General features: G+C 42.2%; 3 protein-coding genes across 3 annotated transcripts; 2 read left to right on the top strand and 1 right to left on the bottom strand.

Moving 5' to 3' along the window:
• Positions 1–3738: 3738 nt before the first annotated feature.
• C5H4orf45 (chromosome 5 C4orf45 homolog) lies at positions 3739–45227 on the bottom strand. The gene is made up of 4 exons (XM_032632021.1): positions 45185–45227; positions 42873–43105; positions 29260–29318; positions 3739–4397 (listed from the first exon to the last, which is right to left on the bottom strand). The coding sequence occupies exons 1-4, from the start codon at positions 45225–45227 to the stop codon at positions 4133–4135; spliced, it is 600 nt and encodes a 199-aa protein (XP_032487912.1). The 3' UTR covers positions 3739–4132.
• A 103906-nt stretch (positions 45228–149133) lies between these two features.
• RAPGEF2 (Rap guanine nucleotide exchange factor 2) lies at positions 149134–397333 on the top strand. The gene is given in 35 exon segments (XM_032631799.1): positions 149134–149337; positions 229795–229865; positions 237091–237147; positions 251087–251170; positions 277875–277964; positions 279825–279856; positions 279859–279900; positions 279903–279964; positions 279966–279992; positions 282283–282300; positions 341648–341779; positions 351530–351707; positions 357905–358041; positions 358669–358827; positions 365050–365202; positions 365470–365634; positions 368187–368294; positions 368387–368590; positions 368691–368799; positions 369284–369530; positions 374473–374630; positions 375243–375483; positions 377505–377888; positions 379659–379870; positions 379961–380084; positions 380681–380704; positions 381744–381967; positions 383418–383612; positions 386975–387125; positions 388050–388126; positions 389746–389971; positions 390630–391062; positions 391064–391190; positions 393516–393788; positions 395257–397333. Coding segments are annotated over 35 exon segments (5019 nt in total). The 5' UTR covers positions 149134–149268; the 3' UTR covers positions 395283–397333.
• On the top strand, positions 255299–255744 carry LOC116753859 (NADH dehydrogenase [ubiquinone] 1 beta subcomplex subunit 2, mitochondrial). The gene has a single exon (XM_032631798.1). The coding sequence runs from the start codon at positions 255311–255313 to the stop codon at positions 255626–255628; it is 318 nt and encodes a 105-aa protein (XP_032487689.1). The 5' UTR covers positions 255299–255310; the 3' UTR covers positions 255629–255744.
• Positions 397334–466340: the final 69007 nt, after the last annotated feature.

Here is a 466340-nt window from a genome sequence, read left to right as displayed (position 1 = left end):
GAAGAGTACAGACTTCAGAGTTTCCACTTAGATAAGTCACATAGTCTCTGAACATGGGGTGCAAAGGGGGTGCTGCAGAACGGGAAGAGCCTAAATTAGGACAACCTCTGAGACAGCAGAGGAGGAGGTACCAGCTCATTCGTGGTGGGAGAGAGGAGATTAATCCCCACTGCTGTCCCTCGCCCTCTGTGTTCTTGGGGACCTCAGGCCAGCAGTCATCATCCCTTTCTCTCACCTTCAAGCACTCAGTCTACCGACCTTCCTCCTAGGCCCCTGCCTCCACCCCTCACCTCACAAGGTCAGGTCCGTCAGCCTCCCCTGGCTCCTCCCATGGTTACTGAGGTCTTTCCCCACGTCAGTCGGCACCCAGAGCTGCTGAACTCGCACTCTTTGGGTGCCAAGTGCATCACCTGCTCTCCTTGCTCTTTCCTTCTTTCAGTCCTTCCTCATTCTCACCCGAGTTACCAAAATGCCCTCCAAACTCACCTCCCTTTTGTAGCAGCACTTCTCACCAATCTTCCTCCAGGCTGATGTCTAACTAACCTTCCCAAAATGAAAGTTTAATCCTGTCTCTTTTGTTTAAAAGTTGGCCCAGGAAGATCCAAGCTCCTCAGCATCAGACACCCACCTCTGCAGGCTGCTGGTTACCTAAAGGCGCGAGCTGATCACTGCCTGTGCCCTGTCAATCCTTCGTCCTGGTTTCCCACTCCCTTTTGCTCCATCAAGGCCCCCCTGTTCTGGCTCAAAATGCAGCTCGGGGCAAATCCTCCAGCGCCTTGCTACTCGGCATCCCTGGATCAACCAGAGCTGCCTCACCCGGGAGCTTGACGGATGTGCAGAATCTCAAACCCTGTCCCAGACCGACTGAACCAGGATCTCACCTTAATACGATCCCCAGATGACACATATGCACATTAAAATCTTGAGAATCACTACCCCCACACCCAGTGTGAGTGAGTGAGTGGGTGAGGGAAAGAACATATCAGTTACTGAGATTATGTCCATGTTTTGGAAGCAAGGGGGGCAATGAAGATATTTGCAACAAAGGAATGAAATAGAAATGGATCACGATGTTGAAACTGTCTCATATACACATAAATTTCACGACACTTAAGCAGCTATTATTTATGTGGAGAAAAAAAGGTCAACCCAAAGAAGGGAAAACAAATGTAATAGAAGATAGAACTTCAGAAACATTTTGTGACTTAAAAGAAGAAATTTGGGGAAATGTAGAAAAACAGTTTCGAAATTTGCCCAATTGATTTCCAGAATCATTTCTAAGAGCATTTTGGGTAATGTATACAAGAATTATACATACTGTTAAATACCATAAATTGCACTTCTAGAAAGTTTTAGAAATTAATCTCTAAACTTAGGTTTATAAGAATAAATCCAAACTCAACAACGTGAATATAAAATATCCCCATTTTCAACTATCTATCTTGATGAGAAAGCATTGTGATATTGTGGGTTGGATTATGTGTTTAAAATTTTCCCCAAACCCCCCAATACCATTGGCAAAGTTTTGTTTTTCCAAGGCTGCTTCCAGTGCATGGTTCTGATTCTCGCAGCGTGAGGATGGCAGATGGGCTGCATCTCAGGGGAGTACAGTAACAGGAGCCACGCACAGGTGGCTGGTGTGACGCTTATGCTGGAAGCTTGAATTTATCATTTGCTCCGAGTTACCTTCCCCAAAGAGAATTTATGTAAAGTAGGGGGGAGGGCTTGAGTACTTAGGATGGACTTGGGGAACAAGTTTCTAAGGTATCTCTGGAATTAAGAAGAAAGCCGCTGCACGGGTGCGGCGCGCTGCGGGGCGGCCGACGCAGGCAGAAGCAGGCGTCGCGGGGACGTCCGGTCGGCGCCACGCGGAGCGGGCAGCGGGATTGGCTGCGGCACTCGCGTGTCAGGGGGTTGCTAGGCTTCGGTCGCGCGCCCCGCCCTCGCGCTCCCTCACCGCCCGGTACGTGCTCGCGCCGAGGCTGCGGTGCAGCGCTAGAGCTCCTCGGTTTAAAAAAAAAAAAGCCTGAGCTGATAAAAAAGTTTATTTTGAATGATACAGTCTTTTGTTTGTCTCTGAAAGGGAGGAGGTGTAACCAAGTGATCAGTTACCCTCACCAATGATGAGTTAAACTCACGTCAAGTGCCTCTTTGATGTGATACCCTGAGGATGACACGGCATCACTCACCTTGGGATTCCTGCCCAAAACACATCACCCGAGGAAACAGCAGGCAAACCTGAATTAAGAGGTATTCTACAGAACTGGTCTGAATTGTTCAAGAATGTCAGTGTCATGAAAGACCAGGACTGAGGAGCTGTTCCTAATTGAAGGAGACTAGTGAGGTTTGAGGACTAAACGTAATACCTGGTCCTGGATCTTATCATTGTACCGTGGTTAGGTGCGAGAACGTCCTTGTTCTTAGGCAATGCACCATGAATATTTAGGGGTAAAGCAAAACCACGTCTGCAACTTACCTTCAAATGTTTCAGTAAAAACCAGTGTGCGTCTGTGTGTGTGTGCGCACGCATGCACACGCGCGTGTGTGTGTAGAAATAACGCATTAGAATAAAATGGACTGATGATTCTGAGTGAGGAGTCTATCAGTTCACTTAGTTCTGTTCTTGTGCTCCTGTAAATTTGAAATCATTTCAAAATCAGCCTTTTAAAAGATTTTTTTTTAATGCACAAAGACATCTCAATTGGATTTAGTGAATGATAGTAGGAGGAATTTGGGACGGTTTAATCCATGATCTCTCTAATCCTACACAAAATTAGTTCAGGTGGAAAATAACTAATCCAAGACTCCTTCACACACACTGCAATAAATCTCACGTGAACCCAGCTCAAAATTCAGACCACATAGGAATGTCAGCAGCTGAACGCTACCTTCTTCAATACAGAGCATCCCTGGGGCAGGACCTACCAAGGAGGACGTCCACGGCTCCTCGCAGAGTGTTTCAGATGGATATACAGTTAACTGTCAAACAGACATCTCCTGATGAACAGATCTCTGGCGACAGAGGGTAAGCAATGTTCTAGGGCAGTGGCAAGATTCTCCAGCGGAGCAAGGAGCCTCTCTCCATGTAGGGAACAGGAGCCTCTGAGTGTATTCCCTTTTCTATCATGGAAGCTTGTCGTCACACTCAATATTGAAACGCTGGATGACTACAGAGTGGATTCGCTGTGGTATTATGCAGAAGGACCTCAGGGAATAGTTGTTCATTTGAATACATGCTTACACACTCTTTACTTGAGTCTCATGATAACTCTACAAAATATTCAGGACAGATACTAACATCCCCATTTTACTAATGAAAAAACCCACATCGGGAAATATGCAACTTGTTCAAGATTCCATAGATAGTAATGGGGAAAAAAACCTTGAATTTGAACTGGTATATTCTTACTCTGCTAGGCAGTCTGTGGGGTGTTTTTTTTTTTTAATACATTTATTTACTTATTTATTTATTTATACTTTTGGCCGCGTTGGGTCTTCATTGCTGCGCACGGGCTTTCTCTAGTTGCGGTGAGTGGGGGCTGCTCTTTGTTGCAGTGCGCGGGCTTCTCACTGCGGTGGCTTCTCTTGTTGCACAGCACGGGCTCTAGGTGCATGGGCCTCAGTAGTTGTGGCACGTGGGGTCAGTAGTTGTGACTCGCGGGCTCAGTAGTTGTGGCTCGCAGGCTCAGTAGTTGTGGTTCGTGGGCTCTAGAGCACAGGCTCAGCGGTTGTGGCACACGGGCTTAGTTGCTTCGTGGCATGTGGGATCTTCCCGAACCAGGGCTCCAACCCGTGTCCCCTGCACTGGTGGGCAGATTCTTAACCACTGCGCCACCAGGGAAGCCCAGTCTGTGGGGTTTTAAGAAGCGTTATAGAGTTACCTCCATCTCACAGCCTGAGAGTTTTCTCAGGTTTTGGAAACAGCAGATGGCTGTGCTCTCCAGGTTAAACCATGTGGTAAATAGGCAGTTCTAAGGACTGAGCCCCACACCTCCTGTTTTCTGTAGCTATAAAATGGGAATAATACCCACCCAGTCCCTATACGGACATCACTGTGGAAATCCAATATGAGTTACAAAACGTTCTGATAGGTTGAAAGGAGCTACAAAACTCATTATTCATAGTACTGCTATTAAGTAGCGTTCTCTAACGCACACGTTAAGACAGCTTGACTTGTTCTATGATTCCGAAAAGCAAATGATTGTACCTCCTGCTCTTTTGGTAGCTTTGACAGCTTAGGTGGTCTGGAAACTCTTGGCAATGCTACCTGGCTCTGCCGGAGGAGGACGGCCCGTTTGGAGTTCCTTTGATTGGTGTCCTCATAATCACCCATATGCCAGGCAATGAAACCACGACTGAAGCTTCCTTCTGCGTCCATAACAGAAGGATTCGGTTGCCTGAAATAGGAACAAATCGGCTGGTTCTCAAATCGGAAAATGGTTAGAAACAAGGCCACCGGTTTTCAGATAGTTGAAATTTGTCTGCGTCTGCTGTGATTGTGATGACTTCTAGCCCTGGAGCTTGGGAAAGCTAAGGCCCTGAGCCCTCAGCCAGTGTCCTGAGAAGCTTCTGGACTCTGCCCCTCCACTTCCCTAGACATCCAGCTGCTGGAGATGCAGGGAACTACCTGTACAGGTGGACACTTATCCAGGAAGCTTGTTGATGACATCACCCTGGTACCACGACTGCTCCTGGCATCCTTTAGAGCCGAGTAGGCAAGATGCTGGGAATTTGGGGGCAGGCCGAGGCCTTGAGTTCTCGTGTCGGGTTTGAGACTTCGGGGGATTCAGGGAAAAGCCAGCTTGGCGATGACAGAATCTGACTTTGGACAGTGCGTGGGAGGAAAGATCCAGGCTTCACTCTCTTTCCCCAGTGAAATCACGGTCTCTGTTCCAATGCCCCTTACTTAGAATATTACCTGAGGACTGCTTCCCCATTGTAAAGGGCCAGGTCTGGGGGAAAGGACAAGAAGGATCGTAGGATAAGGATTTGCCATCTCTTTTGGAAGGCTGTTGTCACCCAAGAGAGCTCGTGGGGCTTCTTACCTTCACGTAAGAAGCATACCTTCATTCTGTTTTATGGCCAAGTAATATTCCATCTTGTTTATCTATTCACCAGTGGATGGATGTTTGGGTTGGTTCCACCTTTTTTTCTACCTAGGACTAGAATTGTGGGGTTGTATGGTAATTCTATGCTTAGCTTTTTGAGAAACCACTAAACTGTTTTCCATAACAGCTTCACCATTTTACACTAACACCAGCAACGCAGGAGGGTTCTAATTTCTACACATCCTCATCAACGCTTGTTATTGCCTTTTTTATTTTACCATCCAAGTGTGAAGCAGTATCTCGTGTGGTTTCCATTTGCATTTCTCTAATAGCTAATTATGTTAAACGTCTTTTCATGGGTTTATTGACCACTCGTGCATCTTTTTTGGAAAGCTGTCTATTCACATCTTTTGCTGCATAATTTTATGCAGTTGTCTTTTAAATCATAGGAAAAAAGAGTTAAAAACCAAAATACATTAATGCTATATATATATATTTTTTTGCGGTACGCGGGCCTCTCACTGCTGTGGCCTCTCCTGTTGTGGAGCACAGGCTCCGGACGCGCGCAGGCTCCGCGGCCATGGCTCACGGGCCCAGGCGCTCCGCGGCATGTGGGATCTTCCCGGACCGGGGCACGAACCCGTGTCCCCTGCATCGGCAGGCGGACTCTCAACCAGTGCGCCACCAGGGGAGCCCCATTAATGCTGACTTTTAAATTTACCTATGCAGTTACCTTTACCACTGGCTTGTTAATTATTTTGTGCATTTGAGTTACTGTTTATTGTCCTTTCGTTTCAACCTGAAGGACTCCCTTTAGCATTTAGTGTAGGGCAGGTCTGCTAGGGACAAAGTTCTCTCAGTTTTTATCTGTTATGTCTTAATTTCTCCTTCATTTTTGAAGGATAGTTTTGCTGGATATAGAATTTTTTGGTTAACTTGTTTTTCTTTCAGCACATTGAATATATCATTCCACTGCTTTCTGGCTTTCATTATTTCTGCTGAGAATTTAGCTGTTAATCTTGAAGATCCCTTGTATACAATGACTCATTTTTCATCTGCTGCTTTCAAGATTCTCTCTTTGTCTTTGCCATTTGACAGTCTGACTATGATGTATCTAAGTGTGGGTCTCTGAGTTTATCTTACTTGGAGTTTGTTGAGCTTCTTGAATGTGTTAGTTACTGTTTTTCATCAAATTTGGGATGCTTCTGGCCATTATTTCAAATATCCCTTCTGCCCATTCCTCTCTTCCTCTTTTCCTTCTGGGATTCCCATTATGCTATGTTGGTACACAGTCTCAGAGCTCTGTTCCTTGTGCATTTCTTAAAAATTCTTTTTTCTTTCCATTTCTCAGAATGTATAATCTCAGTTGATCTACATTTAAGTACACTGATTCTTTTCTGATAGCTCAAACCTGCTATTAAGCTCCCATTGTGAGTTTTTCATTTCAGTTAGTGTACTTTTCAACTCCAGAATTTCTATTTTTTACATGTATGATTTCTATCTCTTTATTGATATTCTGTTTGTCGAGACCTTGTTCTCATACTTTCCTTTAATATTTCAGACATGGTTTCTGTGAGGGGAGGGTCCAAGTTCAGTCCATGCCTTCCCTTCTGTTCCCAAGAAGCTCTCTGTGCTCAGTACAGGACATGCTGGCAAGCTCACAAGCCGCACTTCATGAAAAGAGCTCAGAGCGCAGTCAGTACGTACCTGTTCCCTTTATCTGGAGCACGTGTAAACTTTCTCAGAACCGCTTAGCCATGCATGCGTAAATGGCCCACAGGTACACCCCCAACTTTGTGTATTTCAGACTCTAAGGGGTAAGAGTTGGCACAAAGTGAGGCGAATGCAGCCACGCTGCCCACTGCAGCTGCCAAGTGGACCCACGAGCCATGGGGGTCTGCCACACCGCCAGGAGGTGGATCTTGTGTACTCTCTCCTCTTGAGGTAGGTACACAATGTACCACTGGAGCCTGCGTGCCTGTTGTCTGCTCTCAGTGGCCTTGAGTCATGCACTGGCCCCTTCCCTGGCTGGCACTTACCTGCCTGTTAACTCTGGCCACACTCACGTTCTGTTCTGTTCTATCCTGTCCTCTGGCACAGTCTAACCACCTACGGAAGCAGAGTCCCTTAGTATTCTGAGCCTATTTGAATCAGCTGACTTAAAGTCTCTGTCAGCTAAATATACCCGTGCTTCCTCGGAGACACTTTCTGTTGATCGCTTCCTTTCCCTGTGTATCAGCCATACTTTCCTATTCCTGTTCCTGGTCCTCATAATGTTTCTGTTGATAAACTGACATCTGAAAGAATACACTCTGCCAATTCTGGAAGTGAGATTTTCTCCCTCTCCCCAGGGCTTGTTGTTCCTGCTCGTTTTGTTTTTCTCTTTGTTGTTGCTTTTTGTTTGTTTGTTTGTTTTTGGTGGTGGTGGTGGTGATGTTGCTGTTGTTTACTTTCCTGGACTAATGGTTTAAAGTCTGTCATGTGTGGCCTCTGAATTTTCTGCTTGGTTAGCTTAGTGGTCAGCTAATGATTGGACAGAAATCTCCTGAAATGCCTCAAATCCATGTGTTTTCTGGTCTTTGTTTGTGTCTAGGCATACCTTCAATGCCCCAGCAGTTTACAACTCTGCCTTAGCCTTCGTTTCCTGCTTTCATGGAGCTTCAAGGTCAGCCAAAGGTCAGAGATTAGGACCTTCTGGGGCCTTGCCTGGGCATGTGCACAGCACTGCACGTGTGCACAGCCTTCTAGATTTCTAGGCATGTGGTAGAGCTTTTTGAAATCCTCTAGAGACATGTCGTTTCCCAGTTTTTTCCTTAAAGACTTTTGGTCAGCTTCTTGTTTGCGCCAACTTGTATTGCCCTCCTCCCCCAGGCGACTGTGATATTAAATGATTGCTGTTTTTGACGGGTGCTTGTGAGATAGAGATGTTCACACAGAGTCAGGTCAAATAATGACAAGCCCTGAGAATGGAGATTTCCCAGGGATTTTCAAGACAGATCGAATAATGAAACAAAACAAAAAGATAATCTACTGAATGGGAGAAAATATCTGCACATGATATGACCAATAAGGGATTAATATCCATCATATATAAACAGCTCATACAACTCAACATCAAAAAACAAACAACCTTATTAAAAAATGGGCAGAAGACCTGAATAGACATTTTTCTAAAGAGGAAATGCAGATGGTCAAAAGATATATGAAAATATGGTCAACATCTCTAATCATCAGGGAAATGCAAATCAAAACCACAATGAAATATCACCTCACACCTGTCAGAATGGCCATGATTAAAAAGAACACGCTAACAAAGATGTTTAAAAAAGAACACAAATAACAAATGTTGGCAAGGATGTGGAGCAAAGGGAACACTGGTACACTCTTGGTGGGAATGTAAATTGGTGCAGCCACTATGCAAAACAGTACGGAGGTTCCTCAAAAAATGAAAAATAGAGCTACCATAGGACTCAGCAATTCCACTCCTGGGCATATACCTGGAGAAAACTATGACTCAAAAAGATCCCTGCACCCCAGTGTTCACAGCAGCATTGTTTACAATAGCCAAGACATGGAAGCAACCAAGTGTCCATTGATAGGTGAATGGATTAAGATGTGGTGTATATATACAATGGATTATTACTCAGCCATAAAAAAGAAGGAAATGATGGACTTGGAGGGCATTATGCTCAGTGAAACAAGTAAGACAAAGACAAATACTATCTGATATCACTTATACGTGGAATCTAAAAAAATACAAGAAATTAGTGAATATGACAAAAAAGAAGGAGACTCACAGATATAGGGAACAAACTAGTGGTTACCAGTGGGGAGAAAGGGAAGAGGCAATACAGAGGTCGGGGGGTAGAGGGAGGTACAAACTATTAGGTGTAAGGTGGGCTCAAGGGTGTACGTTCGACACGGAGAATATGACCAATATTTTGTAATAACTGTAAATGGACATTAACTTTTTAAATTGTATAAAAAATTTAAAAATTAAAGTTAAAAAAAATAAAGAGCTGGAGTTGGGATTTGAACCCAACCAGTTACACACACACAGACACAAAATCAAATATAACATTTCTCTGAGTAGGAAGCTTTTCAAGGCGCTTCAAACTCGTGTTTCCCCTTCAGTGACTGGTCAGCTGCTAGTTTTCACAGCTACCATGGTTGTGAGGCTATTGGTTTTTTCAAGGCTACCTTGAAGCTGGAAAGAGAGGATGGGAATAGAGCAATTTTAATTTAAATTTAAAATGTCACACAGATCGTGTTTCTTTCTAAGATTTAGCCATTTTTCTTAAATACGTGCTCCATGGATTACTGAAAGCATTTGTGCATTCATTTCCAATGTTTTGAAAAAGGTGATTTTGACAATTTTTGCCACTGCTCTTGTTTCTTTTATGGAGGAAATATATTTTTGGAGGTCCTTACTGCACCATTCCTGAAGTGGTTTCCAAACTGAATTCTTTTACAATGAAACAAAGACTATTTAGGGAAAAATCATCTGTGCCTTCTGTTTCCATTCCATTTGCCCCTGCTCCAAATGCTGCTTGGTGTTGCTTTTACTTCATCGTGATGGTTCTGACCCCAGCTGACAGCAGCCTCCTTCCTGAGATCAAGTCACCTCTTTTCAGACTTTCTAGTAAGACTTCCAAGAAGCATTCGTGATTGTGAACACTGTCCTCCTCCTGGCTTTCTACTGGGCTTTCAAAGCTCTTTTCTTTCTGTCTCTCCTCTTACTTCTCATATTACTTCCTCTACTTTTCTTCTGGAATAATCTTTTATTCTTTTGGCTCCTTTATCACTGGTATTCCCCAGGATTCCATCCTTGATTCTCATCTCCCAATATACAACCATCCATCTCCAAATCAGGAAATAGCCTTTCTATCTGATGATCCAACCAACAATATACTTATGTGTAAATTTTTTACTTTCAGCTCTAAAAATCTGAGTACAAATCCCCAGCTTCTCACTGAACCTAGTACCAGGAATCTCATTACTAATAATGATAACTGTTTCTAGCATTCATTGAGATACATGAGGTTCCAGACACTATGCTAGATGCTTGATATGTATTACCTCTCTCTAATCTTTATTATAGTCCAACGTGTTAGATGTCATTTCCTGCTTTTTACCTCTGAAGTTAGACTAAGTAATTTATCCAAGATCAAACAGTTAAAAAGCAGTAGAGCTGGGATCTGAACTCAGAGTTGTCTGCTTCTAAACGTATATAATTACTCATCTGTAAAATGGGGATCATATTACAATACCTACTCTTTGTAAGGACTAAATGAGTCAATACCTAGAAAGCACTTAGTATCTGGCCCATAGTAAAAATTCAATAAAATGTTGGCCATTTGTATTTTTATTATAGGATGCTGCCTCTCAACTCATCTTGCCATCTCCCCATTTTCTCTCTTCCCCCAAATAGACCCTCTTCTTCCTGCGTTCCCTTTTTCGTTCAATGCCATAACCGTTTCCCCAGCCACCCCCAGAGAGGCACATTAGAACTGCCTTGGACTTTCACATCTCCTCCACCCACCCACATTTTGTTGGTTGCCAAGCCTCGTGGAACCTTTCTCTAAACGACCTCACCATCCCCGTCTCTCACTCGGGCTCCTGTCGGTGTGATTATTCCAATTTTACTTAACGTGCCTTTCTTCTGCGGGCTCTCCTTTCTCTGCTCTGCCCGCTCGGCGAACAGTTTTCAACAGCTATTACGTGCCATGTATTCTTTCTATCACAGAGATTTAATTATATTGCTTCCGTACTTAAAAATTTGAAACAACGCTTCGTCGCCTACAGAACTAAGCACAAAACCTTCGTCGGGAATTCGAAACACTGCACCATCCGGCCCCTGTACTGCATCCCAGTCTCACCTCCTGTCACACCCCAAACCAGCACCCTGTGCTTCAGCCACGCGACGGTCTTCCCTCTGCACACGAGAAAGGCTCACTCCTCCGAGCCTTTTTTTTTTTTAATGGTATGATTGCTTTTATGTAAATAATAAAAGATTCATACATATAATAGGTTGGGATACTCATATTTTTTCACAAGTAGGATACATACAAAACTTAAAGGAGAGAAATTGATGGGAGTGGGGTGAAGAGAGATTAAGCTGTTCATTTTACTCCTTTGTGTACTGTCTGAATTTTCCAACCAAACACATCTATTAGTTCCATTTATATTTTTTGAACACCTTTATTGGAGTGTAATTGCTTTACAAGGATGTGTTAGTTTCTGCTGTATAACAAAGTGAATCAGCTACAGGTATACATATGTCCCCATATCTCCTCCCTCTTGCGTCTCCCTCCCACCCTCCCTATCCCACCCCTCTAGGTGGTCACAAAGCACCGAGCTGATCTCCCTGTGCTATGCGGCTGCTTCCCACTAGCTATCTCTTTTACGTTTGGTAGTGTATATATGTCCATGCCACTCTCTCACTTCGTCCCAGCTTACCCTTCCCCCTCCCTGTGTCCTCAAGTCCATTCTCTACATCTGCGTCTCTATTCCTGTCCTGCCCCTAGGTTCTTCAGAACCTTTTTTTTTTTTTTTTTTGATTCCATATATATGTGTGTTAGCATATGGTGTTTGTTTTTTTCTTTCTTATTTCACTCTGTATGACAGACTTTTCCTTATGGATGGGATTGCTTCCCTGGTTCCACCTCCAGGCTCACCTTTTGATTTCCCACCCAGCCTTAAAAATGCAGCTCAAGCTACCCCTCCTACAGAACATTCCTGATTGGCTATCTGACCTTCAACACTGTTTACACATTGTTCACTCCTACTTTAGTGGGCATCTTCCTGAAAGGGAAGGAACCCTGTCGTACTTTTTTGGGTCTTCAGTGTCTAGCAGAGTTCCTGACATAGAACACGTTTCCAGTCGAGTTTGCTTGCTTCTCTCAAGGTACCCAAAGAGGGTCAGTTGTTACCTGAAGGCAGAGAGCCTGTGACTGCATGGGTTGGAGGGTTTGCAGAGAGGTGGGATTGAGTTCAAGTTCACACTCTCTTTTGCTAGTTGAATTTTTTAAACTGTGAGCATGTAATTTTTTTTTTATAATAAAAGATGACTAAATGTTGCTTAAAAACTGTTGGTTGTTTGGAAAATGATCAAAATTTTCCTAGCAGACTGGACAACAGAGAAATAAGGTCAGAAGATAAAATAGACTCCAGCACCGAGTTAGGAAATGACTGGCTGGGACTTGCTTACATAACTGTCTAAAACCGATGGGACAAACTGAACTTTGATGTTGACACTTGTGCCAGAAAACATACTCTGGGTGGCTGAAGAGCAGCCCTCTGCTTGGTCTTCTGGGTTCCCACCTTTTTGTGTGAGCTGGGCCCGCAGGAGACTCCAGGGCAGCCACCTGGGTTCATGACCCAACAGTCTTGTCCAGGAGCAAAGCTTTTTCTACTGTTTGGACATCTGGGTTCCCTCTGGTTGAGTGAAGATTGTTCTAATAAGTGGTAAAATGACTGTCTTTTGGATTCCAAAGTTCAGGAAACAAATCGCCAACTGTTTAAGCCCCAGTGAGTCAGTCTGGTTGCCTTATACATACCTGGCGACAGTTACTCACTAGAGTTTCAATAGAGAAAGATGTGGAAACTTCCCTGCTGGGATCCGCATTCCCCTTGCAGCATTGTAAAGTGATGTGTAACCCTGTGCATTTCTAGCCTGTGAAGAGGCCTGGGGCTGTGTCCGTATAGTGACTTAAAAGCACCACTACTTATTTCCCCAGCAAGCTAGTTCCCCTAAATGTTTGCTTTCTGGCAGGGTCATTGATTTCTGCTCTCTCCATTTCCGGAAGTACTCAAAAGCCATCGATGGCTCAATGGAAACTTTTGAGAAACACATTCCGAAACCATTTGGCAGGATCCTTGCTTTCTTGGAGAACGGGCCTTCTATAGAACATTTGCAGGAAAATAAGACCCCAGTTTTTAAAAGATCTCTGCATTTACGGTAGAGTCCACACCTAAAGTCAGAATCTTGCCAAGGATACAATTAGGGCTTTCACGATGTTTAAAACTGTGTTTTTCTCTTCTGAACTGGCCTTCTGCATGGATGGAGTGGGTGTTACTGCCGACACTGGCAGCCACATATGTCCAATGATTTCAGAGACAACAGCCAGAGACCAGGGTTCCTCCCGAGCACACAGTCGGGAGAGGTCGTATAAAGCGTCATCCCCTGAGCCTTCTCAGGAGAACTTATCTTGGAGGGGTGGCACCACAGAGGCGGACCTGGGGAGATTGGGGCAGCTGCAGGTCGGTGTTAGCTGTGACATCATTTAGTTAAGTCAGACCTCATTTCTTACCCATTGACCTTCCTTCTCTCCCTGCCCTAGAGAATCATACGTGATGCCCTAGAGAATCATACGTGAGGACGTTGCATCTTACTTTCAAAAGACACCGTCTTAATCCTCAGGTAACAATTACTTGATCCTGGATCAGCAGCTGTCATGGAGATGATTAAAAAGCAGGAAATTATCTTGATGTTTCATGTTTGGACAAAGTGAGTGCACGACTATGTTTAGCAGTTTTTAAAATATAAGTTTTAATGCAACTGGAATTTATCCTAGGTTGTTTGTTGCCCAGGAGATTCTTGCTGAGTGGAAGGAGAAAGAGACTTATTTAAAAAGCTAATTCTTGGGTTCTCTGGTGGCGCAGTGGTTGAGAGTCCGCCTGCCGATGCGGGGGACGCGGGTTCGTGCCCCCGTCCGGGAGGATCCCGCGTGCCGCGGAGCGGCTGGGCCCGTGAGCCATGGCCGCTGAGCCTGCGCGTCCGGAGCCTGGCTCCACAACGGGAGAGGCCGCAACAGTGAGAGGCCCGCGTACCGCAAGAAAAAAAAAAAAAAAAAAGCTAATCCTTAGTAATTCATACCCAAAGCTGCCTATAAAGACTTGTCTACAAGATGCCGACCTTCCTTCTTTAATGTGAAGTCTTCAAGATGCTGGGAAAATCAAGGTTCTACCTCTGAATGATAACCAGTTTACAATAAAGGTCCAAGGTTAAATGTAACTGAGTGATTAGGACAATGTGTGGAGATGTACAGCCTCAAAGATGCAGAAGCCGCCTGCATGACTGGTCAAGTCCTCAGACAACAAGAGTCTGAACCTGAGTTTTTTGAACAGAGATTAGTATGTGCTCATCCGTGTCCCAGGTCCCTGGAGACCACGCAGAAGGCTAACAGCGTATGTAAGAAAGACACATGGCACGGGACCAAAACATCAGTGCATGAACCTGTCAACAGCTACTAAGAAGTTATTTGATTGCAATAAGCTTCCACTGTTAATCATTCATGATGACATGCAGAAGAACATTTTATTTTTTCTTTCGGTACGCAAGCCTCTCACTACTGTGGCCTCTCCCGTTGCGGAGCACAGGCTGCGGGCACGCAGGCTCAGCGGCCGTGGCTCACGGGCCCAGCCTCTCCGCGGCATGGGGGATCTTCCCAGACCGGGGCACGAACCCGTGTCCCCTGCATCGGCAGGCGGACTCTCAACCACTGCGCCACCAGGGAAGCCCAGGAGAACATTTTTATGCCTGTTTGAATCTTTTACTCTTGTTTAGTAGTTCTCTCCTTGCCCAAATAACAAAAATGCCTACGATCAGTTTTACACCATTAACAATTTGAAAACAAACTTATTAAATGGGTCTGCATATCTATGGGCACAAACTGTTTTGCAAAGTAGACAGAATTATTTATACTTATAAACAAAACTGTGCGATTCACACTAGCATGAAACATACCACCTCAAGGATGAAAATGAAATTGCTTCCCAAAGAAATGTTGGGGAAAACACAAGCGATGCATCCCCAAATTGCCACCGTCCACCATTAACTATTTCAGACACAAGAACATTGCCTGAATGCTATTTTTAAAAGACAGAAAGAGATAACTAAATGTAAGAATATTTATTTCTCCTTTAAGTAGAAAAAAGCCCACTCTCTTGGGCTCTCTTCAAGGAGGAGAGCATCTAAGATTGTGCAGTTCTGTAAAATTACACACACCATATGCTTCAGACCTCAAATTGTGATTACTTTGATTTGATTTATTGCTTTTATTCCATAGGAAACACAACCACTTTATTTGAAAGACTTGTTAAATATTCTACCACTCGGCTGGAGTAGAGAATTTATTGGAACAAGAGAGGTCTTGCACGACCCTCAGCGGACAAACACTTCTTCATTGCTTTGCCAGCTTGTCTTCCCCGAGCTCCAGAATGTGGAGCTCACGGCTGGTTGCACTTACGGATGTCAGCTGGGCTTCCAGTCACCCGGGTCATGCCGTCGAAATCAAACATGCTGTCTTCCTGCGCCTACTAACACACTCCACAAGGTTCTTGTTGCCAAGAGTTGTTCCACAACGTGGACCTACACAGAGGAGTTTACTGATTTTCGTTCAGTATTTTAAATGATTTATATGAAGTGACTATCACTTGTGCTCACTCAGAGGCAGCTGTCCAAAAGCTTTCAGCAATGCAGCATGTTAGACTGTCTGGGGTCACCTGTGAGGAATGTTGAATGGAATTCCTGATGTTGCTGGAGATGTGGGCGATTTTTTGTAGGACATCCAGGAAGTCCTGCCAGTTTCAGCAGCACGGGGCCTCTCTCCATGCTGGTGCTTCCTGGGTGACACTTGCTTTTTTTGCATCCAGATCAGAAAACCACAAGGGGAAGAAAGGGCAGCAACATGTATTTCAGCTGTGTGGCAGCAATCCTGGGGAAGGCTGGTAGGGAGAATATAACAGTATTGACTCAATTTAGCTTTGGACATGCTTATCTATCCAGATGGTGAAGCCTGACCTTCATTAACTAAGGATAAAGTTGATAGAATTTCATCTTAGTACCTTTGGAATCTAAGGATATAGAAAATTAGACAAAATGGTTCAAAGAGCCTCAAGGACCCATCACCATCTTCAAACGCTATCAATTTATAGCCAGTCTTATTGAGTCTCTATCTTACTTACTAATCCTCCCTCCGCCAAGACATCGACTCTCAAAGATATAAAAACTATTTTTGCTAACGTCATCACAATGCCATTATTTCTCCCAAAATTAAAATACTTTCACCAAATATTCAGCATTCAAGATTCTGGCTAGCTCATCAATGTTATGACTTTTTTATCAGCCTGTTTGTTAGAAGCAGAAGACATGTAAGCTTCACACCTGTAACTGCTTAAGGCTTTCAAGTTTCCTTTAGTTCATAGGTTCTCTCCATCTCTATTCTCCTCTACCTCCCCCTCCTCTTCCTCCTTGTCTTTCTCCTTCTCATTATTTGTTGAAGAAACACAATTTCTACAAAAATGGTGTTTCCATTTGTCCTGTGAAATTTCCCACATCTGACCTCTCCAAGTCGTCATTTAACATTTTCCGCCATCATCTTATTTCCTATACAGTGTTGGTTGGATTTAGAGGCTTGATCTAAGTCAGGCTGGGTTCTGGGGGCAAGACCACCATGTTAGTTTGCTAGGGTTGCCAACACACAGTGCTGCAGACAGGCAGTTGAAGAGCAGAAATGTAGCATCCACCATTACAGAGGCTGGAAGTCCGAGATCTAGGGGTCAGCAGGGCTGGTTTCTCCCGAGGCCGCTCTCCTTGGTGTGTGGACGGCTGTCTTCTCCCTGTGTCTTCACATGGTCTTTTCTCTGTGCGTGTCTGTGTTCAAACCTCCTCTTCTTTTTTTTTTTTTTTTTTTTTTATGCGTTACGCGGGCCTCTCACTGTTGTGGCCTCTCCCGTTGCGGAGGACAGGCTCCGGACGCGCAGGCTCAGCGGCCATGGCTCACGGGCCCAGCCGCTCCGCGGCACGTGGGATCTTCCCAGACCGGGGCACGAACCCGTGTCCCCTGCATCGGCAGGCGGACTCTCAACCACTGCGCCACCAGGGAAGCCCCAAACCTCCTCTTCTTATAAAGACACCAGTCAGATTGGATTAGGGCCAACCTAATGACCTCATTTTAATTTAATCACCTCTTGAAAGACACTTTCTCCAAATGCAGTCACATTCTGAGGTACCGGGGAGTTAGGACTTCAACACAGGGATTTCGGGAGTGAACAAGTCAGTCCATAATAACTTTCCAGGTAGTTGTGTGCCCTTCCATCAAGACGTATATATAATATCGGATCGTTTGTCTTTTTGTGGGTTTGGCAGTCGCTCATGATCAATATCTAGATTCGTTCACTTGAGTTTGCAAAGTGGTGATAGCCTAATTCTGTTGTTACTTCTTTATGTATTAGCTAGATTCCTCTTTTTTTTTTTTTTTTTTTTGCGGTACGCGGGCCTCTCACTGTTGCGGCCTCTCCCGTTGCGGAGCAACAGGCTCCGGACGCGCAGGCTCAGCGGCCATGGCTCACGGACCCAGCCGCTCCGCGGCATGTGGGATCCTCCCACACCGGGGCACGAACCCGTGTCCCCTGCATCGGCAGGCGGACTCTCAACCACTGCGCCACCAGGGAAGCCCCTCCTCTTTTTTTTAAGTCGATTCATCTTCTCTTTGGTTGGCAGTGGTACAGTTTGTATTAGAAAGGCAGAATTAATATTTGATCCTTTTCGTTTATTTACTCATTTTCAAAATAATAGGTTGGTTCACTGGAACCCTCCAATGTGATCAGTTTGTTGAGGTTTTTAACTGACACTGTGAACTCATGGATGTTCATGTCTGTGTGTATGAAGGTGTGATGTATGTTAATCCACTGCAGTTATTACCTTTCCCTCAAGTTGTCCTACGTTTGGCCAGTGGGAGTCTCTGCAAGCTTGGCTTCCAAGTCCCTCAGACAGGACTGCAGTAGTCCTGGAGAGCTTCCTTATCTGGTACAGCATGATGTGCCAGGCTCATGTTTTCCATTTCCTCTCCAGATCCGAGCAGCTCCGCTTCCTTTTAGTGGAAAAGGTGCTTGAAGAGCAGAATCTGAGCACTAGGGGAGCTCACGGCTACTGAGTTGATTTCTACATCTAGGCCTTTATAGTGAGTCGAACTATGAACCAGATGTACGTAAACATCCATCATCATACATATGTGTACATATATAATCCCAATCAAATTCAGGGTTTGCTTTATCTTAACATGTCTTTCCTCTTTCCCACTCCAAGAATCCTGGCCTCAACCACAGCAGGAATGATTAAATAAGAACCCCACGTTGCTGTCCATTTGCTTTCACACACGGCACGCACACAGCAGAGTCAGACTCGCACAGCTAACACGCCCACCAAGCTTTCTGCAGCTCTTTCTGTCCTTAGATTTGTACTCAAATCACCGTGCTTTACAATCCCTGGGAATATTTCCTCCCTGTGGGTTAAACCATCAACTGGGTACATATTTAGGGTGTTTGTTTTTCATTTTATATTTAAATACATTTATTTTATAAATAAGAACTCAGGTATGAGGTGCACATCTTATATGTCTTAAGTAAGGTGAGACACGCACATGGTTTCAAAGCCAAACCAAGTGTGGCGCCAGCAGTGCCTTCCCGTTTTTCTCGTCGCCCTATGTGTCTAAGCCAGAGAAAGGGTTGCGTTTGTGTGGTGGTGGATTTGGAGGAGGAGGTGATGCCTGAATCATGTCTTACTGAACAGCTGTAAAGAGTGACTCCGATTCTGGGAGAATCTGTCTCGAAGGCCTTAGGGAAGAAAACATTTGTTCTGCCACCCACCATGTAATTCTTCATTGAATTTTAATGCGTTAGCCTTTAGGCTGCTAGACAGAAAACAGCCGCTGTGTTCTGTTTAAACTCGGCCATCTTTCTACTTTGCTGTAGAGGCTAGAAATGAGAAGGTTTTGTCAAATATATGGTTATGCGCTCCAAAGTAGTTCGTCTGGATCTGTGAAGTTCCATCTCGTGATAACATCTTGGAATCTAAATATAGCAGTATTATCTAAAATAGATAAGCAACAAGGATGTATTGTACAGCACAGGGAAATTACTTTGCTATACACCTGAAACTAATGTAATATTGTATATCAACTATACTTCAATAAAACAATAAAGCATAGGGTAAAAAAAGAAAGATATTTTTTTAAATAAAACAAATACAGGAGTTTTAATGGAAACAAAATTAATTAATTAACTGTCCTAGAAGCCAACTTCCACCCATCCTTCAAGCTCAGGGGACCTTATGGAGCCTTCCTGATGTCGCCCCAAAGTTTAGATTCCCCGACATCTGTTTCCATGACACCCGCTAGAATACTCCTACTGTAACAGGCATTGCACTTAGTTGTTACACTTTAAGTATCTAAAACACAAAGCATGGTGCCAGGCACAATTTAATATTTCTAGCACTGCATCCAAATATACTCTAGCATAATTATTCGTTTAGGTGTCCCTTTCCCCCAGCTATTCGATAAGCTTTCTGAGGGCAGGAACTGTGTCTTCCTTCCTCAGTGCCACACTTGTTCACAGTTTGGATGGAATAAAGAACAGAAGAGATACTATTGGACATAGAATTAGAATAACAGAGGCTAAGCCCAGTATCCTCTCGAGGATCATGTTATGAGGATGAGGCCACCTTTGAAAGTGATGGATAGCATCCTCGTAAACTCTCAACGCCGCTGGACGCTACAGTCTGACCTCTGTACCCTCAGACCATAAAAGAGGACGTGAACGCTGTAGCATATTCTATACATGTTGTGGCGAATCCTACAGTCATTTTGAGACTTCCTTAAAACGGGGAAAGAAGCTACCCTCCTGTGTGTCAGATCCATTCCAGATGCCTTACACGCTCACACTTCATCCTCAAGACAGCCTCACGAGACAGGTGTTACTGTTGCCCCTTTTACCGCGAACTGAGGTCCGAGAGCATCTACGTTTCACAAGATGGAGGAATTCTGCCCAACTCTGTCAGCTGCAGAAAACCTGGCATTATGAGCAGGCTTCAAAGAACAAGTGAAAGAAACAGTGAAAAGCAGAGAGGACGGTAACCAGTGCACATCAAATGGACCGCGTGGTTACTGTTCTCTTGCTTCATCTGGTCACGTGGACAGATGGAGGCCACGTGATATCATTGATCTTTTGTAAACCACTCCCATAGATGTTGGTAATGAGGTAAGAGATACAGGGGCTTCGGGTTAACCTGCTGCAGCCAGTTTCATGCTGACCCTTTGAGATAAACTATCAACAGGAACGACACGCCCCGATTGGGTGAAAGACAAAGCAGCCCACCGCAGTCTCCTCCTTCTTGTGGTCAAGAGGACTTCCCAGCCTGACACATGCGCAGGAGGGGTCCCAAGTCATCCTCTAGTAATCTGGGCTGCGTTGTAATATCATTATGATACCATTAGCATCGCGGTTTTGACCCCCTCCCCCCATGGGTTTCACTTGGACGCTCACGGGGAAGATTCAAAACGGTGCCTGGTGGAAGCCCAAGTAAGGAATTGCAGATGATGTGATCATAGGGGAAGGAAAGGGGAGCCACCCGCATCTAAACCCCATATTAACAACCTAAGCTGCCCCTATGAGGTGCACCTCACTGCAAGTTTGCCCCTGTGCTCTCCCACACGCACTGTGCTTCTAATAAATGCTGGGCCTGCTTTGCAATCTTGGTGTCTTTGTTGAACTCTTTCTTCAGAGAAGACAAGGACCGAGTTTCACCAAAAACAGTAACATAAGCATGTTCGAAACGACCACGGTTGGGGCATGTTTATGGCTTTGAAAAACTGAATCTAAGATAGCGAAATAAAACATTCCAAACACCTGTAACACATCTTGTCCTTGTTTTTCTGCAGTCTTTTTGCCTTTGCCTGGGCCTAACATCTGTATTGGATTGCAGGCCGTGCTTGGATTTCAAGACCATAACCTATTCCTTTAGGACCAGCAGCTGTTCTTTCGGAGACCCTGTCTCCTGAAACAGGCCCTAAGAGCTACCGTTCTGACATCCGAAATGCTGAGACAGGGAAGGTCATAGGCCAGTGAACTGCGAGTGCCTCCTTCTTACACACTTCAGGCTTCAGTAGTTTTCGGAAGTTCCACAGAGGGTACTTTGCCGCGAAGGGCCCCGTTCTGACATGAACTGAATTTTCCCCACCTGGAAATCAAGTGATCAACCAGGAAGTTTTCTTCTCAAGAATAACAGCACTGACTCTTCTTTCCCTGGCTTTCCTTTCAATAACAGCTGCATCGTATCCTTCTGCTATAAATGCTCCATCCTGGGATGAGGAGTATCTACTCGATCAACAAGAAACATTTACGCGCAGCCTGTGTTTCTCCATATGGTGCCTCCTACAATGAAATGATCAGTCAGACATTAGGCCCTTTCTGTCCTGTCTCCTGATGGAATATGAGGAAGACAGGAATTATCTGTCTTGTTCACTCCTGAATCCCTGGGCCTAGCACGGTGCCTGGCATGGAGTTGGCAGTTGGATGTTTACTGAAAGAATAAATGGGCCTCCGCTATCTGTGTGGCACCACAACAGTGACCAGCACGGGGGCTCTGCGCTGACCCTACTGCACCTGAGCTTCCTGAGATCCCTCGCCCGACACTACAATGATGGAGAGGTGGCTGGGGAAGGAGGCTGGGGGTGGGTGGGTCCAGGGGAGGAAGTACAAAGGCAGTTTTTAGGTAACTAGCCAAAAGGAGGGACAGGTGCTGATGATCTCAAAAAATACAATGGAATACTACTCAGCCATTAAAAAGAGTGATATAATGCCATTTGCAGAAATTACGCCAATTGCAGAGATTATCATACTAAGTGAAGTAAGTCAGACAGAGAAAGACAAATACCATATGATATCACTTATATGTGGAATCTAAAATACGACACAGGGCTTCCCCGGTGGCGCAGTGGTTGAGAGTCCGCCTGCCGATGCAGGGGACACGGGTTCGTGCCCCGGTCCAGGAAGGTCCCACATGCTGTGGAGCGGCTGGGCCCGTGAGCCATGGCCGCTGAGCCTGCGCGTCCGGAGCCTGTGCTCCGCAACGGGAGAGGCCAAAACAGTGAGAGGCCACGTACCAAAAATAATAATAATAATAATAAGTAATAAAATATGACACAAACGAACTTATCTACAAAACAGAAACAGACTCACAGACATAGAGAATGGACTTCTGTTTGCCAAGAGGGAGGTAGGTAGGGGAGGGATGGCCTGGGAGTTTGGGGTTAGCAGTTGTAAACTATTGTATAGAGAATGGATAAACAACAAGGTCCTACTCTACAGCACAGGGAACTATATTCAATACCCTGTGATAAAACATAATAGAAAAGAATATGAAAAAGAATGTATATATGTGTATAACTGAATCACTCTGCTGTACAGCAGAAACTACCACAACATTCTAAATCAACTATACTTCAATAAAATAAATTTCTGAAAAAATTGTAACATTTTGCTCCTTAAGGTTCACTGAAATCCCCCCAATGTGCCAGTCACCGATAGCCTTAAAAATAGAAAGTTGTCAAGATTTATGGATGTTTTGAGGAAAACAACTCCAAGAAAAAAGCAAGCATTTATGTACCAATATATTTTTAAATAGTGGCTGTCATTAAGTCTGTGCTAGTTCAACAACTGGCTTTGGCAGTATTTCATTATGAAATAAAACAGGCAATTTTCTACACAACCCTTAACTAATGCCAAATACAGGCACACCTTCTACCTTTCTGAATAAACAGAAAGCCCAGTTTATTCAGGTCAGTGCTTATTTCTTTAGTACTGAAAGCCCTAGTTTTAGAAATATTTTCAACTTAGGACCCTAACTACTAAAACTCTAGTTGACTGAGTTTCTATTTCTCCCACTTTATAATTAATTTTCAATTTTATCAAGATAAAATGCTTGTACATAATGTAGTGCTAATTTTTTTCCATTTTAATGCAATCATTTAGGTACATGTACATGATACATATAAATAGTACTAAAGTGAATATTGTGAAGATTACTCTATATAAGTACACCTGTAACACATAATATTGTACAGCAACTATACTTCAACAAAATATATAAATAATAAATAAATAAATAGTACTAAAATGCTTATAATTAAAAATACTCCCTGTCTCTCCCTGCTCCCTGTCCCAATATTCTCTTCTCCAAAGTACCCACTTTTAGCTCATTTGCTTCTTCTGGAACTTCACCCAGTATCTGTACACAGTAAATGCCCCCTGGAGAGTTCCCACTTGCCCTGTTCCTCCTCTGGGCCCCTGTACAGCCACATTCCTGGTTCTCTCCATTACCATTTTGGGAATCCCCTTTGCCTGTCACCTTTGTTAGTTCTCTTGTTTCTTGGATTATATTCCTTTCTCTTTCCCGGATTTCCCCCTATTGTCTTGCTAGATAATATTCTCCAGTTGCTTCTTAGGAAAAAATGCATTTTTTTGAGTATGTACATACATGAAAATGTCTCTTCTCAACCTTCCCACTTGATAGTTGGGCTGGGTATAGAATTCCGGGTTGAAAGTCACTTTCTGGCAGACAGGGAGGTCATTGACAAGTGTCTTCCAGAGCCCAGTATTGCTGTCAAGAAGTGTGATGCCTTATTGATTCTGGATCCTTTATATATGTCCTAGTTTTCCTCTGGAGGGCTTAACAGTAGGCTTCATCCCAGCAGTGAAATTTCACAGTGACATGCCTTGACACAGTTGTTGTTGAATAACATGGAAATTCATGTTATTCCCTTCTGAGAAATTTTCTCATTGATTTTCTTTCTTCTGTTTTCTCTGATCTCTTTTGAGGTCTCTTATTAGTCAGATATTAGACTAATTTAATTTTAATTGATTTCTTACTTTACTATTTTTCACTTTCTTCTTTTCTGTCTCTTGGACTTTTTGTTCTACTTTTGTAAGATTAACTCAACTACATAGCATGAAATTTCTCTCCTATACTGAACCTCTATACTTATTTTTTTGCTAATATAATAGGAATTGTAATAAATGCATTTTGTTACATTATTTCAATGTACTTCATTTATTTAACTAATTGATAATGTTTATTAACAGAGTGGCCTGATTTGCTCAAGATATCTTCAGGCTAGCCTCTTGTCCAAGTGATCAGTTCCATTAGCTTCCTGTTTCACTCTCAAAAGTGTCCTATTTTGGGTGATAAAATATATGGTCACACTATTTACTGAGCACTTAGTTTGTACCGAGTGCTGTTCTAAGTGCTGTATGTGTAACAACACATCTGTACAACAAAGAGCAGAGTAGATTCTAATCATTTTACAGATTGGGAACCTGAGGCATAAATAGTTTAAGTAACTCATCCAAGGTGTCACAGCTACCAGGTGGTAAAGTGGGGACTTGAATGCGGGAAGTCTGCTTCAGAGCCTTGCGCTTTTTTTTCTTTATCAACTATATTTGTTTGTTTGTTTAATATTTGTATTTATTTATTTATTATTGAGGTATAGTTGATTTATAATATCATGTTAGTTTCAGGTGTACAGCACAGTTTTACACATATATGTATGTATACATATATATTCTTTTCCAGATTCTTTTCCCTTATAGGTTATTAAAAAATACTGAGTATAGTTCCCTGTGCTGTAGAGTCGGTGCTTGTTGGTTTTCTATTTTATATATAGTGGTGTGTATCTGTTAATCCTAACCTACTAATATATCCCTCCCCCACTTCCCCCTTTGGTAACCATAAGTTTGTTTTCTATGTTTGTGAGTCTATTTCTGTTTTGTATATAAGTTTGTTTGTATCCTTTTTTTATATTCCACATATAAGTGATATCATATAATATTTGTCTTTGTCTGGCTTAATTCACTTAGTATAATAATCTCTAGGTTCACCCATGTTGCTGCAAATGGCATTATTTCATTCTTTTTTTATGGCTGAGTTATATTCTATTGTATATATGTACCACATCTCTTAACCACTATAGATCCCACTTCATCACTGCTTACAATCCCTTATTTGGGGGATATTAGGTTATTTCTGAATTTGCATTACTGCAAACACTGTTGGACTCCTTTCTAGCTAAACCCTTCTTTACCTCCTTCATTATTTTCCTGGAGGATAAATTCCTAGTGAAACCAGCTGTCTTGATTCTCAATTCACACTCTTTAGACTATGCCGTGCTGTGCAACCTCCTGAGGATAGGAACTGGCTAACAAACCACTTGATTATGAAAAGACAGAAAGCAAGAAAGCAGACTAGGAGAGCCAACACTCTGAAAAGAGCTGTGATCCTCCGAAAAGTCAGGGAAGGTTGTAGTTCATTCTGATTTTGAAAACGCGTAGTGCTCTCCTCTGCATGGCTGACGCCTAGTCTGATCACTCTCACCTTAGAATCTGCAGCCTCCTCGACACCCACACCCTGACCCCCGCCGTCTACTGACATTAGGGCAGCGTCAGCAGCAGCTCCTTTCTGGAAGGAGGTTTGCCTGTGAATGACTGTTAATTTTATAATCTCAGCAAGACTTTCATTTGCATGGATAACAAGTTTGCCCAGGTAGGCGGCCATCGATTTTCCTAAAATGCTCCTTCTAAATCCAGCTTAAATTTCATCTCTCTCAGGAAGTCCTCATGACTTGAAGTTATCCAGCTTTTCCAGCCTGAGCTATACCAGTTTGTGCCATTCGGAGTACAAGAAGAACTGGGATTTGTCTTTTACACCGATACAGCAAATATGTACTGAGTACCCGTGTATGCCACGCTCTGTGTTAAATGTAAGGAAGAGAAAAGGAAAGCAAGATATTTCCATGCCCCACAATCTTCAATAATGTGTAGCTTCTACAGATTTCACTTACTCCTTAAACAAAACAAAGAGCCCTGCCCATTCACTATTTGCAGTGCGTTCTCTTGTAATTTGACTCTTTTAATATGACTGTAAACTGTTCTCCCATCTCCTATCTGTGCTTTTTATTCTTCTTATTGAAATTAAACATACGGTTTGTATATATTGGAAAACACCCAACTGCAAACAGAAGAGACCACGTAAAAATGAGTCAATCATCAGGTCACGTGTCTAGAGAAACTTCTGTATTCAAAGCAAGAGAATGTTTCCTTTAATTCAGAAGAAAAAAAATAGAGTCAACCCACACCCAGTTACTGCAGTCATTCTCCACCATGGATACTGCATTGAAATCTGTTTACATCTATCTCTCTTGAGAGTCTGTCAGCTACTTGAGAGCAAGGACCCTGTTTATTAATTAAGGTCTTCATCTCAAGTCTGTTGAAGTGTATCTTTACTGGTCTTTAAGATGCGATAAACAGGAGAACACACCATTGATTTAATAACAGCTTTACATGGGAAGAGAAAAAGAGGCCCTGCATCTATAAACAATTATTATAAAACACATCCTGATTTCAAGAAAGTTAAATTTTAAAAGTATGCCCCAGAATGGAGGAAATCCTGTCATTGTCTTTGACTGGACTTCTGGTCTCGAAAACAAGGTGGACTCTTGCCTCTGTTAAGTCAATGGACAAAAATTCTTTAGTGTTGGTTGTATTGACTCAACTCATCCTCCTCTTCCTCCAGTGCTTTTTCTGAGACCGCTGATAACTTCCAAATATTTGTCTGTTATTGTTTTCTGGGATTTCCATTTCCTCGTATGGAACCCTCCTCTTTGAATTCTTCGCTGGCTTTTACAGCCTCCTGCTGTCCTCAAGGTCCTGCCTCTGAGGCTCTGTGGTCCTTCACTCACCTTGTCCTCTGTATGGGCGCCCCGGCCCCCCAGGCTCTTCCCCTTCCTCTCTCAGTCCTCATGAGTGGTGGTCAGCCCTAGATACATTCTTTCCATCCTCTGAGCCCTGTTCAGGCCGTTCCCTGGGCCAGGAATGATCTTATATTCACCTTTCCAAGCCAACTTAATAATTACTTCTTGGGTGAACACTTCTCTGACCTTCAGTCCAGGTCGATGTCCCTGGTAAAACCTTCTCTTTCCATCCCATAAACACCCTTTGTAATGAAATGTTTTATCATGAACCGGACGGAATAGGGCAGGATATTAACTTTTCTTTAATATACCACTATATTGTTTTATTTGTTGCCATAAGCATGCATTATATCTGTCATTTAAAACAATTATTTAAAAGCATGAAAGACAGTATGACATACTTGTTCAATGTCTCTCCCCTTCCCTAGAATACAAATTCCAAGAAGGGCATATACCGGGCTTGTCTTGTTCAGCACTGTGGCTGCAGGATCTAGCAGTGCTTTGAACACAGGAGGTGCTAGATTTATAGAGTGAATGCAGTTGACTGAGAGGACAGAACATGAAAACGGTCGGGGAGGCTAAGCACGAAACTTGCCCAGGATGGAGATGGCCCTCTGTCCAGCTGAGAGAACGCAAGCAGGTGGGCACACCTGGGCCTGTCAGAGTCAGCATTCTCTTCAAGATCCTCTCCCCAGCCTGAAGGTGGGGCCTGGAAGGCTTTTAAGCAGCAGTTGTGCTTAGTCTCGAGAGGGCAGCATTCAGGTTACTGGCACCTGACTAGTTAGAAACAGGACCCGAGCCAGAGGCTGTGGGCAAATCTAATTTTTAACTTTATATTTAAAAATCTGTAACTTTTCTAGTTATACTTTTCTAATTGTATTTAATTTTTTAAACTTTTCTACTTACAATTTTCTAATTACATTTAAATTTTTAAAACTTTTCTAGTTATAATTTTCTAATTGTAATTATCTTCATTAGGAATTTAGTACTCACCACATGCAGCTTGGTTTCATAATTTTGATCTATATATTTATCTACAATTTCCCAACTGAATCCACAATTCCCTCGGTACAAGGTCTTTCTCATAAACATTTTGCATCCTCATGACTTGGTACAATCCATGTCATATTCCCTACAAGTGAATGTAGCCAACATTCTTTCATCCAAGGAAAATGCTCAAAGTGTCAATATTTCTCAGATTCTTTCCAACAAGTTTTTTATGTTTAAATAAGTCGAGCAGATGTTCACACTTGTATCACCAATGCTTGTTGAAGTTACTGTGATTTTCAATGGCCTTTCATTATTTTTGTTGTTTTTGCTTAGAAATATTTGATAGGGTATTTGTAAATAGGTGCTTGCAATGTTATTTGAACAAATGAAGTGAAATATTTAAATGAGAACATGTGCTTTGCATGCAATAATTGTAACTATTTCTCCATGGCTTTAAACATAGGACATGCTTTGTAAGTTGTAGGAATTGTGCAATGATATTTTTGTTGTCCTGGATCGTATCATAGTAACTAATAGACATTTGACATGGGGTTTATGGCCTTGTCTCTTTTTGATGCAGCTTATGTTGTGGTGATATAGCAGAAACAGACTAAAATCCACTAATTTTGTCCATGCTAATAACGGGAATCTTCAATGATTAAAAAGGAGGTGAAGTTGGCTCCAGAAACCCTGACCTGCAAAAGTCTAAGGAGAACAAAGACATTATTGAATCTGCAGTCTTTAAGAGCAATGCTGATTGATCCCTTTCCCTCTTAGAAATCTGAATTATATGTTCCATCTAGATGACACGCCTAGGTTTTGCTTTTCCCATAATTGAACATACCTCGCACTAGGCATGTTTAATTTAGGTTACCAGCTGCTTTAAGAGAGTGTCAATTCAAGCCATGCTGTGACTTCAGTAGGGCTATGTTTATTAACCAGCATGACCCGTTATGATGGTTTCTAGGCCGACAGCATGAAATGAGCATTTTTAAATTTTTATTTTTTTATTTACTTTTTAAATTATTTTTATTTATTTGTGGCTGCGTTGGGTCTTTGTTGCTGCGCATGGGCTTTCTTTAGTTGTGGCGAGCAGAGGCTACTCTTCGTTGCGGCGCGTGGGCTTCTTGTTGCGGAGCACGGGCTCTAGGTGCTCAAGTTTCAGTAGTTGTGGCGCGTGGGCTCAGTAGTTATGGTACACGGGCTTAGCTGCTCCGTGGCATGTGGGATCTTCCCAGACCAGGGCTCGAACCCATGTTCCCTGCATTGGCAGGCGGATTCTTAACCACTGTGCCAACAGGGAAGTCCCATAAGGGTTTTTTTTAACCAAAAGAATTATATTCTTGTTCTTCCACAAAAAGATTTATATAGTTAAAGCTACTGGACCCGTCCAGTGGCTGTTCTTAACAGGCTGGTTCCTTTTTCTCCACTGTGCTCTCACCATACTTGCCCCACCTCTTTCCTCCCCTTAATGAAAACCTAGTAGATAGTGAACATTTTGTTTATGAGGAATAAAAATTCATAATTATACAAAGAAACCTATAGGACATAAAAAGTTTTAAAATATTAACCCTGTTCCTAATTTAGGAAGGAAACACATTAATTAATTGATGTAAAATGTATTAGTATGTGCTTACCATGGGTTCTGGTATCTGTGGCTTAGTTTCTCAACAGCAGCTTGACTGAACTCTTCATACTGTAAAAGGAAGAACATGAATTAAGTCCCCTGATTCCAACGTCACTGGGCACAAACATGTCTGAGAGTCTGGGTTCCTGGTCAAAAAGGAGGTCAGGTTGAGCAATTAAACAGGAAATGCTAAGTTCAGTTGAAAGAAGATGGTCTTTTGATTTTTGAACTGAGAGGAAAAGGCATAAGAGGCAAAATAACTCTGAGCCTCTGTGCTTTCCCTTCCCTCTCTGTCAAAGGACAGGTACTGGGTCCCAAGAAGAGTGTCATCCCCAATCTCTAAGCTCCAAATTATTCTGTGTCTACACCAGCAGGCATGCAAAACCACAATTTAGCATTTAGATTCAAACAGCTCAGCTCTTTCCACTTCACCTTGCCCTCACAGAATTAGGAAATGTGGTGGCTATAGCACAGGAAAGAGCTGGGTGACAGACAGCCTGTGGTGCAGTCTAGCTCTGAATGTTCCTTTCAGAAAGCATCACAGAACATCGATAAAATATTTGGTTGCTTAGAACTAGTTCTCACATGAAAACATATCCCCGTGCCCGTCCCTGTGCATAGAAATTATCTCTCATAACTGAACAGATGACTATGAACTGGCCTCTTTTCCCCAGGAACTGTCAATGGAGGACACATTTTATGCATAAACATGGGAAATGGGGGTGTCAAATTTATACTGAAAAGGGTTTGGGGCCTTATCAATTCTCGATTTTCCATACTAGGGTTGGGAAACAGTGATAAGGATTATCAAAAGTACTTCACTTCAGTTTTGTCTATTTTTTAAAATTAATTAATTAATTTATTTTTGGCTGTGTTGGGTCTTCATTTCTGTGCGAGGGCTTTCTCTAGTTGCGGCAAGCGGGGGCCACTCTTCATCGCGGTGCGCCGGCCTCACACTATCGCGGCCTCTCTTGTTGTGGAGCACAGGCTCCAGAGGCGCAGGCTCAGTAGTTGTGCCTCACGGGCCTAGTTGCTCCATGGCATCTGGGATCCTCCCAGACCAGGGCTCGAACCCACGTCCCCTGCATTAGCAGGCAGATTCTCAACCACTGCGCCACCAGGGAAGCCCTTCACTTCAGTTTTGGAATGCATTTTTACATTGATGCAGGATGCTATATTCGTAACATCAAAAAGTAGCAAACTCAAATGAGGCAACTGACAAGGGATAAATTTCCAAAATAACAAACAGCTCATATAGCTCAATATCAAAAAAACAAACAACCCAGCAGACAAATGGGCAGAAGACCTAAATAAACATTTATCCAAAGAAGACATACAGATGGCCAACAGGCACATGAAAAGACGCTCAAAATCGCTAATTATTAGAGAAATACAAATCAAAACTACAATGAGGTATCACCTCACACCAGTCAGAATGGCCATCATTAAAAAGTCTACAAATAACGAATGCTGAAGAGGGTGTGGAGAAAAGGGAACCTTCTCCACTATGGAGAACAGTATGGCGGTTCCTTAAAAAACTGAAAATAGAGTTACCATATGACCCAGCAATCCCACTCCTGGGCATATATCTGGAGAAAAACATAATTCGAAAAGATAAATGCACCCCGGTGTTCATAGCAGCACTATTCACAATAGCCAAGACATGGAAATCCCCTAAGTGACCACTGACAGATGATAAAGCAGATGTGGTGTATATATACAAAGGAATAGTACTCAACCATAATGAAATAATGCCATTTGCAGCAACAAGGAAGGACCTAGAGATTATCATACTAAGTGAGGTAAGCCAGACAGAGAAAGACAAATATCATGTGATATCACTTACATGTGGAATCTGAAAAAAAAAAAAAGATTGTTTTCAACTAGCGAAAATAATCATAACTTGAAATTGGATATTCCCTATTAAGCAACCTTTAAATAAGTCTAGGTATTAATTTAAAAGGATATGTCTGGTAATTACATTCAGGTACTGTGACTGAGACACAATTTCTGAAATGAGCTGTTACATTTGAGTTAAATTAATCACAGACATTGGGGCCCATTCTAGTTAACAATGAAAATCATTGCTTAAAAATGTCATTTTTAATCCCAAATCACCTCTAGTCTAGAACTCCCATCACTGAGGAATCCTCTTGCTTTCTTGCTATACTTAGCTCAGGAAGTTTTTCCTAATATACCCAATTTGACTTTCCTTACTAGAGAGGACCGTCTTCCATCTCTGTAACGATGAGGTCTTTCTCGCCAGCAGAATGAGTACAATGGCAATGCGTTTCAAGAAAGGGTGGACACTAGAGTTTCTCTTCGCCATCCTCCTCCTTTGTAACATAGAGCTCTTAGTACCAAACACTGGAGTGGAAAATCCCGTAAGGCTACCTTTTCTTATGCTAATGTAATTTTTTCTTCACTTGCTTCCATTTGCAAAATATTACTGTTAACCGCTTAGGTGTCTTTCTTCCCACAGCCAGTGAGAAGCATTCTCTTTGCTGGCGTTGGGTCACCAAATTGCATAATGCTGCCTGTTCTAGACTGGAACTATTGAAGGGAGAAAGGGGGGCTTCAAGCCTTTGTGTACATGGCGCATGTGAAGCATTCATTTTATATTCAGAGTAGGAGTAGAAACAAAACAGTTCTCTCTGAAAAATGTCAGTGCTCAAGGCATGGATTCTGTGATGCATTTTTCTCACTAAAAAACAAAAATTGAACAATGCAGAGGCTCATACTTCATTTTATGCCACATTATATGTGAGCCTGAGTTGAGTACCAACATGAATAATATCCTGGTCTCCCTTTTTTTTTTTTTTTAACTACACTGTTTATTTAATTTGAATTAGTACGTCAACTTTCAGCAAACAGACTAAACATTAAGTTTCATGAGCTCCTTGACTCTGTCCCCAGTATGTGTTTTCTGTGGAGTATCCAGATAATGAGAAACATATTCCATTATGTTTCTAATGTGCTTATCATAACATAACTTAAAAATCCAGGACTTCCGTGGTGGCGCAGTGGTTAAGAATCCACCTGCCAATGCAGGGGACATGGGTTCAATCCCTGGTCCGGGAAGATCCCACATTCCGAGGACCAACCAAGCCCATGCGCCACGACTGCTGAGCCTGGGCTCTAGAGCTTGTGAGCCACAACTACTGAGCCCGCATGCTGCAACTACTGAAGCCCACGTGCCTAGAGCCTGTGCTCCACAACGAGAAGCCACCAGTGAGAAGCCTATGCACCGCAGAGTCCCCCCACTCACTGCAACTAGAGAGAAAGCCCGTGTGCAGCAACGAAGACCCAACGCAGCCAAAAAATAAAAAAACAATAAAGTGAGCTAAAAAAATCCATGTAGGCAAGAAAATACAGTATATAGAGACATTAATAATACTAGATCCCATTTCTTGAGACTGTACTAGAGTCTGTACTAGATACTATGCTAAGTGCTTTACACACATCTCACCAAATCCATTTAACAACACTCTAAGTTATTGTTATTATCCCTGTGGAAGACAGAATTCTAAAGACCCCCAAGATTCTCACTCCTTGGTATATACACCTTCTCCCAGATATTCAACCAAATACTAGATACTGCTGTGAAGGGATTTTGCAGATGTAATTAAGATCCCAAATCAGTTGACTGCAAGAAAGGGAGATTATCCTCAGTGGCCCAAACTTCATCAGGTGAGCTCTTAAAAGGATCTGGGCTCTTCCAGGCAAAGGGGATTTGAAGCATGAGAGGGATTTGGACATGAGGGAGAATGTCTGTTGCTGGCTTTAAAGATGGAGGGGACCATAGCTGTGGTATGTGGGCAGATTCTCAAGGCTGAGACTGGTCCCTGGCTGACAGCCAGCAGAGAAATGGGACCTCAGTCCTACAACCACAAGGAACTGAAAGCTGCCACAACCACATGAACTCGGAAGAGCCTCCAAGCCTCAGGTGAGATCACAGCCACAGCCAACACCTTGCATCCAGCCCAGTGAGTGCTAAGCAGAGAACCCAGCCAGGCCTTCCCGGGACTTCTGACCTATAGAACTGTGAGCAAATAAATGGTGTCGCTTTAAGATGCTACGTGGTATTAGGTTATGCTCAATAGAAAACTAACGCAATGCCCGCTTTATAGGTGCAAAAACTGAGATGTTATAAAGAATAGTAGGCAGACTGGCATGCAAAGAAAGAAAAGAGGGAACAGGAACATTTCTTCAACCGGCTACTTTTGCGTATTCAGTTTTTTGTTAAGGCATAGATTTGCCCTGAAAAGCACTATGAATCCTCGCTGCCTCATTTACTCTCAGAGAGAAGGCACATTTCTATTATTTTTTCTGCACTTCCCCAGAGAGATTCATGTTTTCCTTATTCACGTGATAATTCAAGATACACTAGAATTTTATTTTAAAGCAAGACTAGAACTTACTCTGTTGGGAATTGTTAGGATATGTGATGAGTAAGCAATCATTCTGCTACCAGCCGTTTATCCAGAGTTAGCAGAAGGTCCCTACCAGGGTCTGAAATACGAGTGGATTCAACTATTCAACCTACAGAAAAGCGACATGGGAGCTTCCCGAGTCTCTGCTTGTGCCCAGTACACAGTTTCTGAAATATAATCAAGTGCCTGGTTGGTTCTTACCCTTGGAGTTTCCTAATGTGTTGGCACTGTTGTTAATTCAAAGGTTAGGAAGAGTGTTCCAAGTTAACTGTCCAATTAGCTCTACAACACAGAATTACACTGGGGGTGGTAGCTCAGGCATTGTGAACATAACGGCATAACTAAGTTTCAGTAAAAAAATATATAGACTAAGTAGTTCTCAAATGACTATTGAATAAGCTAGGAGGAAAATAATTCTCAATCTCACACACACTTAAAAGCTCATCCCCCCCCTTCTGCAACTTGGTCTCTTAACAAAGACTCTGAATGAGAGAAGAATGGGATTTCAGTCTCCGTCTCCCATCATTTCCTGATGATCACGTACACTGTGCTAAGTACTGCACGGAGGGCTGTGGATGCTGTCAGTACAAAGCCAAATAAGACACAGCTCTCAGACCTCAAGGTGCTTACGGCCGTTTGGGATGTGGCTGGCACTGTGGAGACCAACTGTCTCACCAAAAACTTCAGCAACGATCACAGCACAGAGAAACTTCCTACGAATTCCTCCCCAGCTGCAGGAGCCCACAAGGCTTCCAAAGCACTTATTTTCAATGCCATTTTCTTTGTGCCCAGAGACAGGGGGACCACATACCAGGGGCCCCTCTATTGAATGGGTTGTCTCCAATTTGCTCAATTAAGATTTCTTAGCTCCTAGGTTCAGTCCTGGGAAGAGAATAGATATCTCCAGATTGCTATGCATTCTATGCATTTTTGTCAGAGCAGCGGAGGTACCCCGGAAGTGGTGTATATGAATAGTAGGGAAAAGTATAATCCTAAATCTATAATGCTATTAGAGTTTCCTCCAAAGATCTTAAAAAGCCAAGATTTAGAAAACATATGTCCTGGTATTTTAGCCACCTGTGCTTGGGATATTAGATCACGCACAAGTTTCCAAATTGTTGACAGTAAATTTAAAGGACCCTGGCTGTGGAGCCAACGTCAGGTTTACTAGACCCCATTCTGATTTATACAACTTTTTCTTAGCTTTCTATCTCCCTATCATCATCAAATACTATTCGCTGAAAACCTATGGCATATGCTTAATACTAACTTTAAGAGGTGTAATTTTTTAAAAAGGTGATGTTTACATTGAGATGCGAACTCAAGATGCACGTCAAGACGTACAAAAGCTAGTGACCACCATGGTGTATTTTCAGCCTTCCTCAATTAGGAATAAAATCACTCACTAGACTCTAAATTACACTGAGTTCCTTTCTTCCTCCCTCCCTCCCTCCCTCCCTCCCTCCTTCCCTCCTTCCCTCTCCCTCTCTCTCTCTCTCTCTCTCTTTCTTTCTTTTCACATTTCCACATCCTAACAAAAGATGTGCACATTAGGATGTCTTTTTTTCCAATTCACCAATAATCATCCATAAACTCACAGCCACAAGGAGGAAGCCCACATTTGGCTGGGGCTGGGATGCCTGGTGACATGTGGAGTGGCAGTGTCCCCAGCTATCAGCAGAGATGCTTCTCCTTCCAAACCCGCTATTCTTCACGGAATGGCTTTGAACACAGCACAGAGAGTGCATCTCAGTGATATGTGCCTCGCTTGTTGTTTTCATGGTCTGTTCCAGAAAGGAAGCATCAAACTTAAACACTTATTTTCTGGGAGTTCGGATACAAGTAAGTTCCTTCAACTTATTTGAGGAATCCTATATAAAGCCAGGTTTTATAAAATGGAGAAAATATAACACCTGCATACAAGGGGGTTGATGATGGTAATACATTATTTTCAAGAAAAAGGAGGGTTATTTGGCTTCTGTAGCCAAGGTTTCTTCTCCTTCATAGACGGTCAGCATGTGACCCTCCCCTACTAGAGGCTTCCCATGGTACCGGGAAAGCCATCACTTTACACAGCACTTAAGGATGAAAGGTGCTAATGTAATTATTTCTATATTAAACGACAAACTGTTAGGATGCAAATAACTCTAAGAAATATAAAGTGAGAAATAAACACACACCCATCTGGGAAAGAAACAGCAGCCATCCCAAGGCGCTCCTAATTTTAGGAAAGCTGTTTTCTATTTTGCTCTTATAAGTTGGTTGGAAAAGGAAGCTTTATTATCTTTCAAAAGTCTTCTATATTGATGATAACATCTGGAGATTAGGAGTGTGAGATCTTAGGAATTTTAATGAGGCTGTTTGTGATTTGCCCAAATGAACCCAAAGGTAAATGAGAAGCTTGGGGGGAAAAACACCCAGAAATTCCAAAATGTGTGATTGGTGGTCTACATACTGATCAACTCCACACCAACAATACTTCTCTTTTCTAAGTGATTTTGAAAATTTTCCGGGACAGTGTCGTGTGAAAGTGGGTTTGGGAGAATGCACAGGGTGGGGCTGGAAAGAAGGTACAGTTTAGGGGGGGAACTTTACTGTCTTCTCTTTTTTTTTCCAGAATGCCAAAGATAATATTCAATGATATGTGCTTATTACACAGAAACTGGAAAATAATAAAACCAAAAATAGAGCTACCATATGACCCTGCAATCCCACTCCTGGGCATATATCCAGAGAAAACCATAATTTGAAAAGACACATGCACCCCAATGTTCACTGCAGCACTATTTACAGTAGCCAAGACATGGAAACAATCTAAATGTCCATTGACGAATGGATAAAGAAGACGTGGCACATTTATACAATGGAATATTACTCAGCCATAAAAATAATGAAATAATGCTATTTGGAGCAACATAGATGGACCTAGAGATTGTGATACTAAGTGAAGTACATCAGACAGAGAAAGACACATATCATATGATATCACTTATACGTGAAATCTTTAAAAAAATTACAAATGAACTTATATACAAAACAGAAATAGATTCACAGACATAGAAAACAAACTTATGGTTACCAAAGGGGAGGGGAGGGATAAATTAGGAGTTTGGGATTAACATATACACACTACTATATATAAGAGAGGTAAACAACAAGGACCTACTGTGTAGCACAGGGACCCTCACTCAATATTTTGTAATAACCTATAAGGGGAAAGGATCTGGAAAAAATAGACATATATGTATGTATAACTGAATCACTCTGCTGTACACTTGAAACTAACACAAGATTGTAAATCAACTCTACTCCAAAAAAAAAATTTTAAGATTTAATAAAGAAACAAAAAAGAAAATAACTATTACTAAGCTCTTTCTTATTATGTCAGATATGTGGGTGATCCCCACTACTGATGATTCATTTTACTATGATGAATGCAGCATCTGTGTGCAAACGACGCAGAGTGGTGGGGATCCGGGAGAGGCTTGAGGCCCCGTGAAGAAAGGACGGGCCCTTAGGAGACAAGGCAACCGGGACTGACCCGGGCGAACACTGCCTCGGGGAAAAGTGCTGGCCCTGATGAGCGCCTCACCCAGCGGCTCCAGCCCCGTGTTCCGACTTCGTTTCCTGTCACTTCCTCTCACACACGCTGGGCTCCCACGAAGTCCCTGAGCTCTCGGCCTGGGCTGAGATCCCAGCTCCATCACTGACCAGCTGCTGTACGGCCTCAGGCAAGGGGCCTCAGCTGTCAACATCTCCGACCCCTCCTCTGTAAGATGAAACCGATCACAGTGCCTCCCTCACACAGTAAATAGTCAAGGGGAGCTCTTTTTAAAAAAAAATTTATTTTATTGGAGTATAGTTGATATACACTTGTGTTGGTTTCTGGTGTACAGCAAAATGATTTAGTTATGTATATATTTTCATATTCTTTTCCATTATGGTTTATTATTAAGATATTGAATATAGGTCCCTGTGCTATACAGTAGGACCCTGTTGTTTATGTTTTATACGTAGTGGTGTGTACATGTTAATCCCAAGCTCCTAATTTATCCCTCCCCCTCCCCCTTTCCCCTTTGGTAACCAAAAGTTAGTTTTCTATGTCTGTGGGTCTATTTCTGCTTCATAAATAAGCTCATTTCTGTCATATTTTATTTTATTTTTTGGCCGCACTGCACGACATGCGGGATCTTAGTTCCCACACCAGGGATCGAACCCGTGCCCCCTGCAGTGGAAGCACCAAGTCTCAACCACTGGACCGCCAGGGAAGTCTCTCTGCCATATCTTAGATTCCACGTATAAGTGATATCATATGATATTTGTCTTTCTCTGTCTGGCATACTTCACTCAGTAGGACAATCTCTAGGTCCATCCATGTTGCTGCAAATGGCATTATTTCATTCTTTTTATGGCTGAGTAACATTCCATTGTATATATGTGCCACAACTTCTTTATCCATTCCTCTGTCGATGGACACTTAAGTTGTTTCCATGTCTTGTCTATTGTGAATAGTGCTGCTATGAACATTGCATGTATCTTTTTTTTAACATCTTTACTGGAGTATAATTGCTTTACAATGGTGTGTTAGTTTCTTCTGTATAACAAAGTGAATCAGCTATACATAGCATGTATCTTTTTGAATTATGGTTTTGTCTGGATATATGCCCAGGAGTGGGATTGCAGGATCATACGGTAGCTGTATTTTCAGTTTTTGAGGAACCTCCATACTGTTTCCCATAGTGGCTGCACCAATTTACATTCCCACAGCAAGCGCTCTTTTTATGTTTACTTTCTCTAAATAAATCCGCAGTGAGAAAAATGTCTCATAAAGCCACCGACCTTGGATTGATTTATTCGACATCCATCAGGAAGTCTGTTCCCATGTCCATGAAACTCAGAGAAGCCCTCTGTGTTCATAACATGGGAATTTGGGGCAGATAAACAGGAGGCAGGAGTTTCAAAGCCTCAAAACCTTTCCTTTTTATGATATGACACTGTATCCCATATAAATATATTATTGGCACGTCCCCACGGTTCTCTTCATTATCCTCTACACATCGCTCAAGGTGGTAATAGCTGTTATGATTCACTTATTTAATATTGTCTTTGGGACCACACCTATGAAGAGTCAGTCCTCAAGTCCAGTATCGCATTGTTTTTGTGGGAAAGCCAAGTGTCAAATCATCTGGCCCTGAGGTCAGATGCAGGAGTAGAAAACAGGCATTGGGAGACCTGCGTTAAAGAAAGGCCAGGGGAGGGAGACACGAACCGCTTAGCTACAAACCACTATGAACCCAGCTACGAACCACTTAGACACGCTCCTCAGTTTGAAACCAAAGGAATTGTTTCACTGGTCTCCATATACTGTTGCAGAAACAACACACATAGTTTGGCAGAGACCAAATCCATTAAAAAAAAGAAAAAGAAGAAGAAGAATGTACTGCTCTTAAATCTGAGACAGTAACAAAAGCAGTGATCTTTACTGGTTTATTACGCGTGTATCATCATTGCACTGCAGCCCCACATCCGAGAAGGAAATAGCCAAACACAGAAAGACCCAGAAGAGAGACCCGATAGTGTCATTTTCACTGTCCACTGCAATGTGGGAACTTTTTCAGGTGTCACTCAGCCTGGAAGCTACTATCTTTCTACCCAAATCCAGATGATCTACAGACCCCGTCCCAGTGCCCCAGAGAGGAGAGACCATTCCCGGGCAGGAAGCAGCTGCCCCAGGCATGTTACCGAGAGTCTACTGCAGGTGCCCGAGTTTCCTTAGCTGCTGGTCTTACTGGAACCTAGAGCAGGAAATTAGGAAGAGCAGCTGTTCTGGCTATAAAAATCTACTAGGTGAAGGTTTGTGCTTAAAATCAAAGTTCTGAGTTATCTCGGTGGGAGCCACCAAGGAATCTCTGAGGTTAGACAGAAACAAAGTGCCACCTTGGTGGGACTCTTACAGACACAGACGTCACGGGGATGGGATCGAGGGCTACCAAGGACAAGAAGCCAGAGACAGAAAAGGACGCAGATGCAGACGTTGCCCTGGGTTACATCGCACGGAGGAATGGACCAACTCCCTATCAAGGAGGTGTGAATTCATGGCACAGGTGCTCACGTGTTATTTGTGATTAGGGGCTTGTTTCTAGGCATGGAGTGTCTGTGTATCTATCAGCTCAAACGTCACTTCCAGCCAAGTCTCACTGATTGGAAGGGGCTGCCTGGAGCTCTGCGTTGTTAAGGTATCCAAGTCTGGGGCTTGACTCAGAAGCTGACCTTGGGGGGCAGGGGATGGAAGCAGGCCCTGGGTGCAGGGTTGGGGGAGGTTAGCAGTCTTGGTGACAAATCCTAGGCCTTAGCTGGTGGGTAAATCATATGTGGTTCTTGACCTGTGTGTACAGTCATTCTCAGTTCATCTTTTTGCTCTCATGATAAAGTTCTAAGTCCAAGGAATCCTTTAAGACTTGTTTAAGATCGTTACCTGAGTGAGATAAGTACATCTTTGAAAACAATTACTGTCAAAATGCTGGGGCCAAGAAAATGCACAGATGACAAGTCCTCACAGCCTATGCCAAACAAGACCAGCTTCTGTGTGAGCCACGGGGTTGGGTGGCGGGGTGGAGGTCTCTGTAAGGCTCACACTCAGTCCCACCAGGGTTAAGAGGACCGTGCTATCACGCAGAGCGGGGATTTAGAGCCGTCTGTGAAATTCCATCAAAAGAAACCGAATAAATCCCTTCCTGGAAGGCTAAGTCAAGGCTGATGTGAATCTTGCATTCACAGCTGCACACGCTCAAGATGGGCAACAGATCAAGGGCTGTGCACAAAAGCCCGGCGTCGCTGGAGAGAAGCAACAAGGCAACAGATGTTCTGGAATCTGTTCAAACTGGCTGCCTTGCTTTTGCGTTTGTCCTCTTCTCACTGGTGGCCACTTTTGATATCGAATCAAGTTTCTTTTTTTTTTTTTTTTTTATGCGTTACGCGGGCCTCTCACTGTTGTGGCCTCTCCCGTTGCGGAGGACAGGCTCCGGACGCGCAGGCTCAGCGGCCATGGCTCACGGGCCCAGCCGCTCCGCGGCACGTGGGATCTTCCCGGACCGGGGCACGAACCCGTGTCCCCTGCATCGGCAGGCGGACTCTCAACCACTGCGCCACCAGGGAAGCCCTCGAATCAAGTTTCTGATCTTCATCTTTATCGCCTGAGTGGAGTAAGACCCAGTTTAGGAACCTGAGCCCTCATTCTGTGTCACTGGCCCTGAGTGACATTAAGTACAAAACCACAGTCCCAGTCATTGAAATCGGGGCGTCAACTGCGTGCCGGGCACCATGCAGGGCGCGTTCCTCATGCCCTCGTATTTAGAAGTCACGACATGACGAGAATCATGCTAAGACACAGTCTTTTTTTTCAGAAAAAAAAAATGGGGATTTTTATTGTAATCGCATGGGAATTACTTTTATCAATCTGATAGATTTGACATCTTTATGATACTGAATCTTCCAATTCATAAACATGATATATCTTTCCATTTATTTAGATCTTGTTTCAGTAGTTTTAGCATTTTTCTCCGTGTGTTGAACAGCTTTTTTTTTAATTGAAGTATAGTTGATTTACAATGTTGTACCAGTATATCCTTTTTTAAGATCTATTCCTACATACTTTGTACCTGTTGACGACACTGTAACTGTTTTATTGCATTTTCTGTCTGTTTCTCATATATAAAAATAAAACTGATTTTCATACCTGGATTTTGTATCCTGTTGACTACCAAATTCTCTTATACTTTGAGGTGTTCTACATGGACAAGCATATTATTAGGAAATAATGATAGCTTTGCTTCTTCCATTTCAATCCTTACACATTTTATACTTTCTTTCCCCCTTACTGCCATGGTTAAGACCGCCAGTACAAAGCTGAATGAAAAAATCATGATTTGGGGAATCTGTGTCTTGTTTCTGATCTTAAAGAGAAATGCTTTCAATGTTTTATCATTCAGTATTGCTATTGTTATAGGATTTTTTTGTTTTTTGTTTTTTTTGTAGATTGTCAGATTAGGGAAGTTCTCTTTTATTCCTAACAACCTAAAAGGGTTTTCGCTTTTTGGGTTTTGTATGTAACTAGGAAAACCTTATGCTGGGAAGTTAAGAAACATAAAAGACATAGAGCCTTGATGTGTTCCAGGCACGGAGCCCAGCACTTTACAAATGTTTCTTTACGACAGCCTGATAAAGCAAATGCGCAGATTCATGATGAAGAGGCACAGAGGTCAAGGAACTGGCCAAGGCCACTCACAGCTAGCAGGTGGCAGGAGTGGGATAGGAATTCAGGGGGTCTTAGGAAGTGGGCACTCTAACACCACCACGGGGCAGAGCATGGAGACCCAGGGAGGTGAACTCAAGCCCAGGGTCGCAGAGTTGGACCTGACTCAGAGGCAGGAGTGGAACCCTTCTTGACCTCAAAGACTGAGCTCCCAGCTCCTCTCCTGTACTTGCCGAGGGTTGGCCAGAAAAAGGCTTTTTCCTTTGTTAACCTTTACTATATGAGGCTGTACTATATTGCCTTAAGAAATCCAATTACTGCATCGTTGATACATATTTTCAGGTCAAGTCTCGCCTGGGGAAAAAGTCAGAATTCTCAGATTTTGCTTCTAAAACCACCCATGCTCTCTCCTGTTTAAGAGGAGAACGTGTGGGGTCACGCCCACATCCACATCACCAAACGGAGACAGACAAGTTTCGTGAGAGCCCTCTGACTACGTGCCCTGGGTGGTCTGATTTAAGGCATGACCCACACAGTGGATTTTAGAGCCCTGCGGCTGGTTTCTAGGTTGGTGGATGAAGTGCAGCACAGGCCTGCTGCTTTAACACCACCCACTCGCCAAGCCTTGCAAGGATGGGGGAGCCTGTGTGAATGTCACAGCGTAGATGGGAATCTGGATGCATTCCAAAGCCAAGTGCAAATGCTCTTGGAGTGCCCTCGGCTTCATTCCCTTCACACCTCTCCCTGCCGGTACTAAGGGCCGGAGGGAGTGATAGCAGCAAGTACATTTTTTCACACACTCATTTTTCTGCAAAAACTCCAATGCCATTGCTTCTCAAGGACAGGTCGAGAACATGACGTTTCCCACAGAAGCAAACTCAGAAAGCTTTCAAACCAGAAAACAATGTGCAAGGAGGAGCACAGATTTAAGAAAAATACCTTAACGCGAAAGCCAGTCTGAAGCCTTGTTCTGTTGATAAAATCATACACTGGTATTCCCCAACCAATTTCACCGACATACTCAGGTTTATATTTGGCCGGCAAGCTTCTCTTTGAGGCAGGCCTCTGTAAATATCTGAGATCTCCAGTTTTCTCTAACGCAGGACGCTTTTCTCCTATATAGGAGGTATGCTGAGCAACTTTAGGGAGATGATCCTTTACATAATCTGGGCCTTAAAACAGAAAGAAAAAGCACTTAAAAAATCTCCGCACTTTATTCTAAGATGCTCTATTCTAAATGGTGGAAATAATAACAGCTAATGCTTGTATGTCATTGACTATATTCTAGGTGCTCTCAGAAGCCTTTTAGATCTGTTAATTCAATTACTCCTTGTATTAACCAAATGAAGTTGGGAGTATTATTTCCCCCAGTTTATAGGTGGGGAAAGCAAGGCCCAGAAGGATTGGTTACTTGTCCAGAGTCACAGCTAATGAGCCTACAGGCTGTCTCGCGGTTTTCTTTATAACCAACTTAACACAGACACGTTCTTTTTTTAAAATTTATTTTATTGAAGTATAGTTGATTTACAATGTTGTGTTAATTTCTGCAGTACAGCAAAATGATTCACTTATACACACACAAACACACACACACACACACACACACACACACACACACACACACATATATATATATATATATATATATATACATTCTTTTTCAGATTCTTTTCCATGATGGTTTATCACAGGATATTGAATATAGTTCCCTGTGCTATATTATAGCTATAAGTCTGCTATAGTAGGACTTGGTTGTTTATCCATTCTCTATGTAATAGTTTGCATCTGCTAATCCCAAACTCCCAATCCATCCCCCCCAACCTCCTCGCCCTTGGCAACCACAAGTCTGTTCTCTACGTCTGTGAGTCTGTTCCTGTTTTGTAAATAAGTTTATCATTTGTATCATATTTTAGATTCCACATGTAAGCGATATCCTATGGTATTTGTCTTTCTCTGTCTGACTTACTTGACTTCGTATGATAATCTCTAAGTTCATCCATGTTGCTGCAAATGGCATTATTTTGTTCTTTTTTATAGCTGAGTACTATTCCATTGTATATATGGACCACATCTTCTTTATGCATTCATCTGTCAATGGACATTTAGGTTGTTTCCATGTCTTGGCTGTTGAATAGGAGACACAGTCTTTACACTAAAACTCCTCACTAATACCACATTTGCAGGATGTTGGTCTTTAGACATCGAGATGTTTTCAGATAAAACCCTGAAATGAGGATTAGAAAATTCCCCAAATGTATTAGAAGCCATGGGAAGATGGAGAGAATTGTCAGATGAGGACAGCTCATAACGGATGATGCCCAAAGGCAGGGGCATTTAATAAACATCGGTACTTTAAATGTAAGACCATGAACAAAGGAATCAATGAATTGTGGAAGTGGGTGAAGCAAAAATGACAGGAGGTGTGGGAAAAGATGGCTTCCATACACTTGGTGTTGAAAGCTGATGACGTGAACATGTAAAAAGGAGCCAGAATGGTCCTGATTAGAACAGACAGTGATCTGCTGGTCCAGGAAGAGTTTCGGAAGTCCCGGAACCAAAGTGGCTGCAGGATTGTCTGGGCAGGTTGGGGAACACAAAGAAGAAACGTCACTCCTCTTACCCAAGGTGAACCCCAGACCTCGGAGGCAGAGGCTGTGCTGTGGTCACGGTGTCACCTGGCCCTTCCTGACCCCGCGGCCCCTCTCATTTTGTCTTGGGCCGTGGAGCTCAGGGTTTACAGGGAGCACAGATGGGCGGGGGGTTGACTACATGCTCCGATGCAGTGGTCGGTGTGGTTACAAGTCTGTGCCTGGCAACCTCATCCAAGCTTTCCAAGGGAGCTGAAAATGTGAGAAATCGCTCCCCAGACACAGGCTTGGGGCAGATGTTGCCCCAGCTCCCCAGTCACCGCGGCTCCCATGACGCCTGCGTGTTCACTGTACCTCATTTCCCGTGACGGACCCATCGTAGCCCCAGGTTCTCACTCAGGTAAAGTATAGGATGGCCCAAGCATGAAAAACTGTTTTCTCTCCCAATGTGATGGGTGTTGAGGGCTCACCTACAAAACTCCTGCCGTAAGGAAAATTTTGCAATCTCCTCCAAACAGGATGAAATTACAACTGTATTAGCCTTGCTGGAATTTCAGGGTATTTTGAGGCTGTGTTTTCCCAAATGTTCCCCTAATGCCCCTCCCATGAGTGACCATGACAAAGCCTAGGCATGAACTGGGGCTTCTCTATTGTCAAATACACCTGAGAACACTATCCGTTTGCCATTGAGAGAGTCCCAGCACATGAAAGTGTGCTAAAAGTTCTGAGAAATGCGGGCTTCCCTGGTGGCTCAGTGGTTAAGAATCCGCCTGCCAATGCAGGGGACACGGGTTCGAGCCCTGGTCCAGGAAGATCCCACATGCTGCGAAGCAACTAAGCCCATGCACCACAGCTACAGCGCCTGCACTCTAGAGCCCATGAGCCACAACTACTGAGCCTGTGCACCACAACTACTGAGCCTGTGCGCTAGAGCCCGTGCACCACAACTACTGAGTCCACGTGCCACAACTACTGAGTCCACGTGCCACAACTACTGAGCCTGTGAGCCACAACTACTGAGCCCATGTGTCACAACTACTGAAGCCCGCGCGCCTCAAGCCCGTGCTCCAAAACAAAGAGAAGCCACCACAATGAGAAGCCCACGAACCGCAACGAAGAGTAGCCTCCGCTCAGCCACAACTAGAGAAAGCCCACGCGCGGCAGTGAAGACCTAACACAGCCAAAAATAAATAATAAATTTATTTAAAAAAATAAAGTTCTGAGAAATCCTGCGGTAAATTAACCTGTTTGCAATTATGTAATCCAGCGTTTCCCAAACTTATCTAAACATGGATCCTTTTCCTCGTTGGGTCACCTGTATGCATCCTGCAGACACCAGCAGATTTGGGAAAATATTGATCCTCCATGTAATTTTCGGTTGTTGCTAAAATTTTGTCATCACCTCACACTATTGCAAAAGTGAGAGCAGACATATCTATAGTTACTCCTTGTCACTCTGCAGACCACATTTTTTAAAAGAGCAATTACTTGACAGCTGAGTCTAAACACTTCGATTTAGACAGAATCGTAGAAAGTGAACGTGCTTTACAAGCCAAGGGTGGGGAGAGGAGCTCCCCAGAGAATCTAGCTTCTCTGTGGCATTTCAGTTGAGTCACTGGACTTTCCTGAAACCCCATGTCCTCCTGTGTGCTTTAGAAATAGCGTGATGCAGCGTGAATGGCACAGGAAGTTCTGGGACATCCCTCCCTGGCTGCATAGCTGACGCAGGCACCCGCCTATAAAGCAGAGGCAGCTGAGGGTCACTGTCTGCAGTGGGCCAGGTTCACAGCCGTCCCCTGGAGCCGGCCCGTTGCTCACCTAACCAAAAAATCCACTCTCACCACCCAGCCAGCAATGCAGACATGGGGTTTCCCCGATGGGCAGTTCCACGGGTGTTTGGCTTTCAATGACCCATATTTTCCTCCCCTAACCCTCACCCTCCAGAGCCGAGACTGGATCCGAGACTGGATCTCTGCTGGATCCGATTCCCTGCTTCAAGGTCAAACTTCCAACTCCTCTCCAATCCATGGTCGCTTTATTTTTCCTTTAACAGCTATCATCTCTGTTCGACGACTGTTGCTATGTCCCTTAGGGTGTTCCTAGCTGTTTTTCATCTTATGGCAAGTTTTCTTGGATCGTTCATTGTTTTCCCCAAAACCCCGGCCCCCATTTGCCAGCCATGAAGTTGACAGCTCCTGGGTTAATAAAACCCTCATGTGCCCATCTGCTTTGGAGTTCTTGTCAACACCTGAAGACCAGCTCCAAGGGGACAACCCACAGCTGTAATCCTGAAACAGAGCTGCCCAGCATTGGTCTACTGCCAGGAGAGCCACGTCATGATGGGGGAAGGAGAGGTACTTCCATTTACATCTGTGCCAGGCTTCATGGGTCCTCATTTCTGCATCTTCCTGCCCTGGAGAAACTGTGATCTCACGGCCAGCGGGTAGATCCTGTCTCCCCTGTACGTGCCCAGCGTGGCTTGTTCATCAGTGTCTGAAATTCTCAAGTTACGGTCGAAGATGTGGTTTTGAAGCTAAACTACCGTAGGGTCAAATCCTGGCTTTGTCTTGTGCTTTGTGACCCAGGGAACATCATTCGGCCTCTGAGTTTAGGCTTCTCATCTCTAAAATGAAAAAAGACACACGCACCCCAGTGTTCATAGCAGCACTGTTCACAACTGCCAGGACATGGAAGCCACCTAAACGCCCACCGACAGAGGAATGGATAAAGAAGATGTATTATATACATACAATGGAATGTTAGCCATAAGAAAAACAAAATAATGACATTTGCTGCAATGTGGATGGACCTAGAGATTATCATACCAAGTGAAGTAAGTCAGACAGAGAAAGACAAATACCGTATGATATCACTTACATGTGGAATCTAAAATATGATACACATGAACTTATTTACAAAACAGAAATAGACTCACAGACAGAGAAAACAAACTTATGGTTACCAAATGGGGAAGGGGGGGATAAATTAAGAGTATAGGATTAACAGATACACACCACTATATATAAAATAGATAACCAAAAATGACCTACTGTAGGGCACAGGGGACTACATTCAACGTAACTATCTATAACGGAAAATAATCTGAAAAAGAATATATACATATGTGTGTGTGTATGTATAACTGAATCACTTTGCTGTACACCTGAAAGTAACACAACACTGTAAATTACCTATACTTCAATTTTTTTAAATGGTTAAAAAAAAAAAAAAAGAATAGTGATGCCTGTCTGGTAGCCTTGCTGGAAGGAGAGGAAATAATTTTATTGAAAGAAGTGCTTATCTGAGAATCTGGCACATAAGATACAGCAATATTATTATTCGTTTCTCTTCCTCTTTCTTGTCTGTTCGCTTCTTGTTTTAATTTGATGCTTTGTCTTACCTGTTACATTTTTTAAAATATATTTTAGGAGCTTTCACTGATAAACGATTTGTTTCTTATTGTGAATAAACTTCGAAGCCTTTCCTGAGAGCTCTTCTAGATCAGGGGTTGGCAAACTTTTTCTGTAAAAGACCAGAGAGGAAATATTCGTGGCTTTGCATGCAGGGCATACAGCCTCTGTCTCAACTACTCAGCTCTGCCCTTTAGGGCAAAAGCAGTCATGGACCCTATGTAAACAAGTGGGCATGGCTGGGTTCCAATAAAAGTTTATTTATACACATTGAAATTTTAATTTCACGTAATTTTCACGTTACAAACTATTATCCTTCTTTTGCTTTTCCCCCCAACCATTAGAAAAAGTAAAAACCATTCTTTGCTCACAGGGGGCAGGACAAATTTGATCCAGGAGCCATAGTTTGCCAACCTCTGATGATGGTGGACAGAAACGCAGCAGATGCAACGGAGGGTGGGAAGAGGCCAGACCGGCGAATCCTGGCGGCTTCCCAACAAGCGTCACCTGTTGCCAACACTCGGAAAGGCCGGGCCATGGCATGTGTCAATAGAGAAAGAAAGTTCCATCCTGAGGCAGATGTCTCTTTCTGACTTCTCTCCTCTGCATTTGCAGTGTTTCAATTAATTAATGAACTCATTCCTTTATTCTCTCACTGATTGATTCATTCCTTCAACAAACAGTTATTGAACTGTACGCCAGGCACCAAGTGCTGGGCATAGAGCAGCGAACAAAGCCGAGACCCTGCCTTCAAGGAGCTTCTCTTGTGTTTGAGAGGCCGGTGATACTTGTAAACGGTCCTTCAGCATCCTTCATCTGGCTTCTCACAGTAACCTCCTAACTACTCTTAGCTCTAGCTTCTCTCCTATCCAATCCATCCTCCACACAGCTGCCGGGAGGAATCTAAAACGGAGGTAAAAGAACATATCTCTTCTCCTAAAAATCACGAAATGGTTTTCTATAATGGTGCCTGTAATTGTTTTCATCCAGATTTCCTAGGATTTCTGACTAGTGTCTTCATAAACTGAGCCAAGCCTAGTGATGGAGTCTTACCTTCCTTCACCTTTCCTTACGATCAGAACTCATCTTTCAAGGCTTATTGTGAGTGCCGCCTCTTCTGGAAAACATCCCTAATCCCAAGTCAAAATTAGACACTCGGGCTTCCCTGGTGGCTCAGTGGTTGAGAGTCCACCTGCCGATGCGGGGGACGCGGATTCGTGCCCCGGTCCGGGGGGATCCCACGTGCCGCGGAGCGGCTGGGCCTGTGAGCCGTGGCCGTTGAGCCTGCGCGTCCGGAGCCTGTGCTCCGCGGCGGGAGAGGCCGCAACAGTGAGAGGCCCGCGTACCACAAAAAAAAACACCCAAAAAACAAAAAAAAAAAATTAAAAAAAAATTAGACACTCAGCATGCTGCGTTCACAGGAGTCTATTTCATCTTTAAAAATACCATACTTATTGGATCTATTCCATTTGTAACCTCCTAGAGGGTGAAGGGTATATTTTATTTATCTCTGTGAACACCTAAAACATTTTTTTAATTGAAATAGATTTGACTTATAACACTGTGGACATTTAAGGTATACAACATGTTGATTTGATACATTTATATATTCTAGTATGATTGCCATTGTAGTGATAATTAGCACATCTATCATTTCTTTTTAGTGGTTGGACTAATTAAAACTAGTCTCTTAGCAAGTCTGATGATAACAATACCATATTGTGGTCCATACTCACTATGTGGTGCATTAGATCTCTAGGCTTATTTGCTACTCTGTACAAGTTTGTACCTTTAGACAACATTTGTCCTGTGCCACCAATTCCCAGCCCCTGGTGACCACCATTCTACACTAAGTGTGTGGCTTTTTTAGATTCTACATATAACTGAGATCAGTTATAAGACAGACAGAAATAAGTCTGTCTGACTTATTTCACTAAGCGTAATGTCCTCAAGGTCCATCCGTGTGGTCACAAATGGCAGCTGTCCTCTTTCTCACGGTTGAATTATATATATAGATACACATATAATCTCTGTAAAGTCTTAATTGCTAGCACAGTGCTTGGAACATAGTAGGTCCTCAAGAAGCATGTGCTGAATGCTGAAGAGAACTGTTTGTTGAATAAGTGAATTAAAGAATTCCATCATAAGATGGGAAGTACATAAAGCCATGCTGAGGGAGAAACGAGCAGTTCTTTAAATATCTATAAGCAATCTCATTTCCAGAGCTGCCTTAGACCCTCCTAGTCTGGACTTCATGATTCGACAGTTCAGGGTAAGGCCAGAGAAAGGGCTGCTTTTCACAACATTCATTCTGAATAGTTGGAGGCACAGAGAAGGATGAGTGCTCACGGCGATATCACTTCGTCCCATAATATGGCCTCATGAGGCCAATTCTCCACTTCAGCGACCCAAATGAAACACACCAAGGAAATAAATCGACAGGGCTCGAGTGGAACACGGCAGTGAGTGTTTTAACACGTATATTTGAAAACGTGTTGACAATACGGGTATAAATTGGCCACTACAGATGTGCCATGCAGAACAACAGGGTTAGTCGGGGGAAGCAAGCCAAGGCAAAGGTCAGGGGGAGGGATGTGAAATATGAAGCAAACTCTAAGGGACACATCTGACATACGCACGTGGGGAAAGGAGAGGAGATGGTAACTGTTATAACTGCTAATGCACGCAGGACTCTCCGTTTCTAAGAACTGGCACACAGTGGGCTCATGGACAGGAACAGTTTTAAACTCCGTATTTCAATGCAATTCGTGCAAGTATTCAATAGGTCTAACCATCGGACGACCTGGAAGACTTAGTTTGTCGATATGCGTTTGGAAGACGGTGGAGTAGGGAGGCCCTGATCTCATTCCCCTCCCCCAACCACCAGCACGCCAAAATCACCACTATTTACAGAGCAACTATGGATGCAAAAGACCAGAAGGCTAGCAGGAAAGATCGTCTACGACTAAAGATGTAAAGAAGGAATCTCAATCAGACGGATAGAAAGGAAGGAGACACAGCATCCCCAGGTGGGTGACCCATAGATGAGAGGATAATCCCAAACGGACAGGTGCAACATACAGTCTAAAGAGACCTCGTTCTCCTCCTTCAGCAGCGTTGTCTGCTCTCAGGACAGACATTATCATTCCCTGAAGCGGTAAAGTACAGCTTGGTCCGTGTTTCATGTGTGAGGTCAGGGTGTCCAGCTATTTTAGGAGCGTGTCTTGTCTCTCTGCTTGTCAAGCAGCCCCGGGTTAGTTCCCTTAGAGACTCAAACTGTCTTCTATTTGCTTCAAGCTTCCAGAGCATCCTGGGCGGTGCAGTGCGCTAAGCAAATGCTTGGTAATATTCGTTGAAAGATCGACTACTTTAACATTAAGTTGCTGATGTAATCCAAAAGTATAAAATTCCGTACTTTTCCACGTGAACACAGAAAAAAGGCAGGATCAAACGTTTTGTAAACATCTCTGGACTTTTACTTGAAAAATAAAGCTGACAGACTCATCTTGACAAAACTGCAACCAGGTGATTCTCTACATGTTTATCTCACCTGAAGACAAAATCTAAGTAGATAATAATAAATAGGTTTCAGACTTCCCTGGTGGCGCCGTGGTTAAGAATCCGCCTGCCAACGTGGGGGACACAGGTTCGAGCCCTGGTCCCGGAAGATCCCACATGCCGCAGAGCCACTAAGCCCGTGGGCCACAACTACTGAGCCTGCGCTCTAGAGCCCACGAGCCACAACTACCGAGCCCGCACGCCACAACTACTGAAGCCCACGTGCCTAGAACCCCTGCTCCGCAACAAGAGAAGACACTGCAATGAGAAGCCCGTGCACTGCAACAAAGAGTAGCCCCCGCTCGCCACAACTAGAGGAAGCCCGCGCGCAGCAACGAGGACCCAGTGCAGGCAAAGATAAATAAATACATAAATTTACAAAAAAATAATAATAAATAGGTTTCATTGTTTTGGTTTGGTTTTGACTTGGAATTTTCCTGTATAAATGTGTGTAAAATAGTCAATTTATTATAAGGAACTCTTTACCATTCATGGAGACAGTCCTCAGACGTTCCCATGAGAAAAGATATTAAGATGCACATATGTAAAACTAATAAAAACCCACCAGAGCACTGCAAGTAACAGGAAGTCATCACAAATGAATTAAATAATAAGAAAAATCATTGTGTCATATTGTAAGGTCTGAGGTCTGAGGAATCTGGGCTTGCTTAATGCCCAGCGATGTCCTCAGAAGAATAGACTCTTCCCAGGTCTGTGCTCTGCATCCTCAGGGTAGCAGGTCGCCTTCAGGCAAGCTCCCCTTGAGGCTCCAAGGAGGCTGTCACAGCTCCAGGTATCATAATGCAGGTATCATAATGCCCAAGAGGGGTTGTGTGTGTTTCACCAGTGGAGAAGCCCTTCCTCGAAAACAACAGGTGAATTCGTCTCTCATTTTACTGGTCAGAACCGAGTCATTTATCTCTTCCTAAAACCAAGCACTGGAAGAGGACTGGGGTTTCAGAGCCTGGCATGAATGAATCAGGGTTTAACCCTGAGTCATATGAGGCCAAATTATGCAACCAAACAAGACGGTGGCTCCCTGGAAAGGAGTGGGATGTGAGGCCCCTGACTTGTCTGACACAGAGCACGTAGGGAAACTCCTCACAGAAAAAAAGGAAACCATACACCCAATGCGACTTTTTTTTACTGCTTTACAATCTACTTTTAATACCACATACAATGATTTGAAGTCACTACCATCTGGTTCTCGATCACATGCTGAATTATAATTCATTTGGTGTTTATGCTCTCATGCGTGAGGATATGACTTTACAAGGAAACAGAGAAATGGAGGCCAGCCAGGGGCCCCGTCAGAACTCACCTTCACAAAATTCAGGGGAGAGAGGGCCGTGTTGCTCTCAAACCCTCTGAGCTAGAGCAGAGGTGGGCAAACTGTGCTATGAAGGGCCAGCGAGTAAATATTTCAGACTCTGGGGCCTTAGCCTGTCTGTCACCACAACTCAGCTCTGTCTTTGCAGCACAAAAAGGAGCCATAGGGACTTCCCTGGTGGTCCAGTGCTTAGGACTCTGCGCTTCCACTGCAGGGGGCACGGGTTCGATCCCTGGTCGGGGAACTAAGACCCTGCATGCCACGGGGCATAGTTGACTATCCTCTGATCTGGATTGTGTCTCATATTTGCCTTTTATTTGACACTTTCTCCGTGCATATTTTAGACAGAAAGCTTCTCCGTTTGTTTGTTAGAGTCAAATAGTTGAGTACATGACTGCAAAAATTAGTATTTCATTGAAATGCACTATTTTGCATCAAAAAGCCTACCTTTTATTTGTACAAAAGGTCCCAGAGAAAGCGTTGCTTTATTCTACTCTGCTGGTGTTAATTTGGCCCATCTCATTTCTGACTCTGTGATCACTGATTTTCATATTATTAGAGTTGTGTAAGTGACCAATGAGGAGATGCAAATATAGTTAACTAACTCTGGGCTGGGTGGAAACAGCTGCTATGGATTGTAAAATGTACCATCGACTTAATACTAGGTTTGCTTCAAAAAGAGAAAAGAAAAGAAACTTACTACTTTAAATGTAGGCATTAATAGCAAGGCACATCACAGACAAGTTAAAATGTAATTTATGAAAATAACACTTCTTAGCCTTCATCAAATATGGCCATTTCCTTCTCTATCCCCTGGATAGACAGGACATCAGGAAAGGATTGTTTATTTCTAGATGACAGTAAGTGACTTCAGTTTAGACCAGGGCAATTTAGACTAGTAAGTGGTGTTTCTCCACCTTGTAAATTATATAATAAGTGAGTATAAATGGCTTTAAAGTGGCTGAAAGTAGGATGTAAGAAAAACATGGAAACTCGCTATTGGGATTATTGAGAAATGTTTAATTGTAAAAAAGCATGTAAGCAGTAATCAACAGATAAGTACTCTTTACACTTTTGTATCTTTTAAAAAAATTTGTATTGAAGTATAGTTGATTTACATGTGTTAATTTCTGCTGTACAGCAAAGTGACTCAGTTATACATATAAACACATTCTTTTTATATTCTTTTCCATTATGGTTTTTCCCAGGATATTGAATATAATTCCCTGTGCTATACAGTAGGGCCTTGTTAATTACCCATTCTATACATTTTTGTATCTTTTTTATTATACCTTTACCCTTTTCGACTCAGCCAGCCAGGGAACTGGCTGTGTTCCCAGATACTAGTTAAGGGGATTGAAATGAAACAAGTCCTCATTTATTCCAAGAACAGATTCACTACATTGTGGCACTTTGCTTTTAAAATGGGTCTGTGAACAGGTGAAATATTAGACTCACAAAGCCATGTGAGAGCAGAGATTATACATTAAAAACTAAGTTAAGGGGCTTCCCTGGTGGCGCTGTGGTTGAGAGTCCACCTGCTGATGCAGGGGACATGGGTTCGAGCCCTGGTCTGGGAAGATCCCACATGCCACACAGCAACTAAGCCCGTGCACCACAACTACTGAGCCTGCGTGTCTGGAGCCTGTGCTCCACAACAAGTGAGGGCGCGATAGTGAGAGGCCCGCGCACCGCGATGAAGAGTGGCCCCCGCTCGCCACAACTAGAGAAAGCCCGCGCACAGAAACAAAGACCCAACACGGCCATAAATAAATAAATTAAAAAAAAAAAAAAAACTAAGTTAAATTTCCTTATCAGTCCATATCTGCATGTCCTTACTTTGGAGATCTACTCTCCCCTCCCTGCGAGCAAACCTTTTCTTCTCGAATCAACTTGGTGCAGCAAGGAGAGCCCTTGGACAGGAGGACAGTGACATTGGGACTTTGGTCTTGGCATGGCTGCCACGCCAAGAGGACCTAGGAAAATCCTCACATCTTCCTTGGTTAATACAATTTCTTCTTCTTTTAACAACTTTGTTGAAGTGCAACTGACGTACAATAAACTGCATGTATTTAAAGTCTGCAGTTTAAGTCTTACAAACACGTACACACATGAGCAGGTGCCACATAAATACAGAGCACCCAGTTAAGTTTGAATTTCAGATAAACACTACGTTTTTTTTTTTTTAGTATAAGTATGTTCCAAACATTGCATGGTACGTACTTATACTAAAAATATTCTTTATCCGAAATTCAAACTTAGTTGGTGCCTTATATTTTCACTTGCTAAATCTGGCAACCCTATCCATGAAATATCACCACAATCAAGATAAAAAGCATATCCAGGGCTTCCCTGGTGGCGCAGTGGTTGAGAGTCCGCCTGCCGATGCAGGGGACACGGGTTCGTGCCCCGGTCTGGGAAGATCCCACATGCCGCGGAGCGGCTGGGCCCGTGAGCCATGGCCGCTGAGCCTGCGCGTCCGGAGCCTGTCCTCCGCAACGGGAGAGGCCACAACAGTGAGAGGCCCGCGTAACACATAAAAAAAAAAAAAAAAAAAAAAAAAAAGCATATCCATCACCCCCAAATTTTCTCACCTGCCTTTGGAAATTCTACCTTTTCCCACTCCCTGCCCTTTCCTACACCCAGGCAGCCACTTATCTGCATTCAGTTCCTATAAATTAACTTGGATTTTCTACAATTTTATATAAATGGCATCATATACCATGCACTCCCTTAAAAATTTTTTTTTATTGAAGTATAGTTGATTTACAACATTATGCCAATCTCTGCTGTACAGCAAAGTGACTCAGTTATACACATATATACATCCTTTTTTTAATATTCTTTTCCATTATGGTTTATCACAGGATATTGAATATAGTTCTCTGTGCTATATGGTAGGTCCTTGTTGTTTATCCATTCTATATGTAATAGTTTGTATCTGCTAATCCCAAACTCCCAGTCATACCCTCCCCTGCCCTTGGTAACCACAAGTCTGTTCTCTATGTCTGTGTCTGTTTCTGTTTTGTACAATAGATAAGTTCATTTGTGCCATATTTTAGAGTTCACATATAAGTGATATCATATGGTATTTGTCTTTCTCTTTCTGACTTACTTCACTTAGTATTATAATCTCTAGTTGCAACCATGTTGCTACAAATGGCATTATTTCATTCTTTTTTATGGCTGAGTAATATTCCATTGCATATATGTACCACATCTTCTTTAACCATTCCTCTGTTGATGGACACTTAGGTTGTTTCCATGTCTTAGCTATTGTGAACAGTGCAGCTATGAACACAGGGGTGCATGTATCTTTTGAATTTTAGTTTTGTCTGAGTATATTCCCAGGAGTGGGATTGCTGGGTCATGTGGTAATTCTATTTTTAGTTTTTTAAGGAACCTCCATACTGTTCTCCATAGTGGCTGCACCAACGTACATTCCCACCAACAGTGCAGGAGGGTTCCCTTTTCTCCACACCCTCTCCAGCATTTGTTATTTGTAGACTTTAATGATGGCCATTCTGACTGGTGTGAGGTGATACCTCATCGTAGTTTTGATTTGCATCTCTCTAATAATTAGTGACGTTGAGCATCTTTTCATGTGCCTGTCGGCCATCTGTATGTCTTCTTTGGAGAAATGTCTATTAAGGTCTTCTGCCCATTTTTCTATTGGGTTCTTCTGTTGTTGTTGTTGAATTGTATGAACTGTTTTTATATTTTGGAGATTAATCCTTTGTCAGCTGCTTCATTTGCAAATATTTTCTCCCATTCTATAGGTGGTCTTTTCATTTTGTTTATGGTTTCCTCTGCCATGCAAAAGTCTGTAAATTTGATTAGGTCCCATTTGTTTATTTTCATTTTTATTTCTATTGCCTTGGGAGACTCTGACCGAAGGAAACATTGGTACGATTTATGTCAGAGAATGTTTTGCCTAACAGCATGCACTCTCTTTTGTCTGGCTACTGACGCTAAGCATACTTATTTTGAGATCATCCATATTATTATAACATGTACCAATAGTTTGTTCTTTTTTACTGCTGAATAGTATCTTCTTGTACGGATGTGCAGTAGTTAGTTTATTCATTTTCCTGGTGATGGGCTTTTGGGTTGTTTTCAGTCTGGGGTGGTTACAAATAAAGCTGCTATAAACATCTGTGTACAGATCTTTGTGTGGACGTATGCTTTCATTTCTCTTGGGTAAACACCTAGGAGTGGAACAGCTGGACCATATGCAGTAGGTGTATCAACCTAGGGAACTACCACACTCCTCCCCTAAGTGGTCACGTCATTCTACATTCCCACCAGCAGTGTTCTGAGAGCTTTCTCCACCTCCATGCCCAAACTTGATAGAGCTGGTCTTAATTTCTGCCCTTCTAATAAGTGGGTGGTGGTTATCTCATTTTAATCTGCACTTCTCTTATGACTAATAACGTTGAGCATCTTGTGCTGATTTGCCATCTGTACATCTTCTCTGATGAAGGGTCCAAGCCTTTTGCCCATTTTTTAATTGGGTTGTTTGCTTATGGAGAGTTTTGAGAGTTATTTACATATTATGGATACAAGTCATTTATCAATATGCACTTTGCAAATATTTTCTTCTAGTTTGTCATTGTATTTTTATCCTCCTAACTGTGTCATAGGATATCGCTTATATGTGGAATCTAAAAAAAAAATGATACAAATGAACTTATTTACAAAACAGAAACGGACTCACAAACATAGAAAACAAACTTATGGTTACCAAAGGGAAAAGGTGGGCAGGAGGGATAAATTGGGAGTTTGGGATTAACAGATACACACTGCTGTATATAAAATAGATAAAGAACAAGGACCTACTGTACAGCACAGGGAACTCTGCTCAATATTCTGTAATAACCTAAATGGGAAAAGAATTTGAAAAAGAATAGATACATTGTATAACTGAACCACTTTGCTGTACACCTGAAACTAACACAGCATTATAAATCAACCACAGTCCAATATAAAATAATTTTTTTTTTAATATTTGAAATGGGGGACTTCCCTGGTGGTCCAGTGGTCAAGAATCTGCCTTCCAATGCAAGGGACGCAGGTTCCATCCTTGGTCGGGGAATTAAGATCCCACATGCTGCGGGGCAACTAAGCCCGCCTGCCACAACTACTGAGCTCGTGTGCCTCAACGAGAGAACCTGCGTGCCTCCAACTACAGAGCCCGCGTGCTCTGGACCCCGCGCCCCACAACTAGAGAGAAGCCCGGCATCTCAGCGAAGACCCAGTGTGCCACAACTAAGACCCGACGCGGCCAATAAAGTTAATTAAATAAGTATTTTTAAAAAGAATGTAAAAACTTATTTTAAAAAAACTTTAAAAAAATAAAAGACTATCCTTTCTCCACTGAATTCCCTTTGCACCTGTGTTTTAGTGGTACACACACACACATACACACACACACACACACACACACAGTGTTAGCTAACTGGGTCCCTATGTAAAATATATTTCTTACTCTGGGCTGCAGTCAGAAAACTTTGAATGCCACTGATGTAATGGTCACCGGAATTACTTTTTTCTGTCTGCTTTGGTCTCTTAATCATACTTCTCACTTGTACACATTCGGTCCTTCCTACTTCTTCCATTTTCACTGTTCCTCTGAAACTTCATTTTCTGTGGAAGCGTATTTGTCATCACCTCAGGACACCGTTGCTTTCACTGCCTCTTCAATTGTTCCCTCGTCCCTGTCATTCAGGGAAGTGAGGAAATGCTTTATTTCTCCCCACCAAGTTTATATCACGCTCTGTGTAATTCACACTCTGCCCTTTCATTCAATATGTCTTATGGTTTGCAGTTGGTTTACAGCAAACCATTTCCTCTTTCATTTGTTTTGCTTTATTGGGAGGCATCATGGTTTGGGGAAAAGAGAACGGGCCATACTTCATCTGGATTCTATTTCAGACTAGGTTTGTCACTTTCTTCAAAAGACTGCTTCTCAGGCTCAGTTTCTTTATCTGAAAAATGAAACTACGTCTAACGACTTCATGCAATTGTTGTAAGAATTCGGAGCTATTGTACGTAGGCTAGGTCAGCCGTGTCTATACGTGAACCTGGCACATAGCAGATGTCTGGCGGTTGGCTATTATCATATTATCTACCTTCTACCCATTTCTGCTATTTCCATCACCTTCTGCCCTGCCCTATCTTCCTCTCTGCTAATGCTACTATACAAGATTAGGCCTGAGATAACTAAATGCGATGCCCTGAACTATTATACTGAGAAATGATTAATAACATTACACAGGAAGTATCATGGTGCCAAACAGATGGACATCAGATTTAATCTTACTCTAAAAAAGAAAAAGACTCTTCCTCTACAAAAGAGACCTTACAATCTTCTTCCCATCGTCAAAGCGGACAGAAAAATACTCCTCTCTAAAGAGAACATGGGGGAGGGATAAATTAGGAGTCTGGGATCAGCAGATACACACGACTATATATAAAATAGATAATCAACAAGGACCTACTGTACAGCACAGGGGACTCTACTCAATATCTTGTAATAACCTATAAGGAAAAAGAATCTGAAAAAGAATAGATATATATGTGTATGTGTAACTGAATCACGTTGCTGCACACCTGAAACTAACACATTGTCAATCAACTACACTCCAATTAAAAAAACAAAAACAGAATTGTGGCTACTGGGACATTTTGAATTACATATGTGGTTTGCATTTGATTCTTACTGAACAGTGCTGGTGTGGAGTTTGGAAACCTGTGAAGTTCTATGGTATGTAAGCTGGTGGATCACTGTAAGCGTGGCGACTGGGGAAATTGTTGCAATGTTTGTTAGGGAGGGCGAGGTCTTCAGGGCACATAACTGGCTGAAGAGTCAGACAGACGTGGTCCCGAAGGGTCTGTTCAGACGACCAAAAGGAGACTGCAGTGAGCAACCGTGTTTCTGCAGGGGAAGGGCTAGTGGCTTGGCTGTGCAGCTATGTGGCCACGCCCTGTCCCTGCAACTACAGTTAGACTTGCTTGCTCATCCCTCAAACCTGTTGCCCATGTTTCTGTGGCTGACAGCTCACAGTTGGATCCTTTTAAAGCGAGATTACACTCCCGACAGGACATGTTGTACATGCTCACGGCCTGAGAGCATCTAGGTTTTCACTCCACGTAATACTCGTGTTAGGTCATGTGATGCCTCTGAACGAAGCAGTGAGCATGACGGATGGATTGTAGCCAATCTAGGTGGTGACAAACAGAAATCCCCAGGATCTGCAGTCGCTGGGATCAGACACAAAAGGATCTTCAAGACAGAAGGTTTCGAAGTCAGCCTGATATGGTAACGTCAGTCTATTATCAGAGACTGATAATAACCTAAGAAGGATGTAGAAGCATAGCAGGTCAACCTCCTGGAAGCACAGAGATACAGGAGTCAGAGTGGCAAACTGTGATGATGCCCACGCACCACAGAAGAGGGCTGAGGGGTCTCCTCTTGGGAGGTACAGCTCTAAAGAGGAGATGTAGGATGGTCAGGCTATTATGGTTTAATGCCATTTAGCCCATGTTTACATAGCTTGCCCTGCAATGCCAGCGTTCTAGGAGTGTGTTGTGGAAGCGCTGATGCTAGCAATGTTTTCTTCTAAAATGTATTAAAAATATATTTAACAATATAGTGATTGTATAATAAAAATATAGTTGTCATCAGTAAACTGTATTTGATAGACTCACAGACATAGAGAACAGACTGGTGGTTGCCAAGGCGGGGGTGGGAGGGATGGAGTGGGAGTTTGGGGTCAGCAGAGGCAAACTATTGCGTATAGGATGGAGGAACACCAAGGTCCTACCGCATGGCACAGGGAACTATATTCAATATCCTGTGATAAACCATCATGGAAAAGAAGATGAAAAAGAATATATATACATATATATTATATATATATAACTGAATCACTTTGCTGTACAGCAGAAATTAACACAACATTGTAAATCAACTATACCTCAATAAAACAAAATTTTAAAAATTTCATTAAGCCACACACACACACACACACACACAAGAAACGCTGTATTTGAGATTTCCAGGACTTTCCATGTGAGATCACCTGACCCACGACTGCCTTATGCTCCACACGCCCTGATACATAAGCATCTTGGGCCTGTTGCTGTGACTCAGGTTTTTATCTGTACAGTGGGTTTAACAGTATCTACATGACAGATTTTTATAAGAATTAAATGAGATCGTCATAAACTTAGAGCAGGTTATGAGTCTGAGTCAGTAAGTGTTAGATGGTGATGGTAATGGTGAATCGATATGTACATTTATTTAAGAATCACTAGTCTATGTTCATTTTCACTTATAATTTTAATACACGTTTATGAAATGGATCAAATGTTGACTTTTTCTTACAGCAAGTAATTAATATATGGAACCATATTTCATTGTTTTAATCCAAGAGTACGCTTTATTTCATGAACTCCATTCTTGGTAAATCCTTGCAACACATTATAATTGAAACAATATTGCTTAAAAAAATATTGCTCTGGTTACGTAGCCAGGGCTCAGGGAACCTTCATTAAATCCATGAATGAAGTGAGTTGAGCAGTGTTGATCATCCTATAATTTCTGTCTGCTCTAAGTCTACAGGGATGGTTTACTGGTAAATGTTGAACTACCAGCTCTCAGAATTTATACCAATTCCCGTGGTGTAAATATTGCCACTATGGCCAATTTCAAACTACCAATCTGAGGTCACTGAATGCAGAGCTGGAAAGAACAGCAGCATCACCTGTGGACTTAGTAACAATGCAAAATCTCAGGCCCTGCCTCACATGGTCTGAAACAGAAACTCCGAAGGTGGTGCCAAGCTCTCCGTGTCCTAGCAACCCCTCCAAGCCAGTCTGCTGCCTGCTGGGGTTTGAGAACCACTGCCTTACACCAGGCTGTTGTTTCTGAAGAAGCAGAGGAGCTCAGTAACTTCTAACATATATTAGCTAGTGTGCTGACACTAACGATATTGGTATTTTGATTCTTTTTTTTTTTTTTTTTTTTTTTTTTGCGGTACGCGGGTCTCTCACTGTTGTGGCCTCTCTCGTTGAGGAGCACAGGCTCCGGACGCGCAGGCTCAGCGGCCATGGCTCACGGGCCCAGCCGCTCCGCGGCACGTGGGATCTTCCCGGACCGGGGCACGAACCCGCGTCCCCTGCATCGGCAGGCGGACTCTCAACCACTGCGCCACCAGAGAAGCCCCATAGGTTTGTTTTTGATATCTGTAAGTCTGTTTCTGTTTTGTAAATAAGTTCATTTGTATAATTTTTTAAGCTTAGATTCCACATATAAGCGATATCGTATGATATCTGTCTTTCTCTGTCTGACTCACTTCACTTAGTATGATCATCTCCAGGTCCATTCACTTTGTTATAAAGCAGAAACTAACGACAACAACAAAAAGATGTGGTACATATATACAATGGAATATCACTCAGCCATAAAAAAGAATGAAACATTGCCATTTGCAGCAACATGGTGTTTGGATTCTTAGGGCCATCTAAGAGCCTTTGAGCTTGTAACATATATTCCTGGAATCAAGAAAGGACCCCAAGCTACTACTCCCATGGGAAGATGGGAAAGGTAACCCATCTTCCAATACTTCCACGTTTCAGCTGCTGTTCAGAGGCTCTGAGAATGAACCGTGAAGTGCTACTGGTTGTGATTTCTGGTGGCTTCTGCCGTGGAGACCAGGGCAACATTCCCGTGTAAAATAAAGAGATGTCCTGTTGCATTAGTGCATATATCAATCCACTTGGGTTGCCCGTAGCTTTGGCAGTCCCATTACTGCAGCCCTAAAGCCAGCTACGGCACCCACAGTACTGGCCGAGAGGCACACATTTCCAGAGAGTTCTGGGGCTTGGGACTGGTCGGCAGGTATAACCTTGTACCCTTAGGTAGGGCTCCCTCCCACTGCTGGCATTCATCCAACTGCCAGAATTGTCCCAGCTTCTGCACATTCTATTTTTGGACAGGTCTAATTATTCTTTCTTCTGTTGAGCTGAAATCTGCCTTTCTGTAACAGTCCCACATCGGTCTGAAATCAGAATCTCAGTTGCTAATCCCTCTTTCAGGGGACCATCTGTCGGACACGGGAAAAGGCTCTTACTAGGTTCTTTTGCAAATCGGGCTCCCCAGTTCCTTCCGGTGTTGTTCCCGTGACATGATGCTCAGATGCCTCCCCCCCGCGCCCCACTCATCAGCGTCTGCCTTAAAACGTGGTCCTCATCGCTGAAAATGAGGCTACGTGTGACCCCCTTGTCTGTGGAATAGAGACCTCCGTGATAACGCGAGCTTTGTCGGCAACCAGGCTCACCTCTGGGTTCACCCTGAGTTTACAGTCAGCTACAAACTCCGCACCAACCAATCACACCACGATTTACCGAGTCTTTACCTGTGTTACGGAATTTTTAACCCAAAGTGCAAGGTTCATATTTCTTCCTGTCAAATTACAGTCTTGTTCATTTCAGCCCTAATTCTAAAATATTATCGTTTACAACCCAAACTGTCATCTAATTTTCACTCTCTCTCTCTTTCCCGAGGTTGATGCCTTCTGCAAACCTAACAGTGTGCTCTTCCTCTATTCAAATCACTCAGAAAACTGTTGAACAGAATGAGCTAACCCCTACCCCCCTCCCTCAATCAATTATTAAACATCAAAGCTTGAAACCAGAATAAAATGTCCAAGTGAAGTGCCAGTTAAATATTGACTCTCGCTCGCCAGTTTTACCTCAGTGCTTTTCAGCTGAAGTAGCCTGAGAAATAAAGATGCTGCAGTCACTGTAAATAATTCCTAGGGAACGTTCAGACTCCCCAGCAGCTATTAAATATTTGAAATGCATACCCACATTCTTCAATGTGTGCAGAAAAAGGCAGTTTAGGAACAGTATAGAATAATTAAAAGCTTTAATCGTGATCCCAGGTTCGCTGAAGGATTTAGTGGGTATTGATACTATACTGGAACACATGACTACAAAGTTTTCGTTCTTTCCATTTCCTTCGAGTTAATTACTTTGGTGTTTGTGAAAATTACTCCTCCAGTGGCCACTTAGATCTATGAAAATTGAAAATTATAAAGAAAGATTTTATAAAGACGTTCTACTCGGCATAGAGGAGTTTACGGGTTAAATGAAGAAACATATTCCTAAATTCTGTTTATGAGCTACATAATCATGGGAAATGTGAAGCTGAAAGCAGATATTATCAGGATCACAAACACCATCATTCAGTTCGGGGGATGGTTTCTGAAATGATATCTGAGCTTTTTTTTTTTTTGGCCACGCCATGCGAGATCTTAGTTCCCCCACCAGGGACTGAACCCACGCCCCCTCCAGTGGAAGTGCGGAGTCCTAACCACTGGACTGCCAGGGAAGTCCCAGATGGTATCTGACCTGATACCTTTAGACCACCCGGAGAGGAAAGATTAGAAAATAGGTTTCTGTTGACACAGATGAAGCCACTGCTGGGGAAGGGGTGTGTTTCATTTTTAACATGAACCACCCTGGTGAATCTACAGCACCGCAGAATTTTACAATAGTTTTTGATGAAGCAATGCTGATGTAACATGGCACCAAATGTTCCCGTTTATTCTGAACCCTCCCTCGAAAGTAATACTGTGTACTGTTGCATTACTTCTTCCAGGAAAGCAAGTTAACTGACACATTTGAATAGGTGGTCAGTGGTCCCAGGTCTATGATTATTACTGAGTGGTCACGGCTTCTTCCCAGTAACCAAAATATCATACTTAGATGTTTTAAAAATGAGAGATACAGAGAAATTAGAACCCTGTGTATTGCTAGTGGGAATGTAAACTGGTGAAGCTGCTGTAGACAACAGTATGATAATTCCTCAAAAAATTCAACATAGGGCTTCCCTGGTGGCACAGTGGTTGAGAATCCGCCTGCCAATGCAGGGGACACGGGTTCGAGCCCTGGTCCGGGGAGATCCCACATGCCGCGGAGCAACTAGCCCGTGAGCCACAACTACTGAGCCTGCGCGTCTGGAGCCTGTGCTCTGCAACAAGAGAGGACGCAACAGTGAGAGGCCCGCGCACCGCGATTAAGAGTAGCCCCCACTCGCCGCAACTAGAGAAAGCCCCCGCACAGAAACGAAGACCCAACACAGCCAAAAATAAATAAATTAAAAAAAAATTCAACAGAGCGATTCAACTTCTGGGTATATACCAGGAGTGAAAGGAGGGACCATAACAGGTGTTTGTACACCCGTGTTCATAACAGCGTTATTCACAAGAGCCAAAAGGTAACGTAGCTTAAGTGTCCATCAGTGGCTGGACAGATGGACAAAGTGTGGTGTGTGTGTGTGTGTGTGTGTGTGTGTGTGTGTGTGTGTGTGTGTGTGTTAGCCTGCCAGGGCTACCATAACAAAATACCACAGGCTAGGTGGCTTAACCAACAGAAATGTGTTTTCTCACAGTTCTGGAGGCTGGAAGTCCAAGGTCAAGGTACCCTCAGGGTGGGTTTCTGGTGAGACCTCCCTCCTTGGTTTGCAAGGCCCCTTTCTCTGTGCGTCCTCATGCGGACTTTCCTCTGCACACACACACAGAGCTCTGGTGTCCCTCTTCTTATAAGGACACCACTTCCACGGGATTAGGGTCCCACCCTACAACCTCACTTAACCTTAGTTACCTTCATAAAGGACCTGTCTCCAAAGAAGGTTCATTGGGGAGTGGGGCTTCAACAAATGAATTTGGTGGCGGAACAGTTCAGTCTATAATGACACACAAAAGGTTATTATTCAACCTTTTAAAAAGGGGAAATCCTGACAGAAGCTACTATATGGATGAACCTTGAGGACATTATGCAAAGTGAAATAGGCCAGTCAGAAAAAGACAGATACTATCTCATTCCAGTTATATGCGATTACTCAAGTGGTCAAATTCATTGAAATAGAAAGGAGAATGGTGGTTGCCAAGGGCTGGGGAGGGGGAAACAGAGCGAGTGTTTCGTGGGTACAGAGTTTCGATTTTGCAAGATGAAAACAGTCTGAAAATGGATGAGAGTGACCATTGCACAACAGTGTAAATGTACTTAATGCTGCCTTTTTTTTTTAATTTTAAGGGTACCATTTTACATTATGGTCATTTTATCACAATTTTTTAAAAATAAAAAAATGAGAAAAGTACTCAAACATTCATGCTTTAGTGTGTGACCCCAAATGGCACTCACTCTTGGTGGGTCTCTGTCCTGAAACACACACACTTACTATGTTGCCATGATGTGTCTTCAGTCTATCAGCTAGTGGTCTAATTATTTGTTTATGCTTTTTTTCCACATTGTCTTTTCAAATGTAGAGGACGGGCATTTCATCTCTATGTCGACCTCTCCATAAAATCTCTATATTTTTAGTATGAATTGTGACTTAGTTTTTCTCAAGTGTCGGCATCACAATGATGGTAATAAAATGATATATTTACTGAATTATGGGAAAATCAGTTTGGGGACTTCCAAGCCCTACGAGAATGTAAATAATTTAACAATATTCTTTGATGTTAGTTGACTGTAAACTAGAAGAATTGGAAAGTCCCAGGCTTGTTTTGCACTTGGTCCCTTTCCCCTCCTCAACCAATACACAAATGCAGAGAATGCCTGGTTCCTGACTTACAGTAAATATTTGTGGACTAAATGAATAGTGTGTGATATGCAGGTTACAGAAAGAATTCCCTTACTGAAGGAAGGGAGAAATCCAATGTCTCTTACAAACCAGTGAGGTGCGGACCCCAGAGCAACATATTTTGAAATAGTATCACACTCTCGCTGGAATAATGCAATTTTTATTGTAAAATACAGCTGATAATTTTCCATTTAAAAAGAATTTTTTTTTCAAGTGTAGCAAAGCCTTTAGAAATGAAATTTAGTTCAGTATCACGTAGTCCCTTTCATAAAGCCAAAGCCAAGAACACTGGTGCCACTTCTGGGTATGTGTCTTACAGTCTTTGCAGATACTGTAATACAAAATTTCCAAGTTTTGCTAGACTAAGGGAAGAGAAATAATCTATTAGAAAGAAAAGAATTGGAACAAAGAAACTTAGCTTTTTGTAATGCTTTGCATTGTAATTTACATATAAATATGAATAATGTATATTAGAATGCTGACAAAAGATAAAAACCTACAATTTTGTGTGATTAGACTGATTAATGTTTAAAAATTATATTGAGTGCCTACTACGTGTGCAGTGTTATGCTGTCTGATGAGGGGAAGGCAAAAGGCTAAGGCTCAGCCCAGCCCAGCCCTCAGAGAGCTTATAGTCTAAGAAAGGAGTGGTACCCACTGAACAACCAGAGCGAAGCTGGGTGATGCTGCCTTGCAGTGAAAGAGAAATTCAGAGACAGGGCAGGAGCAGTGAGAAGTAGTCATGATAGGGATAAAGCAGGATAATTAGTTAGTTTAGAAATCCCACTAAGGGATTAAAGACAGAAAGGGAATTTTAAGGGAGTTTGGGAGACTGTTGTAAGCTAATGACCACTCTAGGAAAGAATCCAGTAACCTAGCAACTCTACCTTGAAGGAAGACTAGGTGCATTCAAGCACCAGGCACACTCAAGCCACAAACCCTGACAGTTAAAACACAAGACAATAGACATGGGGTCTGAATCTTGTTACATGAAATCAGGAAGTTATGGTCCTTGAAGAGTAGCATTTCTGCATGTAGCCAAGACAGGAATACAGGTGAAAGAGGAAAGAAACTAGGTGAAAGTGGACACTACACGGAAACCTGAGATGAATTACCATATTTTAGTCTGTCACCATCCTTCTGCTAATATACATATGATTTAAATAGTGCCATGACAGTCCCAGTTAAACCATATAGGGTCAACGGAGGAACTAATGATGTAAGCCTTGACATCTACCCAAGAATGAGGAAGAAGGTGGTCTTCTCCCCTCCCCACTTTTTCTTTGATTATGAAAATGTAGCCCCCTTTGTTCTCAGGGCTGCGACCTCTTGCCTGCCTGCTTGTATCTCTCACAAGCATCCTATGCTAATAAGCTCACTCTTTACCTGTCACTTTGCCTCCCGCTGAATTCTTTCTGCATCGAGACAAAAGAATCTGAGCTTCAGTAAGTCCTGACACCAGGTGAGCGGTTTCAATTAAAAGATAGTGGGTTCGAGTCCCCTCCTAAGTCAGGGATCGAGGGTTCAAGCCCCAATCTGAGTTTTGGTTGGGTTCAAGTCCCATCCAAGAAGGAGTGAGGTTTCAGTCAGGGTCTTGAACAGGACTTGGACAGGTTGATGGAGTCAACATAAAAGTTTGAAAAATTAGAATTTGTAACTTTTTAAAATATATGTATACAGTCAAATACACGATGAGTGTGGGGATGGGAATTCGTTCAATGTTCCTGCTGCCTGTGTAAGAGAAATGGGATGGAAAGAGGATTTCCAGCATCACTGCCAATCACCTCCATTAACCAGACCACTACAACATGAACAGGTTCATACAGAAGCACCTCGGAGTTTTCCACCCTCGGCAAACACTGGCTATTCCCTCCAGCAGATGAAGAAATTATATCGATAACCATGGACCAGTTAGCTGAACTCCCTTTAGTCCATTTGTTACTGCAGCGTTCAAATTACAAAATAACATTACTTTTGCACCATCAGGTGTTACTTTTTCATGTCAATTATTATTGGGGGAAATGCAATAATTTTAAAATGACAGCTCTTTCTTCTAGTTTGCAATTTTCTAGTTAACAGAAGAGGGGAGGGGATTCATTCTGTTATTCTTTCTTTTTTTCTGTTGTTTAGGGAGGTTTTCTAGATTGCCATCTTTTCTAGTTTATTTTCCTACCTTTTCTTTAGGAACCCCTTGCGGTTGCAGCCTAGCTACTTCATGCTTGTCTGTCAGTTTAAAAAGCTGAAGTAGGGAGTCCTACTGGGCTCCCAATTTCTCACTTTTATAACAGCCCGCTCCCCACAAGGAGACACTGGGTGAGAAGCAGCTGGGCCACTGGTAAGAAGAGGGGCTTAAACGCGTTTGCTGCCTTTGAAGTTGTGTGATTTCTTCCCGTTACTGGCCACAGTGCATCTGCAGTACCTTAACTTTTCCATTTCCACTAAAAAGCCCATCTCTGTCTCCAAAGGAGCATGAACAGACATAACCACCACCCTGGAAAGGTCTGGGGGTGGAGGTGATGGGTGACGAGCGTGTACATTGACGGGAGCAGGTGGAAACTCCTTGTCTGAAATCTTGATGTTGGTCTCAGCAGTGCTTGATTAGGGACCAAATCATATAAATCACGGAGAAAGGAGAGTTAGAGACATCTTGGATGAGAGGAAGGAGATACCGCGGAGGACTCCTGTGCTTTCTACAAGCACACGTCTACTCCAGGCAAAGAAGGGAGCACAGAGAGGAGACAGCGATGTGTTCCCTCTGCCTCGTCCTTTAATGCTGAGATCATTTTTGACCCCCTTAAGGGATTAAAAAGACGTTCAGAATGACTCTCTAGATAGGAGAACGATTGGTCAAACGTGTAAGTTAGTGCCTGGGAATAATGTGATAAAGGAAAATGCCAGACAGTAAACTTCTCAAGGATCTGTCAGTTCATCAGTTCATTCACGCCTTCCTTCTAGAAGCTTTTTTGACAGCATACTCTGCATTAGGCTGCCCTTGGTGCTAAGACAATGTCCTGTCTGCTTATTCTCTGAAGCCGGAACCAGAAAGAAGGTGAGTCCCAGAAGTCCTGGTCCCCCAGCTCCACAAGAAAATAATTCTGTGTGTGACACACCCACAGTGGAGGGTCAGGAAAGTGATTCAGATGCTGGGAGACAAGCAGTAGATCAGAGGCTGTGGTCAAGCCAGTGTGGCTTTGAAAACAGTAAAGAGGGAGTCTTGGGGCCAGAAGACACACAGGGAAGCCAGGAAGAGCGAGCCGCCGGGCTCACACAGGTATGAGTCACGCAGATCCAGGATGCCGGCCACCGTGCCCAGGTGCGCTTCGGAGATGCTCCCGACCGCTTAGAGTGGGCTTTCCTGTTGCAGGATAAACTGGAACCTGACAGAGCTGGCTGGACCCCAGTGGGTCTCTCACCTGGCCCAGGAGTCAGAGAGGCCGAAGGGGTCACGGAAGCTGCTGCCAATGGTCAGTAGCCGCAGCAGCACCTGGCAGCACAGGCATACTGTCTACTTCCCTTCTGCCTTCCAATCTCACGCCAATGGCTCCCTGGCCCCGACTGGCCCAAAACTGTGCAGAGGAGGAGGTTCTGGGAAATGCAGTGCCAGCTTCCCTAAGTCGACAAGGCACAGACGCAGCTCATTTAGGTCATAGCAAGTTCAGGATAGCGCACGGGCTGTGCTGTCCCTCTGATTTGCACTTCACATGATTTATGCGACCCTCATGTTAGGTAGGACATTCCCACTGATGACAGAAACCACTCAAATACATGGACAGCTGATTGTTGAGACCAAGGCAAAAAAAAAAAGTCCAAAACATAAAAAGGGAAAGAAGATTTTATTATTTTTGCCTGTAAGCAAATGTGACGGCCCAAAATGCTGTCTTGCCCCTCCTGTAAAATTTGAGGCCCCCTCGGATTACTGGAAACAATTTAGGATAGATTCGGGGTCTCCTGGGTTTATGATGAACTCGATGGCCTGATACAAATGGTCCTTATTTTATTTTATTTTACTCTCCCTTATGTTCCTCTCTCAACAGTACCTTTGCAGAGCAAAAGTTTTTAATTTTTCCAAGTCCAATGCAGCATATTTTTCTTTCATGGATTGTGCTTTTGGTATCATGTCTAACTACTCTCTACTCCTATGTTTTCATAAATAACTTTTTATAAACCTTTTAAGAGATCTATTATTTTTTTATTGAAGTATAGTTGATTTACAATGTCATGTTAGTTTCAGGTGTACAGCACAGTGATTCAGTTACATATATATATTCTTTTTCAGATTCTTTTCCCTTATAGGTTATTATAAAATATCAAGTATAGTTCCCTGTGCTACACAGTAGGTCCTTGTTGGTTATCTATTTTATATATAGTAGTGTGTACATGTCAATCCCAACCTCCTAATTTATCCCTCCCCTTGCCTTCCCCTAAAGAAGGGGCGGTACATATATACGATGGACTATTACTCAGCCATAAAAAGAGAATGAAATTATGCCATATGCAGCAGCATGGACGGATGATCATACTAAGTAAAGCAAGTCAGAAAGAGAAAGACAAATATATATCACTTACATGTGGAATCTGAAGAAAAAAAGATTCAATTGAATTTACAAAAACAGAAATAGACCCACAGACACACAAAACAAGTGGTTTTTAGTCAAGAGAAGTAGCAGCCCCAGATCAGACAGAGGCAGAGAGGCCAGTGAACACACGTGTCTAGAACTGGGCGAGATGTCCTCAGGGCAGAGGGGTGCATCTACTGAGCAATCGCTGTGGCAGCCACTGGGCCTGTTTATTTTCCTCTGAGTACCAGGGAGGAAGGTAGTAAAGGCTTACACATGAGGGAACTCCTGCCGGTGCTTTGACTGCACCAACATTTCCCCACTCTGCTTCGTGCAAAATTCAGATAATGAATTCAAGTAAAAGTGTTGAGGCTGGGATAGGGCAGCAGTTATAGGGCTGGAATTAGGGTGACCAACTCACCCAGTTTTAGCACTGAAAATCCAGTGTCCCAAGAAACTCCTCCTCGTGGGTAAACTGGGATAGCTGGTCATCCTAAGACAGAGTGCAGTGTGGCTAGAACAAGGTCTCGGCCTGGACAACAGGAGAAACTAAAGCCAGAGGGCAGAGGACATACCAAGGAGGGGGGCACCAGCCACCTGGCTGTTGGATTTGCCTGCTGGGGTGGGAGCTACAGTAAATCAGGTCTGTACCAGGGCTGAAATTCAAAGCTCTGGTCAAGATTCCCTGAATGTCCTTCTGTAGGAGTTGGACAAATGTAAACAGAGACCAAGTAGGGTTTGTGATAATCTCTGTGCAGCTTTTTTTGCTCTTCTTTCTTCTTCCATCTCCTTGTAACTGCAGAAGAGAAGAAGATGGGGGTTTAGGGTATACCAGTCATTTGATGAAGGTGGGAGCTGACAGAAGGTCCCGATGTTTGTGATCCCTTCTGATAAACAGACTACAGGAAGAGCCATCATGGCAGAAGTTGTCTTTGAAGCCTCCTTCTATTCAAGTCGCTTGCTCAGAATTTTATCTTCTGAACTGTGTCTGGTCAAGAGGTGAGAAGATAAGTATCTTCGACCTTGGACCCTCTGCCTTTGTGCCAGGTGGGATGGGCGTCCTTTCCTTTCCATTTATCAGTGTGTCTACCCTATCCCACCTTCTGTGAACCCTGAACTTTCTGCTGAAATACATGGTCCTAACTTTTTGTACAACCTCAGCCTTTGGGCCCAATCTCAGTCCCAAATATATGTTTCAACTTCCAAATATTTTAGCTAGGCACCCTCCTTTTTTTTTTTAGGTGATTCACAGTGATGAAGTGAATGTTTACACATACAGTTTTTGTCTACGTTATATCATCACACAAAAATGGCTGTAAAAACTCCCACCCAAATTTGGAGGTAATGTTTAAAGATAGTTAGACTGAAAGGCTGGTTGTTGTGTGTGAATATCTGAGCCTTCCAAAGCCGCCCTCCAAGGCCACTAAGACAAGAGTGTAACAAGAGGCACGCAACTCTCAGCTGAAGAAAGCCATAAGAAGATGCTCAGACCCCAAATCACAAAGGCGGAGTCTTCCAATCTCCCGCATTGATTGTGGACAAGCTGCATCCTCAGAGCCCTCTGGGTGGGGAGCAGCAGGAACTATTCATTTAACAATGATTAGGGCTTCCCTGGTGGCGCAGTGGTTAAGAATCCACCTACCAAAGCAGGGGACACGGGTTCGAGCCCTGGTCTGGGAAGATCCCACATGCCGCAGAGCAACTAAGCCTGTGTGCCACAACTACTGAGCCTGCGCTCTAGAGCCCACGAGCCACAACTACTGAAGCCCACATGCAGCAACGAGGACCCAACGCAGCCTATATATATATATATATATATATATATATATATATAAAAAATAAATTTATAAAAAATATTCTTAAAAATACCACAATGATTAATGGGGTTCTTGACCAATACATAGACTAGTGTAAATAACTTCCTACTTTATAGTCCTTACACCAGAAATCCATACAATCAGACAGTATATCCACAGCACTTCTCCTCCAACAAAGTTGGGGATTTACCACAAACTGTCATTTCAATCTTTTCTTCTGAGTAATTATAAGCCACAGTCAATGATAAGCTATCATTTTTTGGGGAGGGGGGCATTTCAAGGAAATCTAAGACATTGGAATTGAGAAAAGAAAGGAAGAAATCGCTGTGATCTGGAACTGGTAACTTTTGTTTAATCCCTGCAGACAAGAGGGGTTGACAGTCCTCGGGTGATTTCTGCTGAGAATGTGTGTGGGGGTGTCGGTGTGCACCCCGCCCCCACGTGTTCCCAGAGGAGGTGATGGGGAGGGAGTGTGGTCCAGCAGTGGAGCCCGTCCTAAGCGGCTGCACAGTCCCCAGGAAAGGAAATGAACGAGATTTACCACGTCAGTCCCTAGGATTGCAGAATCAAAGGCTGTGCTTTTTAACATCTTTATGTAGCCCACGTGATTAGCACGCCTACTTCATTCTGCTTCCATATTATGAAAAGAGGGTGGCTACTCAGCTTGTGAATTGAAGTTTGAAAGAGTTTGGTATCTCTAAAAGGAAGAGACATGGGAGGTATTATTTCCTTGCTATGAACAAAGAATTCATCTAACCCGATTGCCATCAACAATCTTGACCTCAGATAGCTTTGCTTGCATAAGTTTTGACTACTCAGATTCCTAATTATCCTGTCATCAGTGCCATAATCCACTGGGCTGAAAGACATATTTTGTTTTATATGATCATTTACAGAATGATATAACACATACTAATTTGAATTATACAAATGTTCCCAACCTTTTTTTTTTTTTTTTTTTTTTGTGGTACACGGGCCTCTCACTGCTGTGGCCTCTCCCGTTGCGGAGCACAGGCTCCGGACGCGCAGGCCCAGCGGCCATGGCTCACGGGCCCAGCCGCTCCGCGGCATGTGGGATCCTCCCGGACCGGGGCACGAACCCGTGTCACCCCTGCATCGGCAGGCGGACTCTCAACCACTGCGCCACCAGGGAAACCCTGTTCTCAACCTTTTTAAAAAAAATTATGAGCCTTTAAATTACATCGAAAAACTTTTAGATTACATTGTAAAAACATATATCTGAGAGTAGATATATGGATATGTGACTGAATCACTCTGCTGCTGTACACCTGAGACTAATACAACATGGTAAATCAACTAACTACACTCCAATATAATAAAACAAAAACAAAAAAACACAGCAATGTTCGTGAGCTGAATCTTCTGTGCTGACTAGAGTCCAGTTAGACCTTCCAGCCTTGGAGGACCTGTGACCTTCCTGGGGTAGAACAGGAACAGTGCCTGCTGCCCAAGGGTCTACGTGTTTCCCACAAAGTGTCACGCGGACCACCTGCGTCATAGTCTCTCCACGTGCTTCTATAAGTGCAAGTTCCAAGGCCCCAGGAAAACTAACTCAGAATCTGGGGCATTCTGCATCCTTAAACGTCTCCATAAGCAGTTCTTCTGCACATTACATTTTGAGAATCGGTGCCCTAGATCTGGGACTGGTTAGTTCAGAGTCCTCAGCGGGGAGGTCTTAGTATTGCTGGCAGAAAGCGGATTTGCTTCCTATTTCCAGGCGCACTGTTTCTCCCCGTTCCTCAGTAGGCCCCTCCCTCCCCCAATTACGGGCTGGTGAGTTTTGATGTTGTTTAGCAAACCTGGGAGGTGCTGCACTCATTCCAGCCACTCAGGGTTCCCCACCTCCATCCCCAGTGCAGTTCCCTTGATTGACAAGAATAAGGCTTGGAAAGAAACCAGAGCTCGCCTTGCCTCCACCAGAAGCTTTCCTCAGGCTGCTCTAGGTCCTTGTCTGGGAAGGTCAGTCCTGCTCGCCCCCCGCTTGGAAGTGGGGTGCTGGGGCTCCGTGCCAGGTCTGTCGAGTTCAATCCCAGATACAGAACTTCCTCTTCTCAAATGACTGCCTCGCCTGCAATTCTGTAGCTTCCAGAACTTATTTCCTTTATTTTAGAAAGTGCTGCCCCAAAGAAATGATTCGACCACATAAGCGTTTTGAGGTCTCTTTCAGTGCTATTATTCTTAAAAGCCTGGACAATCTTCAATCTGTCTCAGACTCCTCCCTGGAGTGTATTTTTCTCAAAGATGGTATCTGTGGTCAGAAGGGCCGTTTGGTAGGTTTCACCGTTTCTGAGATAAATTCTGGCACCTGGGGTCAGCTAGACAGCAGGAACTTTACCCTTTCTCACTGGCTGTGAGTGAAATCAACTAGGATCACACAGGGCAGGTGCCTCGGAAGGTGCTTTTGCCTCTCCTCCTGCAGCAGACAGGAAAGGGGAGGGGGACAGACCCAAAGGAGACAGACAAAGGGTAAGACTTCCCACCCAGGGCCCCGAAGGGGACCTTTCTATCCTTCCTGACGACAGGATGCTGGGTTGTTTTCCAAACCAAGATCCCGTGCATTCATGTGGTTTAAGGTAGTATTCCAAAATCTGCCATTCTATATTACACAACATTGTAAATCAACTATGCTTCAGTAAAATTAATGAACTAATTCATTTTTTTAAAACCTGCCATTCTATCACAACATTGTTTTAATGGAACTTGTTTTCCTTAGTACTATTTAGATCAGGTTTATAGGAAAATTCCAAAGGCCAATCATTGGCAGCTTAAAAAATATATTTTGTGTTCTGGGCCCATAGCCAGCAGTTTACTAGTTTATATTGCTAGTGATCTATGTCACATGATAACAGTTAATGCAGATATGGAGCATACCACGTGCCAGACACTGCTCTAAGTACTCTATGAGCACCGACTCACTTAAAACTCCCAGCAACCCTGTGAAGCAGATACTAATATTGCCATTTTATAGACCGTGTAACTGGCGCACAGAGTCCAAGGTCCTAGTCCAACAGCTAGTCCAAAGCCACAACAGTAAGAGCCAGAAGAGTTCAGACCCTCACCACTCAAGGTATGGTTCCTGCAGCACAGGCATCACCTGAGAGCTTGGCAGAAATGCAGACTCTCAGGCCCACCCAGACCTTTGGACTCGGAATCTGCATTTTAACAAGACTCCCCACGCGATTCGCGTGCACATTGAAGTTTAGAAACCACGGCTTAGGTAGTCTTACATTATTTCTCTCTGTGCCCATTAAAAACCCACCTATGGCTTAAGACTTTAGGAAATAATGTGTACTTGGCTGGTTTGTTACGGAAAAAAAATAGGATTCTAAGATGATGTTTGTGTCCTCTCCTAGCTCCTCCCCCCTTCAGATAATCAGCTTCTCAAGAAAATAAATAGGATAAATTGTTTTTAAAAAAGTCACTGAATTCTTATTATATGCAGGCACTTTCATTAGATCATCATAGAATATGCTATGAAATAGGTACTCCTAGCCTCAAATTACCGATAAGAAGACCGCGGTCACAAGGGTTAAGAGGAAAAGACAATGCATGGACTGGGAGAAAGTTTTTGCAAACTACGCAACCAACAATACACAAAACAGCTCACACAAGTCAATATCAAAAAAAAAAAAGAAAATCAAAAAATGGGCAGAAGACCTAAATAGACATTTCTCCAAAGAAGATATACAGAAGGCCAATGAGCACATGAAAAGATGCTGAACATCACTCATTATTAGAGAAATGCAAATCAAAACTTCAACGAGGTGTCACCTCACACCTGTCAGGATGGCCAGCATTAGAAAGTCTACAAGGACTTCCCTGTTGGCACAGTGCTCAAGGATTGCCTGCCAATGCAGGGGACACGGGTTCGAGCCCTGGTCCAGGAAGATCCCACAGGCCACAGAGCAACTAAGCCCGTGCACCACAACTACTGAGCCTGTGCTCTAGAGCCCGCGAGCCACAACTACTGAGCCTGTGTGCCGCAACTACTGAAGCCCACGCACCTAGAGCCCATGCTCCGCAACAAGAGAAGCCACTGCAATAAGCCCTAGCGCCGCAACAAAGAGTAGCCCCCGCTCACCGCAACTAGAGAAAGCCCACGCACAGCAACAAAAACCCAACACAGCCAAAAAAAAAAAAGTCTACAACATTAAATGCTGGAGAAGGTGTGGAGAAAAGGGAACCCTCCTACACTGTTGGTGGGAATGTAAATTGGTGCAGCCACTACGGAGAACAGTATGGAGGTTCCTTAAAAAACTAAAAATAGAGTTACCATATGATCCAGCAATCCTACTCTTGGGCATATATCTGGAAAAGACGAAACGTCTAATTCGAAAAGATACATGCACCCCAATGTTCACTGCAGCACTATTCAGAATAGCCGAGATATGAAAGCCACCTAAATGTCCATCGACAGATGAATGGATAAAGAAGATGTGGTACATATATACGGTGGAATATTACTCAGCCATAAAAAAGAACGAAATAATGCCATTTGCGGCAATGTGGATGGACCTAGAGATTATCATACTAAGTGAAGTAAGTCAGACATAGAAAGACAAATATCATATGATAACACTTACATGTGGAGCCTAAAAATATGGTACAAATGAGCTTATTTACAAAACAGAAACAAACAGGCACAGAAAACAAACCTATGATTACCAAAGGGAAAGTAGGGGGAGGAAAAATTTAGGAGTTTGGGATTAACAGATACACACCACTATAACCAACAAGGACCTACTGTATAACACTGGCAACTCTACTCAACATCTTGTAATGACCTATATGGGAAAAGAATCTGTAAAGGAATACATATGTATGTATAACTGAATGACTTTGCTGTACAATTGAAACTAACACACCATTGTAAATCAACTACACTCCAATAAAAAGAAAGTAAAAAAAGGTTAGGAGAAGCAGCTGAGATGACAGCTAACCTGACAGCCCTGCTTCTTGAAGCAGGCTTCTCACGTTGACTTCCTCACAGGTGGCACATTAGCACACAGAACTACCCACTAACCTTTGACAAAATAATTTTTCCAAGCCCTGTCTCAAAAGCAAAAAACATTTTTTGCTTAATCCTGAGCAATTCTCCCTGATTTAAGGAAGCGATACTAATGTAAGCTACAAAGTGTCAACTTTGGAAAATCAAATCAAAGCCCAGAAAGTCTAATCAATTCTTCTCCTTTCGCTCTTACTTCATGCAATAAAGGTGTATATTGTCTTAAAAAAAACCCAAAACAAAAAAATAGAGTATGAGACAAAGCTTGTCCTTAGAAGTCCTCTTCTAACGGCTTGGTTTAGATGCTTTTCAAAGGGATGCCAGCAACTAATACTTTTTTCCTGCGAGTCACATTGGTGATGATTCACATGATCAGTAATTTAAGGTAGGATTGATTTGAAACTGCTTTCACTTGTAGATAAATTTTGATTCAGGCAAACCACACACTATGACTACAGAATAAAACGCAGATTAGCCAAATGTGTCAGGCCCGTTAAAATGTGTAAGCTTTTGTCATGAATTAGTTTTTTAAAACGGGACGTATTTGCTTCCTGAATTATAGTGATGAGACTTAAGCTGCATTTGCAGGAGGACTATTTGATTCTTTCTTCAAATAGGAAACCACTGGCATTTCTGTGTGAAGTCATTTTCTGTTTTTAAAATAATTGAATTTGAGACATGACTATGAGTGTGACAGTTTCACAAGGCAAAAACCAAGATGAATAAATGGGTCTGAAACCCAGACTAATGGAGCGAGCTGCTCATCATCACATACACGTTTATGTACTTCTCCCATCACTAAAGTTTCATTCATCATATTGGTTTTTGGCCATTTCCTAGACGGTATTTCCAATTCTAATATATTTCTAACAGAAGTCCCATGTTGTGATCACTCCTTTATAAGGTGGAATTCTGCAATATTCCTGGTTTACATATGCAGATTTTCTAGTAGATCTATGATGGTTGAAAAAATACATTAATATATTTATTTAGTCAGTAATCTGGATATAACACACATAAATACATCATATAAACAAGAGCAGGCAGAGGCTTCCGCGCTTCTGATCACGGCTGTGTGACCTTGGGGTTAAAGCTGTGTGATCTGGAGCAGGTCACTTAGCTCTCTGAATCTCATCTGAAAAATGATCTTGGTTAAATTAGATTATCTGTTATGGTGCCATTTTTTTTTAACAGCTTTATTGGAGTATGATTGCCTTACAATGGTGTATTAGTTTCTGCTGTATAACAAAGTGAATCAGCTACACATATACATATATCCCCATATCCCCTCCCTCTTGCATCTCCCTCCCACCCTCCCTACCCCACCCCTCTAGGAACGTGCCTTTTAAATTTAACATCCCATAGTAATTATCCCATCAATCTCTCAATTTGGACCAAGTGGGAATTCATTTAAAACTCTGAATGAAAAAATGTATTTTTTAAATGTAATTTTGTAACTTTAAAGCAGCATGGGACCTGGAATTGGGTAAGCAGTATCAGTTGTTTGCAAACAGATGTTGTAAAAATACATAACCATGCTCTAAAACACTTTAAAGTCTCTTCAGAATTTTGTTTATGATATTAATTTTCATAGTAAGACCTTTGTAATGCCAAAATAACATTATCTATAAAATCTCTTCACTATGTAATAAAACTTAGCAAAGTGATAATAAAACTTACATGAAAGAATAAGCCAGCAAATAAAATGTTTTAAAAATACAGACAATAATTTACCTTATCAGATTAAACTCATAGTTATCAAAAGCATATGGAGTATAAAAATAAAAACAGTTTGAGTTTGGTGGGATCGGCTGGGGCGTGACATAAAGGCGCATTTTAGGATGATGAAAATATTCACGATCTTGATCTGAAAAGTAAATGCATTGGCGCGTTCACTTTGTAAAATATTATCAAGTTGAACACTAGACGGACATCCCTACTAGAGTATATGTTACATATCAACTTTTTAAAAAGTTTTCAAAGTTGGACCCACTGACATTTGAATCTCTATCCCGTTATTAGTTGCAAAATAAATAAAATCTAACATCCATCCATCATGGAGGAGACAATCTGTGCTCTAATTATGACAGTCAAAAGAAATGAGTAGGAGACAAAAGAAAACAAAGCACAGGGCGTAGTTTGTGGAGTGTCCGATGAGGTAATGGTCCTCCATCCCCACTTATTCTACTTGACTACTCAAGGCCTTTGGAATTGGGTTTGTGTTTCCTTTCAATGTCACCCTACACTCTGGGGACACCTGTGATGGATATTTAGATTAAATAAGATAACAGGATAACCTATAATGTTCTACATGCTTCTAGAAGACAGGAAACAACTTATTCCTGTTCATTTTTGTATCCTCCGAAGCTCGTGGACAACTTTTTAGTATTCAATAGGGATCCAATTTCTATTTGTTACACTGGATTTCAAATCTCTATGATAAAAATTGAGAATCAAATTTTTTTCTGAAATATGTTTTAAAGGGAAAAATATTAAAATTGGGTAGAAAAATAAAACTTGACGAGTGGTCAGGTTAGTTCGGTAGTCACAGTACACTAAGTAAATATACACTGTGAATCGTCTCACAGAATAATGGAATCTCACTAGAAATGAAAGAAATTGAAATTAAAACAATTATAGCTACCAATGATAAGTATGAGGAGTGTCACACTTATGGCAAAAAAGGGAAAATTTGATTTTTAAATTAAATTAGACATTAACAAAAACACTATAAAACTCTTAAAGGTGCTCTGAAATCATCCTCAAAGTTGCTGCAAAATTTCTCAGCTATTTTCTCATCCTCTTATAATCTGGTTAGTTTTTCCTTACGTATCAGCATTTGAGGTAATTGTTTAAACTATTTCTCATGATATTTTATTGTTTTTACATTAGTTATTAATAGTGACAAAATATTTTCTATGTTTTTATTGCAACTATGCAATATTTGACGTAAAATATGCAGCAAATCCACTTTTCATTTGCCTAACCAGGGTACATACCCGCTTTTGCCAACACTTTTATAAGAACATGGACTTCCCATTGAGATCAGTTCCAAACTTGGAGGGAAAAGAGGCTAAGTTCCAATAACTTAGAAAGGTCCTAAGGGATGGGCCTTAGAGAAATTGACATTGTAACATCTGACCTGCATAAAAGTTAATGTGTGATGTGTTGACCACAGCAGCATTCAAGAAACAAGCTTCCCTAAAGGGTTGAACCTACTAAACTCAAGACTCAACAGCCAAATTCAATTTTCAGAAAATACAGAGGATAGAGGAACACATTAAATGACATGACAGTAGCCACATCCAGAATGTTGGGTTATTTCTACTGGATGACTGACACAATTTCTGCAACAAGAAAAAAAAAAGAAGTCTATACCAGCTTACAAGACACCAAAAGAGACAACACAACCAAATGCAATGAATGTGTGGACCTAGCTTGAATCTGTATTTTCACGATCAATCATCAAAATGCACTTTAGGGGCAATGACGGAAACATTACCACAGACTAGTTATTACATAATGTCACAGGATCCTTGTTAATTTTGCTAGGTGTGATAATATCAACGTGGCTATGTAAGAATATGTTCTTTTTTTTTTTTTAAGAGATGCACAGTGAAACATATAGGAGTGAGATAATATCAATAGAATATCTGGAATTCACTTTTAAATAGTTCAGCAAATGAAAAAGAAAAAAGCTATGTGATCAAATGTGGAAACATTTTGATAAATTGTTGAACATAAGTAACAGGTAAGTGGGATATATTTTAAAATAGTCATAACAAACTTTTTTTTTTTTTTTTTACAGTACGCGGGCCTCTCACTGTTGTGGCCTCTCCCGTTGCGGTGCACAGGCTCTGGACGCGCAGGCTCAGCGGCCATGGCTCACGGGCCCAGCCGCTCCGTGGCACGTGGGATCTTCCCGGACCGGGGCACGGACCCGTGTCCCCTGCATCGGCAGGCAGACTCTCAACCACTGCGCCACCAAGGAAGCCCCATAACAAACTTTTTAAAAATTGTATCAAAAAAAGATTGATATATACCTCTCCATTATCAAAAATAAATAAAAATGGGGAACTTCCGTGGTGGTCCATTGGTTAAGAATCCGCCTTCCAGGGCTTCCCTGGTGGCGCAGTGGTTGAGAGTCCGCCTGCCGATGCAGGGGACACTGGTTCGTGCCCCGGTCTGGGAGGATCCCACATGCCGCGGAGCGGCTGGGCCCGTGAGCCATGGCCGCTGAGTCTGCGCATCCGGAGCTTATGCTCCACAACGGGAGGGGCCACGGAAGTGAGAGGCCCGCGTACAGCAAAAAAGACAAAAAAAAAAAAAGAATCCACCTTCCAATGCAGGGGACACCGGTTCAAACCCTGGTCAGGGAACTAAGATGCCACGTGCCGCAGGGCAACTAAGCCCGCGCGCCACAACTACTGATCCCACGCGCTCTGGAGCCTGCATGCCACAATTAGAGAGAAGCCCACACGCTGCAACTAAGACCCAATGCAGCCAAATAAATAAGTAAATATTTAAAATATAAATAACTAAAAGTAATTTTTAAAACTATTTGCAGGCTTTAAATACAAATACATTGTTCATAGTATTTTATACAATCCTCTGAAGTTCGTGGCCTCACAGGAGTCTGTACCTTTCACCACCTAATTCCACTCTTTGTAAATATACCACAAGAAAACAGAAAGGGAAAAATAATTTACCCAAAAGTTTTCATGTAGCTTTACTATAAGAGAAAATTTGGAGACTAAATATAAAATACAGGAGAATATGAAGTTAATTATTTTGTATCAATATAATGAAAAACCTTAAACCTATCAAAGGTGACAAGAATTTGAGCTACGTAAATACATGAAACTGAGTACACACTGACATAGATTAGAAGAAATTTCAAGTATCAATTAAGACTCTTTCGCAGTTGGAAGTGACAGAAAAGCCAACCCAAACTGGCTTAAAGCAAAAAGGAAATCAATTAGCTGGCAGAAATGAAAACTTTAAAAGACAAGGGGGACTTCCTTGGTGGCACAGTGGATAAGACTCCACACTCCCAATGCAGGAGGCCCAGGTTCAATCCCTGGTCAGGGAACTAGATCCCACATGCATGCTGCAACTAAGAGTTCGTATGCCATGACTCAGGAGCCCGCAAGCTGCAACTAAGGAGCCCTCCTGCTCAAATAAGACCCAGAGCAACCAAATAAATAAATAAATAGTATAAAAAAATAAAAGACACAAAAATCACCTTGATGGATCACAGATATAATGAAAACAGAAAACAGTAAAAACTTTTAGAAGAAAACAAGGAGAAAAATCTAGGGGACCCTGGAATTGGTTTTGAATTTTTAGATACAACATCAAAAGCACAATCCATGAAAGAAAAAATTGATTCCTTGTGCTTTACTAAAACTAAAAACTTGTGCTCTATCAAAGACTATGTTAAGAAAATGAAACGACAAGCCACAGACCAGGAGAAAATATTTGCAAAACACCTATCTGATAAAGGACTTGTATCTAAAATATATACAGAACTGTTAAAACTCAACAATAAGAAAAAAAATTATAAAATAGGCAAACATTGTGAACAGACATCTCATCAAAGAAGACATACAGAGGGCAAATAAGTATATGATCATTGGTCATCAGGGAATTAAAACAACAGTGAGATGTAATTACATCCAGTTAGACTGGCTACAGGTAAAAAATAAGAAACACCAAATGCTGACAAGGCTGCAAAGCAACAGGGATTCTCGCTCTCTGCTGGCTGGTGGCAACACAAAGTGGCGCAGCTGCTCTGGAAGACAGTGCGGCAGTTTCCTACAAAGCTAAAGGTGGTCTCACCACGTGATCCAGCAATCCCATTGCTAAGTAAGTGTTTACCAAATTGAGCTGAAAACATACCCGTGCAAAAGCCTTACAGAAGTGTTTTTTTTCAGAATTGCCAAAACCCGCCAGACACTAAGATGACTAGGTAAACAGTTATGATCCAACCATACGATGGAAGGTTATTCAGTGATAAAATAAATGAGCACTCCAAGCCATGAAACGACATGGAGGAGCCCTCAGTGCCTACTGACAAGTGAAAGAAGCCCGTCTGCAAAGGCAACACACTGTGTGGTTCCAGCTCTAGGCCTTTCAGGAAAAGGCACAACTATGGAGACAGTAAGAGATCAGTGGTGCCAGGGTCTCAGGGAGAGAAAGGTGGGGAGTGTGTAGGTGAAGCACAGGGACATTTAGAAGGGTGAACCTGTTCTGTATGATACTGTCATGTGGGTACACAGCCTTACCAAGTTGTCGAAGCCTGTAGACTTCACAGCACAAAGAGGAAACCCTGATGTATACAATTTCAAAAAAATCATTTAGGGGACTTATCTAGGAAACAGAAACAGACTCACAGACATAGAGAACAGACTGGTGGCTGCCAAGGGGGTGGGGGGGATAGGGGAGGAATGGACTGGGAGTGTGGGGTTAGCAGGTGCAAACTATTACATACAGGATGGGTCAACAACAAGGACCTACCGCATAGCACAGGGAACTATATTCAATACCCTGTGATGAACCATAATGGAAGAGAATATAAAAAAGAATATATATGCATATGTATAACTGAATCACTTTGCTGTAAAGCAAAAAATCAACACAACATTGTAGATCAGCTATACTTCAATAAAATAAATTAAAAAAAAAATCATTTAGGAGTTTAGGGAACTCCAGGACAATTCAGACAGTGACAGGAGAATCTAACTGCATTACAGATGTATGAAGCAGCCTCACGGGAGGGGCTGGGGAAAGGTCCCGACCCAAGTAACTTTGGAAACGAGCAGAGCCTGTAAGCCCAAGGGCAAGAGAACGTCAAGGAAGCACCATACTCTGGTTGATAAGGTTTCCTCCCCTGGAGAACTGGTTAACGATTCTGATACGTGTATATACATATACTGAAAATTAAACAGTTAAGTGAATGGACGGCAACGAGTGGGAGCCAGGCTTCTCACGATTGGAGGGGGAATTTACAGATATGCAAGCAGCATGCTTAAAAATAGGCTTGTGATTTTAAAATATAAAGGAAATAAGATGAAACGTGGTTTATTTCTTACAGACATCACAATTAGTCATATTCTATTTAACTACACTTCTTTTTTTTTTTTTTGCGGTACGCAGGCCTCTCACTGTTGCGGCCTCTCCCACCGCGGTGCACAGGCTCCGGACGCGCAGGGCCAGCGGCCATGGCTCACGGGCCCAGACGCTCCGCGGCATGTGGGATCCTCCCGGACCGGGGCACAAACCCGTGTCCCCGGCATCGGCAGGCGGACTCTCAGCCACTGCGCCACCAGGGAAGCCCTAACTACACTTTTTTAACTGAAGTATAGTTGATTTACAATGTTGTGTTAGTTTCAGATATACAGCAAAGGGATTCATTTATACACACACATAATCGCACACACACACACACACACACACACACACACACACACCACTCAAATCACTTAAAGCAAGCTGAAGGAACAAGATGCCAGCCGACAATTTTACTGAGCTTACTACACGTCCTGCTCAAATTTTTATCAACCAAATGTGTCAAAGTTTATAAAAATGCAAGAAACTTAAATCAGTGTTAATGAAAATTTGATCACAAGTATACTTTTTATCAACATAGGAGCAGCCCCCATTACACAAAACATAAACTTTATGATACAAAAATATTCCTTTGTGGAAGTTAGCTCAGATGTCGTGAGAACGGGAACAGCTGTTCATGGCAGCCTGGTGTCGACGCCCAGACTGAGTGCATAAGAGTAGCAGAACCGTGTAAGATAAACGTGTTTCTTTCGTTCTCATGTCCACTGTCATGTGAGCATCATATAGGTGAGGGGTAAAGAAAGCTTAACTCTCCTTGTGAAATATACTCAAAAGCCCTTTACCTGTAAAAACCATCCGCCTCCCCACTGTGGTCGATACTGGCTTTTGAAAGGATACACCTGCCATGGTTGTAGCTGTGCTACTGGATTTTCTTTCTCAGCTGCCTCACACCAGTTTATCTGCACCAGAAACAGCCAAAGACTCTTCTGTCTCTCCTCTCCCTGTCTGTGACCCGAACTAGGTGGTTGCTAGGGACTCTTTATGACAGGAAGGCAGGGTGTTCCTTCTAACAGCTCAGTGTTCCAGCCTCCAGGAACGGACAAGACACAGCTGTAGCATCCCCAGGAACGGCATCCAGTCTTTTCCTTACCTGTCAACATCGAGTCCAGAAGAGACCTGTTCAGGTTCTAGATCTAGAGCAGCCTTACGTCCCCAAAGACCTGGCAGCCTCAGTCAACACTGTCTTCCAACATATCCCAAGCAATGTTCTGCAGAGGGCTGCCACTGCACAAACCGAACAAACAAAAATCACAAACCACGGTTAGAGGCATTTGAGAAGCCCTGGCTAGATAAAAGACAATTAGAAATTATATTTTAAATGAATAAGATCATTGTTTATGCATTTTTCCCAGCCCCGTATTTCAACACGTCCTTAAACACAATCTGTGCCTTGGTCATATTAATCTATCTGTGGTTCCCATCATGTGTGATGCTCTTTCGTTCCTCTGAGCCTTTACCCATTCATTTGCTCTTCCGATAATGTTCTTATGTGAATATTTCTTTCCTCTGAGAGTCGGAGCCCGTGCCTCCTCTCACAGGAGGATGCCTGCAGACACAGCTGACCACTGGCTCCTTCACGCCCCTTTAACTTCTACGGCGTCTTGTTTATACCTACCTGTTAAACTGCTACCACGTTGTTTCAATTGTCTATTTTGTCCGCCTCCCTACTAGAATCTCACTCCCAGTTCAGGGGAAAAGCATCTTTATTCATATTTCAATTTCCAGAGACTGTCATGCAATAGATGCTTAAGAAATGTTTGTGAGATGAATAAATGAACCAACAGCTAATTCCAGCCTGCCCAGAAATATAATATTGGCCACCTGATAATCCATGGAATATAAGTTCTAACAGCAATTTTGAATTCAACCTTAATTATATGGAGGTCTTTACTGAAAATGTAATGCCTTTTGTTTGTTGAGAGAAATTACAGTAAAAACACTCTACATTAACTATGAAGAGGGTTGCTAGCCTGGTGGCAAAGGGATATAACCCCCAAGTCCCCCTCCAAGGAAAGACTTGTGCCCCAGCTGCAGGAAATACCATCAGTAGACAGCCTGCAGCTGTCAGCTCCTTCAGGGTGTCTCTCTCTGAGGCAAGCCCTCTCGGGGCAGCATGGTCAGAAGACTCAGTAAGGTGAGGGGATGAAGTCCAGATGTTTCCACCTGCCATGGGACCATTTTTCACCCGGTGAGCGGAGGCTGTGTTGGGCCCTCACCACAGTTCAGCTTCTTCCTCTGCCCAATCCTGCTTCAGCCTCTTTCTGTTCACGGGCATAGATCCCAAATAACCATCTTGCCCCCCACCAACTTCTGGAGGGCAATGACTTGTGGCAGCCAGACAGCACAGATGTGTAACAGGGAAGAACAAACCTGCTTCCGCATCAGGTCTATCCCTGTAGCTCTAAGCCTTGTGCTCTGTTGCCTGTGCTGAGACCTGCCGGCTCTGCACCTTGTGAAACATTGTTGCCTCTAGCCTGAAATATACAGGAGAGCCTATTCTCAAGGCTCTGACCTTTAAGGGTAAAACACTTTCCCACTCATACAGAGGTAAAATGTTGCAGAACAGAGAATAACAGTTGTGAACAAAGGATTCCGGCACCAAAACATTTCCAACAATCAGCCACGCCCACTCCCATTTTAGTATAAAAGCAGCCTGACTGCTAAGTTGGAGCAGGTGGTTCTTGGGGACACTAGTCCCCCATCATCTCCAGCTTCCTGAAGAAAATCTCTATTCCTTGTCCCAACACCTTGTGTCCCGATTTCTTGGCCTGTTGTGTGGCGAGCAGTACATCTTGGACTGGGTAACATGTCCAGGCACAAACGTGTTACACCAGAAGGCTTCCTGTTTTAACCCCTCAACCCTCTAACCAGAAGCTGATTCTACTCCCCCAGCATGGGCAAGTCTACTGGTCTTCTTTGATCTGCCCTGCATGGCACTCTTCTTTACCTCTGCAGTGTCAGAAGCTTTCCTACCCTTTCTGAGGTTAACCAGTCCTTGTTACTATGGTCGAGGGCTCTCCAGCCCCAGCCTTAGGCTTCTCTCTGAAATTTCCCTATTTGTGTCCTCAGAACTACCACTTTCCAAGTCAGCCAAGTGTGAAACCTCCTACTGTAAGTCAGGGGCCCGCCCATTTGGTTTCTCACTGCAGTTTTTGTGATGCGGAGAGGGAAGGAAGGAGGAACCTGAGTGACAAAAAGAAATTCTTTAGTAAAATAAGCAGGAAGTAAAGATCTCGCTTTTGGCCGAGGACCTCCCCTTAACCCATCCTGAGGAACGCAGGCTTCCACTTTGCCTCAGAGACTGTTACAAACTTTTCAATCTGTTGTGGGCTTAGGGTCAGGGATTCTGATGGCAAAAGGCTGGAGGGAAGGGAAAATAGAGGAGAAAAAATCAGAGTTAGTTCTTTGGGAGATCTTTCCACCGACTCAGTACACGTTTAGGTTCATTTGTTTAGCTTTGTTTCATTTTTTAGGGATTAAAAAATTCTTGTGTAATTCTTGTGTAATTAAATATTTACATGGTTTCAAAGTAAAATTCTTAAAATAAGGGATATTTACAGAAGTCTAGCTTTTATCTTTGTCATCTACATCTTGTTACTTCTCTCTCCTTATAGGAAAACTTGTAAAAACTAAAAGAAAAATATATTTATAATCATATCCTCCCCTTTCTCAGAAAAAGAGTAGCAAACTAAACACGTGTTTTTCCACCTTCCCTTTATTCAACGAGACCTCTATTAATGGTTATATGGGCTGTTTCCAATCTTTTGCTCTTATAAAATGTGCTATAAAATATAGGTTTCTGCAAACATGTTCTCATTTATTTTGCAGTACATCTTTGGGATAGATTCCTAGAAGTGTCATTCCTGGACCAGAGGGTAAGGCATATATACGTTAGCTTGATACTGCCAAATTCCCCCCCTTCATAGGGCTGTACCATTTTGTTGTCCAACCAGCAATGTCAGAGAATGCCTATTTCCACATGACCCCACCCACAGAGTATGTTGTCAAACTTCTGGATTTACGACAGGTAAGAACTGGTCAAATAGTAATCGACGTTCCTCTCCTATCAGCAAGACGGAACATCTTTTCGTATATTTAAGAGCTATTTGCATGATTTTCTAAGACCTTCTGGTCATCCCTCTTGTGTAATTTACTACCAGGAGCTGAGCTTTGTCTATTTTTACAAGAATGAGCTAACATTCCAAAGAAGGACAACAGACACACCAACAGAGAATCACAGTAAAGTGTCAGAAGGGCAGTGATGGTTACGGGAATACATTTAACACCTAGTTTGTTCCTGGAGACATGGGGACAGAGGGGAGGGTCACCTGCCGTTCCTGGGACAGAGGGCGAGGCTCTCGTCTGAACTGTGTCTCAAAGAATGATGAGGACCCAGGCAAGGGATGGGAGGTTGGGGGATGGCGTGGGCGGAAAGGGCATTTTGGACAAAGAGGACAGCTTGAGCAAACGGCCCAGAGGGGAGACACAGCCCACAGAACTGTACATGGCAGAAAGACAAGTTCAGCATTGCTGACGGTCATGGCTAAGAGGGGAGAAGGGAGAGGAGGCCTAAGGGGCTCGGCCAGGCATGCCAGGAGCAGGGACTCTATTCTGTAGGCATCGGGGACCCCTGAAGGTTCAAACAGGCAGAGACTGGTCAGTCTTGGGTTTAAATGGAAGATGCTTGGCTGGGTGGAGACCGAATTGAGGAGAAGAGCCTGGGGACGGGGGTCCAGGCAAGTACAGGTGAGGCCAAGGCAGAGGTGATGGGAGCGGAGAAGAGATGCATTTGGGAAACACGCTGAATCTAGGTGGTAAGGAATCAGGAGGACCCCGGTTATCCAGCCTGGGTGACCGTGAGTAGTAGGGTCACAAAATAAAACACTGAAAACAAGAGAAAGAGAGAAAACCAAGGCCAGTAGGTAAAGCGATGGTGTTAACTCGGTGTGGAGCTGACAGGATAACCAAGCAGTTAAAATGAAGCCCATATTTTCATCAAAAGCTGCGACAGCTTCTGAACTCATTAGAGGGGATTAAAGACGATCTCCTGTGGCCCCCAGATGCTCTTCAATTAGAGAAAATCCCTATTGTTTATGAATCGGCCGCAACCTCCTCTGATGAAGCTCAGGGTTTACTGCTCGGCACAAATGAAATGTTGGCTGTTGTCTTGCTTTGCTAATGTAACAGTTACTTGAGAGTTGAAAACTGCTTCACGGTACAGCTGTGGAGGCCAGTGCCCGGTGCTGAGGCCCTGCAAAAACGCCTGTTCCAGTGTTTGGGAACGCATCCAGCTACACAGTTAATGATGGAAAGTGATACAAACTAGAAACTCCCATGATGCAGCAATGGAACCTATCTCCAGGTGAATATAGGGTCAGTACTTGCTAAAATTAATGCTCAAATACCCTATTACTAAGCACACTTTGCAAACTGGGGAGCTTTGCCACCCCTATACCGGTAAATCTTTCTTTATACTTTTAGGCGCCAAATAATTTTAGGTCCTTTCCCTACATTCCTGTTTTTAGGCAACGATCTGGAAAACTCACGGAATAGAGATACAGACCTGGCTTCAAATCCCAACAGTCTTCTGTGTAACACTGGCAAGTTGATTTTCTGTAAAATGAGAATAATTGTGCCTCCCTCCCTATAGGGCAAAGGGAATAACGTATATAAAATGCTTGTCACAATACCTGACACACTATGTAGCATGCATGCAGTAAATATTCTCTGTAATGTTAGTCTCATCACCTCCCCCTTACCTTGGCCTCTCCCCGTTCTTCCCTTAGAAAATACATGTGACTAATATACATTTAAAGTGTGACCATCATGGACCTCAAGATTATCGTATTAAGTGAAATAAGTCAGACAGAAAAAGACAAATATCATATGATATCACTTATACGCAGAATCTTAAAAGATGACACAAATGAACTTATTTACAAAACAGAAACAGACTCACAGACATAGAAAACAAACAAAAGGGGATAGTAGGGGTGGGGGGAAGGGGGGAGGGATAAATTAGGAGTTTGGAATTAACAGATACAAACTACTATATATAAAATAGGTAAACAATAAGGACCTATTGTATAGCACAGGGAACTTCTACTCAGTATCATGTAATAACCTATAATGGAAAAGAATCTGAAAAAGAATATATATTATATATATATAAATGCATAACTCAATCACTGCTGTACACTTGAAACTAACACATTATAAGTGTATGTATATGCTAGCTGATTCACTTTGTTATACAGCAGAAAGTAACACACCATTGTAAAGCGGTTATATTCCGATAAAGATGTTTTAAAAAAACCCTATACTTCAATAAAATAAATAAATAATGAAAATAAGTAAATAAAACAATAAAGTGTGACCATGATAACCTTTCTTTTTATATTTGGGCTTTCAAGGCCAGCTCACGAAAGTGTCTGTATTCTTCATCTTACTCATGTAGCTAGAATTCGGGTTAAGTTGGCACCAGAGATGCTATTCCCTGCCCGTCCAATCAACCTGACCTCCCACGGTTGTAGTTAATATAATTAGGGATTATAGTATACATGCCTTTTCTATAAAAACACCGTTTAGAAAATTAAAACCACAACACATTAGAATTGCCATCCCCTAACTGCTATATTCTACATGGAGAAACAATAAATAATTAAAGCAAGTGCTTTAGCAACCATAGGGTGATACCTTACAAATGTGTGAACTGTTATTGTGATAAGGGACCGTAGCTACTCCTGAGATAGAGCCCCTCGGCTTCCGCTCGAGCAATCTGATCATGGGAGAGGCCAGCTGAGGGGCTAAGCCACGGCGCAGGGGAGCCGGAGGAAGAGCCAGGACGAATCCACCCGCCTGGTCTTCAATTCAGGGCGCTCTTCTCCCTGCTCCATCTTGTACAAGAATCTGTCGTCTCTTTTCTCGTGTGTGGCACTGTGGATGTCAACAGCCCTTGCAGTTCTGCTCTAATGGTTTATGCGGTCTTCCTTCTGCCACTAGTTCAACTTACTGGTGAAGACTTTTTCACTGAGCAGTGAACAAATATCACTGGACACTTACTGCATGCCAGATACTGTGCAAAACACTTTCTCCAAGGTTGTTTTTTTTTTAACATCTTTATTGGAGTATAATTGCTTTACAATGGTGTGTTAGTTTCTGCTTTATAACAAAGTGAATCAGCTATACGTATACATATATCCCCATATCTCCTCCCTCTTGCGTCTCCCTCCCACCCTCCCTATCCCACCCCTCTAGGTGGTCACAGGCACCGAGCTGATCTCCCTGTGCTATGCGGCTGCTTCCCACTAGCTAGCTATTTTACGTTTGGTAGTGTATATATGTCCATGCCTCTCTCTCACTCCAAAGTTTTTTCACTGTCTGCACAACAGTGCTATGACACAAAATTATTATTCCTGGTTTATTGTTGAGGTCGGTGTGTTCCAGAGAGTTTAGTGTCAAAGTCTGGTCTCATTGTGCATAACAGAGAATGTGGGGTTCCAAATCTGGTTAATTATTTCTGAGTTGTAGAAATGAAATCTAATTTTGATCTTCAACAGACATATTTGTCTCCCGTGATAAACTGTAATGGAAAAGAATATGAAAAAGAATGTATATATAGGTACCACTGAATCACGTCGCTGTACAGCAGAAATTAACACAACATTGTAAATCACTTATACTTCAATAAAAGTTTTTTTAAAAAGCACAATATAAGGATTTCAAATGAAAAATAAACATATTTATCAAAATTATGAATATGGTTACTTTGAATATAAGTGAAATTCTCCCATCTGGGTGCTACTGCAGCTTCTCAGCCTGTAATAGTAGCATTCCCTCCTAAATGTTCCTGGCAAATACCCTTCCCATCTTTGCCTTTAAGAAAATCAACCCCCTCCCAAATTTCTCTTCTTCCCCTTCCACCAGCACAGATCTCCAGAGGTCCTCAAATGCCCACACTTCCTTCTCTGCGCTCCTACAGGCTTTACGTTTTACCTTGGCTGTTGTGCAGATCATTTTTGTGCAAGCAGGCGTCCCTCTCCACAGTGGCCCCGGCCAAAGTGGGATTCTGCTCTTCCCTCCCCAGCAACGCCAACCACTGGTGGGCTCCTGGCTGCCATGCCATTCTCTGTACCACCACTCAGACCCAGACTCCTGGATGCAGCGGGCAGGAAACAAGTCCCTTCCTCTATGACACGCTCCCTTGGAAGGCCGCCAACAGACTTTCTTGGGCCCCAAAGAGCAACACAGTCTGGGGTGACAGCTCTTCTGATGACTTAAGAGCACACTACTGACTGGGTGGGTTTTGGGGGGGGGGGGCACTGTGATTTGGAGACTCCTCCAGCCCCCCTGGTCTTTTGTCGAATCCAGGGCATCGTGCCGTACTTAATCTTTCCTCCTGCCGGGACAAATCTACTGTAGAAAATTCCCTCCATCAGCACCCTCCCTCCACCCAGCTCCATTCTTCCTATCCTTCATCCAGTTCGCCAGTTATTTTCCTGAGAAACTCGCAGCTCCCTTTGAAAACACTGAACGCAATGACAAGGCAGCAGCTGAAGGTGGTTTCCTCAGAGCACAGCCAGGAACCAACCTTTCTTACCTTTCCGAGCAAATGTATTTCTACAATGGACTATAAGTACTTATACTTACCGGGGGGAAAGCAATTAAATATCATCGAGAGTACGTGTGCTTCCATAGGTTCTTCTAAACCTGGACAAATGTCTGAAGCTCAGCGTCTTATTTTCATCTAGTTTCCGGAGACTAAGCATCATTTACAGCAGTTCTACAATCCAAGATTCGTTTCAATGTCTGAACTTTTTTTTTTTTTTGTGGTACGCGGGCCTCTCACTGCTGTGGCCTCTCCCATTGCGGAGCACAGGCTCCGGTCGCGCAGGCTCAGCGGCCATGGCTCACGGGCCCAGCCGCTCCGCGGCATGTGGGATCTTCCCGGACCGGGGCACGAACCCGCGTCCCCTGCCTCGGCAGGCGGACTCTCAACCACTGCGCCACCAGGGACGCCCCAATGTCTGACCTTTGATGTTGAAAAAGTCGACGTAGCTTCTTAGTATTTGCCAATCATTTGCCATGACATAGAAAGAGCATTCAAATGTATGGAACCTCAAAGAGGGTCTGATAATTACAATCAATCTAAAAATAGCGTATTACTGAGCCATAAAAAAGAATGAAATGATGCCATTTGCAGCAACCTGGATGGACACAGATATTACCATACTGAGTGAAGTAAGCCAGACAAGGACAAATATCCTATGATATCACTTATACGTGGAATCTAAAAAAAAAAGATTCAATTGAACTTATTTACAAAACAGAAACAGACTCACAGACATAGAAAACAAATTTATGGTTACCAAAGGGGAACCATGGGGGAAGTGATAAATTAGGAGATTGGGATTAACAGATACATGCTACTATATACAAAATAGATAAACAACAGGGACCTACAGTATAGCACAGAGAACGATATTTAATATCCTGTAATAAACCATAATGGAAAAGAATATAAAAAAGAACATATATATGTGTAACTGAATCACTTTGCTGTACACTTGAAACACTGTATAAATCAAATATACTTCAAGAAAAAAGTTTTTTAATAATAAAAATAGCTGTTATCTCTCACTTGAAATGGATTATACACTGGTTTATAGTACAAGTGTTTGGTATAGTCTTAAGAAAAAACCCGACTTCTTTGAAAAACTTCATTTTTTAGCAAATCCCATTTAGATGTCAATGGGAAAATAACTTTTCTTCTTATATATTTTATTAGGATTTTTAGCTTAATCTTTTTATTAAACTCTAATGTAACACTTAAAAATGTTGTTTAAAATGTCTAGGAACAGTTTGAGCGGAGAAGGATGACAGCATCTAGGAAAGGACACGTGGTGGGTTTGGGAACTCCCTGTGGTAGAAGCTGAACCCAACCCCAAATTTACTCCCACACAACCTAGATGGGAGAAGCTGAAACAACACCAAGCTAAAATGCCCTGTGTCAAGGAAAATGAAAGTTGTGGTGAGGAGTGGGTCTGGGGGCTCTTGGACTAGAGGAAAAAACGACAAGCTGGAAGAAAAGGCTTTTTAGTTTGGGAGGCCAGTGAGGGCGGGGCGCACGTGCCCAGAAGGGCAGTGGTGATGCTTCCGTGTGCTTGGTTGTCCTGGCTCGTTTCAATTTTAAGTTGTTTATTATCTTGTGCTTGGCTGTAGTTCCATTCGGCAGCCAGTGTTGGTGGCCTCTGGGGGAAGTTGAAGAAAGCAGGACAGGGCCCTTTGTAGAGCAAAACTCTGCAGGAAATGCACCTCAGGCTGCAGAGGAGGGGTAATTCCAGAGAGATAAGACAAATGGGAAAGTGAACCTTCAGGGTGTCCTCTGAAATCTTGAGAGAAGGATGTCCACGACCTGAGGGAAAGGGGTTTTATTGGGGCATTTTATTTTATTTAAATGTTTTATTGTATTAATTTAATTTATTCAATTCGTAATTTATAATTTTAATAAATTAATTTTATTTTAATTTATAAATTAAAACTTATAAACTTATAATTTATGATAAATAACATTAATTTATTTAAATAAAGGCCTTTTATTTTATGTATTTAAAGACATTTTACTGGGGGTACTGAAGTAACCGCTGAGCCCAGAAGGCTGACAAGCCTGAGGATTTGGGGTACAGACACCCCAGAGTAACATGTAGCAATAACCCAAATCAAATGGCAGGCCAAAAATAACTAAAATATTTTAAAATAATTTGTTTTATTACTATAAAAAGTTTAAGTAATCAGGGAATTGATTATTTAGTCATCAGGTGTTTTAATCTCAACTTTATAAAATGTACCAAAGCGAGAGTATTTTTAAGTTGATGAAATCACAGATACATTATTTATTTTGCGTGATTCACAGTTTCTTAATATAAGCTGAAATCAATTATACTTCAATAAAAAAATAAAGTAAAATAAAATTTAAAAAAATACATAAGCTGGGGACTTCGCTGGTGGTCCAGTGGTTAAGACTCTGTGCTTCCACTACAGGGGGCGTGGGTTGGATCCCTGGTCACAGAACTAAGATGCTGCATGCCATGTGTCATGGCCAAAAAAATAAATAAACAATTTGAAAAAAAAATACATAAGCTGAAAACCATGCTTACAGCAGCCTGCACTAGAGTTTCTCGTACTTTATAATTTTGGGGCCATTTCAGGTGAGGAACGGGAAGCCCTGAGGGTGAGGCCCGAAGGGGTATGTGAAGCAGAGATGGTTTAAACTGTCCCACAGAAGAAGTAAAGGAATGTGTGAGGGGAGCCCAAAAAGGGACAGGGCGGGAGGTGTGGGGAGAGATGTGGGCTAGAGAAGGTGGAAGCTGGATAGGGACAAACAGGCTATTAGCTCTGATGCTGTGTAACAAACAACCCCAAAATTTAATGGCTTAAAGCAACAACTATTTAGTATCTTGCTGTTTCTGTGGTCAGGAACCTGGGAGCTGCCTGGCTGGGTGCCTCTGGTTCAAGGTCTCCCAGGAGGTTGCCATGAAGGTATCAGCTGAGGCTGAGGTCTCAGGTGAAGACTTGGTGTTAAGAGTACGGTTGAGGGCAGGATTTGGTTCCTCAAGGGCTCCGGGGCCGTGTTTGTTGCCTCTTCACGTGGCAGTTGGCTCTTTTCAGATGGACCACAAGACAGAGGGAGCACCCAAGACAGGGACCACAGCCACTGTGCCACCCACTCTTATAGGTGACATCCCATCCCTCTGCCACATTCTATCTGCTAGAAACGGGTCACTAAGCCCAGCCATCCTGAAGGGTAGGGCACTCCACAAGGGTACGAATACCAAGGGCTGGGAGACTGACTCACCACTGAAGAGGTGGGGTGAGGTGGGTGTGGGAGGGCAGGGGTTGGTGGGTAGAGCTGAAAGTTATCCAGACTTGGATATTTGCTTGTCTCACTCTTTCATTCCTGTATTTTCTGGGGCCTTTTGGAGCCTTCCACTTTTAGTGACCGGGATCCTATCAGTCCTGTTAGACCACTAGTATTCTGGAACCTGCCATTTAGAAACGCTAGCAATATCTTCTAAAGCAAGCATCAATTCTTGTACATTTTAATTTAAACTTTTTTAATTTTATTGGAGTATCGTTGATTTACAATGTTGTGTTAGTTTCAGGTGTACAGCTAAAGTAATTTTTTAAGAGCTATAAAAAGTAGGTTGTTACTATTGACCAACGAAGTAATCAACTCCTAAATAACTCCAAATACACACTAAAAGTTATTTAATTCTAATAAGGAAGGAACCTCCCCCAATATATAGATACATACATGCATGTATTTATGTCTAAAACCATTTGCTCATCTATTTAAGCAATATTTTTCTTCCTTAACTGTATATTTTAAAAATTCCTTCTGATCTTCTCCAAAATTTACACTAGACTTTAAAATTGAGAAGCATTCTTCTGATTCCTGCCTTGTTCCAGGACTTGACGGATTGCATTTTTATCTGCCAATGCTTATCATCCATTCCTAGGCAGCCTCCATCAGTGATCTATCTTGGTCTCTTTAACTGTCATGTCACAGAGTCACATTACAACAGACTCTTGGTAATCTGAGAAATACCAAGATGCTCCTAGATAACTAAAACTCCTGGTGAGTAGAAGTCCCTGCATCTGCCAGACAAGCCCTGCAGGAAAAACCAGGGTAGAGCCCACGTGGATGGGAAGGGTGTTTAAAGCACAGGGTGCCCGCCCTGCTACGGGATGTTCTGTGATTTTTGTCCTCCTTTTTTTGCGGTTTTGCATGATCCGAAATAAGTTAAAACGTACAAGAGAGGGTTTCACACGTGAGAACCATGATATGACAGCACATCATAGAGAAACGAACAAAGAGAAAAAGTCCTGCAACTCCCAACACGTGGGCAAGATGCTGCTTACCCGTTGGTGTGCTTATCTTACAGCACAGACGCTTGTTCTTCTTAAACTGATGTTTGTGGTCCAGAGAGGAACTGCTGTTCCTTCTCTTCCACTCCCCGCCCCCCCCCAACCCCGACCCCGAACTCGCTCAGGTCACCCTCGGACATCCTCCTCCATCCGCCAGAGCGTGGTGTTGGAGGACAGACCTGGCCTCTGTCTCAGACGGGAGAGATGCCCGTCCCATCTGAGCCCGAAGGGGCGGGAGGGATGCTTCCCGGTGAGCACGGGCGCCAGCAGATGCCCAAGTGCAAGTTCAGGGCGGCGCGTCCTTGCACTGCTCCTCCAGAGCGGGCTTCCTACGCAGGGCATCCCAAACGCCCCGTTCCCTGGAGAGGGTCCTAAAGGAGTTCCATCCGCAGTGTTGGGCTTTGTCTTCTTGTCCTTAACCAAGCTCAGAGCCGGCTTCCCTTCCGCAGGCATTTCTGAGCCACGTTCAGGCAGACAAAGGGAGGGGGCGCCCCCAGCCTCCCCCCCAATTAAACCTGCAGAAGGACCCTCACTGAGAATGCCTTAGGTTTGCTTATGAGGATACTGTCAAAGAAGTTTGCTTACAATGATAACTAATAGTTTTAAGAACTGAGACAATCACACCCGAAACTAACACAACATTGTAAATCAACTATACTTCAATTAAAAAAAGAACTGAGATAATTTACCAGATGATAAAGAGTTCAAGACATTATTTAACGTCAGAATATAAAACATAAGCTTTTAGGTTGAAATACAAGATTCGAATTCCTTAAAATATAGATGTCAAAAGTTTACTGCTCATTATACTTATAAAAAATTATCCGGGCTTCCCTGGTGGCGCAGTGGTTGAGAGTCCGCCTGCCGATGCAGGGGACACGGGTTCGTGCCCCGGTCCGGGAGGATCCCCCATGCCGCAGAGCGGCTGGGCCCGTGAGCCATGGCCGCTGAGCCTGCGCGTCCGGAGCCTGTGCTCCGCAACGGGAGAGGCCACAACAGTGAGAGGCCCGTGTACCGCAAAAAACAAAACAACCAAACAAAAACAAACAAACAAAAAAAATATTATCCATCACGAATTTCCACAGAAAGAAAATACAAGTTTTCTAATGTAACTTTTTTTTAAATGATAGGGATTTCTGAAAAAACCACTGTCAAGAAAGATGAAGTAACATCAATTTGTCATATCTCAATGGAGTCTACATTCAACACAGATTAGCTTTAAAAAACAAAAAACAAGAAGGCACAGCTGGACCTGTTAAGCTTTTTGTTTCTGTGTTTTCTTTCACTACACACAAAAGTCTCGGGCATTTTTGATTTCCTGAAAGCACCACAGTAAATAGCTTTGAAAATCGCTGAGATGATGTAAGAAAGAAGCTTGAAAATGTATAGATAATATCGAGATTCAGAGAGATTGATTAAAGAATGGAATGCAGACCAAGTGATTTTAAACAGTCACTAAATTTGATCCCAACTTAGGATTTTCAGTCAACTTTCCTTGAAGGTATTTATTCTTTAGAATGTTTTGAATTTTTATGATTCTTTGGGAATATTGGTCACCTGTTCTCAATTTTTTATATTAGGTCAGGATCTACTTAAAAATGAGTTAAAAGCCACATGAATTTTGTGTCTGTCTGGAAAATAGGGTCTGACTTCCACAGATGCCCTGGAGATCGCAAATATATACTGCATTACAGCCCTGTTATTTTAGCTGTCACAGAAGAGACAAAAGTAGATTTAACGTTGGAGAACTCTTGGTAGGAAATGTGCATTGGGGTATAGGCTACTTTTGACTCCTAGGATTAAAGCTTCTTGGTGAAAGAAGACAGTCTTTTGATAACACATCAATTAATGTAGACATTATTTTAAAAATTGTGCCTTGCTGAAAGATGTCCCTTGGTATCAGCACATCAGCTTTTTTTGACTCAGCTGGGAAGGCAGTGAAAATAAAGTTAATGGTGGCATTAATCAAGCCTATTTTTTTTAAACCTCTCTTAATTTTGACAGCATCTGGATTTCATTCTTCTTACTGGGTTAGCGCTACCATTGCTCTGTTTTATGTTTTGACCATCTGTGCTTACTGGTAACCCCGGCAGGCTTGAGAAGTGGCAGACAGGTGTGACTGCCTAACTTAAGTGTTGGCCTGGTGAGTGGGAGGGAGAAGTGATCGCATTTTTAATAGATAAAATATGTTTGCAATTCACGGTAGTGTGAGGACAATAATCAGAACAAAGATGGGTGGTGAAAAGAGACATGTGAGTTAGGAGCAAGGCTCACTGTGTATAAGTCATTGAAACCTCCAGCCTAGACTCAGCCTTAAGATCACGTAAGTATAAATTTACTGTTTAAAATCTTAAAGAGGCTTCCAAGAAAATGCTCTTCTTTGAATTTTCTTGCAGAAACATAAAACCAACTGGCTGTATAACAGGGTAGCAAGAGTTTTAGTAAATGTAGCTTGAATTATGTTCAGATGAATGCAAAGTGCTATGTTTTCTGGAAGAGGCTTTTTTTTTTTTTTTTTTTTTGCTTGAAACTGTTAGATTTGAGATGGGCTTTTGCGGGGGGTGCCTTGTCCTTGCACATCTAATACCAGTAGACTATAAGCTGCTCAAAAAACAAAAGATTACCTCTACCATTTCCCTGCTTCCCCCCCAGGGTACACAACAGGAGCTAAGAAATATTGTTGCCTGAATGACTAAAGTGTCACATTCAAAAGCACTTTCATTACCAAATGCAGAGCAAAGACCATTTACACCGTGGCTATTTCCAAAATCTACTGCTGCTAATTAATGAAATCTTATCTGCCATGAGATGTAACATCTATTTAGAATGATGGAACGAGAATATCTTTCTTTTATTGTCATTTTTATTCCACCATTTGCTTGTTTCCATAACAGCAAGAACATCAGCCTTGGATTCATTACTCAGGTTTTTCTCCCAGCCAAGCAAAGCCCTAGGCAGTGTCGGCAGAGGTGTGTTAAGCCCTGGTCCCCTGCTGTGTGCCAGAAGACAGCAGACCACCGAGCGCTTCTCGACACGACTTTGCGGCCTCTTCCTCGCTACTTCATTGCTGTTTGATATGTACTGAGTGTGTCAGCTCCATCCTCTCATTTCCTGTCTTAGGGGTGGCACTTTGCCGGGAGCTTCCTCACCCTTCCTCCTCCTTCCCTGCTCCACCCCCTCTAACTACCTGCCACCCAGCTCGCCCCACAATCAGGATGTTAAAGCCTCCCTGGCCTCCACCTGAGTTCCCAGCGTTCCCCGCAAAGACTGAAAATGACTCAGGTGGAGGGAGATAGGCAAAAGAGAGGAGGAATCCGGGGCAAACATCCTGACTAGGTGAGTCCACTGGAGAGAAAGGTGTGGGCAGGGGGTGCAGACTCGGGGCACCACCTTTACCCCCTTTACCAGGAGGAACTCCGGGAGGGGCCAGGGACACAGACTGAAGGCAGAAGCCTCCCAGGGGAGTACGTGCAAACACACATGCACATACATGTACACATGCACAGACATACACATGCACTCGTGCACACGCATACACATACATGTGTAAACACACATGTACACGCATCTGCATGCACACACATACACAGGCACACACATGAAAACACATACAGGCACACGTGCGGACATACACATATGCACACATGCATACACATGCATGTGTGTGTACATGCACACACATATACATACACACACATTTTTTGCACATAATAAAGGATCTATCTACCCAGTGCCACAGACCGTAACTACGCATTTGTATGGGTAAAGCAGACTGAAAATGGAGAGAAGGCTGGGGCTTAGGACTGGGCTCCTCCACTTTCTAAACGTGTAACCTTGCAGATGTAAGCCTCGACCTTCCTTTGGTGCGGGCTGGGTGATGTTGCCGTCCGTCCCCACAGGGCTGTCATGAGGATCATTTGTTTTTTAACTACTGGAGTGAAGGTACCGAGTCCATGCAGAACGGCAGAACTGCGTGGCTGCCCAAACATTTTGTTGGTCATTCTGTGGTGTTAAGTGTTATCTGCTGTACGCTTCCTCTTTAAAAAATACAAACAGACATGGATGGATCATTAATATATCGATTTCTGAGTTCGTAATAGCACCTAGAAGGACACAAGGATGGCCAGGACCCGGACCCAGCACTTCGCATCTTGGGTTCACCTGGCCCACATGTCCCCCTTCAGGACCCCTCCAAGGATCTAGCAGGGTCCCGAAAGCTCCAGGTGTGCTTTGTTTCTGATTCCTCTCCACTCCCGACTGCTTAGAGCCATTCCTGGGAGAACCTGGACAGGCTCTCCCCTGCCCCGGGGTCGTTCTCAACAGACTAAAGCCGTGCATGGTACAGGAGCAAAAGCCAGCAGACATTTCCCGCCCTCCCTCCCTTCCCTCCTTCCTCTTTTCTTTCTTTCTTTGATTTGAAACAGATCCAAGCCATTCTTATTCCAGTTTATCACCATGTCCGCTCAACTCCTTCTCTAAAATTCGTATAATAACGATCCTCTCTCTTACTCCCATCCGTCCCCCATCTCACAGGGGATGCGGAAATGCAGCCCTAACTCCTAATGATCCCGAGACCCCAGGGATCCTGCTTCCAGGCTCCACAAGCCCGTCTGGCTGGCACTGTCCCCTCACTCCAGACCACAAGCAGCCTGTTCCTCTTCTGCTGACACCCCTCTCTCTCCAGTCCACTTCCCCACACACAGACGCTTTCTTCCCTAACCTGCCAGCATGCACTGCGAACAGAAAGCAGCTGTGTTTGACATTCTTTACTGAAAGGTAGGCAGTTACAGAGGGACCTTACACACATCGTGGGAAACACTGGAGACTTGGGTTCTGAAAACCTGGTATGTGGAGCACAGAGGCCGGCCCACTTCTCAGCGCTGCGTCCCTGAGCGCAGCGCCTCTGTCCCTTGTCCAGCTGAGTTGCTGAATCCCCAGACCCTCCTGGCTTCTCGCTGGAGGCCCTGCCGTCTTTCCTGGTCTGGTTCCCTGGCTCCTCCCACCCTGCCCTCATCACTCCTCCAGAAAACGCTTCACACCATAATAATCTCTACAGCAGCTGCTCTGCCAGCAATGGAGTCAGCATTTTTAATCCTTCGAGACGATACTGGACACCCTGCACCAACCATCGTGATTTAACTTCTTCCCCAGGTCCAAGGCTTCCCCAAGAAAATCTGCAGGACTGAAAAGGCCTATCAAAGCCTCTCCCACCCCACAGAGTTTGAGTTTGCCGGATGGCCACATTTAAAGCCATCAGAAGCGTGGGGCTCTGGGGTCAAAGCATCTGAATGCTTTCCTATTTCAGGAGCAATCCCCTTCGACCTCCTTAAGGAAGGGCGCATCACCAGGAGTTCGTGAAGGATTCAGTTGGGAGAAAAGCACTAGAGCCCCGAGGCACGTGTGCTGGCAGGAGGAATGACAAGACGTGGGGTGTCCATGATGTTTGGTGGCACCACCTGACTCCTTCCCTTCTTCCCTTTGAGGACTTCCAAAGGCCACGCGAAACTGAACCACATGAAGAAACCTCAGCATCCAGAAGCTTTCGTCCTTGTAGTTTCTGTTGCCACAAGGAATAAAAACAATTCTCGAAGGGTAAGGTTTATACGGTAAGCGTCAGTGTCAATTGTGCTCTGACCAGATTCAGAAGTTCCGGTGGATACCCGGGAAGGAGGGGTCTCTCCCTTCCTGAGCACCGTGCATTTTTCAAGCCAAGGATAAAGAAAGCTTGCTCTGCAGAGGCTAGCTTCCAGCTCCCGATGTGAGTTTATGCCACTGACAGTGACCAATACACTGCTCACACCTGTGTCACAGGGAGGGCCCGCTCGTGTCAGCTTAGATCTCTCCAGCTCACAGAGATAACCCATGTTCCAGCACCTCCCCCTCCGCCTCCCTCATTTCCTTTTTCCCTCCCAGAGGTATGTTGTATTTCATTGTAAAGCACTTAGAGACTGCAGCAATATGCACCGTATAAATAATAAATGGAATGCGATAGAACTGGAACAGTTGAATTTCCACGGTGATCTGATGTCTGGCTTTTCTAGGGAATCCGATCAACAAGACTGAAGACTGGCTGCAGGATCGTGGGGAAAATAGTGAAGACACCTGAAGTAGAATGTCGCCAGCACTCCAGAAGCTCCTTCTGTCCCTTCCATTCACTGCCCTGCTTCCAAGCGTAACCAATACCCTGACTTGTAGCATCAAAGATAAGTTTTGGACCAGTCCCTCCCATCAGGAAACTTCCACAAGCCTCTTGGACAGCCTCATCCACCAGAGGGCAGACAGCAGAAGCAAGAAGAACTACAGTCCTGCAGCCTGTGGAACAAGAACCACATTCACAGAAAGACAGAGAAAATGAAAAGGCAGAGGACTTTATACCAGATCAAGGAACAAGATAAATCCTCAGAAAAACAACGAAATGAGGTGGGGATAGGTAACCTTCCAGTAAAAGGATTCGGAATAATGATAGTGAAGGTGATCCAAGACCTTAGAAAAATAATGGAGGCAAAGATCGAGAAGATGCAAGAAATGCTTAACAAAGACCTAGAAGAATTAAAGAACAAACAGAGATGAACAATACAATAACTGAAATGAAAAATACACTATAAGAAATAAGTAGCAGAATAACCATGGCAGAAGAACGGATAAGTGACCCAGAAGACAGAAAGGTGGAAATCACTGCCATGGAACAGAATAAAGAAAAAGAATGAAAATAAATGAAGACACCCCAAGAGACTTCTGGGACAACATTAAATGCAACAACATTCGCATTATAGGGGTCCCAGATGGAGAACAGGGACAGAAAGGACTCGAGAAAATATTTGAAGAGATTACAGTTGAAAACTTCCCTAGCATGGGAAAAGAAATAGCCACCGAAGTCTACGAAGCGCAGAGAGTCCCATACAGGATAAACCAAAGGAGAAACATGCTGAGACACATAGCAATCAAACTGGCAAAACTTAAAGACAAAGAAAAATAATTGAAAGCAGCAAGGGAAAAACGACAAACAACATACAAGGGAACTCCCATAAGGTTAACAGCTCATTTCTCAGCAGAAACTCTACAAGCCACAAGGGAGTGGCATGATATGCTTAAAGTGATGAAAGGGAAGAACCTACAACCAAGATTACTCTACCCGGCAAGGATCTCATTCAGATTTGATGGAGAAATCAAAAGCTTTACAGACAAGCAAAAGCTAAGAGAATTCAGCACCACCAAACCAGCTCTACAACAAATGCTAAAGGAACTTCTCTAAGTGGGAAACACAAGAGAAGAAGAGGACCTACAAAAACAAACCCAAAACAATTAAGAAAATGGTCATAGGAACACACATAACAATAATTACCTTAAACGTGAATGGATTAAATGCTCCAACCAAAAGACAGGCTTGCCTGAATGGATACAAAAACAAGACCCATATATATGCTGTCTACAAGAGACCCACTAAGACCTAGGGACACATGCAGACTGAACGTGAGGGGATGGAAAAAGATATTCCATGCAAATGGAAATCAAAAGAAAGCTGGAGTAGCAATACTCATATCAGATAAAATAGACTTTAAGATAAAGAAGTTTACAAGAGACAGGGAAGGACACTATGTAATGATCAAGGGATCAAACCAAGAAGAAGATATAACAATTATACATATATATGCACCTAACATACGAGCATCTCAATACATAAGGCAACTGCTAACAGCTCTAAAGGAGGAAATCGACAGTAACACAGTAATAGTGGGGGACTTTAACACCTCACTTACACCAATGGACAGATCATCCAAAAAGAAAATTAATAAGGAAACACAAGCTTTAAGTGACACAATAGACCATATAGATTTAATTGATATTTATAGGACATTCCATCCCAAAACACCAGATTCCACTTTGTTCTCAATGGCACACAGAACATTCTCCAGGATAGATCACATCTTGGGTCACAAATCAAGCCTCAGTAAATTTAAGAAAATTGAAATCATATCAAGCATTTTTTCTGACCACAATGCTATGAGATTAGAAATCAATTACAGGGGAAAAAAACGTAAAAAACACAAACACATGGAGGCTAAACAGTACGTTACTAAATAACCAAGAGATCATTGCAGAAATCAAAGAGGAAATCAAAAAATACCTAGAGACAAATGACAATGAAAACACGACAATCCAAAACCTATGGGATGCAGCAAAAGCAGTTCTAAGAGGGAAGTTTATAGCTATACAAGCCTACCTCAAGAAACAAGAAAAATCTCAAATAAACAATCTAACCTTACACCTAAAGGAACTAGAGGAAGAAGAAGGTTAGCAGAAGGAAAGAAAGCATAAAGATCAGAGCAGAAATAAATGAAATAGAAACAAAGAAAACAATAGCAAAGATCAATAAAAATAAAAGCTGGTTCTTTGAGAAGATAAACAAAATTGATAAACCATTAGCCAGACTGAAAAAGAGGGAGAAGACTCAAATCAGTAAAATTAGAAATGAAAAAGGAGAAGTTACAACAGACACTGCAGAAAGACAAAGGATCATGAGAGATTACTACAAGCAACTGTATGCCAATAAAATGGACAACCTGGAAGAAATGGACAAATTCTTAGAAATGCACAACCTTCCGAGACTGAACCAGGAAGAAATAGAAAACATGAACAAACCAATCACAAGTAATGAAATTGAAACTGTGATTAAAAATCTTCCAACAAACAAAAGTCCAGGACCAGATGGCTTCACAGGTGAATAGTATCAAACATTTAGAGAAGAGCTAACACCCATCCTTCTCAAACTCTTCCAAAAAATTGCAGAGGGAGGAAAACTCCCAAACTCATTCTATGAGGCCACCATCACCCTGATACCAAAACCAGACAAAGATACTGCAAAAAAGAAAATTACAGACCAATATCACTGATGAATATAGAGGCAAAAACCCTCAACAAAATACTAGCAAACAGAATCCAACAACACATTAAAAGGATCATACACCATGATCAAGTGGGATTTATCCCAGGGATGCAAGGATTCTTCAATATATGCAAATCAATCAGTGTGATACACCATAATAACAAACTGAAGAATAAAAACCATATGATCATCTCAACAGATGCAGAAAAAGCTTTTGACAAAATTCAACACCCATTTATGATAAAAACTCTCCAGAAAGTGGGCATAGAGGGAACCTATTTCAACATAATAAAGGCCATATACGACAAACCCACAGCGAACATCATTCTCAATGGTGAAAAACTGAAAGCATTTCCTCTAAGATCAGGAACAAGACAAGGATGTCCACTCTCACTACTATTATTCAACATAGTTTTGGAAGTCCTAGCCAAGGCAATCAAAGAAAAAAAGAAATAAAAGGAATACAAATTGCAAAAGAAGAAGTAAAACTGTCACTGTTTGCAGATGACGTGATACTATACATAGAGAATCCTAAAGATGCTACCAGAAAACTACTAGAGCTAATCAATGAATTTGGTAAAGTTGCGGGATACAAAATTAATGCACTGAAGTCTCTTGCATTCCTATACACTAATGATGAAAAATCTGAAAGAGAAATTAAGAAAACACTCCCATTTACCATTGCAACAAAAAGAATAAAATACCTAGGAATAAACCTACCTAGGGAGACAAAAGACCTGTATGCAGAAAACTAAAAGACACTGATGAAAGAAATTAAAGACGATACCAACAGATGGAGAGATATACCATGTTCTTGGATTGGAAGAATCAACATTGTGAAAATGACTCTACTACCCAAAGCAATCTACAGATTCAATGCAATCCCTACCAAATTACCAATGGCATTTTTTACAGAACTAGAACAAAAAATCTTAAAATTTGTATGGAGACACAAAAGACCCCGAATAGCCAAAGCAGTCTTGAGGGAAATTAAAACGGAGCTGGAGGAATCAGACTCCTGACTTCAGACTATACTACAAAGCTACAGTAATCGAGACAATATGGTACTGGCACAAAAACAGAAATATAGATCAATGGAACAGGATAGAAAGCCCAGAGATAAACCCACACACCTATGGTCAACTAATCTATGACAAAGGAGGCAAAGATATACAATGGAGAAAAGACAGTCTCTTCAATAAGTGGTGCTGGGAAAACTGGCCAGCTACATGTAAAAGAATGAAATTAGAACAATCCCTAACACCATACACAAAAATAAACTCAAAATGGATTAGAGATCCTAAATGTAAGAAAGACCAGACACTATAAAACTCTTAAAGGAAAACATAGGAAGAACACTCTTTGACATAAATCACAGCAAGATCTTTTTTGATCCATCTCCTAGAGTAATGGAAATAAAAACAAAAATAAACAAATGCAACCTAATGAAACTTAAAAGCTTTTGCACAGCAAAGGAAACTATAAACAAGATGAAAAGACAACCATCAGAATGGGAGAAAATATTTGCAGATGAATCAACTGACAAAGGATTAATCTCCAAAATATATAAGCAGCTCATGCAGCTCAATATTAAAAAAACAAACAACCAATCTAAAAATGGGCAAAAGGCCTAAGTAGACATTTCTCCAAAGAAGACATACAGATGGCCAAGAGGCACATGAGAAGCTGCTCAACATCACTAATGATTAGAGAAATGCAAATCAGAACCACAATGACGTATCATCTCACACCAGATAGAATGGGCATCATCAGAAACCTACAAACAACAAATGCTGGAGAGGGTGTGGAGAAAAGGGAACCCTCTTGCACTGTTGGTGGGAATGTAAATTGATACAGCCACTATGGAGAACAGTATGGAGGTTCCTTAAAGAACTAAAAATAGAATTACCATATGACCCAGCAATCCCACTCTTGGTCATATACCCAGAGAAAACCATAATTCAAAAAGACACATGCCCCCCAATGTTCATTCTGGCGCTATTTACAATAGCCAGGTCATGGAAGCAACCTAAATGCCCATCGACAGACAAATGGATAAAGAAGATGTGGCACATATATACAATGAAATATTACTCAGCAATAAAAAGGAATGAAATTGGGTCATTTGTAGAGCCGTGGATGCATCTAGAGACTGTCATACAGAGTGAAGTAAGTCAGAAAGAGAAAAACAAATATCGTATATTAACGCATATATGTGGAACCTAGAAAACGGTACAGATGAACCGGTTTGCAGAGTAGAAATTGAGACACAGTAGTAAAGAAAAAAACATATGGACACCAAGGGGGGAACACGGGGGGCGGGTGGTGGTGTGATGAATTGGGAGATTGGGATTGACATGTATACACTGATGTGTGTAAAATGGATGACTAATAAGAAAATAAATAAATAAATAAATGAAAAAGAACTGGAACAGTCTTGGGCACCCTGACTTTGGCTCCCATCCCAAAGCAGACAGGTTTAGGCGTGTAAAAGCTGCTTCTTTGACAAGGCTAGTATTCTTTTCCCTCCCTTTCTTAAAACCGTCATTTCATTTGCTTTTTGGGATGAATGTCCCTGCGTATGAAATATAAGGAATAAAGGCAGAGACGGGAGGGCAGGGGAAAAAGGCATGGAATATAACAGCATAGAAGTAAATAAAGCCAACAGTAAACAGACACCTATTTACCAGGCACTGTGCAAGGTGATGAAGGGATACACAGGTATCGAGGTCTGAGACACAGGCTTCATTTCCAAGGGGCATGTGTAGCCCCGTGTACAGTCATCACACAGCAACTTGATAAATGCTAGGAGGTAGACGCTGTTACAGGAGACAAGTCCATTTCAGTTGGGGAGATAAGCCTGGCAAGACTTCCTACATGGGTCTTAAGTAGGATTGTAGAGATCTGAGGAACAAGCATTGGATGGAGAAACTATGAGGAAAAGCAGATGTATAGAAGCAGCAAAGGTACAGGTGGGCTCGGGGATCCACCGTGGGTGGGATAAAGCAGGCTGAGCCCAGACTGGAGAGGAAAGAAAGAAAGGAATTCCTGCCCGTCCAGGAGGCCCTTCATTCCAGGTCCTTCAAATGAATTCTCATCTAATCTTCTACAGAGCCTTGTAAAATAGATACTATTCTTCTCACTGTGCAGATGAGTAAATTGCAAGGTTAAGTGTTAGCACAGGGGTGGGACGTGAATCTGGGTCCTCTGAGTCTGTGGCCTGTGCTCCTTTGGGGATTCCACGGTCCCTGGGTCCTTTCTGTTGCCTCGGAACCAGGTCTCAGGATTTGGAATTTATCTATGGACAGTTGGAGCCATTGAAGGTTTTTTCAACAAGGGAGACATACAATAATCAGAAAAGACAGAATAACCTTTAGGGTGTTCAGTTCTTATGTTTATCAAAGGGCCTCCAGAGAAAAGTTTTCAGACGGGGCCGTGAGCAGGCAAGGAGCAGTGTTCTCATTTCTTAACTGCCCTTTACATCTGATAACTGATAATCTCATAAAAGATTTTACATCATTCTCTAATAATCTGAAATTAATCTGAGTTTTAAAATAATCTGATGTGTACAGCAGCTGAGGTGACATTTTCCTCCCTCTTATTTGGTTTCTAAAAGATTAATCACATCAGACACCTATTCCAAACTTAGTGCAAATGAAAATCACTGAACCATTCAGTGCTGGAGCACTTGTGCTTGGCTGAGGGTAGAGAAACTAGGAGAATCATTTAGAAAAGCAATTTGAAATTACAGACCTAGTCCTGAAAATGTTCATTTTTGGAAACTCAGATTAAGATGCTACTTCAGGGACTTCCCTGGTGGTCCAGCGGTAAAGAATCTGCCTTCCAATGCAGGGGACATGTGTTCAATCCCTGGGAACTAAGATCCCACATGCCACGGGACAACTCAACCCGTGCACTGCAACTAGAGAGAAGCCCACGCACCTCAACTAGAGAAGCCCACAACAAAGGGCCCACACGCCACAAGGAAGACCCAGCACAGCCAAAATAATAATAAAACAGAAATAAATAATAAATTTTAAAAAGATGCTACTTCAATTGAAGCAAACTGTGTGTTAATATTAAAATGAAAGATACCAGTGCCATGTCAGAATATGGAAATATTTATGATGCAATGTTATATGGAAAAAAGCTGAGTATGTCATTATAATTTTTAAGTAACTAGTAATTAGTTTTTTAAGTAACTAGTTCAATTAGTAAGTATAGGAGAATAATATGGAAAGGGTCATTGTATTGCCTTGGGCTTTTTTTCTTTATAACTCTTGTTTTGTTGTTTTGCACAATCTTCTAATGGTATTATTTTCTAAATGTCATGGTTGTAGCCACAGGCAACTAGGGTGAAAGGGGACAGAAAACCAGACTGGTTGCTAAGAGTGTCGTGTCAAACCACAATCAGCGCTTCTTCTGCTAAGAACAAGCAAAAGAAATACAGTTTCTGTTTGTTTTGTTTTGTCTTTGATCCTTGTTTATATTGTTAAACCAGAAATGTCTGGTATTGAATGAAGGGAAGGTATAGAACTTCTTTTTATTTATTTTTATTTTTTAGAACTTCTTTTTAAAAATGTATGCCTCATATTTATAAACAGGAAAACATGTACTTTACATTTTTTTTCAACGGTGTATATCTTCTTCTTTCTGAATAGGCTTATGGGCAGCTCTGCTTAAACTTAGAGAAAAGGGTAAGAACTTTAAACTCTCTTTCAGGCATGTGATTCTATGACTATCATTGCAGAACCAGAGCTATTACAGGATAAAGAAAACAAACAGCTATAAAGAAAATAGTGAAAACATGGCTAAGAGTGGCTTATTTCTGGTTAAAAGCATAATTATAACAGAGGATAGTATACTTTTTCATTTTAACTGGCACATTTATGAAAAAACAATGGCATAAGAATGACTGAATAACTTGAACAGTGTTTTACAAAGCACGCTCCTACCCATTATCTTTATAGTTTTATGTCAAGTAAAATACTGACCGACAAATGGCTAATAATACCTTTAATTTGCCTTCCCAATTTGATTTTAGGATAGTGATTATAATGACTATACGGTAGTTTTTAAAAAATCCAAGTGTAAATGTCATTGTGATGGATGCTCTATAGCTTAACACATCTTTTAAAAATTTATTTTATTGGAGTCTAGTTGATTTACAATGTTGTGTTAATTTCTGCTGCACAGCCAAGTGATTCAATTATGTGTGTGTGTGTGTGTGTGTGTGTGTATATACATACATTCTTTTTCATATTCTTTCCATTATGGTTTATCACAGGATACTGAACATAGTTCCCTGTGCTATACAGTAGGACCTTGTTGTTTATCCATTCTATATGTAATAGTTTGCATCTGCTAACCCCAGACTCCAATCCATCCCTCCCTCACCCCCTCCCCCTTGGCAACCACAAGTCTGTTCTCTATGTCTGTGAGTCTGTTTCTGTTTTGTAGATAAGTTCATTTGTGTCATAGTTTAGATTCCACATGTAAGTGATGTCATATGGTATTTGTCTTTCTCTGTCTGACTTACTTCACTTAGTATGATCATCTCTAGGTCTATCCATGTTGCTACAAATGTATAGCCTAATACATCTTGAACACAGACCTAATCTGTGAGAGTTTATGTTCTGAAAGGGGTAACATGAATGTAGACATAGATCCTCAGACAGCTCAGCACAAGGAGAACAGAGAGAAAAGACAATGGCAGGGGTAAGAGAACCGCCAGTAGATACACATTATGAGTCTGTACAATACACAATACAGGGTGACACTTCCCTGGACACTGGAATCCTCTAAGAGTCTGAGGGCCAAGTCTATTCTTTGTCACAGACCCCAGACGGCAAGCTTTCCTGAGGCTCCATATCCTAAAGAATGACTGTGAATCTAGGGGTGATAAAATATGGGGTCAAATCAAACTGTGAAGGTTGTTAAGAGTGGATTTTAAAAGGCAGATGAGTTTTGTGAAGGCATCCGTGGGGAGATAACGTCAGAGCTGGGAGGGGCGACCATCACCGGGTTCACTGAGGAGACAGAGCTGACGGCTTCCAGAAGACGGGGTGGGGACTGGAGGGGCAGCGTCCCTCCCCACGGGAGGTGTGCAAGTGCCTGACTAGGGGCCGACCTCCGCCTTTGGGATGCGAGGCAGCACAGGCACCAAGCACGAGTAGCCTCTCCAGTGGTTTTGAGGCCCGTGCGGAACCAAGGTGGGGTGCAGGGGCCCCCCAGGCCTGCAGGGCACGGCACAGTGAACCCTGCCAGGCTTGACTGTTGCACAGGGCGCCAGGCCCCGGGGCGGGCCAAGCTAATGTCCAGGAGGAATCGAGTACGTTCCGAAGCTGCCGTAAAAGGGATTAACACAGACTTCCAACTTTGCTAGCCAGGTCAGAGAGGGAAATGGACTTGGGCTGGACCTTCAGGGAGGAGTCCGGTGTCAGGGTGGGACAAAGACGGACAGAGCCAGAACCCAAAGCCCAGGGTTTAGAGCCAGGCACCAAACAGGGAAGAGATTATGCCCCAGACGCTGGGGGAAAACAATGGCAGCTTGAACAAGGAAGAGCGGCTAAGAAAATGTAGACCAGGAAGACAAGCATTTTCTGAACAGTTGTGTCTGGACGGGGCTGTTAACAGTTCCAAACCTGAGGGACTCTGGGGCAGCAGGTGCAGGTTATCCTGTGGTTACATCCCCGCACAAAGCAAACCAACTAACATAAGCTTCAGCCGTGAGATGCCTTGGCCGGATGTAAGTCCTGCCCCCAAACTTCCCCTCGTGGAGTAGTATTAAGTACATGTAAGGTATCTGAGTACGCTGACAACACAGGGCAAGCTGGGGGGAAAGGCATGCAGCCGGAGAACCACAGACCAGAGGCAGGGCCGGGGAGTTTGGCCTCTGCTGGGCGGGTCCCACCACCGCCCAAGCCCCAGGCCCGAGCGGCTCTGCCCCTTCCCCTCCAGACCCTCAGGCCCGACTTGCCTCACCCTGACACTGGGGCCACGGCTGGCCCTAGGCTGGATCCCGAGACGCCCGTTCATGGTGGGCAGGGAGAGATGTGGGTCCTCCGTGAATCCTTTGAACAGGATGACAGGCTTGTAAGAGAACTGAACGCTTAAAAGACTGAGCACAAACACCAGGAGCCCCATGGAAACTGAGGCCTTCCCTCTGGGAAATGGTGACTGTCTATGACTGACGGGGGGAGCATGGCAGCATGGAGACCAGGGGACCCAACGTCAGCAGACACGCGACGGCACAGAGGCTGGCATGACCAGAGAGCCCGGCAACAGTGGGGAAGCACAGAACGCATCAGCAGGGGCACCGGGGCCGTACCCACGCAGGTGTATGTGCAGAGGGTAGGACCACAGCTGCCTGCCAAGGAGAGACGGGCCACCCAGCGGTCCTGCCAGAGCAGAGAAACAGGCGCGGTGGCTGCAGTGCGAGGAACGGCAAACACGATGCTATTTTATTACCTTTGCAGTAGTTATCCCTTGATTGTCCCCTGCCGGGCTGCTCTGACCTAGAAAGCTTGGGTTACACGGATTCGAAACCAAGATAATAGGCTTTAGTTGCAAAAGCAATTTCAATTGTTATATTTTTTCTTATTAATAATGTCACTGTTTTTTTAAAAAATTGAAGTATAGTTGACTTACAATATTGTGTTAGTTTCAGGTGTACAGCAAAGTGATTCAGTTACACGTACATATATATTTTTCTGATTCTTTTCCATTATAGGCTAAGATATTGAATATAGTGCTCTGTGATACACAGTAGGTCCTTGTTATCTGTTTTATACCTTGTAGTGTGTATATGTTAATCCCAAACATCTGTGAGTCTATTTCTATTTTGTAAATAAGTTTATTTGTATCATTTTTTTCTTTTTTAGATTCCACATATAAGTGGTATCATATGACATTTGTCTCTGTCTGGCTTACTTCACTTAGTATGATACTCTCCAGCTCCATCCATGTTGCTGCAAATGGCATTATTTCATTCTTTTTTATGGCTGAGGAATATTCCATCGTGTGTATACATATCTATATACCACATCATCTTTACCCATTCATCTGCCGATGGCTTCCATGTCCCGGCTATCGTAAATAGTGCTGCTACGAACGCTGGGGTGCACGTATCTTTTCCAGTTAGAATTTTCCTCTCTTCTGGCTATATGTCCAGGAGTGGGATTGCTGGATCATATGGTAGCTCTATTTTTAATGTTTTAAGGAAACCCCAGATTGTTTTCCATAGCGCATTAGCCACTATTTTAAAACACCTGTTCCATGCTAGTCATTATGATACACAGGCCATTTATACACGCACAAAAGGTTTAACTATCCCCCTTTTTTAGGCAAGGAAATTGACATGCAGATGAACTGAGACTCAAACTCATGTCTGGTGCCTTTTTCCCGAACCCCTTTCCCCCACTACCCTCTCCTTTAACTTCTCCCCGGTAAACTCTGTACCTCAGGGCACTGTCTTGACTAGTCTTGAAAACTGATTCACCATCTGTTATTGATCCATTTATGTTCAGTTCATTCAGACCGATTGCATTTTAAATAGTCTGTTCCCCCCAAAGTTGATAAAAATGTAGGAAGAATTACCGTTTGGTTTAAGTTTACCTATTTATGACTCAACCCCACAAAGATAACTGCAGCATAAGATGTGAGGGTAGGCATAGAACAGGGACATCAGCTCGGTGCTCTGTGACCACCTAGAGGGGTGGGATAGAGAGGGTGGGAGGGAGACACAAGAGGGAAGAGATATGGGAACATATGTATATGTATAACTGATTCACTTTGTTATAAAGCAGAAACTAACGCACCATTGTAAAGCAATTAAACTCCAATAAAGATGTTAAAAAAAAAAAACCATCATCGGGGGGGAAAAGAAAATACAGTTTACCCAAAAGATACCTAAGGAATAAATTGCTCGAATTGTTGGTTCAACAACTGTTTTATGATGAAAGGAGTTTAATCCTATTTGTAGCTTATTAACATTGATATGAGTGATTGTTTTTTTCAAAGTCTACCCTTTATCTCATACAACTGTATGTGGAAAATGTTTACAAATTATTATGTAAATTAGATTATTCACCATTTTCCAGATTAGTTGTGTTTTGTTATATATATACATATTTCTAAATTAAAAAAAAAAAAGATGTGAGGGTAGTAGTTATTCAGCTTCATCGTACTCTAAAAATAAATAAACTTGTCTTTAGGAGGGTGGCATTTTCCTTGCCTTATTTCATTGAAGTTTATTCCTTAAGCTTTAGCCGTTAGGTGTTTACTTAGGTGCTTACAGGGATAATGTCAAAAGACAGCCCTAAGAGTGTTAACTTGGATATTTGTCATTTATGATTGTGTATTATTAATAAGAGTTGGCGAATAAATAATGAATACCAAGATGAACAGTGAATATTTTCGAATCGACAAAATTGGTTTGAGAAATGGTTAGGAGAGAGTGATTGATGCTTAATGTGTCAGGGGTTTGCGTCCTTCAAATTTTGCCAAGGCAAAAACACCATGTGGAAACAGAAAAATGTATTAGAACATTTTAAAACAGTTCAAGTAAATTGTCTCTAAAACTTCAAAGACAGAAATGCCTATGGAAACAAAAGTAGCTTCACTGCTATTCTATCTCAATGCTCATTTAGTGTTTAAAAGAAATTTCTCTGTTACGTCTTCTTTTTTTTTTTTTTTTGTGGTACGCTGGCCTCTCACTGCTGTGGCCTCTCCCGTTGCGGAGCACAGGCTCTGGACGCGCAGGCCCAGCGACCATGGCTCACAGGCCCAGCCACCCCGCGGCATGTGGGATCTTCCCGGACCGGGGCACGAACGCATGTCCCCTGCATCGGCAGGCGGACTCTCAACCACTGCGCCACCAGAGAAGCGCACGTCTTCTATTTTATTCAGAAAAATGACAGAAGTAAGCTAGAAAATAATTACTAAGGAAAATTCTACTTCTGGTGTCAGTGATCTTGAAATTCTTCACTGTTTCTTGTTTGAAACACAGATGAAGAGTTTCCCTCTTATCTTACTCAAAAATGGTTACTGGCAGGATTGTTTTAAAAACAACGTTAGGGGCGTCCCTGGTGGTGCAGTGGTTGAGGGTCCGCCTGCCGATGCAGGGGACACAGCTTCGTGCCCCGGTCCGGGAGGATCCCACGTGCCGCGGAGCGGCTGAGCCCGTGAGCCATGGCCGCTGAGCCTGCGCGTCCGGAGCCTGTGCTCTGCAATGGGAGGGGCTGCAGCGGTGAGGGGCCCGCGTACCGCAAAACAAAAAAAGAAAAAAACAAAAAAACAATGTTAACCTTTTCGCTAACATTTATAATGTTTAGGGATTCCTCCCCCAAATTCTGTTATTTTAATCATATTGAAAAAATTAAACTACCTCCAAATTTATGAAAACTACATTAAATGTTTAGACATGTATATTGCTTTAAAGCTCTTTTCATTAAAATGTCTTAGTCTAATTCCATTGAGATAACTCTCTTTCACCTGTGAAGTTGTATAGATTTTTCAAATCAAGTTCTACACGTGGAAGAGATACACATCTGTACCCAGGGTATAAAAGGAAGCATTGATTACCTCTCAAATTACATTAATGTAACACAACATGGTGTTTCCTATTTGGTTCTGTATCTTTGCATTAATAATGCATGCAGCTATTTGCAAAAAGAATTTTACCTTCTTGGGAAGGTGTATTTGGTCAGGGGCCCTTTGAGAGTGTTTCAGTTTATACCTGCTCATGTAAACGGAGGCCACCCCTGCACTCACCTGCTCTCTAGTACAGAGCGCTGAGCCATTTGACAAAGGTGTCTTGCTGGTTCCTCACTAAGCAGATTTTCTTTTAGAACCCTGTCTTAATCTTTTCAGGTCATTATAACAAAACACCATAGACTGCATGGCTTATCAACAATAGACACTTATCACTCACAGTGCTGGAGGCCGGGAAGTCCAAGATAAGTTGGCAGATTGAGTTTCTGAGGAGGGCCTGCTTCCTGGTTCATAGATGGTCATCTTCCCTTATAAGGGTGCTAATCCCATTCTTGAGGGCTCCACCCTCAAGACCTAATCACCTCCCAAAGGCTCCTCCTCCTAATACTCTCGAATTGGGGATTGGGTTTCAACATATGAATTAGGGTGAGGGTGCACAAGCGTTCATCCTGTAGCAAACAGAGCTGATTTTGAGTATCTGACACTGAGTAGAGACCCAGCTGCAGCACCTGTTTTAAACATGGGGGCGGGGGACTTCCCTGGTGGCACAGTGGTTGAGAGTCCGCCTGCCGATGCAGGGGACACGGGTTTGTGCTCCGGTCCGGGAAGATCCTACATGCCGCGGAGCGGCTGGGCCCGTGAGCCATGGCCGCTGAGCCTGCGCGTCCGGAGCCTGTGCTCTGCAACGGGAGAGGCCACGACAGTGAGAGGCCCGCGTACCGCTAAAAAACAACAAAAAACAAAACAGGGGGGTGGGGTGGGTGGAAGTTACTCTCTACCTTCTGAGTAGATGTCTTGGATGTTTCTAGAGAAGTTCATCATAACCTACATTTCCTACCATGAGGAAGAATATCTTTTCATAGTAAATAAAATTAATATTCTTAATGAATTTATTCATGTAGTCCATTTCTTGAAAGGCATTTTTCTCTACAGAACAAAAGCTTCATAAGGATTGAGGGTATTTGTATTTTATAGACAAAGTATTCAAGCACTAAATTGGTTTCCTGTTTCTCTTGGCATGGTGGGAAGTGAAATTACACCATGTTAATTATGTGTTTAGAAATGACAAAATATATAACCAAAGGGGATTTGTATCCTTGTATTCATTATAATTGAATAGGTTCTAACTGAAAACAAGTCTAAGTTTTAAAAGATAAAACTACTGATTGATTAAATTACTGCAAGATAGAGAAAACTCATTTGGGAAAATGATTTGTGGTGTCTTCTGTGAGTTGCATCACACCACGAAAAGTCGTATCAGAAAAGATTGCCTGAAAACAAAGTTGAGCTAAAGAATTTATTGGAGAAATGAGTCACTGCTTTCTTTACTGAGAGAAAAATGCTCCATCTGGATAAATAAGACGCAAACAAAGCGCGCACACTGGCTCTACACCCCTCGTATGATCAGAATAGCACTGGACTGCATTGTGCACAGGACAAAGGGTCTCCTCTTCTCCCTCCCCCCCGTTATGCTACTCCTTCTAGGCTGGACCACACTTCCCAACCACCACAGTCTGCACCAGCACCCTGCCTTCCTTTCTCAAGCCCTAACATCTCCTCCGTCCTCACCCTGTATTTTCTGGCTAAGTTTCCCTTCCCGTTGCCTCCCTAATGAGTAGACCCAGACAGATTACTTATACCAATCTGATACCCTTCTAAGACAGTTGCATAGGCATGATTAAAAAATGAGGCCAGGGACTTCCCTGGTGGCACAGTGGTTAAGAATCCGCCTGCCAATGCAGGGGACACGGGTTCGAGCCCTGGTCTGGGAAGATCCCACATGCCGCGGAGCAACGAAGCCGTGTGCCACAACTACTGAGCCTGTGCTCTCGGGCTTGCGAACCACAACTACTGAGCCCACGAGCCACAACTACTGAAGCCTCTGCGCCTAGAGCCCGTGCTCCACAACAAGAGAAGCCCGCGCACCGCAACAAAGAGTAGCCCCCGCTCGCCACAACTAGAGAAAGCCCATGCACAGCAACGAAGATCCAACACAGCCAAAAATAAACGATTAGTTTTTTAAAAAGTGAGGCCATATTGCTAAACAATTGGAAATTACTAAATAGCTTTCCAAGGGAAAGAATGGATAACTGTAAGTTTTTAATACCACATGTTTGAGATAATGCCTTCCCTCAGAGCCCTGAGAATTATGGAGCTCACCCCAAATAAGTGACTATAAATCTTTGATAGCATCTTGATGTATTTTGCCCCTCTTCTCAGAGTAAGGTAGTTGCCATGGAAACGACAGTGGCTAAATTCAGCTAGAAATACTTGCTGTTATATACGCCACATGGTTCTTTCTTTCCTTTGAAGCCGGAGAGGGGTATTCTGAAGAGTGACTAATATTCTAAAGACTTTGTAACGCACTCACATTCATTGCAAGGGTCACATATTGATATTTTGCTGTAGACTTTATTATCCTGATTTTACAGATAAAGAAAAGTGAGGCTATGAGAAGTTAAATACCTCTTCTAAGGGTTACATGGGCAGGATTCAAATTGGGGCAAGTCTGATATCAGGGTCCCCTCTGCCACGTAGCCTCCAATCATTGTGGCAAGGTGCATATCTCACTGCTCACTTCTTTCTCAATTTTCCTAAATGGCTTTCACCTTTATGATTCCATAGACATAGTCTTATTCAATATTCTAAATTTTTTAGTAAAGTTTAAAATTTTTCAGTCCTCCAAGATTCCAGTTACATTTTACACAACTTTTATTTCTCAGAAATATGACCTGTTATATAACTTGAGGACTATTTTGCTATAAAACACCCATAATTGCTGAAAAAAAAACCCTAATACAGAGCTGATCTATAAGTAATATCTGCAGGAATCAAAACTGAGCAGTTAGGACAGGAGTTGTGAGTGCAGCAGTGCTGTGGAGGGGTGTTGGTGTGGCAGAAAAATGTGCTGTCCCGGATCTAGGAATTTGGATTTAAATGTCCTCAGGATATGAGGCCTTAGGCTCTAGACTCATACAAGAGAGAGTTAGAATCAATAAATCTGCATGAGTTCGGGACCTTAAAAAGCTATGTTCTTAGTGAAAATGTGGACCGTAAAAACAAAAACAAAGGCAACCTCCCAACTAGCACATGGAGTGAACAAAGAAACTCGTCAGCTTGGACTCTGAGTGGAAAAAATTAGTCTCTCCCCTGAGACTCTGTAACCTTCTACCTGCTCTTACTCTGGTTTAGGATTTGAATTTATACCAGAGGTTGACAAGCATTCTCTGTACAGGGCCAGATAGTAAATTATCAACTTGTGGGCCATACAGTCTCTGCTGCAGCTCTTCAACTCTGCCCTTGGAGAAGAAAAGCTGTTGTTGACAGTATGTCGACAAACGGGCATGTGTGCATTTCAATAAAACTTTATTTACAAAAAGAGATGGTAGTTTGTTGAACGCCAATATAGCATCTGCCTGGGCCAAGTATCTGTAAGTTGAAAAATTGATGTAAAAATTGGTCCTGTCCAGTGATAGGCTCCACTGGACAGGGCCACCTAAGGCTCCTGGAAGAAACAAGCATAAAGCTGTTTTGAAGGGACAGCTTGTTCGCTCGGGATGTGAGGGATTCCCCTGCTGAAGGTGAACACAGGTTCCTGAATACAGTACACACAAGGAAACAGCTCACCAAGTTTGAGAGTCAGCAGACACAAGCAGAAGGATTCAGTTTCCTAAGACCATCAGCTAACATAGAACTATTAAATAGGGACAAAAAAATAGACATAATGTGATTAAGAGCATAAAAGAAAGACTCTAACATATGAGAAAATAGTAAGTCTATGAAAACCCAACATATAGATTGGAAAGAAATAATTAAATACAGCCTCTATAAATATGAAAAACAAAAGGAATTGAAATGAAATACCAATGGGAAAGTGAAAGAGCATAACTGAGACTTGGTAAACTCTAAGTCAGGTCTGGGGAAGTGACCCACATTCTACCGTGCAGAGATGAAGAGACAGAAAGTGGGATGAAGAGGAAAATGATAAGGCCTAACTCACAAATACCCTTAGAAAACATTTGCATCTCTTAAAAGAGAGAATCAAGAGAATGGGAGACATGTAACACTTAAAGAGATAATGTCTGAAAAACTTTTAGAATTGCTAAAGACATAATCCTCAGATTCACAATTCACAGTGAGTCCCAAGCAGTATAAGTAAAAATATATTTCAGTGAAGCTTCAGAATAAAAACAACAAGAACAGTTTAAAAGAAATCAGTGAAAAAGACAAATTACCCACAAAGAAATGATGGATAGAATGACATACGACTTCTGAACAGTAACAATGGAAGACAAAGACAGTGGAATAACTTCAAAGTACTAAGAGACCATCTGTCAGAATTCTATATTCTGGAGACAACGATTATAGGGTGAGAAAAAAATTACTGTTTTAGACGAGCCTTTCATACCACTGATCATCTTACCCTACTTAAAGCTCTTGCTGTCACTCTCCTTCCATCTCCCTGATTATCCATTTCCCCTCAGTTATGATGACTCAGTCCTTTCCCATGAACGTTCCAAGGAAACTTGTCCTCGGCTCTCTGGTCTTGCTGGTCATTTACTCTCAAGGCTTCAAATCTCTGTGACTTGCAGATTCATGTCTCTTTTGCTCCACATCTCACTGAAAACTCAGTCCTGGGTCCTAAGGCAACAGGAAATGTCCAGCTGCTTATGTGACTAAAAGTGTTTCAAGTAACATTCGCCAGAAAAAGACAAATACTACATGATCTCACTTATATGTGGAATCTAAAAAACACAACAAGAAAACAACTGCCTCACAGAAAAAGAGATGAGATGTGTGGTTACCAGAGGTGGAGGGGAGAGGGAGGGGGAATTAGATGAAGGTGTCAAAAGGTACAAACTTCCCGTTAGGAGGTACATTAAGTCCTGGGGATGTAACGTACAGCGTGATCGCTATAATTAACACTGCTGTGTGTTACATATGAAAGTTTCTAGGAGTAGATGCTAAGAGTTCCCATCACGGGGAAAAAACTTTTCTTTTTCTTTTTTCTTTTGTATCTATATGAGATGATGGATGTTAAGTAAAGTTATTGTGGTAATTACTTTACAATCTATGTAAATCAAGTCATTATGCTGTATACCTTAAACTTATACAGTGCTGTATATCAACTAAATCTCAACAAAAGCGGAAAAAAAAGTAATTAGAAAGGAAGGTAACATCTCACCATGCTGCCACCACTGACCAAATTAGGTATCTCTTCCAGTGTCCTGTATCTTTCAACACCATCACCAGTTCACAGATACCTAACATTAAAACTTGGGAATCACTGCCCAAGGGGAAACCTCAATTCTCATATCCAATCTGTCCCTGCAGCATATTACATTTATTCAAAATATTAATTTATTCTTATGATAACATCACTTAATTCAGGTATTTCTGTCTCTCTATTCCTGAAGAACTCAACAGCCTCCTCATTGACTTCTCTAATCGCAGTCTCCACCTCTTCTGATCCAGTCTAAGGGTGACTGCCAGGTTCTTAACACTGTCTTCCTGGTAATCACCTCCTTTGCCTTTTCACCCTTCATAAGCCAAAGTCCAGCTTTATCACATTGGCACTGAAATGCCCCTGTATACTGGACCTGTAGTTTTTTTAATTTTTTTATTTTTTTGCGGTACGCGGGCCTCTCACTGTTGCGGCCTCTCCCATTGCGGAGCATAGGCTCCGGACGCGCAGGCTCAGCGGCCATGGCTCACGGGCCCAGCCACTCCGCGGCATGTGGGATCTTCCCGGACCGGGGCACGAACCCGCGTCCCCTGCATCGGCAGGCAGACTCTCGACCACTGCGCCACCAGGGAAGCCCTGGAGCTGTAGTTTGAACTCACTCTATCAATCTCATGACTCCCCCTGGCTACTTCCCACATCTTATTCTGGACCATTCTGGTTTTCCTTCTTTACCTATATTTTTGTTTCACGTCTTGTGTCTCTTTTCCTGAGAACCTTGTTTGGCATTATACCAAGACTGAGATGTTTGGAACTGTATGAGCCCTTGTAAGTAACATATTTATATTGTAAGAGGGGCTTTATAGGGATTCAGTGTGTGTGTGTGTGTGTGTGTGTGTGTGTGTGTGTGTGTTCCACATCTTTTCCTACATAGAAAGCCTGAGTAGGAACGATGGCTCTAACAGGGAGGACTTCAGAAAAATGGGCAGACTAAGGAAAGGGGATTTCTGGGAAAGAGGGAGGGAGCCTTGTGGTCTAGCAAAGCACATCACTAGAGGCTGAGATGGTTGTCCTAGGTTTCATGTCTGTTTCCCAACTTGTTTAAAGTTCCTTGATGACTGAACACAAAAGCAACAACGTCCCCCATCCCTTTTGCATCTTCTTCCCCCTTCTCTGTATCCAATCCTGGTTGGATAAATGCTGGTTGAATTAGGAAACGGGCAGCATTTCTGAGAATTTGTACCACAACTCAGTACTCTTCCACTCGAACTGCAGTGGGAGCTGCAGGGCTAATGATGCAACACCTCTGAGCAGACCTTTCCCTTCCTTGGTTCCCTCCCACACTGGTCCCTCCTAGAGTGCATTTCCTTCTAGTAAAAATTAAATCCTAGCTCTGGCCCCTTTCTCTTTCTCTTCAGATGCTTTTGAAATTAAGCAACAACACAGGTCTTTAGGAAACGTGGATTTGTGTTTTTAACTTAACTTCTACCAAACCTTGATATATACCATGCTGCATTTCATATCAGCATTTTCTCATCCTCTTTAGGAGCTCATTTGTATCAATGTGAACACAATATGTATATTACTTTCTTCAGTGGTTTTTTATTCCCTACGAGGTAGACACCCAAAATGCTTAATACAAAGTGGAACATCCTTGAGTAACGATTTCAATTTTGTCTCCATCTTGCTATTTTCTGATGTTACCAAGAGTGGTTTCCACCCATCTCTCGTCTCTCTCAAATCTACTGGAAGCCTTGGGAACCACGATAGCAGGGACTGGGTGTTTAAGGCCACAGGGAACAAAGCATGTCATATTTTAAGCTCCATTACTCTAAAGAGAGGCAGTGGCTGCAGCCTCTCGCAAAACTCCAGCAAAGAGGTGGTCCTTTTTTTTTGGTAACAACAATTAATCATGACAGAAGGACTCAGATAGGGGAAAAGGACAGATGGTTCTTGTTACAACCTGCCTCAAACCTGAATTACCATGCCCGACCATAAACAGAACATTTGTACCAAAACTGTGAGAGAGGAATAAAATCAGAGATAAAAATCTACAGTGTGTTGTGCTATCAAATGGTTTAAAACCACAATGTAGGGCTTCCCTGGTGGCGCAGTGGTTGAGAGTCCGCCTGCCGACGCAGGGGACACGGGTTCGTGCCCCGGTCCAGGAGGATCCCACATGCCGTGGAGCGGCTGGGCCCGTGAGCCATGGCCGCTGGGCCTGCGCGTCCGGAGCCTGTGCTCCACAACGGGAGAGGCCACAACAGTGACAGGCCCGCGTACCACTAAAAAAAAAAAAAACCCACAATGTAATGATGACTACACTTATAATACAGTGAATACAGAGGAGTCAGGAAAACTTTGGGCATAATGAACATCAAAAGTCATCAAGTGTTTAATTGATTCTAAAATAATATAGACACTGGCAAATGATAAAATGTAAATATGTCTTATTTTTTTGAGATTCACTCTAATAGTCCCATCATATTGTCTGAATCTTGACAATTCCACCCTAAACTTATGTTTAAAAAAGCTTTAATAGTTCACTAAGCTTTGATCTATATGGAGTAAACTTTTCTGAATGGGGATTAAGTTTTAATGCCTGGACATTATTAATATCAACCAAATGATAGATGTGTGAGCATTTTGCTAACTTTGAAGACATTAATCTGGTTAGATTGTCCTCAGTATGACCGTATATAATGTAGTACAGTGTACAGGGAAGGATGCTCTATCATTTAAATGTGTCCATACCCACGTAATCAGGGTTTCCAGTATCCTGAAAGATAAGGGCGATCCTTCTGTGTGTCAGAGAGTCCACGTTTATGTGGCAATGGCTCCTTTTTATGGATGTTTCAGAAGGGAGAGATGCCAAATGAGGACTCATCTCTGAAGAACCCTGAATGATGAGCTGTAACCATTCGCTGTGGACCGAGGCCAGGCCTCCGTGGTCAGCACGGATTATGAGCACGCCTGGCAAGAAAGAACCACCAAAACAGACTTCATTTGTTGCCCTGTGGACCGGTTCCAGGGAATATTTCTGTCTCTCGAAGAACAAAGCATGGCCTGATAGGCTGAGAATGTAATAATTGGTATAATTAGCCAATAATTCTGCAGGGAAAAAGCTATTAGTGACTACTAGCTAACTCATTTGCATGCTAATGTTTTGAGGGGAAAAAAAGAAAAGCTTCTGAGGCTTATTTGTTTTTTTAGCGTTATGTCCGAGTTATTTCTGACTTCGGTTGTTGTTGGAGTACTGTAAAGGAGGTTGTGTTAGGCTGTGTCATCAGAGGATCTTGTGAGGTGGCTGGTAGGACCTTTATGTGGTTCCTGGCACCACAGTTCAAGTGGTCCAGGGTGACCTTCCCCTTGAGGCTCTGCGGAGGACAGAGGGCTGGGCAGAGGGGTAGCCTGGGATTCATAGATGCTCTTATGTGCCCACCTCTCACGATCAACAAGCAACGCAGCTATTTCCATAAACTTGACCAAACACAGAGCAGCAATGACACACTTATTGTAAAAGAAAGTGAAGCAAGTCCCTGGTGTGGGCCTTTCCGAAGCCCTGAAAACAAACTTTGAACATCCCTAAAATGTCAGTCACTACCCCTTCCTGTTAACACTGGCTGCCTGAGAATTCTTTCCTCTTTTGTCATCACGAGGGAAATAATTCTTTTTTTTTTCTTAAATGTGGTCACACCACGTGGCATGCAGGAGCTTAGCTCCCCGACCAGGGATCAAACCCGGGCCCCCGAAGTGAAAGCACCAAGTCCTAACCACTGGACCGACAGGGAATTCCAAAGACTTCTTCTTCTGTGTTGGCCCAGTAGGAGAGGAGACTGGAGGAAACTACTTTAGGGGGGTTACAGGGTTGGCGGCTTGGGAGATATTCCAGCATCCTGGCAGCAGGTTGGAATGTCACTATTTAGCCCTCAGGAACAGCAGGGAAGTAGTGTTCTTTGGTGCAGCTACATGGGGGTTAGTGGTTTCACAAGGCCTGCGAGAGACCTAACCACCATTTTTAACGTTGGTTCCCTAGGAATATTTTCTTGTAAATTCCAAGTGAATTCACAAGTATCCATTTCAAGAGTAAAAACAGCAGTTGGTAGATTGAGGACAACTTGGATTTGGATGTCTCCCTTGCCCATCCTCTCCTTGGGGAATATTTTCCCAATGTTCCCCAACCCTCCTTTGTAGTTATTTCTCGATCTTGTCTTTTCTGTTACGGTGTTTTAATGATGCTCATTGTTAATCCTATAAACTCCGTGTCCCAAGTTCTCCAGAGAACCACTTCATCAATAATGATATAAATGCTCTAAAACTACACTTAGAATTTTACTGAAAAGAGGTCCTTTGATAACTACAATGAAAAGCGGTGAGTTGTGTTGGCTTACTACTTCTAAATGTAGGAAAATAAACTGTTATTAATAGCTACACACCATTTCCTATCTTTTCAAGGGCTTTGTTAGTTAGCCTCACAATGGTGCTGCCAGGGAAATACTATTGACACAGAGCAAAGGGGGCGGCAGGCGGGATGCTCTTATGATGGAACAAATGCCACTTCTGTCTCTTGTGCTGCCTCTGTACTTTTCTTGAAGTACTATGTTTAGGATAAATAAATTTTCTTCTATTATCCTACTTAACATTCGTTCAGGCTCTCTCAACCAAACAATTAAATAAGTGAAGTTCCACAATGAGCATTAAACCCAAAACACCACTATTAGTCATTGATACCTAACCACACTTGCTAATTTAAAAATGAGAAGAAAGGAAAGCTCTCCCCTCTTTGCACAGCCCACTGCCATACGCTGTCTCCCAATCCAATCATTTTCCCCTCCAGGAAATGATCTGGACTAAGAACTTGTCCAAAATACGTCCCAGGGCATATATTGAATTTCAACAGAGGCTTTTCTGATGATGAAAAGTTCCATCGATTTTCACACATATATGGATGGATCGGGACTTTTCTAGTGCATTTCTTGCCAGCATCACTGAATTCTTCAAAACAACTGGATTCAAAGATTAGGCACTATTGCCCCCATTTTACAAGTGACCAACCTGCAGCTCAGAGAGTATTATTAAAACAAGGTCACACTTCTAATAAGTGTTTAAGCCCGTTTTCAAATTCCGGCCCGTCTGCTTCCGAACTTTGTCCTGATGATTATAGAATATTGACTCCCAATAGATCGCTCTTCTGACCTACTGTTTTAATTCTGGATGAATATGTTTATGTTATTATTATACAGCTTATGGCAGGCTGTAATTGATTTCACAGTTACTTTGGATTATTTTTGTAATCGTTCTTATTTCTATTAGTTGAAAGACACATGTAATGTGTCATCGCTAGAATATTAATGGAACAACCATTATATTAAGAAAACAAGTTCCCATTAAAATAAACATTATTGGACTTCCCTGGTGACACAGTGGTTAAGAATCCGCCTGCCAATTCAGGGGACACGGGTTTGAGCCCTGGTTCAGGAAGATCTCACATGCCACGGAGCAACTAAGCTCAGCACCACAACTACTGAGCCTGTGCTCTAGAGCCCGCGAGCCACAGCTACTGAAGCCTGTGCACCTACAGCCTGTGCTCCACAACAAGAGAAGCCACCGCAATGAGAAGCCCGCGCACCGCAAAGCGTAGACACCACTCGCCGCAACTAGAGAAAGCCCGTGCGCAGCAACAAACACCCAATGCCGCCAAATTAATTAATTAAAAAATAAAAATAAAATAAACACTATTTTCATCCACAAATTGAATACACTTCACTATTTAAAACAAAAAAATTGGGGTGAAATCCAGATGTCCATTTTTTTTAAAGATAACATATAAACAATAATAAATAAACAGTTTTCCTTTAATGAGTTTTTCTCTCAAGGGAGTGTCTCTAGGGGGATTCTTCTTTGTTTTTTAACCTGAACTTTGAGGTTTGTAATAGTTTTTACAAATTATTCTCATTACTGAATAAGCTTAAATTCTATTTTAAGTGGCTATATTAGGAATGTATAATTGAATTTTTCTTTTACAGTTTTAAAATTTATCAAAAAAATCATTTCCTTCATTAAAACTGACCTCATTAAACTCAAAAGACCCAAGTTCACTGCATGACTCATTTAGGACTTTATATTCAACCATGATGTGAAGAGATCTTTAATTACCTAGACAAAACCTCTTGAGTAACAGAGTGGTGGTTATTAACATCTGGGAGAAAGAGGAAAAAAAAAAAAAAAACAGAGGCTCCAATTTAATGGAACAAAGCTCCATCCTCTCAAATGCACTACTGAAACCGAGATATGCAAATGATCTGTTGTGGTGGGAAGCAGGTGGCACTTTCATTTTCTTGTTCATTTTACAGAGGGGGGATGTGATCAGGAGTCTCAAGTCCACAGGTAAATGACAAAGCACAAAAGTCAAGGTATCTCTGAAAGTATTACTTTAAATGTGATCGAAAGCAGAAGCCTGGTGAGATGGATCTTTTCCAAGTTACATCTAGCCTTTGTTTTTAATTTTTGCTTCAAAAAATTAGAGAAAAAAAACAAAACTAGAATGAACAGCATATGAATCATGTCTGTTCAATGAAGTCTTCAGCGTCTTATGTATTTTATTTCATGATTCCTGTGCAGGAATCGTGAGGACCAGAGGATGCTCGGAAATCCCAGAACGGTGTCTCGCCTGGAGTGGGTCCCCAGTACGTATTCTTTAGACGAATGAACTCCTGAGCAATCAGCCAGTGTCCGGAATAGAACACGATGATCTTGGACCTACATGAACTTTGTGGTTTTCAGGGTGATGGGGTGGGGCGTTCACACTGGCCCTCCAATAGCCCCGCCCCAAATGCGAATAGTGCCCCAGTGGAGAAACTTTGAGGGATTCAGGGCTCTTCCCCTACTAAACGCAAATACCTGCCGTGAAGGTACTTAAGCTGGTCAGCACTTTATCTTAGGCCGAATGAATTTTCGAGAACCTTTCCAAGCCTGGCAATTTTTAGCAGAGGATGGATGGGGATGAAGAGGTGAAGAAAGCGTGAGGGATCCGTGGGGAGGACACCACGGGAGAGGCTGGCAGTAAAAAGACAAACCCCTCACATTCCCTGCGGGGACAGAGCCGGTCACAACACAATTCAAACAGGACCTCGTTACTATTACTAGATCAATATTTCCAATTGATAAACCAATTTGTCATCTAAAAGCCACATGGATGCATTAAAACATTGATTTTTCGTCAAGAAGACTTGGAATTTTTGTGGTTGCCCTTTGGTTGGTAAATTGGTTGGTTTTACCAGCCAGGGCTCTACCATGCATTTAAAGCACACTTCGGGGAATACTGAATTTCATTTTAGGCTCTGCTTTCATTTGATGTTCTATGTAAGGAAGTGCCTGAAAGTTGCCCCTGTTTCTATTTCTATGTCTCTATCTATCTATCCCTTTTTAGAAATTGGGAGATCATTGTAAATTTAGGTTTGGAGCCTACTTTTTTATTCTCACTAAATACAATGTGAGCATATACTCATGTTAATAAACCACCTTGAAAATCTGATTTTAATAGCTGCATGGTATTCTATTGTATTGCTTTGGCATAATTTATTTAATAAGCCCTTTATTGCTGAATACTTAGATTGTTATCACTTTTTTTTTTTTTTGGCCGTGCTGCACCGCTTGTGGCATCTTAGTTCCCAGACCAGGCATTGAATCTGGCCACTCCACCTCCCCTTCCCCTGCAGTGAGAGCCCGAGTCCTAACCACTGGACCACCAGGGAATTCCCTGTTATCACTTTTTTATTACTATTGTAAACAGTGCTGCAAATAACTCTTGATTATTTCTTTTCTTTTTTGAATTTTATTTTATTTATGTTTTTATACAGCAGGTTCTTACTAGTCATCCATTTTATACACATCAGTGTATACACGTCAATCCCAATCTCCCAATTCATCATGATTATTTCCTAATAATCAATTTCTGGAAATGAAATGATGAGTCAAGAAGCGCCTGGGATTCTAAGTGTACAGCATGCTAGAATCTTGATTTTCCCATCTCCTCCCGTCATGTCCCCATTGAGACACGACACAGACAAGTAATGCACCTGGCTTACACGAGCACACTTGAAAAATTGTTCTACTCTGATTGAGGAGAAAAAACCCTGAAGAAAAAAATCGAGCAGAAGGAAGGAGAATGTAAATCTGACAATTCACCTTTCCTCTGTGTGTGTGTGTGGTGTGTGCGTTTTGCTTTGTTTTGTATTTGGACCTTATGGGGGGAGGGCTGACCAAATACGAGTTCAGAAAAGATGAAGGGTCTCAGGACTGGGAGTGGGAAGTTAAGAACGGTATTTGAAAAAAAAAAAAAAAATATATATATATATATATAAAGTATCAGGGAGGGTGTGCATAGATTTTATGCAAATACTACACCCTTTTATATAAGGAACTTGGGCATCCTCGGATTCTAGTATTTGCAGCAAGACAGGGCAAATTTGGAAGGACGAACTATATATGCTGTTGGCTGAAAATTTTTACAATTATTTTTCAGCTATATGTGCTTTCTCCTCTTTGAATTATCTGTGCAATTACTTTTCAATTTATTTTATTTAATAATACATTTATATAATTCATGTATATTAATAAATAAAACAATTAACAGGTTGAAAAAATGAATGGTATTTGGTGAAGTGCTGAAATATTACCTTCAAATAAAATACATATAATTTTAGTAAAAACAATTTCAACTACATTTCCATAAATGAAATTAATCTGCTCGTAAGGAAAACTAGGTTTCAGGAACAATTCTGGCTGTGAATTGGCAGGTAAACAACTGATGCAATTTCAGAGTTCAAGCGCTTACTAGCTATGAAATGAAACTTGTGCATCTCCGGGACCCCACCCGCTTCCTGACAGCATCATCAGAGCTGAATTTCTTGGCTCCTGGTATTTTAAGTTATATTCATATTTCTATTTAAATGTAGTTCTTTGATGCTTTTTAATCATCCGGGAGATGGATTCAAAATGGTACAATTTTCTCCTTTAAATTGTGTGCTTAACTCCTGTCAATGTTAATACATATTGTGGGTGCACATCAAAGGAAAACTATGAATAGGCCATGCCTTGGGAGATGAAATGCTACAGATTTCACAGATACTGTCAGAAGTTGCCTTCTTTCTTTCATATTTCATTAATTCAGCGGAGACCCTCATGTATGCTAAGTATAAATGATCATGTAATTTTTCTGAGGTAAAATGTGATGTTCTCAGAGAAATCATCTTTTCTGAAGATTCATTAGGCTTTGTTTAAAAGCATAGCTTTGAGAAGCAGTCATATTTTGAAAACATGTCAGTTTCCCATACTCATCATCCTTTTCAATTCTGGAAAACTGAATACTAGGACAAGTTGATTTTAATTAACGTTCTCATCAATCTCTCCAGAGTGCATTGTAATTTCCATTACTTTTAAAGTGCTTCTGGAACCACAGGGGACAACATTCCCCAGTTTAACTACACAGTTACATACAATAAGTGCAGTAAATGTTACTATGGTATTTTTATTTTTTTTTTATTTTTAATTTTTTTGGCCACACCGTGTGGGATCTTATTTCCCTGACCAGGTATCGAACCTGCACCCCCTGCAGCGGAAGTGCAGAATCTTAACCACTGGACCGCAAGGGAAATCTGGTATGTTGATTTAAGGAACTCGTTGAAGTTACTCAAAGCTGCTTGGTCAAAAAACTAAGGATTAGGTCCTGTCAATATGCTGTGTTTTATGAACTAGTTAGCTACCTACAAATTTAAGAAAACAAGTGAGGATGAATTATCTTTTTGTGTGGAATGAAGAGGTATGCTTAGAGGAGAGGTTCGATTACAAAAGTTTGTACACTTTTGTTTTTTTTAGAAGGTTATCTCCCTTTTTAATTTATTTTTAATTAATTAATTTATTTTTGGCTGCATTGGGTCTTCATTGCTGCGTGCGGGCTTTCTCTAGTTGCGGCGAGTGGGGGCTACTCTTCGTTGCGGTGCATGGGCTTCTCATTGTGGTGGCTTCTCCCGTCGTGGAGCACGGGCTCTAGGCGCACAGGCTCAGCAGTTGTGGCATACGAGCTCAGTAGGTGTGGATTGAGGGCTCTAGAGCGCAGGCTCAGTAGTTGTGGTGCGCGGGCTTAGTTGCTCCACGCCATGTGGGATCTTCCCGGACCAGGGCTCAAACCCGTGTCCCCTGCACTAGCAGGCGGATTCTTAACCACTGCGCCACCAGGGAAGCCCTATGCGCTATTTCTATAGGGGGTGGAGCAATCTTATAGTTTGGATATGTGCAGGGCAAAGCTATCAAATGGATTTTGTGTTACAAAACTTACTCATAGAAACCAGAACAATGCTTGACACCTGAGGTTAAACAGGGTTGAACTCACCCTGCATCTACCTGAAGACAACCTACCACTCATCCTGTCGTATAAGAAATTATATTTTGTTTTTTTAAAAGCATATATTTGAACTTAGACACTTTTTTGGCTGATATCACCTTCCCAATGTGGTCACCACACATCATTGTTCCTGGTTAGGTCAGGTGCCCCCAGATCATGCTGGGCTGTCTTTTCACAGACCCCGGTCACAGACCCTTAGAAATCCTAAACACCAGGAATGGATAAACAAGATGTGGTATATACACACAGTGGAATATTACTCAGCCTTAAAAAAGAATGAAATAATGCCATTTGCGGCAACATGGATGGACCCAGAGATTATCATAGTAAATGAAGTAAGCCAGACAGAGAAAGACAAATATCATATGATATCACTTACATGCAGAATGTAAAAAGATGATACACATAAACTTATTTACAAAGCAGAAATAGACTCACAGACAGAGAAAACAAACTTATGATTACCAAAGGGGAAAGGTCGGGGGGAGGGATAAATTAGGAGTTTGGGACTAACAGATACACACTACTATATATAAAATAATCTTGTACAGCACAGGGGACTATATTCAATATCTTGTAATAACCTATAAGGGAAAAATCTGAAAAAGAATGGATATATGCACATGTATAACTGAATCACTTTGCTGTACACTTGAAACTAACACAACATTGTAAGTTAACTATACCCCAATATCAAATAAAAATTAAATTAAAAAAAAAAGAAAATCCTAAACACTGAAAAAAACCCACAGTGCCTCATCCCCACATGTGATTCTAAACAACAGTAACAATAAAAAACCACTAATTTATAGGATAGAGTCCAACAAATTCTGATTTTCCTTCTGACACTTTTTCCTTTTTTCTTTCTACTCTCCTGTCTCCCTCCCTCCCTTCCTTCATTTCCCCCTTTCTTTCTCTTGAATTCTTTCAAAATATATATTTTAAAATGTCCCTGCTATGCTGGTGCCCTAAATATGTACTTGTTTAGTCTGTCTATTCTGTTACTCAACACTCCCTAGTAATGGACACACCTCTAAATGTCCTCAGTCTGCTGGAGCCCCTACAAACCACCTCTAGTATAAATGGCAATAATATGTCTAAATGTCTCTGCTCACTCAAAACATGAAGATGCGTCCACTGCCGCTCCTTTAGTCTTCCTTCAAAAGGGAAAAGAAACCAAATGAAATGCATAACCCTGGTTGGAAGCATTGGCAACGGTAAAAAGGTATCTTAGGGGCAATCGAAAGACTTTGAATACAGAGACCAAATTTTAGCTATAATCAAATTAAATTTCTTAGGAATTATACTGGTATTGTGATTTCATAGGAAATGTTCTCATCGATAGGAAGTGTATGCTGAAATATTTAGGGGTTTACTGTCATGATGTCTGTAACTTGCAAATTGCTCAGAAAAAAAAATGTGTGTGTAACGTATATATATAGAGAGAGAGAGAGCGAGAGGGAGAGAGAGAGGGAGAGAGAGACAAAGAGCTAGAGATAGAGAGAAAATTCAAAATATGACAAAAATGTGGTAGGATACGTACTGTTTTTTCAACTTCTCCGTACGGGAGAAACGACATAATCACTCAAACTAGAATGCCAAGAATCAAAAGAAACACAGTTGGTATTATATGGAGCTAGGATTTGGGGTTTTTCCACAGTCTGTAAGATAGTTGGAGGACTATAGCTTTGATTCATTAGATTCAGCAAAGAAATCTAAGCTTTAATAGATCATTTCAGTAATTTTAGATCATTTAGATAAACGGATTTAAGCACACACACACACATGAAGACCTGAGTTCAGTCAGCCCTAGAAGTCACGGGCCAAATGCCCATTGCTTTCTGAGGAAGTCCAGCCCCTTAAAAGCCAGCTAACTGGTTTCTTTTGATGAATTTCTTCTACGACATCAGCTTTCTAGGAGCTCAGAAACTGCTAGGAATCAATAAAGCAATATTTCTTATTCTCTCCCAATCAATAAAATATAGTTTCTTCCTTTATTCATCCAATTACTAAAAATTTAGTGACGGCCTACTCTGAGCCAGGGCCAGTGTTCTCAGAACACACACAAAATACATGGGCTCTGTCCTCAAGGAGTTCAGGGCCACCTGGAGAGGCAGTTGTATAACACATGATTATAGAATAATGTAAAAAGTATTGTGGGCTTCCCTGGTGGCGCAGTGGTTGAGAGTCCGCCTGCCGATGCAGGGGACGCGGGTTCATGCCCCGATCCGGGAAGATCCCACGTGCCGTGCAGCGGCTGGGCCCGTGAGCCGTGGCCGCTGAGCCTGCGCGTCTGGAGCCTGTGCTCCACAACGGGAGAGGCCACAACAGTGAGAGGCCCGCGTACCGCAAAAAAAAAAAAAAAAAGTATTGTAAGTATGGTACATATAAGCTGCTTTGGGAGCACAGAGTGAGAAGCCCTACAGTATCTGGTGTGTGTGTGGAGGAACGGTGAGGAATCAGGGGATAATGATACAATAATAAACAATGATGGTCACAGCAACAAGAACAATAGTGGTCCTAAACAGGAAAGTCCTAACTACAACAGCTATACTTAAGCAGGGGTAAAGGACGGTGGATTTGGCAGAAGTCAAACAAGTTACTAGTAGGAAAGGTGCCTGGACATACCAATACAAATCTCGGGGAAAATATTTTAACAGGTCTGCCCGGCTGAAACATTTTGCCATGGCCATAAACTCCCTTCCCAGGTGCTTCGCTCATGTTATCTAGCTAATATTGTCTCCGTTTAAATAGGCCCTGAGGCTCATGGGAGGCATGTGAGTTGCCTCTGGACAAGCAGCTGGCATGTAGCAAGACAGAATCTAGGTTAGGACTCGTGCGTCTTGGACGCTTGTTCCATCTTGCTAGGTAGCGTCACCTGCCCACAGACCTTTGCTTAGGAAGGCCTTGAAGAGGAGTAAGAATTTTACAGGTGAACCTTGCAGGGAAGAGACTTCTGGGCGAGAGGTGAATACACGAGGCATTGAGGAATTAAGAGAGTTTGGCAAATCCTTGTAGACCCTATCGTTAGAAATGATTGGAATAGAAGTTATGTGGGTGGAAAGTGGTGGAGGAGAAAACCTGACAGGGCTCTGGAATAAGAAACAAGGGGCTTATATCTTATGGAGTAAGTGTTAGAAAGCCACTGAAGGAAGGGCTCTCAGCTTTGGGACTATACAATCGATTTGCCTTTTTCAAAGATCCTTCTGTGCAAAGGCCCAGGCAGTTTCTAACAGGAGGGGAGCCAGCCAGGGGGAAGAGCCAGGCACTGGCTGGGTACCCACCGAAAGATGGGGCCCGCATTTTGGAGGCAGCTGCAGGGTAAAGGGGGTCCTACCCTTGCCTGCCTTCTCTATACAACTTATGGTCCTTCTTTCAATATGACTAATTGTAATGTCTTTTCATCATTCTCATAAAAAGCATCATGGCAACATGTTCTTTTAAAAAATGTTGAATAGGTATCACTTTTGCAAATGGTGCTAGGAAAGCAATAGATTCCTCTGCGAATTGCGTGGGAATACTCTGAAATTCCCATGCTGCTCCTTCAGAGGCACTGTGTGTGTGTGTGCCTGTGCATGTGTGTGTGTGTGTGTGCGCGGCGGGGGGAGGAATCCGAGACAGGAGATAAGGCTCGGGGGAAAGAGTGCCCAGACTAGGTCAATGGCAGTAGAGGGGCAGGGAGGATTGCATTGCGATTCAACATAATTTAATGAGTGAGTCGACATTTTTTTTTTTTTTTGGCCACACCATGTGGCTTGTGGGATCTTAGTTCCCCGACCAGGGATAGAACCCACTGCTTAGCAGTGAAAGCATGGAGTCCTAACCACTGGACTGCCAGGGAATTCCCTGATTCAACATAATTTTAAGGATTGAACTCAGGGACTGAAAATCAGAAAGTGAGTCAAAGATGATGCCTGGTTTTGCCTGAGCATCTAGGTGTAAGGTTATGTCATCCTCCAAGATACGGATACACCTGGAGAGAGATTTCAGAGGAAAGATATTGAGTTTGAATTTGAACGTGTCGATTTTGCATATGGGTGCCCAATTTGTTGAAAAGGCCCCTTTCCCCATGGAATTACCTTTGCCCCTTTGTCAAAAATCAGTTGATTTTTGCAGGTCTATTTCCGGTTTTTCTGTTGTGTTCCATTGGTCTATGTGTCTATCCTTCGCCTTGATGAATGTTGTTTTATAGTAAGCCTTAAAACTGGGTAAGGTGAGTCCTTCAACTTTGGTCATTTTTTATCAGAAGTGTTTCGCTTTTCCCTGTGAATTTTGGAATCAGACTGTCAATACCTACATAAAAGTTTGCTGAGATTTTGACTGGCATTGCACGGATTCAATAAAATAAGTGGGGAAACACTGACATCTTAAGATTGAGTCTTCTGATTTATGAACATGGTATTCCTCCCTATTTTACTTAGACATTTTCGATTTCTTGTATCAGAGTTTTTGCAGTTTTCTGCATACAGCTCTGGTATGTAGCCCTAAGTACTTCATTTGTTTTTATTGGCCATGCCTATTCTGAGGTATCTGTGTACATCTTTATGCAGATGTCCTGTGGGCAAGCCTGGAGGTCTGGGGCATTGTCTGGGTTGGAATTCAGGTTTGGTATAATCACATTTGTCATGAATGTCACATTTCCCAGGGACAGAAGAAATAGGGCTGAGGATTAAAAGTCATCTTAATTACTATCAAATGGTTAATTCTGGTTCTTGTTCTAAGTTTAAGAAGTAAACCAAGGAAGATCTGAGAACCCCGCAATGAGGGCTGAACACGTGTGCTTCGGCACCAGAGAGCATGTGTTTAGCTCCTGGCTCGGGGACCTCAAGTCTCAGCTTCACCTAATTGTAAAGCATGTACGGTAACAGTGGCCACCTCATAGGGTCACTGGAAAATTGATTACGACGGTGCATCTGGAGGACACAGAACAGTGCTTGGCATGGCGAGCATTCAATACCTGTCAGCCAGTTATTAGTCACATTAGTGAATTGCCAGGAGCCCATCTGGGGAAATCCCTTGGAAAAAACTTAATGGTCTTTGAGAGTCCTGGCATTGTTCGGTAATGACTATTGATCTTCACAAGAAAAGATGGGATTCACTGCTTGTGTTGATTTTTCTTGCACAATATAGGCCCAGGACTCAGTTCCCCCCTCCCAAGGGTGAACTGCATATGAGAAAGAATATATAGCATCTGAAATTCCCTGTTGAAAAGCTCTTTGTTTAGAAACCACGGCTGCTAGTGCCTTTTGATTCGTGTTTCCAACATTTCCCAAATTAAGCATGAGAGTTGTGACTGGATATCGCCATGGACTCGCAATTTCTTTCTGAAAGAAAACGAGGAAGGTGGTCAAAACTCATATCCTACTTCCTATCCCTCCCTACCACCAGTGGTTGCCTAGCCTTGTTCACAGAGGTTATTGACCCGGTTTAGTCTGTCTCCAGCTTTGCATGAGTTGGCCCAACCCTGGACCCAGAATCCTTCAAAAGAATCCCACTTCTGGAAATCGTGCAGTGACAACTGGATGGTCTGGACATTGTTTGGCACTTTGTTTGACCAGGGGTAGGGGTGGGGAGGAAGAATTGAAACCCTTTCAGAAAGTCTTTATTTTCTCCAATTCCCATTTCATTGTGTTTAAAAGAAAGGTCAAAGGAATATCTTGGCCAGCAAAAGGAATGCACCCTAATATTGACAGGTCCCAGGAAAGAGACTCACAGCGAAATTTGCATCTGACATAGTAGCGTAGACCGCAGATATTTTAATCACACAAAGAGCTAAACAGGTGCTCTGCAGAGATCTCTGGTAGAATTATTGTCGGGAGAAAACCAATTGGCCTAGGACCCAGGGTCAGTGCTGCTGCTAGTATCTGTTCTGAAAATTCTGCAGTGCTTTTGTGCTCACAAATTGCCATAGATGTTGGGGGATGTGTGTGTGTGTGTGTGTGTGTGTGTGTGTGTGTGTTTAAAATCACCATAGAGATAAGTGGGTGGAAGAAATGCTTCAAGTTAAGTTTGCACAGATTCTGCTCGGTTACCAGCTTGTAACCCTGCCGCTAACCTTGGGCGGAGACCATGGAGAGCTCCTGGAGCATCGTTCTTTGGCCCATGATGGGCCAGGTAAGGCACAGATTGATGTGATCTGAAAATCTGTTTAAAATATGCGAATTGCAACTGTCACAAACATACCACTTGGGAATGTAAATTGGTGGAGCCACTATGGAAAACAGTATGGAGGTTCCTTAAAAAAATAATAATAGGGGTTTCCCTGGTGGTGCAGTGGTTAAGAATCCGCCTGCCAATGCAGGGGACACGGGTTTGAGCCCTGGTCCGGGAAGATCCCACGTGCTGCAGAGCGACTAAGCCCGTGCACCACAACTACAGAGCCTGTGCTCTAGAGCCCGCAGGCCACAACTACTGAGCCCGCGAGCCACAACTACTGAGCCCGCGAGCCACAACTACTGAGCCCACGTGCCGCAACTACTGAAGCCCACGCACCTAGAGCCTGTGCTCCACAACAAAAGAAGACACTGCAATGAAAAGCCCATGCACCGCAACGAAGAGTAGCCCCCGCTCGCTGCAACTAGAGAAAGCCCGCGCGCAGCAAGGAAGACCCAACGCAGCCGAAAATAAATTTATATATTAAAAAAACTAATAATAGAGCTACCATATGATACTGCAATCCTACTCCTGGGAATATATCAGGAGAAAACTATAATTCAAAAAGAAATATGCACCCCCAATACTTATAGCAGCACTATTCACAATAGCCAAGGCATGGAAGCAACCTAAATGCCCATCAACAGATGAATGCATAAAGAAGATGTGGTACATATATACAGTGGGATATTACTCAGCCACAAAAAGAATGAAATAATGCCATTTGCAGCAACATGGATGGACCTAGAGATTATCATACTAAGTGAAGTAAGTCAGACAAAGACAAATACCATATGGTATCACTTATATGTGGAATCTAAAATAAGGCACAAATGAACGTATCTATAAAACAGACTCACAGACGTAGAGAATAGACTTGTGGTTGCCAAGGGGGAGGGGGTGGGAGACTTGGAGTTTGGGATTAGCAGATGTAAACTATTATATATAGAATGGATAAACAACAAGGTCCTACTGTATAGCACAAGGAACTATATTCAATATCCTGTGATAAACCATAGTGGAAAAGAATATGTATAACTGAATCACTTTGCTGTACAGCAGAAATTAACACATTGTAAATCAACTACACTTCAATAAAATACATTAAAAAAACATACCACTGTGAATTTTAGTCTGTAATTAAATAGGATCTCTGGTTCATTTAATTTTTGTATACATATTTTTTAGATTTAGTCGTTGGAGTGCTAGGTGCAGATTTACACATGTTCATATTTGGAATCAATAATTCTGACACAAAAATGGGACAATGAAAAAATGGGACAATAACACACAGATTAGTAGATGGCAATCATCCCTTGCTTTTTGAAATGGGCATAAACCTGGCAATAGATTCAATATTTGTAAGAGTCAATTCTGGTTTTTCATTTATTTGATAAAAGCAGAGATGCCATCAGACTTGGGTTTGATGCATCTGAGAAGCAGCTCCTATTCTGCCCTGTGGAGCGCAGAAGACTTTCTTTCTGGAGACAGCAGCCCTGCCTAGCTCTGCCAGCACTCTTAGCCTTGTGAAAATACTGATCATCCCCAGCTAGGAACCACTGCCCCAGGTAAAACATTATTTACCTTTGAGGCTCTGGGCTACTTGCTATAAGTAATTAAAGTTTATTTACTAAAATAGACTAAATAAAAGAACTATCTCTAAGTTCAAAATTATTGTATGTAAAGTCAATTAGGTCCATATATTTTTAACCTAAAATCTTTCTTTCCTAGAAATTTGAAGGGCCATACAAATATTCTTTGACTAAAGCTATTCCTTTAAGGGGAAGGGAGAGATGAGAAAGAGTATTTACTTTTTAAATTAAAAAAAAATTGTTTTTTGGCTGGACCGCACAGCTTGTACGTGGGGTCTCAGTTCCCCGACCAGGGATTGAACCCAGGCCCTCGGCAGTGAGAGTGCAGAGTCCTAACCACTGGGCCACCAGGGAATTCCTGAATATTACTTTTATAAATCCTGTTTTGAGTCATTGTCATAGTAATCTAGCAAGGAAGATATTTTTAAACTATATTTTACAAAGGTAGAAACTAACGTTCAGAGAGGTTAAGCTCTTTCCTCAAGGTCACAGAGCTCATGTCTATCAGAAAAGGCTTTCAAATTCAAGGTTGTGTGATAGTAGATTCTAAGGTTTTCCCACTATATCATATATTCCACTCTGCCCTTATAAAGCTGCATTTTATTGACTCCACTGGGAAAAAGATGACATTTTTTCCCCCTGCAGCAACGTGATAAAGTTCTGTTAGTCCAATCACTTCTATGCTACCTTCTGTGTCAACAGCCCCGTCCCTGACGCACCCAACCAGGTGTGGGTGGAGTACTCTGAGTTTACTCGGTCTTTACCCTGACTTAATTACCTTTGGATTCTTACAGACAGCTACGATGCTACAGGCTCATTCCTCATAGGTGAGGTAAGCATGAGACGGAACCAAACTCAGTCTTAAATGTCTTACCAGCACTTATCACTGGTCATACTTAAAAGTAAAATGTTCATATAAGAAGAACACTGAGGATGGGCAGGGCCGTCGTGATGTGCCTCTCCAGGGCTCGGAAGGTTCTCTTCTGAGCTATAGCTCACCTATTATCTTTACTGCTTCTTGTATCAGATCCCAGCCAATGGTCAGAGTTTTTTTGCTTTTAGTTTTGTCTTGTTTTTTGCCATTTACTGGTGCTTTCCTCTTTCAGGTCTCTAACTTGATATATTCTTCATATTGAAGGTTTCCTCCTTCAACCCCCATAAAGGCAATGTGCTCCCCGCTCCCCCCCTCCCCACTCCTGACTTCCCTCCTTTAAATTTTTGTGTTGCGAAATAACGCACCTTCTGATAGTTAAAACTAACATACAATGCAACAAAATAGCCTCCTTTTCCAAACGGGCCCTTAGTGCATGTTTCCCACGCCCTTGTTTGCCCTTCACTTCCTTTGCCTAATTTAGATTTGCAAGCTCAACACACAGACTCTCTGTCTTTGTTTATGTACATATGGTGTCTAGCACTAGTCTTAGGTTTAACAAATATTAAATAATCATGACTTCAGAATGATTGTTAGTATTGGTGTTTAAAAAAATCACAGCTGGTCAAGAATACTGCTTCCCCCCGCCCCCACAGACCTTGTCTGATTTTGCAGCTCTTATAGCAGACAGCTGTATTATAGCACACTTGCTTTCCCCTTGAATACCACTTGGAGACCAGAGCTGGTGATAATTGTAGCTGCTTTTCTTCATTGGAACACATTTACGAATTCTGCACTGCATACCGGTGTGTTTGTGGATGTAATTTCAGTTGTATGCAACCACCTTAACATAACTGGAGAAACCCAGATACAATTTTATACAATGTTCCATTGTGCATGTTTGAAATGGAAGGTTTTTTTTTCTCTCTGCATAATTAATTTAAGCATTCATGATATCTAGCATGGGCTTTTAAAATCTATGCATTAAACACTCATTGACTGTGTAGTGGCAACTACATTGTTAGGTTTTGAACTGAAGTCCTTAATTTTACCTATTTTCAGGCTTAAAAAAAACAAACAAAAACACCCTGAATCTGCATACTTTACCTAAACCTTTTTAGAGGCCTCCTTAAAATTGGCAGACTGATTTTGCACTACAGTTCCACAGGGCGATTCATAAAAATAAATGCCAAACACTAGGCAACAACAGAAGGAATTGACAGTGGATCAAAAGTTTAACAACGCATTTCCTTTAAGAAATGTCAGCATCAGCTTTCTCACCATCAGGAAATAAAGAAGGCTGTGCTTTCCCACTGGTCCAATAGTTCAAATGCAAACACATCAGCAGAAGAAAGTGGTTATGTCAGGGTGCAGGATGCAATCGTGTAACCGGATAAAACAGTTTTATTTGTTAGCTCGAATATATATTTCTGACTTATATTTTTATTTAATTTTGTGGCCAAGGCAGAACCAAGGTCATAATATTGGTGAATTAGGAAAAAATGGTTTCTTCTTTTAGAATCAAGTCCAAAATATCTACACATCGAGATTTAGCATCGTTCTTACTCATGTGACAACATCCTCAGCTCTGAATTTATTAGGATTCCTATAAAATCAAACCTAAGAGTCTGAGTCTAATTGTGTATTCGATACACTTCATCTAACTTGTTTCATGAGCTCTCTGCTATGTATACACTGTCTCTCCCTGGGCCCTGTAACTGTATTCTCCACCAGGGACTCTGGAATGCTATTTGCAGGTAGATACAATATTTCCTAGTGGAGTGTGCTCTGTTGAAAGCGATACAGTGTCTAAACTATTGCCTTCCACTCTCCTGAGAGTCAAGTAACTGCAAAACAATGTGAATAAAAATTGTCTGGGAGGAGCCCGATTCATGGGAGGAACACCTTTACTAGAACTCCACCCCTCTCAGCTCTAAACCTTGCTTTCAGACAGTTGTAACAGCTGGACAAGATGGTAACGAGAGGGATCTCTTGTCTTAGAACAGCGCAGATTGTTCTCAGACAAGAGATCCTAGTGCCCTGGCCATTCTCCTAGATGAGGTGAGTAAATGAGGCAAATGCCTGGCACAGAGTCAGCTCCCACAAGGCCAGGAAACGGAGCACGTTTGTCTTATCCACCATTGGTACTCCAAACATAGAGATCAGTACCTAGTAGACAGCATGCAATAAATATCAATATTTATTGACTGAACAGTGAACGTTCAAGGCGTTTTTTTGAACAAAATGACTATAGATAGATAGATGTAGATGTATCAGTATTACTCTTATGTTGTAGCTGGACCCATAGGAATTAAAAAAAAAAATCTACTCACTTTAAAAGATGACTGTAAACACCTAACCTATATAATATATTTAGAGATGTATTAATATTAGGTTTTACTGTTGGAATCATCAAGGCTTTTTGAAGTTACAAGTCGAATGGTATTAAGGCCAGAACTTGAAATGCATTTCTAGACTTAAAACACAGTGTTCTGTCTCTCTATCCCCTAATGACTTTCTAGATAATATGATGGTTGTAGAAACAGAACAAAGAAGCTGTCATCTTTATACGTGCCTTTATGAAGCAGCATAATAAATGGCTTACTTTATGGTTATTGGAGCAGTTTAATTTAGGCTAACTGGCAAACTGGCAGGTCTATGTCTAATTCTGTCACCCATGGTATACACAGCATACTGCTGGCACTCAAATGTTAATAAAAAAATAACAAATTAAAAAAAAATCTACTCACTTTAAAAGATGACTGTAAACACCTAAGCTATATATTTTATTATATAAAATTTATTATATAAAATATATTATATAAAATATATAAAACAAAGCAATGCATGCCAAGTATCAGGTGTCCTAGATGCCGAATGGCATTATTAACGTACTTACATAAGTAATTATAAGTAGCGGGAAAGTTAACTTTAATTGAAATTAAATGATAGCTTAGAGGTTGACAGCGAGGTAGTCATTTTGTTGGTGGACAAGATATACTATTAGGCCTCACCTGAGGTCACTGGGGCAATTCAGTATCACAGCAGAGCACTCAGAAGAGCGAGCTGGGTTTGCATCTGTAAGTCACAGCTTTCTGGCTGTGCGGCCTGGGTGAGTTGAGTTCTTGCCCATTACCTAGGCTTTGAGGGGCCCTGCTCCGGCTTCACCCTCCCCATGGGACAAGGAATTCCATGCTTTCTGAACACCTTAGGCCCTGGAACTTACTGCCCTGCCACTTCCAGGCCTGACTGTCCAAGGCTGGAGGAATCGCCAGGGGGTAGCTTTTGTGAGGGGTATGGTGCGCAGGCTAGGGTGTCCTCGCGTGTATGAGCCTTTTTGTAATACATGATGGAGCAGAGATGGGAAGAAAATGGGGTGTGAGTTTCAGGCCAGAAGCCAGTAGTCACTGCCACACTGTGTTCCAGTTAATTTATAGCTTTAGGCATTTACGATGGGGTCTACATTAGCTTGCCCTGGGCCCTTCCAAACTTCCAGGCAGGCCTGGAACTAGGGCAAGTCACATAACCTATTTTAGTCTTAGTTACCTCATCTGTAAACAGGAATGATAATAACCGTTCCACTAACCTCAGAGGGTTGGGATGATGAGGACGATCTTAAAAATACCCACCGTTTGTTGAGCGCACACCGTGGTTCAAGCGCTTTACAAGTCACCGTCACTTTGCGTGGATTCTCCTGGATCCTCGAAAATCTTCAGGGTATGCCATCTTTATCTGCTTTTAAAAGAAGAGAAAACAGGCTCAGAGAGGTTAAGTTTCTCTCCTAGCCTCCCCTTCCCCAACAGAGATAATGTATGTATCAGTTCCATACACATACAAGGTAGCACTATAGTTATTCATTCATTTACATCACGTTGGGGGGTGCAGCAGTGAACAAAAGGAACAAAAAAATCACTGATGTCGGAAGCTTACATTATGGTGGAGGGACACAATAAATAAATCAAGTAGGTAAAATCCGGCATATGTCAGATGGTGGTAAGCAAAGCAAGGGAGAGAACTAGGGCATGTGGAGATACAGGGAAAGTGACACTTGAATAAAGACATGAAGGAGGCGAGGGAACACCATTCTAGGTTTGGTTTGGTTTGGTTTTCTGGTGGCCTAGGGGAGTGGGTCACTAATTCAGGTGGCAGCGGAACAGCAGAAGGAAAGGCCTTGAGACTGTGGCTTGCTTCCTGTGTTCCAGAAGCAGCATGGAGGCCAGTGTGGCTGGGAAATGAGCAGGGGGTAGAATAGTAGGAGATGAGGTCAGAGAGATAAAGGGGGCGGGGGTGGGGAGGGAAGGAGAACCAGTTCTATAGGTCATTTAGGCCATGATAAATAAGGACCTTGAAAAAAAAAAAAGTGGTGGGGAGCTGATGGACTTTTTGTTGTTGTTGTTTTTTGTTTTGTTTTGTTTTGTTTTTTTCGGTATGTGGGCCTCTCACTGTTGTGGCCTCTCCCGTTGCGGAGCACAGGCTCCGGACGCACAGGCTCAGTGGCCATGGCTCACAGACCCAGCCACTCCGCAGCATGTGGGATCTTCCCGGACCCTGCATCGGCAGGCAGACTCCCAACCAGTGCGCCACCAGGGAAGCCCTTTGTTGTTGTTTTTAGCAGAGGAATGACATGAGCTGGAGTGAAAAGACTCACCCCGACTCCCTGGTGCTGGAGGCAAGGGCAGAAAGAGGGAGGCCAGGTAAGTGGTTACTGCAAAGCTCAGGCAAAAGCTGATGCTGGTGTGGACCAAGGTCATGGCCGTTGAGGTGGTGGGTAGAGGTTAGATTCCAGATATGGCACTCTGAAGGTTGAGCTGACAGGTTTACTGAAACCCGGGGTGGGGGGGTTGGTAAGAGAAAGGAAAGAGTCAAGAAAGAAGCCAAGGCTCTTCACCTGGGCAAGGGGTGACAGAGGTAGATGCCATTAGCAGGAATGTGGAAGTCTGTGGCTGGGGCATGTCTGGGGCAGGAGATCTGGAGCCTGGTTTGCGCAGGTGAATTCTGAGATGTCTACCGGGCACCAGATGGAGATGTCAGGTATGTTTTTTCACTTCATTGGATCTGACTTTTCTTCTCCTCTCTCTTCACAGAGCTGTAATGGCACTTATTCAAGGTGGTGGTGGTCTAGGTCATAAAGAATTGGATGCTGGGTTTCAACTAAGGGCTTCGAGAGAAATATGGGGAAGCAGTTGGAGCATAGGGTAACATCAAGGGTCTAGAGAGATAATTTGTAAGATTGTTTCAGGAGGTTCGGCCAGGATGGTCCCATCTCTTGGAAGCCACACAATCTGTTTAATGCCACACAGGTGACTTCGGAACCCTAAAACGTTCGTTCATAACCTATTCCAAGTGTTTACAATAAACTAGATGTCGAAAAAGTTATGTTTGAAAATTTGAAAAGTGTTTAGCGTGGTAGGTCCTCAAAATAGCAATCCTCCTCTGAGTGCGGCCTCCATAGAGACAGCAAAGCACGAACTTGATGCGGGTGGGGAAGGGGAGCCAGATGAAAATCAAGCTCTAGGAGCTTCCCTGGTGGCACAGCGGTTGAGGGTCCGCCTGCCGATGCAGGGGACACGGGTTCGTGCCCCGGTCCGGGAAGATCCCACATGCCGCGGAGCGGCTGGGCCCGTAAGCCATGGCCGCTGAGCCTGCGCGTCCGGAGCCTGTGCTCCGCGACGGGAGAGGCCACAGCAGTGAGAGGCCCGCGTACCCAAAAAAAAAAAAAAAAAAAAAAAAAAAATCAAGCTCTAGGACCAGGACTCCCTCCAGAGCTGTTCCCGCTGCTTGGCTGGGCTTACACACCTCGACCTGGCTCGCGGGTGGGCGTGTGAGGGGGGAGGACACAGCAGGACTGGTGACATCTTAAAGGGCTCTGTCCTAGTGCCTCTGCACCAAGTGACTCCGGGGTCTGGCCGTTTACCCGGCTCGTGCCAAGCTACATCTGCCAGTGTTTCTGCTTATGTCACATAACTTGCTGTCCGGGTCTCACCTTTAAATCTGGAGTGTTCGCCCGTCTGCGGGTGGTGTTTGGTCTAGGGTTGAACTGGCTCGTTTCCATCTCCCTCCTTTCTTAGTCATTTAAGTGTCTGAAGGTGCCCTGGTGAGCACGGAAGGCAGGAGAGGAACGCTGTCCCTGCAGAAAGTTAAGGATAAGCCAAATAAATCCCTAGAGGACTGATCGCCTCTGGAACGACTCGGAGCCAACCCCTAGGTTCAAAACGACTGCCCAGGGCGGCCCAAGCTGCGGGCCGGGCTTCTGTTCCGGGTCGACGTGCCGCCCCGGCGGCCGAGGCGTGGCGCCAGGGGCAGTCTGGAGGGGCGACGCGACGCTGCAGGTCCCCCGGGACGCGCGTGGGGTGTGGGCCGGCGGCGCGGCGTGAGCCGCCAGAGGGGAAGCTGCGCCCTCCGCCCGGCAGCGGGGCCGCGCCGCCTCCCCGGGGCCAGGTGGTGCGGGGCCCCCTCCAGCCCGGCCCGGGCGCGGCGACCCCCGAGTGCCCGGCGCGCGGCTCACCTGGGCCGCCGAAGGTGCAGCTCCGGAGCGAGGGCGCGGCCGGCTGGCGGGCGGGCGGCGCGGGGGCGGGAGCCGGCGCCGGGACGCCCCGCCCCCGCCGACGCGGCGCGCTTCCAGTGGCTGCCGGCCCGTCACTCGCTCTTCACCATGGTTGCAGCACAAAGCGCCCGGCCCCGGAGGCCGCTTCCTCCCTGAGCGCGGCTGGGCGGCGCGGGGGCGCAGGAGGAGGAAGAGGCGGGGAAGAGGAGGGGAGTCGCCGCTTCCCAAACACTCTCCGGGGGGCTGTGCGCGACGCCTGCCGCCAGGAGTCCGGACCCGGTGCCCGCGGCCCCTTCCCTCCGCGCCCGCAGCCCGGGAACAAAGTTGCCGAGAGCCAGCGGGCCGAGCGCGCAGCCGGGGGCGCTCTGGCCGCTCCGCGCGTGCAGATGGGGGGCGGCGGCGGAGCGCACGGCGGCGGCGGCGGGGCGGCCCGAGGGAATGCAGCAGCCGTCGGGGGTCTCGGCCAAGCGCAGTAGACGGAGCGGCGGCGGGGACGGCGGCCGAGGCGACCCGGCTTCGCAGTGCCCTGACCTGAGCCGGTCATCGGACGGCGGCCGCGGCGCCCCCGAGTGCTTCCCGGAGCCCCCGAGAGGAGGGGGCGGCCCTGCGCGCGGAGGATCGCGAGGCCCGTGCGCCCCAGCCAACCCCTCCCCGCCGCTCGAACTCCCTAAAAATAACTCAGGCCGGCGGGGGGCGGGAGGAGCCGCCGCCGTCCCCGAGAGGAGCCGGGGAGGCGTGTCGAGCCCGGGCCCGTGGGGAGCCTTCCCGGCCGCGCGGCGCGGGGGAGGCGGAGGAAGCGGGAGCTCCCGGCAGCCGGGCGCCGCGGGGACCCTCGGGCCTCGCGCGCCCCCCGCCCCGCCGCCGCCGCGGTTTGGCTGGTTGGCCCGAGGCGGGCGGAGCGCGCAGGGCGGAGGCGGCGGCGGCGGCGGCGGCGCTGGGCCGGGAGGCGGCGGCCGAGGGCGCGGAGCGGCCCCGGCCCGGGCTGCGGGGGGAGATGGCGTCCTACGTGGATAACAGCTTCCGCCAGGCGGTGATGAAGAACCCGGCCGAGAGGACCCCCCAGGTGAGCCCCGCGTCGGCTGCGCGCTTCCTGCCCACGTCGTTCGCCCCGCGCGCCCGCGCCTCGCGTCAGGTCCCCAGCTTCCAGGGGCTTCGCGTCTCCGCGTCTCCCCTGGCCGTCCTGGCGTTATTTCCCCCTCTCCTGGATCTTCTCCTCCTTTTCGCTGTTCTCCCCGTACCGACCTGCTCCTGCGATTGCCCCGCGGGGCAGGGAGGTCTCTCCCGAGCGTCCCCTCTGCCCAGCCTAGCGCGGGGCCCGGGAGCCTTTCGGGGCGGGGGGCAGTCACCTCCCCTCGGCCGGCCCCTCCTGCCCCCCACCCCCACCCCGGCCGCAGGCGCCTTGCCTCATCGGGCTTGTGGCCCTTGCTACCTTCAGAGTTCTTCGGCGTTTGCAGAGGTGTAGGAGGAAACTTGCAGGGCTCTGCGGAACGCGAACCCGTGCTGGTCTTCTAAAGTAAAAGGTTGAGATGTTTGTATGTTTACTATTTTTCTTTAACTTTTTTTTTAATTTGGAAAAGTGATGCCGCTTCGCAAGGAAGGGTTTGGTGGGGGGGAAGTTGAATAGCTAGGTTAGTGCTTTTAGTTTCAACTGCAGACAACTGCAGAGCAGGCATATTCAAACACAGCCCCGGGAAGGTTACCCTGCGGATTCTTTCGGTGTTGTACAACCTTGTCAAAATTAGATGTTTGTTAACCTTCATACGTTCGTTTACCTTCAGGCTTATTTTTCTCTGGCTTTAAGTAGAGGAATTGCTGTTGGTGGTGGATCTGGTCGTCTCAAGTTGGACTTAGAGAGGGGGAAATTTTATAAAAATGTGGTGGTTTGATTTTTTTTGCTTTTAGCTGCTGACTGGATAATGACGCATGCTCCTAAGCGTTGGGATGGTGACTACAGGGGATCCTGCTGCCAACCGTCTTAAGACAAATAAGCCCTCCTGATCCTTGGGACCATCAGACATTTAGGATCTAATGCTTGAAAGAGTTGCTTCGCTTGTTAGGTGTTGGATGCCATCTGTTCAGAGCCAAAGGCTCTCCTCCTCTGCTGTTGATTGTCATTATTTAATGCGGGGCAAGGAGAATAAAATAGACGCTTCCACTGGCTGCCTTTGGACAAGGCCCAGGAATGGCACCTGGTACGGTTTTTGATTTTTCATTTATTTTCTGATGGAGCCGGCACATCTGGGGATCGTAGGTAGATTGCACTCGTTTACCAGACTGTGGAAGGTGGTAATCTTGCAAGGCAAATTCATTTCACAGTGTCTCCAGAAAGTTCCTAATCCAAAGGATTACTTTATCGAAAACGAGGAAGGTCCTGCTTTTTGCTCTTGTTGCACTGCTTCTCACGTGCCTTCTGCATCTCCTGTCGGTTTTACGTTGTCAGTCAGTCAGTCTAATGCAGCTGAAAACGCACGTTCTCAGTCACAGTGTGGTGGAGGAGCCCATTTCAGTGAAACGTTTCAATCCCTTTCAGTGTTTGAAGTGCCAAGTGAAATCACACATGCTGAGAATGTTAGAGCCTAGCAAGGCAGGTCAGAAAATGATGTCAGAGGCCTTTAGTGGAAATTAGAGAGCCGGGAAGTGGAATCTCAGGTTGGTTGATTAGAATAGCAATGACTCCAAACCTACTATCTGGTGGGTGGAGGGGGGTGTGTCCCCCAACAAAACTGGAAGAGACAGAACCTCCACTGTGACCGCGTGCTGACTGTGCCAGAGAAATGAGCTGTTAAATTTCCCTGTTGACGCGCCGGTTGTGGAGAGCAGAGTGAAAACCGACCAGCACAGAGCTTGGCCTGAGTCAGAAGTGGGCCAGTTGCTACTGACACCGCAACGTGAACGCTTCGCTGACCGTCTGAAAGCAGCACATTTCCCCCACCAAACCTTCACAGAACAAGTCACCTTAGAGAAGCCTACCAAACATTTGGAAAATTCATACCACCCTATTAACACTGATGCTCCCTTGGTTATTACTAATGCGGACCTACGTGTTTATTTATTATTTTAAAGAGAAAGTAGATGGAAATGTGAATGTTTTCCACCTTCACCTGGCTTGTCAAAAATAATTACTTTTCTGAAAGTTTGAAATTTACTCAAAAGTAAAAAAATAAATGTTTTGGTAGCAGGTGCCTTTTCTGTTGAGTGCTTTGTGAATGCAAGGGCTGGAAGTTTTTCTGCCCTGTCTTTTCTCTTGAGTGCTCGAGGGTTAGAAGTTTGTAATATAAAAGCCAAGTTATGAAATAAACTTGATACGGACAGACGGATACGAATTAGGGAAGTTTTGCTGTCATGCTTCCTTCTGTTTCTCAGGATAGATTTGGTGAAGGAGTTTGTACGATTCTTACGGCAGGCAAGAGAAAGGTGCCTTAAAAGAGGAAAATATATAAATATTCTTTGTTAAATTCATTTTCTTCCTTTTTTCTTTTTTTTAACCCTACCAACCCAGTTTGTCTCCCAAACGCTGTGAAGATGTGGTTTTGTACAAGGTCACTCAGTTGCCTAGAAGTAATCGTGCTGTCACTCGTGTAACCTAAGAGGTTAGCTCCAAGAGAATCTGGGGGTGGGGAGAGCCTCAGTGCAAACACAGGAACTTTGAAGAGTGTTATGAAATTAGGAAGCTTTTCCTGCCCACCTGGAAAACAGAAACCCATTTTCCCGTTTATTTAGGCATGTCACTAGAGGGGGAATGGCAAGGAGAAACAAAACTGTCATTCGAATTTTTAGCTAAATCTCACATATTCATATTTAAGGGGCTGTCACTATTTCACCTGATATTCTGAGAGGACGAGAAAAGCCATCTTTAATCCAACGTGTGTCCCATATTGTGTGTCTGGAAAGTGGCTGAGTTCTAGTCAGTGGGACACTGTATTCTCAGTAACAAACCTCCTTGAAAATAAGGAGCACTAAATGTTCTATTAATATTTTTCAGTGCACCTCTGTTGAAAAACAGGACTGTTAAGTAACTGCTTTATTAAACTGTTGGGGTTTGTGTCTTTAATCACTTAAATGGGAAGCTTGGTCACCTGAGTAATTAAGTGAAGTGAAAGATGTCAGTAAATTACAAACAGCTTTCCCCCCAAGTCTTTAAACAATAAAATGACTTTCCTAAACCATACTATTAACTTACTGCATTCAGACCCTTTCACATTGCTTTAGGTAGAGTGTTTAAATGCCTGTTTTCAGGTGAAACGCCTATTGCAGAATATTCTTCTACTTTAAAGATTTAATATGATGTGTTTTTAGCTAGTTGTAAAAGTTACTTTTTAAAATGGCTTGTGTAAAATCTCCTGCCTCGTCCCTTCCTAGTGATATTACTTTGTTCTTCATTACTGAAGTTTTTTTTTTTTGGCTGTTACACCTTTTGATTCAGTTGCTAAATCATGAATTTGTCATTGGAGAGCTCTTAACAGTGCAAGACTTAATTCTTTGCAAAAGTCACTCAGTAGCATGTGTCTTGAGTCATAATGAGAGGGCTGAAAAAGTGCCTTTAGCCCAGAGAACTTAAAGTTATGAGAATCTGCACAAAAGAGTATCTCTGATGAATATTTAGCTTTCAAATCTAGTGGAAGAATTGTGTCTTTGACAGATAAATTTTCCATCTCTTTTTTATCATTGTTTATGAGCAGTCTTATATTTTCATCTGACAACTTACGCTTTGATTATATTTTGGCTCATTTTGGGGCTCTAGTAATAAATAATTTGTTCCTTAAGTAGTTTTTGTTCGTAAAACACAACTAAATGGTCTGGGTGCACTTTTGAAAAGCATGGCTCGCAAAGTAATGACTGGCCACAAGCATTTAGCTTTCATAACAATGATATTTGAATTTGGAGGTTAAAAAATACACATTTATTACTGAAAAACCAATTTCACACTGTATTAGCATGTGGCTCTGAACAAGTGAGGACTTGAATTCATGGTAAAAATTATTAACATTCTTTTGCAATATTGGTGGAAACTTAGTCACCTTCAAATAACCTTTTAAACATTTAGTAATTAACAGTTCCATAATTAGCTTTGCATATCTTGGCTGAGGTTCAAAATGAATCTCTCCAACTGCAGTGCTTCGTGAGGCTGGTGTTTAACACAGTCCTTCCCAGACCCCACCCCGGGCTTTCACAGACACTCAAAAAAACAAAAATTTTAAAAAAATTAAGAGGACTTCCTGGTTGCCAACTTGTTGCGGTTTTCTTCCTCTCGAAAAAGGATGTAAAATAAAAACAAAACCAGCTATAACCTCCTAGCACTGTCATTTTAGCTTATTTATGAAGACTCACCATGCTTCTTTTTTCTTTTAATTGAAGTATAGTTGATTTACAATGTTGTGTTAACTTCTGCTGTACAGCAAAGTGATTCAGTTAAACATATATATAAATTCTTTTTTAAAAATTCTTTTCCATTATGATTTATCATAGGATGTTGAATATAGTTCTCTGTGCTACAGAGTAGGACCTTGTTGTTCATCCATTCTCTGTGGTTTGCATCTGCTAACCCCAACTGCCCAATCCATCCCTCCCCTACCCGCCTCCACCCTGAAACAAGTCTGTTCTTTTTTTTTAAAATTTAATGTTGCCCTGAAAAAACTTTATCCAGGTGGATTTTGGGGGGAGTTAAATGAACACAATAAGGTCTGCCTTGGGTGATGTTTGAAGTTCAAGTCTTATAAAGTCATATTATGTAAAGTAATAGTGGCATATGCTTCCAACCTAAATGAGCTATTTGAAATAAAGATACAGTAACCTTTTCAAAACACAGAAAGACTATGCCTTCTTGACTCATTTGAAACCTTTTTTTTTTTAGCTTTGTTATGTATTTTGTAAGTTTTATATGTAGTGAAAAGGAATTGTAATTGCCTCAAAGAATTTTGATCTAGACTAGTGTAGAGTTATGGAAATGTGGCCGCTGGTGATAGTTCTGTATTATATGGGCTGTTCCTTCTCACCCCATTTTTGGTTAACAGTTTCCTCATCTGTAAAATGTGGGTAATAGCTTCTCGAAGTTGTTTTGTGGATGAAATGGAAGAACGTACATTTACTGTTGAGTGCAGTGCCTACTAATAGTTCTTGTTATCACATTTTAATGAAATACCTATTACTTACCAGGCCTTGGGGATTCATTGAGACGTCTGTCCCTCAAGCAGCTCACCAATCTATCATGTCATAAGTAGGAAGTGATTCATTAGTGCTGTGACAGCTGTCCTAGGCCAGCATTGCTGAGGTTGGGGACTTCCTAGATGGGTGTGTATTGAGTCTGGGGACTTCCTAGGTGGGTGTGTATTAAGTCTTAGGGGAGTAGAAATTCACCCACCCGTGGACCAGGAGGCTATGAAGGATTTTCCAGGCGAACCCAAGGTCATAGAAGCTGCACAGGTGGTTGTAAGGAAATAAGTGTGGACCTTTGTTCAGTGCACCTGGAGCCAAGGGATTGAGTGGGGGATGGAAAGTGATGCTACGTGTCCTGTGGAAGCTTGTGATTTGTGGAGAGTGGGAGGAGACTGGAGTTCTGTTAAAGCAGAGGTCTGACCTCCAGGGTGGAGATGGTCAAGAGCCCGAGCTACACAGCGGAGATATCCACTCTGCTGGACAGGCCGGCTGCACGTGTGCACGTTCGTATCAGCTGCTCATCGTGTCGTGCCGTGCACACGTTTACGCCAGTGCAGCCTAATCACGGCAGTTGGCGGTGATGGCCATTTCTTAGTTCATAGGAGAAAAGTCCAAGTTGTTGAGCATAATTTTCTGTATAAATTTATTTATTTATTTATATTTGGCTGTGTTGGGGCTTTGTTGCTGCGCATGCGCTTTCTGTAGTTGCGGCGAGCGGGGGCTGCGCTTCCTTGCCGTGCGCGGGCTTCTCTTGTTGCGCAGCACGGGCCTCAGTAGTTGTGGCTCGCGGGCTCTAGAGCGCAGGCTCAGTAGTTGTGGCACACGGGCTTAGTTGCTCCGCGGCCTGTGGGATCTTCCCAGACCGGGGCTCGAACCCATGTCCCCTGCATTGGCAGGCAGATTCTTAACCACTGCGCCACCAGGGAAGTTCCCGTAATTTACTTGATTTTCAAGATTTTTTTCAACTTACACTATTTTTCCTTAAACTTTGGTGTCTTTTCCATGTCCATTCTGGAATCTAATATGAAATAGCTAATTTCTCATATCATTATGATAAGTATATTAGTATTTCTGAATCTGTGATGATAATGGGATTTCCAGGCATTCCATCCTTTGCGGGAGTTGAGGAACATCTGAATTTAAGCCCACAGTTGACTTGTGGTGGCACGAGGTAACGGTTGTAGCGAGCCTGTGAGGGCAGTTCCTTATTCCCCTACATCGTTTTTTGTTTACATAAATTAATGTTGAAAGGAGGAAGGAGAAGCAATTTGTAGTACATGCAATTGGTCTTTTGTAGCTTTGTCAGAGCTGGAATGTATACAGTCAGTAAAAATATGTTCAGAGGTTATAATGTCAGCCTTTGTGGGGGGAAAGTAAGCTGATGGGCTCATTATTATTATTTTCTTTTTTGCTTTACCTGCAAAGTTTATTGCATAGAGCACACATTTATATGAAAGCGTAACAGTGTTTCAACATGTGAAATTTGTACAGAAAAATATCAGAAACACATCTGTTAGGATGACTGTCTCTGCCTTTTTTATAAAAGAGCTAGTGTATAAAAAGTTTTTAAATCTAAGGCACTAAGCTCTATTCTACGACAGAGATACAGTACTCTAAATAGCGAAGAACTAGGGAATCAGAAAGAATAGCTACCTCCTTTTACTAATCAAAGACTGGTGGCTACAAAGGAACACAGGCCTGCTTCAAGCTATTTGTGATTCACCAGAAACCTCATTAGGATTAGGACAACTAATTTGAATTCAAGTTTTAGTCAATGGTTTAAGCAGGATTCAGTGGATTTCAGGAAACATATATCCTGTGTACACGTGTGTGCATGTACACGTGTGTGGCACGTTGCTTTGGCTGTTAGAATGTTTATCTTTTCAGGAAAAGAATGCCTCTGGTCTCACTTGCTAACTAACTAGGACTTATTGCACTGTTACGAAGTATGTTTCCTGCTGTGTTCAGGTGTTTTCTTCTTCAGTCGGTGGGGGTGGTCGGTGGTGGCCGGGTTAGTTTTTGTAGAGCCGGAGGTTTAGTGCGTTTTAGATTCTCTTGGTGTCACCATTTATTTTTGTGCCTTCACCCCCATTAGGCAGTAAAAAGTGTTTTGGAGGGGTTGGTGTGACTTGAAAAAGGACCTTGTTTTGTTGTTGGAACTAAAACCCTCTTCCCGCAGTTCTCATTGCTTGCCTCCTGCACATTGAAAATGATCTAGAACTTCTCAAGTATTTAATATGAGCTAAATGAATTGAAATCAGATTTTACATGTTGACCCTGTTAACTGCTGGTAGTTCAGTTGACAAACCAACAGTTACTGGCCCTTGGCAACTTTGTGTTCTTCTCCAGCTGGTGGTATTTGTCCCTCCCAACATAAAAGCTAATCGGAAAAGAAGAGACCCTGAAGAAGAATTAGCTGTTGGCTGGTTATTCTAGGGAGGCCTGGAAGTAACTTTCCTAGAAGCCAGCTAGCAATCGGTGGATCTGAAGGGTTGGGGCACGATGGTGATGATCTTATCTCTTCTGAGTATTCACGCTAGAGTTGAAACGCATTATCTTTTTTAAAAAACTTTTTTTAGTTTGAGATAATTGTAGATTCACACGCAATTGTAAGAAATAATGCAGAAATCCTGTGAACCTTTTACCCAGTTTTTTCCATTACAAATATCTTGCAAAACTGTAGCGTAATATCACGATGAAGATACTGACATTGATAAAGTCTAGATGCAGAAGAATTCCCTTACCACAAGAATTCCTCTTGTTGCCTTTTTATAGATACAATTACTCCCCAACTCTGCCTCTGGGGAGGACTAATCTCTTCTCCATTGCTACAGTTTTGTTATTTCAAAAATGTTATGTAAATGGAATCGTACACCATTTGATCTTTTGGATTGGCTTTTTTCACTCGGCATAAGTATGGCTTCTTACCTGTTGGCTAAAATGAATGTAGCTACTGTTGTCTCTGAGTGGTTTGGGCTGTGTTCTTTTGCCGTACGCGGGCCTCTCACTGTTGTGGCCTCTCCCGTCGCGGAGCACAGGCTCTGGACGCGCAGGCTCAGCGGCCGTGGCTCTTGGGCCCAGCCGCTCCGCGGCATGTGGGATCTTCCCGGACCGGGGCACGAACCCGTGTCCCCTGCATCGGCAGGCGGCCACCAGGGAAGAAGCCCTGGGCTGTGTTCTTGAAATACCATAATTATTGGGGATTGGGGGTGGCACAAGGTTAGGTGGATTTAAACAGTGACAATGGTGAGAAAATTCGGTAGTAATATGTGTAAAATAAAGACCAGAGATCATTAGGTCTTGGATGAGCAAGAGTTGTGAGGGTGTAACACACTGGGGATATGTCAGTATATACAGTTTTCTTCCATACATTTTGTTGTTGTTGTTCATGATGTAAGTGGTAAAGGTAGTCTAACCGTCGATCACCCCTCATTCAAAGAAACTACCTGATCTTCCCCAACTGAAGTGGCGTTTTACAATTCAGAAGGAAGTCTAGTGAGTGTATTTACAAAGGAGTCCCAGTGGAACAATTTGAACAACAAAATAAAGAAGGATTATAGCCTCTAGGGGAAAAAATATCCATGAGCTCATGCCAATATAAGTAAATTATCCAATAAATAAATAGGGGAGAAGAGACAGCTCTTTGTTATGGTAGAATTCCAATAAAAAATGTAGAAGGTATGATGGAAATGGAAAATCACCAGTAGGCAAACCTCCCAGTGATAATTGTTGCAAACAAGAATCAGTAGGTGCCAGACTTAGTGGGTGAGAGTATGATGAGAAATGTATATGTCAGATATCAGAATATTTGCATAGTCTCAGAGTGTCTCCCCCAGCAGATTAAGTAATTAATTACAAAGGGGGGAATCGGTACTTTTAAAGTGAAGAAAACTAGCAGACACCAACTTAACTAGATGATCAAAGTTACGTCACAAGACATATCCACGTCGTGATGCACTGAGAAGGGCTCATCTGAGGTGGTATTCTCACCAAAGAACCCTTCAACTTAAGTGTCAGAAAACACTAGACAAACGTCATTTTAGGACACTCTGCAAAATGGCTAGTACTCAGAAGTGCTCACCTTATGAAAGGATGAAGTGCTGAAAGAGTCACAGATTGGAGGAGACTAAGGAAGCGTGATAACCAAATGAGCTGTGAGATCCTGGATTAGGACCTGGACCAGAAAATAAACGGTGGGACAGCTGGTGAATTTGAATAGATAGTTTTACTGCGGGATGATGAATCATAGGCTGGATGAAGAGTCTGTGGGATCTCTGAACTTTTTTTTTTTTTTAATAACTTCTTTTAGTCTAAAGTTATTTCAAAATTAAAAGTAAAAAAACAAACAAACCCAGCTTTTGGAATCTTATTGTGACTCTGACAAGGGGCCACCAAATTAAGATATTTTTGAAAATAATCTTTTTCCTGATTTAATCTTAATGAAGAGCTCAGTACCTTTCAGCTAAATATTTTGCCTACGTCGGACCATTAGTGACATGGCTGAAGCAATATGTTAGAGGAAACTTAGATACACACACAAGCTTATAAATAAATGGACAAGAAGAGCTAAAATAATAACATTTAACTCACCTTTATTCCTACCTGAATCTTGTAGATATTCACATAAAAATGCAGTGTGTTTTATTTACCCGGTGTGACGGTTTCATGATCCTGAACGTAAGTAAATGGGAATATTTGGTATAAGAAAAAAATGTGTAGGAGATAAAATGAAGCACAGTAGAAAAGAAATTGTGATAGTAGTTTAAGGAAGTCAGTGTAGGTGAAATCAAGTTTGTAGAGTCTCCCTCCTTTTCCTTTTCTGTGAACTTAACAAATCTTTCAGTTGTTACTTTTGGTAGGAGTGAGGGGGTGGAAGGGAGGGAAGGGGATGGCAGGGTGTGTTGAAGGAGGCTGGTCGGAGGCATTATTACAGCCGCTGATGGGGAGACCTAAGCTGTGTGTGCAGCATTTCATTAAAAGCAGTTCAAGGTAGAAATATCTCTACAAACCTTTTTTCCATGTATATATAGAAATGCCTTTGCATTTCAATTATAAAGCCAGCTGCCCGCCCCACTCCTCCCATAGCCATCTACCGTTCTTTTTGTGTGTGTGGTAAATTCTGAAGAATGCATGTTCTTTCCGTATAGTGTGTACTTTTTTCCCCTGTAACTGAAATTGGTACCGGAAGATTGGATTAAAAACTATGGGCCCTAACATTTGAGATAACAACAAATAAAATGTAAGCTGGGAGGTATTTACTATTTTCAATTATAAAGATAAAAACCATTTGTTTTCTATATTTTAATGTATTTTTTTTCTGTTTGATGTTTTCAGTAATAAATTGCATTTGCGGGCACAAGTGGAAAAGAAAAGAGCTGGCCAGGCTTTGAAGTAACTAAAATCTTATAAAATAGAAAAAGTGAAAATGTGTAGGTGTCTGTTAACACTTTAACATCTGTCCAGTTGTTCTGTATATAAGTAACTATTTGAAGTCTTCAAGGCAATACATTTCTGATTTCTTCCGTAAGCTACATTATGTAGCCTTGCAAACTCCATTTTCTTTTAAGCACACTCAAATATTTTAGAAAATTCTTGGTCAAATTGTTGGAAATATTTGGCTAAGTAACATTATTTAGTTATGATATTAAGAAACTGCTTGATCAAATGTATACATTTGCAAACAACTAGAGATGGATTTTGAAAACTCATGAGTTAAAGAAATTGAAACACAGTAGCATGAAATGCCAAGAATTGAGGTGAAGAAGAATTTGACTGCATTTCAGTTTTTTCTAGTCTTCATTCGTGTCGGCTCCCCTTACTTTTGTAAGAGCTGGAATAAACCAAGGGGCAAGCTAGCTTTAGGGGCAGATGTTATCACGCGTTGCCCTGCGCCTTCAATTTGGGAAAACACAAGACTTCTTTAGAGGCAGGCAGTGTATGCAGAGACCCACAAGTTCTTTTTTTTTTTTTTAATTTATTTTGGTTGCGTTGGGTCTTCGTTGCTGCACACAGGCTTTCTCTAGCTGCGGCGAGCGGGGGCTACTCTTCATTGTGGTGCGCGGGCTTCTCACTGCTGTGGCTTCTCTTGTTGCGGGGCACGGGCTCTAGGCGCACAGGCTTCAGTAGTTGTGGCTCGTGGGCTCAGTAGTTATGGCACGCGGGCTCAGTAGTTGTGGTTTGCGGTCTCTAGAGCGCAGGCTCAGTAGTTGTGGCGCATGGGCTTAGCTGCTCCGTGGCATGTGGGGTCTTCCCGGACCAGGGCTCGAACCCGTGTCCCCTGCATTGGCAGGCGGATTCTTAACCACTGCACCACCAGGGAAGTCCCGACCCGCAAGTTCTTTATCCCCGAATACGAATCTCCAAACCTAACGTCATCTGAGACGTAAGTTGGAATGGGTGAGAATTCCTATCTTGATTCCGTTTTCTCTGGTGTGGTTTAAATCTCCATCAGTTAGAGGAAACTCTGTGTCTGTGGTGGGGAGGGGCAGCATGGTAAAATCATTTCACTTTAAAAGTCCTTGTTCCCACTTTCTATACTGTGGGATGGCTGTTTTTCTCTGTAGTTATACATTTGTATCTTTAAGTCTGAGTTTACTTAGTGCATTTCCTTTATCTAACCTGGTAAATGACCCTGGACTTTGGTGTCCAGACCACAGACTGCTTTGTGCTCCTGGGCAGGTTACTTAACTTCAGTGGGTCTCAGGCTTTTGGATTTCAGGGACTTTTAAAAATCATAAAACTCTGGGGTCCTGATATTGATTTGTCACCTGTTTTGCCAAGTCAGCATGTTAAAATGAATGTAATGTAAATGTAAAATGAATGTAAACTCTCTACTATTCTCATTTCATAAAAGAAAGGACATTTTCATATCATAAAAATAGGTCACAATCTCAGAATAAATAAATTTAGCTCTGTTTCACCATATTGTTCTGTTTTTGTCAAGGATTCTTAAAATTTTACCGTGGGTGACTGTGGTAACGTTACCAACCTCAAATGGTTGTAAAGGTTAAATATGTTCTTGTACATTTAAGTTCTGTAACAGTCTCTGGCTGGAGTGTTTAATATTTGTTATTAAATTATTATTTTTCAGCAGTTGGTATTCATTTATCCCTTAGGTAGTATTTCATCATTCGTATATCTTATGATGAATTCACCAAAGTGGTTTATATATAAGTATTTGATAGACTTGATTGTGTGGGGGTTGCATTAGTCTGAAGGTTGTCAAAAACTGCACACATGGAGGCTTAACGGTGGGCTTATTTTTCTCACATAATAAGAAATCTGAAGTTAGGCAGTGCAGGCTTGATACAGAGGTTCAAGGATGTCATTAAGGAAACTAGCTCATTCTACTTGGCAAGCGATTTTGGTTTTCAAAGTCCCACGATGATGGCTGCACCCCAAGCAAGAGAGAAGGGAGGAGGCTGAGAGTGCTTTTCTCGGCAAGAGTCGGTTCTTTTGGAGGAAAGCCCTCTCCAGGTACTTGTCCTTGGCCAGAGCTTGGTCACCTGGCTACTCCTAGTTGCAAAAGAGGCTGGAAATGTGAGGATTTTGCTTTTAAGCCTCGATATTGCAGAAAGGCAGGAAAGAAGATTAGGATGAATAAGTGCTGTGAGCCCATAGTATTTGTCCAACTAACTTTGCATAGGGAACAGATGATTGTAATAAGTTTATGTGGCGATTCTCAGGAGACCTCTTTGGAAGTCTTACTTTCAGAGGTCTTGCACTAATGTATAGAGCTACATTACTGTAGCTACAGTTTTGGAATCATATAGATACATTCAACTTCTTAGTTCACTTATTAGATGTATGACTATTAATTTTCTGAAGCACAGTCTCCTTTGAAAATAGAGGTAAAAATAGCATTGCATGAACATTATATATAAATATAACAGTGTAACTTTTAAATATAAATATTTCTAAATGGTAACTATTGATTTAAAGTAAAACATAGGTTTATATTTTATAAATTCTTTTTGCTTCAGTTTTACTCTATTTTAAAATTTTATTTCATTTCTTATGTGCTCCAGTTTTGTGTTCTGATATTTCTGTGTGTAGTAATACTTTGTCATTTTTCTGGGACCTTTAAGTTTTCAATTTAACTGTCATTCCTCCCACAGGCTGAATCATCATCATTTTATAAGTAAATATATTTTTGTATGTAAAGTATTTGTGAACAATAGCTGTTTAGAGTTTTCTGTAATTAGTTGAATTCATACTTGTATCATAAACCTACGTCTTTGAGAAAAGTGGTTTCATATTGAATGTTATACAAGGCTAGCTTTGGTATTAAAACTTTAAGTATGCCCTGTGTCCTGCCTTAGAGCATTCGTTATGTTTAATTATGGGCTTTTTATGATAGCAGTCAAGATTTACGTAGATAAACTGCTCTTATGTGTAGTGGGGTCAGTTAAACAATTTACTGTCAGAAACTAATGGCTAGAAATGTTATTGGAAAGAGTCAGGGTATTTGTCATTTTAAAACATTCTGTGTTTTTTTGTAGGATGTATTTTTGGGGGGATGCTGGGGGCTAAAACATGCCTGAATTTGGAGTCTTGAGTTAGGACCTCGATTTCATTTAAAATGGATTAATTTGCGAGGTGTCTGTCTACCTCACTAGAGAGCTTACTGGGCTGGGACTTGCTATTCATCCTTAAAGCTCATGACTTGGCGCACAGCATAGCACAGAACTGGAGCTAATAAATGTTGGTTAATGACTAGATCTTTTTTTTTTTTCCTGAGAATTTGAGGTACAGCAGAAAAAGTAATTATATACTTCCACATTAAGAGCGAATTGGATAAAAGCTGAAAGGAGCGGTTATTTTTGGTTCAGTTTCTGTCACACTTAAGTCCTCCTTTATAGAAACGTGTAACTTTGTGAAACAAAGTTGTTTTTTCTTGAGTATCAGACAGTTACCTCCCCATAAGTTGAATCACTTTGGTGCTGGTATTTTGAACTGTTACTTATGTGATATTTCACTGTCATTTAACAGAGTGTATAAATTCTTCCTCTGAGCTCCTGTGACACCTTTGTTCTACTACGCAGTACCTTTAAAAAAAATATTTTTTTTAATTTATCTATCTATTTATGGCTGTGTCAGGTCTTAGTTGTGATGTGCAGGCTCTTCTAGTTGCAGCACACGGGCTTCTCTCTAGTTGTGGCACATGGGCTTAGTTGCTCCGCGGCATGTGGGATCTCAGTTCCCCGACCAGGGCTCGAACCCGCGTCCCCTGCATTGGAAGGTGGATTATTAACCGCTGGACCACCAGGGAAGTCCCTGCAGTACCTTTTTTTTTTTTTTACTTTGAGATTTTTGACTATGGTGAGGGACAGCAGTTTAAATTAATGACAGACTTAAATTAGAAAATTAAATTGAATTCTAGTATTTAGAACTAATTTTCTGATTAACTGTTACCAAGTAGAGATGTTAGCCGAGACCCATTTTAATAGACATGACTATATAGATTGTAGAATGATTTACATGCAATTATAGTAACTTCTTGAGGGGTGGTTTCTGAAACAGGTTAAATATGCTCCACTGAAATCTTACTTATTGATTATATATAAAACGTTAGAAAAGAGTAAGCTGTAATAAAATTCATTCTGGGTAAAGTTTTTACAGATTTGTAGGAAAAGACATCTTAATTAAATACATGTATAGAGTAGAATCTAACTTCATTGTTTTCTACTTTTCACCCGTAATTTTTAATTTTGTCATGTAACATTCTTCTCTATGGAAGGGAATAGTGTGATTTGTGGAGCATCTGAAAGGCCTGTAATTCAGACTGCTTCCCTCACCTGTTGATGCTTGAAGGGAGAGACCTTGAGGAAAACAGATTGGTCAGTATTGGTTCTTGGTGCCGAGTGGAACCTTAGAATCAGGTGACCGGTGGTTTTGTTGTTGTCTTACAGACCTGGAGGCTTTTCAGGGGCCTTTGGGAAGTCCTGGAAATCTAGCCTAGCCTCCACCGTTAATTTTTATTAGAAAAAGGAGATTTACTACTAAAAAAAATGTTGAAAATTCCTGATCTAGTTTGAGACTCCTGAGTAGAGGAAATAAATACCAAGAGGAGTTGGTGAATTTCCCCATGCAACAGGGACAGAGCCAGCAAACTGTTGAAAATTTAATCCCCTAGATCAGGGGTGAGCAAACTGTAGCCCTTGGGCCAAATCCAGCCCATAGCCAGGTTTTGTATATAAAGTTTTATTGGGACACAGCCAAGCTCATTCTTTACGAGTTGTCTGTGGCTGCTTTCATGCTACAGAGGCTGAGTATGGCCTGCAGAGCCTGAAACATTTGCTGTCTGGGTCTTTACAGCAAGTTTGTTCTTTGCCTTAGACTCATTTCTGAGAGCTTCCAACTGATTTCAGGGCTCAAGGATTTAATCCGCCTTTTATAATTGCAAGTCTGTAATCATTTCACTGAGGAGGTATCTTTACACAGAAAGGAATGAAGTGGAGGGGACTCACCTCAGCCTAGTTTCACTGTTATTTAAATGCTGCAAAAACAAAGCTGTTTTGTCAATTTCAGTTATTTTTTTTTCCTTCTAGCTGTAGCCAAAGAAGAACTAGGACTTTTAGTCATTCTAATAAAGTATCTCCTGGTGCTCTTTACAAATACACTCTGAAGGAATTCCACAATAGCCTTAACATAACTATTCATAAAAAGTCTTAAAGGCACTGCGTATAATTCTTTATTATTGTTCATCTGTTAATATTCATCCAATATTGTTTTTCTGAGTCACACAACTTTGCTCCCAGGAAGGACATACTATTGTATAGGTTGTTGTCATCAGTTTTCCAGCCTGACTTTATTGAAACTGTGTCTGTGATCTTTTTCTAGGTTTTCAAGAAATCTGGAGTTAGATGAGAAGTTTTAAGAAAAATCCTCTTCCTGAATTAGGCTTTTGTTATTAAAATAAAACAAAACTGAATTATTTAAGCCCATCAGATATACCAGGTCCCCAGTCCCTGGCACACGCTGGGTGCTCTGCTTAATTAATCAGCTTTGCATTGTGCTCAAAGATACCCTCATTTCCATTGAGTTTGCAATCAAGAATGATTTTACTGCTACAAAATAACAATTAGTTAACAGATGATAACCTGTACATCTATGGTAATTAATTATATCAACGTGAGTAAAGAAAAGAGACTATTCCAGTGAGACTTTGGGGGTTAGAAGTGAAATGACTTAGTTGAAAGGATGTGCTTTCTTCATAGTTCAAGAGAGAAACACTGACTGCTCCAAAATTGCAACAGTCTTGCCAGTGTTCAGCAAAACTTTGTAGAAAATGCTAATGAAAACCTTATTACAGTGTATCAATATATACAGTATCAGAACTCCTCACTTCCAAATAGAAATGTTCCTAGTGTTTACTCTCCTTCCTTCCTTATCCTTAGAAGATAATCGATTTTCGTACTGTCAGATGTCACCTCAGTTGTCTATGAAAACAGTTAATGTGGTCTTCTGGAAAGGACTGAAAACTAATTTAAAACTTCAGGCATATTGTACAGTATTTTGAATATTTCTACTTGTGATTTTTTTTTTTTAAGGAAGAGAGTAGATGTTAAACATATTGAATCAATTTTTAGGAAAACAATACTTACCTTCAAATTGGTTGCAAGAAAATACAAAATAGCATGGGGGAAAGAGAAAAGAAGCTAGCATCTCCTAGATATCTTTGAAAGTCTGGTAGAAAGCACGCCATACTTCTCATCAAGCTGGGTGAAATTTTTTCGAAGTAAGAAGAAAGAGCTCACCCATAACTTAAAATCTGGCCTTTTGTATATCTTACAGTTTTCTTTATATTTTCAATAGGTTAAATGACTTAAAAAATATTTATTTATTTATTTGGTTGGTTGGGCCGGGTCTTAGTTGAGGCAGGCAGGCTCCTTAGTTGTGGCTCCTGGGCTCCTTAGTTGTGGCTCACAAGCTCCTTAGTTGCAGCACGTGGGCTCCTTAGTTGTGGCGTGTGAACTCTTAGTTGCAGCATGTGTGTGGGATCTAGTTCCCTGACCAGGGATTGAACCTGGGCCCCGTGCATTGAGAGCTCGGAGTCTTATCCACTGCGCCCCCAGGGGAGTCCCGGTTAAATGACTTTTATTGTAAAATGTCATTTACTCTGTCTTGTCCAAGGATTAAAAAAAAAAGTGGCTACTCTCTATCAACTCTTTCAGAAGATTATAAGAATTTCTCAGAATTTTCTTAATTTATTAGACAAACACGCCCCTCTGCTGATTGTGAAAACGAGCACATTAAAAAATGTTAATAGGGACCCATGCTTATCCTTCCCCTCTGCTTTTGCGCTAGGCCCTAATTTACGTTTCCCTTCATTTTTACTTTTCTCAGTTGATTATAAGATCAAGAGTACAGGAAAAGAAATGCTGCTGTGGACCTATTTATTTAGGGGTGGTATGTCAGAGGAAAATAACCTAAGGCCTCATTTCTCATCATCAAGTAGAGCCCATTCATGTGGATGGTAATTTCCAAGAGTGATACTTGTAACCACAAAGAACAGTAATCTTGCAATATCTTCTGGGTAAACTGCTCCTGTGTTTTGAATTAATTTTGTAAAAAGCTAAGCATGGAGTTTGGGAAAGAAAACATTCGTTTATTTTTCTTCATAGATCTTCTTTTCATTCTCACTGCCCTCATGCTCAGGCCCTTGTCTGTGTCCCACAAGCAAAGCTTTGGATTCCTTCCTTTTTACCCAGGCTAGTCACACTTTATTCCACACTGTTCTCCTTCCTTTCAGACCGATCCTGGGTATTTTAAAAGGACTAACTTAAATGTTTCCTCCTCCATAAAGTTTTTTTCTGGTCACTTGAGCTAGAGATTGAATTTTTCTTCATGAGATTTTTACTGATTTTAACTTGCACTTCTCTGTAAGGCATTTATCCTCTGGTAATTATTTCATAATTATTAGGAATACACATCTTATCTCCTATTTTATTTATTTTTTTATTGAGGTAAAATTGGATATAACATTGTATAAATTTCAGATGTACAACATTATAATTTGATATTTGTTTACACACAAAACAATCACCACTGTAAGTCTAGTTACCATCCATCACCATATAGTTGACCCCCTTCACCCATTCCCCCTCCACCCGCCAACCTCCCTTCCACTCTGGTAACCACCAGTCTGTTCTCTGTATCTGTGAGTTTGTCTTTGTTTTGTTTTATTTGTTTATTTTTTTAAGATTTTACATATAAGTGAAATCATACGGTGTTTGTCTTTCTTCATCTGACTTGTTGCAGTTAGTATGATACCCTCATGGTCCGTCTGTGTTGTCACAAATAGCAAAATTTCATTCTTTGTTATGGCTGAGTAATATTCTGTAGTGTATATAGTTTGTATAGTGTATACACACACACACACACACACACACACACACGGCATCTTCTTTATCCATTCATCCATTGGTGGACACTTAGGTTGTTTCCGCATCTTGGCTATTGTAAATAGCGCTGCAGTGAACACAGGGGTGCATGTATCTTTTCAAATTAGTGTTCTTATATTCTTCAGATGAATATCCAGGAGTGGAATAGCTGGATCATATGGTAGTTCCAATCTGAATTTTTCCGTGAATCTCCATATTGTTCTCCACAGTGGCTGTACCAATATACATTCCCATCAACAGTGCATGAGGGTTCCCTTTTCTCCACATCCTTGCTGACACTTATTTGCTGTCTTCTTGATGAAAGCCATTCTGACCCGTGTGAGGTGGTATCTCATTGTGGTTTTGATTTGCATTTCCCTGATGATTGGTGTTGTTGATTATCTTTTCACATGCCTGTTGGCCATCTGTTTGTCTTTTTTGGAGAAAGGTCTGTTCAATCCTCTGCTGATTTTTCAATCAGGTTGTGAGTTTTTGTTGTTGTTTTTGATGTTGAGTTGTATGAGTTCTTTGTATATTTTGTCAGATATATGATTTGTAAACATCTTTTAGCATTCAGTAGGTTTCCTCTTCATTTTGTTGATGATTTCCTTCACTGCAGAGGTTTTAGTTTGATGTAGTCCCATTTTTTAATTTTTCCTTTTGTTTCCTTTGCCTTTGGAGTCAGATCCAAAAACATCACTAAGACCAGTGTCAGAGAGGTTGCCGCCTGTGTTTCTTTCTAGGAATTTATGGTTTTTAGGTCTTACATTCAAGTCTTTAGTCTATTTTTAGTTAATTTTTGTGTGTGGTGAAAGATAATGGTCTTGTTTCATTCTTTTGCATGTGGTTGTCCAGCTTTCCCAGCACCGTTTATTGAAGAGACTGTCTTTTCTTCATTGTATGTTCTTGGCTCCTTTGGTGTAAGTTAATTGTCCATGTATGTGTGGTTTTATTTTTGTGATCTTATTCTGTTCCATTGATCTGTGTGTCTGTTTTTATACCAATGCCATATTGTTTTGATGACTGTAGCATTGTAATATAGTTTGAAATCAGGGAATGTGATACTTTCAGCTTTGTTCTTCTTTCTCAAGATTGCTTTGGCTAGTTGGGCCCTTTTGTGGTTTTATACAAATTTGAGAATTATTTGTACTAGTTCTGTGCAAAATGTCATTGGAATTTTGATAGGGGTTTCATTGAATCTGTGGATTGCTTTGGATCATATGGTCATTTTAACAACATTAATTCTTCCAATCCATGAGTGTGGAATATCTTTCCATTTTATTTATAAGTGTCTTCAATTTCTTTCATCAGTGTTTTTAGTTTTCAGTGTACCTTGTCCCCTATTTTAAACTGCAGAATTCCTTGAAGGTGAAACTATCTTACTGACATTTGTGTTTCCAAGGTGTTTTATAATACCTTAACATTCCATAAATAGTTAAATATATGAAATGTGTGTCAGACGTTCTTATTATAATTCAATAAGCAGTACTGATGGGGCCCAACACAATTTGGTACAATTTTAAAATTTAGCTCCTAGGAAGTTGTTTTTTACTATTTGAGCATAACGTAATTTAGGATTGTGATTATTTTAAGACAGAGCCGCAGCTGATTCTTAGAATTGCCTGGTTAGGTAATAGTGATTCAAATTTTACTTAGTCATGATGACTTTGGTCATTCACAGAAGCAAGTCAGAAGTAAAAACCTGAATTCTAGACATGACATTATGAATTCCTAAGCCTCGGACTTCAATTTGTTGCCTTGGATTTTATTGGAGTGTGTATGCATTTGCTGTTACTGGATTCTGAACTTTTTGTAACCTGGTAGCCTTTCTTAAGTCAGATCTGACAGGTTTTCTTTTTGTTTTTTTTTGGTTTTTTCTGTTTTCTTTGTCTTTGCGGTACGCGGGCCTCTCACTATTGTGGCCTCTCCCGTCGCGGAGCACGGGCTCCGGACGCGCAGGCTCAGCGGCCATGGCTCACGGGCCCAGCCGCTCCGCGGCATGTGGGATCCTCCCGGACCGGGGCACGAACCCGCGTCCCCCGCATCGGCAGGCGGACTCTCAACCACCGCGCCACCAGGGAAGTCCCCCGACAGTATTTTAACTTGGTATATTTAATCTCTTGTAAGATCCAAGAGGGGAAAAAACAAAAGAGGAAGACTAGCTGGGAGAGAGGGCTGGTGTGATACCCTTTATTCTATGAGTGACCTTGACAACTTTCATTGGGCCTCATTTTTCTGGTCTGTAAAACAGAGCACGCTATTTTGCCTTACCTCTTTTCCAGGATGTCTGTTAAGGGTTAAATGTGCATAACATATGAGGAAAGTGCCTCTCAAATGGAGAAGCCTACAGTAATGTGTAAGACATTACAGTCATTGACGCAACAAAAGTATTAGTGTCAGTGGAAATTGTGAGTCATCTTTAAAGCTAATAGACTAAGATCCTTTTGCTATTTGGCTAGTAGTATTTATAGAAGTATGGCTCTTTTTGGTGTGAGTGAGGCAGTAAAACCATGTTTTCAAATTATTTCTTTATTTGGTTGTCCAGGTTAATAGTTATCTGGATCATTTTAGAAGCATAGGCTTCATGTTGAGTTTTCTAAAGAGCTTTTCTTTGTTAAACCGTTTTCAGACTTCAAAGAACCATTTTGTAACAACTCATCTACACCAATGTATCTCAAGTCGTTCTGATAATTTTATGTTGAGTAAAAAAGCTGAACTGAAAAATTTTCACTTTCAAAAGTACTCAAAAGTGGCAAAATCTTTCCATATGTGGAACATGTATATATATTCTCTTCTAAGAGTGTTTATCAGAATACATATTTTTGGAGTAAAAGCTTTATAATTATGTGCTATGAATGGATACGATTTTCTTTTCTTTTCTGATTATTGAAGTTTGTCATCGTTGTGTATTTAAATTTGAATACTCTGTGAACTTAGACATATAGCCAGAAACTTGCATGAGAGTGTTAACAAGTATAAGAATATGGACTAGAGATATCATGACTGTTTTTGAAGAATTCGAAGAGGAATTGGAATTACTTTCATAATATAAATGTTCCCCATTGAAAGGTGCAACAGTAAATGGATCTTTACGCTTCTGGTTATCCTTAATTAAGAGTTACTTTTGTAATGCAGCCCCTTTGAAAGTCCCATATTAGTGACTTCAAGTTGTCATCAGTGTAGTAATACATAATACATAACACTTTGAGGTGTGTTGTTTGCTCTTCATTTATATTTAGGGAGACTGTAACTCAGAAAGAACAACTTGAGGGAAGATATGGAAAAGCAATTGACATTTATTAAGTCTTTATTATGTGCCAGAAAGTCAGCTAGGTTTTTTCTCACTTTTTTAGTTAGTTTTTACATCAACCCAATTAAGCAGGAGATGCTGTCCTCAACTTACCAGTGAAGAAGCAGCTGAGATACAGAGAGGTTAAGTCATTTGCTTAAGGACACATAACTGTCTGATCTGAAAGTCCATACTTTTCCACTCTGCCAGACTCCTGCAGTAAGATTGGGTGTCAGTGTCTGTACTGTCGTCAGTAAGGACTGTTACGAAGTGAAATTCTGATTTGCTTAAGGTCTTTCTCTTTATTCAAAATGCTTGAATTGGTCAGTTGTACTTCAGATTTGAGCTTCAAGTCTAAAATCTAATTTTATTAAAACTTTGGGACTTCCCTCGTGGTCCAGTGGTTAAGACTCCACACGTCCACTGCAGGGGGCATGTGTTCGATCCCTGGTTGGGGAACTGAGAACCCGCAAGCTGTGCAGTGCAGCCAAAAAAAAAAGTAGATAATTTTAATTTTTAAAATAATTGGAATTAGTAGGGTGGGGCTGGGAGGTCTACTTTTAACTCAGATCCAGGTACTTGGCAAATAGATAAGTCTCAGTAAATGTTAGCTATTGTTATGTTGACTCTTTCTTTTAAGTAGCTTGTCTTAATCGCCAGGTTCATCTGAAAATAATACAGAATTTCATATGATGGTTTTAATAGCATCTCATATTTATTGACAGTTTTGTCACTGGACACTGTGTTAAGGATGTAAATGTATTATCTTTTTTCTTCGTTTCCAGTACTCCTTCCAGTTTCTATAACGTGTGACATAATAACATGATAAACATATTGTCTTGATATCTTCTTCTGATTAGTTGCTGTGGGTTTTTGGTTCTTAGTTTTTTTGGTCCGTTTTTTTGTTTTGTTTTTAATAATCAACTACATTATTTAGGATTTTTGCCAGTTGATGAGGAATGCTTTGGTGTGGGCTAGCTTGATGCCTTTCAAGTTGTTCTGTACTGGGGTGGGGAAGGGAGGAGAAACCAGTTTTTCTCAGCAGTAGCACAGCCAGGCGTCTACTGGTTTGTCAGAAACACAGACTTGACATACTTCTTATTTCCATCGCTCATGAAGTTTCCACACGGAATTACGTTACTACATAGCCTTTCTATCTGGGAGCGTAGCTGGGAGCCTTGGTTCTCAGTGCTGGCTGGCAAAGGTAGGGGAAAGGTTTGGGCGCTTGTTACCAGGGACAGGATTTGAATGGGTTACAGTCTTCAGAACTAGCAAGTTGAAGGTTAAAACATTCCTGGTACGTCTGCTTCTCTAAATTGCCATGAGGATGTCTTAGCTCATAAGTGAGTTTTGTTGTCTGGCTACACTATTTCAGAAAGGGGCTGATCAAACTGGAATTTGATCAGAATTGAGAAACGTTCAGAAATTATCCAGGTATGCTAAGAACTAATTCGTAAGCCTGGATCTTGCACAGAGATACTACTTACCTTCTCTGACATCTGACACCATTTTATGATTGTACTTCATGGTCTCGACTATGTGATGAAAGACAGATTGATAGATTTTGGAATGTGAGATCTTACGGAGTCTTAAGTGCTTCTGAAATGCTAAAATCCAGATGCTCTGGTGGTGCTGGGGGTGCATCTGTGTTAAAATATGTCTTGGAGTCGTTCAGTTGCAGAGACGGGTCACTTTGTGTCTGTGGCAGTAAGCCCCGCTTGTTCCCCTTTGTCTTTACAAGATGTAGGAAATACCCTTACTTAAAGGATGGAAGAGCACAGCACTCTAGGGCAGAAAGGTAGGAGGTTTTCAAAGGTATAACAAGTTCTTGGTTTTTGTTTTTGTTTTTAATCTGGGTTTTCACATTTACAGCTCCTTTTCCTTCCAAAACATCCTTTACTGTTTCTTAGACTCCTCATTTTCTTCTATTTTTGAGAGGTACTGGGGTCAGAAAGAAAGGTTAAGTGCACAGTCTCCTAGTGGATTGTTCATTTTCTTCTGGTGATTGAAAGTTAACTTGCATTGTAAGTGGACGTGGTAACATGTTCTGTCTCTGGGATGTTTTCGGCATTCCAGAAGTGTTCATAATTTGTACTTAAATTATATATTTAAAAATTAGTGTTTTAAATATTATTTACTTAGTTTTCTGCATAGTTCACACATCAAATATTATAAAAAGGTATACAGTGGAGAGTCTTTTAACTCCCTCCTCTGTTCCACATCTGCCTAATTCCTAATCCCTAATGATAGTGGGTGATTTTAGTTGTTTATTCTTCCAAAGGTTTCTTTTTAGAGATCCATATACAAACCCATACAAAATATATTCCTCCAACTCCCAAATTATACCTACACACTGTCCCTTGCCTATTAAAGTATAATATAATTTGGGGATCTTTCTAGAACAGTACATGAAGAGCTCCCTTGGAGGGTGAGTATGTGTGTCTGTGTGTGTGTTTAACCAGTACAGAGTATTCCCAATGCTGTGACAAATATTCCTTACATATGTGACATGGTAAATTTCTGCTGAGCCAAAGGGTTACTGCGTTTTCTAATTTTGATAATTATTGTAGTAGCAGTTTACACTCCTGCCAACATTATATTAGGAATTAAAAAAAAAAAACTTGCAGTTAAGTTGGATGCAGCTTTTACAAAAGCCAGATATCATTTATCGATAGTAAGATTTAACCTTTTCGAGTGTAAAGAGCTTGAACGCATGTGTCATCACACCACTACCACCACAGTCAACGTAAAGACATTTCCATCACCCTGCAGAGTTCCCTCGTCCCGTCTGTACTCGGTCCCCTCTGACCAGCCTTGTCTCCAGCAAGCATTCGTCTGATGTCTCTCCCTGCAGTTTTGCTTTCCCAGAACGTCACGTACGTGAAATCTATATAGTGGGTCATCTTTTTGTATGGCTTCTTCATTACTCAATGCTTTTGAAATTCAGCCATGCTGTGGCATGTATCAGTAGTTTCTTCTTCTACTGCTGAGTAGTATTTCATTGTATGGATGTACCAAAATTTGTTTATCCCCAGTTGATATGTGAGTTGCTTCCAGTTTTTGACAATTATGAATAAAGCTGCTATAAGCAGTCATGTATAAGTATTTATGTGGGCATACATTTTATCTTTCTTGGCAAATACCTAAGTGTGGGATTCCTGGGGTATATGATGTTTGTTTAACTTTATGAGAAACTGACAAACTCTGTTTTCTTTTTTTTAAAATTTAATTCAATTAATTTATTTTTATACAGCAGGCTCTTATTAGTTATCTGTTTTGTACACATCAGTGTATACATGTCAATCCCAATCTCCCAGTTCATCCCACCACCACCCCCCCACCACTTTCCCCCCTTGATGTCCATACGAACAAACTCTGTTTTCAAAGCAGCTGTGTGGTATTGTATTTCCATCCACAGTGCATGAAAGTTCCAGTTGTTCTGCATCCTAGTCAGCACTTAGATTTGTCGATTTTTTTTAAGCCATCTAATAGGTATGTAGTGATACCTTATGTTTTTTAAAAAACAGCTTTATTGAGTCATAATTCACATACCATACTATTCACTCATTTAAAGTATACAGTCAATGGTTTTTAGTATATTTACAGGTATGTGCAACTGTCATCACAATTTTAGAACATTTTCATCACCTGAGAAAGAAAATCCCTGTGCCCTTTAGCTGTCACCTCCGGTTCACTGTGCGCTGTTCTAAGTAACCGTGAATCTACTTTATGTCTCTATAGATTTTCCTATTCTGGATATTTCGTATGAATGGAATAATATGTAATTTTTTGTGCCTGGCTTCTTTATTTGGTAGGTTTTTCTTTTTTTTTTTTTTTAATTTATTTTAGTTATTGAGTTTTGGCTGCGTTGGGTCATCGTTGCTGCCCACGGCTTTCCTCTGGTTGCGGCGAGCAGGGGCCACTCTTCGTTGCGGTGCGTGGGCTTCTCATTGTGGTGGCTTCTCTTGTTGTGGAGCACGGGCTCTAAGCATGCAGGCTTCAGTAGTTGTGGCACGTGGGCTCAACAGTTGTGGCTTGTGGGCTCTAGAGCTCAGGCTCAGTAGTCATGGTGCACGGGCTTAGTTACTCCGCGTTTGTGACTGGGTTCTTTAATGTAGCATGATATTTTCAAGGTTAATGCATGTTGTAGTATGTATCCAGCATTCCATTCCTTTTTTTGGCCAAATCATAGTGCATCATACTACATCTTGTTAATCCATTCATCAGGGGATGGACATTTGGGTTGTTTCTAAATACAGTTTTGAGTACTGCTGCTATCAACATTCATGTACAAGCTTGCATTTCCTTAATGATTAATGATGAGAATCTTTTCATTTACTTATTTGCCATCCACATCTCTTTGGTAAGTCTTTGCAAATATTTTGCCCGCCCCATTTTAACTCTTTATTTTGAAATAATTTTAGATTTACATAAAAGTTACCAAAATAGTAGAGAGTTCCTGTATACCTGTCATTCAGGTTCTACTGTTTACACCTTTTAGAACCATGGTATATTTGTCAAAACTAAGAAATTAATACTGGAAAAACACTGTTCACTAAACTATGGACTTTGTTTTGTACTTTACCAGTTTTTCCACTAATGTCTTTTTTCTGTTCAGGATCCAATCTAGGACCACATTGCATTTATCATTGTGAAAAATTAGGTGTTTTTCCTGAGTTGTGAGAGTTCTGTATTCTGGATACAAGTTCTTTATCAGATTGAATGCCACTCTGTGCCTTTGCAAAGTTCTCCTAAATGATTTTTATTTGTAGCAGAGTCATTACTCGTTTTAATGTTTTGGCTAAATGCAAATCAGTATATTTTTAAATGCTGATTTAATTTATATAACGTTAGAGGGCTGTAGTTTCCCCATTTATGTAACAAATGGATAGGTTCTAAGAAGTGTGAGAAGGTTGTATTTTCCCCAGATTCCATTATAGTTTTGCAGATATGTTCTCAGAAAAACATGTTCTTATTTGCTGAAATGCTCCCTGTGTAACGTGATTTTTCTGACAAACTTAGGGAAAGGCCCTTTGCAACACCAGGATGGGGCAACGCAGAAAGCCTGGAAAGGTCAGGAGGTCTGGCCCAGGAACCTTTTGCATTGAGGCAGGTTTTTTTTTTAATTTTAGTTTTTTCCTTTTACAGTGAACCCACTGCAGAAATATTTTTACCTTAACAGATACCGGTAAACATCCACTACTCCTATGAGTCCTTGTAATAGAAATGAATTAATTCAGCACATGTCTGTCAGGGCTCTGCTGTGTTCCACTCGCTGTCTCAGGCATCGAGGATGCTGCTGGGAACAGCAAAACCTTTCTGCTTGGTACATGGAGCTCGCGCGCCAGTGAGGGGAGGCTCGCAAACCAGAGACTGTATGTACAGTAGGTGCGGTGTTGCTAAGTATCATAGAGACAGATTAGGGTGAGCGCGGCCACATGTGGAAGGCTTCACCGATAACGAAGCGGTGTTTGAAGAGGAGGGCCTGAGTGGCGGGACGGAGTCGGAGTCGGCCTTGTGGGGAAGAGAGGGGAAACGTCAGAGACCTTCTAGGGGGCATCTCGCGGGCGAGGGTGGGGACTTCGGGGCTGGAGCCAGGAGGTAGTGACAGGCGGAAGGTGTTGACATCAGGTTGGCGAGGAGGCCGGCTTGTGCAGGAACTCTGGGCTCCTTCTGAGCTTGTTGGGGCTGCGGGAGGGCGTTGGGTAGAGGCGTGGTGGGGTCCGCCTGGGCGCGGGGTGGGGGACGGAGGCCAGCGGAGGGGAGGCAGTGGGCACAGGGAGGCCAGTCCGGGGCTCACGCCGTCGCTGCAGGTGGTAGGAGGCAGAAGTGGTCTTGCGGCCACGGTGTGTGTACGACGAAAGTAGAGCAGACCAGGGCTGTTAGGTTTGGATGGAGAGCGAGGGGACTCACACCTGACTTCGGGTCTCCTGGGGGCATGGGGATGATGGTTATTGGAGAAGAGGACTTGGGGAAGGTCAGGTTGATTGAGAAGACAGTGATCAGGAGCTCGGTTTGGGCACGAGTAGAGTTGGGGATGTGTGTTTGTGACCCAGAGGTGTCGTCAAGGAGGTAGTTTGGAGTTCACAGGGCTGGAGATTTAAGGCTCTAATGTTGTTTGACTCACACCTGACATCTCTTTGTCATTAGAAAAATCTTCGTCCTTAGTGACAAGAGTGCCTAGCACACGTTGGGGAGTGTGTTTCATACATACCTGGTGAGTAGATTTGAGGTGCAAATCTCAATGCTTTCTCTAGTGATAGGTTTGACTGTAATAATCGTTTCTGGGATCTGAAGTGTACACTATTTTCTTTCAAATGAACTTTAGTATAATAGTGTAACTTTATCAAGTCATGAGGAAGTTTTGTTTTGTTTTTTTTTGCGGTATGCCGGCCTCTCACTGTTGTGGCCTCTCCCGTTGCGGAGCGCAGGCTCAGTGGCCATGGCTCACGGGCCCAGCCGCTCCGCGGCACGTGAGATCTTCCCGGACCGGGGCACGAACCCGCGTCCCCTGCATCGGCAGGTGGACTCTCAACCACTGCGCCACCAGGGAAGCCCCATGAGGAGGTTTGATAACCCTTCCTATGCAGTGGTCTCTGGGACTAAGTAGCATTAAAGGGGAGAGCGTGCAGCTGAGCCAGGGGTGTCCATGCTGCCTCTTACGACCTCAGTTCCTGGCCAGCATCCAAAATGCTGACCTCAACTCCAGCTTTTCTGGTCCCTGATGGCCACTGATTTCTAATCTTAGACGGTGGAAGAAGCTAACTGTGTATGCATTGTAAGTCATTTGCAATCGGAAAAAGTGAGGGTTTTTGTAGTAACTATTTTGGCTCTGTTCTGTTCAAATATATTATTTTTTTCATGTGCTTTTGAAACTTACTGTGGCTTGACTTTGCTGGATTTAAGAAACTTACTGTATTAGTCAGCTCAGGCTGGCACACCAAGATAACATAGACCGAGTGGCTTAAACAACAGGAATTCGTTTTCTCATAGTTCTGGAGGCTGAAGGTTTAAGATCAAGGGCCCGGCTGATTGGGTTTCTGGTGAGGGCTGTCGTCTTGCTGTGTCCTCCCATGGGCTTTCCTCTGTGGGGATGCAGACTGGGAGTGGGCATGGGGGCGGGGAAGAGAGAGAGAAAGCAAGAGATAGCTCTGGTGTCTCTCCCTCACCGATAAGGACACCTGTCCTATTGGACCAAGGCTCCACCCTCATGACCTCTTCTTACTCTAATTACCCCCTGAAGGACGCATCTTCAGATACCATCACAGTGGGGTTAGGGCTTCATCATATGGATTTTGGGGGAACACAGTTCAGTTCATGACGTTTACCATGGTTGCCTCTCTAAATACTGGGGTTACACTGCATTTCCCTTGTGTGCGGAAAAAACAAAAAACACACCTTTTAAAGGTATTTGTACCTGAGGCGTCGTTCTAGAAAAAGAGAATGAATTTGTGGAAAACAAATGCAAAGACCTAAGTTTACTGGGAAGGGTAGTTTAAATTTCTGAAGTGCTTACATTCTAGAGTATTTAAGCGTGGAGTCTTACCCACTGGACCACGGGGAAGTCCCTTTACTGCTGCATGGAATAAAAGTTTGTCTCTTCTCAGCTTTTGAAGTATAGGCAGGTATGGGGGAGAAGTAAGAGTAAGTTCATACCTTAGGATGTAGCCAAATTTTGTTGTTAAAATTCCACTCTGTTCAAATCTGGAGTTGAATAAAGACTCTAGGATGCCAGTGAGAGTAAAGGGACTCACTCCCCTTGTGGTGGGTTAGTTAACAATATGTGGGAAGTGGAAAGATGCACATGAAGGAATAGGATTTCCATTTTGGGGGAAAATTTCCTCTCAGCTTTATGTTTTTTAAATGATGAAGGTAAGAGGATTTTGAATTTATATTTTGACTGGGTTGATTGAAAGTGTTAGGAAAAGCAGTGTCATACTCTCAAGCTGTATCTTCATCCCTTTGTTACTGTTCTCTGAGACCATTTGAACCAAAGATAACCGGACCAGGGTACCAGTCACCTGGTCCTACATTAGGGAGTCCGTGTATTTTACATTGCAAGGACACCCGACAGAGCTCCCACCCGAGGGGATTTCCAGAGAAGCATGAGGTGAAATAGGTGTGTCAGAGGAGCGCTGTCAGTTGCCAGGACATTGAGTCTCAAGCGGTTTGGTGCACCTGGATGAGCAGCATTTTTGTTGAATGTATCGTAAGTCGTAACCGTAAAGTTCTGCGAGGCGCACACTTGTGCGTTCCAGGCACCCTGTCACATGCCAGGTGTAGAGCACACATCTGTGTGTGTGGCACTGTGCCGCTAGGCGCGTCGGGATACGCAGATGCACGAGACATAGTGCGGGGCGCTCACGGCCCGAGGAGGGTGGTTGCCCATAGGAGGAGAATTCGTACAACAGGCTGGGGGTCTGGTGATGAGGCGGCGTGGAAAAGAGAGAAGGAGCTTGAACGTGCAGGTATCCCATCACAGACTCCAGAGTTACTTCTATCGAAAGGATTCTATTGAAAGTGGCATCTTGTATACATTTACTACAGTCTTGTTTCAGAGTTAATCCTGTAGTATTTAGGACTTTGAGAAGAGCGTCTTACCCAGTGTAAAGCGTACATACATTTAGAGCATAGAATGACGAAAGAAGTTACTAAGGCATTTTGAGCAGTGTTTCCTGAACTGTCATATATGCCCAATATATGCAGAGCACTTGTAATTTTTTCCTTACAGGCTATTCAGGTAATTTAAAATTCCGAATTATAACATTGGAGGGATATTAAGGTCAAAATTATTCTCAAGTTATCTTTTGTTAAATGAGATTTGTTGAAAGATTTTCCTTTGTTCAGTATTAGCACGTGGATAGTGAACAAAGCAGGCAGATTTTTGTCAGGCGTAAACAGCTTTGCATCCTGTTGATTACATAGAAAATACCTAAGTGAATGTCTGTGCTAAAAATAGATTCCTTCAGGTTTTTGGTTTTGTCACACCAGGGGTGGGGGGGAAGTCATTAAACAGGAAGAATGAAATCCAGGAAACAGGAAATGCATGCCGGTTTTTTGAAAGGGAAATGGAGGCCCATGCTCTGCAAATTTCAACGGGGTATTTCACCATTAGGAGGATCTTTTTGAGAACGCTGGATCTGACAGTGTCAGGTGGTCTTTTCTTCCTCACTACTATGATGATAAATCTTTGCTAGGATTGCATGTTGCAGATCAAAGGTTTAAAAGTTAATTCAGTTGGATTTTCGCTGATGAAATCCGTTGGGGTGTTCAGCCATGTTTTCAACACTTTATGCTGTAAGGAGATCTTTTTTCATTTTAGGTAGAGATAGTTCTGGTATAATTTAGAGTGGTTAGTATACTTTCACAGAGTCAAGTATGCCACATGTTTTTATATTTATATGTATGTATATTCAAGAAAGTTAGGAAAATGTCAGCTGTTATATTTAAAAAGGCGCCCCCCTCCTGGAAATCCAGCAGGTACACAGCACACAAACCTGAATTTACCTTCCTCTTTTAAGACACTTGTTTTTGGAAGCTACATATTAATTCCAGTAATATTGCTATTCCTTAAAATATTTGGGGGATGTTTCTTTTGTAATTGCTAAATGTTATGTCGTGCAGTGACAGCTTTAAGTGTGAACAACATCAGAGGATTCAGGATTGGCTGTGGGCCGGGACAGTGGAGAACTGGATGGCCAGGGAGTGCTGTGGAGGACTCGTCTCGTGGCGGGGTGGGGTGTGTGTGTGTGTGTGTGTGTGTGTGTGTGTGTCCATATGAGGATGGGCTCTGTTGATTCTGTAGCAGATAAGGAGAAAACGAAATCAAGGCCAGCGTGGTAGATAGCAGGTGGGGGCTGGGAGGAGAAAATGTAACATTGATAATGCCGGTGTAACATCTAATGGAAGATCTTGTAAGCAGTGATGCAGGATAAATTTTGTACCTCAGAGTTTTTTTCCCTGGAAGTATTTTTGTTTAATTAAAAAAAAAATGCAAACACCCTAGACCCTAATTTAAAACGATATAAGGAAAATTGTCTCCCTCCTGGATACCACCATCCCAAAGTCTCTAATAAGTTTTTATGTACTTGGAAAAAAAGCTTTATGATCCCACAGCATATTTTGATTTGAAAGATTTAATTTAAGCAAGTGGAGTCGTCTGTACACACAGTTCTTGCCTTTTCTTTTAAACAATGTTTCCTGCTCAGGGGATGCACAGATGCCCCTGTGCATCCTCAGTTATGTCCTAGTTCCCCCAGGTTGGACATGCATGGTGTTTCCAGTTTGCATGTCCCCTTACAAATAGCGCTGTGGCGAACATCACTATGTCTGTGTGTATATGTGTTTGTGGATACTTTTTTGAGTAGATACGTTAGATTAGATTCCTGGTAGTGGCTTACTGAGTCCAAGTATATGTTACTTAACATTTTGATAGATATTGCCAAATGGCTCATTGAAAAAGCTGCACGGATTTATATTTCCACTACAGTGTATAAAAATCCACGCCAGCAATGGAGTTCCATTAAACTTTTCCAATTTTGCCAATCTGAGAAGTGAAAAATTGTATTGTAGTGTTTAGACAACATTTCTTTAATTCTGTGAAGTTGAACTTTTTGGTGTGTGCTTGCTGGCTAGTATTTGAAAGTAATTTTAATCAGTTTTACCTGTATGTCAATAAGAAAAGCTTACTACTACGGGGAGACAGGCTCAATAAACTATGGGATCCTGAAAGCCCGGCCAGCACCTCATAGGAGAAATGCTAACATAACAATATAACATAGCATAAAAGTGTAACGTAAGAGAAGTGCTTGTATCAGTGTTGTTAGGGGCATATGTGCAGAATGGAAGACAGAAAGAATTTTCTGTAAACTTCTGAATATATGTGATCAAACGTTTTTCCACACTGTACATCTAAGATTATAGGAATAGCGGTTGCATTCTTATTTTAAAGCAAAAAACATTATCTAGAACAATTGAAGTATATGACTTAATTTGGATATTTATTTTTCTCTTTGAAAAGCAAGAAGAGATGCCTTAATGCCATTCAGAACATTAAAAATCATGGTAATATCTTGTATTCTTTCCTTTTTGTTATAATCAGAAGTTTAATGGATTTACAGTTTTTACAAAATGAGGAACATTTTTCTCATACGTAATGAATGATTTCTAACAAAACCAGTAAGTAATTTATTTGCAGTATTTGAAGATAAGTTGTAGCATGGAAAAATCCTCCTGGTACATTGGCAAGTGGATGGACCCAGATGATCAGATATTTCATTTTTGTGCCTGCATTTCACGAGTCGGTCTCACACGACAGCTGTTGTGGAGGAAGGGTTGATTTATCAGAATACTTCATGGCTTATACCAAAAAAAAAGGAAAAGAGTATGCAATTTGTGTGGCCATAAAAGGGTAAACCAAGCGAGCTTACTGCTAATAAATAAAAAAATCACTTAAAACATAGATTCTTAAAAAGAGCCCCCGTTTTTGGTTTTCGGTGTCTCAGTATTTTAAATTACGGAAAACAATAGTGAGTTCTAAAAAGTCTTGTAGCTTACAAGTAGTAATAACTGATAGCAAACATTTATTGAATTCTTCCTGTGTAAAACACGTCACCTACATTATGTAAAGGACACATTATGGGAAGAGGCTTTGGAAGTGCAGTGACTTGTCAGGACTGTGTACACTGTAGGTGATGGGGCTGGTGTTGGAATCCAGGGTCTCTGGTTCTAGAACTTACACTCTCAAGCGCTCTGTTAGGCTGTATCCAAGTTAGTCACCATGAGGAGTATATGTAATTTGTGAATTTAAAATAAATACCTGTTTGTTTTAAAATGTTAAACAGTTTTCCTTGAGTGCTTTTCAAGGATTAAGAAGACGTTTGTTCTTTCTGCAATAAATACCCATTTCTTCTAATTTTGTTGGTGAAAAGTGTTGGTATTTGTGCTGCTCTAGGTTCAGATCTTAATTTTCCCTTGTTCGGGCCCCAAAGATTATGTGAGGACTCCCACACTAAACGGAAACCCATAAAAGTGAGAGACTTAAAAAATATATGTTTGGAATGTCTATTTTTTCCATCTTACAGTGTACTCATGGAGAATATACTTTCTGGCACAAAATACTCCACTGGGCCTATAACTAGTTGATTAATAAAAGGGGGATTTGTAAGAACCATATGATATAGTGGTTTATCTTGACTCAGGGTTCAGATCTAATTTTATAAATTTTTTACAGCTGCAGGGATATACATGTAATACATAGAGCTCCATCAAATCTTACATGATTGCTTTCAAGTTAGTATTTGATGAGGGTGAGTTATATGGAGCTGGTGTTTCTGGTTTTTTTTTTTTTTTGGATGGGCAGGGTGCTTTTGGGGGAAAGTATTTTCTCTGACTCTGAACAAATGCTTCCCTTTTTGACAGACCGTGTTGTTGCCATGGAGACCTTTAGACACTATAAATGCAGCCTCCAGTTCTAGCGGAGAATATGGCCTTGGGTTGTGTGTGGGGGGCTGTGGGAGCAGAGGGCGGTCCAGATGTGTAGAGTCTGTTCAAGGAAACTGTTTTACAGTAGTCAGAAGCCCGTGGGCCTCTTCTGCAGCCTTCTTTCCTTTGAATTCTTTTTTCTTGTGTGTGTGTGTGTGTGTGTGTGTGTGTGTGTGTGTCTGACATGTATAGAAGCAGTGGAACAGCGTAGGGAAAGACCCTATTTTCCTTCTCTGGTCTCATATTACTTTCTTTCAGAAGAGGACCCAACACTGCTGAGAATTTGGGAGGTGTCCTTGAGCCCACGTTTTTCTTCTTTTACTCCATTTGTATCTACAAGCTGTGATTTGGTGTTTTTTCCACACATCCTTTTGCGACTTGCCTTTTTCTCAGCCGTAGTTTTTGCGTCTCTTCATGTGGATGTATATCTGGTTCATTTATTGTAGTTGGTGTCTAGAGTTCCATTGTAGCATAGTTAATCTAGTTCCTTAGCAATGGATGCTTAGCGTGTTCTTCTGTTTTATTTCTCTGTAACTCTTCATTTGCCACGTTGTTGAGTGTTGAGTATTTATTGAGGAACTCAATAAATACTTGCTTGATTTAATTTCGATTTGGCTAAAGCTAGGTCTCATGCTGTCATTAATCTGTTCTCTGGTTCTCTCTGATAGACTCAGTTCATCTTATTATTAAATTAAAATTTTTAAAAATTGTTTTAGTTACCCTCCAGTCATTTCTTTCTTCAGCTGTTCAGCCTAGTGAAACTGACCTGTGATACATCTTACCCAGCTACTTGTAGCTTGGCCAGATTCCAGGACGTCCTTGATGATCTTTTCAGAAGATTATCAGTAACAGCATGGCTATTGCAAGAAACTGCTTGTAACATCTTGGCGGGTCTAGGATTTATAGAGAAAGCAAAACTGTAACCTTTTAAATACTTTTGTTCAAGTTTCACTGGTGGTTTTACTTAGTAAACAACTTGTTTTCTTATTTATTTATTTTCTTATTAGTCATCCATTTTATACATATTTGTATATACATGTCAATCCCAATCTCCCAGTTCATAACCACCACCACCACCACCACCCGCTGCTTTCCCCACTTGGTGTCCATACGTTTGTTCTCTACATCTGTGTCTCTATTTCTGCCCTGCAAACCAGTTCATCTGTACCATTTTCTAGGTTCCACATATGTGTGTTAATATGTGATATTTGTTTTTCTCTTTCTGACTTACTTCACTCTAGATCCATCCACGTCTCAGCAAATGACCCAATTTCGTTCCTTTTCATGGCTGAGTAATATTCCATTGTATACATGTACCACATCTTTATCCATTCGTCTGTCAATGGGCATTTAGGTTGCTTCCATGACCTGACTATTGTAAATAGTGCTGCAATGAACATTGGGGTGCATGTGTCTGTTTTTTTTTGTTTTTTTTTTTTGTGGTACGTGGGCGTCTCACTGTTGTGGCCTCTCCCATTGCAGAGCGCAGGCTCAGCAGCCATGGCTAACGGGCCTAGCCGCTCCGCGGCATGTGGGATCTTCCCGGACCGGGGCACGAACCCATGTCCCCTGCATCGTCAGGCAGACTCTCAACCACTGCACCACCAGGGAAGACCGCATGTGTCTTTTTGAATTATGGTTTTCTCTGGGTATATGCCCAGTAGTGGGATTGCTGGGTCATATGGTAATTCTATTTTTAGTTCTTTAAGGGACCTCCATACTGTTCTCCATGTGGCTGTATCAATTTATGTTCCCACCAACAGTGCAAGAGGGTTCCCTTTTCCCCACACCCTCTCCAGCATTTGTTGTTTTTAGATTTTCTGATGATGGCCATTCTAACCGGTGTGAGGTGATACCTCATTGTAGTTTTGATTTGCATTTCTCTAATAATTAGTGATAACTTGTTTTCTTGTTTCCTTATTATTGTAATACTATTCAGAAAGTACTGCTGAGGACTCAGTGTTTGCCTAATACAGTTGTCAAAATACAGTGTATATATAAACCAGTGCTGTCTGATGGATAAGCCACACATGTAGTTTTAAATTTTCTAGTAGCCACATTAAAAAATTCAAAACAGAATAGGTGTCATAAATTTGATTTAACCAGTATATCCAAAAATGTTGTCATCTCAGCATGTAAGCAATGTAAAAATCGAGATATTTCACTTCTTTTCATGGCAACTCTTAGAAAGCCAGTGTGCGTTTTACACTGACAGTGTATTTCCACTGGGGCTAGCTACATCTCAAGCGTTCTGTAGCCACATGTGGCCAGTGACTACCATATTGCATAACGCAAGTATAGAACATACAAGTTTAAGAAGTATTAGTCAGCAAAGAAGATACACAGACTGCAAATAAGCATATGGAAAGATGCTCCACATCCAGTGTCATCAGGGTAATGTAAATTAGAACAGTGAGATACCACTATGCACCTGTTAGCGTGGCCAAAGTCCAGAACACTGACCACATCCAGTGCTGACAAGGATATGGGGCAATAGGAACTCTCGTTTATTGCTGGTGGGAAAACAAAGTGGTGCAGCTGGTGTGGAAGGCCGTTTGGCGTTTTCTCACAAAACGCATATACTCCTGCCATGCGATCCAGCAGTTGTACTCCTTGGTATTTGTCTAATGGAGCTGAAAACTTACGTCCACACAAAAACCTGCACATGTATGTTTATAGCAGCTTTTCCAAAAACTGCCAAAACTGTTCCAAAGTAAAGTGTTTTGTTTTTTTTTTAAAGACTCACCATTTACAACATTAATCTGAATTTTTTTCTTTTTTCTTTTCCACATTACTGGGCTGTTAACCAGACTCTTTATATCTGAAACTAAAGATTAGTGCGTAAGCCTCGTTGGGGAGAATTATTTGCAAGATTAAGGATACTGTCCTTAAAGAACTCAATGAGAAAGGCAGACCCGTCAATAGTGAATGAAAGAAAAGGAAAAGTACCAAAAGAAGAAATAAGGATGGCCTAAAATATATGAAAAAATGATTTTCACTAGAAATTAAAGATGCAGTTTGCATGAAATAGCATTTTTTTGTTGTTGTTCATGAAATTGGGAAAAAGTTGGAAAAAGAAGGATAATACCCAGTTTTCTTGGAGGTTTTAAGGAATAGGTACTTTATTAGGGGTGGTTGGCTTGTCAATTTTATAACATTTTTGGAGGGTCCTTGGTTAATGTGCACTAAAAGCCTTAAACATATACAGGTCTTTGACTCAGGAATTTTTTCTTTCTGGAAATTTATCGTAAGATAGCAATTAAGGATATTTGAACAAGCAGCCATTTCGGGGTTAATTTATATACCAGCTACTGCTTTAAATTTACATAATTTTCAGAGCACCCTTAAGAGGCTCAGAAAGGTCAGCTAATTTGCTCATGGTCACATGTTATCAAGTGGCAGATGAATACTGCAGAATTGCTTAAAGTCAAGAAGACAGCAGGTACTTAAGTAACTGAAATGAGTGGCTTGATGGAGGGAATAGAGAGTTTGGAGTGAAAGATTATCTTGTGGTCTTTTACCTCCTGAGATACTTATAGTAGATGTCAGTGATGAAAGCTGATTACAAAAGAGAAGGTGTATTGTACTCGAATTTTTGTTTAAAAATACACTCACACACTCATGTGTACACGGGAGTAGAAATCACCTCGGCAGACTTGTGTTCAAGTTTGTGCTTTGCTCCTCACTGGGTGTGTCACTTTAGTCAAGACACCTAACCTCTTCCTGCCTCAGTTTTGTTTACAGACATTCCGTTACCAATTTACAGGTAGTTGGATGATTGAACTACATGAAAAGCAGAGAGTTCTTTGCAGTGCCTGGCATATGTACCTGATAAACGCCCCTCAAAAGTCCTTAAAAAATCTTATTACTGGATGAAGGGATTACAGATAATTTAAACTTTCTTATTTTTTCCTATCCTTATATACATTTTTCTACAATAGACGTGTTTTGTGAATTGAAAAAAAAAGGTTAGAAATGCTTAATTTACAAAATTTTAAAGACAGAAAAGATAGGTGTTAGATGAGATGTATATCAAAAAATGTTATATTGCTTACCGAATTGGAAAATTTAGAGACTCACTCATGGAGTGTTGAAAAACAGCCATTAAACCACATTTACATTTAATAGTATTTATAAAAATAGTAGATTTTATTGAATCCTAGAGCTTATTCTTTAATTTTAGAGTAGGTGGTTAGGTGAGGTTCAATAAAGAAAGAATAGATGTTAAAAACTGTAAATGCTAGTTTCTTATACTTACATTCAGAGAAGTTTTTAGTTTTAATCATCCTTATATTTTAATAAAGAGAAAGTCAAACTATCAGATGATTTACTAATTTGGGGGGTTACCTATAATGAATGCTGCTTCCAGTTATTTTTCCTGATTTTATTTCCATTTTGCCTCTAAATACTTTGAAGCAACTAATAAACATATGGGGGTCCATGTTTAATAACTACCTATTGAATGCCTACTCTTTCCAGTTAAAATGAAATTTCACTGTAGTTTTTCATGGTTCTCTTGTAAACCGTTCCTGGGTTTGATTGTACTTGGGCACTGGGTACAGGAATGAACCTGGCTTCCATATTCGATTTTCTCGGTAGTGGAATGAGCATCTTTCCGTTTACTGCTTGTATTCTGTCGGACTGTCAAGAACAAGTGCAGAAGAAACAAAAGTAAACCTAATTCAAAGAACATACTGTTTTATTTTATATAATTTCCCCTATAGTCTATTTTATCAAATGTTGACATTTTAAGACATTTGTTACTATGTTTCTTAAAAAGAGGGTGTTGTGATCAAGTTATTTTTTGGATCCGAATTAAACTTGGATTAAACAGATTTATTTCCTGCAGCATTTTTGGAGCCCTTGATTTTCAAGTCTGCATCCTGCCTGTCTACCATGGGAGAGGGTAGAGCACGTGTTCCCTAAACTTACGTGACTAGGAACCCCTTTGCAAAGCATTGTGGAACACACTCTGGGAAATAGTGTTTTCAATCCAAATACGGAGAGCAGAGGAGGGAAAAAAGAGCTGGAATACCTACCCATTGAATAAGAAGTAAAATTGGCTCTTAAAACTGTATTGTGGACATTTAAAAAATAGCAAATTTAGGGCTTCCCTGGTGGCGCAGTGGTTGAGAGTCCGCTTGCCGATGCAGGGGACACGGGTTCGTGACCCGGTCCGGGAGGATCCCACATGCCGCGAAGCGGCTGGGCCCGTGAGCCATGGCCGCTGAGCCTGCGCGTCCGGAGCCTGTGCTCCGCAACGGGAGAGGCCACAACAGTGAGAGGCCCATGTACCGGAAAAAAAAAAAAAATGCAAATTTAGTTAAAATTTCAGCTGTAGTTTTTCTTCTTCCCTCTACCATCTGTCCCTCTTTTCTCTCATTTTTTTAAAAAATAAGAGACTGTTTTATGTAAATTATGAAAAAGAACTAGAGAATTATATTTTTTCCCCTAAACAGGTCATTTCTATGTGTATGGGTAATATGAGTGCTCAAAACTTGCTTTAAGTGTTAGACTGTCTAATTTTGTGGAAACACTTAATAGAACAGAATTGTTTAGGATCTGGTACGTTTGCCCCTTTTTGTTTTAGAGCCATAATAGAAGTTCATAGGAGAATTGTTACCGCAAACAGGTGTCACTTAGAACATAACTTTAAAACTTTATAAAATGAATGCTATTCTAAAAGCAGTTGGGGAGGTGTTATTTGGATCTAGAAAATTGCCCCTGTAATCCTAGTCCTTTTACTTAGAATCTTTTATTTGTTTTTGCCCTGGATTTTGCAAATCCTAGGAGCAGTTTCATCAGGTAGCACTAATTCTTTGTTGTCATTTGGTTTTACTGTTACTAGTTATATTGTTACTGTTATTCGTAGTATTTATGTATCTGGTGTTCACGGGAGCTAGACTCTGTAGAGAACACTGACTTGGCCAGTACTGAACTGCTGCTCCCAGGGTAGATACACGGCTAGCTTCTTGCAAGCCTCTGGTCACCTTTCCGTCAACCGATCAGTGTTTGACCTTCTTTGTGTGTATTTCTGTTTAAAGACTCCTCACTCGATATAAATTTGTTGCTTCATGAGCAGTGAGCTGCAGGCACCCATACCTGAGCGAAACTCACCTAACACGTATATTTTCTCCGAGACATGTCACAGCTCTCTTTTTTTTTTTTTTTTTTTTTTTTGCGGTACGCGGGCCTCTTTTTTTTGAGGTACGCGGGCCTCTCACTGCTGTGGCCTCTCCCGTTGCGGAGCACAGGCTCCGGACGCGCAGGCTCAGCGGCCATGGCTCACGGGCCTAGCCGCTTCGCGGCATGTGGGATCTTCCCGGACCGGGGCACGAACCCGCGTCCCCTGCATCGGCAGGCGGACTCTCAACCACTGCGCCACCAGGGAAGCCCTGTCACAGCTCTCTTACACTTGGGATCACCAGATAGCACTTCAGCATCCTGCTTGCGGGCCTGTAAACTGTGAAATCACCAATAGGAACGGCACAAAAATTGGAAAACCGTGACAGAAGACATACCTCGTCAAGGACTCTTGTGCATAGCACAGGAGCTGCCGCGAGAAGGCGGAGAGCATTGCCTTCTTCCCCCCCCCCCCCCCCCCCCCCCGCACAGAGGATGACTCACGTTTCTCACTGCCCTGCACGTGTACCTGAATGACCGTGAAGGGGCCTCGAGTACTGAATTTGGGGTTACAGATAAAGTTTAGCAGTTAGGCGACTTTACACACGTGGACTCCTCAGTAATGAAGGTCAAGGGTGTGCGGGTTGCTTTGGAATCTGGTGCTGGCCCCGGAGCTCAGGGCCAGGTCTGCTGGGCTGCTCTGCAGCTGACTGCCCGTCCCGTCCTTTCCTCCTTCGGTGCTGTGGTCCTTGGCAGGTTGCTGTCAGGTGTGGGCTGGCTGCTGCCACTCTGGTAGGCAAGAAAAACAGGGTGTGATCATCAAGTAATGAAATCTGAGCAGTCAGTGGAACTACGCCTTGGCTTTGCTCCTGATTTTGCCAACAGTTGGAAGATAAATCAGAGATCTATCCCGTGCTTTCCCGTTCCCTGTACTTGGGTATGAGTGTCTTTATGATGGAGCCATAAATACTGCTTCCAAAGGTCGACCACACCATGACAGCTGTAGAGCACTCTCAGTTCTACCATGTGGCTGTTTGGCCTCTTTTTTTCCCTGTGGCCCTGCAGTTGCTCACAGCTGCAGTCGGAGATACTGGCTTACTTACAGCGTCTCGTTCAGTTTGGTGCTGGTCATCTGATTTGATATGAAGTTGAAAAGATGATTTGAATGTGGTCTGAACAGAGCACGTGTTAACTGATTGTTGAGAAGTTTTTTTTTTTTTTTGGTTGAGATTTTCAAACTGATTTAATGTGGAAACTTGTTTTTTTAAGAAAATTAAAGGACGTTTTAGGTACCTGTTATCCATAAAGTTCAGGGCTAGACGGTGGAGGATGAATCTGAATAAATAAGAACTGCTCTTTCCTGTTTTTTGGGGAGCTCACAATCCCATGCAGGATAAAAAGTATTGAAAAAACAAAGAAAACAACCCCCAAAGTATTGTGGGCTTTGGGAAACATTATTTTGGCTAGAGAGTTACGATGCTTGGGAAAGGTGTGAGGTAAGTAAAGATCAGTTATTACTCTGTGCTATTACTGTGTGTGTGTGGGGGGGGTGTGTCTGTTTAAAGTAGGGTGTTATCAGAGGTTTTCAGGTTTTGTGTTTCAGAGATATAGCAGTTGTGTGAAATTGACAGGGTGGGAAAAGACTAACTTAGGAAACAAGTTTCTGCCCCTAAAGGCACGGAAGAGGCCGTGTTGAGGGTGAGGAATCACCAGGTCTCCATCCCTGATGTGGTTAAGATGAAAGGAGAGGGTCTGTGGTGTAACCTTTTAGGTCTCTGAAATGATGACTGTTTCTTTCTAGTCTGTAAATCGTTCCCAAACTAGAGTCCAGAAGCAAAGATTCCGAGGCCAGGTGTCCATGGCCTGAACCTACGAAGTCCTTTTGCGTTGTTGTATCTCTAGCTGTGTCATGAAGTAGTTTTTGGATCCATCTGTCCACATGGATACAGTTGTTTCAGAAGTAACCTCTTCATCCTGGAATAACTTTGGTTTACAGAAGAGTTGCGGAGGTGGTGCAGCAAGCCCTTGTGTATGCCTCACTGGGTTTCTTCTTTTGTCACCTCTTGGTTACTGTGATTCAGCACCGGCTGAAGCACCGGCACTGGGGCACTACTGTTAACGCTCCACTTTGTTCGCGTTCTGCTGGTTTCCCACGGATGCCACTCCAGTTCCAGGACCAGCCAGGACGTCAGACTGCACTCAGTCCCCACTCGGGGTTCAGCCCCTTCTGACCTGTGTTTCTCGCTCTTTCCTGGTTCCTCGTGACTTTGATCCTTTTGAGGACTGACTAATGGTCAGTTGTTTGGTAGAATGTCCCTCAGTTGGGTTTGTCTGATGTTTTTCTCGTGACTGGCCTGTGGATGTTGAGTTTCTGGGAGGAAGACCACGGAGGAAAAGCGCTGTTTCTTCATGTGATGTCAAGAGTACGTCCTGCACAGACCTACTAGAGAACGGACTTGAGGATATGGGGAGGGCGAAGGGTGAGCTGTGACAAGGCGAGAGAGAGGCATGGACATATATACACTACCAAACGTAAGGTAGATAGCTAGTGGGAAGCAGCCGCATAGCACAGGGAGATCAGCTCGGTGCTTTGTGACCGCCTGGAGGGGTGGGATAGGGAGGGTGGGAGGGAGGGAGACGCAAGAGGGAAGAGATATGGGAACATATGTATACGTATAGCTGATTCACTTTGTTATAAAGCAGAAACTAACACACCATTGTAAAGTAATTATACCCCAATGAAGATGTTTAAAAAAAAAAGAGTACGTCCTGTCCACGTGACCTGTCACGGTTGGTGCTGACCTTGATAACCTGGCTGGGGTGATGCCTCAGATTTCTCTGCTGTTAACTGTCCCCCCCCCCCCCATTTCCCTCCCATGGAGGAAGCATCTAAGTAAATAATTTGGAATTCTTCTCTAAGGAAGATTACCTCTTCTCCCTCGTTGATATTTCTTTTTTTCTTTATTTATGTCAGTATGGATTCAGGGGTATTTATTTTATACTTTGGGTTATAATTTAATAGTATATTATTTTCTTGCTCTGCATTGAAGCGCTTGTGCTCATTTGCCATGTCTTCATCTTCTTTTTTTCTTGAGTGCTTTCTTACGTTCTGGTACTTCTGAACGCTCCAGGTTCATCCTGTGTTTTCCCCACCGTCTTAGAATCAGCCATTTCTTTGAGGACCCTTGGTTCCTTTTATTGGAGAAACTAAAATCTGGGTGCTGGGTGTGCTCCTTGCTTCTGGGGTGTTCCCTCTAGGTCCTCTCACTGGACAGAGCTGGGATATAAATACCTATGTATGCATACTGATGTAGATAGGTATAGCTTTGTGTTGTATCAAAAGATTTAATGTTCTTGTGTGTGAAGCTTAAAATTTTGAAGTTAAAGGTATGCTCCTCAGGCAAATTGGCGTCTCTAGGCGCAGACGTGAGTGTCTGTAAATTGTGTAGGTAGATTAGACAAGGTGCATGCCCCAAAGTCTCCTCTTTCTTACAAACATATAACGTTATTATGTTTATTACTGTTAACTCTTCTGGTATGAAAATTTAGGCCCACCTTTTTGCTGCCCTAAAGAATAGTTTTTTTTTTTTTTCATGCATGAAGAGATGTTTGAATATCTGTCATTTGGGGTTTAATAAGTTACAAGCTGGGGTAATTTTCTTTTGCTCTTTGGTTTATTATGAAAAGGGAGTTCGCATGCATGGATTTCCACATTGGCCTTTTGCACTCACAATATTAATAATTTTTCAGAAGAAGAGATATTTAAACTGAAGAGTTAATCATCACTTCTGGACCATAAGATACCCTGTTAATGTTTTTCTAAATAAAAATAGAGAACTTTAATTTCTAGCGTAAGGCAGTTTTCTAACAATGCAATAGTATTTGATGTAAGTTTTCAAAAAACTAGTTTTGAAAGTTATTTACTGTGTTATTAGAATTACTTTGATTATCTTATTGTCATAGATGAGGGAAACCACAAACAAGTTCAGTGTGAACTGCGATGAAGGACCTTGTAGGTTTTTTTCCTTTAAATAAAATTACTATTAGTATAAGTATTATTATTTATATGATGTTTTTATAATAAAAATAGGGAAATGATCCCAAGGTTATTTCTCTTTCTGTTTCCCGTCTTAATTACCAGGTGGTCCTAAACCCAAGCAGTAAACACCATCTCTGGGACCTGTGGATTTAATAGGAATATTTTCAGCCCTGTGACAAGAAATAGCAACGGTAGAATGCAATAGAGGAGTTATTTAGCTTCTGTTCCTCAAGGTGACCGTTTAAGTAAAATTGCCCAGGCTTTCTAACGTAGTTTATGCATTGCTTAAATTTTATGTGTGACAAAGGAGCTAAGAAGTTGTATTATTCTATTTAATTTTTCAGGTAAGAAAATTTAGCTCAATGTAAGTTAAGTGTCCTGTCCACGTTCCCCAGAATAGTTAACGGATTCGATCAGGACCACAAACCATCTAGACAGCCTGGCTTTTATTCTAGTTCTTCACACACACACACACACACACACACACACACACACACACACTATTATAGTGCAGTCGTCTGGTTTATTTTATTTATTTAATAATTTTATTTCATTTTAAAATAATTCAGTTACTGAACGTAATGTGTCTCATTTTGCAAAAGCAGGTATTAATGCTTATGGTTAGTAAGCATTACGAGAGAATACATTTTATATTTTTTTCTGACCTAGTGCTCAAGAAAAGGTCAACCAGAATAAAACATGTCAACCATACATTATCGTTTCAGTTTTCTTGTTGCTGTTCTTATTCCTTTTTGGGGGATATGGGGGACAGATTACAGAGTAGCATGAATTCACAATGAAAACCCATAAAGAAGATGAGAAAAGTTAAGCCCAACACTAGGGCTTTTGTGTAACTTTTATGTTTGTAAGGAGGCACAGAATTTCATCTCTAAGACTTTTATTTTCAACATCAACTATGGTAGGAGATTACTGAGAGAAAGATTCTTTGGTATGTCTTTTTAAGGTCTTATGACAATATTTATTGATTAGGGAAACTTAGGGAAATTACCATTGGACTCATGTATTTATAATCAAGTTTTATAAGTGTTATATATCTTAAATGTGTTCTTGTCTCAAATTGTCTTCTATTTTCACTTTCTAATTTTAGGTTTTGCTATCTGGGTGGTTAGTGAATATTTGAATGCTTGTTATATGCCATTCACTTTGATTGTTTACACTTTTATGTTGGTGAGTTACTATAGCTTTTCAGTAATCTTTTATCTGTCTTTAACAGATGATTTAATTACGGCAACTAGCCTTTATTAGCATTAGAATTATCAGAGTTGACTTAGATGTAGAATTTTGGAGCTAGATTGACCCTAGCTATCATCTGGTTCTTTTGACTGTACATTGGAAACATCTGGGGGAGATTTTAAAAACTACTCGAAGCCCCACCCCAGAGATTCTGATTTAATTGATTTGGAGTGTGGCCTCAGCACCAGATTTTTTTTTTTTTTTTTTTTTAATCATCGTGGTGAATGTTTATTACAGCAGAGGACATACTGAGGGAAAGCAGGAGAGGTATCCGTAGGCAAGGGCTAGAGAGCTGGGGTTCAGGCTTCCAAGTCACCCCTCCTTGCATGAGTCCCACGAACATGCATTTCTCTCCAGCTGCAAACTACAGAGACATGTGTCAGATGTCTCCACCCAGGGAAGCCGGCTGGAGTTTGGAATCAAGAGTTCTAAAGAGGGTCGATCAAGCAGCTACAAACCAGGCACCAGGTGCCCATCACAAATCTTCCCACTGACATGAAAGAATAGTGACAACCTGGTCCATCCTGACACACTGCCTTAGGTTGGCACCGGATTTTTAAAAGTTTCCCCAGGTGATTCTAATGTGTAGACGAGTTGGAGAACTACTACTACAGTTCCTCATTCTGTGAACAAGATACAGCAAGACCCAGACTTACCAGGTGATTTCTGCTTTGAGGATCCAAAATCATGAATGGAATTGGTGCATTTAGCATGAGTTTTTTTTTAAATATATTTATTTTTGGCTGCGTTGGGTCTTCGTTGCTGTGCACGGGCTTTCTCTAGTTGTGGCCAGCGGGGGCTACTCTTCGCTGCGGTGTGCGGGCTTCTCACTGCGGTGGCTTCTCTTGCTGCGGAGCACGCGCTCTAGGCGCACGGGCTCAGTAGCTGTGGCTCGTGGGCTCAGTAGTTGTGGCTCGTGGGCTCTAGAGCGCAGGCTCAGTAGTCGTGGCGCACGGGCTTACTTGCTCCGGGGCATGTGGGATCTTTCCAGACCGGGGATCGAACCCGTGTCCCCTGCATTGGCAGGTGGATTCCCAACCACTGGGCCACCAGGGAAGTCCCAGCATGAGTCTTAAAGTAGATGTCCATATTGGTGGCTTTAATAATTTAGAAGTGTAGCAAAAATAGGGGGTCTCATTTCTTCTTTCAGCTGAACTCTTCACAGTTTTCTACGGTGAGGGCTTCCACATCAGCACAGGAGTGGCTAGATTTTCTCTGGCATGTGTAGCATTTCGTTCTCTGCCCTTGCATTTTTTTTTTCCTTTAAACTTACTGAAATCGGATCTTTGCTCTTTTTTGAGAAAATGTCCATTCCATGGAAATTATTTATATAATTCTTGTAGGCTGTTCAAGGAAGGGGTACTGTGCAAATTTGTAATGGATGTTTTAAATGAAACTGTAAATTAGTTAACCTTAGATTGGAAAGAAACACATAAATCTCAGTGCTTGGCATGGTATACAGTAGACGCTTAATTTCTATGTGTGTGTTTTAATTTTTAAACATGTTTCTGCCTCTAGGTCCATAATACTGTAGCCAGTAAGGATATTTGCCTTGATTGGCCAGCTAGGTAAGGAATCCGTGTTCAGTAAGTTGATGAATGTCTTTAAGCTTTAGTTTGCTTATCAAATGAGGAGTTGGAGAGATTCTAGTATTTTATGATTTGTAACCATGAACACATGGTGCTACAGTTGTAAGTGAGTGGCAATTTGTCTCCTGGAAGCCCAGAGGAGAGTTTGTCTTAGCAGCTGGTTAGCGGGTTGCCCCCTAGAGTTAGCACGAGAAATGCCAGTGGGCTTCAGTACCCTGGTGCAAAGGCAGCAGTGGGGTCTGGAAAGGACGGCAGTAGAGGCGCATTCTCTCCCTACCTGACCCCTGAGTACTCCTCACAGGTAAAGAAGGCACCTTACAGTATTGCCTAACCGGTACCGTCCTGTCTGCGTCTCCATCTTTTGAAATCCTTTCACTCATAGAGTTGTCTTCGCGCTTTGGAGAATGCAGTGTCCTCGTGTCCTTGAACTCAGGTTACCATCACGTTCTTATGTAATCGCGCATTGCACTCGCGTTACCTTCGTTTCTTGTTTTTTCTTTGTTTCTAATTCATATTGCCTCAGAAAGTGGTGACAGCATGTGGCATTTAAGGAAGATCCAGTGATTGGTGTTTGGCTATGTTAATGTACTTGATAATTTGTACAGTCCGCGGTCTGGAGATGGGTAGGAGGCTGAGTTAGTGATGGACTAAGGAGAGTTCAGAATTTAGAGATGCTTGGTTTAACCATTTTTGAAAGACACGTTTGGAATCGGAGACCCAGAGGGAATTGAAGACTTGCTCAGGATCTCAGATTTGATTCTGGATCTCAGTCAGATTCCTTTGCAAGTCACCACACTGCTTCACAAGAATTCTACGTTAGACCAAGGAGGTGGAGACAGATGTTCAGTTTTGATAGTAATGTATGAGGATAATCCACATGCCATAGTTACGGTTCTGCTTGCCTAGAGAGCCAACCACTTGTATAATCTATTATAAGTATATGGTACACACTGCTTTTCGGTAGCCTACATATTTATTTAAAGCAATAATTTTTAGGGGTGAATTACTCAGCATTATTTAAAAAATTGATATTTGGAATTCCAATAATCCTATAACTTCCATAACATAAAGCACAGAAATTAACACGGGGAAACTGTGGCTACAGTGGTTCTCAAATTGGAAATAGGGGACAATCTTAAACTATATAGTAGGGGAGTCAGCGAGATTTTTAAGTTTTCCAAAAGTGTAGATGAGTGGGGAAAAGTTGAGAAACTTGGCACTTAAAGCCAATATGGAATTCCAGCTGAGCAGTTTTAATTTTCCATTTTGACCGACAGTCAACCTCTTGCACCTTTTTTATTTCCTCTTCCTTGTTTTGACAAGGTCTAAGAGGACTAGAAAATTAAATGTTAAGGCATTTCTTCTTCCCTTTGGCCTTGAACAAGGGTAGGAGTGTTCAATAATATAATTCCATCTTGAGAAGAAGTATATTTAATGGAAAAAAGATAATGGGCTTCTTTGTGAGATGTTTCCAGGTAGCGGAACACGGGTGATGTTATCTGTTTCTCTAGTAGGGCTCTTACTGGGCAGTATTCTGTTGTTCCCCACCTGAATTGACTCTCTTTAGAACAGCAGAAACTCCTGGAATTAGTTTGAGCAGTGCTGCAGAAGATGTGACAATTCTCAAGTACGTCTTTTGATTCCTTCTCAAGGAATAAAAGAGCACTGTTCTGTGTCTTGGCAGACCTGACATTCAATTAGTAAAGGCATCTTATACTTCAAGGTTGAGTCATTTTTAAAAGTAAGAGCAATATGATTGATCTTGAAAAACAATAAATATTTTCCTTGTCATGTACCTTGTTACAAAGTGTCGATGAGCTAAATCGTTACTTTGAAAATGGTCACTTTCTAACTTCCTCACTCTGAAACCTTTGAGAAAGGTCTACTTAATTAAAATATACATTCGCCTTTTTTTCAGGCAATCGAAAATGTATATTATCAAGTTGAATTCTTTTTTGTTTATAATTTCCCCTTTGCAGGTCTACTCAACTCTTCCCAAGATTCTCTAGTCTACAGTGAAGCCATCATCCAAATTCATTTTTCGGATTCAATAGCATCTCAGCTGTTGAGAATTGCTGTCATCTAAAGCACTGTAAACACTGCAGAGGTGGGCAGAGTAATTGTGCTTGCTCTTAGGTTATTACTACGATCTTCGTGTAACATCAGTGGCGTGTAGTCCAGCCGAAATGGTGGTTATGTTAATTACAAATACACATTATAATTATTAATAATAAAGGGTAAGTGAACACTGGCAGAAAGCACCCTAAGCTTGCAATTCAGGCTTACATAGAACTTAAAAAGAGACACCGGGGTATCCTTGCTCAACCAGCTGGGGAGGGTAAATGGCTTAAGGAGACAATTCCATTGAATGTTCCGGGGAAGAAATATGGGTATTAAACCTAATTGGAAGCATGAGATCTGTTTTTACCACCCAGGATCCTGAATTAGTGGAGGTTGGGAGAAAGGACTAAAATCTATTCTGAGTGTTGTATGCTGGAGAGATTTAATTTATCATAGTGGTTAAGGATGCTAGATTACAAGCTCGGTGATCTTCAGCAAGTTACTTAACCTGTCTGAACTTCCTTATTCGTAAAATAGGGGATAGTGAAAGAACCTACCTCCTAAGACTGCTCTGAAGCTTGAAAATGATCCTTCTCAAACAGGTGGCTTTTAGGATTTTTGACACTGTCGAACGCAATGTTGAGTTTGGATGATGGCTGCATTTTATCTTGCGAAGACCTGGGTAGAGCTGAGGAGAAATTATAAACAAATAATTCAAGTTAATGATACACATTTTTGATTGCTTAAAACGGTCGTTGGAATAGCTTAGAATAGCGTCTAGTAGAAGGTAAGTGCTCAAATATGTTAGTCATTTTTTATTAATGGTACACCTATTTCTTATTTAATTGTAACGGTAAAACTCTGAAGTCATTATTACCCCTTTTTATAAATGAGGCTCAGAGAAGTTTGGTAATTTGCTTCTTTGTAGGAAAGCTGAGATTGAAATCCCGGCTTTCAAATTCTCAAGTCAGGCTACTGTTACCATGCTCTAAAATGCTGTGTATCTGTTCTCCTGAAGGACTGACAAATACTCACATACATTTATTCCAGAAATTTAGGCAGGAGCTCGCTCTAACCCTTAAGACGTTTTACGCTTTTTCTGTTTAACTGGTTTATGGCATCTTTGGTTATTTATGTTGTTGTATTATAGCTATTAAACTAACTTACCATAAACAAAAACCATGATTTTTTTTTTTTTTTTTTTTTTTTTTTTGCGGTACGCGGGGCTCTCACTGTTGTGGCCTCTCCCATTGCGGAGCACAGACTCCGGACGCGCAGGCTCAACGGCCATGGCTCACGGGCCCAGCCGCTATGCGGCATGTGGGATCTTCCCGGACCGGGGCACGAACCCGTGTCCCCTGCATCGGCAGGCAGACTCTCAACCACTGCGCCACCAGGGAAGCCCCAAAAACCATGATTTTTATACCCTGTTTGGAAAGTGAAAATTCTGCCCTCACAATGCCATCCAACACCGTAAGATTATCAAGGACAGTGATAATTAGGTGCTTTTGACAAGGAACCCAATTGCACATAGTAGGAAGCCAGTGATCCTTCAAGTGTTCCCTTACTTCTGTTTTTCCCAAACTCATCTGATTACAAGAATTCCTTGTCGGGGTGGCTGGGGTAGACACATTCTGCTTGTGAAAAGTATGGATCCCTAGTTCTCTGGAGTCTGTGATTTAGTACAGCTGGAGAGGGGCTCAGGCACGTGTGTGTATTATTTAAGAAGCTCACTGTGATTGATGATCAGTTAGTTTAGGAACCATTTTCCCCACTTGGCATGTAGCTTGGTTCATTGGCTGTTCACCTTATTTGGCCGGTTAAGATTCTTGCGTTGTCCATTCAAGGTGAGGGAAAGACATCTTCATGGGGAACTTCATGATCTGTAAATGTCGGCGAGCGCTGCAGACTCCATGAACCATGAGGTGAGGACTGCAGCTTCCCCGTTGTCGTCAGGACATCTGATGGTTGTAGCTGAGTGAGCCTGAATGAGACCAGGATGTAATAGCGAGAAGAATGCTGGCCTGGAGGGTGCCCCAGTGCAGGGGTGGTGCCTGAGCACCTGGGAGAGAGACAGCATTCCGGTTCTTCGTCTGTGATTGCCGATACACCTTTTATTGCTGAATTGTGTGTTTCTTGTATTCTTTACTTTCCAGTTTGGGAATCGCAAGCCGATGACCCTTTAAAGTGGTTTCTAGGGTTTCAGAGTCATGCCTTTGACTTAACTTGACTGTACCTGTTAACCAAGACGAATGAATGGCTTTTTGGAAGAACAGGTTTTACAAGACTACCAGTTTTGTTGCACTTGGTGTCTGGAATCTACTTGTGAAAAGGAATTTTTCACCAAGTCCGTTTTTTAGGATGGAGGGGAAACTTAAGAAATAATTTAAATTTCTGTATTGCAGTGGCTTTCCCTGTCCATTCAAATGTCAGCTTTTCCATCTGGAATTTTTAAAAGACCCTCCCACATATGTCTACTGCTAGAGATGCATTTCTCTAAGAAAGGAATCCTTTCTTAGGACAAACCCTTAGGCAGTTGAAGCCATTTCACCCCGTTTTTCCTTTCCTCCTTGTGTCAGTGGCAGTGGTGAGAAGGGTAGGGTAGGGAACCTGGGGGTTGGAGGAGTTGGGGTGTGGAAAGAGGCAGATGCAGTGACAGCAGAGCATAATGAAATTCTGTAGTAAAAATAGCAAAGAGTACGTGTAGTCGTTCCATTTAGAAAGTTGATTCTCCCAAGTGATTGTTCGCCCAGTTTGTTTATCCAGCGTTTCAGAGTTATACTGAACGTGCGTAATGTTTTCTTCTTAAAAGAGATAAATGTAAAACAGAAAGTCTTTATAATTTTTATTCTTAGGAGTGTCTGTGTTGCATTTTTGCCAAAGTGGGTAGAGGGAAAGTTCCTGTTTATCCTCTGCTCCCTTCACTCCCCACCCAACAAAACTTTCTAGGAGCTGCAATTCAGTTCTCTTTTCTCTCTCATTGTTCTCCTTTCTGGGAAAACATTATTACTTAGGTGTAAATACAGATACAGAGTATATTTGGACAAGAAGCGAAGGGAAGCATGTTAACTGTCCTTTGGTTCTCTTTCTTGTGCCCTGAAGCTGCAAGTCTTGAAGACTGTCTAGTGGGGATTTCCCTGGTGGTCCAGGGGTTAAGACTCCACGCCTCCAAGGCAGGGAGCCCAGATTCGATCCGTGATCAGGGAACTAGATCCTGCGTGCTGCAACTAAGACCTGGTGCAGGCAAATAAATAAATGTTAAAAAAAAAAAAAAAAAAAAAAAAAAGACTATCTAGTGGACCTCCACTCTTCCATGAGGGCAGTACCTAAACCATCTTTTTTACCTTCTACCTTTACCTTTTATGTCAATAAAATGACACCTTTACCTTGTCATTTGCTTTTTAAGAAAGCACTTAAAAGGTTGTCGGTGGTATCCAACAATTTCCTACCTAAATCTCTCTACTTTTAAGTACAGGACACCTGTCGTTTACACAGTTCCTTATTGGACACGTTGTGCAAACGTTCTCTTCTTTGTGGAGAGGGAATGGTAAGAAAGTACTGATGGCAACCCTTGGTGGTTGAAAAAAAAAAAAAAAAAAAAAAGCAGAGATTACCGGTCATTCACGTGAGCCTCAAAAGTAGCTTGAAAAGCACACAAAACTTAGTCTTTTCAGTTTGCTCGTTTTGTACAATTTTAATCTTATCGAGAAGGATGACATTTTTCTTTAAAATTTAGTGTTTTATTTTTGGCTGCATTGGGTCTTTGTTGCGGCGAGCGGGGGCTACTCTTCGTTGCGGTGCGCGGGCTTCTCATTGTGGTGGCTTCTCTTGTTGCAGAGCATGGGCTCTAGGCCCGCGGGCTTCAGTAGTTGTGGCGTGTGGGCTCAGTAGTTGTGGCTCGGGGGCTTAGTTGCTCCACGGCATGTGGGATCTTCCCAGACCAGGGCTCGAACCCGCGTCCCCTGCATTGGCAGGTGGATTCTTAACCACTGTGCCACCAGGGAAGTCCGAGAAGGACGACATTTTATTAGCAGTATTTGCTAAATTGGACCTGGGATCTTAAAGGAACCAGAAATTGTCATTGAGCATCTTGCTGGAAGGTTTCCATCTTATTTGGCACTGTGGAGTCTGTCTAATCCTTTTTTCCCTTAAATTTGAAACAGTGGCAAAAGCTATAAGATAGCCAACGTGTAAGTGCTTTATGTAGCTTATTTCATCTTCACAGTTGCACTGTCGAGTAGGTATTATCTTCAGTTTACAGAAGCTTCAGCTTAGAGCTGTTGGGTAAGTCTTACCAGTTGGGTAAGTCCCAGGACTGCAGCTGTGTTCTGATGCCAAGGTACATCCTCTTAATTGTTACCCTCTGCCACCTCTGTCATTTGCAGTGTCTCCTTCAGCCTTTTTCCTTCTGGGTCATGTAGCTGTTTCCATTCTGCACCGTCCTCCTTCTGTTTCACAAACAAGAATTCGTAAATTCAGATTCCACTGTATGGCAGAAGTGGCATGGCGTCATTATTCTCTTGGGGAAAACGTGTTGCCTGAATCTGTGTGGGGAAAATTCTTTTCTTTTGATTTCAGGACTCGTAATGGGGTCAACCTTATGGAGATTTCCAAGAGAACACACAGTGTCGTTCTTGTTGTCCCAGGGTCTGTTAAAAACGATATTCCGGAATCAGGTTTGACCACTGCAAGATTCTTTATGTTTGTGATATGACAAATTAAATTTGAGGCATTACATGTTCCAGTCTCAGAATTTTTAATGATCTCTTATTTAAAAAGGATCTGTGCATTGGCTGGGCCGTGGTGGAACAACCCATTTATTTATCAACCCTTCACTGCTTTCTGTGGTTTACTTTGCTCTTTTGTTAGGTACTTTCTCATGGCTTAAACATTTTGCTCCTGTTTTTTTTTTTGTTTTTTTTTTGTTTTTTTTGCGGTACGCTGGCCTCTCACTGTTGTGACCTCTCCTGTTGCGGAGCACAGGCTCCGGACGCACAGGCTCAGCGGCCATGGCTCACAGGCCCAGCCACTCCGCGGGCATGTGGGACCTTCCCGGACCGGGGCACGAACCCGCGTCCCCTGCATCGGCAGGCGGACTCTCAACCACTGCGCCGCCAGGGAAGCCCAGTTTTGCTCCTTTTTAAGAAAATTAGCAGAATATAAAAATTCTACAACTTCAACTCTTCATTAGAAGCACGGGGGTAATTTTAGTTGACAGCATGAACAATGGTGTTCTGAACTTGTATAGCAGCATCCTAGTCCCGGATGGAAGCAGCTGCATCCTTTTTCTTTTCTTTTTCTTTGCTTTTTCTTAATTTAGGAGGAACGAACCCCATTGTTTTCAGATCCCCAGGTGAATGCTTCTGTGGAAATTGTGAGACAAGGATAACACAGGTAGTATTGATTTCCCTCTGGTCAAACTTTTATCCATCTGCAAGGAAGGAGAATCCTCCCTCCTTTTTTTTTTTTTTTTACTTTTTATTTTATATTGGAGTAGAGTTGATTGACAATGTTGTGTTAGTTTCAGGTGTACAGTAAAGTGATTCAGTTACACATATGCATGTATCTGTTCTTTTTCAAATTCTTTTCCCAATTAGGTTTTTAGAGAATATTGAGCAGAGTTCTCTGTGCTATACAGTAGGTCCTTGTTGGTTATCTGTTGTACATATAACAGTGTGTCCATGTCAATTCTAAACTCCCTAACTATCCCTTCCCCCCATCCTTCCCCCCTGCCCCCCGTATCCATAAGTTCATTCTCTAAGTCTGTGAATCTGTTTCAGTTTTGTAAATAAGTTCATTTGTATCATTTTTTTTAGATTCCACATATAAGTGATATCATACAATATTTTTCTTTCTCTGTCTGATGTACTTCACCCAGTAGGACAATCTCTAGGTCCATCCCTGTTGCTGCAAATGGCATTATTTCATTCTTTTTAACAGCTGAATAATATATTCCATTGTATATAGGGAGTTTGGACATTATCTTTTTTTTTTTTTTTTAAGGAGAATCCCTTTTAACTCTGATACCTAAGTATGAAATGTGGCTTTGGATTCGTAGTAATTGTGCACTTACATTATTTTTTAATTTAAAAGGATTTTTCCAGGAAGAGACTGTCAACATTCTTTTAGTATTCTAGCTGGGCAGACTTTGAAGAGTCTTTTTGTGTGTGTGTGTCAGGTAAACCGTAGATGACATGTCTGTCTATCCTCATTTTAAAATGTTACTTATTTTATGATATGTACCTTTTACTGACTGATTCTTCCTTGTTATCTCGCATCAATTTCTGATAGTCATGGCTATGTGAAATGTTCGCAATAGCTAATATTTAGGCAGATTTAACCCTCTTTCAAACCGAATGAAGGACACACCTGTTATCCTTATTTTACAGATGAGGAAAGTTGAGGAATTTACCCAACGTCACACAGCTAGTAATGGTAGAACCAAGCCTCAAACCCATGTCATTAAAGCCCCATTCATGACACAGGGATATCCCTGTAGTGCTGGGACTATGGCTGGAAGGTGTTCATTGCATTTATTCTAACAGCGCATACGTGAAGAAAGTCTGCTTCCATGGACTGCAATGCAGCCCACAGAGCTTAGACTAGAGGCAGGTGCATATCCTTAATATGTGTGTAATGTATCTGTTTCTATAGGTAGCAAGCTGTCTGGGTGAACATCTGCTATTTTGTGCTTTAAAGCAGTGACTCCAGAAGGAAGTGGACTTGGTTTAAGTGAAGTTGGAATGTAGGCTCTATCTACATAATCCTGTAAATCATCTTTTTCTCTTTAACAATGAAACTTTTTGAGTACAAGGTGGGAATTCATATTCAAGTTGGTTTTACTTATCCATACTGAGGTTTAAAAGGTAAAAATAGTGCAACAGTTTCTATAGTTTGTCCTATGCTACATGTTTAGTCTTCTGCTAATTTCTTGTGATCACATATTTGGAGCTAGTTGGAAATTAAAGTTCTTTAAAGCTATAGGTTTTGAACGCATAAACGCTTTTTTCCCCCCAAAGATAATATATAAATTATGTGGGGAGAAAGGAAGTGAAAGAGGAAAAAAGGATAGCCATTTGTGTGAGGACATTCTTTTAAGTATATGGTTTAAACAAATCTTGGGGGTAAACTTAAAAAATGGATTGTTGTGTAGCATTTTAAACATTTTGAGATAGATTTTTGTTTTCAGTTGTTTTCAGGGATTGACTACTTAATATGAATTAAAGATTCTGTTAGAAAAACTGAATTTTGTAATGAATTTCTTCTGCGATATTGCTTTCAGAAAGCAAGTGGTTAGAAGAGATCTTAGCTGTATTTGGAGGTAGTTTTCTTTTAACATAGTTAAATTATGTTTTCAGATCATACAGAATTTGTAGTTCCCTGGTAGTTTTTCTTTCTGTGAAAGTGTTCTTTGATTGAAAGAAATAATTTAGATGTGGTGGCGGTTGTGGTAGTTCGTTAATCATAGCCCTGCATAATAGCTTATCTCGTACATAATAAATTTGATCCCTGGTGTGTGGTTAGGTTTGATGAATAAATCAGGATGGTGATCCGTTTCAGGAATCTAATCGTTGCTTAATAGAGGCAGTTAAGACTTGTTTTTTGAGAGCTATGGTAATTCAGATTATCTCCCAGATATGTTCTAAACTTTCCTCGTCTTTTTAGAGCAAGTGTTATAAAATTCTGGAGAGAAAAACCCTCAGAGCTCAGCATGCCAACAACTGTAAACCTTTCGTTCTGCTCCTTTTATGCTGTCTCAGCAAATTTTTAAGTGTTTATGAAAAATCTGGGTCTCTTTATGTATATTGCAAAAATTCCTCTATGATAACTATCATAATTGTTATCAGAAGATAATTTTCAACCTCCAGGGAGGCATACACCTAAGTCTTTGCCCTTAAATTTCGGGCTGGTTGTATAGAGGAATGAACCTGGACCAGTGCCTGCGTAAATCCCGCCCACATGTATACACTGTGCTCCCAGCCATGGACCCAGCACCTAAGGGTTTTGCTGGCACCGTCTCATTTAATCCTCACAGAACTCCTGTGGGTTGAGTACGTATTAGTTTTCTCACCATGTTTTCAAATGGAACTCTTTTCTCAGGTTAAGTAACGTGTCCACAGTTAAAATCACATGCGGGGCAGAGCTGTGGATTGCACTCAGTCTGGCACCAGGGCCGTCTCTCACCCACTGTGCCAGCCTGCAAGGCATATTCGAGTACGCATTCCTGCAGACGCTTCTGTTAGCCTTGTAATATTTTTGTCTCATCACGTGACTCAGGGAGAGAAGAAATTGTTGAAATGTCAGCGTGTAGGCAGTGGCCTGGAACTCTGATCTTTTTTGTTCCCTGCTGCCCTCTGACTCCCCAAGACCCCCTCAAATAGGAAGCATTTCTGATGATTTGTGCACCACCCGGTGAGCTGTGTAAAGTAGTTAATTTCTTTTTAATTTAAAACATTTTGTACCATATTATTCCAGAAAAGGTGGTTAATTACTAGAAGATGTGAGTGCTTGAAGTAAACGGTTCAGTAATTTTTTATTGACGGCAAAACTGTTTCTTCTACTCAGATAATTTTGTGCGTCATCACTGTACCTATTTTACAGATTTATAAAACTGTGGTGGAATTTCTCGCTCCCTCCCCCAAAACCCCAGTAACACCCTGTGAGTCCCTCATATAATGAGAGTTAATCATGGAGATGTTATTTTATTGTGAAGGGTAAACATTGAATACTGAATAAGCGCTTTATCCTGATGGCTATTTTTGCTTGTGGATGCTTACTTTATTTTGGGGGGGTAAAATTGGTTGTTTGTTGATAGAATAATGCAAATAAAGAAAGATTGTAGAAGTTCAATAAAAATGTGAAAGAGCGTTCAAAATACAGGTCGTTACTTTTTTTCTAGAATTTACTTTTTTATCTTAAAAAGAATTTTTTTAAACAAATGGTGGTGATTAACATAAACATTGTATGTTAAAAGATTCCCCCCAATAAGGTAATTATCATGTCCATCATCTCACATCTGTATCTTTTTTGTTGATTTTGAGAATATGTAAGGTCTACTCTTAACACGTTTCAGTTACGCCATACAGTCGGCCCTCTGTATCTGTGGGGTCTGCAAATAAGGGTAGAAAATATTCAGAAAAAGGATAGCAGATAGTTCTAAACAGCAACACTTGAGTTTGCCTAGTGGTGGCAACTGTTTACATAGCATTTATATCGTATTAGGTATTAAAGTGATCTAGAGATGGCTTAGTCTTAGGTTATATGCAAATACAGTTGACCCGTGAAGGATGAGGGGTTTAGGGGTGCCCACCCTCCATCGGTGCCCCCCGCACCTGTGGCTCCACATACTCGGGTTCAACGAGCCTCAGAGCCTGTGGTCCTGTAGTACGGATCTAGTGAACCAAATCCAAGTATAAGTGCACCTGTGCAGCTAAAGCACATGTTGTTCAAGGGTCAACTGGGCTGCACCATTTCATATAAGGGACTTGAGCATCTCTGGACGTAGTACCTGCGGGGGTCCTGGAGCCACTACCACGCCCTGCCAACCCCGCACTGAGCATGACTGTGCAGTGTTGTCAGCCATAGTCACCGTGTTAGGACCGTGTTGTGGTTGTCAACCATTATCCACCGTGTTGGATCCTCAGACCGTATCCATCTTATAACTGCAAGTTTGGACCTTTACCATCCTCTCCCTATTTTCCCCACCCTGTAGCCCCTGCAGCCACTTTTCCACTTTGTGTTTCTACATGTCAGTGATACTGTGCCGTGCAGTATTTGCCTTTCTCTGTCTGGCTCATTTCAGTTAGCGTGATGCCCTCCAGGTTCATCCATCTTGTTGCACATGACAGGATCTCCCTCTTTTTAATGGCTGAATAATATTCCATTACACATAGATAAATAAAATCTCACATTATACATTATATATGTGTATATATGTATGTGTATGTGCATATGTGAGATATATATATATAGATATATGTAGATATAAAATGTGATTATATATACACCTGTATATCTATTTCACATTTTCTTGATCTGTTCATTCATCCACAGACACTTAGATTGTTTCCATACCTTGGCTCTTGTGAATAGTGCTCCATTCAGTCCATATCTTTTACATTATATGTTGCAGAAAACAGTTTGGTCTTACATGCAAAAATGAAATATCTGATTAAAAAATGACGTTCATTCTTCTTAAAATCCACGCGTTGAATCAATCCAGTGAGACTGTCAAAGGCAATCCAAGGAAATTTGGTGTTAAAATTAATTTATTGAAATTATTTAGTGGGCATGAAAATGAGAATTACCTTTTCCAGTGCACTGGAAGAAACATTCTGTTCATTGACTCAACACATTTTAATTGAGGGCATATTATATGCTAAATGCTGTATAGTTTAAAAAGATGTAGAGATGGATGTGCTGAACGGTCAAAGAGGATCTGGAAAGAGTGGACAGAGAACTGTGGAGGCCGTTGCGGGCGTCCGGGTGAGTGTGAAGCAGCAGTGGGACACGTAAGATGACCAAAGCTTGAATCTTAGGCCCTGGAGGGTGCCACTTGCTTTGAGTATAATTAATAGTACTTTGGTTTGTGTCAAGATATATAGTAGTTTAAAAGTGACAAACATTTTTTAAAAGTGATCTGTTGTCATTGGACTTGTATTTCTAAATACAAAATGGTACAAGCATGCACTTAATTTTAGATTTCTGGAAGGTTATATCATAGTTTGAAACAACACTAGGACTAATGGTAAGTTTTCATTAAAGTACGTATTCCTTTAGTTTTAAGTTTGCTGGTTAGGTAACCATACCATGTGTCACTCCCAGTAATTTTCTTTCTTTCTGTTTTTTTTCTTTCTTAAAGGGGAAAGAAAGGGAGAGGGAGGGGGGAGAGAATATGAATGAATCTGGGAATATGATAATGAATTTGAATGAGAGGCATGAGTACGGGAATATCTGTTTGGGATTTGAAAATTCTGCTGTAGCAGATACGTAATCATCTCGCTTATTGTGGAGTTTGTGTGTGTATGTGTGAGGTGGGGTTAGCAGTTTGCACACTGTCTTTGATTTCTTTTCCTTTGGCAATTGTTAGATATAAAGTATCTGCATGTGGGATTGTTACAGAAATTAGAGATGATAGATGTAGACCATACAGTACAATGCCTGGCATATAATAGTTGTTTTTGTTCGTAATAAGTTACCCTTCATATAACATGGGTGGTACAGTCAAATGATTTAAATAATGCCTTGAAACAATAGGTGTGAAACCAATATTCTTGGTAGTTTTTATTACTAAGCTGTGGAGACATGGCATCTCTACAAAAATAATACAGCCCAATATCCAAACAGTAAATTGAATGCTAGATCATAAAAATACAGATGTCCATTGTGTTTTGTGACCTAGTCTGGTTTGCTATTTTTGTATTACTCTTAAGGAAAACAAGGCTCCAAAGCTCTGAAATATTGCAAACACACAGAATGGTACAGAAAACAAGTGTACCCTGCTGAAAATCTTTAATACTAGAATATATTCTGCAAACTTTGAAAAAAATCTAACACAAAGAGCCTTCTATGTTCCTTGAAGGAATTTGTTTCCCTTTGAGGGGAGGGGAGAAGGTCTGTGGGATGTTTATTTAATATGACATCAGTTGAATAAAGCCAGCTGTGAGTAATTATATTTGATATTTGATTTCCAGCTATTTTGTTGAACTATTATTGGCTCTCAAGGTATTTGGATATTAATTAAATGATGACTTATTGTGAAGGAGTCTTGTTTAATGTTGCCTCAAATAGAACATTTAAAATGGGCCACCTGGTGCAAAGTTTTAATTCTTTCCGGTGTAGCTGTTTATTTGGGTTTTTTTTGCAGGAGGCCTGGTTACATGTGAATTTCAGATATAGCTGTTATTTTAAAGTCTGTATATTTTTAACTCAGAGGAAAATGTACGGCTCAGATGTTTCAGCAGTGATTTTCTCTGTGTTATATATGTATACATGAATAGAATTAAATGTATCCGTTCTCTGTCTAAAGCTTTTCAAACTCAGGTTATCATCAGTGAAGAACTCATGTCAGGATGAGTATAGAAGCAGGTATTTTGTTTTTGTTTTTTTAGCATGTTGGCCATTGTACCGTCAAACTGCGTAAGCAGTGGATATTGTGGGAGATTTGAAAAAACAAAAAAATTCGCAGGGGATAAGAGAAAGCAGCCACAAACAAAAGAATTGAAGAAAGCGAGGTAAGAAATTGGTAGTAGGAGCTGGACAGTCGTGGGTTAGTCCTCCAGGGATGTCGGGAAAAGAGCAGAGGCCTGAACTGGAGGCCTTAGCAGCTCTGGCAGGAGGCACGTGGAGGTGGGTGTGTGCACAGGTCCAGGGTGCCCCCCAGAGGAGAGATGCGTGCGTTGTGCAGGTAGCAGTGACCAGACGCGCCTTTGCCCCTCCTCCTGCGTCGGGACCTCGGTGCCTCACGCTGTGAAGTGATCTGAGCCTCAGGACCAGCCTCACCACAGCAGCTGGCCACGGGGCCTTCTGCTGCTCGGGTTCCAGAATCCAGCACTTCTAGACATTTCCTGGGGTCGAAGGCGAGTAGGAGGGAGGTACGAGATAGGGTCCCTCCCCGGGATACGGCCTTCCCCAGTATTGCTCCTATTGCCCTGTTCCTGCAGGTGTTTCATGTGTATGTTGAAGAATACCAACGCTACAAACGAACGTATCTGGTCAGTTGCTTATGACTGAGAAGAGGGGAGGGGAGCGTGCAGCAGAGTGGCCCGAAAAGGCCTCCCGGGGGGTGTGAGTGGAGGTGCCCATCAGGATGGCTGGCAGGAGGCTGGGAGACAGAGCAGCCTCCAGTGGAGGCTGGGGCAGAGGAAGTGGGAGGAGGCTGGAGTGGGACCTCGGGGGCACCCAACGCGCTTGTGTGACAAGATGCAAATCGGCGATCCAGGAAAGTGTTCCCCTGGTGGAGGTGACAGCCTCTCTAAAGCTGTCCAGGGCCCCTTATTTTGTTTGTGTTATGCATATGATAAAAGGGAAGAAAGCCCTGAAACTGCCCATGCCACTGGAAACAGAATGGCAAAGGAGTGACAGGAAGCTTCACGGGATTGAAAAAACTAACTAAATGTGAGAAGAAAGAGAAAAGAGCCGCTACAAGGAGCAACGACAAGTTGGAAGATAGCTTCTCAGGTTTTCACTGGAAGAGCTGGGCCCCTTGAACCTGTGGCAGAAGAGGAGAGATCAGTTGTAGCTAGTCTTTGGGGGTGAATATGGTGTGGATTTCAGCTACCATTTGAAGTGATGCTCCAGCAGCTTCAGAAGGTAACCTATTGGGGGGTGACTGGTGGTTTGTAAGAGCAGTCAGGGTCGAGGGGTAACTTGTAAAGATGGGCTGAGAGCAGATACGGTTTCTCAGTGAAAGCAGCCTTATACAGAAGAGTGAGGTTCGAGGACCAGCCCAGTCCTGGCGTTGGGGAGACCCGTGCAGCCTGCAGAGCCCCTTGAGGGGCCCGGGAGACCCAGAGGGAGGGGTGGGCAGTGCTGTCCCGCCCCTGACGTGTCATGCTCTCCTCCCTTTGCTGTCTTTCCTTCTGACTGCTCATCACTATCTAACACTTTCGATACTGTGCTTAGTCAGTCCCTTTGCTCCCACTGGACCCGCATGTCCACAGGTCAGGGGGTTTTGTCTGGTTTGTACACTGGTGAATCCCTAGCATCTAGAACAGTGCTAGGCACGGGGTGGAACAGGCAATGCTAATTTGTTTGAAAGAGATCCTTGGTGATCTCTGAGAAGGGGATTTCAGCAAACTGAAGGGCAAAGATCAGATTCTAAAAGGTTGTGTAATAACTGGATAGTTGAGAAAAGGGGTAAGAGGGATGAACCTCTCACTCCAGAACCTTGGCAGGGAAACAGAGCTGCTGCTGTGAGGACTTCGGAAGGTCAGATGAAGGAGGGTCAGTGGGAAACCTCTGCGTTTCTAAGAAGGGAATTGGAGGGGGTGGGGAGAGCACAGTGTTGAGAGCTGAAAAATCTGGGGGTGTGGTTGTTGCTTGTGTGATTCCGTACATACGTTTGAACGGCTTACTCATTTCAGAAAAGACACGAAGGGTGGTGAAGCAGAAAAAGTATTCATTCCGTTGGGTTTTTTTTCCGTTCTTTTAAAATGTGTAAACATTTCATTTTCTCTCAGGGTGCTAATACTAACGGCAGGATGGACATGAGTGTTTGGGGGTGTGATCAGTGCTACCAGACTGTTTTCTGCGTTTCAGATTTGTGCACTCAGTGCTTCACTCACAAGGTAAAATTGGCCCCCTTGGGCAAGACCTGTATGTGTGGCTGGTGGAATCCCCAGCGGCATTATGAAGTAAGGAGTTTCAAAGGTTACATGTGGGTCACTTCAGTGACATCTAATAATTACCTTCCCGAATAAAACAATGCCTTGGGCCCAGAAGAATAAGAAATGTAACAGGTAGTCTTTATCTGCCGTATAGTTTAGGGTTAAGGAGAGGAAAATGATACACAGGGACAAGTAGCCTAATGTAGTAGATTTAGTTCCATATTTATCTAATGTTTGAGTTACTAACGTTTTCCACTCAAAATGAGGATTAGCTGCAATGAAGTGAAATTTTTAAAAAGGCAGGGATTCATATATCTAAATAATATCCTTAACATTTGTCACATTTCCAAGTGACACAGTTCTTATGGAAACCCGTGCTGTTTCTCGAAACATTTTTAGACCATATCATGGTGGTGTTATTAGAGTTGCTTAGTGAACCCCACAGGGAAGGTACCTCTTTACTTCATGTAATTGTATTTTATTTTTGATCCCGCTGGAGCTTACAGGACCAACTCATTCCCTAGGCTTAGTTCTGGGTGGATGTTGGATGTTCTCAAGAGCCAAAGCTCCCAGAAATAACTGCTAGTGATAATATGCAAAAAGAATGTGTTTTTCAGATATTCTGGTTTAAAAAATTTTATTGAAGTATAGTTGATTTACAATGTGTTAAATAACTTCTGCTGTCCAGCAAAGTGATTCAGTTATTCAGTTTTATATATATATACATTCTTTTTCAAGTTGTTTTCCATTATGGTTTATCACACGATACTGAATATAGTTCCCTGTGCTATACAGTAGGACCTTGGTGTTTATCCATCCTGTATATAATAGTTTGCATCTGCTAATCCCAGACTCCCAATCCATCCCTCCCCTTGGCAACCACAAGTCTCTGTTCTCTATGTCTGTGAGTCTGTTTCTGTTTCGTAGTTAAGTTCATTTGTGTCATAGTTTAGATTCCACCTATAAGTGATATCACATGGTATTTGTCTTTGTCTGACTTACTTCACTTAGTATGATAGTCCCTAGGTTCATCCATGTTGCTGCAAATGGCATTATTTTGCTCTTTTTGTGGCTGAGTAATATTCCATTTTGTGTGTGTGTGTGTGTGTGTGTGTGTGTGTGTGTGTGTGTGTGTGTGTGGCACATCTTCTTTATCCATTCATCTGTCGGTGGACATTTAGGTTGTTTCCATGTCTTGGCTATTGTGAATACTGTTGCTGTGAACATTGGGGTGCATGTATCTTTTTGGACTATAGTTTTGTCAGGCTATATGCCCAGTAGTGGGATTGCTGGGTCGTATGGTAGTTCTATTCTTAGTTTTCTGAGGACCCTCCATACTGTTCTCCATAGTGGCTGCACCAGTTTACATTCCCACCAACAGTGCAAGAGGGTTCCCTCTTCTCCACACCCTCTCCAGCGTTTATTGTTTGCAGACTTTTTGATGATGGCCATTCTGACCGGTGTGAGGTGGTACCTCACTGTAGTTCTGATTTGCGTTTCTCTCATGATTAGTGATGTTGAGCATCTTTTCACGTGCCTGTTGTAGCCCCTGCGGACGGTCAGCTGCTGGGAGTGACTGAGGATGGTGGTGCACGGCCTGTGACCAGAGAGGGAGCGGCTATGCCCCCGCCTCCCCTTCTCCTCTGCCTGGCTCTGTCCCAGTTCATCCTGTCGTTGGCACTGGGCTCTGACAGTAGACTGGATGCAGGGCAGTGGGGGGAGCTCAGGCCCCCCGAGTTCAGCCTAGCCGGTGGTTCTGTCAAGTTGGGTTTCATCCCCAGAGGCGTGCAAATTTATTTGACTTTTTGTCAGAGGGCATTGCTGTATAATTTATCATTGAGCTGTAGTAAATTTAAATAACTCAATAAAGATATACTTTGGGAATGACACTGCTTTTTCTAGTGCTCAAAGGACTTGAAGCTAAATGCAGGGTCTAATCACATGTTCCTGCGCGTGGTAGGTACTCAGTGGCAAGCCGTGAAGGGTGAGGTTCATTAGTTCACTGTGTTTGTGTGAGGGTCCCGGGCCCCCAGGAGAATGTGTGTGATGTGGTGTAGATAAACCTTCGGATGAACAGCTGGCAGTGGTGATGGAGCGGTGGAGAGCATTTGTTGACTTTGGGAGTTAGAAAACTTGTTTTCTGATGCCTGTGGCTTACAACGGAGTTTCTATCTCGCATTGTAGTCATCTGTGAGGGAGTTTATGGGTCCTATCAGACGGAGTGTCATTCTTCTTTTTCCTTCTTGTTTCTTTGTTGATTATCTTTAAAAAAAATTTTTTTTTCGGAGTATAGTTGATTTACAATGTTGTGTTACCTTCAGGTATACAGCAAAGTGAATCAGTTATGCAGATACATGTATCTATTCTTTTTCATATTCTTTTCCGTTATGGTCTACCACAGAATATTGATATACCACAGTATATAGATACTGGTTTATCGCAGTAGAGTTCCCTGTGCTATACGCTAGGTCCTGATTAGTTATCTGTTTACATATCGTAGTGTGTCTTTGAGGACCAGCATTTGGTTGAACTGTCTCCAGGACGGCGCCCGGCGCGGGGCTGTGTGCGCAGCGAGTCTTCCGTGCCTGGGCTTTGCCTGTGAGCCAGGGGAAGGGTAACGTCTAAACAAACAGATTTAGGATTCTTTATTTTCGAGTCCAGCTCTTTGCTACTTCTTGCAGCTGTGCTGTACTTTAAAACCGGAAATCGCTGAAGAAGACACAAAGGAAAAACTACAGTGCTATTCCGAGTATGTCGCCCGGTCGTCTCTGCCGCGTGGCCGGAGAATTCCTGATGCGTCCTTCGCCCTGTGGCACCCGACTGCCTGAGATTGCCATCGTTGTTGTTAAAAGCGGAGTGATAAAGATGGTAGCTGGTGCGCAGAAGGTGCCTGCTCTTTGCCAAGGCTCTGTCCTCGGCACTTTGTGAATCTTCCTTTAGATACCATCATCCTCTCCAGTCTGCAGGTGAGCAAACAGGCACAGAGAGGCTGAGTGGCTGCCGGGAGCGCAGAGCCAGGACTGGGGAGCAGAGGGTCCGAGGAGAGTTGCCCGCAGGGTGCACCCCCATCGCCTGCCCTGCCCAGAGCATCTTGCTACATTTTCTGCAAATTTTCCATTCTATTCCAAGGCCCGGCATTCCACCAGAAGATTATAATGTTTAGAGATTTCTTTAATAAAAATTATTGAAAAATCTCTTTTTGGGGGGAGGGTCAAAATACCTAGTGTGCTTTTCTCCGGAAAGTTTTGAGAATGAGAGCTGGAAGTAAGAGGTGAATAGTTTGGGGAGTTTGCGGTCACCCCTCAGACCCGTGTTAGCGGCAGGCTCACCTAAGTGGGTGCCCCAGGTTCTTAGGTTTCATCGAGTGAGACCCTTGACCCTCCTGACCACCACTCAGAAATTGAGGTGCCAACATAATGTGGGCAATTACAACAGATTTCTTCTACTAATGATATTCGAATAATGAATTACTGTCACCTAGCATCAGTATGGTTTCAAAGGATGACATTATAGAAGCAAAAAGAAGCATGTGAAAGTGGCGATGATCCCCAAAGGTGAGCTCTTTAAGTTGAGCCCCTCTGGCTCGTCAAGAACCTCATATAGCACCCTTGGTTTTTCACTTTGCCGCATGCTAGAGAAGGCCTTCTTGTGGACCTACATTTGGAACCCCTTCTTGAGGCTTCTTTGAAATTTGTCCTTTACCAGGAAAAGGAAATTTCACAGCTTCCTTTTCCTTCTTCCTGTGTGGATCCTCTGGTTCTGGGATGAAGTAGCTGATCAGCAAATCCACCTCCCCTTTATCGCACTGGCCCTGAAGTGCCAGGCGTTCTGAGTTCTGAGTAGTTTAGGAAACATGGGGCTGGGGGCTGCCTTCCCACCTTCCTTCTCATTCCCCTTCCGGCTGTGATGGCTCCCCCACCGTAACCAACTTCACCGAGGGCTCTTTGTCTCCTCCTGATTTCTGGAGGGTCTTGGTAATGATGCTCGAGGTCTCCAGGGATGTGTGTGTGAGCATTGCTGTTTTGATGGCCAAAGGGTTCTTTTTTTTTTTTTGCGGTACGGGGGCCTCTCACTGTTGTGGCCTCTCCCGTTGCGGAGCACAGGCTCCAGACGCGCAGGCTCAGCGGCCATGGCTCACGGGCCCAGCCGCTCCGCGGCATGTGGGATCTTCCCGGACCGAGGCACGAACCCGTGTCCCCTGCATCGGCAGGCGGACTCTCAACCACTGCGCCACTAGGGAAGCCCGGCCAAAGGGCTCTTGATTTATGATATTTATTTATGAATGTGATGGAGTCCAGTGTATAGATCAAATATACACATCCACAAATTTAAGCTGTCAGACGCACGTGGTACATCCTGTATAGTCGGGGGCAGTAGGACAGCTATAAAGTAATGATGTTAGATGTTAGCTTCCAAGGAGAGTTTGAAACATGATTGAAAGGTAGGATGCTTCAGAAACTACGACCTTCTGTGCTTTCCAGTGGAGCACTTGATTAGAATTATTTATGGACAGATCTGAAAGAGACCAGTTTTGAACAGTATCTAAAATGTCTTTAGCGTTTAGTTCATTTCTGCTGAACATAGTTGGAAGGCTTTCATTGTTTAGGTAGAATATTCGCATGTGCTCCTCCTGTCCGCTTGAGAAATAAAAAAAGTTTGAGAATCAGTAATACTCGTGGTGGTTGACTCCTCGGTAAAACATTCTAGATGGGAAAAACATATGTCAAATTATTTTTGTCTTTTGTCCTAGAAAAATAGCAGCAATGCCGTTTTCTATATTTAAACCTGTTTTCATATGGGAGTGCTTCCTTTCTGCCAAGAGGCTGTGGACAGCCCGTGTCCTCAGTGACCTGCTCTGCTTTGCTTCTGTTACGCCAGGACTGTGCGGACCCAGTCTTGTAGGGATGCTCAGGCTGGCACAGTGAATGGTTCCGAATGCACACCTCTCAAGGAGCCTCTGCAGTTAGGTGGTCTTTGGAACTGGAGGCGTCCTGAGGGTAGTTCTGCAGCCCTGGGCCCTTGTTGCCCAAGGTTTTCGGTGCGCTCTGCCCCCTCCACCCATCCGCACCAGCTCGGTTCCTGCAGGGCTTAACCCAAGCCAGACCGTCCCTGGGGAACGAGTGCCACACTGGGCCCAAGGTTGTAACTGTGTCCTTAGAGGAGAACTGGGTGGAGGGGACATGATTGGCTTTTTTTTTTTTAATTGAAAGGGAAGATGGTCCAGAAATCATTTTATCCTAGTCGGCGTTGGGGGGGGGGGGGGTGGCGGCGAAGTTGTGTGTGTGTGTGTGTGCGTGCACGTGTGTGCGCGGTGTGTATGTATACAGCTGATTGACCTTTCCGGTTGTACTTAATCAGATGTTTAAATGTTAACTTAAAATGTGCTCATTCAACTGCCTGCTCACTTATTCACGGAGAACAAAAACCAGACTGGCATTCAGTTCACGGCAAATCATTTTCTAGTGCGTTCATCTGTGTCCGTGCAATTAAAATTTGACTACACATTTTGCAGTCTGAGGGATTAAAATAAAGTAGATACTTCACAGTGAAGATCTGTTGTGATGTTTGTTCCCGCTGCCAGAGAGATGTGGATTCGGGGGAGGTGTCAGCTTGGTCCTGGGCATTGTTCTGAAGTGGAAATACACATACTGACCCTTGAAAACAGGAATCGTGGACTGATTTAGACACTTGATATTTTTCTTATTTGTCCACCTGATGAGCTTTTAGTTACAATGAAATTGTTGATTTTTTTCTAATGAGAAATTTTAACCTTCACAGACCAAACTTACTTGCTCTTTTCCCCTCGGACACGGCGGTGAGCGCAGGGGCGTAACGTGTATCTCAGTTGCTAAACAGAACGCTGCCCATTTAGGAGCATAAGAGCTGCCACCGGACGGCTGCTGCTGCTGAATCATTTAACTCTAACGTTTTCTTCAGTGAGGGTGAGGATTCCGTGCCATATGTCCTCTGCTCCTAAGAATGTAGGAAGTACTCCTCTGCCTCTGCAGCCCATCCCCCCTGCACTTGAGGCTCCTGGGCTCCCTGCTGCCAGCTAGAAACAGAGGAGGCGTGGCAGCCTGTGCTCTGCTTAACCCTGAGGTCTGTTTTGTCATTTTCATGGCTAATTCAGGAGGTACTTACCTTATAATTATCCCTGTCTCAAGTTTAGGAACTGTTCCAACACTCTCTTTTTTAAAGATGTAGGAACATCTGAGGAAATTTTGGGCAAACAGAATAGCTTGAACCTGTATGTTTTACTCCTGGGATTCCTCATCCACGTGTCTTGTAAAGATGCAGCGCTCAAGAGCCTGGGGCTGAAGGAAGCTATCCAGGCTGAGTCTAGATGACCAGTAATATAATCATCAGGTTTTCCTGCGGTTTTTGTTTTTTTAACATTTTTATTTTTCTGCATTTTGATATGTGCATTTGAATGAAATCAAAGCTCTGGGGGACTGTCTTCCTTTCGGGTATAAATTAGTAAGCTCAGAAACAGCCTTCCTATGATTTAGGGTTGAAATTGCTGTTTAAGAACAAACTCCAGAGTTTTACTGAATCACTTTGCTGTACAGCAGGAACTAAAACACAACATTGTAAATCAACTATACAGCAATAAAAGCTTAAGAAAAAAACTTTATTTTTAGGACAGTTTTAGATTTACAGAAAGACTGAGAGGATAGTACACAGAGTTCTCGTATGTCCTCCACACAGTTTTTCCTATTATTAATATTTTACAAGGATGGTACACTTGTCACATTTAATAAACTGATACACGTCAAAAAAAAAAACAGTTTTCCTGACAGTCATGCACTCCGCCATGGATTTTTCCTTACGTTTCCCTGAACTGTGTGATGATGTAATTTCCTGGGGTGTGAGGCAGGAGGGCCCAGACAGCTCAGCAGTGGTTGGACATCTTTGTTTTAAACGCTCTGGTTCTTTCCCAGGGTGTGTAGGGTTGAGGGCGGTGCCCGGTTTAAAATAAGATTTCTCCCTGCTCGGGATGGTAGAAATGAAGTGACTTTAATGGGAGTGTTGGTGGGCCCGTTTCCTGTCCCCCGTCCCCTGTCATTAGGAGCGGAGGAGAAAGGACGGTCGTGGTCTCTGAGCCACCCTCAGGCATGCTGTAAAGGTCCAGTCTCCTACTTACATGTGCACGAGCAGTGGGCGTGCCTTGTGAGACCCAGGCCTAGGGGGACCGCCGGTCCGCTCTGCCGCCTGGTGGCCGTGTGCACGCGTGCCTCGGTCTGTCCGGGTACCGGGGCTGAGAACACCTTTCCCGGCCTTCCCTTCGTCCCGTTACTCCCAGGGCTCGCGTTCGCTCTAGGGTCTTGCATACCACCAACCCAGCTGGTAGCTAGATGCAGAGATGAGAAAGAGGTGTGAAAGAAAGCAGTGACTTTGGGGTGTCCTCTGACCGAGGAGATAACAGGTGCCCCCCGGAAGGTAAAACGGCTGCACAGAGCGCACGTGGGGTGCCCGTGCGGGTGTGCAGCCCGGGAGGCTGTGACGGCTCAGGAGGGGGTTCCCTGCAGGCAGGGGGTTTGAGGGGCTTTGTGTTGGGCTGCACCACGCACTGCTGGCCGCGTGCATGGAAGGGGTGCGAGGGTCGGTGACGGGGGGCTCTGGGAAGCCAGCCAGGGGAGCCCTGGAGGCAGGCGGCGACAAGCTTCGGAAGTGCGAGCAGGTCTGCGCCCTGCGGGCGGCTGGCACCCCCTGTCCGGTCCCACCGGATGTAAAAGCTGGATTGATACAGCAGGCCATCCAGGGGCCCTTGACATGTGTCATGAATAATTCACTTGACTTTTTTTTTTTTTTGGATAGAGATACATATGAAAAGGATGCAGTGATTGATACAAAATCTGATGTATATAAATTTCAGGGATGTTTAAAATTTTGTAATTCTTGGCGTTCCTGTGTGCCTGTCTGCAGATCTCATAGGTAAGGAAATCAGCTACCCCACTTTTCAAGGGTCTGTATGTGCCGTGTGTCGTTATGAAACTGTATGTCATTTTGGTGACACAGCCCAGCCAAGTAGGTGGAGTCATGCTGGTGTGCGGACAGAGTCTCGGTAGCACGTGCAGGGTCTCACATCGGGCAGCAGTGGGGAGGACGGCCTGGGCTCTGCTCCATTTGACACCAGCGCTCATGTTCTTCCCACTATCTGTCCGAGGATGGCTTTTACGTGTTTCAGCGTAAAGAAGTGTGGCCTCTCCCAGGTGAAACTTTTCAGCTTACCCCCGTGTCGGTAGACATAACAAGGTGTGCAGACCTCTCCCCCTTCTGACCCTCCCCCGTGCGCTGTGGCCTTGAGCACGAGCCTTGGATAGTCTAGCTTTTAACCTCCTTGTTAATATCGTTCAGAACTACCTCTCTTGCCTTGCTAGTGGTCCCTGGCTGCTAAGGCTGCGGTACCTTCTTGTCTTGACGAGGGATAGCAGTAGCACGCTTCCTGGTCCCGGCAGGGCCGGCAGGACGCCCAGGTCACTCACAGCGTGGGCCTCCATAGGCCGCAAGCTCTAGCGCGGTCTTGGCCTTAGCTTCTTTGATGTGATTGAGATACAGTCTTTTTTTTTTTTTTTTTTTTTTTTTGCGGTACGCGGGCCTCTCACTGCTGCGGCCTCTCCCGCCGCGGAGCACAGGCTCCGGACGCGCAGGCTCAGCGGCCATGGCTCACGGGCCCAGCCGCTCCGCGGCATGTGGGATCCTCCCGGACCGGGGCACGAACCCGTGTCCCCTGCATCGGCAGGCGGACTCCCAACCATTGCGCCACCAGGGAAGCCTGAGATACAGTCTTTTTAAAGGAATCAACCTTACTTGTTTTTTGTTTTAAAAACTTGGTAACCTTTGTTGTACCTTTGTTGTACCTTTGACCACCTCGCTTCTGGTTATAGTTCAAATATGTAGCTTCATAATGTGAAACAAAACTCACTTTAAAGGAAAAGGATATATTCTTTCTCACAGTACAGCGCAAAATATGCGTCTGTGGAGGGTGGGGGGGAGGTGGAGGGTGCGTCTCCTCTTTCAGCGCTTCAAAGATCGTGTTAAAATAGACCGTAAGTTGTTAGCCAATCCCCATGCTGCTGAGCAAGGAAATTAAAACCTGGTTTTCGGTGAATTGTAAGTCTGCCCTGAAGCCGATTATACCCTGAGTGAGCCTCTAAGGAGGTGCTAGAGAATGTGACCAAGATGTAGGAGCTCTGCCTGACTTCTTCCGGTTGAGCCTGGGTTGTGTTTACACACTCTGGGCAAGATGATCCTTTAGGTTGTGAACAGTCATTCTCCCAAATGACTTAGAGGATGCTTTTGGGTTTCGATACATTGTTTACATTTGAGACTAAAAAAAAAAAAAAAAAAAAAGTCTTTTTCATGGAAAACTGCATTGCAGTTGGCTGGTCAGTGTTCTTGTCTGCTGGGCTACAGTGGTTTTATGACTTTGCCTTCAAATAACATCTATTTTTAAAAAAGGATGTCCTTTCTAGAAAAGGCCTATTGTTCTGAAAAATCCTGCTTCCTGGTTAAAGCAATCTGTTCCTGTTTGTATCCAGGACTAGAGAATTGCGGGGGGTGGGGGGAATAGCTTATATTTTTTGAGGGCCCTTTAAAATAGTAATAGTCGAATGGGTTTTATTTGTCCTGGGCGGTGCGGTGGGGAGGTTTGCAGGTTGTTTGCACATCATGGTTTCTGGACAGAAATGACACAGTTGGATGCTTTAGGTGAGGTACTGCTGCAGCATTTTTTTTCCTCTAGTCAAGTTTGTTGAAACATAACTTCACTCTGAATGTCTCATTTGTGTAGAGAGAAAAAAAAAAAAAAGAACCCAAGAGTGTAAGTCCCTGAAGGGCACGCATTTCCCTGTTCCCCTTACGAGGAAGCTTGCTCTGAGATGCTGCCCATGTGGCAGATACCGGCTTGGTTTGAGCAGCAGGACTCCTCAGCACCCACCCTTGTGCCTTTTTGTTCCCTTGCTGGGTGAAGGCCGTTCCTTACCAACTCCTAGGTTATTTTAACAAAGGCCGACCACGAAGGGGAGATGAGGGTTGAAACCTCCACGTGGAAAGTGGAGGAAGCGTGAGGGGCGAGCTCGGAGGGGTCAGGCAGCTCCTGGCAGAGCCTCTGTCCCCGGGTCTCCTTCCTCGCGCCCCCGGTGTATTTCATTTCTGAAACCTCCTACCACCTAGAGATTTGTTTGGACTGTGGAAATGCAGATGCCGACCGACAGGTCCCCGGGGAAGGTGCGGCAAAGCCCTATGGATCACTCACGTTTGTGTTCACATCATCTCCCTTTAGCTTCTAGACCAAGGCAGGGCGTCCAGAGTGACGGCGTGATGCGAGGTCGCTGGACACCTGGGGAGAGGGTAGCAAAAAATTGATAAGATGATTCAAAAGGCCATATTTGCCTATTTCAAAATACCGCCCAATCCACCTTGCCCCTAGGAAAGAAGAAAACGTGTGTTCCTTTTTGCCTTTCAGTGTCGTTCACGTCACCTGCAGTCCCTCATCACTGGTAAACCTGCTATTTGGCCACCAGGCTCTGTGTTGCAGGGAAGTGTGGCTACAGGGCCGGCCTTCCTTTAGTTTGCAATCTCCCCGGCTCATCTCTGCTCAGTTGTCTTTCATCCCTTGGAGTCCGAGAACAGAGATTTTCCCATGCCTTTTTCCTAAGCTTTCCTACTTACCCAGACCTGTGCTGGTCCCAAGTGAAACATTGCATGGACTTGTTTGTTGCCTGCTGTCTAGATGTCAGTTTTCTTACTGTTCCTTCTGTTAGTTACAAAGACGAGATCTCAGGTTGAGGTGGAATATATTTGTAAAGTCGTCTAATTCCAGCTAGATGAACCAGCCTTCAGCGTGAAGGCTTCGTGTTAGAATAATGACGTCCGCGCCTCGAGTTTCCAGGCTCCTCGTGGCATAGACCAGGTAAAAGTTTCCTTTGAGATGACTTCTTCTAAGAGTAATAGAGAAACTCTGGACGTAATTGTTGAGTTCACTGAAGAAGCTCATGGTCTGGCCACACATCTAAGATACGCGGCACAGTCGCACCAGATTCTTTGGTTCTGTGTTGCTTGACAGACACATGTTTAAACTTACTCTGCCCCCAAACATCAGGATTCTGTGCGGTGCAGGTGTTTTATGCAGCTACACACAGACAGAAGGACAAACTGCATTTTAAATTCGCTCCTGCAGTAATGGTGTAACGCACACGCTCAGTGCACGTTACAGGCCCTGAAACAGCTTCCTGACCTGTCACTTATGTCAGCGCCTTACTGGTAAGGGGCACGCAGTGGTCCTGCACGTTTTTATGAACTGATAAACAGTCGTATCGAATCTGCAGGTTTTAGTTACGCATATTGTCTTAAGATGAAGGAATAATGGTAGTAGTTATTGTTCATGGATAGATTCTGTGTAATCACGCAGGTTATGCATTCATACTCAAAGTTGCTAAGTTTATGGATGCAATGCTGACACTCGTAATGGGCGTGACATCATAACTTATCCAGGAAGGTGCCCTCGTCCAACTAGGAAACCCCATAGTGTTAAAGAGCGACAGGTGAATGAAGTGCCACAGCATCAAGGGACGTGCTTTTTTACTTGGCTTCTGCTTTGCTGGTTTGAAGGAGGAGACATTCGGTTACGTCCAGGCCTGTTGTCTTTGAAGGGTTAGGGCTGTTCTTTTCCTCCACGCTGACTCGAATCTTCCAAATTCTTGTTCCTTTCAGGTTTCTTTCAGACTTCTCCCTTCCCCAGCTTTCGAAAACCCCTATTTCTTTCTACTCCTTTCCTAAATAGACATTTTTGGTCAGTGTAAATATTATATATGCCCGATGAAGGTTAGTGAACATAAGAGTCTTGTGTGTTTGCTTAGATGGAAGTACTGTGGGCCTTGGGCAGCTTGTAAGGGGCTGATTGATATTTCAGTGAAAAAAGTGTAAGACTTTCGTGTTAGATTCAGATTATAAGCTCTTCAGAAATGGGAGGGTGGCCTTCTGTACTATGTAAGGACTGCAAGTAGCACATATTTGTAATACCTAAAAGAGAATGTGAACCTTAGCGTTATTCAGAAGGACTTTCTGTTATAAGTATTAAAGAAAACTCATTGATTAGGACATTTTTGTTGGCTTTCCCTACCTGCAAATAGAATATTAAGACTGGGATACGACTGCGTCTAAAGAAGGGATTTTTTTTAGCTTTAGGAATGCACTCTGGTAACTGGATGGCGGGGAAGGTTTCGTTTTAGCTTTCTTATTTGTATTGCATTTTTAGGTCTAGACTTAGATTTCAATCTATAAATAGCTTTTAAAAGACTTATGGGAAATAACAAAACTACAGATGAATAAAATTAAAGTCCATCAGTTTATTTGAAAGTTGACCGTTAGAGGGCGACACTTTAAACTTCTAGTATTAATAAATTTTAAATTGGGACAATTGAGAATTATAAATGAGGTATTTTTTTCCTCTTAACACATCATAATATTGTTTTAAGGTGTACAATATTATATTTTAGGCTGAAAACCTTCTTGGAATCCTCTTAGAAAGGTTTTGAATTCCTTACCTAGTTATTCTGTGAGCCACTGTCCCTTCCCTGTGCCCTTGATACATGAAATCTAAGTGCACAGATAGTTTGAATTGTTCTCAAAGGTATCCCTAAGGTTGCAGAAATTTTTTCTTAACCAAAGGAGAAGATTAAATTTAACCAAAGTAGTGCAAGATTTGTACACTGAGAAGTAGAGAACATAGTTGAAAGGAATTAAGGACCACCTAATTCAATGGAAAAACATCCCATGTCCTAGATTGGGAGACTTGATACTGTTATGGCTGTACCACCTGAACTGATCATCAGATTCAGTGCAATCCTTATTAAAACCCCAGCTGGCTTTTCTGCAGAGATGTACAAGCTGATTCTAAAATTCAAGTGTGAACGCAGGGCACCCAGAAAAGTAGAATAAGGTTGGAACACTCACAGTTTCTGATTTCACACTTGCTCCAAAGCTGCATAAGTGAGACAGTGGTCGTGGAACGAGGATGGACATACAGACCAGTGGAATAGATCTGAGTCCAGAAGTGAACACTGGCATTTATGGTCAGTTGATTTCCAGCAAGGGCACCAGTACAGTTCACTGGGGAAACAATAGTATTTTTAACAAAGGGTGATGGGATAACTGGATATCTGCACGCAAAAGAGTGAACTTGGACCCTTACCTTACTGAATATGAAAGTAACTAAAAATGGATTGTAGACTTAAACGTAAGAGCTAAAGCTGTGCAAGAAGAAGCTCTTAGAAGCAAATATATTAATGAATTGTGACCTTGGATTAGATCATGGTTTCTTAAATGTGACACTAAAAGCATACGCAGAAAAGAAAAAATAGGTAAACTGGACTTCATCAAAATTAAAAACTTTGCGCTTCAAAGGGCACCATCCAAGTGAAATGACTGACCACAGAAAGGGAGAAAATATTTACTGATAATGTACCTGATAAGGGTCTTCAATCCAGAGTACGTAAAGAATTCTTAAAATGCAATAATAAAGACACATAACCCAATTAAAAAATGAACAGCAACTGACAAAGGATTAATCTCCAAAATATACAAGCATCTCATGCAGCTCAATATCAGAAAAACAAACAACCCAATCCAAAAACGGGCAGAAGACCTAAACATACGTTTCTCCAAAGAAGATATACAGATGGCCAACAGACACGTGAAAAAATGCTCAACATCACTAACCATTAGAGAAATGCAAATCAAAACTACAGTGAGGTATCACCTCACACCGGTCAGAATGGCCATCATTCAAAAGTCTACAAACAGTAAATGCTGGAGAGGGTGTGGAGAAAAGGGAACCCTCTTGCACTTTTGGTGGGAATGTAAATTGGTGCAGCCACTGTGGAGAACAGTATGGAGGTTCCTTAAAAAACTAAAAATAGGACTACCACATGACCCAGCAATCCCACTACTGGGCATATACCCGGAGAAAACCATAATTCAAAAAGGGACATGTACCATAGCGTTCATTGCAGCCCTATTTACAATAGCCAGGACATGGAAGCAACATAAGTGTCCATCGATGGATGAATGGATAAATAAGATGTGGCACATGTATACAATGGAATATTACTCAGCCATAAAAAGAAATGAAATTGAGTTATTTGTGGTGAGGTGGATGGACCTAGAGTCTGTTATACAGAGTGCAGTAAGTCAGAAGGAGAAAAACAAATACCGTATGCTAACACATATATATGGAATCTAAAAAAAAAAAAGATTCTGAAGAACCTAGGGGCAGGACAGGAATAAAGACACAGACCTACTAGAGAATGGACTTGAGGACACGGGGAGGGGGAAGGGTAAGCTGGGACGAAGTGAGAGAGTGGCATGGACATATATACAGTACCAAATGTAAAATAGCTAGCTAGTGGGAAGCAGCTGCATAGCACAGGGAGATCAGCTCGGTGCTTTGTGACCACCTAGAGGGGTGGGATAGGGAGGGTGTAGGGAGACGCAAGAGGGACGGGATATGGGGATATATGTATACATACAGCTGATTCACTTTGTTATACAGCAGAAACTAACACAACATTGTAAAGCAATTATACTCCAATAAAGATGTTAAGAAAAGAAAGAATAAATAACCCCTGGGGGAAAAGAAAAGTGAACAAAGAATTGAATAGGTATTTACCCAAAGATGTACGAATGGCCAATAAGCACATGAAAAATGGTCAGCACCCTTGGTCATTAGTGAAATGCAAATCAACACCTTCAGACACACCTGGGAAGGCTAAAATAAAAAAGACAGACGTTAGTGTTGACAAGGATGTATGTGGAGAAATTAGAGTCCTTAGACCTTGCCGATAGGATTATAAATGATGTAGCCACTTAGGTAAACAATTCGGCGGTTCCTTGAAAAGCTAAACACAGAGTTACCATATGAATGAGCAGTTCTACTCGCAGGTATACACATACCCATGAGGACTGAAGACGGGTGTGCAAACAAAAACGTATGCATGAGAATTCACAAGAGCATTATTCGTACCGGCCGTAAAGTAGGAAGAACCCAAATGTCCATCAGTGGATGAGCGGATAGACAAACTGTGGCATCTCTCTATAACGGAGTACTATTGGGTGATACAAAGGAACGTATCGTTACCTGCTGCAGCCTAGATGAACCCTGAAGCTATTAGGCCAAGGGAAAGAAGGCAGTCACAGAAGGTCGTGTGTTTCCCTTGTGAGATTCCATTTGCACGAAATGTCCAGAATAGGCAAATCCATAGACACAGAGCAGATTAACAGTTGCCAGGAGCTGGGGGAAGGGAGGATGGGGAGTGAATGCTAAAGGGTGCGGGGTTGTCTTTTGGGTGGTAAAAATGTTCAGGAATTATGGTGGTGATCGACAAACACAAACCACGGAATTATTCACCACTGATAAATCAGTTCTGGCAAGTCCGGCAGCCCTGGGCCCACTCACAGCGGCTCATCTCTAGGAGGAGGGGGCAGCCCGGGTGGAGCCAGGGGCCAGGGAGGGTCCTGCCCACTTCCTGGATTTGGGTCCTGTGCACAGTGCGGCTGTGGCCCCCTGCAAGAAAAAAAGAAGAGAAAATGATGTGTGAATTATATCTCAGTAGAGCTATTATTTTAAAAGGGTAATTTTACAAAGTTCTTAAAATACATTTGTTTTACATTTTGGCTAAGATTTGGGGGAGGAGTAAATGTAGATTTGTATTCTTGAGATCAGAAACTGCTAGATATTCACTGGAGTCTTTCTTTTTAAGTTTGTTTTTTTTAATATTTGGCTGCATTGGGTCTTTGTTCCAGCTCGTGGACTTTCTCCAGTCGTGGCGGGCGGGGACTACTCTTCCTTGCGGTGCGCGGGCTTCTCATTGCGGTGGCTTCTCTTGTTTCGGAGCACAGGCTCTAGGCGCGTGGGCTTCAGTAGTTGTGGCACTCGGGCTTGGTAGTTGTGGCTCGTGGGTTCTAGAGCGCCGGCTCAGTAGTTGTGGCGCACGGGCTTCGTTGCTCCGCGGCATGTGGGACCTTCCCGGACCAGGGCTTGAACCCATGTCCTCTGCATTGGCAGGCAGATTCTTAACCACTGCGCCACCAGGGATGCCCCCTCATTGGAGTCTTAAAATACTAACTTTTGTACATCCAAAACTTATATAATATTGTACATCAACTATTCCTTAATTAAAAAAAATACTAATTCCCTGCTGGCTTGCATATAAATGAATATAAACAGGATTTTGAATTTTTACCTGTTCTAAACGTTCATGAGTAACTCTGAATCTTTTTTCTATGTATTGTAATATGATCTGGAAAAGCAAGGCATGTCTCTTTTTCTAAAAGAGAATATTTAAATTTAAATATTTCTGCATATGAGAAATGTCTTGGTAAGAGTAGAAAACAATTGAATTTGTGCTCATTTGTAAGTGTAGGCATGAAATAACATGCATTAATTTTATATTGACTAAGAAAATCATCTAATGATGGAATTGGTAAATATTTATACTTGAAAATTAAAACTTTACATTTGATATTTTGATGTAAAAGCTGGGAAATAGGTGATAACAATTTATGAGGAATTTATTTTTGTAAATTTGAGCCGATTTCGTTTGTATTTTAATGGCCTTTCTGTGTATCCCAAAGGCAGTTGTGGTGCATGACATTTTGTGCAGCCCAGCATTTCTCTGAATAATGTGATTTTTGATGTCTAAGAAACTTGTATTTAAAAAAAAGCTATTTTGAATTTGGTCTGTTAATATAATGCCTTATTTTAGAAGCCTCCTTTCCCGACAAGTTTAATAATTTCTGTCCTTCTTTTCAAACAGGATCTGGAAATAGTGTATTCCTATTTACATGGTATGGAAGCCTTATCCAACCTGAGGGAGCATCAGCTTAGGTAAGTCATTTTAATATGAATAACAGTAGCACGCTTGGATTTTATGTGATTATTTATTATTGTGAGAAGTAGGATTAAAGATGACTTACTTGTGAAAACTCTGCCTCATCTGGCCTTGTAAGTTTTACATCCATATAATGATTTCCGACGTTTCTGCCGGAGTGATCACCTCTCTGCTTCCCGTCCCTCTCCCTGCCCTCCCCACCTGAAGTAATAAACACCACTTGGTGAATACACCGAAGGAGCATTATTTGCCATCCTGGCAAATAAAAACCTACTTCCTAGCACTCAGCTACATAAGAAGCCAGAATGTGTTTAACTGTTCCAAGAATGATTCAGTTCACTGTTTTAGTGTGTTCTAGGTCTTTATATATAACATATTTATTGCATTAAGTTGACTGCCCTTTTCTGGGAAATTCAGTTTATACCATAGTTGTTTTTTATATAGTCCATTCATATAAAAATCTTACCACTTCTCTTGTACAGTGATACAGCAACCTTATTTATGGTTATCTGGGCTTACATTAAAAGATCAGAAACATCTTGTATAATCCAGTGATTAACTGGAATAGAAAATAAAGGACCTTAGGAAGATGCATTACAGATAAACGCCAACTAGGACGTTATGGGAAAGTTTTGTTGTCTCCAGCTACTTTTGATACCAGCAGTTTTTAATTATGAAAGGAATACGTTTTCTGTGTATTTCCCCTTTACTCTTTAAACACTAGTTAATTTGTGAGCATGTCAATTTCATATTTAGTTGTTAATTGAAAAAAGTGTCAAGAGGATTGAATACTTCTAAAATTGAATTTGTAATGAAAATGATTTAAATTAAAGTTTTATTAGAAAGGGCAAAACCATTGGGAATTTGGAAGATGGCTCAAATTAAAGCAAGGATAATTTCTAAAGTATGTAACTTTCATTTTATGTTTTTTGATGACAGCTATCCTAGGAAAAAATTATAGTGCCAATCGCCTGTTTAATTGAATGCAGTTAACCTGCAAATGCAAATGAATTAATTAATATGAAAATACAAATGTCACATTGCCATATGCATATGACTACACATGGATAATATTTCAATAATATTCAGATATATTGATTATATGATGTGTGTCTATAGTATATGTAGTTATAAAATTACTTAGGTAATAGTAATTTGGTATAATAGAAAAAGGAAAATTTTAATACATCTTATGAAAATTTTTAAGATTACGAAAGTAGAGGTAATACAATAAAGCCCCATACACCCACTAACCATCTTCTGCTATTTCAAAAGTAAATTTTGGTTAGAAACAACTGATAACTTCAACAGTATAGCTTAGCAGACTTAGACTTAAAGAAGTCTATTTTGGAGACTATTCAGCTTTGTTGGCATGAACTTACAAGGAGTCACCTTTAAGATGTGTCTCTTGTTCTGCTTGTGTCAAAAAGTCGTTTGTTTCTCATATTTATGCAAGACATCAACTAACTTGAGTCCTTTTTTAGAAGAAGATCAGGATAGCAGAATGAATAATAGCAAGAAAAGAAGCACAGATAAACTCGAGGACTTGGATAAAGTGCTTTGTTATAACTACCCTTTCTGGGAAAAGTACGTCTTAATTTAGAGAAGTTATTTCCTTTGAATTTTATAAATAAAATTTTACCCCTGGGATTAATAGAGAAGAGTTAAGACTTCCACATAATACAGTTTTCCAATTTTAGCAAAAAAAAAAAAAAAAGCTCTTACTCAAGGTTTTCCAGGTCTGTTTATTGAGTGCTGGGCAGTGGAACACTGGTCTCCTAGGAAGGAGGGGAGGCTTTCCTCTTTGGGAACCTCACTTTGTGCACCGTGGGGCTGTCCGTATGCAAGCAGTGCGTTGATCCTGAGCAGTTGGTGACGTGCAGTTAATTGGCTGTGTTGCTGTAAGGTCACACACTCTATACAGTGGGAAGGTTTCCAGGTCCTCACTGACATACTGTATGTCTTTTCCAAAACAGCATTATTTTTTTAAGGTTTACTCCCTTCATACAGGTGGGTCAGAAGCAGCATATTTGCCAGAGGGGAGGAGGGAGCTCCAGTGGGAGTGGAGGCCAAGAATCTGCAAAGAGCAGAGTGACTGGGGCCACTCAGTGCGGGAAGCAAGAGCCTGCCGAGTTATGTGTGTGTGTGTGTGTGTGTGTGTGTGTGTGTGTGTGTGTACGTGTATACATACTACATATACATAGTATGACATGTATGGTTATGTGTGTGTACACATATATATACACTACATATATATAGTATAACATGGTTATATGTGTGTATACATATATACACACTATACATATATAGTATATATATGGTTGTGTGTATATATACACACTACATATACAGTATAACATATATGGTTATATGTGTATATGTATACACATATACATATGTATATATAGTATACCATATATGATTATGTGTGTACATATATATACACACTACATATATAACATATGGTTATATGTGTGTATACATATATATAGTATAACTTATATATGGCTATGTGTGTGTACATATACATACACACTACATATATATAGTATAACATATGGTTATGTGTGTGTACATATATATACACACTACACATTTATAGTATAACATATATGGTTATATGTGTGTACGTATATATACATACTACATATGTATATATAGTATGCCATATATGATTGTGTACATATATATACACTACATATATAATATAACATGGTTATATGTGTGTATACATATATATACTACATATGTATATATAGTATAACATATGGTTATGCGTGTGTACGTATATATACACACTACACATTTATAGTATAACATATATGGTTATATGTGTGTACGTATATATACATACTACATATGTATATATAGTATGCCATATATGATTGTGTACATATATATACACTACATATATAATATAACATGGTTATATGTGTGTATACATATATATACTACATATGTATATATAGTATAACATATGGTTATGTGTATGTACATATATATACACACTACATATTTATAGTATAACATATATGGTTATATGTGTGCATACATATATACATATATAGTATAACATGGTTATATGTATGTGTGTATATATGTACACTGCCTATATATAGTATAAAGTATATATGGTTATATGCATGTGAGTTTGTATACATGTATATATATGTACACTGCCTATATATAGTATAAAGTATATATGGTTATATGCATGTGAGTTTGTATACATGTATATATATGTACACTGCCTATATGTAGTATAAAGTATATATGGTTATATGTATGTGTGTATACATGTATATATATATGTACACTGCCTATATATAGTATAAAGTATATATGGTTATATGCATGTGAGTTTGTATACATGTATATATATGTACACTACCTATATATAGTATAAAGTATATACGGTTATATGCATGTGAGTTTGTATACATGTATATATATGTACACTGCCTATATATAGTATAAAGTATCTACGGTTATATGCATGTGAGTTTGTATACATGTATATATATGTACACTGCCTATATATAGTATAAAGTATATACGGTTATATGCATGTGAGTTTGTATACATGTATATATATGTACACTGCCTATATATAGTATAAAGTATCTACGGTTATATGCATGTGAGTTTGTATACATGTATATATATGTACACTGCCTATATATAGTATAAAGTATATATGGTTATATGCATGTGAGTTTGTATACATGTATATATATGTACACTGCCTATATATAGTATAAAGTATATATGGTTATATGCATGTGAGTTTGTATACATGTATATTCTTTAGCATTATGGGTGAGCGTAATTATTATTAAACAGGCAGTTTTAGACATTAAGGAACAACTAAAATCTGGCTGGTATATTCTTTATGAATTCAGGGAAGATCAGTATGCTTTTGATGAAACATTCCTTAACAATGTTTAAAGGAAAAAAAAGCATTTTGATACTGTTTCCATTTATTTAGAACATTGTCCTATAGACGATTTTATCATGATTTTCTCGTGGCGCTAGGTTAGTTGTTTTATGCAGTCAGCAGTTATCCACTGCAGTCCTACTACCTGCTAGACATCCAGGCAGGCCATGAAGAAACAGCAGTGAACTAGACCAAGCCCCTGCCGTTCCTAGTGGGGCAGACAGGATTTAGATGTTAGCATGTCGGGCATGGTAAGAATGGACGCTCGGCTGCTTTGACTTTGTGGCTGAAAGGAGGGAACACTTGGGTTGGCTCAGCTGTGCGGAGAGCCCTGCAGTGCCGATGGGCCCCCGATGCTCCACGGTGGGAACAGGCAGGGGCCGTGGGAGAGTAACTATAGGATGCTAAGTGTAGTCAGCAGTGCAGGGCTGCGTATTCAAGGATAGGAGTTTGGATTTTCATGTAACGGCAGTGGAGATTAAGAGCAGGTGTGAGGTAGGAGCCTGCACACCGCAAGGAAGAAAGATCCCGCGTGCTGTGACTAATTTATCTATTTATCTATCTATTTATGTTGACTATTCAGCCAACATAAATAGATAGATAAATAGATAAATTTTAAAAAGAGCAGGTGCGAGGTGATGTGACGTCATGTCTGGAGAATGGACAACAGGTGTGCAGAACAGACTAAGAATCTACCTGTGTGGTCCTGGTAGGAGATGACAGTGGGATGGTGGCTGAGACTGGGTTTTCACCGGCAGGTGGTGAACGTGGTCTGCCTGGGAGGGTGGATTTTGGAAACAGGACGTGGCGGAAAGATGGGATTTGAAGGAGAGGGAGGAGAGTCAAGGATGGCGACTCCAAGGTTTTGGCCTAGACGATTGGGTTCTGACTGTGGGAGAGCAGATTTTGGGGGAAGGAATTTAAGATCTGTTGGACGTTTTGAACATGGAGCGGCTATTCCACCGAGTAGGCATTTGGATGCGTGGTGTCACGGTGAGAGGTTAGGTGTGGGGTATGGCTTTGGAGCATCAGCTTACGAATTACATTAAAAATCACAAACTGGGGCTTCCCTGGTGGCGCAGTGGTTGAGAGTCCGCCTGCCGATGCAGGGGACACGGGTTCGTGCCCCGGTCCGGGAAGATCCCACATGCCGCGGAGCGGCTGGGCCCGTGAGCCGTGGCCGCTGAGCCTGCGCATCCGGAGCCTGTGCTCCGCAACGGGAGAGGCCACAACAGTGAGAGGCCCGTGTACCGCAAAAAAAAAAAAAAATCACAGACTGGATGAGGTTACATGGTGCAGAGGAGAAGAGGGCGGACAGCCCCTGGAGACGATGCATTTCGAGTCAGGTAGGGGAGTGAGAGGGGCAGGGAGTCTAAAGGAGACTGAAAAAATGACGAATAAGAGGAAAACCAGGAGACTTAGAGCAGAAAATGCTGTAAGGAAAAGGGAGTCATCACGTGTTGCTGAGAAGTGGCATTAATACAAGGTCAGAAAAGATTTAGATAACACAGAGGAAGCTGACAACTCTCAGAGTTGTTTTTGTTTTTTGGCCGCACGGCTTGTGGGAGCTCAGTTCCCCAACCAGCGATTGAACCCGGGCCCTGTCCGTGGAAGCGTGGAGTCCTACCCACTAGGCCGCCAGCAGCTCCCCCTGACCCCCCTTTTTGTTGAGTTTCAGGGACCCAGTGATGGAGGAGAGGGAGGAGGGCGAGAGAATGGAGACAGTGTATTCCCGTAGACAGCTCTAAAAGGAGAATTTCTGTTGTGGGAAAAGCGGATGAGTAGCTGGAGGGGGATATGGGACCAAGCCTGTCTCCTTCCCCACACAGTGGGCGGTGCCCATAAGGTGTGTTTGTGTATTAAGGAAGCAATTTAGGAAAGAGGGGAAACGGATGATGATGTGGGAGGGGTGAGCCTGCAGGAGTACAGGGTCAACCGTACGTAGAAGGACCAGGATCCAGTGAAAAGGGTGTAACAGGAAACAGGGCAGAGCCTGTTACATAATTTAAACACGTGGTATTTTTAGACCCATTACTTGTGTCTCTCATCCTTTCCTAGGAAGAATTGGTACGATGCAGTCTATTAACACTTTGTTTAATGATGTGTATTCAAGGTCCGATGCTACCTTCTGGAGTTAAGTGAAAGTTTCGGGTAAGGGATTGAGAGGCTGAGGGGGCCTTTGGAGCAGGGTGCTGCTTCAAGGCAAAAGAGAACCCAGGAGGCTCGTGTTCAAGTGAAAAATCAAGAGCGTGCAAACAGCGGAAAGATGGATGTGTGTTGATCCCAGTGTTTTCACAGATGGGGACTGGTAGCCCCGCTGACCAAAATGGCACTGCTGTTGAAACACTTTTTTTTTTTTTTTTTTTTTTTTTTTTGCGGTACGCAGGCCTCTCACTGTTGTGGCCTCTCCCGTCGCGGAGCACAGGCTCTGGACGCGCAGGCTCAGCGGCCATGGCTCACGGGCCCAGCCGCTCTGCGGCGTGTGGGATCTTCCCGGACCGGGGCACGAACCCGTGTCCCCTGCATCGGCAGGCGGACTCTCAACCACTGCGCCACCAGGGAAGCCCGAAACAGTCACTTTTACAGCCAGCCTTTTCTATTTCCTAGTTCCTTCTTAAGAAGAAATAATCCTTTTCTCTTGCATTTCTGTAACTTTGGGGAAATTTTACATGGGCTTAATATAATAAGATGCTTTTTGAAGATGCTGCTCTTGAGGTAATTTTGAATATTTAAACATTTATTCATGTTTTCTATAATTTTCATAGTTTATTTTCCTCAGGGATGAATCATTTGAAGTAAATAAATCTTTAAGTTGTAAAGCATTCATTTAGTCCTTAGTCATAAAAATACGCACTTTAATAAAAGCCTACTTTTGTCTGAAATTCCATACTCTTAAGTAACATTAATGTTAAACTGTGAATTATGTTATCACTTTTTAAGTTAATAGGTTTTCCTTTCTCATTTTCTGTTTACCTTGGAGAACATTAATTTGTCCGCATGTCATTTACAAAGTATAAAACACATACAGTTTTGTTCCCTATGAAATAAACTAGGTGAAGCTGACATCTAACAAAATGTTTCTTTTCTAGCATCTCTTTACCAGATTTCATTTTATTTTGTTAACCTAGGCACCACAAATATTTATCTTGAGGCCAATGAATGATTGTGACAATTCATAAAAGTAATGTTAATTTTCTACATAATGTCTCATTTACGTTTTTAAACTATTAGTGTGTTTTTTCATGACAAACGATGAACTCGTGTCTTTATTTTTTGTTTTACAGGTTAATGTGTGAAACTGTGAGATACGAAAGACATGAAGCCAATGAAGTTTTATACTAGTAGGTGTTTCCTCTGTCTTTGCACAATGTGTAATGCAGTGGCGAGATGATGTCCTTAAAGTATCAAAGAAGTACTAGGGGCACGTTGTCAAGTCAGCACTGCCTTAATTTTGCATTAACTTTTATTGCATAATTTAGAAATGTGAAGCATTTCAACTATTTCAGTCCTTTGCTGATAAGTTCACATCAGCATCTATATGTTACTCAAATGTGGTTGGAGGTAGTATTTCACATTATGGAGTATTTTGACTTCTATGAAATGAGAAATAGTGTAGAGTCTTTCCAAAGGAAAGTTTCTTCTTTAAATCATATTGATGTTCCTTTTAAGATCTGTAACGTACTCCTTGAAAAAATGGCAACTAATTTTTTAAGCAATGTGATAAACATTCAGTAGATAAATATTGGTGTGTTACGGATACTTAAGCTCTGATTTACTAGACATATTGTTTTGTTAATGTTTGCTGTGAATGACGGTTGTTCTGTTGACTTTCCTTCCTGTTTTTCAAGGCACTCACTCAGTAATTACTACTTTCCATGCATATTATAGGGAATCTTTAATGAAATAAATAAAATACAGCTTCTGCCCTTAGGGTGGCTATAATCTTTTGAGGGAGGTAGAAATAGAAAAAAGGAAAGCAACAACAATGAAAACTAACCCACCAGAATAGCTGAGACTATAGGTTTGTACAGGAGGGGTGCAGGGGAGGGTCTCGGAGAAGGGGCCCTTTGCCCTGGATCTCCTAGCGTGTCTGGTGGTCTCGCGGGACTTTCTTGGCAGGAGGCACTGTGTGTACAGGGACAGAGCGGGAGGGGCCTGGCGTCACGTGTTGAACAGTGCGGCCAGTTTAGAGCGCATGGCCTGGGGTGTGTGGAGTCAGGAGAAGGGGCAGGCCACAGTCACACTTGCGTGTGAATGTGTTGTTGAAAAAGTCATCCTCGATTCTTTAGACGACTGGAAGTAAGTGCTTTTCCTCCTCAATTACATTTTATTCTGGAAAATTACAGATGTTCACAGTATTAGCGACAGTAGTAAAACGGGCCCCTGTGGACTCACCTTGCCACATTGTCGACTGACAAGCAATGATGTTTCATCTCTTCCTCCACCTCTGGTGGATTATTTTGAAGTAAATCCACACATATCAGTTCAGCCATCAGTGTTCTGATATGTGTTTTTATCTTTAAAAGATAGACTTAAAAAGAAAACACTTAACCACAATATTATCATCAAACCTTAAGAAATAATTTTCATATCATGAAAATAATCAAATTTCTTTGTCTCAAATTTTTTTTGGTACAGGTTGTTTATTGGTTGTTTATCTTTCTTAAGTCTCTTTTAGTCTGTAGGTAGGCGGCCAGTTTTCAAGCAGCAAAATGATGTGACCAGATGCCTCCCAGCCCCACACATCCCCTCAAAGGGTGGATTAGGTTGAGTGGACGGGCAGGGAAATCTGTTAGGAGAGAATTGCAGTCATCTGAGGTGACAGGGCTTGAACTTGGGCAGATGGAGGAACGGGGCCGTCACGGATGGAATTTAGAAGATATGGGTGGATCTGATGCAGGATGGTTCTTGGCTGTCAGTATCCATCTAGGGCTTCAGAGAATATACATGCGACAGAGAAGAGCAGTAAATAACCCAGACGTACGTGGTAATGAGAAAACTCACACCAGGGGCCAGTGCCCTTAACATATTTATCCTTGGAGGAGTCATGATGTCAATAACTTAAGACTATTTGTCCTCTTTCAGGAGCAATTAAAAGCTATCCGTTTAACGGGTGTACACCTGTCAGGGTTGGCAATCTCTGATGAATGTTACTGACGTGTATTTTAGCAGTGCAGTGGCAGTCAGCGTCAGCTTTCTCTTACTTTGTCCTTTCCCTCTGAAACATGGTTTGGGCCGTGTCGAAGACGAGGCAATAGCAAACGTGTAACAAGCCCTTCGTCCGTCCCACACGCTCGAATCCGTGCTCTGTGTGCATTGATTTAATTCCTCCTTGCAGCCGTCTTGCAGGTAGATCTTTCATCACCCCCGTTTTAGATACGAGGTGCTGAGGCTTGTGTCACTGCTCAACTCGGGATCTGGACTTGTGCCCAGACCTGGTGACTCTGCAGCCCTAGCTGCCCCCCACACAGCAGCATTTCCCAGCCTTCTTCACGCCTCTAGAAAATGATGCTGTGTGCGTGCAGGCACGAGGACTGCATCTCTCCCTGGGGTGGCCTCCCCAAGGGGTGGTGGCGGCCCCTGAAACCCACCAGCACTTCGGCCCACATTGCGCCGGCTTCCTGACAATTATTATTTATTATTCGTTTAAATGGAAGGTAGATTGCAGTGTTTTGAACATATTTGCTTTCTCTTTTTAAAGTCAGTTAAGGCAGTGAACATGAGCCCTGCGAATCATGCAAAGCCATGACTTGGATAACCCTAAATTGAATGCATTTAGGAGTTTGCAGCGAGTTGATTGTAGTAATTGTTTGTTTCGGACTAATTACAGTGAGGTGGCAGTGTTCCTAAGCAATGAAGAATCTCTGGGTATTTGGTAGATCACGATTTCCTATGACCAAAAATTCAGAGGCTAAGTGCAGATACCCTCAGTCAGATTCCTAGTATTTGGTCAAGCTTGTGTTGAAGGGTAGTGGGAGGATTTTCCTTGTGATCCTTGAACAGACTTGTCTCTGCTCTGAGCAGTTGGTGTAAGCACGGTTTTGAAAATTAAAGAACACTTGTATTTGGGGTGTATATAAATCTGCAATAACTTAGTAATACCACCCCTCTTTTTTGGGACCTGTTGTCATTACCTCTTAAGGGGAATGAGTCTGTGCTTGAGCCTGGAGAACAACAGTGCAGTTGGAATATCAGAGACTTTCAGAATTTTGTTTTATGACCAAGAGATGAGTATTCATTTTCCTTACTATGTTTGCGTGCTGGTGACTTCCGAGTCTATGATTCCAGTAATTTCACCAGGTAAATATAGTACTCTTCTGATCCACCTCTATGCCTCCTTTTTATTACCTGTAAAGTGGGGACACAGTGATCACAGGGTGCAGTGTTTCCGGCTGGCGTGAGGCTGAGATGCAGGGCTCGGTGTGAAGGAGGTAGAGCAGGGCGCATGTGGTCGGCGCACAGAAATGTCAGCCGCGGGCAGCGTTCTCACTCCATTCACTGTTTTGGTAATTTACGTTTTGTTCTCCCAATGTTTTAGCTGCTTTAAACTTTCTTTAGGAAGGAATGATGACAGCACTGTTCTAATTCCCCTGGTGTTACTGTTTTAACAGGAACAGTATGACAAACAGTATGCCCTTTAAAATTATATTGTGATTCAGGAGAGAGCTGTGGTTCTGATAAAACGGAAATTTTAAAGTGTAGACTTGCCCATTTAATTAGGTACGATTAGTTGAGCTTTACACGGTGGACAGGAACATCAGGTAATTTCTGCCTTTCTTTCATTTGCTATCTATTAGATGCTGGGTATTTTGCTAGCTTGGAAATACTAAGTGAGATAATACTCATTTCACCTGAGGCACTTATTTTAGAGAATTTAAGAAAGGAGATAAACAAGTGCGTTCGTTCTCCTTACTTTCTCTTTAATGGCCAGCCATCCTCACCATTTCAGTTTAATATATAGTTACATGTAAAGTGCTAAAAACCTTTAGATCAGAAATCCGACCGTTCAGATATATCTTTTTTACGCCTGCACACACAGCCGCTCTCTAAACACGGGTATCGCTGAACCATGGGCGCGATTTCCACGCATGGGTCGGACTGAATGCTTCGGTTTCCAGAAGAGTTTTCAGAGCACTTCGTTACGGGGTTTATCTCCCCTTATTGCAGGAGAGGAAATCGTTCCTTTTTCAGAGGAAGCTGCGTGGAGGCTCGTGGAGTCTTTTCAGGCATTTTCACTGAAATCTGTAACCTCCGAACCTCCGGCCCAGCTGCCCCTCTGCCTGCGCTTATCGGTCTCTTCACTCCACGGCTGGGTTTCCTGTTTCCACCGCAGCGCGCCCTGTCCGCTCCGCGTGCCCCTCCTCCTCCAGTGGCCCATCTGGGCTCAGAGCTGCCTGTGCTCCTGTCCCTTCCCCTCCTGGAGGGAGAGCTGCCCTCCCTGCAGTGTTGCTCTTCCTACCCCCTGGGTCCCGCCCTGTTTCCCACACAGAGTGAGGTGCCATGTCTCCGTCCTTAGGAAGCTCTCCTGGGCTCTGGCCCATACCCAGTTATTGTACTGCTTTCTCCTTTCGGATGTGGCCAAGCTTTTATTTATTTTTACGTCGTAGTCTTTTTATTTTAATTTTTTTTAATTTTTAAAATTTTTATTACTTTTAATTAATTTATTTAATTTATTTATTTTGGGCTGAGTTGGGTCTTTGTTGCCGCGTGCGGGCATTCTCCGGTTGCAGCAAGTGAGGGCTACTCTTGGTTGCGGTGCGTGGGCTTCTCATTGCGGTGGCTTCTCTTGTTGCGGAGCACAGGCTCTAGGCGCCTGGGCTCAGTAGTTGTGGCATGCGGGCTCAGAAGCTGTGGCTCGCGGGCTCAGTAGTTGTGGCGCATGGGCTTAGTTGCTCCGCGGCATGTGGGATCTTCCCGGACCAGGGCTTGAACCCGTGTCCCCTGCATTGGCAGGCGGATTCTTAACCACTGCGCCACCAGGGATGCCATCTACATCGTAGTCTTTTAAGAAAATTTTTACAAAAGCACTATCTACTACCTAGGTTGCTTTGCTTTTTTTGTTTATTTTCCCTCAGGAGACAAAATACTTCAAATCTGCCTTCCTTTCTTCCCCAGCAATATGTAACCACTATTTGGAGTGTCCATGTTTCCATAAGTTTCCTGTGCTTGTGTGTGTGTATAAGGAAAAGGTGAAACCTGAGGTTTTCGTTGACTTGAAGGCATGACACCTCTAAAGACTTAGCCTTTGCACAGACTTGTAGGATAAAGATGCTCAGCCCTGAGCTTGGTGTGTTGTGATGTACACGTGTGCTCTGTGTATGACAGTTCAAATAGGCGCGCATGGATACGCGCATACCCGCAAATAGACTTAAGATTGTTTTACGTACATATGGCGATACTTGAAGCTTTCTTGCCAATAATGATATTTTTATATTTACTGTTAGTCTTTGAATGAAAATGTTTTATTTTTGTGGTGAGTGAAAGAGTAGTAAAATAAAAACAGTAACAAATGTATTTAGTCTGTAAACTCCATCAGGGCAGGGACTGTGTTTAGTTCAGATTTACATGTGCCGTGCCCAGCATAGACATTTGCATCTTGTCTGTTCTCTGTTGTTATTTTTTGCATTTATTTCAAGGGATATATTCCTTTGCTAGATCAGCAGGAAGAGACCTTCTTTACGGCCTGACTTCTGGGTAAAACAGCCAACTGCAGGTTAGGTGTTCGGTTCTTCCGGTCAATTCTCTGTGAAACTACTTAGTGAATAAAAACCTCTGAACTCCTCTTAACTATAGGTGTTTATAGTAACATGTAGCTCTCTCCCTATGCTTTCTGGTCATTGCGGGTCACGGTGCTTGTGAGCTGGTAGTGTCATTCCCATCACCCGGGACCTTGGCAGTGAGTGGGAGGATTTGGTCTCTGGATGTCTGAGTTCTCTTTAGCAATTCGGGTGCCAGTTTTCTGTAGAAGAGGGACAGGTTTGTCGTGCAAATGAAACTGCAGTGTGTAACTGAAAGATGCAGATTTGTGAATTAATTTCGTGACCCATTGGTAGTTTTCAGAAGAGTTCATTTTGGCTGCTCTCTTAAATTTGAGAAATTGTCGAGCCCTTGGGTGTAGCCCTCTGCCCTCAGTCTAGCTGCATCATTGATTGATGGATTGCCATATGTATGTACTCTGTAGTGAGTTTTTTTCTTTCATTCAAAAATAAGTTTATTGAGTAACTTCATAACTCCCAAGACATCACTCCCTCATTTCATTTTTAAAATGGATTTTATAAATGTAAGAAAGACTGCACAGTGAGTCTATAGAATCTTTGGCTTTACTAATTCTTTAGTATTGTTCTTTATATTGTTCCCTCTGCTTGTTAAGTGAATTATCACAGTTAAAAAAATTATGTCCACTTATCCCCTATATTTTCAAAATATTAATTTTTTCAAAACAAAAAGATTCTCAAAATACTTATAAAATATTTTCAAAATAAAGGTGAAATAGCCTCAGTATTTCCATCAGTTTTCAAAGTTTTTATTGATGTTACTGATTTATCCTGTTTGTTGGTCTAGCCCCTATAATTTATTCAGAGGAGGCTAAGAACTTTCTGAAAAACCTAATGTTAAAATGATGCTCTTTTCCTTCAGAGTTTTAAGTGATAAAAGTGAAGTAACTTCCTTACAATTTAGAACTTTCAGGAAATGGAACAAAAAGTTACCCTCCACTTGTAAAATGTGTTGTTTTCATAAGTGTGAGAATTTGGATTAAATATTATGACGTGCATACTTTTATAGTACACTATTGCTATTCTGTACGTCAGAAATGTACATTTTAACTCTCCATAGAGCTCTTTCTATCGTACGGTCTACACTTTATGCCTGAGTACATCCTGCTGGCACTTCACCTTTCTTTTGACCGTGACCTGGTGTTGTCAGGGCCCACACTTGCCACGTTGCATTAACTTTTCTCGTGAGCTTACTTTGTGCCGTTGGCCGTACAGAAATACATAAGGGGCTTCCCTGGTGGCGCAGTGGTTGAGAGTCCGCCTGCCGACGCAGGGGACACAGGTTTGTGCCCCGGTCCGGGAGGATCCCACATGCCGCGGAGAGGCGGGGCCCGTGAGCCGTGGCCGCTGAGCCTGCGCGTCTGGAGCCTGTGCTCCCCGACGGGAGAGGCCACAGCAGTGAGAGGCCCGCGTACCGCAAAAAATAAAAAAAATAAAAAAAAAAAAAAAGAAATACATAAGACATGTTCTGTCTTTGAGCTTAAAGCTTAGAACCCCATCAGAGGAGCAAGAAAAACAATTATTAAACTTTTTGATAAACCCAGTAGCAGAAGTGATGTAATGTATTTGTGAAAAAGCGTACAGTTACTGTGTATCTGAAAGGCCATCTGCATCTTGGAAGGTGGCCATTTGTTAGGACTTCTGTTTTAAGCCCTGGAACACTTCGTTCATAGGAAATCCGGCTCGGATCCATTGCAGTAGCTGTTAGGGTGGGAAGAGGGCTGGACAGGCTTCTGTCCCAAGGGGCTCGCCACGTCCTACTGAATCAACTGCTGGATTCCCAGGAAAGGGGTAGAGGGTAAATTATTGTCAACAGGTAAAATTCTCCCTGCTTTGGTTATCGGCATAACTGTACATTTGAGAGTAGAAGCCTGTGCGCACGGTCAGAGGAGTCTAGGTAACAGTGTAGGCGGCCAAGAGCGAGGCCGTGAACTTCAGCAGAGGCTTCCGAGCGGAGCCCACAGAGTGGGGTGGGGGGTTGTGCGGAGGGAGAAATTTAGGAGGACTTTCTGTTTTCTGGTTTTATCCTTCCGTTGGATGACGCTGCTGGGACAGCAGGTACAGGGAAAGAGACGGGTGCTCTCCTAGCCGTGGTCACGGGTGGCTGTCCCTGTGGGTTCCTTGCTAGCGGGCTCCACTTAACTTCGTGGAACTTTGTATGGCTCTCGTTTTATTGCCCATCTGGCTTCTTACCTCGAGATGTGGAGCCAGTAGGCCCGGGTGGTAAGAATCCCGTTCCCATCTCTCCCAGGTGCCGCCGGCTTTGTCGTTTGGACGTGGCGTGGCATCTGGGTCGTATATATAATAGAATGCAGCCTCTCTTTCTAAACCGCCCCGAGTCCTGATGCATGTTGGCCCACGCGGCTGCGTGCTCCCACCTCTCCCTGAGTGGGCGTCCTCTCCACCGTTTCTCCACCAATACGTTTCCGCCCGTATTAACCGCCCTTGTTCCCGCGCGGTGGCCGCCTCGTGCGTCTCCGGGCCCTGCTGCCGCCGTAGCTGTCGCCCGCATGCAGCGCCGCAGGGTGCCCTCTACCCCAGGCCCTTGTGCCGTGCCAGTGCCGTGCTGCCCCTCATCTGCTCACCGGGAGGAGCCCCTTCCCGTACCCGCGACGCCCTCCTTGGGCACTGATTTCTGGTCCCAGACTGTTTGGGGTTTTTTGCATGGGGACCGTTCCTTAAGTTTCTGTTGGCTGACTCACCCGCCCCCTGCAAACACACACGCAGAGACGTGGGTTAGGTGTCGGTTTGTGGCCGGCAGGAGGTGGGTGTCAGCTCCGCGTCCACTAGGACATGTGTGCCCTTGCCCAGAGCCCCTCCCTCGCCTCTCCCCGCCCGGGCCCCGCAGCCTTTTGGCCAACTGGGCTCCACTTAAGTTTTCTCGTATTAACAACTGAATAAAGTAGCTTTTTCCCAAGTTGCTTTTTTGCCCTCGCATAATCGCCTTAATTTGTTTTCTTGTGATGTATTAGCTTATTATCCTTTCAGCCCCCTTGTCAACTTGGACTTGGTCCCTCGTATTCTCCCCCGGCTTCGTTAATGGGGACCGCGCAGCTGCACGCGCAGCCCTTTCGTGGGGAGACACTGCCACCCTGTGCACCTCTAGGGTATTGCTGAGGACGTTCTTTAAGCCTCGCTTCATTTCTCCAGTCCCCGGTAAATTGAAACTCACGTCTTTGACTTTCAGTCGTTTTAACACCATATCTGAGTTGGTGTCTATTCAACTGTTAATGCATTGGTTAATAAAATGTCTGAGTGCCAGTCGAGCCATGTCTAGTGTGTCTGCTGGGGGTACTGGGGCGCTAGAGGAGTTTAAGAGCTAATGGGAGAAGGCTTCCGAGGTAAACGATGATGTCACTCTGCTTCGTGTGAGCAAATCCAGAGTGTCTGGGAATCCAGGACAGAGGGACTCGCTTTATTTGGAAGATACTGAAACGTTGCTCAGAGGAAGTGGTCGTTAACCTGGAATTCAAAGGGCGAGTGATGAGTTTCCTAGGCAGAAGGTGCCCTTTAGGAGTGGGAACATCAGGTTTGTTCAAAGGCCTTGAGGCCTAGGTGGAGGAAAAGGTGGAGGATGGTGGAGCAGGGCGCAGTCTGAAGCCCAGGATCTGCTGGGGTTCGGAGCAGAGAGTAAAGGTGTAGGCTGACCCTTTCAGGGTGGGTCTCCCACCCTTGATCAGGTACTGGGGTGTTGGCGGGATGGGTAGAGCCTGGGAACATGCATTTTTACTTCGCATTCCAGGGGACTCATGTGTACGTTAAAGCTTGAGGACTGCCAGACAGAATCGAGTCTCAGTATTAGTCCTAGATAATATGAATAATAATAATTATTATACTAATCAGTCTTCTGTTAGCCAGCTTCATTGCCAGTGTGTCTGCAAGCAAGGTCTCGGATTCATTTTGCGTCCCCTCTAAGTGTAGACAAGTTTGATGCTGTTACTGCTAGGTAATTTCATTTTCATCTTTTCTTTTAAAAAGCAAACAGTCGTCGCTTGGCACCTGTAGAGCCCCGCAGGTGACAGGTGCCCTGTGAGAAGGGGCGTATTTGCAGACCTTGAAGGGAAGGGTCGTGCCTCATGCTGAAACACTTGCCTGCCTGACGCGTAATTATACGTGGGAGGGGAAAGCACACAACAGGCTAAGTGAGATAGCACAGTGATTTCAGATGAGGTCAGGAGACTTTTCTGGCCGATTAAGACTGAGTAAAACAGATTTTATGGTGGCATCTCACAACGAGGAACTTTCAGAACAGAAACCAAACCTGAGTCCTGTGGGGTGTGGGTGTGAAAGGTGAGGGGGTGTGTTTCTCTAGCTTACAGCTGTTTCCAGAGCATCTTTAAAATGAGACTCATTGTTTTTGTATTCTTAGTTCTGATTAGTTTGCTTTTGTAAGACATGAATCTTTAAAAGAGACAACTCACTAATAAAGACATCGTGACTGTCTTATTTGGCACGGCAGGTAGTAAACGCTCACCAGATCCAGTCAGCGTTCGAATGGTCATTCTCTGCAGATGCCTCCACCAGCAGACACAGCTCTTGGGAGTTAAGATTTGAATTTTTTGGAAAAGGGAGAGAAACAGGCAAATGAAATTATAGTAAGTGACAGAGATTGGGGACCAGGTTCTTCTCTTCACTTCCTTAAATCTTTGCCAAGGCTCTCCTGATACGAAGAGTCAGCCCTAATTGTAGGGTAATCGGTGGGTATTCAGGGGGCCAGACTGTTTGCTGTCACAAGTGTTTTATCCATTTTGGACATGGGTTGCCTTTGACTTCACGCGTGTTTTCTGATCAGCTCCAGGAAAGCTGAGTTTACAAACATTGTGTTAATTTTGTCCATAGTAATTTTACTTTCTAAAAGGACAGATGTGGAATAACTAAAAAGCCAGGGAATGTTTGTTATGTTCTCTGCGTCACAGTTCATCTGGACCATGGTGACATTTATTGTGCCTCTTACCGTGATAAAAACTACGGGATGGTCATTATTTGTGTTTACTGAGCCTCTGTACAGCTCTGCTCACATGCCTAGTTAGTGGTGATCAACCTTGATTTCCTACTAGATTTCATTTCTCTTGACCAATCTTTTGGTGATAAAGGGAACATGGTAAGTGCAAGAGCAGATTAAAAGTTTACAAGATAATTCCTTTTTTCTTCTTTTTATTTCAGTGTTTTATTACTTGTTAAAAATTTTTAACTATTTTTGCATCTGACAACACATTTTTACTTGACAGAAATCAGAATGAATAATAATGCTGTCACCTTATGTTAAGGAAGACAAGTACATTTTTTCCCCTAAGCTAGGTGAATGATTGTTTTAAACTTATTTATTTATAATTTATTTATTTATTTTTGGCTGCGTTGGGTCTTTGTTTCTGCGCACGGGCTTCCTCTAGTTGCGGTGAGCAGGGGCTCCTCTTTGTTGCGGTGCGCGGGCTTCTCATTGCTGTGGCTTCTCTTGTTGCGGAGCACAGGCTCTAGGCACGCGGGCTTCAGTAGCTGTGGCATGCGGGCTCAGTAGTTGTGGCGCACGGGCTTCGTTGCTCCGCTGCATGTGGGATCTTCCCGGATCAGGGCTCGAACCCGTGTCCCCTGCATTGGCAGGTGGATTCTTAACCACTGCACCACCAGGGAAGTCCTAGGTGAATGATTGTTGATTGCAAAAGCTCATGACTAAACACTAGAGAGAAAGGGGTATAAATTATTTTTTGAAGTACTTTGCATTTTCATTTGGGAAATCATTTTACTTTGATGGTTTCATTGGAACTAAAGTCTATTTGACAATATTTTCCTTCATGTTTTCTTGAGGCTTTGCTATTGAGGACTAAGCAGTTGTGAAATTGGTAAAGAACGGGCTTGGGAGGAAGCAGTGACGCTGCTGATTTGCTCTGGAAGCAGATAGCAATGAAAGTGATTAGGTGATATTGATTAGTGTGTTAAATAACTTAATTATTCAGAATTTTAAATACAACTTGGTAGTCTTTGGCAACTTCTGGAATCCATGTGCCAAAAGGAAAAAAGAGAGTAAAAAGGTTCGGCAGAGGTTGCGGAAGACTGCCTTGCAACGCACATGTGGTTTGCTGGGCTGCAGCTTCCAGGCTGTCCTCGTAGAAGAGATGCGGTAGGCTGTGTGCCTCCTGCTAGTGGTTAGAATGCGGACAGGTGTGGGTTAGGAGCTGCCCCTTAGAGTCTGAGATGGAGGCCACGGGCCAGGGAGAGCGAGCCACACAGGGAGAGAGCCTGGGTTCCCGACACCAGGCTGTCACTACATGTGTGAGAGAAATGGGCTCCTCCATTGTTCGGCCACTGCTGTTTCGGGCTTTCTGCTTTGTTTTCATAGTAGCTGAGCCTGTATCCTGACTAATAAACTTGATAAACTTGCCTCTATAAAATAAAACAACTTAAGACATGGCAAAATCAGGATAAAGTTCAAACAGAAGCAGCGAACTGGGGAAAAGGTTGTCACAGCTCATGGCTTCAGAATGCTAATTTGTATAAAGTGCTTCTAGATAAGAAAAAGTCTCATGATTTATAGAAAATTGGTTAAAAGTTATGAACTGATTTCACAGAAAAAGAAATAGGTAGGCCTTATGAGCATAAGAAAAGAGATGCTTTTACAATAAAGAAGAAAAATAAAAGTACACTAAGAGGGCTTCCCTGGTGGCACAGTGGTTAAGAATCCACCTGCCAATGCAGGGGACCACGGATTCAAGCCCTGGTCCGGGGAGATCCCACATGCCGCGGAGCAACTAGGCCCGTGAGCCACAACTACTGAGCCTGCGTGCCACAACTACTGAGCCCACAAGCCACAACTACTGGAGCCCATGTGCCACAACTACTGAAGCCCGCACGCCTAGACCCCGTGCTCCGTGATAAGAGGAGCTACCACGATGAGAAGCCTGCGCACCGCAACTAGTGAAAGCCCAGGCGCAGCAAAGAAGACCCAATGCAGCCAAAAAAAAGTACACTAAAATACAGTCTTCGGGCTTCCCTGGTGGCGCAGTGGTTGAGAGTCCGTCTGCCGATGCAGGGGACACGGGTTCGTGCCCCGGTCCGGGAAGATCCCACATGCTGCGGATCGGCTGGGCCCGTAAGCCATGGCCTCTGAGCCTGCGCGAACGGAGCCTGCGCGAACGGAGCCTGTGCTCCGCAACGGGAGAGGCCACAACAGTGAGAGGCCCGCGTACCACAAAAAAAAAAAAAAAAAAAAAAAAGGAAAAAAAAAAAAAATACAGTTTTCATCGAGCAGATTGGCAAAAACCCCAAAGTGTGATAGACAGGTTCAGGGAAGGAACACCCCTCAGCCCTCGCTTCAGCTGCACCCCTGGCCACCCTGCCCAGCTGCCTGCTGGCCTGTGGCCTCTGCACGCATCCCCCTTCCCTTGGCCGAGAATCCTCGTCCCTCGGGAGCCATTGTCTACTCACTTCCTTTGTTCAGATCTGCTGTTCTCAACGAGACTCGTCCACCATATGTTTAAAATTATAACACCCCACCCCTATTTTTCTTACCCTACGGTAACTTATTCCCAGAGCATGGACTTATAATTTACTAATCTATTATATTTATTATTATGGGTACTGTCCCACCAGAATACAAGTTCCGTGAGGGTGGGGATCTTTGTTGTTGTTTCCTGAAGTGTCCTAAGCACCTAGAACGGACTTCGTCCTGAAATGGTTAAACTTTTGTTAAATAAATGGACAGACTCTACTTGTAAGGCCGTGGGAGGGTGGTAGGCACGTAAGTTACTAACTAACCACCGCGACACTATTTATCAGAGTCACAGTGTCTGTGCCCTTTGACTCAGCTGCAGGTCTAGTTTTCTAGTCAAGGTTACTCCTGTAGATACAAGATTACTCATCACAGTTTTCATGTTCTTGTAAAATAACTGCATACACGAGAAACCACTGAAATGACCAGCAGTAGGGGCTTGCTTAAGTCAAATAAGGCACATCTAACAAGACAGCTGTCTCCTGTTGGAAAGATCTCTGCGTTAGCACGGAGGGAAGAGCTCTGTAGTGTGTGCCATCTTCTCTGTAAAAAGGAGAGGGTGGAGGGGTAAGAATGTATGTCCATCCCTGTGTGTGCATGAGGAAGTTCTGAAAGATGCCAGCGAGTGTGGTGGAGAAATGTAGGGGCTTGGGAGATGGGGGAAAGGGTGGGAAAGCTCAGGTCCGCTGTTTACCTCATTGTATTTTTGTTTTGTGAAGCAAGGGAAAGTATTTTCAGCTCAAAAAAATGAAACTAAAACCCAAAACTTGGAATGGTAGGTGCTATAGGTCTAATGAACGTTTAAAACATTTAAGTTTGCTGATAAATATCTTTAGCTTATTTAGGTGTGAAAAATAATGTTTAATTCCAGTAGTTGAAGAATGGTATTTTAGGTGTGTGTTTTGTAACGTCATTGTTCTTCAGGATTGTACGAGTAACATGGATACTGTGTGCTTTGTATGTTATTATTTTTATTTTTTTTGTTGGAGATAATCATCTGATTTTATTATCTTTTCTTTTCAGTCCTGATGATATTGGGACCTGCTGGTACATCCTCCTCTCTGGTTCCGTGTTCATCAAGGAATCCATGTTTCTACCACGAAGCAGGTATTGCATAGACATTCTGGAGTAGAGTTTCCGTGGAGCTTGAAACCCTTTTGCAGAATGAGTTCTTTTCCCGAATTCCTCTCTCGTCGGATTTCCTGTTCTGCTGACACAAAGCAAGGCAGCACCTTGGGGTGTTGGTATAGAAATCTTAAGAAAGGACTCTTGTATGTTGTAAACACTGATTCAACCTCTTTAACAAAGGGCAAGGACAAAGGACGTGCTGGTGACGTGTTAACGTGGACGTACCCGGCTAGTTGAGGACTCGTGTGTTCAGAGGGAATGAAAACTGCCTCTCATACATGTCTAAAGAGAGGCCGAGAGGGTTCCCTGGGCTCACGTGGGACTAGAAACAGAAACCAGGGACGAGGTCAGCCCTGGGGACGTTCTCCCTGGGACTTTGGCTCCTGGGTGCTGACTGTTGGTTTATGGCCTGTGTCCCTAAAGCTTGCACCATTTGACGGCCGTGCCCATGTCTTTTCTTCGGATCTTCAGGCCACGGTCTGGTGGGGCCGGGGCAGCGGTTACCTAGTTCCAAGCAGCTGTGGCCAGAGAGGGTCAGGGCTCCCCTGCCACCAACGTACTGCCCCTGTGCGGGTTCCTGAGGGTCCCTGGAACCATTGAGTTTCCGGAGTGATTTTTTTCCCCCTTGTTGTGTGTGTTTCACAATTAAGTATGTTTATTTTGACATTTAAAGATTTTAACTGATTAAGTTAAAATTACTGAGTAAATAAATTGACTAACTTTATCACAGCAAAGCAATCTACGCCCCTCCACTCCCCACCTTCTATAACCTAACTCATAAAAATATTAAGATACATTCTTGATAAATCATTCAGAATGGGTCAGGGACATGTGAAGAATGTGTTTTAGAAATTTTTGTAAAAAGAGTAAGCGAGACGGGGAGAGGGCATTTGTATCGGTCTGCCGAGGTGCAGGAGGTGCTGGGATGGGCCCGGGTGTCAGGAAGGAGGCCCGAGGTGGTGTCTCCGATGGGAGAAGCCTCCGGCGTGGTTCCCAGGCCTCCCCACTCTCGTGCTCCTCCCAGATCAGCTCGGCAGGCGCTATTCTGCTTGGAGAATGGCCCCCTGAGGGAGGGAAGAGCCATTGCCTGTTTGTTTGTTGCTCTTACAGTAGCACTACTTACAGGATGGTAGTAGCCCCGGGGTCATAGTCGTAAACAGAAGTGTAGTTGTAGTGGTACTAAAATGATGAGAGAACAGTAGCAAGGCTTTGGTAGGTAGTGCTTTCGGTCTGCCAGGCATCATTTGAAAAGCTTTATTTATATATAAATCATTTAATTTCATGACTGTCGTTTGAGGTAGGTATGGTCGTTACCTGCATTTCTTTTTTAAACTTTTAATTTTGAACTAATTTTAGACCTACAGAAAAATTGCAAAAAAATAGTAGAGTTCCCATATACCCCCTCATCCAGCTTCTCCTAAAATTATAACGTCTTGTGTGACCACAATACAATGAATAAGACCAGGAAGTTCACTTTGGTGCAGTACTGTGAACTAACCTACAGATCTTTGAATTTCACCGACTTTTTTCCAAGCTCCTCTGTAGGATCCCGCCTTGCATTTATTTTTTATTGCTCCGTAGTCCCCTCCAGTCTCTGGCAGTTCTTCAGTTTTTCCTTATCTTTCAGGACTTTGATATTTTCGAAGAGCCAGGTGTTTTTTATGCTGTTCCTCAGTTTGGTTTTGTGTGACGTACTCACATGATTAGAATGAGGTTTTGCATTTCTGGCAAGATGTTACCTGCATTTTGTAACGGAGGAGACTCTGGCAGTGTAGGCTGGTGGGTGGTTTTCCATCCTCGAACTCTGCCCGGGAGGCTTGGTGTGACCCCGTGAATGAGTCCGGTCATTCAGGGATTCTGTTTCCCAGAGGAGTTGAACAGAACACTCTTCCTTCAAACACAGGACCTACTATTTGCTCTCTTTCTGGGGGCTCTGACTCTATTTCCAAACTTGGAGGTGGGTAGAGGCAGCTAGTATGTAAGCATAGGCATGTTTTTAAAGTTACACATAATTTTAATGTGAAAAGTAATGATAATTGCTATATAAATGCTCAAAGGGAAAGGTAAGGAACGATACCCTCTGAAGTCCGTCATCCAAGGTAGTCATCCTTTAATAGTCCAGTCTTTTCCTATCTAGCCTTACATGTATGTGTTCTACATACTTAAGAGCATACTTTATAAACAATTGAATGTCTTGCTAATTTCAGTGAAAGAGTATGTATTCGCTTGACTCATTAATGTAAAAACCCTTTGTAAAGCCTTACTTGTCATGCGTTAGGATGTCTGTTTAATGTTCAGTTATCTGAACGTTCCACAGTTTGGTTACTCATTGTAAAGAGTAAGTTTTTGATACTTTTTATTATAAATAATGGTATAAGGAATGCGATTTGAAGTTTATGCATCTTAGAGAGAACGAGGTTAGCGACGTCGTGATACGAGGTCTGTTGTACGAATGAAATCTATAGACCAGGTCCCCAGCACGGTACAGGAGCCTGTGGCCATCTTTCCTGACTACCAGCCGTCGTCAGCTTCAAGTGACAGCTTGTCCTAACTCGTGCAACGGGAACCCCGTGTTCAGAAAACTGCTGCTCTACAAGAAAGAGGACTTGCAGTTCAGGCCTGTTTGATGAATACGTTGGCTGTCCACGTCTAATTATTTTCAAAGATGACATGCGTTACTCTTTCTCTGGCTGTCTGTCAAATGCCGGCGAGTCGGGGCTGTAATGGGGTGAAGAAGGGATGGTGTTTCTGACTGAATGACAAGCCAGCGCTATTTATAGGTTATTTCTTCACGTTGCGCCTGGTGACCTTTGCTGCGTCCATCCGAGTTATTTGTTTCCTTTGGAGATGTTGCCTTAGGGACAGTCCTGAGATTGTTTTCGTAAGAAGGGCCCTCTGCTGGTCCTACCTTAAAGGTTAACATCAGTGACCTAACATCAGTATTTTCCTCCAGGAAACACTGAGATTTGATTAAAGCGTCGTGTGGACGAGGTGTTAGTAGCAGTCTGGTTTTATAAAACAGCTAGTTCACAGATGACTCTCTCCATTTACCATGTTAGCCTGGAAATTGGTTATCCTTGTGTATAATAAGTAACCTGACCATTCTCTTGAAAGTTTCAACTCGTTTTGACGGGTAATTCACCCCGAACAGTTAGTTTTGGATCAAAGCACCTTGGACAACATTTTCACATTTTTGACTGATTCTCATGAAATTGCCTTGGCATGTGATATCATCCGGTAGGAAGCCAATCCTGCAGGTTGGCTTCCAGCTTTCATGAGCTTTATTGAATTCCTCAGTTGACATTTAGGCCAGCATTTTATGGTTTCGTTTTTATTTTTAGACAGGTAAAGATTGTTCTGTATTTTGGCTATTCAAGCATGAATATCATTCCTTGATGAGATTTTTAACATTTGTGGAGCTCATGAATCCCTTTGTGACTGTCAGTGACAACCTACTCACTCTGCCTCAGTCCACGCCATGTCAGTGAGAAGATGACGTGTTATGGGTTTTACTGTAAACCTATTAGAAATGTACCGAGTTGTGAAACATGGATACTTGCACAGGCGGCTGTCCTGTCACTTACAGCGTTGCGTGTAATGCCGTTGTTACAATTCAGTGTCTTTGCATGAGCAAAGAAGGCGGGTAAGCAGAGGCGAGGTAGCAGTGCGGCAGAGGCTGTCCTCATTCTCACTGAGGAAAAGGCCAGAGTGGACACTTGCCATAGATGAACATAGAAATGGTAGAAACGGCATGTGTCTTTCCAAGCCTGTAAGCAGAGCAGTTAGCAGTTGTGGTCCAGGCTGTGCCCCTCTGTTCATGTCCACAGTCGTGGTATGTAGATTGGTGTCTTAAGACAGAGACGGGCAGAGGGTAGCGAAGTGTCTTGAAGAAGGTGTTTTCCCCCCAGAGTTTTTCAGAGCCATCATTTGCAGCAGCCTTGGGGCTGGGAACTGAGAGAGGAAAATTATCTTAGCTGAAGGTGCAGGTTTAGAAATCGTCTTTAAAAGAACATTTGGTTTTCTGTACACAATGGGCAGGAAAATATTAATAGTGTTTATTGCCCTAATGTGCTCTAAATCAGTGTATTTAAGGAACTGTAGGACCGAACGTGGGCTGGCATGTCGGCTTTGACGCGGCTAGCGCCTTTAGCGCGCGTTGGAGGCCACTTCTTCAGGGGCCTACGCGCGCGGGCGGCTGGAGGCGCTGGAGTCCGTCATGCTGGTGGAGGTGTGCATATCAAGCCCCAGTACAGGCAGTTTCCCCAGCTGACCAGATCCCAGGTGATCAAGGCAGAGTTCTTCAGTGCAACCATGTGGTTCTGGATTCTCTGGCGCTTTTGGCATGACTCAGATGCCGTGCTGGGCCACTTTCCATATCCAGATCCTTCCCAGTGGACGGATGAAGAATTAGGTATCCTTCCTGATGATGAAGACTGAAAATGTAGACTCAACTCTTTCCAAGAGCCAGGTGAGAATTTCAAGAAGTTACAGACATCATATTGTATATTAAGTTGTAAATTAAAGTTTTGGTCAAGAATGAAAAAAAAAAAAAAGGAACTGTAATAGACATTATTATATTCTTAAATCTTCTCACTTTCAAAAGTGCCCCACTCCACAGTGCTGAAGCGTATTTATAGCAAAGTCACAGAATAGTAACTTGGATTAATGTTATTTTTTGACTACTGACTTCTTTGAAAGGCTGATAATTCTATGCAGTAATTTAGGTAGTAAAGATAGGCCCAGACTGTGTTTCTAAACTTTCAACTTGCTGTTTGGGTTGTTTATTAGAGAAGGAAATAGCTTCCCTAAGTGTGTTGTTTTTTTTTGTTTTTTGTTTTTTTTTTGGCTGTACCACACAGCTTGCGGGCTCTTAGCTCCCTGACCAGGGATTGAACCCAGGCCCTCGGCAGTGAAAGCGCAGGGTCTTAACCACTGGACGGCCAGGGAATTCCCTTCCCTAGGTTGCATATTAACTCATAGAATTGGAATCTTTTTCTACCAATATAGCAATCATTTTTATACTTATTTGCAAAAAAAAAAACCGATACACTAGATGTTTTAGATGTGAAGCATTATTGTTAGACTTTTCTTGAATTTATGTTAGTCACAATCCTGAAAAAAAAAACCAAAGCACTCCTACTAAAACATTGAATCTGATTTTCTCAGTAGAATCAATTTTATCATAGAGGCTCCAAGGAAGGCCTCTTAATAGAAATGATTGTGCACACCATATTTAATCATAAATAGATAATATTTTTATTGCTCTGACAGTCAGAAACTGTCTCTGTTTTTCACATTCAGGGCAATCAGTACGCAGTCTCTTCCCCTTCATATCAGTGCAGTACCAGGGTAGGGCCTGTGAGGCTGAAGGGATAGATAAGCCCAGACTAGCCGTAAGCCTCGGAACTTGGAAGATGCCAAGAGAAGGTTCATAATTAAAGCCAGGAGCCAGAGGGAATGGGGACAAAGGCCTGTACAGAGGGCGAAGCTTCCAACGCATGGGCCTTAGGGTCTAGGTACCAGGTTTTGTCAGGCGGCAGACCTAGGAGGCAAAGCAGTCTGTACGCTACACGTGGCGTGAGAGATCAGTCCTGTAACTGGAAAAGTGCTGTCCGTGGGAATGGCTGAACACTGAAATGCCATCAAAATTTAGGGTTGTTTCACGGCCCTTTTCGTGTTTATGGGTTATTCTATCTCATTCTGAAGTAGGTTCGGTAGAGTTCCAATTTTGAGGCACATTTCCGTGTTATTTCCAACTTTGGTTGAAACTCGCAGGAAGCCCTGCTCTTTGGTCTCTGAGTTCTGGTGTCTGCACGGAAGCAAGGTGGTCTCCTCCCTGCGGGCAGGTAATTTAGTACCTACCTGGCTGGGGAGACGAGGCTGTCGTATGTGCAACATGAAAAAATTGCCCAGGGGTCATTAAACGGTACGGTGTGAATGGGTGTAGCAAAGGCCACAGCGAAGGCAAAATCCCCTCAAAGACAGGGGTGTTTTAATGCATGTGGATGGTAGTCGAGGGTGGCTGTTGAGGAAGTGAATTTTGGGTTGCGTTGATGGTTTAGACTGTGGGGCAGTGGTCGGAAAGGAAATCTGAACATAGTAAAGAGCATGAGTGACGGCACGGAAATAGGAGTCAAGGACGCCAGTGCAAAGATGTGTAGGAGCTCAAGTAGGGCCACGAGAGGAGGACTACTTGTCTGGAATAGACGTGCACTCCAGGCGTGGAGTAGCTGCCAAGCATCAGTGACGGTGCCGTTCACAAGAGCCCAGTGTACAAAGCTGCATCGCGTAGCTGAAAAGCCCAGGGCTGCTGGTCCCTTAGGTCTCCGATAACACTGGCACACGTCGGAGAAGGGCGTGCGGCGTTGGTTTGCATCGCGGTAGCTGTGTCTCCCCCTACGGTCAGTGTTTCTCTGCCGCCAATACCAAATACACCCACAATTTAAAAATTAAAATTTTGTCACGGTACTCTCGATCATCACATTTTAAATTAGAGCTGGCAGCTATGATGAGGATAAGTGGGGAGACAAGACATTTAACTAATCAGTGCTGAGAGGCTGAAATGCTGTCCTCATTTTGACTCACATGACAAACAATGAGCTACTCGAGATGAAAAATCGCAGGCCTCCTTTCTGCTTGCCCGCGCTACGTGCTAGGTTAATTGATTGCTCAGAGAACTTGCTAGTTGTTTGCAGTAGTGAAAGAAGGTGAAACGGTGGGAGAATGATTCTGTGTCCCTGTGGTAGGGACTGAAGGCACAATTAAATATTCCTTATTCCACGTAAAGGGCTGTATAGGATTAGAATATCGTATTCTTGGAGGGGGCACAAATTCGTTTCGTCATGTGATGCCCTATGGGAGATGGACGATGGCATCTTAAAAACAACTCACGTGTCATGGAAGGGCGCCCTCATTGGGCATGTGTCTGAAAGGTGTGAAGAGAAGCGGGGGTCAGTTCTGGAAGTTGTCCATTACAGGTGAGGTTTACCTCCAGGTGTTGGCAAAATCCCAACAGTGACGGCACAGATTCAGCTCAGAGGGAAAGCGTGGTTATGGAAGACGGGATGGGAAAACAGAAAGACAAAGGAAAACTGAATCATCTGAAAACTGCCTCATTGCGTTTTAATGAGGAGATAAAAAAGATAAAAGATACCTTCTCACATGGGGAGACATCAGTAACTTACAACAGGATTTAATGAGGTGATAATAAGCTTTTCTAGTTTTCTTTATATTTCTTTGCTGTTAGAAGTTTCTCGTATTTCTTGAAAACATCCTCCCTCCCTCCTTCCCTCCCTTACTTCCAAGAGAAACCGTAAGACTCTGTTTACTGGTTATTTGGAGTGACCTAAAGTGAGTGGATTAACAGCAGAGTAAGGGCTAATAGGAGCTACTTATCTCGGCCATTATTTTGTATAGTCCGTTATCACATTGTTTTGTGGAAGCAGGTGACTGGACCTGTCATTGACCAGTTAATAAATAGTTAATGAAATAGTTGGTTAGGCATGGAGTCCCAGAAATGTACTTCTATTTTAACTTCTAACTTAAAAATGTTCGGTTTGATCTGCACATGGAAACATGTATAGCTGAATGTATAATTGGATTAAAATATACACCTGCATGCATAAAGGGTTTTGTGTGTGTGTGTGTGTGTGTGTGTGTGTGTGTGTGTGTGTGTGTGTGTGTATGTGTGAGAGAGAGAGAGAGAATGTGAGAGCTGGTCCTCTGGGACTTGACTGTTTTCCCTCAAGCTTCTACAGTTATTTCCTCCACATCCAGCCCAGCGGCAGTTAAGCTGACATACCTGTATCAGATCACCAAAACATTCTACTTCACAGGTTAAGTAATTATTAAGTTAAACAGAGAGTTATCAAGAGTAAATGGAGACTGTATTGTTCTTTTAAATCCCTAGGAGGGATAGTGTCCTAACGCCTTCATATCTTAGGAGAATGTTTGCCACAAGGGTGATCGATAGTGAAGAGCAAAATGACTGGAACTGATTTCCAGAATCAAACCTCACCCTCGGCTGCTAGTTGTGTCTCTTTGAGGGAGCTTGATGCTTAGTTAGTACGAGTGAGCCTTTCTGTCCTGCCCTCCGTCCTGAGTGGCTCCGCTGCTGGTGTTTATATGCGTCTCCTTCTGTGTTACTCAGCCACCCTACAAACTGTAATGGAGCCTCCACGTGCCTGCCTGGACCGTGGCGCCGACACGGGGACGCTGCTGTGGGTCCCCAGAGCCGAGGGATAATGGTGTTGTGAGCAGAGAGGCGGGGGCGGTCTGCTCGTCTGCTGCTTCCTGGGGCATCAGTAGGGTGGGACTGGAGATGAGACTTTGGGTTTAACAACCTGCAGGTCACAGGTGGCCTGAGTGAGCCCGTCTCAGTCAAGTGGTAGAGCTCGTTGTGCCCATGAGCACTGGAGAAAGAGAAGTTGCATTATTTCCAGAAGTTTCACTGTAAAGAGGAGCAGGGAAGCAGGGTGGTGGCTGGAGGTCCATGGGGACTTGTCTCTTCAGAAGAAGCCAGAGCGTGTTTGTGGGTGGATGGGAGTGACCCAGCAGAGAGGGCTTCGTACAGGAAGGAGGGGGCTTGCTGCAGAAGTGGCTGAAGCCTGCAATGGGGCAGGTGTTGGCTCTGGAAAGAGTGCGAGCGCTGCATCCTTTCATGTGCTCTCGATCAGAGCCACAGATACGTGGGTGGGTGTGAGAGCCCAGTGGTGGGCGCTGAGGGGTTTTGACAGAGAGGGAGGTGGTGAAACAAAGGAAGTGTTGAGTGCCCACTTAATACCAGTGGTCATTGAGATGTGGTCATTTATGTTCCGCCCACCGCCCGGCAGGTGTTTGGGGGCAGGTGTGGAGCAGGTGGGTGTGGGCACTGCTGGCTTTGTGCTTTGCCAGGGACGCGGTAACGGGGCCAGGGGAGCAGGGTTTACGGGTGCTCCCAGGCACTGGGACTGAGGATACATGTCTGGAATTCCGTCTCTGATGGCTTCATAAACAGCTTGTCACCTACTCCAGAAATTTCTTTGAGTCTCAGTTCTGACCTCTCTTTGCTCTCCTGACAGTTGCTTTTTGTTTTCTTTTAGCGAGTAACCCTTCAGAGTTAGGAATGACCGCACCTGTCAAGTCACCTGCCTCGGTCACCACCGCCAGGGCCTTTGTTGTCACCTGCTCTATCAGAGCACCTCCCCACCTGCCCTCAGGACCGCTTCCGTATGAAGCCATATCATCGTTTAAAAGCTCAGACTTTGCTTGTTGATCCCTTGCCTAAGGAGCTTAAGTGACATTCAGCCGCCAGACAGATAAAACCCAGCCTCCGCAGCCAGGTGTGTAGGGCAGCTCAGGACGTCTTCAGGCCCACCTTGCCGGGCTGCTCCCTCTGCTGGGACGGCCACTTCACCCCTCCTCACCTGTGAAAGCCACATGCTTTCTCAACTGTGAGAGTCTTTAAAGGCCTGGGCTGTATTGTCCATCTTTGCTTCCCCGGTGCCTAGCACAGAGCAGGCATTCAGTAAATATTCGTTGAATCGTACTGGTTCAGGATTATATATTTAACGTGCCCTTTAAAAAATCACTTTAAAAAGGAGCTTAGCAATACTATGCTAAGCTAATTGATGCCTGTTAGAAATCACTTGTAATAAGCTATGATTTATTGGAAGTCAGGTTAGTATAGAGGAGAAGAGTTGGGAGGGAACGGGGCTGCAGTGTGTTGGAAGGACGGGTCCAGGGAGCCTGGGGTGGAGGCACCGCGTCATCCGTGCAGGGCGTGGGGAGAGGGGAAAGGGCAGACGGCATCTTACTGGGTATCGTTCGTTCGCCGTCTGTATTAATTACAGTGAAATTATTAATACTGGTTGCATAAAACAGTTGTATGAGCATAGCAGGAGCTACTTTTTCTCTCCCGTAAGAGAACCCTGAAGGTCCACGGCCAGGACAGCCCTAGGTCCCCATCCTTCTTCTCGGCTCATAGCTTCCACTCAGGGCACAGGCTGGCTGCCAAGCTCCAGCCATCACGTCTGCAGTGGGAGCTAGAAGCAGGGGAAAGGCAGACGAGCAAAAATGTTAACTTCCATCTTTGAAACAGCATTTCTCTTCACATCACCTTGTCCAGGTGTGGTCATATGGCCGCTTCTGGCCGCCCAGGAGCCTGAGGCATGTAGTCTTTTATTCTGAGATGAATTATGCCCCCGAAAATAATAACATAAAAATATCCTTCTAAGGAGAAAGAGGAGAATGGATATTGGAACAGACAGCCAGCAGCCTCTTTATAGTCTCCCTCACACTCTCTTAGTTTGTCGGTTACCTTACTTTACGAGACGCGTCTGTTGCTCAGCCCTGTACCTTTCTCCTTCGGCTGTTACATCATCTATAACTTCCACTTGTCCTACCTGAGGTTGACTCAAGTCCAAGTATTCCCAGGACACACACACACACACACACACACACATAAGGTAAACATATATATTAAAGATTTTAAGGAAGCGTTGGGAAGGAGCTCCAAATAAGGCAAATACATCTTGAAATAAATGTGAGCTTGGTTGGACTAGAGTTGATGCTGTCAAAGGGAGAGTTTAGTTGCACTTGATGTAAATATGTGCTGTGTTAAATTTGCAATAAGGTAGACGTATAAATTAAAGGAATAGGGTAAAATACGTTAAAAGATACAGTGGGATATACCAAAACATTCCCCCTTTGGGTATCAGCTATACTTTCTGCCCCAGTACACAGCATCTTCATCTTGGACAGCTAACATGATTTTAGCATCATTTAGACCGTACTCCGATGTGATACCCGATCCTCAGAGCAGTACTGTTCTCTAGAGAGGGAGCTCAGTGGCTGGGTCCAGTTGGGAATTTGGTTGCTATAACTACAGCTTCACAGGTGAGCGGTACATGTAAGTCAGGCTTCCATGGTCCTTGGACTTCTGGCATTGGTGGTGTCCTAACAAAGTAAGTAACCTTCAAAGGAAGATCTCTGATGTGTTTGTGTGTAGAGATCATGTGGTATCACAGGTCACCTGATGCTTGAAGTCTTCAGTCGGGGAGTTTAGTCATCTATGGTCTTCGTATAACTGAGTGTGTGATTTCATCCTAGAAGTCCGTATTTGCAGTGATGTTTGGATTTCTCTTGCAAAAGTAGATACTATATTTCATAAAGGTTTTCAAGTCTGACATGCATGCGCCAATGAAATACAGTATTGTTTTTCTCTGTAAAATGTTGGAATTATTTGTCTGCTGCTAAGCGTAAAGGAACTCCCCACCCTTGTGTGTGCACACTTCTTTGGGGAAGGGTTGGTTTGGAGGGGTGTGTGAATTACTGTTTCACCTGTATGAATTCAAAGTGTCTTAAAATACATAGCAACTAAATTGGGTTTTGTTTAAAGAAATATACTTTCAGTATTGGGGACACTGACAGAAAATGGCGAGAGTAAGGCTGTCGCTAAGAGAGAGATTCATAGAAGAAGCAAATTATACTTGGTAAAACTGGAGTGTCTATTAAAAGAAAATTTCCAGTTAACCGTAGTTCAGGGACCTTCTATTTTATTTTACATTGACTCTAAAATTACATATACAATATATAGGTACATGTTATATATAATAGACAACACCAGTCATATATTTGAATGTTAAAGAAAATGAATTTATTCTGTACTGTGAACCCCACTTTATTTTTTAGATATACTAAAAAAATTTTTTAAGTACTTCAAGAATTAAGAAATAGTTGTGAAATAATAGCTTAGACATGTATATCACTGCCTTTTTTATGTCAGAATCTAATTACATATAGTGTGGGTTTAAAAGCTGCCAGCTTAATATTTATTACTGATTAGAATATTGAACTGTAAGTTCAAAATATTTTTAAAAATGTATTTCCTTAGATATTTTCGCCACACATTTATGGCTTTATAGGTATTGGATATTTTTGCTGTTAAATATAATTTCTGGTGTTGAATGTTCATGTGTTATATAGATCTACATAAACATCAGATAACTGGATTTTTTTAGTTCTGCTTTTCAAAGGTTTTTTTTGAGCCAGACATTTAAGGATAATTTTTACATTATCTTACTGGTGACTCACTCTGCGTCTTACAGCTGTAAACTGCTTAGTGTGTCGGCTTCATTAAGATAACTTTGTTATTTCTTAAACATTTTCAGATAATTTAAAAAATTAGGGCCATGGCCAAAATCTGTCCAACACTTTCCTGTATTTTTTTTTTTATTATTATATTTTGGTTCATTAGGGTGCAGTTAGAAAACCACCATTAGTATTCATACTTAATTCAGTTTTACAAATAGGAAAACTATTTTCTTTCATCAGTCTAAATCATATCCAGAATGTATATAAGTATGTATGTATGTATATCAGAGGTTTTCTGCTGCCATGGTAGTTTTTATAGTCTATAATAATAATAATTAATTCTTATTCAGAATTTTGAGACCATTTCAATTTACCACTTTGTCACCTCATCTTGGATTTTAACTAATATATAATTTTGGAAACAGAGAATGCATAGGGTCTTCAAGGTTTTATAATCATTATCCTATTTAAGTGAACTTTAAAAAGAATTGAGGTAATATTGACATATTAAGTAAACTTTTGTATGTTAATTTTGTATATAGTTAATTTATATAGTTATATGTAGTTTATATTATATATATATATATATATATAGTTAATTTTGTGTATGGAAGCATCATTGTGGCTAAAAGCAGAGATTTTTTTTTGGTTATTTATGTCAGAGTACAGAGTAATTATTGTCCTTCAAATAAATGGAGAAGAGCTACCTGATAACCTCTCAAGCCTGAGAAGTATGTTTTAATTTTGCTAAGAATGTGCTTGTGGAACAAAACGTAGAAAAAACCTTGTTTAGAGTCCTTGTATTTGGCAGTAAAGATGGTTAGGAGATAACCTGAAAGGTTTGACTGAACTGGGCCTGTTACTGGATTCTCCTGGCTTAGAATGGGTACAGCACTGAGGTCCAGGCTCTGGAGGTTTTCAGTCACTACAATCTGGGCTGGACTTTATACTCCTGTTTTCAAAGCTTACAAGCATTTGGTCAGTCAGATCTGAACTGAGCAGCTGGGCTAATGACCATGGAACCAATGTGTAAGCACTGGAGTTTTAAGATGAGTGAATGAGGGGACCCTGGAAGATGCCATAAAGCTGGGACTGGAGATAGGAACCCCATCTCTGTGGCCTTGGTTAGCCAAGGTCAAGGGCCTGACCAGTGTTTTCATGGAAATAGAATTCGATGTGAGAGTAGTTTAGGAGGACTGATGATGGAATTTAGTGACTGAAATTATAGATAAGGGAGAGGATGGACTAAAAGATGCTTTGAACTTGCGTGTCTGGCGGTGTGATGCATTTGACAGCTACAGCCTAATCCAGAGGGCTGAGGTGGGTGGATATTAGAGGTGAAACGAGTATTTTTGATTTTAGGGCAGGTTATGGTTCGTGCTTTGACAGACAGGGGAGCTGCAGGGAATATGAAGACATGATCTGGGCATTGAGTCACCTGAAAAGCTTTGGGGGAGGGGGGGGCAAGGGAGGGGAAGGTGGAGGGGCAGGTAAATAGGGGGAATACAGAGGCAAAAAAAGAGATGCGTATCATGTCAGAAGGCTATAGGGACAGACTCTGACAACTAAACTTTTGCTTTACTGCCCATTCCAGTCCTATTTTGAAGCAAGTCATGCAATATATTGCCAATTCTTATATAAAGGGGATGCCAGATATTATAAATCCTATTGAATTTTGTAAGTGAGGTAGTATTAATTTTTACACAACATAGTTTGAAACTGATGGTTTGGGTTGCTTCCAGTTTTTGGCTTCTGTTTGTGTGGATGTATGTTTTCATGACTTCTTGAATACATACCTAGGAGTGGAATTGCTGGGTTATGTGGTAAATGGATGTTTAACTTTATAAGAAGCTGTCACACTGTGTTCCATAGTGGCTGTAACATTTTGCCCTTCCCACTAGCAGTTTTTGAGAGTTCTGGTTGCTCCACGTCTTCTCCAACACTTGGTATTGTCTGTCTTTTTAATTTTAGCCACTCTAGCATATATGTGACGGTCGTCTCACTGTGGTTTTATTATGTGTTTCTCTGAAGACTAGCATTGTTGAGAATTTTTTAATGTGTTTATTGGCCATTCACATATCTTCTTTGAAGCGTTAGTTTACCCGTTTCAAACACTTTTTTTTAAAAAATTGGATTTTGCCCATTAAAAAAATATTGAATTGACTGTCTTATTTTTGAGTGTGTTCTTTATGTATTCTGGGTACAATTCCTTTTTTAGATATATTTAGCAAAAATTTTCTTCCAATCTGTGGCTTGCCTTTTTCTTAACTGTGTCTTTTAAAAGCAAAAACTTTCCACCTTAATGAAGTCCATTTATGTCAGTGTTTTCTTTTATAGTTTGTACTTTTGGTATCCTGTTTAAGAAATCTCTTCTTCACTTGATGTCAGAAAGGTTTTCTCATGTTTTTCTTCTAGAAATTTAATAATTTTAGCTCTTCCATTTAGGCCTGAGATCCATTTTGATTTAATTTTTGTGTATGGTGTAAGTAAGGGTTGAGGTTTGGCTTATGTTTCTTGATACAGATATTCATCTGTTCCAGAACTATTTATTGAAAAGAACATTTTTTATGCATTAAGTTGCCTTGGCACATTTATTAAAAATCAGTAGACCAAATTTGTTTCAGGTCTGTTTCTGGACTCTTTCTTTTCTTCTGTTGATCTATTGATACATGTCAATTCTTATACCAATACCACATTATCTTTATTTGAGTAGCTTTATAGTAAAAATCCTGTAGTATAAATCCCTCACTTTTGTTCTTTATCAAAATTATTTAGCTCTTGTATGTCTTTGCTTTTCCATATAAATTCTGAAATCTGCTGGTCAGTGTTAGGGTTTGACTGGAATTGTATTGAATCTGTAGATCAGTTTGGGAAGGTTTACTACCTTAATATTGAGCCTTCCAAACCATGAACATGGTATAGCTCATAATTTATTTAGATCTTCTATTATTTTCCTTTGTAGGATTGCATCCCCTTTTGTAGTTTTTAGTGTACAGGTCATACACAGCCTTCATTAACTATATTCCTAAATATTTTTTGATGATACATACTAGGTTTTTAACTACCTCAGTCTATAAGAACAGATCTGAAAAAGGTTAAACAATATTGCCAGGGTTACTGTTGGTAGAATTAGAAGGAACGGTTATTTACAAAACAAGGGGAAACAAGATAAGTATGGTTTGTGAAAAATGTCCACATTCCATGCAGTTGAATTCAATAAATTGACATTTTATTACTTGATATCTTTGTAAGAAATCACACATATGTGTGAATTTATGCTTTTCCTTTCTTGGAAATGTGTTCTTTTAACTTCCAAGAATTTTGTGAATGCAGTATTATTCAAGTGACCTGAATTATTGTTTAGGTCCTATTTTATAAAGACATGTGTGCTATTTCAACATCTTTTATGATATATACCAGATTTGGGGGAGGCTGGTGGCTGGGTTTGGGTGCCATTCGTATAAGCCTTTAAAGAATATCAGATGTTTCTGTTGGCATTATTTGAATGTTTGATTCTTGAGATCAATTCAGGTTTTTACTGGTTAGGACTAATCTGAACTATTCATTTGAATTCATCTACCATTTTTCTCACTAACAAAAGTTACATAGGTCTGTTCAGTTTTTTCTTCACGTGATTGTTTATTTTACCTCTAATGAATTTTACAAAACTCAAGTTATTTTCTTTTTTGGTGTTATTTTTTATATAAATTTGTTTATTTTATTTTTGGTTGCGTTGGGTCTTTGTTGCTGTTCATGGGCTTTCTCTAGCTGCGGCGAGTGGGGGCTGCTCTTCATTGCGGTGCATGGGCTTCTCACTGCAGTGGCTTCTCTTGTTGTGGAGCACGGGCTCAGTAGTTGTGGCATGCAGGCTCAGTAGTTGTGTCCTGTGGGCTCTAGAGCACAGGCTCAGTAGTTGTGGCGCACGGGCTTAGTTGCTCCGCGGCATGTGGGATCTTCCCGGACCAGGGCTTGAACCCGTGTCCCCTACTTTGGCAGGTGGATTCTTAACCACTGCGCCACCAGGGAAGTCCAAAAATCAGGTTATTTTAAAATAAGACCTCAGAGCTGAGCTTCCTCGCCTCTTCAGCTCATCCACAGTGTGCTTTGCACAATGAAACAGGGAAGATTTAACAAAGGCATTTTGGATAAGGCATGTGTCCAGAAGCTGATGGGAAAGCTGTTATGGACCATAACTTTTCTGCAAACTGATCAGCTGCCATCTGTGTACAAAGCTCTGTCATCAGCAGAGGGGCCTGTTTGTGCCACTGAGTAGACTGATAGCAGCACATCAGTTTAGCTGAGCTGTTCCCCAGCAGTTGGTCACGAGGACACAGACACCACCAAAGTGTGGTCATCATCACACTACTGGCCTTTGCTGCTTAGATTGTGGCAAGAGACAAAAACTGCTTGCTCCCTTCACCCCCGTACAGCTGAGGTAAGAGCCACCTTTTTTCTCTAGAAGGGAAAAATAAGAGCAAAAGCGGCCTCTTTCAACTTTTCCCACGTTGTTTTGATATAAATTTATGCTTGTCTTTTCCACGGTAATCATTCCAGCCAGGTGCACAATTCAGCATCCCTCTGGTGGTGGAGAGCAGTGTGTGTAGTAGAGCTCGGGTGAATTTTAATAACAAAATTGCATGGCCGAGCCCACCTAGGCGTTTGACCTTGAAGGCTCAGAGGAGAGCAGACATGGCAGATTTCCCTACGTGCCCTTGGCTTAGAGTGGGTAATGAATAGAAATTGATAAAGAGTGTCTGTCAGGCTGCCGCTGAGGTCATGAGGCTGGTATGCGGAAACAGTGCCGGCAAGACAGACACGCGTAACTCAGAACTGCAGCCCGGAGGGTGGGTGGGTCACCGAAGCAGGAAATTGGCCATCAGGCGGAATGCGGGCTCCGAGCACAGGCTGCAGCCGCGTGGACTCAGCCGGAGAAAACACAGGGGCCATGGGGCGGGCTCGAGGCTGCAGACACCTAACTCCTCTACAGCGAGGCAGCACTGTTGCCGCTGCTTCAAAGATATGGAAGCCAGTGCAGGTTAGATTTGTTTTAAGGGATTGAAATGTTAACAGCATAAGTATCAGATGGCTAGTACTTCTGTAGTTACTTAGATCACAGGCTACTGAGGAATGAACAGAGGGGGGGAAAACATAGCTCTGAGGCTTCGCTTGTCATTTTTTTTCCCTGTGCTCTGTTTTTATAAGCGAAGGTTAAAATGTGGAGGTTCGCTGTGTCGAGGAGCCAATCTCTGTTCATCTGTGCAGTGTGATGACTGTTAGAATACTTCTAAATGAGCCTTGAAAGAAACTGTTTAGTTCTCCCAAATAGTTCTGAAATAGCCTGTTCACACACACAGCTTCTATGTGTACTCGGTGTGTGTATGTTTTTGTTTTAAATAGCTGTTACTTTTTTTTTTTGCTTGTTAAACTAACGAGTGAGGACAAAATATTTTTAAAAGATTAAATGCATTTTTGTGATGTCTTTAAAGCCACTGTCTTCTTCTGTTAAATGTATTCCCGTAGAGTCCACTGATTTTTGAGAATGGAGTTGATTGCATCAGCAGTTACTTGTTAGGTTTTTTTTTCCTTAATGTGTATTGCTGTTCTGCTATCTGAAGACAGGGGCGTGTGAGTATTTTTCGTAAGTCCTAAATAAATGAATTGGTTTTGGTTTAGGAGCATCAGGCCAGACATTTTTTAGGTTTTAGTAACTGCTTATCATTTCCTAGAAATGAAGATATGAAAAATGGATATCTCAGAGAATCACGTTTTCAATCATTTTGTAAATTAGGTTTGCCTACCAGTGTAGTCACGGCTTGATTGTTGTGTATTCCCTCTCTGGATGTAGCCTGACATGAAAAAGTTTACATTCCAATACTGAGGGGTTGCATTCCACTGGGCAGTTCTGACGTACCACAGGAATGCAGAGGCCCATACAAAGGGCAAGCTTAGGGCCACTGACGGAAGAGGCTTCCGTGCTCAGCGACTGCCTTTCGTGGAAACTCACACTCACAGCAAGTGCTCATGACTCAACTTGGATGGGGAAAATGTGGTCACAGGAACGCAGGACAGGATGGCCTTCCCTCAGAAGGAGCCTGCAAAACCCTGTCCGGTGAATCACAGCCTGTGGGTATTTGTGAAAACTAGGTAAGATTTTATATTTGCAGGCATTGGTGCTGTCTTCCTGTGAGCCTTGAACTTGAAAGTTTAACAGGCTGTTAACGTTTTTCTCTGTTTTACATTATGTAGAAGACTAATTACTTCCAGTAAATTTTTTGTCTGCATATTGTGGGCACTATCAAGTCATTCCATTTTGCACCTGTAAAAATATTAAACTTAGTTTATTTCACTTTTAGGAACAATTTGTAATTTTTCATTTGTTCCGTTAAAATAACTTAATGGGAGTGAACATCTGGATTGTTAAACTGTCTTTGGAGCAGCCATTCCTCAGTTAGTTTTACTGGGGGAATATGAGCATTGAGTAATACTCTGTTGTGCTGCAGGTGGTCTTTTCATTAATCATTTGCTGGGAGTTTAACTTTTTTTTTTTTTTTTAAATAGCGCAGAGAACCAATAGGTCGATGCAAAGTGAGTCTGCGTCACTTTTAGTTGTCACCTTTGGTTGTTTAGTGTAAGATTATCAGGACATTCCGAAATTGCATTGAGGTTAATAGTTGAAAGCCAAGCTATACACCATACTTTTACGAAACAATTTAGAAGGATTTAAAGACTATAGTCATTAAATGTTCACACCTTGTTGAATCAGAAGCCTGTCAGCGTTCTTAAAACACACATACCGTACTTCTCCATTTCTCCGCATCTCTTTCTAACTTTCTGGCCTTTTGTGAAAGGCTGGCATCAAGTAGAGGAAGGGCTAACAGGTTTTTAAGTATTCAGACCGTCTCATTGATAACTGTTACCTACATCTTTTTTTGAAAGACAGTTATTATATATGTATTTTAATAGTTGTATCTTTTATGTAAATGCCCATGTACACAGAAAGACTGAAATTACCAGAAGACAGGGATAATTTCTTTTTAAGTTTAAATTCAAAGTTAAAAAAAAGCTGTGTCACTTTAAACATTGAGTTTAAATTTTTAAAATATCCTTGTTTATCTTGGTACGTCGTATTATGAGAGCCATTTCAAAGGAGCAGATGTGCTAGGAGTTGAATTTCTGGCAGCAGCTGCCTGAAGAGGCTTGGTTTTTATAGATTTGACATTTACATCTTTGAGTCTCCCAGGGTAACCCTCAGGCTCTCGATGGTCATTTGTAATTTTGCTGAATTCGAGTTGCCTTCTGAATTACAACAGCTGACTTGTCTTTTTCACTCAGCTAGCCAATGAGTGAGCAACCTTCTGAGGATCCACCTTCCCACAAAGCTCTGTTCCCCACTTGTCACTGGGTTTATGCTTGACTGGTATAAGAGATGCACTATAGCGATATTCCTGAGGAGGTCTGGGAATTATTCCTTGTACATGGCAAGCTTACCAAAGACCAGAGTTCTTATATTATTGAGTGTGGAAAAGGGCTATAGCAGAAAGTCAGAGGAAGGGTCAGGTCGGTGTGGGATCCCAGAACCCTGGGTGATGGAGTCTGATGGTAATTTGGGGCATCTCTTTTAACCTACTGTCAGGTAGGTTGGCTTAGTTTCTCCACTTATGCAATGAAAATTGAACTGGAGGGATGGTTCTCATGGGAAGAGGAGGATGGTGGGTCATACATATTATAAGCACTTGGGGGCCTTTTCCTAAATAGAAATATTTGAGGGCTTTTGATGTAGCACATTGGACTCTGACATACTTTCAGGTGTGAAGCTGGAGAAAAAAATGCCAAGAGACCCTATACTATGTGATTTTCAAATTTTTTTCTCAGCGCTGACATTCAAGAAATGCATTTTGTTTTTTGAGGTGCACGGGCCTCTCACTGTTGTGGCCTCTCCCGTTGCGGAGCACAGGCTCCGGACGCACAGGCTCAGCGGCCACGGCTCACGGGCCCAGCCGCTCCGCGGCACGTGGGATCTTCCCAGACCGGGGCACAAACCCGCGTCCCCTGCATCGGCAGGCAGACTCTCAACCACTGCGCCGCCAGGGAAGCCTGCATTTTGTTTTTGAGATGCATTGTAGGCAGCAAATATGACATTCTTTTTTATTAAACTCATGGCGCTCGCTTTTCTGCCTGTTATCACAACTCTCTGTGTGGTCATCTTCCATGGAATACAAACTATTTAAGAATAGGGGCTATATTTAGTGAGCTTCTTGTAAGCTCTGTATTGATTACATAGTTCATGTTGATTCTGTAGTACGTGTCCAGTGAGTATTTGGAAGAGGGATAAGAAACAAAATTGTATGTGTGTGTGCATCTCTCTCTCTTTCTCCCTCTCTCTCCATATATATGTGGACGCGGGGCAGGGAGACGCCCTAATTTATGACCAGGGATAAAATTAAAAATGGGATAATGCTGGATGAGAGGAAAATGTAGGTATAATTGACTCTTCAAAACTGATTTCAGGTTACCAGGGGGGAAGGGTGGGTGGGAGGGATAGACTGGGAGTTTGGGATTGACACATTCACACTGCTATATATAAAATAGTAACCAACAAGGACCTACTGTATAGCACAGGGAACTCTGGTCAATATTCTGTAATAACCTAAATGGGAAAAGAATTTGAAAAAGAATAGATACATGTATATTTATGACTGAATCATTTGGCTGTACACCTGAAACTAACACAACATTGTAAATCAACTATACTCCAATATAAAATAAAAATTAAAAAAACTGATTTCAGATATTTCAGTAACATTTGTTTACCATCTCTTTGTATCTTCCTAGTTCTTTCACCCATGACCTCTATCACTTCATTGCTAAATTAGTGTAGAAAAAGATTGGTTCCAAGTTAATCAGTGGTATAGCTCAGTCATCAAACTTAACTCTTCCTTTGCCCCTAAGGTTGGTTCTTGTTTGGTCAAAGTGGAATTACTCCTTTTTCTTATTCAAGTCCTGAATTTTGCCAAAATGCTCAAAACCACTAAAACAAACACACAAATCTTCTTGATAAGTTTCTCTTATATACTTTAAAAAAAAAAATGTGGATATGCGCATGTGTGTGCATAACGTAAAATATGCCACTTTAACCATTTAAAGTGTAGGATTCAGTGGCATTATTGCAGTCACACTGTGGTGCAACCATCATCACTACCTGTTTCCACAACTTACGTCGCATAGCTCCAAACAGAAACTTTGTAACTTCGCATTTCCCTAACCCCTGGAAACCTCAGGTCTACTCTCTGTCTTTATGAATCTACCTATTCTAGACAGTTCACACAAGTGGTATCTTACAATATTTGTCATTTTGTGACTGGCTCTTGCACTTAGCATAATGCTTTCAAGGTTTGTCCATGTTATAACATATATGAGAACTTCCGTCCTTTTTATTGCTGGATAATATTCCATTGTATATATCACATTTTGTTTATCCACTCATCAGTTGACACTTGGGTTGTTTTCACCTTTTGGCTATTGCAAATAATGCTGCAGTGAAATATCTGTTTGGGTCCATGTTTTTGATACTTTTGGGTATTTATCTAGGAGTAGAATTGCTGGGTCTTATATTAATTCTGTGTTTAACTTTCTGAGGACGTGCCAAACTGTTTTCCACAGTGACGGCACCATCTTACATTCTGAACAGCAAAATTCAAGGGTTCCAGCTTCTCTAGATCCGCTTCAACATTTTTTGCATTCTTTGCATTTTTTTTTTTTTTTTTAATTATAGCCATCCTGATATCTCATTCACGTCTAGTATCAGGTGTGATATGGTATCTGGTTGTGTTTTTTGTTGTCTTTTTGTTTGTTTTGTTTTTATTTTGAGAAAGCACAGCAAGGATTTATTAAGCACTCTTGGGGGAAGAGTGGGCAACGTGGGTGAGTAGCTACGTTGTAGTTTTGATTTACTTTTCCCTAATAAGTAAGGATGTTGATACATATATCTTCTTTGGAGAAAGGTCTATTCAAGTCCTTTGCCTGTTTTTTAATTGGGTTGTCTTTTTGTTGTTGAGCTATAGGAGTTCTTCATGTATTCTGGATATTAAACCCTTCTCAGATATATGATTTGCAAACATTTTCTCCTGTTCTGTAGATTATCTTTTCAGTTTCTTGATAATGTCCTTCAATGCACCAAAGTTTTCAGTTTTGATGAAGTTCAGTTTATTTATTTTTCCTTTTGCTGCTGGTGCTTTAGGTGTCGTCTCTGAGTCCATTGTCAAATCCAAGGTAATGGTGATTTATCCCTCTTTTTCTCCCCCAAGAGTTTTATAGTTTTTGGCTCTTTTATTTAGTCAGTGATCTGTTCTCAGTTAATTTTTGTATGTCATGAGAGGTAGGGGTCCAACTTCATTCTTTTTCACGTGGAAATACAGTTGTCTCAGCACATTTGTTAAAGAGACTCTTCTTCCCCCATTGAATGAACTTGACCTTTGTCAAAATTAGCCATAGATATGGGTTTATTTCTGGGTTCTCAGTTTTATTTCGTTGGTCCATATGTGTCTATCCTTATGCCAGTACCACACTGGTTTGATTACTGCAGCTTTGTAGTAAGTTTTGAAATTAAAAGTGTGAGTTCACTAACTTTGTTGTTTTTCAAGATGGTTTTGGCTAATTAGGGCCCCTTGCAATTTCATATGAATGTGAAGATTGGTTTTTCCTTTTCTGCAAAAAATATTTTTGGGGGGATTTTTATGGGAATTGCATCAAATTTGTAAGATCACTTTTTGTAGTCTCTTATAAGACTTAATAATAAAAAAGAATGCATCTGATAGGACTAACTTCATTTCTGACAGTGACACCAAGGAACATTTGGAGGAGAATTTAGGCAAATGGTTTTGGAACAATCATTTATCTATTTCTGACTTTTCCTAAAACCCTCAAGGATTGTAGGTGTACTTTTTAAGTTAACGAAGTTCTTATTTAATCTGTATCATTTCTACAATTCCTTAAGTCATGATTTTAGAAATTTAAATGATACCAACTTTCAGCTGCTATTAATAAGATTGAATGAAGTGTTCTTTTAATTTGTGCCTCTGGTTTTACAGAAAGCCCTTTGGCTACCCTTAATTTTTTTGGTGGAAACTTTTTAGCTTTGTGTTTTTCCCCTTAGAAACTCTTCTGGGGCAGTGCTCTATTGTAGATTTATGTGGTTTTCTATAAGGGTATGTATAGTAATTTTCATTTTTAATTTCTCGTAGTGTGTCCCTCCTTTTGAGGTGTATCTCTGTTTATTATTTGTTATTTATTATGTTAGCAGTTTACTGTGCTAATGCCTTGAAAGACTTCTAGTTTTCATTTGACTTTTAATTGAAACATGAGAACTCTTTGCTGTTTAATCTTATCTTACACACTTTGTGCATTTGATCACTTTTCACATAGAATATTTCCTTGTGCAGGTTGGGTCCTTCCTGCTTTTTTATACGCACATAAAACTTTATAAAAATGGCTTGTACTTTATTCTTACTGGCTTTGTTTTGTGCTTTACTCTCTGAACGTCTCTGTGTCATTTGTAAACCTGAGGATTTCTCTCCGTTTCTTCCTACTAAATCATCTAAAATATTTTAAAAATTTGGTCTTAATATCACCTGTGGGAGATCTTACCTGCTGTATGTCTCTATCCAGTTACCTTTTTTATCTCTAAAGTTTTCCAGGACTGTATTTTTAAAATTATTTTATGTGTTTGTTTATTTTTCTTGGAGTATAGTTGCTGTACCGTGTTGTGTTCGTTTCTGCTGTACAGCAAAGTGAATCAGCTATACGTATACATATAGCCCCTCTTTTTTGGATTTCCTTCCCAGTTAGGTCACCACAGAGCCTTGAGTCCAGGACTGTATTTTTAAAACAGTTTATTTATATAGAACTTGGTCAGAGATTTTTTAAAACTTAGTAAATAATGGTGTTTACTTACTTTTGTTTCTATATCTATTGTTTCAAAGAATCAGAGAGTAGAAGCAGAAGTATTTTGTGGGCTGAATGGGTTTCTAGGTGACGTTTTTCATTCCTCCCTGACCATTCCTACCTTACAGCTTCTGGTTTGTAAGCTAAGAGCCAAGGGACCTTGTCATTAGGCCCCAGCGAGTGCATTCATGACTTGCGCTTCAGCTCTTTTCAGGCCACTCTTTCCTTCTGGGTTCTTGGCTGTGTTCGAAACAATGGATTTTTGGATAAATGAAATAATTTATTCTCCCTTGCTGGAGTGGGTTCTCTGTGCATTTGCCTTTTCCCCCTCAATGTAGTCAAAGAATTAACCTGACAAGAGTCTATTTTTTCTCCTATGGTTCACATCTTTGTGATGGTCAGTAGAACCTGAGTCTTTTGGGGCTTCAGAGAGAGTTTTGTTAGGTTTTAGTGCAGCTCACTTTGCAAAAGGCATAGAGATATTTTTTGTAGCTCATCTTAGGGGATGCACACTTTTCATCCCTAAAGTAATAGTGTTAGTGCAACTAAATACATGAATATCTTCTCAGCCATAAAGTTCTGTTGAACTAATGGCTGATTGGTAAGGGGTCTTACAGCCTTAATTCTGGAGTAGGGAGTGGTTGGTACTAGAATTAGGCATAAAATAAATAAATACCACATAGTTTATTCATGTTGATGTCACTACTTCTGTTGCTGAAATTTGTGAGCAACTCAGTTCTAGCAGTTTTTATTTTTTAAGTTGTCATCTGAACATCGTATGCATTATAGACGTTTGATCTTTTTTTTTTTTTTTTTACTACATGAAATTTTAAAAAAGGAAAACCACTCGATCATGATGATTATGAAGCTTGTCTGGTTCTGTAATTTAATAAAATACGAAAAAACTTAGAGTCACATGGTTTTCTTTAGATTTTAATGCTATTTTATTTAGTGATAAAACTTAAACATACAATATATGTTTTTACCTAGTCCTATAACAGGGTTCAACGGGCAATGATGGCATGAAACCTGCTACATATTTTACTAACAGTTTGTAGTGCATCATTAAATTATAAGCTTCATTGTAAAAACTTAAATTGCAAGTAGGTAGTTTCAAAAACCAGAAGCAAATTTTTGTGTGTGTTGAGAATTTTCCGCAACTTTAGTGGTTTTTAACTGTAAACTAAGAGGAGAATATGTAAAAATTTAGGTCATTTTAATTGCATGTGAAATAACATGACAAAGAAGATAAGATTATTTTATTTTTCTTGGTAGATTTTTTTCCACTTAAAAAAAGCACTTCAGTATGTATGGTTGTGAGAATATGTATGTATGAATATTTTTTGAAGGATTTTTCAGATATGCTAAGTATGGTTCTTTTTGATTTTCATAGAAACAATTTTGGAGCAAGAAATGACTTCACTGATGGCCTGGGCTCACCCGATAACCTTAAAAATGAGTATAGTTTAGACTATGAGGATGGTCAAGTTGGTTTGCTAGAGGTCACACAGGCTGCTAGAGTGAGAACGTTGACTTTCTTGTTCTCTTCATCTTACATGACTTTTTTTTTTTCCTAATCCAAGTTGGGTTCTAATATGTGAAACATTGTGTACTACCATGACATAGAGAGAGTTATAAAAGGGATGAGAATGTCCATTGGAGCCGCTCAAATGTCTAATTGATTTGGGGAAAAAATGCTCGGTAAAATAGCTCTTTGGAAGCGTTTCTTCCTCATATTTTTCTCAAAAGTAGGTTATTAAAAATGATTACTGGGACTTCCCTGGCAGCCCAGTGGTTAAGACTCCGTACCTCCGCGTTTCCACTTCAGGGGCCGCGGGTTCGATCCCTGGTTGGGAAATTAAGATCCCCCATGCTGCACGGTGTGGCCACAAAAAAAAAGGGTACTAAGATGTTGACTGGAGGGAAGGGAGGCCTTTTGGAGTAGTGAATGAGCAGACGTAGGTGGTACGTTAGCAGAACAAGTCATGACTACTTAGAACTCTTCGTGGCTCTACTTGGCATATAGCTATGCCAGAGAGAGCAAATCTGCTCTAGTGTTAGGTGGGTATTTCCACAGATGGGGCAGAGGTGCCGTGTCTGAAGTCGGCAGTGCAGTGGAAACGCGGAAAGGGGCTTTGGGAATGCATGTCCACTTAAGTCACTGTGTAGCTGAAAGCCCTGAGTTGAACACCTTTTCCCTTAAACTGATTTTGAATAAGTTGATTTGAAAATTTAGAAAAATAACTACATTTTTAAGTGAAAGAAATGTTTAACCTAAGCAAATTAAGTTAAGGAAGAGGATTATATGCATTTTATACTTTGGATATTTTTATAGTTTGCCACTGATCCAATTCCCACCCCTGTTAGAATATTCTAAATCTTCACCTGACTGGGAGTGGTTTCAAAGAGCCTAACCCAAAACACATTCATAATGATTCTTCATTACTTACATTATGAATTCAAAAACGTTATATTGGAATTTTCCAGAAAAATATATCTGAGATTTAAAAATTTGAATGGTTCCTTGTCATTCTGTGTAAATAATGGTTTGAGATAGCTCTCTTTCTTCAGTATATATTTTTTATAGTTGTTTTCTTCCTTGTTTTTATTCATCTGAAGGGTTAGCTTAAATTCATAATTTGTATTACTTAAATCTTTTTTTTCTTTCTAGTTTTGGCAAGCGTTCTGCAGGAAGCTTTAGGCGTGGCTGTGAATGCATTGTGTTAGAGCCTTCTGAAATGATTGTGGTAAGAATACTTCTGTGAAGACTTTTTTCCCTTAAAAAAGTTATGAAATAAAAGTATTTTCACAAAACTACTTATAATAGTGTATTATATATTCATAACTTTAGGTATATTTATTTCGTAACTTTTTGAGTTTTAAATTCATAATCATTATAATTATTTACGGGATTCAAATAATGAAAAAAGAAAGTTTGAAAGGGTCCACGTACCTAAATGTTTGGTGTTTGAACTTTATAAATCAGTCTATGAAAATGCCATTTAATTTAAACTTGGGGAGAATCTTGGAATTGCAGGATTTTAGCTCTCCAAATATTGGTTGGAATGAGTGAGATACTTTAAATGAGACACAGTGATATGTATTCAGGCAACAATTGACATAAGGAAATCAGTTCATTTCCTTTATCTAATTGAAAGAAATTTGGAGGACTTTTATGCTGGTTAAATACTCTGTTGAGATTTTTATCTCTTTTTAATTGAATAGTGTGATTTAAAAAGTATATTGAGGTAAGACATATGCAAAAAAACATAACGTTAGAAGAGATATTAGCAACATAATTATTTTTACTGATGCTTTAAGAAAAGCCTGTCACATTCTTCCTTACTATATAAAAATGATTTTAAGATGGGACACTATGTACCCCTTAAAAAAAATCAGCAACAAAAATAAGATTGGAGGGAGTGCCCAGTAGAGACATTCAGTTGGCTGATGTGCATAATATTTCCCATCCAGCATCTGTCTGGGCAAGGAAACTTTTTGAATAAATGATGGCCTAAAATAGATGATGGAGGCTTTTTTTCATATTTAATAAAATATTTGGTAAATGCCTATACATCTATTTTCAGAGGAGATGTAGGTTTTTTCCCTGTGATGGAGGAGAGGATTTGTCAGAAATGGGAACTTCCTCATCAAAAGCTAGTGAAAACTTTTGGTAAAATTTCCCAAAATTTACTGTTAAGTGAGAAAGTGGCATGGTGGTGAGTAAAGATTTAGGAGTGGAAAAATGTAGGCAGATACGTTGGGCTTTCCAGCCACAGGTCTTGAAAAGCATTTTAGATATTCCCTCAAGATTTTGGTCTCCGTACTGCTATTTTGTGTTGATCTGAAGGATTTTTGACCTCCAAAATTCCTTGAGGATTTTGTCCTTGTCCATATGATGCTAACTACTAGGTTTGTCAGTGTGAGAAACCATCTTAGAATCTAATACGCTCTTGTGAGCCAGTACATTATGTAAGTGTGACGGGATTAACCGGAACGTAACTTTTCTTCTGTTAGTCCATTCATCACTTTCTAAATGTTTAAAATGAGGAAATTATGTTTGAGAGCAATGCTATTTATAATAATAATAAAAAAAAAAAAACGAAACTGAATCCGTAGAGTGAAAGTTAGGAAGAGAAGCCCTTAAGTAATCTACCAGAGGTCATTCTGCCAGTAGTCGTGTCTGAGTCATTTGGGATTTGGGTGTTTGTTTGTTTTTTTTAAACAGATTTACTTCATGAGAGTTTTTGTGCTTTAGTTAAGACAATGGGGCAGTTGCTTTCATAATGCATGGTGATGTATCCTGTGAGATCTTTCATTAATAAATCAGAACAAAGACTACTGAAAATATCCTTCCCTTTGAGACTGCAGGAAATTCAGGAGTTACCCATATTGTCCTAAGTGGAACTGAAAATGCCTCTTTTCTTTTATAAAGAAAAGTTCCTCAGAACCAGTTAGTTCTAGGGAAGTTGAGAAACATTGAAGTCTGTCGAGATAGTTTGTCTACAAATGTCTTTGCGCTGTGAATGAATGTACACTATCCATAAGTTTTATTCTGCGTCTAATCTTAATATGGAACATGGTGTTTGAAGAAATGAAATCTTGGGGGATTTTATTTCAGGTTAGACTATATGGATGAAAATGAAGAATATTTCAGCGTCAAGCTTCTCATCGACAGTCTCGAAGGAGATTTAGAAAATCAACCAGAAAGGGGAAAGACAAACGATTATTGATACTGTGGATCCTTATCCTGTGGGCAAACACACCTTTGCCTAGAGGCTATCATACGGTAAGTTATACAAGTATAATAATTATCTTTATAGCTTTTTGTTGGGAGTTTTGTGAAAAGGCATACATTTTCCGTTCTTGATGAATAATTCCTTTCTGTGGTATACTTATTCAAAGTGCAGATTTTTCTCTGAAACACATAATATGAATAGTTTAAGGAGCATTGAAATAAGATAAAGGTTTAGCCTTTTTATTTCTTAACATGGTCTCTGAGGATCAGCTTTGTGGTCAGCATGTACAGTTGTAACTGGGATATTTTTAGGTTCTTATCTTAATCTAAAATTTTGCCCTTTCCCTTCACCGTCCCCAGTGACGGGTATCATACCTGTTTTTTATTCAAAAGTTAGATACTTAAAAATTACCTATTATTTTCATACCATTGTGAGAATATTATCTGAGAATTTTTTGTTTTAATATGATGAAGTGAGAGCATAATTTGAAATGATGCTTCTGTAAATCCCGGTGTAAAGATGGTCTGAAGCATTTCTAATAGGTTCAGAGGTCCTCTTTAATACTTTCACCACTTGTCGTCATTTGTTTCGTAAATACTAGGTGAAGAAACTACTTACGTTTGAGGAAACGGAGGCACAGATAATGAAGATGATTTGTACAAGACCCCAGCGTGGTCAGTTTGGGAGCCTTATTTTTCTCACTCATTTCTCTCTGCTCAGCTGCGCTGTGTCCATGTCCCCTGGTGGCCCACCCAGAATAGTGGCAAATATATTTGAGGATTTCTGTTTTCAAGAAGAAAGTAACTTGAATTCTTCCATATGTCATAATAAGGTCAACTATGGTTCATCTATACTTACAATACCATTAAATGAGCACTCATTCGTGAAGTTAATTTTAAAATAAACATATGAAAGAATAAAAATAGGTAAACGACAACTATTTTACATTTCTTGTTTGTTTGTCTTCCGTATCCTCTTCTTTCTTTTTGCAAATAAGTATAAATGCAAACCGCATGGGGAAATGTATATAGACTTGAAACTATGTACGTAATTTTCTGGGAACTTGGAGTGGTACATCTTACACCCGCACTTGACGTGTTCCATTTCTGAGAGCCCTTTGTATCTGAATATTCAGGCAGTTTTGGCCACCAGCTCTCAGCCTGCTCCTCTCACTGCCATGCGCACAATTTTAATTTCCCATGAATTTCATAGTTGAATCATTTCATTGAGCTCATTTGCAGAGGGTTGCTTTTTGCTCATCATAAAGTCAGCTTTGTTTGCCTGCTGCAGAGCCTTGGTATTTTTTTGAAAAAAACCTATGAAAGGTTTTTTGTTACCATTGTCTATACAAGAAGGTAGTATTTTTAGTGTCGATGCAGCATCGTGGAAGAAGGAACTGTGGATTAAAAATAGCTGTACACATTACTAGTACAACCTACTAATATTGTTAATACTCTTTCTGCTTTGGAACTATTTGCCCAAATCAGATTCTATACCAAGATATTTAGCGGCAGTGTGGGTTACTAAAAATTTAGCGTTCAAGCTGACTGGTTTGATTTTATAGTTATACTTGTCCCATTTAAGTTGGGGGGTGTCATTTTATAATTATTTCTCTCTCCTATCCCCATGTTTTCCCCCTTTATGGGGAAAACACCCACCTCCCCTACATGACTCCCCCTTTTAATCTGATTTTTTTGTAACTGTGTAGTTTTTAAAAATTATTCAAGATTCCTTTTTTTTTTAGTGGTTTTAAAAAATGTCTTACCTGGTCAACAGGTACTTTTATGAGGGAAAATTCAGTACTAGGGTGAAAAATTTAACTTGCTCACTGATGGATCAGGTACCAGTTTGCTAATATGTGACATGGTGGTATTAATTTTTCTAAGTGAGTTCAGATGGGCAACAAGTGTCATAATTCTAAGTGTTGAATCCCGTCTTTTCATGCAAATTGTGTTTTAATTTCATTTATATAATTATTATTTTGCCTAAGTACATGATTTTAACATATGAAAACAACAAAATTAGCCCTAAGTCACATTTACTTATTCTGAGCAGAAATACTCCTTTTGAAAGAACCGTAGTAAGGTGGGAGCCAGGGTGAAAAGTTTGTTGACAAGGTGCATGGTCCTACTTCACAGGCGACCTACATGGTTGCAGGTGCGTTTCAAGTGCATGGCTAAGGAACATAAAGGACATCATCCGTGTAGCCAGCGCTGTATGGTCATTCTTAACCTGATTTAACATGACCTTCATTTTGGCAGATGTACTGTATGTAGCATGTCTGATAATGTCATCTTTTCCTTTCCTCCTCTATGGCACTCATTTCATTTTGGCTCAAAGGAATGCACTAAATCTCAGGTATTGTAATTTGTGTGTGGTCTCCTAATACTAACCTCAGTTCATTTGTGAATTTGCATTGTAACTAATGAGTGTATAATATTGATGTGTTTTGCTTCGTCTTGTTCTTTTGTATTTTGCCCTGATTTAGTAAAATCCCTTACAACTTTGAAACTATCGGTGGTTTGGTTGATGTCACAGGCTGCTTTATTTGTGCAGACCTAGGGATAAATTGCTCACTTTCTTTGAAGAACGAATAAAACGCAGACTACGTATTTTAAGAATGAGTGGAGCACAGTTCTTAACTAACCTGCTTTGCGCATAAAGAAATGGAGAGAGAAAGACAGGCAGATAGGCATCGTGGGTGTTTAACTGCTTTTTGTGTGAAAGTTTTATGGGAAATCCATTAGACATTTACATTTTAAAGGCTGTAGGTGAAAGCTTTAAATTTCAGGAATCCCAGTGTGAAAGCATTTTGGGAGACCACTGGTAAAATTTTAGTCAGAATAAAGGCTTTGTCAAAAAGGAAATAAGAATTTAACACTTCGCTTGCATTTCTTATTTGCGCTTGATTTTTAACCAGATTTCATGCTTTTATTTCATTCTATATTTTAATTGAGGCCTATAATAATATCTTTGCTCATTTGTTTCATGCCAATATATGACTAATTTACAGTTTCAGCATTACTCGTTTGAAATTTGGGGTCAAATTTGGGGTTATCAGGGAATTTGGAGTCAGGGAAGAAAAACTCATTTATCTCTGCAAACTAATTGGTTAAGTAACTAGTGAAATGTTATGGTTGTGTTTTCTTATTGCCCAGGAAAAAGATCATGAATAATTTAATTCACATCAGAGGAAGGCTACTGTCAATGTAATATCTTTGGCTATTACAGTAACCTCGCCTGAAAACACGAAATATTTGTATAACTTTTCAAATTAAGTCCATTACTTTACGTTCTATACAATATAATGCATATTAAAATGTCACAGGTGACATAATAGCTGTATTTTATTTTAGAAGCACTGCTAATTTTTCAGTGATGTGGTAAATCTAAAAAATGTTGATAGTTTTTAAATTCGATAAGATTCTTGTAAAATTGTATAAAATTTTGTTAAATTGCGCCAGTGTTTTGAGCTTTTATCTAGTACATGTATACTTAAAAGGTATATAACTTTAATATTTTAAAAGGTACGCCAGTATGTAATTAGTCCTCTTGTTCAGTATGAGAAATTACAGGTTAGTCTAATTCCCATGTAGAAGTAGGAATTGAATTTAAAATGTGCACTGGGTTATGACGTATACCTTATGTACGCTTTTAAAAATTAGACGTGTTGAGCAGTTTAAGACAGATGATAGTAATTTCTTCAGAAACACGAACACTCGCACAGTCCATGTAGAGTGCTTTCAGGTCACTTTTTCAAGGCAAGTGTGTGAGGTTTGCAGAGAATAAGCATTTTAAAATGCAGTGAGAAGGCAAGATTGGAGATGGCTTTCATTAGCATTTTCTTACATTTTGCTGAGTTGGGTTGAAGCTGTGTTTAAGACTGCCAGAAAACAGGATGCGGCACGAATGTTCAGTCTTTGAGTGGGGAGAGGCAGGTGGCAGAGTCAGGTCATGGATAAGGTTCCCGGCGGAGGCTGGGGAATTCGGGGTCATTTCTAGACTGACTTGGGACTTTGGACAGGTTTACCTTGTCGACAGGCTCGGAATAGGGTGGGGCGGGGGGAAACCTGTTTATTTTACCCCTAATTACAGGCCCCGTCTGCATCGATGGGTAATTTATTCTAGAAGTTTGGGTGGGTAGGGAAATGTGAGTTCCATAATAAGAATGGAGAGGAGAGGGAGAGGACTTAAAAGGGAAGAAGGGCCTTCTTACTTTCACCTGGATGCCGGGATGGGGAAGCTGGCACATACCTGCACATACCTGTTCTGTCATCTTTTTATTCCTTTTTTTTTTTTTTTTTATGGGAAAAAGAAAAAAACAGCTCTGTTCTCTTCCTCGTTTAGAAAGTGTGAAAATTGTACAGAGGTATTAGACTGAAGACTGAGGAAAAGTTGTCCCGTCTAAACTGTGGAGGTGCTGTGTACCGACTGACGCTTCCTACCGTTGCAGCCTTCCAGGGCTGGTTGCGTAATTAAAATGCTCTCCACTCTTCGAGGTTCCGAATGACTTTCCACCTCCACTCCTACTTACCCCCCAAAGTGTGGCTTTACTTTATACAAATTTGAATTAGGAGGATTCAAACACAATATAACATAAAACTTATTTATAAAGTTTCCAATCAGTGCAAACTTTTGGAAGTGAGGAGAACCCATCAGTCATAGAAAAAGGTATTTCCCACACATTCTGTTAGTAATCCTGTTCTACAATGGGAATATACACTTCAGGGCACCGTTTAATAATTATGTATTGAATTTTTCTGTAGGTCAGGCTTAGTTTAAAGTTCTTGGTGCAGGTGTGCAAAAGAAATGAAAATACTGCATAAAAGTAAGTTAATATAATCCAAGTCGGATACAATGTAATATTACAAAAACATCATGGAATTAATTTTTATTATTATTAATTAAATTATTATTAATTTAATTATTTTTATTAATTATTTTTATTATAGCCATAATACAGTATCTTTAACATAGCACCAATGTAGTAAGGTTGATTCTTATATGAGGCGTATGAAAATGAGTCCTATTTTTAATAAGCTTATTCTTCATAATATAAGACAAGTACTATTTCTTCTAATGGTAATCATTCCTAAGTTATATATATCTTATATATTTCTGAATATAATCTATCACTTTGTTTTAAGTGATGGATTTGATTTAAGTTGGTTTCATCTTTAGTTAAGGACTTCTTAGTAGGTTAATTTCAAAAAAATTTAAATATTGAAACATGAAAAAATTACAGTGTTTGTGTGATTATGCACATTTATTTGACATTAGACTTTTTGACGTGAGCTGTTGTTCTCGCATTAGAAATAGGCAATATTTTCCCTCATGTTACGGCTCTGCTTTGTCACTAATTCTTTACTTTTTCACTGAGGTCTTCCTACTTTGATCCAGTATATGCTACTTAACAGTAAGAGCATGTGTTGTGTATCAGTGACTTGTGTGTCTGCTAAATTTCCTAGAATATTAAGGTCTTAAGATTTTTAACTTAAAACAGTCAGTTCATATCCCACTTGACTAATTTATTCAATGATGATATTTAAAGTCTGTTTATGTGCATATACAGAAATTATTCAAGTATGGGGAAATTTCTTAATTATTTGAATATTTTTATTCTTCATCTTTCATCAGGCGTTTGTTTGCTTAATTAAATCTAAAGCCGTTGTCTTCAGTATGGTCCTCAATCCCTCTCTGTGAATTATAATAGGATGGAGTTTCAGAAAATCTGTCTATTCTGTTTCTTGTATCATAGAGGAAAGCTCAGTATTTTCATTTATATGTTTTTATTATTTTAATGAATATTATTGAGCGCCCACCTTGTTTCAGGGCTGTGCCAGACTCCATGGCTGTAAAGGTCTACAGGACAGACAGAATCTGCCCTCATTGACTTTATGGCCTCGCACAAAATAAGATAAATCGACGGCAGTTAAGATAGAGGGAAATCCAGGTACCGTGGAGGCTCAAAAACCAGGCATCTTGAGGAATCAGGCGTGGCTTCCTGAATGGCCTTACTGTCTTTGCTCAAAGGAAAATCTTCTTTAATCCAAGAAAGCCCAATAGAAATGTGAAAAAGAAATGAATTGGGAAGTAAAGAAGGGAAAGAGGGGATGTGGATAGACTGTTGATAGGAGTGATAGATACAAACCTGCCCTCCCCACATTTTGGTAGATACTGTTGTATGCATGCCCCGAAGTCTTTATATTTGCATCAGAGAGTCTTTTAAAGAGAAGTGGCAAAAGTATCCTTTGCTTTTCTTGCTTATTCTCAGCAGGTTTACTAGCGCCTCCTCACCTAGACCATGTTGCATTTTAAAATCCTGCAGAAAGCTTCCTGCGGAAAGGTCTTTGAACAATAGGTGGACATAACAGCGTTGCATTCCTGGCAAAATGCAGCCTGTTAGAGCTGCTGCGGTGGTCTCTGCCTCCTTGCTTTGGGGGGAGCATTTCTCTTTCTTGCAGTTATAATCAGGTATTTATGTTGATTTAATTTATACAGATTGAGAAATTATACCATAGAGTCTGTTTAGAAATTGAAATGTAAATCAGGAAATAGTGTAAAATATGAAATGATTAATCTCGTGTTATTAACAGCATGCACTGCAAATTCACGCAAGGCAGTTGAGAAGAGTGTGCAGTGTGCTGTTTACACAAGTTTCAGCTTCTGTTAGAGGATGTCTATTTTTATATATGACATCATCGCTGCTGCAGAACTCCCGTGGCCACTGGGATTTACTGTTCTTTCATTCCATTCTGAAAGAAAGCTTGTATTGATGTCATAATTGGACCCATCTTTTGGTTGCACTTGGAAATTGAAAGTAATCGGGGTGTTGTGTAGCATGTCATGGCAATATTTCAAGCAATTTATTTGTCAGAAAGATCGCTGCCACTTTGTCCTGCCTCTAACTGTGAACATTGGTGGCTCTCTCGGTGCCTCTTCATGTTTTAAGTATATTTTGGCTAAAATTTAACTTTTAGTCCCAATAGCAACAATCCTTTCATCTTCAGCCATTTCATTTCTTATGTGATTTTTCCTTTCTTTCCTTTTCTTTTCTTTTCTTTTCTTTTCTGCCATGATATTTTGCAGTGCTACACACTGATTTGAAAGATGTCTCTTTTCTTTGGAAAAATCTACTTTGATATTCAGACCTATTTCCTACCAGTGCTGAACTGGCCTTTTTTACAATTAACTGATCCATTCTGAGTTGTCTGTTTTCACTATTTGAAACATTGGGTGGCTAGAAATGTTCTCTTTTGATTTTGAATCCTCTGTTAAAACATTATTAACTTTGAAATACCTTTCTATTAGCTAGAAGATATTGTTGACCAACCTCTGGAAGAAATTCTAGCATGTGATTGGATGTATGGGTGTTAGGTTGACATCACTCATGAAAGGAAAATTTTAATGATTCATATTAAAATAATTTTTAAATGTCTACTAGATTTTGTACATATTTCTGTGTATAAATTTTCCTCCTTATCCTCTCAAAAAATTAGTCATTATCCGTATCTCAGTAGGAAAGTTTTTTTCCCCTTCTTTTACAGAAACTAATTAAGAACAAACTACAGATTAAAAAAATAACAGGTTTATTAAGTTACAGCTCACATGCCATACAGTTCACCTATTTAAAGTGCATAATTCAACTCTTTTTCTTTTCTTTTATAAAAAACATATAACACTGAGACTTCCCTGGTGGCGCAGTGGTTAAGAATCCGCCTGCCAATGCAGGGGACACGGGTTCGAGCCCTGGTCAGGGAAGATCCCACGTGCCGCGGAGCGACTAAACCCGTGTGCCACAACTACTGAGCCTGTGCTCTAGAGCCCACGAGCCACAACTGCTGAGCCCGTGTGCCACAACTACTGAAACCTGCGCCTAGAGCCCATGCTCCGCAACAAGAGAAGCCACCACAGTGAGAAGCCCGCGCGCCGCAACGAAGAGTAGCCCCCTCTTGCCGCAACTAGAGAAAGCCATCGCGGAGCAACAAAGACCCAATGCAGCCAAAAATAATAATAATAATAAATAAATAAATTTATTTTTAAAAATATGTAACACTAAATGTACCATCTTAACCATTTTTAAGTATACAGTTCAGTAGTAGTAAAGAATATCAGTAGTAATGACTGACTTGAACATACCCAGTTCACAGGTGTACCTCACAGCCTTTGTGATAGTTTAAATTACACATAGGCTGAAAAATAACTTTAAGATATTTAGGAAAAAAATAATTATAGAATCTATTGAAAAAAAATAAAAGGCTTACTGAACAATTGTATTAGAGCAATTTCTTATGAACTTAGTATGGGGTCAGTAGCCTTTTATTTTTTCCTGTGTCTTCCTTTCTCACTTTCAAGTGGAATATTGGTGGTGGTTGGATGTGATGCAGAGTTCAGAACTGCTAGCCTAGAGGAGAAATGATGTGACCACACACAGAGTGGGCCAGATCTGAGAAATGAATCGCTAATTGGAATAAATGGCGGAGGAATTCCGAAGGGAAAGGTTTGAAGATGAAAAAGAAAGTATTCGGGCTGTCTTGACTTTTACTCAGATGTCTGTGAGGATAACAGTGATAACTGGTCACCTGTGGCTTTGGTACAATCCGGAAGGCATTTAGGAGTGTTAGAAAGTAAGGTTAAAATCTCAAAGTAAGTTGTAGCGTTTCCCTCGCACTAATTATTTGTGCACGTCCACTTTCCGTCCACTTCTTTATCCAGAATTTTAAACCGAACCTTCAAAAAGCTGTTTGAATCATCAGGAATTTCGGAATACTCAGGAACGTTTTCAAGAAGAAGATCATTTTGCCATTTGTTACTCTATGAAGTATGCACATCCCAACCAAGTGTGATGAAGAGAATACTTGGGCCTCGGCAATAGTCTTGATGCCCTCGACGGTAATGGGCATTCTTAACAAGCACTGCAGTCTTTTTATTCCTCCTTGGCACGAAAGTTTGCCTAACTTTTGGTACTAACTTTAGTTAGATGGGGAAGGTGTGAGCAGCTAGCCTTCCTACAAGTGGATGTGCTGTTAGAAGGTTCAGCTGAGGTAGGACCTTACAGGGTTTTATCTTAAAGGAATCTAAGGACAGCCGACAACTGGGTTTTTACAAAGAGCCAAGAGGCTGATCATTTTCTGGTTCATCTCAGAGCAGCAGCTGTCAAACTTGTCCATCTCAGGACTTGTTTACACTCTTAAAACTTTTTGAGAGGGACTTCCCTAGTGGCTCAGTGGTTAAGAATCCACCTGCCAATGCAGGGGACACCAATTTGATCTCTGGTCCGGGAGGATCCCACATGCCGCGGAGCAACTAAGCCTGTGTGCCACAACTACTGAAGCCCGCGTGCCTAGAGACCGTGCTCCACAACAAGAGAAGCCACCGCAATGAGAAGCCTGCGCACCGCAACGAAGAGTAGCCCCCGCTCGCCGCACCTAGAGAAAGCCCGTGCACACCAACAAAGACCCAATGCAGCCAAAGGTAAATAAATAAATACACTGGGCTTCCCTGGTGGCGAAGTGGCTGAGAGTCCGCCTGCCGATGCAGGGGACACGGGTTCGTGCCCCGGTCCGGGAAGATCCCACGTGCCGCGGAACGGCTGGGCCCGTGAGCCATGGCCGCTGAGCCTGCGCGTCCGGAGCCTGTGCTCCGCAACGGGAGAGGCCACAACAGTGAGAGGCCCGCGTACCGCAAAATAAAAATTAAAAAATAAAAAATAAATACACTTATTAAGGAAAAAAACTTTTTGAGGGCTCCAACAGCTTTTGTTTATATGAATTATCTACATCATTACTTGGCATATTAAAAATTGAAACTGAGAAACTTAAAAATATGTACTCATTGGTTAATTAAACATAATAAACCCATTATACATTAACATAAAGATTTTTTTAGTGAGAGGTAGCTATATTTTCAAAACAGAAAAAATGAGAGGAAGGGTGGTGGTGGTTTATAGTTCTACAAATATGTTTAATGTTTGGCCAAGTAGAAGGCAGCTGGATTCTCATATCTGCTTCTGTATTCAGTCTTTTGTGATGTCCTTTTCTGGCTGAAGTATATAAAGTATGGCCTCACACAGATAGGTAGTTGGAAAAGGGAGGAGAGTTTTAGCAGCTTCCGCAAATAATCTTCCTGATACACTACACCAAAGTTTGACAAACGGTAGTTCCTTAAACCTGCTGTTGCATTGAGGAACATAACACTCTGTCAGTTCGCTTTTAAAAATTCTCTTTTATTAAAACCCATTCGTCTTACTTACACACCGAATGGGTCATTCTATTCATGTGTGATTTTATAACATCATGCATTCGTCATTGAATTTAGGTCATTGAATTTAGAATTTTGGCGTGTTACACAATATAAAATAAAAATCACATTTGTTAGCATCACTACCAGTCTCATGTCAAAAGGCCTTAATTATTGGGAAGCTGTCAAGCCTATGGGATTGGACATGTTTTCCTAATGTCTAATTTTTACTTGAAAGCTAAAATTTTATCCTTGGGAAAGTGCTACCAGCTGTTTTCCTTGAAGTGACAAGCTCAGTTTGTCCATTTTCAAGAAAATATCGGCCAAGTACCCTAGTCTTAGTAACCACAATTTGTCCATTTTTTGTTCCTTCCCACAGAAATAGCTTTCCATGAAAAAACCAAGTGCCGGACCCTTCTGAGAGCAGGGCCTGTAGACGGCTGAGCTTGCAGACCTGTGAGGCTGCCCCACCCTTGTTTCCTGTGTGATTCTTCCCCTTACTTCCTTTTCCTTTCTGCTGCTTAATCTCCTCATAGATACAAGGAGAAAATGGAAAGCCCTCAAGCTAACTTGGGATGGAATCAGAAGAATTTAAAAATGCTTTGTATGAAATAATGGTTTTAAATATATTAATTAATTGGTTTGGATGGTCACCAGCAGTCCTTTTTGTAGTTACTGTAGTAATCTTTAAAGGTACATATTTTTACTTAATTTATTTAGCATTTCTCATTTAGAGAGTGTTTCTCTTTAGGAATTTTATCTTTGGAGCCCCTTTTCCCCCCAGAAAGTTCTCTGCCTCCTCTTCCCTATTAAGATAATTATGAGCCATTATGTGGAATTATAAAATATTTAAACTTTTCATGCAAACGTTTGTGTGATATGAAAGTATGACCTAATCATAACTGTAAAGAGTGTGTTAGACAACATTTTTTTTTTTTTTTTTTTTTTTTTTTTTTGTCGGTACGTGGGCCTCTCACTGCTGTGGCCTCTCCTGTTGCAGAGCACAGGCTCCGGATGCGCAGGCCCAGCGGCCATGGCTCACGGGCCCAGCCGCTCCGCAGCATGTGGGGTCTTCCCGGACCGGGGCACGAACCCGTGTCCCCTGCATCGGCAGGCGGACTCTCAACCACTGCGCCACCAGGGAAGCCCTAGACAACCTTTAAAACTGAGTGTTTGGTCTTATGCTAATACCGATAAGACTAGTTTTTGGTGTCCTCACCCACTGCCATACCCTCAAAAAAAGATCCTCACCAGGAGTAATTTCAACAGCCTCCTGTGTGTGATTAATACTTTAGATTCAGGATAATGTAATGTATTACAAATTGTTTCAGTTTGATAGTGCGAAATAAACAAACAGTACCCCGCAATGTATTTAAAACTTCTCTAACCTTCTTACTGTTTTTCTCGAATTATATCTTTGTTATCCTCTAGTTTGAGTATCTTTTTTTCTTTTTTTCTTGGCTCCCTTTTTCCTTTTTGGTCTAAAGAAATACGCTGCCTTCACTCTTTCCACTTGTCCTGCTTATGTTAAGACACCAGTGGTTGGTGTCCTCTGTCATCACAGCGTGTGGTTTACTTCTCGTAATGGTGCTCTGAGATTCGGTGTGCTTCAGTAATCAGCTACTGCAGTAGAATATCTGAAAGGGTAGCGCTGCCTTGGGGAAGGGACTGGAGGTTTTCCCGCTCCCAACTTTGAGATGATAAGTTTGCCCTGGTAAGAGCTGAAATGTCCACTTGTACATTCTATGAAGTCAGTGTTCACTATAGATTCCTGCATCCCTTCTTGCTTAGAGAAATTCCCCCTTTAGGTGATTGTCTCACTTTCTCCCCTACTGCATTTTTATCTTTATTGTAAATACCATGCTTTCTGGTAGTGTGTATGATATTTTTTAATTCATTTTTTATTGAAGTATAGTTGAATTACAGTGTTGTATTAATTACTGCTATACAGCAGAGTGATTCAGTTATACGTATGTATATATCTTCTCTTTCATATTCTTCTCCGTCATGGTTTATCACAGGATACTGAATATAGTTCCCTGTGCTATGCAGTAGGACTTTGGCGTTACCTAGTCTATATATATTAGTTCGCATCTGCTAACTCCAAACTCCTAATCCATCCCTCCCCCACCCTCCTCCCCCTTGGCAACCACCAGTCTGTTCTCTGTGTCCCTGATTCTGTTTCTGTTTCGTAGATAGGTTCATTTGTGGCATATTTTAGATGCCACGTATAAGAGATATCATATGGTATTTGTCTTTCTCTTTCTGACTTAATTCACTTAGTATGATAATCTCTGGTTGCATCCATGTTGCTGCAAATGGCATTATTTCGTTCTTCTTTATGGCTGAGTGTATAATACTAATATCTTATTAGTTTTGGTTTTTGTTTTTAAAAAGTCCACTGAATTGAATGGTATGTTGTAAAATTTTGGCCCAACAGATTTTTTTTTTTTTTTTGGCTTCACCTCCCTGAAAAAGCATTACCTATAAAATACAAGCCATCAAGAAAAATAGGTTTTGTTATACATTTGCTCCAAGGCAGCCTTTTAGTAACCGTTTCATATGATGCACAGTACATTTTGCTTATGTCCACCACACTATTGAACTAACCGGGATGATTTCTGAAGGTCATACCTGATTTCTTGTATTCCTGTCCTGTCCCACTTTGTCTTGGGGGTTAAGTGTAGAATGAATGAGTGAATGCTACTTATTCTGTTTAGTGTTTCATTATAGATTTATGGTTGTGTGTTAACACAGTGAACTGCTACTTTATGGCACAATCAGGAGGTATAATCTTCCGTGATTGTGATTCATCTGGCCAGTTGTGAGCAATTCTAACAATTATAGTTGTCTGAGACATACAGTTAAATATTCTAGTCTTGTCCTTTAAAAACACCAGCATGGTAGTAATTGAACATTTCAAAGCGCAACTAAAATATGAATAGGGTAAAATACTCTGTTTGCCTTTTCAGAGCTTTTAAGGAGAGGGAGAAATTAGATGGGTGGTTTTGTTTGTTTATTCATTTATTTATGAGAAGGAAGATTGAATATTGTCATCTTAAACTCACGTGGTCATGGTGGGAGGCTGGCTTCTTTTATAAGGGAACATTTAAAAAATTTCTGTGGCATCTAAAATATTTTCTATATTGAGACAGGCTCTTCTATATTTAATTATTTTCCAGGCAAATTTACTTGGAAGCATTTCCTGTCTGGAGTGTATTTAATTACATCAGATGGGCAGTCACAATTCTATTCTTGGTCGTGAAGTCCACTGATGAATGCTGCTGCTTATAAATACTGTTATTTTCATTTAGAGTGAAGATTATTGAACCATTATGAAAATTTATACATATTTATTTGAAAACCTCAGATTTAAAAAATGAAAATATGTTTGTTAAAATTAAGTTCCTGAAGAGTCAGGAGAGTCTTTGGAAGCAGACAGTATTTCGTATGCCTTTGTATACCTTTTGCACAGTGTGTATGCTGTTACGGTAGGTCCTCAGCAGTGTCCTGGTTCCATGCTGGTGTCAGTCAAACTCCCAGAATTAGCATTAGTTAACATTTCTAGGAGAGGCATCATAGATCCACCTGCATTAACGCATCGATACAACATTAATTAATGGGTTGCCCAAACCTTGAGTGCAGCTGAATTTTTAGAATATCTTGGAAGGAATAAAATCAACCCTTATTGGATCCTTATGACATATACCAGTCGTCAGGGTGCTTTTTCATGTATTTCGTCAGTCAGACTTTTCTGCAGCGTTGAATGTTTGGTGATGGCATCTCCACTGTTAGGAGATAAGCCTCCTAAGGTCAAAGGTGTCAGGCAATGTGTTCGATGTTCATGGTCACAGAATCAAATAAAGACATAGGTCTTCTCTGTCCCTGACACAGAACATTATTTATTTTTTAAAATGAATTTAACATACATTGCTTTTATGTTACTTAAACTTTAAATTTGATCTAAAAGAAATATAATATGTATCATATAATTCACCCACTTTAAATGCCTACAATTTAAATACCTTTAAAGGAAAGAGGCCAGAGCACAGAATGTCCACTCTGGTAGGCTTTGGTTGATTCACCAGTCTTTTTTGTTGCAACTGGGTGTTTTCCCCTCTCGAACCATGCATCCCTCATCAATAAAGCACAGCATTCCCCCCCCCCCCCCATTTAAATAACCTTTCTAGCTTCATTCCAATACAGAAATGGGTTTTCACTGGCAATCAGTACTATTTCATAACAGAGCATAACTATGTAATTAGTGTGTTTTAAAACTTAGGTCCACTAATATTATAAGTAACAAGCCAAATCTTGCCAGAAGATCTTTTGTAAGTATGACTTTTTAACGAACTAAAACAACTTACAGTTGTCTAAAGGTAGTCATCATTTTTAGAGATAAAAACACGGGGGCTTCCCTGGTGGCACAGTGGTTGAGAATCTGCCTGCCAGTGCAGGGGACACGGGTTCGAGCCCTGGTCTGGGAAGATCCCACATGCCGCAGAGCAACTAAGCCTGTGCACCACAACTACTGAGCCTGCGCGTCTGGAGCCTGTGCTCCGCAGCAAGAGAGGCCGCGACAGTGAGAGGCCCGTGCACTGCGATGAAGAGTGGCCCTTGCTCACCGCAACTAGAGAAAGCCCTTGCACAGAAACGAAGACCCAACACAGCCAAAAATAAATAAATAAATTTTTAAAAAAACAACAAAAAACACACCGCCACAAAATTACTAACTTCTGCACCAGAAAATATTGGAAGTGTTCTGGCAGTATTTAAGGATATTGAAAATGTCTATCAAATAATTTCAGGGGGTTTATAAACCTTCTGTAAAACTGATGATGTAGTTATGTACGACTTTTAATAATTGAAATTATTGCTACCATTAAGAAAAACACCTTTTACTTACCTTTTTCTAAGTTTGACAGCATTTAATTTGCAGAGTAAGCGATGTTAAAAAGAAAACCTCTAAACTATTGTCCAATTATCACTAATTTTTAAAAAGTAAGGGCATTTTAATATTTCCTCTCTGGCTGCTAAAGTAGGAAGATAAAGGTTTCAGAATAAAGGATAGTTACCACCAGGAAATCTTATCCCAAGATAGACCATCTGAATGGAAATATTACCCCTCTACCCCCATCTTGCTACTAGCTAACGTTTGGGACCAGCCATATAGTTAAGATAACTTTAAGAACGTAAAAAGACTTTAGGAATCTGCCAGTCAAACCACTTAATAAAATTTATTTTTTTCTATGTGATCACTGACGTTCATCCTCTGCTTTAAGATTTTTAGTTACACTTAGCACTGATATTTGTGAGACAGTCCATACGTAACGTGTGTCAAAATTGTACCCTACCGCCTGGTACAAAGAAAGGGTTTTGTAAATCATAGCAGTTATTGTTGCTTGTAGGAAAGGCCTAATTATTAAGCAGCTTCCCTTATGTTTAGTGAAATCTGCCTCTCTGTACCTTAGTCTGTGGTTCTAGGTATCTCTTACAGCAGCACAAATGAATGTTCGTGTTCCATTTCCATGTAACTGTGCTTCAGGTATTCAATGAGACCCTGCTCTGTTCAGCCTGTTCTCTAGGTTACACATTCCTAACTTCTTATAACTTTTCTGAACCCCTTACCATCTTGACCTTCTGTTGTTTGAACGTTACAGTTACTCATTATCGGTCCTAAGTCATGATGTCTAGACTGGGTTGCTGTAAACCACATGCAGGCTACAGCAGAGCTTCCTGTCCCCCTCCCTCTGGGCCTTATGTGTCTGATAATGTAACCTGAGATTTTATTAGGGTTTTCAGTCACCTTGGAGCTTTTGGCCAGCTCCCTTTTACAGGTAGCCCCTCCAGCCTCCTTCCCCCCCTCCCACCTCCCCCCACCACCACCACGAATTGTTCCTCCAGCCTGATCTTCCCTCTCCTGTACTTGTAAGAGTGACACTTTGATGGTACACTGTTACATTTAGATTTGCTGGTTTTCATCTACTCTTTTCACCTGCCAAGTTATTTAAAACACCTGATTTTGTCAGCAAGCAAATCGGACATCTTTCGTGGTTGCACAGGTATCCTGTGACTGTTTCCTCAGCTTAAAGTAAAGCTGCTGTAATACTGCTTCACAGGTGACTTTTGAGACTGTGTAAGTGGAATTACTTATGCATTTATTCTTTGAGCAATTACTGTGTGTTAAGTACGAGAGAGAAAACATTTTATCATTGACAATATGAGATAAAATGTTGTATGGTCCCTGCTTTCGGCTAACTTACATTCCAGTTTGTGGTCAGTATTTCTCTTTTTGTTAAATAAAAATAAGAATGATAATTAACTACTGTGTTCGTGCAAACATATTAATCATAAGGGAGTAGGTTACATGCCAAATTAGTCATAAAGATAGTAATTGCTTTTATTTATTTATTTATTTATTTATTTTTGCGGTACGCGGGCCTCTCACCGCTGTGACCTCTCCCGTTGCGGAGCACAGGCTCCGGACGCGCAGGCCCAGCGGCCATGGCTCACGGGCCCAGCCGCTCCGCGGCATGTGAGATCCTCCCGGACCGGGGCACGAACCCACGTCCCCTGCATCGGCAGGCGCACTCCCAACCACTGCGCCACCAGGGAAGCCCAGTAATTACTATTTTTATTTGGAGTGGTGCTCTACGAAATACTGAAGTCAGGAGCCCACTTGCGAGCCTCGTCCTTAGGACAAAGCAGTGAAATGATTTGCAACCAGTGTACAAGGACTTCCCCTCTGAGGCTGAGCATTTTGAGGTGAAGTCTGGTCTCGTTAAAACAGGTTCTTGGGAATGAGGTAAGCTTTGTGAAATCAGCTGTTAAAGTCTGTGCATTTTGAAAAGCCCCATTCTGTATGTTGGAATTTCTTACTCGCTTACAGCCTTCTTTATTTTTCTTAGTTTTTCTGCATGTCTCCATTTCATGCCATCTTTTTTTTTGGCCGGGGAGGTGGGGGCATGACCAAGGATTGAACCTGGGCCATGACGGTGAAAGCGCTAAGTCCTAACCGCTGGGCTGCCAGGGAACTCCCCATTTCATGCCATCTTTTAATCGTTCTCTTCTAACGTGGCCCATGTAAATAGTGAGCATATTTTTTATAGACGGGTTACATTAGTTCTCCAGTTACGAGTCAGGTGCAACATAAGCAGTTTGTTGTCAGACAGTTTTTGTTTATTAAAGACATAGCCTAAAGATTTCTTTGAATATATCTTTAGAGTATATCTGGGTGATCTTTTTTGGACTCATAATTCAATCTAAGTGCTAATTCAAGTAATGGTTCCTAGTATTTCTAAAGCCTTCATTTAAATTAAACTCAGATGTGTATTCAACAGTTATTATGTATCAGGCATGGTGTTGGTGTCTCTCATTTTATTTCGTAATTAAATTATTTTAAATAAAGAACCTGAAGTACCTTTTTATTGGTCAGAGTAGAAAAAATAAAAATTCTAGCCCCGATTTCCTCTGTGAGGAGGGTGTGTGGGGGGACCTGTCTGAAGTTCACCCGAGGATGAAACAGATTATGTGAAAGGTAAGGATGAATTACGGTGTGAAGAATTTGTCAGATAATCAACTTTTTTTTGTTTTGTTTTTTGTTTTGTTTAGAAAGAAATCGTAATACTAATGGGATGTTTTGGGTTTAGGAAAAGAGAAGTGAAATTTCTGACCGTACCTTGCACGGTTTTGCATTGGCTTGGTGCTCAATGGGTTTGGTGAGGTTGTGTAGAAAATAGCACTTTAAAATGTCATTTCTTTGATGAACAATAAAACATTAGGGTTCAAATTTGTAAAATTTTATGTTTCCAGATACTGAAGAATAAATTCTTCCTGCCTCTCCAAGAGATTTTTCTCCAACCTCTGTAGTTTTTCCTCTGGGGAAGGGAGAAGAGGGAAAGCAATCAACATACGTATAGTGGATAAAGTAAATTATATTAGAAACCTGGAGTTCTATTTTGTGCTCTTCCAAGCTACTAACTCTATAATCGCATACACTTTATTTTTCTGGGAAAGGACGGATACATTATTTTACTGCTTCCTTGGGTGCTGACCAGGCTTAATTAAATGTTTGCAAAGCACTTGGAGATCTATGGATAAACACTATAGATGCTCTACATAAATAAACACATATTAATCCTAAATGTGGTTGATAATTACTGAGACGAACAAACCATTTTTCTCAATTTCATAGTAATTAAAAAGGGCATACTTTAGGTGGAAAAAAGTATAAATGAATATGATGGGCTTAAGTTTAGCATGGAAAGGCTTAAGTAATTTCTTGAATTGTGTTATGATCTATCCTTTGGGTCATTGTTGCTGATAATTTAGAAGTCACTAGAAGTTCTTAGGCAGAAAGCTGTTACGTGGTCCTTTTTCTAGCTGGATCTATTTAATGCTATTTGCTGAATCTAGATGGTTAAGGAATAGGGTAAATAGAACCAAAATCAGCCTAAGGGTGATTTTTTTCTTATTTGTGTAAAATCTGTAATATGGGATTCTCTTAAATCTTCAGTTCGTATTTTATGTTTGGCATATTATAATCTGGTATAATTGTATTTCATTGTACAAGGTAGTAGGGATAGTAAAATTTCAGTACTGCAGTCATGAGTTTTGAAATGTGTAGGGTGTAGGCGTGGAGCCAGGTTGGGAGAGAAATCTCACCACAGAAGAGCATGAGTGCCTGAGGATGTGGGACTCTGACCTCATCTCTCGGGGTCCCCGATGAGGTTAGTTTCCTCCTCCAGAGAGGTGACAGGTTTTTCTGCAAAGACAAGCAACGCGAAATCTTCCCCTAAAAGGTCAGCCGCCGTCAGCATGGAGGTGATTTGACTTCACCTTGGAGACGGGTTTCTGTCGCGTGGGCCTGTGGGGCACGGGCTGGATGGGTGAAACTTGTGCGGCTTGATCATTTAGTTCTTGAGTTGCCACTGGCTTTATTTGCATGTGTAGTGAAATACACATAACATTTAAATTTATCATTTTAACCGTTTTTAAGTGTCCAGTTCGGTGGCATTAAGTACATTCACCTCATTATGCAGCCGTCACCACCATCCATCTCCAGAACATTTTCATCTTCCCAGAAGAAACTCCATACCCATTAAACATGACTCCTCATTTCTCCCAGCCCCTGGCCACCACCTTTCTCCTTTCTGTCTTTGAAGTTGATACAAGTGTAGTCATACAGTGTTTGTCTTTCTGTGACTGAATCATTTCACTTTAGCAGTGTCTTCAAGGCGTGTCCTTGTTGTAGCTCCTTAGAGAATCTTGTTCCTTTTTAAGGCCAAATATCCCATTGTATTGATATGTATATACCACATTTTGTTTATGCATTCATTCATAGATGGACGCTTGAGTTGCTTCTAGCTTTTACCTTTTGTTTTTTTTTTCAAAGTTTTATTTTTTAGAGCAGTTTTAGGTTTACAGCAGAATTGAGAAAAAGGTACAGAGATTTCCCATATATCTCTGCCCCCACGGATGCATAACCTCACTCACAAGGATAGTACTTTTTTTTTTTTTTTTTTTTTTTAACCAAGGATGACCCTACATTGACACATCGTATTTGTGCAAACTCCATAGTTTACCTTAGGGTTCACTCTTGGTATAGTACAAATGGGTTTGGACAAATGTATAATGACGTGTATCCATCATTATACCATCATACAGAGTATTTTCTCCGCTCTAAAAATCCTCTGTGCTCTGCCTGTTCATTCCCAGTGCACCTCCCCTCCCTCCACCACCACTGACCTTTTACTGTCTCTATAGTTTTGCCTTTTCCAGAATGTCGTGTAGTTGGAATACATACAGTATGTAGCCTTTGGAGATTGGCTTCATTCACTTAGTAATATGCACTTAAGGTTTTTCTATGTCTTTTCACGGCTTGATAGCTGGTTGCTTTTTTAGCGCTGAATAATGTTTCACTGTCCTGACATACCACAGTTTACTTATACATTCACCTACTAAAGGACCTCTTGGTGTGGTTTCCAAGTTTTGGCAGTTATGAATAAAATAGCTATAAATATTCATGTGCAGGTTTTTGTGTGGACATAAGTTTTCAGTTGCTTTGGGTATATATCAAGGAGTGGGATTGCTGGATCATCAGGTAGAAGTATGTTTCGCTTTGTAAGAAACCACCACACTGCCTTCCAAAGTGGCTACACCATTTTGCATTCCCATCACCAATGAGTGAGAGTTCCTGTTGCTGCATATCCTAACCAGCATTTGGTGTTGTCAGTGTCTGAGGGTTTGACCATCCCAATAGGTGAACAGTGGTGGCACCTCGTTATTGTTTTGATTTGCATTGCCCTGATGACGTATGGTGTGGAGCATCTTTTCATGTCCTTATTTGCCATGTGTGTATCTTCTTTAGTGAGGTTTCTATTAAGGTCTTTGGCCCTTTTTTTTTTTTTTTTTTTTTTTTTTTTTTTTGGCGGTACGCAGGCCTCTCTCTGTCGTGGCCTTTCCCGTTACGGAGCACAGGCTCCGGATGCGCAGGCTCAGCGGCCATGGCTCACGGGCCCAGCCGCTCCGCGGCATATGGGATCTTCCCAGACCAGGGCACGAACCCGTGTCCCCTGCATTGGCAGACGGACTCTCAACCACTGCGCCACCAGGGAAGCCCCAGAGCAGAAGTTTTTAATTTTAGTGAATCCAACTTATCCATTATTTCTTTCATGCATCATCTTTGGTGTTGTATCTAAAAAGGCATCACCATACTCAAGGTTGTCTACGTTTCCTCTTATTATCTTGTAGGAGTTCTATAGTTTTGCGTTTTACATTTAGGTCTGTGATCCATTTTGAGTTAATTTTTGTGGGTGGCGTAAGGCCTGTTTCTAGGTGATGATGATGCTTTTTGCGTGTGGATGTCCATTTGTTCCAGCACCATTTGTTGAAGAGACTCTCTTTGCTCTATTATATTGCCTTTTCCCTTTGTCAGAGAACAGCACTGTTTACTTTTAAATAATTCATTTGTCTGTTATAGAAAAATATCTGGGACTTTTTTTGTTAGGGACTGGTTTACAGGATCAAATATGGTCTTGCTAATGTCCATTCCCAGTCACTGGGGGTTTCATTCATTAAAAAAGTGTTGATTGTATACAACACGTAGTGTGCTATGCACTGCAAGTCCAGTAGCACGCAGGCAAGCATGGTGTCAGCCATCAAGGAGTGGGGTGTGTAGCAGGGGAAAAGCAAACACTAATTGCACATAAGTTCGTGATCAAGCATGAACTCACGGCATGACAGGAGAGTGATGTACAACATGATGGTAGTTTTGAGGGCATTTCACCAGTGGGTTTTGAGGGGTGGCGTAGGAGTCGATCAGGAAAGGGAGGGTGAGGGCGAGTTCAAGGCAGAGGAAATAACACGTGAAAAGGTCCTCTTGCCCCTTGAAGGAAGCAAGAGCCGCTGAGGTGACCTGAGGGTCTGAGTGTGGGGTGAGTCTTGAAGACACGCAGGTCTTGCAGATACCACAAGAGCTGTAGTCTGTGCGCTGAGAGCAGTGGGAAGCCATGCGTGTGTCTGGGTTTGAAAAGGGGGCTCAGTGGATTCAGATGAAATGACCAGATTTTAGTTTTTCAGAGATCTCAGAGGCAGTCTGTCAAATGGGTTGAGTGGACGAGGTTAGAACTGAATCCAGACAGTTCAGTAAGGAGACTTTTGCAGTTTTCGCGGCAAAAAAATAATGATTGGAGTGGGATGGTAGCAGCGGAGATGGAGAGAAATCTGAATTGTAGGGAAGGTAGAGACGTGGTTAGTGGGATCCTGTGACGGATTGGATGTGGACAAGGGTGTTAAGGGTGACTGGTCAACGTCTCAGGCATTATAACAGGACCGTGGTGGTCCTTCCTTTGAGAGGGCGGTGCGGTGAGGGAGTGACGGAACCAAAGTAGGTGATTCCTCAGAGGTTTGGGTGTGAAGTGGGGAAGAGGTCAGACAGTAGCCACGGGAGAATGCAGGCTCTCGGCGATGTTTCTGGTTTTGGTTTTGTTTCTGAGATGGGAGTGACCTGAACATATTAAAAAGTGGAGGGCTTCCCTGGTGGCACAGTGGTTGAGAGTCCACCTGCCGATGCAGCAGACACGGGTTCGTGCCCCGGTCTGGGAAGATCCCACATGCCGCGGAGCGGCTGGGCCCGTGAGCCATGGCCGCTGAGCCTGCGCGTCCGGAGCCTGTGCTCCGCAACGGGAGAGGCCACAACAGTGAGAGGCCCGCGTACCGCAAAAAAAAAAAAAAAGTGGAGAACCTCTAGTTGTGGGCGAGAGGTTGAGTGGATGATATAAGAAGTCTGTGGAAGGGGCATGCTGGGGGTAGAAGGATGCCAAATCGAGAAGTGGAGGGCCTGGCTGCCTTCAGGTGTGCAGGGAGAGGAAAGAGAATAAGTGGTGTGGGAGCCAGCTTAGGGAGCAGCGGGTACGGGCAGCTCCAAAGTCAGGTACTCAAGTAGCTAGATTTTCCATAGCTGTTTTCGATCGTGGATACCGTTTATAGATAGGCGCGACCATGAGAACCGGACCAGGGCTTCCAAGCTAAAATGTCAACAGTAATGCTGTCTTTTCCAATAACCTACTAACCCGGGTGGAATTCAGTGTGGTAGAATTACACAACCTTATTAAATTTCAACTTTCTACCTCTGAAAGAAGTTTGATTTGGTTTTTATAAAAAAAAAACCTGAGTGGGTTTATTTTGATATAATTTGCAAGGTGCTGTGTGCGTGTGCCCCAGTGTGTGTATGGGCGTTTGTGAAAAATCACATCTTCTAAATTTATACAAAGCTTGCATTTTGTGAATTTTTGGTGGGTACTTGTTTCCTACAGCACGGTGATATTCGAGGGTGGGGACGAGGTCACAGCCATCCCTGTTTCTTCCCCTTGGTGAAAAATCATATTTTAGTTCAAAGCTGTTCAAGTGAGTCCTTGCTCTGCTCTCCCACCCTGTCTTCAGAGATATTATTTGGAGTCAGCAATCAATGGATTCCATCCCTCTGAGACTTGCTTAACCTACAGCCGCTGATAAAATACAGGCAAGAGCTCGTTACTTTATCTGAATTGTCCATTGCTACCTTAATGAGTGAAATGGTTAAGGAGAGGAGGGGGCGAGCCTTAAGGAATGTGTGTACCGTTTGAGCTGAATATTTCAGTGTATATAGGGAGAGGGAGGGCGAGAGAGAAATCCACTTACATCACTAGAACTGCATTGAGTGTGAGCCTTGCAGGTTAAGAGACAGACTCCAGTGTCTTGCTTTCTGCAGGAAGCAGCAATGCCGCCTGTTTCCTAAGAGGAATTTTTTATTTAGAAAAGGAAGCTTTCTCTCTACCCAGGAAATGGCTTTCCTTGTGCGTTGCTATGCCAACTGCCTGCAGCCATGGTCCTCCAAAGTAAGCACAATAATGTAATTATATTGGTGTATTGCATTCAGACTCGTGCTTCTCAAGACTGTGTGTGTGCGTGTGCCGTGTTTCTGTTAGTGACTCTCTTGCTGGCAGTCATGCTTGTGTTGAGTGTAAGGGACAGACATCATTAGATCAAATGTCCATCAGTGTCATGCCGCCGAGATTAATTGTGCAAACTTGGTTAGTGGAGTGGGACAGAGATGACTGGTCACCGCTCCGTCAGCATCATTGGCAGCCAGGGAGGAGGTCCCGATTCACACGCTCTGCCCTGGTTCTTTCTTTCTTTCTCTTTCTCCTTTCTTCCTTGGTCGAAGGGGTCCGTATGTGTGATTGCAAATGAGACAAGAGTATTAACAATGCTTGGCTGAATGCTGAAGACTGGTTCCTCCACCACCCTGACCGAGATCATTCTCTAGGAAGCCTTTTGGAGGGGAGTCTGTGTGCAGTCAGCCATTTTAGCTTTTTTTTTTTCCCCCTTTTCTTTTGCCTCTCGTTCTTCGGTCTCAGAAATGATCTTGTTCTCCGGGAGGACTGAGAGCTGGATAAGGTTTCCTCAGTCCCGTCGTAGCCGGAGATGGCTAGAGTTTCAGCGTTATAAAAATGGAGACCGGCAGGGTCGTGTGGATCCCTTTTCTGGTCCACAAGTATGAGGGTTTTCAGCTCACCGGTAGTGAGACTTGAAGCTGCAGCTGGCTCTCCTCTTTTTTTCTTTCTTGCTTCTTCGTTTTTCTTTTAATTCAGTGCTGTCAAGGGTGACTTGGCATCCATGAGAGACTGGTACATGATGTGTAAGTTCAGTCCAGCATATGTTTCTTCATTATGAAACCACTAGCAACCCCAGCTAACCATGGAGTTATGGGCCAGCAGGAGAAACATTCAGTAAGTACTTCAAATGCCGCTGTGCTTCCACCTTGCGTCATAGGGAACGGCTTTAAAATGGGGATGATCGCTGTGTCTCTTCAGGGGAGGCATGTTTTCTAGAGGGTCTGAGAGTCTGCTTGGAGGAGGGAGGGTAAGTTACAGATGGCTTGTTCTTCCACTTCTGTTGTGATTTAACCATTTTTTCCAACAAGACCAGCAGTCCATTTAAAGCAAGATCACAAACATTGTGGAACACTGGACGGCTGATTTTTAAAATCAGAAATTAAAACTTGGCAATTCAGCTTTAACTCAGCACTTGAATAGTCTCTTAAAAATATTTTGTATCATTGAATTTAACGAGAGATCATGAAAAGGTTATTGGGCACAGGCGTCTGTGGTACGGAATTCACATGTAGGCTTGAAGGAGGGAGGAGAGCTCCGGTTATTGATTTGGTAATAAAACCATCAGGGAGACTCATCTGACTTCTTCACAGGAATTAACAGGTGATGAGAACACGGAATTTTGTTTGTTTGTTTTAATGCCACAAGTATTGCTTCTTTACAATTGATCCCATGAGTCAGCTCTGCATCTGTCACGCTGAAATCCCACAGACAGCTACTGCTGTTTGTGAGAAACACTTTTCTCCGGTTAATACCAAGTCCCAGCCTCCTGCTCTAGGAATGTGAGTTCTCACTTTGCTGCCTTTGTACCACCATGTTGGAAGTTTTCTGCCATCACGCTAATTCATACGTGCGTGTCTCACATATATATTTAAATGTCCCAAATGAAAATGCATATATTTAGGCAGTATATATAGTAATTAGCCTAAGTATTTTTAAAATGCCTATTTTTATATTCTGGCATCTAGCAAGTACCCTATTAGGGTATAGGAATTATCTTTTATGTATGCTAAAAAGATTGAGCTGTTAAACTTTGAAGATGGAGGTAAATCGCTGAGGCTTTGCAAATTTATAGACAGAAGGCCGTGAATTAGAATATTTAGATGCCTAGGTTTATGGTCTAATTTGGTTTTGTTCACCATCACGAACAAAATTGTTAACTAAATCCGAGAGGTTTCCTTAGATGAAGCTACCCATAAGGCATCGCCCTGCACGCCCAGAGAGTGGTGGGATGTTCCCGGGCAGTGGCTGTGTTGCAGGCGTGTTGTTATGATGCAGGGCTTGGAGCCCAGCCCCCTCGTAATGAGATTCTTGTGGTACCTCGCTAATTAAATCTCTTCGGATCAGGTCCAAAAACAGACCAGCCTTATACTTAATTTCACTAATAAGAAAGGTTGTTATAGAGAAGTTCTACTCTAGTTAGACTTTAGTAACAGGACCTCTGACGTGAAGCTCCCCTGCGCTCTGGATTTTTTCCGGGACCAGTAAGGTGTGTTACTTAAACTGCACTTGACGAACCTTAGAAGCAAAGTTCAAATCACAGGCTCTTTGTTTACCTTTTTCACATGTCCTTTCTCAGAATGGGGGGAGGGGGGTACTGAAATTAATAATAATATAATTTTAATGAACAAAGAAAATAGTTTACTGGCGGGGGAGGAAAAAGTAGGACTAGATTTATGAAAAGGAGCAGTTGGGCCAGGTAATACCAAATCGTGTGTGCACGCCTCTTCCGTAAAGCGTATTTATTTCCTAACACGTGCTTTACGTTTTAGTGAATTCCAGGGTAATGCTTTGACAGAAGTAACCGTAGCCATAAAATAGCTTTGAGTCAAGTGATATCTAGAAAGCGTGTCAGTGGTATCTCCCACCATATTTCTGTTACCAGTTGAGGTCCTGGAGTTCGCCGCCCAGATCATCCTCTGGGGCAGGGTTGTCAGTTGGTGCCCTCAGGATCTTGCTGCGTGGTCCTTGTTGATGAGGCCTTTGGTTATGTAGACTTTGCTGGTTAATGAGCAGACCTTTAAGACTTTAATTTCATGCAGGAGGTGAACAGGAGAACGGTGTCCCGGCTGTCACATAACAGGTGACTCAGTAAAGAGCTGCTGAGCAAACATGAGTGGGACACCCCTCTTCTGACCTATGAGGCTTTACGAGGATAATGTCAGAGCTTATTTTAAATGCGTGAAGTTTGGTAACGTCACAGATAACTTCCATTTTCGCCTCTTGGAGAAGTTTGTGGCTTTTTAAGTGGCTTTGCTTCTTTGACTACAGAAGTGAGTGAGACACTAAAAGGAACAACACTGAATCGGGGGCTTTTTTTGAAGCTGTGGTTGAGCAGGGGTAAACTCGGTTTTCTACTCTGTGAGAATCTTTCAGATCTCACGGGCTTCTATTCTTCCCTGTCGGGCGCCGTGCGTTCTCTCAGCTGCTGGCGCTTAATAGGTGCACAGTAAACACTGCTTTCTCATCTGAATGAATTTGGGTTAGTGAAGCCCCATGTACCCTCTACACTAGTGCTTTGTATACGTTTTGTCACCTCTCCTCCCTGTCGCGGTTCCACCTGGCCAGGTGTGAACACCTGTGCGTCGCCAAGATGGCCCCCAGCACTGGGCTCTGTTCTCACTGCCGCCTGGCGCTCAGTCCGTCTCCAGGGGAGCCTTGTGATTTGGGGGCTTTTGACAATAAAAGGAGATTATTAACGTTAAAAAAAATGTATGCTAAAACTACATTTCAAAAAGACTGCTCTGGAACACTGGTGGCACAGACCGTTCATAGATGTTACACGAGGAAAGTTGCACAGGCTTAAGAAGTTGCGGAAAACCTGGGGGTGACAGGAAAGGCCATTGCTCCATTTACCAGCTGTTCCGTGTTCTACCCGCCCCCCCCCCCCCCCCCCGCCTTCTTACCCACCTCAGATGAACTGGCGGGAGGAGGGTGCCTTCAGCGTGCCTTTGAAAGTTGTGCGGTATACGATGACTTAGAAACTTTGTAAATTTTTTACATGAATCACTTAAAATAAATCAACTTGGTATTATCAGACTGATCATCTAGTTTTCCTTTGCACATCTTATAGAAATTATTGATATATGTAGTGCGCTGTACTTACAATAAATGAGACTTCAGTCGTGATGAAATGATGATTTTTAAGAAGTGGTTTATGTTAAGAACATGCCTCCTTGAGTGCAGGGAATAAACAGCAATAGCTATCATTCGCTGAGCACTTATTGTATGACAGGCACTGTGTACTACATATTATCTGAATTATCACAGCAACCCTTTAAAGAAAGACTTATTAGCACCTTTTCAGAGACGATGAAAATGAGGCTTAGCGAGATTAAAAAATACCTTTTTCCCGGGACTGTAAGTGGTGGAACCATCACTGGAGCCCAGGTGTGTCTGATTTCACAGCCCTGCTTTAACCACCACCCTGTACTGCTTCTGTGGCTAGATTTAGTCTAAATCAGGTGTTTGGATTGTACACTTATCAGAGCTGATGTGAGTTATTGGAATGCACGACTTGAAAAACATGCTTGCTTTTCTTTGGCTACTCTTGTTTTTCCTGGTATGTGTGACATTCCAAGTTCATATAAAAGGGCAACAATATCATGATCAAAATTATTTTACAAACTTAGAAAAATAGTTTTATAAAACTATTCGATAGATGCAGTCAATAAGCTTCTGTCCTTTTTTTTTTTTCCCGCGGTACGTGGGTCTCTCACTGTTGTGGCCTCTCCCGTTGCGGAGCACAGGCTCAGCGGCCATGGCTCACGGGCCCAGCCGCTCCGCGGCACGTGGGATCTTCCCGGACCAGGGCACGAACCCGCGTCCCCTGCATCGGCAGGTGGACTCGCAACCACTGCGCCACCAGGGAAGCCTAGTACCTTCTCATTTTTAATTGCTGCTTAACTCTTTAAGCATAAACTTGATGCCTCAACTTCCTCTGCTCCCTTTGAAACTTCAGACGGCCTGACCGTGGCCACCTGTGCTCCGTGGGCAGCCCTGAGCCTGGCTGTTCCACGCCCCCATTTCTGCTTTGGTAGAGTCTGCATCTGCCATGGAGCCCGACTTCTGCTCACGACCACCTCTCTGAAGTCCACACTGGCCGTGGCTCGTCTGTAGCCATAAGTCATCGTTTCATGAGTCTGACTTCCTGTTGGTCACCGAGGACCTCTGTCATCTACATTCTCTCGCTTAGGAGCATATTTTTTTCCCAACTGTGCTTTTTTCGGTTAGGACAAGGTGCTCTGATTACAGATGCTAAGGGCCCCTTTTCTTTTCCGATTTTTCAGCCTGCAGTGCTCTGTGCTTGACCTCCATTTGCTCCTTGTTTCTGTTCATATTTATCTCTGCTTCCTCTGAATAATGATTTAGTGCCACTTAATATGTAATTCTTCATTTTATGAATTGTTGTAATTGCTTTGGTCTCTGCGGTTAGATGAGACATCGTATCTGGAGTGAATTCGCCCCCTTCCTCATACCAGGTGTGAAGAATATGGTTGGAATTCAGAACTCTTTATCAACTGTTAAGAGTACAGAAGAGAGAAGGCTTTTGTAGGATGGAAGAATGGCAAGTGAGGGTCCAAAGATATAAGGAATTAGAAGGTTATGAGAAAAACAATGAGATCATCACTATTGGAATAGATTATGTCAGCGAGAGTAGGTCAACACAGGTGACAGAGAGGAAGGTGTTAGGACACTTGACAAATTAATGACTATAATATGAAGATCCAGCGAAGGAGTGTAACCTCCTTCTCCCTCCCACCCCCCTCCTGTCTTTAACTAGAAAAGATTCAAGGAAACTCAATTTTGAAAAAATTGCTTTCATCCTACCATGACAATCTGACCTTGTCTGTAAACACTGGGGAGAGTGTCTTTTTAATATAATTTGATTGATGCATTTTCCTTAGCAGGGTAGAAAATAGCACCAAGATTAATCATAGGTGTTAAGTTACACCTCTTTTGGGTTAAGACTCTACCTCTTCTTTATCTGATCTTTATTTTGTCTATTACGACAGATATATTTCCCGAGATGAAATAAACTATCTCTTACTATCTCTTGGAGAGATTTTCCACTGTGCTAGCTAACAGAGGCCTGAGAGGAGGCAATATCCTATTGTTTTATTCAAGGACAAGGTCATCTTGCCTTGGATTTGGGCCAAGAAACCCTGGCAACAAATAACAGATCTTTTTACCCTGTTAGAAGTAAAGAAATATATTTTAAGAACTTGCCAACGCATTGCATGCACAACTTGCATGTATAAGATTGAAAAAAGCTCTATCTCATTGTAGGACATGTTAAAGAACAATCCTTACTTTTAGTCAAAAGAAGAAGCATACTTTCCATCCTTGCTTTTAAACATTGTTTGGTAATGATCGATTTAAATACAGACTACATAAAAAATAAAATCAATTAAGATTAGTTGGAAAAGAGAATGATCAATTAAAAAAAGAATGCTCAAAATGCACCTTATTAGAATATCAAGTATTTCTTCTTTAACTGCTTAACCATAGTAAGACTAGAGTTACAGTTTTATTTCTCATTTAAAATATCATACTTTATATGTTTGAAATACTGATGTTAAATTTAAACCAAAATAAATACTCTGTAAATTTGGTCCTGTAGATATAATTATCCCTGAAATATAAACTGAAATTTCTTTAGTCCATTTCCTTGATTTTAGGCCTGACCATACTCTTAAATATTTTATTCAGGTAATCTGTTTAAGAGTTCTTTGAAGAGTGATGGTTGAGTTTCCTTCTTTTTTCCTGTGCTTAATAATCATGTAAAAATTATTTTTATTTAATTTAAATCCTTAATGAAGTACCTTTTAGTGCTTACTTTATGTACCTAGTGAAAAAAAAAAGGCAACTTACTACTGTCAGGTCTGTAGCAATCTTCTCTAAACTTTTTTTTTTTTTTTTTTTTTGCTGAACGCGGGCCTCGTGCCTCTCCCGTTGCGGAGCACAGGCTCCGGACGCGCAGGCTCAGCGGCCATGGCTCACAGGACCAGCCGCTCCGCGGCATGTGGGATCCTCCCGGACCGGGGCACGAACCCGTGTCCCCTGCATCGGCAGGCGGACTCTCAACCACTGCGCCATCAGGGAAGCCCCTTCTCTAAACTTTTGAAAATTTTTTCTACTTAGCTCAAATGACCATTTTATCTTTATCCATATATTTTATTTGGATTATGATTTAGTTATGAGCTTTTAAAAATTTTTTTAAACAAAAGAAAATGAGTGCCGTTATATACATAGAGATATACTCGTGAGGGAGAGCGGGGTGCAAGTGTGTGTGTGTGTGTGTGTGTGTGTGTGTGTGTGTGTGTGTGTGATTTAAATGAAAGTAAATTTCCTCAAGGTCTCTGTTAATTTCCTTGTCCTAAGATCTTTGCTTTCTCTGACGTCCTTATTTCTCTTCATCATTAAGAAATGGTCTTTATTTTCAGAGGTCTGACTGACACATGCTTGTGATCGTTTCCATGTACGGTATTAAAATGCCAGGGCTGTTAGTACTGTCTTAGGTGTTACACAGAACGAGGTAAGTAAAAGTGTCTATTTTGGGGAACATAGATAAGAAGCTTGTTCAAAAACATACAAGAGACCATAAATGCACATTTACACGCTAAAGCACGTAAAGAGATGATGCAAGGGAGCACCCGCACTGAAGCATCACATAGAGTGTAGCACACACGCTGGCCTCTCGGGCCCTTGGTCCCTGCCCCTCCCTTTCCTGCTGGTCTAGAAACACCCTGGCCACGCAGAACTGGTCACTTGTCAACCTCTGCCATTTCTTCTTGTTGACCAAACCTCCAGCATGGGCCTTTTATGTTAGTTATGCTGTGTTCCTCTCTCTCTCTCTCTCTCTCTCTCTCTCTCTCTCTCTCTCTCTCTCTCTCTCTCTCTATCTATCTATCTATATATATATACACACACACACACATACACATGGCGTGTGTGTATATGATACATAATGATCTTATTTACTTGTACAGTCTGTGATAATGCCATATCCGCATAATGTATCGGTCAACCCCCAATCAGTGTTTCTTCTGTAAAGTCTTTACACAGATATTCCCCACGTGCTTCCAATCTCCTCACTTCACATCAGTAATACCAGATCCTCTTTATCACTTACACTACCTGCTCATTATAAAGGCTGTTCTCAGAGACATCATAGGCATGGACTCACTTTACAGTTTTTGATCAATAAAGTGACACTGAAAAACACTTCTGAGTTAGTAAGGTACATATTCCTCTTTAGTGAACTCCGAAGAAGTACGCTACTGGTTTATAATATTGACTTGGTTTGATTATAAAATAAAACATACCCCCCTTATGTATGCATGTATTTCATGCATGTGTGTGTGTTTGTGTAAACATGATTAATCCAGAATCTCATCTCTAATTTAGGTATGTAGAAAAAGCTAGAATTCTGTTATGTATTGGTAGGGGGTAATTTTCAGAGATATCTGAAAATATGTGTAATCTCCTCTGATAACCATTTTATTTTCTTACAGCTCTAATTTAAAGATCTTGAAAACACAGATTATGAGGGAGCACCTTATTATGGGTTATCTCCGACAGGTGAACATTTCACTAATTTTAAGTTCTAGTGCGCAACTTCACACCTTTCATAATAAAAGACAGTGAGACATGACTGTAAAAAAGGCGTAGAATTGTAACCTTTGATTGTCTCTATTCTGCTAGGAAAAAAAGAATGGGTTCAACCTGACGTTTTTACTCTCTAAGTTTTAATAGTGAAAGCGCTCTCTTTTTTACTTTTCTCAGTAATTAAGAAAAATTTGGAGTTAAGTGGGAGTGTCGTGGCATGTAGTTTTTCTGAATTTTCTGAAACCGAGAAGTTCATAGTACCTTTAATATTGGTGAAAAAGATTGCTTCAGGTTGTCAGTAAGGATCTGGAAGGATTCTGTAGTCACTGGACCTACAGCATCTGGGTTGGTGGGGATGGAGCGAGGTTGGCAGAAGTTGAATGATGAGCACAATTTACATGTCAGGTTTCCAGTAATCGAGAATGTGAAGGATGAAATTAACTTTTTCTTTATGGCTAATGAATCTTAGACTTACTTGTTTTCTTAAAAGTATACTTTTCTTATTTTAAATGGCAATTTAAAAATATGAATATAATACTTCAATATTAACATATAAGGCCTCCTGTTTCTTACTGAAATTCATTCCACTTGTGGAAACAATCAAATGTCAAAATCATACTACTTTAGGGATAACATTTACCTAAATATAAAACTATTTTATTTACAAGAGTTACCCTTTGAATAGCTAAGCTAAATTTCAGTGCTTGCTTTGTGTTATGGCTGTTTAGGTGCCAGTTTGGTCTGTGGTTTGTCCCTTATTAGTTTTGTTCATTATTTATAATTTTAAAAAATACATAGCTATACATGTATTTATGAAAGAAAAACTAGAAAACAGATGAAGACAAGGACAGAAAAAGAATCACAATTTTACTACCCAGATAAACCATTGGTAACATTTTGATACATAGCCTCTTATTGTAGAAATGTGTTTTTTTTTAATTTATTTAATTAATTTATTTTTGGCTGTGTTGGGTCTTTGTTGTGGTACATGGGCTTCCCATTGCGGCGGCCTCTCTCGTCGCGGAGCACGGGCTCTAGGCGCATGGGCTTCAGCAGTTGTGGCTCGCAGGCTCAGTAGTTGTGGCTCATGGGCTCTAGAGCACAGGCTCAGTAGTTGTGGCACACGGGCTCAGCTGCTCCGCGGCATGAGGGCTCTTCCCGGACCAGGGCTCGAACCCGTGTCCCCTGCATTGGCAGGCGGACTCCCAACCCCTGGGCCACTAGGGAAGTCCCAGAAATGTTGTTGATATTATACCATAGCATAAAATCTGGCACTGATATTTGCTCTAGATTTCTCCCAACCCCCAAATATATGTAGAAGGTATATTTAAGGACAACTTATTTAAGAGACACATTGTAACTATCATGAACTGCTTTGTCTACTTTATAGTTTTAAAGTTTGCCATATAATATACATTAATATGTAACATGATACGTGTATTATATATAATGTAGTATATATAATACATACATAAAATTGAGGGAAAAGTTACTTACTTAAAACCTTCTTTAGTTACTGTTAGGATTCCATTCCAATATGGGAAAGAAAGAATCCAGTGTGATTTTAATAAAGTTTACTGTAGTCATACCATTGTGCCTTTCTTGAAGTGGATGCAAAATTTTAAGATACAAAAAGTCAACATTAAAGTGTCAAAAGAAAAAGAAGTGAACTTTCAAATAGCTTAGCTAAAGAAAATATTGATATAAACACCTGTGACAACATTCCTTTCCTCTTCCCATTCCACTGGATAGCATGTCTTTTACCACTGAAATCCTTTGTGTTCCTTTTAGTTGGGCATATTTCCAGACTTCTTTCCCCTTCATTATCCTGTTTTCGTTTTGCCCCCCCCCCCCGAAAAAACTTAACAAACTGATATAAGTAAGATTTAAAGAATGTCTTTGAAGAAGCAAACATCACAGAAGTTGATAGTAGTGATATTAAATGAAAAGTTCATTTTGTTCTAGAAAAAGAGCTATGGGTAACCTAAATGGCTCTCAGTTTTTTCTCAGAGCAAGAAACTACTTAAGGTCTGTCTTTGAATAGAAGAGGAGAATAGAGGCTGTAGTTCTCATTTAACAAAAGTATCTTTCAATAATAGTGGAATAAAGTGTCAAAATAAACTGAGTACTTTTTAAATTAATAGCTGGTAAGAAGTAAGTCTGTACTGATATGAAAAGTATGTGGATTAAAAGAAATACATTAAAAATTAATGTTGGGGCTTCCCTGGTGGCGCAGAGGTTGAGAGTCCGCCTGCCACTGCAGGGGACATGGGTTCGTGCCCGGGTCCAGGAAGATCCCACATGCTGCGGAGCAGCTAGGGCCGTGAGCCATGGCCGCTGGGCCTGCGCGTCCGGAGCCTGTGCTCCGCAATGGGAGAGGCCACAACAGTGAGAGGCCCGCGTACCGCAAATAAATAAATTAATTAAAAAAAAAAATTAATGTAAAATTAATTAACAATTACAGAAAGTTATTAACGTTACTCTTGTCCTTTTTTAATCTCAGTTTAATTTTGTCCATTTTGAAATTATATATTCTACCTATTGCCTTTTGAAAAGAGAAAATTAATAATGAAACAATATATTTTGAATGTTTTCTTGTGGGTTTTATCTAGATTTCTATAAAAATGATTTAAAAATATGGTTTGAAAAGTTTGCCTCTGGTTGGAAGTAACATATATTTAAATGCTGGGTGAGCAGTAGGACCAAAAAAATACATAGGAGCCCCCTGGCAGGAATGTCATTTGTGACTCAAGTAGATGAAGAAGGAAATAAGAATTGAGCTGTGCCACAAACAGGGGTAAGAGACAAGCGAGGTGTAAAGAGAAAAGAAAACGGGGCTTTTTGCAAGGCAAGAGGAATGAGCTAAAGCAGTGACTCGAAAGTGTCTGTGTACAATTAAGGAACAGTGAGTGGGGCACTTCCCTGGTGGCGCAGTGGTTAAGAATCCGCCTGCCGGTGCAGGGGACATAGGTTCGAGCCCTGGTCCGGGAAGATACCACATGCTGCAAAGCAACTAAGCCTGTGCGCCACAACTACTGAGCCTGCACTCTAGAGCCCGCAAGCCACAACTACTGAGCCCGCAAGCCACAGCTACTGAGCCCATGTGCCACAACTACTGAGCCCGTGTGCCTAGAGCCCGAGCTCCCAACAAGAGAAGCCACCGCAATGAGAAGCCCGCGCACCACAACGAAGAGTAGCCCTCGCTCGCCGCAACTAGAGAAAGCCTGCGCGCAGCAACGGAGACCCAACGCAGCCAAAAATAAATAAATAAATAAATTTATTTTTTTTTTAAGAAAGGAACAGTGAGTGGATTGGTATGGCTGGCGTGGCCGGCATGGAGGGGCAGCTGGGAGATGCAGGTTGATGAAGGAGAGGCCTTTGAATGTCAAGTCAGAGAGCTTTGGCCTCATGCTATCGATTTATGTAGTAATTAGAAAGCCATCAATAGTAAAATGTAAGGAAATAAAAGTGGGATGTGGGATAACCGTGTCCCCGATTTTGGTTTCTGAAGTCTGGGCTTTGTGTTAGGGCTTCCTTTAGGGTGGCTGGTAGTCACACCATCTCTGTTAATCTGCCCGTCGTTGGCTGGTGTAAGGCACTGGGGGTCAGTTCGCTCGACTTTCAAGGACCCAGGATTTTCTTTTCATTGACTGTAAGACGGATCCCGGTTTCAAAGATGTTAAAATTAAAAAAGTAACCGTGCACCTTAGAATCTGTGAAATGTACTATTAGCTACGTTAGTATACTGGTGTGCTTAATGTGGCCGTGTCTGTATATTACAGTAAGAGTAGTGGGCTTCCAGTTGTGGAACTAGATATGCCAGATGACTTGTTTGCGGGAACCGTGTTCTGTGTTTGGTCTCGAGTATTTGAGTGTGAGGACGTCTTGGCTCCTGTCTTAGACCTGCTCACAGACTAGTAGCAGAGAGAGACCCGCTGACACGTGCCTGGAGTCTTATGGATGGGGGTGGGGTGGGCAGGGAATGTGCCGGGCAGCTGGAGCCCACCAGGTGCATAAGGTTGGACGTGGGGGGCAAGAGCGTTTCAGGCAGATGGATTTGGAGGTTTTAAGTAGAGCACCAGAGTCATCCTGATGGAAGAGTAGAAGCCCAAGGTGAAGCGGGGTTGGAGATGCCCTGCCCTCACGTTCAATGCCATACTCTCATCATTGATAGAATGCTGTTGTTCCTACCCCAGAGGAGCCCGAATCCTGAAATACACTGAAATACTGGGGCTGGCCAGAAAGTTCCTTCGGGTTTCCCCAGCCGTTATGGGGGGATCCCGAACGAACTTTTTGGCCAACCCAATAACTACCCAGGGATCTGCAGGACCTCCCAGGACTTATCAGGGGCTGGGTTGCGGGGGGGGGGGGGGGGGTTCTCAGTGAGAAAACGATGCTGCTCCTAGAGACCCGTCTGCACACACAACCCAGTGTGGGAAATAGTTTGTACCTGTGGTCATGAAGGCCGTCATCTGACCAGCTGTAACCCTTGTTACACGAAGGGAAGGGATTAATAAGAACCGTAGACTCATGACCAGAGCGAGGCTGCAGAGCCAGGAGCCCGGATCTGCGTTCTGGCTTCGCCACTCGCTGTGTGATGCTGACTAAGCGTTTAGCTTTTCTATTACATGGAGTCCTCCTTTGTCACATGGAGATAAATGGTTGTGTGACGATTAGAGGTAAAATCTAAGTAAAGGCTTAGAGCCATGCATGGCCCATCACAGGCACAGTTCTTAGGTTTTTTAAAGATGTTGTTTATCCAGAAGGAAAGGAGAATTAAATCTGTCACGCAGGTGGGTCAGAGACTGTGTGTTAGGTTTTCCCTTTGCTTAGACGACGTGTCCTTGAGTTGATTCGCTTTGTTTTCTCTACAGTTCCATACTCAGCAAGCAACCTTCCGTTGATTATTCAATATTAGAGTAAAAAAACAGTAGCAATAATGTCATTAGCTAAAGTGGAAGGCTTTCTGTGTTCTTAGGCGATGTTCTACAATAGAAGTATATCCCCTTTTTATATATGAAGAAATTAAGGCATAGAGCGGTAAAGTAACTTTCCCAAAGTAATACAGCTAATAATACATGGTGAAGCCAGTGGCAGTCTCTCCTTGTACATGCAGACACACCCACCCGCACATGTGTGCCCGTGCAGATCTATTTTTGGAAGCTACATGAAATACCTAAATTTGCTTCTCCTACATCGTTGCCAAGGATGGACCAATTCCTTGTTTTCTGTGTGTCCCGTGGATTATAATTCTCATCAGACAGTTTGAGAACAGGTTATTCCTCCCCCTACATTCCGAGTTGATTTTCTTTAGTGTAAGTTTCAAAGGGATTTCTTATGCGTGATGTAGTAACTACCATTCTTACCATAGAATATAGAGTGCTTTGATGTTGAAGGAAATAAACCCTTCAAGTTTGGCCAGAATGGCAAGAATACAGTTTTGTATTGAAGAATAACTCTTTACATGAAAGTTTTCTCTTGTTAATGCAACTTTTTACAGGAAGGTCACCATGCTTATCTGACATTTCCCATCTGTGTGGTTCTCCAGAGGTCTTTTACAATTACTCTGTTTTTCGACTTGACTATAGAAGAGAATCCTGTTTCTGACTTACTGTTTGGGTGATATGATTGCTCTCTTCATTTGTTTCCAGGTAGATAAGTAATTCATAAGGAGCTAATTTTACCATATAGCCAGATGAAAGAGTTTTCTCAGCCAGACAGACTTAGCAGCACTTAGACATTTAAAATACAGGTGTGAATAATAATTAAGTCCATCTTTATTACAATTTTGACATCTCTTCAGCCTTTATCGCTGTAACACATATTCTTGGGACTGTGGAACATAGCTATAACTTGTAGGGGGCTGTACTTTCACACGGCCATCATGAAGTGACCTGGTATCCAGTGATGATGCTTCTCCTTGCATTAAGAACAGTTTTGGGGCTTCCCTGGTGGCGCAGTGGTTGAGAGTCCGCCTGCCGATGCAGGGGACACGGGTTCCTGCCCCGGTCCGGGAAGATCCCACATGCCACGGAGCGGCTGGGCCCGTGAGCCGTGGCCGCTGAGCCTGTGCGTCCGGAGCCTGTGCTCCGCAACGGGAGAGGCCACAACAGTGAGAGGCCCGCGTTCCGCAAAAAAAAAAAAAAAAAAAAAGAACAGTCTTGTCTTGTAAATAAGTTCATTTGTATCTCTTTTTTTAGATTACACATATAGGTGATATCATATGATCTTTGTCTTACTTATTTGGGATTAACGTGTGCACACTGCTATATCTAAAATAGATAACCAACAAGGACCTACTGTATAGCACAGGGGATGCTACTCAATATTTTGTGCTGGCCCATATGGGAAAAGAATCTGAAGAAGTATAGATACGTGTATATGTGTAACTGAATCACTTTGCTGTACACCTGAAGCTAGCACAACATTGTATCAACTATGCTCCAATATAAAATAAAAATTAAAAAGAACAGTTTGTCTTGGCTCTGCTACTGGCCCTGGATTCAGTATCCATCCTTTGTAAGGAGGAGGGTGGGCGGGGCTTCCCCATCCTAGGCAGGGTTAGAGAGCATCCTTCAAGGCACATGTATCAAGTACTGGCTGTGTTAGCCATGGATATATTCATTACTACGTATTAGTTCTTCTCTCTATTTTGTTCCCTTCTTCAAGTGTTATCCAAAGATGCCGTGGAAAAAAGATATCGCCGACGATTGCTTTACAGTAAAGTTGACAAGTGTCTTTGCAATGTTAGCCTGAGCCTGAGAGCAAAAGGGATGCACACGAAAGTGTCAGGTGCAGCAAAACTCACTTATGACCACTGCCCGGTGCCTGACACCGTCAAGCGTGCTGATGAGGACATTTAAAGCAAAATCCCCTTCATTTCAACCGTGAGCCTTTCCCCATAGTACTAGGAAGGAAGGAACTACTTCAGCTAGGTTTTGTGTATAGTAGAACAATAAAATATGTACCGAGACCTTGCTTTGAGTCCTCGTTCTGATGTTGACTAGCTGCGCAGCTACTAGGCAAGTCGTTTTTTAAAAATTTTATGTATGTATGTATGTATTTATTTTTGGTTGCATCGGGTCTTCGTTGCTGCGCGTGGGCTTTCTCTAGTTTGCAGCGAGTGGGGGCTACTGGGGGCTACTCTTCGCTGCGGTGCGCGGGCTTCTCACTGCAGTGGCTTCTCTTGTTGCGGAGCACGGGCTCTAGGCGCGTGGGCTCAGTAGTTGTGGCATGCGGGCTCAGTAGTTGTGGTGCACGGGCTTAGTTGCTCTGTGGCATGAGGCAAGTCATCTGACGTCTTGAAGTTCCTGTTTTCTCAGTTCACCGCGGAGATCATGATTACAATACCAGTCTCCCCACAGCATGCATTTGAATGATTATGGTAATAGCTGCATTATTTTACTAAGTGCTTTACATATATTATTTTCTTCAATCATCAAAATGATACTAGGAGCCAAGTGAGATTCTCCCAGTCTTACAGATGAAAAACTTGAGGTTTAAAGGAGGAAAATATAAAGAGTTAATGTCTTCAGAGTCTTTTTGCAAACTCTAAAGCCTATGTGGGTGTCAGTTATCGACATTAGATTATAGTACTCCAGGGTCAGTCCTCTGTGGGTTGGAGACCTGTCTCTTCTGTGTAGCTGTGTGGCGTTGAACAGATGACTTGAATGTTCTGAACCATTTTTCCTAGTCCGTAAAGTGCTCTTCATGATGCCTCCCTCCTAGGTTGCTTCTGGGGGGTTCCATATATGGCACAGGATCTCGCACACAGTGGCATCCACGAGCTAGATTCCCACTTTTCCAGCCAGAAGATTTCCCTTTTTTGGTTTTTAAATAGAATGTTGACAGTGATTCAGACATGTATTTTCCCTTATCTAATTTTAAGTTCATAGAACGTGATTCTCTGTCGGACATCTTTAGATCCATTATGATTTGCTTTAAGGTCCATCATTAACTACTTTTTACAAATTGGTACTGGTTTTCAAAATAGCTCATAAAAGATCATAGCTGCTAAGAAAAATTCCTGTTCAATTTTTCACAAGTACTTAAAAAATTTTCCCCACTTATTAAGTGATTTTGTGCAAGCAGAGCTGCTTAGTAAGACCTGTCTTTGTAGTCATTTCGCGCGCGCACGCGTGTGTGTGTGTGTGTGTGTGTGTCTGTGTTTGCAACGAGGTATTTTTAGATAGTTTAGCTGAACAGCAATCTGACGTCTTTAGAGGAGACATCAGTTCATTATGTGGATACAAATTCTATGCTTTCAGCTTTTATACACCAAGTCTTAATTTAAATCTGTTCTTCTTGCCGTTTCTAACGAAAGAGACTATATCATGGTATGTATTCTATTTTCTTCCTAAGGCTGGCCCTTCTAGTTAACCTTTGCTTAGAGAAACGATCAAGGTAGAAATGCCTGTATTTGCTCACAACTTAATATAGATTATACAAGTGTGGAATTCTGGGTCGTATTTAAATATGCCATTATACAGCATGCTACACAGTGTTTTTCTATTGCGATGTGATTCAGGGGATTTAAAATAGTCATTATGGGCTCATAAATGCTGCTTTCTCATAAGAAGAACAATTTAAAGGCCAGGATGTGGGAGTTCTATCCCTCTAACTGTACATATTGCTTTATCGGTTCAAAAAATGCCTTTTGCTTTGTGAAAGATAATTTAATGCTGAGTATGTAAGAGGAACGTGGTTATTTGCTCTTGTTGCTCTAGACAGTGTCATGTATTAAGTTATGACATCTTCTTTTATCTGTTTTGTGTTTTCATCTTTTTAAAAATTCTGGGAAAAGAAGCTCTTGCAGGTTAAGCAAATTAATGTTAGTTGTTTGTGTTACTTGTTCTCACAAAAAGGATGCCTTTGGTTACTAATAAGCATAGACCTGATATGTTTGTTTTTCTGATTTTACTATAGCTAATTTTGGGAACATATTCATATAGAAGTTCAAAAGATTTTTTAAATTAATTTTCAAAAATTTCCTTTATTCATTTTCCAAAATATAAAATCTGTTTCTACTTCGTGTCAACATGTCACAGCTTGAGTGAAAACTTTTGTTATTCATTCAGATGTGTTATCTGTGTGTTGTGAAGCTTCCAGGATTTGAGGCGTGGTTTATAATTTTTAATTCAGTTATTTGATAGTGTGTGAACCAGCTGGGATCTCAGTGATATTTTAATTATTGCAATGGAATTCTTCATATTTTCCCTGATTTTGTAAACACGAAGTATTATCATAGAGAGATGACTTACTTAACCTAAAGAAAGTCGTGAGCTTGGAGAGTCAGGTTAATGATGGGTTGTATCTAAAGATACAGAAAGCTTTCATTCGTCAAGAAAAAAGCAATAAGCAATATGTACATATATGGAAGGGTCAGACAGGACATTTCTGTAGTATGAAAAACAGAGGAAATCCTAAAGCCCTGACATTAAAAAAAAAAACAAAAAACCCTTTCTTGTTCTTAAAAATTAGTGGTGTTATGTAACCATTTAAGAATTTAGCTGAAGCCTGATATTAAGTGACTCAGATTCCTAGCTTCTTAATGATGCTTCTTTACAGTGAAATCCAAGCAGTTGCCAGATTCTTGAGCCATGAGTTCATTCTCCCTCTCCCCAAAATTTGCATGCCATCAAAATTGAGACTCAGTGCCAGAGGAGGTGTGAGCGCTGCAATTCTTATATGCTGAGTGTGATACACTGCATGTCATGCTGTTCCTCAGTGGAATCACTGATATTTCAATTTAAGAGAAGTGACCAACTTCGGGCTAAAGTTTCTTTACTGGGAAGTGGCATAAAATCTCCTGAATCTGGCTTTATTGGCCCCTTTTCTTACTCCCCACAGCATCTGCACCAGAATAGCCATTGTTCTTTCAGAACCGTTCTCCCCAAATCAACTGAGAAAGAGGGCCCTGCCCTTCCTCTGACACAGGGGTGTATTAACCGTATCAGCTAAACATGCTCTCCTCACCTCACCAGTGTTTTCCGGTCTCACCCCTGACTTCGAGGAAGACACTTATATAAGCTGTTTCTTACACACATCACCCCAGCGACTGTGAAATAGAACACTTCAAGATTTTTCCTAAGGTGCCTGGTGGTTCTCACCACCCTAAGGAGGATTCAGGTTGGAAATATTAAGGATGTAGTTAACTGTCACCCCATTCCCCAACACACACACACACAGAGCCAGTCATCGGCACTGAGATTAGCGAAGCAGTGTCCTTGTGGGGATGTGTCGTACCTGACTTCTCAGGTGTTCATTCAGATCGACACCCCCTCCCCCCTCCCCTGAGTTAAAGGTGATTAAATCTTACTGTTTCGTTCCATTTCTTTCAAAACGTCTTATAGATCTGAACCATCAGTACCTGGAATTCTTGGCCATTGTGTCATGTGTCACCTTTCCCTTCCTTTCGCCTTGTCACTTATTCACTTTGGAATTAAAGATGTCTTAATTCACTTCTTTCTGCATTGACTAGAGATGATTTTTCACCTCCAAAACTTCATGGTTTATTCTCCACGTTTCCATAATTGGAATATATTTCTCATTCCCCTGTTTCCCATCGTTGGTAGAATACATTAGAATAAGCCTTGTTCATTCATATGTTAAGATATGCATATATCTACTTTGATGGGAAGGTATCTAGCTTATATGCCTCAGAGAGTAACAGAGAGGACGATGGCCTTCAAGGCAGGAGGCCACACAAGAGAAATTAGGGTTTATCTGGTTTGCTCGATAGGTTTTGTCATTGGTGTCTTGGTTACTACTTCGTGTTTCTCAACTCTAATCTTCAAGTGAGTTCTCCGAATTGATACATGAGAGGAAGTAGCTTTCTGTCTCAGGAGGTTTCTTAATCCTGTTGATAAAACCGAAGGCATTAAGGAACCGATTTCATTTACACGGGCACATTAAGTGAGATGGCAAACATCTAGCCAAGTTCATATCTCAGCTGAACTTTTATTAGGTTGATACATTAGGAGGAGGCCACTAGGTGTTTCTCAAGTTCTTTAAAAGAGTCTGTGAGCAAAATCCTAGATGTTGAAGCTAACTTTACTTTAAAATATAATTGAATTCTTGTTTTACATTCCTGTGGGGCTCTTTTGTCATGCCTTTGCTAGTATGTATCTAACACCTTCACAGTTAATGGCTTAGCTCAAAAGGGACAGAAAACTTGAGACCTTTTACCTCTTATTACCCCATCTGTTTGCTGATTTCAAGAATCATTAGCTCATCACAGGATGGATCAAAATGTCCTCTTCCTCATTATCATAACCATCTTGATCATCATTTATTATTATTTTTGTATGTACTAATATTAACCTGGAAGCGCTTAACGAGCAGGTGAAAACTTTTACAAAGTCCCCCCCCCCCCCCCGCCGCCAAACCAGACATCCGCTCGTTGATTATAATCAAAATTCAAGACTGTTTATTCCATTGCCCGCGAGATGACTGTGGGGTTGTCACCTCGGATTTTTTTTTTTTTTTTTTTTACTTTTTATTGGAGTCGAGTTGATTGAGAATATTGTGTTAGTTTCAAGGGGAGCAGCAGAGTGAATCAGTTATACATATAATACATATATCTACTCTTTTTTTTTTTTTTAAAGATGCTTTTCCCATATAGGCCATTACAGAGCATCGAGTAGAGTTGTCACCTCGGACTCGACACAGCCAAAATATGGCTTCTGAGTGTTCTCCCAACCAGCCAAGCAGGCCACAAACACTCATGGTTCTCCAGGTTTCCTCCTCTCACCGTCCTTAGTGTTACCATTTACTGAGAGATGAAGACCCCAGACCTGCGAATTATCTTTGGTTCTTTGGGTGGCCCAGACTCCGTGCTCTTCCGCAAGTCTTGTTTATCCCTCCCTCCTGCTGGTGGCTCCCCCTCCATCGTTGGCATCCTGGTCCAAGCTATCAGCACCTTCTCGCTTGGACGCTTCCCGCCGACTCCTGGCGTCCCCCTTACTTCTAATCTTGCCCTTCTCTGTGCCATTCTTCACAAAGCAACCCACCGTATCTTAAAAAAGCAGAACCGGACCATGTCATTTCTTTTAAAATTCTCCAGTGCTTAGAATAAAATCTGCCCTCCCTGCAAAGCTGTGCATGAATTGGGCTCATCTCGGTCTCCTCTCTTAGCCACTTCCCTCAGCTCCTCGACCTTCCTTATGTTCATAGAACGGACCAAGCCATGGAGTCTCTCCACAGGTTGTTCTTTTTTGCCCGAATTCAGTCTCCTGTGGCCTTCATCTGGCCTGTTCCTAGACGCTCCGATCCCAGGTGCAGGAGAGTCTCCTGCCAGGCCTTCTGGGGTAGCCACGCAGGCATTTCTGTTACAGCACATTTATTTATTTGTTTATTTATTTATTTGCGGTACGCGGGCCTCTCACTGTTGTGGCCTCTCCCGTTGCGGAGCACAGGCTCCAGACGCGCAGGCTCAGTGGCCGTGGCTCACGGGCCCAGCCGCTCCGCGGCATGTGGGATCCTCCCGGACCGGGGCACGAACCCGCGTCCCCTGCTATCGGCAGGCGGACTCTCAACCACTGCGCCACCAGGGAAGCCCTACAGCACATTTTAAAAAGTATCTGCCAAGCATTTATTATTATGTTTATGTTGTTCTTGCTGTTGTTTATGTTTTTACTGCTTATTTATTAAGTGTCTCTCCGTTGAAACGTAAGCCTCATGAAAGCAGGGACTTCATCCGTGAGATTCAGCACTTAACCTGGCGTGTCTAGGATATGTTTACCATGAAAAAGCCATTTAATACATAGTTACTGAATGTGTGAGAGATGATTTACTAAGAAGTACAATAAGGCAGATATGGACAGACGTCAGAATGAGTAGATAATTGTTTCCCCTGGAGAAGATATTTTCCCCCCTATGCCTAGATAGACTTCGATGAAACTGAATAGGGTCTAAAGACTGAAGGCATATTTACATTAGCAATCGTGATGATAAATTAGGATTAACATTGCTAACTATCAGCATTTTGTTATAATAAGTCATGTAGTTCTTTAACGTTTACATAAAATAAGGAAGTAAATGTTATTCACCTAAGCAGCTAAAACTTTCTGGGATAAGCTGTTTAGGAATTTTGGCTGATATGAAGTTTTAGGCATTTGGACATTCTATCTAGAAGGAATATTAACATGGATTATATGAAAGATCAAATTATCTTTGAAGGCCTTCAGTATAATTCAGTGCCCAAACCAGGTCAAGGTACTTGCTTGTGTTTTTACATGGTGGGACCTCGACTGTCTAACATTATGAAAGTTACATGCTTTTCTAAGAGCGTTTGTCTTAATATACATAAATCATGGAATTGAGGTTAAAATTAATTTTGGTTTATGCAACATAATAGATCATTAGTAATGAACTCCAAGTTACTTTTCCCTTTCAGTATTTATTTTTCAGAATACTTGTTTAAAAATAATAATGCCACAATTTACATTGTAGAAAATTGGGAAAATATTCCAATTAATTTTTTTTATTATATGAAAGTAAGATCTGGATTCAAGTTTTGACAGTGCCATAACTAGTTCATTTTTCTTGACATCAATTCCCACAACTGAGAAATGAGGAGATTATGCTAAATAAATCCCTAAAAATCCTTCCAGGTCTATAATTGTACTATACAAACACTTGCATTTGCATAATGCTTTATATTACTAGAGTTCTTTCACGTTGGTCGTCTGTTCTCAGAGCTGCCTTGTGAGACAGGCAGGATAGACCTTGTTATGTCTACTCCACACTGGTGAGAAAATGAAGCTACAAGGAATTACAGTGATTTCTTGGGTCACACAAACTGCTTGGATATAGCCATGTATTGTTTCTACAATTTCATATTATAATTTATGACCTCCTAATGCTAATCGCTGGTTAGGAACTTGGTCAAAATAAGTATTCATTTTGTTAGTATATTTAATAAATTACCACTCTGTAAGAAGTTGAATATTTTTATAATCTGACCCCTTGTACCTGGGAAATTTGGTCAGGTACCCACATAACTTAGAGGAGGCCAGAACTAATTACTAAAGTGTTGCAGCAATCAGTGACACATAGGTGATCGCCCTGTTGGAACTTTACGTAGATGGGATTTTATCTTTTGAGAAAGTTAAGCAGTTGATTGCAGAGGCCCCTCTAAACATGACCAGGTTAGCTTTCGAAAGCTGTTAAGTTTGTTTGCTGTGGTCCCAGAGGCACAGCCCACTCCATCCTGACTCTCTCCCCGTCTCTATTCTCCCTCCCCACCACCTGGACATAATGATTTACCTTTCTTTAGAAATTTATTTTATTGAAGTACAGTTGATTTACGATGTTGTACCCATCTCTGCTGTACAGCACAGTGACTCAGTCATACGCATGTATACATTCTTGTTCTTTTCCATTATGCTTTGTCACGGGATATTGAGGATAGTTCCCTGTGCTATAAGTAGGACCTTGTTGTTTATCCTATATATATATATATATATATATATATAAAATTGTTTGCATCTGCTAATCCCAAACTCCCATTCCTTCCCTCCCCCAGCCAGCCTCTCCCTTGGCAACCACAAGTCTGCTCTCTAAGTCTGTGAGTCTGTTTCTGTTTCATATATAAGTTCATTTGTGCCATATTTTAGATTCCATATATAAGTGATATCATATGGTATTTGTCTTTCTCCATCTGACTTACTTAGTATGACAATCTCTAGGTCCATCCGTGTTGCTGCAAATGGCATTATTTCGTTCTTTTTGATGGCTGAGTTATATTCCATTGTCTATACGTACCACATCTTCTTTATCCATTCACTGGCCAGAATAATTTGGAAAACGTTACTGGATCCTGTTAGTTTCCTGTTTAAAAGCCCAGTGGCTTCCCATTGCCCTTAACAAGCCTCCTTTGTAGTAGGATTGGTTCCTACTACTCTGAGCTTGTTTTTACCCCTCTGCCCTCCAGTAACCTTGAACTTGGTTTCATTTCCTGAGCATCCCCAGGTTCTTCCTCCCTCGGGGCCTTTGCCCTCTGTATTCCTTCCATCTGTCGGGCTCTCCCCCAGATTGCGTTTGGTTGGATCCTTTGTGTTTATTCACCTCTCATCTCAGATATCACTTTCTCAGAGCAGCCTTCCCAGTGCCCCGTCTAAGTAGTCTCCCCAGTCCCAGCTATCATGGTCCATTGCATCACGCCCCCCCCACCCACTTTAGTATTCTCTATATAGTACTGATGATACCTACATTTATTTTATTTGTTTATCATTACTTATCGCTTCTTTCACCTTCCACCCTGAAGCCTCCTGCCCCCAGAAGGAAAAATTCCAGGGAGCAGGGCTTTGCCAGTGCCCATCATTGCCTGATAACGAGCTCCTATAACTATGCCTGGCTCGTTGCAGTCGGTCCGTGAATACTTGTTAAATAGTTGAGTAGATGAACGAATCTTACAATTCTGAGGAGAGTTCAGACACTCTTCATGTGCCAGGCTCCTCTGTTGGAATCTATACAGACGGGAACTCAAAAAGTTTTGAGTCCACAAGTTTTGTCCCGACTTGGAGGAAATCCAAACTGAATGCATTGCTTAACTATGCTTACCGTTAGCCTAGGTTTAGTATAATCTCATCCTTCTTTTATTGCTTGTCGTTTCGCTTTATTCTGGCAGTCTTACCTGTAATTGCTGGCAGAGAGGAGTGGCTGTTGAATTAGGACAGGAGAGGCCATCCTAATTCATTTTCTCTCGGCCTCAGTACCCTGAGCTGTAAACTCGGCTTAATCGTTCAGTGATGTGTGTGTCTGTTCAGCACAGACTGTATTTCAGGCCCTTTGAGGCAAGGGAAAGGGTGAAGGGAAGGCAGCCGTGCTCCCTTTTGGACTTAACTCCGGGAAGGCTGGGATGTTTAGAGCAGCAGCTGCTGTAAGGGGCGACTGAGCTCTGGGTGACACAGGAACCTCTGACGACAACGTCTCACCTCCAGGAGGCGAGCTCAGGAATTAGGCAGCCCAGGGGCGCCCTGCTAGGAGGAAGTAATAGCAGAGGCAGAGGAGAGCGAGAGACAGGGTGTGGCATGAGAATGAGCTGAGAGGGGTGTGCAGAGATCACAAGGAGAAGAGGTGCGTGCAGTGGTCGGAGGTGTGAACCTGTCCCTGCGGTAAAGAGGGTCCCTGACAGGCTCCTGGCCAGGGATTGGCGTGATCAGGTGCAAGTTTTTCTATCCTCTTCCAGAGGTTCACTGAGCTGCAACGTGGAGAAGAAATAAAAGGGAAACAAGAGATTGTTGTAGGAAGCAAGACAGGACGATGGTGGTGCAGTGGCATTAGATGAAGTAGGAGAATGTATGTAAATCCCCATCAGAGGGTCTCACGCACAGTGGGCGCTTGGCTAATTTTCTAAGTTCTCGTTTCTGCTGAAGGTGAATCGAGCCTTCGAAACTTCTAGGCTGCGGAAGTTAAACTGTTTATAGTAGAGGACATTTTCAGGTTGTTAACGCGTGTGTGCGCACACACGTACATGCACGCACTGATGACACCACAGGTTACATGAAACCCGTTGTAAGATTCCCTAAGTGTATCTTGATTAACGTGATTCTGTTTCCCTGATTTAAACTTGGGATTAATAAATTAATATGCATACACATACGTGCTTAAAAGTTCAGAGAAAGCAGTTGAAGTTTAAGGAAAGTAAAAGCTTTCTAGAATACTAGATGTTGGTCTTTGTTTAGGAGGAATGTGCTACCTGAGACAGTTGATCAATTGATTATGTAAATAAATCCTTGGAGATGACGAGAAGGTCACGAGAAATGCTGGCACGTTGACAGAAGTGAGGGTATTACAAAGGAGTCTCCTTATGAGGTCACACGCGCTCAGCTGTGTCCTAGTCATTCAGACTCGTCACCAGGTGATGTGGTGTCTGAGGTTTACCAGTCTAAGCAAACAAGCAAGCAAGCCAGAAAGGAAAGGCGGAGGAAAAGAAAAATCTATTAGCCTTTATGCAGTTTATGCAGGATATATTTTTGATGGCCCTGGGCAATGAGTAATGCACCACAAATGTTCAGTTAATTCTCCCCCAGTGCCCTCTAGACAAAGCTAAAGCAATGAAATTATCTGGTGTGCCTGGGCTGACACACAAAGCCCTTGAAAGTAGACGTTAAATTAGATGTCTTATCACTGAAGTCCTTAGAAATAAATGCCAAAATGAATATGTTTATCACTGAAGTAAAAGGAAAAGCTGATATTCTAGACACGTAAAATTAATGCCCACTATTTTGTGTGAGTAACTTAAGAGGGATAACGTATAATTATTTTTTGATTTAAGGATTATTGTCTAGCTAAGTTGTAATACTCATCACTGGAAAAGCGGCAGTTGTGGTTGTGTTTGAGTGAAATCTAGAAATGGAAACATTAGCAGTGGAATCTGAGATGTTGTTTGAATTCTAGGTAGTCTCGTGTGTGTGTGTGTGTGTGTGTGTGTGTGTGTGTGTCTCACACAGATATAAGAGGAACAGGGTGGGATTTTTCAGTAAATAAAGTTGTATAGCCAGTGTACCCAGAAACCATGACTTAGAACAGACATGGCTTCACAGTTGAGGCACTGCCCGTGGGACATCAAGTAAGATGAGCTACGAGGTCCTTGTTTGTCAATGGCCTCTTGGTACAAGTTGTAATAAACATCTTTTACTCAAGCTATGTGGAATTACTATTGAATATTTCTCCAAAAGGTAACATATATCTGCATTAAGCATTTTAGGAAAATGTTTTAACTTCGTGATGAATGTATTGTGAGTGCTAAGAACCCCCGATCTTTCCATCCCACTCAGGGTGAGATCCAGCGTCAGTCCCACAGCTTTCCCACATGATTTCACCGTGGCGTCTCTCTCTGCTCTGATTCCCTCTGGGCTTCTCAGGGCTGGTGCTGACTTCCTAGCTGTTCCTAAAACACGCCAAGGCCACCGTGTCTTCGGCTTGTGCCCTTGATGGCCTTGTACGTGGGACCCCTGTTTCCGCATGTGTACCTGCAGGGTGCAGGCTTTCACTCCACTGAGGTCTTTGCTCAGAGGACACCTTAGCAGTGAGACCTCCTACCCCCTCTGTATCCTGTGTCCTGCTTTATTAATTTTCAAATTACTTATCTCTGTGTGACTTTTTTTTTTTTTTTTTTTTTTTTTGCGGTATGCAGGCCTCTCACTGCTGTGGCCTCTCCCGTTGCGGAGCTCAGGCTCAGCGGCCATGGCTCACGGGCCCAGCCGCTCCACGGCATGTGGGATCTTCCCGGACCGGGGCACGAACCCGTGTCCCCTGCATCGGCAGGCGGACTCTCAACCACTGCGCCACCAGGGAAGCCCCATGAGTTCCTATTTTTCACAAGAGTATAGCTTACATTGCAATAGAAGTGTTTTTTTCCTGAGCAATCAGTCTATTCAATAAATTTTTGAGTACTGTACTCAAAATCGGTGGAGAGTAGGTAGCTTCTAGACTTAACTTTCCCTTGAACCTATTAAGCGGTACTTTTGGAGGACAAATAGTTATTTTGGAAGCCTTATATTTCCATTGTGTAATATTTTGCATCTTGAAATTTGACTAAGTGCTCTCCGACTCATAGGGCAGTGAACAAAGCCAAATCTATTTTAACTTTTTTTTTTTTTTTTTTTTTTTTGCGGTACGCGGACCTCTCACTGTTGCAGCCTCTCCCGTTGCGGAGCACAGGCTCCAGACGCACAGGCTCAGCAGCCATGGCTCACGGGCCCAGCCGCTCCGCGGCATGTGGGATCTTCCCGCACCGGGGCACGAACCCGCGTCCCCTGCATCGGTAGGCAGACTCTCAACCACTGCGCCACCAGGGAAGCCCCAAATCTATTTTATACTGTCTTTGATTCCTAAGGTACTATGATACTTAGTTGATTTCATTTTGAAGTTGCATGAAGAGCCCAATAATTTTTCATAAAATGTTTAGTAATTGGATTCCTTTGGCTTAGGGATATACTAGACTTCTCTCAGTTTTACACAAAGACAAATATAACATATACTTCATAAATATATGAAATATAAGTATGTGTTAATATATAAAGTATGTATGTATGTATACTTGTATGTATGTCTATGTGTCTAAGATATAGATCTATAAGGTATATGTGTGCGTGTATATATATATATATATATATATACCTAGTAAAATGGTATATATATCTGATAAAGTGGTATGATTAGAACTATCCCTTTAGGAAATAACTGAGAATATAAAAACAAGTTTTCTCATCACATTGTCACATCTTCAGTCTTTCTTGGCTATCCTTTTATTTTTAAAGATTTATTTTTTTATTTTATTTATTTTTGGCTGCATTGGATCTTAGCTGAAGCACACGGGATCTTTGTTGAGGCGTGTGGGATCTTTCGTTGTGGTGCGTGGGCTCTTCGTTGTGGTGTGCGGACTTCTCTCTAGTTGTGGCATGCAGGTTTTCTCTCTCTGGTTGTGGTGCGCTGGCTCCAGGGTGCGTGGGCTCTGCAGCTGTGGCGTGCGGATTCCATAGTGCATGGGCTTTATAGTTTGCGGCACGCGGGCTCTAGTTTTAGGCACTCGAGCTCAGTAGTTGTGACGCGCGGGCTTAGTTGCCCCGCAGCATGTGGGATCTTAGTTCCCTGACCAGTGATCGAGCCCGTGTCCCCTGCATTCTAAGGCGGATTCTTTAGCCCTGGACCACCAGGGAAGTCCCCCCAGTCATCCTTCTGTCACATCAGTCTCTTTTAATCTTTGCTGAATGCAGCACTTATCACTATTTGACAGTTTTCTTCGTTAATCTTTTATTATTTATCTTGCCCGCTAGTTGTAAGATCCATGAGAGCAGGGAGTTTTATCTTACTTGCTGCTGGCTTAGAAAACTGGGACCAGTGCCTGGCATACTGGCATAAAGTGGGTTTTTAATAAATGTGTTTGACTGACTAAAGGAGCTCTAATGTGATTTTATCCAAATTGCATACAGCACTGTGAGGTCAGGGTGTCATCAGAGCCCTGCCTACTTCTCTTTAGGAACTGAGAATTTCACTGTGGAAGATTTTTTTACAGACAGGTCACAAAAAATATCATCATATTTGTATTTGTATGAGTTAAGATAACGCTAGCCATTGTATCAAACCAAGCAAAATACAAGGGTTCAAATACAATAGAAGTTTATTCTCTTTTGCTTAAGATCTGAAGCAAGTACTCTGGATCACTTAGTGGACAGTTTTCCTCTAAGCAAGGATCCAGGGATCCAGGCCCCTCCGCTTTATGGCTCAGTTGTCTAAGCTTCGGCGCAAAGCTTCTGTTGTCTTCCGTCAGAGACTCTTGATGCAAGGGGAAGGTCTCGGCGGGTCTGTAGAAGATGCTTATGAGGAGGGTGTGGGCACAGCATCCATCACTTCTGTTTGTTCATACCCTGAAGGCGTGAAGTCAGTTGTATGGGCACCTATGTGACTGTAAGGGAAGTTGGGAAATGCAATCCAGCTGTACTCCCTGGAAGAGGAGGACATTGGTGAATAGCTCGCCAGTCTCAGCCCTTTTTTTGGCATTTTATTGTATAGAGACCTAAGTGCATTTGCATTTGGATGTCACGTGGCTTTTATAACTTTTTTTTAAAGAGTTAAACATTACTTGTGGGGTAACGTCTTTAATTCTGAGTGAGGCTTTCTTGCCAAACCAACTATTTATTTTTGTTCAAAAAGAAGGCAGCTTAGGATCATCCATGGATCCCATAGGAATCTTTTTCCTTGGCTTTAAACGCTCGTTTCCCTGACTCCACGCTCCCTTGAGCATTTTTACAGCTGGGGATAACTGCCCACAGTCCTCTGCAGCTCATCAGAGTTGTTGTCTAATTGGTCCTAGAAACTGCCTTCTCCTATCACGAGCGGCTCCCCTCCATCTTCAGGCGTCTCCACTTCCAGAGCACCGATCCCATGTGGTCCTGGAAAACACGAGAACTCAAGTTTTAGTAACTGTAGAATATGATCAGTATTACTATATGGATAATCACCAATTTTGCTAAAAAATATATTTATTGGGTTGGTTTTTGTATTAGACAATGAAGCTATGGTGATATTAAAGTTTCTTAGGATATTTCCTGTTTAAATAAGGGAGAAGATGGGTGTCACAGTTGACTTAGAATATGGCCCCAAATAACAAATTTCTAGAGTCCAGATGCAGAGTGCAGTGGGTATAGATTTTGGGAGCTTTGGACCTGGGAGCTTTGGACAAGCCACTTGAGCTGTTTGACCTTCTGTTTCTCCGTCCATTAAGTGCAGTATCTGGGCTCTTTATAAGTATCGGAACAAACAGGCATCAAATATTCACCACGTTGCTCATTAGGTACACATGTGCCCCAGATAATGGGGGAATTATTCCTAACGTGAGGAGAAAGTGCGCATAGGGGTTAGGATTTCTGTAGGTGAAGTGCTACCCAGAAGGTGACTTTTCAGTTATCTGACTCAGTGCCAAAATTTGCCATGTATTTTATTGAAAATATCTTGGACTAAGTGATCTAGACATTTTTTTTGAAATTCCTCAGAGAAAGGTGTGCTTTTCAGATCCCTGGTTATTGATAGCTGCAAATAAACTGAAAAGGAGAAGGGATTATATGGGTGTGTGTGTGTGTGTGTGTGTGTGTGTGTGTGTGTGTGTGTGTGTGTGTGTGTGTGGAGTGAGAATGGAGTGGCTGTCACTTGAAAACCATCATAAAACTGTATTTTTAACAGACCACGGGACATTTCCTTTGGTGATACATACATGTTAATTAACTACCTCGGTATTTCTGTGGAAGATTATATAGTTTGTACTATTTTAGCTCCCAGATAAACATTTTCATTTTGAAAAACTACAACTGTCTTTCAGAGGACAAACTTTTAGTGGTTCTGATATTTATTATAGAACTGTTCTCACTGTGCCAGGTGTCTTTCTTTAAGGTGATGAAATTAGTTGACTAGCTTATTTGTGTGTGTGCCTGCACCCACATACTTTTTCTCTGATTGTCAGATGTTAGGGGTATTGTATAATATATCAGGCAAGATTTCGTTCTGCAAGTTACCTACCAGAGAAGGAGTTGCTTTTGTCTCTTACATTATGAGGTTCTCTCTCAATTCATTTTACCTTTTTTTTTTTTTTAAACAAAAATAGTACTCTTCAGTAAGGAACATAAGGCAGTAATGACCTCAAACAATGCCAGCTTGGAATGTTGTAAGGGTCATATTGTGGAACGTGGGATGAGGGAGTTAAAGAAGTTTTCTGTTTTACACAGATTTAATTATGATTCTTGGATATGTGATCTCAGAATTGCAAATACTGGTTATTACCATAACATTTTAAAGGTTAGCTTATAAATAGTAAATGATTTTGTAAAGAACCTACAAGACAATGAAAAATCACCCTCACTAATGTTGCACAGTATATCACAGAGAGATGCAAAAAGTGGTGCATCTCAGACAATTTAGAAGGAATGAAAACTCTATTGGATGACTCAACAAGTGGCAGTGTGATGTCAAAATCGTTGACATTGGAGATGCAGATTTTGTTTTATGAGTGAGAAATTGTTTTAAATGACTATTTTCCTATATGATTTTGAAATTTGTACAAGAAACTACATTAGTAAATTGATATAAGCAGACATTTCAGAGTTTCATCAGTATTCATGAGAGTTTTCAAGTCAACCAATAAGTCAATAAATAAAGTTCAGTGCTTAAGTGTATTCAGTACAGGGCCAGGCAGCCAGGAATCTCTCTCTGCCACCTTTTCACTGTGTGATCTTGGTGCAAATAGCTTAACTTTTCTGTGTCTTAGTTCCTCTTATCTAAAATAGTCATAATAGGGCTTCCCTGGTGGCACAGTGGTTGAGAGTCCGCCTGCCGATGCAGGGGACACGGGTTCGTGCCCCGGTCCGGGAAGATCCCACGTGCCGCGGAGCGGCTGGGCCCGTGAGCCATGACCGCTGGGCCTGCGCGTCCGGAGCCTGTGCTCCGCGACGGGAGAAGCCACAGCAGTGAGAGGCCCGTGTAGCGCAAAAAAAAAAAAAATAAAAAAATAAAATAAAATAGTCATAATAATAACCTACTTCATGAGATTCTTGTAAGAACAGGACTGGTGCGCAGGTGACCTTACTGTTGCCTTACATCTTGGAATAGATGGTACTTAGATCATACACTTTCTCCTCATACTAAAGGATTCCACTTCTCTGGTTTGAAGTGAAGTTCACATGAGTTTCCTATTCAGTGCTTCCTATGGATGTCCGATAGAAAAGGCTTCTTAAAAGTATTTGCTTGAAAACATCAGTCGTGTGACTGACAGCTTTTCAGTCAGTTTACTAGTTTTGCTTATTTATTTTCCTCAACAGAGGTCCGAGTTGTTCTGTTTGTGTTCCGTTTATCCTTATTTCATAAATGTAGGGATTAAATTTTAGATTGTAATTCATGCCACTGTAGCCAAGGAAGCTTATTGTTCATTCATAGGTCACCAACCCTAAAAAACACGCGGGTAGCCTTTCTGCCCTGGGGAGAGGGCTGGGTCACCACCACATTCCAGGAGATATTTCTAACATATAAAAAGACTTTAAGAATGGTCCACATCAAAAAATCTTTAAAAAATAAAATATAATATGTAGACTTTTGGGGGAAATATATATAATAAGTAAAGTACTATAATGGTGGTGTTACGTATGAGAGTGTCAAAAATAAGTTAGTTTTTTTTTTTTTTTTCCCATTGAATTTGGAAACTATGTGACCTAAGATGGAAAAATGGCAGAGGGAATGGAAAGGGAGAGAGACAGCTAGCTGCAAGTGGATTCTACAAGTTATTTCATTTAGTCACTGGACAATGTTATATTCATTTTACAGAGGAAACTAAGGTGCACAGAAGTTAATCAACTTGCTCAGGGTTGCTTGACTTAGCAGGAAGTTGAACGGAAGGTTGAACGGAAGATAACTTGATATGTACAATGAGACTTACATCTTTTGAGCCTGCCAGGAAGCTGGGAGAATATTAAGTTCTTACAAATTGCTAATCTTTTGGCAGGTTTCTCCAGTATATATAAAGCAAATTTTTGTTGAACCGTTCCTTTAAAGCATAGTCATACCAACATTTTAAAATGTCTACATGTATTTTAATGAGAAATATTATTAAATCTATCAGTTTATTAAATTATTATCTCATGACCCTTTGGGGAAAGCTTTGTTTCTTGCCTTTATGTATATTTACAAACAAAAGAAATTGTATACTGTGCATAAATCTTTCTCTTTGCTTTGTGGAATACTGATGGATGAAGTATTATTTCAAGGATGAGTCCTGGGTCTTGAGCACGTCTTAATGGGATATGAGAGAAGTACAAATGATTTCTGATGAATAATATTCAGGAGTCCAAATGCTTACTTTTTCTGGTGTTCCTAAAGAAATATTATGGGGTAGAGAAATAAAAGTTGACCACAGTATAAAGTGGTCTTTAAAACGAGCTACCAAATAATATTCCTTGCCTATGCAAGCTGTATGTAGAAATAGGTCAGAGCGTGTCGGAACTCGTCGTATTAGAAAAGATCAGTCTTAGTAAAAGAAAAGCTGTGTGTGTGTGTGTACACAGAGAGAAAATATGAGTTGCTTTTAAAGTACAACCTTAGTCCCACCATGGCTGAAGGAACAGTGTCTGGAGCTGGGTGATGACTGGCCCCTGAGGCCCTTTCTGAGAGCAGCTCCGTCCCTGCTGGCATCCAGACTAGATTCCAGGGGCAGGAACCCACAGCTGGGAGCCCCTGTGTCTTCCACAAGTCTGCACGTGGTGGTTTATGGCCGACACCCTTCTGTCTGGTTCTGGGTGCCCGGCTCTCCTCTGAGTGCTTTCTACCCAGTTGTTCACTTAATCCTCACCACACAGGTCTTTAATAAATGATGAATGAATGGGAAATAGAGGAGACTATTTTCACGGACACCTCAGGAAAAAATGGGCAATGTGTCCAGGAATATACCAGCTCCTGCCCTCAGAGCCTGAAAATGAGTGTGGAAAGCGCTCACAGAGCTCCAGGGATGATCTGGGGAGAACAGCACTCATCTGGGTAAATTCTTAGTGTTGTGTCTTAACATGAAGCTGGTGTTCAGTCACTAAGTGTGATACTCAATTTACCTTAGTACTGTTGTTACTCCAGGTGAACTGCCAGGGAGGATTGGATAGATTCTAACCATTACCCCAAACCTTGTGTGTTCTGTTGTAGCAATTTCTTGAAATAAAAGTGATTCTGGGGTTCGTTGGGAAATTTTTAGTGAGGTAAACTTCAACTGATGGTGACAGTGTTTTTTTGTTTTGTTTAGTTTTGAACCGTTGGATTTCTCAGCGGTCCTACAATGCTAATGCATCACGGAACATACAACTCTACTGTGTTTCCATTACATAACCAGTGTAATGTACCAATGTATTACCAGTGATATACCGGCCCTTTCTTGTAGAGCTGGAAAACATAAACTTAAGAAGTTTTGGGGAGGGAGAGAAGGAAGGGGAAGAAAGGAAATGCCCTAGTCTCTACTATGTTAGCACCACTTTGAGGAATTTTACCAGTTCAGCAAAGTATTTATTTAGCGGTGTCAGAGATTTCAAGGCGTCCTCACTCACTGGATTTATGTTCAAAACAGAGTTCATTTATTAGCCGGTACTTTTATGAATGCCAGTCATTAGATTAATTAATAAACCAAAGGCTATCAAGTGCCTGTTCGTATATGGGCCTTAAGTCTTCTCTAGTACTTCTTACTTAAAGCTAATTGTTATAGCACCCCTGTTTCTCCCAAAAAAGAAAACAGAACAAGCTATCATTTAATTGATACCCAGATTTTACAAAACTGTGATTAATATTGTTTATGCTTACTTTACGCATTTAAGAATCTGATTTAAATACGTATTACCATTGTTGTTTCTTATGTAATGAATAGCGTTTCTGGTGAAACTATGACTCAGTCATTTGCCTGACACTAGTTTGTTACAATTGTGATTCACGAGTGCCCTATCTTTAGGAACGTAGATTGCTTGATCCAGGAAAAATATGAGCAGTAATATATTCATACAATCAAATATGAAAATAAAAGCATTTAAGTGACAAGAAAAATATAAGGGATTTCCTTGAATTGCGTTCGTAATGAATTGCTGTTAAATATTGACTATATTGGTGTTAAGATCAAAATGTATAAAATATATTCATCTCCCCTTTAATTTATTTAATTATTATTTAATTTTATTCAGGTAACTACTGCATATAGCCCCAGCTTCAAACCATTTTCTTATTGCTGAGCAGAATTTCTGTTATAAGTGGTGGCTAGAGCCACAAGATAATTCCCAGCTCCATTTAATCGGAAATTTGATTAAACAGCATGATGACAGTACCTTAAAAAGGCCCTGGATCAAGCGTAGAAAAGCTGGGACAAGTGAGTCTTTTGTCCTTGGCGTGTGGCCCCCTGCTTCGGTATGTTTTGCTCAGACAGTGAGTTACTGGCTCCCAGCGTTCGGCGTTACCCTTTTGCCCTGAGGTTGAACGCGGTGCCTGTGCCTGTGTTGCCACCCTGACTCCCAGTTCCCGGCCAGTTCGTTTCCTCTGAAACCGCCGCTTCCCTTAGGCCTGGGCTCAGGTCTCCAGTCTGTAGAGTGTGAGGCTGGGCCGCACCGGTGCATTTCAGGCTCTCTTCTCTCGCGGCAGACAAGCTCCACACCCCTCCCATTCCACAGCCGTGGCCGACGTGGCCTGTTGATAGCGTTTAATCACGGGACTCTCATCCCCATCTATGGGGAAAAATGCGAAGCTTTCTCAAGCATGGCCTCTGTTCTCATACAAAGAGATATTTAGCTAATGCTGAATTTTATATGCATTAACTTTAACATCATTTCATTGTCTGCAAAGCACACAAGCGGTGGTGGGGAGATAAAGAGCCACGTTAAAAAACTATGTTTGAGGGAGTTCCCTGGCCGTCCAATGGTTAGGACTCCGCACTTCCACTGCTGGGGACCGGGGTTCGATCCCTGGTCGGGGAGCTAAGATCCTGCTAGCCGTGCAGCGTGGCCAAAAACAAACAATGTTTGACTTATTTTTCTATTGTGCATGACACCTACTACAGTGACTTTTGGGGTAGTAGAATTTACATTTGGAATTGGGGGTGTCTTATTCACTTGATATTTCCTGTCCCTAACAGAGTGTCTGACATAGCAGCTACTTAATAAGTATTTATAAAGTAGAATTGAATTCTTAAGAATGAAAGTGTTTCTTCTTTTCTCTTTACACACAGACTTTATGGTTCTTAGCTTAACAAAGCCGTGTACTTCTGCTCTTTGTGGGTGTAAGTGAGCGTAGATGAATAGATTGCGGACTGTCTCTTCACACTCCACAATCTGTTTAGAGCTTTAGAGCTTGAAGGCTCCTGTGCTTTCCCCACAGTGCATTTAGTCAGGAAAGACGACCAGTTGATGGACACTGTCCTGCGAGACTTGAGTAGATAACTGTCTGGTGAGTAAAAATTCATCAGATGGATACATCTTTATTTGACATATTCAAGTTAATTTTTAAAAATCACACTGTGTGGCACATGTCGACCTGAGTCATCTCTATAAAAGATAATCGATAGAAATCAGTTTATTGTTCCGTAAGTACATGTATCGACTGATGCCTTTTAAAGTCGCTGAGCTACAGAGCCTTGGTTCTTCAGTTGCCTTTTGTGGTGAGTGACTGCATTAAACGAAACGTAGCCAAGATGAGGAAGGGTGTTTATCCTGGCTTTGAACCCATTGTTTTAATATCTGACATGTATTACTCAGCTACAAGTAAAATACAGCTTGGCAAACTTTTGTCTTCCGACTGTTCCTGAAGAAATCCTGGAAATATTTCGCTATTCTACATTGTGAATAAAATATATAAATTCTCAAATTTGGGGGTTTTCGCCTATCTGTTCCTTGCAGGGAAATTGTTATTTTCCCAGTTTTATCTATTTCAAATCATCTTCAATTATCAGTTAAAAAAACATTCCTAGTGAGATATACATCATTCTTGCAATGATTTCACACATTTGAATAAACATCTCACTCCTCTGAGCTTCTCCAACATTTTATCTGTTTATTTAGCATCTGTTTATATGCCCCCCAATAAATTTATGTTTAAATCTTTTCTTTGTATATTTTGTCTCCTGTGATGTTAAAAATATTATTTCTATGCAGACTATATTAAATGTTTTTTTTTCTGAAGGAGTATAATTTTACTTTTTTAACTTTTTTAATTTAATTTTTTTTATTTTTTATGCAATTTAAAGGTTGCTTTCCATTTACAGTTATTACAAAATATAGGCTACATTCCCCACATTGTACAGTACATCCTTGAGCCCATCCCATACCCACCCCTCTTCTCCACCCGCCACTGGCAGCCACTAGTCACTAGTTCTCTGTGTCTGTGAGTCTGCTGCTTTTTTGTTATATTCACTACTTTGTTATACTTTTTTAGATTCCACATGTAGGTGATGTCATACTGCGTTTGTCCTTCTCCGTCTGACTTATTTCACCTAGCACAATGCCTTCCAAGTCCGTCCGTGTGTTAAGTACTATTAAGTGTCATAGTCCGTTTATTGAGTCAGGTCTGAATGGGTGTGGGTGTCAGCAGCCTGCTCACGTCCCCTGTGGGACTTATTCTAAACTGTGAAGTGGCATCTTGGTTTTGGAAGGGGAGGAGGGATGAGGGTCACAGGAGAGAAGGCAATATTGCCGAGGCAAGCTCTTACTCAAGTTTGATTTTAACAGTTAGTCTTTATTATTTATTATTCAGCAGCCAGATAGGATCAATATGCCAGCAGGAAAGAAAGATATTATCAGTGTGCAGGGTGTCAGTTAGCATATATTTTGAAATGTCAGGTTTATTATTGGCCAATAGTGTCTTCTAAGTGTGATGCTGTAGATACATAGTGCCCTTTTTGAATTCAAAAGAATTGCTAATAACTTACGAGCGTAAGATTTTTAAGGGCAGCGTTTTCTTAGCGTCTCATTCACTAACTAGCACACAGTAAGAGGAAGAGGGCTCAGTAAATATTTGTTGAATGGGTGAATGTTTCCTTTTTCAGTGCATTTCCTCTGCTGTATGGGGGGTGATAGAAGCACTTGGGGGATGCTGAGGGAATCTGTTCAATAGATGCAATTTTTACTTGGAGTTTAAACGTGAACAGGTAGTACCTATGTGTCTGTGATAGGTAAATGTTGTCCATAACCTTCTCGACTCTGCGTTCTCCGAGAGCATACTTTCCTGTTTCCTCCGTAGTGCCTGTGTAGTTACTTGTATAACAATACACTTTGTTCTAAGATGCTCATCTTTTTAACCTTTAAACATCATTTGGGCATACATGAACCTCAAATCTGTTTTCTTATTTAAGCTGTCTCTTGCCACAGAGTTGCACTTTGCTGGCTAACAAATAGTAGAAGACTAATTTGCTCATTGGTGTATAATTTGAAAGTTGTAGCCCATTGGATTCAGTGCTCACCAGGTTAATCTTAACCGCCAAACCCACCTATTTAAGCGTTGAATTTAGTATGATTTAAGGCTCATTGAATGCCCATAAACTTTACAAATTCATTTTGTGATTTTTGGTAAATAGGACAGTATTTAGTCATGGTGAATTTAAAAAATGAAGGACCTTTCGTGGCCTGGAGTAGAGTGTGACACAATTTGTAGATGCCTGCTTGGAGTTCTTGGTTTCAGCTGTAACACAGTTTCTCCTGATCCTTCCCCAGCTTCCTGCAGATTTCACAAAGCTACACCTCACCGACAGTCTCCACCCACAGGTGACTCACGTCTCCTCCAGCCACTCAGGATGTAGCATCACCAGTGATTCTGGAAGCAGCAGTCTTTCTGATATCTACCAGGTAGGAAGGTGTTTTCCTTGTCATTTGCTTCATTTTCATGTATTCTGAGGAGTTCTGTGATTTTTCATGGATAGAATCTTAAAGGTAAATATATGTGTGTGTATTATATGTGCACACATGGACATAAAATGTTAATGTTTATGCTTCACACAGACATGTAGTATGTTGTATGTTTGTTTTAGGAAGTCGAACTGCAGTCTATATGCATTTGCCTCTGCTATTACCAGTTACCAGAATTTTAAATGGAGTGGTTACAATGGAAATGTGTCCCCGGACTGTAAATATTTTATTAATTTGACTGTAGGTGTAGTAGGCTGATGACGCTTTCTTGAATAAAATTGTAGGGGAAAACTTGAGAATTATGCTTCCATACTAAGTTTTTCTTAATAAAGTCTTGGGTGTGACAAAAGGAAGAGATTATTAAGATTCGATCACTGAATTATTTTTCTTGCATTATTTTTATTACCTATAGACTTACATGTTTCAAATAAATTATTATGATAGTGATGGATAGAAAAACTAGAATTATGGAATTTCAAAAATGTTTTAAAAGCAAAATAATTTTAATTGTTAAGGAATAGTTCATTGGCTTAGAAAATGCAAATTTCGGAAAAGTGACTGAAATATGCAAGAAAAGGTCCCTTTTTTTTGTTACAGCTAATATGGGATTTCAGATGGTTTCAAACAAAAAGAATGTAATACTCACTTTACAAAGTATAATTCTTGGCTCCTTAGGAATCGTGATATGAGATGGCGGCAATCTCAGGCCGCAAAAACCGTTCTCTAACGATATTACAGTGATTTCCGGATCATTGATACATTCAGACAGCGCTCAGTTTCTGTCTTTTTAAAAAATTACTAAAAGTATCTAAACAGAATACCATCAGGGCAAAACATGTCTGTTTAAGTCCTAAATTTAGTAGATCTTAGAAAGTGAATTTTCTTTTCAGGAGGCATTAGGTACCCACCTTTCTGTAATTCAGAGGTGTTGTGGAGAGCTCACTGGCTAATAAGTGATAGCCACAAATGCAATTATCTGCAGATTCTTAGCTGATTAAGAACTTTTTTTTATTATTTTGCAAAAAGAAACATAATGACCTGGCCCTTTAAAGTAACTTTTCAAGTTTCTACTTTGAGGCATTAAATGTTAACTTGTAATTAAATCTTTAGGAAGTAGTCCCATTTTCAAATGTTAGAGGAGGAAAAGGTGGTGGATCAGGGTAAAATTATTCCCCCCCCCTTGCATAATGCCTGTTTTTAGAAGCTGATTTTTTGAACATGTATTCAAGAGTATCCCTTATAATAGAACAATGCACAGTAGAAGTAAAAGTTGTGCTTTAGCTTCTGTTCATTGAAACATCATGATAGAGCCTTTGTCTTCTACACTTTGAGATGATCACGTGCTTTAAAGACCTGTAGTAGGAACACAGCTTGAGGTTGTAGCAGTTACCCCTGCTATTCTTCGGGTGTAATTCCAGGCTGAATGGAGCCTCCTGGAAGGTAAATTTATAATAAGAATGAAGTGAGTCGTTTGTATACTTTATGGAGGCGTATTCTGAGGGGAACTTCAGCTTTATGTGTTATTACCTTGGGTAGGTTGGGGAAGGGTGTCAGGAGATTCTTGATGGTACTTTGGCTGTCCCCAGCCCCCATCAGGCTGTCTGAGGATCCAGACCGTGGTGAGAACTCCACCTGGTTCTATGGGAGTTGGAGTTTGCAGCCTGCAGTCCGGCTTCAGCTTGGGGTGTAGTTGGAAAAGAGGACCCCTGTGTGTTTTGATTCATTTTAGTTGAGTTTCACAGCTGTTCATTTCAAACTTGATGACAGGCATGTAGCCTGGGAAGTTTGTATCCTTCCTAAGGAAAAATCCATAGATGTAACTAAGGATTTGGTTACTGACTGTAGGGCCAGCATTGACTAGAGATCCCCTATTGTCTTTAAATCAGAAATTCTAAAGGTGAGAAGAAATCTGCCAGATGCGCCTGGTTTGGCGACCAGCCTTGTGTTTGAATCCTCTACTCTCTTCCTGTCAGTCAGGTTGATTCTTGAGCGGCTCCAGTGATGGGCAGCTGTCTCCCATGGCGACCCCTTTCTCGTGCATCCAGTTCTGACTTGGGAGGAAGCTGTCACGTTGGAGCGAGTATAAATGCTCAGGAGACGGATACAAAGAGGTTGTCATGGAATGCCATGTGCCGGAGAGAAGAAGTTAGAATAATTTTTCTGAGCGAGCTGGAGGAGAGGAATTCAAGAGCAAAGTGGAATCACTAGCTTATTTAAGAAAAGAAACCTCCTCTCTTTTAACAGGGGCATATGATGGTGGATTTGGAGTGGGGAGTTTGGGAGTTGAGCGAGTTTCTGCCTGGTGTCTCTGAGTTCCTTCTTTCAGAGTGAGAGGGTTGGCAGGTGGAGAGTCTCAAGGAGAGACACATTTTGAAATCATAGTTTTGGAGAGAAGGGGAGCAAATTGACCAGGGCATCAGAGGCTCAACTGGGTAGGTGCCCTCAAATACAGAGTGATCTCCCTCTGCCCTGGTAAGTAGTTTTCTCCACAGTGAGCACAAAGAAAGCAAAGATTTGGCTTCCCCCAGGACCGCCTCTTTATTCAAGGAGTGTAGTGGAAAGACAGACGGAGCAGCACAGCACGCCAGGCTCCTTGTAACGCAGGGCTTTGTTTTTGCAGGCCTTCTGTCCAGAATTTTCTCTCCTTTTCGGCCTTCATTGATCCCTTTCGGCCTTCGTTTCCAAGGACCGCTTTCTCAGAGAGTTCTTCCCTTCTTACCCTTTGAAACGCAGGTCCTACATGTTGGTCCCGTCCCTGGCTGGTCTTTTAGACTTTAATTGAAGTGATTGTCACTTTCTAAGTTAGGTCTGTCCCCCAGCATGACTGCTTCAAGAGGCAGGGACTTCTCTTCTTGTCTTCGTCTTCTCTCTAGAGCCTGGAATAGGGCCAGGAAGTCGTAGGCCTTCAGGAAAGACGCGTGGAAGGAATGGGACTGTGGTGTTAGACTAGGGGGCAGAAGCTGGAGTGTGAGAGCCAGGCACGAAACTCAGAGAGCCTGGAAGACTGAGGAACACGCTTGTTTTGAAAAAGGGCTGCCTTGGAAGGCAATGAAAGCAAGCTGAAAAGCGGGAGGCTACTGGTGACAGAAAGCAGAATGCCTAAGCTGGTGACACGAGACAATGCAATTTCCAGTCACGGTAAGGTCCTGGTTAAATGGCGTGATTGTCAGAGCAGTGACTTGGGTGGACTGGAAACAACTACGAAAATAGGCAGACTGATGGAACAGAGTTCAAGCAAAACGAAATTCACGTGTAAGCATGCAACATGTAATAGAGGAAACCTCAAATCAGTGAAGTGATGGATTATTCAGTAAATGGTCTTTGGGGGAGGGGGGCCCACTTTAATGACCATACTTCATATCATAATTAAGATTAAATTCCAGATAAAGAGTTAGCAAACTTTTTTGGAAAGTATTTATTTATTTACTTACTCACTTTACTTTACTTACTTACGGCTGCTCCGCAGGGCACGTGGGATCTTAGTTCCCCAACCAGGGATCGAACCTGAGCCCACAGCAATGAAAGTGCCGAATCCTAACCACTGGGCCGCCAGGGGATTCCCAGGAGTTAGCAAACTCTTAATGGTGTAATGAATGATCAAAACTTTTAATAATTAAAAGAGCAATTGAGACAAAGATTTAAAGTCAGACTTTTGGCTTCCCTGGTGGCGCAGTGGTTGGGAGTCCGCCTGCCGATGCAGGGGACGCGGGTTCGTGCCCCGGTCCGGGAGAATCCCACGTGCCGCGGAGCGGCTGGGCCCGTGAGCCGTGGCCGCTGGGCCTGCGCGTCCGGAGCCTGTGCTCCGCAACGGGAGAGGTCACAGCAGTGAGAGGCCCGCGTACCCCAAAAAAAAAAAAAAAAAAAAAAAAAAAAATAGCATAAAGTCAGACTTTTAACTCACTTATGCAAATTATAAGAAAAATACTTCACTCATAGCATAACGATATTCAAAGGACAAGGGTAGGTAATTTGCAGAAGAGAACACGCACGTGTCTATACCTTAAATAAATATTTAAGACATAAGTGATTGAGTATATGAGGATTTAAATGTGAAACTATTTTTCCTATCAAATTAGCACAGACTTTCTTACTTATAATAAATATTAATAGATAGACATTCTTACACCTGTTAGGATTGTAGCTTTTGGAAAGAAACGGAACAGTTTACATTAAAAGCTTTAAAGAATTGTTCTTCTCTTTTAGGTAAATCCTATATTGAAATTTAAAAAAAAATTCCTAGTGTAAAATTAGGAAGAGCATAAATTATGATATGCAAACTGGATTTAATGCAAGCATTATACTTATTTCCAAATATATTTTCATAGTTTATGCATATATATGGCTTTGTCTGCAGTGCCTACTCACTTTGTTGTCTCAGTTAAATTAGCATCAGCGTTAGCCTTCACCATAAATTTCTAGCCTAAATTTATAGCAGGGTCTGACTCAGGTGCTATACATACGTATGTTTGAAATTCTGCACAAAGTTTGTTTCAAGATTACTTATAAAGCAGCCCTCCTAAACATGGGGATATGTGTGGGTGTGGGATATTTAATAGGCAAAAAGTTTTTTCATAAATGATTTTTAAGTACTTAATGCTAAACGTGTAGTAGTTACATTGTTTCTTTTTAAATTAACACTTCACTGGCGCTTTATGGCATTTAATATTTCCTCAGTTTCTTCATTTACTTGATATCCTTAAAAATGCCAAATAAACTGGTTTTAAGAACTGTATTCGTAATAACAAACTATATTTAGTCCCTTTTTATTTAAATAAATCATAGAGCTTTCAGCATTGATCTGAGAATATTAATAGTTTTTTTTTGAGAATAATACTGTGTGGGTGTGATGTGCACCTAATCTACGTTATGTTATTTATATATGTGGAAGGTAAATTAATTTAGAACAGGAGTTCTTTGCCTAAATGACATTGTTCTATACCTTTTACTTATTTATTTTTTATTGAAGTACAGTTAACTTACAATATTGTATTAGTTTCAAGTGTACAGCAATGCGATTCAGTTATGTATGTATATTCTTTTTCAGGTTCTTTTCCATTATAGGTTATTTCAAAATACTGAGTATAGTTCCCTGTGCTATATAGTAGGTCCTTGTTAGCTATTTTATATATAATAATGTGTGTATGTTAATCCCAAATTACCCACATACCTTTTAAATATAAAGTGTGTGCATATCTTTATTGAGAATGAAAGGGTTTAAAGTCTAGCATTATCTCAGTAATATTGTACTTTGGAGGAAACTAGAAAATAGCAAGTGTTTAATGTTTATGTACAAATGTAAATTGTATGTTTTATGACTTAGCAAAGCAAGACACATTTTATTACTTTATTATATTTTAACTGTTTTCTTTATGAAGACAGTCTGTTTGGAAAACTGGGTGAAGTGTTATAGTGCAAAGTATTTAGTAGTTTGTGTTGGTTGGACCCGATTTTGAGTCCTGGCACAATTACTAGGTTTTGTTTCGTTTTGAACAATTTAGTTAGTTTCCCTTCGTGTTTTCTCATCTGGAAAATAGTGGTAATAATCCTAATTTGCTGAATTGATATGAAGATTATTATGTACTAAAAGCATCAAATGTAGTGCTAGACACACAGTAGTCATTCAATATAGAATCACTGTTTTTATAATTATCGCGTGAGCCATTTAGCCAGAACTTAATGGGTGCAGTTAGCCTGAGGGAAGTTTTTAGTGTGTAAGGGGTTGGGATATTTAACAGAGTGTTGTGTGGGGGGGGGGGGGGGTTGGCAAATTCTGCCAGTGTAAATTGCGTGCAAGGCTCATCGCTGGGGTAGAGGGGTGCCGGCACAGAGGTGGAAACGTGTCCCCTTGAGGAAGGGACTTTAATGTGGCCTGTAACTGGCTTTCTTTCCCCATATTCGATCCAAGAACAATCCTATGAATGGTGAGATGTAACTCCAGCTTCCTGGTGACAAAACTGGGTCTGCAGAGGATCAGCGACTTTGATAAAGCCTCTTGATGAATGCTAGAGCTGAGATTTGAACCGCTAACCTCTGCTTTGCCTGTTCATTCAGCGGATGTAAATGCAGTGAGTCCCAGGTTCCGCGCACTCAAGTTTAGCCCTCTCCCCACCCGCCACAGACCAGTCAGTGCTCACTAAACCTTGGACTCCACTCAGTCTCCAAGGATCTCGTTGTTCACGAAATTAGTAGATTCCCAAAAACTTGTTCATTGAGTTCTATTTAAGATGTATTATTAAAAGGAATTCTGTAGTATTTTAAAATAAAAATGGGTATTTTATTTTATTTTGAATTTTATTTTATTTTTTTAATACAGCAGGTTCTTATTAGTTATCTGTTTTATACATATTCGTGTATATATGTCAATCCCAACCTCCCAGTTCATCCCACCCACCACCACCCCCCTGCTTTCCCCCCTTGGTGTCCATACGTTTGTACTCTACATTTGTGTCTCTAAAACATGGGTATTTATTTTAAATAAAAATAATCTTCTAAGTTACTGGTTTCATAAATGTTATTTTATGAATAGTTTCTTAAGCAATGGAATACACATAACAGGAATAGAAAACAACTAATGATTGTTTACACAGATGGGGTGGTGGGTTCAGTTTTGGAGAGATTAATCCAACTCACATTGGAAAATCTTTTTGTTCTATTTAAGACTTAAATATCATTCATTTAAATGATAGGAATGATTTATTTGGGATCGTGTAAAATATATCTTCCATCTCTTACCATATATTAGATGTTTAAAAGTTAAGAAAACCTTAAGTTATATCGCTATATTACTTAAAAGTGTTTTGTTCTTATTTTTGTCTTCAGTAGTGCCTCTTCACTCTAGGCTAATATTAAAGAATGTGGATATAGAGGACTGATTGTATCTTTGAAAATATAAGGTGACGAATAATCATCTTTGATGTTAAGATGAAACTGAGGTGAAAATGTACCCGTCGCAACCATTAGCAAATTGTCATGTTTGTAGGCGATAGAAATAAGGTGGTGATAACAATAATATTGGCCTAGTTTCTCTGCTCACAGCCTTGGCATACCGTATCACATCCAGTGCCGTTTCAGTGTCATTCTGGAATCTAGAGACGATTTAAGTTAGAGATATGAGCAGATACACACTGCTGTGTATAAAATAGGTAACAACAAGGTCCTACTGTAGAGCACAGGCAACTATACTCAACATCCTGTAATGCACCATCATGGAAAACAATATGAAAAAGAATATGCATGTATATGTATAACTGAATCACTTTGCTGTCCACCAGAAACTAACACAACATTGTAAATCAACTATACTTCAGTTTTTAAAAAAATCATAAATGAGAGGTGCGCTGCTGACTGTGTCACAATTAATTAACTCTCTGGCCTTGGCTGCAAGGCCGTGTTGCTGTCCCACCTGGAGCATCTCTGCTCACCGTGGTCCTACCCAAGCAGCAGTATTCACTAAGGCGACTGCTGAAAGAGCTTTTGTAGAGGTTAGGCTTTCCATTTTCACTCATGCTGTCTTCATTAGGTATTCCGTCTTCAATTACTTTCCCCATAGGTTTTTCTTATAATGTGTGATAATTCTTATAATGTATGGTGTAATGTATGTTCAGGAAATCGTACGTAAGGAACTGAAATGTGATTAAAATTCTTTTTGTTAAACTTCAGAAAGTATTAACACATACTTGTATTGCTTCAAAATGTAGAATTAAATATTCTATGATATAAACTAAGACTTCAGAAAGCTGAAACTTTGTTGATAAGAAAATAATATGGGACTTCCCTGGTGGTCCAGTGGGTAAGGCTCCATGCTCCCAATGCAGGGGGCCCAGGTTCAATCCGTGGTCAGGTAACTAGATCCTGCGTGCGTCCCGCAACTAGGAGTTTGCATGCCGCACCTAAGAAGTCCACATGCGGCAGCGAAGATCCCGCATGCCGCCCCTAAGACCCAGAGCAGCCAAAACAAGCAAATATATATATGTGTTCTTAAAAAAATAATACAATTTATTCTTTAAACATTGATTTAAACTAAATGGTAGAAAAAGTATAGATCCTTCTATAAGCTGCACTCATGTGTTAAGTATCTCTTACAAAGAGGCAGGTTAGGTTGTAGTTATGGCTCTGGAGCTGGAATTCCTGGCTGTGTTCTTGATTCCACAATTACCAGCAACATGATCTTGGAGAAATAATTTCTTTTTACCTATATGTTTGGAGAATAGTAAAAGTCAGTGACTTACTTCATAGGACTGTTGAAGGGTTAAACAAGTCAATGCACGTGAGGCACTTAGAGCAGAGTTCCTGGCACACTGTCAGCATTTGGTGTTGGCTTTCTGTTATTAGGTTCAGCGTTTTATATTTTCATCTTTCATTTATTTATTTTTAATCTGTATTTGCCTATTCTTAAAAATAAGATGTCTTTATTGTCTTTGAAAATCATGTGGACTGTGGGTTATTTGAAGTTGGTAAACTTTATGTCTTCTACAAAATTAATAGTTTTACAGTAAAGCGTTTCTAAGCGTTTACTATTTTATCTGGAAAACCACGTTTGTGATGTTCAAAATGGATATAGTTGATATTTAATTGTACTCATTCTTACTGTGCTTAAGCAGTTAGTAAGTTCTGGGTACATGTGTCAGATGAGGCCAATATGATACATAGTACATGATCGTTGAGATGATCATTACAAAAGCATATAGAATAGCCTAGAAAGGATAGCGCATCTATACTTGAGATAGCTCAACAGAAGAGACCATTTTGAAACTTGTGACTCTTGATTCAGACTAAATATTTGTTTTTAATCACAGAACCATAACAGGCCTTGGAGTCTCTTTCCAGAATTAAAAACAAATTCTAAAAAATTTAAGAGATCGGGTCATTGCATTTATTTAGCTTTTTTTTTCAGCACTAGAGAGTAGCTACAGATTTGCAGCTATGAATAATGACAGGAGCGTACTTAGACTTCCTTCCTTCTCTTCATTCCTGGTATACCTGGTTCCTTCAGACGTTCCTGAGCTCATTTTACGTTTGCCTCACTCTTTCGTTTGTGCTTCACTCAGCGGTGTTGAGGAATGGGAAGAAAGACTGTGTCACCTACAGGCATGTAGGGCCTTTCACACCTTTGGTGATGTATAGTTGGAGAGTGGACACGGGGGTCATCAAAGTAATTATTAATGTTTTGTTGGCATAGTTATCAGGTTACCTTTGATTTGGGATTCACTTTTTCACAAAGACTGTCTAATAAGAGAGACGTGGTTCAGTCTTCTTGGCATTAATAAGTCTACACCTGTTCTTTGGGGGAAGGAATTGTTCAGAATTAATTGTCACCCTTAAGCTCTTAGCTTAAGCCATTCTCTTTGAAAAATGGAGTGAAAACAGATACTTTTTCTTATTCTGCTATGTTTCAAATGCCGTATGACAGGTAATCAGAATTATTGATAGTCATTAATCCTAACTACAAATTCCAGCAGTGATAAAAATCACTCATATTTTGTTGAAGTAATTCTTTTCTGTAGTGCCTAGTGCATGACTATTTGTTAACATTTAATACGTGTAACTTAGTTCTGGAAAGTTAATATGAGAAAAAACAATATTTCGGACTAGACTTGTTTTTATTTCTTTTGGGCACAAAAGATTTCCTTAAGAAAGTTGGTCTGTCTGTCTGTCTATACATCTGTCTATTTATTTGGGGTCTGTTTTAAGGCCACAGAAAGTGAGGCTGGTGAGATGGACCTGAGCGGGTTACCGGAGACAGCAGTGGACTCTGAAGATGATGACGACGAAGAGGACATCGAGAGAGCCTCGGACCCTCTGATGAGCAGGGACATTGTGCGAGACTGCCTGGAGAAAGACCCCATCGACAGGACAGACGATGACATCGGTAAGTCTGGGCGAGAAAGCGAATCTCATAGCAATTTAAAGAATGCAGAGGTAAGACTGTGTAATACAACGGAGCCCAAGAACAGTAGGCTCTGAAAGGTCAGTAATGTATCAGTCAGTGTTCCTTGGCATTTGTTGTTGAAAACATTTTTGAAACAATTAATTTTACTCAGGCCATAGCTTCAGGAGACTACAGCTAATAAAAGTTGCTAATAAAACCCTTCCACACGAGCCGTTCCTTAGCTTACTCTCGGACAAAAAAAAGAAATATAGTCTTCCAAACATTATTACTTCTATTAATCGTCTTGCGCGCACTATTTCTAGGAAGCTCGAGTTTTTCTTTGTGAGAACATCAGTCGGGTGGTGGTCGGGAAAACGGTCATGCAAATGACTTTTCTTCTTCTCTGGTTCCGTGGGAAGGTGAGCCTCAGGGGAAGAAGAGAGCAGAATGTCAAGTGAGCCCCGCGTGAACCTGGGGGTTGAGGCTTTAAGTGCGCCCTAAGGTTAAGAGTCTAAGTGGCTTTGTGTCCACTTTTTCCTTCCCCGGGGTCGCCTTTACCCGGCTTTGCCATCAGAGTGACAGTTGACAGTGTAATGGTGCTGTAGCATTCATGCCTGCCTGATGGGCCCTGCTCCTTCCTTAGATGCCGGGGGCAGTGAGAGCAGCTTCCTCTGAGAGCATCTCTGCCCCGTAGTTCTGGAATCTGATTGTCTGCTCTTCCACACCGTTGGCTCTTTTTGGGCCAATATGTATTTGAAAGAAATTCAAGGAACTGGGTCTAGTGGGATTAGATATAGGACAGTATGGGCATCATCGTATGTGAGTGGCCGGTTGCTTGTGTTTTAAGGGAGCCAGTATCATGTATGAGGAGGCCCTTGTACCGTTTAAGCACTGCACGTATGCTAGGGAATTAAAGATGGAAAACCAGAACCTTGGATTAGGTATCTAAAATATAACCAAAGCCATTGATAGGAATCGCTGGCTCTTTAGAGATGACTGCTGTGTGGAGTGAGCATTCAGTCATCGGCGGATGTGACTGAGCGCCTTGTGGGGACTGAGGGTTTCCTAGGTCCTGGCAGACCAGTGGGAACAAAACAGGGAGCCCTGGTCCTGCTGGGGTCTGAGGAATAAAGTGGGGGAGATATTTCGGGGAGCGCAGCGAACAGGGGGCTGTTTTAGGAAGGAAGGACTGTCAACGCCCTTTTAGAAGTTCAGACCCAAAGGAGGTGCTGGGAAGCCAGCCGTTCCTGCACCCCCAGCACAGAAGTGCCTCTGCCGTCACCCTTCCGGGGGCATTAACCTCTAGATTTCTGTTGGAGGAAAGGACGTAGCTGCTTCTCACACGCCCATCCCTGTCCCTCCTCAGGTTAGCCCACTCCCTCCTCCACCTGGTCCACTCCCCGGTCCTGACGTGCTCTTAGTCACAAGTCTTCTGAGGCTTCCGCAGCATGAAGTGAAGTGGTCCTGTTGCATCCCTGAAGACGTAGGGTTTAGCTTCCTCCAGACTGATACCACACGTTCATCTGATTTCCGTTGTCCAAAATTTATTCCACTCCCTTATTCTCTTTGTCCTTGCCCGCTTCTTTTTCATTTTTAAAAAACTTTTTAGGGCTTCCCTGGTGGCGCAGTGGTTGAGAGTCTGCCTGCCGATGCAGGGGACACGGGTTCGTGCCCCGGTCTGGGAGGATCCCACATGCCGCGGAGCAGCTGGGACCGTGAGCCATGGCCGCTGGGCCTGCGCGACCGGAGCCTGTCCTCCGCAACGGGAGGGGCCACAGCAGTGAGAGGCCCGCGTAACGCATAAAAAAAAAAAAAAAAAAAAAAAAAAAAAAACTTTTTATTGGAGTATATTTGACTTATAATGTTGCGTTAGTTTCAGGTGCACAGCAAAGTGAATCAGTTACACATATACGTATGTTCATTCTTTTTCAGATTCTTTTCCCATATAGGCCGTTACAGAGTACTGAGTAGAGTTCCCTGTGCTCTACAGCAGGGCCTTATTTGTTATCCATTTTATATACAGTAGTGTGTGTGTGTGTGTGTGTGTGTGTGTGTGTGTGTGTGTGTGTGTGTGTCAATCCCAGTCTCCCAATTTATCCCTCCCTCCTATGTTTCCCCTTTGGCAACCATACGTTTGACTTCAAGATCCTCCTTCTTTTTCAAAATCGCTTTATTGTAGTTTTAAAGAGAGAATGAAATTGGAAGTGTGTTTGGTTTCCCATCTTAAGAATCCTTGCTCACAGGGTTTTTAAAAAATGAGACTGAACACTGCTTATGAACGTGACATGGAGGTTATCCTTTTTGAGTATGCTCATGTTAGTATCGTTATGGAAGAAAATTATGGTTACGCAAATACATGTAGCATGTTATTCTTGGAAATTTAAGACTTTCACTTCATATCTGAGAAGTTTTCTCTCTCAGAATTTCTAGAAAGCAAGAGCTATGCTGATTCCTACAAATGAACACCACACTATTTTTTTTTTTTAGTGTGCTTGTTGATACAATCTCTGGATGAATTACTTACAGTTGAATACTGCCAATACGCTTGTAAACAGTGACAACTCAGATGCATGCTCCTATCAAATACATTTTTATTTAAAATAGTAAATCATTATCACGAAAGATAAGGTCTAGGGACTTCCTGGTGGTGCAGTGGTTAAGAATCCGCCTGCCAATGCAGGGGACATGGGTTCAAGCCCTGGTCTGGGAAGATCCCACATGCCACGGAGGAACTAAGCCCGTGCGCCACGACTACTGAGCCCGCACTCTAGAGCCCGCAAGCCACAACTACTGAGCCTGCATGCCACAACTACGGAAGCCCACGCGCCTAGAGCCCGTGCTCCGCAACAAGAGAAGCCACCACAATGAGAAGCCGGCACACCGCAATGAAGAGTAGTCCCCGCTCGCCGCAACTAGAGAAAGCCCGTGCACACAGCAACGAAGACCCAACGCGGCCAAAAATAAATAACTAAATTTTTTAAAATTGCTAATATTTAATCATGTTTTTAAAACTGCAGGAATTAAAACATTTCCCTTTGGGTTCCCACAGATTCTTGGGTATACCTTTGTTTCAGTACTTTGAAGAAAGGGACATTATTGATTTTTGCGCTTCAACTCGTAACTCTGTAGGTACTCAATTATTGAATGGTTCCAAATTCAATATTTTTGGTTTTGAGGCCTTCACACATTAAGGTAGAGAACTACTTTGATCCCTTTCAAAGAATTCCTTTTTTTTTTCCCCGCTTGGTGTACCACACACACATACAAATCCACAGGTTTTTTTAAAAAAATCTTAATATTAATTATTTCTTATATAAAATTAAACCAAAGCAATAAGATAAGAATTTTCTGAATTGACTAAAGCTTCTGGTGTCTGTAAGTTGATTATTTAACTTTTCTTTGTGTTACATTGACTAGAAAAAAGTTTTTTTTGAATGTCTAATATTTTTCATAAACAGGAATATTTCTTTCCTAACAAAGTAAGATAGATCACATTAATGTATTATTCAGACAGATTCTTCCAAGCCGTGTAGAATAAAGCTGTCCTGTTTCTCCCTTCCACACTGCTTCTCTCCATACGTCCTGGGAACTATCTCAGTACTCATTCCACGCTCTGAATTCTTGGCTGACATAATCCCTGTAACTCTGTATGCTTCCTGGGGCATCATCAGGGTTTATGTTGACCTGCTGTAGTCAAATGCTTCCATTTTATATTTATTATTTTTTTAAAGATTGGTGATACAAATTCTTTATTTTTTTTAATTGCTGTAGTCCTCCAGTGTAATACACGATAGAATAGAAGCTATCACGAAACCAATGATACCATTATTGAGTCTTTGAGAGTTTTAAAAATACTTGGATGTTGTCTGGTTAAGTGTTTATTTTTAATTTTTCAACTGAGCCTGGAGAATTATATACATTTACTATTACTCTATCTTCTCTGTCTCCTTTATTATTTATCCTTATATGTGATACACAGATATTTTCTATTCTCTTGTATCTTTTAATGTTAATCACTACTCACATATCACAAATTGACTTCATGACCCACTAATGGAGTAGGAAACTGCGAGAGAGCAAGACAGATGTCCATGCAGGCACTTCACACCATTGCTGCAATATTAGTGGATACGTTTTATACTTCATATTCACATGCTTCATATTCTCCTATCGTGTGTGGTGGTAATTTGACTTTTATTACTGTCTAAACATGTTAAATTTAGAACATTTCTGACAGTTAATTTCTGGTCTCATATTTTTCTTAAGAGCATGCATCTCTGCTTGTCCAAGGAAATTTAGCTCTTACTAGGAGAGGAAAAAAATGAAATGTGTGTTCTAATACCTACAGCTAGTATTTTAATACCTTACAGTGAGGGGTGTGGGGTGTGATAGCCGAAGAGAACAGAGGCTGGTTGGTAACAGCAGAACTAACGGGGATGTGCCAGCCAGAGGACCATAATTTGTTCATTTGCCTTTATGTTTCATGTCAAAAAGCCAGTGCACTTGTAAAACACTGAGTCCCACCTCCCGCAGTTAGTAGGTGTGGGTCATCTTGCGGTGCTATTCAGAATTGCCTTATAGCTGCCCTCAGGCGTAAACATATTTTATGACAGGACACAAACACATCTTCTCATTCCAGAAATGAAAGTTTCGCTCACCAGAACTTATTCTTTCTGTAACTGATGTACTTTGATACTCTCGCTCCTACTCTTTTAAAAATGCTGGTTGCAACAGTAAATTGATGTCCTGACCCATCGGTCTGGATCAAATTGAAGAGCGCTGTCTTGTTGGACAGAATCCCTGGGTACCACGTACCACTGTTATTCTTTCTGATTACCAGAGCCACCCCCGTAATGAAAAGTCTTGTACAGGAGGGATGACGTAGGGTCTAAGCAGAACAGACGTTACCACGCTGGACCAGAAAACACCACCTAGTCTGACCTTGTGGAAAAGTAATGTTTTCACAGAACATATCTTTGTATTATACATTGTTTTTGCAATTAACAGACTATATCCAACAACATAAAACTTGTCACTAAATCCTAATAGACAGCAGGAATGAGCACAGGGACAGTGTCGTTATGTGTAGACAAGAAAAATGTAGTAGAATTTTTACTTAGCCAAAAGTTTGAACAATACCGTGAATATAATAATAATGGTAATAACAGCAGTTCCCATGTATTGCGTATCTACTCTCTGCTAAGGACTTTATCATCTTCATTCCTTTTGATCCTCAGAACTGTCCAGTGAAGGTGGGTATTATCTTATTCTTTTCCAAATGAGAGAAACACGCCTTAAGGAAATGAATCGTCTTCCCCAAAGTAATTCAGCTCGTAAGTGTTCACAGGCTGGCACACGCCCTGTGGTCTTTATCACCACCTGTGATGTCCAGCCTGAGCGTGGAGACACACAGTCCTGAATCGTGTCACTGCCACTTCCTAATTGTATGCCTTTGAGCCACACGGTTTCCTCCCTGTGAAATGCGTCGCTGACAGCCGTGGTGAGGAGTGAGGAGAGAACTTAGTAAGGAGTTCTTACCAAGAAGAAGCTGTTTGTCCGCAGCATTGCCCATAGGAAGACTGAGCAAACTTTGTTTTCGTCAATCTGTGGGGTCAGAGATAATATGTCCATTTTCATTCGCCTTTATCATATAATGTTGTACACTTGTTAATGGATTACTTTTTATGGATTTGTCTGACCCACGGAAAATATTCCCTGGTTTCTAAATCCTGGAGTATCTTTAGAGTGAAGGTGGTGGTTTCTGCTGTGTGTTTCGGGCATCCACTCGCCCCAGAGGCACCGGAATGGACCTACTGACTTTTCTAGAGAATTGTCAGAGCTCCGTTTCATTTCAGCTTATCATTTCATCCCTTAATAAGCCTCAATAAGATCACAGCTCATTTTCAATAGAAATTCCCCGTTTGAAGTTTATTAATTTCTTCATTCCCACTGGAAGTTGAATTGCACTGTGTCCTGTTGCTCCTGAATCAACAAGGAAATGTCACCATTTCCACAGTGACAGAATTCTTCGTTTACCTGCAAGAAATTCAGCGTGTGCTGAAGATAATTGAAAGTCTTTGTACTGTTCACCAGGCAGAATTGTAGGACACTGAAAAAGAAAGAGCCATAGAGCATTCTTTCTGAATGCTTGTTTTGGGAAATGGTTGTCATTTTTTCACACGCCTTCTGCTTTTCAGAGCAACTCCTTGAATTTATGCACCAGCTGCCGGCTTTTGCCAACATGACGATGTCGGTGAGGCGGGAGCTCTGTGCTGTGATGGTGTTTGCAGTGGTGGAAAGAGCCGGGACCATCGTGTTAAACAACGGTGAAGAGGTCAGGAAATGTTTCTGCCACTTATAACGTCTCTGTGTGAGCCTCACTCGATGCAGCAAATGAACAAAAACCCCGTTCTTCTTCTCTCCTCCTTACAAACCATGGGCAGCAATAAGTTTCAATCATTCGGGAATTATGATGCACTCGTTGTGTCAGAGTCTTCCAAGTTCATTATTTTATTTTCTATTATTTGCGGTATTCCAGATGATACTCGTAGAAACATTTTTGACATTTTAACTTTTCAGATTTTGCAACTTAAACGTTCATAATATTATGCCTCTTGTCAGAACGCAATGCTGTTCTTATCAAGGCTGTGGTGATCGTTTTATATTGTTTACATGTGTTTTGGGGAACAGAAGACACTTCTTCCCTCGTGTCGTTTAAGAGAGGAAGAGCTAGAGTCATTAGGAGAGCGGAGTGCCGTGCAGGCACCTGGAAACCCGTGGGTCCGTGGCTGTGCTTTAGTTCTCGTTCTGTGAACTTGGCCAACGGTCAGCTGTACTTGGGTTATTTGTTCCCTCTTTAAAAAATAAAAGATGTAAATCATTTTTAGGGACCGTTCCAGCATTTACAGCTTCACGATCATGATGTTATATTTTCTGCTTTGTTTTCATTTTTTGGAACTAGCTGGACTCCTGGTCAGTGATTCTGAATGGTTCTGTGGAAGTGACTTACCCAGATGGAAAAGCAGAAATACTATGTATGGGAAATAGTTTCGGTGTCTCTCCTACTATGGACAAGGAATACATGAAAGGAGTGATGAGGACAAAGGTGGATGACTGCCAGGTATAAACTGTCATTATTCTGTGCTTAATATAAAGAACTTACGTATGCAGTTGAGGTAAGATTTTTCAGCCTGTATAAACAGGTCATCTTTTAGATTTATAAAGAAGATTTTAAAGTAGAACTATGACTTTTAGTGTTATCACACTCCAGGAAATTAAAAACAAATCTCCCTTAAAGTTACTTGGGCTCCACAGAGCTAAGCATTCTGTAAATGTGTTCTATTAAAAAACAGGTGTTCTATTAATACAGTATTTTTAATTTCCATCAATAATAATTTATAGTCTAGTCAACAAAAAATACGGAAGTAAAAATGCCCATGATGAAAAGAAATTAAATGTAGGTTAGTAAAGGTGCTGTGATACAGTTACACAGTATTTTTATTTAAATACATGGAAGATACGGAATTGATTTTAGAAGTCATGAAAATTAATCATGGTATGAATCAGTAGAAACACTTGATAGTAAAGAAATGATTGCTAATAAAAAGAACAATGTCAGAATTGATATTATGTTAATATTCATTATTTAAAAGCATTTAATAAAAGAATAGAGAGAATGTTGAGACCAAATGTGAAATTTAATTAGATCGATCTAACAGGTAACCTCTATATTAGTGTAAAAAAAAAGTTAAGATGCTTTTATCATTATTAAGTATTTATAATTTATGTCTTAAAAAATTGTCCTTGAAAGATAAAATATTTTAATATAAATAAACCAAAAGAGTTGACTTAGACTAATTAATGTTAAGTGGTCCTTGTATTTATTAGTCTACAGTCTAAAATACGTCATCTGAATATAGTTTATGCTAAAAGAACATCATTGAATTTTTATAATGTCTGATAAATATAAAATAGTGCTCATTTAAATTTTCATTTCAAGTGTTTTACTTACTAAAAAGAAAAATGACCATGGCTATAAATAAAATCATCTTACTTAGAGAATAATTTTGCTAAATAATTCCTCCAGTGAGCACCATAGAGAGAGGGAAAAAAAAGGCTATAAATTCAGTTTTTGAATATGTAATGCCAGAAGAGCTTTCTTAATATAGCCAGCTCTCAATTATTTGGCAAAATGGAGGAAAACAGAATGGTACATAAATCTCAAAGTCTATATTTGGCCTCAAAATGTTAAAAGGGGTCATATGTGATATTTCAGCTTTAGAATTATATTCCAAAAAAAATAAAGCCAAACTGAGTCAAAACGAACTGGAAAATTGTTAAAGGTTTCTCTGTCCTGTTGTTGCTTCACAGTCTCTCCTTGGGCCCTTCTGCAAGTCAGGATCACTAGAGCATCTGGGTCCGTTTCTGTCCTTAAAGGGCGAGTAAAAGCTGTTTTATTTCTGAGGATTCCGCTACTACGTTAGCGCCTCATAATTGGCCAACCCCTTTTGTTAGAAATTTTGTAATCTTGGGACTGAAGTGATGTAGGAGGCATAGAAATGTCTCAGAATAATTGATAAAAATATTATGAGTTAATATTCCAAGAGTGCTGAAGTAATGTCAGATGTAGCAGGTAACATTAAATATTTACCCGGGAGTCCTGGGAAAGGAGGAGGAGGTAGATGTAAGGAAGAGAGTTCATCTCTCTGCTGGATGAGGAATCAGCGGAAACTCCAGAGTGACAGTCATCAAGGTAGACGCCAAGAGAAAACTCTAATGGAACACGAAAACTCTGATTGAAGTAGTGTTAGGCTCCTATGGTTCCTGATACGAGACTCCCGGATGTACAAAGGGGGTCAAGGGTGCAGTGTCTGCCAGACAGAGTCCTTCTCGCTCTGCAGGCCTCTCCACACGTTGTAAAAGGAACGTGAAATCAGGGGTTCAAGAATCACCCTTGTGATTCCCAGCCATCTCAGGCCCTGCGTTCCCCCCCTCCATATTAGAACAGGCATGGGGGGATGAATTTAGATATTTTAATGCAAATGCTTGTTTGCATTAAATTATGTAGCATTTTAGCGTATTTCTGCTAAAATGTCATTTATTTGTCAGGAAGTGCGCGTGCCACATCCTCCTCTTGTTGGGAGAACTAAACAGTGAGAATCACATTTTTGTCCATAACGTGATCTCCACAAGGGTGTCATTGTACTGAGCACGTTGTAGGCAATCAGAGGTTACTGAATGAAATGAACGAAAGTGGTGTTCCCTTTACCAAGAGGAAGCAACCTTGGCTAGGTTTGGCCCTCATTTCCTTACAGTTCAGTGGGTTCCCAAAATACATCTTGGGTAGTGTGGTATAGAGTCGAGCCCAAGTTCAGCCTGAGGACACGGCATGAGTGGATTCAGTTTGACATTTATTTCTGTCTGTTTGGAGCCCGTGATGTGCTCAGTGCTCAGCACTGCTTAGCCCTGCTCCCTTCTGTGTGCCTCTCTTCCCATTCTCTTTTTCTTTTTCTTTTTTTTTTGGCGGGGGGGAGCACACCACTCGGCATGCGGGATCTTAGTTCCCCAACCAGGGATTGAACCTGCCCCCCCTGCAGTGGAAGCACGGAGTCTTAATCACTGGACCACCAGGGAAGTCCCCTCCTCTTCCCATTCTTGTCCCCTGTTGGGTTTGAAGGACAAGGGCAGGGCCAGGCATAGATGTCCTTTGGTACCAGGTGATCGGTTTTCCATTCCCCATCCACGCCTTTTCCTTTTGTTTTTCCCTCTTCCTGTCCCTCTTTTTCTTTCCCGCTCTTCTACTTCTGTCTCCCCTTCCTCTCTCCACCACCTACATCTAGGGCCTGCCAGTGACACCCAGGCATGGCCTCGCCCTGCCCTGCACCCTTCAGCGGGGAGGGAACACTTGGATGCCTGTGTGAACAATTAGGTATGAACTCCCTTGCAGATGCAAAGTACCAGTTTAAACAGATCTAATGTCTTAAGGTAAATCTGTTAGACTCGTGTTTTCTTGAGACCATGAGAGCTAGTGATGCTTTGAATTTTAGCAGTAGTTTTGGAGGAGAAAGCAATTGCATGGATATAGTGAAAGCTGACTGTTTTGTATGTTGATAAAAGTTTAACTTTACTTCATTCTTTTATCATTTTTAATATTTTTACTAAATAAAAGTTGTGAGGTCATGTGCCCAAAAGAAAATTATCCTGGGACGTAAGAAATGAAATGAAATCATTGCCCTTTTATAGATGAAATCTTGCTTGAATTTTTATTTCATATCAGAGTGCCAAGATCATACAGGACTTTCACCTGTGAACACCTGTCTGAAAGTATAAAACCTCACTAAAACAATTATGTGTATAACTCACAAATTTTCAACTGGTTTCATCATACCAATTAAAAATTATATTTTTCCTATAAATTTCATGTTATACCTAAAAACTTCTTAAAGCAAAAATAAATTTGCTAATAAAAAATAAATGTTTTCTTGTAAAAGTTACTTCTTTTGAGATATCAGTTCTGTATGGCCATATTAGAAATTCAGTTTGGGCGTCTTTCTTTTTTCCTTTTTGGATGGTATTTCAGTTTGCTGCAGAAGAAATGCCAAGGATGTCTGTCTAGACACTAAGAATTTCAAATCAAACTTATTCTAATTTCTTTAAGTCCTTAGTCAAGAAGATTAATTTTAGTACATTTCTCTTCAGAAAGCATTTTCTTTTTATCTCTCTACTTACTTGTTTTAACTCAGGGATACATTTCTTTTTTAGGAGATAAATGATATAATTATGTTCCCTAAAATTGAGTATAAGAAAGAACACCTAAAATTATTTGGAGACCTGGGGAACAATTTTGCTACCGTGTAAAAAGAAAAAAGTTTAAAATATGTTTGAGGCAAGAAACTAAGGACCATAGATTTTAAACATACACACACCTGTGGTCAGTGTTAAGGATATGCGTCTGTAGGGGGTTTTTTGGCATTAAAAAAATTTTATTAAACTATCCATAATTGCTTACAACAAAAGCCTATGCTTTTCGAATTTTAACTTGTTGATTCTAAACTCTTAATAGAAAAGTTAGTGAGATGGTATCAATCAACTTGACGGAAGAAACCTAATATCATAGTATGCTCGTTCTTGAGTGTGAACTGCTGCTGCTACTTCTGTAAAAAAGCTTTACTGAGTGTGCAGAAAGTATGGAGAATACAGAAAAGTATATCAAACAATGAAAGTCACTTGTAAATGGCATTGCTCAGAAATAATCATTATTAGCCTTTTGTTATGCCAAGATTCTGATATGCATGTATAATTTTTTTAAATTAGCAAGCACGTACTTATGAGACATTGGTTACATTAGCATGCCGAATGCACAGCTGTGTCCTCATCTGTACAGCGGGGATAATAGTAGTACCTTCCTCATGGGCTGGTTGGGAGGATAAAGTGAGAAAGTTCCTATAAAGCTGCTACAATATCATGATGATAATAATGTCATCGTTGTCATTAAAATCATTATTACAATATTTGGTTTTAAATTTTTTTAAAAAATTAATGTGTTATCATGAATATTGAGCCGGAAGTCTAAACGTCCTGTGAAAATATGATATTAGATGCCTATAGCATCTTTTATCTTACGTACATTATAATTTAACCATTCCCTCTTTTCATCTTTTCACCTTAAAGGAGAAAATGTCCATCCTTTCTTCATTCCTAACAGATTTTTAAAATGAGAATAAATTATTCAAAATTCAGAGAAAACAGTAATTTTTATTTACGAATCTACTGTTGCTTTCTCACAGGCCTCTGGCTAATCTGTGTAACAAGTGATTTCTAGAATTCATTCATAACTTTCTTTAAAACTACTAAGAAATGTAATTAAACGGTTTGCCCTGAGCCCTGAAATTTTTTATCTTTGGGGTCGTGGAGGAGTAATTGCTTGAAGTGCATATTTTTGTTAACTTTTTCTTTAAAAGAGCAAGGAGTAACCTTCATACCAGTTATGAGGAATAATGATTTGAGCTTAACAAGTATGTGGCTTGTTTTGTGGACCTTTTTTGAACAGACTTTCTAAAATGATTTCTTTTATCAATTATAATTAGCAAATTTGTTATATCTACTGCTTGGGTATCTTTGAATTTTGATATCTTTTATTAAGTTCATCTTTATTTTTAAATTGCTGCTCTGAAAGTCTTCAAATTTTTAAAGCCCACTAAATGATAATTATGTTTTAATATCTGTTTTTTAAATAAAAAAATTTATTGAGCACATACTGTATATCTAGCACAGTTCAGGAGTTTTACCTGGATTATCTCACTCAGCCTCCACAAGGATCCTATGAGGCTGGTGCTCTTATGACCATCTCCCCTTTTCAGATGGTAAAATGAGGCCCACCGAGTGATTGTCCCAGGATCCCACAGTGAGAGGTAGTAAAGCTGGGGTTTGAATCAGTTCACCTGACCCTAGAAGTCACAGGCAGGAAGGGTTGGGGCAGGTAAGAGAATTTCTTCTGACAAGCAATTTTATGGTGCTTTTATTAGCACGCTCGGATTTCCTAAGCACCAGAGAGTCCCAGGTTTGTACCTGCCCACTGATAGTACCGCAAAAAATCACAATCTAAAAAAAGTCGTGGTCACTTAGCTCAGTCCCCTGGGTTCAGGTTGCACATTACAATTCTTAAACTAGAAAGACCACCCAGCAGCTACCCTGATGGAGTGGATTACAATCCATCATTAACATCATTCTATTCTGAACTCTTTTCATAGTCTTCCCTTCTGCTAGGGCCATAATTCTAACAGATACTTAAACGACCACGTATAGACTCTTCAGAGCTTTTTTGCTGCTCTGCCCACAGTTGTGTGTGCTCTTTTTTTTTTTTTAATTTTTATTGGAGTATACTTGATTTACAATGTTGTGTTAGTTTACAGTGTCCAGCAAAGTGGACTGTCCAGATTCAGTTATACATGTACATATAGCCAATCTTTTTTTTTTTTTCTTTTTAATATCTATCCTGAGAGTCCCCTCTCTTCCCCCAGTGTTTTCTAAGTGTCACAGCTTGGGGGGTGGGAGTGGTGAGAAAGAACTGTTCTAATTTTATCTTCTGATATTTTTCATTGTTAGGATTTTTAATATAAACTACATATAAATATTCTAAAAATGAAACTTTTCTTGACCAAGGAGGAAATACATTAAAAAGTAGAGAAGTCCGATTAAGGTTCATTACTGCCCTCATTTAGAAAGTATGGGAGAGACATGGGAAAATGTCAGTGTTAAATAATTAAAACACTGAATCATTAGCGCTGCTATAGGTCTCTCGCAAGCACTTTATCATTAGCATGTGACTTACATTTTATTCCAGTTTGTCTGCATAGCCCAGCAAGATTACTGCCGTATCCTCAACCAAGTAGAAAAGAACATGCAAAAAGTTGAAGAGGAAGGAGAGATCGTCATGGTGAAGGAGCACCGAGAGCTCGATCGAACGGGAACAAGGAAGGGGCACATCGTCATCAAGGTGAGACAAACACGCCTCTGCCCCGTGGCAGGAGGGTTTAGGTAGTACCCGTTAGGACGGTGTAAGATGCCCCCACTCCGTTTTTAGGCGTAACTTCTCTTAAATGTTAGCAATTGTTAAAAATCTTTATCTTTCCTGAAGAACAGCAGTCTTAGTCATTATTGTGTATGTTACTGTCCAGTTCATCTTAGGCTGAAGGTTTGAAATCAAGGTACCATATAGTTGCCATTCATGCGGGATGCTGGTGACGCCTTTGATTTGTTGCAGGGCACCTCAGAAAGATTAACGATGCATTTGGTGGAAGAGCATTCGGTGGTGGATCCGACGTTTATAGAGGACTTCCTGTTGACCTATAGGACTTTCCTCTGCAGCCCGATGGAAGTGGGCAAAAAGTTGTTGGAGTGGTTTAATGACCCGAGCCTCAGGGATAAGGTTGGAAGTTGCGTTTTAGTTTCCTTTCAACTATGAAACATTCAGATACAAAGTTAAAGAGACTTTAATATATATTTGTCATGCCACTTATGTTCAAAATATTTTGACGGGATAAGAGAATGTACTTCTTAAGCCAGAAGATAAAAACAAGGTGATACACATAGCAGTTCTTGTTACAGATTTCTAAGTTCAGCCCTAGAATTTTCTTGTTGTTGTAAAGCCTTGCCTCTTGGGCTTGCAGTTTACTTATTTGTTTGTTTACTTATTGGGCCGCGCCGTGTGGCATGTGGGATCTCAGTTCCCCGACCAGGGATCAAACCCACGCCCCCTGCGTTGGAAGTGCGGAGTCTTAACCACTGGACTGCCAGGGAAGTCCCTAGAAATTTTTTTCTTTTTAACGCAAAGGCCGATACATAGGCCAGCAAATGTTTCAGCAGGTATTCTGTGAGAATCCTTCCCTATGTGGATGTATTTTTGATGTATTTGTGGGAGGAGGTGAGTTCCGTGTCCTTCTCCTCCGCCATCTTGATTCCCTTCCCCCCAGCAAATGTTTATAAACTTTAGTTCCGTTGCAAATTCTGTTAAAACGCAGCCCTCAGCCACCTGGGTTCCATGGGAATCTGCATCCTCTGGTTCAGCGGACGGCCAGTGTACACCACATAAAAGTTAGTTTTCCAGTTGGCACCCGAGCAGCGTCCCCTCAGAACCATCGCGGGCAGGTAGGCCCCAGGCATGTAATTCTGAACAAACCCTCTTCAGCAGCTCTTGAGTCAAGCTCTTTTTCAAGGCCAGAGTGGGTGATAAAGTACCTAGTCTTGTGAGGTTTGAGAGTTACTCATGGCCTGTACTCGTTTCTCCTTCCACGTGACGGCCTGGTTTCCATGAGGCCGACTTGGGAGAGTCAGGGCGTACAAATCCAGAACTGGGCACTAGCAGCAAAGGGCCTCCGGCTCCAGGGCTTCCCTGGTGGCGCAGTGGTTGGGAGTCCGCCTGCCGATGCAGGGGACACGGGTTCGTGCCCCGGTCCGGGAAGATCCCACATGCCGCGGAGCGGCTGGGCCCGTGAGCCATGGCCGCTGAGCCTGCGCGCTGTGCTCCGCAACGGGAGAGGCCACAACAGTGAGAGGCCCGCGTACTGGGGAAAAAAAAAAAGGCCTCCAGCTCCAGTGTTGGCCCTGCCGCTGACTCGCCCGTGGCCCTGGAGCAATCGTTTGGACAGTAATGCTCTTCATCTCATAATCTGAGGGTCACAGGCATAGAAGACCTCAGCCGAGGTCCTTAGCCTTAGCATTGCCTCTGTCATTTACCTTCTGTGTCATCTCACCCTCCTGCTACTCGTCTCTTTACTTGTAAAACGGTAATCAGCCTCCTTCTGGGCTTGCTGTGAAGGTGGATAACCGTGTAGGCCTGGCTCCCAGCAGCCTCTTAGTGCATCTTAAAGCTGTTGTGGTGGCGGTTGGTAGTATTCAGTTTATGATTTATGAATCTCGTTTTTCTAACCTGGAATATGGCTAGTCGACTTCTAAGTTGGCTTCTCAGCTACAAACTTTTAATGTTATGAAAAGGTCAGGTGTTAAGGATATAGTTTCAGGGGAGATGGTCATCTGGGTTTCCTAAACTTGAAAAATGGGCGTTAGTGGAAATAAATGACAAAAAAATTAATATAAATATCAAGAGTTGACTCCTGAGTGATTAGTCAGGTTATATACTATAATTTGTCACAGCGTACTGACTATAAGCAGTATTTTAACTGCAGTTTGAAGATTAACTGTCTACTGTGGACTCTGTTTCTTCACTGCTAGAATGGCATGCTTAATTTTCCCACTTTAAGAGGTTAGTTAACGCTTGAAAACAGTGCTATGGAAAATTTCTTTGATCGTGTTATTCAAGATTTAGAACATTGAACTCATATAAAATAAAACAGGTACTTTTAAAGTTGCAGTTATACTCACTTCATATAGTAAAATTTTACTGAGAATTAGATGTTGTTATAAATATTAAGGATGCCCTTAGAACATAACAGGTAAAGTTGTTGTCCTCATGGAACTTATAGTCTAATGAAAGTCACACAGTTCTTGCTGATACAAAGCTAATACTCCATAGCTGTGAGTGTGTGTCTTGTTCTGTATAAAGCTCAGTGTAGGGCTCAGTGAAAACATGTGTGCAGGGTAAGAAAAGGCTACTCATTTTCCCTGCACAATTGTAGATGTTAAAGTTTCTGTCTTCTTTTGTATTATTTTGATTTTATTATAGTTTTTGTTGTGACCTATTTCAAATATATTTTGAGATGAAGCAAGATAAAAGTTAGTTACCGTCCTTCACAGATTCAAAACCCTTCGCGGTCAAACAGCGTAAAGTCCACATTCAAAGTATTACTGTATATTTTTAGAAGGTCATTCTCTTATGAATGAAATCTGAGAGTTTTATTGTTACCTTTCTTGCTCATTGTTATTAGGTAAATTGTTTGTTGGATAACTTTTTTGAAATGACTTTAATCGTCAATTTTTAGCACTAGAAAGAAGAAAACCTATTAAAAATAATTGATCTTGCAGGTTACACGGGTAGTATTATTGTGGGTGAATAATCACTTCAATGACTTCGAAGGGGATCCTGCGATGACTCGATTTCTAGAAGAATTTGAAAATAATCTGGAAAGAGAGGTAATATTGGGGATTTTTAAAAAATAAACCATCAGCTTTAAGTTCATTTTATTCAGCCCATCTTTGAAACCACTCTTTTTGAACTCTTGTAGAAAATGGGTGGACATCTAAGGCTATTAAATATTGCTTGTGCTGCTAAAGCAAAAAGAAGATTGATGACACTCACAAAACCATCCCGAGAAGCTCCCTTGCCTTTCATCTTACTTGGAGGCTCAGAGAAAGGATTTGGAATCTTTGTTGACAGTGTAGATTCAAGTAGCAAAGCAACCGAGGCAGGCTTGAAACGAGGGGACCAGGTATGGTATTTCTGAATGCAAGCATAAGGGTAAATACTGGTGTCTTTTTCTCCTTCAGTCAATTGGGAAACTGAAATTAATTTTATAACTTTATTTTTAGATATTAGAAGTAAATGGTCAAAACTTTGAAAATATTCAGCTGTCAAAAGCCATGGAAATTCTTAGAAATAACACACACTTATCTATCACTGTGAAAACCAATTTATTTGGTAAGTGGTTTACATTTTTGCATACTTTCATTTTCCTCCTTTTCTTTGGTCTTTTTTTTTTAGCATTTAGGTCTTAATCATGAAAAAAGTCATGTTTATCATCCAAACATCATAAGAATTGAAAATTTATAGTAAAATGCATAGATACAGAATTAATTATGTAAGTGTATAATTAGATCTGAATCAAAATCTACTTACTTGAGGACCATAACATTATTTTTATCGATGTTTTTATTGATAAATATTTTAAATATCTATACATTTAAGGAGTGTACTATTTTAACTTAATCTGAGTAGAAGTGACAGAAGACATACAAAAACAGATTCTTGGTGTCATTTGTTCATTGGAGTAGTGTTTTTCTACAAGATTACCATTTTGGTAGCTGCAGTCTGTACTTAGATAATATTTCCAAGTTCTACAATCGCCTTTGAATTGTTCAGATTTCTTACAATGGGTGTTTTGCGGTGTTTGTTTCCTTTTTAGTGTTTAAAGAACTTCTAACAAGATTGTCAGAAGAGAAGAGAAATGGTGCCCCTCACCTCCCTAAAATTGGAGACATCAAAAAGGCCAGTCGCTACTCCATTCCAGATCTCGCTGTAGACGTAGAACAGGTGATAGGACTTGAAAAAGTAAATAAGAAAAGTAAAGCCAACACTGTTGGGGGAAGGAACAAGCTAAAAAAGATACTGGACAAGACTCGGATTAGTATCTTGCCACAAAAACCATATAAGTAAGTGTCTGTATAAGTTTTCTGTACATTATGTTATTGTGTTAAAATGACATGCAAAGGTGGTGATGTAACTAGTGTTTGCACATGAGTGTAAAAAATGTTTTCAAGCTTTTATGGCTGAGCTATCTTAGAAGCGATATTGAACAATTAAGTTTGTTTTAATCCCATTTTTGCCACTTACTTGCCCACTCCGATCTTCATTGAAATATTTTGTTTCTCATTCGGACTTTTAAAAGGCAAGAATGTGTGTTTGCTCCTGTCTCCGCCATGGTGTGGCGTCATTTCTGCTCCTGTTTCTGGGTGTCTCCTCCACCATCAGCATCTGCTGTGTGCCAGTCAGGTCATGGCTGCTCCCAGTTGGTTCCGTTCACGCTTGCCATTCTCTTGTTTCCTCTCTCTCCTGTTTTCAGTTATTTAACTGTTGCCAAGACATCACCAACCAAGCACAGAATTCCTTTCCTTCCTCCCAGTGGGCTCTGCAGTCAGAATGTCAGGTGTATTCTTGAATCTCTTCTTAGCTGTTTACTTAACGCCAGGACAAAATTGCAGGTGTCGCACTTTTTTAGCTTTGCTTGTCTGCTTGCTTTTGTTTTCATTTTAGCTCCTTCTGGGTCTGTGGGTGTTCTATAAAACCCAGTTACCATCAGCCAAAATTCTTTAAAGTATTAAATTACACGGGGGCCCCAAATTCATTTTTTATTGATTCCTCAAACTACAGAGGTGTAAGAGATAACCTAAAAACATAAAGGTTATTTCTTCCTTTGATAATCTAATGGGTCCTCCAGAGGAGCAGCACATATAAGCATTCAGGAGTGTATCGAGCATTTTTTTTAAATTCCACTTCAGATAAAAGTTTCATCCAAATATTAGAGAGATATGGTCTAGGATGTGCTGTTAATGGGTCGAGTGTCAAACTTGTGTTTTCCCCATTAAACTATAATGATTGGTGGTTTCATATCAGCTAGAAAAGACTGCTACATCAGAGTCCTGAGGATAAGCAGTGAGTAAGATGGCTTTATTTATAGACTTGAGAGTATGATTATACCAAGTAAGTTTCTAAGAGACAGTGGATTAGGCCTGCTGGCATTATAGAGAATAGGAATCGATTTTTTAAGTGACCCTTCTTGATGAAAAAGTCATTTTTAAGTAGATAAGAAAAGTTACTTCAGTTACTTTAATGTTGAATTATTAGCAGGACGGTAACCAAAAAAATCTTAGAGTCAGTTGACCATGAGTTAAATATGAACCTTTAAAACAATCTAACACAAGTCAGCATGACCCTGCCGAGTATTAATAGAAACGTGACATGTCAGAGCTGGGACGTAATCCATCCCTGGTACAGGGTGTTGGCGAAGGACGCAGGATGAGAATACTATGTATAATGTTATTCTGTGTATTTAGAAAGATATTCAAAAGCTAGAAAAGGGAAAAGAAAAAAGGATAATAATTAGACATGATTTTAAAGCACTGAGGAAACATCTTAAACTTGCCTTGAAGAACATAGATGACTCATTTAAATCTTTATGAAATATTAAACATTATTATGAAAATTATTTGAAATAATCCATATATGTAATGTAATTGAAATGAAAAGAATAGTTATATTTAAAAGAAGGCTCAGTAAACCGTAGGATCTATTATATTGGTATGATAGACTTTATTTAATACTAGTTACTACTAAAACTTTTCTCTCCTAGAAATAAGCATATGTTTAGAAAGATTTTTTTTTTTGACAAAGCTACCAAAGTAGTCAAGCAGATGAATCTTCTAGTACGTTCTATTTTTTAATTTTTAAATTTGTTTTTTATTTTTTGGCTGCGCTGGTCTTCATTGTGGTATGTGGGCTCTTCGTTGCAGGCTTCTCTTTAGTTGTGGCATGCGGGCTCTCTAGTTGAGGCACGCGGGCTCAGTAGTTGCGGTGCGCGGGCTCTAGAGCACGCAGGCTCAGTAGTTGTGGCATGCGGGCTCTCTAGTTGTGGCACGCGGGCTCAGTAGTTGCGGTGCGCAGGCTCTAGAGCACGTGGGCTCAGTAGTTGTGGCACACGGGCTTCTCTCTAGCTGTGGCGTGCAGGTTTAGTTGCCCCGCGGCACGTGGGATCTTAGTTCCCCGACCAGGGATCGAACCCACATCCCCTGCATTGGAAGGTGGATTCTTAACCACTGGACCATCAGGGAAGTCCCAGATGAATCTTCCAGATATACTGTTTTTTTTTTTCTCTCTCTCAAACATTATCAGTATCACAGAAGCTAAGATGTTGGATGGTGGCAGCCTGACAAGGATAGGCCCGGAAGAGTGATGTGACTATGGGGTGGGTGGGCAGGAGGCTGGTAAGGCTCAGGTCTGTTTGTCCGGTAAGTGGAGAAAGACTGCAAAACCCTGAGGAAAGAGAGAATAAACCAACAGACTACATATAAAGTTAACCAAGGTCAAAAAATCTCAGTAGCAATGAGAGAGTTCTAGAGGTCCAACAACAAGAGAATGTGCTCAGAGGTGGACCTTTCTGAACTAAGCCTTTAAAATAAAGTAGTTTCAGTCCGAGAGTAACCCTGCATCTGTGGACGGCAGAGATACAGCTGATAGTAGAGCGTTAGATCATCATGCTTGGTATTGAAACGTTGCTGAGAAACAGCTCGGAAGAAGGCTGCTCATTGGGGGATGCCTGGAGTGCGCCAGGATTGATAGCATCTGTGCCAGCAAAGGCCCAGTTGGCTCTGTCTTTGGTCTGAGTCCATAGCAGTTGTCTCATGTACGTATGACATCTAATATTTTTGGCAGTAAAGCCTGGTTTATATGGTTGAAAAATGAAATTCCACTAAAAATGTGAAGGTTTTAATGTTGCATAGAACATGAGTCCTTTTTGTCTGTATGTACATGCCTCTATGCACTTAAATGGAAATTTAGTTTTGTTGTGGACTTGCCTTTGAATCTTTTTTTTAACTGTTACTGCAATAGAGTTGATTTACAATGTTGCGTTAGTGTCAGGTGTACAGCAAAGTGATTCCGTTTTATGTATACATACTTTTTAGATTCTTTTCCCATAAAGGTTATTACGAGATATTGAGTATCGTTCCTCAGGCTAAGCAGCCTTGTTGGTTATCTGCTTTATATATAGTAGTGTGTATATGTTAATCCCAAACTCCTAATGTATCCCTCCCCACCTTCCCCTCTGGTTACCGTAAGTTTGTTTTCTATGTCTGTGAGGCTGTTTGTTTTGTAAATAAGTTCATTTGTACCATTTTTTAATATTCCACATGTAAGCGATATCATAGATAATTTGTTGTTCTCTGTCTGACTTACTTCACTTAGTATGGTAATCTCTAGGTCCATCCATGTTGATGCAAATGGCATTGTTTCATTCCTTTTTATGGCTGAGTAATATTCCATTGTGTTTATATACCACGTCTTCTTTATCCATTCATCTGTTGATGGACGCTTAGGTCACTTCCACAACTGGCTCTTGTAAATAGTGCTGCTATGAACATTGAGGTGCGTGTATCTTTTCAAATTAGTGTTTTCTCCAGATACATGCCCAGGAGTGGGATCGCTGGATGATATTTACCTATGAAGTTTGAAGAATTGACACTAAAATCATCTTTGGTCTTGTGCTTGCTTATTTGCCTCTGTAATTTCTATTTCCCTCCCAAATAAAGAGGAAGAATGCTGCTAGATTTTTTTTTTTTTTTCTTTGCACAGCCATTAAAAATGGTAGTTATTGGGCTTCCCTGGTGGCACAGGGGTTGAGAGTCTGCCTGCCGATGCAGGGGACGCGGGTTCGTGCCCCGGTCTGGGAGGATCCCACGTGCCGCGGAGCGGCTGGGCCCGTGAGCCATGGCTGCTGAGCCTGTGCTCCGCGACGGGAGAGGCCACAACAGTGAGAGGCCCATGTAACGCAAAAAAAAAAAAAAAAAAAAAAATGGTAGTTATTTTGATCAAGCTGTCATGTCCGAAAGCCTAATTGATGCTAAGTGTCTTAATTTTATGGCACCTTGGTTGGTATCCCAACCTTAGTACGATCTTCTTTCTCCTTGTTTCAAGGTATTTATAGAAATTGGTCAGAGCTATAACCATTTGCTTGTGTTCTACTTATTTTGTGTTTGTTTGTGCTTATTGTTTCATGCTGATGATTTGTTTTGGAAACAGTTGGCCCTTCAAATCTAGAAATAATGTTATGTATTATTAAACCATGTTTCAAGAGTTGTCCCCAGGCTTTTATAAATGGAAATGAGTTTGTAGCTATCCATAGTAAGTAGTATTTCTCTGGGAGCTTAAACGTAGAACTAGAAATTTTGAGTAGTGAGTTCAAAGTGAAAGTGAGTCATTGGATTTCCATTGCCTCTTTTTTGATGCCAAGAAATGTCACCATGCACCACTGCTTTTTTAGGCTCTGTATAATTAAGAAATAATGTCTGTGTCAAGCTTTCTTTACATTTGACTCCATCATGATCTCATTTATTTCTCTGAAACACTGGAGAATGAAGTTGGGACAGTTTGGATTTTTTTTCTCTATTCATGTTTTACTCAATTTCTTCATTTCTTGAAGATTATAAAACAACTTACCCTTCTGAGGCAGAAGTCATCATTTGAGTGACTAAATGCCTTTTTAAAAATGTGCTTTTTCTTAAATCTATTTCCACGACTAACTAGGGCTTATCTTTTCTTGAATATATGTCTGTACTCAGAAACTACTGCTATTTGTTATGATTTTTCTTGAGCTAAAAAGGCAAAGGTTTTAGAGACACATGCTGTGCACTTAAGAACATGAGTTGGATACACTTAAGCAGTGGTTGCTTTTGCAAGTTCCAACCGAATTTATTAATCATAGTTGTACGTTAACTGCGGGTTTTCTGAAATACGGTTTATTTATTGTCCACGCTATCTGTTGATGAGTCATAACTTTTTAACTTGCCGATCGTCTCTTCTCTACCTTTCCTCTTGGTTCAGCGACATCGGGATTGGTCAGTCTCAGGATGACAGTATAGTCGGATTAAGGCAGACCAAGCACATCCCGACCGCGCTGCCCGTCAGCGGAACCTTATCATCCAGTAATCCTGATTTACTGCAGTCCCATCATCGCATTTTAGACTTCAGTGCTACTCCTGGTAAGCGCGGCCCGCACTGCTTTTGTTTGCTCGTCTTTTTTCCCCCTGACATAACGGTAATGCTGTGTGTATCTCTCTTGGCGTGGCATGGACTCTATCGGATGCGAAAAGTCAGGATAAAATGTAAATTGCCGACGGCTGGAACCGGTTCATTTTTATTCTTCAGCCCAATCTGATATGCCCATGTGCAAATGAATCTCTCTGAACTTGCATCCTTTTTCCTAAAATGAAGTTAGCACGTCCCATGCAGGTCTCACCAGGTCATGTTAAGTAAAGAGTGAGAGGCATATTTTCAGTCCGCTTCCTGGGCTCTTGAGTGTAATAAAGATGGACTTCAGATTTCAGTGTTTCATTCTCTGCTGCCAACCCTGCACGCCGCTCTTGTGACCTGACCTGTTTGCCCTTGTCTGTGGGTAACGACTGTCCTCAGGCAGTGTCCATGCAGCAGGCCTGTATACTGACCGAGCGGATCTTTGCAGGAGGGTTGAAGTAAGGGAGAGATGACAGTTCAGCATGATCTTCTCTGAGGAGACGCTTTCGGGTTGCGTTCCTTAATTGTACTGCCAGGTACTGAAATCCTTTCCACTGACGGATGGCTCTTCTTTCCCCCAGACTTGCCAGATCAAGTGCTAAGGGTTTTCAAGGCTGACCAGCAAAGCCGATACATCATGATTAGTAAGGACACCACGGCGAAGGAAGTGGTCATTCAGGCCATCCGGGAGTTTGCTGTGACCACCACCCCAGATCAGTACTCCCTCTGTGAGGTCTCTGTCACACCAGAGGGAGTGATCAAACAAAGACGACTTCCGGATCAGCTTTCCAAACTTGCCGACAGAATACAGCTGAGTGGAAGGTAGACGTCATCTATCCTGTTGGATTTCTTTACCCCGTCCTTAAACCCCCATCAGAGTCTGGTGAACGCTTTCTAAGGGTTTTTAAAATAAGTTGCAGATTAAAAGCAAGATTTTCCCCATTCACCAAGCATTGCCGTATCAAAGGAAATGCACACAGTAGACTGTGGACCCCTCGCAAGGATCTCTTAGGAGCTCGTGCAAAACAAGGGCGCTGTGACCTGACCGTTGTCACCGCCGGCCAGCGCTCACGCTCCCATAAGGACGCGCAGGAGGGCATCTCCCTTCTCCTGGCAGACGCACCTTCACAAGCACATCTTCCACTAGTATCCTCTGTCGCCCGCTCCTGCCTACCGGACTTTTCCAGGAGCTGCGTTTGTTCACGCGGAGATGTCTGTGACAGTGTGGCTGGCTGAAACTGCCTGTTACTGTTCGTGACACTGTGAAAAGCCCTTCTTAACTCTGCAGCCAAAGCTCATTTGCCTCAGAGTGTGGTCTGCTGCTGCCTGGTCTTCAGAGCGCTTCTATCACACAGTACTCGCAGGAAAATATCGTATGGGGTCTTGTCAGCCTCTTGCGTGGTGTTTCCATTGATAAAATGTAATTGATAGCCTCAAATCACAAAGAAGGGCAAGTTGAAAAAGTAGTTCGGTTTTGGCTCTCGTATAATGACTAGATTCGGCACTTAGTGAAAATTGTTTTCATAAGTCACTTTTTTTCTTTTTTCTCTCGCCATACGGAGTGTTTCATCGTATTCTTGACGTCTTCGTCTTGTGCATCTAGACCTGGTTTAATTCACTCAGAGCTTCTGCTTTCTTGCTGTCAACTATAACGTCCTTTGTCTTCTTCACTTTCACTTCATTTCCAGCCCTGACATCAGTGGGTAGGGTTGTTTTAGGAGGCCCATTGTCTCGTGATCATTTGAATGTGCGTTGACCTATGTGTAATCTTGGTGGAGTTCTCCAAATCTCACTGAGGTGCAGAGTCATGATAAAATTACAAATGGATTCACATCGTGGGCTTCATGAGTAATCAAAACTGAGAACGTGGGCTTCCCTGGTGGCGCGGTGGTTGGGAGTCCGCCTGCCGATGCAGGGGAGACGGGTTCGTGACCCGGTCCGGGAGGATCCCACATGCCGCGGAGCTGCTGGGCCTGTGAGCCACGGCCACTGAGCCTGCGCGTCCAGAGCCTGTGCTCCGCAACGGGAGAGGCCACAACAGTGAGAGGCCCGCGTACCGCAAAGAAAAAAAACTGAGAACGTGAAATCTGTGAGTGTCAAGGTCCCGAGGTCTGTGTCTTCGGTGATATATGCAGAAGGCCAGTTTAGCAGGACCACCCTGCTCATTCTGTTTCTTCCTTTATGGAATCTGGCTTAAGGAGAGCATCTTTGTATAAAATCGGGGGGAAAAAAATCACAGGGCAAGCATCTGGATTCTGTTTTCGTCAAGTCACTTAACGGAGAGAAAGGAGCGCTAACCCTGAGTTTGCTCTCTAGAGCTGGCGTACATCTTTGGGAGCCTCCGTTTCCTCATCTGACAAGTAGGAATAATACCTGTCCCACTTACTTGGAGGGTTTTCGTGAAAATGAGATATTTGAAAGTTAAAATCTATTTTGGGATCGTTCTCCTCATAGGATCAAATAGAGGGAAATAGCTTACAGGTTTCTCTGGTATTTGAATCAATAGGTTGGATTGATCAATCTTTCCTGTTTCCTTCCGTAGAGCTTTAAAATTTAGCTATTTTCTGTCCTTCTTAGCAAAAAAAAAGGTAACCTAGAAGGCAGGGAAGGACAAGACACAATGGATTGCACCTGGTACGGTTGCGATTCCATGCGATGCGTTAGTTGCTGTCGGTGGCTTCTGGGCCGGGTTCTGTGATCTGGTGACCGAGGAGCTGCTGCCTTCTCTGTCTGTCCTTCCGTCATTCAGTGGAGTGTTCTCACCGCCGTTCAGCAGACAGCACCGTTCTTTCAAGGAGTGTCGTGAGACTGCGCTTAGCCTCTGAATTCTGTGTCTCTCACAGGTATTACTTGAAAAACAACATGGAGACAGAGACCCTTTGTTCGGATGAAGATGCTCAGGAGCTGCTGAGAGAGAGCCAGATCTCCCTGCTGCAGCTCAGCACCGTAGAGGTGGCCACGCAGCTCTCCATGCGGAACTTTGAGCTCTTCCGCAACATCGAACCTACTGAGTACATAGATGACTTATTTAAGCTCAGATCGAAAACCAGCTGTGCCAACCTGAAGAAATTCGAGGAGGTCATTAACCAGGAGACGTTTTGGGTAGCCTCTGAGATTCTGCGGGAGACGAACCAGCTGAAGAGGATGAAGACCATTAAGCATTTCATCAAGATAGCTCTGCACTGCAGGGAGTGCAAGAATTTTAACTCCATGTTTGCAATCATCAGGTAAGAGCATGTTTGTCGTCAGGTTCGATTCAGTTTGCAGATTTAAACGTGCATCGATCCCTGAAGACCATAGACTCGGTGTGAGTGTAGTAGTTTTTAATTGCATCATATGGAAAAATTCCTTTTCTCTGAATCTTAATCTTAATCCTTAATTTAAAATCTCTTGTAGTGGATGGACCTAGAGATTATCGTGCTAAATGAAGTAAACCAGACAAAGATGAATGTCATATGATATCGCTTATATGTGGAATCTTAAATATATATATATATAAATGAACCTACTTACAAAACAGACTCACAGACGTACAAAACAAATGTATAGTTAGCAAAGGGAGAGGAGGTGGGGGAGGGATAAATCAGGAGTTTGGGATTAACATATACACACTACTATATAGAAAATAGATAACCAACAAGGACCTACTGTACAGCACAGGAAGCTCTCCTCAGTATTTTGTAATAGCCTATAAGGGGAAAGAATCTGAAAACGAATAGATATATTCTTTTTATATATTGATAGAATAGATACATATAGAGGTGTGTGTGTGTGTGTGTGTGTGTGTGTATGATGAATCGCTCTGCTGTGTATACCTGAAACTAACACAACACTGTAAATCAGCTGTACTTCAAAAAACATTCTCTTTTATGCTAATTTAAAGCCCAGAAAATCTATATTCACCACTTTTTTAGCTCTGTGACTTTGGGCAAATTATTTGAACTTCTCTGAAAGTCAGTTTATTTCTCTATAAAATAACAGTGACCCAAAGAGTTATCAAGTAGACTAAATGACACAATGTATGTGGCGTTCCATCAGCCAGCACAAAGCAGGGAGATGCCTAGTAAATGTTACTTTTCTTCCCTTTTAAGTGCTTAGACTGAGGCCGGAAGAAAGTGCAGACTGAAACAATGAGCGATACTGACGTTGATGGTGATGGTCCAGTTGGTCATTTTTTCTGTCTAGGAGTTTGATCGTGCTCTTATTGGTTTGTTTTTTTTTTTTTACGTGGCGTATAGTTGCTTTACAATGTGGTGATAGTTTCTGCTGTACAGCGAACTGAATCACTGATACGTATACATATATCCCCTCTTTTTTGGATTTCCTTCCCATTTGTGTCACCACTGAGCACTGAGTAGAGTTCCCTGTGCTCTACAGTAGGTTCCCATCAGTTGTCTATCGTATACGTAATATCAATAGCGTATACATGTGGATCCCAATCTCCCAGTTCCTCCCCTCCCCCCGCTTCCCCCTTGGTATGCATACATTTGTTCTCTACGTCTGTGTCTCTATTTCTGCTTTGTAGATAAGATGGTCTGTACCAGTTTTTTCAGATTCCACACATAAGCGTCAGTGTACGATATCTGTTACTCTTCCTGTTCTTATGGCTTTTGTTTCATGTTACAACGCTAGGATATTTGTCCAGTCTGTTTTATCAGACAGCTGCTTGGCACCAAGCACTTTACGTATGGAGATGAAGCAACAAAACACAGCCCTGCCCTCAGGACACCTGGCATTCCAGTTGTTCTGCCCACAGTAAACAGACCGGGAGGGTGTAAAGGGAAAAAGAGTAAAACCCCTCGGCCCTGTCCCTGGTTCCAGCTTCAGTTCTCATTACCCAGAATCATTACCACTCTTATGAATCCTGTACTTGGCTCTGCATACGCAGCACTCACACAGAGCTGTTACATGTTAAGAAATAAACAGCATGCTCTTCTACTTACTTCGTAAGGATGAGTCATTTAATTTTATACCGCTTTTCTTTTTTCCCCCCTCAGCGGCCTAAACCTGGCACCAGTGGCAAGACTGCGAACCACCTGGGAAAAACTTCCCAATAAATACGAAAAGCTGTTTCAGGATCTCCAAGACCTGTTTGATCCTTCCAGAAACATGGCGAAATACCGCAATGTCCTCAACAGTCAAAACCTACAGCCTCCCATCATCCCCCTGTTCCCGGTGATCAAGAAGGACCTCACGTTCCTTCACGAGGGTAAGTGTAACTTGGAGGATTTCTGTCTCCACTTGTGGAGGCGTAGGGTAAATGCCATGTGATTCCCTTTTCCTTCTTTGCCAATTACAGGGAACGACTCCAAAGTCGACGGGCTGGTCAATTTTGAGAAGCTAAGAATGATTGCAAAAGAAATTCGTCACGTTGGCCGAATGGCCTCTGTGAACATGGACCCTGCCCTCATGTTCAGGACTCGGTGAGTGTGTCCCCCTCAGCAGTGCTCGCGGGGTTAGAGGAGGTTGAGCTGAACGCTTCCTAGTAAATGAGAAGATTCTGAATAGGCCCGCCTGTAGCGTGGTGACACGAACCAGGCTGTGTGGGGAATCTCCGTCGAGCTCTGATTCGGAGTGACTGTGATTCCACATCCAGTGCACCGTGGGCTGTCGTGAAAACAGTTGGTCCCTCTGACATTTTTCATTGAACGTGAGGCACAGCTCTTTTTATTTTTCAGAACGCTGACTTGCAGAGCTAAAAGGTGTAACGGATAGTATGAACTAAAGTATGTAAACAATCCGAACAGTATTGTCTCACTGCCCACACAAGGGATTTAGCCGTCAGTGTAGCCGAAAGTGATGAATGCAGTGAAGGAGAGAACAGAAGTCTTTAGAAGCAAATATTTACATATGTTTGTCTTTTGAGCCAGAAAACTGTGGCTGGTCAAGTTGTTTGTGTGAGGAGGTTTGTGGGCTTCTAGTACTGCTTGTCCAGAAGTCTAGTCCTTTCTTTCTGAGCTTGTGATCTCTCTGTCTCTCTCTACACCCATGCTTCAACCTCCACGGCTCTCACTTACAGGAAGAAGAAGTGGAGGAGTCTGGGGTAAGTGGCGGGGACACACTGTTCTCGTCCCGCTCGTGGCATTGTTTTCTTACCTGCTGTGTTTTCTGATGCTTTGCATTTTTGCATTTTTTTCCTAACCCTCTTGCTCTAGCAGAATTTCAGTTGGCAAACTGACTTCAAGTTTCATCTACTGGGGCTTTTGCTTTTGAGGTCATGACCCAAGAGAGCTGTGAAATGATTGATGATTGTTCTGGGGAACAGTAGGCCAGGCCTACTCCTGAGCTTTCAGAAAGACTTTATTTTAATATAATTTGTGTGTTTTGAAATGAGAAAAATCTAACTTGGGGTGAGGGGAGAAAGGATGTCAGAAGGAAAAATTGTGCAGCTTAAACGCTATCGCACAGATTTTTGAGAAGGAAATATATGTCGTACAAAAGGTGCCCCTTGGTGTTAAAACTAAATTTTTTACAGCTCAACTAACTACTGTTTTCATCCTATAAACCAATTCTTTTCAAAAATAATTCTTAACAACTCATGTGCTAGTTTCCATACATGTGTTTTCACATTTGCATGACCATTTTATTAACAGATTGACCATATTACTTGACGAACTCACTACATTTAACCCAAGCAATAAGAAAACAATCGTGAACATCGTAATTTCTTTAAATTTATGTAAGACGTCCTCTTTAGGAGAAAAAAAATTAATGTCACTCTTAATGATTGCAACTGTGTGTTTATTCTTGCATGAGCTTTTACATATAATCATTATTACTTGCTGGCTTCTACGAGAGAGCTGCCTTGAATGCTCTATAGAGGCGAAAAGTAGAATTTTCTAGTTGGAACAGAACAAGTGCCAAACATACATGTGTATGTAGAGCGTACGTAGGATTCTTTTCAAACTTGAAAAAAAATTTTTTGATCTGTATGATTCTCTCTTCCTTCGTAAAGTTTACTTACCAGAATGAGGCATGTGGCCTTTTGAACGTAGACTATTTGTAGGTGTCTCGGCACGTTTCCAGTAGATAAAGTGATCCCATGCTGGAGCGAGCTGCAGCTCTACCTTTTCGTCTTCCAGGTCTCTCAGCCAGGGTAGTACAAACGCAACAGTGCTAGACGTTGCTCAGACAGGTGGTCACAAAAAGCGGGTGCGTCGTAGCTCCTTTCTCAATGCCAAAAAGCTTTACGAGGATGCCCAAATGGCTCGAAAAGTGAAGCAGTACCTGTCCAATTTGGAGCTGGAGATGGACGAGGAGAGCCTTCAGACGTTATCCCTGCAGTGCGAGCCGGCCACCAACACATGTGAGTTTCTCCTTAAGGTGGCTGCCGGGTCCGGCTGGAATGCAGATTGGTTTCCTGTGCCGATAAAGCAGGGCTGGGCACAGGGGGAGCTCGCATCCTGAGACACGCTCGCCTTTCCCTTGAAGGCGGCTCTGGAGACCACGCGGCGCTGTCCTGGGCTGAGCCCCGTCCGTGCCCAGCGGGGTTCGCATGGGGACCACGACACCGTAGGCTTCTTCGGGGTGACCGGCTTTGGTTTCATCCCGACGCAGCCAGAGTGCCGTCAGGGAACACAGGGGCAGGTGCAGCTCCCATTTGCATCCCTTGTTTTCTCACAAAGATACTTGCCAAGTGATGGGCAGCCTGGGAGCGGCACAGCCTGGGAGTGTGCTGGCTGCCTCTGACCCCCTCAGCTCGGCCGGCACTTGGCAATGAGTTCAGCTACCGTGTAAGGCAGGAATTCTCCACAGGGAACCACAGCTCAGCCTAATGTGTAGCTCCCCAGCCTTTGAAAGTGCGGCCAGGCCAGAAACGGGGGCTACTTTCTCTTTCTCGGCATCCATATTTGTAAGACAGAGGCGTTTTCCGTTTAGGACACTTTGGGGTCTTTTATGGGCAAGTTTGAAGATACTTTCTATAGGGCTTAAATGTTAGGTAATTTGAGAAAGATTCAGGTTATCAGACTTACCCAGGACACTCTTAAAGCACTGTGTGTCATGGGGAAGAGTTTGTCCTCAAGAGGGAGGTGGGTCTGAGTTCAGATCCTGTTTGTTCCTTGTGCTAACAGTGTCACCTTAGGCCGGTTACTTGAGCTCCATTATGTGTAAGATGGGGGAAGGAAGTCATTGAGTTGTCTTGAATGTTAATACGCTTAAAATACAGCATTTAATTGCCCTGTTAAATTGGCTTGCTTTCCATCTGCCGTGGAATTATACACTCAGTACAATACTCAAGGAGTATTGGCTGCTATTAGCAACATAGATAATTCTACCCCATTGGAGAGAGAATTTGATAGTGACAAGACTGCAGCTGGTATCATCTACTAAATTAAGACTAAGCTCGTTCGTATATGTCAAGACATTTTGGGTGTCATTTCAGAAAAATAATTCCTAGTGGTCTTCCTGTTGTACCTTGTATAATAGATTTGTGTTTTTCATAGACATACGTACAGCGTACTGAGCTATCCACGTTTTTCGTTTCTTTTTAAATGTGGTACTTGAAGCAGTATCATCTCTTGAGACGGCTTGTTTCATAAAGTGAATCTTGGTTCCGTCGCGCCTTCTTTCTGTGACGGAGGCTCTCCCCCCGCCCGCCCCTGTTTCTCTCCTTTATCTATGGGCCACAGGGAAAAAAAGATACGTATTTCAGTGTTCTAACTGTAGGAAATGCTCGTGCAGTTGTAAAAGTATCCCGTGTGTGGCCACTAACCTCTTAAACTTCTCGTTCTGTTTTCACACCGAACAATTACCAGTGCCTAAGAACCCCGGTGACAGAAAGCCTGTCAAGGCCGACACCTCCCCGGTGGCCCCGAGGGCAGGGCTGCAGCCGAAGCCGCCGCCGCAGGCTCCGCAGCCGTCACAGAGGCCCGGCCCGGGACTGCAGCTTCCCGCCGTGCCCCTCTATCCTTCGCGGAAGAAAGTGCCCCTACGGGATCTCCCGCCTTTCGGTAGGTGACTAAGTTCGCGCGCACTTTTTTTTTTTTTCCCCTCTTAATTTACTTTCTGTTGAAGTAGAGTTGAATTACACTGTTGTGTGAATCACTACAGTCAGTTAATCTTTGACAAAGGAGGCGGGAACGTGCGGTGGGGAAGCGACAGTCTCTTTGGTGAGTGGTGCTGGGAGAGCTGGACGGCCGCCGCATGCAAATCAGTGACGTCAGGACACATGCCCTCGCGGCCGGCGCAAAAGCGTGAACTCACAATGGCTCACAGACTTCAGCGGAAGACAGGACACCATGCAACTCCTGGAAGAGAACACAGGCAAAACATTCTCTGACATGAATCGTAGCAGTGTTTTCTTAGGTCAGTTTCCCAAGGCAATGGAAATAAAAGCAAAAAATAAACAGATGGGACCTAATGAAGCTTACAAGCTTCTGCTCAGCAAAGGAAACCGTGAACAAAATGAAAAGACAGCCCGTGGGCACTTCCCTAATGGCGCAGCGGTTGAGACTCCGCGCTCCCGATGCAGGGCGCCCGGGTTCTATCCCTGGTCCGGGAACTACATCCCACATTGCATGCCGCAACTGAGAGTTCACATGCCACAACTAAGGAGCCCCCGAGCCGCAACCAGGGAGCCCACCTGCCACAACTAATACCAACACAACCAAATAAATAAATATTTAAAAAAAAAAAAGAAGAAGAGGCAACCTGCGGTCTGGGAGAACATATTTGCAAACAATGTGACCGACAAGGACTTAATTTCCAAAATATACAGACGGCTCGTATAGCTCGACAACAAAAAAAAACAAACAACCCACAACCCTCTTTTGGCGCTGTTCACTCACTGCCTGCTTCTCAGACTAGGGAGCGATACTTACCACGGGTAACTTCATCTGGTATACTTGAGTGTCCCTCTGGTTGTTCCCTCTTTATAAGACATTAATGTTCACAGAGTTAAACTTTACTTTTACCCGTGAGAAGGACTGTTTTCATAGAGCATCTCATTTAATCATGCTCGTTTGTCATAGCAGTGGAGGCAAGGCATGCCATGGGGAAATTATGCTATTCCTCATTTAATTTTTAACAAGTGCAGAGGCTGTTTTGTCCATATACCTTGTTTAAACTAGCTTTGCCTTACGATCAGTGAGTTGCTGGAATTCAGGTGGAATATTTTTAAGTGAAATGATTCGTCTGGAGGCGAACTCTCATTTGTTGAATCACTGATTCTGTAACTTGGGAGGAAAATACAGTCAGTTCGTGAATGTTCAAGGAGCCAAAGCAGGGACTTCCCTGGTGGTCCAGTGGTAAAGAATCCGCCTTCCAATGCAGGGGATGGGGGTTCAATCCCTGGTCGGGGAATTAAGATGCCACGTGCCTCAGAGCAACTAAGCCCGTGAGCCACAACTACTGAGCCCACGTGCCACAACTACTGAAGCCCGCGCGCCTAGAACCCGTGCTCCGCAACAAGAGAAGCCACCGCAGTGAGAAGCCTGCGCACCGCAGTGAAGAGTAGCCCCCGCTCGCCGCAACTAGAGAAAGCCCGCGCGCAGCAGCGAAGACCCAGCGCAGCCAAAGATAAAAAAAATTTACATTGTTCCCCCTATCACAAATGAACTGAATTAGTGTTCCTTGGTCCACTGTTTCTTTTTTTTTTAATTATTATTATTGTTTTTGGCCGCACTGCGCGGCTCGCGGGATCTTAGTTCCCCGACCAGAGATTGAACCCGTGCCCCTGCAGTGGAAGCGTGGAGTCTTAACCACTGGACCACCAGGGAAGTCTCTCCACTGTGTTGTTGATATTCTTATATTCCCAAGTCCCCCGCAAGCCGACCTCTACTGCCTCTTTTCTGTCGAGCTTCTGATACGGACACAGCCTGTTAACCCCCATGTAGGTGTACCTGATGGAAAGCCATCCCCGGCCCCCTTCCCCAGAGAGAAATCTCTTTCCAATATTCTTAGGCCTATTTGAATGTATGACCTTTAGAAACGCGGATGGGATAGTCATGTGTGGTCTTAGGATAGTTTCGCATTTAAAGTCACAGAATATAACACAGTAACTTAGAGATGCTGGGCCCACCCCCATTCATGAAATAAATTTTGTCTGAATACTTCCTGTATTTTCCACTTCAGTGTCTTCGTCATCCCTGGAGCTACTTTTGAAGTGGAACAGCTTTTTCTGAGGCATAGCACCTTCACATCCATCTTCACTGTTTGAAGGCAGCACTTTTTGAATCTGTGAATGATGCTGGCTTGGAAATCTTTTCCAAATCAAGGCTATTCATTCGTGTAGCTTTAGTGTAGCTGGTATTTTCATGTACCCTGTATAGATCAGTATCTGCTCATGTAATTAAAAGATTGCTTGAAAAGCCATTTTTAAAAGATTGTATTAAAGTAGTATCGAACACTTACAGGTGTTGAGGTGAAATGAAGAATTAGATCTCCGTTAAATTTCATTGCCTCCTTTTTCATGGACTCTGTTAAGTCTGAGAACATAAAAACTGACGTTCACTGCGGTAGTGTCAACCTGTAATGCATTCCCTCCGGTCTCTTTGTTGTTCAGAATGAGGTACTTGAGAGTGCCTCATAATAAGGCTTAGTAAACATCTCTTAATGTGACTCCCTCATTCCTAAAAGTGAAATTTTAGGGGAAAAATCACCGGTATTGGCACATGGGATCCTTTTCCTTCCGCCCTACGTCATCCGACTAGATCATGCACTTGGCGCTGTGCTGGATGGCGTCCCCCTCCGCGCCCCTTTACCGCACTCCTGGGAGCCCTCCCCGGTGGCTTGCAGGACCCTTCTGGGACCCGGCACTCTCTGGGTCCCCTCCTGCCTTCTCTGTCATCCGCTTACTGATCAAATACTGGCCTGATTTCTTAGCGCTCCGTCAGGCTGTTTTCTCGCTACTTCCTTTGGGCTCTTGGCTTTCCTTCCATCACTCCCACGTCCCATGAGCTAACTTTTCCAACACCACCAAAATACCTGTTCCCAACCCAAACTTGAGTTCTGATAGATCTTCTGAGCTGCGCCGCTCTCACCCTAACTCAGAGTATTTCCAGATCGTCTCTTTGTTTCTCCATCGCTGTCTGATGTATTGTTGAAGAGGGTGGTGATCGAGGTTTGGAACCCAGAGTGGAATGGCAGCAGCAGCCTTTCTGGTCCTCGGCAGGTGTCAGCAGACACACGGCGGGCACCTGGCCCCCTGCGATCTCACTGTTTACACGGGCAGAGTACAGAGACCATCGAGCCTGGAAACAACCTGCCACGACATGTGACATTCAATCTTAACACAAAAAAAGTGGTTTTGTTCTTCACGGTAGTCTTTTCAGTCTTGGAAATGCATGTTGAAATCATTTTCTTTCTCTTACAGGTATAAACTCTCCACAAGCTTTAAAGAAGATTCTTGCTTTGTCTGAAGAAGGGAGCCTGGAGCGCCACAAGAGGCCGGCAGAAGACACCGTATCGGATGCGTCCTCCCGGCTCTCCTCCCCACCGACCTCCCCGCAGAGCTCGCCAAGGAAAGGTGACTGGGTGACCCCTCTTCTCCTTCACGGGGACCTGTGCTTTCAGCTGTGATCAATTCTAGTTAGAGATTACATCACTTCTGACATTAGAGTCGTTTGAAATGACCTTGGGAATTTGCTGGCGGTCCAGTGGTTAGGACTCCATGCTTTCACCGCCAAGGGTGTGGGTTCGATCCCTGGTCGGGGAACTGAGATCCTGCACGCCGCACTGTGTGCCCCCCCCCCCCCCCCCCCCCCCCCCGCCAAAAAAAAAAGACATGATATGTAACACCCAATGGATTTTTTTTTTCCCCTCGGTTTATAAATTTGGAAGAACTTTGGTACTTTTTAATATTATAGTTATAAATAAAGTGTCAAGCTTATATAACTATATAAGCCCCTTCAAAAATTCATTTCTTTACTGATTGTAAGTGTAGAAATAATTCTTTTTATACTAACAGCTGTTCTAACTAAATATAATTACATAGCATTCATCACAGAGTAGAGGCCTATAAAAACATAAGAAAAACTAATATCTCCCTGATTTATCTTTCATAGTGTTAACATGAGTCTGGATTATCTTTTTTGTTGCTGTCTTGTTTTATTTTTAAGGAGATTAAATTTTAGGCACTCAGGCTCTCCTTCTGATATTAATGCTTTCTCATCTTAGAATACTAGATCATCTTCTGCGGCATAACCTCGGGGTTACTTTCTCCCCTACCCTATAATTGAATGGGCGTAAGTAAGCCGGTAATAAACGGCCAGGACAGTTTTCACTAAACGAGGCCAAAGAGATTAATCCGTTGTTAGATTTCACTGGCACAACAAGTAGCTTTCCTGCTTTACTTTTCAGCTGTCTCAGACATGTGTGCGTTCTATGTGGGTATCAGTCTCTAGTCCTTGTTCAGTGGGTGCGTCTGAATTCTTCTCTCGTCCGTCGTTGGGTGGCAGTGGCAGTCAGCTGAGATCGTTTGGCTGCGGGCAGTTGGACTAAACCAGCTCCCCGTCTTCTCGTGGAAGCGAGAACAGTAACAAGAATAACAGTGCACCACGGACCTACAAGGATAGGTGGGCCAGCGGGAAAGACAGGGGAAGGGGCCATCTCATTAGCTGAGGAAACTGGGACGATTCCTCCCCATGCCTCATGCTCCACCTGAGGGATTATTTCTCTAGAGATTTTGTTTTTTGCGGGGGCGGGGGGGTAGACTGTTCAGGGAGGGTTTGAAATCTTGTCTGTCAGAACCTGCAGTGTGGTTTATAAGAAGACATTTCATAGGTGAACACGTGAAATCTTATGAAGACCTGTGCAACCTTTTAAAAAAATAAATCAGGAATTCATAATTTACTGAAAGGATGGGGAAGTACTCTTCAGAGAGTAAATCAGCAACATTTAGGTGCTCTAGATGGCATTTTTTTATTAGGTTTTCATTGGGTACATGTAATCATATAAAATCAGTATTTTAAGTAACATGAGATTCTTAATAACGTAAAAAATAAATGAATACTGAGAAAGGAGTATTTGGATTTTTTTGTTAAAAATGTCAAGACAAGCCTCTCTTCCTTTGTGACTTTCAGTTTTAGCAACAAAGAGTTAAGGGTCCTTCAGGCCAAAAAATGGACATCGGTTTAGACATAGTGATGGTCCAGGGAGAAAAATGGAGATTTTGTACATTATGTCCTTCAAAACAATTGGCTTTCATGTGATTTATCCAATATATTATTAATGCTGAAAAATCAAATGGCAAAGATCCAAAGATATCTTCTTCGGGTCTTGTTTCTTATTCATACATGTCCATTTAAAATTATAATGCAGGGGGCTTCCCTGGTGGCGCAGTGGTTGAGAGCCCGCCTGCCGATGCAGGGGACGTGGGTTCGTGCCCCGGTCCGGGAGGATCCCACGTGCCGCGGAGCGGCTGGGCCTGTGAGCCATGCACGTCCGGAGCCTGTGCTCCGCAACGGGAGAGGCCACAGCAGTGAGAGGCCCGCGTACTGCCAAAAAAAAATTATAATACAGGGACTTCCCTGGTGGTCCAGTGGTTAAGACTCAGTGCTCCCAATGCAGGGGCATGGGTTCGATCCCTGGTCTGGGAACTAAGATCCCATATGCCTCACAGCGTGGCCAAAATAAATAAATTAATTCAAAAAAACAAAAAACAGAAACCCAACATTAAAAAATAAAAATAAAATTATAATGCAGATCTTTCCAGTGGAGTTATTCTATGCTGTAAAGTTTTAAAAATGAAAACTCCATTGAAAACAAAATTGCTACTGACTTTGCAGGTTGAGAAGAAAACCATACTTTTAAATATCATCCTAGTCATTCTTCATAGTTTCGTTTACATAGACTAATGTAGTATAATTTGTAGCTAAGAGAGCAGCGTCGAGTCGTGCCGTGATCCAGTCTGCATCCATTCCTGGGTCATACGACAGTGCATTCTTTTTTCCTCTCTAAACTTTCATCAAACACACTAAACTGTATTTGAGTAAAACTTGACTGTAGCTCAGTCCCCAAGTAGAGTGTTTTCTCCCCAGTTCCGTGGTGGCACCCGTGGCCTGCATTCTGGTTTTGCTACTGAGGAGACGTCAGCTGGACGCCGTGAACCCTCGGTGTCTAAGGACTGATGTGTTTCCCACGCAGGCTACACTTTGGCTCCGAGTGGCACCGTGGATAACTTCTCAGATTCCGGCCACAGCGAAATCTCCTCGCGGTCCAGTATCGTCAGCAACTCCTCCTTCGACTCGCTGCCCGTCTCGCTGCCCGACGAACGGCGCCAGAGGCCACCGGCCGGCACTGTGGAGGCCAGCCTGGCCGCAGGCCGGCCGGAGAGGCGGCCGGCGGGGGAGCCCGACCAGTGCAGCCTGGGGTAGGGGCTCGTCCGTGTGCTCGCTCCTCTCTTGCACGTGTGCGGCGCTGTTCACGGGACGCCCAGGGGTGCTCTCCCAGCCCAGTTCTGACGTTCACCATTTCCCGATCGTGAAGCGCCATGCAGACTGCTTTCCCAGTGAGGTCTGTCCTTCGCTGGGACACGTTTGCTCTGCTCTGAGGGCCGGGGGTGACTCAGTCCAATGAGCTGCTTTCCCGAAATAGATTGTAGTGAACGCTGTAAGGAAGGTGCTCCTTTACTGTGAGCAGGTCATTGCTCCTTCCCCCGTGTTGATGTTGTGGTGACGTCATAGGGGACGAAGCTGGACAGGGCCGAGTGGCCACTGTCGCTCAGTCTGGTGGGGGCCTAATCCTCTCCTGGAAGGAAAGGAGGCCGCCTTTCGAGGAAAAAGTGGTTGTGTTTTAGCACAGAGTTACTAGTTAACAATCTTGGCCTCCCCCCCCCAACCCCGCTCCCCTCCCCTCCCCTCCCCCCCTCCCATTCCCTCCCTCCTCCCCTCCCCTCCCCCTCCCCTCCCCCTCCCCTCCCTCCCCTCCCCTCCTCTCTTTTCTGGCCACCCTCCCCCCTCCCCTCCCCTCCCCCTCCCCTCCTCTTCTCTTTATTATTTTTTTTTCTTTGTTTCCCTTTGGCCGCCTAGGTCCTGTGCACCGCTGTCCGAGAGCCGGGGCCTGTACGCTGCAGCTACAGTGATCTCTTCTCCCAGCACAGAGGAGCTTTCCCAAGACCAGGGGGACCGAGCCTCACTTGACGCTGCTGACAGTGGCCGAGGGAGCTGGACGTCGTGCTCCAGCGGCTCCCATGATAACATCCAGACCATCCAGCACCAGAGGAGCTGGGAGACGCTCCCCTTCGGGCACACTCACTTTGATTATTCAGGGGACGCCGCAGGGTTATGGGCCTCAAGCAGCCACGCGGACCAAATCATGTTTTCCGACCACAGCACAAAGTATAACAGGCACAGTCAGAGCCGAGAGAGTCTCGATCAAGCCCAGTCCCGGGCAAGCTGGGCCTCCTCCACGGGGTACTGGGGAGAAGACTCGGAGGGGGACACGGGCACAATCAAGCGAAGGGGGGGGGAAGGACGTTTCCCTCGAAGCTGAAAGCAGCAGCATGGTGTCTGCGACCGCCGAAGAAGCCAAGCCCGTCGCCATGGCTGCCCACGTGGCCGTGCCACCCAGCGCCACCAAGGGGCTTATTGGTAAGCTGACTGCGGGCTCTGTCATGTCTGGGTCGTGGCTGCACCCTGACTTATTTCAAAAGTGAAAGCGTGTGTTTGCGGTTCTTCTCCTCATTCTGCCCCACCCATTGACATGTAGGCCTTCCAAGTTAGCAGTGCACTCAGGATTTTGAAATGAATGCTGGTTAAGACCCCAGGTTCTGTGGTCAGGTGCTTATAAATACCCTGCAACAGTCAACCTTCCATGCACCGTAGCTGTCGGGATCAGTAGGTTTGTCCTTATGGGTGTTATCTGCTCTGACGTTGATCTTCTCAGCTGAAAATTATCAGAAAGGATGGCCACTCTCTCTAGAGGAAGAATATTTTTTTGTTTAATTGGAACTGTTCTAAATGTTTTACTGTTGTATTTTGTTCCCTTGAATTGTATATTTAGAACTTTACCCTTTGCATATTTAAAAATCTTCTGTCGATGTTTGTGATGCAGGTAAATTTTTCTGTGCTAGGCAAATTCCCTCTGCACAGGATAGAACAAGGAGGAGGGTGCGGAGAGGTAAGGCAGTGAGTAAGAGCCCGGGAGTCAGGCAGGCTGGGGGTCTGAATCCCTGCTTTGCCACTTTCCTCGCTTTGTGACACTGGGCAGGGCACTAAACAGTGTCTGTTTCCTCGTCTGTAAAATGAATTTAATAATTTCTACCAACGCAGTTGCTATGAGGTTTAAACGAAATCTCTGCAAAACACTAGTGCCTAGTTAGCGGTTCATAAGTACATGAAAGACGCTATCACTTTGCCGCTGCTGTTTCTGTTGTGAAGTCTCTTATGCTCCTTTAATGCTATCGGGATATATTCTCTATGGCATGTGCAACGTCTGTATAAAGTGTAGGGATACATCATAGGATACAGAGTGAGAAATTCTGGAATATAATCTTCACAGACATCACTTTCATTAATAGGGAAATTGTAGTTATTTTATCACGTAGTCATGGGTGGATGTCGAGTTTAATATCTTTTCAAGATGAATAAGGAGAAGACAGTTAACACCTATCCTTAGGTTGCAATTTTTAAAGCACTTTTTTTTTAAAATTGAAGTACAGTTGATTTACAATATTGTGTTAGTTTCAGGTGTACAACAAAGTGATTCAATTATATATTTTTTCATATTATTTTCCATTATAGGTTATTACAAGATATTGAATATAGTTCCCTGTGCTATACAGTAAATCCTTGTTGTTTACCTATTTTTATGTAAAGTAGTGTGTATCTGTTAATCCCAAACTCCTAATTTATCCCTCCCCTCTTTTCTTCCCTTTGTAACCATAAATCTATGAGTCTGTTTCTGTTTTGTATATAAATTCATTTGTATTATATTTTAGATTCCACATATAAGTGATATCATAAGACATTTGTCTTTGTCTGCCTTACTTCACTTAGTATGATAATCTCTAGGTCCATCCATGTTGCTGCAAATGGCAATGTTTCATTCTTTTTTATGGCTGAGTAATATTTCATTGTATATATGTACCACATCTTCTGTATCCATTCATCTGTTGATGGGCACACGGGTTGCTTCCACGTCTTGGCAGTTGCAAATAGAAAAGCACTTTCTTTTAACAAACTAATACACAGAATTTTTATTGCAAAGGAAAGAAGAATGATTTAAGTTCCTAACAGTTGAGTCTAGAAAGTTGAAGATAGTAAAACTTTGCTTTTACTTGCCTTTACAGATTCATGTTTTAAGTCATGAAATTAATATAAAAGGACTTCAAGAAAAATACATACCTCACATGCACATGGTTTTAAGTTTTGAAATTTGCATCATTTTTTGTACTATTCTTCCAAATTTATTGTGATTCCCTATTTTCCGAAGTGAGGCCCAAGACTTGAAAGTAACCTGGGATTGATTCTCTGCCTGGTGAGGGTAGATGGCCCAGCAAAGAAGAACAGCTCGCCTGGCCCCCGGGGCAGGGAGAGGGGAGGGAACCGCTGACAGGCACCACTCCCGTGTTGCAGGCGTGGGACTGGGTGCCTTTCTGTTCCCTTTGCTCCGTGTTTCCAGTAAACCCCAGGGTTGGGCGTTAGCCTGGTTACTGCGTGACAGGTAGAGTCGCTCTGCGGTGACCCGGTGAGAGTTACAGGTACTTAGATTGCTTAGTTTTGCCTGTGCCGCCGGAGATGACCCGGTGCGTGGCGGGTTTGGTGCGCCCCGCCCTGCGCACAGCCCCACACGCCTTTGCCTTTCACCGCGGGCGCTGTTCATCTTGGTCCTCCTCCTTCCCGATGAGCGCAAGTGGCCTGGGATGCACTCCCCCCGCCCTCCCATGCTGACCGCGGGCCTTGTCTCTCCCGCAGCGAGGAAGGAGGGCCGCTACCGGGAGCCGCCGCCCACCCCGCCGGGATACGTGGGCATCCCCATCACCGACTTCCCCGACGCCCACCCGCACCCCGCCCGGAAGCCGCCGGACTACACCGTGGCGCTGCAGCGGTCCAGGATGCTGGCCCGGCCGGCCGAGACCCCCGCCCCGGGCGGCGCCAGGCCCGCCCCGCGGCCGCAGTGGCACCGGCCCGGCGACGACCCGCGCCCCGGCCCCTGCGCGCCCCCGGGCCTTGCCGCCGAGGAGGACGGTACATGCGCTTCCCCCAGAGGCCCTGCTTCCCGCCCGGGGTTCCACGCCCGCCCCAGGCCTTGGTGCCAACCGTTGGGTTGCGTTTTGCTCTTTCCGAAGTGGCTGGAGAAATAACTAAAGATTGCGGAGGGGTCCCCTGTAATACCGTGTGGGCATGGGTGCGTTTCCCTCCTAATCCTCGGTTTTCTGGGGAAATGCTATGAGTCCCAGATGAAAGTCTGGTGGAAAAACCCACTTCTCTAGAGCTCTTTTGTCTTCTCTGTACGAGTCCAGCTGGCTGTGCTGGGGTGAGGTTGAAGGGGGAGACCATGCCCCCCTCCTTCCTCCTGCTTTTAAGGTTTGAGTTTAACTTGTTTTATTCTGGAAATAATCATTATAGGAAGAAGCAAAACACAGTTCATGAAAACTACTTGTAATCCTGCCACTTGCAGATAACTTCCATGAGCATTTTGTTACATATCCTTCTAGCCTTTTTTATATGTATACACGTGTACATTGCTTAAGAAGTCATGTGTTGTTTTATAACTTTTTTCAATGAATTTATCATTCATGAGTTTCCAGTCAGTAAATATACAATGTATTTTTATAGTGGGTATGTATATTTAAAGATGTGCATCCCATATACTTTATTTTAAACTTTTTTTTTTTATAAATTTATTTATTTTATTTATTTATTTTTGGCTGTGTTGGGTCTTCGTTGCTGCACACAGGCTTTCTCCAGTTGCGGCGAGCGGGGGCTACTCTTCGTTGTGGTGCACTGGCTTCTCATTGCGGTGGTTTCTCTTGTGGCAGAGCACGGGCTCTAGGCGTGTGGGCTTCAGTAGTTGTGGCTCGCGGGCTCAGCAGTTGGGGTGCACGGGCTCTAGAGCGCAGGCTCAGTAGTTGTGGCGCACGGGCTCAGTAGTTGTGGCTCCTGGGCTCTAGAGCACAGGCTCAGTAGTTGTGGTGCACGGGCTCAGTAGTTGTGGCTCCTGGGCTCTAGAGTGCAGGCTCAGTAGTTGTGGTGCACGGGCTCAGTAGTTGTGGCTCGTGGGCTCTAGAGCTCAGGCTCAGTAGTTGTAGCTCCTGGGCTCTAGAGCGCAGGCTCAGTAGTTGTGGTGCACGGGCTCAGTAGTTGTGGCTCGTGGGCTCTAGAGCTCAGGCTCAGTAGTTGTGGCACATGGGCTTAGTTGCTCCGCGGCACGTGGAATCTTCCCGGACCAGGGCTCGAACCTGCGTCCCCTGCATTGGTAGGTGGATTCTTAACCATTGCGCCACCAGGGAAGCCCCTTAAACTTTTTTATTATGATTAATCATTAGGTAGAAAAACAGTTGAGGATCTTAGGTGACCTGTACTAAGAGAACATAGCTGTGGTGTTTTCATTTAGCACGTCGGTGAACACGTTCTCTCTAAGCACAAGAAAACGACTTGCTTGCTTATTGATTTTTCTTTTGTTTCTTCCTTCCTTTCGTGGTTGTGTCGGCAGAAGATGAACAAGTGTCTGCGGTTTGAGGCACGGGCTCCTCTGCACCCGTGTTGGCCACCCACAGGAGAGCACAAGAAGACGTCCCCTAGCGTCAGAGCCTTGGAGCTCACACTCTGAGGATGGTGGACCCGTTTGCCTCCTTCCCTGCCTTAAAAGCAGCATGGGGCTCCTTCCCTCCTTCTTCCTGTCCCCTTTGCATGTGAAATACTGTGAAGAAACCGCCCTGGCACTTTTCCGCCTTGTTGCTTGAATGCACGGCGCAGCGTCTCCAAGCTCCTGTGGCTGCCTGCCACGTCACACAGCATCATTCCAGACTCCAAGGTCATCGCCACCCATGAGTCACTCTGGCTGCACTTCTCCACGCCTGGAAGGAGTTTTTAAAAAATCTTCCTTTTAGATTTCAATCCAGTCCTAGCACTTGGTTTCATTGGAATCGGGAGAAGAGCCAGCCATGGAACTACTTGGGGTCTTTAACCCACCGAGGAAGACAAAGGAAAACAATGAAATCCTTTGAGTACAAATGCTTGCCCGCTTGTTTACAGTGCCCTCCTCCGTTTTTTTGGGGTTTTTTTTCTTTTCTTTTAAATGAGTTTAATGATTGTGTTCAGAGAGTAAATATTATATCCATTTAATGATTTTACAGTATTATTTTGAACCTTTAAGTAGGGTTGCCAGCCGGGGTTTCTCAAAAACCAAATATGCCGGACAGGGTGTGGTCACACCGGGGAGAGGGAAGGCCGGCCCACAGCCCCGCTTCCTGTGTCCCGCCACGCCTGGGAAGTGCCCTATCCTGGAAGCGTGAGATATTAGCCAATTACCTAGACCCCAAGGCCCCCGGCCCCTCCTTCCCCAGGGGCTGGGGCTCTTCTTTACAACTGTTTGCACATGGCCGGGGAGGGAACTGGGACTCTTTGCGTCCTGTGTCTGAGCCTGTGGAGCACAGGGCAGTGTCACCCGAGGGCGTGTCCTGCTCCATCGAGACAGACGGCAAACCCCATGTTTTTTAAATTATGTTTCTTTGATTTCTGTTTATTTAGTTTTAGGGATTCTCTTGCTTGTTTTCAAAGAGCAACGTTTATAACTGGATAGCATTGCAGTGAAAGCAGCTCGGGGTGTTGGCGCTAAGGCCAGCTATTCATACTGCTCTTTCAAGACAGCCTCCCCGTATCGGTCAGTCGCCATGAGGGAATAAACAAGCCTGTAACGTGAAGATGATCAAAAGATCCAGAACCCAGTGCGATCCGCCAGCCTTTGTTTGCAAGGCGGGTTGGTCGCCGAAGACTGACCCGTGAGTGGCTTTACGGACGCCGAGACGGAGAAGGCCTGAGTGTAGCGACCACGTGTTCACAGCTGCTATTAACCCCAGAAGGACTGAGATGACCCCTCCAGTCTATTTTTGTGTTGTTTTTGCACAGACTCCGGAAAAGTGAAGGCTGCCAATCCGAGTAGTACTCAGATGTGAGGAACTGCTGGTCTTGGATTTTTTTTTCCATTAAATTCAGCTGATCATATTGATCAGTAGATAAACGTAAATAGCTTCCAATTTTAAAAGTCAAATTGCAGTGTTTTTTCACTGTATCAAAGCAATGTCAGTGCTTTATTTAATAATTCTCTCCTGTATCATGGCATTTGTCTACTTGCTTATATATGACATTATCAATGATGCATTTGTAATTTTACATGTAAGATGCGTTATTTGCCAGTTTTCTCCTCTAGGCCGTGGACCTCACGTGCATCTAGAAAGACAGAACTCTTGCTCTACACAAGTCGCACAAATGTTATCTAAGCATTAAGTCACCGTAGAACATAGGACTGTAACCTCAGTTCGCTCTGTGATGTCAAGTGCAGAATGTACAATTAACTGGTGATTTCCTCATACTTTTGATACTACTTGTACCTGTATGTCTTTTAGAAAGACATTGGTGGAGTCTGTATCCCTTTTGTATTTTTAATACAATAATTGTACATATTGGTTATATTTTTGTTGAAAATGGTAGAAATGTACTATGTTTATGCTTCTACGTCCAGTTTGTACAAGCTGGAAAATAAATAAATATAACATAATGCCTTGCCTATATTCTTAATGACTCGTGCATGCTTTTTCTTACTGAAGCATAGGAAAGCCCTTGGATCTCACTGCAGGAGCGAGTCCACAGGGCACTGAGGGTAGACCGACGATGTTGCCTAAAACTGCCCAAATAGCCTATTCTTTTAGGTAGCTTTCTGTTGATTCAGAGAAAAGAAATCGATATCATTCATGTTAACAGAAATTAATATCACTCATGTGTCCAGAGTTCATAGTGTTTGAGATTCAGTGAAAAGTTATGATATCACTGTGTATCTATCGAATACATAGCATTTGTCTCTGCCCAATTCTTTTCCAATAAAAATCTCTATGGGACATAATATTTTTGATTCCCAATATACATTCAAGATCATGGCCACTAAGTTAAGAGTACAATCTAGCAAGTGATTTGGAACTTCTACATCAAATATCATTGTTCTGTCTACAAGTCCTAATGCGTGATAGGTCTGAATAATATTTTGGTCTATGAGAAGGGCACTTACGTTTAAAAAGGTGAGAATCAGTTAAGCAGCAACCCTTTCGAGCACATTTTGAAGTCAAGGATTATTTCTTATCCTCAAGCAGGCGTTAATGAAAGTCCCGTCCATCACCCACCCGGAAGCCACAGAAGGCGGAGTGGCAAGGCTGTGGAAACACGAGCACGAAATGTGAGGAAATGTGAAGGCGTCTAGAAGGATGGCAGGCGTTCAGTCCTGATGCTAAAGGGAAAATGGCCAAACTTAAAACTCTTCCTGAGGCATTTGTGCTACCTTGGTGAGTAAATTTTGATAATCTGGCCACCAACACAGTTTGGAGAATGAAAACCATTCCTGTGGCTTCAGCTGTACCTGTTCAGAAGGCAGGTGCCCCGTGTGGACACATGTGTTCCCACGTGTCTGCCTCTATCATCTGTTCACTATAAAACCCTTCGCTCAGGGAAGCCCTATCACAACAGCAGCCCGTGCTCTCCTTAAATTTCTGTCATTGAAAAAGCCTGTTTTTGTTTTGTTTTATTTTTGGCTGAGTTGGGTCTTCGTTGCTGCACACGGGTTTTCTCTAGTTGCGGCGAGAGGGGGCTACTCTTCATTGAGGTGCACGGGCTTCTCATTGCAGTGGCTTCTCGTTGCGGAGCACGGGCTCTAGGCGCGCGGGCTTCAGTAGTTGTGACTCGCGGGCTCAGTGGTGGTTCGTGGGCTCTAGAGCGCAGGCTCAGTAGCTGTGGCACATGGGCTTAGCTGCTCCGTGGAATGTGGGATCCTCCCAGACCCGGGCTCGAACCCGTGTCCCCTGTATTGGCAGGCGGATTCTCAACCACTGCACCACCAGGGAAGCCCTCTCTAGTGTGTTTTGAAAAATATTAAAGAGCTGATGTTTTGAGGAATTACCTCTTCATCACTTTTTGTATTCTGCTAAAAATAAAGGAAAATGACAAATCAGACATGATGCCTGTTCTTCCGCGGTTATGTTTTAGGTTACCTTTAAGTAGCAAAGACTCCACTCCAGGTACTTGTAAGAAGTATGTGTTCATCAGATGTGATCAGTGGTAGTGACAGAGTTTACTCTGTGTCAGGTTAATAACAGACGTTTGCCACGTAGGAATATTGCAGAAAGCTCTCCTCTCTAATCAAAAAGACTATAAACGGACCTGGTTCTGTTTTCGTACATGCAGGTTAAAGCCCTCCAAATATTTTCCTCAGCTTTAACTCCTTCCCTCTTCTGGGAGGTGTAGAGTTCATGCTCATCTGTACTTTAATATATTTGATCACCAAGCCACTGATAATCTCTCAAAATGTTCTCAAAGGATGCAGGCTGCTGAAAAAGTGTGTATCAACACACCTGGTAGGTCTGTGTGCTGATGTATTTCTCAAGGAATGTGTTTCTCACTTCTATTCGTGCTGAAGAAAAAGAGGAAGCTCTCTGAGTCCTTGATCCCCTGTTACTCAAAGAATAAAGGAAGTGTAGCACTGAGGGGGTCAAGCTGTTGATTGGAGAAGCGAATGATCTTGCAAATACTCACAAAGATTGTCAGCCAGTGGAGGCTGAAAGGGGCAGTCATGGAATGTAAATGAGTAGGACAGGCTGCAGCCGAGGGGCCAGGACCCTTCAGAAAGGTCTTACAGTGAACGAGGGTTTACCCAGTTGACAGGGAAACAAAAACACTGACTGGAACGAAACAATAATTTGTGAAGTGCACGTTTTTCCACATTCATATCTCAGCCAAGGACAAGGCAAGTGCAATAAGACTCCTGCCTATGTTTTGAAATGATACTTGCCCAGTTAATTTTTACAGAGCCATGGCCACTTAACAGGGACATTTATAGAAGCGATCAAAACGTCGCATGCAAGGTTAAAGAATCTTAGAAAAGGCTTTATTTTATGGGCACTCCATACGATCCTAACCATTTTCATTATGGGAAAAATTAAGCATAGAATATAGTATCTGAAGTAAATTTACAAACGACCAATTTTTATAGAAGAGAAAAACTAGTGAAATAAATTCACCGTAGGGTGTTCAACACTTCAAAAGTCAAGGCTAGTTCCTTTTTTTTTTTTTTCCTGTAGCTAGTTTAATAAAATTTAGGAACTTTTCATAATATTAACTCTGACCAAGTGGTTGACATGCGGTGTGGTCTGATGGGAACCAATGAAGTAAAAGTATATCCCAGTATTTGAGGTTTTCCTTAATTTATATCGATTGGAACCTCTTTTTCAGACAAGACTATAAAACTGATTTAGCCACATGTAGCGTGAAGATGAAAATACGTACAAACCTACCAGGTGTAGTTTAATGAGCTAATTTCACTTGTGTGCACTTCCTATGATCCAGGCACTTTTCTTGATGCCAGATATTTACACATATCACTAAAGTGAACCAAAGTGCCTTCCAGTTATAGCCTTCTTTCGGCTGAAGGTCTCCCATTTCTCAGACCTGAGAGGGGAAAACAACTGAGTGATCCCAGGATCATAAATGAGTACCTTACCAAGCAGCCTTGATCACAGCTAGATCAAAGATATGAGATGCCTGGCCCACAAGCTGCCAATCCAGGCTTGCGAGCCATCTAGAAGAAGGTCCTAGAAGGAGCACAGTGACCGGTAGGGAAAGGAAACCAAATTGAACTCATCACATTCTCTTTGGGGAATTTCTTTGCGAAGGTGAAAAAGAGCAAAGGCTCACCCAGTCAGGATGCAGAAGCTGTGCGACAAGAGAAGTGATGAGAATGCAAGAAGCGTGAGTAAGAAGAGAGGGGGGCCACGAGGTCGGGAAAGTGAGGGGTCGAGGGCAGGGGCATTCAAAGCCGAGAACAGCAGACACCTGTTTCTTGGGGAACAACCAAGTGCTAGGGAGGGCATCGTTGACCCAGCGTGAATGTCCAGCCTCAGAACCTGTCCTCGCAGCTGGGCTCTCTGGGCTGTTCTTCCTGAAACCCGAATGGAGAGCTATTCCTCTCTCGATAAGCATTGTCCTCAGCACCTAGAACAGTGCCTGGGATAGTGTTAAAGGTTTCAGTAAATGAGCATCTTATCGGGGCCTCTAGAGGACCCAATTATAGATAGATTGGATAGTCAAAATCAGCCAACATGCATTCATGTATTTGTTATTAAAGCACTTATATTTTAGCCAGTGTTTTGGTTCACAGCAAATTTGAGTGGAAAGTACAGAGTCCCATACACCCCTCGCCTCCCTCACTCGACATCGTCCACCAGAGTGGTACATTTATTACAATGGATAACGCAACCTTGACCCGTCCTTATCCGCCCCATTCTACAGTTGACGTTAGGTTCACTTTTGGTGGTGTACATTCTACGACATGCATTTATTGAAGGGCGTCTATAACTGTGCCCAGTACTGGTGAATATTCAAAAGTAAAATAACTTTAAAATATTTCTATTTTCTTTATTGAGGTATAGCAGATAAATAAATGACTCTTGACAAGGCTGGCAAGGATTTACGATTAACCAAAAGGGAGCAAAGAATAAAAGACTGTCTAGGAGCTAAATTCTGTGTGGCTGAAGAAGTTCAGATGAATGAAAGGTGGACAGAGGCTGAGTTATCCAGGGGAGAGTCTTTGGCTGCCCCTGAGCTCTCCGCGATGCCTGGACGTCGAGGAGACATGCCTAACGAGACAGGGCTTTGGGATTTGGAGACACTGAGAAATTGGTTGGAACGAGGAAGGGAGTGTGCTATTACGCGGGACAAAAATGTTCTACAGAGATTGTATTTGTTGTTTTAGGGGCTCAGTAAATGTTCATAAAAAGAAAAAAGGAAGGGAAAGAGCAGAAGAAAGGATCTGTGCTGAGATAATGGTCTGGAGGGAAGATCTGATTCAGCTGGAGTACAGGTCGCAAAGCTGGGTGAGGAGACGGGGGTTACCCAGGCTGGGAGGCATGGGGTCGGGACAGGAGGGAGGGACAAAGACAGCTCGAGGGAAATATAAACCCGTAGAACCTGATGTCCAACGGGACATGAGAAATTAAAGGGAAAATCAAGCCCCTCCCCCAGCATTGAAAAAAAAAATGACTTTTAAGAGACTTAAAATTCCTAGTCGGAGTGCTTAAGGTGGAAGAAGCTACATTGACAAAGATGGAGACATTGCAGAAAATGATGCTGATTTTTATCTGTTCATCTGTCGATGGACATTGAGGTTGCTTCCATGTCTCAGCTATTGTAAATAGTGCTGCAGTGAACATTGGGTGCGTGTATCCATTTGAACCGTGGAATATTCCTCAGCCATAAAAAAGAATGAAATGATGCCATTTGCAGCCACGTGGACGGACCTAGAGATGATTATACTAAGTGAAGTAAGCCAGACAGAGAAAGACACATACCATATGCTATTGCTTATATATGTGGAATCTAAAAAAAAATGATACAAATGAACTTATCTACAAAACAGAAACAGACTCACAGATGTGGAAACTCACAGTCAAAAAAGGGGAAACGGGGGGCAGGGGTAGAGGGGTGGAAGAAAAAATTAGGAGTTTGATGAACATACACTACTATATTCCAAATAGAGAGCCAGTAAGGACCTACTGTAGAGCACAGGGAACTCTGCTCAATATTTTGTACTAACCTATAAGGGCAAAGAATCTGAAAGATAAAAAACATATATGTATAACTGAATCACTTTGCAGTACACCTGAAACTAACACAACGTTGTTAAATCAGCTGTACTCCAATATAAAATTAAAAAGAAAAGAGAAGATGATACTGGTTTTCAAAACCAAGTCAAGAAGGGTTCTTGTCCAGGGACTCAAAGCCCCAAGTGGTCTCCATGCCACCTCCCGCATCCGCGGGGAAGGAATGCATGCGCTGAGGAAGGGGTGTCCATCCTACGAGGTACAGTCCCTGGTGAGGCCATGTGGCTTATCCGCTGCATTTGCCAACACATGTTTGATTCATTCTGCTATGTCACTGTCTAGGTTTCAAATCACTACATCCAACCAAGCTATTTCTAGCCGTATGGACCCCAGGTTTTCTCTTCAGTGACAGAATTGGTGTGATCTCCGATCGGCTGGGGAGTTTGTTTTTTTTATAGCGCTTCGAAAGACCAAAAGCGTAGAAGAAACAAAGTAGCCAAGCAGAAAGTGAGTACATAGAATGGAAAGAGCCAGACAGGGAAGGTGAGTAGGAAGGTTAAGCCACAGCCCCGCACAATTATAATTTTTTTTTTTTTTAAAGAAAAGTATAATTCTTTCCTGGCACGCAAAACGAGGCCAGAAAAGAACATTTACTATGAGGAATTTCTAAGACTCACCTCAGAAAGGTACTCCAGGAGGATGAAAGCCTGCGGGTGGAGAGCCCTGACTCTCTGAGGGTCCCTTCTCCCGGGAACTTTCCTGACGGGGAGTATGGGGGGCGCAGGGGAGGATAGACTGGTGATCCCACCTTCCATGTGCTGCTGTCGTGCCCTCTGCCACCCAGGAGACAGGGCAGACGTCCTCTGCTAAAATCCTTACCCCTTCAAGAGTCCTGGGACCTGACCAAGTCTGCCGGATGCAGGTTCCCGAAAAAAAACAAACCAAAAAAAAAAAAATTTTTTTTTTTTTCAAAAAAGTAGCTTTGAAATGAATAGATGCCAAGGTTTCTCTCACAGTCCTGTCACCATTCTTCTTGGGTGCAAGGATTTGAACTGCCTGGTTTTGAGTTTTTCCTGTGTGACTCTGGGGAAGAACCTGAATTGCTTTTTTTTTTTTTTTTAACACCTTTATTGGAGTATAATTGCTTTACAATGTTGTGTTAGTTTCTGCTGTATAACAAAGTGAATCAGGTGTACGTATACATACATCCCCATATCCCCTCCCTCTTGCGTCTCCCTCCCACCCTCCCTATCCCACCCCTTTAGGTGGTCGCAAAGCACTGAGCTGATCTCCCTGTGCTATGCGGCTGCTTCCCACTAGCTATCTATTTTACGTTTGGTAGTGTATATATGTCCATGCCACTCCCTCACTTCGTCCCAGCTTACCCTTCCCCCTCCCCGTGTCCTCAAGTCCCTTCTCTACGTCTGCCTCTTTATTCCCGTCCTGCTCCTAGGTTCCTCAGAACCTTTTTTTCTTTTTTAGATTCCATATATATGTGTTACCATACGGTATTTGTTTTTCTCTGTATGACAGACTCTAGGTCCATCCACCTCACTACAAATAACTCAATTTCGTTTCTTTTTATGGCTGAGTAATATTCCATTGTATATATGTGCCACATCTTCTTTATCCATTCATCTGTTGATGGACACGTAGGTTGCTTCCATGTCCTGGCTACTGTAAATAGAGCTGCAATGAACATTGTGGTACATGACTTTTCCTGAATTATGGTTTTCTCAGCATATATGCCCAGTAGCGGGATTGCAAACCAGCACTTTAAATGTGTTTTTGGAATCAAGTGGGTTAGAAATGAATAATATATATTAACCATTGTGGTGCTTTTTTCTCTTTTGAATATTCTATTGATTTATTTCCTACCATAAAATAGTTCCTTCATCCCCGCACCACCCCCTACCCTGACTTAGGAAAACAGTTCCTTTTTTCAGGATTCTTTGGTGCTGAGCCATGTCTTATTGAAGGGTGGTTCTCATCAGAGAAATGTGTAAATACATGAATTCCTCAGGCTCAGTGTGAATCCTCTAGTGCCCAGTCTTTAGAGTCTATGAAACCAGCGTTTCCAAATCAGGTGAAGCGTGTGACTGACTGTCCTTTCTTGCTCGAGACCTCCTCTCATCACCCCGCAGAGAAGCCTGGAGAAAGTTCATTCCATCCCACCAACAAAATAAGATTTTGTCCTTCCCCCTTTAAAATAATTACAGGCAATGGGCATCGCCATTTCACTAAGTTAATTCATTACTTTCTCAGATCAGACTGGTGTGTGTTTGTCTTCTGAGAAGCTCCTGGCTGTGCAGGAAGAGCAGTGAATGTGTTTGATGCGGCGTAAGTGTGAGAGAGAAGACGAGGTGTGTGTTTCTGTGTGTGAGCGCAGGCGAGGAACGATGGGTGTAAATAGAGTGGCGAGGTATGGGGGAAGGAGGTAAGTTAAAAGGGAAAAAAGGAAACAGTGGACTCTTACAGCGGGCACAGTTTTACAGCTTCACAAAATGCTTTATTTTGTTGTTTTTTTGTTTGTTTGTTTGGCGGTACGCGGGCCTCTCACTGTTATGGCCCCTCCCGTTGCGGAGCACAGGCTCCGGACGCGCAGGCTCAGCGGCCATGGCTCACGGGCCCAGCCGCTCCGCGGCACGTGGGATCTTTCCCGGACCGGGGCGCGAACCCGTGTCCCCTGCATTGGCAGGCGGACTCTCAACCACTGCGCCACCAGGGAAGCCCTAAAGTGGGTTTTTAAAAAGGAAAATGCACTCTGGGTTGTTGGAGCATAAGTGTAACCAGCCGCGTTTTTTCCATGGAACATAACTTTTTTCCAAAAGAATAACTGCTTATTCGGGTTTGGATAGTTGACGTTATCAACTGAATGTTGTGTCCCCAAGATTCATATGTTGAAATGAATACTCTGCCCTCTGATGATATTAAGAGGAGGAGCCTGTGAGAGGCAGTCAGCATTAGGTGAGGTCCTGAGGGTGGAGCCCTCTGAATGCGTTTAGTGCCCTTGTCGGAGTCGGGAGAGAGCTTGCGGCCTCTCTCTGCTTTCCACCTATGAGGACACAGCGAGAATTCAGCAGTCTGCATCGGGGTAGAGAGCTCCCTCCAGAATTCATCCAGGCTATTGCCCTGATCCCAGACTTCCCGCCTCCAGAAGTGTGGGGAATCACTTTCTGTTGTGTGTGAGCACCCGATCTATGGTAACTTGTTATAGCAGCCCAGACTGAGACATACAATGAAATGTGTCAACAAAAAAAGGTTGAAAACCACTTCCTTAAGATTTAGCTTGGGCTCCTATTACCCAGACCATTTTGATCCTTCCTTACTAAAAACAAGTAGACGGAAGTCACACATGAAAATTATGAGTTTCTACTTGAAAATGACGAACAGCTAAGCTGTTAGGGTGAATTTGAAGGAGTGTGGACACCCAGGGTCACTTGAGGACAAGGTAAAACTCATTTATCTGTGGAAAGAATAGATATGAGACTCTTAAAAGTTAGTTCCATTTTTCTTGTCTCATTATAAGAGGAAGATCTAGAACCTTAACAATCCACATTCCACCTTGGTTTGACTATATTATAAATAGAATAGTTTCTGGTGTCACATAGATCTTCGTTTAAAACCCAAATCTTCCTGTTTCCAGTTATGTGACTTTGAGAAATTTACATCTCTGAGTCTCCAAAACAGCCCTCTGTGATCTGTTTCCTGGTTTTTACACCCTTGTGTCCCCTTCTGTGATGGATGTTGGTCCGTCTGACCCATAGAATATGGTAGAAGTGAAGGCATGTAACTTCCAAGGTTAGGTTATAAAAGACGGCAACGTCTGTCTTGAGTTCTTGCTTTTCTTTTGGAGCGCACACAGCTCTTGGGGAGAGCCAGCTGCCAGGCCCTGAGGCCACTCAGGCGGCCCCGGCAGAGGCCCAGGTGGTGAAGCCAACGGGCACACCAGTGAGCTTGGAAGAACGTTTCAGCTCCACGGAAGCCTTGAGGTGCCTGGTGCCCTGGTGGACAACTTGCCTGCAGCAGCAGGAGAGCCTGAGAGGCAACCAAACAGCTAAGCTGCTCCCAGATTCCTGACCACAGAAACTATTTGTTTTATGTTACTATGTTTTAGGAGTAATTTATTGGGCAGCAGTAAGTATTAATTTTCTACAGTTTGCTAAAATGTTACTTTCATTCTTTGAAATGTGTCCTGAACATTCCAGAAATGTTTTTCCCTAGAAATCTGGTAAATGTTGACTTAGTTGTGTGAATCTAAACTAGAAATGTCAGAACCACAAAAGCAAACAATCCTTTGCTTGAAATAGGCAGAAGTTTGTGGTCTGGTGCAAAATAATAGAGGTTTTCCTGGAAGGTAGGAGCCAGGCTCACAATCTTAGCTATGTTTCACCATCTTTATGATACTGTTTCTCTGGTCATTTTGGTTGTTTGAAGTTAGTTCTCTAGAAGGTTCATTAGGAAAGATTCATGGGGAAAGTTCTTGCTTTAGTTTGACTGAATCTAAAATCCCTAGCTCCCTTTTCTTGAGCGTCTTAAAGAGTATGCCATTATCATCTTGCATAAAGTAGTACTAACTCAAAATCTGATGATAAACTGAGTTTCTTTTCCTTTTAAGTACAGTTGTCCCTTGGTATCCACGGGTGATTGATTCCAGAACCCCCCTTGGATACCAGAATCCACAGATGCTCAAATTCCTAATGTAAAATGGTATGGTATTTGCATCTAACTTAAGCACATCCTCCTATATACTTTAAATTCTCTAGATTACTTATAATACCAATACAGTGTAAATGCTTTGTAAATAGTTGTAAGTACAATGTAAATGCTATGTAAACAGTTGCCAGTGTGTGACAAATTCAAGTTTTGCTTTTTAGAACTTTCTGGAATTTTTTTCCAAACATTTTTGATCCGAAGTTGGTTGCATCTGCGGATGTGAAACCCTTGGGTATGGAGGGCTGATTATACTGTGGTCTTTTTGCATTGATGCCTAAGATACATTTTTTCCCCCCTGAACAGTTATAGCTTTGTTAGAAAAAATCTTGTACTGTGAGTTGTTGGCTACTATTTCATACAAGCAGGGGGCGCATTCAGTAGTTTCACATCCTCCCTGAAGAAAGTTCTATTAAATTTTGGATTTCAGCATTTGTTCTTTTGAATTATTTGGTTTTCCTCTTCAGAGGCCCCCCGTAATACACATTAGATCTTCTTTTGCTGTTTTCTGTAGCTACCACTTTCTGTCAAATCCTTTTTGTCTCTTTCTTCATTGCCTTTTGATGTTTAAAAATAACCTCCTTTGCTATCTTCTACTCCCCTTAAAGCATTTTGTGTTGTATTTGTTACTGTGTTTCATTTGGTTTATCGTTGTTTCTCAAATGATTTTTTTCAAAATAATTTCTGGGTTCTTTCACTTTTCATTTAACACTTTCTTTTTTTCTACTTGTATTTATGCAATTTAAAAATTCTGGTTTTTGATGTTTTTATCAAAGCTTATAATAGTTTTCCTTATATTATTTTAAGATATTTTGAAATAGTAAGTTGAAGTTCTTATTCATTGCATGAGCTTGAATTTCTGGCATTATTTCACAGTATGTAAGGATTTAATATATTCCAAGTTCTCTTTTTCTAATAATAACAACTTGGTTTGAGATTTAATAAATCCTTTTCTGCAGCTCATTTTGAAGTGACAGGAGTATTTTTAAGAGGGATGAATGAGCCAGGATAGCTTTTCTAACTTCATGACTCTAGATCTCTCTGTTTTGTTGTTTTCAGAAAGTGAACTTCCTCTCCCCTGATCTTATCTGTGATCTCAGGTGGCCTCAGCCTGCAGGGGCTTGAAACAGGATTTTGGTTCCCGACCAGATATTGAAGTCAGGCTAAGGCAGTGAGAGCGCTGAATGTTAACTAGACCGCGAGGGCCAGTGGCTGGTAACAAGGCTCTGGCCTGTCGGCTTTGTAGAAATGAACTTCCACAAAGAGATCGAAAGTAGTGAAACAAGTAAAGTGTTTATTAGGAAGAAAAAGAGTACCTGTGAATAGGCTCCCAAGGCTGGACTCAAGAGAGAAAGTCGCGCCCCCCTGGTAGTTTGAATCACTTTTATGGGGCAGTTCTTCTGGGTTTCCTCTGGCCAATCATCTTCCTTTGTCTGGCTCTGAGTCTGTATTTGGTTTATCTCAGGGTCTTCCCCTGTGTGAGCACATCTCTTAGTCAAGATGGATTCTAGCAAAGAGGCCTGTGGGTAGGTTGACATCACTTACTATGGGGTGGCACACCCTCCCTTTTGACCCCTGAGGAGACTTTCTGCACATGTGTAGTTGGGAAGGTCTCCTTGACCTTGAGAATGAGAAATATGTCGTCTCTTTATGTTTTATATGAGCAGGACTCAGTTCCTCTCTGCCCCTGCCTTGACTGATATCTTTAAGTGTCCACAGGAGGCAAAGTTCAGCTATCTACCCTGTTCCTGTTGCTATTTTTATCTGGAAGTGTAAACAGGAGGCTGGCTGTAATGTCTAACCTGTCTGTCTCCTACCTCATCTGGACCTCCCCTTTCCTTCTCCCCTACTGTTCCTGCCCTACTCAGTGAGGACTCTGCTCTCAGCATCTTTTCCTCAGTGCAAGGCTTTGCCATGGAGAGTTGGTCCGGTTTGTCACCGTCAGGGATCCATAGGCACCAGCTCCTGGATGGATCCAGAACCCTCAGTCTTCCTGCAGCCCTGCTGGAACCTTCTGCACCGTGAGGCCTGCAAAGTGCCCTCCATTTCTGCTGCTGTTCTCAGAATAGTCTACCATGCTTTTCAGGGAGTCATCAACAGTAACTTAGTAGATCTCTGTCTTTGGTTTTGCTTCTTGGTTGCTCTGATTGTTTTTAATGGGAAATTCAGAGAGATTAAAATACTGAACTGCCATTACTACCTAATTCCCAGAATGGTATTTTCTTGCTTTTTTTTTTTTAATTAATTGATTAATTTTTGGCTGCATTGGGTCTTCATTGCTGTGCACAGGCTTCCTCTAGTTGCGGTGAGTGGGGGCTACTCTTCGTTGTGGTGAGTGGGGGCTACTCTTCGTTGTGGTGAGTGGGGGCTACTCTTCGTTGTGGTGTGCAGGCTTCTCGTTGCGGTGGCTTCTCTTTGTTGCAGAGCACAGGCTCTAGGAGTGTGGGCTTCAGTAGTTGTAGCACATGGGCTCAGTAGTTGTGGCTCGTGGGCTCTAGAGCACAGGCTCAGTAGTTGTGGTGCACGGGCTTAGTTGCTCTGTGGCATGTGGGATCTTCCCGGATCAGGGCTCGAACCCGTGTCCCCTTCATTGGCAGGTGGATTCTTAACCACTGCACCACCAGGGAAGTTCTCTCTTGCTTTTGTTTTGCAACAAAATTCCTTCAGAAAATTTTAAGAAACTTGTGCATCTATTTAAATTGTTTTTTAATTAGTTTAAAATAAATATTCATTATGTAAATTTTTAAACATACACAGAAGTAGAGAGGATAGTATTCTGCCACTCTTCCACAGGATCATTTTCAACAATTATTAACAGAAAAGTAATCTTATTTCATTTTTAACCCCATATACTCCTGCTCCCTTGATGGATTATTTTGAAGAAAATTCAGGACATCATGTCATTTTAACACAAAGTGCTTTCGTTTTTCAATTATTTTTGAATGCTGAATTTTGTCTATCCTATAGATAACATCAGGCTCAGGTGATTTACAGCTTCACATAAGCACAAGTGCATAGCGGAGCCTTGGTTTCACACAGTTTAGGAAAACTGTGACATCAAAATTATTCTTAGAGGTTTATGAGAAGACAATACTAAACAACAACAACAACACCTAAAACCATCCATCCAGTTTTTACATCAGTAAATCTGAGTCATCCTCAATTGCCTTTTCTCTCCTAAACAGAACCAGCATCCAAAGTTCTCTCTACCCAACATCCCTAGTATCTCTGTTCCCACCATTACTGCCTTAGCTCAGGACTCCACATTTCCTTCCTGGACTCTGGTGATGGGCTTCCAATGCATCTCGGGACCTCCAGTCTCACCACTGTCAGCTGCTCCTCCAAGAACCATTAGCAAGGTCTTTCTGAACTGTAAATCGATTCATTTGCCTCTTCTGCTTACAAGCACTTTGTGGCCTCCTGTCTTTAAAGCATAAAGAAAACACTGCTTTTGAAATAAACTAGGCTGCTCAGGACCTGGATCGTGTTTCTTTCTTCAATCTCTCCTCTTACTGTGTACAAACACCGCCTGTGTTTCGTTCAGTGCTTTAAATTAGACTTCTGTGCTTTTTTATATGTTGTTATATTTTTCCCTCCCCCACACTGCCAGCCAAGCTTCAGCAATGTCTCTTCCAGCTTTGAAAAAAAATAGCTGACAAAGTACAATGACTACAGTCTGTTCACAGAGAAAACGTGGATATTACTTTGGACTTTCCGTATCCTGCTTTCATTCTTATCTCATTCCTTCCTCCAGACTCTCCGTGAAGTAGGTGAGACAGGTGTTGGCTTCTGTGGATGAGTAACAGGTAGCAGTCAGCAGGAAGTAGGGGGAGAAGACACTGGAAAACTCCAGCAGGTGCATTCTGGAGCTTCCTGAGCATAAGGCACATCTGCCTTTGTTTCACGTGTATCATTTTCAGTGAACGCCGGGGATGTCTTTCATTCTGCAGCGTTTTGACTTTGCTTTTTCCTAAGCTGTTAAGACTGACCACTAATTATAAATAATAGGCAACTGAAAAGTTTTCTATTGGAAGAAGGTCAGTTTTTCCCTCACCTTCTTCACTCACAAAAGCACCCAGGTCAAAAGTTTAGGGAAGCTTGGTTTAAAATGGCATCTGTGTTTTGTTATTGTAATTTTTGATTTCTAAATACGGAAGAGATTTAATAGTAAAATCCCACTGGTCCAGGTAGAGGTCATGGGAATGCCTCTATCTGAAGGTGAAGAATTGGTTTTAAATTTTTAGACGGCCAAAGGCTGATACAGAACAGAGCTAGAGAAGCAGTTTATGACCTTTACCTACACTTGAACCGGAATGATAATCCGCATTTCCAAAGGCATGAAGAGTTCCCATTTGAATTTCTGTGGTGACACTTGGAAAGACTGATCACTCTATTCTGAAAGAAGGTGAAAGAATGTGGGTGAGAGGTTACAGCAGACAACACTGCCAGTTGGAGCTGACAGTCAGTGGGAATAGCTCCAAGAATTCCGTTTTTCTAGATGCAATATTTAACTCATTTTTTGGTTTGCATCTGGTAAACAAAAATTTAGAAATTCAAGTGTTGTGACATCTGCTGTCCTACTGCAGCTGACAAGATTTGCTAAAATGGGAAAGGTTTTTGTGTGTGTGTGTGAACTGCCTTTTTCAAGCTGTGGGAATAATTTAGGTTTTCAATGAATGTTTTTTGATGAAAGATACATAAATAATAGAACTAATTTCAAAATTCTGAAACCTTATTTTAAGTTTTACTTTGTAGTTTCAGATAGTAATGTCTTTACAGGCAGTGATGTGTTTCCTTCAAAGATTTTAATGAACATAACATGTCAAAAATAAACTGATTAATGTGGATGAATAATAATAAAACCACAGTTTACTCAGGCCTATAACCTCTTCCACTGAATAATGTAATCTTGAGAAAATAATTAGATAAAGCTGATTTTTTTCAAGATGAAATTTAAGAAAATTTGGATATTTAAGAACTGAAAATAAAACACCAATTTAGTCCTTCAGAATTATGTTTGAGAATGCTGAAAATTGGCCTCCCTTCAATTAAAAAAAAATTTTTTTTATAAGTATGTTAGAAGAGACCTCTAGTATTTATAGTAGCTTACTGCAGTTTCATTTTTTTTAAAGTCTACCTCTGGGAAGATGGAATAAATGTGTTTTCTTTACTCCTTCCACCAAGTAGAACTAAAAACCCTGACATTCTATATAAAACCAACAGATGATTGGTTCTTCTCAGGACCAGATTGGTTTGAGACCTCAGGACCAGAGGTGATGTGCTCATGGTGTTTTCTCTTTGCCTCACATATCCCAGACTTGGAGCTAAAGAAGCCAGCAACCCAGAATTGCCAGTGAATCCAGACCAAACAAAACAAGCCTGCTCTGTAGCCAAAGAACCAAGAAATGGGCAACTAGCAAGACAGAAAACTGTTAGACAGTAACTGCACTGCTGCAGGGAAACACTGCAGAAAAAATCGGAGCCCCGCCTTACCCATGCCAGCAAAGGCTGAGGTGGGAAGCCTAGTTTCCACTGTTCTCAGGCTGTAATGGCAGTGGCACCAACCTGCCCTTAAAACCCCCACTGGTCTAGCGCCAGAGAAAACTGAGCAGGAGCTGGGACCTTCCTCCCTCCCAGGCAGCGTCAGCGGGGACCACGTAGATTTCCGCACCTGCTTGGCAGTATGAACAGCAATGAGATGCCCTGTCCCTCCTTGCTGGGGTGCTTTCAGAGGAGGCTGGCTGGAGAGTTGGGCCTTTTATCTCCACCCAGTAGTAATGAGGCCATGAGGTCAGTGGAGGCCATGAGGGGAGCAGTAACAAGGCCCCTTGACCCCTCTCACAGGGAGGTAGCAGTGGAGGCTGAGTGCAGGAAAGGGACTCCAACACTAATGAGGAGCCCCTCCCCTCAGGTGTCAATGAAGATCAAGTGGGAACCTGAAATTCCACCCCATCTCCAGAAGGAGGCAGTGCAACCTCCACTTCTGTTTGCCCTTCTACAAGAAATTACCTAGACCAGAAATTTAAAGAAAATCCAAATCCTATTATATAATGTCTAGGTTTTAATAGAAAATCACTCATACCGAGAACCAGGAAGATCTCAAACTGAATGAAAAAAAGTCAATGAATAGATGCCAACATTAAGATGATAAAAATGTTTGAATTATCTGATAGACGTTTTAGAGGATTCATCATAAAAATGCTTCAATAAGCATTACAAATGTGCTTGAAACAAACGAATGTAGAATGTATCACCAAGGAAAGAGAAGACAAAAAGAGAAATGAAACCTTTAGAACTGAAAAATACAGTAACCAAAATAAAAAACTCAGTGAATGCGCTCAACAGCAGAATAGAGGGGATAGAGGAAAGAATCAGTGAACTTGAAGACAGGGCAAGAGAAATTACCCAATCTGAAAAAGAGAGAAAAATAGATTGAAAAAGGGTAAAGAGACCTTCAGGGACCTCTGGGACTATAACAAAATATTTAACATTCTTGTCGTCTGAGTCCTTAGAAGAAGCAGGCAAAGAGGACAGAACTGAAAAAGCACCTAAAGAAATAATAGCTGAAAAGTGAAAGGGAAATGGTATCCTAACTATGTAAGAAAAACCGTCTGAATAACAGATTTATCATGGGAAACCATGGAAGCCATAAGGAAGTGACTCAACATTTTTGAAGTGATGAAAGAAAAGAACTGTCAACACAAAATCTATACTCAGCTAGATACCCGTCACAAATTAAGAGGAAAGAAGGCATTCTCAGACGAAGAAAAACTAATAAGATTTCTCACCAATAGACCTACCCTGAAAGAACAGCTAAAAGAAGTTCTCAAAACAGAAAAGAAATGATGAAAGAAGGAAATTTGCAACATCTGAAAGGAAGAAAGAACAATGGAAAGAGTAAATACGATGTAAATGTAAAACATTGTTTTTTCTTATTTGGGGTTTTTCCCAAATTATGTTTGAGAGTTGAAGCAAAAGTCATAATACTGCTAGATGTGGTTCTGAATGCATACAGAAAAAGATTTAAGCCATTTATAAATGGGGGAGAGTAAAATGACATAAAGATAAGGTTTCTATACTTCTCTCAAATTGGTAAAATAATGATACCAGGAGATGGCTACAAGTTATGAATATATAATGTAATACCTAGCAATCACTAAAAAACTACATAAAAAGATACATTCAAAAACACTGGATGAACCAAAATGGAATACTAAAATATGTTCAGGTAACACACAGGCAGGAAGGAAAAAGAAAACCGAGAAATGAAAAACAGATCAAACAAAAAACAAATGGCAGATTTAAAGTCTACCATACCAATAATTACTTTAAATGCAAATTGCTTAAATGCACAAATTAAAAAATAAAGATTGGCAGAGTGCATTAAAAACCTGATCCACCTATCTGCTGTTCACAAAAAACTCACTTCAAACATAACAATATAGACGGGTTGAACGAAAAAGATGGGAAAATTTACATCATGCTATGCAAACACCAATCAAAAGAAAGCAAGATTAACTATATTAATATTAGATAAGTAGGCTTCAGAGAAAATAAAATTGCCAGAGACAGAGAAGGATATTATATAACGATAAAAGAATCAATCCACCAAGAAGACACAGCAATCATGAACAGGTGTCTACCACACAACAGACCCTCAAAGTACATGAAGAAAAAACTGATAGAACTGAAAGGAAAAAGCAGCAAATGCACAATTACAGGTGGAGACTTCAACACCCCTCCTTCAACAACTGATAGAACAATTAGGCTGAAATTCAGCAAGGATGTAAAAGAACTGAACACCCTCAACCAAAAGGATGTAATCAACATTTATAGAGCAGTCCACCCAACAGCAGTGAATACAAATTATTTCCAAGTACCCATGGAACATATACCAAAACAGACCATATCTTTAGTCATAAAGCAAACTTTACCATATTATCAGACAAAATTAAAAATCACATGATCATATCAATTAATGCAGAAAAAGCATTTGACAAAATTCAACACCCTTTCATGATAAAAACTCTCAGAAATATAGAAATAGGAACACCCTCACCTTGGTAAAAAAAAGCAGGAAATGCGTATGTTTTCAAAACTGGATCAAACCTTAGATAAGAAAACTATGATTTCAAAACGTGGACTGACCTACCCACAATTGGTGATAGAATGGAACCTATACAAGACTCTTACGTTAACCATTTCTCAATGAAATTAAGAACACTAATTCATCATATTATCTGTTACTTTCTATTGGAGATAAGAGGTAAGTGTGAGGCTGTTACCTGGGGTGGAAGGCTTGGAGCAGAGGGAAAAAGCGAAGTCCAAATTTGGAGCAGAAAACTAGCAAAGAGACTACAGATGCTTCCAAGAGCAATGAAAGCATTAAAGTCCACAAACATGGCCACTTTCAGAACCAGCAAGTTGGAGTTAACCAAATGCATCTGATGCTGTGGTAACATTGAATGAGGCTCTAAACCTGGTAATGTCAAGCAGTCTAAGGAGGCAGCCTGGGCCAACAGGACCATGACCAGATGACCATGGAGCCTGAGTCTTGACCCAACACAGCTCTGGGGTCAAGACTGGAATTCCAGACTGGAATGTAAGCACCAAATCCCGTGTTCCCAGAGCCTGGAACTGCAACAGCTTCAGATTTGGGAAGAGTAGACCACTGGCCAGCTATGTGTCTGTCAGATGGTAAATTCAATCAAAAATTTACCCTGGGTATTTATGGACACAACATCTGTGCCCATTAGCCTTTCTCTAGGAGAGGCAACCTTTTGCTGGCAAGAGGCTCTTAGCGTTACAATGATTTTCTAGTCTAAGTAAATACTTTTTTGTGAACCCAGAAATGCACAACATTATGCGTATTAGAGCTTATAGAAATCTTTCTACACTGTGAATATACTAAAAGTAGACAATATCCTAATGTCCAAAAGCACTGTGTCTATGTAGCCTCCACGAGAGTGGACATGAACGGTAATAACCGAGGTTCACCGAGCCTTTCCTATGTGCTAGGCACTTGGGTAAGCAGGTCACATTTAGGGACAAGTTGATCTGTCACAAGCCTGTAAGACAGATAATATTATTCTCACCACTTATCAGATGAAGACGCTGAGGCACAGAAAAGAAGGCATCTTGCTGAAGTTGCAGATAGACTGCTTAGAACTAGAATGTGAACCCAGCCGGGCTAGCTCCAGACTCTGTGCTCTGACTCCTTGCTCTGTGGATGATTAAACAGTAAATGTTTGCATTGCTACGTCCAAAAAGGTTGCACAAATGGCTTTCCTTGAAATTGCCTTGGCACACATGATTTTTGGTCAATGGGGAAGACTCTTTACTTCAGAGTCGGTTTGGAAGTTATCTTTCTCTTCACAAAAAGCAGATGGCTGTAAAACCCCTTCTAATCCTGTCTTGTTTGATGTCTCACAGGCTCGAACAAGAAACAACAGCAGAAAGTGCTGCAACGCCAGTGTCGAAAGTTGTAGAAACATGACGGACAAGCCTCAGTGCTGTGTAATATTCCTTGTTCCCTTCTCCCATTTACCTCTCTCTGGCTCCAGAAAATTTTGTTTTTCTCTGCAAAGGATCTACTATTCCTTGCCCTTTGGGGATTGTTTTAACTCGGCTGCTGAGTTTCCTAGTCTTTAGTCTCTTTCAGTATTATTCAATATATGAAAGAAAATATTGGATTCCCTTTAAAAAGTATCTTGCTTCCTGGTTGAATTGCAACTCTGAGCAGAAACCTGCTACAACAAGGGCCCCCTTGTTTTACTAGGGTTTCCCATAGTGTGACAGAGAAGGACCACTCCCAGTGGCAGACAGGTCATTGCAGGGATTTTACACAATGTTTTGAAGGGAAAAAAATTAACATACACACACTACTATATATAAAATAGATAACTAACAAGAACCTACTGCATAGCACAAGGAACTCTACTCAATATTCTGTAATAACCTATATGGGAAAAGAATCTGAAAAAGAATGGATATGTGTATATGTATAACTGAATCACTTTGCTGTACACTTGAAACCAACACAACATTGTAAATCAACTATACTCCAATATAAAATAAAAATTTTAAAAATTATTTAGATAGAGAATAAATACCTCATATTTAAAATTACAAGTTGATGCAACTGTAAGCTAAAAAATGCAGACTTCTTTTAAAATTAGAAAGAAACAGAAGAACCCCAAAACAAGAAAGAGAAAATATTCAATCAGAAAAGAGTAAAATACTTTTAACTGTCACAGGTTGACCAGCTCCTGAGAAGAGCTGGAATATCGAAATCTCAGAGTTCATTATTTCTTGTTCATCCTATGTGCTTGAGTTAATTACAATTATATATAATTCTCATTTTGTAATACAGGTTTAGTTATTTTTATTAACTTTTCAGTTGTTTATACGATACGCTCATTACAAAACTCCTTTTGTTATTCTCATAGTTATTCCCACTGGGCAAGTTAGATCCCCACTAAAAACTGCAATAAAATTCTGTCACTCAAAACAGGAAAATGAGGGAAGCAGCACCTCTCCAGGCTGGCTCCATAATTCAGCAGACACTTGATGTAACTGATTATATACTACATGTTATGATCATTTAACAAAGAAATGGTTAGAAACCAAGACTATAATTTTATAATAGAAATAACAAATATCAACATGAAAAATGTGTCGACTGTGATTTTGCAGATTCCTTTATCCATGTAATAATTTTTTCCTATTTCTCTAGGTCATCTTTTCTGAATAAGAGAAAAATTTAAATCAAACTAAGAAGATGTATCTACTCTTGGATGAAAAGAGAATACCTTATCTAGAAATAGTTTTTTTACTTCAAGAGTCTAAGGATTAGTTTGTGAAGATCAACTGTAAAGGCCTTTAAAGGCTATGGGATAGAAAGCTTTATTGGTGCCTTTTTACTTCATTTAGTAAGGTGAGTTTTGAAAATCAAGAGACTTTGGTTCAATTACTCTTACCATTCTGTCTTATTGGAAATGAGAGTATTGTGCTCTAAACATCATGTTTTCATTGTTGTTATTTAGTCTTTTGGACAACTGAATTGCTTATTTTCTTTTAAATATCCCCAGGGTTTACAGATCTGACTATGGGCTCAGATTTTTGTGATGTGGTTTTGCAATCCTAGAGTATTTGGTCATTTTAGTAAAAAAATAGTCCTTTCATGATTCAGCCCTAGGCATGGGAAAAGATCATTTCTTTCACTCCAGTGTTATCTGAGACTCCACAAACAACGGATTGACACTGTAGCTCAAAGACAGAGGTAAGGATCTGGATTTAGGAAGCAATGGTTAGGGTTATATTATTTGCAAATATTTTGTCCCATTCCATAGGTTGTCTTTTCATTTTCTAGATGGTTCTCTTTATGTGCAAAAGCTTTTAAGTTTAAATAAGTCCCATTTGCTTATTTTTGCCTTTTTTTCTTTTGCATTATGAGACAGATCCAAAAAAAAAAAAAAAAACATTGCTGCAATTTATGTCAAAGAGTATTCTGCCTATGTTCTCTTCTAGGAGTTTTATGGTTTCAGGTCTTACATTTAAGTCTTTAATCCATTTTGAGTTTATTTCTGTATATTGTGTGAGGGAATGTTCTTATTTCATTGTCTTACACGTGGCTGTCCACTTATTGAAGAGCCTCTCTTTTCTGCATTGCATATTCTTGCTTCCTTTGTCATAGATTAATTGACCATAGGTGCATGAGTTTTCTTCTGGGCTCTCTATTCTGTTCCATTGATCTAGGTATTTGTGATTGTGTCAGTACCGTGTTGTTTTGATTACTGCAGCTTTGCAGTATAGTCTGAAGACTGGACACTTTATACCTCCAGCTTTGTTCTTTTTTTTCCAAGATTGCTTTGGTGATTTGGGGTCTTCTGTGGTTCATACGAATTTTAGGATTATCTGTTCAAGTTCTGTGAAAAATGTCCTGGGTATTATCATAGGCATCACATTAAATCTGTTGATTGCTTTGGGTAGTATGGTCATTTTAACAATATTAATTCTTCCAGTCCAAGAGCATGGGATATCATTACATTTCTTTGTATAATCTTTGATTTCCTTCAACAATATTTTATAGTTTTCATAATATAGGTCTTTCACCTCCTCGGTTATATTTATTCCTAGATATCTTATTCTTTTTGATGTGATTTTAAATGAGGTTGTTTTTTATTTTCTCTTTCTGATAGTTCATTATTAGTGTATAGAAATGCAACAGATTTCTGTATATTGCTCTTGGATCCTACAACTTTGCGGAGTTCATTTATTAGTTCTAATAATTTTGGGGTGGAGAGTTTAGGGTTTTCTACATAAAATATCATTTAATCTGCCTAAGGGATTAATAACCAAAATATATAAACATCTCACACAGCTCAATATACAAAAAAAAGCCAGCCCAATCAAAAATGTGCAGAAGACCTGAATAGACATTTTTCCAAAGAAAACATACAGATGGCTGACAGGCACATGAAAAGATGCTCAACATCACTAATTACTAGAGAAACGCAAATTAAAACAGCAGTGAGGTATCGCCTCACACCTGTCAGAATGGCTATTATCAAAACATCTACAAATAACAATTTTTGGAGAGGATGTAGAGAAAAGGGGACAATTGTACTCTGTTGGTGGTAATGTAATTTTGTGCAGCCACTATGGAGTACAATATGGAGGTTCCTAAGAAAACTAAAAATAGAACCACCATATGCTCCATCATTTCCACTCCTTGGTATTTATCTGGAAAAAAATGAAAACACTAATTTGAAAAGATACATGCACCCCAGTGTTCACAGCAGCACTATTTACAATACCCAAGATATGGAAGCAACCCACATGCCCATCAACAGGTGAATGGATAAAGAAGATGTGTATATATATATATATATATATACACACACACACACACACAGTGGAATATTACTCAGCTATTAAAAAAAGGAAGGAATTTTGCCATTTGCAGCAATCTGGATGGACCTAGAGAATATTATGTTTAGTTAAATAAGACAGAAAATGACAAATGCTATATGATATCACTTATATGTGTATTTTGAAAAATAATACAAATAAGTATATATGCAAAACAGAAACATACTCACAAATATAGAAAACAAACTAGTGTTTACTGAAGGGGAGAAAAAAGGGGAGGGGGCAAATTAGGAGTATGGGGTTGAGAGACATAAACTTCTGTGTAAACAATAGATAAGCAACAAGGATATATTGAATATCACAGGGAATATTAGTCATTTTCTTGTAATATCTTTTTTTTGGAGTGTAATCTGTAAAAATACTGAATCATTATGCTGTATACCTGAAACTAACATAGTAAAATCAACTAGACTTCATAAAAAATATAAAATCACACTGTTGTACACCTGAAACCTAAAAAAAAAAAAAAAAAAGAAGCAGCAGCAATGGTTATTTTGCCTTCAGAGACTGTCTAGATATATCATTAGATGTTCTGCGTAGAGGGTGAACTTGGGTCCAACACGGGTGTAGTGGGCATGTTAATTTTGTTTGACCATTATCCATGTCTCCTATTCATTGCACCTTTATTTGGGTGAGGGAATCCATCCCCCTCTATTATGTGACCTGGACCATATATATGCTCATCCTAGGCTTTAAGGAGAGCACATGACTCAGCCTGGCCAATCAGAGCACCACGACCCACTAGTGATGAACTGGGTCAGGGATGTGCTTGTGACCTCAGCCGGGTCCAGGAGCATTCTCTCTGGAACTTTTGCTGGAACTTTTAGTAACAAGGTAGTGTGTTCTTCTGTAACAGAGCAGGACCCTATGGGACCTTCCTGGGACAGACCCCTCCCCCATATCCTCTGTTGTAGTTTTTCTCTGAAATACCCAGATAATAGTATCTCATGCATATTTCCTGAGTTTTTCAGATGCTAAAACCACCACCAAATGGAAGAAATTAACTACTTATGATCATGAGCCAGTAGTCTCCAGACCTACTGGTGCCTAAGAATTGACAGTGTGAACCCCTGTGACCCTGCCCTATTACCTCACCATCAACCAATCAGAGAATTGTGTACAAGCTGATCACATACCCTGGGGTGCCCTCCCTCACCTGGCCTTTAAAAATGCTTTGCTGAAACCCTTCAGCAAGTTTGGGGTTTTATTCGAGCGTGAGCCACCCATTCTTCTAGTATGGTCCGGCAATAAAACTTTTCCTGCTCCAAACTCTGACGTTTCGGTTTGTTTGTCCTCACCGTGCATCGGGCACGCAAGCCTGTGTTTGGTAACACTTCTGCTAGGGTGGCCAAGCTGGTAGATTGCAGCCTGGAACTTCTGGTAGCCACTTTTTTGCAAACACGGAGAAGCATTAGCCTTTGCCTGAGAAAAAGCCAGCCCAGAAGAAAGCAAATCAAACAGACGGTGCAAGTAAGACATTCCTGAAAATGTAATTGAGTCCTTGCTTCCCTCTGGGCCTGAGCCCATCCGTACCCCTGCGCTGTCAGTTTTGTGAGCCAATACTTATTATTAGGATTTTAACTTAAGCCAGTGTAAACTGAGTTACACTGGCCACCGAAAGAGTTCTGATTAACACAACTAGTTTTCTGTGAACGGGAAGAATTTGCCATGACAAGGAGTGAATTATTGTTATGAGATCTTGGGGTCCTAGAGGAGAGTGACTGAGGAAAATCAGAGTAAAGGACAGGATTTCAGGTTAGCTATTAAAATAGTGCAGGCTGCCTGCCAAATAGCGAAAACTAGGTTTTATCAATTGACCCATGCTGTAATGTGTGAAACAAGACATTGTTTAAAAAAAATAGTGCAGGCTGGTCCACCTTGTTCAAAAGGAACGAAAGCCGTATGTCTGAGGCTGAATAATGGCCTCCCAATGTTATCTGCTTTTTAATTCTCAGGACCTGTGTATGTTCCTTTATATGGCAAAAGGGACTTTCCCGAGTGATTAAGGTAAGGATCTGGAAATGGGGAAATATACTGGATTGTCTGGGTGAGCTCTAAATGTAATCACAAGGGCACTTATCAGAGGGATGTAAGAAGTCAAAGGAGGATTAAGGTGATGAGAAGACAGACACAGAGTTTGGAGTGCTGTGACTCTGAAGCAGGGGATGCCAAGGCAGCCTCTGGAAAAGGCAAGGGACAAATTCTCCCCTGGACCCTCCAGAAGGAGCCAACCTTTCACTGCGTAAGATGAATTTCAGACTTTTGATCTCCAGAATCACAATAGAATAAACTTGTGCTGTTTAAGTCACTACATTTGTAGTCATTTGTTAATAGCAGGACTAGGAAACTAATACCCATGTTGAATTAAATGGATCTTTTTGAGATGGACCAAATATTGAAAAATATTTTGCCACTTGAACTACCAGCAGCTATTTGGGGAAAACGATCTCCAAGTATACCTGGTCCTTATTCTCTGAGCTAGTTAAAACAACATTTCTAATTAGGGGTAAAGATGGGGATTTCCCAGCGGTTGGATGACTTAAAAGGATCCTCAGGTTCAGATTATATATGGTGTTCATGATTTTATCATCGAATTACCCAAGAGAAGCACATCAGGAGGCCTCAGGATGGTGGGATGATTCTCCAGCCGACTTGAAATGTGGAGAGACGAGAAGTTAAAATTCCTCTCAGGAGACAGTGTGTCAGTCAGGAAACTATTTCCTGTCTGTTGAAATATCTTTTTATAGCTGGGAAAATCCACTTGTGAGCCATGGAGAAAGGTTTCGGTTATTTATTGACTTCGGCTTTTGGAAGTTCATGTTCTTGGACGTGAGCAGATGTTGGCTCTGGGGAGAACAAGCTTGAGGACAGTTATAGGACAGATGTAGGTCTGCAGCGCGCTGGCGTCACCCATCGCTGCTCATTGCTGCCCGTGAGCGGGAGAGCGATGAGGGCCTAACCTTCCCGGAAAGAGGCAAAGCGTGCTTCACCTCAGCTGTAACTTAGATGCCATGTCCTACCTTGGTGAAGTGCCATTTTGTTTAAAAGAACACGTGGTGAGCATAGACAGCTGGAGACTCAGAAGAGACACACCCTGAACACGCAGGCCGGTCAGCGCCTTCACGCCGGCTCTTCTCTGCTATAAGCGCTTCTGGAGAGACAAAGCCTGGCTGAGTTGATCCTTAGATTGGTCTCAGCACAATAACTCTTGGGCAAATCTAGGGACAAGAGTCTCTCCTTAAACCCTCCTACACTGTGGGTGGCAATGTAAACTGGTGCAGCCGCTATGGAGAACAGTATGGAGGTTCCTTAGAAAACTAAAAATAGACCTACCATACGACCCAGCAATCCCACTCCTGGGCTTATATCCAGAAAACATGAAAACTCTAATTTGAAAAGATACATGCACCCCAATGTTCATTGCAGCACTATTTACAATAGCCCGGACATGAAAGCAACCTAAATGTCCATCGACAGATGAATGGATAAAGAAGATGTGGTGCATGTATACAATGGAATATTACTCAGTCATAAAAAGAATGAAATAATGCCATCTACAGCAACATGGATGGACCTAGAGATTGTCAGACTGAGTGAAGTAAGTCAGACAGAGAAAGACAAATGTGATATTACGTGTATGTGGAATCTAAAAAAAAGATACAAATAAACCTATTTAGAAAATAGAAATAGACTCACAGACATAGAAAACAAACTTATGGTGACCAAAGGAGAGGGGGAATAGAGGGATAAACAAGGAGTTTGGGATTAACAGATACACACGACTATATATAAAATAGATAACCAACAAGGACCTGCTGTATAGCACAGGGAACTCTACTCAAGACTGTGTAATGACCTATATAGGAAAAGAATCTAATATGTATATTTTTAACTGATTCACTTTGCTGAAACTAACACAACATTGTAAATAAACTATAGTCCATTAAAAATTGAAGGAAAAAAAATAGATAATGATGCCTCCAAGCCAAAGGGAGTCTGCAGACTGAGCTATTTCACGTCCATGGGCTTGTACTCCCTTGAATGGAAGATGGAGACACACTGGGTGACTCAGCCGCGGTCTGGGTGCGGAAGGGGCCGTCCTGCCAGCTCCGGTGCTGAGTAGGGGGTGTGGAGACGGGAATGATGCTCAGCACGGACTCTAACAGCCTGTCTCTGCCTGAGACGGGGCTGTCTGACTTCCCGGCATAATGGGATTCCGTTTGCAGTCAAACGAACTTGAATTACCTTAGCAAGTGTCAACGGTTTCCCTCTGAACTGTGTCAAATGCTCTTCTAAAATTAGACTAACACGTGAAACCCTTACACAGGCTTGGTTTTTTTTTTTTTTTTTCCTTTAACAAAATCTAGATCCTGTTTCAGGCAGGGATGCCACTGGATGAGGCCGCCGTTTTTCGTCACAGGGAAATCTCCCCCGAGGATTTTGATGCCTTTCCCAGCACGCGGGGACCTGTGGAGGGGGAATGTGTGCCCTGGGGGTGTTTCCTGTGAGCGCGGCTGTGCCCCTAACTCACCCTCTCGCCCTCTCCCCTCCAGAAGCGGCTGCGGACCCCGGTAGCGCCCATCTCTTTGAGAACAGCTGCTGCGTACTACCACACTTGTAAATGCTGAGAAATGGCTCGGAATGAAGCGAGGACTTTGGAGATGTCACCATTACTGTTTGGAGCCTTGGGTGTGGGCTGGCGAGGCAGGTAAGTCACCGCTTAGAAGGTGGCTTCGTGGGAAAGGGCTGCAGGGCCTGGGGAGACGCCCCGCTCCTTTGAGGCAACGTGGATGGGGAGGGATTTAGCTCAGGGGCCGTAAGTCATCCGTGCACATCCCTCCGCCGGGCAGGCAAGGGAGACCCCGACGGGAGCCGGCCGCCCGACGTGTGTGCAGAAGGTGGGTGTTCAGGTCCCAGCGGGCCCCGGGGCAGGCAGAGCACGTGGGGACCGCTCAGCACCGAGGCGACCGTCACTGTGATCTGGGCTATGGGGCGGGGTCCGCCAGACCACAGAGCCGGCCTTTCTAGGGTGTCCGGGAACACGGGGTCCGGTGAGCAGGGGGGCCTTCGTGTCCCCCCCACCCCCTTTCCCACTCCACCCTCTCTTCCTTCTGTCCTCGCCTTCTCCCCACGCCCCGCTGCCTGCTCTGCTGGGTTTGCTCCCTCTTTGGCTATGCTGTCCATATGCTTGAGTTAAGGGGACATCGATTTCACTGTTCTCTGTATTTTTCTCTAGTAAAACCCTGCGCCGTTCAAGGTAACGCATCCTGCCCATCCCCCGCGCTCTCCCCCAGCCCCATTTCCTCTGTTTCCGCTCTTCACAGCTGGCGGCGCGGGGAGGCTGGGAGTGTGGAGGGGCTCTGACCCCCTCCTGGCCTGAGCTATAAGGATCCAGGGGTTCTGATAACATGCCCCAACCCTTGTCTTCACTGCAAGTCACCTAAGAGATCGCCCCCCAAAGGAGGGGCACAGGAGACCCCAGGACAGATCCCTCCGGACTTCTGCCCTGCTTGCTTCAGTCACCGCCAAGGCCAGAAGCCCCAGTCCCCCAGGTCATCCTTTCTACTCCGACTCTTATTCCCATAAAGTTCAGGACATTCTCATCTGGCTCAGCACGCCCCTTCCTGCCCCCCTGAAACAGGAGGCAAGGGGGCTGGGCACGACCTTGAAAAGAATGACATAGCCATAGGACATAAAGAAACTGGTTAGAACCGACTAGGTCCAAGATGGCGGAAGATTTAACTTCCAGTGGACCTTGAGCCTCATTATACGCTCATTGTGACACATCAGCTAAATGACACACCCACCGGCGCTGTGACAGTTCTGAGCCTGACCATAAAGGTCAAAAAGTGGGCGGTGGCCCCGTTCCTGGAAATCCCCGCCCCTTCCCCAAAATAGCCAATCCTCCCACTTATTAGCCTATGAGATTACCCAGCCCATAAAAACTAGCCACGCCATATTTCAAGGCCTCTCCCCTTCCGAGATGGCCCATACTCTGTCTGTAGAGTGTGTTTCTCTCTAAATAAATCCACTTCTTAACCTATCACTTTGTCTCTCACTGAATTCGCCCTGCGACGCGACGTCAAGAACCTCAAATTCGGGCTTCCCTGGTGGCGCAGTGGTTGAGAGTCCGCCTGCCGATGCAGGGGACACGGGTTCATGCCCCGGTCCGGGAGGATCCCACATGCCGCGGAGCGGCTGGGCCCGTGAACCATGGCCGCTGAGCCTGCGTGTCCAGAGCCTGTGCTCCGCAACGGGAGAGGCCACAACAGTGAGAGGCCCGTGTACTGAAAAAAAAAAAAAAGAATATGCTGTCAGAGGGAGAGGGGGCAGACAGGTGAGGACCGCTGTCCTGGGTTTTTTCATCCAGCTCCACCTTCCCGAGGGGAGGAGGGACTTTGTCCTTATTTAGACTTGATCAGAGGTGTCATGGCGTCGGTGCATGATGGGAACTTCTTATCTGCAAGGTTAATGTCACTGTAATGGGAACATAAAGGGTAACAGGTTACATTCGGGCGCTGGAGATTCTCGCCTTTCCCCAGCTTTCTTTGCGTGTCTCCGGGACACTTATCATCCCAAAATGTGTGGTTTCCTGTCAGTCTGGAGGCTCCTGCTTTCCTTTGTCTTCCCGAGGACCCCCGCTGTTTACAAGCTGAGTGGTTTCCTGCCGTCTGGCCCCTGCCCCCCTTTCTCTGCTCACATCTAGCTCCCTGCCTGCTGTAACACATAGAAATGTGGATGTCCAGAGAGCTGGGCTCTGAGAGACTACCAGCCACCTGCCAACATCCATTATCCATTTCTCCATATTCATACAGGTATGATACACTCACTGCTGGCCTGTTAGATCACATTTCCCGGCCTTCCTTGAAGTTCACAATGACTGTTAACATGTAACTGTTCTAGCCAAAGGAACGTGAGCGATTTTTGGTCAGGGCCTCTCCTACGTTCCGCTTCTCCTTCCCATTTGCTGGAATCTAGTCTGAAGGTAGATTCATCTTTGATTGTGCAGGGGTTGACAATGGTGTAAGGGATGATGGAGCAGTGAGACTGAAAAAAACCGAACTATTCTCCCCAAACTGGCTGCTCATAGAGCTATTACATGAGGACAAAATCAACTTAGTTACTCTTTAAGCCAAGGGACTCTTGGAATCTTTGTTACAGCAGCTTTGCCCTCACCCTAGCAAATACAATCTGTGAAATAAAATTCGTATTTAATGGCATGACAAGAAACATGTAAACATAAAAAGTCCTTCTCTGCCCTTTGGCCCCCTCTCTCCCCACACTGTGCATTGTGTGTCTGCCCTATGCTTGGACCAGACCTCCCCCATCAGCAGGAATACCTGCTCAAGTATGAACAGCAACATTCTCCCAGCATCAACAAGACAACTCCTTAAAGATAAGATTCCTTCTTGATCTTCTAAGGAGCCACATGACCCACCACCATGACGCTTAGATCTGGATCATGTAAACGGTCAGTAAATACATCATTTGATGTGCAGTCCCCTGTGTCAAAAGACTTACATAACTGTGCCTTGGCTTCAAACAGGTGGAACAGTTCTCCGAGCTTTCTGAGATGCTCTTCGTGGGTTGTAATCCTCAGATTTGGCTTGAATAAAATTCTCCATTTCTTTCTTAGATCGACTGATTCATTTTTCATTGACGAGACCTTTATTACATTTCCCCTGAAGGGTAGCAGAATAGGCCACCCCAAAGCACACCACTTTGACGTTAGGATTCTTTTGCGTTGAAGGCAATTCGGAAGCAGATATAAGAAAAACTCTCTGCCTTCCCCTTATTTGCCTAATAGTGGGACATCAATTTGTAAAGGTGCCCTCCCGCCCCACTAGGAAGGACAGAGGTTTTAATCACCGGAGACAATTCTAGACCGTCATCAGCTCAGAGATGGCATCAGAGGAATCTACATAACAAACTTGGCTGAAACAAGCCCTTATCTTTCCTTAGTTTCCACATGTACTTACCTTCCACAACTTGCCATCCTAGACCCTCAGAGTCCTTTTTTTTTTTTTGAGGTACTCAGGCCTCTCACTGTTGTGTCCTATCCCGTTGCGGAGCACAGGCTCCGGACGCGCAGGCTCAGCGGCCATGGCTCACGGGCCCAGCCACTCCGCGGCATGTGCGATCTTCCCGGACCAGGGCATGAACCCGGATCCCCTGCATTGGCAGGCGGACTCCCAACCACTGCACCACCAGGGAAGCCCGAGTCCTTTGTCTCATCACTTCTCTAAACGTTTACTGTTCTTTTGTTAAGATGCTAGATAAGCCCAGATTCTATCCATCCACTGCCGAGTTTTCCCACGTGTATGTGCGATACACATGTTAATAAACTTCTGTTTGTTTCTTTCTTGTTAATCTGTTTTTTGTCCATTTAATTTATAAAGCCCCAGCTGGGGGACCTCTGAGGGTAGAGAGAAAAATATTTTTTTCCTTTTCTACACCCCCATGTGCTCATACAAGGAACTTGTGTTTATTAGCATTTTGCTAAAGAAAATACGCGAAGGATCACAAGAGTTTAACGTTATAGTGAAGGATTAGCATAGCTTAGAGCTTTAAACAGAGCGTTAGATTTGTACTTTCTAACGCCCCTTTCTTAGGACTCTCACGGGGACTTCTCATTGGCACCCTTTACTTGGTCCCCGCCTCCTAATTTCCAGGTCCAGCGCCTCAGCACTCATATTCAATGCTCCATCATCGTGTCTGACCCTCCTAACTACACTTTCCTTCCTGAATTGTCCGCTCCTCCGCTCGTCTTATTTTGCCCTAATGACAAAACTACGTGGCAATCTCCTTGCTGGCCTTTCGCCCCAGCCCTTTAATGAAAATCTCTCTCAAGGGGGAGTTCTTGGCTCTTTTCATTCTGCCCTGTCCCTAGGGAATCGTGGACATTTCCCTTCCTCAGAGGACAGTTCCGTGGGGATTTTCCCCAAACCTACTTCTCCGGCTCTGACTCCTCTCTTGGGCCCCATCTTGCATTTTGGACTGCCTAGTATCTCTGACATATAGGTGTTTTACCAGATCAAACACACGTATTTATACATTTGACAGATAATGTTTTAGACATCTATTAAATACTGTGCTGGGCATTAGAAGTACAGTGACAAGTAAAATGGATAAGATTTCTGCCTATTGAAGCTTGTAAAGTCTACTGAGTAAGGAAGAACTGGATGGTGTGGATTTAGAGAATGTTCTGGGCAGAAGCTATAAATAAACCTGAATACAGGCCCTGTGGTAGAAGGGACGGAAATGTCGAGGAGCTTAAACATCAGGGTGGTTCCAGCAGAAGGGAGAAAGTAAAGCAAGGTTCCAGAAGCATAGGACAGACCATACAGGGCTTGCAAACCACGTCAAGAGTTTGCTTTTTATATTGAGAGGTACTGAAAGCTGTTTTATACAGACTTGATCATATTTTCATTGAAAAGATCCCTCTGGCTCTGGGGAATGGAGCAGTGGTAGATTAAAAAATAAAGGCTACAAGGGGTATTTAGTAGGTAAGATAGGACTTGGTGAGAAACTGAATATAGTGGGGGGAGGGGAGAAAGGAAGATATTATGGATAATTGCTAGGTTTCTGGGCTTGGATAATTGAACAGATGGTGGTACTGTTAGACCCAAACGGTCTACGAGGGATTCCAACTCGCCCAAGAACCGCCAAGAGTCGAGAGCCGCTGCAACACGCAAGAGGTTTATTAGGAGCCGATGCACCGGGGTTCCCTGAACCTCACGCAGGAGGCCGATGGGGAACCCCTAAAAGCGGAATCACATACTTTTTATAGGTTTATTTACTCATAGGGCGGGTATATTCTCACAATGATTGGGTAAATGTGGTGACTTTTGAATTCATTGGCTTAGGAACTTTTGTCCCACCTTCTGGCCGTTATAGTTGTCTGTTCATTGTGGCGGTTAGGGCGTATACCTGTTACGGGCAACTGGAAAATTACCCGCTGTCTGGCAAGTCCCCGTCAACTGAAAAACTCCAAGAATTGGTTTCGATAGGGAGAAGGAGTGGCGCACGATAGGGAGAAGAATTGGTTTACGGGAACAAGTGAGGGGGTGGAAAGTCCCTAAAGGCCCCACAGTACATTCACGTAGACAAGAGATGTGGGAAGAGGACAAGGTTCGAAGGCAAATATAGGTGTTAAATAGGCAGTTGATCTAAGGGTTTATATCTTACAGTAGAGATGTGGGCTGGAGATGTGAATTTATGATTTTTTTTTTTTTGCGGTATGCGGGCCTCTCACTGTTGTGGCCTCTCCCGTTGCGGAGCACAGGCTCCGGACGCGCAGGCTCAGCAGCCATGGCTCACGGGCCCAGCCGCTCCGCGGCATGTGGGATCTTCCCAGACCGGGGCACGAACCCGCGTCCCCCGCATCGGCAGGCGGACTCTCAACCACTGCGCCACCAGGGAAGCCCTGAATTTATGATTTTTATATGGTAATTAGACCGAGGATGTGGATGGGATTTCCCAGGAAAAGAGTATATAGTGAGAGGGAGAGCAGCCAAGAGAGGAACTCCAAAATTTAATGGCTCCATAGAGGAGACTGAGCCAGGAAATACGGCTGAGAAGGGGTGGTCAGGGCAGTTGGAGGAAAATCAGGAGTGGAAAACAATGTTTTAAAAAACAGGGTACGGCTTCCCTGGTGGTGCAGTGGTTAGGAATCCGCCTGCCAATGCAGGGGACACGGGTTCGAGCCCTGGTCCGGGAAGATCCGTGGAGAAACTAAGCCCATGCGCCACAACTACTGAGCCTGCACTCTAGAGCCCGCGAGCCACAACTACTGAGCCCACGTGCCACAACTACTGAGCCCACGTGCCACAACTACTGAATCCCGCATGCCTAGAGCACGTGCTCTGCAATAAGAGAAGCCACCGTAATGAGAAGCCCACGCACTGCAACGAAGAGTAGCCCCCGCTCGCCGCAACTGGAGAAAGCCCGCGTGCAGCAACGAAGACCCAACGCAGCCAAAAATAAATTAATTAATTAAAAAAAAAAGAAACAGGGTATTATGGACTGAATGTGTCCCCCCAAAATTCATATATTAAAATCCTAACCCCCAACGTGATGGGCCTAGGAGGTGGAGGCTTTGGGAGGTGATGAGGTCATGAAGGTGGAGCCCTCGTGAATAAGATTACTGTCCTTAAAAGAGAGACTCCAGAGAGCTCTCTTGGCCTCTTAGATGGCCATCTCCAAACCAGGAAATGGGCCTTCACCAGACGCCGGTTCTGTAGGTGTCTTCATCTTGGACTTCCAGCCTCCAGAACTGTGAGAAATAGATGTCTGTGGTTTAATCCACCCCATCTACGGTACTTCGTTGTAACAGCCTCAACGGACTAAGACGGAACGCTCAGCACTGTTGCAGCAGCGCAAGGTGTCATGTAGGAGGCCCAGAACATCCACTGCAGTTTGCAGAGTAGAGGTCTCTTGTGACATTAGTGAGAATCCTTCCAAAGAATAAGTTAGGGGGCTTCCCTGGTGGCGCAGTGGTTGAGAGTCTGCTTGCCGATGCGGGGGACGTGGGTTCGTGCCCCGGTCCGGGAAGATCCCACATGCCACGGAGCGGCTGGGCCCGTGAGCCATGGCCGCTGAGCCTGCGCGTCCGGAGCCTGTGCTCCGCAGCGGGAGAGGCCACAGCAGTGAGAGGCCCGCGTACCAAAAGAAAAAAAAAAAACAATAACAATAACAAAGAATAAGTTAGGGAGATTGGGATTGACATGTGCACACTGCTATATTTTAAAATAGATAACCAACAAGGACCTTCTCTGCTCAATATTCTATAACAACCTAATTGGGAAAAGAATGTGAAAAAGAATAGACACATGTATATGTATAACTGAATCACTCTGCTGTACACCTGAAACTAACACAACTTTGTTAACTATAATCCGATATAAAATAAAAAGTTTTTTTAAAAAAGCGATAATGGGGTGAGAGCCAGATTAGAGATGTCGGGAAAGTGAGTGAGAAGATAGAAGGGAGATGGTTCTGGGAAGGAAGAGACAGGGCAGGGAGTGCAGGGTCTGGGAAGGTGTGCGCATTAGTTTTAATGAGAACTAGTTGGACATGTTTAAATAGGAAGGGGAAGGATTCAATTGGGAGGGAAAGATTGAATTCAAGATAAAGTAAGTCTGAATCTCCATCCTCCACTCTTCCCCCGTAGGCCCCTCAGATTACCTTAGAGAAGAGCTTTCCAGCTCGAACAGAAGGATAGCTAGAGCTGTCAGTAATGTGGTATGTTTGGTAGAAGTAGACAGAGGGTTCTAGTCTGATGTTTTTACTTTTATGGAAAATAGGAAATAAGGTTATTTCCTGAGAGTGAGAAAAGTAGTTCTGTGACTGTGTGTGTGTGTGTGTGTGTGTGTGTGTGTGTGTGTAGGGTGATGTTAGTAGGAGGATTCAATGGACTAGAGAAATATAGGGAGGTTTCCAGTTTTCTGTCACTGCTAAGAAACCACCTCAAAATGCAGTGGATTAATAATGTAATCATGGACTCCATGACTCAGGAATCTGTACAGAGCACATGGGGATACTTTGCCTCTACCCCATGATGTCTGGGGCCTCAATCAGAAAGATGTGAAGGTTCGGGGTAACCTGATGGCTCGGGCTGTTACCATATGGAAGATTCTTCATTCACATGTCTGGCGGTTGATCCTGCCTCTTTGCTGTGACCTCAGCTAGGTCTGTAAACTGGACATAGACGTGCGCCCATCCCGCGGGTCTGGTCTTCCTCACAGTATAGTAGCTGGGTTCTAAGAGTGAGTGCCTGAAGAGACTGGAAGAGGAAGCGGCCAGTTTCTAAAGCCTGGCCTCTCCACCTGCATGGGAGCCTTAGTTCCTGCCGAAGAACTCAAAGATATTGTTCTGTGTGTGCCTTGAGGATTCGGAACCAGGACCCTGCCCCCAGGCTGCACCATTGTTTCTTCACTGCCCCTCCCTTGTCTCCGCATCCCCTCCCTTCCCTGATTAGCAACTCTTTGAACCTGCCCTTTGGAACTCAGGGAAGGTCATGGAGGCTGAATGAAGCCTATTTCCTACAAACAAGAAATGGGGGACACGGAAAGGATATGTACCAAGGGGCCCCACAAGGTCCTGCTTGGTTTCACGAGGACTGACAAATGGGCAGTATGGAATTGGACATTTTATCAGTTGCAATCCTGGCTAATCACTAAACAATTGGATACTGGTCTCAATGCAGTCGTTAAAAATAGTTGATTCACCAGGGTTATAGCTAAGGACCCTGCTAAGTCTGTGTGTTACACGTGGGAAGCAGTTATTTTCTCCTCCATCCCTGTGTTACACAGCTCACAGTTGTAGCCACCGTCCTCCCCCTCCCCCCGCTTAAGTCTTTGTCTGCAGCTCCTTTATAATGCCAGGCACTTGTGCTAAAAATAGCCGTTCCATTTTCTCGTGATTCCACCCAGGTTCATCTGCCTGCTTTCCTTGCGTCCCGGGAGGCTGTATCCACAGTAAGGACTTTTTAGCAAGCCTTTGTATTTCTTCCCCTCCAACAACAGACGACCCACCCCGCCCTTCCTCCGCGGGGCTGCGGGGCAGCTTTCCTAAATAGCGCCTTAGAGTGGGTGCCCAGCAGCACTGGCGCCCTGACAGGGACTCTTGGAGGGAGTGGATACCAGAGGAAACATTCAAGAGGAAAAAGGTCCCTGCCTAGGGAAGCAGTCTCTTTGAATCTTTATAAAAGGTTGAGAGACCTTGCTAGAGAGATCAGGGGTGACACCACGTGAAAGGGAAGCCCAAACAATGGGAGGTCACCAGACAAAGAAACAGGAAGAGGCTTGTAAGGAATTCGTCCGCCCTGATTCTAAGATGTACTTTTTTTCTTTTTTTTCCATATTTCAGTGTTGCACATGTTGAGACATAGCTTACAATGGCTGGGTACGTTTCACATCATGGTGGTGTTTCTTCTCTCCCCTGCTAGCCTTCTAGCTCCACTCCACCCCAGAAACAAAGGCATTATTAAAGTGCAGGCGTGCCTCTTGCAATGGATGGTGAACAGATTTGATGAAACAATATATTCACCGAGGTAAATTCAGCACGGTCCAGGGTTTACCTGCAGCCTTGTGAACTAAGAATCTTAATTTGCAAGCACACGAAAGGACATTTTCTAAGAAAAAATCTATTTACTTGGCTTACAAAGATGGAAGTATAAATTTAGACTGTCCATTGAACAGACGTAATGGACACACTGGGAGGGGTGGAGGAATGTTCAGGTCAGACCAACAATTTCCCTCCTACAGTCGGCCTCGGATGCAGAAGCCTCGTTTTCATCAGGGAGCTGAGTGGGTCTCACAGGACAGAGAGCCTTGCCAACAGGAGTATGACACTCCTGGGCCTCTGTGACTTTCCTCTCTGAACCTCCTTTGCGGGCACCTCCACTAGCCCTTTCTGACGACTCTGGTTTTTTCTCTATATTTTTTCTTGGGAATCCAGGCACGTAGTATTAAAAAGCAAAAAACAAAAAACACTTTTATTTTAAAAGAAGAGTTTTTAAATCTCTGGGTAGAATTATTCTACCCTTAGGTGTTAATCCTTTGAAAGCACACACCCTTTGTTTTTTTTTTTCCTTTTGAAAACACAGTCTCTTAAATAGGACTATATGATCTGTATCCATATATGATCTATATGTATATATCTACGTCTATATCCATACAGGAAAATATTTTGCTTTAGCTACACTCAGAAATACAGCCTTGAGAGATTCTGTTTCTTTACAGTATCCATTATATTACATCATTGATTCTCAACCTGGGCTTCAAATGCGCTGTGCACCATACCCCCGACCCCTTTTCTCAGGTGAAGAGTGATTTTTGTACATTATATGACACGGACCATGTAGTATTACTCTTTTATGCCCGGTTTCTTTCACTCAACGTAATGTTTGTATGAACATCAGTGTCGTGGCATGTAGTTGTAGGTTGTCAGATGGCGTGAGTGTATAGGGTTTCATTGTACGAATACACCAGTTTATTTATCCCCTCAACTGTTGATGGGCATTTGGGTAGTTTCCAGTTTTCAGCTACTTTGAATGCTGTTATGAACATTCTAGCACGTGCCTTTTGGAGATCATATGTACACATTTCTGTTAGGTTTATAGCTAGGAGTGAAGCAGAAACCGTGCACCTCAGATTGGCACTTGAACCCACAGGGCCAGGACTCGAATCTGGCCCAAACACACAGTCTTCCAACTGAGATCACACACCTGGTTTCAGGACTTAATGAAGCTCAGGTTCTCGATGTCTCATCTCAGAAAGAATTCAGTGAGAGACAAAGTGATAGGTAAGAAGTGGATTTATTTAGAGAGAAACACACGCCACAGGCAGACTGGGGGCCCTCTCAGAAGGGGAGAAAGGCTCCAGGGTATGTATGGGGTTGTCGGTTTTTATGGAGGTGGGTAATTTCATAAGCTAATAAGTGGGAGGTATATTCCAGCTATTTTAGGAAGGGCAGGGATTTCCAGGAACTGGGCCACCACCCACTTTTTGATGTCTTGGAACTGGCATGGCACCTGGGGGTGTGTCGTTTAGCTTGCTGATGTGTTACAGTGAGCGTATACTGAGGCCCAAGGTCCGGTGGAAGTTGACTCATTCGCCATCTTGGACCCATCTGGCTCTAATCAGTTTATGTCATGTCCTCGGGCTATGTCGTTCTTTCAAAAGTTGTGCCCTGCCTCCTTCCCTCCTGTTTCAAAACTGATGAATTAAAAGGTTTGCCTATATTCAAGCTAAGTATATATAGACTATTTTCTTTGAATGAACATCAGGCCATGTGACTCACCTTTTGAAACACTCACTGACTCGCTTTTTTAAAAATTTATTTATTTATTTATTTATTTTTGGCTGTGTTGGGTCTTCGTTTCTGCGCGAGGGCTTTCTCTAGTTGCGGCAAGCACGGGCCACTCTTCATCGCTGTGTGCGGGCCTCTTACTATCGCAGCCTCTCTTGTTGTGGAGCACAAGCTCCAGACGCACAGGCTCAGAAGTTGTGACTCACGGGCCCAGTTACTCCGTGGCATGTGGGATCTTCCCAGACCAGGGATCGAACCCGTGTCCCCTGCACTGGCAGGCGGATTCTCAACCACTGCGCCACCAGGGAAGCCTACTGACTCACTTTTATAGTTTTTTTGAAAGTGAAAACATTATAACATACTTTTCCAAACCAAATATTAAAATTAATATTTAATTTTCAGCATAGTCTTAAATTCTACATACATAATCCTGAATGTCTAAACCATGTGTTAAATAGCTGAATACATTCTACTGACACTTCAGATCTTCAGACACCAACAATCTATTAATATAGCTGTTACTCCAGGACACGTTTGGATAGAGGTCTTAGATCATTTTTAAGCTCACTTGAAGAGCACCAATCATTAACAATCATTTTTGCATTTTATTCATAAACACTGATACAATTTATGTTAAATATTTTCTTTTAAAATGAATGTGTGTTAGTTTCAGCGTTAGAGTAAGCTTTATTCCAATCTCTTTGTTAAAAAGCACATTATTGGGGCTTCCCTGGTGGCGCAGTGGTTGAGAGTCCGCCTGCCGATGCAGGGGACAAGGGTTCGTGCCCTGTCCGGGAAGATCCCACATGCCGCTGAGCGGCTGGGCCCGTGAGCCATGGCCGCTGAGCCTGTGCGTCCGGAGCCTGACGGGAGAGGCCACAGCAGTGAGAGGCCCGCGTACCGCAAAAAAAAACAACAACACATTATTTTCACAACATCAAAATCTACTTTTCAGTGATCTGTGCCATCATTGCTACAGATACTTTTCTGAATTATCAGAATTATTTTTTGAAAAAGAGAAATGATCCAGTTCTGGTCCGTACTCCTTATACCCACTTTACATCTAACACACACAGCTCTACGGCTCATGCGATAGGCAGGGTCTGGCTAAAGGGCCCCGGAGGACCAGGCTGTGTCTAATTCCATCTCTCCGTCATGTTTTCTCCTGTTATTTGTCTGAATGCTTTTCCCTCTGTTTTGAATTTTCTTACTGTCCGATCCCCTGTCCTACACACCCACAGTCCACATAGCCTAGGTCCTAATGGGGAGACTCTTCTCATCCTGCAAACGTCATCTTTTTGCGATCATGGTTATCTAAGTAAGCACCTCCATTTTATTTTTGCTACTTCTATCAAATTTCTTCATAGCACTTGGGACACATTTGAAAGTCTACACTAATTTTTCTTTTTTGCTTATCTGTGTCTTCTTCTAGCCTTGGGGGACTTAAAAAAAAATACCTATGTGTATGCCCCACTCCCAGATATCCTGATATAATTCATTTGGTGGGGATCCTGGCCTTTTAAAAACAAAACAAAAAAACCTCCCAAGCTAATTAAAATGCCACATACACATCATTATAAATAAATACTGGAGGTGTGATATAAACAATTTTTACTGATGGATGTATACAATTCAAAATATTTGGAGACCACTGGAACAGCCCATACAGCACCTCATTTGGCATCTTAGGGAACCATATTACAGAGAATCTCTGCATTAGGTTCACTGTTATACAGCTGGTTACTGCTATAGCCGGGCCTACTCCAATTTCCAGTCTCATTGCTTTTGCACTGCAATGCAAACTCTGGGTGTCTCATATTCTAATTATTTGCGCATGTCTGTATCCCTCACTGAACTGTAGCAACTAGGACTGTGTCCTCTTCATAATCTCACTCTCCATAGAACAGTTACATATAATTCTCTGCTTGCAGTAGACTGTCAATAAAAGTGTTGAGAGCCAATAATATAACCATTTAGATCACTTACGTGACGTATATATAATATGCTTCACTGAGCTGGTTTTGACATTTTATACCTTGAGCACTGATCTTTCATCATTTCAGAATCTTTTTCTTTGCACAATAAAGAGTTGAATCAATTTTAGAGCCTTGAAGCCAAAGAGGGACTATCTTGGTCTATGGTTCGACGATTTTTAGCCGTAATATTGGGAAGTATCCAAATACAAAGATATATCCAAATATAAATGTATATATATATATCCAAATATGAATCAGACTGGTCACTTCAGTAACTACACAGTACTATGAATTCAGGGGCATCACCTGACTCACAGTATTTGACTCAAATTAAAAGGAAAAAAATCGTTGTACAGTTTTTTCTGATGATTTGTATTTTGTAAAAAAGAAAAAACGATAGTCAAACATACAGGCTATTGTCTTAATGAGGTAGTTCTGGCTCTAAAGATTTCTGGGCTGGGCTCTTTGCAAATAGAGTGAAAATATAATTGTCAATAAAATCCAAGAATTTTTGTGGTTGGAAATATACGGTAAGCTGCCTTCTCTTAGCTGGTATGGAGGTTGGGTTTCTAGGAAATAGAGTACCTGGTAATTTTTTCTTTGGCAAGATTAAATTCCATTAGAAAACAGAGGGTTAGGGGAAAACAATTAAAATAGCATTAAAATAATTTAATGTCAACCATATAACAATAAAAACTTAAAAAAAATCACAGTAAGTAAAAAGTGCGAAAGGAGCCTGTTTCATCAGTATAAGAGTCTGCTCCAGAATAATCCTCTTTAATTGAGGAAACATTGCTCTGGGCTTGATGATCTGCTGATTTGTTTTATATGAAATGTGCTGCGTTGAAAGTTTTCCAAGCTGGCCTTTGCTGGCTTGAACGGTAAAGTCTCACGCTCTTGCATTCTTGTTCTTGCAGATCTTGGCAAAATGCTAAACTCCTCACAAGTTATTGTGGTGCCCGAGGGCATGCTTTCCAGGCTCGATCTTCCGGCCATTTATGGAGAGAGTTAAGTAGAGACAAATCTCCCAGCACTTCTGCTCAGCCTTGCCCTCCTGAGAAGCAGGGATGGGGGGCGGGAAGCAGCGTGTGTCGACTAGGAACTTTAAATCTGTCGAATAACAATAAAACCCCGACTGTCGCAGAACCACTGCTGGAAAGGATGATGATATTTGCATGTCACCCTTTCTACCCTTAAGGTCCTCGAGAGCAGTGTTTTTCCATCTTTACATCCCTAGCTCTTGTTACAATGTTAAGTGACTGTCGCTTATTATGCAGTTGTTGAATGAATTATGCATGTGACATTGTGAGGGTTATTGTATGAGAATAGCCCCTTAGTTGTCTCTTGCCCCTTAACGAATCACCTTTTCTCTGTAATTTTCGCAGCCTTCTCGGGGGTCAGATCGGAAAGCAAATGAATGTTTGTTGCTCATTGTTAGTGGAAATTTACTCAGTGGAAGTAGTTTACCCACCGAATGAAATTTAGGGCACTTCCCATACCTTCTCCCCTCACACTCAGGGAATAAAATGTTGGTTGGTCAGTAATTAATTAGTCAATTAATTAATTAACATTTTAAAAATAAATTAATTAATTTATTTTTGGCTGTGTTGGGTCTCATTGCTGCGCGTGGGCTTTCTCTAGTTGCGGCGAGCGGGGGCTACTCTTCGTTCCAGTGCGTGGGCTTCTCATTGCAGTGGCTTCTCTTGTTGCGGAGCACGGGCTCTGGGCGCACGGGCTTCAGTAGTTGTGGCGTGTGCGCTCAGTAGTTGTGGCTCGCGGGTTCAGTACTTGTGGCGCACGGGCTTAGTTGCTCTGCGGCATGTGGGATCTTCCTGCACCAGGGCTCGAACCCGTGTCCCCTGCATTGGCAGGCAGGTTCTTAACAATTGCACCACCAGGGAAGCCCTGGTCAATAACTGAAATGCCCTGTTGCATTAATAGTAAAACTTCAATTCTACTTACACTAAATGAGTTCTTCCTGCTTAAAGAAAGGGGATGTGGTCAGGAGACAGGGAGAGAGGAAGGGTCTGCATTCTGATCAGATGCTGGTTTCCTCTGGGTTTGGCCCAAGTTCAAAGCTTGTTCTTTTCCTCGTGGTCCCTCCTGGACTCCATCTCTTGGGATTTCTCACCAGCAGCTCCCTTGACCCAGGCTAATGCCTCTTTGCTTCTGCCAGGCACTTTATGGTAAATAAATTCATGTTCTCTGCCCCAGTGTCTTCCTGTAGGGCATGCAAAGCAGCCACTCCTCATTCGATGAATCTCTACTCTGCGTTTTCCAAGGCAGATACTAAATCACCAAGGATCCTACGTGACCTCAATCATCTTTTGAATCCCTCTTGGCTTGTGAGGCAAGGGGGTGTTTACTTGGGATTGTCCTGGTTATAGCATGGACACTCCTGATTCCCTGGAGCCCCTCCCTGGGGTGCAAAAGTCCTGGTTTTCCGCAGTGGGTATGGCAGGTTGGGAGAAAAGCACAAAACCCACCCCCAAATAGGGACTGAAAACAACATAATTTCAGTGCTGAACAGATATGGCGCGGATTATCCGTCTCCCATAATTGCTGTCACAGTCACGATTTGTGGGACAAGAAGCGGCGACAGAGACTCTCTCCTTGACCAAACTGATCGGGCTCCTCTGCCCCCTCTTCTTGACCAGGCCCCAGTTTGGCCCATGAGAACTGCAGGCTCTCAGCACCAGCGACTTCATCCAGTCCCCACACTAGGACATGTGAACAAACACGAGTCTAGTTTCTAACAGCTCAAGGTCATGTCCCTAAGATGATGACTCCAGCTGCCTTAAGAATCTGCCTGTGAAAGCCCAGCACTGTCAAAAGGATTTACTGTCTGTTCCAGCCGATACCTCCCTATAGACCCTTGACCTCCCTTTTCTTAGAAGCATTTCCTTTAAAAAAAAAACAACGAAAATCTTGCAATTATAAATCCTTTCTCTATCCTTTTGCAATATATCTTTTTTTTTTTTCATCCTTGAACACAACCATTTTTTTATTGTTGCAATATATCTTTTACAACCCAGAGACGTCTTTCTCAAGAACCCGGGTCATCCCTTTGAAATGTCAGCGTCAGGAGCCTCTGTGGAGGGTGGGAGCCTGAATTTGGTAAGCACACAGGTGGCTAATCACATGGACTTCCCCCTTTTGAACCCTCAAAGCTTTTCCTTTAGCTCATCCCAGAATTTCAGAAGCCTCCTGCCTTTTGTTTTGGCAGAGATGAGCCGAGTTTAGACTGAGTTCTCTCCCCCATTGTAGAATTACTGGATTAAATCTGCCCTACACTAACTAGTGTCCAGCTTTGTTTCCTTCTGACAGTGTGAAACATAGTTGTGTGTAATCGTGACTGTTAACTGTCCATCTTTGATTTCGGATTGACTATGCTTTGTACTGAGATAGAGCTAGCTTAATTTTTTTTTTTTTTTTTGCGGTACGCGGGCCTCTCACTGTTGTGGCCTCTCCCGTTGCAGAGCACAGGCTCCGGACGCGCAGGCTCAGCGGCCATGGCTCACGGGCCCAGCCGCTCCGCGGCATGTGGGATCTTCCCGGACTGGGGCACGAACCCGCGTCCCCGGCATCGGCAGGCGGACTCTCAACCACTGCGCCACCAGGGAAGCCCTAAAGGCTATTCTTTTATGAAGTTAGATTGCTAGCATCAAAGAAAGGAAAAAAAAATTGATCTTTAAGGTCATCAGGCACCCCCATCTTTGAGGAGCTCTGGGTAATCTGTAATGCAGAGGCACCCTGCACATGGGGAGGGAGGGGTCCCAAACAAACACAGAGAGAGAATTTTATGTTTAATTTTTTCCTGTCCTGCCTTAAAATATAAGTTTTATTTCATCAAACCCCATATGGAGCTCGACTCTCACAAGTCTGGGATAAGCTGTGCAAGTACTTCTAAATCAATGAAAAGTTTTATTAGTTCCCCCAAAGGCACCAATGCTCATGAGAAAATATTTGCCATCGAATTAGCCTGGGCATTCTACAGGACTGAACATTATGGTTATTGTTCTGTTGATTGTTCTATGAAGCCCAGTGAAATCACATTTCCAGAGTGGAGGTTGCAACTTAAAATGTCTAATGGTTGAACAAAAAGGGAAACTTTGGTAACAGGTATTTTGACCCCTTTACAGGGTAGAGCTGATTCTGTCAGATTGCACCAACAATCATGCTTTCTACAGTGTATCACGTGATGTGTTGAACCATGGCGACAGAAAATGTTCCTGCTAGCACTTAGGTACCTTGATTCAAAAAATGGAGTTTCAAATCTTCTTAAACTCTTTAAAGATTTTTTTTAATTATTTTTTTTTTGGAGTATAGTTGCTTTACAATGTTGTGTTAGTTTCTGCTGTACAGCAAAGTGAATCAGCTCTACATATACATATATCCCTTATTTTTGGATTTCCTTCCCATTTAGGTCACCGCAGTTCACTAAGTAGAGTTCCCCGTTCCCAGTATGTTTTCATTAGTTGTCTATTTTCTACATAGTATCAGTAGTGTATACGTGTCAATCCCAATCTCCCAATTCCTCCCACCCTCCCCCTTTCCCCCTTGGCATCCATACATTTGTTCTCCACGTCTGTGTCTCTATTTCTGCTTTGCAAATAAGATCACCTTCATGAAACCACAGAAAATATTGAATAAAAGATTATTGATATCTTGCCTAAAAACAGACTAGACCTTGCTCATTCAGCTGCATGTTCCACAGCGCAAATGTAAATGTTGGCAGATTCTGTTCAATCCATAAACTTCTTACCTGCTAAACGTCCAGCACCCCTTGTATATAACACCGATAAGATGGGTGTACTTTGCTTTCCTGTGACACTGAGGCCTTTGTAATGAAAGGTTTTGGTCACTCTTCAGTTTCTCAAAATGCACAGAAGCGATTCATGAGATTTTGTGCAGAAACGGAAGGAACTAGCCCCTCAGACATGTGTCCACAAGCAGGTGTCAGAGTTGTTGGCCACAGAGAAAATGTAAAAATATCGGTCTGCTGTGAAATCAGCACATTTTCCACTTTAGCTTTTTAGAGTTTGGGTCAAGAAGAGTGTCTTCCTCTAATTGGGAAATGCACTGAGGGTAAAAAAGGAGAAAGGATTTTACGAAGAGGGACGTATGTGCTGTTTTTCCAAAGCACACGAGAGGCTTTAATAAGGATGATCTGACTGCACCTGGGTGTTCAGTGCTGCGTGGGATGCAACCAAAACTCATACAGAAAAAAAAAACAAAACCCAAAAGGCTGATTTCTTTGGAGAAAATACTGCTTCAAAACTCAAAATGAAGTCTCCAGAAGAGAACAGCCAAGTTAAGCAGAACCTTCTGGATTTATTCACTAAAACTGTAACTTACTTGGAATCCGACTCTGCTATCCAAAGTTCAAGTGACCTCTGTGCTTCAAAGCCATTTTTCCTGAGAAACAGGAGTTTCACTTATGGTGACATCTGATGTGCATATGTGTTTACAGTGAAGGGCATTTTAGACCTGGAAGAGCCTGTATGACAAATTAGTAGATGCAAAGGACCCAGCTGACAAACTCCTGGGCTACCTACACGACCCTGTAGATACAAAGTGGGTGGACAGTTTTGGAGATTTGGAAGCGCATTCCTACAGCTAAAACCCTGCTACTGCTAGTAGACAAAATCCCAAGCTTTCTCTACTCAAATGTGTTTGTCAAGAGGCTATCTAGCTCAATGTGCTCACATTAGACTCATTCGAGGAATCAGTGGAAGGTGGGCTTGGTAAGAGCAGAGAAGCAAGTCAAAGTGAACTGTGCATTTGACCCTATTTTCTTTCTTTTTTTTTTACATCTTTATTGGAGTATAATTTGACCCTATTTTCATCACTACCTAAAAGAGAAAGAAGAATGTCCCAAAGGCCACGGGCAGCTCAGAAAAGTATTATCGGAAAAGGAAACAGAAAGAGTAAAACTCCTGTGGTATCGTGGGACAGAAAGCAACATGTCATTGCTGTTTTTTATTAAATATGGGAAACTACCATATTGTATTTATTATCTCCTTTTAAAAAGTTGTACATGTGGGGATGCCCTGGCAGTCCCATGGTTAGGACTCTGCGTTGTCACTGCTGAGGGCCCAGGTTCAATCCCTGGTTGGGGACCTAAAATCCCACAAGCCTTGCAGCCAATAAAAAAAAAAAGAAAAAAAGATGGTAAAAAAAAGTCGTACACGCGTGTATCTTAAAACCACACAGTAATTTACCTACAAAATTTAAATACCTAAAAAAAGAGAATTGCTGTAGCAGAGGACAGAAACACAAAATCATTGTCATGTTTTTCTCATGCATATTATTTCTTTCATTAGCCCTACTCTTAATTTCTACTAATCGCCACTATTAACTAATCCTATTGTTTTCTTTCAATAATTTATAATTTAACATTTATGTAAATGTAGAAGAGTAAATACTATAGAATCAAAATAATTTTAAAGACAGCTGTTTTCATATTTTATGTTCAAGTACTAGCATGTGTATAATTACTTATTATGCGCTATATTATTATGTGGGGTTTTAGGTCTTGTACGGCTGTGCCACGATTGCTGTCTTAAACAGTCGATCATCTTGAGTACCAGCAACCTCTCTCCATTGGATGGAATTAGAGTTTGCCAACATGTCTCTTTCTAAAAATATCTCCCTTACACACACACACACACACAGAGCAAGCCTCCCAGGCCTGTCATATCATACCCTTGATTTGGGTGAACACTGAAACATTAGGTGAGCACTTCCATGGAAAAACCTTCATTAAGGTCTTGACCTTCACCTTGGTGCCTCAGGCTCTGTTTTCTGCATTTAACTGACATCTTTTGATTTATTTTCTAAATTTCTAATAAGCTTTCTCTCTCTCTCTACTGCCCTGTGGATGGTCCTCTCCCCGAACACCGATTCAGTAAAGCTTTGTGAATTGCCTGTCTTTGTATGATCAGGAACTGACGAACTTGGACCTTACCTTAGGGAACAGACTCTACCAGGGTGGTGGTTCGTGCTGTTCACGAGGGAAATGCCGCCGATGTTGGACCGGTCAGATCCAGGATATGCTCATCTGCTTTAGCAGATCCAAGAGAACTTTAATTATTCACTGCGACTGGTGTTTGAAAAGCTGCCCGTGTCCTTGTCCATGTTAATGCATAATTTGCTTAGAGTTTTTCAATATTTAATGTTTAGAAGAAAACCCTATTCGATTCATTAACAGAGGCTTTGTATGGTTAACTGCTCGTGGACGGCGTTGTTCTGGGGGCTCTGGCCTCTCTAGGTGTGTGGTTTTCTTCTCCAGGGGACCAGTCAACAAAAGCATATTGCTTTCCAAGTTTTTTAATATTTTCATAGGTAATACCTTCACATGATTCCAAAATCTAGAGTGTATAAAAAAGCCTATAGTACAAGTTCTTCATTCCTCTCCTGCAGCAATGACACCCTTTCCCCATCCACTTCCTTGGAGACAACCAATGATATCAGTTTCTTGCGAGCCTTCCACAGATATTTTATGTACAGTAAGTCCCCTACATACGAACCTTCAAGTTGCGAACTTCCAAAGATGAGAACGTGTGTTCGCATGTCCAATCACGTAAGTTAGTTCCCGTGTCTGGCGTACATTGTCACGTGCGTGCCTCGTCTACAAGTGGTTGTGCTTTTGTGACTTTACTGTACAGGACTGTATGGAGTAGTTCAGTATCTTTATTTCAAGCCCAGGATGTTTGAAGCAAGCAGTGGTGATGCAGCTGGTGCTACTGTACTTTTCAAGGTGCTGTGCTGTAAGGTTAAAAGTGTTTTCTTTACTTTTTGTTTGTTTTTTATGTATTATTTGTGTGAAAAGTATTATAAACCTATTACAGTACGGTACTATATAGCTGACTGTATTAGTTGGGTACCTAGGCTAACTTTGTTGGACTTATGGGCTTAGTTGCTCCACGGCATGTGGGATCTTCCCAGACCAGGGCTCGAACCAGTGTCCCCTGCATTGGCACGCAGATTCTTAACCACTGCACCACCAGGGAAGTCCCTTTTTATCCTTTTTTAAAGGTCTTTTGTAGGGACTTCCCTGCTGGCGCAGTGGTTAAGAATCCACCTGCCAATGCAGGGGACATGGGTTCGAGCTCTGGTCTGGGAAGATCCCACATGCCGCGGAGCACCTAAACCTATGTGCCACAACTACTGAGGAGAAAGGTGGCTGGAGCATATATCGCCACTGCTATGGCCTGAATGTTTGTCCCCTCCCCCGCCCCCCAAATTCATATGTTGGCATTTAATGACCACTTGGATGGTATTCCGAGGAGGGGCCTTTGGGAGGTGATGAGGTCGTGAGAGTGAAGCTCTCGGGAATGGGATTAGTGCTCTCATTAAAAGAGACCTGAGAGTCCTCTTGTTCCCTTTGGCCGTGTGAGGACACAGTGAGAAGTCAGAAGCCTGTGACCCGGAAGAGGGCTCTCTCCAGAGTCAGACCGCGCTGACACTCCGACACCAGCTTCCATGACAGCACAGCTGCCAGAGCTGCGAGGAACAGGTGTGCGTCGCCTATAAGCCAGCCCGTCTATGGTATTTGTTACAGCAACCCAAACAGACTAAGACAGCCGCTCTATACTAGATACTGAGAAAGACACTTTATGTGAGTTCCTAACATGTAGGGTTAGTTCTAGAAGGTTCGCAACGGGACCAGTGATGATGCCGACGATGCTACTGCTATGACGACTATGGCTAAGGATGATGATACTATCCAAAGACAGCAACACCACGATGATGATAAAAATAGTAGCTAATATTTACTGAGGACCTTCTATGTGCCAGGTACTATGCTAGGCACTTTTTATATAGCATCTCATTAAGTCTCCTCAACAATCTGAGGTAAGGACTATTATTTGTCAGGACTGTTGCCTTTTCCAGTTTTTTCATTTACGCCACGGAGGCAAATGTAAGTAATTTAAGTTGACAGCAGAGAGAAATATGGGGCTAGGAAATCAGAATGGTTTAGAAAGCAGTGGAGATTGAATGTGGAAATATTGGGGCAATGGCTTGTATTATAAACTGCTGTACAAATGAAATGTATGCATCATTTACCCTGATTTTGTTCCACACTGAAGGTAGTCAAGAGACCAGCGGGCAGGAACAAGTCTGCCCTATGCCCCTGGGAGATGCTGGCAGCAAATGCCTCAGCCGTCTGGCTTGGTCACGCCAGGCTAACACCTACCCCAGGAACCTGTGCAGATAAGAGGGTGGGAGGGAAAGCAGACCCTCCAAATACAGAACCCCCAAGTCCCCAAGGGAGACCAAAATATTATCCTTCTGTTTTTTTCCTAGAAGCAATAAACTCCCCCCCAACCCAGAGAAACGAGAGTGACCTCAATCCGAACAAAACTTCCCAGTCCAGTCTCATGCGTTGTGCAAGTTTAGCTTCTGACTCTCCAACCTCACTCTCTTCCATGGGTCCTGCTTGATGCTGCGTGTTCTGGAAATGGAAATGCCTGTGTCCCACGGGCTGCACAGAGGCGGAGGAAATCATGGATAAGAAAGCACGATGCTCACGAGATGTGGATTTGTACGACTACTACTGCAGTCAAGGGCCGGCTTGGGAATCTGCACAAATATTTCACTTCGGCAGATAACGAGATTTTATAGCGAAATCATGCAACTGGGGAAGGGTCCCCTCTGACTATGCTTCTTTTCTTTTCAAAATATCCCTGGAGTTCCCCAGTGCTTCCCGACAAGCTACAAATCCACGAGCCCGTCGAAACCAAACTCTAACAATACTTGTCAGTCACTGCCATCTCCTAGAAATGCCTGTGCGACCGGGAAAATGGTGGTGGAATTCACATCCTGGGGGTGGACCTTTGACCAAGGGGAGATCAGAATCCCCTTTCCACTTCCGCAAGATAACGCTTCTGACCTCAGATGCATTTTGCCCCACAGAGGCAGCAAGGAGCTGCACACAGCAGTGGTCAACTCAAAAACACCGTCGCACTGGCTCCCCTCCCTTCTGCTCCCTGATACAGCAATAATGGAATAATAGTGCACAAGGGCTGCCCTGCCTTTGGCTCTGCTTTCTGAAGAACCCACTTAAGGCATCCTCGTTTCCACCTATCAAAACCCTCACCACTCATTCAGCCATCTTATTTTTATTTATTTATTTATTTATTTGCGGTACGCGGGCCTTCTCACTGCTGTGGCCTCTCCCGTTGCGGAGCACAGGTTCAGGATGCGCAGGCTCAGCGGGCCATGGCTCGTGGGCCCAGCCACTCCGCAGTACGTGGGATCTTCCCGGACCGGGGCACGAACCCGTGTCCCCTGCATCGGCAGGCGGACTCTCAACCACTGCGCCACCAGGGAAGCCCGTCACCGGCTCTTTTAATAACGAAGGGGTTCTTCGGGGCTCAGCCCCTTCTTTAATGGCTCACACCCTCCCTCTGGTGGTAGTTTCCGGCAACCGCAGATTATTTCCTCGTGATGCACGGAAATGCTGAGTGTAAAAGCCCTAATGTACTGAATTAACTTCGCCGTGTCAACTCCAAGACCCGCTGTTCTCGAAGTAAAATGACAAATGCATGCCTCAAATATACCAGAAGTTGCACTTTCCTGAGGAACTGAACAATTAAAGTGGCTTTGCTTGGTTACAAGCGAGGGTGTGGAGACGGGGAGGGTGCAGTACAGTCTAGTTTGATTTTGGACGATGAGAATTTAAGAGGAGAGGGATTTGGAGAAGTATGTGAAAGCGCATGTAAAGCATTGTGTACCTGTGAGCTTATCTGCATTAAAGTTAGCCTGACAGTCAATGTACTTTGCTTGTTAACTTTTTTCTGGTCATACTTGGCCCTATGTCTCTCTCATTTTTCTTCCCTGATAATAGACAACAAACGTCCATCACTATTTGCGCATTGTTCTTTCACATACTGATATTTTTAATTAAACTTTTCCTGTTTCTTACTTCTCTGAACTAAACAGCTCTTACTAGGTATACTGGGCATAGAATCGATTTCCAATGCCTTTGTTTCACTCATTCACCATACGTGCCGTAACTCTTTTCCAGGTACGTTAACATTTTTTATGAAGCAAAGGCTATATACTCAACCATTTATTACACGAAGATATTTTAAATTTCTCTTTCTTTTCCAAACAAATCATCACAATATAATACTCATCGCATTTTAAAACTTAAACTCTATTTTTCTGAATACAATTTGGGGTGTTAATATTATATGTCTATCTTAAGGACAGATTATTCCGCAAGAAAGTGATCTGTCCCAGATGTCTGGTTTCTGGTCTACCTTGCTGCTTGCCTATAGATAATCTTGCCGCCAGTCTAAGTAGATCCTTCATTGGTTCTGAATCTGTTGTGAGGAAGACACCGGGCTGATAACAGAACTTGTTTCCCTTGAATTGTGGTGGCTGGTCTCCCTTTCTGAAAATAAGTGATCTTGTATATACATCTTGGGACAATGCACAAAGGCAATCTTTTATTTTTGAAATGTGATGTGAAAAGTCATTTGTAAAAAAAAAAAATCAGGTCTGAGTAAACAGTAAAAAAATTGAAAAGGAAATGCACAATGTGTCAACAGGAAAGAGGGTTGTAGAAATAGGATTGAATGTCAGGGAAAGGGTATGGAAAAGGAAGACTTCCGATACCTACATTGTATAATATTTAAACAGCGTACAAATACTTTGGTTCATTTTTACTTTTGGCTTTTTAAAAATTGGAATACAGTTGATTTACAATGTTGTGTTAGTTTCAGGTGTACCGCAGAGAGATTCCGTTATACACATACATATATTTACTCTTTGTTTTTGGAGATTCTTTTACTTTGGTGTTTTTTGCTTTTTAATTATTTTCAAATGATGTTTAAGAAAAGGAATGAATGAAAACGATATTCCAAGATTCAGGTAACTTCCATGTTAACACTGTGGGGGAGGAGGGAAGGAGTTTTGTGGGGACCATCAGATCTAGAAGGAGTCAGGGGTGCAGTCCCACTTGGTGGGCCGGCAATGGCATTCCCTCTACTGACCCTCCCGCGGGGGTGGCGGGTGATTGCAGGGGCTTAGAGCAGCTGAACTGCTCAGCACCTCCCCACGCAGCCGAGGTTGGAAGCAACCTTCTGCACGACACACTCCCCGTCAGTCTCCCCTCCTCTCCCAGCTCTTCTCCCTAACTTTGGTCGAGCAGACGCCTTCTCATCCTTCAGGTCTCAGCCTAAACCTTGCTCTCTCATGGAAGATGTGCCAATGTCTACCTCCCAACCTAAATCAGATCCGCCCACTGCTCGTGATCGTGGCGTTTTTTCACGGTGCTGCTGGCAGCTTGAATAGGTATGTTTATTTGTCTCTCCCATATTGTAAGCTCCACAGTGGAAAAGCCCCTATCCGTCTGATTTAGCACCGGATTCCTCACCCAGCACTACGTCTGTCCCAAAGCCACGCTCAATAATATGTTGAATAAATGAAGAGTAGCCGTATCTCTGAGATTGTTGAATGGTTCACGAGTGTAGTTACAATTCCCTGCCTTTAAGTGCCGCTTTTGAAATTCTCATCTGAATCCATTTTGCAATTACATCATTATCCTTTCTACAAGAGAAACATCCCGCTTATCCTCAGCACTGATAGATGCTTCATGGTCAGTGTATATCAAAGGCTTCCCTAAGAATATAAAATATGACGCGGAAGACATGGTGCTGAGAGTGTTATCAACACAGTAATTCCTACAATAGGTATTTGCTGACAGGCTCATATTTTCAAACCATCCCTTTCATCTCATTGTTTCCCTGCTCAAGAACATAGGATGGCTTGCCCTTGGGCAATCATATTAAATCAGAAGATGCAAAGTGGGAGGCCAGGTAAACGTCCCAGCTGCCTCACTTCTCTCTTTTGATAAGTCAAGGGGTTCTGGATCCAGGGAGGTCCAGTGGTTCATCTGGATAGGGGCCGCTCTTAGCCTGTCTCGTCTGTTTACCTTCTCAGGCTGTCCCTATTCCAATGCTTCTCATCTGCCTGCAGTCTGGTTCCTTGACTGAAATATTTACTTCCTCACCCAAGTGACTGAGCCCGGGTTAGGTCTTTGTTATTTCTGCGGCGACCTCGTGTTTGGGCTCCCTCGCCAGTCTTTTCTTGTTCCCATATAAACTTTTCTAGAAGCAGAGCTCTGGCACGTCCCTTCCCTGCTGGAAAATGTGGACATTGCCTAACGCCCAGACTCCTTAGCCTCACGATCTGATCTCACAACTTTTCTCTTTTAGTTTTCTCGTATACCCTTTCCAAAACTCTTTGCTCTTAGCCTAGCCAAGCAAAAATGATTTTGTGTTTGTCATGCATATCCTGTGACAGATTATTCTAAAATATGATCCCCTTTCTTATGAATTCACTATGTCAGGAATTCTTAGCCCCACCCTCTCTAGCCTTTTATGTGTCCTTTGCATGTCCAAATCCTACCATTTTTTAAAGTCAAGATATTTATCTTTTTGCTTTTTAGTTGTAGGAGTTCACATGTTTTGGAGATTAACTCCTTATCAGATATATGGTTTGCACATATGTTCTCTCATTCTGTATGTTGCCTTCTTATTTTGTTGATGATTTTTTTTTTTTTTTTTTTTGCTGTGCAGAAGCTTTTTCATTTGACATCATCTTACTTGTTGATTTTTGCTTTTGTTGCTTGTGCTTTTGGTGTCATATCCAAGAAATCATTGCCCAGACCAATGTCAAGAAGATTCTCCCTATGTTTTTTTCTAGTAGTTTTACATTTTCAGGTCCTACATTTGGATCTTTAATTCATTTTGAGTTGATATTTGTGTCTGGTGTAAGATAAGTGTCTACTTTCATTCCTCTGCATGTAGATATCCACTTTCCAAGCACCATCTGTGGAAGAGACTATTGTTTTTCCATTGTGCATCCTTGGCACCCTTGTTAATTATCAATTGACCATATATGTACGGGTTCATTTCTGGGCTCTCTATCTTGTTCCATTAGCCTATATGTCTGTTTTTATGCCATACCATACTGTTTTGATTATTGTAGCTTTGTAAAGTATTTTGAAACAAAGGATGCCTCCAGCTTTGTCCTTTTTGCTTAAAATTGCTTTGGCTATTCAGAGTCTTTCATGGTGTAATTTTTAGGCTTGCTTTTTCTATTTCTGTAAAGAATGTCATTGGAATTTTAATACAGATGGCACTGAATTTGTAGATTGCTTTGGATGATATGGAAATTTTAACAATATCTAGTCTTTCAATCCATGAACACATGATATCTTTCCATTTATTTATGTCTTCTTTAATTTCTTTCATCCATGTTTTATAGTTTTCAGTGTACAAATCTTTCACCTCCATGGTTAAGTTTGTTCCTAAGTATTTTATTCTTTTTTGATGTTATTGTAAATGGAATTGTTTTCTTAATTTCTTTTTTGGATAATTTGTTGTTAGTGAAAAGAAATGCAGCTGATTTTTTTCTGTTGATCTTGTATCCCAAAACTTAGCTGAATTCACTTATTAGTTTTAATAGTTTTTTTGTGTGTGTGGCATTTTTAGGATTATCTACATATAAGATCATGTCCTCTGTAGAGATAATTTTACTTCTTCCTTTCTTATTTAGATGCCTTTTATTCCCGTTTCTTGCTTAATTGCACTGGCCAGTACTATATTGAATAGAAGTGGTGAGAATAGGCATTCTTGTCTTGTTCTGACATTAGAGGAAAAGTACTATAGACTGAATGTTTGTGTCCCCAAATTCGTATGTTGAAGCCCTAATCCCCAGTGTGATGCTACTTGGAAGTGAGGACTTCGGGAGAAATTTGGTCATGAAATTTCCAAATGTGGAATCCTCATGTATGGGATTTGGTCTTTATAAGAAGAGTCATAAAAGAGTTAACCTCTCTCTCCACCATGTGACGATACATGAAGGGAGCTGCCTGCAAACCAGGAAGAAGGCTCTTACCAGGGACTGAATCAGCTGGCATCTTGATGTTAGACTTCCCAGTCTCTAAAGTGTGAGAAATAAATTTCTATTGTTTAGGCAATATGGTATTTGGTATAGCATATAGCATTTTTTTTTTTTTTTTTTTTTTTTTTTTAATGCGTTACGCGGGCCTCTCACTGTTGTGGCCTCTCCCGTTGCGGAGGACAGGCTCCGGACGCGCAGGCTCAGCGGCCATGGCTCACGGGCCCAGCCGCTCCGCGGCATGTGGGATCCTCCCAGACCGGGGCACGAACCCGTGTCCCCTGCATCGGCAGGCGGACTCTCAACCACTGCGCCACCAGGGAAGCCCGCATATAGCATTTTGTTGCTAAGACAAAAAGCTTTCAGTTTTTCACCACTAAGTGTGATGTTAGCTGTGTGCATTCATATACATATATGGCCTTTTAATTATTTTTATTTTCTTTGCAAACCAAATTGTTTATTTTCAGCTGTTTAGCTCTGAAAGATTTATTGAGAGAAAGACCCCTAGAATGACATCATTGGTAAACTTCCAGAAATTTGGGAAACTCTAGAGTACAAGATGATATAAATGTACTATATAAATAAATCTGCATTTACTTATAGAATAGCATAAATTGGAATTGTTAAAATACATATATTTCAAAATTTGAATTATCCAGACAATCTTTTTAAAAGACCAGAATTCTCCTCCAAAGTTTATTTTTCTCTTTTTTTTTTAAAATTGAGGTATAGTTGTTTTACAATGTTGTGTTAATTTCTACTGTACAGCGAAGTGGAGTTCCCTGTGTATATGGCCTTTTTATGTTGACATAAATTCCTTCTGTACTTAGTTTGAGAATTTTTATATGAAAGGATGTTGAATTCTGTCAAATGCTTTTCCCGCATTGTTTGAGATGATTATGTGATTTTTATCCTTCATTTTATTAATATGGTGTATCACATTAATTGATTTATGTATGTTGAACCATCCTTACATCCCAGAGATGAATCCCAGTTGGTCATGGTATAATCCTTTTAATGTGTTTCTGGGTTTGGTTTGCTAGTATTTTGTTGAGGATTTTTGCATCTACATTCATCAGGGATATTGGCTTGTAGTTTTTTTTTTCCTGGGGCATCTTTATCTGGCTTTGGTATCAAGATACTGGCCTCATACAATGAGTTTGGCAGTGTTGCCTCCTCTTCTCTGTTTTGGCAGAGTTTGAGAAGGATTAAAGTTAGTTATTCTTCAAAGTGTTGTTGGAATTCACCAGTGAAGCCATCTGTTCCTTGGCTTTCCTTTGTTGGAAGGTTTTTGATTACTGAGTCAATCTTGTTCCTTATTATTTGTCTGATCAGGTGTTCTGTTCCTTCATGACTCAGTCTTGGTAAGTTGTATGTTTCTAATAATTTATGCGTTTCTTCTAGATTATACTCTTTGTTGGCATATAATTGTCATCTCTTATGGTCCTTTGTATTTCTGTGGTATCAACTGTAGTATGTTCTAGGCTTTGTGCCAAATGTTCCCATACAATTACAATTTACCTAAAGATCTTATCTCATTGGTATTATAATATGTGACTATTTTCCTTAAGGGGGGAGGTAACATCGCCCAGCATAACACTGGGCAACAGAAATTCTCATACTCAAATGCTTGAGCCACTAATTTACAAGCCAGCTGGGTGACACATTACAGAGCAGCATAATAGGTAGTTAAGAGCCCAAGGCTTAGAGTCTCTCTGCCTGGATTGGAATCCTGGCTCCACCAACCATGGCTTCTAACATTTAGTCAGCCACTGTTGTAATATGGGTTTTCCAGAAGCAGACGCTGAGAAGTTTGGTGTTCAGAGCATTTAGGGATCAACACATGTGAAAGGAAGGGGAAGCAGGCAGGATTGGCAGAGGGAGAAATCAGACTGTGATACGGGCTTGACCAAGGCTCGGCCAAGCCCATCGGGAGCTCTGGAGGGAGCACACATGCTTGTTGTCACAGTGGCCCCATGGTGGGGTCAGGCCTTTAAACCTTTTTGTGACTCATTACTTGGTATGGGCTTTGCTGGAAAAGATGTCTCCTTGGGCAGGATGGCTCTCTGCAATTGGAGGAACAAGAAGGGTCTTGGTGGTTCATCACAGTGACCTGACCCTTTCAGAACTCATTGGCCAAGTGGCAATAATAATAGAACTGACCTCCCAGGCGGTTGTAATAATTAGATGGATTATTGTACAAAACGTGTTTAGAACAGGGGTGGGGGACACAGAGGAAGCTCTTGGTATACACTACTGAGGACGATGATACTGAGGACAATGCTTAGAACTTTTCAGCCAACAGGACAGTTGGAGTTCACCTAACTCAGGAGTTTCCAACGTTCTGCATGTATCAGAATCACTTGGAGGGCTCGTTCAAACACAGGCTTAGCCTCCAGAGTTTCTGACTCAGTAGATCTTGGCTGGAGCTTGAGAATTTGCATTTCTGATAAGTTCCCAAGCGATGCTGTTATTGCTGGGTTTGTCATCCCACCTTGAGGACCACTGGTCTAAACATTTCCTTTTCAATGGAAATCACAGGTTGTGATTGGCCAGTGCCCTGTAGTTAGGTTGTAGCAGAGGTAGAATTATATCCGGAATCAATATTCCCAGTCCGCTGGTCTTCTGCATCTGCAGTTATCATGTCAGCATCGAAACGGCTTCTTCTTCAGAGCTGAGACCATCTGCAGAGGATAAAAATATTTTGTTTGTATTAAGATTTTTTGAATGTGGCTAATAGCCTGTGTAACATCGGATTCAGCACATTGGTTCTATGAATTCCTGCAGGTAATTACTTTTATGGAATAATTCCTGGTTGTACATTTCTCTTTTCCAGCACTCCTGGGGATATCTGAAATAAAAGACAAGTAATTTTACTGTAAAGTTTAATTAAGAGAAGATACTATGTGGCATATATCAAACGTTAATGTGCTCTATGGATGCGAGTCGTGAGGGGTCCTGGCTCACCTGAGACTGTGGAGCACATCACGTCACCTGCAGTTATTGGAGAGCTGTTCTTTCCCGCACCGTCGTCTGAGACATTGGAGCCTTCTTGCTTCTGTACTTCCATCCTTCCGGCAGGTGTGACGTCCATCTCCCCTCCCACCCCCATCACATGCCCGACACTCACTCTGAATAATCTTCCCCGGGGACCAGTTGCTCTCCCCTTCTTTCTTTCTTCCTCCACTTGCATGTGGTCTGTGCTGAGTCTTAGGAAAGACCAGAGCTACACTTGCTAGCTTGCTGTCTCCTCTCTCTGTTGACAAAAGACAAGCCTCGTATTTGTTCAGGCTGCAATCTGGGCCGTCTTCTGAGATATCACGTGGGGCTTGCCATCCTGTACCTCCTGGTCATGTTCTGCCAGCAGGAGGGGATCTGGGCTATTTTCTGGGGACATCATCCTGTTTTTGCTTTTACACCTTTCTGAGTGTGGAAGGTCTAGTGAGCGTGAAAAAAGGCATGAGCTTACATTTTACTATTGATCAGCTTCTTATTTGAAATCAGAGCAGATGGTGATTGAGGAGTCAGAGGGCGTAATTTTAAACTGTGCTGAATGGCCCAGGCCGGGTGAAGGGGACTGAGGATGGAGAGAAGAAGCTTGGGGTCCCCACCTCCCTGATCGGCCATCAGCTGCTTTGACTTCACCTGACTCTTCTTTTTTCTTGCCTCACGACGTATACAGAGAAGAACTGACAAAAGAACTGGCTAAATCATTTGCAGGGTCCTATGCAAAATGAAAGCGCAGAGCCCTTGTTCAAAAATCATTAAGGATTTAAGATGGTAACAGCAGAACGTGACCGAGCGCGGGTTCTTCTGATGGTGCCGTAAGTGACTGCACAGGTTGTATCCCCTTGAAGCCAGTCTTGAGTGACAGTCAGAGCCTGCGACCATGTGTTACACTAGCTCCTGCGCCAAAGTCTTCAGGTAAACTTTCCTGTTCTGATTTGTGCATGACACGCAGTCAGACCTTTCTGCTACTCCACCTCTCTTGCTTTGAGCTGGTCAACTAGAAGGATTTGGGGCTGCTTCGGCCGTTGTCCTTAAATTGCAGCCTAAAGGGCCTTCAGGGCTGAATATTCACCTATAACGTCATAACTATTGTCCAAACTTAACACTGTCAGCTGGAAACAGTTCCTCAGGAAGCAACAGTGAAAAAGAGACAATAGTCTTAAGGCAAAGGTCTGCTCAGACTCTGGTCTTCCTAAAGCATGGAAGGGGATTTTTAAAATTAATTTTTATTGGAGTTTAGCCGCTTTACGATGTTGTATTAGTTTCTGCTGTACAGCAAAGTGAATCAGCTCTACGTATACATATATCCCCTCTCTTTTGGATTTCCTTCCCATTTAGGTCAGCACAGAGCACTGAGTAGAGGTCCCTGTGCTCTACAGCAGGTTCTCATTAGTTATCTGTTTTATACACAGCAGTGTACGTATGTCAAAGGGGATTTTGCACAGGGTGCTCTGCGAGTCAACAGGGACTGAACAGAATTCTTGTCTCAGAATTTTACAGCATTGAATGCACAGGTCTTTTGTCCTTTCTCCAGCAAAGCACCGCAGAAATGCCCAAAGTCAAGGGAGGAAGGGGAGCCCATGAAGGTGATCTGAATGGTGACGGTAACAGCCTCTCGCTCTCACGGTTTCCAGGAGAGAGGCTGGACACTTGTCCTTCCCAGACAGGTCCCTGAAATTTAGCAGAGAAAAAAACAAATACTAAACCTGCTGGTACGCGGGCTGACTCAGTGATTAAGTGCTGCTGGTACACACAGCTCTAGGAGTTTCAGGAGGTGCAGGTGGGAAGCAATCTCTCACAGGCTTTTATAAAATGATAAAATTAATTCCAAAGGGCACCTGAGATCATATATCTTGATTCTGTTGTCCCGCCCACCAGTCATGTTTGTTGTAACTTATTTTTTTCTGAAGTAAGAAGCAGTCCACATAAGATATGGACGTTTATTTTCCTTTAATTTTAAAATAATTTCTAAAACAGTTTTACAGAATGAAAACAAGGTGTTTAGAGCTGAGTCCACCGTTTTGTGAGCGATAGACAATCGGAACTTTGATTTCATTGTTCGTATAATGGCATAAATTGGAAGGAAGGAATGAAAGGATGGAGGAATATTTGGTTTGGTCAGAAGAAAGGCCAGGATCCCATCTGAATATTCTCCTGATTCCGCTGAATTATTCCCGTATTCCAGGATGAGGAACGCGGAGAGGAAGACCCAAGGCATCCTGGAGGAGATCAGTGGAAAGGCTCAGGATGGAAGGTTCTCTGCAGTCAAAGACAGCTCTCAGAAACTGAGCCTCTTCAGAGCAAAAAGTGCCTCCACTCTTGTTGTTTTTACCTCTAATATGGCTTCTTTCCTCAGCGGGGCCTCAGTGCCCCTGGGTGAATGAAAGGAAATTATCTTTGGAGTATTTTAATTGAATTACAATACACTGTGGTGAGGGCTGGAACACTGCATAGCCAGCTACGTTCGCCAACCTTGGCAGTTTATCTGCAGTTTCAATTCACAGGTCAGGTTTTAATCTCTGCAGGTTAGCTACTGTCTCTACCATCTCAGCAAAGTCCACAACCATACGTAACCTGTAAAAACAGCCAAGACAGCAGAGCCAGTAGCCAGGAAGAAGGGGGATGTAAAATGCTGGAGTTTTTCTTAAAAGAGGTGTGTGACATTATCACGACATATTTTAGTCTTAAAAATGTGCAACGGATCCTACTATATCATAGTAATTATTTTATTCTGATGCTTCTGGGGTTTATTCTATGTTTTTTAAAATTAATTTTTATTGGAAATGGATTAAAGACCTAAATGTAAGACTGGACGCTATAAAACTCTTAGAGGAAAACACAGGCAGAACAGTCTCTGACATAAATCACAGCAAGATCTTTTTTGACCCACCTCCTAGAGTAATGAAAATAAAAAAATAAATAAACAAATGGGACCTAATTAAACTCAAAAGCTTTTGCACAGCAAAGGAGACCATAAACAAAGCGAAAAGACAACCCATAGGATGGGAGAAAATATTTACAAATGAAGTGATCGATAAGGGATTCATCTCCAGAATATACAAACAGCTCATGCAGCTCAATATCAAGAAACAGACAACCCAATCCAAAAATAGGCAGAAGATCTAAATAGCCATTTCTCCAAAGGAGACATACAGATGGCCAAGAGGCACATGAAAAGATTCTCAACATCACTAATTATTAGAGAAATGCAAATCAAAACTACAATGATTTATCACCTCACACCGGTCCGAATGTCTATCATCAAAAAATCTACAAACAATAAATGCTGGAGAAGATGTAGAGAAAAAGGGAACTCTCCTACACTGTTGGTGGGAATGTAAATTGGTACAGCCACTATGGAAAACAGTATGGAGGTTCCTTAAAAAACTAAAGATAGAAATACCATAAGACCCAGCAATCCCACTTCTGGGCATATACCCAGAGAAAACCATAATTCCTAAAGATACATGCACACAATGTTCATTGCAGCACTATTTACAATAGCCAGGACATGGCAGCAACCTAAATGTCCATTGACAGAGGAATGGATAAAGAAGATGTGATACATATATACAATGCAACATTACTCAGCCATAAAAAAGAATGAAATAATGCCATTTGCAGCAACATGGGTGGACCTAGAGATTGTCATACTGAGTGAAGTAAGTCAGACAGAGAAAGACATCATATGACCTCACTTGTATGTGGAATCTCTATACTGTATGTTTTTGAATCTAGATCTAACTGAAATTTTGCTTTAAAGAATGAAATAGGGATCCAGCATTACTTTATAGTAATTGTTTTGTTGTGTTTGCATCATTATGCTTTGGTTTACAGGATTTAATTGTTTTGACCTCCAAATTATCTGTAATTAATGTCGGGGTCCCCTGGATCTCCTGGTTCAGCTGTTTTGATTGCACTAATTGTCAATTAATCAAGGTAGCTGCCTCTTAGTTCCCTGAACCCACTTCTCTATAGGATTTTGTTTCCTCCTTAATCTTATCCTCTTTCTTTTAGTCTCAGAAGATAAGATGTCATTTCTAATGGTTAAGGTCAGTCTGTCCTTTGACACTGTCCTCTCTCTCCTCCAGGAACTTGCTACACGAAGCATTCTTTCTTTTGTCTATATCTTCAACTTTATCCCCTTTAATGGTGCTTGCTTTCAAGACTATAAACTTGGTAATGGAAGTGTGTTTTACTACTTTATCCATCGGAAGTCTGGACTTTGTTCTTTACACTTCAACTTGAGTTCAGGAGCAGGGTGGCTTTCTCTTCCTAACAACCAAAGCCTCTTCAGGGCACCTTGGGAAACTTTGTTTAGGGGTTGAGATTTAAAGAGAATCTGGAGCAGTTGAAGAGGGGAGTGACCATACAATGTGGACTGGAACTGTTCTGGCCTTGCAAATCAAAAGGTTTGCACAACTCTTTTCTCTTAAATGGATTTCAGGGTTTTATCCTGAATTTATTGGAATTCTAGACCAGGAAAGCTAATCAGGAAAACTAATCTATGTTGGGAAAACCCCAGAATGTTGGTTTCCTCCTGGGAGGAAGAATTGACACAGAAGGGGAATGATGGAATTTTCCGGGATAATTATAATATTAGATATCTTGATAGGAGGTTAGGTTACACAGGTACATACAAGTATATTCACCCAGACATTTTTATATCTACCCAGATAGTTGTCAACTCTCATGCTCTAATGCCCTTTCTGAAGATCAAAGTTTTAGTCTGTATTATTTCTCTCAACCTGAATAAAATTTTAAAGCTTTTCTTGTAAAGGAGTTCTACTGGCAATGAATTTCTTAGTATTTTTTAAAAAATATGAAAATGTCCTTATTTCTTCTTCATACTTAAAGGAGAGTATTTTCACTAGATATAGAATGTTTAGTTGAGAGTGTTTTTCTTTCAGCAATGAAAAGACAATAAGCCACAGCTTCTGTTTGCCACAGTTTCTGTGATAAATTTTGAATTGTAATGTGTCATTTTCTAAATGTAATATGTCATTTTCCTGTGGCTGCTTTGAAGACTTTCCTTTAACTCCAGTGTCAGCAGTTTGCTTATGACGTGCCTGGGCATTTTGTTTGTTTGTTTGTTTTGTTTACATTTTTCTTAGGTTTTACTGAGCTTTCTGAACATGAAAATTTATGTATTTCATCAAATTTGAGAAGTTTTGGGGCATTGTCTCTTCTTCTTTTCCTTTTTTTAGAAATAGATCTTTATTTCTACAAAATTACTTGTATCTTTTATGGGTTGGTAGGTGCATGTATGCATATACATATCTTACCAAAATATTTTTTTTTGGTATTTAAATTTATTTATTGATATTTTAAATTTTTCGATGGAGAAAATACACTGAATACACATGCAGAATTTAAAAATACTTATGTAAACATAAGTATATGTTGCAAATATAAATTGCATTATAACTATATAGTTTGTTTACTTATTTTTCTTTATTTTTTTTGGCTGCATAGGGTCTTAGTTGTGGCATGCAACATCTTCGTTGAGGCATGTGGTATCTTTCAGTGCGACGAGGGCTCTTCATTGTGGTGCGCAGGCTCCAGAGTGCGTGGGCTCTGTAGTTTGTGGCATGCAGGCTCTAGTTGAAGCGTGAGGGCTCGGTAGTTGTGGCGTGTGGGCTTAGTTGCCCCGCAGCATGTGGGATCTTAGTTCCCTGACCAGGGATTAAGCCCGCCTTCCCTGAATTGGAAGGCGAATTCTTTACCACCGGACCACCAGGGAAGTCCCTGTATAGTTTCATAACCTGCTTTTTTTCACTTCATAATGGATCTTGGTCTTTCCATATCAGTGTATGTGTTTCTGCCTCATACTTTCATGGCTGCCTAATATTTCATCAATAATTTATTTAATTAATTCCCAACATATGGACACTTAGGTTGTTTTCCACTTTGCTGCTAGTGTTGGAGGGTCTCCTGAAGAGGCGGGGGGTGGCTGTGGCTCACGGCGGGGACCCAAAATATCTTATAACATGCAATTATGTTACATATTTTACAATACTTATCGTATATAGTCAACCAATTAAATACAAAAAACAACTGATTAGACCAACAGTTCTCAAATGGAGGCAATTTTGCCCCCCACCCCAGGGGAACTTGGCAATATTTGGAGACCTTTTGTTATTGGCAGGGGCATTGTCTTTTCAAATAAGTTGTATGCCTCATACTCTCACTGCTTCTTGAGTTTTATTCATGGCTGTTAGACATTGAAGATTGTCCTCGGGTCCTTGAAGGTCTGTTCATTTTCTTTTCCTATTCTTTTTTTCTCTGTGTTCTACATACATACATTGACTTATCTTCAAGTTTCTGACTCTTCTCTCCTTAATTTCCATTGTTGTTAAGCCAATATAGTAAACTTATAATTTTAGGAAATGTACTTTTCAGTTTTAGAATTTACATTTGTGTTTTTTATTGCTTATAGTTCATGGTTGAGATTTCCTGCCTTTTCATTCATTGCAAGCATATTTTCCTTTACTTCCTTGAGCAGAGTTATAAGAGCTATTTTAAAATTCTTGTCTGTCAGTTGCAATTTCTAGGTCATCTAACCAATGGTCTTAGTTGCTTGTCTTTTCTCTTAAAAATGGGTCATATATTCCTGTTTTTATGTTGAGTAATTTTGGATTTTATCCTAGGCTTTATGAAAGTTATTTTGTGGAAACTGTCAATTCTGCTATATTCCTGCTAGGAGAGTTTTATTAAACAATTTACTTTCTTGGACTCAAACTTAAAACTCTCTTTTTGGTGGAAGTTCAAGTCATATTTCAATTCTTTTAACTTAGCTGCACTGTTTTATTTCTGTTTCACGCCTGTTTTCATGGGGCAGCCAGAGACTTTGGTAGAAATTATGTACATAGCATGGTATTCAAACTCTCTGTTTCTCTTTTCATGAGATTTACCCCCTTATTTTCTAGTATCAATGGTTGTTATGAACTGCATCTTCTTTTTCTTCTGGCCAGAAATATATGAGTTTTTATGTCAAAGTTTTAGTCACTTTACTTGGTGTCATCTTCATCCCACTTGCAAGTTGAAAGCCATAAAAAACATAAATATGACCAGTTCTTCTTCCAATTGTTTTATTCCCTCCAAAATTTGCCTACTTTTAAAAAAACTCTCCAGTTCCTTCAGGTCATTATTTTATTTTATTTTACCTACACTTCATAGCTGATATCTGCAGAAATATCAGGTCCAGTAGGGATTTACTTAGCTGTATTGGAAGTGGGTACTAGTTTTATGTTGAAAAAAGTATGGTAACCATAAAAATTTCAGAGTTTAGGGCATTTACATCAGTCCAGCTATAGGTACACTGCATTTAATAATTTTTCTTTGTATTTAATTTTTGTTAGTTTGATTAATATGTGTCTCAGCACATTTCTCCTTGAGTTTATCCTGTATGGGACTCTCTGAGCTTCTTGGACTTGGGTGACTATTTCCTTTCCCATGGTAGGGAAGTTTTCAACTATAATCTCTTCAAATATTTTCTCGGACCCTTTCTCTTTCTCTTCTCCTTCTGGGACCCCTGTGATTTGAATGTTGGTGCATTTAATGTTGTCCCTGAGGTCTCTGAGACTGTCCTCATTTCTTTTCATTCTTTTTTCTTTATTCTGCTCCGCAGCAGTTATTTCCACCATTCTATCTTCCAACTCACTTATCTGTTCTTCTGCCTCAGTTATTCTGCTATTGATTCTTTCTAGTGTATGTTTCATTTCAGTTATTGTATTCATCTCTGTTTGTTCTTTAGTGCTTCCAGGTCCTTGTTAAACATTTACTGTATCTTCTCAATCCATGCCTCTATTCTATTTCTGAGATCTTGGATCATCTTTACTATCATTACTTTGAATTCTTTTTCAGGTAGGCTGCCTATTTCCTCTTCATTTATTTGGTCTTGTGGGTTTTTATCTTGTTCCTTCGTCTGCAACATATTTCTCTGTTGTCTCATTTTGTCTGACTTACTGAGTTTGTGGTCTCCTATCCACAGGCTGCAGAGTCATAGTTCCTCTTGTTTCTGTTGACTGCTCCCTGGTGCGTGAGGTTGGTCCTGGGCCTCGTGTAGGCTTTGTGGTGGAAGGGACTGGTGCCTGCACTCTGATGGATGGAGCTGAGTCTTTTCCCTCCGATGGGCAGGGCTGCATCAGGTGGTGTGTTTTGGGGTGTCTGTGAGCTTAGTATGACTTTAGGCAGCCTGTCTGCTGATAGGTGGGGCTGTGATCCTGTCTTGCTGGTTGTTTGGTGTGAAGTGTCCAGCACTGGAGCCTGCAGGCAGTTGGGTGGAGCCGGGTCTTAGTGTTGAGATGGGGACCTCTGGGAGAGTGCATGCCAGTTAATATTCCCTGGGCCTGGGAGTTCTCTGGTGGTCCAGCGTCCTGGACTCAGTGCTCCCACCCCAAGTGCCCAGGCCTGACCCCTGGCCCAGGAACCAAGAGTCTGCCAGCTGTGTAGCATGGCCAAAGAAAGAAAAAGAAAAAAAAGAAAAAGAAAAAAGAAAAGAAAGAAATAGACAAACAAAACTCAAGACAAATAGCAAAAACTAAAACAAACAAACAGCAACAATAACAAGGCACAAAAAAGAAAACAGACAACACCCAAGACAAATGATAAAAACAAAGCCAAATTAACAGAAATAAAGAAACAGACAAACAAGAAACTAAACAAAACAAGACAAAAAAACCCAAAGAAAACAAAAAACAAGAGAACAACTAAACAAAGAACCCCAAAATGAAAACAATCAATAAAGACTAAACTAACAAAAACAAAAAATAAAAAACAAAGCAAAAACAGAAGGCAAGCTATGAAAAAGCAAAGGAAACATAAACCACAGAAAAACAATCAAAAAACAAAAACAACAAAAACCCACACACAAAAAAACAAAGAACAAGAACAGGAAAAAGCCACAAAACAACAAAAAAATAAAAATAGGAAATATATTACAAAATTTTAAAAGGAATAAATAAATGACAAATTGAAAATAATAAAAGCAACAACAACTGAACAAAATGAAAGAAACAAAATAAAGAATAACGGTAATAAGAATCTTTTCCTGGGGCCTCTGCTGCCAGTGTCCTTGTCCTCACAGTGAGCCACGGCCAGCCCCCGCCTCCCCAGGAGGCCCTCCAATGTCTCTAGGTTGGTGTCTGGACCTGCTGTGGGCACGGTGGGGGCCGCTCAGACTGTGACGTGGCCCGACCCCCACGTGTACTTGCCCCCAGAGTCCACTGCTGCTAAGGCTAGACGAGACTTGGTTGTGAGAGCACTCACCGTCCAGTCAGATATTCCACGGATGCAGGGTTTACCAAGCCAGTCTCGGGGATTTAATCCACGGCGTGTGCAGCTGCAAGGAGAGGTTTCCGTCCCTCTTCCTTAGTCGCACTGCCCCAGGGGCTGTGCTTCGGTTTTGACCCCACCTCTGCATGTGCGCCACTCTCAGGTGTCTGTTCCATGCCCAGGTGAGAAGAAGCGTAAGCAGCGGCTGACCAGGGCACGCTTACGCGCTCAGGTCGGGCAGGGGTACGGCGGCCATGAGGGGTGTGTGTGCGAGTTGCTGCAGTGGTGGGGACTATCAGGCAGTTGTGACAGACTGGGGCACACTTGCTCCAGTGGGAGTCCCTTCCAGTGCCCACGGAGGCAGGGGCTGGCATGTGGGGAGGTGGCAGCCCTGCCCCTTGTGCAGTGCTCAATGATGGTGCCTCATTTCCTAGGCAGACCACACTTCCCCTAGGGGCATTCCTGGCCCCAGAGCCCCTCCCTCCCGTCCCCTCTGTTGTAACCACGCAGCCAACAGATGTCCTCTCCCCAGATCCGCTCTCCTAACCCCACGCTTTAGCACTCAGCCCCCGCCAGCATCGGTGGCTTCCTGCCTCAGGCAGGGGCACCCAGGGCTGATTCCCAAGGAGGCTTTGGCATGGGTGGCGCTCAGGACCTCGGAGCCTGTGCAGGCAGAGGAGGCCTTGGCTTGAGGGGTGGGTGAGGCTGACTCAGATGGGAGTCCCTCCCAGTGCCCACGGAGGCTGAAGAGGCCAGCGGGTGGGGAAGGGGGCTGTGATGGTGGCCCACCCCTTGCGAGCCACTCAAGAATTATGCCTTGCCTCTGTGGTGTCCCAGGCTGCTTCTGCAAACTTTCCTGACTGTGGAGCTCCTTACTCCTGTCCCTTCAGGCTGGCTCTTCACAGCCAGCAGCTGTCCCCTCCCTGGGTCCACACTCCAAACCCCACTTTCCAGCACCCAGTGCCCCTCTGCACCAGGAGACTCATGACACAGGCTGGGGTGTGCAGGGCTGCGGCACAGACCACGTGCACAGTTCTTACTCTGTCCTATCTTCCACAGACCATCTCCTGCACTCCCCTCCAATCTCCTGAAGATCCCTTTCTGTCCCAGCTGATTCCCCTGCTGTGAGGGGTTTCTCTGAGCACGGGGACCTCCCCTCACCTTCAGCTCCCCACCAGGGCTGCTGGTCCCTTCCTGATTGCTCTTTTCTTGTTTCTTTCTTTCATCCTACCCAGTGGCGAGGGGATTTTTCTTGTCCTTTTAGGTGTCTGAATTCCTCCGCTAATGTTCAGCAGGTG

Source organism: Phocoena sinus, chromosome 5 (assembly GCF_008692025.1).
Source record: "Phocoena sinus isolate mPhoSin1 chromosome 5, mPhoSin1.pri, whole genome shotgun sequence".
Taxonomy (NCBI): Eukaryota; Metazoa; Chordata; class Mammalia; order Artiodactyla; family Phocoenidae; genus Phocoena; species Phocoena sinus.
The sequence above is the reverse complement of the archived record's forward strand: the minus strand, read 5'-3'. Positions and strand labels throughout refer to the sequence as shown.

Bases quoted from the DNA above. Each gene is read 5' to 3' on its own strand.
- C5H4orf45 (XM_032632021.1), bottom strand. From the start codon at position 45,227: ATGTGCTGGGACTCTCTCAATGGCAAACGGATAGTGTTCTCAG. The intron at 29,319-42,872 runs GTATTTTTCTTA...TTCCTTTTACAG, and splicing joins AGACTGGCTTTCGCGTTAAG to TATGAAGAGTTCAGTCAAGC. The intron at 4,398-29,259 runs GTAAGCACATAC...TTCCTATTTCAG, and splicing joins CACAGATACCAGAACCCATG to GCAACCGAATCCTTCTGTTA.
- LOC116753859 (XM_032631798.1), top strand. From the start codon at position 255,311: ATGTCGGCTTTGACGCGGCTAGCGCCTTTAGCGCGCGTTGGAGGCCAC.